Source organism: Podarcis muralis, chromosome 17 (assembly GCF_964188315.1).
Source record: "Podarcis muralis chromosome 17, rPodMur119.hap1.1, whole genome shotgun sequence".
Lineage (NCBI taxonomy): Eukaryota > Metazoa > Chordata > Lepidosauria > Squamata > Lacertidae > Podarcis > Podarcis muralis.
The window spans coordinates 7600102-8087472 of NC_135671.1; the positions used below are offsets into that span (position 1 = coordinate 7600102).

General features: G+C 44.2%; 13 protein-coding genes across 27 annotated transcripts; 6 read left to right on the forward strand and 7 right to left on the reverse strand.

Moving 5' to 3' along the window:
* The first annotated feature begins 52900 nt into the window (after positions 1-52900).
* On the forward strand, positions 52901-62162 carry XPA (XPA, DNA damage recognition and repair factor). 3 transcript variants are annotated; one of them, XM_077921097.1, is made up of 7 exons: positions 52901-53034; positions 55220-55380; positions 57458-57568; positions 59009-59114; positions 59657-59822; positions 60918-61035; positions 61792-62162. In XM_077921097.1, exons 1-7 carry the CDS (start codon positions 52910-52912, stop codon positions 61938-61940), a joined length of 936 nt encoding a protein of 311 aa, XP_077777223.1. In that variant the 5' UTR covers positions 52901-52909; the 3' UTR covers positions 61941-62162. The 3 variants fall into 3 exon arrangements, with proteins under 3 accessions (XP_077777223.1, XP_028568543.2, XP_077777222.1); XM_028712710.2 differs by having other exon boundaries at positions 52901-53030; XM_077921096.1 differs by lacking the exon at positions 52901-53034.
* Positions 62163-64764: 2602 nt separating this feature from the next.
* Positions 64765-95845, reverse strand: NCBP1 (nuclear cap binding protein subunit 1). Of its 2 annotated transcripts, XM_028711853.2 has the most exons (23): positions 95618-95845; positions 89274-89362; positions 89059-89159; positions 87724-87880; positions 86816-86923; positions 85379-85500; positions 84314-84383; positions 83213-83428; positions 80929-81026; positions 79708-79771; positions 78580-78690; positions 77806-77870; positions 76076-76138; positions 75600-75674; positions 74826-74929; positions 73587-73709; positions 73064-73166; positions 72039-72132; positions 70465-70568; positions 69534-69648; positions 67710-67853; positions 66549-66662; positions 64765-65460 (listed from the first exon to the last, which is right to left on the reverse strand). In XM_028711853.2, exons 1-23 carry the CDS (start codon positions 95649-95651, stop codon positions 65347-65349), a joined length of 2388 nt encoding a protein of 795 aa, XP_028567686.2. In that variant the 5' UTR covers positions 95652-95845; the 3' UTR covers positions 64765-65346. The 2 variants fall into 2 exon arrangements, with proteins under 2 accessions (XP_028567686.2, XP_028567687.2); XM_028711854.2 differs by lacking the exons at positions 89274-89362; positions 95618-95845 and having other exon boundaries at positions 89030-89161.
* Positions 95846-101043: 5198 nt separating this feature from the next.
* TSTD2 (thiosulfate sulfurtransferase like domain containing 2) lies at positions 101044-123605 on the forward strand. Its single transcript, XM_028712465.2, has 10 exons — positions 101044-101188; positions 102622-102830; positions 103867-104198; positions 106167-106281; positions 108721-108846; positions 110690-110795; positions 112144-112262; positions 113318-113476; positions 116382-116520; positions 119374-123605. Exons 2-10 carry the CDS (start codon positions 102639-102641, stop codon positions 119601-119603), a joined length of 1518 nt encoding a protein of 505 aa, XP_028568298.2. The 5' UTR covers positions 101044-101188; positions 102622-102638; the 3' UTR covers positions 119604-123605.
* TMOD1 (tropomodulin 1) lies at positions 123239-172768 on the reverse strand. Of its 5 annotated transcripts, XM_028712260.2 has the most exons (11): positions 166941-167096; positions 153639-153812; positions 148583-148739; positions 140221-140340; positions 134212-134301; positions 132537-132664; positions 131837-131944; positions 131321-131464; positions 129073-129217; positions 127874-127932; positions 123239-124092 (listed from the first exon to the last, which is right to left on the reverse strand). In XM_028712260.2, exons 2-11 carry the CDS (start codon positions 153756-153758, stop codon positions 124090-124092), a joined length of 1074 nt encoding a protein of 357 aa, XP_028568093.2. In that variant the 5' UTR covers positions 153759-153812; positions 166941-167096; the 3' UTR covers positions 123239-124089. The 5 variants fall into 5 exon arrangements, with proteins under 5 accessions (XP_028568093.2, XP_077777651.1, XP_028568088.2 ...); XM_077921525.1 differs by lacking the exons at positions 127874-127932; positions 166941-167096 and adding an exon at positions 172748-172768; XM_028712255.2 differs by lacking the exon at positions 127874-127932 and having other exon boundaries at positions 166941-167095.
* A 12267-nt stretch (positions 172769-185035) lies between these two features.
* LOC114587869 (cystatin-F-like) lies at positions 185036-191700 on the forward strand. The gene is made up of 4 exons (XM_028712707.2): positions 185036-185137; positions 188844-189016; positions 189787-189909; positions 191542-191700. Exons 1-4 carry the CDS (start codon positions 185062-185064, stop codon positions 191617-191619), a joined length of 450 nt encoding a protein of 149 aa, XP_028568540.2. The 5' UTR covers positions 185036-185061; the 3' UTR covers positions 191620-191700.
* Positions 191701-194279: 2579 nt separating this feature from the next.
* On the forward strand, positions 194280-213313 carry GSR (glutathione-disulfide reductase). 2 transcript variants are annotated; one of them, XM_028712936.2, is made up of 13 exons: positions 194281-194607; positions 197933-197959; positions 200484-200572; positions 201090-201159; positions 202035-202182; positions 203998-204052; positions 206298-206397; positions 206956-207042; positions 208968-209129; positions 209713-209824; positions 211428-211559; positions 212582-212715; positions 212982-213313. In XM_028712936.2, the coding sequence occupies exons 1-13, from the start codon at positions 194371-194373 to the stop codon at positions 213129-213131; spliced, it is 1503 nt and encodes a 500-aa protein (XP_028568769.2). In that variant the 5' UTR covers positions 194281-194370; the 3' UTR covers positions 213132-213313. The 2 variants fall into 2 exon arrangements, with proteins under 2 accessions (XP_077777648.1, XP_028568769.2); XM_077921522.1 differs by lacking the exon at positions 212582-212715 and having other exon boundaries at positions 194280-194607.
* Positions 213314-213863: 550 nt separating this feature from the next.
* PPP2CB (protein phosphatase 2 catalytic subunit beta) lies at positions 213864-225200 on the reverse strand. Its single transcript, XM_028711335.2, has 7 exons — positions 224789-225200; positions 221985-222194; positions 221662-221835; positions 219847-219936; positions 216766-216927; positions 215637-215755; positions 213864-214522 (listed from the first exon to the last, which is right to left on the reverse strand). Exons 1-7 carry the CDS (start codon positions 224888-224890, stop codon positions 214450-214452), a joined length of 930 nt encoding a protein of 309 aa, XP_028567168.1. The 5' UTR covers positions 224891-225200; the 3' UTR covers positions 213864-214449.
* Positions 225201-227387: 2187 nt separating this feature from the next.
* On the reverse strand, positions 227388-262344 carry TEX15 (testis expressed 15, meiosis and synapsis associated). The gene is made up of 9 exons (XM_028712472.2): positions 262168-262344; positions 253981-254116; positions 250477-250642; positions 249382-249628; positions 248382-248528; positions 242883-243045; positions 234315-239950; positions 232173-232237; positions 227388-228909 (listed from the first exon to the last, which is right to left on the reverse strand). The coding sequence occupies exons 1-9, from the start codon at positions 262339-262341 to the stop codon at positions 227802-227804; spliced, it is 7842 nt and encodes a 2613-aa protein (XP_028568305.2). The 5' UTR covers positions 262342-262344; the 3' UTR covers positions 227388-227801.
* A 14130-nt stretch (positions 262345-276474) lies between these two features.
* Positions 276475-295174, reverse strand: PURG (purine rich element binding protein G). 2 transcript variants are annotated; one of them, XM_028711887.2, is made up of 2 exons: positions 294814-295174; positions 276475-293469 (listed from the first exon to the last, which is right to left on the reverse strand). In XM_028711887.2, the coding sequence occupies exon 2, from the start codon at positions 293454-293456 to the stop codon at positions 292443-292445; it is 1014 nt and encodes a 337-aa protein (XP_028567720.1). In that variant the 5' UTR covers positions 293457-293469; positions 294814-295174; the 3' UTR covers positions 276475-292442. The 2 variants fall into 2 exon arrangements, with proteins under 2 accessions (XP_028567720.1, XP_028567721.1); XM_028711888.2 differs by having other exon boundaries at positions 276475-293342; positions 294814-295173.
* Positions 295175-295316: 142 nt separating this feature from the next.
* WRN (WRN RecQ like helicase) lies at positions 295317-364183 on the forward strand. 3 transcript variants are annotated; one of them, XM_077920894.1, is made up of 36 exons: positions 295378-295426; positions 296299-296374; positions 297469-297565; positions 298151-298266; positions 298792-298937; positions 300928-301076; positions 303688-303837; positions 305012-305084; positions 307606-307720; positions 308864-309257; positions 311124-311204; positions 313271-313403; positions 313755-313830; positions 314884-314951; positions 316866-316974; positions 318754-318822; positions 319002-319084; positions 325457-325563; positions 327092-327279; positions 328014-328188; positions 329269-329450; positions 331512-331613; positions 331912-332004; positions 334917-335058; positions 340129-340299; positions 340386-340480; positions 342300-342372; positions 344229-344302; positions 345919-345991; positions 348032-348144; positions 349351-349465; positions 350150-350281; positions 354808-354970; positions 356209-356432; positions 360757-360897; positions 363386-364183. In XM_077920894.1, the coding sequence occupies exons 3-36, from the start codon at positions 297503-297505 to the stop codon at positions 363503-363505; spliced, it is 4308 nt and encodes a 1435-aa protein (XP_077777020.1). In that variant the 5' UTR covers positions 295378-295426; positions 296299-296374; positions 297469-297502; the 3' UTR covers positions 363506-364183. The 3 variants fall into 3 exon arrangements, with proteins under 3 accessions (XP_077777019.1, XP_028567719.2, XP_077777020.1); XM_077920893.1 differs by lacking the exon at positions 296299-296374 and having other exon boundaries at positions 295317-295426; XM_028711886.2 differs by lacking the exon at positions 296299-296374 and having other exon boundaries at positions 295317-295426; positions 316956-316974.
* Positions 364184-365144: 961 nt separating this feature from the next.
* GTF2E2 (general transcription factor IIE subunit 2) lies at positions 365145-391631 on the forward strand. 4 transcript variants are annotated; one of them, XM_077920903.1, is made up of 9 exons: positions 365416-365434; positions 366183-366348; positions 367785-367951; positions 379878-379969; positions 381529-381636; positions 383215-383397; positions 385159-385252; positions 389929-390044; positions 391105-391631. In XM_077920903.1, the coding sequence occupies exons 3-9, from the start codon at positions 367789-367791 to the stop codon at positions 391219-391221; spliced, it is 873 nt and encodes a 290-aa protein (XP_077777029.1). In that variant the 5' UTR covers positions 365416-365434; positions 366183-366348; positions 367785-367788; the 3' UTR covers positions 391222-391631. The 4 variants fall into 4 exon arrangements, with proteins under 4 accessions (XP_077777028.1, XP_028567678.2, XP_077777029.1 ...); XM_077920902.1 differs by lacking the exons at positions 365416-365434; positions 366183-366348 and adding an exon at positions 365145-365319; XM_028711845.2 differs by lacking the exon at positions 366183-366348 and having other exon boundaries at positions 365329-365434.
* On the reverse strand, positions 370864-378226 carry SMIM18 (small integral membrane protein 18). Its single transcript, XM_028711851.2, has 2 exons — positions 377735-378226; positions 370864-371485 (listed from the first exon to the last, which is right to left on the reverse strand). The coding sequence occupies exons 1-2, from the start codon at positions 377892-377894 to the stop codon at positions 371154-371156; spliced, it is 492 nt and encodes a 163-aa protein (XP_028567684.1). The 5' UTR covers positions 377895-378226; the 3' UTR covers positions 370864-371153.
* A 4557-nt stretch (positions 391632-396188) lies between the features above and the next one.
* RBPMS (RNA binding protein, mRNA processing factor) lies at positions 396189-478166 on the reverse strand. The gene is given in 10 exon segments (XM_077920905.1): positions 396189-398630; positions 400559-400665; positions 405344-405413; positions 424216-424346; positions 430353-430506; positions 441142-441204; positions 441762-441800; positions 445072-445149; positions 477659-477773; positions 477775-478166. Coding segments are annotated over 8 exon segments (765 nt in total). The 5' UTR covers positions 477897-478166; the 3' UTR covers positions 396189-398630; positions 400559-400665; positions 405344-405350.
* Positions 478167-487371: the final 9205 nt, after the last annotated feature.

Here is a 487371-nt window from a genome sequence, read left to right on the forward strand (position 1 = left end):
CTTGTCAAACTGAATTGGGTGGGTGGGATTAGAGCTTTGAAAAAGGCCTCGCCAGCCAAATGCTTTTAGCTATGGCTCACCTGCATCAAGCCTGTTGACTTAACAAAGGTGTCGAACAATAACCAGGTTGATGAAAGAAAGAGAAGGGGGGATTTTATGGGGCAGGGGAAGTGCCACATGTGCTGAACTTGGACTGAAGAAATGCTGAGCATACAAAGCTTGCTATGTAGGACTTGGAAATCTAATCTGGGTCAACACTGTCAGCTCAATTTCCTCACATGCACACTTATGCCAGAATTTGCAGTTGGTAAACAATAGAGAACTCCTGATAGCTCCAAGCCTACATTTGGCCAAGGGCGCAGCAGCAGCTAACTGCAAAGTCTCAGTGGAGAATGTCCTGGTCAGTCATGTCTCAGATCTGTTCTTGAATGTTTGACTGTAATATTTTCAGTTCCATCGACAAGGTGCTGAGTTGCCTTGAGACACCTTTGTACAAAAATTTGGCTGAAAGCGACACAAATACTACTGTGAACACCCGGGCACAGGGCAGAATTGTTGTTGTCTAGTCGTGTCTGATTCTTCGTGACCCCGTGGACCAGAGCACGCCAGGCACTCGTCTTCCACTGCCTCCTGCAGTTTAGTCAAACTCATGCTGGTAGCTTCGAGAACACTGTCCAACCACCTCGTCCTCTGTCGTCCCCTTCTCCTTGTGCCCTCCATCTTTCCCAACATCAGGGTCCTTTCCAGGGAGTCTTCACTTCTCGTGAGGTGGCCAAAGTATTGGAGCCTCAGCTTCAGGATCTGTCCTTCCAGTGAGCACTCAGGGCCGATTTCCTTCAGAATGGGTAGCTCTGATCTTCTTGCAGTCCATGGGACTCTCAAGAGTCTCCTCCAGCACCATAATTCAAAAGCATCCATTCTTCGTCGATCAGCCTTCTTTACGGTCCAGCTCTCACTTTTATACATCACTACTGGGAAAACCATGGCTTTAACTATATGGACCTTTAATTAAACGGCTTTAACTATACAGACCACCTGGAGCAGGAACCGGCAAGCCACTCCAGTATCCCTGCCAAGAAAACTCCATGGAGAAAGACAACAGGGCAGAATTACTACAATGTTAATCCGAAGGACCTTTACTTGAAGCCTGTGAGTGAGTTAACTATGAGGAGAAGGCCAGCTGCAGGCCTGGTTCTGTGGCTGCTTCTCACATTCATGGCAAGCTTTTCTTCTGAAAACCCCTAAGTCCACTTCCGCTGTCCACATCTGAGAAAAAAAGAGAAGCCTAGTTTTTTCATGATGGTTGCCAATTCACTCCTTTTCATAGCAAATCAGGAACAGATATGCAAATAACTGGGCTTGACTTCTTTTGGGCAGAGGCAAAATATTTTCCTAATCTGAAGCTGAAAGTTGCTCGCTATGCTTGACTTGCGCTCTTTGCAAGTCTTTAGGAGGCTCCAGAGGTCAGTGCCTGAAACGCAGTTTAACCTGTTGCCTGCTGGCCTGAAAGGAGGATTTCCCCCTCCCGTGTTTTGAACGTGGAATCAAATAATGTGGTCTTTCTCTTTGCTAGCGTGTAAAATGTCGGTGCAAATTTGCTGAGGGGGAGGGGGGAGTCAGTGTTTCTGTTCTAAACCACTGAAATGTTTCCAGTTCACCAAGGATTGCAGTTCTAAACCAAGTGTGAGGAAGCTCTGGCCTTCTGGATATTGCTGAACTACAACTCCCCAAAGCCCCAGCAAGCATGGCCAATGGTTAGGATGATGGGAGTTGTACTTCTGCAACATCTGGAGGGCCAAAGGTTCCCCAAACCCTTTTAAAACCCATTTATTAGGGACTAAGTCCCATTTAACTCAATTGGACTGCTCTCAGTAAAAATGTATAGGACTGTACTGCAGTTGTGTTCTGGGCAGTAAGGAGTATTTTACTCACACTAGTTGGGTGAACAAATGACAAATTCTCTCTCTCACACACAAACACACCCTTCAATCCATGTTTAACACACTCCTAACTTTGGAGTAAGGGACGCGGGTGGGGCTGTGGGTTAAACCACAGAGCTTAGGACTTGCCAATCAGAAGGTTGGCGGTTCGAATCCCCGCGACGGGGTGAGCTCCCGTTGCTCGGTCCCTGCTCCTGCCAACCTAGCAGTTTGAAAGCACACCAGTGCAAGTAGATAAATAGGTACCGTTCCGGCAGGAAGGTAAACTGCATTTCCGTGCGCTGCTCTGGTTCGCCAGAAGCGGCTTAGTCATGCTGGCCACATGACCCGGAAGCTGTATGCCAGCTCCCTCGGCCAATAAAGCGAGATGAGCGCCGCAACCCCAGAGTCGGACACAACTGGACCTAATGGTCAGGGGTCCCTTTACCTTTAAGTTTGGAGTAACAATTTGAATTCCATAGGTGAATGTGACAATAATTTAGACTAAGAGCAGGGGAGAGACTTATATTTTATTTTTCGTTGTTTTGCTGCTCTGTAAAAGCACAATATACAGTGATGGCACCAAATACAGAATTCTTGTTGTTTTTATTGTTGCCTTTGTTCGTAGTGGCGTATGTATTAGCCCATAATAAATGTATGTTGTTTAGAGTAGCTCTTCAGGAATATGATATGAAACACACTTCAAGAGAGGATGTTGGTGGAGGACCAGTCCATGTCTAAATTGCAAGGAAAGTCTTTCCATGAGAGCTTCTTTAACTGATATCTATTCCTTGAGATTTCTAGGCTGTATCCATGTGTTAAGACAGACCACCAGAAACCTAACAATTTGGAGTTAAATATCCGAGTTCAGCAGCAGGAGAAACGTTGTAACGTCAAGTAAGTTTGTGTGCTTTTTGCTGTTGGACAAGGAAAATTTATGTTACCTTGCACGTTTCTCTATTTGTGTTGGCTGCCAATAAATTGAGAGCCAAATCTGTGGTTCAACTCTGAACGTCTTTGTTGTTGTTATGGCTTATACCTAAACAAATAAATATGTTGCTACTACTGCTGACTCCTGTGGGGCATATGCTATTCTGCAAAGCGCATGCCATGCAGGGTTAAGCTACCAATTTGCAACTTTAGTTGCGTTAATTTACCGTATTTTTTGCTCTATAAGATGCACCAGACCACAAGACGCACCTAGTTTTTGGAGGAGGAAAACAAGAAAAAATATATTCTGAATCCCAGAAGCCAAAACAGCAAGAGGGATCGCTGCGCAGTGAAAGCAGCAATGCCTCTTGCTGTTCTGCCTTCTGGGATAGCCGTGCAGCCTGCATTCGCTCCATAAGACGCACACACATTTCCCCTTACTTTTTAGGAGGGAAAAAGTGAGTCTTATAGAGCAAAAAATACGGTATATCTTTCACTTCCCCCATGACTTTAGACCTGGATTTTAGCTTCATCACAAACCTGGAAAGTAGGTTAGGGTGATAAATGGTTTCATAATTGTCACATAATGAATTCTGCAGGCAGTCAAGACATTAAACCTGGGTTTCCTCATGTCCCAGCCTAGCATTTTGGCTGCTACACCACACTGATTTCATCTCATCTTTGCTTTTCCCCATTCCCAAGGTGTGTTCCATTTAATACACATTTGTTTAAGTGGTTACCATATGTTTTCCAACTGTGCGATTTCCTATCCTGCCATAGCAATAATAATAGGAAAATGATTTAAGAACGTACGCAAAATAAACCCCAGCTGCTGAGATCTGGTTTCTTTTCAACCGGTTTAGGACCTTTTGTTTATCTAGGCATGTCTTTTTCCATGCAAATTTTTGCCAGAGAACATCTTCACCATTGGCAAATGTTTATTTTTTAGAGAGAGAGGGGGGGAACCCCCTTTATAAACCCCACAGTCTCTTTGCAGCTCTGGAACGACATGCAAAGACTTCCCTATTTATTGTAATGTTGGAAACAGGTCTCTGTCTCTGGGTGAGGGTCTCCATCTGAATGTGTGTGTACACACATTGTATGTCTGCAGCCATTCCCCGACACACTGGCCTACTCAGGTGTAATTCAAATCCAGAGATACAACAGAAAGCTGTTCCTGCCTATTGGTGTTCCTGCCGCTCACCATGAATTGGAGAGCAACTCTCTGAAGCAGGGAGCCTTGTGGATCTGAGAAAGTTCAGTACCCACAAGAAAACCCTGTGAAATCAGGGTTGCAGATTCCACAGAGAGCCTACGGGAGTAGAAGCCGATTCTCCACTTCAGAAACTCACCTTCCAACCACTGAGGGCAACAGGAACAAAGGCCTCATCGGCACATTTAAAGCAGTATCATGCCACATTAAACTGTCACGAATTCCCCATAGGCTCCCAGGAACTGGATGTGTGGATCCAGAATTGGCCTCCACGGTCACTTATGGACCCATTGTTAAAACCGTGTTTATGGAAGACAATCTTACTCATCTACAAGTGATTGCCAAATAAGAAGAAGTAGTTTGTTAAGCGTGCTAGGAGAGTTGTTAGGAAACGATTCCTCTCACAAAGGCATGGTTCTCGGAGTTCCTTGGGAAGAGGGATTGATTGTTAAACCACTCTGAGAATTTTCCGAACCTTCCTCCTTCTTAGGGAATCCAAAGAAGGAATGTGAAGTATTTTGGAGGTGTGGAAGATTGTGGGCTACGCACCTTGGGTGAAGAAACCCTCATGATTCACAGACCCCTTTTGCCACATTAAACTTTTCCCACTAGGTGGTGCTTCCTCTGCACTTCCTGTGTAATCTAATTTACTCTATTGCTGTTGAAATGCCCCAGGCACTTAATGACAGTAAAAAATTAGCAACCACTATGATTATAAATAAGTCTTAAAAGCATCTCTATAATCATAATTAAGTACAATTATCCCTAAAAGCAACTATTAGCATAACAATAGATGCTAAAAGCAACAACCTACAGTCACCGAGTCAAAGCTCGTAAATTAAAAGCTAGGCAGAACAGTACTGTTTTCATTCTACACTTGAAAGTATATATTCTTCTTATTTTTCACACATCGCGTACTGAGGTTTTCATCGAAGAAGCTCAGGGCAGCATGCATGGTTCCCCTCCCTCCATGTTATCATCACAACAACCCTGTAAGGTGGATTAGGCTGAAAATAGTGACTGGCCCAAGATTATCCAGTAAGTCCCCACCTGCACTATACAGTGGTACCTCGGGTTAAGTACTTAATTCGTTCTGGAGGTCTGTTCTTAATCTGAAACTGTTCTTAACCTGAAGCACCACTTTAGCTAATGGGCCTTCCACTGCTGCTGTGCCTCCATCACACGATTTCTGTTCTCATCCTGAAGCAAAGTTCTTAACCTGAGGCAATATTTCTGGGTTAGCACAGTCTGTAACCTGAAGCGTATGTAACCTGAAGCATTTGTAACCCGAAGTTCCACTGTATGTTGAAGCAATATCATTCTGAAGGATCCTGGGACGTTAACCCTGTAGTTAAGGATTCTGAGAGTTGATAAAAAGGGTAAAGGGGACCCCTGACCATTAGGTCCAGTCGTGGCTGACTCTGGGGTTGCGGCGCTCATCTCGCTTTACTGGCGGAGGGAGCCGGCGTACAGCTTCCGGGTCATGTGGCCAGCATGACTAAGCCGCTTCTGGCAAACCAGAGCAGCACATAGAAATGCCATTTACCTTCCTGCCAGAGTGGTACCTATTTATCTACTTGCACTTTGACGTGCTTTTGAACTGCTAGGTTGGCAGGAGCAGGGACCGAACAACGGGATCTGATCGGCAAGTCCTAGGCTCTGTGGTTTAACCCACAGCGCCACCCGCGTCTGAGAGTTGATTGGAGATTCCTATTCCCCTCACAGACCTGCAATTCCTGGAGGAGTTTAACAATCAATCCCAGGTAACTCTGAGAACTACCTCGGGGAGGGGGGGAGAGGAGTTTCCTAACAACTCTCAACAACGTTAGCAAACTATAGTTCCCAGAATTCTTCGGGTGAAGCCAGGACTGTTTAAAGTGGGATGGAACTGTTTTGTGCAGATGGGGCCTATGTAGGTATTTGCACGTCTCCCCCACCCCCTTTCTCAGGCTGTATATACACTCTTGTTTATTTTGCAACCAGTGTTCTCCCACTGCTGGATTGAGAAGCCATGTAAACATAATGTTAAGCAACAATGCATATCTGTCCTGTGTCTATCCTGTCATTCCTTACGAAATGCTGCATTTTGATAAGTTTTTGTCCAAACCAGCTTTGATCCGAATTGAGGAAAAGAACAACCTAGCAGTGCTTGAAGCTGTGTACTCAGCCCCAGTCCAATACTCTTAACAGTTAAAGTGGGGGGATCTGTGTCTAACCACTAAACCACATTGCCTGTTTGTATGTACTGTAAAGGCACCGGCAATTTGTGGACCTTGTTGTATCCTCCCAGCTGACTCTGCTTGAGCTTCTAAAAGATGAGCCAGAGACTGTGTACACACCATACATTTAAACCACATCCAGCCCACATTTAAAGCACATGGCTTCCTCACACAGACCCTGGAAGTGTAGTTTGTTAAGGGTGCTGGGATTTGTAAATCCTAGGATTAAATGTATGGTGTGTCTACATAGCCAGAGGTTCCTGCTTAGAACTTACAGAAGGAAAAGGGATTCCCTGGAATACAGGTGGGCCATTTACAGGTCATAACTAGGAAACCGATTCCCTGAAATTCCTGTTAAATCAGCTAATGGGATGGGAGGAGGCAGCAGATTCCAGGCTAACATGGCCAAGGAGGTACATTTTTTGACCTTTCAGGAGCAGATACTCTGCATCTGGGATCCGCTTTGACTGCCATTGGTGAAATCTCTTCTGCACAAACAATGCCATGAACACCATGCAAAAGAGACACTCAAGCCATGCAAATAAGATGCTGTCAGTCCAGCCAGGTAGGCGAGTGAAGGACGTAAAAGCAGAGAAGTATGGTCTTTCGCCAGCTTTGGGACGTGAAGCTCTTCAAGTCATTTGTAATAGTCTTCCATTATACGTGGGGGAGTGTTGCTTTATGTCTTTTAAAGCGAAAAACTAGTCTGGGCAACACCAAAATAGAAGGACAGAGAAAGAAGAGTTAATCCCAATGGAATGAGTCACTCCGGCTCTGGGATTGGCAGAAAGAGGTGGTGGAGACGAGAAGTTCAGCTGCCACAATGCAGTAAGATGTTTTGCGGCTTGGCTTATGACAGTTTAACTGCCGCACAGCCGAAAGAATGGGGGTGGGAGAATCAACAAATTGCTGTATTCAAATGCTTGGCAGCCTATAGCTCCTGGTGTTGTATGCAAAAAAGAGGAGAGGGAAAACAGCAATAATCTCTTCCACCTGCCATTAGCATTTTGCTCTTCTTTCTGGGCTGCCTTTATGGTGCGCAATATAATGGCAGGCAGAGGAAACCTAAGACCTGGCTGTGCAAGGCCGCAGTGCCTTCCAGATGGTGTTGGACTCCAATTCCCATCAGTCCCAGCCAGCACGGCCAATAGTCAGGGTTGGTGGGAGTTGGAGTTCCGCACCATTGGGAGGTCACCATATTCTTGGTTACCCTTGGTTTAAAATATTTATATGCTGCCTGTTTCGAGGCAACTCAAAACAGACATACAATAAAATACTAAGAGATCAACTACTCGGAGACACAGCAACTAATGAGGGCGACCAAGATGATAAAGGGTCTGGAAACCAAGCTTTATGAGGAACAGTTGAGGGAGTTGGGTATGGTTAGCCTAGAGAAGAGATTGAGAGGAGCTATGAACCCAAATATCTAAAGGGTTGTTTTGTGGAAGATGGAGCAAGCTTCCTTTCTCCTGCTCTGGAGGCTAGGACCTGAATCAATAGTTTCAAGTTACAAGAAAGGAGATACCAGCTAAACATCAGGAAGAACTTTCAGATGGCCGCCGAGACCACATAACCCCAGTCCTGAAAGACCTACATTGGCTCCAAGTACATTTCAGAGCACAATTCAAAGTGTTGGTGCTGACCTTTAAAGCCCTAAACGGCCTCGGCCCAGTATACCTGAAGGAGGGTCTCCACCCCCATCATTCTGCCCGGACACTGAGGTCCAGCTCTTCTGGCGGTTCCATCACCGCGAGGTTACAGGGAACCAGGCAGAGGGCCTTCTCGGTAGTGGTGCCTGCCCTGTGGAACACCCTCCCATCAGATGTCAAGGAAATAAACAACTATCTGACTTTTAGAAGACATCTGAAGGCAGCCCTGTTTAGGGAAATTTTTAATGTCTGAAGTTTAGTTGCTTTATTATTATTATTATTATTATTATTATTATTATTATTATTATTATTATTAATATTCTGTTGGGAGCCGCCCAGAGTGGCTGGGGAAACTCAGCCAGATGGGCAGGGTATAAATTATTATTATTATTATTATTATTATTATTATTATTATTATTGCTGTTCGACTGTGGAATGAACTCCCTCAGAACAGTGGCGTAGCGTGGGTTGTCAGCACCCGGGGCAAGGCAAGTAATTTGCGCCCCCTAACCCGTGGATTTGCGCCCCCTAACCCGTGGATTTGCGCCCCCTAACCTGTGGATTTGCCCTAACCCCAGATGTTGCGCCCGGTGCGGCCGGCCCCCCCTGCACCTCCCACGCTACGCCACTGCCTCAGAAGGTGGTGGGCTGTCCTTCCTTGGAGGTGTTTAAGCAAAGGTTGGATGGCCATCTGTCATGGACTCTTTCGTTGAGATTCCTGCATCGCTGGGGGTTGGACTAGGTTACCCTTCCAGCTCTACAATTCTATGATTTTTAGCCCACTCAAAATAGCTAAAATAGAACCAACAGCAAAAGCAGTCCAAAGAGGGCAAAGCTAATGGGGAAAAGGTCTGGTGGAGCTCAATGGATTCCAAAGCCAATTTGGTGCTGTGGAAAGTGGCCACTGCCTTGGACACACATATCACTGGCAGGAGGCAAGCAAGATGAGCTTATGTTGCTGACCTTGTAGTGCATGTAGGTTCGGAGTACTTGGCTAGAAGCTTGCAGCCAAATACAGTGGTGCCCCGCAAGACGAATGCCTCGCAAGACGAAAAACCCGCTAGACGAAAGGGTTTTCCGTTTTTGAGTTGCTTTGCAAGACGATTTTCCCTATGGGCTTGCTTTGCAAGACGAAAACGTCTTGCGAGTCTTGCGATTTTTTTCCGCTTCCCCCCCCTTTTTCTAAGCCGCTAAGCCGCTAATAGCCTTTTAGCCGCTAAGCCGCTAAACCACTAATAGCGCTAATCCGCTAATAGGGTTGCTTCGCAAGACAAAAAAAACGCTAGACGAAGAGACTCGTGGAACGGATTTTTTTCGTCTTGCGAGGCACCACTGTAATGGGCTGGTTAATCGATTCTGAACCCTGTTTCTCAGAACTCGTGTGTGTGTGTGTGTGTGTGTGTGTGTGTGTGTGTGTGTGGTCCAACCATAAGAACCTCCTGCATCCCTCTTTCTCTTATAAAAGCCCCATAATCCACTTGGCTTCCACAAAGTTCCTGCTGCCATCTCCTCCTCACCCCCTCTCACCTGAGGGCTCACCCATGTTTAATGTGGACAGTAAGCTTCCTGTGGGCTTCTTCTTATTCTAGTCTTAAATTCAGTTAGATGCATGTGCACATCAGTTTGCGACACACATTTCTTCAAAAGTCCTCACGAAATTTTATTGAACATTTCTCCCAAAGTACATTTTTTTTGGTAACCAATTGCCCCAAAGATAGCACATGTTTACACGCTACTTTAGATAACCTATGTGTTTTTAATGCACACTTTCTCTTAAAGCGCACATTTATTTGGTTGGAGAATTGCATCGCAAAATTTGAGGCAGTGCGGATTTCAAAGCTGCATTATGGTTCCTGGCCTACAAAGAAGCAAGCCCAGAGCACCGATTCACGCAGAGATGCACTAGAAGCTTATTTGGAGGATAGGCAACTCTGACCCCACACACTAGCATGACCCAACATGCACTTTGGAAATTAATGGAACCAGCCTTCTACCATTATCTATTTGGGCTGCAGTTTCTTGGGAGTAAGCCCCATTTAACTTAATCGAACTTACTTTTGAGTAGACTTGTACAGGCTTGTGCTGTTTTTGTTTCAGCAAGCCTAGAATATTTTAGCCTCTGCAATTGGAAACTAGTGATGTATTTAGCCAAGAAAAACTGTCTAGGTTATGGCAAATCAGGCTGCACGGCACCTCCATCACTTGGCACAGCGAAAAACACAACCGAAGAGGGCTTACACAACCAGAAACAATGAGGGGTGACTTTTCTAGGTGATTATCCTAATGTCTGGGTGGTGCATGGAGGACACAATACCAGAGAACCACCCATGTATTACAATAATCACCGGGAACAAAAAACGAAAAAGATGCTTGCCGTTGCTTACAAAATGTAATTCACAGCTACAGTGAAGTAAAGAGGGCAAGCATGTTTGACTGAGTCTGGATGGCCTGACAGGGATTCTATATTCTTCTGCTACTGTGAAATTCTCTATACTCGGGGAGTTGGCAAAGTTAAATATAAAGACTGTACATCGAATTGTAACTTCTTCAAAGGTATAGCGTGTAAAAAAAAAAAGGCCCAGATTCAAATCTGAACTCAGCCATGGTCTTAAACAAGTTAGGACTTCACATACACATACACACACTATCAGAATAATAATGCACACTTGATTTTTTTAAAAAAATATTCTTTATTACATTTGTATACCGCAGAACCTCGGTTTTCGAACGTAAACCATTCTGGAAGTCCGTTTGACTTCTGAAACATTAGAAAACCAAGGATCGAAGGGCTGTCAGCAAGTTCAGGGTGGGAAATGGAGAAACAAGCCGTACGACTTCCGAGGCGCGTTCGAAAACGGAAGCATTGACTTCCGGGTTTTCAGCCTTCGGCTTCCGAAATGTTTGGCAGCCGAGACGTTCAAAAACTGAGGGTTGACTGTACCAACCCATACCCGTAGATCTCAGGGCATAAAACTGCAATACAAAATAAACCACAAATACACAATATAAACAAAGACAACCCAACAACTCCCCTCTTCCACAACACATTTAAAAGGGCACCAGATGTGCCATATACAGTCATACCTCGGGTTACAGACACTTCAGGTTGTGTTTTTTCAGGTTACGGACCACCGAAACCTGGAAGTACTGGAATGGGTTACTTCCGGGTTTCGGCGGTCGCGCATGCGCAGAAGCGCTAAATCGCACTTTGCGCATACGCAGAAGTGCTGAATCGCAACCCACGTGCGTGCAGACGCAGGTTGCGAACGCTGCGAGTTGTGAACGTGCATCCTACACCGGTCATGTTCACAAGCTGAGTGTCCACTGTACAATACATGCTATGTTGTTTTTTTAAATTATCGTGGTGGTGGTGGTGGTGGTTGCTATTATATTTAATACTCACTACCAAAAAATTTGTCTCAAAGCAAGCGGCTTACAATTTTAAAACCTAAACATTTCCATCTGGCTGCCTGGGGCCTCCCCTTGCCAGCTTTTTCTGCACTCAACGTCAGGATCTCCAAAGAGCTGTCAGTGTGGATATTAGAGACCAGCTCATGGCCTGTCATTGTTCTCTTCCATCAACGTGTTCCAGAGATGAGTGGGTGGAAACTGGAAGCCTCACTCAACTTTTCTTTTGTACCTGTACATGTCAAACACAAGCCCTGGCAACCGCACCTTCCTCGAAGTTCTGACTCCTCCAGCACAGGATTGTGTTCGTACAGGCTTCTAATTAGCGATAATGATCCGTCTGTCACTGACTGAAAAGCAAGTTGCTGTCTGTCTGCTCTTTTAAAAACCAATTTTGGGCAATATAATAGTTTCATCAAGGTATATAAAAAAAAGAGAGAGGGGGAAAATATGACTTCAGATAAATAAGTAGGAAAATGCTAATCAAACAGTGAATGGTGACACTCTCTGGTTTCGTACCCACGTTCATTATTGACCCTTTGCTTCCAGGCTTCTTAAGTCCGGCAGTCTTTGTCTTTTAGTTACAAGGCATGGCCTCCTCTGAAATGAGGACGAGTGGGGTTGTAGCTGCTTCTTTCGACAGCTCCCTGAAACAGGGGGAAGTAGTGAATGAGCATTTCAAGGTTTCCAGGTCTCCAAGTGCAGGCTGCATACATATGACACTATACCATTCAAAGTACTTTTCCTTCCCTCAAAGAATTCTGGGCACTGCAGTTTGTTAGGGCTGGCTGGGAATTGTAAATCTGTAAGGGGTGGATACATCACCTTGCCAACAAAGGTCCGTATAGTTAAAGCTATGGTTTTCCCAGTAGTGATTTATGGAAGTGAGAGCTGGACCATAAAGAAGGCTGATCACCGAAGAATTGATGCTTTTGAATTATGGTGCTGGAGGAGACTCTTGAGAGTCCCATGGACTGCAAGAAGATCAAACCTCTCCATTCTGAAGGAAATCAGCCCTGAGTGCTCACTGGAAGGACAGATCCTGAAGCTGAGGCTCCAGTACTTTGGCCACCTCATGAGAAGAGAAGACTCCCTGGAAAAGACCCTGATGTTGGGAAAGATGGAGGGCACAAGGAGAAGGGGACGACAGAGGATGAGATGGTTGGATAGTGTTCTCGAAGCCACCAGCATGAGTTTGACCAAACTGCCGGAGGCAGTGGAAGACCGGAGTGCCTGGCGTGCTCTGGTCCATTGGGGTCACGAAGAGTCAGACACGACTAAACAACAACAACAACAAAGGGGTAGACTACAGTGCCCAGAATTCTTTGAGGGACAGACTGTGCTTCCAATCTCCACATAGTGTGTCCAGAGCCACAGTGGATTCCTTTGCTCTCTCTCTGAGCTATCTCCGCCAGCAAAGCAAATTGTGAGAAGACAGACTCCCAGAGATATTATTTAAGATGCCTAGCATCCATCTACAGCTTTTTTTGAGAGTCAAAAGCATCCCACAAATCCTTAGAGCAACCACATAAGGTAGGATGGTGCTATTATTCCCGTACCACTGATGATGGAGTTAGGCTGAGGGTATTGCTTGCCTCCTAGTGAATTCCCAGCTGAGGTGAGATGCGAAATAAGGACTTTCTAGCTGTTTTTAGCCACTACGCTATGTATATTCTCCAAGTTAAACGTGTCTCATTTGCTAGTAGATTTCACAGGCTTCCTCAGCTTGAACTTTGTTTTCACAGACTACTTTGCCATTGACCTCTCACGGTGAAGAAAAGCATATTTATTTCAATTAATCTATATATTCCACATCAAGTTTCTCTCCACAACATTTTTGACAGCTTTGGCTGTACGTTTGCCAGGTCTGAGTTTGACGGAAGTTTCAAGGGTTTAGCCTTGTTCACTGTGTCTCCAGGGAAGAAGGAAAATCTCAGAGTGAGGAACCAGAATGAAGGAGACTCAAGCACTTTTGCTATTCACTCCCCCTACTTTCCATAAGTCTTCAACCTTCAGTAAAGGTAAAGGGACCCCTGACCATTAGGTCCAGTCGTGGCCGACTCTGGGGTTGCGGCGCTCATCTCGCTTTATTGGCCGAGGGAGCCAGCGTACAGCTTCCGGGTCATGTGGCCAGCATGACTAAGCCACTTCTGGCGAACCAGAGCAGTGCACGGAAACACCGTTTACCTTCCTGCCAGAGCGGTATCTATTTATCTACTTGCACTTTGACGTGCTTTCGAACTGCTAGGTTGGCAGGAGCAGGGACCGAGCAACGGGAGCTCACCCCATCGCGGGGATTTGAACTGCTGACCTTCTGATCTGCAAGTCCTAGGCTCTGTGGTTTAACCCACAGCGCCACCCGCGTCCCTTCAAGTACATTACCTGGATGTTAAATGCAGTGCTTTCGACCCCTAACAGGCAACACTAGGGTCTTCCCTAACAGTCAGTTCCTAGCAAACGGAGAACTTCATGAGATCTCACAACACTTTGGCCTCACTTAATGTCACCCAATGAGCTCCTTGACTTAGCAGGGCTTTGAAATCAGGTCCCGTTCGTCCAGCTTAGTATTCCACACTGCTTTGGCTCTCCAGCTTCAATAGGTTCTGGGGCATGCATAATATATCTGAGATATATACATACAAAATGACAACAACGAGCCAGTCACAGTCCCCCCCCCATTGCTAATCACAAGCTGTATAAAAATAAGAATTTGTGAATTCTTCATCCTTCATAAATCATACAGATTATACATTATAGTCTTCGTAGTGGAAAGCTTAACTGAACATTCAGTAAGATACGCTGACAACGAATTAGGATTTGCCAGTTAAGCTAACCAGATAAAATGTTGGAATCTCTCTGGAAATTCTGCACCAAGCAGTTTCCTGGTAGGTTTTCTGGCACTGGTTCCCCAGTGGATGTAAGAGTCACCTTTTCCCATCTGAGCAACAATGTGAAAGAAAGGATTAGGGATGGGATAAGATTCTAGTTCTCAGGAGGCTTTCATGGAATCATTCATGTTCCATACAGTTCATGACCAGGTCATATAAGACTACAGGCAATTGCAGCGTAAACCCTATTTGTGCCCACGCACCATTTAATTGCAAACTGTATTTTGCAACCAAGATGTCAACTTGTGAATAACAAAGCTCATACCTGACTTTTGTTCCTCCCAGTTACAGAGGCATCTTATAGACATATTTCATTACGTGGGCTAATAACACACTTGTCTATATACATTCCATAGACGAACGTGTGGTCTCTGCAAATTAGACACTGTTAGCAACAGTAATCCACATCATGGTGACTTATTTCTTGGCCAGAATGAACTCCTTCACTTTATTAATTTTTACTTTTTATTTTCGTGCATTCACATAAATGCAAATGTTTACATGAAGGATTAAACATCAGGCAGGTTCGTGACCTTATTAAAATCACTGATGTTATCTGATGCCACAATGAGGTTTTGTAATCAGCATTAGAACATGGAAGGGAAGACATAGGTTTGTAAAATAATAATAATAATAATATTAATAATGATTTATTATTTATACCCTGCCCATCTGGCTGCGTTTCCCCAGCCACTCCAACAAAGTCATCCTGTTTGTGCTTTTCTATTGTTTGAGTATGGTTTTTTAAAAATAATAATAATAATAATGTTATGTTATAATACATACCCAACATTACATTACATATATGTAATGTATGTAATGTACTCTATTGTATTGTATATGTACTCTATTGTATTTGTTAAGTTTTATGTAAATTGATTTATAATAAAGATTATTGCAAAAAGAACGTTATATGAAATATTAATGTATTAATGTATTATATGATTCCCCCCATTCGCTCCCCCCCTCAGGTATTATGTACTGTCTATCTTTTTGTTTGGGACGCGGGTGGCGCTGTGGGTAAAAGCCTCAGTGCCTAGGGCTTGCCGATTGAAAGGTCGGCGGTTCGAATCCCCGCAGCGGGGTGCGTTCCCGTTGCTCAGTCCCAGCGCCTGCCAACCTAGCAGTTCGAAAGCACCCCCGGGTGCAAGTAGATAAATAGGGACCGCTTACTGGCAGGAAGGTAAACGGCGTTTCCGTGTGCGGCTCTGGCTCGCCAGATGCAGCTTTGTCACGCTGGCCACGTGACCTGGAAGTGTCTCCGGACAGCGCTGGCCCCCGGCCTCTTGAGTGAGATGGGCGCACAACCCTAGAGTCTGTCAAGACTGGCCCGTACGGGCAGGGGTACCTTTACCTTTACCTTTTTATCTTTTTGTTGTAAGTTGCCTGGAGACCTTCAGGTCTAATAAATGAAAATGAAATGAATGTCGGAATCTTGGGCAACACTGGGATAAACATAGAAGCCATTCCCTAAACAATATAAATCTGCTCACTTTCTCTTACTCAATATTGACGAAAAAATGAACGAAATGAATAGACGTGTCTTTCATGCAATTGCAAAACCTCAAGGGGTTGGCTATTTCACGAACAGAATTTGTCAAACCCCATCAATTATAAGTGCCCTTCATGCAACGCTGGAAGGAAAGAAGAAGAAGAGGTTGAACTTACGAGGAGCATCCACTTCCCATGGCAACGCCTTCCACTAAGCAATGTCTCTGGTATGAAGCAAGACTTGTTTCCTGTAGTTAAAAGGGGAGATTCTATTGTGGGAGCATAATCCTTTCATAACAATACTTTTCAATACTCCTTTTGCAATTAGTGATTTGCAAGGCTCCAATTTAGTAGCTGAGGTCACGGAAATAATGAATCGGAACTCATTTCATGAAATTCCATTAAACTCTGGATATGTATTTGAGGTTCCAGAGAGAGGAAAGGTCATTGTGGTGGCAGCGAACTGCTTACCTGAGCCCTGCGCAACTAATACAGCCCACCAGCTACATAGTGCGGTCTTCCTTCCGGTGCTTGTTCGCTTTCCTGTTTTTGCAGTCCCAGGCAGGCAGCAAAAAAATGTGCTGCTGGTGGAACTTGCGATTTCAAAAATTCTGGTGTTTTCTTGTGGTGGCTGGGATTTTGAACCTTGGGCAAATCAGGGGGTGTGGCTATACAAGGAAGTGGCTGTGCAAACCATCCCCTTGGCTACCCCTTGCCATGTGACTCCTGCCTCTGTTCAGCCAAATGTGTAGAGATGCAGGAACCCCACACGGGTACTCACCCCAGTGCCGGATTTATGTATAGGCTGAGTAGGCTGAAGCCTAGGGCCTCTAAATCTAGGGGGCCTCGCCAGTCCCCCCGCTCCCCAGCGGGCAGTCTCCCTTCTCCCAAAATTGCAAACCCAAGACTTCATGTGAGGGCAGGGCAACTTGGACCTCTAAATCTAGGGGGCCTCACCAGCCTGCCCGCTCCCCAGTGCCGCAGTCTCCCCTCTCCCAAAATTGCAAACCCAAGACTTCGTGCAAGGGTTCAGGCCCAGCAACTATTAGACTAAGTGCTAGCCAGTGGGGCCCAGTTTGAAGCAGTGGGGCACAACTTGAATTTTCTTGTAGGACCCCAGTTCAAAGCAAAAGTCTGCAAAATCTTATTGATATAAATAAAATCCATCTAGATTGCCCTGGTGTAGGGGCCCCCTTAGGAGTGGCACGCGGGGCCCAATTTGGCCCAATTGTTCCAATTGCCTTAAGGTCAGCCCTGATGAGACTGTGCAGGGGTTGGACTGACAAGCCCTGCAGCTTCTAGGTCCCTGGTGTCGCCATTCAGAGTACAGACTCAAGGACTTGTTATGGAAATAAAGGGGGGCACTTATTGGAAACCAGTTTTGTCACCTCTCCCCCCCCCCAACCCTGAGATAATGAGCCCAGCCACCTTTTATTCACAGTCGCATAAGCACTACACTACACATTACCTAAGAGCCACCAATAGGGAGCTCTAAAATCTGACAGCTAAACAATTGGGTACTACCAAACAGTGACCCCTGTTGCTGAAAGCAGGTAACCAGCAGAGAATGCTTCAGCTGAGCCTTTGTACCGTTGACTGAACACCCCCTGCTGTGCAGATAATGGAGAAAGCTCGTAAATTGTATCCCTTCTGGCATCCTGGCCAACTCTATTATGATGGTGTAAACCCTGGTGCACCAGAAGCCCAGAATAGCAGCAAATAAAATCCGCAAATACATCAGCAACTGATAAGACTTGTCAACCAGTTCTCCCAAAGTCTTCCTAAATTATAAAGCTCCAAAATACAGGCCAAAAGAGAGCAGGTCTGGGAAGAGTGAGGCAAGCAAGCAAGCAAGCACACAGGTCACCTTTGTCATAGTCAGGACAGAAAAGTTCCAGGGTGGAAACAAAAAGCAAACTAAACATGCTTTTGCAGTTCATGAAAAGTATCCAGCAATATCAAGTTATAGGAAAACTGGTGATATTAACATTAATCCTTCTAGTTGGTTAATTGGTTTGGCTAATCAGAGGCAGCTACAGGAGAGCTATGAGATTCAGGTGAGGGTCAGATGCCTTGTCAATCCCACCAGGTATATAAGAGGACGACCCAGCCTGCCCAGGCCTCCACATGAATAGGAGTTCACTTTTTGAATAATAAGAATTGTATGTCATGGTGGGGGGGTGCACCAGGATTTTAGAGATGCATGGGCATGGCCAAAAAAAGCCTAGGACTTGCTGATCAGAAGGTCGGTGGTTCGAATCCCCGCGATGGGGTGAGCTCCCGTTGCTCAGTCCCTGCTCCTGCCAACCTAGCAGTTCGAAAGCACGTCAAAGTGCAAGTAGATAAATAGGTATCGCTCCGGCGGGAAGGTAAACGGCGTTTCCGTGCGCTGCTCTGGTTCACCAGAAGCGGCTTAGTCATGGTGGCCACATGACCCGGAAGCTGTACGCCGGCTCCCTCGGCCAATAAAGCGAGATGAGCGCCGCAATCCCAGAGTCGGCCACGACTGGACCTAGTGGTCAGGGGTCCCTTTACCTTTATGGCAGGATGGCAGCAAGGACAGAATGGTGCGGACACACCAGCAGGAAAAGTGGCTTAGGTAACGCTGTGACCTATGACATCCCTGGCAACTTTCAGTGCTGCTGCCACCAGGAGGCTGTTTCTGGGGCGGTAGCCCACCCTTCCAGCTTCCCTAGAAAGGAGGGCAAATGACCAGTCCATCTGGCCACAATGCTGGCCTAAAAGGCCAATAACTGTTTGACTGATGTCCTTTCTTACATCCTTGCAATATTTCTTGCGCTATATTTTTTGACTTAGAGAGTTCGTGTCCCTGAGTGATCCCTGTCTCCTAGTGCAAAGTCAGGTTAAGTCATGGGCTTGAGACCTGATGAGATTTCAGTCACTGCAGAGAGACAGAACTTCTCCAGCGTGTTTACAACTGTCTCTGTCGCAACCGAGCGCCCTGCTTTCTTAGCAGAGACATTGCCTTCGTCCTTTGAGGCTTACTGATTTTGCAAGAGAGCAAAAGCTTCCTTCTTTCCATTCACTATCTCACCCACTGGGAATTTAGAATTCTTTTCTGGATGCCTTGCCTTTTGGAGAATGGAGTGCTGAAGTGGATTTGTTGGAGATGACTCATTTATTTATTTTATTCACAGCCCATGGCAAGTTTGGAAATGCCATCCTTTCCCAAATGGCAGCTGCGTGGGGGTTGCTGGCCATTTCCTTCTCTTCAAAAAGCTGGCTTTTGCCGCTTTGTCTTACAAAGGTTTGCCCTGTGTACTTATATTGCACAGAACCTTCATATTCCAAAATACATTGATTTTGCTTCTGCGCAATGCTCATAAAGATTGGATATGGCTCACCATATGGATTCCATAGGGTGTGTTCATTCTGATGGTGCACAGCTGTGATTCCTGCTGTCATTCCAGCTCCTGTTATTGCAGGTGAGATCAGTGGGGGAGAAAGGGGGAGCGCGGGGGATGCGGTCTGCCCCGGGTGTCATCACTGGTGTGTGTGTGACAAAATGAGTTAAAAATAAAATAAGATTGGGCTCACGAAACTTTTTAGGAGTGACGCGGTGGCTTAGGCGCCTGCAGGTTCCACGCTGCCTCAAACGGCAGAGTCTGCCTACTGCCTCTCCCTCAGCCACCCTATAACTGAGGGGGAGGCAGCGGATAGGCTCCAAGCTTTGGAGAGGCTCAATCCACCCCCACAGGCAGCTCACACCGCCCCCACGGGCGGATCGCCCCTCCCCCAGCTGCAGGACAAGCCCCCACACCAGGCACCCAAGCGGCTAGCTACACCGCTGGGTGAGATTAAGTCTTAAAATTGTAGCGCTACAAGGGACTCCAAGGGTCTACTCCAGGGGTATGCAAACTAAGGCCTGGGGGCCGGATCTGGCCCAAACGCCCATGGACGGTCCGGAATCAGCGTGTTTTTACATGAGTAGAATGTGTCCTTTTATTTAAAATGCATCGCTGGGTTATTTGTGAGGCATAGGAATGTGTTCATTTATTTATTTTTTTCAAAATATAGTCCGGCCCCCGACAAGGTCTGAGGGACAGTGGACCGGCCCCCTGCTGAAAAAGTTTGCTGACCCCTGATCTAGTCCAAACCCTTCCAATGCAGGAATCTTTTGTAAACCCACGACCCAGAGATTAAGAGTTATATCTGGCTGCTTTTGCATTTCAGTTTTTGCAAAACAAACAAGCAAGCGTCAACTTACGTAGTTTTTATTAAACGTGTTCGCCACATTGAACACCTGAGGAAAGTCTTTTAAGCATAGATTTTTATGCCTGCCTGCATCTATTCATAGAATTTGAAGTTGTTTTTATATATGGAACCGTTTTCCATGTTTGTTTGTTTTTTTAATTGATGCTTTTAAATTTTTTTATTTATAAAAATAATTGTCTACGCACTGTGTCATAAAAATATATCCAAAGCAGTTTACAACAGAGGTCGGCAACTATCCGTGGCCGGTTCTGTGGGGATTCCATGGTGTTTTTTCCCTCTGCGCGGGCACCATTTTTTTGCCGACATTCCCCCCCCCCCTCTTTTTTTAAAAAAGTGATATTTATTAAGAATTTCAAATTTACAGAAAAAAAGAAAAAGAAGAGAGAGAAAAAAGAAATTAAACAATACAAGTCAAAAAGGTAAAAAGAATACAAAAGACACAATACATCAAAACCAAAAACAAAAGCAAAAAAAGAATTAAAAACAAATCCAATATTCCCATATCTTTATCTTTCATTAACTTGTTTCATTGACCTCCTCACACCTCCCTTTTTTGTATTCTAATTATTAATTATCTCAGCAAATCCTTTCCATCTTTCACTATATTCTGTCATTTAATTGTCTTAATTTATTTTAACCTTATCTTACCATAAAAAGCCCTAAGACTTAAAACTTATTTGTACATAACTCCTTATAGCATTTCTACTAAAGCCAAATAGTTTCATTCCAACATTTTTCTAACAGTCATTAATTTTACAAAAGTAATTTTGACATTCCCCCCCTCTCACCGCGGCGGAACTCCCTCCCTCCTTCCTCCTTGTGCAGCAAATTGCCGGCCAATCACCTGCTAAGGTTTGAGGCCCTGGCCAATGGGCGAGCGGCGGCTGCATGTGGCAAATAGGAGGAAGGGGGCTGGTCTGAGCTGGCCAAGAGCATTTCCAGCAGCACCCTAGGTCGGCAGGGGGACGGGACGGGAGTGGACGGGGGAGAGAGAAGCCCCCTCTACCGTGTGCGCATGTGCATGCACGTGCGGACACGCACTCCAGCCCACCAGGAGGTTTGTGGTGCGGTGAACCGGCCCACCCCCCAAAAAGCTAGCCAACCCCTGGTTTAATAATAATAATAATAATAATAATAATAATAATAATAATAATAATTTATTTGTACCCCGCCCATCTGGCTGGGTTTCCCCAGCCACTCTGGGCGGCTTCCACAAAGACCAAAAATACACTAATATGTCATACATTAAAAACTTCCCTGAACAGGGCTGCCTTCAGATGTCTTCTGAATGTCAGGCAGTTGTTGTTGTCTTTGACATCTGATGGGAGGGCGTTCCACAGGGCGGGCGCCACTACCGAGAAGGCCCTCTGCCTGGCTCCCTGTAGCTTTGCTTCTCGCAATGAGGGAACCGCCAGAAGGTCCTCAGAGCTGGACCTCAGTGTCCGGGCAGAACGATGGGGGAGGAGACGCTCCTTCAGATATACTGGACCGAGGCTGTTTAGGGCTTTAAAGGTCAGCACCAACACTTTGAATTGTGCTTGGAAACGTACTGGGAGCCAATGTAGGTCTTTCAAGACCGGTGTTACATGGTCTCGGGGGCCGCCCCCAGTCACCAGTCTAGCTGCCGCATTCTGGATTAGTTGTAGTTTCCGGGTCACCTTCAAAGGTAGCCCCACATAGAGCGCATTGCAGTAGTCCAAGAAGAATAAGACTAAGAAGAGGCGTTTGGACTTGATATCCCACCTTTCACTCCTCTTAAGGAGTCTGAAAGTGGCTAACAATCTCCTTTCCCTTCCTCCCCCACAACAAACACTCTGTGAGGTGAGTGGGGCTGAGAGACTTCAGAGAAGTGTGACTAGCCCATGGTCACCCAGCAGCTGCATGTGGAGGAGCGGGGAAGCGAACCCGGTTCACCAGATTACGAGTCTACCACTCTTAACCACTACACCACACTGGCTTTATTATTTTTTATTATTTACAACAATAAAAGGCATAAAATGATACAATCAAAACCAATAAAAAAAGTTAAAAACAGACATTGATTAATAATGTGGAAGGATGTCTACTTAACTGCCTGCATATAAGTCTGGCAGAATAAAAAAGTTTTCAGCAGGCATTCAAAAGCTGGCACAGAAGGTGCCAGTGATTTCTCAGTAAATCGCTTTGAGGTGTTTCATAGGATAGGCATACATTTAATAAATGGAAATAAATAAATTAAATAACTTTAAATCAAGATAAATATGTAAAACATTACCGAAATCTGCAAGGCAATCTACAGTGTTTCCTTATAATTGAAATTTTGATGCTGCAACATTGGGGCACACAGACAGATGAACTTGGCGATCTGAGACATTTTAGATGATATATAATGAAATGAAAAAGGTATTTAAATATACCTTCCTGAAGAAACCAGAGGCCTTTCTCCTGGGCATGGTCGGCCAATTGGTGCCAAAGAAGGATAGAACTTTCTTTATGTATGCCACAACAGCAGCAAGAATACTTATTGCAAAGTATTGGAAGACACAAGATCTACCCACCCTGGAAGAATGGCAGATGAAGGTGATGGACTATATGGAACTGGCGGAAATGACTGGCAGAATCCGAGACCAGGGAGAAGAGTCGGTGGAAGAAGATTGGAAGAAATTTAAAGACTATTTACAAAAATACTGCAAAATTAATGAATGTTAGAATGATGTTGGATTGAAGTTAAGTGGTTTTTAGCAGTAATGTTATAAAGAGGTGCAAAAATGGATTGTTAACAGGTGATAATCTAAAGTTATAATATATTAAGATTAAAGATTAGGATAAAAACAAAGAGGGAAAGGATTTGCTGAACCAACTAATTGAACTGGAATACAAAAAAGGGAGGTGTGAGGAGGTCTGGGGAACAAGCAAATGAAAGATAAGATACGGAAAGATTGAATTGGTTTTTAACTGTTTTTATTTTGTATTTTGTATTTTTCTTTTTTCTTTTTGTAACATTTTGAAAACTTTAATAAATATCTTTTAAAAAAAAACATTTTAAAATGTCCCATGGTTAAATGACATTCTCCAATATCTACAGAAGTTTTACAGAAAGGCTTTCCTTTTACAATAAATTGAAGCGAACATTCAAGACATTCTCTCCCCTTTTCCTCAAAGGGCAGTGATATTTTCCATTTTGCAAAATAAAATTGCTTTCTGATCCAAGAAAACAAAGGGTGGTTTACAAAATGGAACTGTGTGCATTATTAATGGCAAACGTCCTTGCTTCAGGGTGATTGCCGGAAATGAAATATTGCGACTGCATCTGAAGAGTGCCACCTAATGGCACGTAAAGTATAAACAAATGTGTGTGCTTTTAAAAATATATAGATCAGGGGGTCAGCAACCTTTTCCAGCCGTGGGCCAGTCCCTCAGACCATGTAGTGGGCTGGATTATATTTTTTTGGGGGAAATAATGAACAAATTCCTATGCCCCACAAATAACCCAGAGATGCATTTTTAATAAAAGCACACATTCTACTCATGTAAAAATATGCCGATTCCTGGACCATCCGTGGGCCGGATTTAGAAGGCGATTGGGCCAGATTTGGCCCCCGGGCCTTAGGTTGCCTACCCCTGATATAGATTATTCACTGGCTCCCAGTATGTTTCCGAGCACAGTTCAAAGTGTTGGTGCTGACCTTGAAAGCCCTAAACGGCCTCGGTCCTGTATACCTGAAGGAGCATCTCCTCCCCCATTATTCAGCCCGGACACTGAGGTCCAGCTCCGAGACCCTTCTGGTGGTTCCCTCCCTGCAAGAAGTGAGGTTACAGGGAAGCAGGCAGAGGGCCTTCTCGGTGGTGGCGCCCGCCCTGTGGAACACCCTCCCACCAGATGTCAAAGAGATAAACAACTGCATGAATTTTAGAAGACATCTGAAGGCAGTCATGTATTGGGAAGTTTTTGCTGTTTGACATTTTATTATTTTTTATATTTTGCTGGAAGCTGCCCAGAGATGGACAGGGTATACGGTAAATACAACAACAACAACAACAACAACAACAACAACAACAACAACGCACCGGTACCTTATTCTCACAAAGCAAAACATTTTATTAGTGGTGAGTGCATAAGAGCAACACACCTTGAAAGTATTTGCATAATCGGCTTGTCTGTCAGACTGTCAAGTTGTAGCGTAGCAATGATGAGAGAAAGCATGACATCAACTGTTCATAATCAATATGTTCATTTAAGTCATTGAGGGAGTGGCCTATATATGCAATTGGATGGGGTGGCAATGAGGTGCCCGGTTCCTGAGGTGCTAGGGCTGTATCATTTTAAAGTATGGAGGGGGTCATGACTGAATGGCCCCATACTCTCCAACATTTCTCCATTGAAAACAGGGGCATCCTATTCAATAATAATAATAATAATAATAATAATAATAATAATAATAATAATACCCCACCCATCTGACTGGGTTGCCCCAGCCACTCTGGATGGCATCCAACATATATAAACACATAATAAAACATTAAACATTTAGAAAAAAAAAACCTTCCCTATACAGTGGTGCCTCGCAAGACGAATGCCTCGCAAGACAAAAAACTCGCTAGACGAAAGGGTTTTTGGTTTTTTGAGCTGCTTCGCAAGACGATTTTCCCTATGGGCTTGCTTCGCAAGACGGAAACGTCTTGCAAGTTTGTTTCCTTTTTCTTAACACCGTTAATACAGTTGCGACTTGACTTCGAGGAGCAACTCATAGCACGCGGTGTGGTAGCCTTTTTTGAGGTTTTTAAAGACTTTGGTGATTTTTGAAGCTTTTCCAAAACTTTCCCGACACCGTGCTTCGCAAGACGAAAAAAATCGCAAGACGACAAAACTCGCGGAACGAATTAATTTCGTCTTGCGAGGCACCACTGTACAGGGCTGACTTCATATGTCTTCTGAAGGTTTTATAGATACAGTGGTTATCTCGGGTTAAGAACTTAATTCATTCCGGAGGTCCGTTCTTAACCTGAAACTGTTCTTAACCTGAGGTACCACTTTAGCTAATGGGGCCTCCTGCTGCCGCCGCACAATTTCTGTTCTCATCCTGAGGTAAAGTTATTAACCTGAGGTACTATTTCTGGGTTAGCGGAGTCTGTGACTTGAAGCGTCTGTAACCTGAGATACCACTGTACTTATCTCCTTGGCTTGGGGGTCACATAACTCCATACCCTCCAACATTTCTCAAATGAAAAGAGGGACGTCCTAAGGAAAGGTGGGATATTCCAGGGTCAAATCTGAAACTGGGACAGCAAGGGCATTCTCCTGTCATGCAGAGTCTAAAATTGTGTGCTGGTAGGTGGCATGAGAGGATGGTTAATTTGTGTGCCTTGCCTCTTGCAGGTTCATGAGGGCTCACTGAGGATACATTGTTGGAGGACACCCCCCCAAAAAAATTCTCAAATAGTTCCCACCCTGGTTCATTGTTTGGAGACAGCCTGGAGAGCTCAGTTGGTTAGAGCAGGCTTCCTCAACCTCTGCCTTCCAGATGTTTTTGGTCTACAACTCCCATGATCCCTAGCTAGCAGGACCAGTGGTCAGGGATGCTGGGAATTGTAGTCTCAAAACATCTGGAGGACCGAGGTTGAGGAAGCCTGGGTTAGAGCATGGTGCTGATAATGCCAAGGTTGCTGGTTCGATCCCAGTATGGGACAGCTGCATATTCCTGCATTGCAGGGCGTTGGATGAGATGATCCTCAGAGTCCTTTCCAACACCACAATTCTATGGGTCTGTGATTCCCTGAATTATGATTGCTGGAGGAGACTCTTGAGAGTCCCATGGACTGCAAGAAGATCAAACCTCTCCATTCTGAAGGAAATGGAGCCCTGAGTGCTCACTGGAAGGACAGATCCTGAAGCTGAGGCTCCAATACTTTGGCCACCTCTTGAGAAGAGAAGACTCCCTGGAAAAGACCCTGATGATGGGAAAGATGGAGGGCACAAGGAGAAGGGGACGACAGAGGATGAGATGGCTGGACAGTGTTCTTGAAGCTACCAGCATGAGTCTGACCAAACTGCGGGAGGCAGTGGAAGACAGGAGTGCCTGGCATGCTCTGGTCCAGGGGGTCACGAAGAGTCGGACACGACTAAACAATTAAACAACAACAACATGATTCCCTGGGCTCCAACTTCCCACTTTCTATTGGCCCCATTGAGATTGGATGGATCTGGCTTCACACTGGGTTGCTGGCTACCTCACAACTGGGTCTTTCAAACACCTCAAACTTGTTTGTGAATCATCAAATCCACTGCAACGCACCTTGCTTTTTCACGGCTGCCCAACCTTGAATAGTCTGCCGCGTAATACTCACGCTGGTTACTTCCTCCTCCCAATGCGCCCGGTGTCAAAGGAATCAAGAAAATATTTTTTAGTTGTCAAGGCATTTTGGAAGAAAGTAAAAAAAGCTCTTGGTAAACTGTAAATTCATTGGAGGATTATCCCCTCACGGATCAGAATATTGCCAGTGTTACTGAAAGATTCTTGGTAGGTTATGTGTAAAAATGGATCGACATCTGAGAGTTGTTTGCTGTGTGTGAGTCACATGTCATCTCTTTGACATCAATGAACAATGGAAGGAAATGTAGAAGAAGGGAGCCACCCACAGAATAATGGCTCGTCTGGTCCACTGTAAGATCTCAAAGCATTCAAACAACATATTGGGTTTCCTTTGCATTTTGTATTACACATGCTTGAAGACTAAGTGACTTTTCTGGCCTTCCATTTGCGTTATGAAGTCATTGGTATCAAAGGCGTTTATGTTGACAGCTTATTTGGGAGCGATATCCCACACTTTAATTCTACCTTTTCTATTTTAGATTGTAGGCAAACCATATGCAAAATATGAATCTCTCCCTTTATTTGTATGTAATCTGGCCAAGCTAAAATGTGCAGAAGTCTGCTCCTTGACATTTTCACTCTCTGTTAAAAGAAAGTTCCCCTTCCATCAGTTTTTCAGGATGGTGGTGGCTACGGGCAGTGGCAAACAGCTTTGCTGTGCACTTTTATCCTCAACGCCCATTCAGAGTGAAGGCAATGCTTGTTGCCCTCACTCTGAACTGGCTTCGTGGTGTGAACATTGCTAAATGTGATTGGCCGTGTGGTGCCATCATGCTGGTTCTGTCATCCCTGACAGGCTGAGATCATGTTGCTAACAATGTTCTTCTCTCAGAGTGAAAAGCTGTGAGGAGAAAGGAAAAATACCAGACGAGAGGTGGGAGGGGCTGCTACCTTCTGTGTGTGGTGATGGGTTAAGAACTACCTTTAAGAGAGGACTCTGTATTTTACTTATTCGGTTTGTTGTGGTTTTGTTTTTTGTATATTTTTTGTTAATTTGCATTAGTTTTGCATATCTTATTGTAGCATGGAAAACCTTAATAAAAAGCTTACATGAACATTCTCCCAAGGCCTGCAGCCACGACAGTCGAAGGATGCAAACATTTTGAAGAACCTGTCTCCTGAAATGAGAGGCTGCTTGAGTTTGCTGGTTTCCTGCCTCTTCTTGTTATTCCTTTGCATCCTCACCTGTCCTTCAAAGCCCTTACCTGTAACAACACTGCCATGGTCTGCCACACTCGGCACTCTGGGGCATTAAGTGCTTTTAAGTTGTAAGAAACGGTGGCATTGTACCTTCTGCTTCTCTTCAGTCAATCTCTACACGGCTGGGCTGAGACCTTCGCAGCCCATAGGCAGCTAAGTGCCTTTTGTCTGCCTAGTCTGAGCACTTCAGGAGCAAAAGGATGTCATTAGATACACTGAGTGGTGAAGCTCTGAGAGTTCCCGGCTTTTTCAGCAGAGTTGCTTGTACAACAGAGCATGGAGTGCTTACTCTGTCTTTTGTCTTTACCTGTTTCTTAGGCTAAAGTTTATGCTGTCTACCCATTTTGCTTTGCTGCAGCAGTCAAGGAGTCAATTTCATGCATGGCTCCCCATTTTCCCAACTAGTAGGAAGATCTATCAGCAAGTTCTTATCATGTGTCTGTTTTGTTGGCTGCATGGACACCATATATTTAAAGCACTCCCTCCCCCAAAATAAATAAATCCTGGGAGTTATAGTTTGATGATGATTTTGAGTTGTGGGGGGCAGACCCCCCCATCTCTACATTCAGCAAAGGGTCAGATTTTGAACACACTCATAAGTTCATGAATTTAGCAAGGGCTCAAAATAAATCCCTTCCTTGTGAGGCCAGCCTGGCGATACCTACAGTGGGCAGGAGTCAATGAAGACACAAAAAGCTTATAATGATTGGTTGGTTGGTTTCCCCCAATAAATTTTATTGCTTTTCACGTAAATACAAGCACAGTGGTTTGCTTGATAATGGGAGCCACCAACCAGGCAGAAGACCTGTGCATGGAGGGGGAGGTTGCCAGGGTAATGGAGGAGAGTGATGTCACTGCAGGAAAAAGGTGTCCCTTTGAATTGAGGGGCTTGGAGCAAGGGTTTTGGGGAAGGAGAAAGGAGGGGCCAGAACTTCGTTCGTGCTGGCTAGGAGAGGCTGCACCAAGAGACCAGGGGAGATGGCTGGCTGCAGCTGCTCAGGACGCAAGCTTGCTGAAGCTATAGGAGGAACAACATAGGGTGCAATGTTCTGCACTCTCTCCATCAAAGCCCAGGTTGCAAATATGTGTAAGATAAACCATATTTCTTGAAGACACTAATCTCCGCTGTGCCTCCTTCCAAAGGAACACAAATCCTAGTTAAGTGCCAAGACCTAGAATCTTCTTACTGCTCAGCAAAGATGGGGGGTGACCTGTAACAATATTTATTTGCGTGTTCAGACCCAGAAACCTCCCCCCTAAATAAATTCACACTTGTCTCAAATTTTGGTTTTGGTTTTTCACAGAATTTAGGCCACAACTTTATTGATTACAGAAAGTGAGTGGTTGCATAGGCTCTGGTTCGACTAGCTCCCTGCCATGCAGGTAGCGCTGACCCAGGGTTCCAGGATAGGTCAGCCAAGGGTGAACACCTGGATAAGCGGAAAGCCAGGAACGGGCTAACTCCGCCGCCCAAATGTCCCCCTGGACTCAGGCACGGGCACAACCCCCTCTCAGGGGCTGACCAAACCATCGAGTCCCTGGATTCCTTTAATGGAATTCTCTTCACATAGGGATGGCGAGAGCGTTCTCCCATCCCTATCACCTGAACCAGAGCCTATCCGCAACCTTGCAAGTTGTGACGATTTGCTACGCGGCAGGTGAAACCCAAATGGCATCAGCCAATCAGCCAAGTGGGGAAAATTCCTGCTGTGCCCCTGTCCCAATGACAGATGACACACGACGGCATAGCAAGGTCAAGTGCAAAGCCTTAAAAGTAGGGAGAGGTGGGCGGGTGTTCCGAATGCACGCGCCAAAAGAGGAAGCTCTGGCTCACGTACATGGGCATAAATAGGTCCCTCAAACCATTTGGACTGCGTTCCATTGGCCAGATTGCACCCAGCTACGAGGGACCTACCAATCGGGTGTTGTGGCTGACCAATCGTACCCACCCACAACGCAGGGTGTCGGTTTTCCAGGTCTCACCGCAATATGTGCCCTCTTTAAGGGAGGACCCGATATCCCGCCTTGTCCCCAGATGGGGACTGAAGGCAGCTTACAGATAAAATAGTGGAGACCTTTGTAAAAGCCTCCTCCAGATGACCTATTTATTGAGCATTCATGTGTTCTCATGTTTGTGAGGCATTTGTATGTTTTCCTGTTGGTCAATTTCTTGTCCCACACTTTTTAAAACCGCAAGGAAAGTTTCTTTTTAAAAGTGGATCTTTGGTGCTAAGGCCCTGGGCCTTCCTTTCATTGTGCAAACTTACATTTACGGTATGCACTTGAATCGCAACAGGCCCAAGGAATTTGAGCTTTTCCTCTCTCCCTCGAGCCCTGAAGGAAAACCCCTTCTCTGAAGCTGGAGTTTGCACTGGGAGGAAATCCCCCATTGACCCACATTCTTGAGGCATCACAGCTTTCTCGCTGGCAAAGCATCTCTCCCTTGCACTGCCCGTACATGCCGGTCTGTGACTCCCCCTTCCCCTCTTTCGCTGACTTTCTCCTGGGTCTGTCTAAACAAGCATGGTGGGGAAGTAAATGTTGCTGATTTCTTTGGGGAAAGCAATGGCTTCTCAGTTATGCGGAATTCGGCCGATGATTCATATTTGTTTTTGCAGGATTCTTCAAGCATTTTCTAGGAAAGAACGGGGACCTCAAAAAGCGACATTCTGCTCATGTTCCAACCCAGAGTGTTTATTTACTTAGCTGAAGGCGGCTTTTCCCCTTAAAGGAAAGCCGTGCCTCGATGCCAGCTCTTTCAAACGTGCAAAAACCACCTGCAATCGGAGAGAAAGAGAGAGAGAGGAGGTTTTCCATTCAAACAAAACCTGGACCTTTTACTGGGGCAACTGTTGTTGATGTTAAGACTGGGAAGGGGGGTTGTTGGATCTTGGAGCTTGTCTGATCTTCAGAAGCCCCATTCAAAGTGTAGGGCGAGTGGGTGCTTTAAGAGGAATGTCCGTTGACTGGCAGTGCCAGAAGCCTTTCAGCCAAGCCCTGCCCTTCCCTGCCCCACACCTGACAACAGGTGTAGAACAGGTGGGTGTGGCTCAGCCAAAATGGCTCCACGGGCCAAATGGGAAAGTCTGGCAGACCTAATTAGCCGTGTGGGCCAGAGACTCCTCGCCTCTATTCTATACCTGCGGTGCATTCCTAGAATCATAGATCACAGAATTGTTGGAAGGGACCACAAGGGTCATCTAGTCCAACCCTTCAATGCAGGAATCTTTTGCCCAAAGTAGGGCTCAAACCCATGACCATGGGATTAATAATAATAATAATAATAATATTTTTTTATTTAAATCCCGTCCTCCCCAGCTGAAGCCGGGCTCAGAGTGGCTAACAAAAATAGAAGTAACACAGCATTCTAAAATCAATTCATTCTAAAATCAATTCAAAATCAAATTACCGTAATGGCAACCATTGGGCTAGAGTTCTGTGAAGAATTACCAAAGGCTGTGCCTTGGCCAAAGTCCTGGTGGAACAGCTCTGTCTTGCAGGCCCTGCGGAAAGATGTCAAGTCCCGCAGGGCCCTAATCTCTTGTGACAGAGCGTTCCACCAGATCGGGGCCACAGCCGAAAAAGCCCTGGCCCGGGATCTCCAAGATGTTTTTGTTTGAAGACCGTAAGGTCCTCTGTGGGACATACCAGGAGAGGCGGTCCCGTAGGTACGAGGGTCCTGAACTATCCAGATTTTGTCATACTAAAACTCCCATCATCCTTAGCCATTGGCTGTAGTGTCATGATTCCCTCTGAGAACTCTGGCCAGCAGTTGGAGGTGATTGAATGAGAGGAAGGTGTGGGGAGATGAGACAAGAGAGCAGCCAGATCTAGTGAGGCCGTGGGAGCCCCAAAGGCTGCTTTTTCTCTGTGGAAAACAAAGAGGGCTTTACCATTGAGCTCCAGCACTTCCCCTAAGTCAAGTTTCTTCGAGCCTTAAAAGCCTGGCTCCTCTGTTCCTGAACTTGCCCGTGACATGCCCGGCGTGACACATGACAAGAAAAACCACGTGCTTCTTTCTTAAACCTCCCTTCCAGAGGAAGAAAAATGCATGCGAGTTCTGCGGAGAAATCCACTCCATTGTATCCCTGGGAGTCAGAAAGTTCATGCATTGTGGATCAGAGAAAGGGCGGGTGCACCTTGCAGGAAATGCACTGACAATGGTTAGTAAACACGGCTCAGTCCGTCAGAAAAGGGGAGCTCTAATGCTCCCATTATGTCAGGACAAAGAGGAGATGGCATGGAGGACTAGGACTGGCGCTCTCAGGCTCCAAGAGTAAAACAATCTGACTCTCTCGGTTGCCTGGGTGTTCCTGTTCCATGACATCAGGACAAAGCGCTTCGGTGAATAATCCTCCTAAAATACCTGTGGCGGACGGCACAGCCAATGAAGCACCCTCCTTCCCATCACTCTGAATGGGCTGGATAGGTTTCAAGACCTTGCCTTAATCCCTTAGATACTGAACAGCCTCTCCTTGCCTGGCTGCTGCCAGGGAGATGAGAGTGGGGTGTGGCTCTGTTCACCGCCCACAGGTCCTCCTCATTGCCGTGGCTCGTGCAGAAGCCCCGTGGACACTTGGAGGGCACACAGAGTTCACCCCACAGCAATCCAAGCAGTTCGAGGGATGGAAAATGTCTTCTCTCTTTTTGTTTTCTTCAATTTTTTTTAACGATTTTCCAAAAAAAAAATTAAACAAACAAACAAACATAAATCTCAACCCTATTTAAACCAAACTTAGTAACATTGTTAAGTGACTTCCTCGTATCCCCCTGGTTGAATTTCAGTGTATATCATTTTAACGGTTTTCAAAACCAATATTCTTATAAAATTAACTTAATCACTTAACATCTTTTTTCCCCCTTTCCACTTCAGCATTAAACATATTAATTCATCACATTACATATTTAAATCCTAAGCCTATCTGGTATTTGCAAGCTTCTCCAATTAATGTAACTTAACATATGGTAACCAAGTAGTCTTTAAATTTCATCCATTTTTCCTGGTAATCCTCCTCCTTCTGGTCATGGACTCTCCCAGTCAGGTCGGCTAGCTCCGAAAAATCCATCTTTATCTACCAGTCTCCCACTGTTGGTACTTCTTGTGTTTTCCAATTCTTAGCTAATTCGAGCAGCAGTTGTGGCATACAAAAATAATTTAACATCTTTCTTGGGCAATTCCAAACCTATTATTCCAAGAAGAAAGGCTTCTGGTTTCTTGATAAAAGGGATGGAGAGTGTCTTCTCTACCATGCAAAAGTCAGCCTTTGCCCAACCTGCCACCCTCGAGATGTTTTGGACTACAACTCCCATCAGCGCCGGCACATCCTGCTCTCTGCGGCTGATGGGAGTTGTAGTCCAACATGTCTAGAGGGCACCAGGCTGATCTAGATATTTTAATCCAGTGGCATTTTATCCTTCCCAACATCTCTGCAGCTCCTGGCCATGTTCACCTCTCTCAGGGCTTTTTTCCAGCTGGAACTATCCGGAACTCTCAGACAGTGGCGTAGTGTCTGGGGGGGCGCACTCGCACTCGCAGCTCTCTGCCCCTACCTGGCTCACTCACTCTCTCTCACTGCAGTGCTGGCTGTGCGAATCCGATCCGAGCCGCCAGGTCGCCGCCCACTGTGGAGGGGGGGTGCCAGGCGTGCGGTGCGGTGCGGAGAGAGAGCGAGGGTTAAGGGGTGCAAATTACTTGCCTTGCCCCGGGTGCTGACAACCCACGCTACGCCACTACTCTCAGATGGGCACTATTGCCATTATAAGAGAACAAGGGAGGCATTTGTGGTGAGTTCCAGCACCTCTTTTTCTAGAAAAATAGCACTGACCCCTCTCAAATGCCTTGTTTTGGGCTGTCTCTCTTCTCCTTATTTCTCTAAAGCAGTCTTCCTCAACCTGGGTACTTTTCAGACGTTTTGGACCACAACTCCCATTGCCCCAGTCAGCCTGGCCCTGTTGCCTGGGGCTGTGGGAGTTATAGTCCAAAGCACCTGGAAGGCCCCAGAATGGAGGAAACTTTCTTCCAGCCTCCCTTTCCTAGGCCTCTGATTCTTCTGCTTTTATTTCCCTAGGACCTTCTGTCTGCCCTTTACTTCTCTAAAGTCGGACCAGTTCATCCACTGGCTGCTGTTGAGATGACAAGAGTTCCCCCCCCTCACAATAATGTTTATTAATTTTCATACAAAAGCGTAACATAACAAAAAAGAGAATAGTGACAGCCAGGCAGTTCAGCCAATCACTGTTACAGACCACATTGCCACCACAAAATCCGACAGTTATCTTACAGCATCTCTTCCTTGAATCCTTTTGAAGTGATTTACACATTTTATTAATGCACAAAATTCATATAGGACCTACCTCTTCCTGCACAATCTTCCAATTAACCAACAGCTGCTTAGCTGAAAGAGTCCTTTATTGGTGACAGTAGTGAACAACAACAACTTAGCACTTATTAAGTGCTCTTTCAATTGTCAGAGAGAACAACTTGCCTGGTGATTTCACCTGTTAGGTTTGAGGCATGGACTATATAAGCTAAATTTTACTTTAAGTGCATATTTTAATTCCATACTTGGCAGGTGCTGGCTGGAGCTGATGGAAGTTATAGTGCAAAACACCTGGGCAACACCAGGTTGAGGAAAACAGCTCAAGGATCACAGGAGGTGGCAGCCAGAAGGATGGGGAAATCCAAGGGAGAAGGTTGCCCAGAGGCTTATGGATGGGGTATGGCAACTAGCCTGTTCTCCAAATGCATCAACACTACCCCCCCCCTTAGTTACTAGGTAAGCGTCAGATTGGCTGTGCCCCAGGCGAATAAGCCATCAAGGGCATGGAAGTAATAGGTACCATTATTCCCTGCCAGGCTCAGTCTTGGTGGAAAATAAAGTTTATTCACTTGGGACTACAGTAGCATCCTCTGTAAAGACTGTGCACACACACAACACACAACACAACACACACATGGCTATACTCTTCAGATTCATTTATGCTGCAGATGTTATTTTGGAACATTACTTGTCTCTTTTTAAAAAGAGGCTGCATCCGCACCGCATCATACATTTAAAGCATCCCCTTCAACCCTTGGGAAATGCAGTTTCTTAAGGGTGCTGGGAATTGTAGCTCTGTGATGAGTAAACTATAGTCCCTAGATTATTTTTTGCATGGAGTGCTTTAAATGTATCTTCTTCTTCTTCTTTGGCGATCACTCGTAGCTGAGTAAGTTTGTCTTCCATGAACACAGTCTTAACAGTGAGTCCATAAGTAACTGTGGAGGCCAGTTCTGGATCCACACATCCTTCCACAGTGGGGACATAGGTTTCCGGGTGGGAGTTGATCATGCTGAAGGTTTGCCAAATGTGCCTTCCTCTAAGCACATTCCTCCCTTTTGTCCTGAGTTTCAGCATCTTCAAAGTCCACGACACCTTTGGTAAAGGCTGTTCTCCAATTGGAACGCTTGCAGGCCAGCGTTTCCCAATTGTCGGTGTTTACGCTACATTTTTAATTTTGCCTTGAGAGAGTCTTTAAACCTCTTTTGATGACCACCAGCATTACACTTTCGGAATAGAGTAGTTGCTTTGGAAGATGATAATCAGGCATCTGAGCAATATGACCAGTCCAACGAAGTTGATGTTGAAGAATCATTGCTTCAACGCTGGTGATCTTTGCTTCTTCCAGTATACTGGCATTAGTTCGCCTGTCTTCCCAAGTGATGTGTAAATTTTTTCCGGAGACATTGTTTATGGACTCTTTCGAGGAGTTGGAGATGGCGTTTATACGTGGTCCATGTCTCACAAGCATACAGTAATGTTGGCAGTACAATAGCTTTGTAAACAAGCATTTTGGTTTCCCTGCAAATGTCCCTGTCCTCAAACACTCTGCACTTCAATCTGGAGAGAGCTGCACTCGCAGAGCTCAGGCGATGCTGGATTTCAGCATCAATGTATGGTGTTGTCAGCGGCTGCCTCAGGTCCCAGCTCACAAAGGACCAACGCCAGTTGCTCTTTATAAACAAAAGTCTTTATTGTGGTTCATTGTTGGTTTGACATCAGTGGCGCGCAGCGCTACGTCTGAGTCCTTAGACCGGCGAAGTCCCGTCTGAATCCGCCCCTCCCTTACACCAGTTCAAGACCCGAGCTTTGCTCCACCTCTTCCTTTCTTCCCTCTGCTCCTTTCGCCTCCGGGTCCTCCTGCCCTCTGGTGTTCCAACCCTCCTGGACTGTTCGGAGGCGGATTCTTCTGACTCCTCCCCCTGTCTCCGGCGGGCTTTGGGACCTGGCTCCCAATCCGGATTTTCTACTGTTCCGCGCGCCTCTACATTTGAACTTGGCGCGCGCGCCCAGCCGGACACTTTCCTCCTAACGGCTACACTGCTCCCTTCACTGCTTTCTCCTTCCGGGAGGCTGGCCGGCCCTGCTCTCTCCTCCGCCCCTCCACTCTCTGACGGAGGCGTGGTCAGTCCTGCCTCACTCTCTCCTCCTGCAGGAGGAGGCTGTTGTTCTAATCTGTGGGATTCTTCCCCCCCCCCCCCGCTGCGCTCTGGTGGGGAAGCTACCCCTGATTTCCAGCTGCCGCTTGGCGACTCCCCACTGGCCCCCCTTGCCCTGACCCTGGGGGCCTCCTTCTGGGAATCTTCTGATTCGCTGGAGAGACTCAGGGAATCTCTCTCGTCACTGTCATACCCTCCTGCGCTCCCCTCCGATTGTTCCCCTTCGCTCTCCATCTCCTCCCTCTCCTGTGGCTCAGTCCCTGAGCCCCTGACAGGTGTGTATACAGCCTCTGTTACTCAGAGTCAAAACTGTGGCGACAGAATAATTTGAGAATCACAACCCAAACTTCCAGTAAAATCTAAAAGGTGTATTTAGCTGTGATTCCTCATGGGTGTAAACTGACATCGCTCTAGACCTTTCTCTATAGGGAAAACCCTATGTAGTTTGCATTGGAAATTAGTTCAGCTTTAAACTGGAAGTGCTCAATAAAATCTGCAGTGGTTTTTGCCTCTGTTTCTTTCTATATCTTTGTGCACAGCCTTGTTAGCAGGTGCCGTAACTCAGGATATAACATCTCTTTTAAACCAGCAACAAAACTTCAAACATCTTGAGTGAGCTATTAACAGTTTCGTGCATGAATCAAGGTCTGAAAAACTGAGTAACCCAAAACATGTACTGATCGTGTGACTGTTGTCTGGGGAACACTCCCTCCCTCTCGCTGGAAGAGAGGTTTTTGCAGTGACGCAAGTTTGTTGTGATTTCTGACTTTCAGTGCTGTATAAGCTATTCTGAATAGAATGGAATAGTCCTTACAAATGCACATTAAGGACTGTGGATTTTAACAGCCTTAAATTGTATTAAGTACAAATACAGGTATAAAGAACACAGATAAGTATCAATACTCAACAAAGCCCACCGTAGTGAAATAGCGCACTTTCAAAGAATAGCACTATAAATAGAGTGGCTGTCTAAGAGCCTAGCAGCATATTACCATACCCTCCAACATGTTCCCATTAAAAATAGAAATGTCCTATTCAACAACAACAACAACTTTATTATTTATACCCCGCCCATATGACTTGGTTGACCCAGCCACTCTGGGCGACTTCCAACGTATATAAATACATTAGAAAACATTAAGCATTAAACAACTTCCCTATACAGGGCTGCCTCCAGATGGCTTGGGGGTCAGATAACTCCATTTCTCTTATGAAAATAGGGACATTCTAAGGAAAAGCAGGACATTCCGTATCAAATCAGAAATTGGGGTGTCTTCTGTAAATCCAAGACTATCCCTGGAAAATAGGGACTGAAAATAGGGCTTGAAAACAAATTTCTTCCATCTGCTATGGAACAGCTGACTCCACTACCTAGTATTTTACCTAGAATTTCCGATTGGCCAAAGTGATTTAAATTTACAAAACAGGAGCGTGTGTTCTCAAGTTCCTTTAACTAGTGGCTAAGGGTGCAGCGATTCGCAAACCTGTACCCACGTGCTTCGTTTTGGGCCATGTTTGCGGCGCAATTGCCTGGTGTGCTCTGCGAGCTGAAATTACATTCCAAGGATTAAAAAATAAAATAAAACCAGTTTGATCAAATGCTTGCGAGAGAAGTCACTGTTCCGAACCACTGCACTTATTTGGAGTCAGTCAGACTTCACTAAGTACACAGAAATGTGTATCCTACATTTCAACAGCTGAAACAAGAGGGCTACAGAAAAATGTAGGCGCAGCCATTTCCCCCACAGTCCTCTCTAATTAGATCCTTCTCTTCCCCCCCCCCGCCCCCCCAGCCAAAAAAAGTCTCAGAGACAAGCCTATGTCTAATCTCTCTCTAACCAGTCAGTACATGCACTTATCAGGAACCTTGGATCTGGTGAGTTTCACACTTTTCCTTCTCTGGGTGTGTGATTAAATTAAACCTGCATTTGAATTTAGCAGCTATAGTTTTTTTATTAAACAACCCCATCACTTCAAGTTTTTGCACTTAAGAAGACAGGCTTCATTAAAGGCATTCAAGGCAGCGGCGACTAAGGCCTTCGGAGTGGCTTATGAAATAAAAAAATTAAGGTCTTATATGTATAATAAATATTCATAAATGTACCAGTCAAACACGTACATAAATATATAAACCATGTGTCTGAAGCAGCACAGGAAAATAGCCCTGAAAACCATTTTGACTCCCAAACTGACCAAATGATTTCTCTGCAAAGTCGAGGAAAATTGAAAAGCCTCCCCATTGTCTTTTCCTTCACAAATCATGTCTTAAGGGTATGTCTGTGTACGAATAGGGTGAGCCTGTGACCTGGCTCAGGAACTAAGTATTTATCATTACAAAAGACTGGCCAGGCTCCCCAGGGTATCCAATCAAGTAAGCATTAACAGGTAACCTGCCAGACAGGAGGTAAACAATGCACTCAGATTTCTGTTGTAGACCGCCCTTTCTGTGATGTAGGTATGATGTATCGGGGGGGGTTGAGCTACACCCCTTCTGTGATGTAGGCTGGATGTTTCTGGGGGTGGTCTTGGACTCCAGGGTGGGCAATTTAAAATGTCTATATAAGGGCGGGCACACCTTCGTTCAGGGTCCTCCCCCTCCTCCTGCGTGTGAAGGGGGCACACTGTTGCAACAGTTCAATAAAGATCAGGCTTACTAGCTGCTTTGCTTCTCAATATTCTCTGGTTGGCCTCTGTTATTTTCTCTGACCGATGGAGAACCTGCAAAGGACTCTATAAGGGGTCTTGTGTCCCCCATAAGGGAATAAGGGCAGATTTTCGTTTATTACACTTATGACAAATCATAACTGGAAGCAAGTTAGACGAAGTTTGAGTGTCCAAAGCATACCCTGTACTACCCTTACAACAACCCTGCAAGGTATGTCAGTATTATCCCCACATCGTGGTTGGGGCTGGGGAGGTTAAGGATGAGAATGAATGACTTACTTAAGCCCTTGGTGAGTTAATGGCAGAGACAAGCATCAAAGAAAGGGGTCAGTGTCTTGCACTGTTTACTCAGACCTAAGTTCCACGGGTTAAACCACAGAGCCTAGGACTTGCCAATCAGATCTCGTTGTTTGTTCCTTGCTCCTGCCAACCTAGCAGTTCGAAAGCACGTAAAAGTGCAAGTAGATAAATAGGTACCGCTCCAGTGGTAAGGTAAACGGCGTTTCCATGTGCTGCTCTGGTTCGCCAGAAGTGGCTTAGTCATGCTGGCCACATGACCCGGAAGCTGTACGCCAGCTCCCTTGGCCAATAAAGCGAGATGAGCGCCGCAACCCCAGTGTCGGTCATGACTGGACCTAATGGTCAGGGGTCCCTTTACCTTTAAGTTCCACTGAGGGGGCTTATCTTCAGGTAAGTGTGCATATGATCTGTAGACATGATGGCATACCAGCTCTTTGCACCCCCTGGTTGCTAAGAAAATATTATTCTCTCTAATCCCTAAAGGCAGTGGCTTTCAACCAGTGTGCCGTGGCACCCTGGGGTGCCTTGAATGATGGTCAGGGGTGCCGTGGGAGGACGGGAGGAGAGAGGCCAAGAAGAAGAGATAAGCATAGGAGCCAAATTCAGGGGACCATGGATGCTTGGGCACCCACAATCCTGAGGGCGAGTTGGCACCCATGGAGATGAGTCTGGCTGGTGAAGCATCACAGGTGTCTCGCCCTCCCCATTGTCTCCCAGAACCAGAAGAGATGTGAACAGGGCGGAGGAGAGATTAGCGACACCCAGGCGCAGTCTCCGATTGTTGGGGGGAAGAAACCCTGGAGAGGAGTGGACTTAGACAGCTGTGGGGAGGTGGAGATCTCCAGTCTCTTTTTATATACAGTGGTACCTCAGGTTAAGAACTTAATTCGTTCTGGAGGTCTGTTCTTAACCTGAAACTGTTCTTGTTATTGTATTTTAGTGTTTTGTTGGAAGTTTTGTGGGAAACCCAGCCAGATGGGTGGGGTATAAATAATAAATTATTATTATTATTATTATTATTATTATTATTATTATTATTATTATTATCTTAACCACTTTAGCTAATGGGGCCTCCTGCTGCCGCTGCACCACCGCTGCACAATTTCTGTTTTCATCCTGACCTGAAGCAAAGTTCTTAACCCGAGGTAATATTTCTGGGTTAGCGGAGTCTGTAACCTGAAGCATATGTAACCTGAAGCGTATGTAACCCAGGGTACCACTGTGTATATATATATATTTATTAGTTTTTTTAACATAACATTTTCAACAATTATTAAACATACTTTTATATCTTATACAATATTTTTGACTTCCATCAATCACATCTTAAAATTTTCCAATCTTTTCACTTATTTTACATTTCTTACTTTCACTATTACATTTAAATAGCATAACTAATGTCTCTCTTCTTTCTCTTATTTTACAATATTTCATATATTTCTCCTTACAAAACTTCTTGTAGTCCTACTAGCGTAATTTGTTTATTACAGTTGCTCTTCAAATAGTTCGTATATTTCTTCCAATCTTCTGTAAGTCTCTGGTCCCGCAGGTTTTGAATCCTTCCTGTCATTTTTACTTGGTATTATAAGTGAGGATATTAATAGACAGGATGTTAAATTGTCTTTATACGCAACAACAGCAGCAAGAGTATTGTTGGCCCAGAAATGGAAGCAAGAAGAAAAGCAGACGAAAGAAGAATGGCAGACAAAATGAATGGACTACGCAGAAATGAATAAAGTGACAGGGAGATCTCCAGCCTCAGCATCCGCTTCATGGGGGCAAGACCTGCCAGAGATGAGCTGCTGGGCTCATTAGGCCTAACACTCCTGTGCCGATTGTGTTTTCGCTAATAAAGGGTTAATTCCAACTTGCACCCTGGGATTTACTGCTGGCCATAGCTGTCAACTTACAGATTTGAAAATAAGGGACCATCAGCCTCGAAAATAAGGGATCAGCAGCCAAAATAAGGGATTTTCCAAGCACAGGTATGTTCAACTTCTGAGCCCCTCCGAGCCAAAGGCAGAAAGCCCAGCCAGCAGCCAAACAAAACCTCAAGCGGTCGTTCCCCCGGCAAAGGGGATGCAGCAAGGGAAACCACCGTCACCTCTCCGCTGGGAAGCGCTGAGCAAAGGCAAGTCCCCAGGCAATGAGGCCGATTTGATCAGCACAAGGCATGCAAGCTCCACCCCCCAGTCGTTCTTAGACTCCTTATTGGGTGAGCAATGAGCCAAGCAACACAGTTGGAGCCGGCAGGGAGGGAGGGAGAGAAGCTGCTTCCTTTGAAACCCGGGAAATTTAAGGGACATCATCAATAAGGGACAGCAGCGGGACACAGCGCTGGGATAAGGGACTTTCCCACCAAATAAGGGACGGTTGACAGCTATGCTGCTGGCTCACTCCTGACACTGCGGCATCAGGGGCTGGGTGCATGTGTAGTCTTCTTTTGCGGTTGCCACCCCACCCTATTGTCACCTGCTTTGCCGCAGTCGCCAACCCAGTACCCTCCAGATGTTTCAGACCACAGCTCCCATCAGCCTCCTGCCAGCCGTGGTTGACAAAGGCTGCTTTACAGACTGATCAGATGATGAAGAGATGAGAGGGAGCGATTGCATTCCCATCGTCCGCCAGCCTTAAAGCCTCTCAGCTCACAAGCAGCAGAAGCCGTGGGCCTGATCAGCGCCACCTGCTGCTTTGCAACAACAACAACAACATTAAAATAAAAACGGCCCTTTGACTTTGCTTCCACTTGGGGGCTGTTTGTGACTTATATGACCAATCTCATGGTTGGCACATTCCCACTAAATAGGACTTTATTTGGCAACATTCCTGATTGTCTGGTGCGTTTGGTACCGACATTAACCTTGCATTGCACTATGGAATGTATTTTGTACCACTCATTCTTGCTTAAGCTTTCTGTGATTAGAATGGCTATTATTTTTCTAGCATGCAATTTTATTCTTCCTGCCTTTGTGGCTGTGGTTGCTTCTAGCTTGATGTTTTGTTTGTTTGTGGGGGGGTGGGAATTGTGTGGGGGGGGGGGAATCAAAATAAAATAAAGATACCCAGACATAGCAACCAATTGTGTGTAAGGAATAGAGGCTTTTAAAAATGATTTTGTAGGCCAGATATGGAATATGTGCCAGTCCTGCTTTAAAACTATAATGCAGTCACCTTTGGAATAGTGGGTCCAGATGTGGCTACCCACCTAGAAAAGCTGAAAAAGGCACCAGAAAGGTAAATTATAACTATAAAGGCACTGGAATGCAAATCTTTCACACACACACACACACACAAACACACACACACACATGGGAGGATGCTAAAACACTTGGAACTTCTTAATTTAGAAAAACAGTTGACTAACGTGGCAATCCTATACCAGCCCCATTGAAAATGAAGTTTGCTTTTGATAAGATTTCTCTATATCTATACAGTGGCACCTTGGTTCTCCAACTTTATCCGTTCCGGAAGTCCGTTCCAAAACCAAAGCGTTCCAAAACCAAGGCACGCTTTCCCACAGAAAGTAATGCAAAATTGATTAATCCATTCCAGACTTTTAAAAACAACCCCCAAAACAGCATTTTAACATGAATTTTACTATCTAACGAGACCATTGATCCATAAATCGAAAGCAATAAACAATGTACTGCAGTCACACAGTCAGTAGCTGAACTGGGTTCCACACAGTCACAAAAACAAAACAAAAAAGAGCCATAAAAACAAAAACGCAAAATAAATAGCAAAAACAGACAGACCTCAGCGTAACACTCAAAACGGAGCATGTTCAGCTTCCGAAAAAAGTTCGCAAACCAGAACACTTGCTTCTGGTTTTGCAGTGTTTGAGTTTCAAGTTGTTTGAGTACCAAGGTGTTTGAGAAGCAAGGTACCACTGTACCTAAGATTGCACAGTAAGGGGGGAAAGGTAGGGCAGTGTTCAAAATCTTGAATGATGCAGAAAGAGCAGACACATTTCTCCCTCACCCATAGTACACAGAGTTGGGATCACCTGCCGTAATTAAATGTGCCAGCACTAGGTTCAGACAAAAGAGAGTAAAAAGAAAGCAGTTCTCCACACAACTCATGATTACAGATTTAATGGCCAGAAGTGATAATGGAAGCTATTAAAAGGTAAAGGTACCCCTGCCCGTACGGGCCAGTCTTGCCAGACTCTAGGGTTGTGCGCTCATCTCACTCTAGAGGCCGGGGGCCAGCACTGTCCGCAGACACTTGTGGGTCACGTGGCCAGCGTGAAAAGCTGCATCTGGCGAGCCAGCGCAGCACACGGAAATGCCGTTTACCTTCCCGCCAGTAAGCGGTCCCTATTTATCTACTTGCACCCGGGAGTTCTTTCGAACTGCTAGGTTGGCAGGCGCTGGGACCGAGCAGCGGGAGCGCACCCCGCTGCAGGGATTCGAACTGCCGACCTTTCGATCGGCAAGCCCTAGGCGCTGAGGCTTTTACCCACAGCGCCACCCGCGTCCCTAAACGCTACTTATGATACAATATAAACAACAACAATTTTAAAGCAATTTCCCCAAATGACAGAAGCATCACTTCTTTTCTGGATTCACTTCAGTTTACTCTGACACCAAAAGAGTTCTGTGCGTGTATTTTCCAGATCTCACAGCAAAATGCTACCCTCTATGCAACAGAAATACAGTGGTACCTCGGTTTTTGACCGTAATCCATTCCGGAAGACCATTCAAGTTCTGAAACGTTCAAAAACCGAAAACTCAATAGCCAACAGCTAGGCTTGCACTCAACAGAAACTGCCTGGCATTGCCTTTAGGACAGAGATGCAATATGCTCTCAATCTGCAGTTTGATGACTTTCCTGACGAGGAGTCGCGAGTGGCTTTTGTGATTGGGCATCTCGAATCGGGGGCGAAGGACTGGGTTAGACCCCTGATGGCAGTGAATAATGAGATCCTAAAGGACACGAGGAAGTTTTTTCGCGCCATGGACCTGATGTTTTCCAGCGACATTGAGCAGGGAGTGGTGCGCAGACAGTTAATGGCTTGCAAACAGGGGAGCCGATCTGTCCGTGAGTACTGGACTGAGTTTACCATGTTGATCCATAAATTGGGGTGGGATCTATCGGCGGAGCCCATTCCCGGGTGCAAGTAGATAAATAGGGACCGCTTACTAGCGGGAAGGTAAACGGCGTTTCCGTGTGTGGCTCTGGCTCGCCATAGCAGCGATGTCACGCTGGCCACGTGACCCGGAAGTGTCTCCGGACAGCGCTGGCCCCCGGCCTCTTGAGTGAGATGGGCGCACAACCCTGGCCCGTACGGGCAGGGGTACCTTTACCCGGCCTCTTGAGTGAGATGGGCGCACAACCCTGGCCCGTACGGGCAGGGGTACCTTTACCTTTAAGTAGCGTTTAAGGAAAAGGGGGGGAGAGAAATTATCTGCCCCCAGAAGCTTGCATTCTACATTTCAATAATGGAGGACAAAAAAGGGGTAGAGGAAGGAAGGGAAAGATAATAGTGACAAATTACTGAGCAGTATAGGATTGGAAGAGTTAAGTATAACAAGGGATGAGCAAATGCCAGGACGAACAGGGTAAAGTAAACACAGCCTGTCAAGTTATTAGTCACTTCACTGATATAATTATTGCGATCATGCTCTTTTGTTTTCCACATGTGCTGAATTGAATTTGTTTAAAATAAAAGTTCTGCAATCAAATGCATACAACTCGCAGACCAATCATGTAGTCAATAACCTAGCTTTTCAAAGTCATGTAATTAAATGTTTCTCCTTTTGTACACACATGCTGCACCCTCTTTTGTGATGAAGTGCGTTGAAATCATGGCAGTCTCTGAGAGGACCACCCAGAGTCAAACGGAGGAATGCTTTCACACAACTGACAGCCTCTGGGCTGCTGTTTTTTCATGTTCCTTTCAATCTGTCATTCAGAAAACAATAGATTCCTGTACTGGTGGCAAAGTTCAGTTTTCTGCTTATTCATGCTGTTGACAAAAAAAACCCCACCAAAACCCTACATCAAGATTAGGGGAGGGGCATTTTTCCAAGGAGTACTTGAATGGGGTAAGATTAGCCAGCTACTAATTTATTTTCTGAAGTTAGGCCACAGCTGTACTCTTCAGAATTGCAAACAAAGGCCACACTTCAGCAAATCCACAAACTGCTAGTCAGTGTTTTGCACATGACAGTGTTGATATGTTGGAGAGGCCCAAAAGATGTTAGCAGATAATATGGCCTGTCGCTTTTCTCAGCTTCTGTAAGACCTCCCCTCCTGGTCTTATTGGCTTAGCACATACATTATCAGCGTGGTTCTGTTGATCCCACTGCATTTCTATCTCCTAATTTTATGTTTGTATTAATTAAAGGAATAAGTGTATTCCTGTCTGCTAAGAGCAAGGATGCGGAAATCTCTTGTCCTCCAGTTGTAGTACAGCAACATCTGGAGCAGCAGAAATTCCTCATCCCTTGCAAAGAGCAGTAGGATAGCTCTGTGCTGATGGATAGCTGAGTTGGTTAGAATGTGGTCTGATAATGCCAAGGTTGTAGGTTCAATCCAACTGCATATTCCTGCATTGCAGGGGGTTGGACTAGATCAGGGGTCTGCAACCCGCGGCTCCTGCATGTGGCTCTTTTACACCTTTGCCGCAGCTCCGGGGCGGATACTAGCGAGGGGAGGAGGTGCATTGTGCGCCCCGACACTCCCCACTGTGGTGGGCGCTGTACTGGCTGTGACGTCGCATGGGGGTGGTGTGTGTGTTAGTCACGCACCGTCCAACGTCACCTTCCCGCCCGCCCACTACATTGTAAGGGGCATGTACGCTGGTCACTGCATTGAAAGGGGGCATGTACGCTGGTCACTGTTTTGAAGGGGAGTGAAGAACACACACACACAAAAAGGTAACTTGTTAATTTAACGTTTATTTCTATGAGGAGGAGTAATTCTGAGGGGTCAAACAAAGAAATTAAAAAAAAGTGACAAAAAAGTTATTTTTATAATGACGAGTTTTGTGGCTCCCAGTTGTTGTTTTTTTTCGGAAACGGGTCCAAGTGGCTCTTTTTGTCTTAAAGGTTGCAGACCCCTGCACTAGATGATGTTCAGGGTCCCTTCCACCCTTCCAACTATGATTCTATGAATAGTCTTTAGCTTATTCAGACTTGGGGCCTGTCTTTTATCGAAACTTGTACATAGTACCCACTTTTAAGATTTGCTTGTCTCTCCCCAACTTTTTTTCTTTAAGAACACCCTAAAGAAAAGGAATGGGAGGTGATGCAGTTGACATGCTTCACTGTAGACCACATCCCAACTCACAAACTGAAAACTTGTGTTCTAACTTGATCAGTTCCTCAGGAAAGGAGAAAGAAAGAAAGAAAGAAAGAAAGAAAGAAAGAAAGAAAGAAAGAAAGAAAGAAAGAAAGAAAGAAAGAAAGAAAAGCTTCTGCTACCTTCCAAAAGTTTCCTTTTGGAATGTGGGATGTAATCCACTGGGAGCAGTCAAATACAACATTGCTTGTTTTGCTAGAGTGGACATGCAAGGGAATGTTTGGTCCAGCCAGTTAAAACTTCCTGTTCCTCCTGCCTGGAGCATCCTTGCTTGCATGTGACTAGTGGGTGGGCCAGGAAAATATTAGAACCCAATTCAATCTGGACGAGCCAGACTGAATTGCACGTTGTCTTAAGAAACTCACACGAATTTGCAACTAGTTTCCTGCTGTGTAAAGGGGAATGCACTCTGCTAAGTAAAGGAAGTTGTGAAGGATATGAATAAACAATATATCCTCTCCTGCAACCCTGAACATTCCCACATGGAACTGCCATTGGGGTATACATATGTGATTTCCGAAAGAAATGAGCTTAAAGTATAAGCTCATTTGGAAATCTAAAGATTTCATTCATACAGAATACTCTGAGAAATAAAGCCTGGAATTGATTAGAAGCCGCATCATTCATTATGGTGTTTGATGCCACTAAAAACAGAGAGGAATGGCTTATGCCCTTGGTCCTGATCTTGCGAAGAGTTGCTGTGTTCCATCGGCCTGGGTGTCTCTGCTGGACTGTACCACGACCAACTGCAAGAGGGGACCAAAGGTCTGAATTATCTCTCTTGCTAAAAAACAATAACACAAAACCTCCCACTGCGGATGTGTGCCTGGTTTACTCACACATCATGTTAGGGAGAGGGCCAAGATCCTGTGGATGCACGTGGATGTCAGCTCCTAGACCTTGGGGTATAGAAAAAGCGTAGAGTGGAGTTGTTTTCGTTTTTTGTTTTAGCAGAATGCCTGCATTTCAGTACCTGTGTGGCATTTTGTCACAGTGCCCAAAGAGTTTTGGTCTAGGGAGACTGAAAGGCAATCTTTGGCAGCAGCGATTCGACTAGAAAATCACAGCTTTCTTACTTCCCGGATTACCAGCTGACAACGAGAGCGTGCTGAGTACTTTGGCGGCAGAACAGCAAGCACTGACGCAAGGGTTCATGTATGTGATGGAGAGGGAGGGAATGGTACAAGTGAATCCCAGCTTTTACCTGACTCAACCTCCTGCCACTTTCTTGTCCAGAGATGTCGAAGCACCTCCTCTGATCTACTGGAAAGTGATTACGCTGGGATGTAAAACCCTGTTGAATAACAGTAATAATAATGACAAGCCACACAGTGGTGTTTTTTTTCTTTTAAAAAAAAAGACACAAGGCATGCTCACATCCTGCCATGTCCTCCTGTCGTCTCCTGTGATAATAACAAAAATAACAAACTTGCATTAAGGTTGCCTGTCAGGGAAGAGTGCCAGTTTTTTTGCCCTTGAATATTTACACTTCAGTTTTCCTCGCATACCTCGGCTTTTCAGTTCTGGGGCAGGAGCTTTCAACACTTGACGTGCTTCCTTAATTGCCCATCTATCAGCCAAGTTCACAGACAATAGGTGGGAGATGATAAATGAAGCAGAAAGACAGCAGAAAGACTACAAAATGAGCCTTCCCACCAGGTGGCAAGCAAAGCCAAAATATATTGGAATAGGCACCGTTTATTTATCTTATTGATTCAATTTCTATGCCATCCTTCGTCAACTGTGATCACAGGGCAGTTTGCTGCAGAGGCACTAGCCTTAAAACAATAACTTTCCATAAAATAACATGAAAGCAATAACTAAAAGTAAGTCATCTTAGCGATACCAGAAAACAGACCTCTATCAATCTATAGCTGGCCAGGTCAAATCGACTTTTTCCAAAATCCCAGGTGAAAAGGTACGGCTTCAACTGGCACCAAATTGACAGTGATCCCAGTTGTACCTCCAAGGGAAAGGAGTTCGATAAATTAGGTGCAAAGTACTGGAAGACACAAGACCTACCCACCTTGGAAGAATGGCAGATGAAGGTGATTGACTACATGGGTCTGGCAGAGATGACGAGCAGAATCCGAGACCAGGGAAGAGAAACAGCGGAGGAAGATTGGAAAAAATTTAAGGACTATCTAAAGAAATATTGTAAAATTAATGAATGTTAAAATGATGTTGGATTAGAAAATAAGTGGTTACCAGCGGTAATGGATAAGTTAAAGAGAATAAGTAAGATCAAATTCAAGTTAAAATAAGGGAAGGATTTGCTGAATAATTGATTAGAAATTGGAATACAGAAAGGGAAGGTACGAGGAAGTCGGGGAAGTAAATTATAAGAAAATAAGATTTCGAAATTGTACTTGTTTTTTGTTTGTTGTGTCTATTGTATTGTTTTGTTTTTGTTGTTATAAAATTATGGAAACTTTAATAAAAATCTTATAAAAAATAAATAAATAAATTAGGTGCCACCACAGAGAAAGCCCTATCTCATGTCTTCACACACTGGCAGGACATCAGAAGGGCTTCCCCTGCAGATCTTTATATATGTGGGCAGGCTGCTATAGGAAGAGATGCTATTTCAAGTATTTGGTTCCTATGTCACTTAGGGCTTTGTAAGCTAACAATGAATTGGGCTCAAGAGCATACAAGGTGTGACCAGAATGTTCAGTGAATGGTCACAGAAATCGGACAGTGAGAAATATTTGAACACACATATCTTACAAGTCTTCAAAGTAGGCCCCCTCTGATACAATGCACCATTGACAACGTTCGTAGAACTGTTGAAAACTTCTGGAGAAGTCCTCTTTTTGTACTGCTTTCAGTTCCCTCATCACAGCAGCAGCTTGGATGTGTGAAATGTTGGAAAATCTGTGCCCTTTCAGTGCAGATTTCAGTTTTGGAAAAGAATGAAATCCCGTGGGGCCAGATTGGGAGAATATGGAGGGTGGGACAACTCAGTAACCTCAGCAACAATTTCACGTGGAATATGCAATTCTTCCCCCATCCTTCAGGTAGACAAACGCCGATCCCACATCAATAACTCACGAACTCTGTCGTCATTTGCCGCCGTTCTGCTCGTCAACAGCCTGCCAGATTGAGGGTCATCTTCAATGGTTTGCCCCTCTTCACGGAAACGCTTAAAGCACTCATACACTGTCTTTTGAGTTACAGCTTCATCTCTGTACACAATTGTGAGCATTTCGTGGGTTTCTGATGTTGATTGCATGTTCGAATATTTCTCGCTGTCCGATTTCTGTGACCATTCACCAAACTTTCTGGTCATATCTTGTATAAACGATCAGCACAGATCCTGCAGAATCCATGCTGTATAACTCTGATCAGCAGAACCACTCAAAATTCTGGCAGTTGCCACTTCTGAACTGCTGTTGTTATTAATTTAATTTTTTTTACCTCCCCCCCCCCCCCACTTTCACAGAAATTTTTAAATGTTTTCTCTGTGCAAATGGCACATAAAATCTGACTAATAATTACTGAAACCCTGTATGGCAGGCCAAGTTATTATTATTATTAGTAGTAGTAGCAGTAGTAGTAGTAGTACCCCGCCCAACTGACTAGGTTGCCCCAGCCACTCTGGGTGGTTTCCAATGTATATAAAAACATGACACGTTATGTAATTACATAATTAATTCCAAAATAACTTAATCCACATATTGGTGATGCTGGGACTTTTAAGGCAATTTGCACTCTGAACCCAAACACTGTAGTTGAAAACATGTTCCATTGACATTTCCCAACCTTGTGCCTCCAGCTGTTTTTGGACTACAATTCCCATCATCCCTTGCCACTGGTCTTGCTAGTCAGGGATGATGGGAGTTGTAGTTCAAAAACAGCTGGAGGCACAAGGTTGGGAAACACTGATTAGACTAATTTCCAAATTACCTTTCTGGAAGCCAGAAAGCAATGCCATTATGTTGAATGGGGATAAATGAGTTTTCATTAAAAATCTTGATTATTTTAGTTCACATTGAACTGCTGGTTAGTATATGATCACCATTAAGGCACATGAGTAACATTGTCTGATTACAAGCATTCATGTATTAGAATACTGTACTGATCTTATGACCCATTGCATTTGAATCCCTCTGTTTGGATCTTTTAAATTCAGTACTCTCAACTTCCAGTTTAGTCAAACAATGTATTTCCTCTCTCCTCACGTCAGGTGGAACAAGAACAAACAATAAACCTCAATCCTAAATACAATTGCTGTCCAATCCAGCACCAATTTTGCTCCTGAACTCAGTGAAACTTACTCCCAACTAAATGGGCACAGGGTTGCAGTTTAAGGATATTATAGCATCAATTCTACATTTGTATGAAAACTGATGTACAAATCCACAATGCTTTTAGCGCACTCTGCTGTCTGTTGTCATGAGTGCCACACATTTGTTTTACCTTCCTTGCCCTAAGCTACTGAAGGTAATGGGACCCTTTATATGTCCAGCTGTCCTTTGTCAACAACAAATTGTCGCTGTTTTTTGTGTTTAATATATGCTATATGGTAATTTATGGACCTAATAGCTATCTAACACCATTTGCACACACAGAATGTAGGCATCCTATACAGTGGTACCTCGGGTTAAGTACTTAATTCGTTCCGGAGGTCCGTACTTAACCTGAAACTGTTCTTAACCTGAAGCACCACTTTAGCTAATGGGGCCTCCTGCTGCTGCCGCGCCGCCGGAGCACGATTTCTGTTCTCATCCTGAAGCAAAGTTCTTAAAACGAGGTAATATTTCTGGGTTAGCGGAGTCTGTAACCTGAAGCGTATGTAACCTGAAGCGTATGTAACCCGAGGTACCACTGTACAGTACTGAGATAAGCAAGACTAGAGAACATAGCCAGAAATTTGTTCTCATCCTGAAGCAAAGTTCTTAAGCTGAGGTACTATTTCTGGGTTAGCGGAGTCTGTAACCTGAAGCGTCTGTAACCCAAGGTAACACTGTATATAGAAATGAGCAAACCAGTGATATTTTAGGGAGCGGGCTAGCAGGTGGGGCCCATTATTTACATCACGGGAGCCTAAACAACACAAAACACCGTTGCTGTGTGTAGGTTTTATTTGTTTTTTTATCTTATATTTTGGAAATGTACAACCAGTTTTTTTTCCTTTAAATTTTTTTGGGGCCCCCAAGAGAGTGGGGCCCTAAGCTATAGCTTATTTAGCTTATACTGTACGTAAATCCGGCACTATAAGGTGGCCATCCAACCTATGGACCGTGTTTCATAGAATCATAGGACTGTTGACTTGTAAGGGATCCCGAGCGAGGATCATCTAGTCCAGATATAGGCAAACTTGGCCCTCCAGATGTTTTGGGACTACAACTCCCATCATCCCTAGCTAAGAGGACCAGTGGTCATGGATGATGGGAATTGTAGTCTCAAAACATCTGGAGGGCCGGGTTTGCCTATGCTTGATCTAGTCTGACCCCTCCATCCAATCTGAAACCATGCTTTGCAAAAAGTGCTAGTAGTTTTTACTGCTGCACCATCTTTTCTTGGAGGTGGAGCCCTTCTGCTGCTCAAGCGCAGCCACGATATGCTCTTGATTGATACGGCTCTCATTTCTGCCTTGAAGTGTTTTTGTTGTTGTTTAGTCGTTTAGTCGTGTCCGCCTCTTCGTGACCCCATGGACCAGAGCACGCCAGGCACTCCTGTCTTCCACTGCCTCCCGCAGTTTGGTCAAACTCATGCTGGTAGCTTCGAGAACACTGTCCAACCATCTCATCCTCTGTCGTCCCCTTCTCCTTGTGCCCTCCATCTTTCCCAGCATCAGGGTCTTTTCCAGGGAGTCTTCTCTTCTCATGAGGTGGCCAAAGTATTGGAGCCTCAGCTTCACAATCTGTCCTTCCAGTGAACACTCAGGGCTGATTTCCTTCAGAATGGATAGGTTTGATCTTCTTGCAGCCCATGGGACTCTCAAGAGTTTCCTCCAGCACCATAATTCAAAAGCATCAATTCTTCGGTGATTAGCCTTCTTTATGGTCCAGCTCTCACTTCCATACATCACTACTGGGAAAACCATAGCGCTTACTATACGGACCTTTGTCAGCAAGGCGGTCTCTGCTTTTTAAGATGCTGTCTAGGTTTGTCGGGACGCAGATGGCGCTGTAGGTTAAACCACAGAGCCTAGGACATGCCGATCAGAATCCCTGCGACGGGGTGAGCTCCCGTTGCTCGGTCCCTGCTCCTGCCAACCTAGCAGTTCGAAAGCACGTCAAAGTGCAAGTAGATAAATAGGTACCGCTCTGGCGGGAAGGTAAACGGCGTTTCCATGCACTGCTCTGGTTCACCAGAAGTGGCTTAGTCATGCTGGCCACATGACCTGAAAGCTGTACACCAGCTCCCTCGGCCAATAAAGCGAGATGAGCGCCGCAACCCCAGAGTCAGCCACGACTGGACCTAATGGTCAGGGGTCCCTTAACCCTTTACCTTTTACTAGGTTTGTCATTGCTTTTCTCCCAAGAAGCAGGAGTCTTTTTCATTAAAAACACACACACGCACGCACGCACGCACGCCTCTGAGTAGAACGAGGAAGTCTCTATGGACGGCCGCCTCTATACTTTCGTACTTCTACAGTCACGGAAGTAGCCGAGCGCTTCTAAAGGGACGGCTTCCCTCCAGGAGCATGCGCACACGGCTTCAAGAAGCCAAGCCTTTGTGTGGGCAGGTAAGGGTCCTTTTTCCGGTCCTGTTGATGTTTTGGGCGCTTCTCACTTTTGCAGAAGGGCTGAAAGCGGCTGGCAAAGGCAAGTCCACTTCCCCCCTGCAGTTTGATCCGGGCTGGAGTACTGTTTGTTGGGTTTTGTGGTTGTTTCTGCGGTTATTCATATTTTATTTGATATTAATATTTTGATATTAATATTTTTTTAACCTCTTATTACGTGGCTATTGCTCCATTTTGTGGACATTTCGATGTCTTGTACTTATTGTTTGTGACTGCTTTGCTTTTGTAATTGCGTAATTCCCCCCCCCCCCCCGTGCCGTAAGCTACTTTGTGCATGGCCTGAATTATACGAATAAAATGGTGATCTACCGGTTTGGTAAGCGCAAAACAAGCATTTGCTTTCAGATCTTCTGTTGGAACAATTGCTAGGAAAGGTCTCGTTTCACGGTGCAATCCCACACCCTCTTCTACCTGAAAGTCCCACTGAATCAGGGTGGATTTGATTTAAATCAAATCGATTTAAATCACTACTCAGTAAGACTTGATTTGATTTTGATTTTTTTACAGAAAGGCATTCCTGCTGGTATAATCTTAATATTTACAACCAGATGAAGGTTTCATTTTTGGAACAATAACTTTTCAGAGTAGTTTTTACAGTTATAACAAAAATGACTGATTTGGTTATACTAATTAGAAATACATAGATAATTATGAAATTATTCAAAACAAAACAAATTCCTTCCAGTAGCACCTTAAAGACCAACTAAGTTAGTTCTTGGTATGAGCTTTCGTGTGCATGCACACTTCTTCAGATACCAAATTATTGTGAGGTTTAGTAAGTTAACTGTTTATCTATGAACAACTTTTCTGCTGTACTTTATTGGAAGGAGGAAAATAATCAATTCCTTAATAACAATTTAAACAATTTATTTCACTAATACAATAACGTTATAGCATATGTATCCATGTTTGTTAACTGATGTGGTTAAACATTTTTTTAAAAAAAATACTTAGACTGATTTTCAGCACACATGAAAAACTTAAAACAAATCCTTATTTCCTGGACTGTAATGTAACTTAAATAGAAAGCTATCTTTAGAACGATATTTTCCTCCAAAAACATTTTATTTTAAAAATCTGATTTAAATAAAAAAAAATCTGATTTAATTTTTTTAAAAAAAATCTGCTTTTTTTTAAAAAAAAATCATTGATTTTTATCCACCCTGCACTGAATTCAGTTTCAGAAGTCATGCCTCTGAGTAGCTATGCATAGAACTGTATTGTTGGAGACTGGGAAATTTATTGGCGCATGAGGTGTTAAGGACTTTACCAGACACATGAAGTTGGCAGATGGAGATGCATGGAATCCCTAACTCGCTGGACCAGAGGTCCGGAATGATGGGACCAACACCTGCTGCCTATTCCCCTGGTTGGTAGCTAGCAATCCTTTTGGCTACTTTTATGATTTCCACCTCCTCCGTTATCATTACAGTGGTGCCTCGCAAGATGAAATTAATCCGTTCCGCGAGTCTCTTTGTCTTGCGGTTTTTTCGTCTTGCGAAGCACGGCTATTAGCGGCTTAGCAGCTATTAACGGCTTAGCGGCTTTAAGAAAAAGGAAACAAACTCGCAAGAACTCGCAAGACGTTTCGTCTTGCGAAGCAAGCCCATAGGGAAATTCGTCTTGCGGAACGACTCAAAAAACGGAAAACCCTTTCGTCTAGCGAGTTTTTCGTCTTGCGAGGCATTCGTCTTGTGGGGCACCACTGTATTATCATCGGTGCTTTTTTTCCAGCTGGAACTTGCTGCAACTCTGTTCCGGCACCTCTCAAGTGGGCGCCATTGTAAGAGAACAAGGGAATGGATACAAAAGCTTATGGGTTATGCAGAAATGGCAAAACTTACTGGAAGAATAAGAAATCAAGATAATGAACTTTTTATAAAAGAATGGAAATATTTACAGATAAATTGTAAACACAAAAAATTAGCAGGGTTAATATAATAACCTTCAGTTTTATAAGAGTATATATTTACTTTAGATTATTAAACAAGCAAGCTAAATGAATATGAAGAAGATATTAAAAAATGATTTTAAGGAACCGCAGAAAGAGGAGGAAGTCAAATTTTGAAATGTTCAATTGATTGTAAAACTAATGAAATGTATAAATTGAAAAATTAAAAAAATTAAAAAGAGAAGAAGGGAGGCGTTCATGGTGAGTTCCAGACCACTTTTGATAGAAAAATCATTCTTATTTCAATTTAACCTTTTTAGGTTTCCGTCTCTGAATCCGGCCATGGAACCTTCTGCTCCTGAAGGGGAGAAACCCACCCTCTCTGCCGCCATGAGGGCAAAGATAGAGCGGAATCGCCAGCGGGCGCTGATGCTGAGGCAAGCAAGGCTGGCGACTAGGCCCTACCCTCCTACCGGCGAAGGTTCGCTTGGCACTGCAGTGTAATACACGATGGACAGGTCCAGGTAGCTTGTGCAGGTTAGCCTCCAGCTGGTAAGAGAGGCATAGGGAAGAGGGAAATCTTAGAATTTTGGAATGGGAAGGGACCCCCAAAGCTCATCTAGTCAACCCCCTGGAGTGCAGGGTTGATGTTGTGGCCAAAGGGCAAATTTTCAAGCCTTTCGACATTGGGCTTGCCTCTGAAGCTTCTGTAGTCTGAGCCAGTTGTGCAATTTAGGGTGGTTCATAAAAAACTTTTTTTAAAAAAGCCTGCTCCAAAGGTCTTATCTTACTACACTAGGGATTATATAGCTAGATCTGAGATTTCACGCACATCAGTTAATATCTTGACCCTGCTCCACTGAATTGAAATTTCAGCTTTCACGACATAGGAAAACGGCCAAGTAAACAGCTATTTTCTTGAAATTTCAGGCCTTTGGAGCAGGCATTTTCAAAAAAAAAGTTTTTTTATGAACCGCCCTATCGTGCATATGGCTAGCAAAAGTATACTGGAAAGTAAAAGGCACATTACGATGGGAAGTTGTGGGTTTCCTTTGTGGCTGTGTGATGCTGAAGTCTGTGAGCTCCTGAAGGAGGCTAACGCAATGTTCCTCTTAAAAACATTCAGGCAAGAAGGGAAAGCCTTCAATCTGTAATGCTACAAAGCAGAAATCTTAGGTGGTTGCCACCGGCTTTGGAGTTATGATCCAGGGATAGAAAATACTTGGGCTGATCCTTGATGTTGACAACCCAAAAGGAGACTTTTCAGAGACCTCAGGTCCATCTTCCTCGTTAGTTCTAGCAATCTGATCCTTTGCCTTCTTAAAAGTGAATGGGGATCTCTTAAATGTATAGAGAGCCAGTGTGGTATAGTGGTTATTGTCAGACTAGGATCTAGGATCGGTCTTTGGACTACAATTCCCATCATCCCTGACTACCGGTCCTGCTAGCTATGGATGATGGGAGTTGTAGTCCAAAAAAACCCAAAAACCATTTGGAGAACCAAGTTTGGGAAATCCTGATCTAGGAGACCAGGATTCAAACCCCCAAATGACCTTGAAGCTTGGCCTTGGGTCAGTGACCAACCCTCAGCCTGATCACAGGGTTGTTGTCAGGATAATATGGAGAGAGGGAGAACTAAGTATGCCACCTTGGATGAAATATAGGATATAATAGGATATTAAAGCAGTGCAATAATAATGTGTTGGATTTCTCCCCCCCCCCTTTTTTTCTTTTTAATCTTTATTTATACAACAACAAAAACACACACACAAAAGACAAATACAAAATTACACACAAATTACAAAAATAACCATAGACACATAATTTTCTTGGCAAACAATAAAACATCTATTGGTCTTAACACTAAAGACCCAACTTCCCGTCTATTCCATATTTCAAATTCATATTGCTTATTGCCAATACACATTTTCATAATTAAACTTATTCTCAATAAATCTAATTTCTTCTATCTACTTAGCAACTATTACTGAAGTTCCTCGAATGCTGCAACAGAATTTAAACTACTATATTTATTTTTCAGATGTTCTTTAAAAACCTCCCATTTAGAAACAAATTCCTGTTTTGATTTATTCTTTATCTTTTCTGATAAACCATCTAATTCGGCATATTCTGTCAGCTTTTGGATCCAATCTTGTATAGAGGGGATTTCATTACTCTTCCATTTTGCTGCGATCAAAACTCTTGCTGCCGCATATAAAAAGATATCCTCCCTCTTTTGTGGAATATCCAAATCTGTTATTCCCAGGAGGTAGGCCTCTGGTTTTTTATTGAAAGAGATCTTTAGCATTTTTTGCAGTTCTGCATGTATACTCTCCCAGAATACCTGTATTTTCCTACATATCCACCACATATGGTAGAATGTTCCTGAGTCTCCGCATGTATTGGATTTCAATAGATACTCCTCTTTTTTTTGGCTTGTGGGCTGCTTCTTAACATTTGAGCAAGGTTAGACATGGCTGCCTCACCTACCAATAGACTTTATGACATTAGTGTCAGGTACTGATTGCAAAGTTTATTTTTGTTGTTTGTCTCTGCAGGCAGTTCCAAAGTGAAAGCGCCTCCAAAGATAATCGATACCGGGGGAGGATTCTTTCTTGAAGAGGAGGAGGAAGAGGAAAACACAACAGAGAAAGTTGTGCATCTCCCTGGTAAATATGGCAGCGAGGAAACGGCTGCTGTTGTAGTTAGTGGAAGGTGCCATGATAGGGGAAAATGGGAACTGAGCCAAAAGCGAAATTCCTTACTTGCAGAGACATAAAAATATTTGTCTGAAAGACTGGTACAGTGGACGCTCGGGTTGCGAACGTGATCCGTGCGGGATGCATGTTCGCAACCTGCAGCGTTCGCAACCCGCAGTGGCAGGTTGCGATTTGGCGCTTCTGCACATGCGCAAAGAGTGATTTAGCTCTTCTCTGCATGCGCAACCGCTGAAACCCAGAAGTAATCTGTTGCGGTACTACCGGGTTTTGGCGGTCCGTAACCCGAGAAACCCGGGACGCGGGTGGCGCTGTGGGTAAAAGCCTCAGCGCCTAGGACTTGTCGATCAAAAGGTCGGCAGTTCGAATCCCTGCGGCGGGGTGCGCTCCCGTTGCTCGGTCCCAGCGCCTGCCAACCTAGCAGTTCGAAAGCACCCCCGGGTGCAAGTAGATAAATAGGGACCGCTTACAAGCGGGAAGGTAAACGGCGTTTCCGTGTGCGGCTCTGGCTCGCCAGAGCAGCGATGTCACGCTGGCCACGTGACCCGGAAGTGTCCTCGGACAGCGCTGGCCCCCGGCCTCTTAAGTGAGATGGGCGCACAACCCTAGAGTCTGGCAAGACTGGCCCATACGGGCAGGGGTACCTTTACCTTTAACCCGAGAAAACGCAACCTGAAGCATCTGTAACCTGGGGTATGACTGTACAAGCATACATTGCAATGTGTTCTTCTAGAAGAGCTGGTGAACATACATTGGTACCTTGGGTTACAGATGCTTCAGGTTACAGACGCCTCAGGTTACAGCCTCTGTTAACCCAGAAATAGTACCTCGAGTTAAGAACTTTGCTTCAGGATGAGAACAGAAATCATGTGGCAGCAGCTGGAGGCCCCATTACCTAAAGTGGTACCTCGGGTTAAGAACAGTTTCAGTTTAAGAACGGACCTCCAGAACAAATTAAGTTCTTAACCCGAGGTACCACTGTATTGTGCATCAGTTCATAATGATCTAACAGTCTGGTCTTGCAGGGCTGGGAATGTAAAGAATGTTAAAAGGAATATGAAGGCTGCATGCATAAATACTATATTTAGCTGCAGGACAGAGTCAGAAGTCCTTTTATTCTTCTTTCTTTCTTTCTTTCTTTCTTTCTTTCTTTCTTTCTTTCTTCAGGTTTTCCTTTTTCTTGTCTTTTCTCCTTTCTGCCTTTGTTCTTTTTTAGACTAAGTAGCTGTTTTATATCAGTGCATTATAAAAAGATACTTTGCAATGGGTATTTTTTGTGTAGCTCTGAATAAATATCAATAAATAAATTTTAAATTAAAAAAAATACTTTTGCTATCTTGAATGCACTTTCACAGCTTACGCCCTGTTGTTGTTTATTCTTTTTTAAAACAGGGCCTGTGTTAGAATTTGATTACACTATTTGTGAAGAATGTGGTAAAGAATTCATGGATTCCTACCTCATGAACCACTTTGATCTAGCAACATGCGATAATTGCAGGTATATAGCAAACAAAGAAAGAAAGGGGGAAATAATGGCTTGTATCCAATGCTGACCTTTAAAGCCCTAAACAGCCTCGGTCCAGTATACCTGAAGGAGCGTCTCCACCCCCATCATTCAGCCTGGACACTGAGATCCAGCACCAAGAGCCTTCTGGTGGTTCCCTCAATGCGAGAAGTCAAGCTACAGGGAACCAGGCAGAGGGCCTTCTTGGCAGTGGCACCCGCCCTGTGGAACACCCTCCCAAGTAGGATTTACTTGTGTGTGTTTATGCATAGGACTGAAGGGAGAGGGTCATGGCTCGGTGAGAGAGACCACTCTTTGCTCTCAAAAGGTCTTGGGTTCCTGCCCGACCATCTCCTGGCAGAGCAAGGGAACCGCTTCTAGTCAATGTAAGCAATAAATATCTCATGGACCAGGGGACTAACTCTGTGTAACGCACCTTCCCATATCAGATTGTTGACGGACTGCTTTACAGCTCAGAAAATAGCAGCTCATACATAATAACGGTCTTAGTTTCACTGAATGGGACCTTGTTTCAGAGATGTTGAAGAAAAGCATAAACTCATCACAAGGAGTGAAGCCAAGCAAGAGTATCTTCTGAAAGACTGCGATTTAGACAAGAGAGAACCGGTGCTAAGATTTATTCTGAAGAAAAACCCACATAATCCGCGATGGGGTGACATGAAACTTTACTTAAAGCTACAGGTACGGAACTTTCTTCAATAATGTGTGATCTCTCTATAAAAAAACACCCAGTTTTTATTTACAGTAGGGAAGACAAAATGCAGGGTGTGACCCTCCAGAAAAGGTAATTGGGTACCTGGCGGTGAAAGAGCAGTGGTGGTTTCACCCACGAGACACCGCCAGGTGAGGCTGCCCTCACGCTCTGGTCCTCAAACTGAGGGAAGAACAAGCTGCGAGGTGCTGGAGCTAATTCAGCTTGTTTTTCCCTTAGTGCCCGCTGATGCCCCGTGTGGAGGAACAAAATGCATTGGCTCACTGGAGTGAAATTGCCAATACTCCTGCCAAGGAGCTGAGGCAGTTTCACCCCAGTGCTTCGCGGGACTGGGCCCAACGCAGCTCGTTCCTCACTTTGCTTTTCAACATCACAGTGTTTGGCTGGTGATACATCACGATGCTGAAAAGCTGCTATCGCCAAGCCCTATTCTGAACACTTAGGGACACGGGTGGTGCTGTGGGTTAAACCACAGAGCCTAGGACTTGCCAATCAGAAGGTCGGCGGTTCGAATCCCCACGACGGGGTGAGCTCCCGTTGCTCGGTCCCCGCTCCTGCCAACCTGGCAGTTCGAAAGCACATCAAAGTGCAAGTAGATAAGCTGTACGCCGGCTCCCTCGGCCAATAAAGCGAGATGAGTGCCACAACCCCAGAGCCGGCCACGATTGGACCTAATGGTCAGGGGTCCCTTTACCTTTACCTATTCTGAACACTTGTGTACATTCCACAGCATCCCCTCCTTTACATGCAGGAATCCCTTCTACATGTTAACTCAGAAGGGCAGCATTGTTATAAATGCCTTTGCTGGATACAGGTTATGTGTCTAGTTTATTAAATGTCACACTACTTCTGTACCAACATGAATAAAACTAATGAGGTGGGTATCTGCATAGTTTTGTGTCCCATTTTTATAGTGTGGAGGGAAACAGAGGAATTCCCTTGGAACAGATCCATGCAGGCTTGAGGCCTACACTTGAGGCCTCTGGGCGTAGGCCACAGTGCGCTGCAACAGAGATCAAACTCCGAGACCGCTTTTTTGTTTGTTCAAATGTCTTATTCTGCAGGTGATCAAGCGCTCTCTTGAAATCTGGGGTAGCGAAGAAGCGTTAGAAGAAGCGAAGGAAAGCAGAGAAGACAACAGAGAGAAGATGAAACAAAAGAAGTTTGATAAGAAAGTTAAAGGTGAGTGTGAATTGAGCGTTCTCTTGACCACCCAACCCCACAAACCTACCAGTTAAACAACAGGTGTCTTCATCTTCTAGCACACTGAACGGCTTACTGGGTACTTAGACAACGCGGGTGGTGCTGTGGTCTAATCCACTGAGCCTCTTGGGCTTGCTGATCAGAAGGTCGGCAGTTTGAATCCCCGCAACGGAGTGAGCTCCCATTGCCCTGTCCCAGCTCCTGCCAACCTAGCAGTTTGAAAGCACACCAGTGGAAGTAGATAAATAGGTACCACTGTGGCGGAAAGGTAAACGGCGTTTCCGTGCGCTCTGGTTTCCATCACAGTGTCCCGTTGAGCCAGAAACTGTTTAGACACGCTGGCCACATGATCCGGAAAGCTGTCTGTGGACAAACACCAGCTCCCTCGGCCTGGAAGCGAGATGAGCGCCACACCCCAGTCACCTTTAACTGGGCTTAACCACCCAGGGGTCCTTTATCTTTTTACCTACAAGGGGGGCGGGGAGGAAGTTAGTCCCATCTATGGGATAGTTTCTCTGTAATTTGGTCCTCTGGAATATTTCAGTTTGGTGTAATTGTTTTGGAACTTGAAATGTTGGGAAGACTTCTGCAGTTTTTCTGCCCCTACAAATTCTGGATTACAATATACAAATCAGGGATCGTGGTTGAATGCAGGAGCCAATCTCCAGGACACAAAATAAAAACTTGGAGGCTTCTGGTCTGCCTTGAATAATTTTCTTCTTCATTTTGTATTAGAACTGCGCCGAGCTGTAAGGAGTAGCGTATGGAAAAAAGATACAAGCGTTCATCAGCATGACTACGGGGCTGAAGAAATGATAGATGAAGACCTGTACAAGAAAACCTGCACGATGTGTGGTCATGAATTAACATATGAAAAAATGTAGTATGTTCTTAGTGTTACATTAAAATGTACCTTTTGTAAAAAAAAATTAATCCAATGAACTAAGTTCTCAGCGACTTTTTTTTACACACAGTCTTCCTCACCCACAATTGAAATGCAATGTTAAAAATCTGATTTAATGGGAGAACTGTGCAGCCTGCTGAATCATGTAAGTATTGAATTGTATTGTGTATCACTGCTAATAAAATAAAATAAATGAAAACAATGGTCTTCTCATCCCTTTATCTTTCATTGCACATTATCTTCAGTAATTCCTGCTGGATATTCTAATAGCGTGATACAAAGTGTTAAGACTTCCACTGGGTGTACATGTACATCCCAATAGCATTTTGTTCATTTGGGACTAAAGATGCTACTGAAGTAATTTACTAGGGCTTGGTAAGGTAAAGGTAAAGGGACCCCTGACCCATTAGGTCCAGTCGTGGCCGACTCTGGGGTTGCGGTGCTCATCTTGCTTTATTGGCCGAGGGAGCCGGCGTACAGCTTCCGGGTCATGTGGCCAGCATGACTAAGCCACTTCTGGCAAACTAGAGCAGCACACGGAAACGCCGTTTACCTTCCCGCCAGAGTGGTACCTATTTATCTACTTGAACTTTGACATGCTTTTGAACTGCTAGGTTGGCAGGAGCAGGGACCAAGCAACGGGAGCTCACCCTGTTGCCGGGATTCGAACTGCCAACCTTCTGATCGGCAAGTCCTAGGCTCTGGTTTAACCCACAGCGCCAGGGCTTGGTAATGCTCTACAAAAGTTGGAATTACAGGAAGTGGCCCCCCTTAAATTATGCACGTGTATGGTTTCTAGTTTTGCTGGAGAGGAAAAGCCAGCAGATCCCTTCCCTTAACCACTTGAGATCTTATTTAGCCAGCAGTCCTTAGCACACTTAAGTACATGTAACTTTCATTAGTTAAAATGAAAGCTGAGAAGCAGCAGCTCAAGTGCGAATCCAGTGGCATCTCACATACGTACACAAAGCAGTGATTTTATGTCCACCACAGCAAGGGCTTTTAAGCCAAGACAATCTCAAGCTTTTCAGTAAGAAACAACTTAAATGGTGAAGGCATTCAGTAACGAGGTGTGTAGAGAAACCAGATGCAAATTAAGTGCTTGGGGAAATTAATCAGAGAGAAATGGTTCTGTGCAACGAGGAAAGGTAGGAACACCTAGCAACACTTGGGACTGCAAATACTGATGTACACTCCTGTGAGAATGCCTCAGGAGGCAAACCTCTGAGACAAGTTACATAATTTTGTTAGAAGATCACAAATTCATTCTGAATCCTTTAAGATACCATCCTGATCTGGCAATCTGTCAGTTTTTCAATGCAGCCTAATACTGTGTTTCTTGTCTTAATTTGTCCGACTCCATTCCTGAGTTAGTCAAAGATTAGGAAAAAGCTAATTTAGACCCAGGAATGGACGCGGGTGGCGCTGTGGGTAAAAGCCTCAGCGCCTAGGGCTTGCTGATCGAAAGGTCGGCGGTTCGAATCCCCGCGGCGGGGTGCGCTCCCGTTGCTCGGTCCCAGCGCCTGCCAACCTAGCAGTTCGAAAGCACCCCCGGGTGCAAGTAGATAAATAGGGACCGCTTACTGGCGGGAAGGTAAACGGCGTTTCTGTGTGCGGCTCTGGCTCGCCAGATGCAGCTTTGTCACGCTGGCCACGTGACCCGGAAGTGTCTGCGGACAGCGCTGGCCCCCGGCCTCTAGAGTGAGATGAGCACACAACCCTAGAGTCTGTCAAGACTGGCCCGTACGGGCAGGGGTACCTTTACCTTAATTTAGACCCGTAATTTAGGACTGCTAAAATACTCTTTTCTAATATGAGACAGTAGCCTGTCCAGTCTTTACTATCACTCCCAAGTTTTGCCCATCCTTTATAGTTGTTCATGGCAAAGATGCTATAGCTGAGAAATACAACAGTATCACTGAATTGCAGAATGTGAGGTCTTCGGAAAAACCACCAAGTCTTCTTCACACAGTCCTTGGGCAGAGAAACAGGTTCATGGCATGTGGGAATACAGTTAAGCCCTGTGGTGGATCTGGATAGGTTGTTTCTCCCAGAACCAAGAGGGGTGTGACCAAGATGTCTTGCGAAGCCATTTCTAACTCAGCACTTCATCCTGGCCAAATTCCTGAGCAAGTAATGAGCATTTAGGACGATGCACAACATGCATCGATGCTTTATAAAATGTATTATTATTTTACAGCAGACCAGGCTGCTTTCTTCTTCACAAAGTGAGATGGTCTGGAGACAAGGTTCTTCCCAGTCCAGCTCACAGTCAATTTGCTTTTTTCAGAAAGTTACCCTGTAATGGTGGCTGGAGCAGAACACATTCCGGAGCTTGGGCTGCCAACTTCTGCTAAGTACCGTATTTTTCGCTCTATAAGACGCACCAGACCACAAGACACACCTGGTTTTTGGAGGAGGAAAACAAGAAAAAAAATATTCTGAATCTCAGAAGCCAGAACAGTAAGAGGGATCGCTACGCAGTGAAAGCAGCAATCCTCTTGTTCCGGCTTCTGGGATAGCTGTGCAGCCTGCATTCGCTCCATAAGACGCACACACATTTCCCCTTACTTTTTAGGAGGGAAAAAGTGAGTCTTATAGAGCAAAAAATACGGTAGGTGAATGCCACACTTCCCACTGTTACGAAGTCATAGGAGTCCCAACCTCCATCCCACCCTCCATCCAGAACATATGTGAAGCACTAAGAAATCGTTATGTATTGTAGTTATTTCTTACAGGATGTTTGCGACCCAAATATATGTTTCACCTATTCGTTGAGATCCAAAATAAGTACAATAGGCAGATTTAAAAAACATATTCTGATTGTATTTCAACCGTGTTTCATACAACCATGAAAATTAATTTTGATAACAAACATATACTCTAGGCTACTCTGGAGGCTTGACCTGTTTAGCATTTCACATGTCCTATGCTCCTGTCCCTCAGAGAGTTTAATCTTACTCATTGGGAAGCTGCTCTTCAGATTCACAAGTCTTGATGCTTGCTTCACATTATTATAATGAGGGAATTCATTCTTATGTAAGGGCCAAGCAAAGGTAACCAATCCTATTTATTCCCTATTTTTATTTTTATACAAACAACAGAAGGGGACAAAACAAATGCCACGATGAAGCCAGCATTCAAACCATTTCAAAATTAGAAATCCACACATTATTCCATCCCAGTCACCTAGCAGTCGTAAAACAAGAGTTAGGCCTCTACTGCTAAAAGAACTGCCCCGTTTGAGTGCCGAGTAGCTTATCTACGACAGCACGGCAAGCTTGTTTTCCAATTAAAAGCTTCTTTCCTCCTCTTCCCTCATCAATTTTCCCATTTTTGTTTTAAAAAGGTGAAGTCAATTAAGTCCTGTACAAAAACGAAGTCTCTCAGGCCTGCAATGCACAGAACTGCTGAAACACAGCCAATATATGATGATCCAATTCTGCTGTGAAGAGAAGGTTCTCCAACGTCACCATGTACTGATGGATGATCTGGTGATGCTGCAGACAGAAAAGAGCCGTCTCAGTTACTCATTACTGGTCTTGGCAGGACATAGTGAGAGAAAGCACATCCCCCCCGCATTCACTCGGCAGCTGAGGAACACCAGAAACTTATTATGAATGGATAAAATACACCGAGAATGTCGCCTGCAATTCTGGTCATTCCACTTAAAAAAAAAAAAACAGAACCTGAGAAGAGCAGCCAGAGACAGGGAGAAGAATAGTATAAAAAATGGTTGAAGGGCTGGACAGTCTTAATCATGGGTAGGCAAACTAAGACCCAGGTGCTGGATCTGGCCCAATTACCTTCTAAATCCAGCCCGCGGACAGCGTGTTTTTACATGAGTAGAATGTGTGCTTTTATTTAAAATGCATCTCTGGGTTATTTGTGGGACATAGGAATTTGTTCATTCCCCCCCCCCTCAAAATATAGTCCGGCCCCCCACCAAGGTCTGAGGGACAGTGTACCGGCCCCCTGCTGAAAAGGTTGGCTGACCCCTGGTCTTAATCATAAACGAAAGTGACAGGAACAATCAGTCGGTTTAAGACAAGCAAGATGTGCTTCTGTATAGAAAGACTAAGTGAAACCTGCCTCAGGTTTACAGTGGTGCCTCGCAAGACGAAAAGAATCCGTTCCGCGAGTCTCTTCGTCTTGCGAAGCAAGCCCATTAGCGGATTAGCGGATTAGCGCTATTAGCGGCTTAGCGGATCAGCTGATAAGCGGCTTAGCGGCTTGGGAAAAAGGGGGGGGGGAACCCCGCAGGAACTTGCAAGACATTTTCGTCTTGCAAAGCAAGCCCATAGGAAATTCATTTTGCGAAGCACCTCCAAAACGGAAAACCCTTTCGTCTAGCGGGTTTTCCGTCTTGCGAGGCATTCGTCTTGCGGGGCACCACTGTACATTGGCCTCTAGCATAAACGATTTTGAAAAAGCCCATTTATATGGACTATCAGCCGAATATAGCTTCCTCCTGAACATTTACCTCAAGCAAGTACTTGCGAATGCAGAATTATCATTTCTGTGCGACCACATTTCTACGCAATTTCTAGTCACCACATTCGTGACTTTGGAAAGGAATGAGACCTACCTGTAAGAAGATCTGCTGCAGCCTCTCTATACAGTTCTTGTACCAAGGTGTAATCACATCAATGCCTCCCGTTTCACAGCGCACTAAGTGCTCCGTGAGGATCATAATGAAGCGCTGGAAAGGGCAATATTAGCAACATCTTTCAAATACAGGGAAGTCAACGTCCACAGACAAGACAAGAGAATGAGGACATGTGAGAAATAGCATTTCTGAATTAAAGAATGGAAATTTCATGACAGAACAGCGCCACTTAGCACAGAATTCATTGCTAATTTCCGGAGATCTTTTCCCGGGTTCAACGAGCATGAGAACAGGCCAGCACAATAGTTTCACTTCTTGAAGCTGGTTGTGCAACAGTATGAGGGCTACAGCAATCTGTTGCCTAACCACAGCTATGAGACCATGCTGCCCTCAAGAGCTTATCCAGCACAAACCATTCTGCTAGTACATGGGTAGGCAAACTAAGGTCTGGGGGCCGGATCCAGCCCAATCGCCTACTCAATCTGGCCCGTGGACAGTCCAGGAATCAGCGTGTTTTTACATGAGTAGAATGTGCCCTTTTATTTAAAAAGCATCTCTGGGTTATTTGTGGGGCATAGGAATTTGTTCATTTTTATTTTTTCCCCAAAATATAGTCCAGCCCCCCGCAAGGTCTGAGGGACAGTGGACCGGCCCCCTGCTGAAAAGGTTTGCTGACCCCTGTGCTAGTACAACTAGCAGTACAGTTCAGGGACTTTAACTTAGCACTGCAATTAATTCCTCCTCAAGTTCCCAAATACTTGGAATTGCTTCCTCTACTTGAAACTTTTCATATCATTTATTTGGTTCCATTTATGAATCGCTTCCCATAAAATATCTCAAGCAATTTCACACCAAAAACACCCACAGTAAAACTGGTTAACTTAAAGGGTTAAAATACAAATTATAAAGTTTTGCAAAGCTGAGGTTCATAGCTTCCCCAACACTCAACAGCCCATCTTCTATTACCGTACTTTCCCATCTATTAGACTAGGTTTTCTTTACTCTAAATTTTTTTTTTTTTAATGGGAGTCGTCTTCCCGCATTTTCATAAATTTCAGTCCCCCAAAATAGGGGTCGTGTTATACACGGAAAAATAGGGTAACCCATTTTCTAAAAGCCAATGAATATTTCTGCATTTACCTGGAATATTACAAGGAAGAGGTTTTTTTGTTCACTTTGAGCCGATTCAACTTTTTCTTGCAGGCGTTCTATCTGCTCTTCGAGGGGTCCATCTTCCCTGTCGCTACTTCGATCGTCATCATCGTCATCATCATCACTGTCTCGCTGGGGAGGAATAGTTAACATTTAACAGGGGGGTCATAAGAGCTCCGAGACCAAAAGGTTAGCTAGGGCACATTCTGTTTCACTCCCTTTTTTAGTTTATAGAGACCCATCCCACAAAAGCACTGAAAGCTTCTCTCTTCAAGCCTGGAGTGAGCTACAGTCATGATTTTAGCATGCATCTATAGCATTTACTAAAAGAATAAATGCAACGTGTAAGATATAACAAAATAAAAAGGTACTGCTGCGTGTGTTGCCTGATGCCATGAAATATTGATCTACAGTAAAGATAAGCTGACCCAGCCCAGGAAACCACTTTGGATTCCCAATATAAGCTGCTCTGGGGTTCTCAGGGAAAGAAGGGAGGTTGTCACAGCGGTACACAATACAATGAGAAACTCAAGTCACTGCAAGCATTTCTGACCTCTGCATGTCCTATTAGATTCCCAGCATAATTTAGGCCAGTATTCACTGCACACTTTCTATCAGTGCAAGGACTTTTGGCTGGGCAACAGAACTTCCTCTCCCCTTCAGCCCCCTAACTCTGTTCTGGGGTTTCCCCCAGCCCCATGGAGCAGATCTGGGAGAATGCACAGGGTGTGTCAGAGGTGTATGTGTGTACAGTGGTACCTCGCAAGACGAATGCCTCGCAAGACGGAAAACTCGCAAGACGAAAGGATTTTTGGTTTTTTGAGCTGCTTCGCAAGACGATTTTCCCTATGGGCTTGCTTCGCAAGACGGAAACCTCTTGCAAGTTTGTTTCCTTTTTCTTAAAACCGTTAATACAGTTGCGACTTGACTTCGAGGAGCAACTCATAGCACACGGTGTGGTAGCCTTTTTTGAGGTTTTTGAAGACTTTGGTGATTTTTGAAGCTTTTCCAAAACTTTTCCGAAACCGTGCTTCGCAAGACGAAAAAACTCGCAAAACGAATTAATTTCGTCTTGTGAGGCACCACTGTACTGTGCAAAAATAAATCTTGCACTGATGGAACGAGTGGTTTGGCTACTGCCCAATGTTGCAGCTGCAGAGGTGGCCAATGTCATCAGGAACAGCATGTGCAAGGCAGGGGGATCTGAGTCTTAACAAAAACAAAAGCTTGCACTGGCATCAATGGGAACTTCTCATGTAAGCCTCATAGCTAGACTAGGGTGCAGCAATTTTAGTCAGGAGCGCTGCTAGGAAGGAATGGGGTAAGCCTCTCCTCTTTGTATGTGTTCCTGATCCACAATCAGTCAATTGTGCCTGCAATTAAATAAAGAAAAAGCTCAGATGTAGCTGCTTGCTACACAATGAAAGTAACGGCCTAATTTGGTCCTTTGTTCTGCCAGACATAACACTCATAATCAACATATTACCTCAAGATGTGGTGATTGCTATTTGCTCGATGGCTTTTTAAAAAAAGGAATGGGCACATCCATGGAAGAGAGGTCTACCAATGGCTATTTGCCAGGCTCTCCCCCATTTTTCAGAGGCAATGTATCAGATGATGGAGACAAACACACGATGACGTTTACAGAAGCCTCTGGCTGGCTGCTGCTGAAAACAGAGTGTTGGACTTTTACACAGTATAGCAATTCTTTCGTTTTTATTGTTGGTGGAAAAGAGTTACAGTACTGCTGGTTTATACACATCTTTACGTCAAGTAACGTTCTTTTCACAGCCCTGGAAAATGGTTACCTACACGTTTGTGCTGTTTGGCTAATCTCGCTTTGGCCTCCTCTAGCTCCTTTTGGATCATCACCACATGCTTGTTCATCTTACGGATTGTTGAGTGTAAGATTTCCCAGATATAAAACCTAGCAGAGAAAGAAGCAGATGCTCTAGTTCATACAATATACTTTGGCTCGTTTCAGTCATAATGCTAATGTACACATCGTATATGCTCTCTTGTAAAGCTGGCTATTAACTGCAAGATACAGGAGGCTGTGGATTAGGAATAAGCATCCTGTACCATCAATGGATCTTCCCTACAATTCATTTTAAGGGGCATTTCATGAATGATGTCTTAGACGTGCAGTAAAACCTCGGTTGTTGAACATTATCTGTTCCGGGTTCGGCTTCCGAAATGTTCAACAACTGAGGTGCGGGTTCTTATTGGTTTCAGGAGCTTCCTGCACTCAAGCGGAAGCCGTGTTGGACGTCCAGCTTCCGGAAAATGGTTGAAAACTGGAGCATTTACTTCCGGGCTTTCGGCGTTTGGGATATGAGGTTTGACTGTACTGTAAACCACATCTCCTGAAGTATCAAGCATGAATGTAACAATTCTGTTTGCAACCTGGAGTGCATTGCAGATGTACACGAGAAAGAACTGGCACTGGCTGTGGCCTATTGTCATTCACACACTCTGGCAAATCCAGGTTTGTTGCAGCACAATGTGTGTGAATTGGGCCCAACGCACCAGGATTTTGCTCCCTGCCATAAACGGAAATGGTTGAATTACCAAAAATTCTGTAATTTCTTCGTGTGAGTTTTGAAAAGCTGAGTGAAAGGCTGTTAACTCAACACGAGTATTTTGAGAAAGTTAAAAGGTGACCTGCTGCCAGCATCATTCAAATCACAACCCAAACAATTAAAAAAAGAGGGGTGGAAGAGGGAGATTTACATCTAGTTACCTAGTGAAATCATGAGCCAGCTCTGGAGAGAAAATCCAGTTTGCTACTGCAGCACAATCCACAATCTGTGTGCGAATCATCTTATCCACCAGCACAGCAATCATCTGCGTGAAAAGGGAAGCAAAGGGTTTCTGGATCAGCTTATCAAAAGCAGGTGCTTATTTGCTACTGAAAAGAACAGATTAGGCAAAATAAGGGCACACCCCTGTCTCTCCTGCTCAACTATCTTATAGTAGTGACAACTCAGGAAGCATAATCTAATGCTGCTTCCTAAATTTTTGAAAGCTATGGTACACTTTTTATTTTAGAAATTTAATTCAGAATAAAAAAAAAGTTTCAAAACCAAAACCGTGAGATGAGCTTACTCCCCTGTGCTTTGGTGCGAGTCACAAAAGAGAGTTCAAGGTGTGTCACTTAAGAGAGAAGTCTCTGCATTGGGAGGCAATATTAGCTGTGTTATCCCTGCTGCCTGCAATAAACCTAAAGGAAACTACACTCCAAGTAACAAAATAGTACCTTTAATGGTTAAATCTGCATGCAGGGTTTATTCCAGCTTAACTGCTGTACAGAAACAGGTGTCTAGGGCACTTTGTCTAATTATTCAAAGATTGGGAATCATTGCTGCATGCGGTGATAATGAGCTATCATGAAGATTACAGGGAAAATACATGTGGAATGTTGTTTAATCCTACAAAAAAGGTACAGTGGTACCTCTGGATGCAAATGGGATCCGTTCCGGAGTCCCGTTCACATCCTGAAGCGAACGCAACCCACTTCCACGTGTGTGCGTGATGTCATTTTGACCATCTGTGCATGCGCGAGCGGCGAAGCCCGGAAGTAACGCGCTCCGTTACTTCCGGGTCGCTGCAGCACAACCCGAAAATACTCATCCCGAAGCTACTTCAACCCAAGGTATGACTGTATTGACCCGACTATAAGCCGCATCCGCAAATAAGCAGCACCTTTAAAATTCAAGGCTTATTTGCGGGTGTGGCCTGCCTCCTGGCACTACCACGCTGAATGGGGGACGGCCGGCGCTTTGTGCCCTGCTCCAAGCATAAGCCGCACTAATTTTATACGTCATATATCTTATCTCAAATGCATCATTGATATATTCTAATGTACAATCAATGCAGAGCCTGCAAGAGAAAGTGAACTGCAAAACGGGCAGCGGAAAGCAAAAGGCAACACTGAAATAATCTCCCACGGATTTAGGGCAGGCTTTCTCAACCTCGGCCCTCCAGATGTTCCGAGACTACAATTCCCATCATCCCTGACCACTGGGTCCAGCTAGCTAGGGATCATCGGAGTTGTAGGCCAAAAACATCTGGATGGCAGAGCCGGAGCTTCATGCTCCAGCTCCGGGGGGGGGGGGGGGGAGCAGGCGGGGCGGGGCTGGTGCGCGTTCTGGGGGCGGGGCAGCTGCGCACTCCTCTTCCTCTGCCAGTGCTGGAGGGCCAAGGTTGAGGAAGCCTGATTTAGGGCCCGGTGCAGCAGCACAGACTTTACACCGAAATCAATCGATGGAACGTAAATGTACTTTTTGGATGAGTGGGAAAAGGAGGAAACCTCACCTGTGGATGATTCTTCCACACTTCATACGTAACTCTGAGCACATGCAGCTTCCCTTCGTCGCTTTCCGCCAGCGCTTTGAAGACTTCGCGGAATCTTATCAGAACAGGGAAAGATAGCAATGAAAGGCCGTTAAGGGGTAAAGTTATATTGCCTGCTCTTTCATCGGCTGTGACCTGACATTCAAAAGCTGATTGCTGAACAAGGGCTGCAGCTCACTTTGGACCTACAGCTGTTGAGTGGCAAGGCTGAGAGGGTGAGTAGAGAGCTAGATGATTCTGTCCCCTCCTTTTCGAGTCATACAGAGCAGGGTCTCTTTCAGAATGGGAGGAGGCAAGGACTCTGAGGTCTGACAGTCTCCCACAGGGATCCAACATGCGCTTGCTGTTGTCAACCAGCAAGGTGATTTGGGGGAACACTCCACCTCATCTCAAGCATCTCCTCCGCAACCCACCCGCTGGTTACAGGTAAAATAAGATAGCGCAGCAGTGATAGCTTGTCTGTTACCAGGAGCACCGCACAAGGGCAGATAGTCCTGCTAGCCATAGGTTCAGCTGACTGATAGTATGATAGAAAAAGAAATATGCCTCTCATCTCTCCATACAAGTACAGTGGTACCTCAGGTTAAGTACTTAATTCGTTCTGGAGGTCCGTTCTTAACCTGAAACTGTCCTTAACCTGAAGCACCACTTTAGCTAATGGGGCCTCCTGCTGCCGCCGCACCGCCGAAGCCAGATTTCTGTTCTCATCCTGAAGCAAAGTTCTTAACCTGAAGCACTATTTCTGGGTTAGCGGAGTGTGTAACCTGAAGTGTATGTCACCTGAAGTGTATGTAACCTGAGGTACCACTCTAAACAATAATGATAAATACTTTAATCGAAGGTTTTCGCAAAACCGTCTGGCAGTTTCTGCCTTGTGAATCAATTCCAGGCAGGCTCTTCATAAAGTAAGAAACAATTAAAACTGGTTATATGAGCCAGTAGCAGTGTGCTATTGGTAGCACTGGCAACTTTGTGGTTATACTTACCTTCCCAGAGCGCTGAAGGAGTGACTGAATGACTTTGCGGCCAAATGCAGCAGCGTCTGCACAAACACCTCTATTTTTAAAGGATTAAAAGAGAAGCCTTCATCTGCAAAATAAAAGTTACATTTGAGTCAGTACTTCCAGGACAGCCTTTGATTCAGCACCCACATTTTTCTGCCTTTTTTTAATAAAAAAAGGCCTATGCCTATGTAACCAAAGGCAAGTATGATCTCTCTCTGTGTTTAACTGAGCCTAAGCGTGTGTACATGAAACCAAAGAGGAGCCATTTTCTTCCCCAATTTTTCTCCATGGGAGGGTCATTCCATATCAAGTGATCCAACTTTTTTACCTCATGTCATCCAGTTTCCTTAATATTTTGTACACTTGTTGAATGATGGAAACTAAGTTTAATTCTATGCATTCAGAGCAGACGACGTTGCAAATTAGCACTTCTACAGAACGATGAAATAAGCTTAAATACGGAAAGAACTAGGAGCGCCTGACTACAGCTATCAGAAGTTCTTACCATCATCATCGTCCTGATTAGGGTTGGGCACATCCTTCAAAATAGTGAAAATCTCATCGTTGCTTGCTTTGTTTTTAATGGCGATGTTTAAGCAGAGCGCAACGTTGTATCCTGGAAGGGACTCTACAAATAAACAAAGAAGCAAAGTTACCTTTATATATATATTTTTTAAGCCCTATTTCCTCATAAAAGCCAAGACAGCAGAAACGCCATCATCTTGCAGACTTCCAGAGTGAACAACCAAGTCAAACTTCACAATCCTTTTTTCTCCCACCAGCCTAGATGTTAAGTTTTAAAACTTGTTGAGAATGAACACACTGTTCATTCCAGAGTTGCCTGCACACTAATAGGCTGGCCTGGTTTTCTGCTCAGCACTTTGCCAGGCTCCTCGAACTCTTTTGAGGAGCTCCAAACATAAAACCTGAACTACCATGCAGGAAACTGACAAATACAGTAGCACCTTGGGTTCACGAACGACTTGGTACTTGGATGTTTTGGCTCCCAAATGCCAAAAACCCGGAAGTGTTTTCGAAAGTTTTTCAGAAGTTGAACATCCAACACGGCTTCTGCTTGTTTGCAGGAAGCTCCTGCAGCCGGCTGGAAGCTGCACCTTGGTTTTTGAACATTTTGGAAGTCGAACGGATTTCTGGAATGGATTACGTTTAAGAACCAAGGTACGACTGTACATCTTTAAGGGCACCTTCTGCTATCATATTGCTGAAGCAAAGCAGATGTGGACCTGGACTGTAGATTAGGAGCTGCTTGTAGGCTGTTCTGGGCCTTTTAGAGCAGCGGTTCTCAACCTGTGGGTCCCCAGATGTTGTTGGACTACAACTCCCATCATCCCTGAGATCTGGCTTTGCTAGCTAGGGGTGATGGGAGTTGTAGTTCAACAACATCTGGGGACCCACAGGTTGAGAAAGGCTGTTTTAGAGGAAGCTCAGGCTATTAGTATAACAAAACAAACAGTGCTAAAGAATTTCCTAGTTCTCTTGTAATCTTTACAATTCTCATACTGCAGATGGAGGTTGTAGCTTTGAGAGAGTTGCTTGCTCAAGAATGCCTGTTGAGTCTATGGCAGGGGCCAAATTTGAACCAGGACCCCACCTCAATCCATAGCTCAGCCTCTCACCCACTAGACTACACACCAGCTCCCCAAAGGCAGATTCAACAAAACTAGTCCAACTATTTAAAAATAGAAAGAAAACACTGCAGCAAGTGCATAACCCATATACATACTGTTGCTTTCATCTCCGTATTTATAAATACATGCTGGATTTGCAGGAGTTAGGACTGAAAAAGTAGCAGGAACAATATCCACTATTCGTTGGTGGTAGGAAAGTCTAGGGAAAAAAGATTTTGCATAAAATGAAGAAGTGATACTCCTATCATGATACAGGTCTATGGACAAAACCCAGCCAAGCATGAACCCTTACTCAACCTCAGTGAATGCAGATTATAAATCTAGATATGGCAAAATCAAAGTCTATGCTTTACACTGAAACAGGAAAGGAATAGTCCAAAGTACAATTATGCCCCTAACACCCAGCTCCTGAACATATTTACACAGAAGTCAGCTCCACTGATCTGAATAGAAGTTACTTCCCGGTAACTATTTGGGTTCATTTATTTGTATGCTCAATTGCTTTCCATTTAGTCAATTTTTGTTGTTTGATCATTAGACATTACAAAACAAGGAATTAAACTAAACTCGGAGAGAATTTTAAAAATTCATTCAACAGCACTATTTTTATTTACTCATTTTTCTCCCAGCAGAATACTTCCAACTACTGTCCCCCCCCCCCCCCCGTTAGTGAGACAAATACCATCCAGATGATGTCTTACTCATAATGAGTAAGTGCCCTATTCCTGGACAAACATACAAAGACTAAGCAAATACTATTGGTTTGGAGTGGGAGCTGATATTATTTCTTCCTCACTTTAGCAACTGCATTAAGTTGGAAAAATAGGCTAAGAACACTACCCCTTCTGCAATTCTGATGCCTCACTCACCTCATACATTTTTCCAAAACTTCTCTTACGAATTTAGGTCTGGGTTTGTCAAGGTCCTCAGAAAGACAATCTGACCTATCATTGGAACAAAATTGTGCAATTGCCATTACCCAGAGAAGCATATAAAGGCGTATTTGTCTAATATGCACTGATTTAGGAAGCTTCAATCTTCAATGTTGTGCTTCTTTGGCTCTCTGCAGTGTCAGAGCCACTAGGAAGCAAATTCAAACAGTACTGGGGGTTACAGTTTAAGGCAGCAAAGCTTACATAATTTCACATAATGACATTTTAAACCACAGATACCTGTGGGCTATCTAGTCTTGCACAGAAATCATTGAAAATATATCACGTTTGTCATTTGACATTTGCAGAATTTAGCACCATTTGGATGTTTCAGAAGGAGATAATAAGAATCACTGAAAAATTACAAAAGTATATGTGAAAGCAATTGAGAAACTGACAAGAAATAAACTTACCAGTCTTCCCAGCTCCAACGGAATTGAAAATTATTCAAATGGTGGGAAAACCAATTAATGAACCTTCATGAAAAAAGAAGGAAACTTTCACTAACTCCCAGATGACCAAACCACAGCCATTCACAGTGACATTATTCACACTATATCCTAGCCATTTCAAAGAATGTCACAACCCATTTTGTTCAAATGGATTCTTGGAAATACTGGTTATGAAGCGCATGTAAATACAGAACTCTTAAAAAATTAACATTAAGGTGCAGAATGCCCAAAGCTGTCAGATAACTGGATCTTCTGTAAGTTCTAATTATCTTTGAAGTTAGTAAAACAAGCTAATTATATAGTCATACCTCTTGTTGTGTTTGCTTCACATTGCGGTTTTTCGGGTTGCGAATGCGGCAAACCCGGAAGTGTATATTTCCAGGTTTCGCCACGTGCGCACGGGCAGAAGTGGTCTATCACACTCCGCGCTTGCGCAGAAGCGCTACTCTAGTTGCAGACTTTTCGGGGTGCAAATAGCAACCCGGAATGGATCGTGTCTGCAACTAGAGGTACAGTGGTGCCTCGCAAGACGAAATTAATTCGTTCCGCGAGTTTTGTCGTCTTGCGATTTTTTTCGTCTTGCGAAGCACGGTGTCGGGAAAGTTTTGGGAAAGCTTCAAAAATCACCAAAGTCTTTAAAAACCTCAAAAAAGGCTACCACACTATGAGTTGCTCCTCAAAGTCAAGTCGCAACTGTATTAACGGTGTTAAGAAAAAGGAAACAAACTTGCAAGACGTTTCCGTCTTGCGAAGCAAGCCCATAGGGAAAATCGTCTTGCGAAGCAGCTCAAAAAACAAAAAAACCTTTCGTCTAGCGAGTTTTTTTGTCTTGCGAGGCATTCGTCTTGGGAGGTACCACTGTATCACTGTAGTTCAGATATGGACGCTTCAGATAATAGTTTTGTATGTAATACTTGAAGCGTATTTACAGGTGTTCCTGGCTCGTCTTCCAAGCTAAGATGTACTTGGCTACCCCCACTCTTTGATAATCACTGTGACCATAAAACAGGAAACAACAGCTATAAATTTATTCAGTTCAAATAAGCTGATGGCACAGAAACCCACCTATCAGTAATCACACAGCTCAAAAATGGAGTTAACTTTTTATTAGCACAAAAACACGATCTCCACAGACTTTGTTGAGTTTCAGGCCTAGTGAGCAGAGCGGCTCATTCCCTGCGGCCTTCCTCCATGACAATCAATTGCCAAGACTGAAAGTCCCAGCCTTCTCACAGCTGTCTTAAGTCCCCTGCTCTCCAGTGCTTTCCTGAAGCAATCGGAGATGGCATCAGCATGCAGCCAATTTCTCCTCTGCCCTTTTCATGCCTCTTCTGGTTCTGGGAGAGGGCAGACACCTATAACTCTTCACCAGCCTGACTCATCTCTGCCTCTTGGCCTCCCTCTTTCCACTCTCCTCCTCCTCCTTCAGTTTCTGCCTGATTCTGGACTTCCCCCTGCCAGACTCTCCCAGATCATTAAGCCCTGTTACCTCTCCAGCTTCCAATACCTCTTCCTCCCAGTCTTCTCCCTCTGACCACTCACTGTTGTCCCCCCACCCCACCCCAGGTTCTGAGCCTTCTTCCCTTGCTTGATTCCTCCCACCATTCCTCTGCATCCAACCGCTCCATGACATCTGATGAAACCTGCTTCACAAACTTCTTAGAAATCTAAAGGTAGGTGCACCTGCTTACCTGTCTATGCAAGTAGTGTTCATTGTATCCAGGCGCATGTACAGCATTTCTGTGGCTTGTGCAAGCTGCAAGATTCCATTTAAGGAATAATATGGACGAACCTTTAACTCTCCCTTTGTTAAGAGAGAAACTGTGTGTGCCCAAACCTAGGGTGCTAGGGTACTGAATCAGACTCAAATCAAGTACAGTGGAACTTCGGTTCTCGAACGTCTCAGCTGACGAATATTTGGGAACCTGAACGCCGAATACCCGGAAGTAAATGCTTCCGTTTTCGAACGCACCTTGGAAGTCGAATGACTCCCACTACGTGTTTTTCAATTTTCTCAACTGAATTTGCTGACAGCCCTTTGTGCCTCGGTTGTCAAACGTTTCGGAAGTCGAACGGTCTTCTGGAACAGATTACATTTGACAGCCGAGGTTCCACTGTATCTTGGATTTAGACACTTTAAGAGGCAGGGCAATATTTTATTTGCCATGTAGAATTATTATAATTGTTATTTTAATTCATTACCTGCCCGTCACCCATAGGCCTCAGGGCAGGCTACAACCATTACGCTTCTGAGTAGCCTTCCTCTTTTTGCCTGATGAATAAGATTGGTTACCAATGAAAACGTTTTTAGTCACAACTTTCATTTCAGCGATTAATCAAAATAACCTGCATCGGCAACCAACCGACTTCTAATACAGCTGTGAACAGTAATACATAATGCATTAACATTTTTTCCTACAAAAAATGTGCGAACTGATATCAGAGTTGTTGAGAAGAAAGGATACAACTTGGGGTAAGGAGCCGGGCTGAAGTTTGCAAAGTTCAATAAGGAGTGTTGTGTACATGACCTCAGTGTGTGGTGGAATAGGAAGCTGAAACAGCTCGGCAAAGATTACCTGGGGGGGAAAACATGACACAGATACAATGAACTGCATACCGGTCTTATCTGAACTGATATCAGAAGGCATTATTAGTATTAAGTCTGGCAACTGCTGGGGTATAGTGGTGAAATGACCCGTCTTATGCTCTAAGAACAACAGCAGCAGCAGCAGCAATAACAATTCATTGATATGCCGCCCATCTGACTGGCTTGCCCCAGCCACTCAGGGCGGCTTCCAGCAAATTAAAACATCAAACACAGGAAAACATCAAACATTAAAAACTTCCCGACACAGGGCTACCTTCAGATGTCTTCTAAAAGCCAGATAGTTGTTTATTTCCTTAACATCTGATGGTAGGATGCCACTACTGAGAAGGCCCTCTGCCTGGTTCCCTGTAACCTCACTTCTCGCAGTGAGGGAACTGCCAGAAGGCCCTTGGAGCCGGACCTCTGAGTGTGGGCTGAACGATGGGGGTGGAGAAGCTCCATCAGGTATAATGGGCCGAGGCCGTTTAGGGCTTTAAAGGTCAGCACCAACACTTTGCACAAATAAGCACAAACTTGCATATTTATTAAATTTATTTCCTGCCTTTCCTCCAAGGTCTAATGCCCCCATTTTATCCTCACCACTGCCCTGTGAGGCAAGTTAGGCTGAGTGAGAGGGACTGACCCCAAGGGCACCCAATAAGCTGGAAGGCTGAGTTGGGGCTTGAAATTAGCCTTAGGTCAATTGCTCTAACCACTATCCTCAGCATTTATATATTCTATAAATTGCCCAGTGTGGCTGGGGAAACCCAGCCAGATGGACGGGGTGTAAATAAAACAACAACAATTTAGCCAGATATAGTTCATCAGTATTTAACATATTTATTTATATATGAGGTTTGACACAGATTCAACCTCCTTTTCTGCATAGTTGGGTGTTGTTGTTTTTTTGCAAATGAGTCTGGGTAAATTATAACAGAGTTTACAGCATAGGAAGTAAAGGCATTTTGAAAGAGGAAAAAGATAAATATGGTAAAGAGATGCATACCTCAACTATGTGGTAGTTCAGAGGGATCTTGTTATTCCCTGGGTAGCTCAGTAACTGAGCAGCACTAGAGGAAAAGGCAGACTCGGTGATTCAAAGAATGCAAATACAGAAAAAGGTCAGTTAGGAAGCAAACTGAAGCCTTGCTAAAGAACAGACTGTCAGTTAAATGCATGTGTATCCATTCACATGCAGCTGGCACTAAAGTGACAGGAAGACTCATAAGCATAGCAAAAGGACTATGCAAACTGAAGATGACTCCAAGTATCTGTATATATCTCCTCAAAACCCACCATAAGCTTTTGATTGACTAGAATGAGAGATCCATGTGCCATTATTACAGAAACTGCAAGAACAGAGGTCTGGATTTTGAAAGCATTATTTTGTGAACTTATTGTCAAGACACAATTTGATAAAGAGCATTTCGCGCCCAAGTAGACAGCAGCAATTCTCTAGGATGCTAAGTGCGTTCCTTTGCAGCTACCCAACTCTAAAATCATTTCCCTCCTGGATACATCAGTGACTCACTCCATTTATACAGTTCCTCAATTGTACCTTTGCATTTGAAAGCAGTCAAAATTAGAGGGGTCAGTTCTCCTTCCAGCCTAAATCTGAGGTGGCTCAAAGAGGAGTAACCCCAGAAGTGTTTTGTCCTTTCAGGGGACTGTATCCCAGGAGGCCCGCTCTTCTCAAGTTTGTTTTCAACCATCCACTTGGCAACCGGAAATTTTATTTCAGGAGATATTTTATCCTGATCACTTTTCATTATGAAGAATTCCTTATAGGGTTTCATTTCAAAGTTTAAGACATTTGGGTTTTTGGTAGGTCACTGTCTGCCGGACAGGAAAGATACCTTTTTCCCCTTTATCAGATAATAGATCTTATTTTTATCAAAGGTTTGTAATATACTGCACTTGTGAAAGGGCTGGCTTAGGCGGTGGCAAGAGGTTGTGTGGAGACACTGTGAAATATAACTTTTCCAGATCAGTGCAATTTGCAGAAATTTGAGGCAGATGCAGCTGAAGAGTTTCTTTCAGGTTTTCACAGCAGAAATTGGATGAAGAGGCAAGCTGCTTTTTAAATGAATTGGTGAATTGCAGCCATCCTCACCTCACGAGCAAATATGCTCTTTAGCCACACGCAGAAAACAGTGCTGTCAGGTAGGTAGAAAGCAAAGGTCTTTTGATCTCCTAATGGTCGCCCTGCATGAAAAGTAACTCCTACCATGTCTTCCTTTCTTTCCAGTGTGATTTAATGATGCAGTGAAGATTTTCCTCTATCACAAATCTTTCAGCGGAATGACTGCCAGGCATAACAGGACCCTGATGAAGGAATTAAGAAATGGCAAAAGTGATATAACATAAAAGTCCATTTTAAACAAAATAAACGACAAAGTTTGGCTGCATTACTGGCACTATAGCTTTGACAATAGTTATAATACAATACAATTTATTGTTTCTAGGGGATTTAACATTCGCAAGTAATTTCAAAAAGCTAAAAAGTATTCCCCCCCCCCATAATAAATTTTGCTGCTGTTAAAAACAGGTCAAGATTCAAAGAACTGTGAAACCGGTTCCATGACCTCAAGGGAACTTTAGATTCTTTATTCTTTTTTTTAGCAGCCCCCTATGTCCTCCAAAAAGCAACTTTTGAAACAAAAGTCTCAAAAATATTGTCAGAGCTGCCCTAGGTCCCAGCTCACAAAGGACCAACGCCAGTCCGTTGTTATATCAAATAGTCTTTATTGAAGTTCAGTTTCTCTTTTACAGCCACGGCGCGCAGCTCTACGTCTTAAACCCTAGACTAGACCACCGAAGCTCCGTCTGAGTCTCCTCCCCCCAGACACCAGTTTAAGACCCTAGCCTTGCTCCACCTCTTCCTCTGTTCTTTCCTCCTCTGGGTCCGCCTGTCCGCCGGGGTTTTCCCCTTTCTAGACTCTTCTGACGCTGAGTCCCCCGAGTCTTCCCCCTCCCTCCGGCGGGCTTTAGGACCTGGTTCCCAATCCGGGCTTCCTGCTGTCCCGCGCGCCTGTACATTTGAACTTGGCGCGCGCGCCCAGCCTGCCACCTTCCTTCTGACCGTTATACTGCTCCTGTCGCTGCTCCCCTCTTCGGGGACGCTAGCTGGGCCTGACTCCTCCTCCTTGCTTGCCGGAGGAGACGCTGACTCTGACCTATGGGACTCTTCCCCCCCACTACGCTCTGGTGGGGAAACTGGCCCTGATTTCCAGCTACTGCTCTGGGAGTCTCCGCTGGCCCCCTGCTTCTGGTGTGTCCCCCCTGGGACCCCCCTTGCCCTGGCCATCGGCGCCCCCTTCTGGGAATCTTCTGATTCACTGGAGAGGCTCATGGAATCTCTCGGGTCACTGTCATTCTGCCCTCCGCTGCCCTCAGATTCCTCCCCCTCGCTCTCCATTTCCTCTCTCCCGTGCCTCTGTTCCTGAGCCCCTGACAAATATATTTGTTTGTTATGAGCAGGGTGGGACAGGTTATGCCCTGAAGAAATCACTTGACTACTGCAAGCCTCTACTGTTGGTCTACACAACTCTTTGTCTAAAACTGTCCAGGACCCAAAGAAACCGCAAAGACCAAATTTTTAGAAGGGAGAGAAGACAATATCCCCATTATAAAGTGTCTCTCTTATAGTCAGGGACTGCAATGAATTAAACGAACACCCCTGCCCCCTGGGATTTAAACTGGAGGCACACTTCATGCTTGCAAATAATTAATAATAATTTACTTGTACCCTGTCCATCTGAATGGGTTGCCGCAACCACTCTAGTTAGCTTCCAGCAGAATATAAAAGAACACAACAAAACATCAGACATTAAAAGCTTCCCGATACAGGGCTACCTTCAGATGTCTACGGAAAGTTGATCTCTTTGACATCTGCCGGGAGGGCATTCCACAGGGCGGGCACAACTACCAAGAAGGCCGTCTGCCTGGTTCCCTGTAACTACACTTCTTGCAATGAGGGAACCGCTAGGCAGCCCTCAGGGAGCTGAATGATGGGGATGGAGATGTTCCTTCAGATATTCAGGGCTGAAGCCATTTAGGGCTTTAAAGATCAACACCAACACTCTGAATTGTGCTGGGAAATGCACTGGGAGCCAATGTAGACCCTTTAAGACCGGTTTCATATGGTCTCAGCGGCCAATCCCTGTCACCAGTCTAGTTGCCACATTCTGGATTAGTCGTAGTTTCTGAGTCACCTTCAAAGGTAGCCCCACGTAGAGCACATTGCAGTAATCCAAGCAGGATTAATCTGGGGCAGGTAGGATCTCAGCTGGCATACCAGAGGGAGCTGGACACAAAATTGACCTGCGCCTCCATGGACAGCTGTGAGTCCAGAATGACCCCAAGGCTGCGCACCTGGTTCTTTAGTTACCCCATTCAGGACCAGGGAGCCCCCCACACCTGTTCGCCCCGTCCCCCAGAAACAGTGCTTCTGTCTTGTTGTGATTCAGCCTCAATCCATTTTCCACCATCCGTACGTACACGCAACTCACCTCAGGATCATCAGTGTAGTCAAACATTCTGAAGATAACTCTCGGCATCGGGTAAACGGAGTCTTCGGTGTGAGGTGGCGGAGTGAAGGGAGGCAGATTGTGCTGCAGTGCCTCGCAGAGGACGTTGTCAAAAGCAAGGTATGGCCTTGGGATGTGCCTTTCTTGCCAGCGGTCTTTCTTCAGCTTCTGAACCTGGGCCCACAGGCAATCCAAGTACTGAAAAACAAAAGGGCCCATCATGCGGGAAGACGCCCGCTGCCAACAGAATGGCATTTCTTCTTCCGTCCACTCCACTGCCCAACTTGGAAGCCAACTCTCCATCCATCCCCGCAAACGTCCTTTGGCCCTCTGCTGCTGTTAGTGCCTCAGGAAAGAAAGCAGAGGTGGCTGGCCTGTAGGGCTTCGGAACTGGTTTGACTGTAACTCCCATCAGGCTCAGCCAACAGTCCATGTTCAGGGGTAATGGGAATTGTAGTCTGGCAACATCTGGAGTGCCACGGTTTAGCCCCACCCCCTCGATCTAAAGAACCACTTAAGTACCGTATTTTTTGCTCTACAAGACTCACTTTTTCCCTCCTAAAAAGTAAGGGGAACTGTGTGTGCGTCTTATGGAGCGAATACAGGCTGCACAGCTATCCCAGAAGCCAGAACAGCAAGAGGGATTGCTGCTTTCACTGCGCAGCGATCCCTCTTGCTGTTCTGGCTTCTGAGATTCAGAATATTTTTTTTCTTGTTTTCCTCCTCCAAAAACTAGGTGCGTCTTGTGGCCTGGTGCGTCTTATAGAGCCAAAAATACGGTAAGTTATGACTTGGATTTGAAAACAGCAGCCCACAGTGCCACATGACAATTTTGTTTTTTAAAAAACCAAGGACTTTATTTGAGGCCTACTATGTGCCAACATTTCTTCTCGTTGCCAGATAAAAACATCTTTTTTATTATTCCAGGGTTTATAATGTATTGATTTTTAAAATGCGCTCAATTAGTATTTTATCTTGGACTTGTAAACCGCACTGCAAGCTCTACAAAGGACAATATATTTTAAATAAAATTATTCAGATATATGTGGTGACATGTACTCAAGACTCCTTGCCACGTTTTACCTCTTCTTGTGGATGTGGTTTATCAGCAGACCAAACTTGTAGCATTGGTACGTGAATCTTTTGACGCCGTCTGAAATAGAGTGAGAGGAGATATAAAAGTTACTCAGATAAGCAAGTATGATCGACAGAGGGGCGGGCTTGTTGCCAGAGTATGGTTAGGTATGCATTTTCAATTATCCAATTCCCAGCTCAGTTCCCCCCCCCCCTTTTTTTCTTTTTTGTGGCTTTTGAAAAGAAAGTCAAAAGTCAAGACCTAAGAGCACACACTTTTAAAGTTACATGATAACCATGATGACTTCAGCACAATTCAAAAAACAAAATCTAATAAAGTTCTAGGGCCTGGGTTCCCAAACTGTGGTCCGTGAGCTTCGTTCAGGTGGCCTACAACGCGTCTGTGGATTTGTCTTTGAGGACGTGGTGGCATGGTACTGAACCCAGTTCCTAACCATCTGGGTTGCTTGTTACTGTTTTAAGTGTTTTGTCTGGGGTTCAGGAAGCAGAGAGCCTGATTCTTAGCTCTTTCTTCCTCTGAATCTTGGTGCAGTCTGGTAATCTTCTGTCCCAGACTGGTTGGACATAAGGAGTGATGACAGTTGTAGTACAGTGGTGCCCCGCAAGACGAATGCCTCGCAAGATGGAAAACCCGCTAGACGAAAGGGTTTTCCGTTTCTGAGTTGCTTCGCAAGACGATTTTCCCTATGGGCTTGCTTCGCAAGACGAAAATGTCTTGCGAGTCTTGCCATTCCCCCCCCCCCTTTTTCTAAGCCGCTAAGCCGCTAATAGCCTTTTAGCAGCTCAGCCGCTAAGCCTTTAATAGCCGCTAAGCCGCTAAACCGCTAATAGCGCTAATCCGCTTAGCCGCTAATAGGGTTGCTTCGCAAGACGAAAAAACCGCTAGACGAAGAGAATCGCGAAACGGATTCTTTTCGTCTTGCGAGGCACCACTGTACTTTACACTTGGGGGCAGGGGGAGAGGAGGGCAGGGACAGAGACTGTGACAAAACAAATACTTTTTTCTACTCTGCTATCTAATAAGGCAAAGCAGATTGGTTACTGTTCTCTTACTTCAGGTAGTTTTCAACCTGGGACAAGATGCGGTCCATCTCAGCATCCTTCTTCTCATACAACTCCTTCCCCACCCAAGGTAAGGATGAGAGAAAAGCATACACATACCAGTCACAGCGTACCTGTGGCAAACAGAAGTGATGATAATGTTGAGGCGCATAAAAGGAACAAGGGCAAGGGGCTTGTATTCCGATATAATGCTTCAAGCACAAATCATCATCAAGAAGAAGAGGAGGAGGAGTTTGGACTTGATATCCCACCCTTCACTCCCCTTAAGGAGTTTCAAAGCGGCTAACAATCTCCTTTCCCTTCCTCCCCCACAACAAACACTCTGTGAGGTGAGTGAGGCTGAGAGACTTCAGAGAAGTGTGACTAGCCCAAGGTCACCCAGCAGCTGCATGTGGAAAAGCTGGGAAGTGAACCCAGTTCACCAGATTACGAGTCCACCGCTCTTAACCACTACACCACGCTGGCTCTCTAAAACATAACAGGCCAATTTCCACAAACAGCTGTCTAAATATCTGTAACTAGACTACTAAACAAAGAGGGCAAATTCTCAAAAGTTGTTCATGCATCATACTGGTTGCATAAGCATTTATTTAAGTTCTGCTTTAACTGACCACATCTTTCCTCCAATTTTATTTAGGATGTACCCTCACTAGATCACCCGTGGCCTGGAAAATGCCCAATCTTGCCGGCAGTTGGCAGAAATCACCCAACAGATCTAGATATTTTAAACACTCGATTCTAAAACTATACCAATATGAAAACAGCTGCAGAAAATACGCAGAAGATGATCAAGCCAGAGAACGGAAAGGCCATATAGCTCAGTGACAGAGCACATACCATAATGTTGTAGAGATGTCAGCGGGTGTGCGGAAGATGATCTAGTCTAGAAGTAAGCAACTGGTGGCCCCCAACCCAAATCCAGCACCCTGGTGTTATTTGGTCTCCTAAGGCAAACTTTAATATGAATAAACAGAGTTTCTGGTAGAAGCACTAGCAGGATGTTCTGGTGATAAGTGATGGGTTCTCTGATCACGTGTTTGTGTCCAGGCTTCCTAAAGGGTAAATTCCTATCCCTGACAATTTGACATTTCAGTGTCTGTTTTATTCAAGGAGCTTCAAATCCCAACCCTGAATTAGGGTTGGCTCTAGCAGGTTAGAATTATAGATCCTTCAAGAATCCTGATGGGAAGTTTCTGACTGTGTTGCAGCATTCTTTTTCTCAGGCTTCCTCAACCTCGGCCCTCCAGATGTTTTGAGACTACAGTTCCCAGCATCCCTGGCCACTGGTCCTGCTAGCTAGGGATCATGGGAGTTGTAGGCCAAAAACATCAGGAGGGCCGAGGTTGAGGAAGCCTGCTTTTTCTTCTTCCGAAGGCAGGTATCTTAAAAGCAAAATCATCAATGGAACAAAAGCATGTCCTTGCTTACCTGAGGCACATCCTCCTCCTGAGTCACAGCAACGAAATTTTCAAACATGGCCACCATTGATGGGGCAGCTATTACATGACAATTCACAAGATCAGACAGAAAACGGACCTAGAGAAAGAGAAGGGGGAGCTGGGAGATTACTTGTGGTGAGAATGGAATCTGCTTTGGGATCCTCCCTCAGCCGATAGAGAAAAGGAGGCTCTCCAAAAGTCAGAGTCCCACTGTGACTGCACTACCTTCTGCCCTTGGTGAGGGAGCAGGAGAGGAAGCACATGAGACCGAGGCCCAACCTTATCATCGGCTGGAATCCCTTAAAAAGGCAGCCGCAAGACAGAAAACGAAAAAGCTTCACCTGTGAGTTGTAAATTACAGTTGTACCTTAGATCCCAAACGCCTTGTGAGTCAAACGTTTTGGCTCCTGAACGCTGCAAACCCAGAAGTGAGTGTTCCGGTTTGTGAACGTTCTTTGGAAGCCGACTGTCTGACGTGGCTTCCGATTGGCTGTATGAAGCTCCTGCAGCCAATCAGAAGCCGCACCTTGGTTGTTGAACCTTTTCGGAAGTCGAACAGACTTCTGGAACAGATTCCGTTCGACAACCAAGGTACGACTGTATTAAAAAGACGCAGTGAATAAGAAAAAAATCTACCTGCTGGATCTTAATCCTTTGTCTGCCATCAGTGTAATGAGGATGCTCTCTGAACGAGCACTAAAATCACCCAACAGGCCATGCCACTTAGCACTGTAGTAAAGCTACAAATAGATGGGCAAGTGTGGGTTTGGATGGGTGCATTGGGGAGAAAACGAGATTGAGTTTTCCACAACTGCACCCTGCAAGATGAAAGGTAAGCCCTTCAGATTCACTGGAAAGGAAACTAAATAAAGGTTGTAAGATGCAAAAGGAACTTACTAAAATCACAGCTTCATTATACATGTTGACTTTGAAACACTCTTTGAGTTGACGTATCATGGCTTCTACAAACTCTCCGCCAAAATTGTAGTTCCTTGCATTCAGGAGGCCGACTAGAGTAGTGTAAACCGTCAGCTTTATGGGTAACAAACGTGCCCTGATTTTTTTTCCCATTAAGGAGGAGACACAAACATCAGGCATTAATTCAGATTGCAAACATTGTGTTATCATTCTTCAACATGGCAAATTCAAACCGTTAGGTGGGATACAGATATTTTTTGAACTCAAGAATCTATATCCTAGAACAAAGTGAGAAAAGGCTCTGCTTGAATTTGACTTATTTTTGAAACTCTCCTTGGAAAACTAGAATAAAATACATATAAATCATGCAACATGATCTACTGTGTTTTTTCCTCTTAGGGTGAAATTCAACATAGCACTAAGGTGATCATACCACAGCGCAAGTATTTCTGCTTGCCCAATGGAATGATCTCCCCACTCCTCTCCCTGCATATTATTTGGGGGGGGGGGGAATCTCCCGACCCTCCAGAGCAGATTTGGGGGAGGAAGCTCCTTTGCAATATCAGGAGTCCTCGTGCCGTCTTCCGCTAGCAGAACGGGGCAGTTGAGTCCGGCCTTTAGTTCAGCTCCACTGTAGAGTAGCAGTGTCTCTCCTTGTACTGCAGGGCACTGCTTGAAAAGAACAGAAGAAACAGGAGGAAGAGCAGGAGGCAGAACTGAGGCAAAGTTCTTATACTTTCCTGGAGCGTCCTAAAATATCTCCCAGCAATCTGGAACTACAAAACATGCCTCAGTTGATTGCTGCAGTCAACAGACCAACTGTGGCATTTGCCTTGCGGTGTATGTGGCTAAATGATCAACAATAGCACTCCAGAAAGCACACACGCACATACACACAAGGCAATACAGTGGAAAAAAGACATACCAACACACTACTGCTCACCTCATCATTGTCACCCATTGCCAACAACCACCTCAAAATATTTGGCAAGTGGTGCACTTTTAATAAAAACCCGAGGTCCTTTTTCCCATTTCTGACCATGAACCGTACGCACATTTACTCAGAAAGGCTAGTCAATGATTATCAGCTCAAAAACTTTCTGCCTAAGGTAAACAGACTACTCGTTTTACTCAGTTTGTTCATTTCCTCCCTGAGATTTCCTCTCAGTTTCAACATCTAAGACAGAAAACATCTAGGACAGAAAATTAATGACAAACACACACAAATATACAACGTAACCTTATGAATGTTTAAAAGCATTTAGTGTAGGTAATACATTATCACCTGGCTCCATAAATCTTTTGCATACATACACTGTACAAAGGATTCTTAGTATCTTGCTTTTGTAGTTTGGTAAATCTGCCTCCAAGACCCCAGCCAGGCCTTCCAAGTTACTCTCCAAAGAAGAAGTACTCTGAGAGATTAGAAGAAGAAGAACTCTGTGTAAAGGTATTTGCACTGCAATGCACAATTTAAAAGCTTTTAAAACCACACATGCAAAACAGTATAAAGCTGCAGCCCCTCATACCTTTTCTCCTACTCTGCATATTAAGGATTCCAGCCGCTCTTCAATTTCAGATGGCTCAGATGTTCTCCTCCTCTTGTGTGGCTGCCCTCCTGCATCAATGAGATAAAGCAGAGAAGAACTCAGCCCACAATACCTTCCAGGCTGATGCTTCACTCTCAAAGGTAGCAACAGCCAGAGACCATCAGTGAGGTGGTGAGCTGTTCATCTGGCCTTCCTGGCCATCTCTTGAGAAAGCCGGTCTTTTTGCACCTTTGGTCAGCAGAGAGAAGTCTGCTCAATCTACCAGGGCGGGGGGGGGGGCTATATCAAGACCTGGGCCAATAGGGGTGGCACCCCCCAAAGGGGAGCGACCTTAGGGAAAGGCAAGGGCCATAACATCATTTTCTCTGGGGATAGCCTTGCTCTAATTGTTTCAAATCCTGTTTTAACTGGTTTTTAATGTGTTTTTAAATTTGGGTGTTTTGTTGTGGTTTTTTAAATTAAAGGACGTAAATTGTGGCTGGGAAGAGTGGAACTGGGGAGAGCAGTGGGGAGGTATGGTATGGGGGTGGGCTAGGCCTGGCTTTGAAGAAGGCCTCTCTCATCCATGATCTGATTGTGGATGAGGAGGCCGATTTCGTCTGCATCACTGAGACCTAAGTGAACAGGGTGGAGTTGGTCTTACCCAGCTGTGCATCAGGACACCATCAGGGCAGACTTGAGGGTCAGGGAGGGGGAGTTGCGATAGTCCAGATATTCCAACTCTCTGTTCAGACTCTCTGTCCAGTTGAGTGAGGGCCCAGAGTGCCTGTCCCTGATGTTGGCCAATTCTGGTTTACTGGCTGCCTTGCTGCCCAACAGTCCCCCTGCCTGAGCTGACAGAGTTGGTCTCGGAGGCAGTGGTGAGGACTCCCAGACTGCTGTTGTTGGGGGTCATCCATGCCAAAGCCGTTACCTCTGGGGTGGCTCAGGATTTCATGGCTGCCATGACAATCATGAAGCTGTCCCAATATGCCTTTGGCTCAACACATTTGGTAGGTCACACTCTGGACTTTGTTTTCTCAAATAAGAAGGGAAAGGGTATCCAAGAGTGGGGAAATTGACACCAGTCCTTTGTCATGACCAGATCACTTCTTGTTGAGATTTAGGCTCTCAGTGTCTTTACAGGTGGGAGACCTGTAAGAATGGATGGACCTATGAGACTGATGGATCCAACTGGATTCCAGATGGCCCTGGGGGATTTGCCAGCTGGTATGACTGGTGCTCCTGTTGAAGCCCTGGATGACTTGTGGGAAATCTGGATGGCTTGAGTCATTGACACACTCGCCCAAGCGCTCTCTCCTGTTTTGTGGAGCCTACTTGGCTCCCCCAGTATACTCCAGAGCTTAGGTTGAGGAAACAAGCTGGGAGACAGCTAGAACGTGAGCGGGGGGAAACTCTGGTCAAATGCAATCAAACCTTGAGCAGTGAAGGGAGCAAAGGCGGCATACTTTGCTGCCTTCATTACAAAGCTTTTGCAGGCCGTGCAGGGCCTCTTACAGTCTGGCCTGAAGGAAGTGGCAGAACCGATGGTATCTCACTGTGACATGTTTGCTAAGCATTTTGAGAATAAAATTGCTTGCATCCACTGGAATATTGAATCCACTCAAGGAGTATCCAGAGCAGTGTTAGAATAATAATAATAATAATAATAATAATAATAATAATAATAATAATAATTTATTATTTGTACCCCGCCCATCTGGCTGGGTTTCCCCAGCCACTCTGGGCGGCTTCCAACAAAGATGAAAGATACACTAAAATGTCACATATTAAAAACTTCCCTGAACAGGGCTGCCTTCAGATGTCTTCTGAATGTCAGGTAGATGTTTATCACTTTGACATCTGATGGGAGGGCGTTCCACAGGGCAGGCGCCAATACCAAGAAGGCCCTCTGCCTTGTTCCCTGTAACTTGGCCTCTCGCAGTGAGGGAACCGCCAGAAGGCCCTCGGAGCTGGACCTCAGTGTCCGGGCAGAACAATGGGAAGCTAGGCACCAAACTGCACCTTAAACCTAAGTTACGATCGCCACAACGGAATATCTATTTGCCAGGGGGTTGGACCAGATGGGGTCCTTTCTGGTGCTACAATTCTATGATCTCAGCTACACTGCTTGACTGCAGCTTGCTCTTACAACAATTCACTTGTCCCAGTATGCAAGAAGGAGAAACACACACAGTGGAAATGGAATCAACTATGGACCAAGCAGACGTTTTTAAACTGTGGCCTGTGAGATTCATTTGGGTGGCCTGTGGACAGGCTGCAACACAGTCAAATATATCTGTACTCAGCCCTGCACTTACTTTTTCCTTGCTGTGATGATAGAGAACTGCGTGTGAGTCAGCTGGCTCAATGGAGATGTCAGCCACCAACCCGGCACCCAACAATCTCCACGTAGTCGCAGTTGGACCCACACCAGTAGCAAAAACATGCCTGGCAAATTTCAAACTCTGGTCCATAGCACTGTCTGGTCCTGTTGTGTTGGATGAGTTTCAGTCGGTACAGCTTGAGGGCATGGACAAGGTACTTGGATCGGTCAAGGCAACTACTTGAACTCTGGACCCTTGGCTGATAAAACTACCAAAGAGGGGACAGCTGGCTGGGCCAAGGAGGTGATTAATGCCTCCTCCACAATGCCACTGAAAAGTCGCTTTCCTCCCTCCCCACTCTTCTGAGTGTCCTATGAGTGGAACTCCACCCACATGATGTTCCTGCTGGCAGAAAGAAATGAAGGATCCAAGCCATTATTTATAGAGCACCTGGAATTTTCTAGTTGCTGTCCTAAGATGAAAAGCATCCAACACTCTGCCCACAGGCTTACAACTTAACAGACACAATACAAAAGGAGGGAGATCAAACAGAACAAGCCAATTCAGACAAAAACTCTTTGCAGATATAAAACGTTTAATGCCTACGTGGAAAAGTTCTGGGAGAGGAGCAGCCAAAATAGCAGTTGTAGCTAAGCTGATGTGAGTGGGCCATGCTGCCTCTGACCCTGCCAGGAGGAAAGCAAGACAATAAAAACCCCACCCCCTATTGAGAATATAGCAGGGCTCATTTTAAAGACTTGAAGGAAAGGAGAGTAAGCAATCAACCTTTTATTTCCAAAGGTCAAGGAGCTAAACAAGGCATGCAAAACTGAAATGCATGTATATGAACCAATCATTTTCCATCGCCAATTGGAAGTGAAAATGTTAGCTGTCAACATAGTTTTAGACTACCACCTCATTGTACTTGCATGCTGTTGTTTAGTAATTTAGTCGTGTCCGACTCTTCGTGACCCCCTGGACCAAGCACTCCCGCACTTTGGTTAAACTCATGTTCGTAGCTTTGAGAAGTACTATGTACTTGCATAGTAGTATTCAAATGACTTAATAGGTGGCACAGGTTTAAATTACAGCACAATCCTAACCATGTCCTAATTAATTCAATGGGGCTTACTCCCAGGAAAGCAAGGTTTGGATTGCAGTCTAGGTTTAAGTGACTCTTAAAGTGATGGCTGATCTGTAAATAGCAACAATCTTAACGGGTGATGCCAAAGAACAGCAAGAAACTGTTCCAGGAACAAAGCTTATCAGCATCTTTTAACAAGAAGATTAGTTAAGGGAAGAAAAGCTATCCAACAGACAGAGAAACATAATCTTATTTTGCTTACAAATTCTGAATCTAAAGGAAGAAACACTGAGCAACACCAGAATAACCCTACATTTGGATGAAAGCCTCTAGAGCAGTTTCCCACCCAGTTACCCTCCATAAATCCTTCCGTATTGACCTATATATCACGGAGCCCCTGAGTATAGGAACGGTCTCTGGAGCACCTTCGAGGGTGAAGTTCAGCTTGAACTGGCCCTGAGGGAGGCCTGTTCCATACAACTACTGCATCCGTGCCAACTAACTGGGCCCAACACTGCAAGCAGCTTTGCACTTATAGGGAAAAATAATAATGTGAAAGTTTGTTTGCCCTAATATTTTTGTGCAGGAAATGACGATAGGCTGTCTCCACAGACCAGGTTGAAATCATTTGTTCTAGACCAGGGGTTAGCAACCTTTTTCAGCCATGGGCCGGTCCACCATCCCTCAGGCCATGTGGTAGGCCAGACTATATTTTGAAAAAAATTAAAATGAACGAATTCCTATGCCCCACAAATAACCCTGAGATGCATTTTAAATAAAAAAACATATTCTACTCATGTAAAAACACCAGGCAGGCCCCACAAGTAACCCAGAGATGCATTTTAAATAAAAGGACACATTCTACTCATATAAAAACACGCTGATTCCCAGGCCATCCGTGGGCCAGATTTAGAAGGCGAGTGTGCTGGATCTGGCCCCCGGGGCCTTAGTTTGCCTATCCATGAACTAAAGAATGCCTGACAAGTCTGACAGATTGCAAAGGTGTTTTGAACACCTCAGTTATTTTGCCAAATGCCTTCTGCTTTCAGCTCTCAAAATTAAGAGTAAGACAAGAAAATCAGACACTCTTTTCAAAGCTCAACATTAAACTCCATTTCTCCCTTCTATGGAAACCCCACCACCAAATCCTATACTCATACAAAACTTCACGCCATTCCTTTTACCACTCCTTCCTGCTCACACTGAATGAGGACAAGCCAAAGCTTATTGATCTGCTAATGGATTATCTTATTACTTAACAATGGTACCTTCTATGATATCTATGTTCCCACGACACAGAAGAGGAGGGAGCTGCTACTACACAATATGTGACATGGTGCTAGGACACCAATGAAACACAAATAGTAATTACAGTTAGTTTTCTTTTCTTGATAATACAACTTGATTACTCTTTACTTGGCTGCCACTAAATTGTGCACTCTCTGCATAAAAAAGTACTTCGTTTGAGTCAGCAACAGATGGCATGGAAATCGTCTGTGAAGATAGTTTATTCATATTTGAAAATGGTCACTTTATTCTACAATCAGCAAACGGTGAAAATGCACATGACCTGGGACAAAGGGGTCTTGGCCCAGGGCTGGTACTGGGCAGCCACAACACTCCCAGCAATAGCCTAAATAGCATTTCCACCCATTAAACAAACCACACATCTACTGCATTTCTTCCCTGTCCTCCGAATCCCTTTTCGTCAAATATATACATTAGTCTTACATTCTTTGATTGGAATTGTTCATTTGATAGAGTACAAGACTCTTAATCTGAGGGTCCTGGGTTTCGAGACCCAGGCTGGGCAAAATATTGCAGGGGGTTGGATCGGAGACCCTAGTCGTCTCTTCCAACTCTAGGATTCTATGCTGCAACTAAGGTATCTTTAGGGTTAACAACACATACTCATACCTTGGGGGGGGGGGCCTCAGTCACAGTCTCCCCTAAATAAAATAAATCTACACCAGGGTTTCCCAAACTTGTGTCTCGTGCTGTTTTTAGACTACAGCGCCCGTCATCCCTAGCTAGCAGGACCAGCGGTCAGGGATGCTGGGAATTGTGGTCCAAAAACAGTGCGACACCCAAGTTTGGGAAAACCCGGATCTCCACACCCCTTAACCCCCCCCCCCCCACTCCTTCTTGCAGTAGGTCTGTGCCATTGGCGCCCATCGTTCACAGGCACTCTCTTTCTCTCTTTCTCAGGTGGGCATCGAAAGAAGCCCTTTCCCCCAGCACCTGGCAAAGTGCTGCCAGCCGGAGCACACATAACTGGGCTGGCCAAGTGCTGCCAACCAGAGCAGACACAACTGGGCTGGCCAAGTGCTGCCAGCCAGAGCAGACACAACTGGGCTGGCCAAGTGCTGCCAGCCAGAGCAGACATAACTGGGCTGATAAAGTGCTGCCAACCAGAGCAGACACAACTGGGCTGGCCAAGTGCTGTCAGCCAGAGCAGACACAACTGGGATGGCCAAGCGCTGCCAACCAGAGCAGACACAACTGGGCTGGCAAAGTGCTGCTAGCCAGAGCAGACATAACTGGGCTGATAAAGTGCTGCCAACCAGAGCAGACACAACTGGGCTGGCCAAGTGCTGCCAGCCAGAGCAGACACAACTGGGCTGGCCAAGTGCTGCCAGCCAGAGCAGACATAACTGGGCTTGGCATTGAGTACTGACAGAACTCGGTCTGTGGCGCCTTCCTGTGCAGGTTCAATTTAATAAAATAAATATATTTCATGCGCACGGTGTTGTTTAAAAAATTAAAAAGTTGGCGTGCGGGAAGGCGCGCGCCGAGGCTGCCGTTGTTCCCCGAAGCACGTGCCCCAAGAGGGGGGGGTGTTGGGGGGGTCGCTCTCTCCCCCGGCGGGTCCCCCGTGGGGCCAGGCGGAGGGAAGAAGGGGCCACCCCCGGACTCTGCCCGCCCGCGCTCACCATCGTTCTCGTCGCTGTGCCGCCTGCGCGACATGGCCGGGCTCCCGCCTCGCCAGCGGCGTCCAGGCGCGGGGAAGGCTCTGCCGAGGGCGTCCCGCGGGCTCGCAACCGCCGCTCTCTCGCCGGAGGCCTCGGCCGCCGCCGCCGCCGCCTCACAACGCCCGCCGAGAAACCGCGCGCGGAGAGCTCCGTCCTCCTCCTCGCCTCCCTCCCTTCCGGTAGCCGCTCGCAGGCTCCTTCCGGTAGCCGCAGACTGTGGGCGAACCAGCTCAGCTCTGTGAGGTGAAGGGGGCGGGACAGGAAGCGAGCAGGAGCTCTTCCGGGGCAGCCAGGAGTAAGGGAAGGTCTGCAAAGTGTCGGCCTTCCTCGGGAACGAACGAAACGCGCAGAACCGTTTTTTTGGGGTTTTTTTTATGTCAGCCTTCTTTGGACTCATGTTCCATGTTTTCATTCATATTGCAGTTTTAATTATTATTTTTATTTGGAGTCCTGTTTCATTTTTTAATTCATATTGCAATTTTAATTATTTTTCTTTCGAATCGTTCAATTTTTTAATTCATATTGCAATTTAATTTTTCTTGGGAATCATGTTTGATTTTTTAATTCATATTACAATTTTAGTTATTATTTTTCTTGGGAATCGTGTTTCGTTTTTTAAATTCGTACCGCAATTTTAATTATTATCTTTCTTTGGAATCGTATTTCATTTCTTAATTCATATTGCAATTTAAATTATTATCTTTCTTTGGAATCGTATTTCATTTCTTAATTCATATTGCAATTTAAATTATTATCTTTCTTTGGAATCGTATTTCATTTCTTAATTCATATTGCAATTTTAATTATTATTTTCATGTGCAATCAGGTTTGATATTTTAATTCATATTACAATTTTAAGTATTATTTTTCTTGGAATCATGTTTCATTTTAAAACTATTATTTATAAATAATCCTTCACCCTGTGATACAGCGGGTGGCGTTTTGCTGCTATTTGGTTTTTAAAGGCTGCAAACATTTCAGTGTAGGCTGCAAAATCAGAACATACCTGCAAGGTGGAAACAGGCTCTAAATTCAGCAGCAGCTATCTCCAGGTTTGGTCTTGAACTCAGACCAAGGCTGCACTCTTATCATGGAATCATAGAGTTGGAAGGGACCCCGAGGGTCATCTAGTCCAACCCCCTGCAATACAGAAATATTTCGCCCAACATGGACCTCTAACCCACAACCCTGAGATGAAGAGTCTCATGCTTTACCAACTGAGCTATCTCTCACCTGGGAGCATCACATTGAACTTTATAGGAAATGACACATTACTGTTCAAAAATTTAAAAAATCCCAGTGTGCTGTGGTCAAGGATTCAGGTCCGGGGTATGACTATGCAAATAAGAGTAGACTTGAGTGTCCCCATGTTTGTGCCACTACAAATCACATACACACATCTCAAAAAAAATATCCTTTATGAGGTAGCAGTGTCTGCTTTTCACTTGTTTAATTTTTCCTTACTTTGTGTAATACCCAGCCCAATTAAGCTTGGTCACTCTACTGTGGACATTTTGTTTGGGTCTAATACTGGTATTACTCAAGTGTGGATTTCAGAATTTTCTTTCAATTATGCACATTCAGTTTATAAAAAAGTAGACATGGTTAAGGTTGCGCTATAATACAGTGGTGCCCCGCAAGACGAATGCCTCGCAAGACGAAAAACCCGCTAGACGAAAGGGTTTTCCGTTTTTCGATGCGCTTCGCAAGACGATTTTCCCTATGGGCTTGCTTCACAAGATGAAAACGTCTTGCGAGTCTTGTGATTTTTTTCGCTCCCCCCCCCCCTTTTTCTAAGCCGCTAAGCCTTTAATAGCTGCTAAACCGCTAATAGCGCTAATCCGCTTCGCGGGTTGCTTCGCAAGACGAAAAAACCGCTAGACGAAGAGACTCGCGGAACGGATTATTTTCATCTTGCGAGGCACCACTGTATTGTGTCTGCTCTTCGTGTATTTTTTTCTCTTGATTCGACACTATGTTACACACACACACACACACACACACACACACAATGCTATTTTTGTAGAAAAAGAGGTGCCAGTATTCACCATGAAGTTGTTACAGTAAGTTCCACACTTTTTAACAACAAAAAAGAGGTGCCAGTACTGTGTACTGTTGAGTATCCCCTAAAAAAAGGACCCTCTCTCTCGCTCTCTCTGTGTGTATATAATAAATTACCGAATGTTGAGAGTGTTTTTGTTTTTTGTTTTTTTTAAGATAGGCTATATTTTCACTTGTCACCTTTCTTGGGTTTGGTGAACTATTTCAAATATATTTGTTAATTAAAGATGTTAAAATCAAAACAATTTTAAAATAAATATATATTTATTCTTAAAGAGACAAGCACAACAAAATTTAGTATTCAGGTGTTGACAAATGTAGCTTAAAATACACAGAAGACGACACCTGGGGGAAAAATCCATCAGGATTCTTTCATCCATTCATCTATACAAAATTTAAAGCAGATATATGTGAACTGATAACCTCAAAATAAAAATTAATAATGAAGACTCCACGATTGGTTTTTAAAAAATCATTTGAAATACACTTTCTTTCATTTTCTATTAATCCATAAAATTACAAAATAAACCATTTATTACACACTGGAAGCATAATTTGTTATTTGAAGTACGTGGTTTGTTTCTCTAACCTTTTGCTGCAGGTTCTGCTTAACGATATCAATATGGAAATACTCAGTAAAACTGGCCAAATCTATTATCAGGCAAAATCCATCTCATAGGAAACTGGGAAAATATTCTTTTGAGGTGGAGTTTGCCCGATAATGAGCAAACTGCATTTCTCTGACCGGCTTCACGCTACTCTGCTGTTAATTGAAAGTTTTACTGAGTTTCTGCGCAGTGCAAAATGTCTGCATCATTTTAACAAGTGAGACCTGCCGCGTCCAGAGTGTTGCTATCTAATGGACAATCCTGTTGTGTCTCTGTATTGTCTGGGATTGAGTGGAGACTGGCCAGAATCACCCACTCCCAAGAGTGGGTCATGCAGCTGCAGCTACATGAGTTTAGCCTCTGCTCTGGGCTTCTCTCCTTCCAAGCAGACACCCCCAAGAACAGTAATTCATGCAGAATCATAGAATTGTAGAGTTGGAAGGAACCCAAGGATCATCTAGTCCAACCCTCTGCAATGCAGGACTATGCAGCTCAGGGCCGGATTTAGGTTTGATGAGACCCTAAGGTACTGAAGGTAATGGGGCCCTTTATATGCCCAGCTGTCCTTTGTCAACAATAATTTTTCGCTGTTTTTTGCATTGAATATATGCTGTATGGTCATTTATGGACCTAATAGGTATCTAAAGCCATTTGCAGAAAACAAAAATATGTATTTTATCAAAGTAATTGATATAGAAATGAGCAAATTAGTGATATTTTACGGATCAGGCTAGCAGGCGGAGCCCATAACTTACATCATAGGAGCCTACACAACACAAAACAAAACACTTTTGCTGTATGTAGGTTTTATTTTGGTTTTTTTTAATCTTATATTTTGGAAATTTACATCTAGGTTTTTTCCCCCCTTTACATTTTTTTGGGGGCCCCAAGAGAGTGCGGCCGTAAGCTATATAAGCTTGTTTGGGCTTTTCTGGCCCACGCAGGACCAGTCTGGATAGTTGGCCTTGGTGAAGATTTGACGTCTCCCCCCCCCCCCCCCGCAAAAAAACCGTTTTTGATCTGGGCTTCCACTGAAATGAGGCTGCATTTTAAGTAGTATTTTAATCTTGTTTTGAAGTTGTATTTTAATCAATTGTTTTTATACCTGATGTTAGCTGCCCTGCACCCGGTCTTGGCCGGGGAGGGGTGTAAATAAAATAAAATAAAATAAAATAAAAATAAGTTTGGCACTGTCTGTCCCATGCAGGGATCAAACCTGCAACCTTGGCATTATCAGCACCACACTCTAACCAACTGACAAGCACAGAGAGTGGGCTCCCCTTGCACATAAAACCTCTTTCGGGGGAAGAGTGAAGGATGGCACTGCCTCCAATTTTCATTCAGTTTTGTTGTTGTTGTTTTAAAGGAAAGGCTGCTTCTGCTATCAGAAATTTTGGAAATACTGGTTTCAGGTTCCAGAGATTTGCCTGTTAGGATGTCCTTACAGGCGGCTAGCCTTTTCCCCTTGCAGAGAGAGCGCCACCCCCACCCAGTTTTTGTCTCCTTTCCTCTTGCCATTGCAGGCTTGTTGTTGTTTAGTCGTTTAGTCATGTCCGACTCTTCGTGACCCCCTGGACCAGAGCACGCCAGGCACTCCTGTCTTCCACTGACTCCTGCAGTTTGGTCAAACTCATGCTGGTAGCTTCGAGAACACTGTCCCACCATCTCGTCCTCTGTCGCCCCCTTCTCCTTGTGCCCTCCATCTTTCCCAGCATCAGGGTCTTTTCCAGGGAGTCTTCTCTTCTCATGAGGTGGCCAAAGTATTGCAGCCTCAGCTTCACGATCTGTCCTTCCAGTGAGCACTCAGGGCTGATTTCCTTACTCAGAAGGAATCCCCACTGATTTCTGTAGAGCTTATTCGCAGATAGGTCTTGAAAGACATTGTGTGTTTTAGAGGGTGCAATTTGCTTACCAAACCCCACAGTTGTTGTTGTTGAGTCGTTTAGTCGTGTCCAACTCTTCGTGACCCCATGGACCAGAACACGCCAGGCACTCCTGTCTTCCACTGCATCCCGCAGTTTGTTTTTTTCCAAAAAGTTTTTATTGGTTTTCACAACATTATAGACAAACAAACACATAAAACAAACAAACAGAAATCATAACCTTATTAAAAATTACACTTTCTAACATTGTTAAGTGGCTTCCTCGCTTCCCCTTGGTTGGATTTCATTGCATGTCCTTCTAACGGTTTTCCAAATCACAGTTCTTAAAGTAATTTAACTTAAACATTAACATCCTTAGATCTTCACATTATGAAATTAAACATATTAATTCATCACTTAACTTAAATAAAACCCTAAGCCAATTAAGTATCTGCAAGCTGTTTTCAGTTAGTTTAACTTAACATATTTACGGTAACTAAGTCATTATTAAATTTGATCTAATCTTCCTGATACTCCTCCTCCTGGTCGTGGACTCTTCCAGTTAGGTCGGCTAGCTCCGAAAAATCTGTCCTTCCAGTGAGCACTCAGGGCTGATTTCCTTCAGAATGGAGAGGTTTGCTCTTCTTGCAGTCCATGGGACTCTCAAGAGTCTTCTCCAGCACCAGAATTCAAAAGCATCAATTCTTCGGCGATCAGCCTTCTTTGTGGTCCAGCTCTCACTTCCATCCATCACTACTGGGAAAACCATAGCTTTAACTATACGGACCTTTGTTGCAAAAGGCTGTGAATTGCAAGGAGTCCCTCAAGTGCAGCTTTCCCAGGGAGGAGCCGGGGTGGAGGGTTGGGTGGGAGGGGAAAAAGACATGCTTTCCCTTAGCAGAGAGAGTCAGCAAATTCTGCCGCCTGCTCGGGAGGGGAAGGAGCCGCTTCAGAGAACAGCTGGATCAGAGATCTCCTGGGGACACAGGGAGCTTTGCAAGGTAAAAAGGGGCGATGGAGCAATAGCAGGAAGGAGGGAGAGGAGCTCTGGGTTGCAGCAAACAGAACAAGGCAGAAAGAAAATCCGGAAAGGAGTGGAAAGGAGCCTTGGCTCATGATCGCTCCCATTGAATTCTGTGGGACACCGGGTCAATGGGTTGCAGCAGTCTGGAGAGGGGGAAAAGCCTATTTAGCCAAGAAACGTGAGTCCAGCATCTGGCACAGACGATTTCTTTGAACTACTCACTTTTGCTTCCTCTCATTCACACGGCTGTGGAAAGAGCAAAGCACAACTTTTGGAAGCAGCCGAACTTTTGGGGGGCGAATTCTGGCAGCCGACAACCTCTCCAGCTTGCTTGCCGTAAACATGGGTCTTTTTCGCTTGCGGAATGATGCTTTAAAGCACTTCGATCTCGCAACACCTTTACAACAACCCTGTAAGGCAGTCTGGTATTCTGCTTATTGCAAGCGGGGGGAGGGCCGGATTCTGGGGGATAGTGTCCTGCCACAGACGCCCGCCCACCCCTTGAGAGATGGGCAAGCTTCTTCACACAGCACAAAGTGTGGAACTGGCTCCCAACAAGAGGCGGGGATGGCCAGGAATTGGGATGGTTTAAAAAAAACAGAGAAATCCATGGCAAATATAGCTATCAAAGTCTGCTTGCCACAATGGCTATTTTGTACCTCCACCGTCATTCAGAATCACACTGTCCACAGGTGAAGACAGAGCTTAATAAAAAAGAGAGATCATGGCATATTCTGAGAGATCACGGCATAGTCCTCAGCTGCAAGGTGAAGTTATCAGTCTTGCCCCCTTCCCCTACGCTTCAGGTAGACTTTTTCTACCTTTTTTATTTTAGTTTTTAAGTGCCACGTGTTGCTTCCATGGTGAACAAGGAGGCTATTTCAGACATTAGCCTGGGAAGGAATAGGAATGATTTGGACTGATCACAATGAGGATGCTTTCAGACATAGACCCACTGCCCTAAAGCATCATGCCTGCCTCTGCTCTTTGCTTTCCACATTTTCATATATTGTGCTCCACCTCTGCTTATATATATATATATAAAGTAAAGGTAAAGGGACCCCTGACCATTAGATCCAGTCGTGACCAACTCTGGGGTTGCGGCGCTCATCTCGCTTTATTGGCCGAGGGTGCCAGCGTACAGCTTCCGGGTCATGTGGCCAGCATTACTAAGCTGCTTCTGGCAAACCAGAGCAGCGCACGGAAACGCTGTTTACCTTCCCTCCAGAGTGGTACCTATTTATCTACTTGCACTTTTACATGCTTTCGAACTGCTAGGTTGGCAGGAGCAGGGACCGAGCAACGGGAGCTCACCCTGTCGCGGGGATTTGAACTGCCGACCTTCTGATCAGCAAGTCCTAGGCTCTGTGGTTTAACTATATATTCCTCTTTTGGAATGATCTCTCTTAGGTCCCAGAGAAGAACTTATGCCCAGCTGCTGTGACGTAGCAATGACCTCTTCTTTGTCGCTACCTGATGGAGACAGTACCGCGGAATTTTGCATTTTAACATTTGCAGACCTGGAGCTGAAAGATCACGGTCCTTCCCCACCCAAGGGCCACCTGAAAGCCGAATTAGATGCCAGGGCCCGAAAGAAGTATGCGTCCGCAAAGAAAAAGGTATTTGGTGTCTGGTTCACACAGTTAGAACGTACACAACCGTCTAGTGATATGAAAATTGTTGTGCAGATGGCAGCTTCTTGGTATTGGTCCTGAATAGGGTAACTGTGCCTCTGAAGGACCAGGTGTGCAGCCTGGGAGTCATTCTAGACTCACAGCTGTCCATGGAGGTGCAGGTGAATTCTGTGTCCAGGGCAGCTGTCTACCAGCTCCATCTGGTACGCAGGCTGAGACCCTCCCTGCCCGCGGACTGTCTTGCCAGTGTGGTGCATGCTCTGGTTATCTCTCGCTTGGACTACTGCAATGCGCTCTACATGGGGCTACCTTTGAAGGTGACTTGGAAACTGCAGTTAATCCAGAATGCGGCAGCTAGACTAGCGACTGGCTGCCAAAACAATATAACACCGGTTCTGAAAGACCTACATTGGCTCCCAGTAGGTTTCCGAGCACAATTCAAAGTGCTGACCTTTAAAGCCCTAAACAGCCTCAGCCCAGTATACCTGAATGAGCGTCTCCACTCCCATCATTCTCCCTGAACACTGAGGTCCAGCTCCGAGGGCCTTCTGGTGGTTCCCTCGCTGCAAGAAGTGAAGCTACAGGGAACCAGGCAGAGGGCCTTCTCAGTAGTGGCGCCCGTCCTGTGGAACACCCTCCCATCAGATGTCAAAGAAATAAACAACTATCTGAAGGCAGCCCTGTTTTTAATGTTTGATGTTTTATTGTGTTTTTAATATTCTGTTGAGAGCTGCCCAGTGTAGCTGGGGAAACCCAGCCAGATGGGCGGAGTATAAATAATAAATTACTATTATTATTTAAACCTCCCCAACTTTCCCCGTATCAAATCTGTTCTGTAGAGCGTTAGAGACCTAGGAGGAGGATTAAAGTAGGGTGTCAGCGTGTTCAGAGAGTCAGTGCTCTTTAAGCGGGGGGGGGGGGGGGGAATGTGGTTCGAATGTGCATAGTATGACCACAGTCTTTGCCTTCTCCAGTGGAAAGGTGGTCTGTGCCCAAAATTCTCCCTTTGTCGTTTTCGCAGGCCTTTGCTCTCTTCGTCAAAGCCAAGGAAGTGGTAGCTGACACTTGCTGCCCGATGTCTGCTTGCCAAAGGGCGATTTCTTGGAGATGCTGCCAAGAAACTTTCAAAGACCTGACTGGAATTCACAGACATGTAGCGGCTCAGCATTCGGGCGATGTGGGGCAGCAGACCTCCGTGATCCTGAAACAGATGGCACGCGGTGTCAGTGTCACAAGTAGCCCAGTTTCGTCAGCAGATGAAACATCCAGGCCTAGCAGGCCCCTGTACAGAAGCCAAGAGATGTTCCAGAAGCTTCCAGACACAAGCCATATCGATATCAATGAAATGACAAGGTAAGAGGTTGTTTTGTTTTGTTTTTGTTTTTTAACAGACACAAACAGCACCTGGGAATGCACAGTTCAGCAAATTTCAGTTTATCCTCTCCCCCACATCTTAAATTCAGATCTCCAACTTTCTACATCAGTTTGCAGTTTTTTTAAAAATAAGGTCACCCCAATAATAATCATATTACAGTGGTGCCCTGCAAGACGAACGCCTCGCAAGACGGAAAACCCGCTAGACGAAAGGGTTTTCCGTCGTGGAGGCGCTTCGCAAAACGAATTTCCCTATGGGGTTGCTTCGCAAGACGAAAAAATCTTGCGTGTCCCTGCGGGTTTTTTTTTGCTTCCCCCCCCTTTTCCTAAGCCGCTAAGCTGCCTATCAGCTGTTCCGCTGATAACCCGCTTAACAGCTGATCGCGAAAAGCCGCTAGACAGCTGTAGCGCTAATCCGCTAAGCTGTCAATGGGCTTGCTTCGCAAGACGAAAAAACCGCTAGACGAAGAGAATCGCGGAACGGATTCTTTTCGTCTTGCGAGGCACCACTGTATTATTTATACCCCATCCACCTGGCTGGGTTGCCCCAGCCACTCCCCCAAATTTGTCAGCATTGTTAGTGTGCATTTCTCCTAATATACTGTGCAATTTTGCCTAAAAATAGATGGCCCTCTGTCATGTATGATCGAGCTGAGATTCCTGGATAGCAAGGGTTGCCCTAATAATAATAATAATAATAATAATTTATTATTTATACCCTGCCCATCTGACTGAGCTTCCCCAGCCACTCTGGGCGGCTCCCAACAAAATATTAAAATACATCAAACATTAAAAGCTTCCCTAAACAGGGCTGCCTTCAGATGTCTGAAGACATCTAGACGACTCGCAGGGTCCCTTCCAACTCTTCAATTCTATGATTCTACGGACACTTCTGCAAGCAATTTCCCCATATAGAATCCATTTTTGTATGCTGTTTTCACTAATATATGTGAGCGGTTTCCCTAGTTTTTGGTTGGCGAAATACACAGAGAAATTCAGTGAAATACAAAAGTCAAAGGACAGCTGCATGTTGGGTCAGGAATTGGACGGAATTTAACGTTGAGCTGACACTGTTGTTATGTCAGTGCAAGCATTTCTGCTTCCAGGGGGACTGATCTCCCTTCCTCCCCCTGCGTACTGTTCCACGGGTTCTCCCGACCCTCTAACATGGATTTGGGGGAGGCGTGGGGGGGCACACAGTGGGGAGGAGATGGGAGAAAGCCCCATCCCACTAGCAGGAGTCTGGCCCTCTGTTTCGGGAAGTGCAAACGAAGCCAGTTTTCTCCCCCAAGCCTTACTACTCAGCGGCGTAGCGTGGGTTGTCAGCACCCGGGGCAAGGCAAGTAATTTGCGCCCCCTAACCCGGGGCAAGGCAAGTAATTTGCGCCCCCTAACCCCTAACCTGCCGCCACTGCCAGCTTCTTCTTGCTGCTGCCTGGGCTGGGGTATTTACAGTAAAGTAGCCACGGCGGCGGCGGCGGGTCCGTGTCAGGTGATCTGAGGCGAGTTGCCGCTCGCGCTGCCGCCCAAACGATGCAGCTTGCCCAGAGGAGGAGGAGGGCAGAGAGGCGAGGAAAATGCAACATGGCCCAGCAGCTGCAGCAGCAGCAGCGGCGGGGCTGTGAGGAGGGGCTGCCTGGCACGCCCTCCGCGGCACTGACACGCGGGGACCGCGGCGAGCGCTGAGAGCCGCTGCCAGCTCGTCGGTTCCGCGAGACATGGGGCTCTGCTACAGCCCCCCCCCCAGATGTTGCGCCCGGTGCGGCCGGCCCCCCCTGCACCCCCCACGCTACGCCACTGTTACTACTGACCCTGCACAGTTTCCATGTCTTTGTGCTGCAAAGCGGTCTATATATTTGGATAATAACTTCTCAGGTGTTATATGGCCATTGAGGAAGACATAGTTTTTCTTACGTAAGCCTCTCCCTGCTCCCCCTTTGCTGACAGTGACGGTGAGCCTGGCCAAGTTTTGCTGTACTATTGTTACTGCGAGGTGGCAGATCCCCAGGGACTCTGTGACTGGCAGAGGGCTTTGTGCCAACACCTGCATCTCACGGGCAAGGTAAGTAATTCAGCGCACTACACGGCGAAGAGTTGCAGCAGATTGGCTGTCCAGAGCTATTCCCCCCCAGCAGACCTGGCAGGCTAGGGGCGCCTCCCATATCAGGAATCTCCTATCTGTTCAGACACCTTACAAGAGCCACTGTGGTATAGTGCAGGGCTGATATGGGACGCAGGTGGCGCTGTGGTCTAAACCACTGAGCCTCTTGGGCTTACTGATCAGAAGGTCGGGGGTTTGAATCCCCACGACAGGATGAGCTCCCGTTGCTCTACCCCAGCTCCTGGCAACCTAGCGATTCATATCACGCCAGTGCAAGTACATAAATAGGTATCACTGTGGCAGGAAGGTAAACGGAGTTTCCATGCACTCTGGCTTCCGTCACAGTGTTCCAGAAGCGGTTTGAGAGCCAGTGTGGTGTAGTGGTTAAGAGCGGTAGATTCATAATCTGGTGAACTGGGTTCGATTCCCCGCACCTCCACATGCAGCTGCTGGGTCACCTTGGGCTAGTCACACTTCTTTGAAGTCTCTCAGCCCCACTCACCTCACAGACTGTTTGTTGTGGGGGAGGAAGGGAAAGGAGAATGTTAGCCGCTTTGAGACTCCTTAGGGTAGCGATAAAGCGGGATATCAAATCCAAACTCTTTAGTCATGCTGGCCACATGACCCGGAAAGCTGTCTGTAGACAAACGTCGGCTCCCTCGGCCTGTAAGTGAGATGAGCGCCACAACCCCATAGTCGCCTTTGACTGGGTGTAACCATCCAGAGGTCCTTTACCTTTACTGTTTACCTAGTGTAGGCCTGGGTGCAAATCATGATGCATTTGCAATGCGAAAATCATACTGCGAAGCCAGCTAATGCCTCTACATAGCTCCATCCTGATTTCAGACATTGTGATACACCAGTATATTGTGATGTTTCACGGGTGATACATCACAAAGTTGAAACCCAGCCCAGTCCTGCTGTTCCCTTCTACATAAAAAGGTAAAGGGACCCCTGACCATTAGGTCCAGTCATGACCAACTCTGGGGTTGCGGTGCTCATCTCGCTTTACTGGCTGAGGGAGCCGGCGTACAGCTTCCAGTTCATGTGGCCAGCATGAGTAAGCAGCTTCTGGCGAACCAGAGCAGCACACGGAAATGCCGTTTACCTTCCCGCCAGAGCGGTACCTATTTATCTACTTGCACTTTGACTTTGTGCTTTTGAACTGCTAGGTTGGCAGGAGCTGGGACCGAGCAACGGGAGATCACCCCGTCGCAGGGATTCGAACCGCCGACCTTCTGATCGGCAAGTCCTAGGCTTTGTGGTTTAACCCACAGCGCCACCCAAGCCCCTCTTCCCTTCTACAGAGTTCCATCCTTATTTCAGACATCGTGATGTATTGGTGCATCGCGGCATTTAGCTGGTGATATGTCTCAACACTGAAGACCAGATATCGCCCAGCCCTAGTATAGCGTCAGGCTTTGGGCACACTGTACCTTTAAAGCACAGTGGAAGCTCCTTCCCTTGCCCCTCAATGAATTCTGGGCACTGTAGTTTGTTAAGGGTTGCTGGGAATTGTATCTCTTTGAGGGGGAAACTGTCATGCCCATAATTCTTTGAGGGGAAATAATGTGCTTTGAATGTGCATAGCTTGTCAGACTTCCTTCTTCTTCTTTGGCAATCACTCATAGCCGAGTAAGATTGTCTTCCATAAACACGGTCTTAGCAGGGAGTACGTAAGTGACTGTGGAGGCCAATTCTGGATCCACACGTCCTTCCACAGTGGGGACATAGGTTTCCGGGTGGGAGCTGATCACGGCGAGGGTTTGCCAAGCGTGCCTTCCTCTTAGCACGTTTCTCCCTTGCGTCCTGCATTTGAGAGTCTTCAAAGCCCATGACACCTTTGGTAAAGGCTGTTCTCCAACTGGAGCACTCGTAGCAGGCCAGTGTTTCCCAGTTGTCGGTGTTTGTACTACATTTTTAAAAGATTTGCCTTGCGAGAGTCTTTAAACCTCTTAGGGGACTAGGACCTGGTAGGACCTAGGGTTCAAATCCCCACTCAGCCACAAAGCTGACTGGTCTCTTAGCCTAACCTACCTCACAGGGTTATTGTGAGGATAAAATGGGGAGGGAGGAACCATGCATGCCACCTTGAGCTCCTCGGAGGGATTGTGGGCTATAGATTCAATCATAAATAAATCACATTAGTTCCAACGAGGAACTAATTTTCCTGAAATCCAATCCTTTGGAGAGTAAGTCCACCAAAGGCGTTATACAACCTGTGATAGCTTTTCCCTTGGATTAATTACATGCAGCTGTGCGCAATGTGTCGTTTGGGCTGGAAGGCCAAAATCCAATGCATCCTTTCTTGGATGTAAGCCAATCAGTTGCACTTTACTCCTGGGTAGGCCTGAGTTTCGCATCTCGTCTCCTGCCCTTTCCTTCTTGGTTGGTTTCCAGGTGCGAATAGCTGCTGAAGGAATCAACGGAACCGTTGGTGGGAGCAAGATGGCTACTAGTCTTTACGTGGAGGCGATTCTGTCTCACCCCCTCTTTAAAGGCATTTTGACAAGGGAGGATTTCAAGGTGAGAGACCTGATCTGGTTGGCATGATGCGGAAGCGCCCATTCTTGGTCCTACAGCGTGCATTTCTTGAAGTGCCCTTTCGTCCCCACCTACGGTCTGCAAATAATAACATCCTCAAGGTCCCAGGCCTCAGAGAGGTTAGGCTGGCCTCAACTAGAGCCAGGGCCTTCTCGGCTGCGGCTCCAATCTGGTGGAATGCTCTGTCACAAGAGACTAGGGCCCTGCAGGACCTGACATCTTTCCGCAGGGCCTGCAAGACAGAGTTGTTCCACCAGGCCTTTGGTCAGGGCGCAGCCTGACTCCCTCCTCTAGCAACCTGCACAGAATTTTGCCTAATCGGTTGCCATCAATTTGATTTTAATTAATTTTTATAATGAAATATTTTTAGAATGTGTGATTATCTGACTGTTTGATTATTTGATTGTTGTTAGCCGCCCTGAGCCTGGCTTCGGCTGGGGAGGGTGGGATATAAATAAAATTTATTATTATTATTATTGGAAGGCAGAGAATCCAGTCGTAGGCAGAGCTAGAGCTCCAAAAGAATGGATTTGCAGCGTGAGACTGTCAAATCCACTTTAAATGCGCAAACCTAAATTTGCTGCTGAACGACGGAAACGTATCTGCAAAATAGTAGTTGCTGGCATCTATCTGTCTTGAGAGACAATGGAGTATGCCTCCGGGGCTGAAGTCAAACTGCTGTGTTAGCAGCACCAAAGTGACCTCTCTGGGGCGCAAGCCTGGGCAGTGTGTATGGAGGCCTCAAGCTGCCCAGATGGCAAGACCCTCCTCTCAGCCTGCCTGATGGGGTCCGAAGGAAAGCGGGGCAAGATGTTTGGCCCCAGCTTGGCTACAGGAGTCGCTGGAAGGAGACGTACAAGACTCCACTCCAGATTTACTGAGCCTTTTCTTTTCCCAAAGATATGCTGCAAGGCCAGTGGAGGTTTAGGAGAGTTTTCCTTCTCCTGTATATAACAACAACAACAACAACAACAACAATTTGCACCTCACCCATCTGGCTGGGTTTCCCCAGCCACTCTGGGCGGCTTCCAACAAAGATTAAAAATATATTAAAATATCACACATTAAAAACTTCCCTGAGCAGGGCTGCCTTCAGATGTCTTCTGAATGTCAGGTACAGTCATACCTCGGGTTGAGCACATTCGAGTTGCGCTCTGCGACAACCTGGAAGTAACGGGAGTGCATTACTTCCGGGTTTCGCCGCTTGCACATGCGCAGACGCTCAAAATGACGTCATGCGCAGAAGCTGCGAAAAATGACATGCGCGTGCGCAGACGTGCCATCGCTAGATACGTTTGCTTGTGGATGTGAACGGGGCCCCGGAACGGATCCCGTTCGTATCCAGAGGTACCACTGTAGTTGTTTATCTTTTTGACATCTGATGGGAGGGCGTTTCCACAGGGCGGGCGCCACTACCGAGAAGGCCCTCTGCCTGGTTCCCTGTAGCTTTGCTTCTCGCAATGAGGGAACCGCCAGAAGACCCTGGGCGCTGGACCTCAGTGTCGGGGCAGAAGAATGATGCTACCTTCCCAGGTTGACAAGCCTCATCTCCTCATTTCCCTCTTCAGCAAGTACATAAACCGCCTTATAGCAACAGGCTGGCAACAGCCTTCAGCTCCAGGGGGCAATAGAGAGACAATGCAGCCTGTTGTCTAGGGATGTGGAACCTCAGGTGCTGCTGGACTACATCTCCCATCATCCCTGACCATGGAGCACATTGGCTGGGGCTGATGAGAGTTGGAGTCCAACAACGTCTCCACTTGACCTGCCTCCAGCGTAGAGCTCTTGGTACCTGTTTCTTGTTGGTTTTCTCCCTCTTCCTCAGACCAGCGCAGGAGGAGCCCACTGTTTCACAGACCTTCGGGTTGGCGTCTTTGAAGAAATTGTGCCCATGGGAATCAACCCGCAGAAAGTCTCTTACAAAGAAACAGGTGTGGAGAATAATGATACAATAATAATTTATTATTTATACCCCGCCCATCTGGCTGAGTTCCCCCAGCTGCTCTGGGCGGCTCCCAACAGAATATTAAAAACACAATAAAAAAATCAAACATTAAAAACTTCCCTAATCTGGGTCAGATAGTTGTTTTATTTCTTTGACATCTGATGGGAGGGCGTTTCACAGGGTGGGTGCCACTACCAAGAAGGCTCTCTGACTGGTTCCCTGCAACCTCACTTCTTGCAAAGAGGGAACCACCAGAAGGCCCTCAGAGCTGGACCTCAGTGTCTGGGCTGAACGATGGGGGTGGAGACGCTCCTTCAGGTATACTGGGCCCAGGGCAACATCTCTTGGCTTTAGAAGGACTGGGAATTGATGGGTAGGGGGCACCAAACATGGTGGGGAGCTGGTGGGGCAGAGGACAGGGAGCCCAACTCAATTAAAGGCGGAGCCAAAGCTAGAGATGGGCGGAGCCGACTGAGTCTAATTTTGCCTTTATCCTCCTTCCTGCTGAGTTCTACTGAGACTAAGGTGGAAGTAGCTGACACCCAGAGCTCTGCCCCGGACCAGTTGTAAAAACTAGAAGGGAGGTAGGGGGCAGGCTCAGGTTGGTAGAGCAGAGCCCCATTTGCCTTAATGGACAAACTGCATTGACTGAACACTGTAAAAGGAAATGGCCGCTGAATTGATGCCACAGCCTCTGTTTGCTTCCCTTTGCTCTGTCCTTGAAGAACCTGGTTTTCAGGACTATTGCAAAGGGAGACTTCAGGCAGTCCCAGTTCACGCACCCAAATTGTTGCTTCCGTATGGATTCGAAACACTTTAATCTTATACCGAAAGCTGTCTCATCGGAAGGGGTTTCCTGTTTTGACGCAGGGTTCCCCACACACAAGGGACGCAGGTGGCGCTGTGGGTAAAAGCCTCAGCGCCTAGGGCTTGCCGATCGAAAGGTCGGCGGTTTGAATCCCCGCGGCGGGGTGCGCTCCCGTTGCTCGGTCCCAGCGCCTGCCAACCTAGCAGTTCGAAAGCACTCCTGGGTGCAAGTAGATAAATAGGGACCGCTTACTAGCGGGAAGGTAAACGGCGTTTCCGTGTGCGGCTCTGGCTCGCCAGAGCAGCGATGTCACGCTGGCCACGTGACCCAGAAGTGTCTCCGGACAGCGCTGGCCCCCGGCCTCTTGAGTGAGATGGGCGCACAACCCTAGAGTCTGTCAAGACTGGCCCGTACGGGCAGGGGTACCTTTACCTCCCCACACACAAAGGGAGGAGAGGAATGCTGTTTGAGTCCAAATTCAAGTTTGTTTTTTATACCTTTGTAAGCCACTTTCAATTGCTTGCAGGGATACGCCTGACTCCAAAGGAGTTTCATCTAGAAGTGGAGAAATATCTCTCTCAGGGTAACAAAGGGCAAGCGGACACCATTTTGCTGGACTGCAGGAACTTCTACGAAAGTAAAATAGTAGGTGGCTTTTGAGTTGGCTTTTATTTTCTTCCTTGGGGATTCGAAAGTCTGAAGGAAGCAGATTTCGCCTATCTTTAATTTATATCCCACCCAGGGCAGCAAATAACATGTGATAAAACAGTAGAAAAGCATATTAAAAACAATTCCAAAACAGATGCAGCCTGGGGAAGGTTTTCAGCTTAAAGATTTGTTGAAAGAGGAAGGTCATCATCAGTAGTTGCCAAAAGGACAACACTTCCTCCTTTCTATTCCATCTGCTTTCTGCCATGTTTTAAAAATGATTTCATTTATAATATTTATAGCCTGCCTGTGGGACGCGGGTGGCGCTGTGGGTTAAACCACAGAGCCTAGGACTTGCCGATCAGAAGGTCAGCGGTTCGAATCCCCGCGGCGGGGTGAGCTCCCGCTGCTCGGTCCCAGCTCCTGCCAACCTAGCAGTTCGAAAGCACACCAGTGCAAGTAGATAAATAGGTACCACTCTGGCGGGAAGGTAAACGGCGTTTCCATGCGCTGCTCTGGTTCGCCAGAAGCGGCTTAGTCATGCTGGCCACATGACCCGGAAGCTGTACGCCGGCTCCTTCGGCCAATAAAGCGAGATGAGCGCCGCAACCCCAGAGTCGGCCGCGACTGGACCTAATGGTCAGGGGTCCCTTTACTTTAGCCTGCCTGTGGAACTTTCAGATAACCTGTTTATTGAGCATTCTTCATGCTTGCTTTGTAGGGTGGTTTGATGGTGTGGCATCAATGCAAGTGCTATCCCACACTTCCCATTGCATCTCCCTGTCACTTTCCTTACCGCAAACATTCCAATTTTGGAGGGAAGCAGGTTTATTGTGCAATCCTTTCCAACTGCGTAGCCTGAATTTGCCAGTATGTGATTGAATCCCCACCCCGGAAATAGTGGCAGTCTGGAAGTGCCTCTTCATTCTCAATAGCAATAGGACACTGATGCAGAAACCCCACATGAGACGTCCCACTCTCCAGAAGTGTTTCAGTGGCCCCACTTTGCAAAACACTCAAGTTAAGTGGCATGCCTCTCTTTTGGCCCCCAGGGACATTTCCAAGGTTCTTTGGCTCCGGACATCAGGAAATTCAGCTACTTCCCCACCTATGTGGATGAGAACCTGGATCTGTTCAGGGGAAAGAGGATCCTGATGTATTGCACGGGAGGAATCCGTTGTGAGCGGGGCTCAGCCTACCTCAGGTCCAAGGTGAGCAGCTGCCTCAGGGGAAAGCACTCGGCCGAGAGAATTTGTGTGTTGCAGAGCACGACTGGAGCAGTCAAATGTTCCTAGCTTTGCTGGTTTGACACATAGGTCCACAAATTTATTTATTTAATTTTTTTCAAAACTTTGTATTGATTTTCACAATTTTATAAACAAACAAATACATAAGACAGACAAACATAAATCATAGCCTTATTGAAAATTACACTTATTAACTTTGTTAAGTGACTTCCTCGCTTCCCCTTGGTTGAATTTCATTGCATATCCTTTTAACCGTTTCCCAAGTCACAATTCTTATAAAATTTAACTTAAACATTAACATCCTTAAATCTTCACTTTATGAAATCAAACATATTAATTCTCACTTAACATAAATAAAATCCTAAGCCAATTAAGTATTTTTTCTTCTTAAATTTGTGGACCTAATGTAAATAAATATACAGTATTTTTCGCTCTATAACACGCACCCAACCATAACACGCACGCAGTTTTTAGAGGAGGAAAATCCGTAGGCATGCCACCCGTGGGCATTCCCTCCATAACACGCACAGACATTTCCCCTTACTTTCTAGGAGGAAAAAAGTGAGTGTTATGGTGCAAAAAATACGGTAGGTCCACAAATTTAAGAAGAAAAAATGATGACAGCAGAAGGATGACAGCACCGGGTAAAGTTGCATTCAGCACTTGAAATAATTATTAAGAAGGAATGGAAAGGGCATAAAGTTCATCTACTCTAAATGCTCTGATTAGAGCTATCTCATCTGTAGCAGCACCCTTAGCTGATGAGCCAATACAGTGGTACCTCGGGTTACATACGCTTCAGGTTCCATACGCTTCAGGTTACAAACTCCACTAACCTAGAAATATTACCTCGGGTTAAGAACTTTGCTTCGGGATGAGAACAGAAATTGTGCTCCTGCAGAGCAGCAGCAGGAGGCCCCATTAGCTAAAGTGGTGCTTCAGGTTAAGAACAGTTTCAGGATAAGAACAGACCCATAGCTGTCAAGCGTCCCTTATTTGGCGGGACAGTCCCTTATCCCAGCGCCATGTCCCGCTGCTGTCCCTTATTGATGAGGCTTCGTTTGGCTGCTGACTGGGCTTTCTGCCTTTGGCTTGGAAGGGCTCAGAAGTTGAACATACCTGTGCCTGGAAAATCCCTTATTTTGGCTGCTGATCCCTTATTTTCGAGGCTGCTGGTCCCTTATTTTCAAATCTGTAAGTTGACAGCTATGAACAGACCTCCAGAACAAATTAAGTTCTTAACCTGAGGTACCACTGTATAACTTAGAGGAGGCAAAGAATCTGCTGCAACATCTCTTCAAAACATTTAATTTCTTTCCTTATAGAAACAAAGCTCTTTCAAGTGCCACCAGGAGTAACTGCTCAAGCCATTAGCAGAGAGGAGAAGCCATCCTGTTATTTCCTGTGCTGTCTGTGTTTTGGCAAACCTCCCCCTAGAGACAAGGTCCTTTAAGGTTCGGAGATTAACGCTTGTCCTTTCAAGGCAGTTCACTGAGCTTAGAGGCAACAGATATTACACTTGAGGCCCTGCCGTGATAACCGAAGCAAATTGTCTCCTGTCATTTCACAGTTACCTGGCACAGAATCCCATCTCGCTTGGCTTTTGTTTTAAATAAATGCAAAGCTGGTTTCTGGTCTTCACGTTTAGTGGAAATGCATTTCTAAATGGGCAGGGGGTGCCCGTAAAAAGCTTTTTCAGTCAAGGAGCAGAGCTTCTGTGTTTTGGCTGGCAACTTCCTGGTTCCTCCCTCAGGAACATGGGTCATGTTTCCCTCAGTTTCCTATGTTGCAGCCCTGAGTCGTGCAGGGCGTCTTCTTATGCATGTATAGAGCAGACTCCCCATGCACAGGGACGTGGGTGGCGCTGTGGGTTAAACCACAGAGCTTACGACTTGCCAATCAGAAGGTTGGCGGTTCGAATCCCCGTGACGGGGTGAGCTCCTGTTGCTCGGTCCCTGCTCCTGCCAACCTAGCAGTTCGAAAGCACACCAGTGCAAGTAGATAAATAGGTACCTCTCCGGCGGGAAGGTAAACGGCGTTTCCGTGCACTGCTCTGGTTCGCCAGAAGCGGCTTAGTCATGCTGGCCACATGACCCGGAAGCTGTACGCTGGCTCCCTCGGCCAATAGATGAGCACCGCAACCCCAGAGTCGGTCACGACTGCACCTAATGGTCAGGGGTCCCTTTACCTTTTACCCCATGCACAAGTTGTGAATGCGACAGCAGCAACAGTGGGAGCAGACGCAGCAGAGGCACCTTGCTTATTATATACTCAGCACCGAGCAACATGTGAAGAGGGCTTAGGTGGAGGGCAAGGTAAGGTAAGGAGAAGGTGGCTCTGCGGTCTAAACCACTGAACTTCTTGGGCTTGCCGATCGGAAGGTTGGCGGTTCTAATCCCCACGACAGGGTGAGCTCCCGTTGCTCAGTCCCAGCTCCTGCCAACCTAGCAGTTCGAAAGTAAGCCAGTGCAAGTAGATAAATATGTACCGCTGCGGCGGGAAGGTAAACGGTGTTTCCCTGCATTCTGTTTTCCGTCACTGTGTTTCGTTCTGCCAGAAGCGGTTTAGTCATGCTGGCCACATGACCCGGAATGCTGTCTGTGGACAAACACCAGCTCCCTTGGACTGAAAGCGAGATGAGGGCCGCAACCCCATAGTCGCCTTTGACTGGACTTAACTGTCTAGGGGTCCTTTACGTTACCTACAGGGAGGGCCAGGACATTCAGTACAAGGATGTTCTCTCCCACCTCAGAAAATAAGCAGGTAGTACAGGTAACAATAACCAAGCCAATTGCAGACTGGAGAGAAGTCTTTGCCTCTGGGTCAGAAATTAATAGAGTCTTGGTGGTTTGGGGCTGTTCTGAAACAGGGCGTGTGCAAAGGAGTGTACCACCTCAAGGGTGGCATCCACAAGTACCTGGAAGAATTCCCAGATGGGTTCTACAGAGGGAAGCTCTTCGTCTTCGATGAACGTTATAGCATCTCCTCCAACGGCGATGTGATTTCAGGTAAGTGAGCCCCCTTTCCTGAGGGGCTTTTCTGACATTTTCCCTTTCCTAGGCTTATTTGTAAACTTTAGTCCAGGGATGGGAGTTGTAATGGGAATTGGGGGTGCTCGTGCGTAAGTTGCCACCACTCTCGGCGAGGTTGCCTGGATAAACCTTTCCCTGGCTGGACAGTCCTGATTCCGCGTCTGTCTCAGTCACTGGCAGAATCCGTCAGTGGGCGTTTCCTGAACTTCTTCCAGCATAAAAGTTCTTTGACGCCAAGTCTCCGCCTAGCCTCCCTGCGCGGAAGTCTCCTGCGCAGGGAGGGTGTGGGCAGCGGAGGACCCGTACTCTCTCCGCTGGTCTCCGGTGAAGAGTCCTGGAGCCTCCTCTCCGATTCCCCCATCTGCCCCCCTTCTCCACTGGTGTTACGCTGATTTCCTTCCCTGGCCAATGAGTCTCCTCTCTCCCTGCTTGGCCCTTCTCCGGCATCGCTTGGGAGCCTTGCCTCCACTCCTAGCTCCGATGGCAGTTCCCTGACAGGAGTGTATGGGGTTTTAGGGGAGGTGTAGTAGCTCTGGTGGGGGGACACACCATGCTCCTTCTGGGGTAAGTTTGTCCACCTTTGGTCCCCCCCCTGCACTCAGCTCTGTGGCTCCTGGAAGCTATCAGAATGCAACAGCGTCCACACTCTGGGAATGGCTTTGACTGGGCGCCTAAACCTGGCGAAGGTTGTCAATGGGTCTCAAACCCTTGGTGAGTTAGGGACTTGTCCTATATGCAAAGACAGGCTCTGGCAGATTGAGCGGATGAGACCAATAGAGGTTACAATGGTCTCGAAGCTTGTTTCTGCACATGCCGCAGAGGGAAGCAGATAACTGGGCACAGTAGTTGGGGTTGGGGTTATTTTCATTCGGGTATAACTGAAGATTATTATTATTGTTAATTGATTTATTGGTTTATTTATAGTCTGTATAAGATACAGTGGTACCTTGGGTTATAGACGCTTCAGGTTACAGACTCTGCTAAACCAGAAATAGTACCTCAGGTTAAGAACTTTGCTTCAGGGTGAGAACAGAAATCGCGCAGCAGCGGGAAGCCCCATTAGCTAAAGTGGTACCTCAGGTTAAGAACCGTTTCAGGTTAAGAACGGAGGACCTCCAGAACGAATTAAGTTCTTAACCCGAGGTACCACTGTATTGTTTTTTAATGTTTGATGTTTTATTAAGTTTATATATATGCTGTAAGCCCCCCAGAGTGGCTGGGGAAATAATAATAATAATAATAATAATAATAATAATAATAATAATAATAATCATCATCATCATCATCCCTGTCTTGGTCCTTTCTTAGATCCCCTGCCTCATTCCCCTGGACCCCCATCTTACTTCCCTTCTTCCCTGGGCCCTTTTGCCTATCTGGCAGGGACTGGCAGGGCTCTGAGGAGGGGTGGAAGGCGTAGCGGTGCCAGAGGCTGATCTAGGGGAAGGGGACAGTGATTTATGGGGTTTTGTGCCCCCTGCAAGGCAGGAGCCAGAGCTGGAGGATGGGGAGGGGGTCTGAACAGTCAGAAACGGTGGAGGGAGGACAGGGCACACCAGGAGCTGAGGGAGAGATGGTGCCTCAAGCGAGGGGGCTGGCAAACTCCTCCCCTCTGCTGCTGCCCCCCAGGACCAGGAGGGGGCTTGAAAAAGCAGGCGCAGTAACACCTTCCATGGAGGAGAAGTCAAAGGTTGCTTGTGCTGCGCCGTTGGGACAAGAGGACTTAATTTTGGGGGGGGGTAGGCGTTTGGATTTGATATCCCGCTTTATCACTACCCTAAAGAGTCTCAAAGCGGCCAACAATCTCCCTTCCCTTACTCCCCCCCCCCCGACACACACTCTGTGAGGTGAGTGGGGCTGAGAGACTTCAGAGAAGTGTGACTAGCCCAAGGTCACCCAGCAGCTGCATGTGGAGGAGCGCGGAAGCGAACCCGGTTCACCAGATTACGAGTCCACTGCTCTTAACCACTACACCACACCGGCTCGGAGCACAGGCCCAGAGAGGGGAAGCAGCTCGCTAGACACCAGAAGTGTATTGCGCATGTTTGGTGCACCTCAGGAACTGCTGTATGTTTGTGCTTTGTCAATAAAGACTCAAACCACCTGCGCTTAGGACTCCATCTTGGATCTGAGCACCTCAGCCAATGGCTGCTCAAGATTTTGCTTCTCTGCGATATTAGGCAAGCCTAACCATGAATTTAATGGTGCGTAAGGTTTAAGTGGGATTAGGATGGCAGCTTTGAGTCAATTTCTGCTGCAGAATAGAGCGGGGGGGGGGGGAATTAAGGAGTGCCTTTCCTTCTTGCATTGAGGCAGCTTTTGTGGATTGAACGCAGTGCTTTTTTTCCTGGGGGGACGTAGGGCTACGCATACCCCTAAACATTTTGTGAATTGAATGGGAGAAGAAACTATTTTTTTATGAATCATCAGTTCCGTTGCGCTCCCCAATGGCAGCCTCATTTCCTGTCACGGTGTTTCCTGGGTCTCAGGCGGACGCGAGAGTATCCCTAAACATTTTTAAGGGGGAAAAGCATTGATTGAATGTGTCTTCAGCAGAAGTTGCAATGAATGCAGAATAGAAAATTCATCTGAGCAGGCTTCCTCAACCTTGGCCCCTCAGATGTTTAGAGACTACAATTCCCATCATCCCTGACCACTGGTCCTGCTAGCTAGGGATCATGGGAGTTGTAGGCCAAAAACATTGTAGGCCGAGGTTGAGGAAGCCTGATCTGAAGGGTCTGCCAGAGGACTTGGGGAGGGTGGGGTCAGCGGCAACCAGAAATAGCGGCTATTGGCCGGAGATTTAACCCCCTCTTCCCTCTCTTCCTCCAGCCTGCCGTTACTGTGGGATGCTCTGGGACCAGTATCGACTTTGCTCCACCCAGCCCTGCCGCCAACTTGTCCTGGCATGCCCGCAGTGCCAGCTGAAAGGGTTCACAGCCTGCTGCCCCCTCTGCCAGAAGAAAGGCCTGGCGCTGGCTTCAGCTCCTTCCGGACCCTTCTTCAAGGAGGAGTGTGAGTGCACTGGCACACGGCGGCAGGTGCCGGTGGAGCGCATCTAACCAAGGACCCCACCTCCTTGGACATCCGCTTGGGGTGCCCAAATCCCAGCTCTCTTTTCAGGGGATTTGAGGCAGGCAGCTCCATTTGGCAGCTTTGCTGACCTCCGGTTTCAGGCAGTTAATCAGGGCTTCATGGCAACGCTATCGCAACTCTCCAAACTAAATTAATGGTGCAAGCATGTACACACAACAGAACTCCCATGGTGCTACACAACCGTTTCCTTGTGCGAGATGATCGCCCCTTCCCTTCGGGCGGGACGCAGAGCGCTGACAGAAAGCATCACTGCTCTGCTTCTCTGAACCAGGGCAAGGCGACAGAGCGACAAGGCACAGTGAGGTGTAAAGAGGAAAGGAAATTAAAGGAAAAGCACACCACCGACAGGTAGACTCTCATGTGTATGTGCATTGGGAGGCTACAATGTGCTCTGGCTTCCAGCAAATGTGGGCCACCTATACATGCAGTGAGTGATGCGCTTGTAGGTATAGGCTGTGATTGGCCTGCAAGTTTCCCAGTCTTCCCTCCCAAAAGGTGAATTTTGGGTAGGAAACTGCGCTGGTTCTCGGTTTTTGTGGAATCCCCACCCCTGCCCAGGTAGGAGATCTGCATGGGCACCTGAAGAATCAAAATAATCAGAATTGTAGAGTTTGAAGGGATCTTAAGGGCCATCTAGTTCAACCCCCTACAATGCAAGAATCTCAACTAAAGCGTCCATGACAAGATGGCCGCCCATCCTCTTCTTAGAAACTTCCAAGAAAGGAGAGTCCACCATCTTCTGAGGGACTCCCTCCCATTTTGAACGGCTCTCACTATCAGAAACTTTTCCCTGATGTTTAGTTGGAAACTCCTTTCTTGTAACTTGAAGCCACTGGTTCAAGGAAAAATAATAATAATAATAATAATAATAATAATAATAATAATAAATTTTATTTATATCCCGCCCTCCCCAGCCGAAGCTGGGCTCAGGGCGGCTTACAACAATCAAATAACCAAATAGTTGAATAATCACACATTCTAAAATATTTCATTATAAAAATTAATTAAAATCAAATTGATGGCAACCAAAATACTGTGCAGGTTGCCAGAGGAGGGAGTCAGGCTGCGCCCTGACCAAAGGCCTGGTGGAACAACTCTGTCTTGCAGGCCCTGCGGAAAGATGTCAGGTCCCGCAGGGCCCTGGTCTCTTGTGACAGAGCATTCCACCAGATTGGAGCTGCAGCCGAGAAGGCCCTGGCTCTAGTTGAGGCCAGCCTAACCTCTCTGAGGCCTGGGACCTTGAGGATGTTTTTATTTACAGACCGTAGGTTTCTCTGTGGGGCATACCAGGAGAGGCGGTCCCGTAGGTACGAGGGTCCTAGGCCGTATAGGGCTTTAAAGGTTAAAACCAGCACCTTAAACTTGATCCTATACTCCACCGGGAGCCAGTGCAGGTGGTATAGCACCGGGTGAATGTGATCTCGCAGCGAGGACCCCGTAAGGAGTCTCGCTGCGGCATTCTGTACCCGCTGGAGTTTCTGGGTCAGTCTCAAGGGCAGCCCCACGTAGAGCGAGTTACAATAATCCAGTCTGGAGGTGACCGTCGCATGGATCACAGTGGCTAGGCTTGCTGCATCTACCCTGTGACAGCCCTTTAGTTATTTGAATATGGCTATTGTACATCTCTCAAGTCTCCTCTTATCCTGGCTAAACATACCCAACTCCCTCCAACAGTTCCTTGGAAGGCCTGGTTTCCAGATCCTTGACGATCTTTTAGATCAGTGATGGCCAAACTTGGCCCTCCAGCTGTTTTGCAACTCCAACTCCCATCACCCCTAGCTCACAGGACCAGTGGCCAGGGATGATGGGAACTGTAGTCCCAAAACAGCTGGAGGGCCAAGTTTGGCCATCACTGTTTTAGATAGTAAATGACATCAGAGACCACAGGTTTGCAAGAGGACTCAGAAAGGGGACTTAAAAGTTCCTTAAAATGCACATATAGATGAGTAAAGGTGGTTAGCAGGTTCCAAAACAGGGGGGGGGGGGCAAAACCTCTGTGAAGCAATTTGACATACTCCCCCAAATTCCACCACTTCGCTCTGGGTTAATGCGTTACAGATTTTTTTCTCAGTAAGCAATTTACATGGAAATGAGCATGGAACGTCCACTATACAGTCATTCCTTGGAAGTCAAACAGCCTAGTTCTCGAACGTTTTGGCTCCCGAACGATCGAAACCCGGAAGTGACTGTTCAGGAAGTGAGCTTCCTGCAGCCAATAAGAAGCCACGCTTTGGTTTTCAAATGTTTTGGAAGTCGAACGGACTTCCAGAACGGATTCTGTTCGACTTCCAAGGTACGACTGTATTCCGCTACGTTCTGGAAGTGGCTTTTACTTCATGTGAAAGCTCAAACATAATGTGGAAATTAACAGCTAAGGAAATAAGATAAACTCCTGTGTGGATACAGCTTAGGAGACACAGAATTATGCAAGGGAACAGAAGTTATTATATTTGCATAACATGCACAGGTTGTAGAAATCGGCCTTTCTTGGAGTTTTTATTTGCGGGTGGAGCAAAATTCACACAACCTTGGCTTAAAAGCGGAGGCTGTTTGGAAATGCAGCAAAACTGACCCGTAGTTTGGTGTCCCGTGGCGTCCAGGAAGGGCAGGCTTAATCAAGATGCATCTCTGGCAACTGCCCAAAGTATAGACAGAACTGGTGGGAATATTGCAAATATACGTTTCTGCACAGTGCCTGTGCATCTAGTTGCAATTAGCCCCTTCTTGCAAAAGGAGGCAGACCCCTCTGGACTCCTGGATCTGCAAACAGGGGGAAAGATTTGAGTAGCTGGCAGACAAGATGCGACAAGATTACGAGATGCGATGCAGGGTTTAAAGAGCCTAACAAGGCACTAATCAGATTCTTGATTCTTCTAGCAGGAATGGTCCAGTATGTATTTTCAGCCGAGGTTGTTATTATGAGCAATGGTTTATTAAGGGGTACCATATTTTTTGCTCTATAAGACTCACTTTTTCCCTCCTAAAAAGTAAGGGGAAATGTGTGTGCGTCTTATGGAGTGAATGCAGGCTGCACAGCTATCACAGAAGCCAGAACAGCAAGAGGGATCGCTGCTTTCACTGCACAGTGATCCCTCTTGCAGTTCTGGCTTCTGAGATTCAGAATATTTTTTTTCTTGTTTTCCTCCTCCAAAAACTAGGTGCGTCTTGTGGTCTGGTGCGTCTTATAGAGCAAAAATTACGGTAATTTACAAGCAGTGGAAACATTACAAGGCTGGCTGCAACGGACCAGGCAGTGCTGCAATGAACCTGCCATTCATTTTATTAAGTTCCACAGAGGGTGCTGTGCCATGTTTGAAAGGGCCCTGAGCCAATCTCTGCTCCTCAGGGCCTGATAGTGCCCTGAGCTTTTAAGGGCAGCATCAACCTCTGCCCCTCTTTCCTGTTGATTTTGGGGGGGTTCTTTGATGGGGCATATTGTGACACCACCAAGGAGATTTTGCACCCAGGCAGGCAGCACCCTTCTCCTTTGGCAGAAGACGCATTTGATCATAGGCAACAATAGTGAGGGCAGTTCTTGAAACAGAAGTGTGACAAATGAACAAAGCAGCCATTCAGAAGAATAAAGAGTCCAGACACTTCCTTGTGCTCATTAGAAGACGTTTTTAAGAGAACAACATGTGCAAATTCACTGTTTTAAGGTCTTGGATTCTTCAGCAAGAGAGAAACAACTGACACCCCAGTCGGCAGCTGTCTTCTTGTGACTATTGCTTGGGGGGGGGGGAAGAGTGGCCTTACATTCTTTCTGTTGGGTGGGGGTGTAGAGACTTATTAACAGATGCTTTATAAACTTAGGTTGCAATGCAGGGCTGTGGATATTAGGCGACTGCAATTCACAAGTCCTTTAAAAAATAACAATGCAAAACTGGGTTGATAGAAATGCTGTCAAACTAGTAGCTTCTTTCTAATTCTTGGAGATTGTCAAAATAAAAATAAAAGTATTTTTTTAACCTTTTCTGCTACATTTGCAGAGTAGCATTGCATCCTTTCGTTGTTGTGAACTACTCATGCATATCACACCACACACAAAAATTCCATACCAAAATTAAGCTACGGCCTATCAGCTGAAGCCATCTTTGTGCTATGATGTTATTTTGTCAGAATCCAAAATTAGCACCTTACTGTAAACAGGCTCAAACTGGGATTACTCAAACAAACAAACAAGAAGATGTCATTCTCCACACAATGATAATACGGGTCTTTGCCTACAATCACTATTTCGTTTAAACCTTCAGTGCGCAAGGATGTCATATGAAGAAGAAAGAAAAAGCAGGCACCACAAATTCTCTGCACTGTTTGCTCCACACCAAAGCGTTGCAATCCAGTGCGAGCACGAGACTTTGCAATCCAGTGCCATCGGCACAGCCAAGAGCTACACTCCGGTCCGGCACTTGGGAAAAATGGGCCCGTTCAGGTCCTCAAGCCGCCTCTTCCTCACTGAAAAAAAAAAAGAAATACAGTTGAGGTAAAAGAGCTGCTATGTGCCTGTCCGGTTTGGGGGCAGGGCGTTTCCAGAGATACTCTAAATCAGGCTTCCTCAACCTCGGCCCTCCAGATGTTTTGAGACTACAATTCCCATCATTCCTGACCACTGGTCCTGCTAGCTAGGGATCATGGGATCTGTAGGCCAAAAACATCTGGAGGGCCGAGGTTGAGGAAGCCTGTTCTAAATTATCAAATACTTTTTTCACACACAAGAATGTTTTGTGTGTAAAATCTGTGGTAATAAGACAGCTAATCTCCTCTGGAAACAATCTAAACCAAGACGGCCATTTCGTAGTGACATCCATGCGAGGCCCTTTCTATACCACAAATTTATTTTGGCTTGAGACTGCCTTTCTCCATCGCTCAAGAATCCTAGGAATCTTAATTTGAGGAATTCTATTCCATACTCCACCACTGCCCCTTGTATTACAGTTCCAAGGAATGACCGCAAAGCCACATCACTGTGCAATCCCATAAATCAGGGGTGGCCAACTCCCAAGAGACTGCGATCTACTCACAGAGTTAAAAACAACCCCATTTTGGGGGGTTCAGGTCAAAGTTGTTCAGCTTTTTTTTAGGGAGGATAGCCCTGTTGAACTTCTTTGGGGGGAGCCAGTGATCTGTCAGTGATCTACCACAGAAATCCAGTGATCTAACGGTAGATCACAATCTACCGGTTGGATGTGCCTGCCATAAATGTTTACTCAGAAGGAATCTCTATAATAAACTTCGGTGGCGGTTGTTCCCAGCTAAGTGTGGCAAAGATGGCAGTGTAGTCTTTGGTTTTGCCTCCCAGCTGAGAAGCCCTGGAAAGTTGTTCTACTCTGTGAAAGGACCAGGGGCTGGGGTCTCGGGTCCAACACGGAACAGGCCTTGGGAGTCTTTGAGATGAAGTCTTGCTAGTTAAGCCACGTGCTATTACGGAATGCAAAAGGCACAGAAGACTGATATGTTGGTCTGAAAATGAAACGGGACAGCAGGAGTTTCTTTTGTTGTGTTAAGGCCTAAATCGGCACGTTTCCATTGTTGAGGGACATCTGAAGGAAGAACCAGTCACACGTATATCGCAGAGGGGTCAAAGCAGGTCTCTGCGAATACCTGTTAGCAGTTTTGTGTGACACGACAAGAGTTGGGGACTGTCGGATGATACAGAACAAAAGACAAAAAAGAAGGCAGTCCTCTCTCAGGAACAGCCACAGAGTCCCCTTGTTGCCTAGGCTGGTGAACAAGCCTAACCTGGAAACTTTTTTGGCGGGTGCAGTGATCTGCTCTGGCCAACGACCAGTGTCAAGAGGCTTCCTTACTGGTTGGCCTAGTCTCCCTGCAGATCCACACTTTGGCCAGAGCTAGATGGTGCTGCACAAGAATGAATTCTCACGTCAGGTCTTCAGGACCTGCTCCAAGTCCTGACCCTCCAGGACTTGGTTTTCTAATCAACTCTGTGCTTGCAACAGGGCAGAACTGTACTGCCAGAATTGGCTCTAAGGTGCATGGGCTTGAAGAGTATATCTTCAGTATATCTAAGGCTGCATAAGGATGACTGATTTTCCGAGGTTTGAAAACTGCACGGTGAAGCTATTTGGTACATGCACACTTTCTCTCCCCTCTTCTCTGTTTTCTCTGCTTATTGGCCAAACAGGCCTTCCTGTTTTTATTTCCTTTAAAAAACACACCTCCCAAAGCTGTTAGAAAAGGGATGCTTGAAGGGTGAAAAATGCATGATGATGATGATGATGATGATGATGATGATGATGATTACTACCCTGCCCATCTGGCTGGGTTTCGCTAGTCACTCTGGGTGGCTCCCAACAGAATTGATGATGATAATAATAATTATACTAATAAACTGATAAAACATCAGACATTAAAAGCTTCCCTAAACAGGGCAGTCTTCATATGTCTTTTAAAAGTCAGACAGTTTATTTCCTTGACATCTGATGGAAGGGCAGGCGCCACTACCAAGAAGGCCCTCTGCCTGGTTCCCTGTAACCTCACTTCTTGCACCGAGGGAACCGCCAGAAGACCCTTGGAGCTGGACCTCAATGATGGGGGTGGAAATGCTCCTTCAGGTATACTGGGCTAAGGCCATTGCAGGCGTTAAAGGTCAGCACCAACACTTTGAATCATGCCCAGAAACATACTGGGAGCCAATGTAGGTCTTTCAGGACTGGTGTTATATGGTCTCGGCGGTCACTCCCAGTCATCAGTCTAGCTGTTGACGGTAATGTCTCCTCCTATCACTCTCAAGGCCCCTGAAAACACAATCTGTTCACCAGCAATCCAGTCCCCAGCAAATGTTGGCTCAATTGAATCTAGAAGTGCTCTAAAGAAGGGAATCAGCCATACAGCTGCTTCTTAGTGGCTGAGATGGGTAGCTCTTAGTATAAGCACACTCATCTGTGGTGGCATTTGTGTGTGTGGAGTTTCTTGTCCTTTTGGGGGGCATGTTTCCCATTGTCCTGCTGTGGGGAGTGCCAACGGCAATTGTATGGGCATGTTGTTGTTGTTTAGTCGTGTCCGACGCTTCGTGACCCCATGGACCAGAGCACGCCAGGCACCTCTGTCCTCCACTACCTCCCGCAGTTTGGTCAAACACATGCTGGTAACCTCGAAAACATTATCCAACCATCTCGTCCTCTGTCGCCCCCTTCTCCTTGTGCCCTCCATCTTTCCCAGCATCAGTGTCTTCTCCAGGGAGTCTTCTCTCCTCATGAGGTGGCCAAAGTACTGGAGCCTCAGCTTCACGATCTGTCCTTCCAGTGAGCACTCAGGGCTGATTTCCTTAAGAATGGAGAGGTTTGATCTTCTTGCAGTCCATAGGACTCTCAAGAGTCTTCTCCAGCATGTATGGGCATACCTTTATTCATTAATCAATTGTATGGGCATACCTTTATTCAGTAAGGGATGCGGGTGGCACTGTGGGTTAAACCACAGAGCCTAGGACTTGCCGATCAGAAGGTTGGAGGTTTGAATCCCCGCAACGGGGTGAGCTCCCATTGCTCGGTCCCTGCTCCTGCCAACCTAGCATTTCAAAAGCACGTCAAAGTGCAAGTAGATAAATAGGTACTGCTCCGGCGGGAAGGTAAACGGCGTTTCCATGCGCTGCTCCGGTTCTCCAGAAGCGGCTTAGTCATGCTGGCCACATGACCCAGAAGCTGTATGCCGGCTCCCTCGGCCAATAAAGCGAGATGAGTGCCGCAACCCCAGAGTTGGCCACAACTGGACCCAATGATCAGGGGTCCCTTTACCTTTACCTTTATTCAATCCTTTGAACGTTTACTGCTTCTTTATATAAAAAGAGGAAGATATAAGCATCTCTCACCTCATGAATGAATCCCTCTAAAAACACACACACTACAAGTTTCCCCCCCTTGAAATCACAGGCTACCCTTTGTTGATGTTCTACCTCTTAAACGTATTTGCTTCCAAAAGAGTTAGTTTTCAGTCATTCTGATAAATAAGACCGGGAAGAAGAAAAAGTTGAAGAACAGGTCACATTCATGTTACAATGAAGGCAAGAGCGGCTCTCTCCCCACACCCCACTCCCTGCAACAGGGCAGATGAAGGTATTTCTAAAGAATAAAACATATCCATAGCAAAGCCATGACAGAAGCTGAAAAGAGACAGTAAAATCCAAGTGGAGTTGCAGGAAGGCACTGCGAGTTGAAGCCCACGAACGAGAAAGAGTGATTGCCAAGAGGAAATTGGGTGAGGGAAGAATCTATACTTATACATCTTCCAGTTCCGGGGCTGAGGTGTTATGCCAGAGGCCATCACATCGATGTATACGAGCTGCAAATAAGAACTGAGTCAGATATCTTTTGCACAGCTCCTGCCACCACGGAAGCAAACTCTGAGTGGTTCCCAGCCAAACTGACAACTGTTCTTCCCACAAATACTGGACTACAAAGCTTAGATTAGTAACAACTTTGTCCCACGTGAAGTTGGACTAATCTGTGCATCGCACCAACTCAGCCAATGGTACCATCAACCAGAAGCACAATATAAAATAAATATTGCAATAGACAAGCTAACTTTTGCACAGCAGCTGCTTAAAAAGGTTTGATCACCCACAATCACTGCTGAGGTCCTACGCTAGTCTTCAGGCCCTCAAGACTTCCCATTGTTCATAGAACAGAGATATGGAGGGCTTGCGTATGAAGTGTATATGCTTCGGGTGCAGATTCAGTTCCTGGCATCTTCCATTAAAGGATCCCAGAGAGCCAAGGAAGATTTCTGCTTGACGATCCGAAGAGCAGCTGTCACTCAAAGTAGACAATGCTGGGGCAGATGAATCAATGTTCTGCCTCAATATATGGCAGCTTGATATATGCATATAGGGCTGACCCCAATGTTTAGGGTGTGTTTTTCAATACTTTTGGCAACATCCCCCTCCCTCTTTCAAAATAATTCAGCAGTGCTTCAAGGGAGTCAGTTTATTCAGGATATGTGTTCCCCAATTGGCTGGGATCAACCATGAGCAAGGAAAGGGGGGGGGGGAATGTTAGAAAAATGGCACTGAAGCACCAGGAACTACGGGAAACGAGGGCGCCAAACAGAATTTGGAGCTCCCCTCTCCCCCACAGAGAAGTCTGGAGGATGGCGATGTGGGAGATGGTCATTTTAGATATGGACTCCCCGGTGTTGACTTTGGTATATTCCTTTACTCCCAGGCATTCAACGGCATCTGAGGGGTTGATTATTAATTCTTGATCAGCACTTGTTGATTGTTATTGTGTTGGGATTACGTGTTTTAGTACCGCTACAGATACGAGGAAAGCAACCTCTTCTGTCTTGCTAAAGAGACAAAATATCAGCGCTGCACTGGCTGGGGCAGAGGCCGGAATTCCTGCCACCTCTGGGCTCAACTGCTTTTACAGACCCAAGAAAATAAGACAAATGAAGCCCAATCACTTGGAGAAAGCAACTCACCAAGGTCGTTGTTGTTCATCATGGCATTGGATGCGCGAAGCCTGGGGCCTTGCTGAGTGAAATGATACCCGAACTTCAAGAGGGACTCGTTCTTTTCTAACATACTCGCAATCTCCATTTCTACCTTGTTGCCTAGGGGCTGGCTCTTTATTTTAAAAAGGGAAAGGGAAAAGAGTTAGAGCAGGAACCCATTCACCTTTAACTTCCCCGTCCACTCGATCTTGACTTTAGATCTTACTTCAGCTCCACAGGGGTGGCCAGTCCCATTTCTCTGCCTGAGGCAAAATGGGAAGGGGCTGTTTTTTGCAAGACACATGCCTCCCCCTGCCCTTCACCTCGCTCACAGCAGGTTCAGCAGCTGTGGCTTCCAGGTTCTGGCAATCTCATGGGGCTCTTGTGAGGTCTCGCCAGAACCCGGAAGCTGCTGCCACTGCTTTTCTACCCCTTGGGTTCTGCCAACTGAGGCAGGCTGCCTCAGTCTGCTTCTATTAAAGGTCACAGTCCATCACACTTTCACTGCGTGAGTATACTCATGTGTAGGCACCTTGTTAGAAGCTTTTATTCAGTTAGCAGACAGGTCAGCCCTGCAGTTCTATGATTCTATCCTTGGGGGGGGGGGGGAACCTCTCATTGAAACCAGAACAACACTGAGCAAAACTGCTCCCCCCCCCCTTTTCTTTTTTAAGAACTGCAGAACAGACAAGGCTGGGCACAATGGTGTCAACTTGCCCAATTTCTCTTGTAATGTTATTATGGGATGTTTCTAGCCATTTCTGAAGGTCAGTGAATATTTTTTTGCTGATGCAGCCAAAATGGACTTTGAATATATGGAGAACCCCAAGCATAGTGAAATTAGGCCCAGCTCAGATTTCAAACTATGCCTGAAGAATAATTTCCTTAACAGGCCAACCAATTGCTATCTTCGTGGTTCAGAAGACAATGTGTGCTATATTCCGTATTGCCATTTGTACATGTCACCTAGCAAATTCTTTTTGGAAGATCAGCCAGACGATTTCAAAATTAGGTGATTGCTGGTTGATATAGTGATGTTTTTCCCCTTATATCCACAAGCTGCAAGAAAGTCATGGGTTACTTGTTGTTGTTGTTTAGTCGTTTAGTCGTGTCCGACTCTTCGTGACCCCATGGACCAGAGCACGCCAGGCACCTCTGTCCTCCACTACCTCCTGCAGTTTGGTCAAACTCATGCTGGTAACCTCGAAAACACTATCCAACCATCTAGTCCTCTTTCGCCCCCTTCTCCTTGTGCCCTCCATCTTTCCCAGCATGGGTTACTTACTTTTACCCAAAACAAGGTTGACGGTCAAAAGGATTTTTGAAAAAAAATCTAAACGATTCGTGGAATTACAGAATTTTAAGTTTTAATGATTTGCAGTTCTGAACATTGGTGAATGTTTTGACTCACTCGTGGATTGCCTTGTTTGTTTTCTGTGATTTATACTGCAACGGCCACTGGCTACAAATAATAAACATTTAACTGGCTGAATGGATCTATGCTCTCAGGCTGCACTTTATAACAGTAATACTTCAAGAAGTAAACTGCTTTGGTGAAGCATGAGAGAAGGCACAAGGCTGACAGCTGAGCCAGCGCTTCAGTTACTGGAATGAAATGCATGCAAGTCATTTCAGTTGTAAAGCTGGGAGTCATGCTGGGCTCTCGTTTTACATTGGTGTGACTCGCATTTATTGCTAAGTGATTCTTCAGCCTAACAATGGTATGTTTGAACTCAGCCTACCAGACTAACCATGGTTTGTTTCCTGCCAACAAACCAGAATGTGAAGCCATGGCTTATTGTTTGCTTACAAACCATGGTTTGTTCTAACCACGGTTTGGGGTCATATTTGAAGCCAAAAACCTTGCTTAACCATGGTTTGCTCAGTTATACAACCCAGACGCTTCAAAGGCAAGAAGCAAGAGCATCTGAAAAGCAAACCAAGCTTAGGAGAAATAAAACATGGTTTCTTTGCCGAGATATGAGATGGCTCGTGGTTTGTTGAACCAACCATGGTTAAAACAAACCATGGCTCAGCATTAAGTGCAAATGCGGCCATTAGGCCTGTCTTCACTGGATGAATTTGCCTCACCCCTCACCTGTGCATACAATCTACAAAATATGTGTCACTTATTTAATTCTCCCCATGCAACATTTCTGTTTCTCTTCTGAGCATAAAGCAGAATTTTTTATTTTGTGCTTCCTTGTGTAACAGAACGGACAAGGATTTTTGTTACCTGGTTGTCAATTTTGAGCTCAATTAGCGTCCTGTTGTCCTGCAGTGCTTCTGCGAGCGCCAGAATTCCTGATCCAGAAATGAAATTTGATTCCACATTTAAGCTCTTCAATACACCGTTGACTTTTAGCATTTCTGCCAATGCCTTCCGTAAAGAATAATAAACAAAAGAAGTAATAAGATCATCATCAATAACTAGAAAGCTTATTTTATTGTTGATTCCTGCTGTTGTATCAGACCAAAGCAATAGCTTGTCAGGCCAGTGAAACAGGTATTCTGTGGTGCCTGGGACAGTTTCTGAGATTTTTCAATATATAACTGCAGACCCAAAAAGGCCAGGGCCTTGTGCTTAACTCCATTTGCTGCCCATAACCTTATTTCCAGTTTATGAAAGAGATCTTTGACACAGGACTTGCATGTTGACACTTCTTCATCCAGCAGGCTGTCTTTAAAGGAGACAGTCCCATTAAACACTTCCCCGAGAAGATTAGCTGAAAGTAATCTGCCTAATACTTACATAAGCGACAGGGTCATTGCTCCTGGTTCCTACTATGCTGAACTTTTTCACGTATGAGTTGTTCTTCAGAGCCTCAGCATAGGCTTTTAAAGTTGGTATGGGAATGTCCTTCAAAAGAGAAACATGCAGTCAATGGCAGTGTGTTCTGTTTTGTTGAGGGGGGGCATCACACACTGAGGAAAACACAACGTGATCAGTCCATTCTACTGTCTGTGTAGACCAGGCCTACGCCAGTGACATGATCTGTGGGTATTTCTCCTACACAGGCTTCACTCTAATGCTCTTGCGGGTGGCACTGTGGTCTAAACCACTGAGCCTGTTCAAATCCCTGCGACGGAGTGAGCTCCCATTGCTCTATCCCAGTTCCTGCCAACCTAGCAGTTCAAGAGCACGCGAGTGCAATTAGATAAATAGGTACTGCTGCTGCGGGAAGGTAAACGGCATTTCCATACACTCTGGTTTCCGTCACGGTGTCCCATTGCGCCAGAAGCGGTTTAGACATGCTGGCTCCATGACCCGGAAAGCTGTCTGTGGACAAACACCGGTCCCTCGGCCTGAAAACGAGATGAGCGCCGCAAGCCCATAGTCGCCTTTGACTGGACTTAACTGACCAGGGGTCCTTTACCTTTTTACCTTTACCATAATGCTCTTGTGCAGCTTACATTCATTCCGCTATTTGATGAATGGAAAGAATTCATACCTTTATATTATTGAGATTAACTTCTTCAAGGTCCGGGTCGTTGTTTTTCACTCTTTGCAAGGTTTCTTCTACGTCGGTTGCATTGGGCTCATCAGGAACTGGTTTATATTGTGTGGGCTTGATTATGCCTGCATGGGAAGGGGTAGTGTGACAAGGATAACAAATAAACAAAGAAAAGGCCTACAATGTCTCTTCCTCTAACCAGTTCCTCTAGTGTGAGGAAGAAGCTAATGCCCATCTCTCAGGACTCCAGATCTGAGCCCTGCGGCTTCTGATTCCTGGTAACCAGACTGGTTTCACCAGCTTTCATTTCATTTGGAGAATAAAAGAGGAAATCCGATTCTCTGATATTGGATCTACACAGAAATGGCACGGGATAGTTTTAGTACATAACCAAACAGTGTAATGTGCTCACAACAAGCCTCACTAAATGACCACGAAAGCATACTAAGTGCGGTTGGGGAGAAATGTTTTTCGATTCTGTCTTTGGTTATGCACAAGCAGGTATTTCTGAAAAGCTTTCAACTTTTCCCCTAAATCAGGAGTGGCTATCCTGCGCCGCTCCCAATGTTGCTGCCTGTACTAGAATTTCTGCCATTCCTGACCGCTGGCTGGGTCCACCTCTGCCCTACATTACACTGGAGCACAAGTCTCAACCCAGATTTAGTACCTCCTTTAGTACCTCTTAGGGATGTGGGTGGCGCTGTGGGTTAAACCACAGAGCCTAGGACTTGCCGATCAGAAGGTCGGCAGTTTGAATCCCCGCAATGGGGTGAGCTCCCATTGCTCGGTCCCTGCTCCTGCCAACCTAGCAGTTTGAAAGCACGTCAAAGTGCAAGTAGATAAATAGGTACCGCTCCGGCGGGAAGGTAAACGGTGTTTCCATGAGCTGATCTGGTTCGCCAGAAGCGGCTTAGTCATGCTGGCCACATGACCCGGAAGCTGTACACCGGCTCCCTCGGCCAATAAAGCAAGATGAGCGCCACAACCCCAGAGTCGGCCACGACTGGACCTAATGGTCAGGGGTCCCTTTACCTTTACCTCAGTACCTCTTCCTGTGCATTTTCACCCTAATTTGAATTCTAACAGGGTCCCATACCCCCCAATACTGGTGAATGGTGGTGCCACCTTTATACCGCCTAAAAGACAAATGTAACTAAGCAACAAACAAAGAAAGAAAAACCAAAACCTCCTCAGAAGATGGGTCTTCCCTGAATGGAAAGAGGAGAATGTTTACTCAGTGGTAGACCTGCCGAAAGGGCAGGTGTGGGGAAACTTTGGCCCGCCAGATTTTGCTGAGCTACAACTCCCATTATCCCCAACCATTCACATACTCACTGGGGCTGATGGGAGTTGTAGTTCCGCAACATCTGGAGGGCCTAAAGGTCCCCACACTTGTGATAATAAGTCCTTCCCAGCCAGCAGACCTGATGATCCCTGGGCCACCCATTCTTTAGAGAGGAATTTGCTCTCTCATAAAAAAAGCCTAGAAGTGGAACACTAGACAACGAATCCTCCTAGAATACCACGGAGAAGAACGTCCAAGGACAAAGCCAAGAAAATACATTGGTGATGATTCACCTTAAGGATATGCGTTCATTCAACAAGTACCGGTAACTTATACCTATTGGCTCAGGTGTCCAGAATATATCGTGTGGCTGCAAATCTTACTTACTATCCAAACCTTCCTTGTTGACTATAGTCGTGCTTCCAAGTGCTTCGTAATATTGTTGGTTACTCATCAGGGTATGCATGCCAAGAATAGCTACATGAGAGAGGAGAGAAATAAAACAAAACAAGTTAAGCAAAATAACTAAACTCCTTTCTTGGGAAAGTGAGAATCTGGCCAAGATACATAGAAGGCTGGGGGAAAAGCACGAAACAGCAGAATTCAAGTCGATTATGTTGTTCACATTTTGGGTGGACTCGGAGGACAATGTAAGAAGATCCAATGCGCTAGGTGGGTCTCAACACAATTTACATAAAAATTGTGAGAGGATATGATTCCACGTTTCTCAACAGTCACTTTGGTTGACCACAGATGATCTTTTACCATGCAGCAACTTACTGGCTCACTTAGAATGCTAAGCTGTGGTTTAGTGCTACATGCATGAACTGGGACGAGTAAAGTCGTGCCTTGGTTTTCGAACAGCTTTGTTCTCGAACGTTTCGGCTCCTGAATGCCGCAAACCCAGAAGTGTGTGTTCCGGATGGCGAACTATGTTTGGAAGCCGAACGTCTGATGGGGCTTCCGATTGGCTGCAGGAGGTTCCTGCAGCCAATCTGAAGCTGCACTTTTGTTTTCAAACATTTTGGAAGTCAAACGGACTTCCAGAACGGATTCCGTTCGACTTCCAAGGTACGACTGTACAAGCAAAGCCTCAGGCTTGTATGCTTCCCCCTCTAGTCCGCTTGCACAACTGGTTTCTGTAGAGTTTTACTCCTCTTTCCATGAGTCCTGGTTTATCGCTTTCCATGAATCCTGGTTTATCCCTACATACAAACCAGAAATTGTGATTTAAAACAAAACTCTGGTCAGTTATGTTTATCCTGTTTGTTTATCCAGTTTTGCTTTACGTAGGGATAAACCAGGATTCATGGAAAGTGAAACTAAACTCTGCATTAGTCTTTTCCCCAGTCATGCAGAAGGTGCTGTGAGCCTGTGGCTTTGCTTGGGCTCATTCCAGCTTGTGCAAGTTGTACTAAACCTTAAGTGCTACAGACAAATCAGCAAGTTGCTACTCGGTGAACAGTCAATCCTGCCAAGTGTTAAGGAGAGTTTTACTGCAATGGTTCAGAAATCAAAGGGAAATCTGGTGGAAGCAGCAAAGGAAGGAGCAAAATTATCCTCACCATTTGGCAAAATGTCATAAATGACTAGTCTGCCAAGTGGGTTGCACGCACACTGCAACAAATTACTGTTAAGGAAATGGTAGCCACCCTCCGACTCTACTTTGTCTGGGATGTGTTCCACCTATAGAACTTGCAAAGGCCTGGGGGGAAAATTGTGTGAAGTTTCCCTCTTACTGTCAGAACAAAGAAGACTTGGACTTGGCTTGATTTCAGAGTTTGTCCATGTAATTCACTCTATGACATGCACTCAGCAGCAGGCAGAAATACAGCAGGCTGGATCTCTCCTCCGGCAAATGATCTGGCAACATGCAACATCCTGTGTAGCCTTAAACCTGAGAGCAGCTTAGAATTTATCTTTACCATGTCTGCAATCTGATCTCAACTGATTCATTCTGTGAGTATTACATGTCAGTTAGTTGCATATCCTAGAAGAGGTCTTTGCTTCAGTATAGGAGAAAAAGGGAAAGGCCTCTTCAAAAATAGGGCCTGCAACCATCTCTCTTTTTTAAAACATTCGTTTTTAAAAATATGCTCAATTAGGGGCAGTGTTTCAAATGGCTGAAATAATTTTAAATAAACTCATCTGATAAGCCTGACTCAGGATACAATCCTAAATAGGCTTCTTAGGGAAATAAGCCCACTTGGCCTTAACTTCCAGATAAACATGCGCTGGAAATGAGTATCATGTTAAACTTTTATTGTAAAACATCCAGTTAGTAAGGTTCAGGCAAACTCATTTTCTTACCCACAGCCATCATTATTCAAGTACAGAAATTAAAAAGGAAGGAACACAGGCTTTAGCCCACAACCGTACAATCTTATCCGTGATGTATATGCTACTCAAAGGCAGGAGGAAGTCAGCGTTATTTGCCCCCAAATGGATCGTGTACACATTTACAGACATGTGGGACTGCCTTTTAGCAGATGATTACATAGGGCTTTTACAATGCACCGTTCCTGCTTCCCGGGGTGTCAGTCATGGGTCAACAGGAGTCTTTGCCAAGTTTAAGCTGATCCACCGACTGCGCCTGCTCCTGAGGAGGTGGGAACAGGCCACAGGGACACACGCCTGGATTCTTACAAGGCGCCCTGAACCTCTCGAGTCTTTGCAAGCTTCAGTTGATTAGCTTGTCAACCTGCATCTGTGATTAAGAAAGGACCTAAGCCAGGGGTCTGCAACCTTTAAGACAAAAAGAGCCACTTGGACCTGTTTCCGAAGAAAAAAAAACTGGGAGCCGCAAAACTCGTCATTATAAAAATAACTTTTTTGTCACTTTTTTTAATTATTTCTTTGTTTGACCCCTCAGAATTACTCCTCCTCATAGAAATAAACCTTAAATTAACAAGTTACCTTTTTTTGTGTGTGTGTTCTTCACTCCCCTTCAAAACAGTGACCAGCGTACATGCCCCCTTTCAATGCAGTGACCAGCGTACATGCCCCTTACAATGTAGCGGGCGGGCGGGAAGGTGACGTTGGGACGGTGCGTGACTAACACACACACCACCCCCATGCGACGTCACAGCCAGTACAGCGCCCGCCACAGTGGGGAGTGTTGGGGCGCACAATGCACCTCCTCCCCTCGCTAGTATCCGCCCCGGAGCCGTGGCAAAGGTGTAAAAGAGCCACATGCGGCTCCGGAGCCGCGGGTTGCAGACCCCTGGGCTAAGCAAATGGTAACCTGGCTTATTATGGTGGTAGCCCTAACTGACAGTGCGGACAGGCAGCTTTTTGCAAATACAAAATGACCAAGCAGCAAAACCATTTTGGACGGCAGGGCAGAGCAGCAGGACCAAAACATTCCTAAGCAGGGCCACGAGGCCACCAGCAAGGTTCTCTTACAGTCCCTCTGCGGCTTCTAGTGAGATGGATGATGTCATGGGAATATGGGAAGGAACAGACAGCAAGCTGGAAAAAACAAGGCACAGTTTAAGGAGGGAGGGAGGGGTTGGATTCAGTAAATGAGCATGAATATGAGATGAACGGAGGGGGAAAGAGGATTTTAGTCAAAACGAGCGAGTCGGGTGTTAATACGAGAACTCTTGGGAAATAAGCCAAGACAGTCTGCGCTAGGCAAGTGCTTTTCAGACACTGCTGGGCTCCAGTTCCCATGAGCTCCAGCTAGGAAGGCCAATGAGAAACTGGGTGTTGTAGTCCATCAACATCTGGAGGGCAAATGGGGTTAGAGAGTTGACTGCATTAGAGCCTCAGCTTAGGTCCAAACTTGTCAAGGTTTCGGGAAAGCTATTCCTCCCCCGGCTGCAGCAAGAGGAGAGAAAACAAGGTAGAGTCCTTTTTAACGAGTTTTATTCAATTCTAATAGCGAGAGACAAAAGAACGCAACAAGCCTTAACAATGGTGTTGCTCCAAACAGGGCTCTACCTCCCTCCTTCCTAGCAGCATCCTTTTCCCTTACGGTGGCCAGCTGGGTCAAATGTCTCTGATTCCGTTGTTCCTGAAGGCCGAGTTCTGGGGGAAGGGGAATCAGAAATACTCTCCGGTGACAAAGTGTCAGCTGGCTGCCCTGCCGCAGTCCCCCCACCCTTCTTCTAATACTTCCCAACGCTTCTGTTCGCCTGTCTCTGAGCTGTGACTTGCCTCAAACTCCTCAAACCCCTGGTGTAAATCAATGGTGTGTTCCTCTCCTCCTCCTGAAGTGTCAGGAGAAGGGTGTTTGTGATCTCCACCAATCCTCCTCCTCTTGAGTCCAAACCCTGACAAAACTGGACGCAATGCTGAAAATGGCAGCTGCACGGTAACCTTCCCTCTCCTCAATGGCAAAAGGAAGCATCACTCACCGGTATTGTCACATCACAGAGCGCTATGGTTCCCTGCACCACATCAGCTGCTGCTGCTGGAGGGTGGGCAGGAAGAGATGAAAGTGCAGAACGCTCTGACATTGCAATGCAGGAAAGTAAGAATATAAGGAAAGCCAGGGCCAGATTTAGGTTTGATGAGGACCTAAGCTACTGAAGATAATGGGGCCCTTTATATGTCCAGCTGTCCTTTGTCAACAAATTTTTGTGTTGAATATATGCTATATGGTAATTTAAGGACCTAATAGGTATCTAAAGCCATTTGCACAAAACAAAATATGTATTTTATAAAAGTAATTGATATAGAAAGGAGCAAACCAGTGATATTTTAGGGAGCAGGCTAGCTGGCGGGGCCCATTACTTACATCATAGGAGCCTACACAACACAAAACACTGTTGCTGTATGTAGTTTTTATTTTGTTTTTTATCTTACATTTTGGAAATGTACATCCAGTTTTTTCCCCCTTTACATTTTTGGGGGGCCCCCAAGAGAGTGGGGCCCTAAACTATAGGTTGTTTAGCTTATACGTAAATCCGGCACTGAGGAAAGTTCTGTTTGAGCAGATCAAAGGCCCATCTAATCTAGCATCCTGTTCTCACAGGGGTCAACCAGATGCGTATAGAAACCCTGGAAGAAGGACCTGAGAGCTTGTGATTCCCAGAAACTGGTATGCACAGGTATACTACTGCTTCCGACAGTGGAGGCAGAACATAGCCTTGTTCTTTGTGGATTTGTCTAATTCTCTCTTAAAGCCATCCAAGTTAGAGGCCATCACTTCCTCGTGTGGGAGGAAAATTTGGGGCCGAGTTTCTACACACAGAAAGAAAGAGCATCCGCGTAGGCCACGGGGAGCAACCTGTACGAAGATCATTTTCTGCGTCAGCTGCACCACCCACATGTATTGAGCCGGGATCAGGGAATCCAAGACTGGCTGTGACTTGTGGCAGAAACACACGGAGGAGCAGCGCAGAGGTAAGGATAAAGACGGTAGAAGTATTTAAAGATGTGAAAGAGGGTTCTTCACCTGCACTACGTGGTCTCTCATCTTGCTATCTGCATGACAGACTTCTCAATTAAACACTAGCCTTAACTCAACACTCCAAGTAGAGCACTTAAAAAAAAATATTTTTAAAAAATACTGATGTACAAGGTGTGAGCGGAAAGTTCGGCGAATGGTCACATAAATCGGACAGCGAGAAATATTCGAACATACAATCGGCATCTACGAAATGCTCACATTTGTGTACAGAGATGAAGCTGTAACTCAAAAGACAGTGTATGAGTGCTTTAAGCATTTCTGTGAAGGGCGGCAAATCATTGAAGATGACCCTTGATCTGGCAGGCCGTTGACGAGCCGAACGGTGGCAAATGTTGACAGAGTTCGTGAGTTATTGATGCGGGATCGGCGTCTGTCCGTCCAAACGATGGCGGAAGAATTGCATATTCCGCATGAAATCGTTACTAAGGTTATTGAGTTGTCCCACCCTCCATATTCTCCCCTTCTGGCCCCACCAGATTTCTTTCTTTTTCCCAAACTGAAATCTGCACTGAAAGGGCACAGATTTTCCAACATTTCACACGTCCAAGCTGCTGCTGTGATGAGGGAACTGAAAGCAGTACGAAAACGGACTTCTCCAGGAATTACCTACGGTTCTATGTACGTTGTCAATGGTCCATTGTATCAGAGGGGGCCTACTTTGAAGTATGTATGTTCAAATATTTCTCGCTGTCCGATTTCTGTGACCATTCACCGAACTTTCCGGTCACACCTTGTATTTAAAAAAGAGGTTCAAAATTGCTCTGTGGATGGGAAGAGATAACCTGTGAGATCGCATGAATTAGCTGTTCAGTGCTGTCCAGAGGCAGCTTTTGCTGCAAACTTACAGAACAGTCCACCCAAAAAAACTCAAAACTGGAGGATGAAACAGCACATACAGACTGAACGTAGTGAAGTGGCTTCCAAACCGATAAGGATAATTACAAAGGAAGCCAAATGTAGGCAGTCTCGTGTCTTACCAGCGATATCACAGAGCTCAGCATCTGAGGCGTTTGCAAGTGCTTCCTCCAGTTCTGGCTCCAGAGTTACGCTTTCCAAAACAGGATCTATAGCCTTCTGCTTGGGGACCCAAATTTTTCCTGTAAATACAAAAAGGGCCATCAGCCTCGTGGCAATTGCTTTAACGACAGGGATTTAAGTTTCCTCGCCACAAAACCCCAGTAAACAGAATATGTAGCACCAAGAACAACAGCTACTGTGTCCCAACCCAAAGGTTAAAATTTGATCCTACTGACAGGGATGCAAGTATGTTTTGATTAAGCAAAAGTACATAAAACGACAGGATATATAATCAGTGGATAGCAAAGGGCAGCAAGCAGTGCAGTATTTTCAGAGGGCGCTGTGGTCTAAGCCACTGAGCCTCTTGGGCTTGCTGATCAGAAGGTCGGCGGTTCGAATCCCCATGACAGGGTGAGCTCCTGTTGCTCTGTCCCAGCTTCTGCCAACCAAGCACTTTGAAAGCACGCCAGCGCAAATAGATAAATAAGTACCGCTGTGGCGGGAAGGTAAATGGCGTTTCCGTGCACTCTGACTTCCGTCACGGTGTCCCGTTGCACCAGAAGCAGTTTAGTCATGCTGGCCACATGATCCAGAAAGCTGTCTGTGGACAAACGCTGGCTCCCTCAGCCTGAAAGCGAGATGAGCGCCCCAACCCCATAGTCGCCTTTGACTGGACTTAACCATCCGGGGGTCCTTTGTTGTTGTTTAGTCGTTTAGTCGTGTCCGACTCTTCGTGACCCCATGGACCAGAGCACGCCAGGCACTTCTGTCTTCCACTGCCTCCCGCAGTTTGGTCAGACTCATGTTTGTAGCTTCGAGAACCAGGGGTCCTTTAAAGGTAAAGGTAAAGGTACCCCTGCCCATACGAGCCAGTCTTGACAGACTCTAGGGTTGTGCGCCCATCTCACTCCAGAGGCCGGGGGCCAGCGCTGTCCGCAGACACTTCCGGCTTTTACCTTCCCGCTAGTAAGCAGTCCCTATTTATCTACTTGCACTTAGGGGTGCTTTCGAACTGCTAGGTTGGCAGGCGCTGGGACCGAGCAACGGGAGCGCACCCCGCCGCGGGGATTCGAACCGCCGACCTTTCGATCGGCAAGCCCTAGGCGCTGAGGCTTTTACCCACAGCGCCACCCGCGTCCCCTAGGGGTCCTTTACCTTTTACCTATTTTCAGAGCAGCAGGTCTACTCAGGAAACACCCTCCTTGCATTCAGCCAAATTCTCCGAAAATACCTTTCCTCAAAGGCTGAAGCGGCAAAGTCGGTTGCGCATGACTGGCTGCCCACCTCCTAGCGACGGCATTAAGGAACCTCTCTTACCTTCTGAGCAGTTTTGCACTGAAAAATCTGTAAGGTGAACAAACTCACGAACTTTATGTGGCGCTTTAAAAAATAAAGGTACTCAACGCCGCGAGGAGGCAAAGTCTGACAGCCGTGCCAACATTGGATTTGCTGGTATGCACATCTCTTGTTTCAGTTGCAAAGCTGAGAAGGAGCCAGGCTCACCCCCCAGGGATGTCTCAAGACATTTTGGTGCCTGAGGCAACGGACAGGAAGGCGCTCCCTGGCCCCTCACCATTTTGTGTACAGAGCCTGACTGGGCTGACAGCTGAATCATACTTCAAAACTGGCAACAGGGTCTTCCACCAGAGAGCAGGCTAGCTTATGGGGCGCAAGGCAGGCTAGTTAAGGGGGCTTTTGTTGTGTGAAGGCCGGCAGGGTAGGTACTGTTACTGCCGCCCACCCGCCTTCATCTGCCAAATAAGGTGGGCACATCGCTCAGCCTTTCTCTCCCTGCTCACCCCACAAGCGAGGGACACTTTGTGTTTCGTCTGATCTTCACTCAAACTCCAGAACCCTGGTTTTATACTGTTCCCGTTTTGCTTATTATGGTTTTTTTAAAAAAATTATTTAATCATTTTTTCAATACAAACAGCAACCACAAAAAACACATACAACAAAAACCACAATAACACTAATAACACAATTTAACAATTCAGATTTGAGTACTGATATACCTATAACTGTATGGGACGTGGGTGGCGCTGTGGGTAAAACCTCAGCGCCTAGGACTTGCCGATCGCATGGTCGGCGGTTCGAATCCCCGCTGTGGGGTGCGCTCCCGCTGCCCGGTCCCAGCACCTGCCAACCTAGCAGTTCAAAAGCACCCCTAAGTGCAAGTAGATAAATAGGGACCGCTTACCAGCGGGAAGGTAAACGGCGTTTCCGTGTGCAGCTCTGGCTCACCAGAGTAGCTTCGTCACGCTGGCCACGTGACCCGGAAGTGTCTGCGGACAGCGCTGGCTCCCGGCCTCTTGAGTGAGATGAGTGCACAACCCTAGAGTCTGTCAAGACTGGCCCGTACGGGCAGGGGTACCTTTACCTTTATACCTATAACTACACCTTTTTAACAATATTTCCCCACCTCTCCTCCCCCTACTTCCCACCACTGTCCGTCTTATCACTTAAATATTCCTTCCAGATTTCTTCATATTTATCCATTCTTAATTTGCGTCGATATGCAATTCGTTCGTATGTAACTAGTCTGTCCATATTGTCAATCCATGTGCTCAATGGGATCTTTTTGCGGCTCTTCCAATTCATCAAAACAAGTTTTTTTGCTTCTAATATGGCACGGTACATCTATTTTTTTTGACCCCTTGTAATCTCCCATGTTTCCGGTATATAATATAGAATTAAATTCAAATCCCCTAAATAACAATGTCTTTTTATTACTCTTGCTATGTATATCCTTACCTCGCACCAAAATGATCTTATTTTTGCTTATTATGTTAACAGCCCATGGCTTTTCTCGCCTCACTTTCAAAACTTTAAACCTCCTACACTTGTAAAAAGTATCTGAAACTCGGGACAACTAAATCCCAATTAAGTCATTTGGAAAAAAGAAAGAAAGAGAAGTTTGATAACATTTAATGTTAAAGAAAGTGGGTTAGCCAATACAGTGGTACATCAGTTTTCAAACGTAATCCGTTCCGGAAGACCGTTTGAGTTCCGAAATGTTCGAAAACTGAGGTGCAAAGGGCATTCTGCAAATTTAATAGATAAAATTGAGAAAGATAACATATACACTCAGCGGAAGCCGTTCAACTTCCGAGGCATGTTCGAAAACGGAAGCATTTACTTTCGGGTTCAAGTTCTGAAATGTTCGTCAACAGAGGTGTTCAAAAACCATGGTACCACTGTACTGTTTAGTAGGGCTTTTAGTAGTAACGATGGCACAGATAGATAGGAGATATGTAATCTTGTGTATCTATTTTATTTATAAAAATATTTGTACACTGCAATTTTTTTAAAAAAAACTAAGAACAATACAATTTTAAAAATGACAAACAAATTATGAAAAAATTTAAAGGTCAGCAGCTGACTTTTACAAAGAATGTTCTTCTTAATTGTCTGCATAAGCCTGGCAGCACAGAACAGTTTTCAGCAACTGTTTGAAAGTTCGTACAGAAGGCGCCTGCTTAATCTCTATCGGAAGAGCATTCCACAAGAGGGGGCCAATTATACCGAAGGCTCGGTTACCTACTTATGTCAAATGAGCCTCACCAGCTCTGGGTACAACCAGGGACCTCCTACAGATGTCCTTTCAGCAAAATCTTCAAAGTAAACACACACACAAACACACAGGAGCAGGGACAAAGGGTTGAAAATAGTACAGTGGTACCTCGCAAGATGAATGCCTCGCAAGACAAAAAACTCGCTAGACGAAAGGGTTTTTGGTTTTTTGAGCTGCTTCGCAAGACGATTTTCCCTATGGGCTTGCTTCGCAAGACGGAAACGTCTTGCAAGTTTGTTTCCTTTTTCTTAACACCGTTAATACAGTTGCGACTTGACTTCGAGGAGCAACTCATAGAACGCGGTGTGGTAGCCTTTTTTGAGGTTTTTAAAGACTTTGGTGATTTTTGAAGCTTTTCCAAAACTTTCCCGACACCGTGCTTCGCAAGACGAAAAAAATTGCAAGACGACAAAACTCGCGGAACGAATTAATTTCGTCTTGCGAGGCACCACTGTATAGAACAATCAACCACTATATTGTAAGGAAAAATACAAAGGTGGTGTTGGTTAGAGGGGAAAAGTTTATCTATTTTTAATACCTGTTTAGTTATTTTTCCACTAAAAGGGGGGGGGGAGAAGTTCAATAAACGTTCTATAAAAGCTGGATTTTTAAAGATTCACACCAAAAGTGAAAACACAAGCAGCTTGAAGAAAGAAAAAAAAGAGAGGCACTTTTAAAGAAAACAATCTGGGAGATGCCTGTAAATGAGATAGCATACTCATTGCTCCAGGCATGGAATGTGACACTGGGGCTATTTTTGTCCTTGCTGCCCCGCGACGCAGAATGGAGAAGAGAACAAAGACCACGCTATCCCGAAAGCCGCTCGAAGGCTGAGCGTGGCTAAATTTAGGCCTCACAAAGAACCAACTGCTCCCTGGTTGCCTCTCGAGATCAGGAAAAAATAATTTTTGAAATCCTTTATGGTACTGCCCTGTCTAGTCACTTTAGATTTTAAAAAGCATATACAGTGGTACCTTGGGTGAAGTACTTAATTCGTTCCGGAGGTTCGTTCTTAACCTGAAACTGTTCTTAACCTGAAGCACCACTTTAGCTAATGGGGCCTCCCGCTGCCGCTGCGCCGCCAGAGCAAGATTTCTGTTCTCATCCTGAAGCAAAGTTCTTAACCTGAAGCACTATTTCTGGGTTAGCGGAGTCTGTAACCTGAAGCGTATGTAACCTGAAGCGTATGTAACCTGAGGTACCACTGTACTGAAGAAGAGAAAGGGTGGACTTTTACAGAGGCAAAGATCCGTATGCTCACTAACATCAGAGAATAGGAATTTTGACTTAAAATGTAACTTGGGGGGAAAATGCCACCAGTACAATCACTCCACTCCACTCCACTCCCCGGTCTCCATTTTATTGATCTTAGATATATTGCTAAGAAAATTTCCAAAGACTGATTTTGTGCTTTTGTGTTGTTCAGAGTGCCCCCCCTTTTTCTTTTGATATGTGTATTCCTGTTGTTTCATTGGTTATCGGATTTCCAACGTTTACCTGGGTTTAGTGCTCCCAAGTAGCAGGTGACAGGATGACTGGGCTTCCAAGGGGAAATGAAGGAGGGGAGGAGGGATTATGGAGTGGATTTGAAATTGAGGAAAGTATGCTGGGTTTACAGTAACGTTCAATGTGTGTCACTTTATATTCCAAAATAAAAGTGCTGATGGGACCAACTATGTGTGTTTGGCGGGACGCGGGTGGCGCTGTGGGTAAAAGCCTCAGCGCCTAGGGCTTGCCGATCGAAAGGTCGGCGGTTCGAATCCCCACGGCGGGGTGCGCTCCCGTTGCTCGGTCCCAGCGCCTGCCAACCTAGCAGTTCGAAAGCACCCCCGAGGGCAAGTAGATAAATAGGGACCGCTTACTAGCGGGAAGGTAAACGGAGTTCCGTGTGCGGCTCTGGCTCACCAGAGCAGCGATGTCACGCTGGCCACGTGACCCGGAAGTGTCTCCGGACAACGCTGGCCCCCGGCCTCTTGAGTGAGATGGGCGCACAACCCTAGAGTCTGTCAAGACTGGCCCGTTCGGGCAGGGGTACCTTTACCTTATGTGTGTTTGGCAACCACATACAGTGGTACCTCGGGTTACAGACACTTCAGGTTGCATACGCTTCAGGTTACAGACTCCGCTAACCCAGAAATAGTACCTCGGGTTAAGAACTTTGCTTCAGCATGAAAACAGAAATCGTGCCATGGCGGCACGGCGGCAGCAGGAGGCCCCATTAGCTAAAGTGGTGCTTCAGGTTAAGAACAGTTTCAGGTTAAGAACGGACCTCCGGAACGAATTAAGTTCTTAACCCGGGGTACCACTGTAAAGGAAGAGTTGCCTTACTGGATCAAATCAAAAGCCCACCTAGTCCAGAGTTCAGGGAAGCTTGAAATATGGACCAATAGATGTTTTATTGTTTGCCAAGAAAATTATGTGTCTATGGTTATTTTTGTAATTTGTGTGTAATTTTGTATTTGTGTTTTTTTGTGTGTGTTTTTGTTGTTGTATAAATAAAGATAAAGAAAAAAAAAGAAAAAGAAAAAGCAGCAGACCAAGCAAAATATATGACTTTTATTTACTCTTAAGTGAGCATTTAAATTTAATAAATTAGGAGCATGAATACTGATATTCCTAGGATGGTGATTTTGTGTGTCTCTCTGTGTGTATTTGCCTGATCTGTACTGATAGGTGTAAGTTTATTTTGTAGGGCTATAAATCAAAGAATATGTGGACACAAATAACGATAATGCTATGTTGAAATCTGATATTTTGCCATAGTAGGCTTTATAGAAGCCCAGTTACAAGTTAAATCCAGGATTCAGTGGATTAAATTCAAATAAAATACTACAAGGTCTGCTCTGGGGGGGAAAAAAGAAATATGGAATTTTGCTACCATGCATGTCTAATTAAAACATGAGCGCATTGCTGGATCAGACACAGGTTCCATCCTCTCCACCATCCCATTTACCACAATAGCCAAGGAGATGCCCTTGCGTGGAGGCAGCTGTGCCTTCCCTGCACTCAGCCATAACATGGACGTGTAATTCAGGTTATCCTGGCTACTCAACATTTATGGGATGCTGCCTTTTCACAGGAGTAGGGACTCCGACTAAAGAAAAATAAAAAGGTAAAGGACCCCTGGATGGTTAAGTCCAGTCAAAGGCAACTAAGGGGTTGTGGCGCTCATCTCGCTTTCAGGCCAAGGGAGCCGGCGTTTGTCCATAGACAGCTTTCCGGGTCATGTGGCCAGCATGACTAAACCGCTTCTGGCGCAACGTGACAGAAACCAGAGCACACGGAAACGCCGTTTACCTTCCCGCCACAGCGGTACCTATTTATCTACTTGCACTGGCGTGCTTTCGAACTGCTAGGTCGGCAGGAGCTGGGATAAAGCAACGGGAGCACACCCTATCGCGGGGAATAGAACCGCCAACCTTGTGATCGGCAAGCCCAAGAGGCTCTGTGGTTTGGACCACAGCGCCACCTTCACCCCCATGACTCCGATTACTGTGGGCCCATGTACATTTCCTAATCCCTTCCTAGCAGCAGCGATCTGCAGCAAGTGCAGCAAGTGATTGGCCAATTGTTTGTGAAGTGGAAATGCCAGCGGTGGCGTTGCCAGCGATGTGCCAAACAGGGCGCAAGGCCCTTTGAAATGCAACTCGCCCCACACAGACCCACACCGTAGGGAAGGGCTTTTGACAGTCTCCACATGGAGAGAACAACATCTAAATCAGCCCTCTGCCTCATGGCTTTCTCTCTCTCTCTCGCCGAGTGCAAGCAGAAGAATGGCTACATCCAGTGCTTTTTTTCTAAAAAAATGTTTAGAGGTACTCTCATTTTCCTTCTCATATTGAAATACTGCCCCTCAAGGAGGCCAAACTTAGATTCACAAAAAGTTTAGGGGTATGCGTACCGCTGCGTCCCCCCCAGAAAAAAAGCACTGGCTACATTCAAATGAAGGAAAGCTACTGCATATCAACCTAAGCAAGTTGTGCTTCCTTTTTCTGGTTATTTGGCTATAACTTTTAATAGAATGCAGATAATTGAACAAACTTTGTTGCATTACATTCTCCATTAAATTATCTTCCCATTGATATATAATTTTATGGTATTACTCCAAAAAGAAAGAGTGTTATGAGCCATCAAACCTCGGAAATACATTTCCCCCAAAAGGTTTCCACAGTTTTGGCCACTAGTGGATATAATCTTGGAGACGGGTTATGAATTTTCTGCATTCCTAAACCCAATACGAACGTCAATCTACATGCATCTCTCATGACACAGTGGCCTAAAACACACTTACGATTTAATGTGAGTGAGCAGCATGTGAGCAAGTCAAGAGTCTGGCTTGCCGTGCCGTTAGTGGCAACCAAGGTTTGTCCGTGGCTTAGCACTCGGGGTTTATTGGGTGGAAAGAAACCAGAAGCCAACATCTGGATAACAAGGCATGCTGCACTCTGCTATATTTTGTCCACAGTATGGCAGGAGCAGGAGACGAGTGCTGCGAGAACTTTTGAGCAGTGTGCCCCAGCAGGCTGCACACTCACATTAAACCGTGGTTTGCTTTAAGAACTATGGTTTAATGTGATGTGCGAACCAGGCCAAGTCAGTGGGAAGTTGGCCTGAGCAACCATTACTGAAATGAATGGTATATGAAAAAGGAGATTTAACCTTCAACATCACCTTGATTCATTCAGTGGGGCTAACTGAAAATCCAGAGAACACATGCCCCAAACTTGAGAAACTTGACTCTCTCATACCTCTTTTCTCCCCTGTAAAAGGAACCAGATCTTCTCGGTCTTCAATCTCATTTGCCTGCTTCTCCAGATGGGCGAGTAGGTCATCTCTTTTAAAGGGGCCAGTAGGTGTTTTCTTCGTTTGATCTCTCTGTCTCATTCCTGCAGGCAATAATGCATTCTAGATTTCGGAGAAGGGGAGGGAAAACACACCATCACCATCACTTTTCAGCCCATATTCTTAAATATAAGATACCACTGAAACACCGCACACTGACTGTGTCCATCTGACTGTATCCACAGTGTGTAGGGAAGATGACCAGGTAAGTTCTTTTTAAAGAGGTAAGTGGAATCTGCAACAAAATGTCGCAGCGTGGAGTGATCCTCTCCAGGGTTCCAAACAGCCAGCCATGACCCTTTCCCAGAACGTATCATTCCATTTCCCCCCATCTTTACTGGTTTTGCATCTCCCACCATGAATGCCAGGCAGTTTCAGCCAGGGAGCCACACCATGGCTCCCAAAAACATAAAAATAAATATCTGTGAGTAAATCTGTTGCCACTGTTCTGACCTCTCAGTACAGAGGAACTGGAATACAGTGGTGCCTCGCAAGACGAAATTAATTTGTTCCACGAGTTTTTTCGTCTTCCGGTTTTTTTCGTCTTGCGAAGCACGGTTTTGGAAAAGTTTTGGAAAAGCTTCAAAAATCACCAAAGTCTTCAAAAACCTCAAAAAAGGCTACCACACCACGTGCTATGAGTTGCTCCTCGAAGTCAAGTCGCAACTGTATTAACGGTTTTAAGAAAAAGGAAACAAACTTGCAAGACGTTTCCGTCTTGCGAAGCAAGCCCATAGGGAAAATCGTCTTGTGAAGCAGCTCAAAAAACCAAAAACCCTTTCGTTTTGCGAGTTTTCCGTCTTGCGAGGCATTCGTCTTGCGAGGTACCACTGTAAATGTCTGCGTGGCAAATACACCTCTTTGCACCTGCTGACTGGAACAGGGGGAGCTGGTGGCAGGTTTACTTGTTAGGAAGCAAGTGGTTGGCATGCTGCCAACACACTTCCCCTTAGATTTCACAAGGGAAAGACTTCTAAGATCTGAGGGAAGGCTCCTGGAATATCCCTGAAGGAGCCTAGTCCTCACAGGACTTCTCAGCTACATTGCACTGAGAACAGAAAACTTATTGGATAAGACATGATGTTGTATAAACATTTGGTTCTTTTTATTGCCGTTTCTCTTTTTTCTCGTTACTTTCAAACCCTTCTTTGCCTTTTTTGATGTGACGAATCTTTTTTTCCTCTTTTTTTACTTTGTGCTTAACTTTGTTATACTTACCTTTGTTGTATGATTGTATTTTAAAACATTAAAGATTTATTTTTTAAAAAAAGAGAGAGAAGCAGCTTGAAAAATAAAACAAATCCACAATTCATTCCCCTCTCTGGCTGGGATTCAATTAATCGGTCCTGTCAGCCAGGGGGGCCTGGCATCGCGTTGACGTCATATGCGCATAATGTGCAACCTGGGGGTCGGCGGTGGGGAATGGGAAGCTTGGAAGGTGATCCTCCACGCATCCTGCCCCCTGCCCGGCACGCCAACAGGGAGGGCGTGTTTTGTTAGAATTCCTGCTCCATGATTGCAGTCATGGAATTTTTGTCTATCACATGACGGTATATGTTTTGACTCCACAGAGTGGGAAGTGACGGAGACAGGATGTTTGTGTTACTGTGTTCCGTGAAGTGGGACTATTGTCCTTTGTTCTTTTTCTCTTTGCTGTCTGATGCTAGAGAGAGAGGGAGCCATGTTGCAGTGCTCTCTGTGTGTTTGTATGTAAATAAAGTAGATTAGCCAAAATGCTGAGTTGCTGAGGTCTGTCACGCAACTGCGAAGACTCTGCGGATCCCTAAGTGTGCCAATGTCTGTTGGCATCGTTCGCTGTGATGAAGCTTTCGAAGCTCCCGATCGACCAGGAAGGGGAGAACATGCCAGTCGGGCATGTGTCTCTGCCAGGGTCCTACTCGAGTGTAGGCTGAGCTCCTGACATGTTTGCACGTGGAAGGCTGATCTGTTTGGGGGCCCCTCAATATTGGAGGAGTTCAGCCACCTGGCCACAGATATTGAGGGGGTTGAAGCCCCTTCTGTCCCCTATAGATGCGCTTCTGCTGACAGCAGGGCTTCTGCAATGGGGCTCTGTCCCCCCTCTCATTCTGTCAGGTCCCCCAAACACTGGCTTGGGGGTGGGTGCGAGAACTCTCTGAAAAGTGTGTGAGGGGGAGGATCATTCCATCTCACAAGCCAAAATGCTTACATCGATGGAATGCTGAATTCCACCCACTGTGCATAATTTTGGGTTATCCCATCACGAATGTAGGAGGTCTACATTTCAACCCTACCCAAGAAATGGCTGTCTCTGCCACAAAAACTGCTAGTTCCTCTTCACAAATTTGGCTTCTGTGCGCGGCAAAAACAGCATGGAGACAATGGACATTTTTTGTGGTATTTACATATTGGCAAATATTCTTACTGTACGTGGGGAGGAAGGCGAGTGAAAACACGCAAAAGTAGCAAAGGTGTCTCTAAGAGAGAGTTTAGCACATGGGTAGGCAAACTAAGGGACGCGGGTGGCGCTGTGGGTAAAACCTCAGTGCCTAGGACTTGCCGATCGCATGGTCAGCAGTTCGAATCTCCGCGGCGGGGTGCGCTCCCGTCGTTCAGTCCCAGCGCCTGCCAATCTAGCAGTTCGAAAGCACCCCTAAGTGCAAGTAGATAAATGGCGTTCCGTGTGCGGCTCTGGCTCGCCAGATGCAGCTTGTCACGCTGGCCACGTGACCCGGAAGTGTCTGCGGACAGTGCTGGCTCTCGGCCTATAGAGTGAGATGAGCGCACAACCCTAGAGTCTGGCAAGACTGGCCCGTACGGGCAGGGGTACCTTTACCTTTACCTTTTAGGCAAACTAAGGCCCAGGGGCTGGATCCAGCCCAATCGCCTTCTAAATCCGGCCCGTGGACGGTCCGTGAATCAGCCTGTTTTCATATGAGTGGAATGTGTCCTTTTATTTAAAATGCATCTCTGGGTTATTTGTGGGTCATAGGAATTCGTTCATTTTTCCCCTTCAAAATATAGTCCGGCCCCCCACAAGGTCTGAGGGACAGTGGACCGGCCCCCTGCTGAAAAAGTTTGCTGACCCCTGGTTTAGCACAATACAAAAGAACCTTAGAGCTCCTCCAGATGTGCTTTTTCTTGTGCATTTCTGATGTTTTGTGCCAGCAATGGCATTGTGTCAGTTATATGCGATCCCTCTTTCAATACTGTCTGCACCTCCAAATGTTTCGGAGTCAACATACAACTTTGCCCTGAAGCTTCCTGCTTTAATCCTGCAACTTTTTTATAGCACAAACTTTTCAGATTATTTTTTTGTGCAGTGCCTCTCCAGATGGCAATGACATGGTCACATTGGGGAAGCATCACAGAACAAACTACAGCCGTACCTTGGTTGTCAAACGCTTTGGTACTCGTCTGTTTTGGCTCCTGAACGCAGCAAACCCGGAAGTGAGTGTTCCGGTTTGCGAAAGTTTTTTGGAAGCCAAACGTCCGAAGCGGCTCATGCAGCCAATCAGAAGCCACACCTTGGTTGTTGAACAGTTTCGGAAGTTGAATGGACTTCTGGAACGGATTCTGTTTGACAATCAAGGTACGACTGTACTGTACTTCCAATCTTAGAATCATAGAATCATAGAGTTGGAAGAGACCACAAGGGCCATCGAGTCCAACCCCCTGCCAAGCAGGAAACACCATCAGAGCACTCCTGACATATGTTGTCAAGCCTCTGCTTAAAGACCTCCAAAGAAGGAGACTCCACCACACTCCTTGGCAGCAAATTCCACTGTCGATCGGCTCTTACTGTCAGGAAGTTCTTCCTAATGTTTAGGTGGAATCTTCTTTCTTGTAGTTTGGATCCATTGCTCCGTGTCCGCTTCTCTGGAGCAGCAGAAAACAACCTTTCTCCCTCCTCTATGTGACATCCTTTTATATATTTGAACATGGCTATCATATCACCCCTTAACCTCCTCTTCTCCAGGCGAAACATGCCCAGCTCCCTTAGCCGTTCCTCATAAGGCATCGTTTCCAGGCCTTTTCTTCTTCTCCTTGCAGGTGTACTGGAGAGGGAGAGGAAGAGGGAGAGGGGAGCCCAAGGCTCGTTCACGTAACATTTAAACCATGTCTCAGTTTCCCAATAGCGACAGTAGATCACCAAAAGGAATTAAAGAAGCATCTTTTTACCAGGAAGCGCCTGCCAAGGAAAAATCTAAACAAGATTCTATGACTCTATGATCTGAACCAAGGGGGCAATTCTAGTATTCCTGACACCACCAAACAGAGCGCGGCGCCGACGTTTGCAGGCAAGAGTCTGCTTCAAATTAAGCAGACAGCGAAGGTGTAAGATTCCAAAATAGACTGTGTATCAAACCTGGCTCACGTCCAAGGAGAGTTGGGAGGGAAAGAGGGCGAAGGAAAGCCCAAGTACAGTGGTACCTCGCAAGACGAATGCCTCGCAAGACAAAAAACTCGCTAGACGAAAGGTTTTTCCGTTTTCGATTTGCCTCGCAAGACGAATTTCCCCTATGGGCTTGCTTCGCAAGACGAAAACGTCTCGCGACTTTGTTTTCTTTGTCTAAAAACAAAGACATGTTTTGTTTATAAAGTTAATTTATTTTCCCTTCAATTTTTGAACTGCTCTTTACAGTATGTGTGACTTTAAAGAGCAGTTAATAAACTGTTGTTGTACCAAATTTGGCTTTGTTTGGACTTTTTTTGACCATAGGAACGCATTAATTGATTTTCAATGCATTCCTATGGGATTTCGTGCTTCGCAAGACGAAAAATTCGCTAGACGACAAAAAATGCGGAACGAATTAATTTCGTCTTGCGGGGCACCACTGTAGATCCAAAGATGGTCTAACACCGCAAAGAGTAGCAGAAGGGTCCCCTATTTATTTATATTTCATTGCTTAGCGTGCCCGACGTAGATGTTTTCACACAATTCAAGAAGTATCACATGACCTGTCCTTTAAAATCACTTACATCAGGGTCTAGGTCCACCAGTTCATCCTCTAACATCTTGATCTCTTCTTCTGTCAGCGCTCCAAGGATCTGATCTTCATCCAGATCTCGGTATTTCTCTAGTTCTTTTCGGTACGACATCCTGGAGAATTCTTGCTCTTAAGAGCTTCTCTCTAATATACAATCTGTATGTTTCTAATAAAGAAAGTACAAAATACAAGATGGAATTTAAACATTGTGCTTTCCAATGCAAGCCTTGAGTGGCCAATGGAACAATCTTTTACACACACACACACACACACACACACCCCGCCCCGAACTGTTCTATTGGTTTTCCTGACCCCCTTCCTCAGAGCCAATTTTGGGGGAAGTGTGGGGACAGGAGGACTCATTGACTCCCGCTAGCACAGTGTTTCCCAACCACTGTTCCGCGGCACACTAGTGTGCCGCGAGATGTTGCCTGGTGTGCCGCGGGAAAAATTAAAAAATTGAAAGATTTTTTTTTTTAAAAAAGTCAAATTTTCGATTGGGGCGCCGTCACTAGATGACCCCTGGGGTTCCCTCCCTCCCTCCCTCCCGCTCTGCGCCTCCCTCCTCCTCCTCCTCCGGGGAGGCCCTTCCTGGCTCTCGGCCAAGGCTTGGCGGCTGCCACTCACTCACTCGCTCGCCCACCCGTCCCTCCATCCCTGCACCCGGCCTCTCCCCCTCCGTCCCCGGCGCAGGGGCTGCCGGGATCCGTAGTCCCCTCGCCCTTGGGCTCCGCGCCCGCGCGGGGTGCGCAAACTACGTTTCCCAGCGTGGCCTGGCGGGCCGGGCGTTTTGTTTGAAGCGCTCTTCTCCCGGCCATGGAGAGAAGGCTATTCATCAGGAAACAAGGATTTGTTTTAAGTTTTCCATGTGTGCTAAAACTCAGTCTAAGGTGTTTTTTTTTAAAAAAAATTGTTTAACCACATCAGTTAACAAACATATGCTATAATGTTATTGTTTTAGTTCAATAAATTGTTTAAATTGTTATGAAGGAAATGGTTATTTTTCTCCTTCCAATAAATTACAGCAGAAAAGCTGTCCAAATATAAAGTTAACTTATTAAACCTCACAATAATTTCATAATCATCCGTATATGTATTTCTAATACTAGAACCAAATCAGTAATTTTTGATATAACTAAAAACTACTCTGAAAATTTATTATTCCAAAAAGGAAACCTTCATCTGGTTGTAAATATTAAGATGATACCAGCAAAAACGAGTCTTTCTGTAAATAAATAAATAAATAAATCAAGTGTTACTGACTAGTGATTTAAATCAAGGCTTACTGACTAGTCGTGATTCAAATCGTGATCTGAATCGATTTGATTTAAATCAAACCTGGCTGCATCAGCCCAATCTTGCAGGGGCAGGCCTGGGCCAAGACAGCTTGTTCCTCCCTCTGCTTTTCAACATCGTGATCTATCACTACATCACAATGTTTGGCTCCTGATATGTCGCGATGTTGAAATGTTGGTTAAGGCCGATATTGCTGAGCCTTAATACTAAACCTCTGCTGCCTTGCGGGATATCTTCGGGAGAAGAAAAGGCTAATTTGGAATGCAGCCCCTACGATGGATGGATGGCGCCTTGAAGGCCTCCTTCCAGCAACTGCTGCAGCCAAGCTGGTGCCAAACGTTTTGCTCTCCTTTCTTTTGGACCACATCAGCGAGGCTGAGATGGAGGTCTTGTAATCTAGGCAGCCCAGGATCTCCAGACATACTGCCCAGGCTTGCACCCCAGGAAGGTCTTAGTTGACCAAGACGCCTTATATGTAGAAATGTAACACTCCATTGATTGAGTGCAGAAGCTTTCAAGCTTAAAAGAGAAGAAAAGAAAAGCATCTCAACAAATCCAAGAGGGCTGCTTTTAAACTGCCAGAATGTATGAAAAAAGAAAAGAAAAAAGTCCTTCTACTGCTCAATTGTCCAAACCCCAGCACTGCCATTCCATTAACGCTGTGTAGCAGTTTGATTTACAGGGCACTACACCGGCACATAAGTTCAGCAAAAACAAGTCGTAAGTTACAGAGCAATGATTTTTAAATGGTGCAAATATCTCATAAATCATCTGAGTCGCAGCTGCTTCTCCCCTTTCTCCCGGCTGGAACAAAACTGTACGACAAGCCAAAGAAAGGCTGAAGACAAATAATGGCTTTGGAGAGAGCTGGAGGTGATTTGCCCAGAATATAAAAATAATTATAATAATTTATTATTTATACCCCGCCCATCTGGCTGAGTTTCCCCAGCCACTCTGGGCGGCTCCCAATCGAGTGTTAAAAACAATACAGCATTAAATATTAAAAACTTCCCTAAACAGGGCTGCCTTCAGATGTCTTTTAAAGATAAGATAGCTGCTTATTTCCTTGACATCTGATGGGAGGGTGTCCCAAGGAGCGGGTGCCACTACCGAGCAGGCCCTCTGTCTGGTTTCCTGTAACCTCACTTCTCGCAATGAGGGAACTGCCAGAAGGCCCTTGGCACTGGATCTCAGTGTCTGGGCTGAATGATGGGGGTGGAGAAGCTCCTTCAGGTATACAGGACCAAGGCCGAACTAGAGTTACTGCTGTTCCTTGGGCACACACATGCAGTTATTTTGTCCCAGCATTATCTCTGTGATCAAAGAGGTTTGGTAAGATTTTAAACCCTGCAAGACCTGATTGCCAGATGAGCACACACTTCAATGGTAACGATGGTGCCAAACCATTGTTCTGCATGTCCCAGTGACCTCCTATCAGGGCTACTGTAATGTGCTTTCTATGTGGCTACTCTTGAAGATGGTTCTAAACCAAGACCTTGTTGGTCAAAACGACCTCAATCTCCACCAGCAGAATAGATAGATAGGTAGATAGGAAAGCTAGAATGACCGCTCCCCGCTTAAAACGGGGGGCGCCCTTTGCGTGGACGCGCGCAGCCCCTAGATCTGGAGCGGCTCCAACAGCATAGGCTTGGTTTGCCTTCCCTCAGGTGGGATACCTGGAGGTCCCCGCCTACCTCAGTCAGTTGTCCAATCCCACCTGGGGGAAGCGTTGCCAGGGAGACCAGGCCAGGTAGGGGAGGGATTACCTGCCCACACAATAGAGGGAGGATCTTACCTGGGAATCCTCACTTGGCTCCAGAGCTTCTCCCACCCTACCCACCCTCAGTTAATGTCTTGTTTTGCAGGTTAACCTTTCTTCACAGGTATGTGGGCGCTGCTACGTCAAGGTCGCTGTTAAAGGGCCGGAAAGGAATTTCCCTGCATTGGCAGGTTTCGCCTTTCCCGTAGCAAAACGTCACAACTTTGGCGGTATCAGGCCTTGGGCGGAATCCTTTAGTCCATCTTCCTCTTTGCAGCGGCGATACCAGGGTTCCCCGTTAAAGGGGTTTCTGAAGGGAGGCTTTGGCCGTACGCCGAAAGGTCGTCATTGCTCTTCCCTGCGGCGGCGGCGTAATGGGAGCGGCTATCTCTGCTTGAACATATGTTCTCCAGAGCCGGCCCATCCCCCACACAAACACTGGATAACCCTGATGCTCCCTAGGTCCCCGGCTGGGGACTGGGGAGGGAGAACGCCCAATGCCTGAGCCAAGGTCTACCCATATTTGAAATTTAATAAAGTTGTGGCCAATTTAATCCCATAGCACGTTGTCATGAGTCGTTATTCCACATGACGGGGGGGGGGGGGACCGCGCGGGATCTGGGGACTCCGCCTGTCCACGGAAAACCATTTCACAACTTTTCTGCCAAATACCTGAATCATTGGGCCGCAGACCAGTTTGAAAATATCTGCTCCAGGAAGCTCAGTGTTATCCTAAAAGGATCTTTTCTCTCTTATCCTTAACACCTTTCTTTATTATTATTTATTAATAGATGAAGGGAACCAACCAACCAGGGGGAAGAGGAAGCTTAAGTCTTGCCTGAAGCAAAAAAGAAAAGAAAACAAACTCTATAGTATCACCCACCCACGAAAGCAGGGATGGGGGAACCTGTAGCTTTCCAGATATTGCTGGGCTCCCAGCAGCATGGCTGGTAGCCAAGGAACTGATGGGAGTTGTGGTCCAGCAACAGTTGCGTGTCGAGGTCCCCAAGCCACCCTCAAATAAAACACAATTCAGACAGAATTTTTGTTTGAGGTTTTTGGCATAATTTTTTGGCCACAACTTTATTGATTACAGAATGTGAGTGGTTGCTTAGGCATTGGTTTGCGACTATCTGTTCCCAGAACTGACATCCGCAAACCTGCGAAAGTCAATAAGGGAAAACATTTTGGGGAGACAATAGAGCTGGGTGCCAGGCCCTCGCCTTTCACCAAATGCTCCCAGGGGCTCTTGCGTGGCCCTAGCCCCTTGACAGGGGTTTGGACAAGAGCATGGCGAGCCCCTGGATTCCTTTAACGGAATACCCTTGCAGCAGCAGCATTGGAGGGGCAGACAACCATACCCCTCCACTAACCAAATTTAACCAATGCCTAACTGCAACCTGGGACACAGGTGGCGCTGTGGGTTAAACCACAGAGCCTAGGGCTTGCCGATCAGAAGGTCGGCAGTTCGAATCCCCGCGATGGGGTGAGCTCCCATTGCTCGGTCCCAGCTCCTGCCAACCTAGCAGTTCGAAAGCACGTCAAAGTGCAAGTAGATAAATAGGTACCACTCCAGCGGGAAGGTAAATGGTGTTTCCGTGCGCTGCTTTGTTTTGCCAGAAGCGGCTTAGTCATACTGGCCACATGACCCAGAAGCTGTCTGTGGACAAACACCAGCTCCCTCGGCCTATAGAGCGAGATGAGCGCGCAACCCCAGAGTCGTCACGACTGGACCTAATGGTCAGGGGTCCCTTTACCTAATCGCGACCTTACAAGTTGTGATGATTTGCCACGCAGTAGGCAAAAAAACCGCTTAGGGACGCGGGTGGCGCTGTGGGTAAAAGCCTCAGTGCCTAGGGCTTGCCGATCGAAAGGTTGGCAGTTCGAATCCCCGCGGTGGGGTGCGCTCCCGTTGCTCAGTCCCAGCACCTGCCAACCTAGCAGTTCGAAAGCACCCCCAGGTGCAAGTAGATAAATAGGGACCGCTTACTGGTGGGAAGGTAAACGGTGTTTCCGTGTGCTGCGCTGGCTTGCCAGATGCAGCTTTGTCACGCTGGCCACGTGACCTGGAAGTGTCTCCGGACAGCGCTGGCTCCCGGCCTCTTAAGTGAGATGGGCGCACAACCCTAGAGTCTGTCAAGACTGGCCCGTACGGGCAGGGGTACCTTTACCTTTACCTTAGGCAAAAAACCAAATGGCACTGGCCAATCAGCCAAATGGAAAAATTCCTACCAGGCCCCTGCCCCAAAGCAGACGACCCCATGACAGGCATAGCAAGGTCAACGCAAACAGCCCTAAATAAAGGGAGGGTGGGCGGGTGATCCGATGCGCGCAGCGAAAAGAGGCAGCTCAACGCTGCGCGCAGGGAATAAATAGCCCCTTGGCCATCAATCATAAATTGCAACATCAAATTCTCCCCAATGACCAAGAGGTGCCCAATAAGATTCGTGGCCATCCAAACTAACCCGCCCAGCAACAGAGGGATGTCTGGTTTGCCCCCACCGCAACACGTGCTCTCCATGAAGGAGAACACGCTTTCCCTAACCCTGCACTAGTCCTTCCCTCTCAGATCAGTTTATCCTATCCAGTCCGCTGTCTGCCGCCAAGAGGATAGCATAAGCACGGCAGAAGGTGCCTGTGGAGCAGCCGGCTCCAAACAACTCCCACAACTAATCCAAGCCTAAACAAGCATGAACTCAAGCATAGAATTGTAGAGTTGGAAGGAACCCTGAGGGTCATCTAGTCCAACCCCCTGCAATACAGTGGTACCTTGGTTCTCAAACGCTTTGGTTCCCAACCTCCGAAAACCGGGAAGTGCTTCAGTTTTCGAACGATTTTTGGAAGCCAAACGCCCAATGCAGTTGTCGGCTATTGTTTCCGGGCCGCCTGCACCAATCAGAAGCTGCGCCTTGGTTTTTGAACATTTCAGAAGTCAAATGGACTTCCGTAATGGATTAAGCTTGGTGCATTTGTTTTCGCTATTATTTTGCGTTTTTGAGGCTTTTTCAGTTCATTTGTTTTTGTGACTGTGTGGAACCCAGTTCAGCTACTGACTGATTGTGTGATTGCGGAAATGGATAAAAGCCCCCCAATCCAAACAATGACAAACATCAGTGCAGGTAAGAAAAATAAGAATTTTAATTTTTATCATCTACAATACTGTCTTATTTATTTCATAGTACAGTACATTGATTATTGCTTTCATTTTATGGATCAATGGTCTCATTAGATAGTAAAATTCATGTTAAATTGCTGTTTTAGGGTTGTTTTTAAAAGTCTGGAATGGATTAATTCATTTTCCATTACTTTCCATGGGAAAGCACGCCTTGGTTTTGGAACACTTTGGTTTTGGAACAGACTTCCAGATAATAATAATAATAATAATAATAATAATAATAATAATAATTTATTATTTATACCCCGCCCATCTGGCTGAGTTTCCCCAGCCACTCTGGGTGGCTCCCAATCAAGTGTTAAAAACAATACAGCATTAAATATTAAAAACTTCCCTAAACAGGGCTGCCTTCAGATGTCTTTTAAAAGGAAGATAGCTGCTTATTTCCTTGACATCTGATGGGAGGGCGTTCCACAGGGCGGGTGCCACTACCGAGAAGGCCCTCTGCCTGGTTCCCTGCAACCTCACTTCTCGCAGTCCGGGCTGAACGATGGGGGTGGAGACGCTCCTTCAGGTATACAGGACCGAGGCCATTTAGGGCTTTAAAGGTCAGCACCAACACTTGGAATTGTGCTCGGAAACGTACTGGGAGCCAATGCAGATCTATTAAGTTTGAGAACCAAGGCATCACTGTACAGGAATCTCAATTAGATCATACATGACAGATGGCCACCCGATCCCTACTCAAAAACCTTCAAGGCAGGAGAGTCCACCACCTTCTGAGGGAGTCCATTCCACTGTTGAGCAGCTCTCACTGTCAGAAAGTTCTTCCTGGTGTTTAGCTGGAATCTCCTTTAACTTCCAAAGTCTAAACAAGATAATCCAGTATTACTGTTCCTATATCAAAGCAAGATGGAGTGTTTTGATTAAGGCCACCAATCAAGTTTTTGAAAGAGGAGAGAGGAATGCAGAGACCTCTCTGGTTTGCACCCCAGCCTTTCAGCCACAAAATCACGTTCTATATATAAAACTGTCTGCAAATGTCATAATGGTGGCATGTAGCTGCAGTCACAATGGGGATTTCTCCCCACTGTCATTATTACTACAATCTGGAGTTTAGGTGGGAAGGACTATGTCCCTTTAAACATTTGTGTAGAAGAGGAAGCTCTGGCAGGTGCACATTTTGTTCTCCCTGCACAAGGTGGATTTGATTTAAATCAAATCAATTTAAATCACTAGTCAGCAAGACTTGATTCAAATCATTCCACCCCGCCCCCAGAAAGTCTCATTCTTTCTGGTATCATCTTAATATTTACAACCAGCTGAAGGTTTGATTTTTGGAATATACAGTGGTGCCTCGCAAGATGAAATTAATTCGTTCCGCGAGTTTTGTCGTCTTGCGATTTTTTTCGTCTTGCGAAGCACGGTGTCAGAAAAGTTTTGGAAAAGCTTCAAAAATCACCAAAGTCTTCAAAAACCTCAAAAAAGGCTACCACACCGCGTGCTATGAGTTGCTCCTCGAAGTCAAGTCGCAACTGTATTAACGGTGTTAAGAAAAAGGAAACAAACTTGCAAGACGTTTCAGTCTTGCGAAGCAAGCCCATAGGGAAAATCGTCTTGCGAAGCAGCTCAAAAAACAAAAAACCCTTTCGTCTTGCGAATTTTCCGTCTTGCGAGGCATTCGTCTTGCGAGGTACCACTGTAATATGTTTTCAGAGTAGTTTTTACAGTTATATCAAAAATTACTGATTTGGTTCTAGTATTAGAAACACGTAGACCGATGATTATGAAATTATTGTGAGGTTTAATAAGTTAACTGTTTATATTTGGACAACTTTTCTGCTGTACTTTATTGGAAGGAGAAAAATAACCATTTCCTTAATAAGAATTTATTTAACTAAAACAATGACATTATAGCATATGTATCCATGTTTGTTAACTGATGTGGTTAAACAATTTTTTAAAAACAAAAACTTTTAGCACACATGAGTTTTAGCACACATGAAAAACTTTAAACAAATCCTTATTTCCTGATGAATAGCCTATTGTGATGTAATGTAACTTTGTAATGTAACTTAAATAGAAAACTATCTTTAGAAAGATTTTTCCTCCAAAAGCATTTTATTTTAAAAATCTGATTTAAATTTTAAAAATTCAATTATTTTTTTTTAATCATTGATTTTTATCCACCCTGTCCCTACACAATACAGTTGCACCTCCTGGAACATATCTTATTTAAAAAAAGGTAAAGGTACCCCTGCCCGTACGGGCCAGTCTTGACAGACTCTAGGGTTGTGCGCTCATCTCACTCAAGAGGCCGGGAGCCAGCGCTGTCCGGAGACACTTCCGGGTCACGTGGCCAGAGTGACAAAGCTGCATCTGGCGAGCCAGAGCCGCACACGGAAACGCCGTTTACCTTCCCGCTAGTAAGCGGTCCCTATTTATCTACTTGCACTTTGAGGTGCTTTCGAACTGCTAGGTTGGCAGGCGCTGGGACTGAGCAACGGGAGCGCACCCCGCCGCGGGGATTCGAACCGCCGACCTTTCGATCGGCAAGCCCTAGGCGCTGAGGCTTTTACCCACAGCGCCACCCGCGTCCCTATCTCTTATTTACAGCAGATTAAAAGAGAGGTTCTGTCATCTGCTTGACATCTGATCACCTGCACCACTAGGCTCAGATGGCACAGTATGCCCCTCCTCACTCATTGAGCATCCTTCTAGTGAGAAGGTGAAGAAAGGTTCCATCATATCAAGGCCACACACCCCCCCCCCCGAGATCCTTGTCTTTATTTAAGGCTCAAAGTGCTTCCTAGAGAGTTTGCTGCTTGCCCTCTTTTTATCAGTCCTGGTGCTATTAAGAGCAGTTTGACACACACCCATTCAGCAAAGAAGTACCGTATTTTTTGCTCTATAAGACTCACTTTTCCCCTCCTAAAAAGTAAGGGGAAATGTGTGTGTGTCTTATGGAGCGAATGGAGGGATCGCTGCTTTCGCTGCGCAGCGATCCCTCTTGCTGTTCTGGCTTCTGAGATTCAGAATAATTTTTTTCTTATATTCCTCCTCCAAAAACTAGGTGCGTCTTATGGTCTGGTGCGTCTTGTAGAGCGAAAAAATACGGTATTTTCCTGCTGCTTGTCTACACACTAGGAAAAAACTCCACCTGGTTATAATTCCTGTGCACTAGATTGCTGTTAAGGTTGTCAACCATTCTACCAGGCCCTGCTTCTATGCATTTAACAGCAACATGATTTGCAGCCATTAGCAGGTGAGAATGTTTACGCTCATGCCCTAAAACAAAGGTTTGCTGATTTCTGCAAATGAAGCAAATGCTAAAAAAAGAACGATGGCCTGTGGTCAACCAGATGCCTATGGAAAACCCACAAGGAGGATCTGAGCACAGGAGCTTTCTCCCCTCCTGTGGCATCCAGAAACTGGAATAATATAAAGGAATAGAGGCAAGCGAGGCTGTTTTATTTTGGTCAGCTGGGAGATGTTAACTGGCAAGAATGCTTATGCCCTTGCTGTTCTCCTTTTTAAAGGAACACTATTGCAAAAGTAGGGACGCGGGTGGCACTGTGGGTTAAACCACAGAGCTTAGGACTTGCCGATCAGAAGGTCGGCGGTTCGAATCCCCGCGACGGGGTGAGCTCCCGTCGCTCAGTCCCTGCTCCTGCCAACCTAGCAGTTCAAAAGCACGTCAAAGTGCAAGTACAGTGGTACCTTGGGTTACATATGCTTCAGGTTACACACTCCGCTAACCCAGAAATAGTGCTTCAGGTTAAGAACTTTGCTTCAGGATAAGAACAGAAATCGGGCTCCGGCGGCGCAACGGTAGCGGGAGGCCCCATTAGCTAAAGTGGTGCTTCAGGTTAAGAACAGTTTCAGGTTAAGAACGGACCTCCGGTACGAATTAAGTACAGTACTTAACCTGAGGTACCATTGTAGATAAATAGGTACCGCTCCGGCAGGAAGGTAAACGGGGTTTCCGTGCGCTGCTCTGGTTCGCCACAAGAGGCTTAGTCATGCTGTACACTGTACGCCGGCTGCCTCAGCCTATAAAGCGAGATGAGCGCCTCAACCCCAGAGTCGGCCACGACTGGACCTAATGGTCAGGGGTCCCTTTACCCTTTACCTATTGCAAAAGTAACAAATTGGGCTGTTTTCTTCTGGTCAGCTGGCAGCTCTGGTTGTTACTGTCAACGAACAGGAGCACATCTGAGAAAACTGGCAACCCAACCATTTCACTGCGTAACATTCCCTCTTGCAGCATGGCAACCCACCCACTTCATGACTCACTGTCTTAGGTTATTGGGGATTGCATAAATTTAAAAAAGGCAAAGAGAAACTGTCTCTGATTCTGGCATAAAAAGCAGGAGGTTCTTCTCTTCCTGGGTCAGGAAAAATAGGGTGAAAGTCCATCAAACAGCACAGTTTCCAAAACCAAGGATCCAGATGCCGCATCCAGAGGTGGTCAAAGCAACATATTTAACAGTGCCAATGTAGCTGTATGGGCCCCAAGATGTGTACCTCACATGCATCACAAAGCCACATGGTTTCTGGGCACAACTAGCCTGCTGTGCATAAACAAGATTTAAAAGCCTGAAACATGCTTCAAAGATTGGTTACATTACGCTCAAATTCAAGAGGTGTTTAAATTGGATAAAAAGATAGGATTCCAGGTGGAAAAGTCGAAATTAGAGACAGAACTGTTGGAACCAAAGACTAAGGTACTTTCGAGAATGTATAACTTGCTGCTTAAATGGAATACTCAGGATGAGACTGTTAAATCAGCCATGATAAAATGGGCTCAGGATATTGGGCATAACATCATGTTTGAGGACTGGGAAAGGTTATGGACCACCGGAATAAAATTCACGGCATGTAATGCCCTGAAGGAGAATATTATGAAAATGATATATAGGTGGTACATGACTCCAGTCAAGCTTGCAAAAATATATCACCTGTCTGATAACAAATGTTGGAAATGTAAGGAGGCTGAGGGGACATTTTTTCACCTCTGGTGGACATGCCCAAAAGTAAAGGCCTTCTGGGAAATGATCTATAATGAGCTAAAAAAGGTATTTAAATATACCTTTGTTAAGAAACCGGAGGCCTTCCTCCTGGGCATTGTCGGCCAGAGAGTGTTAAAAAAAGACAGAAGTTTCTTTATGTATGCGACAACAGCAGCAAGAATACTAATTGCAAAGCATTGGAAGACACAAGACTTGCCCACACTGGAAGAGTGGCAGACGCAATTGATGGACTATATGGAACTGGCAGAAATGACTGGCAGAATCCGAGACTTGGGAGAAGAAACAATGGAGGAGGACTGGAAGAAGTTTAAGGACTATTTACAAAAACAATACAAGTTGTATGAATGTTAAGTATTTGCACGATTCAGAAAACTTCGGCTCCAGCAAATAGATTTTGTAAAATAGAAAATTAAGTTATAAGTAAGAAAAGGTGGAAATCTAAGACAACACTATGTTTAAATTTAAAGCATGAGTAAGTGATAAAAATTACTTAAAAACTAGAAATATAATATGTGGAAAGTACAAGATAAGGTATGAAACAAGGTAATAATTTGCTGATATCTTTACTATAAATAATGCAGGGTAAAGGAGATGTGAGGAAGTCCAATTAGTTATACAAAAATTGTATTGAATGGTTGGTTTTTACTTTAATCTTTTTACTTTATTTCTTTTTTATCTTTTTCTTTTTATACTGTTTTTCAGTGTACTTGTTCTGGCTTTTTTGTGTATTACTATTTTCTTTTTTTCTTTTTTTGTTGGTGAAGGGATCCTGTATGTATATTGTTTACTATGTATTTGAAAATTCAATAAAATATTTAAAAAAAAAAAAAGCCTGAAACATGCTTCAAAACAAGTTGCTGGAAACGTACAATTCAGGATGGTCCGTTGCTCATTTTGGGATGCCAAGCAGTTACAGAGTCCCCTCTCCCAAGTTCTCAAGCACGTTGTTACTGTACGTTAACAGACTATTATTGGCCAGCTTATTGTCAGGACGCTGAGATTTATTTAGAAGCGTCCCTTCTACACACACACACACACACACACAGAGAGAGAGAGAGAGAAACTTTGCACTGAGTTGGGCAGAGGCACCAAAAGGGTTGCCAACAACTTTCCTCCTGGCCCTGCTTGCTCGTCTCTTGCAATGCCCAAAGCTTTTAAGGTGGCAAGGTCCACCGCCCATCCGACCCACTTATCTCCCTGTCAGAAGAGGAATTGGGGAGGGAGGGGGAGAGAGTCACTTGCCTAGCTCTTTGGCGCCAGGTTGCTTGCTGAAGAGGTCCAGGAGGAGTTTGGATAAAATGTCTGAAAGGAGACCATTCCAGACCCACCAAGTGTCCCTATTTTCCAGGGACAGCCCTGGATTTACAGAATCTGATTTGATCCCAGAACGTCCCTATTTTCATCGGAGAAATGTCAGAGGGTATGGGGTTATGGGACCCCCGGACCAAGGAGATAAGAAATTATACTGGCTGGGGCAACCTACTAAGATGGGCAATTATTATTATTATTATTATTATTATTATTAGCCTGCCCATCTTACTAGTTTGCCTTAATAAGTTTTTATAAGTCCTGTAAGCTGTCCAGAGTGGCTGGGGAAACCCTGCCAGATGGGTGGACATAAATAAAATAATAATAATAGTTAATTGAATAGGACGTTCCTATTTTTACCGGAGAAATGTTGGAGGGTATTGTCATTCCAGGGTCCCACTTTCAGGCAGGCTCCCTCCGGGTGCGCCTCTCGCCCTGCTACACTCCAGCCAAACCTAGCCTGGTCTTGCCATTGCCACACACGCGTCACTGCTTTCGCACGAGCCAAGGGTCTCCCGAATTCGACCCGTTGGGGGGCGTCGCCTCCTCCCTCCCTCCCTCCACGCAACAGCGGCAGGGAGGGAGGAGGACGACTCGGCTATTTATAGGCGCTCTGCTGCTGCGCCCGGCCGGTCCCCGGTGGTGACCGCGGGATGTTTTGGCCACATATGGCTTGGCGGGCTGCCGCCGGGTCTCTCGGACATAGGTGGGGTTCGGGGGGTGTCCCAAGCCGGAGGGGCCCCCCCTAGGCCTCCCCACACCCCACCCCGCCCGCTTCTGTACCTGCTGCCGCCTCCCAGGCCGTGGCCCTGCCGAGCGGTGCGCCAGGAAGACGCGCGCCGACTGCCGCCGAGACGCGCGCCGGGGACAGGCGCGCTCTTAAAGTTGCGCAGGAAAGGAGAGCCGGGGGGGGCTCCTCCCGCCGCCTCTGTCAGTCATGCGGCCCAGAGGATGGCGGAAGGGGAAGGCCGCCCACCCCCACCGACTGGCTGGCAGGCAGGATCCACCGAGGAAAGAAGGGTGGATCTTCTTCCCAGCCACCGGGGGTGGGAAAAGAGGCAAGGAGAGCCTGGAGAGGGCGATTCCACTGTGGATCGCTGGCGGGGAGGCGAGATCCGCCTCTTATACCTGGGAGCATGGGCGTAGCTAGGATTTATGTTGGGGGGGCAGGACACCCACCTGTCATCATCCTCTGTCTAGCAAATTCGGAATGAAATGTTGTTTTAAATGTTGTTTTGACTCCAACGGCGCAGAAGAATCTGTCCAAACCACTCTACGATTTCTACTTTTAGTTATGCGTTTTTATTTATTTATTTGCTTGATTTAGATTTGCCCCCCACCTGTCATCCTCTGCCTAGCAGATTCGGAATGAAATATCTCCACAAGTTATTTTAAATGTTCTTTTGACTCCAACGGCTCAGAAAAATCTGTCCAAACCACTCTACGATTTCTGCTTTTAGTTAAATGCTTTGATTTATTTGCTTGATTTAGATTTGCCCCCCCCCTGCCTACGCCCATGCCTGAGGGGCCGATGTCCCTTTGCCCCCCCCCCCATAACTTATTTGAGGGAGCCAGCCCCCCCCCCAGTTGATGGACATTAGCATTCAAAAAGTGTGTGTATGCTGCGTCATGTGCTTAATTACGCGGGGATTACCTGCCCCACCCCCAAATGGCACCCCTGCTGGGGAGGGTCTACCCACCCATCGAAGCTACAAATCGCCCCCGGGTGCAACAGACCTCTGTCTCTCTCTTCCCCGCCACTTTTAGGTGTGCACAGAATGGCAACCGCGTGGTCGAGCCTATCTATGCCGCAAATCGTAAGTGTGCAAAGGGGCGTTTAGAAAAAACCGGGAGAAACGCACGTGGTTCCGGGAAGACAATAAAAACACAGAAGTGGCTATTTAACTCCTTGAAGGAAAAAAAAAACAGTTTGTCGTTATCCGTGTAACCTCTAGGGGCGCCATTTCCCCCTTTTTCCTTTCTGCTCCTGTGGCTTTTAACTACAGTTGAATAAAATACAATAATAATTCTGTAAAAGTGCAGCCTGTTAGAACAACTCTGGTCGTTTGCAGACTGTCAGCACTTAGTCCCGATCTGGCACCCACCAAAACTTCACCAATTTTAATCAACCATTTGTTCTTCCTTACATCTGGGGTGCTGTTGATCCCATTGATCTGAGTGTATATATTTTTACTGGAAAAGGAAAATTATCAGCAAAGGCATGATTTTTAATCTGCAAATGAGTTATGTTTAATACCTGGTAGAAATATATAAGACTTTTTGTGGTGCAGTTGATCCCAGGTTTATATTTATTTATTTATTCAACAGAGGGTGAAAGGAGTTTTGATAGTTACATTATATTCCTAACATAGGAGAGCAGGTGGTGCTGTGGTCTAAACCACTGAGCCTCTTGGGCTTGCTGATCGGAAGGTCGGCAGTTCGAATCCCTGTGATGGAGTGAGCTCCTGTTGATCTGTCCCAGCTCTTGCCAACCTAGTAGTTCGAAAGCACACCAGTGCAAGTAGATAAATAGATACCGCTGTGGTGGGAAGCTAAAGGGCGTTTCCGTGCACTCTGGTTTCCATCACGGTGTCCCGTTGCACCAGTAGCAGTTTAGCCCCCTGCCCCCTTGGCTAGTTCCATGGTCCCAAGCCAGCCCCTCTTCCCATAGCTTTTCCCTCAGCCCTTTTTCACCACAGTGGTCACTCGAGAGCGCGATGAGTTAATAAATGCCAATAAATGATGCGCATGCCTCCCCAATCCAACATCTTCAGCAGCAATCCTAAAAACATGAAGGGGTAAGGCCCATAGAATATACCAGGACTAATTTCTGAGTAAACACACATCTGTTTGCAGGTTTATTCAAGTGTGGGTCAAGATGAAATGGCGAGGGAGTCGCCTTAATAATAAGATGACGAAAGGAACAGTGTGAAGCACACTTATTTATTTCCAGAATGTATGAATGTGGGAAGAAAATACTAATTCCTCACCAAAGCCCTGCAATCATTGAATGCTGAAAATGAAGACATTTACACCCACTGTATTAATGCTGCAAGGGACTTTTTTATGTGTCATTATGACAGGTGGTGGAGGGAGTGAGGCGCATTCCAGTGAGTGAGCCTGTCCCTGGCTATGCTACTGGTGTTGGCCCTCTCACTGGTCAAAGCTGAAGGAGTTAAGGGGCAGAGGGATTAGGAAAGAGACCCGGCTGGGGAAGAGGAAACAGGTTTGTAAACACAACTGAAACTTTAGGTTAATTTTTTTAAGTAAACAAAGGGATTTTACTCTACTGAAACATTACTGTTTACAGCTTCAAAAAGAGGTACAAGTAATTCTCACCTATGAGCTGATAAGGTAAAGGTAAAGGTACCCCTGCCCGTACGGGCCAGTCTTGACAGACTCTAGGGTTGTGCGCCCATCTCACTCAAGAGGCCGGGGGCCAGCGCTGTCCGGAGACACTTCCGGGTCACGTGGCCAGCGTGACATCGCTGCTCTGGCGAGCCAGAGCCGCACACGGAAACGCCGTTTACCTTCCCGCTAGTAAGCGGTCCCTATTTATCTACTTGCACTTTGATGTGCTTTCGAACTGCTAGGTTGGCAGGCGCTGGGACTGAGCAACGGGAGCGCACCCCGCCGCGGGGATTCGAACCGCCGACCTTTCGATCGGCAAGCCCTAGGCACTGTGGTTTTACCCACAGCGCCACCCGCGTCCCTATCTCTTATTTACAGCAGATTAAAAGAGAGGTTCTGTCATCTGCTTGACATCTGATCACCTGCACCACTAGGCTCAGATGGCACAGTATGCCCCTCCTCACTCATTGAGCATCCTTCTAGTGAGAAGGTGAAGAAAGGTTCCATCATATCAAGGCCACCCCCACCCCCCAGAGATCCTTGTCTTTATTTAAGGCTCAAAGTGCTTCCTAGAGAGTTTGTTGCTTGCCCTCTTTTTATCAGTCTTGGTGCTATTAAGAGCAGTTTGACACACACCCAATCAGCAAAGAAGTACCGTATTTTTTGCTCTATAAGACTCACTTCTTCCCTCCTAAAAAGTAAGGGGAAATGTGTGTACGTCTTATGGAGCAAATGCAGGCTGCGCAGCTATCCCAGAAGCCAGAACAGCAAGAGGGATTGCTGCTTTCACTGTGCAGCAATCCCTCTTGCTGTTCTGGCTTCTGAGATTCAGAATAATTTTTTTCTTGTATTCCTCCTCCAAAAACTAGGTGCGTCTTATGGTCTGGTGCGTCTTGTAGAGCGAAAAAATACGGTATTTTCCTGCTGCTTGTCTACACACTAGGAAAAAACTCCACCTGGTTATAATTCCTGTGCACTAGATTGCTGTTAAGGTTGTCAACCATTCTTCCAGGTCCTGCATCTATGCATTTAACAGCAACGTGATCTGCAGCCATTAGCAGGTGAGAATGTTTACGCTCATGCCCTAAAACAAAGGTTTGCTGATTTCTGCAAATGAAACAAATGCTAAAAAAGAACGATGGCCTGTGGTCAACCAGATGCCTATGGAAAACCCACATGGAGGATCTGAGCACAGGAGCTTTCTCCCCTCCTGTGGCATCCAGAAACTGGAATAATATAAAGGAATAGAGGCAAGCGAGGCTGTTTTATTTTGGTCAGCTGGGAGATGTTAACTGGCAAGAATGCTTATGCCCTTGCTGTTCTCCTTTTTAAAGGAACACTATTGCAAAAGTAGGGATGCGGGTGGCACTGTGGGTTAAACCACAGAGCTTAGGACTTGCCGATCAGAAGGTCGGCGGTTCGAATCCCCGCGACGGGGTGAGCTCCCGTCGCTCAGTCCCTGCTCCTGCCAACCTAGCAGTTCGAAAGCACGTCAAAGTGCAAGTACAGTGGTACCTTGGGTTACATATCCTTCAGGTTACACACTCCGCTAACCCAGAAATAGTGCTTCAGGTTAAGAACTTTGCTTCAGGATAAGAACAGAAATCGGGCTCCGGCAGCACAACGGTAGCAGGAGGCCCCATTAGCTAAAGTGATGCTTCAGGTTAAGAACAGTTTCAGGTTAAGAACGGACCTCCGGGACAAATTAAGTACTTAACCTGAGGTACCGCTGTAGATAAATAGGTTCCGCTCCGGCAGGAAGGTAAACGGGGTTTCCGTGCGCTGCTCTGGTTCGCCACAAGAGGCTTAGTCATGCTGTATGCTGTACGCTGTACGCCGGCTGCCTCAGCCAATAAAGCGAGATGAGCGCCTCAACCCCAGAGTCGGCCACGACTGGACCTAATGGTCAGGGGTCCCTTTACCTATTGCAAAAGTAACAAATTGGGCTGTTTTCTTCTGGTCAGCTGGCAGCTCTGGTTGTTACTGTCAACGAACAGGAGCACATCTGAGAAAACTGGCAACCCAACCATTTCACTGCGTAACATTCCCTCTTGCAGCATGGCAACCCACCCACTTCATGACTCACTGTCTTAGGTTATTGGGGATTACATAATTTTTTTAAAAAAGGCAAAGAGAAACTGTCTCTGATTCTGGCATAAAGAGCAGGAGGTTCTTCTCTTCCTGGGTCAGGAAAAATAGGGTGAAAGTCCATCAAACAGCACAGTTTCCAAAACCAAGGATCCAGATGCCGCATCCAGAGGTGGTCAAAGCAACATATTTAACAGTGCCAATGTAGCTGTATGGGCCCCAAGATGTGTACCTCACATGCATCACAAAGCCACATGGTTTCTGGGCACAACTAGCCTGCTGTGCATAAACAAGATTGAAAAGCCTGAAACATGCTTCAAGACAAGTTGCTGGAAACGTACAATTCAGGATGGTCCGTTGCTCATTTTGGGATGCCAAGCAGTTACAGAGTCCCCTCTCCCAAGTTCTCAAGCACGTTGCTACTGTACGTTAACAGCCTATTATTGGCCAGCTTATTGTCAGGACGCTGAGATTTATTTAGAAGCGTCCCTTCTACACACACACAGAGAGAGAGAGAGAGAGAGAGAGAGAGAGAAACTTTGCACTGAGTTGGGCAGAGGCACCAAAAGGGTTGCCAACAACTTTCCTCCTGGCCCTGCTTGCTCGTCTCTTGCAATGCCCAAAGCTTTTAAGGTGGCAAGGTCCACCGCCCATCCGACCCACTTATCTCCCTGTCAGAAGAGGAATTGGGGAGGGAGGGGGAGAGAGTCACTTGCCTAGCTCTTTGGCGCCAGGTTGCTTGCTGAAGAGGTCCAGGAGGAGTTTGGATAAAATGTCTGAAAGGAGACCATTCCAGACCCACCAAGTGTCCCTATTTTCCAGGGACAGCCCCGGAATTACAGAATCTGATTTGATCCCAGAACGTCCCTATTTTCATCGGAGAAATGTCAGAGGGTATGGGGTTATGGGACCCCCGGACCAAGGAGATAAGAAATTATACTGGCTGGGGCAACCTACTAAGATGGGCAGGCAATTATTATTATTATTATTATTATTATTATTATTATTATTATTAGCCTGCCCATCTTACTAGGTTGCCTTAATAAGTTTTTATAAGTGCTGTCCAGGGTGGCTGGGGAAACCCTGCCAGATGGGTGGACATAACTAAAATAATAATAATAATTAATTGAATAGGACGTTCCTATTTTTACCGGAGAAAAGTTGGAGGGTATTGTCATTCCAGGGTCCCACTTTCAGGCAGGCTCCCTCCGGGTGCGCCTCTCGCCCAGCCAAACCTAGCCTGGTCTTGCCATTGCCACACACGCGTCACTGCTTTCGCACGAGCCAAGGGGCTCCCGAATTCGACCCGTTGGGGGGCGTCGCCTCCTCCCTCCCTCTCTCCACGCAACAGCGGCAGGGAGGGAGGAGGACGACTCGGCTATTTATAGGCGCTCTGCTGCTGCGCCCGGCCGGTCCCCGGTGGTGACCGCGGGATGTTTTGGCCACATATGGCTTGGCGGGCTGCCGCCGGGTCTCTCGGACATAGGTGGGGTTCGGGGGGGTGTCCCAAGCCGGAGGGGGCCCCCCTAGGCCTCCCCACACCCCACCCCGCCCGCTTCTGTACCTGCTGCCGCCTCCCAGGCCGTGGCCCTGCCGAGCGGTGCGCCAGGAAGACGCGCGCCGACTGCCGCCGAGACGCGCGCCGGGGACAGGCGCGCTCTTAAAGTTGCGCAGGAAAGGAGAGCCGGGGGGGGGGGCTCCTCCCGCCGCCTCTGTCAGTCATGCGGCCCAGAGGATGGCGGAAGGGAAAGGCCGCCCACCCCCACCGACTGGCTGGCAGGCAGGCAGGATCCACCGAGGAAAGAAGGGTGGATCTTCTTCCCAGCCACCGGGGGTGGGAAGAGGCAAGGAGAGCCTGGAGAGGGCGATTCCACTGTGGATCGCTGGCGGGGAGGCGAGATCCGCCTCTTATACAGTTACCTGGGAGTATGGGCGTAGCTAGGATTTATGTTGGGGGGGGGCAGGACACCCACCTGTCATCATCCTCTGTCTAGCAAATTCAGAATGAAATGTCTCCACAAGTTGTTTTTTAAATGTTGTTTTGACTCCAACGGCGCAGAAGAATCTGTCCAAACCACTCTACGATTTCTACTTTTAGTTATGCGTTTTTATTTATTTATTTGCTTGATTTAGATTTGCCCCCCACCTGTCATCCTCTGTCTAGCAGATTCGGAATGAAATATCTCCACAAGTTATTTTAAATGTTGTTTTGACTCCAACGGCTCAGAAAAATCTGTCCAAACCACTCTACGATTTCTGCTTTTAGTTAAATGCTTTGATTTATTTGCTTGATTTAGATTTCCCCCCACCTGCCTACGCCCATGCCTGAGGGGCCGATGTCCCTTTGCCCCCCCATAACTTATTTGAGGGAGCCAGCCCCCCCCCCCCAGTTGATGGACATTAGCATTCACAAAGTGTGTGTATGCTGCGTCATGTGCTTAATTACGCGGGGATTACCTGCCCCACCCCCAAATGGCACCCCTGCTGGGGAGGGTATACCCACCGATCGAAGCTACAAATCGCCCCGGGTGCAACAGACCTCTCTCTCTCTCTTCCCCGCCACTTTTAGGTGTGCACAGAATGGCAACCGCGTGGTCGAGCCTATCTATGCCGCAAATCGTAAGTGGGCAAAGGGGCGTTTAGAAAAACCGGGAGAAACGCACGTGGTTCCGGGAAGACATTAAAAACACAGCAGTGGCTATTTAACTCCTTGAAGGGAAAAAAAAAACAGTTTGTCGTTATCCGTGTAACCTCTAGGGGCGCCATTTCCCCCTTTTTCCTTTCTGCTCCTGTGGCTTTTAACTACAGTTGAATAAAATACAATAATAATTCTGTAAAAGTGCAGCCTGTTAGAACAACTCTGGTCGTTTGCAGACTGTCAGCACTTAGTCCCGATCTGGCACCCACCGAAACTTCACCAATTTTAATCAACCATTAGTTCTTCCTTACATCTGGGGTGCTGTTGATCCCATTGATCTGAGTGTATATATTTTTACTGGAAAAGGAAAATTATCAGCAAAGGCATGATTTTTAATCTGCAAATGAGTTATGTTTAATACCTGGTAGAAATATATAAGACTTTTTGTGGTGCAGTTGATCCCAGGTTTATATTTATTTATTTATTCAACAGAGGGTTAAAGGAGTTTTGATAGTTACATTATATTCCTAACATAGGAGAGCAAGTGGTGCTGTGGTCTAAACCACTGAGCCTCTTGGGCTTGCTGATCGGAAGGTCAGCAGTTCGAATCCCTGTGATGGAGTGAGCTCCTGTTGATCTGTCCCAGCTCCTGCCAACCTAGTAGTTCGAAAGCACACCAGTGCAAGTAGATAAATAGATACCGCTGTGGTGGGAAGCTAAAGGGCGTTTCCGTGCACTCTGGTTTCCATCACGGTGTCCCGTTGCACCAGTAGCAGTTTAGCCCCCTGCCCCCTTGGCTAGGTCCATGGTCCCAAGCCAGCCCCTCTTCCCATAGCTTTTCCCTCAGCCCTTTTTCACCACGGTGGTCACTCGAGAGCGCGATGAGTTAATAAATGCCAAGAAATGATGCGCATGCCTCCCCAATCCAACATCTTCAGCAGCAATCCTAAAAACATGAAGGGGTAAGGCCCATAGAATATACCAGGACTAATTTCTGAGTAAACACACATCTGTTTGCAGGTTTATTCAAGTGTGGGTCAAGATGAAATGGCGAGGGAGTCACCTTAATAATAAGATGATGAAAGGAACACACTTATTTATTTCCAGAATGTATGAATGTGGGAAGAAGATACTAATTCCTCACCAAAGCCCTGCAATCATTGCATGCTGAAAATGAAGACATTTACACCCACTGTATTAATGCTGCAAGGGACTTTTTTAGTGTCATTATGACAGGTGGTGGAGGGAGCGAGGCGCATTCCAGTGAGTGAGCCTGTCCCTGGCTATGCTACTGGTGTTGGCCCTCTCACTGGTCAAAGCTGAAGGAGTTAAGGGGCAGAGGGATTAGGAGAGAGACCCGGCTGGGGAGGAGGAAACAGGTTTGTAAACACAACTGAAACTTTAGGTTAATTTTTTTAAGTAAACAGGGATTTTACTCTACTGAAACATTACTGTTTACAGCTTCAAAAAGAGGTACAAGTAATTCTCACCTGTGAGCTGATAATATGTATTAATTAGGTATCTGTCTAAAAAGTGTTAGGAGAGGCAATAATTTTGAAATCAAACGGAAACAGAAAGAAACTAGAAGACCAAAGAAGAATTAATCCTAATCAAAGAGGGACAGTCAATTGTGGACAAAAGATGGACTTCGAGAAAGTCCCCAAAAGAAAGCTTAGCCAAGCAAAATCTAAACTGAAAACTCAGAAAAATACCAAGTTGAAGATTTTAAGGATAATCACCAAAACAAAAAACACCGCATGACAACTGGAGAAGCCAAGAGAAAATGAAGGAATATGAGGGGGATAAATCAAGTTTTGCTTACTTTTCAAACTAACTAGTCTTTGGATGTAAGAAGGAGCGCATGAAAGCACATAGATGGGTATGAAGTTTGCTTCAAGCACAGTGAAAAATAGGTAGGGGAGATGGAGCGTTTTTTCTTTTAAAAGGCAACTAGAGAAGCCATTTGATGTTAGGAAAAGTGTGAAGTTTTCATCGCTGAAACTAGAAAAGCCAAGATTGGGAAGACTTTAGCAGAGGAAAGACTTAGAAGCAAGAAGTGCTGGTGGATCCAAGCTGATGAAGTGTAGCTGGTAACACAATAACTGAAAGCCCTCTACAATGTTCTTAGTAATACCGTATTTTTCGCGCACCCGACCATAAGACGCACCTAGTTTTTAGAGGAGGAAAACAAGAAAAAAAATATTCTGAATCTTTTATTTCTGTAGATAGAGCCTCTTTTCAAAAGCTTCATTTTGCAAGTGAAGAGGAGAAGCATTTTAACAGGCATTAGTGCTTGGATTTCATTCTCTCACAGAAAGCCCCAGAGAAAAAAATGGGATCATCTGGCCGTTTGGAGAGACAGAGGCACATGGTTTGGCCAGTGATGGAATCCAAGACTGACTGAAGAGGGAAAACACGAATAATGTTCTCCTGTCTGTTTGTCAAGTTGCTGAGGGAGCTAAACAAGGGCTATCACACAACAACCTCACAACAACCCAGTGAGGTTAAGGTGGCCCTCTCCGCGCAGCGCCTCTCCAGTGAAGCGGGAGGAGAAAAGGAGCCCCTTCCGCTTCTCCTCCCGCTTCGCTGAAGAGGCGCTGTGCAGAGAGGGAGAGCTGCGCAGCGCCATTCGCTCCATAAGACGCACGCACACATTTCCCCTTACTTTTTAGGAAGAAGAAGAAGAAGAAGAGTTTGGATTTGATATCCCGCCTTTCACTCCCTTTAAGGAGTCTCAAAGCGGCTAACATTCTCCTTTCCCTTCCTCCCCCACAACAAACACTCTGTGAGGTGAGTGGGGCTGAGAGACTTCAAAGAAGTGTGACCAGCCCAAGGTCACCCAGCAGCTGCATGTGGAGGAGCGGAGACGCGAACCCGGTTCCCCAGATTACGAGACTCTTAACCACTACACCACACTGGCTCTCCACCAGTGGAGAGGGAAAAAGTGTGTCTTATGGAGCGATACAGTGGTACCTCGGGTTACATACGCTTCAGGTTACATACGCTTCAGGTTACAGACTCCGCTAACCCGGAAATAGTACCTCGGGTTAAGTACTTTGCTTCAGGATGAGAACAGAAATCGTGCTCCTGCGGTGCAGCGGCAGCAGGAGGCCCCATTCGCTAAAGTGGTGCTTCAGGTTAAGAAGGGACCTCTGGAACTAATTAAGTACTTAACCCAAGGTACCACTGTACTTTGATACAGTACTTGGATAGTAAGTTTTTACTGAAGCCAGGAGTAGGAGACATGAGAAGGGAGGGATTTTGGGAGCGTTGCAGGCATACTTACTTCTTGTCTCTTGCTAGAAAGTCTGGAAAGTCCTTGTGTGTACTGTACCACCTTCCTGAGGTTCTAAGTTTTTTGTTTTTCATCTAGCCCTGAGAGTGGCATCTAGCATCTGTAACCTTCCCTTAGAATGAGTGTGCCAAGTTTTTGGTGGATAGCAAGTGCCGCAGGTAGCAGCAGCAGAAGCAGCAGAAGCAAAATGCACTCATCATGGGCCAGAGAATTTTACCTAATTTGAAGCGATGAGGGAATTGCAGAAGATGGGCCCCAAAATATTCAGGGTTTTTTTGTTCCTTGAGATGTTTCTAAATCCAGAAGGTCCCAAACATGCCAGCATTTGAGGAAGATAAAAACCACAAGCAAAATGAAGGTGACTTTGCCAATTCCAGTGTGGAAAAGCAAAAAAGGCATTTTGAGGATGAAGCTGCTGATGGCAATGATAAGAAAGAGGTGGCTTTCTTTATTAGTGTAAATTAATGAATATTGGGGAAAATGTTGGAATGAAATTATCTGGCTTTAGTAGAAATGATATAAGGAGTTATGTATAAATAAGTTTTAAGTTTTAAGCTTTAAGGTATTTTATGGTAAGAAGGTTAATTAAATTGAGGTAAATTGAATAACAGAATATGGTGAAAGATGGTAAGGATTTGTTCAGTTAAGTAATAGGTTAGACGGTTAAGATAAATTGTTTAATAAAAAGTTAGAAAGAAGGAAAGAATTTGCTGAAACAACTAATTAAGCTAGAATGCAAAAAGGGAGGTGCGAGGAGGTCAATGAAACAAGCAAATGAAAGGTAAAGATAGGCAAAAAAAGGGATTGGTATTTTTTTATTTTTTATTTTTTTGTTGTGATGATGTATTGGTTTTTTATGTATTTTTTCTTTTTTTTCCTTTTAATATATTGTGGTGTTTTTTCTTATTTTTTCTTTTTTCTCTTTCTCTTTTTTTCTGTAATCTTGAAACTATTAATAAATATTATTTCAAAAAAAAAAGATAAGAAAGAGGTGGCTTGTCCTTGACTCCTGTGGAGGAGGAGATGCTGAGCTCTGCTCAAGGACGTAGCAACTCCAGGAACCTGCGTGAAAGTGTATTATTTCTCTTAGGAAAGTTCTTTCTGGGTGCCCTTGGGCCAGTCACTGCCTCTTAGCCTAACCTACCTCACAGGGTTCTTGTGAGGATGAAATAATGAGGGGAACCATTATACCACCTGTGCAGAAAATTATGTAAGATGTGGGAAATGGACCTCAAAAGGCAACAAGGCAGGCAAAACTATCACCAGTACATAACGTGGCTGTGATTGCAATAACTCTCTCATTACAGCCTACAATTTCACTGAGAAATTCATCTGCTGCAAGCATGTTTTTGGATTTTAAAAAATTGTTTTATTTTTGCTAAGCAACTTCTAGGAACAGCTATTTAGTTTATAGCTCACACAGCACAAAGCATTGACTCTATAATATTAAAACTTGGATCATCTCCAGTAAGGTAAAGGTAAAGGGACACCGGACCATTAGGTCCAGTCGTGGCCGACTCTGGGGTTGCTGCGCTCATCTCGCTTTATTGGCCGAGAGAGCCGGCGTACAGCTTCCGGGTCATGTGGCCAGCATGAATAAGTCGCGTCTGGTGAACCAGAGCATGCACGGAAATGCCATTTACCTTCCCACCGTAGAGGTACCTATTTATCTACTTGCACTTTGACATGCTTTCAAACTGCTAGGTTGGCAGAAGCTGGGACCAAGCAATGGGAGCTCACCCTGTCGCGGGGATTCGAACCGCCGACCTTCTGATCAGCAAGTCCTAGGCTCTGTAGTTTAGACCACAGTGCCACCCACGTCCCACATCATCTCCAGTACTTACATTTATATCCTACCTTTTTTCCAATGAGCTTAAGGTGGTGAGATGGTTGTATCGAGACCAAAAATAACCTTAGCAGAAAGAGCTGTGGATGGAACACAATATAAATTTTCTTTCCAGCGAAGTTATCTTTTTTCAAGACAATGCTTTTTTGTATTGGTCTCTCCTTTTTCCCATTTTCTTTTCTTCTGGTCTCTTCACAGGTCTCTCCGAAGATCCTTCAACACTCAAATGAAGCCAGCTCTTCCAGCAGAGTCCCAGAAGTCATGGTGGTAAGAAAGCTGTTTTAAAAAATAATAATCTCATTTTCTGTAAGATTGGTGGAAGGTGACTGGGGACAAACTAGTGATTCTAGATGTCTCTGTTCTGCCCCTCTAGATTAACGGCTCATCCAGCTTCAAATAAAATGGCGGACAAAATGGTATTCCACGACTGAAGGACATTTAGGTGAGTATCCCTTGGTTGGCCAGGGAGAAAATCTCTGTTGTGTTCCATCTGCAACTCATTGTGCTAAGACACTTTCATGTTGCAGTGACAGAGTTGTCAGAAGAGGCCCTATTCTGTGTCATCACGATGAGGTTCACTTGCAGGTAGGAGAAGACTTCTTCTTTTGTTCCAGCTCTTCTTTCCTTCAGGCTTCCCAGAGTTCACTGTTCTTGAAGTGAGAGTCACCTGCATTAGGACTGCACTGCTTTAGGTAAGTTCACATTCTACCATTCAGTTGTCTGTTTTCAAAACAATGTCTTTTGTATTGGTCTCTCCTTTTCCTCATTTTCTTTTCTGCTTTTCTTTCTCTCCAAAGAGCTCTTCTTAACCTCTTAAGGTTTTCTTTTTCCTGAGAGAACATTCACAGAATGTTCTCTCAGGTTTTGCTTTTCCCCTTGTTGCATTGCTCAAAAAAAAAGCAAAAGACACTGGTGGTCGGCGCTCCTGGTTCCCAGGACGGGGTTCAAATCCCTGCGGTGTCCATGCTTACTTCCAATGCAACTGCTATCTCTCTCTATCCCTCTCTATCTCTCTCTGTCTCTCTATCCCTCTCTATATATCTATCTCTATCTCTCTCTCTCTGTCCCTCTCTATCTCTCTCTGTCTCTCTATCCTTCTCTCTCTCTCTCTCTCTCTCTATATCTCTCTATCTCTCTCTATTCCTCTCTATCTCTCTCTGTCTCTCTATCCCTCTCTCTGTCTCTCTATCCCTCTCTATCCCACACTGCCCAAATAACAATTGGCTCCCTTTTTCTTAAGCCCAAGTATTAGCATGGGAGGGTGGTGACTTCAGTGACTGAGCTTGATTCTGAACTCCACCATTGCACCAAAGGACCATTTCAAGCACCACCTTCCTGGCAATGTGCTGTTGATGGGAAGATGCTCACTTGATGCATCGCTGGTTGTGTGTCTAGGTCGGCTGGATCAGGTGGCTGCTTCCCCTCCTAGCGTTCCCAGTCACTGGTGTGAGAAGTCTCTCTATGGATCTGGTCTGCCTGCATTCCAGGCACTACTGGAGGAGCAATTCTCCCTGCAAAGGTAACAGACACGGTGGCCTTATGGGGGAAACATGCTGTGGAGCTATGATGACTGTGGCTAGTGGGCTAGTGGGAGTCCAACAACATCTGGAGAGCTGCAGGTTCCCTAGCTCTGCTATCACTGGTGGGGGAGACAGCACGGGTGGTAAAGGTGCTTAATCCTGACATGTATCTATGCTTCTTGTGCATGCAGGCTTTTCACAGCACTGCTGGAATCAAAATGCCGGCCACTATTCTCCCCCCACCCCCAGCCATATAATCCAGATTTACATTTTGGGTGGGAAATCCGAAAAGTTACCGAAAAATGTGTCACCTGCCTATGATCAGTTTGCAATATTCAGCCCCCACCTGGGAGAACCCCGAGACTGAGAGGTAGCAGAACCAGGTGCCTGCTTAGTGTCAACGTGCTCAGAATTAACACAGGGCAGTCAGTATTGGGATTAGGATGTGGTTTAGGCATGTGGCTGTGAGAAAGTGTTTGCTTAGGAAGTGGCAACCACCTATTCAGTTAGAAAGGTGGGGCTGCAAAGGATTTCAGAGAAGTAAGGAGATATGATCTTCTGTTAGCCGAGGCTTAGCCACAACTACTCATGGCTAATCCCGGGACGCAGGTGGCGCTGTGGGTAAAACCTCAGCGCCTAGGACTTGCCGATCGTCAGGTCAGTGGTTCGAATCCCCGCGGCGGGGTGCGCTCCCATTGCTCGGTCCCAGCGCCTGCCAACCTAGCAGTTCGAAAGCACCCCCGGGTGCAAGTAGATAAATAGGGACCGCTTACTAGCGGGAAGGTAAACGGCGTTTCCATGCGCTGGCTCGCCAGATGCAGCTTGTCACGCTGGCCACGTGACCCGGAAGTGTCTGTGGACAGCGCTGGCCCCCGGCCTCTTAAGTGAGATGGGTGCACAACCCTAGAGTCGGACACGACTGGCCCGTACGGGCAGGGGTACCTTTACCTTTACCTTTACTCATGCACTTAGCTTACTCCCTGTGCTGTTATTTAGCTTAGGGGTTATCCCCACTGTTCCCCCCCCCCGGCGCTAAAACCCGTGTTTCAGCAATAATGCAAAAAGCATTTCTAAATCAATTACATGCCACTGTGCTGTGTAACATGCATTTGTAATTTCAAGGTTTTGGGGTTATCCCATTTCCCCCCTCCCTTAACTCCTCCTCTGTGTCACTTCCATCCTCCACCAGACCCCTGCATGCTAGATGCAAAGTAGCAAGTTTTTATATATATACTTTTCAAATTTATACATTTCATTAATTTTACAGACATTTTAACTTTTCAGAGTTTGACTTCCTTCCCCCTCTTACTGCAGTTCCTTAAATTAGTTTTTTTAACATCTTCTGCATATCCAAAGTCATTTAATTTGCCCAATTAAGTATCTACTTTAAACCTAGGTAAAGGTACGGTTAAATCCAGTCAAAAGTGACTATGGGGTTGCGGCGCACATCTCGCTTTCAGGCTGAGGGAGCCGGCGTTTGTCCACAGACAGCTTTCCGGGTCATGTGGCCAGCAGGACTGAACCACTTCTGGCGCAATGGAACCCCGTGACGGAATCCAGAGCGCATGGAAACAGCATTTACCTTCCTGTCACAGCAGTACCTATTTATCTACTGGCACTGGTGTGCTTTCAAACTGCTAGGTTGGCAGGAGCTGGGACAGAGCAGCAGGAGCTCACCTCGTTGTGGGGATTCGAACCGCCAACCTTCTGATCGGCAAGCCCAAGCAGCTCAGTGGTTTAGACCACAGCGCCACCCACGTCCCACTTTAAATATATGCTCAGCAAATAACTCCCATAGGTATGGAACCATAGAGGGCCACAAAGCACAAAACAGATTTGGAAAATGTGGCTTTTGGGGAGCGTTGCAGAAGAGCCCAGAGCAAGAACTTTGAGCCAAGGATGGTCCTGAATCAAGTTTCTCAGAAAGGGTCATAGTGCCCCCTGGTGAACTGTGCTTGCCTCAACTGAGCATAGAATGTTTTGCTTCACTTGTCCTGTAGGGGAGCCAGTATGGCTTCAGAAAAATTGCCTGTATTCTTTGTAGAGGAGAGAGATATGTGTAATAATAAGATAGATCATGGGAGTCACTCCACTCTTTCAAGATCAGCAAGAGAGCCTCTAGTAATATATGCATTTTCATGCACAACTCACCATATTATTTGCATTTTTTTGTACACATTACTTGGCTGGAGAATTTGGGGGGAAATGTGCACAGTAAAAGAAATTCACACAAAAATACTGATCATTTTTTTCAAGATGACTTTTTTAAAGAGAGGAAAAAACAATTTTCAAAATGATGTGGAAATGTGGAGAACTTAAGAATAGGAAAATGAGAGAGTGAGAGAAACAGAAATTGACAGATTTGCCCACCGCTAGTAGTGGTCTTATAGGAAAATTTACAATTGCCAAGTGGTATGTGATTATATGGTGCTGGAGGAGACTCTTGATGGTGCTTCTTGGGAGAAAAGCAATGACAAACCTAGACAGCATCTTAAAAAGCAGAGACATCACCTTGCCAACAAAGGTCCGTATAGTTAAAGCCATGGTTTTCCCAGTAGTGATGTATGGAAGTGAGAGCTGGACCATAAAGAAAGCTGATCTCCGAAGAATTGATGCTTTTGAATTCTAGTGCTGGAGGAGACTCTTGAGAGTCCCATGGACTGCAAGAAGATCAAACACATCCATTCTTAAGGAAATTAGCCCTGAGTGCTCACTGGAAGGACAGATCGTGAAGCTGAGGCTCCAATACTTTGGCCACCTCATGAGAAGAGAAGACTCCCTGGCAAAGACCCTGATGTTGGGAAAGATTGAGGGCACAAGGAGAAGGGGACGACAGAAGACGAGGTGGTTGGATAGTGTTCTCGGATCTACAAACATGAGTCTGACCAAACTGCGGGAGGCAGTGGAAGACAGAAGTGCCTGGCGTGCTCTGGTCCATGGGGTCACGAAGAGTCGGACACGACTAAACGACTAAACAACAACAACAACATGTGATTATAATTCATGCTCAAAGCATGCGTGGCTACAATGCACCTATGCCTTTTCTGCATGTGTGCATAATCCTTTCTTGGTGAGTGTCAAATCCCACGGCCTTTAGAAATCGGCGCAGAGTGGGAGGAGCTCCTCAGGACTGGGATTTTGAGGAAAGAGGGATCTTGGGAGAGTTGAGTGTTATGTACTGAAGTTCTCACCCTGGGCCAGCAGGGGGATACTGTAGATAGTTTTCACTCAGGTCCGCATATGCAAATAAGGAATTGAAAGTGATGTTCAGTGATTCGATAGTTACAGAAAGTTGTTACTGTTGCTTTGTAGTGGAGCTCTGTATAAGCAGGTTGGCTGAACCCTTCAGTCAGTTCTGTTCTGGCCTGTGAATAAACAAGAGCTGTTTGAAGAATCACTGTGTTGTCTGATATGTTCACCCACAACTTAACATTGAGAACTCATAATTCCTTCATATCTCTTGTGACTGCCTCTCATTAGTGAGGAACCTAGACAGAAGACTGCTCTGTTTCCAAACTGCTTTAATAATTTTGTGCATTTGGGACACAAATATTTCACACCCATGTTGGCTCCAGTAAGGTCTATGTTATGAATGCCATCTTGGACATTTCTGGCTTCCCACCCTTATCGCAACACCACAGGAGTAGAACCATGTTCTAGAACTATTTCCTTCGTTCTAGAAGCATTGGTGAATACCCAGAGCAGTGGAGTCTGCAGGGAGGGTCGTTGGCAGGGCGAAAGAGAAATGGGTATACTTGATCAGGGTCTGGGCTACACCCTTTTCTATTACCTAACACAGCACAACGTTTTGCATGACTTGAATGACTGAACTCCCCCCGATGTTCTTTCTGAACTGCCTCTGACTCCTTCTACCTGCCCATTTTGGATCTGACTTCCCTTTTAAAAACAAACAAACAAACAAACAAACAAACCCTGTTCTGCACGAAGTGCTAACATCACCCAGAGTTCTTCAAAAAGAAACTTGCTAATAGATTTTGCAAGGGCCAATGAGCGGGACAGGAGATAGCGATCGAGGCTTTTTTATACAGTATACTCTTCTTGACCAATGAGAGTTCCTGAACAGACAGTGGAAACCCCACTTCCTCTGCTAGGTGCAAAAAAGCAAGTGTTCGAGTCAAGCAGCCCTCGTCTCTTTGCTGGTAGAAATGGTGTCCGTTGGGTGGAGGGAAATGGCTCTTCTTTGCTGCCTTCTTCTCTGCAATGTGGCCAGGACTTCAGCTGGTAAGATCAGAAAACAGCTTTAGTATTCTCCCATGGCATTTGCAGGTGTGTGTACAATATTGGGTGTTTACACGCAATGCACTTAAAGCACATTTAAAATGCTGTACATGGGTTTCCCCCCAATAATCACGGGAACTGTAGTTTCTTAAGGGTGCTGGGAATTGCATCTCTGTGGCGGATAAGCTACAGTTCCCGTGATTCCTTAGGGGAAGCCATGCACTTTAAATGTATGTTGTGTACGCAGCCATTATCAGTTGAGACCACCACCTTTTATTTAAGTCTAAGAAACAGGGTTGCACTGGGTGGAGAGTGTGTGCGATTGAATCAAGGACTGTAACACCCTTGTGAAAGAGAGGCTGTTGCAAGGTTTCCTAGTGGCAGTTAGGTCAACTTTAGATTTTCCAGTGTTTTATCTGAAAACGGGATTACAGACGCCACCTGTTGCTCCTTTGCAAACCCTCTGAGACAGAGGTTCAGCACGCAGAACTCCCTTCCCAAGCCCATGACATCTCTATGCATGGAAAACTTCTCCTGCTAAATAGCTGGATGCCAGGCTGCGCTTAAAGGTTCAAGATCTGAGCTGAAAACTTAATGTTAAGTGGGAGGGGGGTGTTGGTTTGTTTTTGTTTTTATTGTGCATTTTGTGTTCTCTTATTTTCATTTTTATGTTGTGAATTGGTCTGTGATCTTTGGATGAAGGGCAGGATACTACTGATGATGAGGAGGAGGAGATTCTCTCTTTATTCAGACATGAATGCACAGAAAAAGCAGAGTCTCACAAAATGCCTGCTGTTAGATAAACCGAAATCTCTCTTTTTCCATTGTGGTTTATATTCTGCGTAGCGAAGAAGCTAAGGGTGTTTTTTCCCCCTCCCGATATTTGATTAACACTGGTGTGTGTGGGGGGGTGTTGTTTTAGGTGTTTCTCAAGGCTACTTACTGTAAAATGAATATGCAGCTGTTTTCAACATTTCTGGAAGGAGCGGCACTGATGTACATGGTACTGTATTTTTAATACAAGCAGTGGGATGCCAGCCAAAGGGTGGGAATATTTGAGAATTTGCCCAGCTTGGCATTCAGAGTGAAAAAGAAAAGGGGGACAGAAAGAAAAGACCATGGAAGAAGATGGACCTACTAACTAACTGCTGCTATCACAGTGACCACTGTGAATGAACACATCATTCATGTGCCATTCTCAGTTCCCCATAGGCATCCAGTTGGCTTCAATATGTTGTGAATGAGTGTGAAATTTCAAACCACTTCCTCTCTCGCTCTTTACAATGTGCGTATAGCCTCAGTGGAGTCACACATACATTCTGCTGGGAATGTGCGTGGAATTCGGAACCACTTCCTCTATTGCTCTTCCTCTTTTGCATTTATGTCTATCCATAACAGAGCTATACACACATTCTGAAGTGCGGTAGATTATTTATTTCATTCCATTTATGAAATGCTTTCTACAAGCAAATCTCAAATCAACGCAACAATAAAAGCATCAAGAATTTTTAAAAATTCAAGTCCAATGCACATGCAGACTGGGATAAACGTCTCCACTTGAGTGATTTGAACACATATTCACAGCGTGCAACATTCAGACACACTCGCTGAGTGAATAGCGCAACTTAATTCTTAAGGAAATCAGCCCTGAGTACTCACTGGAAGGACAGATCGTGAAGCTGAGGCTCCAATACTTTGGCCACCTCATGAGAAGAGAAGACTCCCTGGAAAAGACCCTGATGTTGGGAAAGATTGAGGGCACAAGGAGAAGGGGACGACAGAGGACGAGATGGTTGGACAGTGTTCTCGAAGCTACCAGCATGAGTCTGACCAAACTGCAGGAGGCAGTGGAAGACAGGAGTGCCTGGCGTGCTCTGGTCCATGGGGTCACGAAGAGTCGGACACGACTAAATGACACAACAACAACAAGAGTGTATATCCCCCCCCCATATACTGTGCATGCTAAGTGACTCCCCTCCTGGCATTCATGGACACACGGCAAATGTCTGGAGGAAGGGGCTTTGCACATACACCTATACATTTGAAAAAGCCCTCCCTACAGATGTTTGCATTGTGCACACAGATGCCAAGGGAGGCTGCTCAGCATGTGTGGTGTCATGTTTGAGGCTACTCAGTGTGTCCCTGCTTTTGTGTGCAGCTAGTTCACAGAGCCTAGGGCTTGCCGATCAGAAGGTCGGAGGTTCGAATCCCTGCAACAGGGTGAGCTCCCGTTGCTCAGTCCCTGCTCCTGCCAACCTAGCAGTTCGAAAGCATGTCAAAGTGCAAGCAGATAAATAGGTACTGCTCCGGCAGGAAGGTAAACGGCGTTTCCGTGCGCTGCTCTGGTTCTCCAGAAGCGGCTTAGTCCTGCTGGCCACATGACCCGGAAGCTGTACGCTGGCTCCCTCGGCCAATAAAGCGAGATGAGCGCCGCAACCCCAGAGTTGGTCACGACTGGACCTAACGGTCAGGGGTCCCTTTACCTTTAAGTTCACACATGCATGTATCACCTGATTTCTCTAGCCATGATAAATCTGTACTTGTAGTGATCACGTGGTTAATATGAACATATGAACCGGCCCGTACTGTTCAAGGGAGAGAAACTGCACAATTTTTACCATGCATTAATCCAGACAATTGCTTTTTTTTTTTCATCACACAGTTGCAAAACCAGGACTTTGTGGGTTGCACCGTGTTACACACCAGTTACACTGCCAGAAACTTGACCTATTGTTTAAATGCACTGCTGTATCAAGCTTTCCTTTGGAGAAAGTTTGCAGTTTTGACACTCTCTTGTCGTGTCCTGTGAGTCAACTGCTGATTGCAGAGTAACGATAAACCACAGAGTGGGTTTTAACTGTGAGAGAAAGGAAGAAGCTGATGGTTCCCCTCCTCATACGACATCAGCTTTGAAAGCTGTCAGTTTTTCAGTCTGAGTTCGCCAAACAGCAAGCTTCTTCAGTAAAGTTGGAGGCACCAATAGGTAGATTTTGGTGGTGTTGGGACTACAGGTGGTGGCCATTTTGCAAGAGAGTTGCATTGCTGACCCCCGCGAGCATCAGCAGAGAGCCCTCTACACCCTTTTCTGTCCACTTCTGGGGTCGGTGCAATGCACGTGCGCACGGTCGCACATCAAACCAGCCATTGCCTGTACAGAGGTACCTCGGGTTAAGAACTTAATTTTTTCTGGAGGTCCGTGCTTAACCTGAAACTGTTCTTAACCTGAAGCACCACTTTAGCTAATGGGGCCTCCCGCTGCTGCCGTGCCGCCACCACGCGATGTCTCTTCTCATCCTGAAGCAAAGTTCTTAACCCGTGGTACTATTTCTGGGTTAGCGGAGTCTGTAACCTGAAGCGTCTGTAACCTGAAGCGTCTGTAACCCGAGGTACCACTGTATTTCAAATGAATGGCAAGCTAGCACCTTGGGCAAACCCACAAAGCCCTGTGTAGTTAAAAACAAAACAAACAGCTCTGGGCCACATTTCTCTCGCAAAACTATTTGCCTGGTTCGCAGGGGCCGACTCCAATTGTAATTTGTGTTGTGGTCAAATTTGGCCCCGCTTTCATTCAAATGATGAATACATTTCCAAAATAGGGAGGTGGAGGTGTGAAATTCCAAACCTAGCTGATAGGTCACAAGGTTATTTCCATGTGTCAGCTGGACAAAATTTCTAAATAATTATTCATTTGTGAATTTTGCTTGTACAGGTAGCAAGAGGCATTTCCCTAATTCAGCCATAAAACCAGGATCTCCTATCGCCGTCAAGACCAACGACCCAGGAGTTCAGAGAGCTGCTAGGTTTGGTGTTTACAGATACAACAACAGTTCAAATGACATCTTTCTATTCAGAGAATTTCGCATAAACAAAGCCATGAGGCAGGTAAGGAAACTCCGGCTGTTATGGCAACAAATTCAGCAATGAAACAAAACATGTCATTTTCTGGTGCCAATGCAAGATGAAATATTCCCGTAAGTCACCACACACTCAGGTGGAAATATCACTGCAGTGCTTCTGAAAGTCACTCTGTTGAAGTGAGCTCTTATGACTTGCATCTTGGTTCAGCTGCTGCTCTGCCGATGGCTAAATAAGCCCTTCTGGAAGGTCTACATTTCTCCTGCAACCACAAAGAACTCCATCTTCTAGGCTGCCACCACCCTGAGCTTCTGTGGGCCCCCTTCTGTTGATCTTGACACCAGAGAAAGTTGATAGGGAAGGAGACAGTCTTTCAGGTATTTGTGGCCTGAGTTCTTAAGGGCTTTAATCACTAACATGAACATCTTGAATTAGGCACAGAAAAGAACGGGCTGCAACCAATGCAGCTGTTTTAAGAGGTTAGATATGATCCAAATGGAACCCCAGCTAGTAACATCGCTGTTTCATCACCTTCTCCCAATGTAGTCTCTGGTCAAACCGGTTTAAAAGGTTTTTGTCCTTCAAAACCAATAATCAGAGATAACAGTAGGATGAATATACAAGCAACAGGCACCAACATGCCTTAGCAATATGCCTCCCACTTGGGTGGGGTGGAAATATAAGGCCTTTGAAAAAACTGTTATCTTCCCTTCCTGCTCCCCCGGTATATAAAAAGTCCCCTCTATCTCTTCAATTTGCCTTACTATGTCTGGTTTAGTGAAAATTGTTCTCTCTAGGTTGTGAGAGGGGTGAAATACAAAATCGATGTTGATATCTGCCGGACAGTATGCAGCAAAAGGATACATCCCGAGCCCGACTTGGACAGATGTGATTTCCAGAGGGAAAAGACACTGAGACAAGTAAATGTGGAACTTTACGGGAGATTCAGCTACATTAGTAAAGAAAAAGCGTTTTAAATGCGTTAGAACACTGTGACACCAGATGGCGCTGTGGAGTTCTGCCTTTTGGCAACGTGATTTCACATTACGAGGTTTACAACACATTTTCCTGAATTTCTCTCTCCCCTCCCCCCATGTGTCTAGATTCATCCAGGATCTGCTGTGCTATCCATATTGCAGGAAGGCCAACTTGAATAAAATAGGGGGGGGGGGCAGGTAGGCCCCGCCCCACATCACTGAGCACATGATGTGGTGCACCACATCATTTGAATGGCACTGCCCATCAACTTTGAGGGGCCTGGCCTCCTCAAATATTTTATGAGGGGAGCCAAAGGGACCTTGGCCCCTAGGAATGGACTCCTATGCATATTGGTATCTCGTCACTGGTGACTTAGCTGGGCCCAGCTTTATCAATGTCCATGAGTCTAGAAGTGCAAACATTATATTTAGAACTTAAATGTATGTAAAATAAGCACGGTGACCAATTTAAAATGAAAAAAAAACCCAAACCCTGAAGGGCAGCAAGCTGGGGAAAGCCGGCTTATGTCATAACCAAATTTGCTGGTTTTTAAGATGCCCTACCTACTCCTAGGAGTGATAAATGGGGCAGTGGGGAGAACCTGTTGTTCTCCAGATGTTGATGGACACAGATTCCCCATCCCAGTTATAATTCAATAAGTTAATAAGGGAAGCCACGTGTAAAAAACCACACTGTAGATTTCAAATTCTCTCTGTTCAGGAAACACTTTTCACATTGACTGGTCTGTTGAAGAAAGAGGTTCCAGAACTTTCTGGTTCTTTTATAATGGCAATGGTGCCCACCTGAGAGGTGCCAGAACTGAGTTCCAGCAAGTTCTGCCCTTAAAAAGCCCTATTTCTGCATTAGTTATGTTGCGCCCAGGCCTGATTTCAGCACTAGACACCTTCTGGCACCTGCCCTGAGCCTTTACCCCCACCCACCAAGCAGTGAGCGGCTGCAAATGGCCATGATGAATTTCCCACAATGCTCTGGGGTGACTGCGTAGGAGAAAGTTGTACAAGGGCACTGTGGAAAATTTGAAATGGTTGCTGCTGGTGATCAGTCAGGGGCAGGCTCTACTGATGTAGGGGAACAAAGCCACAGAAGGCCCTTTGTCAAAGGAGTGTGGCCTTCGTTGCTCCCCTGTGGCCTGGGACCTCTCCCTGTGCAACATGAGAAGTCGTGCAGTAGTGGCAACATCATGAGAGCAGTGAGAGACTATTCCCTTGCTGATGCAGAAACTTTCCCCACGTAATATATGAGGCTTATCAGATAGCGAAAGCACTACAAGAAAGGCTGTCGTTTCCTAAGCCAGAGCATTGCAAGAGGCCTCTCTTTTATCACGTTGGGCATGAGGCCAGAGTAGGGAGTTGCGCATGAATGTTGCAGGAGCTGCGGCCACATCTGCTTGCCTTGGGGTTGTCAAAGAGGAAGGTGGAATAACTGTGAGCTCCTTTTTGAAATACCTGGTCAGGATATTGAACAAGCCATCGGATAATGACACAGGTCAGCTTTCTAGATTTCGACACTGGGCTGGTTTTAATATTCATCTTTCTCCTTTCCCCCCTTCTCAGACATTCAGATGCTATTTTGAAGTTTGGATCACCCCCTGGCTGCATCAAGTCGAAGTCCCAGTCTCCCTCTGTCAATAACCTCCCCCTAATACAGGCAATGGACTCTGTTTTTGTAAATGTTGTTCTGCGACAAAATCGTCATTAAAGATGCTGGTCTGTAAAGAATTGTTATGTGGTTTTATTGGGTTGTCGCTGATTAATTCTGCGCCCTAGAGGTGAAGTCGGGCAAATGATGGGGTGGGGGGAAAACTGCAAAATGGGTGGCATAACTGGAGGAAGAAGGTTCAGTGCAGCTAAAAGCAAATACGTACACCAAACAGGGCAGGGGTCAAGCAAAGGAATAAACAGGCAACACACCAAGGAGATATACGGTAAGCAAGTGCTGTTAACCATCCTGCCAGCGGCCTCTTCCTTTTACAAGGGCTAATAGAAGACTGAAGGTTACATCACACGCAAAATCTATTATACATCTGACGGGAGAAGACTTGTGTTTTGAAATGTGGTTCTGCCTCATAACTCAGTAAAAAAGATTTATACAGTATAAAAAAAGAAAAAGAAATGTTGCAGGCAGGGCCAGATTGAGGTTTGATGAGACCCTAAGCTACTGAAGGTAATGGGGCCCTTGATATGTCCTTTGTCAACAACAAATTGTCGCTGTTTTTTGTGTTGAATTGTTGTAAACAAAAATTGCCCTTTTCCCTTATGGGGTATCTGAGAGCCCATACAGAGTCCTTACATAGGTTCCCTATTGGTGGGAGAAGATAACAGAGGCCAACTAGAGAACATTGAGAAGCAAAGCAGCTATTAAGCCTGATCTTTATTGATCTGTTGCAACAGGGTGCTCCCCTCACTTGCAGGAGAGAGGAAGAACCCAGAAAAATGGTGTGCAAGGCCTTATAAAGATTTTTGAAATTGCCACCCTGTAGATCAAGACCACCCCCAGAAACATCATACATACATCACAGAAGGGATGTAACCTAAGACCATCCCCAGATACATCATACCTACATCACAGAAAAGGCGGTCTAAAACAGAAATCTGAATGTTGCTTTTCTCGTGTCGTTATCTCCTGTCTGGCAGGTTACTTGATTGGATTTCCTGGGGAGCCTGGCCAATCTTTTGATTGGATTGCCTGGGGAGCCTGGCCAATCTTTTGTAACGATAAATATTTAGTTCCTGGGCCAGGTCACAGGCTCACACCCTATTCATATCTTAAATGTGCCCTTAAGACAGGATTTGTGAGGAAAGAGACAATGGAAGGTTTCCCACTTTGACCTTGCAGAGAAAACATTTGCTCAGTTTAGGAATCAAAATGGTTTCAGGTTGGTCTTCCTGTGCTGATCTATGTACGTGCTTGGTTGGTACGCTTATGAATATTACCATATATCTAAGACCTCAAAATTCCCATCACAGAATATAGGCTATATGGTCATTTATGGACCCAATAGGTATCTCAAGCCATTTGCACATGTTGCCGTGCAACCAGTCCATGCAGAATGTAGGCACCCTATATGTAAGGTAAAGGTAAAGGGACCCCTGACCATTAGGTCCAGTCGTGACTGACTCTGGGGTTGTGGCGCTCATCTCGCTTTATTGGCCAAGGAAGCCAGCGTACAGCTTCTGGGTCATGTGGCCAGCATGACTAAGCCGCTTCTGGCGAACCAGAGCAGCACACGGAAACGCCGTTTACCTTCCCGCTGGAGCGATACCTATTGATCTACTTGCACTTTGACGTGCTTTCGAACTGCTAGGTGGGCAGGAGCAGGGACTGAGCAACGGGAGCCCACCCAGTTGCTGGGATTCGAACCGCCGACCTTCTGATCGGCAAGTCCTAGGCTCTGTGGTTTAACCCACAGCGCCACCCACATCCCACCCTATATGTAGAAATGAGCAAACAAGTGATATTTTAGGGAGCAGGCTGGCAGGCGGGGCCCATGACTTACATCACAGGAACCCACACAACACAAAACACCAGTGGCGTAGCGTGGGGGGTGCAGGGGGGGCCGGCCGCACCTGGCGCAACATCTGGGGTTAGGGCAAATCCACGGGTTAGGGGGCGCAAATCCACAGGTTAAGGTAAAGGTAAAGGTACCCCTGCCCGTACGGGCCAGTCTTGCCAGACTCTGGGGTTGTGCGCTCATCTCACTCAAGAGGCCGGGGGCCAGCGCTGTCCGGAGACACTTCCGGGTCACGTGGCCAGCGTGACGAAGCTGCTCTGGCGAGCCAGAGCCGCACACGGAAACACCGTTTACCTTCCCGCTATAAAGCGGTCCCTATTTATCTACTTGCACTTAGGGGTGCTTTCGAACTGCTAGGTTGGCAGGCGCTGGGACCGAGCAACGGGAGCGCACCCCGCCGCGGGGATTCGAACTGCCGACCTTTCGATCGGCAAGCCCTAGGCGCTGAGGCTTTTACCCACAGCACCACCCGCGTCCCCTAATCCACAGGTTAGGGGGCGCAAATTACTTGCCTTGCCCCGGGTGCTGACAACCCACGCTACGCCACTGCAAAGCACTGTTGCTGGATGTAGGTTTTATTTTATTTGCTTTATATCTTCTATTTTGGAAATGTACATCCAGGTTTTTTCCCTTTTTTGGGGGGGGGGGGGGAGAGTGCGGCCCTCAGCTATAGCTTGTTCAGCTTATACGTCAATCCGCCAGGGCCCGCTTTCTCCCTCAGGGGCTCCTTCCCTCCCTGAGGCGGCCCAACCGAGGCACCGCGCCGCGTCTTGGCGCCTTCCAGCGCCGCGGCCTGGCCTGCCTGGCCCGCCTTCCCCGCCGGCGCCGCCTGCCTCGCCTCGCCCGCTGCGGGGGCAGGACAGGAGGCGGGATGCGGTGGCCGCGCCCGCGGTCTCCCCTGGCCGTGGCGGCCTTCCTCCTTCCTGCTAGTCGCGCTGCAGCCGCCGCCTCCGCCTCCGCCATGGCCCAGCTCCGCGCCTCCTCTTCGACGGCCTTCGACTACCTGGTGTTGGGAGGCGGCTCGGGCGGCCTGGCCAGCGCTCGGCGGGCGGCGGAGCTCGGCGCTCGGGTGGCCGTGGTGGAGAGAGGGCGGCTCGGCGGCACCTGCGTGAGTCCCGGGGCGGGAGGCGGGCTGGCCTGGAGGAAACACGGCGCCCGGGAAGGTTGGGCGGCCCTCTGGGGCTTATGGTGGAGTTGGGAGTCCTGCCTTGCAGCGGGTTGGGCTAGATGACCCTGGGGCCGGGGGGTCCCTTCCAATTTTATTATTCTATGAAACGCACTGCAAAGGAACCTTGGACGGCCGCCGGTCGTGTATGATCTAGCTGAGGTTCTTGCATTGAAGCGGGTTGGGCTAGATGACCCTTGGAGCCCCTTCCAATTTTATTATTCTGTGAAACGCACTGCAAAGAGAGGTTGGGTAGCCACCTGTCATCTATGATCTAGCTGAGATGCTTGCATGGTGGGGGTTGGACTAGATGACCCTTGGAGCCCCTTCCAGTGTTATTATTCAGTGAAACGCACTGCAAAGGGAGGTTGGACGGCCGCCTGCCGTGTATGATGTAGCTGAGATTCCTGTATTGAAGCGGGTTGGACTAGATGACCCTTGGAGCCCCTTCCAATTTTATTATTCTGTGAAACGCACTGCAAAGAGAGGTTGGGCGGCCTTCTGTCGTGTATAATCCAGCTGAGATTCTTGCATTGCAACGGGTTGGACTAGATGACCCTGGGGCCGGGGGGTCCCTTCCAATTTCTGTGATTCCATGAAACGCACTGCAAAGGAGGGTTGGATGACTGCCGGTCGTGTAGGATCTAGCTGAGATGCTTGCCTTGTAGGGGGTTGGACTAGATTACTCTTGGAGCCCCTTCCAATTTTATTATTCTGTGAAACGTACTGCAAAGGGAGGTTGGACGGCCACCTGTCGTGTATAATTCAGCTGAGATTCCTGTATTGAAGCGGGTTGGACTAGATGACCCTTGGAGCCCTTTCCAGCTCTTTTCTATGAACCACAGGGCAAAGGAAGCTTGGGTGGCCGCCTGTCATGTATGAACTAGTTGAGATTCCTGCATTGAAGCGGGTTGGGCTAGATGATCCTTGGAGCGCCTTCCAACTTTTTTCTATGAACTGCAGTGCAAAGGAAGCTTGGGTGGCCGCCTGCCGTGTATAATCCAGCTGAGATTCTTGCATTGAAGCGAGTTGGGCTAGATGACCCTTGGAGCCCCTTCCAGTTTTATTATTCTGTGAAACGCACTGCAAAGGGAGGTTGGACGACCGCCGGTCGTGTAGGATCTAGCTGAGATGCTTGCATTGTAGGGGGTTGGGCTAGATGACCCTTGGAGCCCCTTCTAGCTCTACAAGCCTATGATTATATGAAGCTGAACAGTGGTCCCTCTAGCTCAGTATTGTCAACATGGACTGACAACAGCTCTCCAGGGTCCCTCCCAGCCCCTGCCTGGGGATTGAACCCTGGGACCTCCCTGTGTGCAAGCCAGGAGGGCATCTCTCAGGTGTTAATTGCCCCATGCCCCACACTTAAGGATGACCAGGAGCACAGGAAAGTTGTAATAAGAACATTAATCTGCTTTCCGTTTTTTATTTCCTTGTGCACACACACACACACACACACACACACGCATGCAGACACACACACACACACACACACACACACACACACTGAACTTGGAAGGAGGAACAGAGGAAATGTGTGCATGCATTTGATAGAGAGAGAAGGGTCTAGAATGATCTTTATGCAGAAATTACAAATTTTAGGACGTTCCATACGCCGCCCTCATGTGCCAGCCCTAGTAGTTTTATGTTTCAAATGGCTCATTGGAGAGGAAACAAAAAATCTGAAACTTTGAATTAATGAAAGAGTGCTTTCACTGTTTTCTGCATGCCAGGCATTATTTTCGTGCCCCAAAATGTGGTACACTTCACAATGTTGTGTATCATCCTTGCAAAAGGGCCACATGTCCATGGGCTTAGCCAAGGAGTGGGCAGCTGCCCCCCCATCAAGTAAAACAATAGAAATACTTAACTAACTGATCAATCACGTTGGTTCTGGCCCCCCAGTCCTGCCCTACCTAACAAAAATCCTGGCTACGCCTGTGCGACATGTCAGTTATTAGGGTAGTGGTTAAAAAGTCCTGGGAAGACCAGGATTTAAATCTCCCTCTCAGCTATAAAGCTCACAGGTGGACTGTGCACCAATCTCTGCCTCTCAGCCTAATCTACCTCACAGGGTCGTTGTGAGCATAAAATGGGGGGGGGGGGGAGTCATGTATCTTTTTAAAACTTTGTTTTTATTAAATATTTTCTTGGGTTACAAAAGTACATACATTGTATCTACTTTCAGTTCACAGAGTCCTTTCTACAGATCAGTTTGATCTCCTTTTAGGGAAGCCATGATATCAATGTAATTTTTAATCATGTGTTTGTTGCCATCCTTTCTGGGTTCTTGGTTTGTGAGGGCCAGGTTACCTAGTTGTCTGTGATGCAGGGTATATTTTAACCTTCTTGTAATATTCCTAAGTGTCACCATTTCTTTTTCCCAGTTGGAACGAATGGCTGCAACCATTTAATTATATGGAAGCAGGCCCTGTCGGGTGACACCACAAAAAAGTGCGGTGCTAAACTTGCTCTCTTCCTCTGAGGTCCTCTTCTGTTGAAAATCAAGTACTATAATTGAGAATCATGTCTTGTTTCTTTCTGCCCCATTCTGAGTTCTGTTTCTTGGTCACACGACTGAATATAAGGGACCCATCATTGCACATCTGCTTTCAAGGAGCTTTCTACAGAACATCAACAATGGAGGAGGCAACTGTTATATTTATAATTGCAATACCTCATATTTATTGTAGTCAAATCTTTGTGTCTGAAATGTATAGTCAACATTGTAACCAAAGATTCGGAAGCAATTAACTCATACAAAGGCATGTATGTAACATGTTATACAAGACAACAATAAACTCCAAATCTAAAATAGTTTTGTTAGTCAGCAATGCAATTCAATCTGATGCCGGAATCCAGTACTTCACATACATTATTTCAGTCACCCTTACAAGAGGCTAGGTCAAGTACCTAACAAGTAAGGTAGGTCAATTATAATCTCCATATTTATTATATCCAGGTAAGGAAAATACTTCCTTCACACAGTCCATTGTTGAACTATGGGATTTGCTGCCTCAAAATGTAAGGATGCTCCCCAGCTTAAATGGTTTTAAGAGGGGATTTGACAAATTTATGGAGCATAAAAAATAGCAATGCCTACCACTCATGTTGACTGTATATTAGGGCAGTATGCCTCTGAACTACTGTAATAAATAAATAATAAAAAGCTATCCATAACAAATTATCTTGTACCCTGTTTGTGCATGTTTGCTAAATACTTGCTTAGTAGCGTTGGCGCTTGACACTGTTTATTTTTCGTTTTCAGGTGAATGTTGGATGTGTTCCTAAAAAGGTAAAAACAAACCGTTTAATGTGTCACTATTAACTTGTTTTATTTTATTTTTAAACTGTGTGAAGTGAAAACTCAGTGGAAGTAATAGCTACAAATGGTTTTAAAATAAACTCTTAGGCTCTCTGCATGTGTCATATTGCTACCCAAGGAGACTATTGTCTTCTAAATGCAGATGAACACAAGAAAATGGCCAGATCACTCAAAAAACACCTGCCTTTTTGCTTATGTGTGATTTTGTATGGGAGCGGCATTTGGCACAGTGTGGTCTGGCATTCTGCTTCTCCTCTAGAAGGAACTGTTATCAGAGTGCTATTCTAACTCTCTCCCTGATGTTGATGCTGCTGAAAGTGCTGGGATGCAACTCAGTTGCATTAAGGCTGCTGGGTTTCCATGGGCAGAAAGTAGGTGGACAGGAACTGCCAAGCCTCCTAGACTTGACTTTCTGAATGAATCTGTGCTGACCTTTCCTCAGTTGCTACACTGATACACTCAGGGTGTTTCTACTTTTTCTTTGTCCCACCTTGGAGGAGGAGACATTTTTTCTTTTGTTTGCCCTGTAGAAAGATAAAAGAGCAAGCATGGCTTTCTGCGTTTCCATCCTAGATTGTTTGAAGTAGATTTCTTCCTATCGAACATGTATTTCCTATACAATCAAACCTCGGTTCCTGATAGGCTCCGTTTTGGCTCCCGAACGCCGAAAACCTGGAAGTAAATGCTCCGATTTTCAAACGTTTTTCGGAAGCCGAACGTCCGACATGGCTTCCGCTTGAGTGCAGGAAGCTCTTGCAACCAGTCGGAAGCTGTACTTCGTTTGTCAAACGTTTCGGAAGCCAAATGGGCTTCCGGAACAGATTACGTTCAACAACTGAGGTCTGACTGTAGTAAACTTAGCATTCTTATTTTCCATACTGAGTCTCAGTTTGATTGCATTGAGGGTAAAGCGTACTCTTCAAAGCAGAGATTTCAGGGCACAGTTCAACTTTTGCTGATACATATACATGTACAGTGGACGTTCGGGTTGTGAACGTGATTCATGCGGGATGCACGTTTGCAACCCGCAGCGGTGCGTCTGCACACGCACAGGTTGTGGTTCGGCGCTTCTCCACATGCACAAAGCGCGATTTAGCACTTCTGCGCATGCGTGACTGCCGAAACCTGGAAGTAACCCGTTCCAGTACTTCCGGGTTTCAGCGGTCCGTAACCCAAAAAAACACAACCTGAAGCATCTGTAACCCAAGGTATGACTGTATTATTTATTTAGTTTTTCAAATTAAAATTTTACAATTGCAAACATACAGCATATAACATACAACATAAAGACAAGATTCCAGATAATAAACTAAATACTGTCAGATGGCTGGGGGGATGTTAGATGGCATGTAAAAGATACCATGTGTCTTTCCACTTCACTGGTTGTCCTACCAATTGTGGGGGTCCCAGAGGCTTGAGGTCTGCTAGACTTAAGCCTTGTAGATCACTCTAGGGACCCTTCCTTGGGGACTCCCCATCTATGCCAGGCGTGAACTGTTGCAGAAAAAGAAAGAAAGAAAGAAAGAAAGAAAGAAAGAAAGAAAGAAAAAGACAAGATGTCTTTATACCCTTGGCCATTGTGAGCTGGTGTGGTTTCGTATACACCGGGGGGGGGGGCGGCGGGGGGGAGCCATCGCTTCGCTTCTCCGCTGTCTAATTTAGGATTGCTGTTACTCCTGCTAAGTGCCTAATTTCCCAAGGCTCTTCTGGCTGATCCAGTTCTGAAGGGTTGAGAAGCCAACATTGCAATGTATGAAGCAAGCGTCCTTTATTGTTAGAAAGAAAACGTCACTGGTTTTTTCTCTTGCCTTCTCCGTGAACAGGCTCAAATATTAACTTAAGAAATTGCATTGGCGTGTTTTGATGGGAAGACAGTCAAAATAGCCTGATGCAATGATGCTCATTTGGGGAAAATAAAATGAAAAAGAAATCTTGGGATCATAATCGTTTAATAGAAAATTGAAGGCTGGTGTCTCCATCCCCTGCAGACAGTGGATGCTTCCAAGTAGCCGCAGGGAGGCTGGCAAATTGGATCGTGCCCTTTGCCTAGAAGCCATCCTTTGGGCAAAGCAGAGTTGTAAATGGCAGATTATGGGCTGTTGACTGAAGATAACAGGTCTCCTGTCCCACTGCCTCTGGGGGGAATCTTTCAGACTATTCTTGATAAGAAAAAAGCTGGTAGTTACCAGGAGAGGAACTGCTTTAGAGAAAGACTGAGTGAATTTAAAATTGAGTTTTTGAAGTATTTTGCAGACTACAGTACATGCCTAGTGGGTTACGTTTATCATGGTGGGTTGCAAGTTGTGTGGGCCTGATATGCCTAAACTGCTGTCCCAATGTAAAATCCTTTATGCATTATACCTCCCCCCCACAACATATCAAAATGTTTATTCACATTATCCTGCATTATACAATAAATGGTGTTGTTTGGTTTTTCATTAATTTTTAAATTAAACCCTGGATGTTCTCCCTTTACCCTCCCCTCCCCAAACAGGTGATGTGGAACACTGCTGTCCACTCTGAATTCATCCACGATCATGCAGATTATGGTTTTGAAGTATCCGATGTGAAGTTTAACTGGCGGTAAGTCAGGTTAAAATTCCTTTCTTTGGAAATAAATGTGCACCATCAGACTAATGCGATGAGTGGGGTACAATCTACTAAGAGGTTCTGATATGCTTGCCCCACTGAACTGAGTGGAAGATGTGCAAAATATTTGGAGCATCATTAATAGTAGCTGAATGTACCCCATTCATCAGATTTCCTCCAGTCTGCTCGGAGGTATTTATATTCTTGTCCCATTGAAATGCATGGGAGATGCACAAGGTTATCAATGGAGAAAAGTTTGAAGCTATTTTAAAACTGGCTCATCTTCTGGTTTTATTATGTTGGCTTTATAAACAGTTGGCTATTGGCTTTATAAACAGTTCTGCCTACCCAATATACCTGCCTCTTGATTTTTTTGAAGGGATGTAAATTCCTAAAGCAAATAATGAATGGGGATTTGAAAGGAGGGACAGGGTTAGGGGTTTTTTTGAGCCATAGTTTTGCTAGTGCAAGAGCGAGATAATTTTGTCACACAAAACTTATTTTATTACAGAGTAATTAAGGAAAAGCGTGATGCTTATGTGAAACGACTGAATGATATCTATCAAAGTAATTTGAACAAGGTTTGTAAATGTTCCTGTTTTGCACCTCAACCGATCGTTAAGCCTCTTTCCTCCAGCTGCTAACGATGAGTTTCACAGTATAGAATCTAGAGGGCTCTCAGCTTATTCCTTTGAGACAACCATCCTTCGCTCTTGGAAATATATTCCTTTTAGTTTCAGAGCACAGCACTTTTGTAAAATCTCTCTCACCAATCCGGAAATGCTTTAGGATTTTCAGCCCCGCCTCTGAGAATGTCTTAGCCCTATCCACATTGCTAATATATGTTGATTTTATATCAGTCTTTTTTTCTATCTGTCATAGGTTCTCTAAGTAACCCTGGGAAGTATAGTTTGTATGCTGCATAGGTTCTCTAAGTAACCCTGGGAAGTATAGTTTGTATGCTGAGGGTACAAAGAATTATCCATTTGAGATCCTAATTCCCATAGAGAAGCTTGGATAGAGGAAGTAATGAATTTAAGTCTGTATTGTAAACATTCCCTTAATTCTGCCTGCTCTATCAGTATAGAACAGGCGTCCTCAACCTCAGCCCTCCAGATGTTTTGAGACTACAATTCCCATCATCCCTGACCCCTCGTCCTGCTAGCTAGGGATCATGGGAGTTGTAGGCCAAAAACAGCTGGAGGGCCAAGGTTGAGGAAGCCTGGTATAGAGGTTTTTCTGAATTTATGACAAAATATATAGGAGAGCTTTGGATAACCCAGACTTGTTCAATTATTTAAATTCCTGAGAGAATCAACAGATGAGAGAAATCAGCACACAAACCAGGTAGCACTGTGACAACATAGGGAATAGCTAAAATGTCTTGTGAAATTCTTTATCTGGTCTTTGAATTGACATATAGATTGACAGCTCATTTTCAACTTAATTTCATTAGTCCAATGTAGAAACTATTCGTGGTGATGCTTCGTTCACACCTGATGGCAAAGGCACGATTGAAGTGGATGGTAAAAAATACACAGCACCCCATATCCTGATTGCAACTGGTGGGCAGCCTTCAGTCCCCAGTGAAAGTGAGGTACCGGGTAAGTCATTTACATGCCACATTTTTTGCAATCACAACGGTTTCTCAAAGCACTTAAACTGTCAAAGCACAGTATCCCAATAATAACGATACGTAATGAAAATTATGATATCACTGCAATGTAACGCTAAACATTCAGTGGTTGAAAGTTCATTTAACATACATCAAAGTTTAAATAGAAATATCCAGTAACTTCACATCCAAAAATAGCCCCAAACCTAATGACATCATCATCATTATTGCCCTGTTCCTAGATATATCGATGTATCAATATATTGTCCGAAACAAAGTCCATATTGTGATATTGGTTTCATAATTTTTGACCTGGCAATATATTGTGACTCATGGTGTGTGTGCATGTACTATGCAAAAATCACAATGTGGGGAAAACCGTGAAGTCTGCCAATGCCTCTACATAGCTCCATCCTTATTTCACAGATTGTGATACCGTATTTTTTGCTCTATAGGACACACTTTTTCCCCTCCAGAAATTAAGGGGAAATGTGTGTGCATCCTATGGAGCGAATGCAGGCTCCTTGGCTTCAGTGATAGCAACGCAAAGCCTCCGAAGCGCAGAGGGAGCGCTCCCTCCGCACTCCGGAGGCTATGCGTTGCTTTCGCTGAAGCCTGGAGAGCGAGAGGGGTCGGTGCGCACCGACCCCTCTCGCTCTCCAGGCTTCAGGGATAGCCGCCTAAAGCCTTTGGAGTGCAGCGGGAACTCGCCCTGTGCTCCAAAGGCTTCGGGTTCCTTTTGCTGAAGCCAGGAGAGCAAGACTATCTTGGCTTCAGCAGAGAGGGAGAGCTGCACAGCGCCCCTTCAGCGAAGCGGGAGGAGAAATGGAAGGGGCTCCGTTTCTCCTGCTGCTTCGCTGAAGGGGCACTGAGCAGAGAGAGGGAGATTTTTTCCCCCTTTGTTCTCCCCCGCTAAAACAAGGTGCGTCCTATGGTCGGGTGCGCCCTATAGAGCGAAAAATACGGGTATATTGATATGTTATGATATTTTGCAGGTGATATATCACAAGGTTGAAAAACAGATATCACCCTGCCCTGCTGTTCACCTCTACATAGTTCCATCCTTATTTCAGACATCGTGATACATCATTATATTGCGATATTTAGCTGGTGATACATCGTGATGTTGAAAACCAGATATCACCCAGCCCTACTTGTTACCTCCCCTCATTTTATTCTAAAAGGCAAGAATCTCATCAAGACTTTTCTTGGGAGCAGCTCCCTTACTACGGCTCCTTAGATGGAGGGTGAGCTAAAGCAAATGGAAATAGCTCTCTCTGTCCTGTGATTAGGAAAGATCTAAAAAAGCTGATATGACAGTTGAGTTTCTTGCTTCAAAAAATTAAGCAATAACTTTCTGTACTTTGTAACATTAATCCTTGGCAAACGCTGTTGCCCTCATCGCCTGTGCTGCTCGTTGTGTTTTGCTGATCTTTGGGGAATACATGCATTTTTCAGGAATGTTCCTCCTCTCCCCCTCTCCCTGTCAATTATTAAGGGTCATAAATGTACATGGAGTAATTTTTGAAAAGTCTGGCGATTCCTGCCCCAAGGAACTTACAATTTCAGGATTGCTGCAGACATAATTGTGGTAGTGTATTCGCCACATTTTTTTAGATGTTTACCATCTTTGCCCCAGCTTAGGAGAAGCCTGTTTTTCCTGCTTGCAGTATTGAATTGTATTGTATGCAGCAGGTCTGCATTAGTGAATGAGCTGTAAGAAAAGTTGAATATTTGCAGAGCTAAGATCTATTTATACACAAGTGGACTTTGATATTCAGGGTAGTGTCTCATTGCTTTGCAGGGGCCAGCTTGGGAATTACTAGTGATGGTTTTTTTGACCTTGAAGAGCTGCCCAAGTAAGTTGCCAATCTAGGGCGAACCTGTTCTCTGTTTCCACATCGTAATGGGAGATTATTTGAGAAATAGAGCATGCTGGATGTGGGTTACTGTGCGATAGGCGGGGTGAGGTGGGGCTCACGTACATCCCTCAAATGTCTATAAATATCTTAAGTGCAGGAAAAAGGCTAGTGAGTTCCCCCATAGTGCTGTATTTACTGTTGCAAGTTGCAGAATTGCTAAAGATGCCCCATTTAGCATCTGGTCTGTCCTGATGCATATCTGGTATTAGTCTAGAGCTAGATTAGAGCCTTTGTTTCTTTTGTTGCCTGAGAAAAATCTGCGGGCAAAATCCAGACAAATTAAAGCACTTGTAAACACAATTAAGGGACGCGGGTGGCGCTGTGGGTTAAAGCCTCAGCGCCTAGGACTTGCCGATCGAAAGTTCGCGGTTCGAATCCCCGTGGCGGGGTGCGCTCCTGTCGCTCGGTCCCAGCGCCTGCCAACCTAGCAGTTCGAAAGCACCCCCAGGTGCAAGTAGATAAATAGGGACCGCTTACTGGCGGGAAGGTAAACGGCGTTTCCGTGTGCTGCGCTGGCTCGCCAGATGCAGCTTTGTCACGCTGGCCACGTGACCCGGAAGTGTCTCCGGACAGCGCTGGCCCCCGGCTTCTTGAGTGAGATGGGCGCACAACCCTAGAGTCTGTCAAGACTGGCCCATAAGGGCAGGGGTACCTTTACCTTTTTAAACACAATTAATTTTAATGCAAGATGGCTTAAGTATGTACCCGACAGTGCATTATATGCTTTGTCTCTTCAGAAGTAAGTCCTATTGAATTAAGTGAGGCTTGCTTCCATTAGGGAAGTAGGTAGAAGTTTGCACCCAGTCTTCCATTGAAAGCAATGGGGTTTACAAGTGTATAACAGCGGCTGAATTGCACCTAAAGGAGGTTTACCTTACTGGCTGGCTTTATGTAGTACTAAAATTGGAGGTTGTAGAGTTCAGGCTCCTTCATGCAACAGCTGTTCTTTTCGATTGTCCCAATCCTACTTTCTGGGTTGCATCTCAGAATAGCAAGAATCAGCACAAAGTCTCATGTCTGGCTTGTAAATAGATGTTTGACACATTGGTTTGGGGAGATACGTGAAACCTATAAAATTCATGTTTAGGAGCAGTTGAATATCAGCGCAAAACATTCCTCCTCATCCCTTCTAATGACTTGTTCGTTCACACACACACACACAGACACGGTTTGGTCTGTATTGGCATTGCTTGTGTTTTGAGAAAAGTTTAGCAGGCTTGTGGTGGTGTGGTTTGCAAATCAGTGCAGCAAAATGCTTAATTTGAGTCATTAAGTTAATTAAAATTAACCAAAGTTTCATATAATTATTTGGTCATTTATAAAATGCACACAGCACGTAGCCAAATGTTTGCTAGTGCTTCTGCACTCATTGGCCAGAACTCTGGAAGATGGGAGGAGGTTTACTTGCATCTGAACACGTGTAGTTGCCCAGATGTCTATAGGAAACCCACAGATGAAACATGAGAGCGATAGGCCTCTCTTGCTGTTATTCCCCAACGACAGGTACCTAGTGGTAGGTCTCTGATCCTGGAAGTAGCATATAGATTTCATGACTAGTAGCTATTGATAGCATAGTCCTCCCAAATGCTATCGATAGCATTTGTCCAATTCCCTTTTAGGACCATCTAAGTGGATGACATAGGGACGTGGGTGGCGCTGTGGGTTAAACCACAGAGCCTAGGACTTGCCGATCAGAAGGTCGGTGGTTCGAATCCCCGCAACGGGGTGAGTTCCTGTTGTTCGGTCCCAGCTCCTGTCAACCTAGCAGTTCAAAAGCACATCAAAGTGCAAGCAGATAAATAGGTACCGCTCCGGCGGGAAGGTAAACGGCGTTTCCATGTGCTGCTCTGGTTCGCCAGAAGTGGCTTAGTCATGCTGTCCACATGACCCGGAAGCTGTACGCCGGCTCCCTTGGCCAATAAAGCGAGATGAGCGCCGCAACCCCAGAGTCGGCCACGACTGGACCTAATGGTCAGGGGTCCCTTTACCTTTACTTAAGGATGACTATCACTACATTTTGAGCAGCAGCTTCCATAGTTTTAACTGTCTGCTGAGTGAAGATCCTTACTGCCTCAGTATGAGGCACTCAGGCAAAGCATAGTTCAGGGTGCAGTAGAATATATTTCCAACAGGAACTTCATAGGGTGTGTGTGATATGGCTCAAAACCCATTATTCTTTCAGGCGCAGTGTTGTCGTTGGTGCTGGATACATAGCTGTGGAGATAGCTGGCATTCTTTCAGCCCTGGGTTCAAAGACATCCTTACTGATACGTTATGGTGAGGTAAGGCACACTCACTTTTTCTTTCTCCTGACTGCTCTGCTGTATATTGGCCAATGCAATAAAAAGCAAGGCTGGGGTTCTGTTGTGCACGCTTTTAATTCCTTGCACTGATTGGCTGGGAAAGGAAGCACTGTTTTTTTGTTCAACATTTTGTTCAGCATCAACATTTCTTAAACTAGAGTTTCTGAACTCCATTCTTTTTTTTTAAAGTAATTTTTTATTTTGCTTTAAACATATACAGATAAATATAAACAACCAAATTTACAAAAGAAAAATCCTGAGGGTTTGGGGTGGAGAGGCTTAGAGAATTGTGGTTTTGTGAGTTGCCCTTGCTAGGTTTACAGCCTGGTGCTAGCCACTACTATTTATTAAATGTATTTATATATTGTTTTTCACGTGGACCTCAAAGCGGTTTACAGGAATTTCTTATAAAAATGCAGTGATGTGGAAATCACAAGCGTTCAGAAACAGCTGTAACTGCTACACTAGCTCTCTTGAATGAGTTATGTGGATATGCTGTGTGTCTGCACAGTCTTATTTGATGTTCTTCCTGGACAGGTGCTGAGAAACTTTGATTCAATGATCAGCTCAAACTGTACTCAGGAGCTGGAGCATGGTGGTGTAGAAGTCTGGAAACATTCTCAGGTATTATCTATGTACTGTATCACTTTCATCATCTGTGTGCCTATATTTAGGGGGAGGAATGTTTTGTTATTTTTGTTTTGACTATTTACTTGTGCTTTTCCTTTGTATTTTATCCTGTATAGCGCCTTGAGATCTTGTGATGAAGTGTGGTGTATAAAGCTAATTTAAAAATATAAAAAATGTGCACTTTTTATTGTTTTTGTGGGGCTGAATGATTCTATCGGGGCAAAGTATGCAGAGATGTTCCCATTTTGTATTGCTATGTTGTTTGTTTTAACAGATTGATACCTTTTATTATAAGCACCAGTTTATTAAGCACCAGTGCTTTAATTTCTTCTATGAGTGGTATTATTCTTAATGAGAGGAAGTCGCAAACATGTAACAAAATACTCCCCCACCTTCCTTTTCCTTCAACTTATTGCCCATGCTGCTTCTCTTATTGGTGTATTTATACAGTGGTGCCCCGCAAGACGAATGCCTCGCAAGACGAAAAACTCGCTAGACGAAAGGGTTTTCCGTTTTTTGAGTCGTTCCGCAAGACGAATTTCCCTATGGGCTTGCTTTGCAAGACGAAACGTCTTGCGAGTTCTTGCGAGTTTGTTTCCTTTTTCTTAAAGCCGCTAAGCCGTTAATAGCCGTTAAGCCGTTAATAGCCGCTAATAGCCGTGCTTCGCAAGACGAAAAAACCGCAAGACGAAGAGACTTGCGGAACGGATTAATTTCGTCTTGCAAGGCACCACTGTAGCTGCTTTTAATAGGACTAGTAGCCAGATCATAAGCAGAAAAACAGAGCTCCTATTTATTGCACCTTGGTTGGTACATTTTGGGAAAGCTGCAGCTGTCCTTAAATCAAGGCTGAGTACTGATACCAGTCAGTCACACATTCCGTATGAAGAAAGGTTGAACTCTGCAACTTGCATTAATTATATTATTTGAAGGTGGCATCTGTCTATCTCGGGAGACAATGAAGAGCGCCTCCTGGGGTGAAATCAAATTGCTGGAGAATCGCAGCGCCTGCTGTGGCCGCAGAAACCAGAAACTCGTAACTGCTGCCTCTAACATTGTTTCTGCTGCCTTAGCAGCACCAAAGTGACCTCTCTGTGGCACAGGGGTCCTGGGCTCCCTCCCCTAAAAACAAACAAGACACAGACAGGCCCTGTCCAATGGCCTTACATTTTAAATTTGATATAAAACTGGAAAAGGCCAAGAACAATTAGGGCAGGTTTTTCACATAACACTTTAAAAAACACATTATTTTGCATACTTTTCCCCATAGTACTTCTTTTGCATAATTTATTCTGCATGTTTGAAGCACAGGAGCAATGCAAGACACTCCAACCCCATCCTCCGATCACTGGAAAACATAATTGGCCATTGCTGCGACTTCTCAAGATTCCAGCAGCCCTTGTTGTTTTTCTTCAAACGAAATTGAGAGATCCCAAGGAAGCTGGTTTCTGTGCTGGTGCAACATAATTGTGTTTTTCTCTACAGAATTGTGGCAGGCAGATAGCCATGCCTATAACTTGACATGTCAAATCTAATAAAGGTTTTTTTAAGATATTATAACAAATTGTGAAATAAATACAGTGGCACCTCTACTTATGCGCACCTCTGGTTACGTATCCTTCGGGATGCGCATGCGGCAAACCCGGAAGTATTTTTCTGGGTTTTGCCGTGCACACATGCGCAGAAGCGCTCTACCGCACCGCACACATGCGCAGAACAGGCACCTCCGGTTGCGAAAACCTTGGGATCCGACTAGAGCTCCGTAACGGATCCTGTCCGCAACCAGAGGTACCACTGTAGAACAAATTTGGGCAGGAAATCTGGTTGAGCCCTAAAATCCACCTTCCTTGCAGCTAGTCTTTATGGCCATTGTACGTACTGTTTTGCTCTTTGTCCTCAAGTCTCCTGTTTCTCAACAGGTCAAGTCGGTCAGAAAGTCACCTTCAGGACTGCTGTCGGTAACTGTAACATCCTCTCCTCCGAGTCAGAAACCCACCTTTAAAACTATTGAGGATGTTGATTGTCTGTTATGGGCCATTGGTCGAAAGCCAAACACAGAGGGGCTAAATCTTGACCAGCAGGTGAGCAGGAATTATTTTATTTCTTTGAGACAGTGTGGGATTTTGATACATTGCATATAGAATCTGGATTATATGAGAGTTGGCATCGTGTTGTGGTTATGAGTGGAGCTGCAGTGTTTAGTCAGTGAAAAACTCATTTTGTTCAGTTAGAAAGCTGTTCTGATTAGCCTATTAAAAAGAATGAATAGAAATACTTATAAAAAAAGCAGACCACCATATTAGGTAACAATTCCTCCACCCACCAGCAAATACTTTATGCGAACCTACATTTTTTTCATAGGATTATTGAGATAATACATGCAAAGCTCTGAACATAGTAAATGTCATTTAAATGTTATGGAAAAAATATCCCACATAGCTCCTGTCACTAAGCATACAGCTCATGCCTGACTCCTCTGAAATGATTCCTTGTGTTTTGTGTGCTGAGGCTATGTGGGAAGAAAAAGGCCTGCCTTCCCTTATTCACATAATTTTTCTGAAAAGTTACACAGCTTAGAAATAAGAGATGAATCAGTGCTGTTTGTCTTGGATACTCTTTCCCCAGAATGTCGTGTTTGACTTAAACTATCCTTTCCATTTTTAGAATATTAAGGTAGATTCTATGGGTCATATTATTGTTGATGAGTTCCAAAATACCAGCAGAAAGGGGATCTACGCTGTTGGAGATGTATGTGGGAAAGCTCTTCTTACACCAGGTAACATTAGTATGCTATTTTGCTCAAAAGGCTTCTATAATGTTATGTGGGAGCCTGTGCATGCTGCACCAAAGATAGCGTGGGAGAGAACTGGGAGGAAGATGGGGAAGTAATCAAGTGGTTGCCTGGGGATCTTTTTCTGCTCATCAACTTCTCTGGGTGCTATACAGAATACTACTGCCTTTTGATCGCTGTAAATCTACTGCATCAATAAGGTCTGGGTGTGACCTCATAGCATCTCCCTTATCACTGATTTCTGAAACACTAGCAGAAAATTAAAGAATTGTGTGGCAGTGTGACTTGTTAGAAGTCTATCAGGTTTGCCTTTAGATCTGCCACACCAAGTAAACAGTACATAAGCTTTTTAGTTCCTTGTCATATGGAGAATAATTGATGCAAATTCTGGAGATGAGATGAAGTTCTAGGCCAGGGACAGGAAACTTTTGGCCCTCCAGATGTTGTTGGACTCCAATGGGACTTGTAGTTCCACAGTGTCTGGAGGACCAAGTGTTTCCCATCCATGGCAAATTAAAAACTCACAAATCACTACATTCAGGTATAACAAGCATGGGTAATAGGGGTGATCAAGGAGACCTTTTGTTAAAGTTCTTCAACAAAGGCTCTTGAGTAGACGTAGCAATTGTGGGATAAGGCGAGATGCCCTCTTACGGATCAGTAACTGGTTAAAAATCAGGAAGCAAAGAGTAGGAATAAATGGGCAGTGCAATGGAGAGATGTAAATACAGGCAGCTCCGTTTACGCGTGTTCAATACATGTGTGACTGTGTATACGTGCATTGCGCTGAACCCAGAACTGAGCTGGGCTTTTTCAATGGGTTTCAATTATATGCGATTTCACCAACATTTGCGGTGCCTCGGGACATAACCCCTGCAAAAATGGGGGGCTGTCTGTAGTTCCTGGGGCGCAGGTGGTGCTGTGGGTTAAACCACAGAACCTAGGACTTGCCGATGAGAAGGTTGGCGGTTCGAATCCCCGTGATGGGGTGAGCTCCTATTGCTCGGTCCTTGCTCCTGCCAACCTAGCAGTTCAAAAGCACATCAAAGTGCAAGCAGATAAATAGGTACCGCTCCAGCGGGAAGGTAAACGGCATTTCCATGCGCTGTTCTGGTTTGTCATGCTGGCCACATGACCCGGAAGCTGTACGCCAGCTCCCTCAGCCAATAAAGTGATATGAGCGCCGCAACCCCAGAGTCATACGCGACTGGACCTAATGGTCAGGGGTCCCTTTACCTTTACTGTCTTTCTTCCATGCAGCTGCATCCACTGGATCACTTCATGTGTAAGCCTGCACTGGGGCAGATATCACATTTTATCATTACTACCCTATGTCATGTAGGGGGGGCGGCTGCCTGTACTGCATGCATCCCTTAGAGCAGTGTTTCCCAACCTTGGGCCTCCAGCTGTTTTTGGACTACAACTCCCATCATCCCTAGCTAGCAAGACCAGTGGTCAGGGATGATGGGAATTGTAGTTCAAAAACAGCTGGAGGCCCAAGGTTGGGAAACACTGCCTTAGAGAGTGGCAATGGACACAGTTGCCTGCTACTATGCCAGGTGACATGCCTAAATTTCATCCTTAACAGTTGCAATAGCTGCTGGAAGGAAACTGGCACACAGGATTTTTGAGAGGAAAGAAGATTCTAAACTTGACTACACCAACATTCCTACCGTGGTCTTCAGTCACCCACCTATTGGAACGGTGGGACTAACAGAAGGTAGGATCTTAGGCCTTGTTGTCTTGCTAGTTCCTATGGCTGTGGGCAAAAGAATTGGCGCTGTAACCTTAAGCGTTTGTGACATGCGATACCATTTTATCCTTTGCTCTAGGACATTTTCTGCCAGTGGCTTGGCAAGGCTATATAAAGAACAAAAGGTTGTGCCTACGTAAACACATTGCAGGTGCTAACTAGAATTTAGAGACTGGCTGCAGAATTGAATGCTTCATCCCCTCTCCCATTTCCCCTTGACTATAGTGGAGGATCCTTCTGAACTTCAGTGCAGAAGACATTTTCTTAATTTGTTCAAAGCATAAAAAACTATATTAGTATGTAAAATTGGGACTTAAACTCTGAAAGTGAAAGGTTAAGGAGTTGTGAGTTGCAAAATTGGCAGCCCAGGCCCTCTAAACCAGGATGGGGAACCTGAGGCCCTTCAGATATTGCATGGCCAGTGGTTAGGGATTATGGGAGCTGTTTGATTACAGGAGGGGGTCACCAATCTTTTTTGGGGCCAGTGGGCATGCCCTGCACATGGAGGAGGGGATGGAGCCTACACCAGCCACTGCGTATTTGCTCAGAGGGACGCTCTTTGGAGATCTCATCTGTTCAAAACTGGAGGCGTGTCCATCTTGACTTCCACTGAAATGTGGGCACGCTTGAGAGGTGGCTTCAATGTAGGAGATGCCAGCCAAGTGTGAATGGCAACTGAGTAGGAAAAAGTGTTGCGCATTGTGATATTTATGAATAACTATTGTAGGTGCTATAGGAAGTATTGGTGGATGTCCTGACACACACACACCCCCGCAGCCTACAACAGCTGGAGGGCTGCAGTTTCCCAATTCTTGCTTTATAACATCTGTATTTAGACACGTCAAATACTTTCAAAAACTTTATTATAGCAATTCAGACACATCTAGTCTGCCTTTTGGCTTTTAAAGCAAGGCAATTATTGCTGTGCTTTGTGGTTCCTCTTCCTTGGCTATGTAGACTATATGCTTATTTTTGTCTTACTGTTTCAGCGGAAGCTAGAACTACATATGGAAGTGATAATGTGAAAACCTATACAACTTCTTTTATCCCAATGTATCACGCTGTAACTAAAAGGAAAATGAAGTGTGTAATGAAACTGGTGTGTGCAACTAAACAGGAGAAGGTGAGCAAAACGGGGAAGAATACAAGATTCTGTGAGCAGCTAGTCTGTTTATACTTATCTAGACACCACACACGGCTCTACTTTGTGCAGAACTGGCAAATGGAGCATTATTGGAGAAGGAGAACACTGTAAATATAAGCCTATTTTTATTGATGAAGAAATCTGGTTTGGGGAGTCAATGAGATGTCTGATTATAGTATTAAATCACCAATGCAAAACCAAAGCCTTAATTAACATGTTTGTTTGTTTGTTTGTTTGTTTTTAAGGTGGTAGGCCTTCATATGCAAGGGTTAGGATGTGATGAAATGCTTCAAGGCTTTGCTGTGGCTGTCAAAATGGGAGCAACAAAAGCAGATTTTGACCAGACAGTGGCCATCCACCCAACATCTTCTGAAGAACTTGTTACACTTCGTTGATTATTTTTTTTATAAGGTGCCTAGATGTAATCTTCACAGAATCATGTTCTCCCCTCTTAATTCAATGCAAGATTAACTTGTCTTTTCTTACTGCAACTGAACTGTAAATGAAATCTTTGCCCATCTATCGACAGGCCCTGGAAAATGCAGCACTGGAATAAAGTTGCCTTAAATCATCTTAACATTGTGGGATGGAATTGTCATTCAATTCTTACAGAAGCTTTTTAAGTGATCATTTTGCAGTAAACAAAGTTGTGGAGGGAGAGTAAATGTTAGGAGAAATTACAACTTGCAAAAGAACTAAGTTTATAAAAGGTACCAGCTATAAGGAAAAATAGGCAGTCTCTTCACCCACACTTTGTTAAGTTAAATCTGGAATGTGAATTTGAGCTAATATAATTTTACGTAAACAGAACAAGTTAACATTTTACTTCATTATGAGGGATATAGCCACTGTCTTATGCAGCATATCAAAATGTGAGTTCTAAATATTCAGTTGCAGATACTAGTTAGCATGAAGTAATGATATAAACTAGAAAACTATTAGCTATTACCTTTATACTACTATGAAAGGAAGAGTGAGTGCAAACAGTCTCATGCTATGTTTGTGGCCCTGGTCCTACGTGTTTAGCTGCCAGAAATTTAATGCCAAGAAGCAGTATTCCAACAACTGATAAATCCCCTATAATGAATGAGAAAGAGAAATTATTTCATTTCAGTGTACCCATCTGATTGGAGTAATGATCTGCAAGTTTATTTGCTCAAATACATCAAATAAGATGCAAGCACTTTGACAAATATACAGAAAAAAGGTAGGATCAACACAGAACAGTAATCTAGCTTAAATGGAGGGAAAGCTTATGACAACATACTCCCAAGAGGAACTTTCTTCTGCAGTTAAGTTACTTATGTCAATAAAATAGAGGGCGATAGGCGTAAGAAGGAAGTTAGTTTGTGCATTTTTCTTAAACTTCAAAATGTTAATACATGCCAGTTAAACACTACAACTAAAATTTACAAGTAAGCATGACAGGGAGATGAGTTTGTTAGTTACCTTTCCTCTTTGAATAGTCCAGAAGAAAACAATTACTATAGTTACAGCAGGCAAACTGGCTGTTGGACTGGCTGATAAAGGACTGATTAGTGCGTTGAAGTCCATCTGAAGTTGTGCTCAAAAGCTCGTCATCCTCATTATGGCACAGTTTGGTCCATGAAGAGGCTTTACGCTGAGACAGACCTCAACTTATCACAAATTGTTGCTTTTCAAAAATTGCCAGGTGTACTACTACTGATCAAGGTCAGGCTGAGGAAGAGATGTTTATAGGAAGTAGTCTGGGGTACGCCGAGTAACATGAGGCTCTCCACGGCGAGGCGCTGGATCAAATTGAAGGCTGTTAAAAGGAAAAGGCTGATTAAGTGCTTTGTTGCATTAACTGCTGCATTTTTATTAATTAAATCCCATACCTGTCCTCTCCCCACTCTCATTTCCACAAGTTCCATTCTTAAGCTATTTTATTGCAGAATGCCAGGCCGATAAAGATCATTCAGGTTTGCCAAAACTGAAAATTATATTTCAGCCAAGGGTTTAGGATTTCAAGGACAATGTTTGTGCTTGCTTGACTACGGTAGACAATTACCCATATTTCACTAAATGTTATGCAACACTGAATCAAAAAAGGGAAATTGTATTTTTATTAACTGCAACGAACGTTATCAATATTTCAGTCATCATTTCCCATACTTTCACCCTCTATTAGGGCTTGAGCGGGAAAAGTTCCAATGAAATAAAAATGGACTCATTTAGCAGTGTTTTAATCAGGATTTGTTTAAAATTCTGTCCCTACATTGAAGGTGACTATTTTGTGGTGTAATTCCCAAATTAATGTGTCCTGTTCCTTGATTAGATGAGGTAGCAATTCAACTTGAGTGATGTTAAAAACAAAATGCAGTATTCTTTAACATACAGTTTCAAAAATATTACTTATGTTTTAGCTATCGTTTTCTGAACATTAAGGCCTAGTTTGCACATCACACTAAGCCTTGGAATGTGAGCAGTCCATCACCCGCCCCGGCCTGCTACTGAACTAAGCCGTAACTTCACGTCACCCAAACTCAGGCTTGTGGTTTAGATCTCTGCAGCCTGACCACAAGTTGTAACCAAAGCTTGTCCTATGGGTTATGGCTTGTAGCTTGTCCAGTTGAGCTAATCCCCAAGCCCAGATTTCGACAACATGATGAACCAAACTTTGTCCCGCTCAGTGCAGCAGCAAAACAAATGGAAAGGAGCAAAGTGGCCGCAATCTTCTCTCCACGAGTCCACACATTTGTGCTAAACCATAACTAGGCTTCCAGCATGATAGCTAAACTAGGCCCATGAGATATTCTTTAGAGTTCATACTGCAAAAGTGGTGTACTCTATAGAATTCATCAACACTTAACACAAGCCAGAGAACTTTACCCCTTGCAACCCCACCCCCATTGTTAAAACAAGCTCATGTTTCTTACAAGGAATATTTTAAAGTGTCATCTAGTTCCATGATAGCAGCCTGGTTCCCACAACGATAACAGTAATTGGGTGCACTGAAAATGGTGACCACATTCCGATCATGACACCAGTTGTAACCCTGCAGTGGGGGGAAGAAAATGCTTTCAGTGAAAAGTCTCAACCAATTTCTTCTTTAAAAGGTGTAACTAGATTAAAAGGTGTAAGGCCAGTAATCCCATGACCCTTAGGAGGGAGATCCAGGGGTCACAGGAAGCACCTAACTCCCTTCTCTGGCAGCAGAAAGCAAGCTCTGATGTTAAATTCCCCTTCCGCATAGCTGAAACTTCCACAACTCTTGCTCTACCCTGATCAGAGGTGATAAAGAGACATGCTGGGGATAGGCCAAAATACTTTGGATCTAATGCCTTCCAAGTCCCACACCAGGGACTAAACTACAGCCCAGGAGCTGAAAACTTTATTCCTTTCTATCTCCCTTGCATAGGTCCCAACGGTAGGGAAATAGTTTAAATAAAAAGAAATGGACGGAGTAGCATAAGACTGCTCCTTTGTCCTCCCTTTCCCAGTGCTGGCACAAGCCCAGCAGGACCATCTTTGACTCGCCCTCCCCATCACCTTAGGAATGCATCCTACCTTGCTTTATATATTTTCACTGGGAAAAAACAAACTATTTCAGAGTCAGAGCAAACATGCTTTGCACTATCTCAATGAATACTAATTATGTTCAAATGCAAACACCAATTTTTACATCTTTAAACGTTCTCTAACTCGTGGCGAATTATCAAACCCTAGCCACTAGCAAATTGGAAAATGTGGGATGCTCACTTGAAATGTCCCCTTAAAATTAATTTAGTATAAACTAAAATCAGTCACAGAGACATTAATATTACAGGATTAACTGGCACACTGGCAAATAAAGTTAACTGAACCATATATTTATGACACGTGTAAACATTTTTATTTACTCTGAATATTGTTCTGATAATTCTTGATGAATATTATACTAATTTACACCTTCTAAGATACAGAACATAAAAATTCAAGGTGCTGAGACTATACAACCTTCTTTCCAAAAAAGACAGACTTTCATTTTTAAGCCTTAGGTGGCTAGGTGCAACAGAGTAATTATACCTCCATTACAAGTTGGTGAGCACGAGACACCAATGTAAGCCCATTGGCATGGTTAAATGTTTCAGAGATATCTTGACCAAATGTATAGCCAGCGCCACGTGGAGAAATCCCCCAGCCACCACGATCATCTGGATCTGACCATAACAGATCACACATTGGGCCCTGTTCAAAGAAAATGGTACAGTATGTTACATAAGGAGGGAAATATTGCAAAAGGTAATCTAAAAAGTGTTAAGCTCCTGGATCTCTTAAGTATATTGCATATTCTATATAATAACAACATTTTACAGAGAAATAGGAAAAGTTGTTTCTTACAGTCTTCAGGAATTTGAAAATGAAACCTATCTAGAGAAAACAAGTGTGAAAATCAGAGAAGTGAATAGTATCAATAGAAAAAAAATCACCCAACCCCCCCCTGTAAAAGTGATGAGAAACTTAGCAGATGAGTTTGGCAAACAAAGAGGTGTATGAAGTAAAAGCATCAAAACAAAATACGTTCCAAGCCAAAAAGAAAAGTTAATAACAGCAACAATCAAACACAGATGGAGCAGAAGAACTAAAAGCAGGATAAAAAAATAAATCAATAAATAGAAAAAAGCATACTAGGAAAAAACCAGGAAAATATAATTGAACATCACCAGTATGTGAACTATTGTGCATGTATCTGGCAAGATATCAAGTTGAACAGAAAAGCCACAGTGCTGTTTAGAGAGAAAATTGGTAAAGAAAAAGTGTAATTTCAGTTGAAATGAAAACTAGGTTGAAAGGACCAGAGGCAGTAAAGGCACTGAGAAAAACTAATGCAATTCCCAAAAGGAAGAACGGAAACCAGATGACAGCTAAACAAAGGAGAATCCAAAAGAACAGCTGAGGGATGCCAGGATCCTGCAAGATCAGCTCTTGCATGTAAAGTACCTAGGCATAATTCCAGCTTCAAGCACACAAACGAAATGTTTTCCTTAAAGGGTCTACACCCTTCCAATGTGAAAGCTCTGCATAATCTCAGAAGTGACTCATCTAGCAAACTTTGCATGACATCAGCATCAGTTTAAAATGTACCTTCTAACTATATAGCACTGTAGATGCACGTCTGTGTCTCTCTTAAACTACATAATCATTGTGGTGCAAACAGAAGGAGCCATGATCTACCTTGCAGCTCAAACAAAACAGAGCTACAGAAATTTTATGCACTGTTTATAGTAAAACATTCTAAACCAAGTGTGTGCACCGGCATGCGGTAAACTTTCAAAGCCAGGTTACAGATATAATCTCAACTTTCTAAAGTAATTAACACCACAATTTTCAATTCATGTATGGACATCCAAATTATTATTTACAAATGCCCAGAATAATTCAATTTATACAAGACAATAGCCCTATTCAGGCATCATGTCTACCAAGGTCCCTGCATGACTCTGTCTACTCCATCCACCCCCACTAAGGTCTGAATGAGCTTCTATCCTCACTTATTCAAGCACGTTTAGAATTCTCATTGAGATTTCCCCGCTTAACTTAGAAAGCTGGGTGTGCCTGAGATGCTGGGGACTGGACCAGTCCACATATCCTTGTGCTTCCTACGTATGTTGGAATGCAGATGCTAAATACTGATGCAAAGTGTTTTTAGGAAAGGGGGAGCCAACTGCATAAACTTCTCAACCAGAGCCAGGGCTTTTTCGGCTGTGGCTCTGATCTGGTGGAACGCTCTGTCACAAGAGACTAGGGCCCTGCGGGATTTGACATCTTTCCACAGGGCCTGCAAGACAGAGCTGTTCCACCTGGCCTTTGGCCAAGGCACAGCCTGACCCCCCTCCTTTGGTAATCCTCACAGAACTCTAGCCCAATGGTTGCCATTAATTTGATTTAAACTGATTTTATAATGAATTGATTTTAGAATGTTGTATTATTTTACTGTTGTTAGCCATTCTGAGCCCGGCTTCGGCTGGGGAGGGCGGGATATAAATAAAATTTTATTGTTACTATTATTATTATCTACACATTCTCAACCTCCTCAAAAAGCTAGTCTTGCTCTTTTAAAACATATTTCAGCTGTAGCAATGTACTAGCAACTTTGTAAAGTTACAGGAGAGCAACTCCAGTTGCTACGGAACTGTTGTTATCCAAGTGCATTCTGTGTTGACTAAAATCCAGTGCAAATGAATGAGTCATGTATCACTGCCATGAGTGCACATAATAAACCATTTGAGAAACATCTGTGTCAAGAAGTACTGCAGATATGTGGTCCATGGCCTTTTCTGTGGTGGCGTCCTGACTATGAAATGCCTTCCTCCTGGAAATAAATCAGGCCCCAATGCTTTTGACATTCCAACACCAGGCTGGGCATTTATGAATATTAGCCCACTGCTACATTTCACACTGTGAAATGTAATTCCCCATTTTTACCTGCTTTCATTTAAGTAACTAGATGTGTTATTATCATTTTAAATATTGTCACCCACCATGAGATCTTTGAATTTAGGGAGAGCTGGAAAAATATTATTGGAACAAAGTATCTATACCACCAATTCAGGGCTTGATATGACAACCAAGCTGTGCAGACGTTTTGTTCTTACAGACCCTATTATGGTAAACTATAAAGTAGAAGTTCTGGTCTGTTCATTTTCTAGCCATCCAATTAAATTCATACATAAAAAATAGTACTGTAGAAGAAAACTCTTGGTTTTTAAGATTGATCAGAGCTTGCAAAATTTAAAAAGGTATTTCCACACACACATGCAACAGGGAATGCCTCATACTGTACAATTTTATACATGTCTACTCAGAAGTAAGGCCCACAAAGGTCGACAGAACTTACTCAGGTACATAACTAGGACTGCATCCAATTTTTATAAATACTAGAATGAACAATAATTTTAAAGGTTAAAGATCGGCAAACTAATTAAGGCAACCAACACATTTTTTAATCAATTAACTGATCAACTGCAAGTTGCAACCCTTTTGTCTAGCTATTATATTTGCCTGATTCAGTTCAAAGATATGATACCATACCCTATTCTATATTTAATGTATATATTTGCCATTCAATGTATACTCTGAGTCACAATGTATTTTCATTGATATTACCTCATGTGGAACTTCCTGCAGACGATCAAGAGCTCTAATATGATCCAGTGTATCTATAGATGGGGAAAGACCTCCATGGAGACAAAATATCTGAAGAATAAGAACCAGAATAAATGTATTATGTGCACTGCCAAGAGGTTGTATTCTTCATTCGCTTGAGGTATTTGTTGATACCAAAAACCAATTCTTATGCTACTGTCGCAACATGCACTTGACAATGAGCCTTGTGTGTTGCTTTCTTTCTCAGTTTTTGCACAAGGGGAAAACAGAAATTTCTACCGATTAAAATCACCAGCTTGTGTGATCACCTGAAACAGGTTTTTCATTGGGCCACTTTAGACGCAACACTAAAACCATTGTTTAGGGTTACAATAATAAGCTGCAGTGAGCCTCAAACTCAAGGTTCCTCCCCCCCCCCATCCTCTTCAGCTGCCAGGAGTTTAGACGTTTTGCTTCTGCTCTAAACGCAGCTTGTATTAAACCTGGACAAGCTATACCGTATTTTTCGCCCCATAGGACGCACCGGCCCATAGGACGCATCAAGTTTTATTGAGGGGAAATAAAGGGAAAAAATTTTATTCTCCCCCCCAGGCGCTTGTGGGGCCGGCAGCGGGGAGAAGCGCTCTTCTCCCCGCAGCCCGCCTTCAGATCAGGTCCGGGGACAGCGGGAAGACGCGCTGCGCCTCCCAGATGTCCCCAGAGCTTGCGGGGCAGGCAGCGGGGAGAAGCACTCTTCTCCCCACCGCCCGCCTTCAGACCAGGTCCGGGGACAGCGGGGAGACGCGCTGCGCCTCCCTCTGTCCCCCGACTTGTGGGGCTGGCGCTGGGGCTCTCCTGAAGCCTGGACCGACCCCTCTCGCTCTCCAGGCTTCAGCGAAAGCCTGCACTTGCCCCATAGGACGCACACACATTTCCCCTTCATTTTTGGAGGGGGAAAAGTGCGTCCTATAGGGCGAAAAATACAGTAATTAATCTTAACAGTCGTTTGTTGAAACAAGTCAACAAAAAGCCAGTTTATGAAGCTGCCTTGATTCAATTAACTATGGTTAATAATAATCACAATATATCAGCACCCACATAGTTTGTCAGTAAACCCAAACAAGTTTCACAAAAACAATCAATTTAGTAGCACAATGCATTAACATCTAAGCCCGCATAATACAGTGCAAAGAGTAACAAAAACAATTTCTGCCTCCTCTGTGAATATAGTTGATATCATAGCATTTCAACAATCCCCTTCTATCTGCATCATCTAGAGGAGGGAAATAAAGGGTATCAAAATCCTAGGACTTTTTAAATTGCTCCTTTGTTCTAGAGTGAAGGATCATTTCAACCAATAAAACTTTTGTTACATAAGCACTTCTATATGCAAGCCAAACCCATTTTAAATTCCAATTCAAATAGCACCAGAAAGCGATCAATTTTTTGCACAGTGAAAAGTTCTGTAGCTTACTTAATGGCTAATCCTTTTTTTTTTTTTTTGTTCTACATCAACAAAAAGCATCAACATTTCTTAAACTAGAGTTTCTGAATTCCATACACAAGTATGTTTCACACCTCACAGTGTTATCTGCAAAATACAAACAATATGTATTTTACACCTAACAATTCAAATTCAGGACATGAAATTTAAGTCATCAGTACAGGGCAGTACTATTACCACCGAATAAGAAGGCAAAACCACATATGGGATGGAATGCTGGGCTGTCATGAGTTCCCTTTCCCCTCCACACATCAGCATCATTCTTGGTGATGGTTTCCAGGTTTACTGAAGCCAAGCTTTTTATGAGTATCACAAAAATAATAGTATCATACCTGTCCATCAACTAGAGCTGTAAGTGGAAGATAGTCAAACAGATCTGTGAAATACTTCCAAACATTGGCATTTCCGTATTTCCGTAGACATTCATCATAGAAGCCATATACTTGTGTAATTTGCCTGCTTTCATGATTGCCTCTCAGAATTGTAATGCGTTCTGGGTAGCGCACCTAGCCATAAAGAACAAACACAGGTTGTAATGATCCACCAGCTGGTATCACCATTATACTCCAGGTGGCATGGAGCTTATCTCATTGCAAAATGTTTACTAAGCATATTTTAATCTAAAACCACAGGAGTCAGAACCTACAAACCTTACCTTTAATGCCACAAGAAGAGTCACAGTTTCCACTGAGTAGTAGCCTCTGTCAACATAATCTCCCATGAAGAGATAGTTTGTGTCTGGTGATTTCCCGCCAATTCTAAAGAGCTCCATAAGGTCATGAAATTGACCATGGACATCTCCACAAACTGTAACAGGACAACGTACTTCCTGAACATTTGATTCTTTTGTAAGTATCTCTTTAGCCTAATATGAGAAAAAAACAACCAATCAGATTTGAAACCAAAATATATTCAGTTTTTTATGCAAATGTAAAGAAAAACTGCTGCAACAGAAGATCTAGTGACTGTCCTTAATCTCAGTGCTGAACTGAGTTCCTTGTTGAACTCAACAGGAAAGAGGATGGGGGCAAAATTAGAATCAACTGGCTCTGCCTGTAACTGGCTATGGCTCCACCCTATTGTTTGCCTCCCTGAAGTCTGCCCTACGAGTCCCAATGGGCACCAGTCACAACTGGCATAACGTTTAGGAATTTTCCAGGTGTTCAGGAACTACCTATTATCTCCCGTTTGCAAGTATCACCAACCAAACCCAAAACCCCTACCCCTATTTCAACAAATGCAAGGCCCTACAACATTCAAAAAGCACTTGCTTGACACTTCAGGATGTGTTTATCAACTCCAAGAAAAATTGTATTGATAAACAAAATCAATATTCTTAAAACTATTATCCTAGGTGCACTCCACTTCCAGACCTATCATTACTACCAGCAGCAAACATTATTAAGAAGTTAAAATATATGATCTACAATGGATTAAATACTATTAATCTCATTTCAATTCCATAAATCATGGAAATCCTTCATTTATGTATAAATTTTAGTGGTAAAAGTGCTAGGAATGTGGTCTTCTGGAAGTCATTGCTTCAATGTTTCTGCACTAATTTATGCATATTTCTGATTACATAAACATATTCAGCCCTGCATTTTTAAAAATTCTGATTTCAAAAGACATACCAATAAACTAAGATATGATAAAACTCAAGAAATAAGCAAAAAACTATGGGATTCCTGTGGCTCCCTCTTGGCTGTAACTACATAGCTTTCAAAGTTACACTCCTGGTGGCTGGGCAACTACGTCCATAATGCAAAGTGCAATGGATGTTGAATGTTTAGTTGAAAAGCAGGGGTAGTTCTGTATCCAATTATACAGAGCACTGCAAGAATTTACATTACTGAAATATGTGGAAAGCACGTACAGCTGTTTTCCTAACAAAAAGAAAAATGTAAACATTATTTGTACTGTTTAGGCTGCAATCCTATACACACCTGCCTGGGAGTAATTCCCAGGCAGGTAAGTATAGGATCACACTGTTAACTCTATATTCTCATAGGCTAGCTAGAGCCATGAAAGAAGCCTTTTGCGAGGGAAGCTGTCCAAAACTTCTGAAAGAAGTCAAATTCAATCAGGCTTCTTTGTATTCAGCCTTGTATGGGGAAGGAAAAGCAAGTAACCTAGTTCGGATAAAGAAACTAGAATGTTCCAAAATTTTCTGGATCAGTGTGTGCAAAAACAGTGAGGATAACTCCATCATTGGAGGTAAAGCATAGCTGTCAACTTTTTCCTTTTCTTGCGAGGAATCCTATTCGGAATAAGGGAATTTCCCTTTAAAAAAGGAAAACGTTGACAGCTACGGAGGTAAAGGAATATACAGAACTGTGTCATAAAGCCATTTTTTCCTCTTCAAAGTGACAAAACACTTTAACAAAGTGGTGCTATTTTGCACTATGCTCTAAAAAATGTCTGATGCATACATTCAAAATGTAGTGACCACATAAGCACTGCATGATCCACTGAGTACTTGGGGTGATACAGTACTGTGGCTCATACCTGGATTATAACAGAACCCGCTGCTGTGGACGCGTACTCTGCGTGTGTAAATGACGAGTGGCAAAAGCAACCTCTTACTGCAGGAAATCCGGTGCTGAGAGCATGGTGGGTTTTTGTTTTGTTGTTGTTGGGAAAAAGCAACAATACAGTTGCGGTCATCTGTCTGTGGCCCCCACCCTTCGCAACACTTCCATCTCCCCACGAGCGCGTGGGGAAGAGTGCATTGCAACGGAGGAGGAGGGTGAATTGTAACGTTCCCTACAATTTTACAGTGCCCTTCGCCAGGAACACAGCAAGGTTTCAAACCAGGCCCCAGGCACCAAGATCTTAACAGTGCTAAGAATGATGAGGATGGAGAGAAATTCGCAGGGAGCGGAGACAGCCACAGAAAGGCAAAGCCTAGGTTTAAAGTATGACATTGATATACTCCACCGGCTTCATTCGTCGACTGTCAGCTTCGCTCTTAATCTAATTGCTATATGCAAATGTGTGTGTGTGTTTTTTGGGGGGTACTTTTACACAGCCTTGGCAGCCCTTTCCAGAGAACTCTCTCCACCTTTCGCCTTCTCAAAACGGTCTCCTTGGTTTCAAAAGACATACCAATAAACTAAGATATGATAAAACTCCACCAGCTTCATTCGTCGACTGTCAGCTTCGCTCTTAAACTAATTGCTATATGCAAATGTCTTTTTTTTTTGGGGGGGGGGTTACTTTTACACAGCCTTGGCAGCCCTTTCCAGAGAACTCTCTCCACCTTGAGCCTTCTCAAAACGGTCTCCTTGGTTTCCCAGGACCCGTTTCACTGGCAAAGGGAGAAGTCCAAACCTTTTGCCCGAGTCATTTTCAGCCTTCCTCCCCCCCCCTCCTTCCTCTCTCTCTAGTGATCCTCTCAGATCTATGTACGGTTTTTATTTCGGTAGGATCCGGGCCGCCCCCCCCCCCGCCACGCACCTTCTCGCAGAGGCTCCGCACTTGGCTCTCGCTCAGCTGCTTGCACTCGTTGAGCTGCTCGATCCATTGGTCCAGCTCCTTGGTGAAGCTCTTGTCCTCCATTCTGGCCAGCCGCCCGCTCAGTTGTGGGAGAAGGGAGCAGCGCCGGGCGGCGTGGCCAGGGCGGCGTGGTCCAGGCTGGACCGGCCCAAAGGGAGAAAAAGACGAAGGAAAAAAGGAAGGAAGGGGGGAAAGGGAAAAAAGAAAGACAAGCCAACGGTACTGAGGGGGGGCAGAGAGGGGGAGGGGAGGGGGAGGCCCGGACCAACGGTCACAAGCCCAACGGCCCGCCTAGAGAGCGCGCGCGCGACACAGGCCCAAGCCTCACCCTCATAGAAGTCCCTCACCCCCTCTCTCCCTCCGGCACCGTGTAATGGCGGCGGCGGCGGCGGCGCTGCGCACTTCCGCCTCACGTCGAGGCGCTTCCGGCGAAACGGGCCGGCCGCAGCGCCACCTATCGCCCGGAGGGCAGAACTTGCCCTCTTAGCTCGCCTCTGCTCCGTTCGTGAGTTGAGGGGGGGGGAAAAGGGATCGAAATCTGAAGGCAGGGGCGGATCTACTATGAAATGAATGAAGCTTAAGCTTCATGGCCCCTAATCCCCGAGGGCCCCCAGAAGCGGCTTTACTGCACTTTTTTTTGGGGGGGGGGGTCTGGTAGACCCAATTTGAGTCACACAACTCAAATTGGGTTTTGTTGTATTTCAATAATCCTGAAGTTTGAGTCAGGAGCACAGATGTTGTGAAGGTGGAGGGTGGCAGTACAGCAATTTTAAGCAAAATCTGAAATGTATTTTTTAACTGTGGTGATCTGACATGGAAGAACCGCATTGAAGATGCCCCCCCCCCCCATGACCATTCAGGCGTTGGGGCCCCAAAATTGTAGGTCTGCCACAGCCTGAAGGGTGCAGTTTGGGGAAGGAGCCCACTACAAACACTTTTTATTTCATCGTCCAGGGAACTGACAAATACTGTTAAGCTTGTTTTTAAACAAGTTGGACTTCTTAATTTTTACGGTGGTGCTTCATATTTGAAATCTTTCTTCCTGTGTCCCAAGACTTCCCTGAAGCCAACTCTCTGGAACATTCAGTGAATTTATTATTTACTCAGGCCTTTTAAATGTCCTGAAATTTTAAGTAGTAGTGCCACGGTTTCTAGTAACGTTCTATGATTTTAATGTGTACTCTTTTTTTTTAAAGCACTGCTTTTAACTGTTTTAGGAGCCCCTTCAGCACTGAATGAGGTATACAGCTCAGGAGCAATTGTGCTGGCTGTGGGGTCTGCACCAAAGTTGGGCCCATGCAAATGCAAGTCAGCACATCTCCCAGAAAAGGTGCAACCACTGCAAAAGATTGTTTGCTTGTTTTGTTTAATTTATATACCACCCTTCATCAAAAGATCTCAGGGCGGTTTGCAGAATTAAACATCAGGTCCCACAGTGCCAACAGCTATCTAATGTCATGCCCCAAACCATGAATACAGGCTTCAGTCTTCTGGACTTTAAAAAATACTTTCTGTGGAATTAGCACAAGTCTCAGGATGAGATTTTAACAGCCCTAGTCTGACTTTCTGTTACAGTGCTGAGTGCAGTTAACCACTCCTTTCCACACAGATATGGCTGAACATTTTCCCTGAGGAATGCAGAGATGAACCCATGTCTCTTCCAAAAAGTGGTAGTAGTGCAGAGGAACCGCAGCAAGTCCAGTGTAGCTACCAGTCCCAATCTTATCTGGGTTAATGTTATGACACAGCTGTTCATCAAAGTCCATGCTCACCAAAAAACATGTCTACTACAGTAAGGAACTACTCTAGAGAAATTATACCTCTGCTCACCCATTTTACCTGCTGTTTTCACACAAAGGATTGTGTCATCGTCAAAGTTCAGTGTGTGTATAAGAGTGCATTGTGAAATCACTTGCGAGATGCTTCACAGGAACAGAATCACAAATGAAATATCCCACTGAAATAAAATGTGACTTGAGTCTAAGTATTACTATTATGCTTTACTAATTTCACCTGTACCCCAATTTAGATTGTGTAAAACTGTGCAGAATTGTGTTCCAAATAAACTGCCCAGTATTAAGTTATAAAGATTCAGATTTGGCTTTTTCTTAAGTTTTAATTTTGGTTGAAAAGGCAAGGCAACAGCCTTTAAGTTATTAATATCAAATTTAAATAAGTATTTTAATCAAGTAAAAAAAGAAGGGACAAAAAATTTCTATGCAAATGATTCATGATTCAACCAAGAATAGAAAGATGACTACTGTCAGGCAGCCGAAAACAAAGAAAAACCAGATTTATACCTTTAACCATTATAATGAATGTATTGGCCTTTGTTCCATATGTAACATCACAATCCTTTGCTCTGCTGTAAAGTGCAGCGATATCTGTAATTACTTGCATAACATCCGAAGGGCAGATTCAGCAGTTATGACTTCACAGGACTGGCAATAAATATCATGTGGGGCATCTATGGGTGTTTCATTTCTGGATGCTATGCTTACTGTAACAGCACAAGTATCTGCTTGAATTATAAATGATGAACCAGTACAGGACCAGTCTGTTAACTTTCAAATAAAGTTTATTTCCTTCAGGGCTTAAAATTTTTTTCTTAAACCACTCTCCTGGGATACATTAGTCCAAGGTCTAGTTCCGGTCTGCTTTTAAAGGAATGAAAGCTAAAGGAATACGATAAAATAACAGCTATGGTGTTCAACATGCCTCCAAGGGTTGGTTCACATGGAAATGCCCCCCAGAACCATGCATGCGTTGCACTGGCTCGATATTACCTGCTGGACATGGTTGTTGATTCACAAAAAAGCTATTTTAAGCATCTGACTCATGTCAAATGTATCATGTTGATCTTACTAGATTTTTACTAGACACATACTAATGGGCAACTAAATACCACTTTAAAAAAACACACATGCTCATTTTAAAAATTGCTTTAGTTCCTACTGTATGTATGTAGTTCCTATTATGTAGTTCCTACATAATCTTCTGAGCCGTTATTGGAAGTATACGGAAAAGCAACTTGTGTCCAAGGCTGATTTTCTGTATACCATGATGGCTGTTGCCAATTGCTATATGGAAAGGCCACGGCAGAACTGAAATAACCATACATTGGATAGGTTTGGGCTAAGTTAAACCTTTGTGAGTCTCCAACACTGAAATGACTAAAAGTCTGTGAACAAAACATACTAGACTCTGTGTTATACACTATGCTTGTAGTTGTGGACATGCCATGTGTCAGGGGATTCATTTCACAGGAATTTAATTCCTGGTATGTCTGAGTTACTGAGTGAGTATTGCAATGATTTTGGTATAAGTACCAAGAGGAATAAGGATAAACTGCACCATAAATATGCACAGGAGAACTCTGCCACTGAGAGTTTTCCTCAATATGTTCATTTTGATTTAAAGGTGAAAATTTAGTTTTGTTATTTTCACTGTACGATGGTTCCATCTGCAAATGCTCCAATTCCATGGCTTTATTTGGTTCTGTCATCACTGTGGAATCTAAATTATATGGGGTTGTGCAGTTGGGGGTCACATTTTTCTCCTGTCCACATTCCACTTCGTTTCGATCAGATTTTAGAGGTGAACTCGAAGCTGTGCTACATTCAGGCATTAAATGTGAAGCATCTCTCAGGACATCTGATTTTAAGTTATGGTGCTCATTTAGCGTACCCAACGCAGAATTAGCATCATCTCTAGTAGGAGAGTTTTCAGGAGATTGTTGTAATAACTCAACTGTCACTGAAGGTAAAGAAAGACTTTCACCTCCCTCATTGTGGGATGCAATATATTCTTGGTCATAGTCTTTTGCATTCCAGCCGCTCTTGTTGAAATCTCTTAGATCTGCTAGATTCTGCTGACCAGCTAATGTGTTTGAACAAATGAACTTTGGTTCTGAGGCATTTGGCGAAGATTGAATGCTTTCACAGGGATAAGCAACTTTTAACTGTGAAGGTGAGATTGGTGCTGTCTCTCTCAAATTGCCAGGTTTTTTATTCCACATATTGTCTGTTGAAATGCTTAACTGTAGTTCTTTCTCTTTGGGGAAATTATATTTTCCACTCACTCTGCAAAACAAAAATCAAACTTTTTTTTTTAGTGATTTTTTAAACACAAGAATATCGATGTTCTATTAGAATTAGGACCTGATCTGAATTTACTCGATGCACAAAAACATAAATTGTTTATGTATTTATTTCTAAACATTTGCTTGGTCCCTATTTTTATAATCTTGTAATATATTTTGTTTCAATACTAACATTTCAAGGTGGAAACAGAGCATCACTATTCTCCAGCTGTCTTAAGTGTGAATAATGGAAAAGAAAAGGTGTGGGTAGCTAACCTTGTGGGTTACTAGATTCATAAAATGATCTGGGCATGGGTTATCATAATCAAATAAAAATGTGTGTTAGCTTGATAAAAACATGAGAAAAGCCTCAGACCAATGGCCAATCTAGTCCAGCATCCTATACACACAGTGGCCAATTAGACGTCTGTGGGAAACCAGCAAGTAAGATTTGAGCATAAAAGCACTCCCCCCTCCTGTGGTTTCCAGCAACTGGTATTCAGAAAGATTGCTGCCTCCAACTGTGGAGGCAAAGCTATCATGGCTAGTAGCCTTTCATAGCCCTCTTCTCCATGAATTTGTCCGATTCCCTTTTAAAGCCAAACAATCTAGTAGCCATCACTGTCTCCTGTGGGAGTGAACATTCTACACAGAGAATAAATGTCTTTGATCTGTCCTGAATTTTCAAACACGGAGCTTCATTAGGTATCCATGAATTCTAGTGTTGTGTACAAGACAGAAAAACTTTTCTCTATCCAATTTCTCCATGCCGTAATTTTAAAAATTTCCATCATATAAGCTCTTACTCCCCTTTTCTCAAACTTAAAAGCCCCAAATACTGCAGCCTTTCTTCATAGGGGAGTTGCTCCATCCCTTTGGTGATTTGGGTTGCACTTTTTTGAACCTTCCCCAACTCTACAATATGTTTTTTGAGGTGAGGTGACCAGAATAGAACAGTACACAGTACTCCAAAAGTGGCCACACCAGATTTGTATAATCACATTATATAATATCATATATCATATCATATCATATCATATCATATCACATTATCAGCAGATTTAATTCCTTTCTCAATGATCCCTATCATAGAATTTAACTTTTTCGCTGCTGCTACATACTAGGTCAACCTCAAATTCTTGTTCCGGATTTGTCACTGCCAGTGTAAATGAGAAATAAAGTGTCCCCCCCCCCCCCGCTCAACATCTATTGCTTTACAATTGTTTACATTCAATTGCACTTGCAATTTTACTGGCCTTTCACTCAGTTTGGAGGGGTCTTTTTGGAGCTCTTCACAATCTCTTTTTGTTTTAATGACCCTGAACCATTTACTCAAGGTGTATGTGAGAGAAACTTATTGGCCTACGTGTGCAGAATATTCAAATGTTATGTCCACTGCCCAAATCTTAATCCCTCAAAGGGTGTAGGGAATGTCTACCTCCAAATAAGGGAAACGTTTTAAAAGGCATTTAATAGATGGAATTTATAGAAGTAAAAAGCAAAAACAAGACAGGCTAAAGACCTCTCAGAAGTATGTTTCATCAACTTTAGATTTCGTGAAGATCTAATACTAGATCCAATACTGTCCAGCAGTCCTTCCCACAGACAACACAGGTTTCTTCCATACAAGAGCACACAAATCATGTTAATAGGAGAACAGAAACAAAAATGTGAATATTTTGCTTAAAATTCAAGTTATCTATCTGATTGTTCAAGAACAAAATTTCTTTCAAGAAAAACACATGAATCCTCAGAGATAAAGAATGTTTTCTCAGGTTACGTTTTATGAAGAGATGACTTTTAAAGGACAAGGGAGGCTGTTTCTTGACCAGATCTATCTGATGATATTCAAATGAACAACTTGGCTGTATAAACGTGGATAACGGAGTTTATTTCAACCAAGGTCCACAAGGAATTTCACGTGAAAGGCTACTTCGGCAGCTGGTTAAAAAAAATATGGCACATCAAAAACGCAGGGAGAAATCAACCCATTTGTTCCATCAATGCAAGACTTTTTACTGTGCAAAGGAACTTTCTTTTCTCTCGGTGTGTACCCCCTAAATCTGTTCTGGCATTTCCTTCAACCCGTTGAAACAAATCTGCGATGGCACAGGGTTTATGTGGGGAGACAGTACGTACATGTACTGTCTGTAAGGCAGGCATTAATTGGCTTTCCAGTGCCAGGATGTCCTATCAGCAACACAACTATTTTTGTGAATTGCCACTGTTAATAATTTAAATACCACTGTCTGTACTCATCTGCATTTCATGTCCACATCTCTGCTTACATTCTGTTCTGAATGTGTATCAAATAACATTAATTAGAAGTCTTTTTAGATATGTGCACATTATATGCCAAATACTGTCTTCTTTCCTTCAACAGTCATCTAGAATCAGCCATTACAGTACTCTGCCACAGTAGGAGATGAGAAACAGGGACTTTCCCTCACCTCTGAAAGACCTGTCCCTGAACTGTTTCTGTCCCAGCTGCTTTTTATTTAAAAAAGTACTATTTAACTTTAAGGTTCAGTATCTGAGTTTGCTTTCCTTCACCCTCCTCCTCCTACCTATCCCATTTTCCTTTTGTGGTTGGTCTTTTAGATTTTAAGCCTGGGGGAAAGAACTGTCTTAGTTTAATTGTTTCTATGTAAGCCACCCTGGTTGCCTTTCCAGTGGCATTTTGTTTTTTTAAATCATTTTTAAATCCTATGCCCTTTAAAAAAGTGAGGTTTGGGGGGGGCGCTTATTGGGTTGTTGCTTTTATTTTGATTATATATTTTGTGGTTTTATATTCTGGTTTTGTTCTGTAAACTGCCCTGAGAGCTTGGATATAGGGCCGTTTATAAATTCAATAAATAAGTAATTTTTTATTGGGTTTTCAAAATACAAGTACAAACCAAAACAGAATAATAAAAAAATAATAATCTAAACATAAAAAGTATAACTCATAGAAATAAGGTAAACAGATGGAATTAAACAATCTAGCAACATAATCTAAAGGATAATTTCCAGAGTTCCATATATTGATTGATGGCTTAGAAAGCTGTTGTTGCAAGTGGTGATTACAAACATACGTGATATAGTTCCAGCTGATAGCATGAAAGGCATGGGAGCCTTTTTGGTTGAACAGTGCGATAGAAATCCTTTAAATAAAGTTCTAAGAAGGGCCTGATCCACAAAATTTGTATGAAAAGTTATGGGAGTAACACGTTTCAAATAGGTCCACTAGGCACTGGTATTTTGTTACTGTTTTACTATTTATACCTTAAATTCCTGCTATTTTCATCTTCATTTATCTTTTCTGTGGTTGTCATCAGTGAATCAGCAATCTAATAAATTAAAATAGGAAAACAAACCGATGTAAGTATATTATGCAAGTTAATTCTTTTAACACTTTTCTGTAAGTTCTATAAAATTGTAAAAACAATGGGAAAGCGTTTTGTGCTGTTGGACAAGACTTTAGATTGGATCATGAGACTCTGTTCCCATCATTCCTTACCACTGGCCCTGCTAGCTAGGGAGGATGGGATTTGTAGTCCAAAAACAGCTGGAGACCCAAGTCTGGGAAACACTGTTATTGATTTTACAAATCACTTTGAGGGTTGTTTTCTTCTTTCTACAAGTGGTGTATTATTTTTATGAAACAAAGAAATGATTATATTCTCTATTTCAGTTCTGCAAAACAAAACTTCTTAACTAGAAGTAACGGTACCACTGATGTAAATTTCATTGCTAATTCCTGTTGTGCATATATTTCCCTTAGCCTTGCACATACACTATGTAAAAGAAGTAAAGTTTACTAACCCCCTCCTCCCCCCACCTTATACTATATACAACATCAATTTCTCACATCGAATATAACTGATCCGAAAAAGAACTTTATGATCTGAAAATAGAGAGGCATGTACTTTTATAACCCAAGAAAATCTTTAATAAAAGGGGGAGGAAAAACATTTCCCTTCTTAGTAGTATCTTCAGATACAAGCGTTTAATTGTATATTAATCATACAATTAAAGGCAGGAGGATTATTATTGGGGGGAAACCTCTCCAAACCTCCATAGCTGCAATAGTATGTGGGCTAGTTTGTAACACCAGATTATTTTCTTATTCAGTTTTACAAAACCGTAATAATGTTCCTTATGATTGCCTTACACGGCATTGCTCCAATGCTCTACTATCCAGATAAAAAAATTCCTTCCAGTAGCACCTTAGAGACCAAGTTTATTACTGGTATGAGCTTTCGTGTCCATGTACACTTCTACTATCCAGATGAGCCTAGATCAAAACTCATTCACTATGTGATTACTTTTTCTTTTTATGGTTATTGGTGTTTTTCCTTTTGTTATTTTTCTGAATGATGCCATGGCCTATGGCTAGCGTAATAAAAGTCTATGATGATGATGATGATGATGTTTATGGATTACTTTTAGACCGATTCAGACTAAATGTTTCCAAAGGCTTTTTGAGACTGTTCTATTTAAATCCTCACAAAGACCTGGAATGCACTCAGAAAGATACAAAGGATGACTTGCATCACTCCAGGGGTCTAATAATATACCTTGGGTCGGGCAGAACATGGAAAGCAGGCAGGCAGTAGAGGGCACTTTTGATACCTTAGTATAACATCTTTTCTCATGAGGAACGAGACTGCAGTAGTCCCAGTCCTTTGTGGGAAAAGATAATCCTGCAGGACCTGAGGATTGTTTGCTACTTCCTTTCCATGCCCCAACAAGGAGTTTTGGTGTTGGGCAGTGGGGAAGGCTGGGACAGCCCTGCTCCCATCAATCCTACATTTTTGGCAAGCTCTGTTTGAATATTTAAACATCCCTATATGCAATACAGTGGTACCTCGGGTTAAGTACTTAATTCGTTCCAGAGGTCCGTTCTTAACCCGAAACTGTTCTTAACCTGAAGCACCACTTTAGCTAATGGGGCCTCCTGCTGCCGCCACGCCGCCGGAGCACAATTTCTGTTCTCATCCTGAAGGAAAGTTCTTAACCTGAAGCACTATTTCTGTAACCTGAATCATATGTAACCTGAAGCATATATAACCCAAGGTACCACTGTATTCGGTAATTTAATGTGCCCTTAATGTTCTTGGAATGCCACTAATACTACCCATCTTCCCATAAAAAGCTTAGTTATGACATAACCAATCAATAGTCGCCACAATACAACTTCCAGTATCAGAGGCAGTGTTTATAAGCAATATTGCAAATGCTGGGCAATACGCATACATTGTGACTTGTAGCCATGTGTAATGCCTGCAATATTTTCGAAGAATTCTATCACCACATTTGTGAACAAAAATAATACATTAAATATATTTAGAACCAAATAAAAGTATGTATCATTGTCACTATATCATTCTTTAAAAACAAAAGTGTTGAGCCAAGTGGTTTTACCTTTATCTTTTTTGTACGCGAGGGATCACTCGTCTCCTCAGATGAACTGGAACAATCTTCTGAAACGATACTGGCAGGTCTTTTGTGCTGAGACTGGGAATCTGAGGCCTGGGAAGCTGGTGGGCCACTGTTGCACATACTGTGTTTGGTGCCATGTTCTTCAGTGGTATCCAGACCTTGTCTTTTCAACTCGCAAGATTTTCTCCAGTTTTTAACCATTTGATATATAACCAGCGGCAAAGGTGACTTTTCCTGTTTAGAACAGATAAACTTCATATGCTCAATAGTCTTCATTATTTTCATAACGTGAGCCATTTTTCCTAAATCCTTCCTTTCACACATCATCAATTTGTCAAGAAGTGAAGAAAACTGATTGTAGTTGTATTCTAGTTCAGACACCGTACTTCCATAGTTTAAACTTACAGTATATGGTACCAAGTTGACGCACATAGAACTGAAGGACTTCGATGTTTGTAGCACGTTTTTAGTTTCTGAAAGTTCTTTAAGCTCCCTTGAGAAAAGATGAAGTGCATACGAGCAATTCAAATTTTTTGAGAAGCCATGAATAGCTTTCCACTCATTCTGAAGTTCAGAGATGGAAGAGTCGATAATTTCTATAAGGTTGCCTTTCCGGTAAGAGAAGGAAGCCATTTTTTCTTGACATCTTAAAAGTTCAGGTGTAAGTGATGTATCAAACCATAATAAACTTCGAAATCTTGGTTTATCTACTCTTCTTGCTATTGAGTTTTGGAGAAAAAGAACTGTTTCATATACCATTGTCATTTCAGCATACACTTCAACAGCTTCTGGTTTCAAAATGATAGGATTTATGCCACCACTTTTCAAGAATCCCAGCACATTTTCTTTTGTGATCAAAACACTGTCACTCTCTTCCTGTAAAATCTGAAAATACTGCTTCAACATTTCCATATGCTCTGTACATCTGCACAAGAGCTGTTGTAATCTCTCAGTATCTGAAGACTGCGCTTCACCTAATATTTCACCAATACAACCAATATCCGGACGTACAATGAGGGACTTTGTAATACAATAATTTGCCTCTTGTTGCTTGCTTGCCATTTCACAATTATTAGAGTCCACTGAAGATTTCTTGAAAGTCTGTTCTTCAACAGCATCGTTGAAGTTTCTTCTTCCAAACTCCTCTATCATAAGCTGGTAAGTCTCATAGAGCTTAGATAGGTCAGCTTCATTTATTCTGATTGCTTGTCTTTCCTCACCTTTAAAATCTCCATTTATAAACTTAACTTTTTCTGTCCAAGCAAGACTTTTAGCAGCATCAAAAAATATGTGCTCAAGTCCAAACAGTGATGCTTTTATATTCACATCTTCACAGGTTTTTATGAATTCTACTTTTGTAGCAATAATATCCATTATGACCCAAAGATGCTCTTCCTTTTCTGCCCTCAGATTAATGCCAGGAGTTTTAGATTTGCTTATTAAATCTACTGTATTTTTTCTTGCATGTTCTAAGTCATCAAGAGTATCTCCAAAGTTAGCTCCACAAACATATGGGACAGAAAGGAAAAAATCAGAGAAATGGTAATTGCTTTTCATTGCTTGTTCACATTCCTCTATTTCTCGCCTCAACTTCAAGAAGGAATAGTAAGAGTTATGTTCCCATCTTGTGTTATTAAAGGCATCCACTAATTGTTTGTGATGGGATTGTAACTCATTAAGAGCATTGTATTCTAGTCTTCTCTGAAAAGCAGGATAGAAATTTGATTGTTGTTGGTAACCCGACTCCCCACCAAACAACTCACTACACAGTGAATCATCATACCAAAGCAAGCTTCGGAAGGTTGGTACACCTTCTATAAGTCTCTTCTTGTTTTCAATGAATTCAATGGTTTCCATTATAATCTGTAGTTCAATCAGGGATTCTATAGCAGAAGGTTTCAATTTATTAATAGTCTGCATCCTTCTTTCAGTACTCTCAAGTATCTCCCTCGAAACCAAGACATGTTCAGAAGAGCATTCCTGCTTTTTTTCAAAAGCTCTAACAAAGGAGGGAAGAACGCTTCTGCAAAATATAAGTTGTTCAAGTAATACATTCAAAGATGTGGTTTCATCTGCCTTTTTCAAGATCTCCGATATTTTAATGACAAAATCAAGGGATTTTTGTTCAAATCCTACTTCTGGATGTTTGATGTCATGACTGAGGTCTCTGCAGCTATTAAAAGGTTCATTTGAAAAACAGTTGTTTTCCAAGGACACAGGAGACAGTTCGTAATCATTGGATGAAGCTTTGGCACTCAAACTTATCTTTATTTGCGGTGCTGGGGCTATTTCCAGAGCTTCGTTTTCATGAGAAAAAACATTTTCCAGCCTTATGGAAATATTATCTGGTTTTAAAATGTTCACTTTTGCAGAAGATTCTAATGCCGCTTGAACTGGCGTGGCAAGTTTAATTGCACTTGCCTTGATATCAGAGTCACAAGTCCTTTCATCTTTTCTTTTGTCTTCTCGATTGACACACGATTCCTTTTTCTCAACAGCTGTATTCAAATGTTTTGAACTATCTTTGCTTGTACATATATTAACTTCAGAGCTGATGTCGTGCTCTGCGCTTACCATGCTGCTACTTATATTTTCTTGGGTATTATATCCAGAGACGACATTTAAATGAATCTTCTGCTCATTGCTCATAATGTGTTTGTCACTGCTTGGCTTTGTACTTTCCAATTCCATGATATCTAAGCTAGTAGATTTCTCGGAGGCTGTTTGAAGTTTAGTTAGTTTTGCATTTCTCATGTTATCACAGCTACAAGGCATATCTGAAACACAGCTAGATGAGGATCCACATTGTAGGACTTCACATGATTTTGATGATTCACTTGATTTTTTCCTTCCAGCTTTTGCTAATATTTTTAAAGATTTCTGAACCCTTCGATGTGCTTTTCTTAAGTGAAACATTGCTCCATCTATTTTTTGAGAAAGATGTTTGTTTTTACATAACAATGCTTGAGTGTTAAGAGTATTCAAAACATTCTTAATATACTCTTCAGACTGCACAAATGTTTCAACTTGTCCCTTGGACGATGAAGGAAACATATACTTCTCTTCTGAATTGTTCTGTTCTTTCCTTCTGTGATGTTTGGTATTTTTCTCCTGCAACCATTTCATATCCTTTTTATGTCCTGAACATTTCCCCATATCTGTCTTCATTCTGAAAGAGCTATGAGGGGAATTCCGTTTTGGCTGAATTATGTTGGTGATTGTAATCTGCAGGTCAGGACATACAAACAATTCAGGTTTTTCTTCCGAATCATTTTTATTCTCTTCCACAGAGGGCTTTCCAGAAACCTTTGTACTCTGACTAGGTTTTTCTAAGAGACTATCCCAATCCATACGCTGTTGTAAATAATGATACACATCCTTTTTCTCCAAATAGTTTTCATTTTTACATGGCTTCTGTGATGTGGAGAGACATTTTCTACACTCTCCTAATGTATTTTCAAAGTCACTAACAATGTTCAGGTTCTGGTCATTTACCTCTAAATCCTGTTCAAATACTTCTAGACTATCATCTTCACCAGAGGAATTATTGTTCAACTCTTCAAAATTTGCATTTGAAAGACCTGAAATCTCAGACTGAGATTTTTTAAATTCTATATCCTTTATATTCTCCAAAGGTACAGGAACAGAGGTACTTATCACAGAGGCAGTGCACTGTTTTTCTTGATAAGTCACAATGTCCATACCTTTAGTTAGAAATGCTTGGTTATGCAGGTCTTCACATTTTTCTTTGCTATTGTTTATCAGCTTTCCTTCTGTTGTTGAGCCTCTACCTTGACCACTGAAGTTAAAGTCAGAATCTGAGCTTTCTGAATCCAAAATTTCAGGCTTCCTTGAAGTCTCCATACAGCATTTTATATCACTTAGCCAGTCCTCCTTGACAGAATCTTCTTTTTCTGATGTTTCCTCTGCTGAACTTTCTGTTGAGGAAGGCATCTGCATTGTAGGGGTATCTCTTTTACCTCTTTCTTCCAACTCGCTTGTGTAAATTTGATCAAAATCACTGGTACTTGCTGCGGTGTTTGTTTTACAGTTCCTTTGTTCATCAACAAATATTCCTGAGGAAAGAAGACATTCTTTGCTATCTCTAAAAATATTTTTATCCAATGAAACTGACTCAGGAAGACACACACTTTTTCCATTAAAATCTCTCATTACTGTATCACTTCCACAGGAAGCTGGGGATTGATGCACGATTCTCTCTCCGATAGAATTATCTTTTACTTTCTCTATAGTACAGTAGTCCTTTTCACCTACTGAGCTGTTTGCTACTTCACATGCTGTATATATTGGTTTATTAATGATTACAGGTGCTTCAATCTTATTGAATTTTTCAAATTCTGTCACCGCATGGCATCCATTTTGTTCAAAATTCTCTGCATCCATTTGATTCTCTATAGACTGCTCACTGAGATCTTCATCCCAGACTTCTCCCATAACATTTTCAGAAATATGCAGTTTTTTACAAACTTCAGACTGTAATGTGTAATCTTGGAGACTACAACTGTTAGCACTATCATTCTGTTCTTCCTCTGATGAAGTAAAATTGTTTTGAGCACATTTTGTATCCAAATTGGTTGAGCAATGCATTTCAGAAATGTAAGCATAATCTTCTTGTAATTGGCTCTCCATTTCTCCTCCCATCTTATAATTGCCAAATGCTGCACTTTCTGGATTTTGGTCTGGAAATTTCCATTCATTAATCAATGTTTTAGAAGGATTTAGGTGTAATGAGGGCAATTTTGAATGTCTTGTTCCTTTTTCTCCTCTTACATCTTCCATAAGGGTTCTGTCTGAATTATTAGTTTTGCAGACCTTTGATTTTAAAGAACTATCACCTACATAGGTTTTCAAACAGTGATCTGTATCAGTATTCTGAGAACCCAAAATGTTTTTGTTGACACTACTTAATCCTTGCTCACCATTCACTGGGGAATCTTTATTTCTGTTTAACACAGATGGCAATATAGTCCCTTCCAAATATGTTTTCTCCATATATTGCTTCTGACCAACTGCATTCTTGGAGTTAAGAAGAAAATTCTCAGTTACAGGATATGGCATGCTTAGAGTAGCAGATACTTTCATTTCCAAGTTATAGTCCAGCTCATTCTCACACTGTGAAGATTGCTTCTCCAAGATTGCTTCTCCATTTTGCTTCTCTAGGACTTGTTCCCTTTTTTTTAACCTTGGATCCTTAATCAGTTTTGAAGTAATTACAGTACTTGAGCCGCCATCACAGGCAGGAGAAACTACAGTACTTGAGCCGCTATCACAGGCGGGATGAGTTTTCAAAGAAGAGTTTTTAATATGGGCACTTCTAACATTTCTGCTGACATCCAGATCAGGGGAACAATGAAGATTAATTTCATTTGTTTCTATATGTGGGGAATCCCACCTTCCAGTAGATTTGGGCTTCATTTGGGTTTCAACTATAGAGCTGTTCCAGTTCTGTAGGCCTCCAGAAAATGAAGGAGATGCATTATTTTCTGAGTTTACTGCACAGCCTATCGTGGGCTTTCTGAAATGTTCATAGATGAGTTGGCTTTTGCCTATCCTTGTCACTCGTGTACAGTTTTCCAGTGGTAGTCTTCTTCCTCTTCCTGTAAATACAAGGAAACAGATTAAAGTATAAGGTTGTGAAGGTATTTTTGACCAAACTATGTGCAGTATCTTCAGGTTAAAATGTGGCAGTTCTGGGAGTGATGCTTCCTATGACAGCAAAGAACAGTTGCGAAGTATTGGCTACTGAGCAACTGAAACTTGACAAATTGATGTGCCTAACACTTCAACAAACCATTAATCTTATTTTTAGAAAGAACAAACTGAACATTCACAACATTCTGTGAGGATAAAGGTCAGTCTGGATGGAAAATAACTTTGCATAGACAGACTTTAAGGAAGGAACAGCTACACGGACAAGAAGAGAAGACGGGAAGAGAAGAAAGGGAGAAAAGCTAGAGAGCATCTGACATCAGGCATGGGAAAGGAACAACTGGAGTGCATGACTTAAGAGTGTATTCACAATGATTCATCTGCAGCTATGGCTTGCATTCTGCCATTTTAATTTGGCACCATATGCAATTCATGCTGCTTTCACCAGAGATTTAAACAACATCAAATTCAAGCTGTGGTTGCAAAGGCACAACTGGGAGCACTTGCTGCCATGGCTTTACCAGTGCCATGCGTGGCAACATACATCAGTTTAGCGACGGGTGGGTGTGGCCTGTCCAAACCAGCGTTGCAAGCCAATTGGGGAGGCCTGACAAGCCCAATTACGCCAAAAGTTTGCATCGGCTAGAATAGGCAGCAGGCTCATAAACAGGGAGGAATAGGTAAAGGTAAAGGTACCCCTGCCCGTACGGGCCAGTCTTGACAGACTCTAGGGTTGTGCACTCATCTCACTCTATAGGCCAGGGGCCAGCGCTGTCCGCAGACACTTCCGGGTCACGTGACCAGCGTGACAAGCTGCATCTGGCGAGCCAGCGCAGCACACGGAAACGCCGTTTACCTTCCCGCTAGTAAGCGGTCCCTATTTATCTACTTGCACCCGGGGGTGCTTTCGAACTGCTAGGTTGGCAGGCGCTGGGACCGAGCAACGGGAGCGCACCCCGCCGCGGGGATTCGAACCGCCGACCTTTAGATCAGCAAGTCCTAGCGCTGAGGCTTTAACCCACAGCGCCACCCGCGTCCCCACAGGGAGGAATACCATAAGGCAAAAATAAGGTGTATGTATGTACATTTACTCAGAAGTAAGTTCCAATGGCTTCGATAGGAATTCCTCCCAAATAAGTGTACTTAGGATTGCTGCCTAAAGGAAAGAAATGCAAGAGAAGGCAGGTGAAAGTAATAAAAGAGGATTTTTAATTTTATTTTGAAGACTACTCTAGATCTAAGGACAGGAAAAAGCTAAACCTTGTTGCCAGAAAGAGAGGTGAGACGACAGACAAGAGTACAAAACAGGCAGGGGGAATTGGTAGAGAAACAGAATAGCTGAAGGACACAAGAAAAAAAAAGGCAATCTAAACAGACAAAGACTTGAGGAAACAGCTGCATTCACATTAACCCATGGTTTGTCAAAGACTCAGGGTCGGGCTAGGCCAGTAGAGGGCACTATCTGTAGTGGGCCCTAAGCTGTGGAACTCCCTCCCCGCGGAGGTGCATCTGGTTTTGGAGAATTCGGAAGACCCTTGCTTTTGACACTTGAAATATGTATGTTTTCAGGATCCATCTTATTTTTATGGCTATAAGCTGTTTTGAATTGTATTCAATCCAGTGGTACCTCGGGTTAAGAACTTAATTCGTTCCGGAGGTCCGTTCTTAACCTCAAACTGTTCTTAACCTGAAGCACCACTTTAGCTAATGGGGCCTCCCGCTGCCGCCACGCCGCCGGAGCCCTATTTCTGTTCTCATCCTGAAGCAAAGTTCTTAACCTGAGGCACTATTTCTGGGTTAGCGGAGTGTGTAACCTGAAGCGTATGTAACCCGAGGTATCACTGTATTGTATTTTAATGCTGTAACCTGCCCAGGGACCTTAGGGCAATAACAAACAAACAAACAAGAGATGTTTCACAGGTGAGCAAAACCTAGTGCCACTGTAGCATAGGGGAGCATCTAGAGTGGCTCAACAGAGCATGGTTAGGGTTAGAGTCATACAAAATGGGAGGGGCGGAAACAGGCATGTGTATTAATTTAAGAATATGAAATAGGTAAGGTAAAGGTACCCCTGCCCGTACGGGCCAGTCTTGCCAGACTCTAGGGTTGTGCGCCCATCTCACTTAAGAGGCATGGGGCCAGCGCTGTCCGGAGACACTTCCGGGTCACGTGGCCAGCGTGACAAGCTGCATCTGGCGAGCCAGCGCAGCACACGGAACGCCATTTACCTTCCCGCTGGTTAGCGGTCCCTATTTATCTACTTGCACCTGGGGGTGCTTTCGAACTGCTAGGTTGGCAGGCACTGGGACCGAATGACGGGAGCTCACCACGCCGCGGGGATTCGAACCGCCGACCTTACGATCAGCAAGTCCTAGGCACTGAGGTTTTACCCACAGCGCCACCCGCGTCCCCTATGGTTAGGGTTAAAGGTACCCCTGCCCGTATGGGCCAGTCTTGACAGACTGTAGGGTTGTGCGCTCATCTCACTCTAGAGGCCGGGAGCCAGTGCTGTCCGCAGACACTTCCGGGTCACGTGGCCAGCATGACGAAGCTGCTCCGGCGAACCGGCACCAGAGCAGCACACGGAAACGCCGTTTACCTTCCCGCTATAAAGCGGTACCTATTTATCTACTTGCACTTTAAGGGTGCTTTCGAACTGCTAGGTGGGCAGGAGCTGGGACCGAACGACGGGAGCTCACCCCGTCGCGGGGATTCAAACCGCCGACCATGCGATCGGCATGTCCTAGGCGCTGAGGTTTTACCCACAGCGCCACCCGCGTCCCATGGTTAGGGTTAGGGTCATACAAAATGGGAGGGGGCGGAAACAGGCATGTGTATTAATTTAAGAATATGAAATACACATTTATAAAATCAGCTTACCCACATGCTTAGGCAATTTTTGAGGTCTGCACTGCAAAGATGCTGAAGCAGAGACAGTTGCATTTTTCTGATTAATGCGCTTTACTTCTATTACTGCATATGGAAGGCATTGCCTAGGCTTGTCCACTGGTTTTGAATGTTCATTGTATTCATAAAAATATATCTGCAAATATGAAAAATATCACAAGAATATCACTTGCAGGATTAGTAATATTGCATCCTAGACAAAGACTGCTAAAATAACTTCAGGTTTTGGTCATATTTCAGCAAAAGTGATTTGTAAAACATCCACTACTTTAAAAAATATCTCTCCTTCCATTTATAACATAATACAAAACTAAAATTAAAGGAAAAAAATCTAAAATCGAACACTATAGTTATTATGGAAACATTCAAATACTTAATGTAAGAGCCTGAATTACTTGTTATTTTATTGCAATTTCAATATTTGATTATAAGCTGCCTTAAACTCTGAAAAGGAAAGGGTAGAATGTTTTTTTTAAAAATTAAATTTTTTATTTATACATATCTGTTCCCTGTCTTACTGAGAGCAGTCTTTGCAGCTCAGCTGCACAGCCAACATTTCCGGCCTCTAACACAGAAGACATAACTCTGTCTTCCTGTGGCAAAATTCCCGCAAGAACTCGGGAGCCTATCAGCAATAAAACTGGGCTCCCGGGCTCCCAAGTTGACCAGAGTGAAGGTTTGGCCCAGTCAGGTCTGCTCTGGGGTTATAAAGGTAGGGCTTGCAATGCGCTCAGCACCAGAGCCTTCAGTTAGCACATAGGTGAAGAGCTGATTCTTCAGATACCAAGTTCTCAAGCACTGACAGGCTTAAATGGTCATAACCAGCACTTTGAATGGGTAAATGAAACAGACCAGGAGCCAGTAAAGATGATAACAGTACTGTCATGTGCTTGTAATACTCTAATACTAAAAGAAACACATTCTGCAGCAACTGAAACTTCTGAACCACCTTCAAAGGCAGTCCCACATACAATGCATTATAGTCATCAAAATAGTAAGTCATGCTGCTTCCCGCAGCAGTTTCCTGACCTGCCCCCATCCCAGTTGTCAGTCCTGCCAGAAGAGGCCTGTGTGCACCTAGCACCATAAAGGAATCCAACTAGATCAATTACAGAAGCATTATCCCTGTCTGTATGAACTCAAAACTATAAAGCAGGCATGTCCAACTCCCACGAGACTGCAATCTACTCCCAGTATATATATATTTAAAAAAAAACTGGCAGTGATCTAACCACTTTCATTGGAGGGAGGAGCGTGCGTGGGGTGGGTGGATTGCCCAGAGTTGTTGAGCTTTCTGGGGAGAGGGTTGCACAGAGGTTATAAGCTCCCCCCGCCCCCGTAACGTTTTGTACACGATAAGGATCCGACGATCTACTGGTTGGACATCCCTGCTATAAAGCAATTGCTACCAAACTCATGAAAAGCTATTGTAAAAGCAAGTTGGTTAGAATGAAATCAACCCCTGAAATCAAGCTGCTACAATCATCACACAAAACTCTTTAGCCATATGCAGACATCCACATCCCATGAGAGATGATGGCCTGGCCCAAACTCATCCCCTTCCATTCTAGTATTTGCACATTGGATTTCAGTTACAAACACACACACCCCTTCGTTATTCTTTTTACAACTTTTTAATTTCTGGTGTTTGGTTGTTTGGCAAGTTATTCACTGTTCAGGCTCATGTGCTCAGATAAGGGTGACGATAAACGGGTGTCAATGCTCTGAGTCCCAGATTATGAACTGTTGAACTGGACAAGTTTCCATCCCTTTGTTGTGTCTCCCACTTCTTCTGGCTATAGGTACTACTTGGTGAAAAGTCCCCAAATGGTCCTCCAAATCTCCTAGAAGGGTGTTGTCAGGGGCTCAGGAGCAGAGGCACAGGGGAGAGAGGAAATGGAGAGCGAGGGGGAGGAATCTGAGGGCAGCGGAGGGCAGAATGACAGTGACCCGAGAGATTCCATGAGCCTCTCCAGTGAATCAGAAGATTCCCAGAAGGGGGCGCCGATGGCCAGGGCAAGGGGGGTCCCAGGGGGGACACACCAGAAGCAGGGGGCCAGCGGAGACTCCCAGAGCAGTAGCTGGAAATCAGGGCCAGCTTCCCCACCAGAGCGTAGTGGGGGGGAAGAGTCCCATAGGTCAGAGTCAGCGTCTCCTCCGGCAAGCAGGGAGGAGGAGTCAGGCCCAGCTAGCGTCCCCGAAGAGGGGAGCAGCGACAGGAGCAGTATAATAGTCAGAAGGAAGGTGGCAGGCTGGGCGCGCGCGCCAAGTTCAAATGTACAGGCGCGCGGGACAGCAGGAAGCCCGGATTGGGAACCAGGTCCTAAAGCCCGCCGGAGGGAGGGGGAAGACTCGGGGGACTCAGTGTCAGAAGAGTCTAGAAAGGGGAAAACCCCGGCGGACAGGCGGACCCAGAGGAGGAAAGAACAATGGAAGAGGTGGAGCAAGGCTAGGGTCTTAAACTGGTGTCTGGGGGGAGGAGACTCAGACGGAGCTTCGGCGGTCTAGGGTTTAAGACGTAGAGCTGCGCGCTGTAGCTGTAAATGAGAAACTGAACTTGAATAAAGGCTATTTTATATAACAACGGACTGGCATTGGTCCTCTGTGAGCTGGGACCTGAGGCAGCTCTGACAGGTGTGTTTTTATGTAGCTTATAGAGCAGAATTTTCTCTCGTGTAGGTCTTGTATCCAGTTCTCTGTGCCTGGTGTGACTTGGGCTTTCAATGTTGGGAGGGTTATTCATTTTGATGTGAGCATGGCTCAATGAAACCTGCCTTCTGGGCAGGTATGTAGCCAATTATTATGTTGGTGCCTCCTATGTAACAGGGATTTGTCCAGAACCAAGTTAATTCTAGTCTGTACTTCTGTCCCAAAGGGTTTGATTACAGGGCAGAGATGCATTTGAAATAAAAGGACACATTCTACTCATGTAAAAACACGCTGATTCCCGGACCGTCCGTGGGCCAGATTTAGAATGCGATTGGGCCGGATCCAGCCCCCAGGCCTTAGTTTGCCTACACATGGTTTACATCAACAGCAATGATCTGTGGGTGTTAGGTCGATGCATCCAAGGTGTGTTGGTGTCCTGTAAGCCTGGAGGAATATTTTCTAAGTCTAATGTCATGGGTACCTGATTTGATACAACACAGGTCTTTTCCCCACTGTGCAGTTATGTCTAATTGGCCTTAGTGCATTACTAATGTGTATAGGGACTTATTGAGTTTTCCTGAGGTGATGGAATGTGCTGCTTGTAAGAAATCTGGTGTGTCTGCTGCACTCAGGACATCTGGGCCAAATTTTGCTCATATACTTTATGATCTTTATTATATTATCTTTACTTTGGATCTTGTGATTTATGTGGAAGTTGTTCCACTTAGTTGTGCATTTTCTGATGTTAGCTCAATTGGTAGAGTATGAGACGCTAAATCCCAGGGTTTTGAGTTAGAGTCCCCCATTGCCTTGAGCATGGGCTTGAACTGTGAAAAGACGCCATACAAAAAAAATTGTGTATGTATGTTCTGTGAGAGATACTCACTCTGCCCATGCTTTTCTTAAGTCAAGATTTTTGGCTGTTATATGTAGATTGCGTCTGATGGCAAGGTGGGCAAATGGGTCAAAATGCATTTGGTTTGCTACTGCCACCCAGGCTTGTGTGATGGCAGCTATGATGGGGGTTTATGTTGCAGAGTTTCCCAGTTGCTTAGAGTCTAGTGCTGCCCAGCTGTTTAGCTGACTAAATCTAGTTCTATCTGCCTACTGTGAGATTTCATAATCTGCTTCCTGCTGCCATTATGGAACTTGTGCGATTAGATAATACCGTATTTTTTGCTCTATAAGACTCACTTTTTCCCTCCTAAAAATAAGGGGAAATGTGTGTGCGTCTTATGGAGCGAATGCAGGCTGCACAGCTATCCCAGAAGCCAGAACAGCCTAAAGGTGTATAATGAAGGTGCTAGGCAAACCTCCCTGGGGAGAGAATTGCACAGACAGGGAGCCACTGCAAAAAAGGCCCGCTCTCATGTTGCCACCCTCTGGATCTCTTGTGGAGGCACATGAAAAAGGACCTCAAAAGATGATCTCAGGGTCTGAGTAAGTTCATATGGGAAGAGGCGTTCCTTGAAGTATTGCGATCCTGGGCCGTTTAAGGCTTTATAGGTCAAAACCAGCACTTTGAATAGGGCCCAGAAACTAATTGGTAGCCAGCACAGTTGGACTAGGATCAGTGTAATATGCTCAAACCCTCTTGCTCAGGTGAGCAACCTGCTTTTGAATTCTGCACTAGCTAAAGTTTCCGAACTGTCTTCAGAGGCAAACCTACATGATTGTCATAAATTTGGGGATAGAGTTCTGCGGGTCCACTGAAAAAAAGCAGTGTGCCACCTGCAAAAAGGGCTATCTTATACTTAAATCTTCGAAGATGAGGACGCTGTGGTTTGGGAGACATGCTATGGGTGGAAATGGGAAGTTGCACCCCCCCCAAAGCACCAAGTTTGCAGATTGGTAGTGTTTCTAGAGTTAACACTAGCAAGTGCAGACTGTGGTCAGGACTGCTTTTTATCACCTTAAACTATGATGTGCTCTTTGTGGGTCTGCTTTGAAAATGCTTTCAAAACTTCCATGGCTGCAAAATGGTCAAGTCAGAGTCTGTTTTTTTTCCACATTTCAAATCCCATCACAACCCAATAGCAACAATAAATACCATTCCTTCCTTCTTCATCTGAAGACCTCCTCCAGAGAGGGGACCTTCCCTGTCATGGGGTCTCAGTTATGGAGTGCCCTTTTCAGAGAAGATAGTTTGGTGTCAACATGTCCTTTGGGTGTTGGACAAAGACTTTATTAAGGTGAGCGTTCCAGCATGTTTTACAATTTTTACAAAACAGTTTTCTAGTTTTGTACTGTTTTTAAGTTGTACAGTGGTGCCTCGCAAGACGAAAAGAATCCGTTCTGCGAGTCTCTTCGTCTTGCGGTTTTTTCGTCTTGCGAAGCAAGCCCATTAGCGGCTTAGCAGATCAGCTGATAAGCGGCTTAGCGGATCAGCTGATAAGCGGCTTAGCGGATCAGCTGATAAGCGGCTTAGCAATCAGCTGTTAAGCGGCTTAGCGATCAGCTGTTAAGCGGCCTAGCGGATCAGCTGTTAAGCGGCTTAGCGGATCAGCGGCTTGGGAAAAGGGGGGGGGGAGGAGGAGGGAAATAACCCTGCAGGAACTCGCAAGACATTTTCGTCTTGCGAAGCAAGCCCATAGGAAATTCGTTTTGCGAAGCACCTCCAAAACGGAAAACCCTTTCGTCTAGCGGGTTTTCCGTCTTGCGAGGCATTCGTCTTGCGGGGCACCACTGTATTCTGCACTCATAATAAATTAATAATAGAATATAAAAATTAAAAATAAAAGAACAAAGTTTCAAGAATACAACAGGCAAAATGAAATATGACATCTGAGTAGGTCACATGTGCAAAAGTTAAGGATTCCCTACCAAAGAACCAATGGCCTGGTCCTCCAATGAATCCTTAACTGAAGGATGAATTCTGGACACGTGGCAATCAAATTTTGGAGTTGGATCCAAAGCAACTTTCTTCTTGCCTTTAGGAGGCTGAATTTTTTTCACTTTTCCTAAGAGAACCTATCAGATTAAATCAAAGAAAACAGAGTTATTTTCAGTAAAATGCTCATATGATTGCATTCAGTTACCTAGCTGGACATCTTTTCCTATGAAGTAACTATATGGAACAAAGTGCTTTTTAAACACAGAAAAATTCCCCTCCCCTTAAGAGAATATAACTTAAAAAAAAAAGTCAATGTAAAATAATGAACTGTGAGTTAACAAACATGAAAATAAAATATACACCACAGACAAATATCAAGAATGCACTCCTATATTCTGATTTCAGATGGAGGGTTTCTTTAAAAAAACAGTATGTGATCTTATCACTCACCCATAGAGGCTTCAGTATAAAAACTTAATAGCTGGAGTAGACATAACACTTGTCCAAATGCAAGATATTTAAATCCTGCATAGGAAATGAAAATATAAATTCTTGAGATTTTAGTAAAAATGTATATGAATCTGAGGTATACTAACCACTATTATCTGATGGTATTTCTGTATTAGATTATGAATGAGGACCGCTTTTTCACTCAGTTTGAAGATGGCCTGTAATTACCTCTTTGTTGTGACGAACACACTCAGCACTTAACAAATTCAAACTGCTCCTCCCAACACCATCGTCTGACCCACGCATTGAGACTATAAAGCTGCACCTGTCTAGCTGGCCTTGCGCATGGAGCCAGTAGCATTTCAGAGAACGATCCCGACTTTCAGCATCCTACCTAGCAACCTAAATTTGGCTTCTGCATACAAAAATGCATTATAGTCAGGGAAAAAATCATTGGGAGAAAAGATTCGGACACAAAACAATGACTCCTCATGCTACACAACACTTGCCTAGTATTTACCATTTCTGTATAAAACTTACCCTGAAAATAATTATATTTTCTATTGGGATTGAGTGTTCGGATGCGTAATTCAGAGCAACATCAATGTGTCTGAATAAATATATGCCAAGTTGAGGATTTCCAAGTTGCTTCATAATATTTAGTTGTTCTTTCTTGGAATGACCAGTGTGCAGGCCATTCTGACAAATGTTTGAGACTTCCTTGTTAGTGACAAGTAAAAAGCTAGATGTTTCTTTATCTTGCCTTCCTGCTTCACGCAACTTAGTCCTAGAAATAAAAATAACACATTATACACATTTCCAAATAATTATATACATTTCAGATAAATGCTTCTTCACTTTCTTAGATTATAAGCAATTTCATAATACTGGTGTATTTGATTTTCTTTATACCCACTTGCAAGAAAAGGTAACAATCTGGCCCTGACCACATTGCAAATGGATAGTTGCTTAATAGTTGATGGTTTTCTTTAGTACATTGTTTTATATCCAAGAAAGAGTCTGGTTTGATGAGTAAAGCTGCTGCCTATCTCTAAAACTGAAAAAATGTAATACTGTTAATCTTTTTACTACAATCCATTGAACCATATGAGGCTCAAGGAGGTGGATGATTCAGGATGAATGGGCATGGATTTCCTGCAGAATGGAGCTTAGCATATGTGGTTCAGGATGCAGGGGGTGTAACAAAAGGGAAGGCAGGTGGCCTAGAGGGTCACATCATGCAGTCCAATGTGTATGGCTCAGGACTGGAGAAGGAATTGCCTAAGTGGGACTAGGGGAAACCAGAACTAAACTTCAGCATCTATGCTCAATTATGACCATGGATAGCTAGTTGTGTGTGTGTGTTTGATTTTTCTGATAGGGCTCCTATAGCTTTTGCACATGTAATGGACAAGCATGTTGGATCTGGAATGGAGAAGACATGGGTTCAAACCCCAGCCATGCAGTGGGGCTCACTAGGTGGGTTTGGGCAGGTCAGTCTCTCTCTCTTTTTCATGTAATTGTTTTTAGAATACAATGAGAAAACACCACATATAAAATTATGGGGAGTAAGGATGGAAGACAAATATGATAAAATAAAATGGATTAATTTCTCTTCATATAAGGGCAATTCACCTCTTTGCGACAAATTCTTCTTCCAGATCTTTATTGTGAACCATTTTTATCTTATTGAACTGCCACAAAGACTCAAGGTTACATTCTTTGTCAAGGCAACTTTGAATCAGCCGTTGTTTAATCTCATTACTGTCTCTCTGATTATTGGAACACTCCGTTAGTAAACCTAAACACAAATAAATAAAAAGTTTTAAGAAATCTATTAGAATTACAGTCATGGGGATTACTAAGCAACATTCTTGGCAACAGGTCACAGGCAAAAGAATCTCCCAAAGAGATTACTGTCGTTACAAGGTTTAGTAAAAAATCTCAGGAGAGAAAATCTTGCTTAAATTAGGTCATGGAAATTAATTCATTGCTAATTAAAGTAGTATCTATGTTATACAGGGACACATGTGACACTGCTTGGGTGAACTGGTGTGGTGGCATGAAGCATCCTGCTGCTTAGGTACTAAGGAGTTTCCAATCCAGCTTCTGTAAGGAAAGGGAAGCTGCCAGTTTGGCTTGGATTAAAATTTGCACAGAGGCAGCGAAAGGACTGTGAGGTCATCCAGGATATAAAGAAACCAGGGGGTTCCTATTTCCTCTCCTGGCCCCTCAATATATGTCTGTGTTTCCACCAATCTGTGGGATACAAGATGGAGAGGGTAGGATGGAAGGGTGGAGGGCGAGAACAAAATTTTGAAATGAAGAAATGAAGAAGGGGGCAGCCAACCAGGAAAACACAGTGAAAAAACTTACTCAGATGATCTAGCAAACATGATGAAGGAAGGACTAGATAAAGGGAAAATCTACACAAAACAAGCATTCAAGCAAGCATTTCTCTACACACAGAGAGACATGAAGACCTAACTGTCCCTCTAGAGAGGACGTTGTAAGTTGAAGACCCTACCTTTCTCCAGTAGGGGGAGTCATCCCTATTAGGAATGGCGTCCTCCTCTATGTGGTAAAAATAAACAGAAAAGGAAGAGAAAGGAGACTCAGGCAAGAATGGTAATCAGAAAGAAAGCTTTGAAGAAAATTCACAGTGCATAAGAACAGGTGTTATGGAAGGGTGGGAGACAGACAGGAATTATAGGAAGGCTGGTCAACAGTTCAAAGAATACGGTTGCTTAGTCAGAGGAATTATGCTAGTTATGGCTTCTACTGTCATGGTAGCATTGTGACCTTGCAAAACTAAGGAAGCAAAAAGGAGCAAAAACAGGGATATGGGATGACGTTCACATACTGATTTAAGCTAATTTGACTGCAGGCTTTAAGTCAACCTTTCTTTGAAAGAATACAAGTAGAGATTGAGAGAATTAAGATGGTTCATGTCCCTTTGTAAACCATTTTTCATGCATACCCCCAATTGTGGCAAGGAGTCTTCCTGTGAAAGCTTTCACCTTTGTTCTTGGCAACTAACCTTTTAACATGCACATGTTATAAATATGTAAGTCAATTGCTTTGCATCATACAGTTTTTGCATATTTATTGAGGTATACAAGTGCCACTTTACTTCTCTTGCTCTTAATTATTTTTTGCTACAACCAAGACAACAATCATGACTATGTTTACTCAGAAGTAAATCTCAGTGAACTTCAGTGAGGCTTACTGCCAGGTAGTTAGGGTTAGGATTTAGCCTTAATCTGCTACATTTTATGATTTTTCAAACTCATTTGAATGCATCATTCAATGCTGTTCTTTCCCTATGGAAAGAGGTCCCTTTGCCAAAGTAGAAAGAATCATCTGGCTCTGACTACCCATTACTGACCACCTTAACTTTCTGCTTTAAAAGTGACATTAAATTTAAAATTATCTTCCTTTCCCTCACCCTTCAGATTTTCTTGACAACTGAACAGCTAAATAGCTGATGCCTGAGTGAGGGAAAGGAGATAGGATGGCAAATTTATAGTAGCTGGGCTGGCAAAATCAAGGCAGCAAGAGCAGCTGCAATCCTAACCCCATTTACCTGGAAGTAAGCCCCTCTGAATACAATGGGATTATTAGACATGGTTAAGTTTGCAACCATGGATAGCATTATGATGGTCAATTAGGCACTTCATTAACTTTGATTTTTAAGCCCTTTGTTGTTTTGCTGCAAAAGACTAACCATTCCCTGTAGAAATTAATTAAAATTGAAAGGCAATACACAGAGGTAACAAATTTGTAAATATCTGTTGGTGGTTGAGTTGTGCATGTCTACGCGCTCTATAAAAGCTACATATGTTTCTGCGTTAGTAGATGAAATGGAATGTAGACTTGGCAAAATAAACCAACTGCAGTGGAAGAGAAAATACCAGATGAAAGTACAGATAAATATTGGAACAGATTGAAGCATGTTTGTGCATCCCTAATGGGAGCAGCCCTTTTTCTCCGTACAATTACTCAGGAAGTGGTGGCACATCATAGGACAATATTTAAAGCAGAAGGTAGGAATCCTTGCAGGAAGAACTACAGTGGAACCTCTACATACGGACGTAATCAGTTCAGGAGGTCCGTCTGTAAGTTGATCTGGGTCGCTGGTAGAAGCGCCATTGTGCACAGGTGCATTCAGCGGTGGCACACTTCTGTGCATGTGCAGATGGCGGCAACCGCTTCTTCACGTGCACAAACGGCAGAAGCTGCTTCTGCACGTGCATGAATCGCGGCAAACCCGGTATTTACTTCCGGGTTTGCTGCGGTCACAACCTGGACTGGGCCCAAGTAGAGGCGGTGGTAAGTAGAGGTTCTACTGTACTCGGAAGAATCTGACATCCTAGGCTCCTTGGGAGGAAGGGCAAGATTTAAATTTAATAATGATGATAATAGTATTAGCATCTGCCACTTCCCACAACTGGCAAGGATGCTTAAACACAAGTATACCATTAAGATTCTCTTTGGAAATGTGACTTAATTTTGAATCTAATACAGAATAATTTACAAAAAATAATAATTTGATCAATCTTTATTGAAAGATTATAATGGCTAACGCAGGTACATCTCTGTTGGAGTTCACAGAATAGTATTATTGAATAAAAAGGCTGAAGATGGGCTGAACTAGAATAGAAACGTTGAAAACAAGGATAAATCCAGCACAGACAAAAGCTAAACCTAAAATCTGAGGGCCTGGCACAATAAAAAGGTTTGGATTTGTTGACTAGAACTGTAGTAACAAGATCAAGTAACTCATTTTAGGGATAACAATCCATAACGTTGGTGCTATGGCAGAAAGCTCTGTCCTGTGGAACCAATAACTTTACTTCTTCCAGACAGGGATGCTACCACAGCCATTCATATGGGGAAACTCTTCAGAAGAGAGGAGAGACGAAAAGGCACAGGTAGTGTCAATTCCTATTATAAACATCAGAAACTGTCAGGATACAACTGACCTTGGAAAGTATACATTTCTGAAGGACAATGACATGAACTGTTTGAAAATGACACAATTTCTATCACATATCACATTGTTTCTTTGCTTATTAAATTATGGCAAATCTATAACACATGATCAAGAATGAGTATTTTGTTATTTGTCTACTGTACCTTTATCAGGAGCTTTTTTTGGAATGGTAAATTTTTTCAAACGACTTTGATCTGGCAAAAATATACCCTTCGTATTTGATGTTTTGTTTTTCTGTATCACTTCCATCTTGGGTTCCTTTTCTATTTTGTCTTCAACCTGAATCAATAATGAATTGCAGAAACTGTTATTAAAACTGTAACTTGCTTTTTCTTACTCCCTCCCAGTCTCTTTTTCTTTTGTCCCATAAATCTTGAGCCTGAGAGCAGGGAGTGTCCTCAATGAAATTTGTACACCACTCTGGGAACTCTTGTGGACTGAAAAGTGATAAAAATGCAAATAACCGTAGTAGTAGTAACATTTGCTTTCTACACAATTACTTTATTGTCTCTAAATATCTTCCATCATTGCCCATTCCGTTTCTGTTTTTAATTCCTACTGCACCTGGATGTTCAAATTCCATATTAACTCTGAAGCAAGAATGCCTCTTTTCCACCCCAAAAGTTTAATAATAAAAGAATGCATTTCAGTGCGGGCAAGTTAAGGCTCCCCCCTAAAACCACTAGGCTCAGTAGCTGCCTACGGTAACTGTAATTAAATTGGGTTATCAGTTGTTACTTTTGTTTTGCACTGAAGAACATATTTAACATATTTAAATGAGACACTCAAGTAGAAATTTAAAATACGTGTAAGCATATTAAATGTAAGTACATTAAAAATTGCAACTGCTTTTATTCTTGCCCTTTTATCTGAAGTATCACATTTCACAACTGTGGTTTGTATCCTAAGTTCTACAGAGTAGACCCACTGAACCTAAAAAGGTAAAAGGTAAAGGACCCCTGACAGATAAGTCCAGTCGCAGATGATTCTGGGGTTGCGGTGCTCATCTTGCTTTATAGGCCGAGGGAGCCGGTGTTTGTCCACAGACAGTTTTTCCAGGTCATGTGGCCAACATGACTAAGCCGCTTCTGGCACAACGAAACACCAAAACCAGAGCAGTGCACGGAAACACCGTTTACCTTCCTGCCGGAGCGGTACCTATTTATCTACTTGCACTTTTCTGGGCGTGCTTTCAAACTGCTAGGTTGGCAGGAACTTAGGTTAGTCTTATCCATTTATTTCAATGGGTATACTTTGACTGGTGTTGAATGCAACTCTATAAGGTAAAATAATCAACCAAATACTGTTATTAGTATTTCAGAGGCAATTCTGAGTGGTTTTTTTTGTTAATAAGTTTACATGTGTTTTTTACAGCAGTAACTCTTGAGCTAAGGGAATGAATTATGGTGGGCTGTTATTTATGAACTAGGCACTAGAGGGAGATACAGTACATGTTTCCCAGCCAAAACAATGGCATATAAGTCTCCAACATTATTATTTTCATTCTCTACAAAATTGTATTCCAAGGATGCTTGTATTCCAGGGACCATAAACTATTCATGGAGGTCTATTAGCACCAAAGGCATCTCCAGCAATATGTAACATTTTGAATATCAATACAACTGCAGAAAATTTACACAACCAGTATTTATCACAGTGTTATGCAGTCTATGGGGGTGAGGGTAAAGAAAAGTGTGTGGGCACACTGAATTACTGAAGTTGGTTACAGGTTTTTAGTTCTTTATTGTTCTGGAGGATCAAAATACAGCTCAACCAGTCAAAATCTGCCCTTGAACCTCCAAAACAAGCATATCCATGATTGGATGACTATAGCTTTCAACACTAATTTTCTCCAATCAAAACAGTTACCGTATTTTTCGGACTATTGGACGCACCGGTCCATAGGATGCACCTAGATTTGGGGGGGGAAATAAAGGCAAAAAAATTTATTCCCCCCCCCCGCCAGGCGCGGGGCTGGGGCGGGGAAGCCCGAGCTTCCCCCTCCCCCAGAACGGGACCCAGAGCCATGCCGAAGCTGCGCGCAGCTTTGGCATCGCTCTGGGAGCTTGCGGGGCTGGGGGAGGAGGAAGCCTTCCGCCAGCCTCCAAACCATGTCGGGAGACAGCGGGATGGCGCGCTGCGCCTCTCCCGCTGTCCCCCGAGTTTGCGGGGCTGGGCCAGCCTTCTAACCAAGTCGGGGGACAGCGGGAAGGGCGCGCTGCGCCCCTGCCGCTGTCTCCCGAGTTTGCGGGGCTGGCGACGGGGAGGAGCAGGCTTCTCCCCCCGCCAGCCTTCTAGACAAGTCGGGGGACAGCGGGAAAGGCGCGCTGCGCCTCTCCCGCTGTCCCCCGAGTTTGCGGGGCTGGCAACGGGGAGGAGCAGGCTTCTCCCCCCGCCAGCCTTCTAGCCAAGTCGGGGGACAGCGGGAAGGGCGCGCTGCGCCTCTCCCGCTGTCCCCCGAGCTTGTGGGGCTGGCGGTGGGGCTCTCCTGAAGCCTGGAGGTTGTGGGGCTGGTGGGGGGGAGAAGCAGGCTTGCTTCTCCCACCCCCAGCCTCCAGATCAGGTCGGGGAATAGCGGGATGGCGGAGTGCCGCCATCCCGCTATTTCCCGACCTGATCTGGAGGTTGTGGGGCTGGGGGGGGGGGGGAGAAGCAGGCTTGCTTCTCCCACCCCCAGCCTCCAGATCAGGTCGGGGAATAGCGGGATGGCGGAGCGCCGCCATCCCGCTATTCCCCGACCTGATCTGGAGGTTGTGGGGCTGGGGGGGGGGAAAGCAGGCTTGCTCCTCCCACCCCCAGCCTCCAGATCAGGTCGGGGAATAGCGGGATGGCGGAGCGCCGCCATCACGCTATTCCCCGACCTGATCTGGAGGTTGTGGGGATGGTGGGGGGGAGAAGCAGGCTTGCTTCTCTCACCCCCAGCCTCCAGATCAGGTCGGGGAATAGCGGGATGGCGGCGCTTCGCCATCCCCCTATCCCCCGAGCTTGTGGGGCTGGGGGGGGGAGAAGCAGGCTTGCTTCTCCCCCGCCAGCCTCCAGATCAGGTCGGGGAATAGCGGGGTGGCGGCTCTGCGCCTCCCCGCTGTCCCCAGCTTTTGGGTGCAGGCTGCTGCCCGCAAGCCTTGCGAGCCCGCGGGACATCCCGCCGGGCTTGCAAGACTTGGGATAGCTTCCTGAAGCCTGGAGAGCGAGAGGGGTCGGTGCGCACGGACCCCTCTCGCTCTCCAGGCTTCAGCAAAAGCCTGCATTCGCACCATAGGACGCACACACATTTCCCCTTCATTTTTGGAGGGGAAAAAGTGCGTCCTATAGTGCGAAAAATACGGTATATGACCATTACAAAAAATAATATTTGGGCAACCCCAAACACCCTCTATGAGATGACACTGATTGACATATGACCAAATACTTTTGGTGCAAGATACTGTAAAGGGCTTGGGTACTTCCCCTTTCAGTGCCTTCTGCTCAGTGTGGCACTGGCCAAGAGTCAATGCCATCTTATAAAGTTTTTCTGGAGGTGTGGGTGTATGATTTGTGGTGGCCCAGAGATTATTTGTGGGATGCATACTATCAGTGAGCATTCCAAAAAAACTAAGATCAAGAACACATGAAGAACCTTGTTGGATCATTTCACAGTACCAGTCCAGGAATCTATCATTCTGTTTCCAGAATGGCCAATCTGATGTCTATTCAGGCCAGCAGGATGGGGTGGGGAGAGATCTTCAGATGTGCTAAAGAAATAAATGGGACTCCTGCCTCCCCCAAACTCTTGCTGTGCTGCATAGTGCTACAGGGCTTCTAGCCCCAACCCTGAACATTCAATAGCTAATAGGATACAGGCAAAGAGAGAATTCCAGAATTTTTCAGCTTCTCAGCATGCACCCAGCCAAACCCTAATTCTCACCTTCCAGGACACTGTTTTCTTGACATGCTATCTTCCTAAACTCTGATTCAAAACCATCATTGAGAGTATGCAGATTAAGATCACCTGTAAGCATGTTGATATTTGATACTAAAAGGTCAGATTTAGCACACAGTACTGAGAAACTACTAATAAAGTTTTCTACTTTTTGAAGAGCATTAAAAAAATTAGAGATCTGTGACAAAGAAGGTTTGTTTGGGAGTTTCTCCTAAAATGTACCCTTATGTTTAGAGGGCTATGAACTGTGCAATTAACATTGGGCACAAGGCATCCCAGAACAGTTGTCACTTAAAGAAGAGTTGTTTCCTTCCCTAAATATTAAACATACAGAAATATTTTATACAGTAACGAATTTCTGAAATCAAGCTTAGTTTATTTTTTATATTTCTATGAAGAATATGCATTTCAATACAGAATAAAAAAGACAGACTAGTTACACCATATAGTAAAGGTAAAGGTACCCCTGCCTGTACGGGCCAGTCTTGACAGACTCTAGGGTTGTGCGCCCATCTCACTCTAGAGGCCGGGGCCCAGCGCTGTCCGGAGACACTTCCGGGTCACGTGGCCAGCGTGACATCGCTGCTCTGGCGAGCCAGAGCCGCACACGGAAACGCCGTTTACCTTCCCGCTAGTAAGCGGTCCCTATTTATCTACTTGCACCCGGGAGTGCTTTCGAACTGCTAGGTTGGCAGGCGCTGGGACCGAGCAACGGGAGCGCACCCCGCCGCGGGGATTCGAACTGCCAACCTTTCGATCGGCAAGCCCTAGGTGCTGAGGCTTTTACCCACAGCGCCACCCGCGTCCCTTTAAGAAGTCTCTTTAAGAAGTGCCAATCACAGTGTTCAGACTTTTTATATTTTTGACATGTCTGTTATGCTTTTGCTCTGTTCAATTATTTCCTCACACTGAGTTACCACAGTAGCAGCTGCTGATGTGGCAGCACTGTCCTGACCTCCAGTCTGCAGCTTACTGGGAGGAGAGGAACAAGGTGGTAATATGGTGCAAATGCACCAGTGGAGTTCATCCACCGTTCCTGCTGGTGCATTTGCTTGATACCAACCTCAGCTCTCTTCTCAATAAGCCACAACAATGCTGAAGATGAGAACTCATAAGTACCACGCCTCCACCACATGCTACAGCATTATAATGGCTAGTTAATACAGTAGAATATATAAAAATACTCCCTATAATATACAATCTAATCAAAATCAGATTTAAAAACAGGATACACGTTTCATAGATCATGTATAAATATAGTCATATCCATGTAGCTTGAAAATAGAAACTAATTCAATTTTTGACCTATCTCCTAGTAAAGAGAATCATATTTCTGATAGCCATGCAGAAGTGAGTAAGTCTGCCTTATTATCTACACAACATATTCAATTGCTTGTGCTGGGTTTTGCAAATCTATTAATCTAGTTTGATGTGGTGTTCACTTTGCTGCAATTAAGGACAGCTGACATATTCTACGTTTTGCCCCTAATAACTTTTCAGAAGTTTAATATTAACCTGCCTACACACTTACAATGCATTTTCCCCCTCAAAAGAATTCTCAGCACTGTAGTTAACCCCTCAGAGAGGTACAATTCCAAGCAACCATTAACAAACTACAATACCTAGAACTCTGAGAGGAAAAAAGTGTTTTGAATGTGATTTAAAGGTATAGCATGTAGACACAAGACTCCCTTATATTACCCTAACAAATCACACAATTTAAAAGCTAGACTTTCTATAAAAGTGTAGAATTCTTAAATGTAATCTCATTTATGTACTTTAATTCTTTTCTGGGCGGCAAGATAAAACATCCAAACATCAGCACTTGAAAATGCTAGTAACAAAACTGGTGTATTTTGTGTCTGTTAACTTTATAACATTTTCTACAGAATATCTGAACCAAGGGTATATTATGGTAATTATTATTCCTCCATTTGCTACTAATTACCCCCCATCCCTTACTTTCAGGAGTGGCTGGACTATTTTGAAATATCACAATTAAAATATGCAAGCTATGTAAATCAAAACCAAGCAGAGATATGTTGCTTAAAGTTACCTGTTCAACCAATTATTTGAGAAGATTTTCGTTTCTTGGAAAGGATTTTCAATATTTCCTCTCATGGAAATATTTTCTTTAAAAAATCTGGATTGAAAGTTACTTAACTCTACAGCAAATGAAGCACTACATCAACAATGAATCAAACCAAACTGTCATAATATAGTTGTTTTTTAACCTTTTGAGAATATATTTGTCCATTATGCAAACAGACAGACAACACAATGCTAGTTTAAAGTAAAAGTTTCCAAAAAGATCTAAAACTGAATCAAACTAACTTCAGAAACCCCACTGATTGTTAAAAAGGATTTTCTTCTTAACATGTTCAGGGTTCATTTAAGTCATGCACTTACTCTGTTTTAGCTATTAGATTCACCTTAATGAACAAGGACAAAGAGTGGGAACCTTGCACTTCTTCATTGCAATTTTAGAAAACCCAATAAAGCAGATTTTTTAAAAAAGTAAAAACAATATCAATCAGCAACAAATTTCTGAAAATGCTTTACACAGGTAAAGTAACTAGCTGGATACGAAAGAATAAACTATCATAGGCAGGAATAGGCTCACCTAGTGATCACTTTTACCTTATGAACTTCAGCAAGTATATGCATGCTCTCAAGTTAAATAATCATTTTCAAAGTGTTACCAGAGGGGACAGCATTACAGCAAATCAGGCTGCGATCTTCAACCTCTTAAACTTAATTTTCAGTAAATTGTGATGGCCCTACATACTCTTCCAAACAGTAGTGGGAGCAGTTCAGTAATAAAACAAGAAACAAACAGGGGATGCACTGTGTAAATAACACATCCCCAGTCAAGTTAGCCCTTAAAATCATTTAATCACCTTAAATATATTTATCAAGGTGAATGGGTAATTCCTCCCACTAATTTCAACATATATGTATGGGCAACATGTATGTTTTAATTTGAGTGAACTGAGGGCATGGTGTGCGTGCTCAGAACCAAAGGCAAAGCATTTATTCTAAATTTAATAACATGGGTACCTAGAAGGGTGTTTTTTAATTGATACGATTGAAAAGGACCCAAAATGCAAACTGGACTAACTACTCTCACTTCAGACAGACAGACAGACAAACCAACCACACACACACACACACACACACACACACACACACAGGTTCCAACTCTCAATTTCAGAACTTTATTTCTGCTTTCTAGAGACAGATGACTAGGCTTAAGTTCCACAACTTGTAACTACGAACTCCCACAATAATACTCAGGAGCACCGTCGTTTATTCTTCCTTCATTCCCAGCCCTACCACTGATAAGAGACACGAAATCCAAAACCTGCTGCGCGCATTGAACATTTTCCTCACCCCTATCAAGAGTTGGAGCAAGAACCTAAATCTTAACACCACCAAACAAAACCGAAGTGCATTTACAGCATTTACTTTATAACCCCAGCGATGTCGAGAAACAAGAGGGCTTCGCGGGGATTGGGGAAACGAACAGGATCCAGATCCAATCCACCGGGGAGGGGGGAAAACTACTCTCACACGGACGGACGGCGCAAAGTTAAATGTGCCCAATTCGGTTCCGCAGCGGGGCATACAAGTAACCACTAACACAGACGGCACCCTTTTATATATGTAAAAGGGTGCCGCCTATGTTAGTGGTCACGAATTTCGCACCACCCTTTTGCAGTGGTACCTCGGGTTAAGTACTTAATTCGTTCCGGTTGGTCCGTTCTTAACCTGAAACTGTTCTTAACCTGAAGCACCACTTTAGCTAATGGGGCCTCCCGCTGCTGCTGCGCTGCCAGAGCACGATTTCTGTTCTCATCCTGAAGCAAAGTTCTTAACCTGAAGCACTATTTCTGGGTTAGCGGAGTCTGTAACCTGAAGCGTATGTAACCCGAGGTGCCACTGTATATAAAAGGGCGCTGCGAAATTGGTGGCCATGGGACTCTCGTCAATGGCTATTAGCCCGGGCAGTAAAATGGAACCTCCAGCTTCAGGAGCAGTTTGCAGGCGCATTAATCCCCGTTGCTGAGCAACAAGAAACGTGAAGAGGGCTTGGGCGGTTTCCCCTCAAGCCCTTCTTGCCCTCGGCTATTAGAAACGGGACTCCGGGCCAGAGGGATCCAGACGTGCGAGCGTCGACCCGCTGAAAACAACGGAGGTTAGCTAACCGTGAGCGACCTCGCCGTTGATTTCAATGGGCCACCCCGTCGAGTGCGAGGTTTCGCTCGGGCTGAGGGGCCAGCAGGAGACCCGCGGAGGGCCAGAGAGAGAGAGAAGCCGCAGGGGGGAGCGCGGAAGTCTGATATATGGGGAAACCCGCGCGAAGCCGTTAGCCGACCCCCGCGAAGCAACCTGTCGGCCGGCCACTCACTTTCTCGTCTCCGCAGCCGCCGTCCCTTTTCCCCGCTCCTTCGTCGCGTCCCGTCGGCTTCAAGCATCCCTCCGGCCTGCGCTTCGAATGCGAGCTTTTCAGGGCGCCGGCGACGCCGGCTGTCGCCACAGCGTGCCCGGCCTCGGTCCGCTGCTGCCGCGCCACCGCCACCATCGCGGCGGCCGGTGGGCGAATGGAGAGCGCCGGCTCCCGCAGCGGACTTTATAAACTCCGCCCCCGCCACGTGCAGCGCGCGGTGCGAGGGAGGGGAGGAGCCAAGGGACCGAGCTTCTCGCGCTCCGAAATAACCGCTCTCCGACGCCCCGCCCCCCCCGAAGCCGATGGCGAACATATTTTATTTTATTTTTCGCCTCAAAGGCGTAGAGCGAGCCCAAGGACGGTTGGTTTGTCCAGCCATAATAAACCCCAACCACACTGAATAATGGCATAAACAAGTGAGGAAACTTCACCACAAAAACACACACTGTTCAAGCAGATTGGAAATTCCCGAGATTAGTACAGTTCAAGGCAGCACCTCAGAAGCCGTCGGATATTCTAGGACCTAGGTCCTAGACAACACTTTCTGTCTTGTTTTCAGTTCCAATATTTTAAAAGCTCCCCACCCCATTCGCTCTTTCTCCCATTTTTTCCCTCACAGATCTGTGGCTTGAAGCCTGTGCAATTGCAAAGTTCTTACGGAAGCTGAATTTCATGACAATTTGGAGACTGGTCAAAAAGAAGGGTAGAAAAATAACGTAACTAGACACATCGCTTTGCCCTGGTTTTGAGACGCGTGTTTCCAGGACCCACGATGTTTTTTTTTATGTGCGCGATTGCATTTTGTAATTGCAAGTTGTTCCTAACGCTGTATTTAAAATGGTTGCAAACTTGGGGTCTGGGTTAAAGGCGGATCTACACGGATCCTCATGGATCCTCCACTTTTTTAAAAAAATAAGTCCAACAAATCCGCAAACCTCATAAGTTGTCGAGCTTTTTATAGTAGAAGCGGCAATAAATTTTGAATTTCGGAGCTTTTTTTTTTTTGGCATTTCTGGCACAATTTAACCCTCTTTGACGGAGATTTATCCGATAAATATTCCAGGATGCCATTTTCAGAGGCGAATTCCAGGACATGTCATGGAAAATCAGGACATATGGCAGCCCTAGACTGTGTAAGGTCTATGCTGACTCTATTCCTTGATGCAGGCCAGAATTTCAGAATGCTGTGGGAGAGGCACAGACAAGTCCAGCCCAAGACTTACAGAGAATCCTTGAAGGAAGAACACCTGTAATAAACTTTTAAACAAATCTCTTCGCTTACTCTAAGCCTCAGTCCAGGTTCTTCACTGAAAAAAGCCCCAGGTTTCTGAGTACATACAATAGTGATGTGCAGAAACCAGCAGATGAAGCTATTTGTGGTACGGAGAGTTTTCAATGGCATGGTAGAAATATCCGAGGCGTAAATAAATGCCAATTTATTTATTTCATTTTAATGGCTTTTTACTTAGGATTCTAGATGCAGCCTTGCTGAGGAAAAGAAAGTTCCAGCTAACTAGCCAAATTCGCCACCTTTATAGAAAGTGTGCTGCAAGTTTGGTCAGGGTCACAGTGACTCTGCAGAAAGAAACCCACTTAGCAGCTGCGGGATCTTCTAGCTTCCAGGCCCTCTATTGCTGGGGGGGGGGGGGGGGGAGGAATAGGCTCTCTCAGCCCTGACTAGCTAAAGGGAAAATCTACTCTCCTGTATCCAGGCTTGTTCTGTTTACAAACTGATCTTTCACTTGGGTCTGGGATCCTCTTTGGATTAAGGATCATGTTTCTGCCATCATGTGCTGGATGCAATTTGGTGGTGGGCTCTATGGTGAATGCCATTTGGTGGTTGCAACAGTTTTTTTAAAACTCTGCGCATTTATGTTTCGCAGGGTGCGAAAGAAGGGCTTTGCACCTTTCTACAATATGCATGTGTGCTTGGGCCCAGGGTCTTTTGCCTCACCATCCCCACTACTGACTCCCTGTTGCTACTCATCTTCAAAAAAAATTAAGAATGTCCCCCGATTCATTGAAACAAATCTGGCAACCATAGGTTAATGACTTTTTGTCATTCTTCACAACTTCTATCCCAGGTGAGGCCCTGGCTTGGCATCTTCCCTTCAATACTCAAAATATTATCCAAATTCTACCATTTATTAATTTGTAACATTCACCGACACTTGCCGTGACGGGTGCCCTTGCACACCCAGACTCTGATACGCCAGATACGTAACGGGTCTGAACAAAAGCGAGAGCATAACATGTGATGGGAAAGCAATGCTGGAAGTGTGTCCACATGGGGATCCCTGCATGGGGAGCTGCTTATACAACATTGGTCCAAATTGCTCATCCCACCCCCCAATGGATTATGGCAATTCATTTTATGTGGGTCCACATATACGAGCATTGATTGGGACATGGGTAGCGCTGTGGGTTAAACCACAGAGCCTAGGATTTGCCAATCAGAAGGTCGGCGGTTCGAATCCCCGCGACGGGGTGAGCTCCCGTTGCTCAGTCCCTGCTCCTGCCAACTTAGCAGTTCGAAAGCACGTCAAAGTGCAAGTAGATAAATAGGGACCGCTCCGGCGGGAAGGTAAACGGCGTTTCCGTGTTCTGCTCTGGTTCGCCAGAAGCAGCTTATTCATGCTGGCCACATGACCCGGAAGCTGCCTGCGGACAAACGCCGGCTCCCTCGGCCTATAGAGCGAGATGAGCGCGCAACCCCAGAGTCGGCCATGACTGGACCTAATGGTCAGGGGTCCCTTTACCTTACACATACGAGCAGTAAAATTGGTATAAAATTTTGATGGAAAGGCCATATCCCCTGGGCCCACTGCTGATTATTATAAAAGGCATACTATTTTTTTTTAATAGTTATTCTATTACTTTGGGGGGGGGGTTGATGTGTTTGTTTCCTTACTTGCTGCCATTGGCCTTGCTTCACATGCTTTGCCTATGCATCGGACAGGATCTGGTCCCATTGCCCTACATTTGATAGCTGAATTTTTATTGCTGTTATCAACTGGAAACTTAGAATTATTTCACAACTTGATGGGCTGTAGGGAAATAGGAATTATGGCACATACTTTGATTAGGAGCTTTTGAGAACTGAGGCAGTCTGTATCTGCAAACGTCTTGGCTACAGCAAAATATGGCATAATGTTGGGAGCTAACTTTGAAGGAGTGATTTGGTACCAGCATTTGTAAAATTTTGTTCTGAGGTTGGAAAAAACATCCAAAGAGTTATGAAAGGGAGCCACCAGTTGCCAAGTGTTTCCATAGTTTCTGCTATTTTTATCTAATTAAATTTATATTACATTTTGTTTGCATACATCCATATACATTTTCCATCCATAATTCAGGCCTAGCCTAAGAATAAGCAAATACATAAGAGAAAACAAAATAACGTAACCACTTAATATATTTGCCACCACCCGTAATCCATATTTGTTGTGTTTATCAAACCTTAAAAATTCTAAAATTTTATTTGACTTCCGTCTACTACTTCAATTTGAGTCAATTTTTTCCTTTCCTTAACTGCCTTCTCTAAATGTTTCCACTTTCTTGGTATTAACTTTCTTGGTTATAATAGCTGTTTTGTCTTTTGCAAAAATTAATCAAAGCGTAATAAAGGTTTAATTTGAGAACAATGTTTTTCTAGATAGTTTTTATAACACTCCCATTCCTTAAGAAACTTTTGGCTTGTTCTGTTCCTAATTGTTTCTGTCTTTTTAGCTAGCTGTTTACAGGTATATTCAAATAACTTTACTTGCCATTCCTCCTTTGCCTTCTGCTGGAACTGGCCGACACTCAGCAGCCACTTTTCACCTCCTGCAAGTCACCTGACATCAGAATATTAAACTTCAAAAGAAGGGTTATTGTTTAAGTGCTGGCTAATTGAAAGCAGCTGGGGTGGGGAGTGTGCTCCAGGACCTGCCTTAATATAAAAGCCCTGCTGCCCTTTCCCTCCTAGAGCACAGTAAAACAGTGAGGAGCTGACTTTGCAACAGCTTGGCCCTTGCCTATCCTGCTGTCTCAGCCAGCAGGTGTTTGTGTAATTTTGTGCTACAATAGTTTGACCTGTGAAATATCTGGTTGCAGGCAAGAGTGCTTGTGCTGCTTATGAAAAGATAAAGGGACCCCTAACCATTAGGTCCAGTCGTGGCCGACTCTGGGGTTGCGGCGCTCATCTCGCTTTATTGGCCGAGGGAGCCGGCGTACAGCTTCCGGGTCATGTAGCCAGCATGACTAAGCTGCTTCTGGCAAACCAAAGCAGCGCATGGAAACGCCGTTTACCTTCCCGCTGGAGCGGTGCCTGTTTTTCTACTTGCACTTTGACGTGCTTTCGAACTGCTAGGTTGGCAGGAGCAGGGACCGAGCAACAGGAACTTACCCCGTCACGGGGATTCGAACCACCGACCTTCTGATCGGCAAGTCCTAGCCTTTGGGGTTAAACCAAAGCGCCACCCGCGTCCCGTGCTGCTTATAGCCGGTGCTAAACATTTTGTGAATCTTTCTACTTTTGTCCATTTACTGTATTTATTTTCCCTGATTTGAACTATAAAATGGTGGTTTTCTTGAGTCAAAAGGAGAGTACCCCTAAACAGATCTTTTTTGAAAAAGCACTGCTTATAGCTACAGTGGTACCTCAGGTTACGCTTCAGGTTACATATGCTTCAGGTTACAGACTCCGCTAACCCAGAAATAGTGCTTCAGGTTAAGAACTTTGCTTCAGGATGAGAACAGAAATCGGGCTCCAGCGGCGTGGCAGCAGGAGGCCCCATTAGCTAAAGTGGTGCTTCAGGTTAAGAACAGTTTCAGGTTAAGTACGGACCTCCGGAACGAATTAAGTACTTAACCCGAGGTACCACTGTAAAAGGATGCTGCGAAATTCGTGACCACTAACATAGACGGCACCCTTTTATATACCGTATATCTATATAAAAGGTTACCGTCTATGTTAGTGGTTACTTGTATGCCCTTCTGCGGAACCGAATTGGGCACATTTAACTTTGCGCCGGCCGTCGGTGTGAGAGTAGTTTTCCCCACTCCCCGGTGGATCTGGACCCTGTTCATTTCCCCAATCCCCGCGAAGCCCTCTTGTTTCTCGACATCGCTGAGGTTATAAAGTAAATGCTGTTATTGTCACTTCGGTTTTGTTTGGTGGTGGCAAGATTTGGTAGTGATATGATTTAGGTTCTTGCTCCAACTCGATAGTGGTGAGGAAAATGTTCAATGTGCGCTTAACCTGAGGTCAGTGGCGTAGCGTGGGGGGTGCAGGGGGGGCCGGCCGCACCGGGCGCAACATCTGGGGTTAGGGCAAATCCACAGGTTAGGGGGCGCAAATCCACGGGTTAGGGGGCGCAAATCCACGGGTTAGGGGGCGCACATTACTTGCCTTGCCCCGGGTGCTGACAACCCACGCTACGCCACTGCCTGAGGTACCACTGTATTACTTATTGAGAACTTAAAAATGGAAAGCATAATGCTGGTGGTCAACAAAAGAGGTTTAAAGACTGTCTCAAGGCAAACCCATCTGCTTATGGTGTGAATGGTGGTGCATGAATGCTCCTGGATGGGCAGGTAGCAGGGAGTGGTTGAGATCTACTAAGCCCTCTGGTTTGGTGGTGCTGTTGTGGAATGCCAGATCAGTCTGTAAAAAAACAATGTTCACCCACAACTTGATTGTGGATAAGATGACTTGGCTTGCACTACCAATACTTGGGTGAGTGAGCTGGGCGGGCATATTCTTACCCTGCTGTGCTGCACCAGACTAGACTGGGAGGCTGAGGTAGGGGTGCTGCTATTGCCTATAAGAGCACCATCTCCTTGGCTAGGAAGTCTCTTGATCTTGGGATGGGCTTAGAGGGTCTGCACCTGGTCAGAGAGAATGGGGTTGCTGCTGGTCTACCAACTGTCCTGTTGCCTGGCAGCATCTCTGATCTGGCTGGCCGTGGTGGTCTCTGTGGTATTGTTGGAAGACCCTAAAACGATAATTCTGGGTGACTTAAATATCCATGGGGAGGCTGCTGTCGGGCCAGCTTGAGACTTCATGGTCTCTATGACAACTATAGGTCATTCTCAGATGGTCATTGGTCCAGCACCCCAGCATGGCACACCCTTGATGTAATATTTGCTCCAGGTGATATGAAAGAGTGCAATGCATTCCCTTGTTGGTTAAGTTTGGACCAACAGGGACACTCCCCCCCTGATGTGTTTTTAAATGCCTTAGGGGACTTGGCAGTGGAGAAAGCTGATGACCCCAGCAAAGCTCTGGTCTCACTATTGAATGGCAAGGTGAAATGGGTGGCCGACACAATTGTTCCTGAGCATCCTCTCTGGCATTTTGAAGCCAGAGACTTGAGATACAAGTCTTGCTCTGAAGGTCACCAACTGGTAAGAACACATATTTTCTGGGAATTGTAGTTTTGTTAAAGATCCTGGGGAGACGACTATAGTTTCCAGCATTATTTTTCATGTGTGTGTGCATTTGACATATGGTGTATACAGAGCCCTCCTCCAGTGAGGAACCCCCAAAACAGTCTCCAGCAGACATGGTTCTCCTCTGACTGTAGTTAGTTGCAAATGAAGATGCAGAATAGATTCAACGAGCCAAGGAAAACCCACCTGTAAGTAGTATTTTTGTATATAGTTTTGACCATATATGGGTCCACAGCTTTTAATGTCCTTTCGATGTCAGTCAATCTTGAAAGAAAGCCTTCATATTATTTTTGGTATGTAATGGTGGGTTTGGAAAGCATACTGACCTTGTCTTACCTTATCCATTTAATTTGCAGTTTCTTTCTGTAGCAGAATTTGGATTCTGTACTTGGAAGTTTTTTTTTGTTTCTAAGAACATTTCAGCTCCCTTTCCCTGGCTTATCATGTAGTTGCAGTAGATGCATGATAGAATGAGGCCAAAAATGAGGGGGGGGGGGGATATAAGCAGTAGAAGCCAGAATCAGGATAAACGTTTCTTTCCTGATGTTGAAAACAGACTAGTTATTTTCTGAAATCAGATTAAGTCTGTTAGTTATCGAATGTAGATGCTTTCTGTATACCTGTACTGTTTTTCTCTCCCTGCTGTAATGCTAGGGATTATGAATACAATAGAAGGCACCACTTTCTCTGAATGCTTAGCCTCTACGTTAACCAAACGTGCATAGTAGTGTATGCAAGTCGGCTCAGATCATGTGGTCCGTCATGACTGTATAATAATAATAATAATAATAATAATAATAATTTATACCCCACCCATCTGGCTGAGTCTCCCCAGCCACTCTGGGCGGCTGCCAATCAAATGTTAAAAACAATACAGCATTAGATATTAAAAACTTCCCTAAACAGGGCTGCCTTCAGATGTCTTTTAAAGATAGGATAACTGCTTATTTCCTTCACATCTGAAGGGAGGGTGTTCCACAGGGTGGGCGCCACTACCGAGAAGGCCCTCTGTCTGGTTCCCTGTAACCTCACTTCTCGCAATGAGGGGGAACCACCAGAAGGCCCTCGGCGCTGGATCTCAGTGTCCGGGCTAAACGATGGGGGTGGAGAAATGTTGCGCACACATTCAAAGCATGGAGGTGGGCCAATTTCCCCCCTTACATCACCGGGTCAGGCTGTGATGTGTCAGTCTGTGGGTGGGTGCGCTTTTTATATCAGCCCAGATTCTGGTCTGCCCATCTCTTCTGTTACATGGTCAACAATATTGTTTGGTAAAGTTCGAGCTGGACTGCAGTTGGGAGACTGTGTGTTTGAAAGTATCCCACATATAATTTCTATGCAGCTTATATTAGGCAGCAGAACAAACAGAATTTCCTTTAGGTTTTAGGTAAAATGGCAGGAGGGTGTATGCATTTCAAGTGATGGAGGAGCAGACTAAGTAAAGTGCCAAATGTTTCCATGGCTTTCTGCCATTCTTCTCAGCAACCTCCTCCTGGCTGGTCCTTGTTTCCCAGCCAAGCTTCAAAACTGGAAATGAAGCTCAGCTATGAGAAAAATGGTCTGGGGGAAGGGGAGTTGAGGAGAAATAAGGACAGATCTGTGTAATAATGGGTGAATGCAACTTCTGCCTACTTCTCCCAGGAGGCTGCTGTGACATTAATATGAGAAGGAACCACTAACTTTCCCAACCAATATGAATCTTTTTCCATATCCAACCAGTGTAACTTGGGATCACCCCACATGAAACCCGCTCCCATGCTGCAGTAGTAATGTCTGAATTAGGCCTCTTACCCCTCCTTCCATAGGAGCTGGAGCATTTGACATCACAACTCGAAGGCTACAGATGAGCTACGGGTTAACTCAAACCTATGAATGTTGCATGAAGCCCTTCATTAATACTAGAAGATCAGTCTTGGAGATTTTTTTGCTCATCAACAATTAACAATTGTTAACAACAATTTGGTATGACAAACAATTAACAATTATGAGTCTATAACCCCTTAGGGTCAGTTACTTCCATCTTCTGCTGCAGTTCAGCATTGTTGACTTACATGACATTTACCAGTATGGTTTTGCACTGTGAATAGCACGTTCTAATGTGACTGTACAGTGGTACCTTGGTTTACAATCATAATCCGTTCCGGAGGTCCATTTGTAAACCAAAACAGGTTGTAACCCAAGGAGTGCTTTCGCTAATGGAGCCTCCGAAAAAAATTGGGTTGTAATCCCCAAAAAAGGTTGCAAACTGGGACACGCACTTCTGGATTTGACATGTTTGTAATCCAAAATGTATGCAAACCAAGGTACCACTGTACTTATGATTTCCTGAGAGCCAGTGTGGTGTAGTGGTTAAGAGCGGTAGACTCATAATCTGGGGAACCGGGTTCGCTTCCCCGCTCCTCCACATGCAGCTGCTGGGTGACCTTGGGCTAGTCACACTTCTCTGGTCTCTCTCAGCCCCACTCACCTCACAGAGTGTTTGTTGTGGGAGAGGAAGGGAAAGGAAAAGGAGAATGTTAGCCGCTGTGAGACTCCTTATGGTAGTGATAAAGCAGGATATCAAATCCAAACTCTTCTTCTTCTTCTTTTTCCTACTCAGTTAAAGATCATTACTTTAGTTTAGAAGACCAACTGCACTTTTTTCTTCATAAGCCACTAAGCTTCTGAGGAGTGGTGCTTCCCGTTTACTGGGGTATTATCGCTAAAATAAAACATTCTGGCAGCTCTTTGGAATAATCAAATGGATACAAAGAAGCAGGCTTTTAAGGCTGTGAGATCCTCTCTTCTCATAGATAAGATACACGTTTGTGCAAGCATTTGAGCTAAATATATAGCAACATCAGGGATATGTATACTTCTACAAATTTCAGTGAAGCTGATATATTCAATATTAGCTTAAAAACAGAATAAATGTGTAAGACTACACAAGTAAGCAATTTATTGTAAGACAGAACAAACAGTGGCAAACAACATGTAAATTCAGTTGATAATGGGGCAAATAGACTTGTCAAACTGACAAATATATATATATATCTATATATGAATATTCCTCCAAAAAGCAGCTCAGTATTTTTAAAAAATTATTCCAGCAAAAAATTTAGGAAATCCGGTATGACAAAGATGTTTGCAAGGGAGAGCAGTGGCCATGGAGGCATGAAACACTTTGGCTTTTTTTTTTTAAGTGATGAGTTTTCTTCCTTTGGGTACCTATCCAGGCACCTCATAAGGAGACATGTATAACTGGGCATCATTTTTCATAGAGTAAGGAATGTGTGGTTTTTTTTAACATACGATGCAGAATGTGGTGCTTTATTTCTGGACGGTACCAGTTGAAGACAACAGGTGGGGAGAAATGTATCTTTGAATGCTCCCCTGTATGAGTAAATAAAAAATATAATTTTTTTACAAAGGTAACTTCCTACATGTAGCATACAGCATGCCTCTCCCCTTGGCGAGACAAGTTACCAGGGAGGTTTTTTTTTACACGAGGTAGCATTAAAAAAAAGAAAGCAACTTACCTTTTACCTCCTGTCTGAAATGGTACAGTGCAGAATGTAGTCTACACATTATGGATGGCATATACTACTGTACTTTTAGAGGTGTTTTAAGTATTTCTGAAGTTAACTTGATGCCTTTATATTTGCACCAGGGTTTGGCCATTACCTCCTCTCTTTCCCCCTCACACAATCTAGGGATATTACTTCTCTGCCTCTTTGCTGAAACCACATTCACAATGCTTTGTGCTGCCTACCCCCCCCCCCTTAATGACACTGGGAAACAGTACAATAGTATGTCCAATTGATGGTCATTTAAACTTGGAGTCCGGAGTGGGTTAAAATTGGAATTTTATTCCAGAGTCGTGAGAGTTGTTTGGTTTTTAACGTGTTGCAATCTCCCTTATAGTATTTGAGATTTGAGTATTTGAGCAATTCTATTCATTTTATTTAAAAAGTAGTAAGTACACTGCTGGCAGACAAGGAATATTCCCATCTCTTCAAAGTGTAGGTGAACTGTAAAAGAACAGAACTACAGTATTTTGATTTGCCAGGATTCTATAAATTGTAGAGCCTATATAACGATCACCAACAGGCCAATTCATGTCATCAAGCAATTCCCATCCTTGTGTGAAATAAGATCATGTGGGAAACAGAATTATGCTCCCCCCTTCATAGATGTTTGAACACCACTACAGGTATGTGCAGCTTTTCACATAAATGGATACAGAGCAGCATTAAAGCACGTCGCTTGATGTGAAAATTAAGCTTTGCTCCATTTTGCCTTCACTAGACCTCTAGAGACATGATTTTATTACTCATTAAACTCTCAACCTCTGAAAACTTTGGTTTGATTCACTTTTATCACCATTCCGCTTCTACTTGCAGGCACATTTTAAGATGTACACTTCATATGTACATCTAAAAATGTTACACGTGATTGCAGCAAATAAACATGTAATACAGGTACACTAGCCATGATTGGTTTGAGCTTCCTTTCCATTTATTCAGTCATATTTGACTATAATGTATGAAACGGTTTTATGGTTGTTTTTTATAAGCAGGATGATCAAACCCAAAGGTTAGTGTTCTAGAATATATATGATCCGGCCTCAGTATAAGTGTTTTTTAAGAAGAAACTGTCTTACTCTTCTGGAATGATTGTGTGAATAAGAACATCTCATGTGACTTCCCCTGCCCACCCCCCTGAAAATACATAAGCAGGCTGAATAATCACCGGATTCAGAGATGCAGGGATAAGCAGTCAACATGAAAAGGCTATTGCCTGGGTCAAATACAAATCCATTTATAGGAGAAATGGGAGAGCTGCTTTTTGAAGAATCGTCTGAAAACCCAATAAAAAGTACACACATATAAAACACCGGATTGTCAATGGTACTGTGAAACAATTCAAGTTTAAATCATGGTTGTTTTTTACTTTTACGAACGGATGAGACACTTTTCAACTTCAAGCTTTTTTTTCTCCCCAGCATGTCAGCAGTTAGCATCCACAAAAGCACCATTAGATATGGAAGAGTTAGCACCACATAGTTTCAGGACCTAACTGCCCACATGCATTGCTGACAAACTTGGAACATGGAAATCTGTGTGGTACTTAGTACAGTCTTATTATAAACAATACAAGGCAATTTATGATTATTCATACAGTACAATACAGTCACTGATCAATGAACCTTTGAGTACAGTACATGACAAGTCACATCTGAACACCCCGTTAATACTAGAGTATGCTGAAGATTTTAGAAGCAAATCTTGAGTGTAACACAGGGAGTTTGCTGATAGGCTTACTTAGTCTGAATTTCAGGGTCGGGTATTTACATGGCCTCAAAAACCAAACTAATGAAGCATTGTACGGGTAGCTGGAATCGGTGGCAAATGATTCAACTTTTTAAAAAATTCAAAGTGAGATAAACTATTAAGTAGTTTAAACTTAGAGCTCTAGGTACTCATTTTTAATCTAAGCTTCACTTCATCTTGTGTTTACCTTTAACAGTCCAATGTGAAGAAATGCTGTAGAATAATTAGAGAAATGCCTGGAAGCAGTAATCAGTCTATGAATAAACTTACAGTAGACCACGGGATAGTTTAAGATTTGGGTGCTACCAAGCTTTTAGCCCTGTGCTCTGACAGAGCTAAAAACTGCTAACAGGGTGGAAATCTTTAGATTTACAAATCTTCTCCCTGCACATAGCAGTGGCCTTGGAATGTAACAAGCCATAATGATTCTACCTCATTGACTATCATCACTAAGCCTCCTAGTTCCGTTTTCTCCATACAAAGCATCTCCCTGCTCCCTTTGATCCCAGGAACAACACCTGTCTTCTGATCGTGGACATTTTTTTTAACTCTGTGCCTGTCATTGGTTTTGTACATATCTCTGCCATCCATTATGGCCACATATCTCATTTGATATGTCTGTTTTTCACTACTAAAACCCTACCACCACCTAAACACCCTTACCTCCTATCTTCCCTTTAACATGGATTTTGAAGCCTATCTCCTCTGTAAGCTTTAAAGCAACTTGATTACTATTTCACTCATCACCTCTGTAAGATTTAAAGCAACTTGATTATTATTTCAATCTTACCTTGCCTTTCTGAATCCCTCTTCCTCTGAAGAGAGCCCCATAGTATCCATGTACATTTGGTTGTGATCTTTGTTTTCTGACTCCTGGCTGCTTAGTTTTGAGCTTGATGCTTCACAGCACATACTGATCTACAGATAAGCCTTACTTTCCCGCTTCACATCTGATCCTGGTTTACTGACATCTCTCAGCAAAAATTCAGTGTCTTCTCAATCCCAGCCTAGTTAAAAAGCAGAGCTTTTTAATTGCTTGAAGAACTTCATGCATTAATGTTTATCACATTGGTTAAAATGATGACCATATATATGGATTTGAATAGGTAATCGGAGCTCTCTCTCATCCGACATAATCCTTCAAGGGAAGTGGATCACACATTCAAGCTGTGTGTCGTCATGTGCTGACTAGCTGAGAGTTCACCCACATGTGTATGCAGTATAGTCCTGCCAGGACTGTGCTACTTCAGAAGACAAGGGACTACAAGACTTAAAGCTTCTCCATATTACAAACTCCTGTACAGAAAAATCAGCACATCAGAAAAAGGCTGTGTTAGAACCATTTTTCTCTGTCATGCTAGCTTTCTAGAGCCATGCAGATTTTCTTTTAAATGTGAGAGAATATTCAACCTTGCTCTGAAATGTGTCATTCTGTGTGTGTGTGTGTGTGTGTGTGTGTGTGTGTGTCCTAAGGCTTGTTTTGATTGCAGCACAGCCAAAATAATTTGTATTCCTTCCTTTTCAAGCATCCTTTCTCTCACTAAGACCCTTTACCTGTCCGTACTCAACACATTGCTCTGGAAAAAATATACCCTCCTTCAATAAACAATGGCTCGTATTCATGTACTTGAATGCCTCCCTTTTCATTTTTGTAAGTACCTCAAGTGAACAGGACCCCGAGTCTTAATTCTTTCGCCCAAACAAGAAGCGATAACAAAATACGGAATTTAATTGTTAGCCTGTTACTGTGTCCTGCTTGAGAGGTCTCTTCACGAGAGTACATTCTTCCTCGTTTTCTGATGTTCTGCAATGCTTGTAATGAAATTAAGCAAATTTACTGTGACACCTATATGTGGTGCTGTCTCAGGATAGATTTGCATATGCCCTTAATACTCAATTCCACTTTTCTTTTCTTTATTTTGCTCCCCACTCCATGCATATAGACATACAAGCAAAGTGGCCATTTCTGGCCATTTCTTGTTGGCATGATCTTTCTCTGAGTTTTGCAGTATACAGTGCATCCCTTTCAAATCTGTACTTGCTTGATGGCAAGTGTGGGGATGCCACATTCAAAAACTTTAAATGTTATCCTGTTAAAGGCATATGTGATTACATCCTCAGCTAGGTGTTTAGGAGCTCAAACGAATTATCCCCAAGGTCTACTCTTTAATGGCCAACACTTATCTTTTAGAAAAGAGATCATGTAAAGAGACCCTGAACTTAAGTTGCTTTAAAAACATTTCTGGAACTGTGTAAGGTAACAGTATAAGTCAATAGATAGAGAGGGTTTTGCACCTAAGATGATGTCTGCAGAGACCAGTCTTGTACATCAAGAAAAGCAAAAACCCTGAAATATACATGCAGCCATGATTACATGTTCCACACCTATGCCATTTTGTACCTCTAGTATAGTGAGAACAGGGCACATAGGAAAAAAAGTGCTAAGTTACAGTACATTTGCTTTTTAAATATATGTTAACAATAGAACAGCAAAACAGATTGTTTGAAAACAGAGTCGGTATCGTACAGTAAGTTCACATTTAATTCTTTACCATGTCTACAATTGTAACACATGCATTTTATTTCCATTATTTTTATTCCATTAGGACCAACATCCTTCAGAACAGTGATCTACCTTTAAAACAAATTTTCTAAGGAAATATTAAGCATCACATAAATTTAAGAAAATTCTTTTAAATTAGCATTACATGTACTCGTTTACATTTACAATTTTTCATGCCATGACTTTAACACACCTTTTGGTTAAGAATATCCTACTGAAGAATAGTACCATTGGGGAAGAATACACACACAGAGTAAACCGCTACCTGCTATGCACATGATTTTGAGTAACTTGACTGTTGTAATGCCATATTCTGATTATAGGTGCAGCTGCAAAATTACCATTACACTTATGGAGGAATACTAAAATGATAATTAAAATGACTACACATGCTGTTGAAAAGAAAAACAAACCCACCACCGACTAAGGTTAAACACTGCCTGTGTGCCATTACAATGTTTTTTTATCTTTTTTAAAAAAGCAGCTCATTATTCCTTAGAAATATTTTTACATGAACGTTTTATCTTCAGGCTAAGAAAAGAACATTGGGAAAATAGAGGTCTAGTTGAAGGGGAACACCAATTTTATAGTTTCTCTTCCCCTAAATCTGTATAAGTATGTGTGTGTATATATATATACACACACAACTTGCAAACCGTTTAGCCTACTGTAGACACGATCCACAAAACTAGCCTGGCAAATTTGTCTGGATTAAAACTACAATGGATGGGATACAAAGAGCACCTTTCCAGATGCAACCCCAGGCGCAATATTGAGTGCAGCTCTGCATACGCCCCCCAACTCTGGGAATAGCTTTGTAAGGGAACTGTAGCAGGCTGGCAGGACCGGGGGGTAGGGGAGCAATACCATGCATGGTTCTTTGAATCCTACCCTTTATATCTTCAGCTATCTGTGGATCATATTGTAATATTTTATTGTATATTAGCTTAGAAAAGAGGACATTGCTAGATTTTTAGTACATTTTACACAATTTTCCATTTGACTATAGAAGCTCTTTCACGTAATTTTAATCACAACTAGCAAAGGGACTAAATATACTGACTATTCTAGTTAAATATATTTAGGTTAGGTCAGTGTAAAGAGTGACATTCTTATAATATAATGCTCTGAATTTGGAATGAATCATTACATTTTAAGAGTTGATTAGACAGATATCACTGATGTGGCAGAATCAACATGACTGATAATAGTCACTATGTCGTAATAAAATCACGTGGGTTCCTAAAACTCAGTCAGGATTATTACTGATATGAAAGTGGACTGTGCAAAATTCAATTAATTAGTCGAGACTGGTAACACATCGCAGGGCACTTTAAGACTAAGGTCCCAATCAAGCTGTGTGTGTTCCTAATCAGATAGGCCTTGTGTTTGGACCTTCCTCATAGAATCATAGAGTTGGAAGAGACCACAAGGGCCATCGAGTCCAACCCCCTTGGACACCCTTGAGCAAACAATGGGTTCTGCTGACACTAATCATTTTATTAGGGCTGCATTTCTGGTTCTTCGTGAGGAGAGAGTAATGGGAACTGTACATGCAGTCTCAACATCTGGACGCCACCATAAATAGTGCACTTAACAACTGTTTGTGTATAGTTTCTAATCCTCAGAGGCTAGCTTCAGTAATTGCATTGTGCCAGCTGAATGAGAGCACATGAGAACATTAAAGAGTATGAATGCTTTGGGCTCTTTAGAAAGAATCTCCCTAGCATTTATTGACTGATATCTAGAAAATAGTTGTATTCAGAAGAAAAAAAATATTTGCACAAAATGGTTCAATTTTTTGTAAGCTACCCAGGCCTTCAAAGTTAATTTATTTCCAAGTTCTTAAGGTATTTAGCAACATGAAGTAAACCTGGAACAGCACATTTAAGGGTTTCATATAATGTAGAGCTAGCACGTTTGTTGATGGTAAGGATATAAATTAGACAATGCATTTTTTTTTAAGGTCAGTTTCTTCTATAAGTAGAAGAAAGATCCTGATGTTTTTATTTGTAACCAACAGAAATTTAATGATTGTGTAGAAACTTCCACCCAACCTTAGTAAACTTTCTGTAAGCTAAGAGCATTCCACAAATGCAATAGCATAACTAGTGACTGTTTCTTCTAATGCACTGTAGTTCTACCTTGCTGGGGGAGGGGGGATTGTTTTACGGTCGAAAATACAATACAGTGTAAGTCAAACTAGTTTACAGAAACAGTACATATTTTTTTCCTAACTGCTTAAGCAATGCTTATGCACACAGTGAACTATAGCTGTGAGTGACTCTTGCCTATCCAAGGTAATTCCCCATGCTAAAAGCTTCCATTACCAAGCGTTATGTCTACAGAACTCTACATTTAAAACCAAATTAATTACTTCATACTCTGTCAATATAATGCAAAGTTTGAAACACAAGCTCTTGTGCTGTTCTTACTTACGGTATTTTAAAAGTTTTGATGTTTTTGAAAGCCTGTGCTCCTGTGGGTGTACATATGCACATTTTTTGGGTTGGCTTTTTAAAGCAGCTTTGTCTAGATGTCAGCAATTTGGGATGTTTCCATTTACAGTTACAACATATAGTCTGGATCTCACCCCCCTTTTCAGCAGTTTATAATATTTTAAAACGTAAAATAAAAGTTAGGCACCAGGCAGTGGCCACATTCATGAAAATCTATTTTCATACAGCCATTACCCTTTGTTAAACACACACCCTGTAAAGACTACACAAATATGGGGGCAAAGAAAGTTTGAAACTCAGTGCTACTAGTATTTATAAAAGTGCGGTGCTCCATATAGTAAGAAGAAAAGTGACTACAAGTACTTAAAGTGCTAGCTTTGATCATGGTTTAGGTTAGTATCCCAAACCTAATTATACTGTCACATTACTAAAGAGAGTAAAGTAAGAGCGGAGAGCACAGGTGCTGCACATGCCATGGCAAATGTGCTCCACATTACAATTTGCTATGTTTAAAAGAAATATGCAGTGCTATTGTCCAGGCTGCAACTATGTACAAACAACTTACATTGTATAATAGCTTTACATTATAATACAAGTCCATAGACTTAATCGGCAGAAGACAATTTGAAAAGCAAAAGTACCAGTACTTCTTACGCGTCTTCCAGAACAAGTATTTCTGAAGTGTCTGCTACCTGAAACCAGAAGTCTATCTGAAGTCTCCCTGAAGAGCCTGCCAAACATTAGCATGAGGCAAAGCTTGGCTTCATCCATGCTTCCACATGCGAGTTTGCTTTATAAAGAACAGACTCACGGCTATACTTACATAATCTCTCTCTACACATCAAGAGCAAAAAAGAAAAAGAAAGAACACTAATGGATTACTAACCATGTGTACTCAGACATAAGTCCTACTGAATTCAGTGGGTCTTACTGCCTGGTAACTGGGGTAAGGATTGCAGCCTTAGGTTAGGAATACATTGTTAGTGAACTTGATGTTATTTTCATTCATACACTCTCTGTCTCCCATGCCACAAAGGCATGTGACTCTAAAATGCACAGAAAAAAATCATGAAGCTATTTGAAGGCATCAGGGAGCCAAGTGCTGGCAATGAAATATTCTAAATATATCATGCTGTTAGCTTGAAGCTCCATGGTCTTATTGTCACATCTTTTGGGACGCTGAAAACGGCATCCCACTCCACTATGGTGCAACAGAGACAGGATAAGAAAAAGGAGAGCTGCTACTGGATCCAGCACATTGAAGCCCACTAGAAACTATTTTCTTGGTGTGCTGAAAACATGCAGAATGGATCGGCCCTGCCCTTGTAGTCCAGGTGAGCGGGGCATCCTTGAGAACCTTTCTAGCATTGCCTGGGATGCTAAATGTATTGTTTTTGTGACTGAGTATAGTATGCCTATTACACATCTCAGTTATATTACACTAATCAAGGTATATTCAGATCAAAGAGTGAAATGTGTAGTATGTAACATCTTGACTATAAAATGCCCAACCCTGAACATTCAATAAACCAACTCGGGAAGAGAAATTTAATACACCTATATAAGCCTTTAAAAACGAGAAAACTGCATCCTAAAAAAGGAACCTCCTGAACTTTTGGGTGAAATGTAACAATACTCAGCTTTGCATTTTAAAAATGCAGAAACTAACAGTTTTAGCTATCTGCACTTCTGGTGATTATTAATGCAGAAATACTTATCTTGCCTGTGTATGGTCATCCCGTTAATGGGAGGTTTGCTCATAAGATGATGCGTGAATGGGTCATCTGACATATATCATCTTAGATGGAAGTTTTGTATCTCTTCTCATCACTTCAGCAGTGCTTTTCAATGGTGTCAATTTACACGTTCAGCTGCCAGTCAAAAATAATTTAAATAATGAAGGTGCATATGTGAACTAGTAGTAGTATAGCCTGAACATGCACCATTGACTCACTACATCTCTTCTAAAATCTCTCTTAACTGTGGAGAGGGTCATAATTCTCCATACAACAGGATTGTGGTTTTGGTACTTCAGAAAAGTACAAAGTGCTAACTTTGGCAGTTGTTGCTCTAAGTAACCTGTTTTCTTTTAAAATTAAAAGTTTATATGCAAATAGCACCCTGCTCCTTAGCCAGCCAGTTCAATGGAAAACCAGAGGGGAGACTGTTCCATTTTTGTCTATCTCTGGGGCTTAAAAGAATGAATGTCAAGCAAACTGGGTTCTCCAATACTGATGAAGGTCAAGCAAATTGGGTTCAATGAAAGTAATTCTAAGGTAATGCTCACTAGGGTCAAAAATATTCTGTCCACAGACATACTTGAGGTCTGAACTGGCAGTACCTAATTGGGGAAGAGACTGTGTGATTGTGAAAAAAGCAAATTAGATTCCAGGGATTAGGAAAAGGAATGAAAATAAAATTGCTGGTATTGTAATACTTTCATACAACTCCATGGTAAATCCACATTTGGAATCTTGTACAGTTCATTTTGCCTCACCTTAAAATCAATACCATAAACCTGGGGAACATATAGAAAAGGACAACCCAGATAATGGTTTAGCCTTGGGGCTAAACCATTTGGAGCTTATTTTTAAAAATGTAAGCTATGTTTTGCTACAAATTGGTTAGCCTTTCAAGGTATCACATGTCTGTTGGTTGTGCTGTAGCGCTGTCCTAAATATGTCTACTCCTAAGTGGAGCTTACTTTCAGGTAAGTAGGGCTAGGAGTGACTGTAGACTAATGAAGCAACCACTCTGGAACTGTATAATTCTACAATTAGGATTATGTATTTGGTCAAAATAAAATTAGAAATGGCAAAATGTTTGCTTCTGGTGTCCGTTAATATATGGGTGGTGGTGGGGGGACAGAAAGTCCCTCCACCTACTTATACTTTACTATATAAAAATGACAATGTCATGCAAGATCTTGATAAGGAGAGCTATTTGTTCTATTATCTCGTGGGAAAAGAAAACACACAACTTGAAGTAGGATTAAAAATAAATAAATTGAGAAAGATTAAATATTTAGAAATGAGATTAGCTAGTCACCACTTGATGGGAAATCTTTATTTGGAGGCTATATATTAAGCTTGTTAGAATATCTTTGTAGGATAGCTGGACTCAGTCACAAATTATTAGGTAGATAATGTTTTCTATTATAGCATAAAAGCTTAATATTTTAAAATGTGTACTGACATTGCCCCATTACCTGCATGATACATCATTATTCTTTACTAATTGCCTAACATCTCATCACAGAATTTCTCCAATTATCAAGGTGCTCTTCAAACACAAAGTGCTGCCATGAAAAGACAATAGGGATAGGCCAACACTATTTTTTTATTAGGAGATTACCGTTTGCTTATCATTCATGTGAGCATAAGATATGTAAATCTAGAGTTTAAAAATCTAGAGTTTAAAACATGAAAATTCTTGACTAAACACACACACACACACACACACACACACGACTTAAACAAAAACAAAATAAACTTCAAATTTTATATTTAAGTCCAAGCATATTTCGGGTTTCTTCTGTTATAAAAGCTAGTTGTTATTATAGCCCTATGCAGATAAAACCTACCACCTGGGATTAAAGGATGGAGCTACATCATCAGCTCTACTTCCTGACTACCTTATGTGGGAATTACTACCTTGTTCTATGCGGGTTCATTTTTGCATCTGATTGTTGCCAAGCCTGGTAAATATGAAACTGGGGGTGGTCCTTCTCAGACGATTTCTGAAAAATTGGGGAAACGGTGGATTGCCTAAACACCACTTACCTACTAATAGGTGAACTATACTTTCTAGACCACAGCCAGCAGTCCTAAAACATGGGGGTTCTCTGAAATGGCCCAAGGAAATGAACATTGGGGAAGCCCTGACACATATGTGAATATTAATGGCATTTTAACCTAAGAGCCCAATTGAATTCAAAATATTTTATTGCATTTGCCTCAGTGCTAGATTAATGATATTAGCAACCTTTTCCAGCACTGCAGAAAGAAACAGAAAAAAGAGATCAAGACATAAGCAAGGAGAAAACAGCAAATATAGAATTAAAGAATCGGAGCCAGTAAAATGGGCATATACTGGATGTGTGAAAGTGTAAAACCAGAGATAACATTCATTGATATTTCACTGCTTTGTCTGGCTGCCTTTTATACTGGTATAGGGGATCTATGTTCAGGTGCCTCATACCTATTTGTAGTAATAAAGAACAACTCAAGCACATGTATGCACTCTCCATAGGTATCTATTTATAACTGATAGATCAGCAGTCGTTATATGTAATCTTTATTAGCATTTTTCAGGTAGTTTGTTACTCAGCTAAATTCATTTCAAATATTTGAAAGCTTGTTGATGTGTGAATGTATGTTAAAGGTGGTCACTTTCCCCCACACAACAACATAGTCAGGGTTAGCACAGGGCTTTAGTTGGCAGAGAAGAACATAGACTGTGAACTAGAGCATTTGAAAATACTGAAATGCTTATTTGGCTAAATCCAAGAATTCATCTGTCACCAATGAGAATAGATACTGTTTAAGAATTTTGCTATGTCCAGCAATGACATTATTTAACAGTACACATACATATGCATGTATACAGCTTTCCCACACACATTCTATAATAAATTCTTATGTAAAATAGAGACAACCATGCTTAGTAAAAATTCTGCCAAATGATAGTTGTACAGTTCATATACTACATGAAAGGCTGGTAAATACACCACCTTCATTTTTGCAAACAAGTTGCCACTGGAAATCCTTTTCATTCCTTATTCCACAGCTGATTGCTCTGTGCTAAAAAGTTAGCCCCTGTCATGTGCTAATTTTGAGGGAGGTGAAAAGGATCTGTTTTCAGATTTTTTTTTCTAGTAATCAGTGTGCACTGATGTGTTGTAGAAGTATCTTAACGCTTTGAATACATAATACTGAGTGAACGACCAAAGCTCAAGCATCTTTTAATGTAGATTATTTCCATCAATCTAGGTCTAAATTAGAGACCCAAGGCCACAGCTGTGGTCAATCACTCATCAGACTTTTCCTTTAGAAAATCTCTACTTCCTTATGTTCCTGTGCTCCATTCTTGCTTCCATTTCTCTTTTCATAAAGCCATTGCTTCCCCTCTGCTTATAAGAGCCTTCCCTCTTCTTTCCCTACTCCCTGTGCAGAACTCCACCATCCCTTTTCTTTTGTCCTGCAGACATCGGCTCTAAAGGGTTCTCAATGTGGCACCTTGCTGACATCTTCTCTCCTATTCGCTGCTGCTTATCATTTTTCCTTAAAATAGCCTGTCTCAATATGCCTGCCTTCTCCTTTACCCAGCCTCCTCTTTATCATTCCCTTCCTTTCTTCAGCAACCCTGACTCAAAGCTCCCTCTAAGGCCTCCTCTGCTGCTTAGTTGGCAATATGATCGCTGCTCAGCCTCTGCAACATCAGCACAGCTCAGCAAATTAGTGCCAGAGGCTTCATTGCTGCCACAAAAAACATTAGTACATTATAGTATTGATAGATTTATTCTGACCCAGAACCCTGTCTGCTCTAGTGAGCACATGGGAAAAACTGAGGAAGCAGAAACCTGCATTCACTTCACAGCTCTACAGTTTTTTAAACTTTTGAAGCAGAGGCAAAGATGGGCAGAAAACTAATTAAGGGTTAGTATTTTTGCTTCCCAGTGAAGCTTCAGTTATCTTGCAATTGTAAGTTAGTATGAATTTACCATTTTAAATATCTCAAGTACATTTATTAAATTTTCAAGTGTTACAATAATAGAACAGTAACCCGCCCCCCAAACTCACATCTGGCAGAGCAGTATCTTAACTCCATATTCTGCTCTTGCTTTCTAAATCAAGGAATCCAGAATCACAGATAACATGTACTGCACAAATGGCACTAAAGACCTGTTTGTTGTCCTGCCTTCTCCTATACAAGTTCCTCCCTCTCCATGATGTGTTAAGCAAAGTGGTGCTCTGTGAAATCAGGGTTTGAAGTGCTTTTGCAAACCTTAGTTAGCACAATGTAGGCTTCATCCTACAGCATGACTAGCAGCAATGCAGATTGAAATGACAACATAGTTAATGTAAACTATGAAGAGACGGGACGATTCATGCAAGGAGGGAGTACACAATGCGACAGCACACTCCTGATCTCAATATGGTCAGATCAGTAAAGTTATGGCTGCAGTGAGATTTTGATCGCTATCAATCATGTTACATTTGAAACATATGAATGCTATCTCAAGAGCTATATTTGTGTTTAAGCAAATCATTGAAAGTATTGAGAAATATAATAAATGAATCTATCAGATCTACAGACTTAAGATTCAGAGTGGCTCTGGAAGTAGTGTTAGCGTAAAAACCTACATGTAGGATTGCTCTCAAAATTAACCTTGTTTTGCAAAACCACAGCAAAAACCCACTCACATAAAAATCCTCAATGGCGGTAATGAAATAATTTCAAAAAATAGTGACAGGATTGCAATTTTCATATACATACAGTATTAAGAAAATCTCCTGCACTTCCTTTACATGCAGATTCAAATGATGACTTGCAGACATTCACTAAAAAATGTCTGTTACCATGTCATCAAACTTTACTGAACCACTTGACGATTACCATACTATATGTCAGTGGAAATTCCAAAACTGTTAAACTAGCTTGAATTGGTTTGTATATAATTCTCAGGAAAAGTTCAGCTGTACTAGATCTGTTCTAAATTATGTTTTGGATGACTGGGAATAGGTCCTCTGCTCATGCACTCTCTTATCTCACTGGTTAAGTCAAGAGTACAAAGAGAAACAATTACCTGGTTAGGGCAAGCTACATCATGCTGGAGCATCCAAACCAGAGAGCTTATACTATGCACAAACTCACAATTAATGATAAAACCTCCAGCTGAAAACCAGAATTTTACTCTTCAAACTGATCATGAAAAGGGAGGATAGAGTGTAAAGCAGAGGTGGCTAACCTGTGGCCCCCCAGAAGTTGTTGGACTCCAACTTCCATCAGCCCCAGGCAGCATGGAGAATAGCTGAGGGTGATGACAGTTGTAGTCCAACATCTACAGGGGCAAATGTTAACTATCCCTGCTATAAACCATCGTTGCTCAGGGTTGAAAGGAGCTGTGCACCAACAATATGACTCTTTTTTGGTTTGGGCGATTGGAAACATGACATCTGAGCCAAGATTATTTTTAACAAACAAAAAGTTGCTTAGAGAGCCTACAGGTTCTTCAGCTAGCATAATATCAGAAGGGCATTTCTCTAGCTTAAAAAACAGAAAATACCTAGGTATGGCATGTCACATGTTTTCATTCCACTTCAACCAAATAAAATATTTACTCCAGTTCTTTACTATTACAAAATGTATTTAGGAAATAAAAGTGATTCTGAAAACAATGAAATGGAAAAAGCAAATTTCATTTTGGACATTGCAACAAAGATGATGATGAAAATGTTTTACATGCACATACAAATGAATTTGAACCAGTATGTTGCGATTATAAAGAGCTTAATTCAATCAAACTGCAGCTAATCTACAGCAAGAGCTAAATAATAAACTAAATATATTGCTACTACACAAATTGCTATAGTTTCAATTAACATGGTTATCAATAAATGATCATCGGTCCCTCCTGAACCTTGCTGGTTCTCTTCCCTATGGAGTTTTTAAGCCACTTTATTAAACAATTTAAAAATGCAAAAAAGTTCACTAACAAGCATATAACGTTAAAAGCTCCTACCAATCTGCATCCCAATAAAATATCATGGGTGAAAACAGGCATCCACTCATGCAGTGGGTTCCCCCCCCCTTCCTCCATTGGCCCCTCTGTGTGCCCCTAAAACTTGTTCCATATGGTTGAAGGATCCTCTGGAACAGATTTAGGGGGCAGGCTGTGGATGGAGAGGGGAGAAGAAAAACCAAAAGTCCTACTGCATGAGCAGCTTTCCATTGTGCAAATGGGTGTATATCACTGATGTTGCCCCAAGAGGATACAGTATTTTGGATCATTCTTAAATATCAGCACTATTTTGAGACTTGCAGTTCAACTATTACATGAAACACTATGGTATTCTTCCCCAAAGCTTCGCTTTACAGATCCTATCAGTTCTAAGCAGCTAGGCCAGTGGTCAAGGATGACAGAAGCTGCAGCCCAAAAACACCCGGAGGGCATCAGGTTGAGGAAGGCTACACTATAGCATCCAATATTACACCTTCACTCTGCACTTTACAACCTCATCTTATATTTCAAGAAGCATTTTTGCTGCTATATTTCTTTCAACTCTACTGAGAGGCCTGCCTCTCTGTGTTGCATACCAAAATCCAATGGTTTTTTTTAAAAAAATGTTTTATTTTGAAAATATGGGGTAACTCATAAATTAAACAGTTTGGTGAGCTAAACATTTACCTGAAATTTCTGTTTGTACAAAAGTTGATTTTTAGATCCTATTTTTAAATTCAGAAATTCAGATAGAGATTTCAGGGTCAAAGGCTTGATATATAATAATGGGTGATACGCAACCATCGTTCTGAGACCAGACCAACTGCAATCAATAGGTCTACTTCGAGTTTGATTAACACTGGATATCAGCCAACATGCATATAGTAAAGATATAATCACTGCAAATATCTTATTAGCTATATTAAGGGTGATATTCCAATTGTGTCTGACCGCTAGCAGAACAGAATTTCCTTTTCTCTCATACCTGGCAGACCTCCAGATATCCACCAAATCCGCTTCCAAGGGTTGGGAGAGGCTTTGGAGCAGATCTGAAGTGGGACCTGAGGGGGTGAAATAGGGAGGATAGGGGAAATTCTGCTTATGCAACACTGGGTACCACCCTAAATCTTAGAACCGATTCACACTGTCCTTTTCCCCCTTTATGCAAGAGCTTACAAACTGCTCTGGGATATACACTTATGTGGGGAAATGTGCTGTAAACAAGTATTCCACTGATATAGCCAAGAGTGATTCATGTTGTTGCATTTGCTTGGGGAGAAAAGGTTTTGTTATCTCCAAAATAACCTAGTCATGTTGGTTTATTATCTGAACATATACGTTACTTTCCCTCTTGTGAGTTTGGGCAGGCATCTAGATAAGGATGGGTAAGGTGCTACTATCATCAGCCTGTTCACAGAAATCTAAACCTAGGTTTAGCAATGTTAAAGAAAAGACTTTGTTCATTTTGACGTGGAAGGGCGTGCTGCTGATGAATGGAAGATGGAATGTGCTATAATTTGTGTGCAAACACAAAGCATGTGATTCTCCTATTTTAACGATATGGTCCCCTTAAACAGGGCTTTTTTTCCAGCCGGAACTCAGTTCTGGCACCTCTTAGGTGGGCTTCATTGCCATTATAAGAGAACAAGGGAAGCGTTCTAGAAAAATAACACTGCCCATAACATATTAATTGCAAATTTAACTAAATTGAAAACATGTTAAGAAAATTTACTTGGAATACGATTGGAGAATTACCGTAGTCTATTTACCCGATACTTTTAAGCTACTACCACAGTAACACTACTCATGTCTGAGAGAAATGGACAGGGAGAAACTGGTCCTTAGAACAGCAGATTCTTAAGAAAAAATAAGTTTTAATATTGAGATACACATATGATGTCACTATGAAATAGTATCTCCATCTTCATTTCTAGTTTTTAAATCTGTCTGGTTTTGACACATTAGATATCTTTTATCCCAGTCTTTTAAGTATAGGAATAAGGATGGTTTTTCTGCAATTTTTTTCATCAAACTTACTTGCTTTTCAGTTAGTGTAATGTGCTATATATTTTCATAGAATTGGTGCAAAGTACAGTCATTTTAATTGTCCTGCGGAACTCACTTGTACAACTGTTTTGTGATAACAACTTTCTAGGTTTGTACTTCAGCAAAAGAGAGGCTACATTATATGAGATATAGCCAGCACACGTCACCTACTACCAACCTGGTGTAAACCACATAAAATTTAGTCCCCAAAAAGGACTCTTGATGGAAGGAAGAGGAATTATGTGACAACACTGCAAAACTACAGATAGGACAAAGTTATTTAACCCACATCTGCAGCAGCTGCAGTAATAAGTTACTTAAAAATCTATTGAAGTATTTGAGTTTCAGAAATGTTGATTATTCAAATCCAGTGAGAAATGTACTCAATATTTCTGAAAAAAACAGGCCACTAATATTTTGAAATTAATTTCAAAGTGGTGCCTGCTCTACTCAATCATGCCAGTGTAATTTGATCTAATCCATAAAATAGATCACTGACAGACATATATGCAGAAAGCCATTTTTATACTGATTTAGAGTATAATATTGAAACACACTGTACCAGACCTGTAGCAGAAATGTGCTTCTATTATTTATAAAATATAAAGTGCATTATTATCAAAATCACAAAACTGACAGACTTTCTGTCTGGACCATAGTTTTAAAAGAGAGGTCAGGGCTTTACTGTAAAATTCTCTCATGAGAACAGATAATTCAAGAGGTACAAATTGATTTTATCCACCCGGCCCTCCTAGATTTGTTTTTGGCCACGCTTTTTAGTGCAAATAAGCTTGTGTTTTTCTCAAGTTTAAGGGACATGGCATTTTTGGGGTGCAAAGAATAGTTCTTTACATTATAACAGACCCTTCTGCAAACACTACATGTTATTGCCACTCTCCAAAGATGGGGATGTACTGCCAGGTGTAAAAAGAATCTATTTCCCAAATTACCATTTAAGCTCTGAGCTTTGTAAATTGACTATAACCCTTGGATATGACAATATGAAAGAAGCAGTTGCTTCCAATGGATAAGCCAAAATTACTGTATACTGTATATAGTAGATGGCCACTTTACAGCTCATGTGTAGTCAGTCTCAGATGCTCACATGTGCATTTAATCAGTGCTTTTTCCCCAAAAAAAATGTTTAGGGGTACTCTCATTTTGACTCAAGAAAATCACCATTTTATAGTTTAAATGGGGAAAAATAAATACAGTAAATGGACGAAAGTACAAAGATTCACAAAATGCTTAGGGTTATGAGTCCTCCTGTGTCCCCCAAGAAAAAAAGCACTGCATTTAATTAAGGGCATAGTTGATCTGAAGAAGACAACAACCTGCACCTGTAAACAGATGAAAACTGAGTCTTGATTAGTGGAATGGGGATACAGAAATTTGGAGTGGGGTTGAGTACAGAATCCATGGCAAAATCCAGAAAACAGGATTTAGATACAATGATGAAAAATTGCACATGCCATTGTATAATCAAATATAAATTCTGACTGAAGCGTAAAGATACCACTTCACAGCTATTTCCTTTTTTAAAAACAGGGAAAATGCCTTTTTTTGACAACTAGTTAGACAATTTGTATACTTTTATCAATTAAAAGTTTATATGAAGAATGCAGGATATTTCAGTGAACCATATTTAACAGGATAGGATAAAGTTCCCATAAAATTCCAATAAAAATGTATTGACTGATATAAGAATTAAACATGTTGCACTGAGGGGGAAGGGGAAGTTCCTCATAGTGAGACGAGAGTTGTGAGAATGTGAGCATCAGGAGTTTCTACATTCATGGATCCTGTATTTTGGAATCCAACACTACTACCATTACTATAGGCATTGGGACGTGCAGCACCAAATCAGCAATATGGTAATTTAGGCTTAGACAACTCACTATAATTTTAAAACATCACAAACAGTACATAGAACTCTTTCATTCAGATGTCTAATTTCCACCCCCAGAACATCTCTTAGTATACTTTTATACTAAGATGAATGTTTCAATGATATCATGGCCCAGTAGGCCACTACTAATTAAAATAACCAAATTGGAAATCTTAGTTTTAGGTTTGACATTACTCATTATTTCTGAAACTAGACCAAACACTGAATAGGTCCACTTTTTATATACAGTGGTGCCCCACAAGACGAATGCCTCGCAAGACGAAAAACTCGCTAGACGAAAGGGTTTTCTGTTTTTTGAGTCGTTCCGCAAGACGAATTTCCCTATGGGCTTGCTTCGCAAGACGAAATGTCTTGCGAGTTCTTGCGAGTTTGTTTCCTTTTGCTTAAAGTCGCTAATAGCCGTGCTTCGCAAGACGAAAAAACTGCAAGACGAAGAGACTCGCGGAACGGATTAATTTAGTCTTGCGAGGCACCACTGTATTGGGAAACTCACCTAAAACAGTGAAATTAAAGTCCATACATCTTTCCCCCCCTTCTCTGTCACAACTGTAACACACATTTCTAAAGTTCCTTTGGTGATTTTGGTGCAAGTTCACTTTTTTCTTTTCTTTATCAATAATCAACACAGAATTCTCCATTCATCATCTTGGTATTTTTAAAAAATCTTCTCATGATTGGAACTCTTGTCTCTAGATATCGCTCTACAGATCACGATGTAACTCTACAGCATTAAGCTGGAGGATCATGGGTTAATGATTTAACAAAAGAAGAAGTGCAGATTGTGGCCTGCAATAATAATATAGATTTGAAATGTAAGATTTAAGGGAAGTGCTGATAGCTGTTATTGAATGCTTCAACTGCATCAGTGTGAAATCAGAGATCTGTTTTGTACCAGTTAAGTGATGCACCAAAATCTCTCAAAGCATTTTCATAAAGTATAAAGATAAAAACAACATTATTCTACTACTTTTCCACATCACATATTTAACCTCCTTATTTTGAATTTTAATTCCAACTGTAACCACCTACTAAATTCCCACATCACAGCAACTTGCTGGAGCCCCTTAACACCACAAATACAAAAATAGCTTTTGAAATGTTGCACCATTATTTAAATAAAACTCTCCTCACATGATGTAAGCAGTCCATACAAATGGATGATTCATGATAAACATTACTCTCAAACAATCAAACATGGATTTATATTGTTGGGACACTTAAAATTAATAGGTTATCATAAAATTAGGTAACCATGAAATTACTGGCCAATACACTATAGAGGTTTGATCCCCCCTCCCCCACGCTTCCAAGATTTTTACCATAAAGTGACCAGCAGATAGTTATTCAAAGATACCTTTCCCAATACAAGTATTTAAAATTTAAAGATCAGTTTTGGTCATAAATGCTCTATGGTTAGTATTAGAAGACATTAATTTGATCTGCCTTACTTGTATCATGTTACACTGCAACACAAACCTGATACAGATTCTTTTAAAGGTCGTAGTAAGAGATTTAGCGCTATTATACACAAGTAGTCTTTGAAGACCATGAAATTATTAGAATTTTCAGAATCATTGGGTGGTTAACTATTCTCAACTATTCTGATAGAAATCACAGAGATATTACTGGGTATAATTTAATATGACAACCAAACCCTTGTAATATTTTATATATTGGTGTTATCTAACAACAGGGAAGAACTTACAAAAAGAAAGGCATCTTCTTCCAACAACTACGTATCAGTATCTGTAGCCAATTTTCTATTTTGTTTCTTGGCCAGTTGAAATACATTCTAATCAAGACCCTCTTGTTCTTCACCACTGTCCCCTCTTGTATCCATTCTTTTCTCTTTATGGCCATTGTAAATTCTCCTCATCTCCTCTTCATACTTGATAAAGTTTTCCCCAAATCTTGTCCATGCTTTGTATGGGACAGTGATGGTGTTACGGTAGGGAGGCCTCACTTCACTTACCTTCAAAAAAATACCGTACCTGTTGGACCCCACATCAAAGTAGAACCTTTTGTTGTCTACCCTGAAGGAGGTCCCTTCTGGGAGTTCAGGAGGCTCATCACCTCCGCTCCTCCTTTCTTCTATGTCTCCTTCACCATACTCTTCAATGAGCTGGACCAAAGCATCCCTGAACTCAATCATCCCCTGCGCTGGAAGGACAATAGTTTGTTCCTGTCCCAAACTGTGACCAAAATATCCTATCATGCCTGGTCCTCTAATCAAGGTTTGTCTAATCCGTAAGAAACGTCCACGTTGGTTCTCCTTCAGGTCTAGGTAATACTTCCTATTGTCTCTTTCAATATACTCAGTTTTTAAGACGCTGTGAAGATGCTCTTCTGAGCCAACTGATGCTGGAGGTGATGGTGGGTGATGGTGTTGCCGTCTTCTTGAATCTTGCTCTTTGCCATTACTGTGATCATTCCGATGACTCTGGCTGCCTTTTAGGCCCAAATGGGCATAGTGCTCTATGAAATCTCCCAGACAATCCTTTAGCTCAGAAGCTACTGACAAGGAGAGAGTCAGCTTGCTTTTCCTGATATTGTCCTGCCTGCCTCTTCCTATCCAGACTTCTGCTATCTTCAGAAAGCGGCCTCGGGAACTCTGTTTCACATCCAAATAAAACCTCTTTTTTTGGATGTCCACTCTTTTGGAGGCCAGCTCCTGGATCTCCATGCAGCCCGCCTGAGAAGAGGAGGCAGGATAATGATACTGCTGCTGGGACTGGGAGTAAATGCTCCTGTGTAGGCCAGAGCCCCCCACACTCCTTCCTCCTCCTCCTCCTCTGCCTCTCTCCATCTTTACCAATCAACTGAAAACAACAAATATATGACAAAGATGCATAACACCATAGACATCCAGCATGCCTATTCTGCTTTCCCGGCAATAGCCTCTCTGTACATAATTAATTTCACTAGAAAGTTGCTCCATTAACACTTCTCTCTTGCCTTTTATTCCGACCCACAGTACTGTGGGAGCGAGGGAGATAGAAACAGAGCCCATTCAACCCATAATAGCTATGGATGTTACAAGGGGCAGGGAGGGATTTGGAGCCTTTCCTGACAGGGATACATTGTGGTAAAAGCTTCACATGCAGAATTTCTGAAGGTTATAATGTTAAAGAGAGAGCATAAATCTTAAAAGAGAAAAGCGGTGATGTAGGGTCGCCATCCCCCTGCCCACCTTCACTGGCCCTGCTTGTGCCTTAAATAGCTTCCCGACATATAGAAACTTTCGCCAGCTTTTCCTGGCGAAGGGACTATTATTTAGAAGACATCTGATCGCAGCCCTGTATTGGGAAGTTTTTAATGTTTGACATTTTACTATGTTTTTTACATGTTTTGTAAGCCGTCCATAGTGCCTGGGGGAAACCCAGCCAGATGGGACAGGTATTAATAATAATAATAATAATAATAATAATAATAATAATATATGATAGAAAAGCCTTCATTTGCTGAATTTCAGCATGTCAGGACTGGGATAGCTCAGCTGGCACAGCACGAGGCTCTGAATCTCAGGGTCAAGAGTTTCAGGGTGGTGGGTTCGAACCCCACGTTGGGCAAAATATTCCTGCATCGCAGGATGGTGGGACTAGGATGATCCTCCTTCTCCCTTCCAGCTCTATGATTCTAGAATACAGGATCAGGGCCAGCAAAAAAAGAAAGAAAAGGTAACCCTATACCAGCGCCCCTCTTCTGAAATTTCTGCATGTGCTGCTGCTGCCGCCGCCGCCGTTCAAGGCAGAAGGTAGCATGCCCTTTGTTGGGGGTGCAGGATAAGGGGAAGGGGAAACCCCTGGAATAAAGGCCTGCAAAAAATAAATAAATATTGCCACCCTTCCCGATTACGGGCCTTCCCGCCACCACAAGCCTCTCTAACTGCTCGGCTGTCTCCCCCCCTCCCTCTCCGCCGCCCTCGGCAACAGCCTCCCAGGGTCAAAGCCAACCCCGCTTTTTTCTACCTGTGGGAGCAACCCCCACCCCTCCACCTGACACAGCAGGTGACTGTTCCCACGGACACCCCCTCGTCTCCTCAGGCCGACATACACGGCGCTCTCCGTGCTGTGGGGGGGGGGGGATGGGGAGGGAAGGATCACCCGCCGCCATGACACGCAGGCGAGGCGGGCGAGGAGGGAGCCGGGCGAGGGGATACTTACTCCATCTCGTCAGCCGCTCCTCGCCTCCTTCCTTCCTTCCTTCCTCGCTCGCCAGCTAGCCAGTCAGCCGCCGCTGGCCCCCGCAGCGCTCGCCTTCCCCGCGCTGCCGCCCGCAGGGAGCCGGAGAGGCGCATCCCCGGCCGGGCAGGTCCTACCGCCCGCCCGCCCGGCTCGCTTCCCGCCGCCGCCTCAGGTCCGTTTCCTCCGCCGGGAAGCCCGGACGGAGCCCGCTCTCCGCGCCACTAGACGGAAGGAGCAGGGCGACGAGCGGGGAGAGGGGCCCGGGGGTTCGTTTCCCGTCGCCAAACCGTACCGACCTCCTCTCCCGCCTCCCCTCACAGAACCGCAAACTACAAGCCCCAGAATGCCGCGCGGGCGCCAGAGGCCGGCGGGCGCGGAAAGCGCTACGCGCATGCGTCTCACCTCATTTCACCTTCTAGAGTTGACAGCTGCGGAAAAGGGAGGGAGGGCGAAGGGATGGGCTGGAGAGGCGCGGTAAACGACGTCATTCGGTTGCGACAGTAGCGTCGGCGGCTTGTGACGGCTATTTAGCGGGTCTGGCGGGAAAGGTTGCTAGGATGAGGGTGAGGAGCCCAAGGAAGGCTTAGGTCAGGTGAGTTTTCCAACGCCGAGCCTCATTCGGACTGGCAATGTCTGTGACTGGGTTGAATAAGGTTGTATGTACACGCAGAAATTGATTGTGTAACTTCTGGACCCTCTGCGCTGGTTCCATACGCGCATAGTTACTTCAGTTTGCAATGTTGTTAGGCTGCACACCTATGCACTTACCTGGCAGCAAGTTATATTTTATAAAACGAGAGGAGGGCTTACTTGTGGGGAAACGTGTATAATATTATATAATAACAATAATTTATTATTTATACCCCGCCCATTTGGCTGGGCTTCCCCAGCCACTCTGGGCGGCTTTCAACAAAATACTAAAATACAGTAATATGGCCAACTATTGCCCAGTCTCAAATCTACCATTCCTGGGCAAGGTGATTGAGCGGGTGGTTGCTGAACAACTCCAAGCACGCCTGGAGGATGTGGAGCATTTGGATCCCTTCCAGTTGGGATTCAGGCCTCACCATGGGACTGAAACTGTCTTGGTTGCGCTGGTTGATGATCTCCGGCGGGCTAGGGGCAAAGGTGAGAGCTGTTTCCTAGTTCTGCTGGATTTCTCAGCTGCCTTTGACACCATCAACTATAACATCCTTCTGGACCGTCTAGAGGGACTGGGAGCACTGTTATATGGTGGTTCCGCTCCTTTCTCCTGGGCCATGTCCAGAAAGTGGAAAGTGAAGGTGTTGGGGGATGAGTGTTCAGACCCCTGGGCTCTCACTTGTGGGGTGCCTCAGGGTTCCGTCCTCTCCCCCATGCTTTTTAATATCTATATGAAGCTGCTGGGAGAGATCATCAGGGGGTTTGGGCTGGGTGTTCATCAGTATGCAGATGACACCCAGCTCTACCTCTCTTTTAAATCAGAACCAGTGAAGGCGGTGAAGGTCCTGTGTGAGTGCCTGGAGGCGGTTGGAGGATGGATGGTGGCTAACAGATTGAGGTTGAATCCTGACAAGACAGAAGTACTGTTTTTGGGGGACAGGGGGCAAGTGGGTATGGTCCCGAATGGGGTAACTGTGCCCCTGAAGGACCAGGTGTGCAGCCTGGGAGTCATTTTGGACTCACAGCTGTCCATGGAGGTGCAGGTTAATTCTGTGTCCAGGGCGGCTGTCTACCAGCTCCCACCTGGTACGCAGGCTGAGACCCTACCTGCCCGCAGACTGTCTTGCCAGAGTGGTGCATGCTCTGGTTATCTCTCGCTTGGACTACTGCAATGTGCTCTATGTGGGGCTACCTTTGAAAGTGACCCAGAAACTGCAATTAATCCAGAATGCGGCAGCTAGACTGGTGACTGGGACTGGCCGCCGGGACCACATAACACCGGTCCTGAGAGATCTGCATTGGCTCGCAGTACGTTTCCGAGCACAATTCAAAGTGTTGGTGCTGACCATTAAAGCCCTAAACGGCCTCGGTCCTGAAGGAGCGTCTCCACCCCCATCGTTCAGCCCGGACACTGAGATCCAGCGCCGAGGGCCTTCTGGCGGTTCCCTCATTGCGAGAAGTGAGGTTACAGGGAACCAGACAGAGGGCCTTCTCGGTAGTGGCACCCACCCTGTGGAACACCCTCCCTTCAGATGTGAAGGAAATAAGTAGCTATCCTATCTTTAAAACACATCTGAAGGCAGCCCTGTTTAGGGAAGCTTTTAATATTTAATGCTGTATTGTTTTTAACACTTGATTGGGAGCTGCACAGAGTGGCTGGGGAAACTCAGCCAGATGGCGGGGTATAAATAATAAATTATTATAATATTATTATTATTATTATAACCTAACTGTGTCCACTTAGGAGTAAGTGTTATTAAATTAAATGGGGCTTATTTCCACATAAATGACATTATGATTGCAATTTAACAGTTCCTCCTTTGAATATTTTATGGTTAAGCAATATATTTTCATTATATTATTTACTTATGAGGAAAACTTATATTCTGACTTTCCCCCAAATAACTGATTGGAATGGATTGACTTATGCCACACAAATCATTTCTGATTAGACTGAGCCAAGTTGCATACTTGTTATTTCTTCTATTCCAGTTAACATACAAATCCAAACAAATTTGATAGGAATATGGATTCTTTATCAAATAAACTACCTCAGTGGATGACTGAACAGACCAAAGGGGACAAAGAGGTAAGGATTGGGAATATGCTTGATTCTCACAAGAGAACAAGAACGAAAAAAAGCAGTAAAAAGTGGCAGACTCTGAAATGCAGCACTGATTGTACTTCTGTGTGCAGTTCCTAATTAGCAAATCACATAGAATTTTCACGGAAAAATGTAAAACTACTGCATTTCTTAGATTTATTATGTCCCAAATAGTGTTGATGTTAGCTTGATACCATTCCTCATGAGGACTGGGTGTTGTGATTGCATGACCTGAAAAGTATTCCAAAAGAACAGTCATCAGTGACTCTCCTTAAGGTTTGCAGGTTGAGTAGTGGAGATTGAGTTGATGACATGGCATGTGGTGACATAGCAAATAATCTCTGTGTTGGAAGATGTATATGTTTTATATATGCGTGGGGCAAAGCATTTTCTTGGTATGCATTAGATGCATTAACTTCTCTAATTACCTATCGACAGAAATTGTTGTGATGCTTTTGTAACCTGGACAAGAAGGCAAGCGCACTGTGACCTGTGCCAGTATGATTGATCTGAAAACCATTTCTTAAACATCCTTTACAACAAGCTCTCTTTTGCATTTTTATGAACCAGAATAATCCAGTCCACCGGAGTGCCCTGGAAGACAACCTTCCCTTCTTAGAATTCCACGGTTCCGTTGTTTACAGCTATAATGCAAACGACTGTTCCTTGCTCTCAGAGGATATTGCGTAAGAGGCTGAAAGTTTAATTTAAACTGCTAACCCTATGGCATCTCATTTTTGTAAGCTGAAAAAAAATTATGTTCATTAGGCTGTTATAGACAAATCTGATCCAAATGTGGGAGCCACCTCCAAAATCTAGGAATAAGGGCCCATTAATTGAAAGAGGTATGATGTCCTCAATATCTCTCTCTCTCTCTCTCTCTCTCTCTCTCTCTCTCTCTCTCTCTCTCTCACACACACACACACACACACACACACACACAATCAATTTAAAAAATGAAGGACCCCCCCCCCCCTTTTGCAAAGATTTATACAGTCTTTCATGTCAAGTTAGCACTAAGGATCCTTGCAAGTACTAGGTCTGGCACAGAACTGATAAAATAGTCATGCAGTATTTCTTGAAAGAAGAAAAGACACTAACAAATATTACCTGTGCAAATCTATGCCCTCTAGGTGTAGAAAGGCTTGCTTCTCAATAATCCTGCACAGGATTGCACTGTACTAATCCTGTTAATACCTTTTATCTTCTAGTACAACCTTATCCTATGGAGCTGCATTAGGATTTGACATTGAATGGCCGCCATGCTACACTAAAGGGAAGGAGGGCAAAGTTGCTTTAATCCAACTCTGCGGATCTGAACAAAAGTGCTATTTGTTTCACATCTCTTCTATGTCAAGTCAGTACTGTGTCGTTAGTCTCTCAACAAAATGTACTTGTTAAGTTGTCCTTTCATCTAAGCTGTAGCTCAGTTTGTTTGCTTTGTTGAACACAATTCATTTTGTAAAGCAGCAAAAGGCCTGCTCTCACAATAGTAGGACGTTTTGTACCTTGGCAGTCCAAACTCTGAAACCAAGAAAAGCTGGACTTGCTTAACTTATGCAATGTGAGAACCAGCTTGGTGGATTTCAGTGTTCAGGGAGGTTCTGTAATCCTTCCCACAGTAGAATACCGGTCAAATATATAACTCTATATAACTGTACCATCTATAGTACAGACTCATGCTGAGTATTTTGCAGTTGTGGAGGGAGGGAAGTTCTTACTATGTCAAGTATGATATCTGCCTGAAGGGATCCTGATCTCCATGATGCCTAGTGTGATAATCTTTTCTGTCGTAGCAAATCTGATCAGATTTCTTTTCAGGCAAAATATTGTTTTTATTGATGTGTAAACTGGAAAGTTCACAGGTGTCAGTTTAGCACAACAATTTAAATTGCTTCATTCTGTTGAGGGAGGAGAGAGTAGGATTCTTAGTGCAGAAGGAAGTACAGTTGGAATTTATCATGTCACAACATATCTCTGCCTGTACAGTTCCACTACTTTTCTTTCCCAGATCCAAAAGAAGCAATATCTGGGAACGGGCATTCAGTATTTTTCTGCTGTGTGTAGGGAAAGACATGCTCAAATTTCCTGCTACTGCTTTTCTTCGTTTCCAGGGCCTTCCAGGTCCAAAGTGGGGGCAGAAAAAGAATATTATAGCAGCTGCTTGTTGAGAGTGCTTTAAAAATCAATCCTTCTTCCCAGGGACCTCTGGGAATTGTAGCTGTCTGAGGGCAATATGGGTATTTTAACTCCTCTCTGAGGGACGCAGGTGGCACTGTGGGTTAAACCATTAGATTAGAAGGTCGGCAGTTCGAATCCCCGCGATGGGGTGAGCTCCCGTTGCTCGATCCCTGCTCCTGCCAACCTAGCAGTTCGAAACCATGTCAAAGTGCAAGTAGATAAATAGGTACCACTCTGGAGGGAAGGTAAACGGTGTTTCCGTGTGCTGCTCTGGTTCACCAGAAGCGGCTTAGTCATGCTGGCCACATGACCCGGATGCTGTATGCCGGCTCCCTCGGCCTATAGAGCGAGATGAGCTCGCAACCCCAGAGTTGTCCATGACTGGGCTTAACGGTCAGGGGTCCCTTTGCCTTTTTAACTCCTCCCTGCACTCTTGACAAACTATATTTCCCATGTTTCTTTGGGTGACGCCATGAATGTATAAAGTGGTATCGTAGTGCTTTAAATGCGGGGTGCTCATGGGACCAAAGTCTGTGTGGCTGTTCCTGAACCGGAAAGAAATTGTTTTGGCTGCAGCTTTCTGTTCCTAGCAAGGGATTTTGGGGGACCTCAATTCCTCAGCTGCTGGTGTTTCTTCTCCTTGCTTAGGTCAGGTTGTTTGGGGAGGTGACACTGGTTTCTTCACGCTCGTTTCTTTTGCTCCCACTGAGCCTGTGAACCAAAGCTCAGTGCTTCAGATTCAGTGCTATCCATTATGTATCAATGCATACACAGTACTTCAACTCTGTAGCTAATATTCATGTCTCCTATCTGTTTCTGGGCTGAACCTAAGTTCTTTTGAATTTGTGAGCTGTATCTCTAGATCAGCTGGTGAATATGGTCAGAATTCTCTTGGGAGGAAAGGTGGGGTAAAAAAAATATGTAATGAAATATTCTGTTGTTTATTCAGCACTTCTAGCTGAAAATATCTTTTTTTTTTGGTGGGTAGGTAATTTAATGTATAGCTGAGGTGGTGCATCTGTGATAGAGACCAGAATAACATATAATTTACTTCTTTCTTTTTTTAAAAAAAAAAGCATCGTGAGAAGCATAAGGTTACATTAAATAGATAGGATATACATTCCTTAAGTGGTTATTTTAAAAATGTGCATACTTGATCTTTTCAGACTTTCCTTTGGCACTAAAAAAATTGCTTGAAAGTAACACTATTAAAAAAGTTGGGGTTGGTATCGAAGGGGATAAATGGAAGCTGATGCGTGATTTTGAAATCAAGTTGGAGAGCCTTGTGGACCTGGGGGACCTTGCTAATGAAAAGGTAATGATAACTCACTCTTTGTTATTAGAGTGGATACTCAACAGAGAAGTTATAGAAAATAAGCTATGTAGGCGAGAAACCCTATGCTGTGTATTTAGACTAACATTGCTGGATGAATCTCCTGCAGCTAGAGATGTCTTAAATTTTAAATGTAACACACGGTAAAAAGAAAATGGATATCCCATAATGAGATCCTTTTAGGATCAATGTTCATATTGTGCCAAATACTTTCTTCTCCTTCGCTTTTACTTATTGGACTGTATTTCCATTCCATTTGTGATTTTTAAAATAATGATAATATTGAGGAACTACTATGGTTGCTGGCCTCAGATCAGCCTATTGCAAAGAATTCGTTTCCCAGACTATGAATCTATAGGAATTTAAAGAGACTGAGAATGGACCATCTCAGTAGCTAGAAATGTCACTTTCCACAAATCTGGGATGAGCCTTCTTGCTTGTCACTTGTGTAAAGTTGTGGATGAACATATCAGACGACACAGCGATTCTTCAAACAGCTCTTATTTATTCAGAGGCCAGAACAGAACTGACTGAAGGGCTCAGTCAGCCTGCTAATATAGAGCTCCAGTACAACGTAACTGTTGCAACTTTCTAAAACTATCCAATCACTGAACGTCACTTTCGATCCTTCATTTGCATAACTATCTACAGTATCCCCCTGCTGGCCCAGGGTGAGAACTTCAGTACATAACAACTTGAGTATTGTTTGGCCCAGGGTTCATTGAATTCTCATGTAATGTGTTGGGTTTCTGGAACTCCCTGCTCCAATGACACAAAACACAGGAACATAGGAAGCTGCCTTATACTGAGTCAGACCAATGGCCCATTTAGCTTAGTATTGTCTACACTGACCGGCAGTAGTTCTCCAGGGCTTCCAGCAGGGATCTCTCCCGGCCCTACCTGGGGATGCCAGGGATTGGGCCGTCTTCATGCAAGGCAGAGGCTCTGTCACTGAGTTATGGCACACCAAGCCTTATGCGATGAATATTTTCAGCTAGCGATACAGAACTTTACTCTTTACTCTTACCTTTCCCGCCCCGACCTGGCCACAGCGATCCATGTGACGGTCACCTCCAGGCTTGACTACTGTAATTCGCTCTACACGGGGCTGCCCTTGAAGCTGTCCCAGAAACTCCAGCGGGGGCAGAATGCTGCAGCGAGGCTCCTCACGGGGTCTCTGCCATGGGAGCATATTCACCCAGTGCTTTGCACGCTGCACTGGCTCCCGGTGGAGCACAGGGTCAGATTTAAGGTGCTGGTCTTGACCTTTAAAGCCCTTCACGGCCTGGGACCCTCGTACCTACGGGACCGCCTCTCCCGGTATGCCCCACGGTCCATAAATAGCAACACCCTAGTGGTCCTGGGCCCTAAGGAAGTTAGATTAGCTTCAACCAGAGCCAGGGCCTTCTCAACACTGGCTCCGGCCTGGTGGAACGCTCTGCCTCATGAGACCAGGGCCCTGCAGGATCTGCTTTCTTTCCGCAGGGCCTGTAAGACAGAGCTGTTCTGCCTGGCCTTTGGCTTGGAGCCAATTTGATTCCCTCCCCCTCTTTTTCCTTTTTCCTTTCTCCTCCTGTGATGAGGCTGCATTTTAAAATTTTAATGTTTCAGTATTTTAATTGTTGTATTTTAATCTTGTTTTTAAGTTGTATTCATTCAACTTGTTTTTATTATTGCTTGTTAGCCGCCCTGAGCCCGCCCTTGGCTGGGGAGGGCGGGGTATAAATAAAAATTATTATTATTATTATTCAGCTGATACATCTATTCATTGTGGCACAGTGTCTTGCCAAATGCAAGGTGGTTCTTTTAAAAGAGATTCAGAAGCAGTACCAAACACGAGTGAGAAGAAGGTTTTATTCCTAAAAAACGAGCAATATATACATACCAAGCATGCACTTCTACCTGCAACTTGGAAGCCCTCAAGATGTGGCGAAGTGACCCCCCCAGGTAGCCTCAGTTTGCATGGCCCTGCAGCCAATCAGTCCATGTACAAACTTCTGAAAAACTCTGCCCAAGCCATCCAATGTTATAGATAGCCATCCCCTCTCAATGCCCCACTTTCCCATAACAATTTCCAACATCACAGAAGGTTCCCAGCACTATCCTCCCAGACTGATTAAGGCGTATGTGGGGCTTCACCTCCTCACCACTGATTAGGACATCCAAAACTGTTCTCACACCATCAAAAGCTTAACAGCTGCGAGGGAGGACATCAAAAACTGTTCTCACACCATCAAAAACTTAACAGCTGCAAGGGAAGGGGAAGGAACAGAGGCAGGAAGGGTAACCATGTTAGAATCACTAACTCCTCAATATACATTTTGTCTTCTGGATGGATTTCCCATACACACACTTAATTGCAGCATGGCTCATGTTAAAGGTAGCTGATTTAAGGTTTCGTATCATGAAATTCTTTCACAGCCTATTGCTCCCCTTAACCTCTGTTTTAAAATTTAGCGTGTTCTCCGAACGCATTTTAAACCTGCGATTTAGATTTATTCCATCTCTATCTGAAATATATCACTGTGCGCTTATTATCTGATGTAGCCTCAAAAACAGCTCGCGCTTAACGTTTGCAACTTCTTTTGTTTAGCTCAAATGTAAAGAGATCTGGAGCCTGAACAACCTTCTGAAGCATCTGTTCCACAAACAGCTTTTGAAAGACAAATCGGTCCGTTGTGGTAACTGGAAGCAGTTTCCCCTTACAGAGGAGCAAAAGCTGTATGCCGCCACCGATGCTTATGTATGTACTAAGAAGCTTATATTTTTCTAGGTGACGTCTGGCAGTATGCAATTTGCAAGCTTACTATGGCCTGGTTTGGATGATCGGCTTAATATGCCAAGATGTGGATGAGCCTTGTTTCTGAGTACACAGCCCCTACCCTCTTACTTTCTCAGCATCCCGTGAATTAACCCAGAACTCTACTGCCAGGCATAGTTTCCTGTTTGATCCTACCAAAGACACTTTCCCTTGGTAGTGCTGAAGTGATCTTATGTAGAGAGCAGCATCCTCTGTCTTCTATAAACCATATCCCAGAATTGCAAAGTCACATGGGGGATATGGGGCTGAGTGTTGTTCCTTGATATTTGTTGGCACCGTAACATTTTGCTTTTAAAAAGTAGAAGCCACTGATACGGGTGAGAATCAGTGGTTTTGGCCAATGTTACAGGCTCCCTCAATTCTCTGATTAAAAGAAGTGTTAAGCCACTCAGAAGGTAGAGAGAGAGAGTATTTCTTGGAGGACATCCCACCTACATAGGACTGGGCTGCCAAAAGGAAACAGAAATGGCTTCTGATCCAATCTGGAAGCTTCTGGTCATAATTAACTTCATAGAATTCTGCATTAACCACGCATCGTTAATTTTGCATGAGGCTGCCTGCCAGTTAAGGGCATCATTCTCTCACTATCCCTGTTGTCAGAGATCAGGCAGGTGGCACCTGTGGAAGGAGTTTTCTCCATGGGGGGTGCCATGACTTTGAATTGATCTCCCCAGGGCTCCTTGCCTAATGCTTAGACTAATGAATTCTAAGTCCCAGGCCAAGACCTTATTTCCATGGGCTTTTAATGGCTAGTTACCTTTTTGCTGTCCGCTGAGATTCCCACCCAGATACCCATGCAGTTTTTATTCAAATTGTATTAAGCTGTTTCACCGTTGTTTTATGGTTTTATAATTTTTAAAATTGTTCATTATTGTTATTTTAAATGGTATGCATCCTTGAAAATTCTTGTTATGAGTTGGAACAGATTTTTTTTTAATTAAATAGTTGAGCACAGTATTAAAAGAATGTTCACTGTTAAGATGCTAATCAAAAACATTTTTTGAGAGAGATAGGTAGTTTTAAATTATATGGACTGAGAAAAAATGTTAAGCATTACCTTTTGCATTAAAAAGTTCTCTTTGCTCTTATTTTGTAGGCTAGCCTTCTCATTTACGAAAAACTGGTGAACATGAGTACTTCTAAGCAGATGCAAATTAGGGCAGAAAAAGGTGAGCTTCAACGTAAACCATAATGAGGTTCTACCCATCCCCACTTTCAACTTCTGTTGTCTTTCCTCCTTTCCTAAAATGCATTGGGCAACGTGATAGACACAGTTCATACTGTGTGTATTATCAGAGCTGTGGGGAAATAGAGTGGGTATGGTCATATGCTTGAATGAAACCGCAAACTATTTGGTATACCTTGCACGCCTCAAAAGGTGTCCCTTTTAGATTGGAAAGATTGCTAGCATGACTTTCCCATGACTGTATTTTACAAAATGCATGGGGGACGGGGAGTCTTTTAAAAGGCATTGCATTTTTCTATACAACTGGAAGACTAGGGCGTACACTGTGATCCTGTACATGGATGCATTCTACTCACGTTTCCTTCAGATACCACAAATTCAGGCCCTTTATAGCTTTACTGGTTAATTTCAGTGCTTTTATTTGGTTCCTCTGCCACGTGGATCCACAGATAATGAGGCGACGCTGATCAGAGTTTGCAGCACCACGGATAGCTCCGAGCGAGCGACTCTGTTTCCAACTAGCTGCTCTAGTTGACTAGCTCTGGTTAACTAGAAGCAGAAGTGAAAGCTTCTAAGCACCTCCTCATTTGCTAACCTGGAAGGACAATTGGATTGTCCACATTGCACTAAACCATGAGTTACTGTTTCAAACTTGGATCCCCAGCTGCTGTTGGACTACAAGTCCCTTCATCCCTAGCTAGTAGAGAGGGCTTTTCCAATTCATGCTTTAAAACTGGGATGTCTTGACATCTTTCCGCAGGGCCTGCAAGACAGAGCTGTTCCACCAGGCCTTTGGTCAGGGCACAGCCTGACTCCCTCCTTTGGCAATCTTCACAGAACTTTAGCCTAATGGTTGCCATCAATTTGATTTGAATTAATTTTATAATAAAATGATTTTAGAATGTTGTACTATTTCATTGTTGTTAGCCGCCCTGAGCCCAGCTTCGGCTGGGGAGGGCGGAATATAAATAAAATTTATTATTATTATTATTATTATTATTATTATTATTATTATTAATGTCCAACCTGTCAACCGTGATCGACTGATCGATCCCCAGATGGTTGTGGTCAATTGCGGGATCCCTGTTGATCGGTGGTAGTGATAAGCAATGGATTGAAAGTCCCTGGCCGCCGTCGCTCCTTTCCTCTGTTGTGTCAAATGGGTGTTTTGCCCACGAGTTAGAAAGCAAAAGCAGTCATTAATGCTGCATTGTTGTTTTAGGTGAGCGATGTCTCCCCCCCAATATAAAGCTAAACATGCTTTGCTTCCCCCCTAAAAAAAGGTAAACAACTTCCCTAAAAAAGCTCAACAACTTTGGGTCCCCCCCAAAGGGGGAGTAGATCACATTCTCTTGGGAGTTGGACGTGCCTGCTATAAAACATGTTGTGCCACCTCCCTCTCCCTGTTAAAATCCCTCTTAAATTGTGTGTGTGTGTGTGTGTGTGTGTGTGTGTGTGAACCAATTGGTTTTTATCGATACATCATTGATGTTCTTTTGGTTGTTATCCTATTCTTATGCTTGTATGTTGCACACCACATTGTTATATATTCGGGTAAGTGCAGTTTGCAAATATTTAAATAAGTAAGTATATATATATGAGAATTCGGTTGCAAACTTGTGTACTTACTGGGGAATGCACTGCTGAAATCAGCAGAGCTTGTTTCTAAAAAAAAGTATACAGTGGTACCTCGGGTTAAGAACTTAATTCATTCCGGAGGTCCGTACTTAACCTGAAACTGTTCTTAACCTGAAGCACCTCGGGTTACATACGCTTCAGGTTACAGACTCTGCTAACCCAGAAATAGTACCTCGGGTTAAGAACTTTGCTTCAGGATGAGAACAGAAATCGTGCTCTGGTGGCGCAGCAGCAGCAGGAGGCCCCATTAGCTAAAGTGGTGCTTCAGGTTAAGAACAGTTTCAGGTTAAGAACGGACCTCCGGAATGAATTAAGTACTTAACCCAAGGTACCACTGTACTTCGCCTTCATCTTCCATCTTGCAGGGCACCAAGACATTGAATTGGGTCCATGAAACAGGCTGGCAAGTAATGGACCCGCAACTGCATGTTGCATGAGTTGCAGTTTCTGAGCATTCTTTGGAAGCAGCTACATGTAGGCAACATTGTAGTAACTCAGCATAAAGGTTAACACTGCATTATTATTATTATTATTTATTAATAATTAGGACTTGGGTGGTAGACTCACTTCATAGCAAGAATATGGTGGTTTACGAATGACCAGAAAGATTTAAGCATGCATATGAAACATGTTAGGAGAATTCTTTGCCTCTCTGAAAAAGCCCAGTGGAAGCCCATTTAAAAGTAATCATTGCAATATCCCTTATTTTGCGAGCAGGCCTGAAATTTTAAGAGAAGTAAATCGCTATTAAAACAATGAATTTTACTTTGTTGTTGTTGTTTCAAAGCCAGGTAACTGGAAAAGAGCACATAGTGGTTGGTAAAAATAATGTTCACATTGACCTTCCCTCCCCTAAAAACAAACAGATGGGGCCCTATTGGCAAGTGAAATGAAGAAGGAATTCGCATCTTTAGTAGAGGAGATGGTGGATTTAGCAAATAATCTTCCTGGCACTTTTGGACAATCTACAAACCTTCAAAGGTTAGGTGTTGTTTGCTTTATTGGTACAAATTAATGGTATTGTGTTCTTTCTCAGAACATTAATGATCTAATTCAGTGAGTGCGCTATTTGTATGTTTATGAAATCATATAAATTAAGTGGGCTTGATAAGACAAAACCAAAGACAGGCCTTCTTTACTTGCACCAGGACGTCTGGACTTGCACCGTAGCTTTTTGGGCCTTATTTCTTACTGCATTTCCGTTTACTCCTTAAAAAATCTTTTTAAGAATGTCGGGAGACCCCCTGAATGTATTTTATAGAGCATCAAGAAATATTTCATGTGTAGTTGCCTTTTAAGGTGTGCTTGCCTGGATTGCAGGACAAGTTTTTTTTTAATTGTGGTACCCAGATTATAAGACTTGTACCCCCGCCTCTTGTGAACTGTGAAAACATCTTCATTTTGTCTGACTTAGTCTGAGCTAAATTTCCATTCTCCTTTAGCTTGTTGATTACTTTTAATGATCCCTTTTTTCTTCTTGGTTTTAACTGTGTCTTTTAAGATCTTTTTTTTAAATATAATTGAATAACCTTTGTTTTTTTAATTGAAATGTGCTTTGGAATATGTTTTAAGGGCTAAAATGTGGGCAATAGATAACTGGATTGTACGTATGGTTTTCTGGATCCTACTAAGAAAGGGGAATGGATTTAGATCAGACCAAGAATGCATCCAGAGGGACGTGGGTGGCGCTGTGGGTAAAAGCCTCAGCGCCTAGGGCTTGCCGATCGAAAGGTCGGCGGTTTGAATCCCCACGGCGGGGTGCGCTCCCGTTGCTCGGTCCCAGCGCCTGCCAACCTAGCAGTTCGAAAGCACCCCCAGGTGCAAGTAGATAAATAGGGACCGCTTACTGGCGGGAAGGTAAACGGCGTTTCCGTGTGCTGCGCTGGCTCGCCAGATGCAGCTTTGTCACGCTGGCCACGTGACCTGGAAGTGTCTCCGGACAGCGCTGGCCCCCGGCCTCTTAAGTGAGATGGGCACACAACCCCAGAGTCTGTCAAGACTGGCCCGTACGGGCAGGGGTACCTTTACCTTTAAGAATGCATCCAAGTTTGCTTTAACCCTCTTTGGATAAATCCATCAAGCCCATTTTGAAGTTTGCTCTGCCATTTTGACATTCTTTAATAGAGCTGCAGAAATTTTGGCTGCCATGTCAGAAAACGTCAAGGCTTTCAGAAGAGAGCTGCTTGTTGAGCCTGCCTTCCAGATGGAGCTGGGAGATTCTACAGATTCAGAAATGACCTGCGGTAATGAAGAAAAAACTGAAGTGTCAGACTTGACTTCCAAGGTCACGTCTGAGTCAGTCAATCGTGTGGGTCACAAACTCGTCCAAAAGGAAGCCCTAATGGAAGGTGAATCAGAAATTAATAAGAAGACACACGTAGATGATGCTTCAGACAGTGGACCTAAAGCTGTGGTGGGAGAATGCTTAATGTCGCTAGATATAACTGAATATGAACTTCAAATGTTGGAGCGTCAGGCTGAGGAGGAGCTGCTAAGTGAAATGGCTTGTATGTCTAAGGTGAGTCTATCTGGATAAGGGTCTAAGAAAAGTAGCACAGTGGAACCTTGGTTGTCGAACGCTTCAGAAGCCAAACAATTCAGAACCCGAACGTCGACAGCCTGGAAGTGAATGCTTCTGTTTTGGAACGATTTTTGGAAGTCGAACGGCTTCCGAGCTGCATTTCTCCCATTTTTTCAATGGATTTTGCTGACCACAATTGCGCCTCGGTTGTCGAACGGTCTTCCAGAAAGTGTTCCAATTCCAAGTGTTGGTGCTGACCTTTAAAGCCCTAAATGGCCTCGGTCCTGTATACCTGAAGGAGCGTCTCCACCCCCATCGTTCAGCTCGGACACTGAGATCCAGCGCCAAGGGCCTTCTGGCGGTTCCCTCATTGCGAGAAGTAAGGTTACAGGAAACCAGACAGAGGGCCTTCTCGGTGGTGGCACCCACCCTGTGGAACACCCTTCCTTCAGATGTGAAGGAAGTAAGCAGTTATCCTATCTTTAAAAGACATCTGAAGGCAGCCATGTTTAGGGAAGTTTTTAATATTTAATGCTGTATTGTTTTTAACACTTGATTGGGAGCCACCCAGAGTGGCTGGGAAAACTCAGCCAGATGGGCGGGGTATAAATAAGTTGTTATTATTATTATTATTATTATTATTATTATTATTATTCCAGAACAGATTACGTTCGACCATCGAGGTTCCACTGTAATGTTTAATCTATTAACAACCAGATATTTCTCCCAGATTTCAGTCGGGCTGCAACAACTGAAGCAGTATTGCATGAGAGGTGGGCGGGGGTCTGCTTGCTTCTAGAAATCTGAGAAACACCTGTTTTCTCTTGTGACAAAATATTGGACTTTTAAACCCCTCTCCTAACTAACTCAATAATAAGGCTTTGCATAACCCTTCTCGTGTTACAAGGGTCTCCAGCATTTTGGAGAGAAAGTGCTGTGAGCGTGAGCCACACATGACTACTATGGGGCGTGGCATAACACAAAGTGGCTGCTTTGGGAGATTGCATAATGGCTGTCACATCTAAATGAACAGAAAAAGAGACAGAACTACAAAAGAACTCAGAGTCGGTCACGACTGGACCTAATGGTCAGGGGTCCCTTTACCTTTACCTTACTGTGGAGGTTAGTTGGAAAGACAGTGCAGTTATCTCCCGCTTGGACTACTGCAATGCGCTCTACGTGGGGCTACCTTTGAAGGTGACCCAGAAACTACAACTAATCCAGAATGCGGCAGCAAGACTGGTGACTGGGGGCGGCTGCCGAGACCACATAACACCGGTCTTGAAAGACTTACATTGGCTCCCAGTACGTTTCCGAGCACAATTCAAAGTGTTGGTGTTGACCTTTAAAGCCCTAAACGGCCTCGTCCCAGTATACCTGAAGGAGCGTCTCCACCCCCATTGTTCTGCCCGGACGCTGAGATCCAGTGCCTTCTTCCCTCATTGCGAGAAGCAAAGCTACAGGGAACCAGGCAGAGGGCCTTCTCGGTATTGGCACCCACCCTGTGGAACACCCTCCCATCAGATGTCAAAGAGATAATCAGCTACCTGACATTCAGAAGACATCTACCTGTTCAGGGAAGTTTTTAATGTGAGACATCTTAGTGTATTTTTGGTCTTTGTGGAAGCCGCCCAGAGTGGCTGGGAAACAAAGCCAGATGGATGGGGTACAAATAAATTATTATTATTATTATTATTATTATTATTATTTATAAAATGGTACGGACATGCCCTTTGCCCCCCCCCCACTCAGTTGCCCTATCAATGGGGGTAAATGCACAAACACCAGCCGCTGTCATGTTTGCTCAGAGAGAGAAGCAACAGCAAAATAGAAACTGCACTCACTTTGAAATGTTCCTTTTAGGAATCAAGCCATCTAGAGGAAGAAGAGGATTCTCTTTGCACCATTGAAGATGATGATGAACTTGAAATGGAGATGCTTAAAGTAGGTGTTTGAAAATCTACTTATCAGTTTTTAAAGTGCTTTCAGAAAACATTTGATAATGTCTCTGTTACCGGTAAATATCAGGTATAAGTACAGTGGTACCTCGGAAGTCGAACGGAATCCGTTCCGGAAGTCCGTTCAACTTCCAAAACGTTCAGAAACCAAGGTACAGCTTCCGATTGGCTGCAGGAAGCCGTGGAAGCTGCGCCGGACTTTCGGGTTCCAGTGAACGTTTACAAACCGGAAAACTCACTGGCTGGGAACAGTATTTTACTGTGTGCACGTTTTTGCTGCTTTTAATAAAGGCCCACGGAGGCATTGGCATTCTGATCAGAGAGGCAGAAAAGCAGCTATGTCGCCTAAATGAAACTGAGAACGTAGCCTGTCTTGGGGAACCGGCACTGGAAATGTGTCAAAGGTCCCTGCATGGGGGAACCACTTATACAACAAGGTCTCAGTTGCTCGTGCTGCCCCCTCCCAGAGAGATTATGGTAATTCAGGGTTTACACGAACAGTAAAATACTGTTTATGGACAGTAAAATTCATGGAAAACTATAAGGGAAAGGTCCAACCCCACCCTGGTCCTGTTGTTGATGGATAAAAATTGTGCATTTTTTCTAGAGGGTTCTTCTACATTAGTTTTTTTGTGTGTGGATGGGGTGGGAATTGCATTGCTGGGCTTTAACTTTCTGGCTGCTGGCTGCCTCACCTTGCGTTCTTGGGATCATTGGGATCCCAGTCAAGGCTCGGTTTTGCTGAGTATCAATTACCCGGAGTATCTAGGGGGTTCTCCTGATCCTCCCTGAGCCAATTAGTTTCTTTCTGGCTAGTTAGATTTTAATTTTCAATTATTTATTTAAATACCCACCATAGAGAGACGCTCTGAAGCTTGGTTATATTGAGATAAGGAAGCAAGGGTTGGAATGGGTTGTTAAGCATCCCTATCATGTATTTGGGTTGCTTGTCCATTCATGGTATAACAGAGATAATTGTGTTGAATTTGGCTGGGAAAAGGTGGAAATCCCAGCCTCTTCCATTTTCTCACGGCGTCTGTTACAAAATAATAATGTCTGCTGACTTTTAAAAATAACAATTTACTTTTCTTTCAGATGTCTGTTTTTTTCCGTCTACGAGCATGTTTTTGTAAATGTGTTGCTTTTTGGAATAAATAAGTTGTTTTTGAGAGAGAGGTTTTGTAAATAGAGAGAGAGAGAGCGTGCTATCTTTTGGTCATGTGCTTTGCCAGGTATTTCCTCTACTGAAGAAGTTTGTATTTGGTATAGTATGTTTGACTGGAGCCACTGAGAAAATGTTTGACAAGCAAGAATAGACTTTTAATAACAGTAAATACTGGTGCAGTTTAGCGAAATGAAATGCTGCCTCTTCTCCTGTGCCTTAACAGCAACTTGATATGAAGAAATCAAGGAGCTGGAGCTTTTACTTGACGGGCAGAGAAAGTGATAGAACTAATTGCAACTTTTCCCACCAGCCAAGTTTCTTTGTAATGGAAGATTACTTTTACAGCCTAGAGTCATTCTATTGATAGGGTTTATGAGCTCATTAGGGACGCGGGTGGCGCTGTGGGTAAAACCTCAGCGCCTAGGACTTGCCGATCGTCAGGTCGGCGGTTCGAATCCCCGCGGCGGGGTGCGCTCCCGTTGCTCGGTCCCAGCGCCTGCCAACCTAGCAATTCGAAAGCACGCCTGGGTGCAAGTAGATAAATAGGGACCGCTTACTAGCGGGAAGGTAAACGGCGTTTCCGTGTGCGGCTCTGGCTCACCAGAGCAGCGATGTCACGCTGGCCACATGACCCGGAAGTGTCTCCGGACAGCGCTGGCCCCCGGCCTCTTAAGTGAGATGGGCGCACAACCCTAGAGTCGGACACGACTGGCCCGTACGGGCAGGGGTACCTTTACCTTTACCTTTTTATGAGCTCATTAACTAAATTAAAAAACAAACCAAACAGGTGCGATCAAATGTAACTTCATTCCAGCATCTTAGCTACCTCTGATTTATTTTCATCTTTTGATCTAAGAGCGTCTTAACTTGTCCAATCTCTTCTCCAGTCCTTAGAAGAAATAGACAAGCACAATAAAGATTTCACTGATTCAACCCTGGATAAGTCCAAGAGGCAAAATGAACTCACTATAGATGATAATGAGGAAGATGAAGGCATTGAGGAAGAGGAGGAAAGTTGGGGTAAATAGTTTTTTTTTAATAAAAAAACCCACTTTAAAAGTTTGTTAAAATATATCCAAAGAACCACCTATCTAGTTCTGCACTTCAAAGGGAACTTATATTTCTCCAAAGAGAAGCTTAGACAAACCTCCAAGTTTCAAGAGCAATTTATAATAAAGCATGGGGAATCCGCTGTTTAGGGGTGGCGAGGAAACCGGAATTCTCCCTGAGGGATGCCTACAATAGTTAGTTAGACCCCAGTCACTATAACAAGTTAAAATGGAGACCTAGCTACAAGAACTGCTTCTCACGACTTCACTAGATTTGGTACATTCTTCAGCTCTGAATCTTGTGTTTTCTGTGTTTTCAAAGATTCCTACTTGCCTAGACCGAACGATAAACAAATTGCTTGCCTAAAGATGTATTTTGGACATGCAAATTTTAAACCGTAAGTTTTGTTGTTTTCCTTTCCTATACACAACAATAGGAAGGGATCTGTGCTTTGTATTTACCGCATAAACATATATCCCTGGGACAGGTCCCTTGCCCCAGCGGTACTGCTGAATAGGGCTCACCATATGGGTTGCGACCAGCATGCATAGTGCAGTGGTCTTTAAGCTGTGTTGCTTGGAACATATGGTGGGCTCTGCAACGGTGAGATCAGTGCTGGTGGAGTGGGCTCCCTGAAAACAGTGGGCAAGTTATCAATCCCCCCACGGGGCCAGGGGAGTGTTGTGTTAGGTGTCTTCTAGGGCACGCTCATGGTGCAAATGAGATGATAGTGGCTTGGCCAGTGGAACAAGAACCAATGGGATCATTTGGAGGTGGACATCTGGACTAGCTGCATGCATAGGCAGGCAGGGACAATGAGGAATTGACTTGTTGCAAAGGTGACATGGATGGCTGGATGTTTTCGTGATAGAAGGCAGAGTAAGGGAGATACCAAGGAGAACAATTCCTGCAGCTCTGCTCTATCCCAAATTCCTTAGCTGGAATAGCTCAGTCAATAGAGCATAGAAGACTCGGCTTTCTGTAAAAAGAAACCTGTATGTTGCACATGGGGACGCGGGTGGCGCTGTGGGTTAAACCACAGAGCCTAGGACTTGCCGACCAGAAGGTCGGCGGTTTGAATCCCCGCGATGGGGTGAGCTCCCGTTGCTCGGTGCCTGCTCCTGCCAACCTAGCAGTTTGAAAGCACGTCAAAGTGCAAGTAGATAAATAGGTACCGCTCCAGCGGGAAGGTAAACGACGTTTCCGTGCGCTGCTCTGGTTCGCCAGAAGTGGCTTAGTCATGCTGTCCACATGACCCGGAAGCTGTACGCCGGCTCCCTTGGCCAATAAAGCGAGATGAGCGCCGCAATCCCAGAGTCGGCCACGACTGGACCTAATAGTCAGGGTCCCTTTGCCTTTATGTTGCACATGAAAGAGTGAATGCTGAGTTGCTGAATAAGACTCAAATGAGAGTGGAACGTTTTGTGTCATGTTTTTCCTTAACTTCAAGGGTCCAGTGGAAAGTGATCTCTTCGGTTTTGCAAGACAGAAGAGACAACCTTGTTGTCATGGCAACTGGTGAGCTGCATATATTTTTTCCACAGGATGTCGTATGAGGGATAAACCCATGAAGATGACTTCCTGAGAGTGTTAGGGTGTAGTGATATGAGTGGTTGTTGCCCCGTTGGGGGGATAAAATGCCAAGGATATCTTTGGGTTGGGAGTCTGTAAGCTTTTTGGATGCAATGGTTTGGAGTCTTAAGAACTGCAACTTTAAGGAAGCTCATGAACTTTGATGGTCTCTCCTACACCTGTTCCTCACTGCTCCATCTTTGAATAATAATAATAATAATAAATTTTATTTATATCCCGCCCTCCCCAGCCGAAGCCGGGCTCAGGGCGGCTAACAACAATAAAACAGTACAAAAGTACAGCATAAACAACACTAAAATCATTCATTATAAAATTAATTAATTCAAGCCACTGGCAACCATTGGGCCAGAGCTCCGCGAAGATTGCCGAGGGAGGGAGTCAGGCTGTGCCCTGGCCAAAGGCCTGGTGGAACAGCTCTGTCTTGCAGGCCCTGCGGAAAGATGTCAAGTCCCGCAGGGCCCTGGTCTCTTGTGACAGAGTGTTCCACCAGAACGGAGCCACAGCCGAAAAAGCCCTGGCTCTAGTTGAGGCCAGCCTAACTTCTCTGTGGCCTGGGACCTTCAAGATGTTTTTATTTGAATGTAAGTTTCTCTGTGGGGCATACCAGGAGAGGCGGTCCCATAGGTACGAGGGTCCTAGGCCGTATAGGGCTTTAAAGGTTAAGACCAGCACCTTAAACCTGATCCTGTACTCCACCGGGAGCCAGTGCAGCTGGTATAGCACCGGGTGAATGTGATCTCGCAGCGAAGACCTCGTAAGGAGTCTCGCTGCAGCATTCTGCACCCGCTGGAGTTTTTGGGTCCGTCTCAAGGGCAGCCCCATGTAGAGCGAGTTACAATAATCCAGTCTGGAGGTGACCGTCGCGTGGATCACAGTGGCTAGGTCAGGGCGAGAGAGGTAAGGAGCCAACTGCTTAGCTTGGCGGAGATGGAAAAATGCTACCTTTGTTATAGCTGCAATCTGCGCCTCCATGGAAAGGGAGGTGTCAAAGATTACACCCAAACTCTTAACGGACGCTGCTGGCACTAATTGCGCCCCCCAATCCCAAGGTCAGGAAGCCTTTGGTATGGCATGGTGGAAGTTCAAAGTACCTGTTTCGGGTCAATTTCCACTTCTTTCTACAGCTTCCACATTTTCACCCCACCCCCCCTTTAGGACAGTATCATACTTCCAGTATTTAGACCAGAGCTTTCCAAACTGTGTGTTGCGACACGTTAGTGTGTCGGCTGCACTGTGTAGGTGTGTCACGCGAACGCTGCCTGTGCTCCTCCCAGGGCTGGAAACGGTTTAGTTTAACCTCCAGTTTGCTAGTAAAACTGAATTACTGTGTTGGGAAATGATGCCTGTCTAAAACGTGTGTCACCAACATGAAAAGTTTGGAAAGCTCTGATTTAGACAATACTAAGTTATTAGCTAACTAGGCAACATAGTGCCAGAATTGGTGTTAATATGCTCAGACCACTTTGTTCCTATTGGCATTCTTGCTGCCACATTGTGCACCAGCTGTGAAGCCGCATGTACATCTTATTCTATTATTCTGATCTAGAGGTCACTGGAACAAAGAGGACTGAAGCTGGTTCATTAAATTCGGTGCCAGTTTTAGCCTTGCTGTGATTTTCTCTACATCTGTAAAATTTTAATTTGAAGTGTTGTAGAAGGTCCTTATTAGTACTGACATAGACATGAGGATAAACCCACTAATACGCTAATGTCATTATATACATCTGTGTCTCTATAAAGACTGATAACAGACTAGGGAGGTTGAGGAAAGGAAATGTTGTTTTCCAATGAGATTCCCTTATCATTCAAGATGTGTTCATTCAATATATATTATTTCAGGATACGGGAAAAGTTTGTGCTTTCAGTTTCCACCAGTTTATACAAGAGGAATTGGAGTAGTAATCTCTCCCCTTATTTCTTTGATGGAAGACCAAGTACTACAACTTGAGTAAGTCTAGGCCTGCCATGAAGAAATGGGCTTGTCTTCATTTTATATATTGTGATTCTGTGTCTATACGATGAAAGCAGCCTTGTGATGAAAGCAGCCCTAAAAGGTGGCCTAAAACATATTTTAAACCAATAAATCGGAAGACTTGTTGTCTTTTCCTAGCCGCATCAAACTTTGAGGATATGTTTGTCTCTGGTTTTTTAAACTGTAATCCACAAAATGTCCAAACCTATCAAAAAAGTGTGGCATAAAACAAATGTAGCACCTTTTCTCTCTTAGAGGTGCTGTCGTCTTTCTTTTCTTCATTGCAAAAGAGATGTTCCTGGGTCTATTTTTTTCCTTAAAGCTTCTTTAATAAAAAGAAATGAACTAGAAGATTTTATATTTCTGTAGCGGAGAATTTCATTTTCTAAGACATACGATGTCAGAACCATGCATCGGATGTCCCCAAGAAGCATACCCTTAATGTAGTGTTGAACTGGAAATGTGCATGAGGAAATGGCGCCAGTTTTATCTCCCACCCCACTGCACCAAAATCCCTTTTCCGAATGCACGTTGGAAGTTCAATTGTTCCTCTACATATACAGTGGTACCTTGGGTTACAGACACTTCAAGTCACAGACTCCGCTAACCCAGAAATAGTACCTCGGGTTAAGAACTTTACCTCAGGATGAGAACAGAAATCGCGCAGTGGCAGCGGGAGGCCCCATTAGCTAAAGTGGTACCTCAGGTTAAGAACAGTTTCAGGTTAAGAACGGATGGGGCGTTTGCCCTCCTGGGTAGGTGACATCATGCTGGGTCATAAGGAAAGGGTTAAATGAGTGTGAAGTGATTGGCAAGTGGGAACCCAAGGGGAGGAGTTAGAGTTGGAGTTGTTGAGAAGTCAGTCGGGTGATAGAGAAGAGAGAGGGAGGATAAGTCTGTGGGTTGGGATAGTTTTGATGTGAGAGAGTGAGAGAATCTGTTAAGAGGAGTCAGACAGACAGTTGGGATAATCAGAAGTTACAGTGGTGCCCCGCAAGACGAAAAACTCGCTAGACGAAAGGGTTTTCCGTTTTTTGAGTCGTTCCGCAAGACGAATTTCCCTATGGGCTTGCTTCGCAAGACGAAACGTCTTGCGAGTTCTTGCGAGTTTGTTTCCTTTTTCTTAAAGCCGCTAATAGCCGCTAAGCCACTAATAGCCGCTAAGCCGTTAATAGCTGCTAAGCCACTAATAGCCGTGCTTCGCAAGACGAAAAAACCGCAAGACGAAGAGACTCACGGAACGGATTAATTTCGTCTTGCGAGGCACCACTGTATTAGGAAGGTATAGGCTGGTAAAGTAACTAAGGTTAAGAAACTGACAAGATAAATGATCTGAAACCATAAACTTGTTAACGCTTATAAAATAAACTTGTTTATTTGGTTTGATGTTAACAACTGTTTGGATGTTAACAACTGTTTACCTGAAGAGAAACGGGATGGTGGCAGTGGGGAAGCAATCACAGTGGTGGCACAGGGATCAATAGACCGTCAAACGTCCAGGGACCCTTTGTGATCACCACAACGGACTTCCAGAACAAATTAAGTACTTAACCCGAGGCACCACTGTAATACTACTCTAGAAGGCAAAGTGATAGATGGGAAGTGAAAACGTAAAATGTATCTTACTTTTTATGGCGAATTAGTGAAAGCCCTGCTTAGAGAACAGCCACTGTGCAGTCAGACAGATTTTTACTGTTTCTAGCCAATGGGTATTACAATCTAAATCATAAAAAAAACTGTGGTGTTTTCTTGTAGGATGTCAGGAATTCAAGCTTGTCTACTTGGATCAGCACAGTCAAAGAATGTCAGAGGGGAAATCAAAGCGTAAGCCTTGCCTTGTCTTCTTTTTTTGGGGTGGTCAGGCAAATAACGTGCCTCTTCTTAGGCAGAGTCCTAAAGTTGCTTTTAAAGAACTTTATAAAGTACAGTAAACATGAAAGAGCAATTTCAAACATAAAAAAGCTGAACTTGAGCTCACAGCTGTTTTCCCCTCTTTTTTCTAGGGGCCACTATAGAGTTGTCTACATTACCCCAGAGTTCTGTTCGGGGAACTTGCCATGGCTTGAGGAACTTGACAGAACAATTGGTAAGTGGGAATAGTTGATAGTGTTAAAAAAATTCAGAAGAGATTGCTGCTCTTGGAATTGCTAGGAGTTTTATCTACAGTGGTACCTCAGGTTACATACGCTTCAGGTTACAGACGCTTCAGGTTACAGACTCCGCTAACCCAGAAATAGTACCTCGGGTTAAGAACTTTGCCTCAGGATGAGAACAGAAATCACGCGGCAGCAGCGGGAGGCCCCATTAGCTAAAGTGGTCTTCAGGTTAAGAACGGACCTCCGGAACAAATTAAGTACGTAACCATAGGTACCACTGTATTGGAATCTAGTTTCTTATAAAACACCTATGAGTTTTCACAGAAATAACAACAAAAAACACGTGGTATCAAAAGAATGCTTTTTAGAATGCCCATGGGCTCTGTAGACTGAGTCAATTTTTCTGAAAAGGTGAATTACCGTATTTTTCCCTCTATAACACGCAGATTTTTTCTCCCAAAAAGGAAGGGGAAATGTCTGTGCGTGTTATGGAGCGAATGTGTGGTCCCTGGAGCCAAAAAATCAAGCAAAGGTCAAATCGCTCTTCACGGAGAAGGGAAACCTGAAAAGAGGAAGTGGCAGCTTTCCTGTATTCTGCCTCAGGGTCTTACTGCCCACCCTTCTCTGTTTCGTTGCTGTGATTGCTGAAACGGAACAAAGAGCAGGGAAAGCCCCTCCCCTCCAGGCAAGCAGAGGGGAAAGTGTTGTACTGCTGGGGGAGAGGGAGAGAGAGGGGGGGAGGGAGAGGGAGAGAGAGAGAGAGAGAGAGAGAGAGAGAGAGAGAGAGAGAGAGAGAGATGGCTGGCTTGGGGGGGGGGGAACTTTTGCCTCCCACCCGTTAAATCCCTCTCCAGCATTCTTAGCCAGCTGCTTCTCTGCACACCCCTCTCATGTCCCTTCTTTGTTTTTCCTTCGCTCCCCACTTAAAATGTGGTTACAAAGCATAGATCAACATGGATCCTCAGGATCTTTGCATTGGGTCACCCCAAATTCACCATCAGATCACATAGCATGTCCATGGCTACAGCCTGCACCAAAAAAATCACGCACCCACTGTTGCCTGGGGCTGCAATGGTGCAAAAACGTGGTTAAAAAGCATGGATCCACATGGATCCTCAGGATCTTTGCATTGGGTCACCCCAAATTCACCATCAGATCACATAGCATGTCCATGGCTACAGCCTGCACCAAAAAAATCACGCACCCACTGTTGCCTGGGGCTGCAATGGTGCAAACACGTGGTTAAAAAGCATGGATCCACATGGATCCTCAGGATCTTTGCATTGGGTCACCCCAAATTCACCATCAGATCACATAGCATGTCCATGGCTACAGCCTGCACCAAAAAAATCACGCACCCACTGTTGCCTGGGGCTGCAATGGTGCAAAAACGTGGTTACAAAGCATGGATCCACAGGAATTATCAGGATTTTTGCATTGGGTCACCCCAAATTCACCATCAGATCACATGTCTGTGGCCACAGCATGAAGCACAAAAATGATACATCCACTGTTTCATTCAGAATGTTTTTTCCCTTGTTTTCCTCCTCTAAAAACGATGTGCGTGTTATGGTCAGGTGCGTGTTATAGAGCGAAAAATACGGTATTATTTTCATTTCATTACATTACATTACATTACCCTGCCCATCTGGCTGGGTTTAAAAACTTCCCTAAACAGGGCTGCCTTCAGATGTCTTCTAAAAGTCGGATAGTTGTTTATCTTCCTGGTTCCCTGTAACCTCACTTCTCGCAGTGAGGGAACTGCCAGAAGGCCCTTGGAGGAGGACCTCAGTGTCTGAGCTGAATGATGGGGGTGGAGATCCTCCTTCAGGTATGCTGGGCCAAAGCCATTTAGGGCTTTAAAGGTCAGCACCAGCACTTCGAATTGTGCTTGAAAACATACTGGGAGCCAATGTAGGTCTTTCAGGACCGGTGTTATATGGTCTTGGCCATATAACTCAAATATCCAAATATGGCTGGTGACATCCGAAGAGGTCTTCCAGCCTCCAGAGATTGTCATTCTAGCCCTTACCAAGAGGAAGTTAATTGGGCCCATATGGAGCAGCTTCTTGCCTAGTGGTAAGGATAAGTAGGTTATATATGAAGATTTAGCAACTGGTTGTTTTGTGATTTTCGAGTGGTGGTCAAATACTGGGCCCCAAAAGCTTTCAATGTAAGGACACAGCCACCACATCTGGTGGATAAAGCACTACAGCCTCTCCTCAATGGCATAGTCATGTTCTTGTAGTTCAGCTGAATTGATGTCAAGTTCCACCCATGAATGATTTTCGAAGCAGTTGCACAAACCTAAGACTGAGATGGTTTTAAATGGGGGCTGCCTCAGAATCATAGTGCACTAATCCCCCTATATTCCCCTTCCAGACCTGTTTCAACCCTACCAAATTCCCATAGCATGTCATAGAGCAGTAGATTAATTCCCTGTGGCTGAACCAATGGAAGTGTTAGGTTTCAAAGGCTGTTAAAGACCTATCCACACTTTCCCTTTCGGCAATTGCCCTTGTAATTGAGCCAAAGATCCCTCTCAGCAGGGAAGGAGGTGATCAGCTTTTCACATGACAGTGGTTTCCCATTTTGAAACAAGCCTCTTAGTCTTTTAATGCTCACCCACTTCCAACTTTAGAAATGAGCATATCTTTTCAGACACATGCAGTCTTGACGATTTAGAACTGTATAAAGGAATGGGAACAGATGTTTGCACCAGCAGCTCCTAACTCTAAAGCTCCTAACTCTAAAGGATTTTCCAGGGAGAGCATACCAAAATAGAGTGCCTGCCATCGAGGAAATTGCAGGCTATTCTTCAGTGTATCATTTCAGCGTTATTAGCAATTAAGGCACTGGTGTTGCCAGCAAACCACACAGTATGACCTGAGACTGGGAATCCCCAACCTCTCTACCTTTGATTTACTGCGTGTTACTCGCTGCCACCCATCAAAAAAACAAAGATCGTGGCCACTGGTCCCATCACCTCCTGGCAAATAGAAGGGGAAGAAATGGAGGCAGTGAGAGATTTTACTTTCTTGGGCTCCATGATCACTGCAGATGGTGACAGCAGCCATGAAATTAAAAGACGCCTGCTTCTTGGGAGAAAAGCAATGACAAACCTAGACAGCATCTTAAATAGCAGAGACATCACCTTGCCAACAAAGGTCCATATAGCTAAAGCTATGGTTTTCCCAGTAGTGATGTATGGAAGTGAGAGCTGGACCATAAAGAAGGCTGATCGCCGAAGAATTGATGCTTTTGAATTATGGTGCTGGAGGAGACTCTTGAGAGTCCCACGGACTGCAAGAAGATCAAACCTATCCATTCTGAAGGAAATCAGCCCTGAGTGCTCACTGGAAGGATAGATCCTGAAGCTGAGACTCCAATACTTTGGCCACCTCATGAGAAGAGAAGACTCCCTGGAAAAGACCCTGATGTTGGGAAAGATGGAGGGCACAAGGAGAAGGGGACGACAGAGGACGAGATGGTTGGATAGTGTTCTCGAAGCTACAAACATGAGTTTAACTAAACTGCGGGAGGCAGTGGAGGACAGGAGTGCCTGGCGTGCTCTGGTCCATGGGGTCACGAAGAGTCGGACACGACTAAACGACTCAACAACAACAACACTCGCTGCCACCCGCCCCCATCCCCAGCCATACTTTCTTATTCCAGTGACAGAAATCTACCAAATATTTTTGCCATTGCCACAGAGAAGAGGAAGGATTGTCTATAGGCAAAGTCTGGAACAGAAACAAAGATCTTTGGGAGAACCATTACTATGAAAGCTTAATCCCTTTCTTTAAGTTCTAAAAGGAGGGTCAAATTTTCTTCTTCTCATTTGGGCCAAGTTGTTGATTGTAAGTACTCCAAAATACCTTGGGAAGAGAGCACGGCCTTAGCTGATAAGGATATTTGGTCTTTCCAGCTAGTGTTGAGACTTGGTTAATTGCAGCTTTGCATCCTTAACTTCAAGGCCAGCTACTGTATGGAATCTGCCTCAGGGTCAGATAAACAGAGTAAGCTCTTATCAGAGAAATGACTTATGGCATGTTCTTGGTTGTCCACCTGGGCTCCGCCGATGTTTACATTGGCTCTGATCCAGTCAGCCAAGGTTTCTGTTAATTGAAGTCCCTCTTGTCTGTGCTCTGTACTTCTGAGAATTGCAAGAAACTTAATGTGGGAAAGGATGTAGGAGTGCGAGGATAAGATAACTTTTTGTAGACCTTGACTTATGGGAGCATTGGGAAGGTTCAGTGGAGAGCACATTTTTCTTTTTCCCTTTCTCTTCTGCAAAATGTCAACATAAGTTTGCAATTAGGTTGTAGGGTTTTATTTCTGCCAAGTGACAGCTGCTTTTTAAAAAAAAACTTTAGTAAAGAGGTGGCTAACCTGTTGGGAGTAGTTGGAGTTCCATGACATCTGGAGGTCCACAGGTTAATTTGAGGTTCCAATCAGCATTAAAGCTTACTAGAATAATTTCTGGCATAAATGTTAACTGGGTCGTCTAATCAGGGTTCAAGTTTGCTCATTAGCAACCCAGTTGCCCTACTGTAGACAAACAGAAATCTAGGCAGGAGTTTAAAGGCAGACACAGAGGTTTTATTATACTAATTCAACCAGATCCATGCCTTTCTGAACATCGGCTGGGCTACAAGTGCAGGTTTCTTCTGAGTAGACTTCGGATCTGGAAGCCTCCTTGCAGCAGGGCAAGCACTTCTCTACTGGTTCATTGTCTTTCACGGGGCCCACCTTTGTCTTAGCTATACAGTGGTACCTTGGGTCACAAACACTTCGGGTTACACACTCCGCTAACCTGGAAGTAGTTGGGGCACCTTGCACAGTCCTGCTGTCTCTCGGTGTCTAATATTCTTTGCCTGACCGTAGCTTTTGCCTGGTCCAAACCCAGACTTAGAAGGGCTTGAGGGGCAAAACCCAATTTCCGGAGGGTGTTCAGGACTGCAGTCTGCCAGCCCGACTGGAATTGGTCACAGAGGATCAATGGGGCTATCCCTCGGGTGAGCAGGTTCAGTGTCAGCCATTTGTAAATTGATGTTAGGCAGATGCTAGCCTCCACTCTCATCATCCCCGTTTCCAATCTAACCCATGCGTTTGAGACACATCTGGGGACTTGGAGGAGAGCTCTGAGAAGTCTGGATTGAACTCTCTCAAGTGGGGAGAAAGCAGAGGAAGGCGGGTTCTTTAGATGTCCCTTTTATAAAGAGGCACGTAGTAAGATCATGGATCCCCTACTGGTGAGGCTCGCCCACCTCCCGCAAAAGCAAAAATTTGACCTTTTGCTGTTGGGCAAAGATCAGAAGATGACCTGGATGGTCGCCAGATTCTGTCTACAGATCTGTAGGCGCAGACCATCGCCCAACCCAAAATAGTCCGGCATGAAAAGCCCCAAACACGGTTCCATGGGTGATTCCATGGGTGATTCTGAGACAGTTTATTGTTGCACATGGTTTTCTAAATTTAGTGTTGTATATTGTTTTAATTGTCTGTTTTAACCATATTTGCACAGCAGTTTTTAACGTTGTGAGTGTCCTCTATTTAAGAGGATTCTACTCTGCAGCCTCTTATAGTTGTTTTATCTGCGAGTTTTTTAGTTTTTATGCTCTTACAGCTGTTTTAACTGCGTGTCTTTGTTGGTTTTTAGCTCTTATCGGTTTTAATTATTAGTTTTTTATTTATCCATTATCTGTGTTTAATCTTGTATTTTATTCAGATGTTTTATGCCTGTTTCCTTGTCCTCATTTGCCCTAACAATTATCGGTCAAAAATCCCAACTGCTATTTTATCTATATGCTTTTTCTTAATCCTGGTCTGTGACCGTAATAAAGTTCATTCATTCATTCAACCTGGAAGTAGTGCCTTGGGTTAAGAACTTTGCCCCAGGATGAGAACAGAAACTACGCACCGGCAGTGTGGCAGCAGCGGGAGGCCCCATTAGCTAAAGTGGTACCTCAGGTTAAGAACGGTTTCAGGTTAAGAATGGACCTCTGGAACGAATTAAGTTCATAACCAGAGGTACCACTGTAGAGGTCCAGAAAAGAATCTGATCCACAGTGCATATAGAGGTTTGCTCCAGATGAGGTGTCTGTAAGACTGGATTAGTTGGGCTGCTTTAATGGGTTCTTTAGGTGTGTCAGGGCTTACTGCAGCATCCTGGGCCTCTTCCTCAGATGAGGTACACCCAGAGGTCTGGGTCACTCTGGCTTCTGACATCTGCTAATTCAAAGTAGACTACTTGCATAAGTGGTTAAATTTGCAAAACGTATATACCAATTGGCTCTGAAATCTATACTGTCGTAAGTGCTCTGTAACCACATGATCGGGCCTGTCTTAACTCATCTTAGGCATCACCCTGATAGCTGTTGATGAAGCTCACTGTATTTCTGAATGGGGACATGACTTCAGGAATTCTTTCAGGTCTTTGGGGTTGTTGAAGAAACATCTTCCGAAGGTACAGTATAGTCATTGCAAGAAATTTTTCTGATTTAATTTTTTTGAACATAGATCAACTTTAACAAAACAAATGTTTGATCTCTGTGCGCTGTGTATAGTTTTTGATCATTCCTTGTGTTTCCATTTCGGATGGGCAGCTTGCTACATCAGGCACAGGCAACCTCAGCCCTCCAGATGTTTTGGGAGTACAATTCCCATCATCACTGACCACTGGTCCTGCTAGCTAGGGATCATGGGAGTTGTAGGCCAAAAACATCTGGAGGGCCGAGGTTGCCTATGCCTGCGCTACATACTCTTCCCTCTGTGATTACACATTAATGTGCATACTAGCATAGGCTCAATTCAGAATCATGCCAACCATAAATTATGCTAAAGATGGTTTGAACTTCCAGGTATATTAGCTGTGGTTATCTGCTCTTGTTTTCCAACTACTCGGCACTCCCAGAGGCCGAAGCACTATAAAAATGGAAGAGCAGTAACAGCCACAATCCCCTTTTGCCAATCTGTACATCATGCTGTACTGTAGTAAAAAGGTAAAGGTAAAGGTACCCCTGCCCGTACGGGCCAGTCTTGACAGACTCTGGGGTTGTGCGCCCATCTCACTCAAGAGGCTGGGGGCCAGCGCTGTCCGAAGACACTTCCGGGTCACGTGGCCAGCGTGACAAGCTGCATCTGGCGAGCCAGCGCAGCACACGGAAACGCCGTTTACCTTCCCGCCAGTAAGCGGTCCCTATTTATCTACTTGCACCTGGGGGTGCTTTCGAATTGCTAGGTTGGCAGGCGCTGGGACCGAGCAGCGGGAGCGCATCCCGCCACGGGGATTCGAACCGCCGACCTTTCGATCGGCAAGCCCTAGGCGCTGAGGCTTTTACCCACAGCGCCACCCGCGTCCCTTGCTGTACTGTAGTAGGCACATGCAAACTGGTTTCCAACCTTGGCTTCTGATTCTGGTGTGCTGGCTGCCCGCAAACCATGGTTTGCCAAAACAGACAACAGACTAAATCATAATTAACCCTGGTTTGGCAAGATGGCTGAATTGTGCTATTGAGCTTTGGGGCTATAAGAAAAAATTAATGGTCTGCGGAAAGGGGAGTGTATGATCCTGCAGCTCACTCCCAGTCTGGAGAGCATGACATGCACATGGACTCTTAAAGGTTGCCTCACAACCTTTCGGGGGAGGAAGGGAAGTGGTGGGAGGAAGGCCAGAATATGGATCATGATAACCTGTGTGAATGTTCACTGTAACTGCAAATGTTGACATTGAAGGAGAAGGTGATGATGGATATTTCCTAGACTCCTCCTAGAATTCTTCTGGGAAACTTAATCTGACCCTACTGAAAACAATGTGCTTTATTCATGCATATATTTACACTTTCCACACCAATTAGAGTAAATTAAATCAGAGTCCCCGCTTATTCTTTATTCCTTAAATTTTGGATTATGATATAAAAAGAGTTTAATGCTTTGATTTCTTTTTATCCATCACCTTTACATTTCCCAGATTTCTGCTTCTTTTTTCTTTTCAGGTTCCCATTGTTGCATTAACGGCAACAGCAAGCCCTTCTGTCAGAGAGGACATCATAAACTGTCTGAACCTTAAGACTCCCCAGGTCACATGTACCAGCTTTGACCGGCCTAATTTATACTTAGAAGTAGTAAGGAAAACTGGAAATATCATCGTGGACATACAGCAGTTCCTTGTTAAAAAAGACAAGTTAGTGTGTTTTGTCCCTCCTTCGCCCGCAAATTTTGTGTTCCAAGGTTACTGCTGGAAAGAAACGTTTATAAATATTTATTTAATTTTTTTTTTTTTAATAAAGGCTCTTCTACTCCAATAACACTTTCCCCCAACTTCTGAAATGTGTTGATAGTCCGCAACAGTAGATCAGTATTTCCCCCCCAAGTTTATTATGAGATTAATAGAGCCAGTATTCGAGGAGAAAATCTACAAGAAAGATTTGTCACAAGGCTAACGTACAGTGGTGCCCCGCAAGACGAATGCCTTGCAAGACGGAAAACCTGCTAGACGAAAGGTTTTTCCGTTTTGGAGGTGCTTCGCAAAACGAATTTCCTATGGGCTTGCTTCGCAAGACGAAAATGTCTTGCGAGTTCCTGCAGGGTTCCCCCCCCCCCTTTTCCCAAGCCGCTAAGCCGCTTATCAGCTGATCCGCTAAGCCGCTTAACAGCTGATCCGCTAAGCCGCTTATCAGCTGATCCGCTAAGCCACTAAGCTGCTTATCAGCTGATCCGCTAAGCCCGCTAAGCCGCTAATAGCGCTAAGCCGCTAATGGGCTTGCTTCGCAAGACAAAAAAACCGCAAGACGAAGAGACTCGCGGAACGGATTCTTTTCGTCTTGCGAGGCACCACTGTATTTTCTTTGTTCGTTCCTTGGATATCCTAATGATCTATGTCACATGCAGATGCTTTCTTCTTCTTTAAATTCTTAGATTTAGTTATGAGTTTGAAGGCCCCGCTATTGTTTACTGCCCATCAAGGAAGACAACTGAACAGGTAGCTGCAGAGCTGACAAAATTAAACATTGTTTGTGGAACATACCATGCTGGCATGGGAATCGCAGCAAGGAGAGACATCCACCACAAATTCATGAGAGATGAAATTCAGGTATGAAGGAAATGCTGTTTGCTTGTCATAAGATGCTATGTGGTTGTATTTTGTGGGATATACAGGGGGAAATTAGGAGGAAGCATCATAGTCGCTAAATATGTCCCAAGGTCCCACCTCCCACTTTCCTTCCAAGCTCAGCAGCCACAATCCAGCATAAGTTAGCTCTGACTGTGTCCCAGTGACATCAATAAAATTTAAACTGGTTGCAACTAAGGTTGTGATTCCGTGCACACTTAACCTGGGAGTGAATCCAATTGAATTCAGCAATACCTCTGACCAGTGGCAGAGGAACCTGGGGCGGGACGCCCAGCCCGGTGATGCACACGCGACATCCATACGTAGGCTGCCCTGGGTGCCACTCGGGGGGGGGGGGGTTGACAAGATGGCCTTCCTCAGTATGGGTGCCACTCACGCGAGTTGTACGGTTGCTGTGCGAGCGGTACCCATACTGACTGCGTGCACCCTCAACTGCTCTACAGCTGGGGGGAGGCAGGGGCCATCTTGTCACACACACACCCCCCAGAGTGGCGCCCCCCCCCCCACTTCGTAAGCCCCTGCCTCTGACTATATGTTCATAGGATTTGGCTGCATGGCTTGTTCTATTGCTTTAAACTGGATTTTCAGGTAGTACCTTTTACTGGGCTGTGCCCAATATAGCTCCAGTTTGGCTACAGTGGTACCTCAGGTTAAGTACTTAATTCGTTCCGGAGGTCCCTTCTTAACCTGAAACTGTTGTTAACCTGAAGCACCACTTTAGCTAATGGGGCCTCCTGCTGCTGCCGCACCGCCAGAGCCCGATTTCTGTTCTCATCCTGAAGCAAAGTTCTTAACCTGAAGCACTATTTCTGGGTTAGCGGAGTGTGTAACCTGAAGCGCATGTGACCTGAAGCGTATATAACCCGAGGTACTACTGTACTTTGATTTCACTGCCTTTAATGAGTGCTTTGCAACTGGAGACATAGCCATAGTATATACTTTATGTAGCTGGACACATTAAACTGTTGTAAGCACATCAAATTTTTTCCATGCATCAATATTAAAGTGGAGTTAAAAACTGATATGGTGGTTGTTTTTCAGTGTATAGTAGCGACTGTAGCTTTTGGAATGGGCATCAATAAAGCAGACATCCGGACAATTATTCATTATGGAGCGCCAAAGGAAATGGAATCGTATTATCAGGAAATTGGAAGGGCTGGTCGTGATGGGCTCCCTGCCTCTTGCTATGTATTATGGACGCCAGGTGACATGAGTTTCAACAGGTAACCAATACTACTGGCCTACCATGCTTTCCTCTCTCCTCATGTACTTACAAGGAGGAGTTTGGAAGCTTTTGCTTCTGATTTCAGAGAACCACATTTTAACTTGCCAGCCCAGTCTTAAACTGTTATTGTTTAAAATGTTATTAACGTTTGCTGGAGGAGACTCTTGAGAGTCCCATGGACTGCAAGAAGATCAAACCTCTCCATTCTGAAGGAAATCAGCCCTGAGTGCTCACTGGAAGGATAGATCCTGAAGCTGAGACTCCAATACTTTGGCCACCTCATGAGAAGAGAAGACTCCCTGGAAAAGACCCTGATGTTGGGAAAGATGGAGGGCACAAGGAGAAGGGGACGACAGAGGATGAGATGGTTGGACAGTGTTCTCGAAGCTACAAACATGAGTCTGACCAAACTGCGGGAGGCAGTGGAAGACAGGAGTGCCTGGCGTGCTCTGGTCCATGGGGTCACAAAGAGCCGGACACAACTAAACGACTAAACAACAATGTTTACCCATGGTTTGTCTTAACAAGCCAGTTTCATAACCCAGTGTTTGAATGTAACCTTTTTCAAACAAACCATAGTTAAGATCAACCACAGTTTGTTGGGTTTGGGCAACACAAAAAGCTACTGTTGGTCCAAACAATCTTCTATTGTAAATCTTTTTGGGATGCTTCTGAGAGTGTGAAACGATATATAAATATAACAAACAAACAAAAAAAGGTAAAGGATCCCTGACAGTTGAGTCCAGTCGCAGACGACTGGGGTTGTGGTGCTCATCTCACTTTATAGGCTGAGGGAGCCGGCGTTTGTCCGCAGACAGCTTCCAGGTCATGTGGCCAGCATGACTAAGCCGCTTCTGGCGAAACCAGAGCAGCGCACAGAAATGCCGTTTACCTTCCCGCTAGAGCGGTACCTATTTATCTACTTGCACTTTGACGTGCTTTCGAACTGCTAGGTTGGCAGGAGCTGGGACCAAGCAATGGGAGCTCACCCTGTCGCAGGGATTCGAACCACCGACCTTCTGATCGGCAAGCCCAAGAGGCTCAGTGGTTTAGACCTGTGCTAACTAACTTTCAAGCAAAAGCTTCTGAACTCCTTCTGATGGGCACCGAAGAACATGGAGTATGCAAGAGCCCAAGGCTCACTGCATCTTATTCTTGTTACTCTAAACTCTGGTTTAGTGTGATGTCTGAACATGACCATTGAGGTAGTCGGTGGAACTCAGTGTAGCATTAAGTGGGATATGCACACGAGGAATGAGGTCTGCGGACACCCCCCCCCCCATTCATCCCTCACGTGTCCCCTAAACCTGTTCTGGGATTCACCCCCCCAACCCCCAGAGCATATTTAGGGAGTGCGTGGGAGGAGGAGAGAGAGGGGAGTCCTGTTGGGCAAGTGGGCCTAATTCCACACACACACAACAGATAGTTGAATCCCACCCAGAGTATGTGAAACACTTTATATGCTTGAGATGTGTTATAAAATTGTGATATCATTGTTTTTAATGTTACTTTGCCCAGTCAGACTGCAGTTTCTGTCTATGGTGTCAGTCTGTTTTATATAGACAGAATACAGTGGTACATCAGGTTAAGTACTTAATTCGTTCTGGAGGTCCATACTTAACCTGAAACTGTTCTTAACCAGAAGCACCACTTTAGCTAATGGGGCCTCCTGCTGCTGCTGCGCCGCCGGAGCCCGATTTCTGTTCTCATCCTGAAGCAAAGTTCTTAACCTGAAGCACTATTTCTGGGTGAGCAGAGTCCGTAACATGAAGCGTATGGAACCTGAAGCGTATGTAACCCGAGGTACCACTGTATCTGCATATAACTAGAGAAATCATGACAACATGGCAATATATGGACGATGACAATATGAAATTTCAGTGTGCGTTTCCTCGCTCTTCATTTCTTGCTCCGTTTATAGCTATGACCGATTTATATTGCATGAAAAGTATGTGTGTAGGATGTTTGTGCAAATTTTATATTTTCTTGGAAGGTGACAGGGAGATAATGAACGTTTCATCTCTAATTTTCTTCTTCTCTCCCCCACTTTCTTTTTAAGACACCTACTCAATGAGATACGTAATGATAAATTTCGCCTGTACAAACTGAAGATGATGGCAAAGATTGAGAAATACCTCAGCTTGAATAGCTGCAGGAGAAAGTACGTGTTATACTTTATATTTTAGCAAGTAACAATCAGGAGCTGTCAACACAGCTCAATGAAAATCTTTCAAAGTTTTGAAAAGTGCCGCTTGCATTCTGGTACATTTTTGTATTTGCACCTTGAAGCTCATACTTTGAAAAAAATATAGATGCCTGTCTCGGGATGATTCAAGCAAGATAAATTAGCTCCCAGGAGAACCAATTAATGATGGTGATTTCTGCTCATTGTTTTCTTCAATGAATTTAACATGTAAATTCTTGTTCTTTTATTTAATTCCCAATGTTCTCTTGGGTAGAATCATTTTGTCACATTTCGAAGACAAACAACTCCGAAAGGCCTCATCGGGTATCATGGGAACAGAAAAATGTTGCGATAATTGCAGATCCAGGTAAATGTTCCTCCCAAAAGATTAAAGGTTTGGAACTGTCTTCCCACAGCTTAAATGACAAGCAGCAATAAGTCTCTAATGGCTCTCTGTTAATGAAGTTTTCTTCAAATGTTGTTACTTTTAGGGTAAACGGTACAAGATGCCATCCTGCAATTCCCAGTCAAAAGCTAACTCGCAGGATTATGGCTTTAGTTTCAAATTTAAAATCCACCCTTAAAAAGCCAAGTAATAAAAATGAAAAGTTCTTCTTTGAATTTATGTCAGAGAACGACTGTGGGCACTGAGCTCAAGTCGTGAAGGCAAATATTACCGTATTTTTTGCTCTCTAAGACTCACCTTTTCCCTCCTAAAAAGTAAGGGGAAATGTGTGTGCGTCTTATGGAGCGAATGCAGGCTGCGCAGCTATCCCAGAAGCCAGAACAGCAAGAGGGATCGCTGCTTTCGCTGTGCAGTGATCCCTCTTGCTGTTCTGGCTTCTGGGATTCAGAATATTTTTTTTCTTGTTTTCCTCCTCCAAAAACTAGGTGTGTCTTGTGGTCTGGTGCGTCTTATAGAACAAAAAATATGGTAAATCTTATATCCTAAATTCCTTGACCTAACCAGGGCCTCTTCCATAGTTCATGGTTGACCAGCCTGCACTGGCAAAGGCCACATCTGGACACTAGTCAGGTGGTCTTGCAGGCCTGGTAATATGACACAAAGACAGGCTTATACTCCTGCTTGTCCGTCCCCCCACACCCCAGCCTCCTGCAGCATGGCCTTAGACTACAGGCACAACTGCAGCCAGGGATCTAAGGAGAAGGAGCTGTGTACTGTACTCTTGTGCACACCCAAGCATCACTAGCTCATACTTCAGACTTGATTTATGGCTGATGTGCAATAAAGGTTGGCTCCCCTGCCTTGCTTCATGCCTGTGTTTTAATTGCTGTTCTTTCCCCACCCTCCCCAGCCATCCGTATTTACAGTGGAACCTCGGGTTGCGAACGTGATCCGTGCAGGAGGCACGTTCGCAACCCACAGCGTCACATCTGCGCACGCACGTGACGTGCTTCTGCGCATGCACAAAGTGCGATTTAGCGTTTATGCGCGAGCGCTGAAACCTGGAAGTAACCCGTTCCAGTACAGTTAGGCGCGGTCCATAACCCGAAAACACGCAACCCGCAGCGTTCACAACCCGAGCTATGACTGTATAAATAAAATTGTATACAGTGGTACCTCGGGCTAAGTACTTAATTCGTTCCGGAGGTCCGTACTTAACCTGAAACTGTTCTTAACCTGAAGCACCACTTTAGCTAATGGGGCCTCCTGCTGCCGCTGCGCCACCAGAGCCCGATTTCTGTTCTCATCCTGAAGCAAAGTTCTTAACCTGAGGTACTATTTCTGGGTTAGCAGAGTCTGTAACCTGAAGCGTATGTAACCTGAAGCATATGTAACCTGAGGTACCACTGTAGTGGTGGAGAAGCTACACAGAGAGCTGAACCTCTTTGTTTTGCTTTATTTGCTCGGTCATGTAGCTTGAACGGTAGGAATATTATAGTTTAAGACACAATGCAAATGCTCTAAGGATTCGCATCATGGCAACAGATTGCCTGACTGTATTCTTGCATGCCCCGTTTTGGCAAGTACTTTCCCCGTCCCTAGTCAAAACAAAAAAATTCCTTCCAGTAGCACCTTAAAGACCAACTAAGTTAGTTCTTGTATGAGCTTTCGTGTGCATGCACACTTCTGAAGAACTAACTTAGTTGGTCTTTAAGGTGCTACTGGAAGGAATTTTTTTGTTTTGACTATGGCAGACCAACACGGCTACCCATCTGTAACTTTCCCCGTCCCTAGAAATCTATGGACTTTATGCCCACCCACCCCTGTTCTACAGCAGAATCTGAAGTTTGCCTGACCGTGTGGTCTAAGGCGAGTTGTGGAGAAGGGATGGAAGTTCCTTTTGGAGCGAGGATGACAACGCCTCTGCTCACATCTCCATTGCTGTAGCAATTCCTCTTTTCGAACCCTGTTGGTTCACACCTGAGCCACAGACCTGAGCACTCGTGGCATGCGGGATGTGACGCTGATCATTCCTATCAGGCGATCGGCATTATGATGGGGGGGGGGGCTTACATTCCAGGAACACAGCTTTATGTACAGAGGTGCTACATCCATTTTGTTGCGTGCCAGTTAGCAGAGACATGGGAGATTGGGGGAAGCGAGGGCAAACCAGCAGTCAGGGATGATGGGAGTTGTAGTCCAGCAACAGCTGGGCACCCAAGTTTGAGAAACCTAGAGCAGGCTTCCTCAAACTTGGCCCTCCAGATGTTTTGAGACTATAATTCCCATCATCCCTGACCACTGGTCCTGTTAACTAGGGATGATGGGAGTTGTAGACCAAAAACATCTGGAGGGCCAAGTTTGAGGAAGCCTGGCTTAGAGCAAGAAGAGGAAGTTGTGTTTGGACTTGATATCCCGCCTTTCACTCCCCTTAAGGAGTCTCAAAGCGGCTCACAATCTCCTTTCCCTTCCTCCCACACAACACTCTGTGAGGTGAGTGGGGCTGAGAGACTTCAGAGAAGTGTGACTAGCCCAAGGTCACCCAGCAGCTGCATCTGGAGGAGCAGAGACACGAACCTGGTTCCCCAGATTACGAGTCTACTGCCCTTAACCACTATACCACACTGGCAAGGGTGGTTAACTGGTGACTGCCCCGATATTGCTGGACTACAGTTCCCATCATGCCTCACCATTGGCTGTCCTGGCTGTACTGATGGGTGTTGCAGACCAGTAACATCTGAAAGGCCACAGGTTTCCCACCAGAATTTGCTCTCTCTGTGTGCTCTCATGGCACACACACGCACACACTTTTTGACCTCTGTTGTTGTTTTATACATATTACACAAACCTTACTTTTGTTCCTGTGCTTTTAGGAACATTCAACGTACTCCTGTGGTCAATACAGAAGAGAGTTTGCAGGATTTTGGCCGGCAAGCATACCAGTTGATGTCTGCAGTATGTGCCTTAAACGAGAGGTTTGGCATGGGTGTCCCAGTCCTGTTTCTCAGAGGATCTGTAAGTGTTACAGCTTATGGGGTGGTTTGTTAACAGCTCTTTAATCCTCTTGGCTGTCTGTGTGTGTAGGAGGGAAGGAGGGAGAGGTGCTTTTCCTGTGCCTTCTGGTTCTCATTGAAGACCGTCCCAAACTTGAAGAAAAGGAAGCTCTGTTCTTTTGTACAGAAACTGAAAGGCTATGTTTTGTTTTTTTTAAGAGACAGTGTGTAGACTTCTAATTGTTTGCTTATTACATCCAGATATCGCTTCAAACCTTTTGTTTTTAAATCTTTTAAAGCAACAGGAGTTAAAAACAAATCTGTTAGAAACACATTCCTTGATAGAAATGTGTAGGAAGAAAGGTCTGAATCTTAACTGGCTGATGTGCAGCACTTTGGGAGGAAAGACTTACCATATTTTTCCATGTATAAGACTAGGGTTTTTCCCCTAAAAAACAATGTCCAAAATTTGGGGGCATCTTATACAGGGATAGATCTTCCCCCATTTTTTTAAATCGGAGTCCCCAAAAATAGGGGGCATCTTATAGACAGAAAAATTCGGTAATTTCTCGCTTTAACGGTGATGCATTTGTGAAGCTTATGTGTGCTTTGCTGGGGACCATGTGTCATGTAGGAGAGCTGCTTTTGTGCAGTGGTTAGAGCGTGAGCTGCGGGCCAAGAATTCCCTGGTTCAAATCTCAGCTGTAGGTGCCTAAAAGCAAGCCACTCTTTCTGCCTCAGCTTGACCACCTGTAACTTCAATATAATAAGGGCCAGTTTCTTTAGCAGCAGAATGAAGTGGTAAAGCTTTTCCTGGACTGAACTAGTTCTGGCTGCAGTTCAGGATGTTAAATCCCTTCTGTGGGGGGAAATACACCCTGCAGGCAAAAAAACCCCAAACCAATAATAACATGTCAATATAGGCAGGTTTGGTATGTTTTAGGGGAAATATTACCAGTAAGAGCTGTTCGACAGTGGAATTTGCTGCCAAGGAGTGTGGTGGAGTCTCCTTCTTTGGAGGTCTTTAAGCAGAGGCTTGACAACCATATGTCAGGAGTGCTCTGATGGTGTTTCCTGCTTGGCAGGGGGTTGGACTCGATGGCCCTTGTGGTCTATTCCAACTCTATGATTCTATGATTTTATGATTCTACCATAGGAGGGATAATGTAGTTACTCTAGGTCCCAGGAGCTGTTTGAAAAAGTCTGTTAAACTGTTATTCAGCACTTCTCAACACTTTTTAGAGTCTGCTCGTTTGACTTACCAATCTATCAGGGTTTCGAAATACTGCTACAGTCATACCTCGGGTTGAATATGCTTCATGTTGAGCGTGTTCAAGTTGCACTCCGCAGCAACCCGGAAGTAATTACTTCTGGGTTTCGCCGCATGCGCAGACGCTCAAAATGACATCACGCGCATGCCAGAAGCGGCGAAAAGCGACGCGCGCATACGTGCCGTCGCTAAATACGTTTGCTTCTGGATGTGAACGGGGCTCCGGAACGAATCCCGTTCGTATCCAGAGGTACCACTGTATTGAAGTGGATGAGAAAGTAAAACTGTTAGTTGCCTAAACTATATGGCAGGGATGTCAAACTCCCAAGAGACTGCGATCTACTCCCAGAATAAAAAATTGGCAGTGGTCTACCCATTTTTTTTTGGGGGGGGGGGAGAGTTCAGAGTTGTTGAGCTTTTTTTAGGGGGGTAGTCCTAAGCTGTTTTTTTTTGGGGGGGGGCAGGTCATAAATCACTAGCAACAAATCAAACGAGCAGCGATAACTCCGTCTTCTTTTTTACCTATCCTGCGTGAATGAAGGACAGAGCGAGGGGGCTACAGTTATTTTTCCACCGTGGACAAAAATGAGCCCACAACTGACGGCTATCACCCGGGGGTCGACCTGTCAATCACGGTCGACTGGTTGGACATCCCTACTGTATGGGGTCCATTCTATCCCCACAGTTTTTCGAAATAGGAAAACATTAGCATTTTACTTGTATTATAAATTCTGTTTTTACTTGGTTACACCAGTTCAAGAGCACTGGATTTTAACTGTGTGTTTTTTCTAAAAAGCATTTCATTGCTGAGAGTGGGGGTTTGGACACCAAACGACTGCAAGGGTGCCTTGGATCCTAGGTACATTTTATGTGGCCGGGGTGGGGGGAGTTGTGCTTCCAGTTGGCTTTATCTTGACACGAGAGTTAAGAGCATAAGAAAAGCCTGCTGGATCAGGCCAGTGGTCCATATAGTCCAGCATCTTGTTCTTCCAGTGGCCAACGAGATGCCTCTGGGAAACTTGGAAGCAGAACCCACGCACAGCAACCTTCTCGCCCCTTGCAGTTTCCAGTGCTTAACTGTCTCTACTTCTGCCACCTACTCAATCTGGAAGACCAGACTGTACGCTGCTGTTTTAGTTTTCTGTGGACTGCAGAAAGTTCAGCAGTAAACCAGAAAATGCCTTAGGAGGGGCCCTCAAAAGATTATATGCAGTTAACATTTGTACACTTGAGTTTAGAATGCATCAGAAAATTTCCCATCACTTGCACTAAGGGGCTTCTTTTATTGACTTCTTGCGACAGGTGTCTGTGTTCTCTAATTGTTCTTGCTTATTTTCAGAACTTGTTGTGAAAGCTGAATGTTAATTCTAATCAAGTTTTGTTCTGGTTGTAAAGCTTAACTCAGCAGCTTTTTGGGTTTAAAAGTGTTTACGGTTGGAAATACCTTTTACCAATCACGCCCTATGAATATTCATTGTTTACCTTATACAACATTCACCCATAGTTTATGAAGAGTTGTGTTATCCTCAGTTTTGTTCAGCCTAGTAGACTCTTTTGGTAACAATATGCACAGGTGTGCTCCTAGACAGGTTTCAGGTGGGTCACAAGAGAGATCAGATTTCACCTGTTGTTTGAAATTTGAGTCAGTCTTCCGTGGTGAACAAGTCCTCCTGGGAATCTTCAAATTAAGAAGTTGCCTTGAATGAAATCTTATACTACCACTGTTAAAACAAAGAAAAGTGTGGAACTTTAAAATATAGCGGCTGATGTTATTTTGATGCTTGTTAGACTTCAGCAATATTTTTTTCTTGCATTTTAATCTCAAGATTGATTGTTTATTTAAGGGATCTGTGGTTGACCCTTTCAGGGTCTCACAAAAAAGTTAGTTTAAAACATGGTAAAGATTAAAATATGAAATAAGGTCACGGGGAACAGCTTAATAGAAAAAAACAGCAACTAAAAACCACTAGACGCCTAAACAAACACGACAGACTTGAGCTGGCACTTACAAATAATCCCTGCTGCTATCTCCTAACCAAGGCTGAAAATAAGGGTCTCAGACCCTGTGTTAAGCGGCACTGAGCACCAATGTCAATGCAACAACACTGTATTCCTATAATTAGGTTTGCAGTGTGGGTGAGATTTCATGCTCCAAAAGTGAGGAGGTGTGGGGAAGCATGTCTAATCTCATGCCGGTTTTGCATTTGTACCAGCCTCCCAGACACCATGAGATAATCTCCAGCGAAAGTGCCTTACTGAAAAGTGTGACTTAGGTTTTTCAGAAGAAACCTACCGTATTTTTCGCTCTATAAGACGCACGAGACCACAAGACGCACCTAGTTTTTGGAGGAGGAAAACAAGAAAAATAATATTCTGAATCTCAGATGTCAGACCAGCAAGAGGGATCGCTGCACAGTGAAAGCAGCAATCCCTCTTGCTGTTCTGGCTTCTGGGATAGCTGTGCAGCCTGCATTTGCTCCATAAGACGCACACACATTTCCCCTTACTTTTTAGGAGGGAAAAAGTGAGTCTTATAGAGCAAAAAATACGGTATATACTTGTATTTGTTGAACATTCATCCTGATTCATTTGCACAACGGGAAGCTATGCAGCATCCGTTGCTTATTGATCATTGATTCTGATATGTTTACAGGGAGGTTATACAACAAGGTGTTAAGTAATGGTTATCCTGCACTTTCCAGTGCATTTTCTTATTCCTTCCCTTACTGCAAAAAGTTCATTTTTCAAAAGTTACTCTGTTCAACAAGAAGATTATATCCACTTAAATTGCACAATCTGAATTTGTTGGCATGTGATTGAACCCCACCCACAAGACAGCAACAGTCTGGAAGTGGACATAGTAATCCTATAGTGAATCACCTGTTTTTAAATAAAAAAATGATACGTGTGGATGGAAATAAGCTTGCAGTCACATACAGTCTGATAAGGTGTTATGTGTTTTTCCCACCCCAGTACAATCCCAGTAGAATGGTTTCCTCCTGCACAATGCAGCCATGCTGAAAAGAGCTGTCTTTACATAAGCAGAGCTGGGAAGTATATCAATATATTGTCCAAAACCCATTTGGAGTCCATATCGTGATGTTGGTTTCGTAATTTTTGACCTGGCAATATATTGCAAATCAAGGTGTGTGCACGCACACATTATGCAAAAAACACAATGCAGGGAAAACCGTGAAGCAAGCCAACGCTTCTCTTGTTAACTCTGCTGGCTCAGCTTTCTTCTGCCTCCTGCAGGGGCAGCAAATCACAAGAGTAGGAGGCAAAAATCACGATAAGGAAAAACCATGAAGCCATCCAATGCTCTATCCTTATTTCGGACATTGCCATATATTGGTATATCACTACGTTTATCTGGTGACATAGCTCAGTGTTGAAAACCAGATATCGCCCAGCCATTTATGTGAGCATCTTCTACTTGAGAACGATGTGAAGGCACCATATTTTTTGCTCTATAAGACGCACCAGCCCACAAGACACAACTAGTTTTTGGAGGAGGAAAACAAGAAAAAAATTATTCTGAATCTCAGAAGCCAGAACAACAAGAGGGATTGCTGCGCAGTGAAATCAGCGATCCCTCTTGCTGTTCTGGCTTCTGGGGTAGCTGCACAGCCTGTATTCGCTCCATAAGACGCACACACATTTCCCCTTACTTTATAGGAGGGGGAAAGTGAGTCTTATAGAGCAAAAAATACAGTACTTCTGAAGTAGTGGTCCTCTGCAGGAATGGGAAGTCCAGGGGACATCTGAAACGGTTCTTCAGATTTTAATTGCATTTCTGGCTTCTTCCTTTTTTAATTTCAGTATTCTGAACGCCTCCCAGAACAATACCGAAGTCATCCTCTCTTCGGAAGTGGGAAGGACTGGCCAGAGAACTGGTGGAAGTCTCTAGGCCGGCAACTGATCTTAGAGGGCTTGCTTATAGAGGTTTCTGGCCAACGCAAATTTACAACCAAGTGCAAGCTGACGCAGACGGTAAGTTTGCAACTAAAGAAGGTGCTCTGTTGATGGATTGTTTTGGCAGCACCATATTGAGCCATAGTTTGTTTCGTCTGTTTCAGGGTAAAGACTGGCTCTGTAAAGCAAGAAAGGAGTCAGGACAGAAGCTTCTGCTGCAGCCTAATGAGGAACTGAACTTAAGGAAGTCTCCTTTAAGGTAACCATGGCCTGCCTAAGAACTGAAGTTAACAATGCTTATTTGTGTAAGTGCTTTCAGGCTGCCAAACTTTAGGTCTGGATCATTTTGAAACCTCACCTGTTGAAATGGAACATTGTTTTGTTTTGTTTTGTTTTGGTTTTTTCATTTAAAAAATGGAAGCTTTTTCATAATACAATAAAAAAACTTATCTAAATGAAAATAGAAAGAAAGAAAGAGAAAGAAAGAAAGAAAATACAAAGTTCTCTCTCAAAGGTAGATCTTAACCCTTGTCTCACACAGAAAGGAATGGACCCTCCCAGCTTTCACCTGGGAGCTTCAAAATGGAACTCTATTATAATAAATAAAAATATTTATTTTATTTTAGTTTTTTATTCTATTTTAATTGGAATATTATGATTGGATATCTTAATTGGATGTTTTTATTGGAAAATTAATAAAAGTGATTTTAAATAACAAAAACAAAATGGAACTCTATTGTTGGTAAGGTAAAGGTAAAGGGACCCCTGACCATTAGGTCCAGTCGTGGCCGACTCTGGGGTTCCGGCGCTCATCTCACTTTACTAACCGAGGGAGCCGGCGTACAGCTTCTGGGTCATGTGGCCAGCATGACTAAGCCACTTCTGGCGAACCAGAGCAGTGCACGGAAACGCCGTTTACCTTCCCACCGGAGCGGGACCTATTTATCTACTTGCACTTTGGTGTGCTTTCGAACTGCTAGGTTGGCAGGAGCAGGGACCGAGCAACGGGAGTTCACCCCGTTATGGGGATTCGAACCGCCGACCTTCTGATCGGCAAGTCCTAGGCTCTGTGGGTTAACCCACAGTGCTACCCGTGTCCCTCTATTGTTGGTACTGGTGTAGAAAAAGGACAAACGCTAGTGCGGCCTTGTGCAGTCTCATGACCCTAAACTAGCGGGTACCAGCATAACACTCATGGGCGCACACATATCCGCAGAGGCCTTTATTGGCAGCCACAGAATTTCTGCCCCCCTCTAAAGTTGAGCTTGAATGGAGTTTTCTGTTACATCAGGGTAGGAGGTTATGTTGTGTGTGGTACCCACGGCGGTTTCTCTGGTTTTCAAATGTGACCACGATTTAAGGTTGCCACCTCCCACTTTAAACCTTTCTGTGCTGATTGTTCAAATTGAGTCCTCTGTTTGATATGACAAAATAAGGGCATGTGTCATTTTTTGTTTTGTTCAGGTTTGTGTGGCAGGGGAAAGGTATTGCAATTGTTTTCTAGAATGTAAGGATTAACCTTACTATTAGAGCAAAGCGGTGAAGAAAAAAATATGGCAGGTTGGTGGCAGACAGGGAAAAGTGGTTAGGTTTCGCGGGATATGGTGATATACTGCAGGAGTGCCTCAGTTTTCAGAGAGCTGAACTCCACTGCCTTAGAGATTGGCCTGAAAGTAAATAGAAGCTGCACTTTGAAATCATTAACATTTGTGACTTTGCATTCTGCAAAAGCACCGTATTTTTCACTCTGTAAGACGCACCAGACCACAAGACACACCTAGTTCTTGGAGGAAGAAAACAAGAAAAAAAATATTTTGAATCTCAGAAGCCAGAACAGCAAGAGGGATCGCTGCGCAGTGAAAGCAGCAATCCCTCTTGCTGTTCTGGCTTCTGGGATAGCTGCGCAGCCTTCATTCGCTCCATAAGACGTGCACACATTTCCTCTTACTTTTTAGGAGGGGAAAATGAGTCTTATAGAGCAAAAAATACGGTAATTTTTGAAGACTTGGCTGTGCATCTTGCTGTTGGAATAGTTTTTGCTATCAATAAGGCTGAGATAATTTCCCTTCTCTTTCCAGCTATCAGCCGACCTCTTCGAACACCAGACATTCCCCCTATAGAACGTTACCTCAGTTGACAACAGAAAAGCAGGTCTGTATGGTAGAAACCAGCACTTTTTCATCGCTTCTTGCCTTCTAGTCAAAGGCAGTGATCTGGTCAGGCTATCTGTCAGGCATGGCCAAACTGTTGCCTTCCAGTTGTTAATGGAATGCAACTCCCATCATTCCTGATTATTGGCTATCTTGGCTGTGGCTAATGAGAGCTGGAGAACTACAGGTTCAGCACACCTGCTATATATGATAGGGTGGCAGGATCAAGCCTAGCTGCCCAGTTCCTGGGCACATATTTCCTTGCTCTGGAGTTGCTGTACATGTGATGATTGCACAGCAATGGGTTGCATACCACTGTTAATTTTTCCTACTAATATGGAGCCCCGTGAAATGTTGGGCATCTTCTAAGGTGACTTCTCAAGTTAGTGCAGCAGCTCTACGAAGCATGGTTCTCTGGCAGACAAAACACAGCTGTGTTGTTGTTTAGTCATTTAGTTGTGTCCGCCTCTTCGTGACCCCATGGACCAGAGCACGCCAGGCCCTCCTGTCTTCCACTGCCTCCCGCAGTTTGATCAAACTCATGCTGGCTTCGAGAACACTGTCCAACCTTCTCGTCCTCTGTCGTCCCCTTCTCCTTGTGCCCTCCATCTTTCCCAACATCAGGGTCTTTTCCAGGGAGTCTTCTCTTCTCATGAGCTGGCCAAAGTATTGCAGCCTCAACTTCACGATCTGTCCTTCCAGTGAGCACTCAGGGCTAATTTCCTTAAGAATGGATGCGTTTGATCTTCTTGCAGTCCTTGCAGTCCATGGGACTCTCAAGAGTCTCCTCCAGCACCATAATTCAAAAGTATCAATTCTTTGGCGATCAGCCTTCTTGATGGTCCAGCTCTCACTTCCCTAACACATTCCATTCTCACTTCCAAAACACAGCTTAGGTAACTCTATGGTTTCGTTTAGCATGTTGTCTGAATCTGGGTGTGTGGTTTAGCTCTTTCAGATAAGCCATGAGCTGCCACCAAGGTTTGTCCTTTGTTTTTTCAGCTTGTGGTTCGTGTGAGAGAGAAATGGGTTCGAAGGACATGCTAAGCTGCTGTGGCCTGTCTGAATATTTGCACCAAATCATGGTTTCCCTTAGCAATATGCACAAATGAGATCTGTGTCTGCATTCCTTCTCTCATGAAAGGTGTTTCAAAAGGGACTTGGAAATGAAGCCTTAGAATTCTATATTGTTTTAAAGATTTATTGGATACTGCAAAATTAAAAGATTTATTGATTGAATGAATAATGTTTATTCCGTTAGTCCATAGACTATAATTGAATAAAGTAAGATACCAAGAATTTAATAAAAATGTATTAGTCACAACTGAAATAAATACATAAGATATATACTGTATTTTTTGCTCTATAAGACTCACTTTTTTCCTCCTAAAAAGTAAGGGGAAATGTATGTGCGTCTTATGGAGCGAATGCAGGCTGCGCAGCTATCCCAGAAGCCAGAACAGCAAGAGGGATCACTGCTTTCACTGTGCAGCGATCCCTCTTGCTGTTCTGGCTTCTGGGATTCAGAATATTTTTTTTATTGTTTTCCTCCTCCAAAAACTAGGTGCATCTTATGGTCTGGTGCGTCTTATAGAGCGAAAAATACGGTATATAATACACCTTAGGCAGGTGAAGTCAAGTAATCATGTCAGGATACATTTTATATTCTCCTGTCTTCAGATCTTCATGAGAGTTTACAGGAGTGGAATCTAAAATGTTTTTCTGAAACGAGATGCATTCCATTAACATATTATCAAATTACTGATATTATTTTGAGTATTTTACTATAAATATTTATTCCAAGTAAATTTTTGTGTTTGTATTCATTTTCTGCTTTGGGGTTTTGTATTCCTGAAGATGTCTTTGCATGAAAAGTTTTCGTATCGTGAAGCGAGTAAAGTCTCTAGAGAAAGTTCATCCTCGGCTAAAAGGTAATACTTCCAAAGGTTATCTACCTTCTACCCCCCCACCCCCCACCCACCCCGTATCTTTTCAGATCTCCTTTTTCCATCTAGTCTTCCTATGGTTTCTTTAGAGAATGTTGGTTGGGTCAGCAGCTGTAAGTGGGACAATACAGTTACAAAAGCGCCTTTCTTTGTTGCTACAATTAGTAATGCCAATGATTTCAAGAGTTTTTGGTTCTTTAATCATCCACCCTTAAAATGATTAATTGATGACTAAATTACCACATTAGCCAAAGCACAATACAGATGCATTGGCGAAAGACTGAAGGGTGTGTAAGACAACATACCGCTGAATAAGCAAAAACCCACTCTTTGTTAGATGGAAAATCAATATTTTTCTAGTTCCTATTACAGCAGCCTAACAGAACCAACTTGGCCTAAAAACTCATCAACATGCAGGTCTGCAGTCATCATCGCTGATTAAATAACTAAAACTTGATCAAATCTTCAGTTCTAATGAAAATACAGCCTTTTGTGCAATAGTTGTTTTAATCTAAGTGTGGGCACGCTTTAGCTTAGTGAGAGATTGTGTGTGTGTGTGTGTGTGTGTGTGTGTGTGTGAACTACAAAATCCACCAACTGTAGCCAGGTGCAAAATATGGGTAAAGAGGCCAATTGCATACTGTACCACACGAACTGGGATTATCTGCATATACAAGATATGGTTTTTAAACCATATCTGAGTTACCACGTAACAGGGATTCTAACAGACTATTTTGAGGGTCGGGGAGCCTTTTGGTTGTTGCTTTTGATAAATGATTGGGAATCAGAAACATGCAATCCACTGCAATTCATCCGGCGACCTGCCTTTTGCCTGCGCTTGCATGTAGACTGCTGGGTGGGGGAATAGCTGCATAACCATGAAAGACATAGCTAGGCATGCAGGCCTGAACTGACACCAAAGTCAGGCTTATGGACATTCCTGCTCCTGTCCACATGTTCCACAAACACCCCCTCCCTTTGCTGCTGGTGTCATCTGTGCTGGAGCTTTGTCGTCCATGGATGACACAGTACAGTGGGTTCTGGATTCACCCATTGGTAAAACTTTCCAAGGAAGGCTGGGCAGTATCTGGTTTTCAACATCACGATATATCACCAGCTAAACATAGCAACAGATTGATATATCACGATGTGTGAAATAAGGATGGAGCTGTGCAAAGGCATTGGCTGGCTTCACGGTTTCTACTGCATCGTGATTTTTGACAGCGCCTGCTCTTGTGATTCTCTGCCCCCTGCATCAGCTGGGGGGAGCTGAGCTGGAAGAGTTAACAGGAGCTGCAGGAATCGAGAGAAGCATTGGCTGGCTGCACGGTTTCCCCCACATTGTGATTTTTGCATAACACACACACACACACACACACACACACACACACCCTGATTTGCAGTATATTGCCACGTCAGAAGTTACGAAACCGATATATCATATGGACTTCAAACCAGTTTGGGGCAATATATCAATATATCGCCTATCTCCAAGAATATTTCCTGGATATTTCAAGGAAAAGGTGCAGGGATTTTTGTGTCAGTTGCTGGATAGATGGGCTGAATTGAAGTTAGAACACTTGCCTCCTTTCTTTTGATAGTGCCACAGCGCAGTTGCCACGGCTTCTGGCCCCTTCAGAATCTGCTGCATCTCTAAGAGAGAAGGAATTGCAGGTGAGTACGTCAACTGAAGTGATTCCTTATATGACGGTATGTTTACTGGGGCTGTCAGTTGATTAAAGAAATCTTAGTGGATTAGTTTTATGAGTTGCAGATAATGATAAAGTTTCCTGGAGTGAAGATGTCCTCTCATCTGATGTGCATCTGTCTTCAGCATTCTATATATTTTGACGCTGGGTCGAGATGCAGCTTTTTGCACAAGCATTTAGGGGTGGAGAATGAGACCAGAATGCCCTTCCCATTGTAGTGTTGCCTTTTCTATTAATGTTTATGTATTACACGGCTAGGGACGCGGGTGGCGCTGTGGGTTAAACCACAGAGCCTAGGACTTGCCGATCAGAAGGTCGGCGGTTTGAATCCCCGCAACGGGGTGAGCTCCCGTTGCTCGGTCCCTGCTCCTGCCAACCTAGCAGTTTGAAAGCACGTCAAAGTGCAAGTAGATAAATAGGTACAGCTCCAGCGGGAAGGTAAACGGTATTTCCGTGCGCTGCTCTGGTTCACCAGAAGCGGCTTAGTCATGCTGGCCACATGACCCGGTGCTTCCTCGCTGGCTCCCTCGGCCAATAAAGTGAGATGAGCGCCCCAACCCTAGAGTCCGCCACGACTGGACCTAATGGTCAGGGGTCCCTTTACCTTTACCTATTACATGGCTAACTTGTACTGAGAACCCAAAGTAATGGTGAAGGGTATTCTATAAATGTCAGTAAATAAATACATCTCAGTATGTTTTGCATATGAGAAAAATTATCAGAAGAACGTGCAATTTCTTCATATTTAGATCGGGCACATGTTATGGTACATGCCATCATCAAAGAGACATTTGCTCGTGTGTGAGAAAGAAGGCTCCATTTTAGATGCTGTCTTGTACCTGTGGATTTTTGAAGTATTTGTATTAAAATACTGAAACATTAAAAAAAAAAAAAAGAAAGAAAAACATCGGTGGTCCTGTTAACAGTTAGGCAAAATGTTGTTAATCAACCATTACTTCAATATCTATCAGTAATCTTTAAATGTATGTCTGCTTCCATGTAAACATGTTTTATCAAATGTACTGTGACAAAACTTGTGACAGCAGATTCTTCAAGATTAGAGCGATTTTGAGAAAGACAAAATGGCACGATTTTACCCAAATTATAACCTTTTATTTATGAACAGATGATAATTAATAAGGACTAATTCACTCCTCTCATTCATACCTACTAGATTGGTGGACCCACTAAAATAATGGATCAGGTTCTTTTAAGAGTCTTTGGGCAGCTCCTTCTGCAGCAGGACAGCAACGCAACTGTGCCAGGGACTTTCCTACCTTTATATAGTTTCAGGTTCAATCCCCACATTGTCTTGTATTGCAGGGGGTTGGACTAGATGATAGCTGTCATCATTCGGATTCCCCAAATAGTTATGAATATTTATTTGTCCCAACGTGTCTTTTGAGAACAGTAGCTGCTGTCTGCTGGGCCAGGCACGCACATAAAAAAAACCCACAGCCCGTCTCTTCCTCTGGGTCAACCCAGAGGTGACTTGTCTCAGCATGTCCTCTGCATGTCCTGTAACTCATCCAAGCATCTGGCACATCCTGCTTGTCCATCCTATTTTGTACATTCTGTTTGCTTGTTCAACAGCCCATCTTTCCTGTTTCCTTCCTCGGTCCCTGCTCCTGCCAACCTCGCAGTTCGAAAGCACGTCAAAGTGCAAGTAGATAAATAGGTACTGCTCTGGCGGGAAGGTAAACTGTGTTTCCATGCGCTGCTCTGGTTCGCCAGAAGCGGCTTAGTCATGCTGGCCACATGACCCGGAAGCTGTATGCCGGCTCCCTCAGCCAATAAAGCGAGATGAGCGCCGCAACCCCAGAGTCGGTCACGACTGGACCTAATGGTTAGGGGTCCCTTTACCTTTCTTCATCTTCATGTTTATCTTCAGAGTCACATACCTTTTGGGTTTACTTACTCAAGACATACACATCCCCATTCGTCCTCTGAGACCCTCATATGCATCACAGTACAGCCTTCACATGTTGTCTTTTGCCTTTAATAGACAATGCTATATGGCAAGCTAGTGACAGCCCGTCAGAAACTGGCGAACGAGAAGGACATTCCTCCAGCCGTACTAGCAACAAATAAAGTGCTGGTTGATATGAGCGTGATAAGGTAAGCCTTTATTTTGGTTTGAATAAGAAGATAAACCTTGTCTGATGACTTAATACCGTATTTTCCGCTCTATAGGATGCACCCAACCATAGGACGCACCTTGTTTTAGAGGGGGAGAACAAGAAAAAAAAAATTCTCCCCCTCTCTGCTCAGCGCCCCTTCAGCGAAGCGGCAGGAGAAATGGAGCCCCTTCCATTTCTCCTCCCGCTTCGCTGAAGGGGTGCTGCGCAGCTCTCCCTCTCTGCTGAAGCCAGCAGAGTCTTGCTCTCCCGGCTTCAGCAAAAGGAACCCGAAGCCTTCGGAGCACAGCGCGAGTTCCCGCTGCGCTTCAAAGGCTTCAGGGATAGCCACCTGAAGCCTTTGGAGCGCAGCGGGAACTCGCGCTGCACTCCAAAGGCTTCAGGCAGCTATCCCTGAAGCCTGGAGAGCGAGAGGGGTCAGTGCGCTACGACCCCTCTCGCTCTCCAGGCTTCAGCGAAAGCAACGCGAAGCCTCCGGAGCGCGGAGAGAGCGCTCACTCTGCGCTTCGAAGGCTTCGTGTTGCTATCGCTGAAACCAAGGAGCCTGCGTTCGCTCCATAGGACGCACACACATTTCCCCTTAATTTTTGGAGGGGAAAAAGTGTGTCCTATAGAGCGAAAAATACAGTAATTTATGCCAGCAAGACGAGTCTTTTCCAGGGAGGGTGATATGATGGGCTGTCATTGCCCACTTTACAGTAGTCAGAGCTGAAGCGCTACAAAAACCAGCAAAATCTATTTGACCAGAGACCATAATAGGCTAGGACACAGGGAGCAGGGAATGTGTGCACAAACCACACCAGCCACACTTAAGATCATCTTTATGTAATATGCAAATAAAGTATTTACACATTCAGTTGAAAGTTGTAAAGTGTTCCAGAGTCATCAAATGATGAACATGCATGTGCGAATCAACACAGAATATTGTTCATGACTTAGAAATGGCGCTGGTCTAGAAGATTTCGTTACCTGTTTTAAAACCTGTCACCTGCTTACACATTCTTACTCTCTTGAGGAAAACAGTCTTCAGGAATTTTTTCAAGGTCTCTTACAGAGGCTAAATTGTTAGCAGTGATGGTAGTAGCTTGTATGGTTTTATTTGTTAAAATCCAGACTTACCGGCATACACCTTAGGTATCAAAGCTCATGGCGTTATATTACAGAACGTCTCCAATATTTCCTTCAGGCCTACAACTGTGGAAAACATGAAGAGAGTTGATGGCGTTTCGGAAGCGAAATCTACCATGCTGGCTCCTCTCCTGGTCACAATCAAGGAGTTCTGCCAGGCAAATGATTTACAGGTCAGATGTAATTGAATTAATGTACTGTATCTGGTTTCCCTCCCCTGCATTTATTTCCTTAGGGTTTAAAAGGGCTTTAAAAAGGATTGTTTTGACTTGTCAGCAGAAACCCACTGATGTCTCTGCCGTGCAAATTTCTAGGGCAAGGGTAGGCCCATTGCAATGAATGGATTTGAGCCTTCCGCGGCTGGCTGACCTTGGACTCTCATCACCACACAATCAAGCGATTGGTGGGAGTTGGTGCTGCTGCTGTGGCCTCTGGGGGCCTGAGAGTCATCATGGCACTAATCTCTGCTTTTCTAAGTAGTGTATTTTCTCCCTTTTTTCCTGTCCCAGATGCGTATAGAATGTGGAAGAAGTTTATGCAGGCATTGCAGAGGCATATAGGTAGCCATCAGCTTTGCAGGATTATAGAACTGCTTAGCTCAAGGAGTCTCAAAAGTGACACTAAAAGTACCTTTCCGTGGTTATTATTTTTAAAATGTGAATATAGCCAATGCAGAGTGTAACATGGAAGATAGCTAGTCACTGTTTTGGGCTATCTGTAAAACATTGTCTAATCTGGAAAAATATAGTTAGCTTTCCGACGGTGTTCAGCCATCAACATCATTTGCTTAGTTAGTGGTTTTCCTTGAAGGTTTTAGGATTTTTTTTAATAATAAAAGCTTGCTTGTTGTTGTATAGATTGATGTCTTCAAGAGTTCTGGATCCAGAGATCAGCCAGAAGTAGATCTTCAGAAGGATGGCGGATGCAGCACTCTAACAGAATCGGAACGCACAACTTACACATTGTTTCAGGAAAAGAGCATGTCATTGGTAAGCTCTTGAACCTCCAGCTGTGTTTCATAGCTGCTCTGCTTTAGAGGGTTATGATCTATTTCGGTTAATTTTGTGAAATTGAAAGGTGTAAGACTGGCTGCTGCTGATACATAGTGCAAGCCATAAGTGAGCTCTGTGGCTTGGGGAGAACACTTACAGTGGTACCTCTGGTTATGTACTTAATTCGTTCCGGAGGTCCGTTCTTAACCTGAAACTGTTCTTAACCTGAAGCACCACTTTAGCTAATGGGGCCTCCCGCTGCTACCGTGCCGCCGGAGCACAATTTCTGTTCTTATCCTGAAGCAAAGTGCTTAACCAGATGTCAAAGAGAACAACAAGTACCAGACTTTTAGAAGACATCTGAAGGCAGCCCTGTTTAGGGAAGCTTTTAATGTTTGATGCATTACAGTGTTTTAATATTTTTTGGGAAGCCGCCCAGAGTGGCTGGGGAAGCCCAGCCAGATGGGCGGGGTATAAATAATAAATTATTATTATTATTATTTATTATTAACCGGAGGTAATATTTCTGGGTTAGCAGAGTCTGTAACCTGAAGCGCATGTAACCTGAGGTACCACTGTATTTGGAACAGAGTGGCAGAATGTTAGGATTCAACAAGGTTTTAATTCTAAGCACTGCTTATCTGGATGTATAAGGCCTCTGTATGCATGCCCTTAAACTGGAACTGTTTTCTTGATAGGGTGACAGCTGCATGTGGGAGACCCATACAACCTGCCCCACCAACATAGTTGTGATAAGTGCACATGTACCACAGCTACATAGGATCTAGATATAGGGAATTGGCTCCCACACATGGAGGAAGGGGCTGTTCCACCAAAGTCAGTGGAATGTAACTTTCTAAAAAACCAGGCTTATACTAGGATAGTCCTATAATTGCCACATTTTTTTTTTTTTATGTAGGCAAAATATCTGTGCCTTTCATCACTTCCTAACAGGCAGAAATTAACTAGTGAAGCACTTTCACATTAAAAGTGTGAAGCTTCACCAATTAATACTTTGCTCAACTTAAAGAAAGGCACAGAGCCATAACAAACCCTAGGTTGTATGGCCAAAGTGCACCATTTAATGTTTGGCAAGTCTTGTTCAATGGTTGTAGCAGAAACAATATAGTAGACTTAAGGAAGGCTAACATGTTTATTGTGGCATAAGCTTTTCTGGTTTGGGGCCCACTAATACAGTCTACAAAGTTGAGTGTGAAGAGAGAGTTGAAGAAGAGAGAGTTGAAGAAGATTGGAAGAAATTTAAGACTTACTTGCAAAAATATTGTAATTTGGCTGAATGTTGATAGGGATGCCAGAATAGAAATAATTGTCTATCACTAAACTAGATTTAAGCTTAACTAGATTTTAATGACTGAATCTAAAGACTATGAACAAAATGATAATTTGCTTGGAAATAATTAGACTGAATCTAAAGAATATGAACAAAATGATAATTTGCTTGGAAATAATTTTATAAAGATGCAAGTGTGTGGGGGAGGTGTGAGGGAGTCCAAAGTAATGATGAAAAGATGCTAAATAATCAACGTTGTTTTATTAAATATGCCTTTGTATTGAAAAACCTTAATAAATATATATTTTTTTAAAAAAAATACAAAGTTGAGTGTGGCCTACAAAAGCTCATTTTATTCAACAATTTCTATGCTACTTAACTAAAATTGTCTCTTAGGGGTGTCAAAATACATTTGGTAGCATGCTACTCTTGTTGTGTTTACTGTTCACTGCTGTTTCTTAAATGGGTTTGAAACCTATGTTCTGTTAAAGCCACACCAAATGTTTATCTGCTTTGGTTTTGAAGGGGAGGGAAGCAATTGTTCCCCTAGTCCCACTAAATAATGTTATATTCTCCACTCTCTTTTTGTCATTTCTTTACTGCTCTGTTGTTGTTTTCTTCTCTACTGGTATTTTGCTGCCTTCTTCCTGGGAACAATCTTACACGTTCAATCCCAGCCAACTGGCAATCAGACCACGAAGGTGGCGACATGATGCCGTGTGGCTGTACAGATTTGGTTATGGGGCAACGTTGCTGAGCATAAGTTAGAACATTTTTTCTAGGATCAGCATTGTTCTCATTTTAAAGGGAAGAGCATATTTTCTTCTTTTCAGAGTAACCTCTCTTGCCCGCCCCCCAAAAAGTGCAGCTAGTGGGATGCATAATTTTTTTTATTAAAGATTTTCTTGTTTTACAGAAGCATGTGTAATGTCTCTCGCATTTTTTCCATGTAACATTTTTACAAATCTGTTTCATTTGTTGAGACATTAGGGGGAGGGGGGAAAAAGGGGTGGAGGGGGGGAAGATAGGTGGGGGTGGGGTCGGGTGCCGATGTTACTATGATGCTTAATGTATGTAAGGTTTGGTGTCAGCGTTGCTTGTGCAGGTTCTTTGCTGTTCACTTGTGTTCCTTTGGTGGCGAGAGAGGTTGGGGTTAGGGTGTGGTTGTTTGTGTTTGGCTGTGGTGGTCTTTGTTTTCGTGTGTGGGTGGGTGAACAACGATATGAGAAATATGTAAAATAACTAAGCAAGTATTAGACATCACCCCAGAATTGGCCCTGCTAAACATCTTCCAAGACAACAATGCCCATTTACACCACAAATAACTCATAACCCACCTACTTTCAGCGCCAGAAACACCATAATCAGACACTGGAGAGGCCTGTCAGGAGTAAGCATGGACCAATGGTACCAAATACAGTGGTGCCCCGCAAGACGAATGCCTCGCAAGACGAAAAACTCGCTAGACGAAAGGGTTTTCCGTTTTTTGAGTTGTTCCGCAAGACGAATTTTCCTATGGGCTTGCTTCGCAAGACGAAACATCTTGCGAGTTCTTGCGAGTTTGTTTCCTTTTTCTTAAAGCCGCTAAGCCGTTAATAGCCACTAATCGCTGCTAAGCCGCTAATAGCCGTGCTTCGCAAGACGAAAAAACTGCAAGACGAAGAGACTCGCGGAACGGATTAATTTCGTCTTGCGAGGCACCACTGTAGTATGGGAAACAGCCCTACTAGAAAAATTAACCAATAAACTGAAACTGACACGGGGACAAACAGAAGAAGATGCTTTTACCCCGGTATGGCTCCCCTTTGTCACATACACAGCCCAACAAGACAATGACAATAATCCACCAACAGCATACAAATCAATATGGGATGCATTTTTCACCACTGCCGAAAATTGTCATTGAACATGACCTTCCCCCTACTTAGTCCTATACCTTATTTTGTTGCACTTATTTGTCACAGAGTGCTGCTGTGCAGTGATGCTGGGGGCTTGCTGCCTGCTCAACTCCCTCCTCCCAGGAGTGTTCCTTGTTAGATAGCCAACCAATTTAAAATGCCCAAGGACTAATTAACAAGGAGCAATAATACAATTAGTACTAGGTAATTTGATGCCTTGTATCAAATAACCATTGATTACAGGGTGCACCCTGGTGTCTCCTGTCTGGGAGAAAGTCAGCAAACATACAGCCGTCCTCTTTATGGGAAGAATATAATTGTCAAAGTGTAGATAGTTGGTGCGTAAGGGGCTGCTTAGGATGTTCAATTTTAGTATATGTGCTGCCGAAGCGAGCACAGGATGTTCAGTACTGAAAAGTGTTGTTGTTTTTTTAACCTGAATCTAAATATATTCAATAGTGCTATTAGTAGTGTATAGTTTCACTTATAGCCCAAACAGTTTTTCAACAGGCATCTACCCTCTAGAACAGTGATGGCCAAACTTGGCCCTCCAGCTGTTTTGGGACAACAACTCCCATCATCCCTAGCTAACAGGACCTCTGGTCAGGGATGATGGGAATTCTAGTCCCCAAACAGCTGGAGGGCCAAGTTTGGCCACCACTGCTCTAGAATTACACAATTAAGTTCAACATTCAGCCTTTTTTTTTTTTAAATATTCCAGCATTATTAGGTGCAAGCAACTTGTGATCTGCAGCCATCACTGGTAGCTCAGCAAACCTGGGGTTTTTCACATCCTGCCTGAATCTGTAAAAACACAAGCACAAAACATATCTGTATGGAGAGACCACAATACAGTCATGCCTCGGGTTACAGACGCTTCGGGTTGCGCATTTTTGGGTTGCGCACCGTGCCAAACCCGGAAGCACCGGAACAGGTTACTTCTGGGTTTCGGCACTCGCGCATGCCTCCCGCACAGATCACGTTCGCAACCCAAGCGCCCACTGTATATATCTGGGTGTGGTGTGTTTGGCTTGGTGGGTCATTGGCCTGATATATTCAGTAGTGGTTACAATCGTCATTGCGTTTTATAGCCCCCAAGAGTCCATTCACTTTCTCTGTTGCCAGATATTATTAACAGGCTATTTAGGGTGCTAATATGGCAGCCCTGTGTCAAGTTATCTTCCCTTTCCTACTCACAAGCAAAGTATAGTGAAGCAAACCAGAAATTGCCAAAGAACTATTTCTCTTTCTGGGGAAATGTATTTTCAGCTATAAAGTTTTGATGGCCAGGCTTAATGTAGCTCTTCTGATTGCTGTCTTTCTTGTTTCCTCAGGGGAGTATAAGTGGCCAACGGTCTTTGCCTCTTACTGTGGTTGGCACACATCTATCCCAAGCCTTGAAAGCTGGCTACCCAGTCAATTTACAACGTGCCGGTCTCACTCCTGAGATACAAGAGATGATCACGAAAGTCATCCAAAACCCTCCCATCAACTCAGGTGAAAAGTTCAGCCAAGCACTGCAGCCTCTAATAAATGATATTCTTGAGATATGGACAAAATATGAAGAGCTTCAGTACCTTTGAAAATGGCCCATTCCTGGGCAAAGATAAGCCTAATTAATTGTGATATGAATAGGGCACCTCATAATGAAACTGCCAGTGTTTTATCAAAACATGTAGAGTTTAAACTGGAAAAAAGAAAATGGTCCCATCTGCACAACTTTGCAAATTCAGAGAGAAGATGCAGAGAAGATAATAGCTTTTGTTTTCATTGGTGTTTCTGAGATGGATTTGTGAATGCTTATTAAGATAACCTACATTTATGAGGTTCTGGCTTTACAGAATTGGGGTTGGCATAATGTTGGAATAATGGGAAAATCCCCATTATTCTATATTGTTTTATCCAAAGTTCAACTTTCCCTGGACCTTAAAAAGAAAAGGTAATTTGCCTGCTCTGTATATAGAGGGTTCTTTTGGTTGTATCCAACTAAATTTTACCATTGACATTGGTGGACCTAAGTTGTTGTTGTTTAGTCGTGTCCGATTCTTCGTGACCCCATGGACCAGAGCACGCCAGGCACTTCTGTCCTCCACTGCCTCCTGCAGTTTGGTCAAACTCCTGTTCGTAGCTTCGCGAACACTATCCAACCATCTCGTCCTCTGTTGTCCCCTTCTCCTTGTGCCCTCCATCTTTCCCAACATCAGGGTCTTTTCCAGGGAGTCTTCTCTTCTCATGAGGTGGCCAAAGTCTTGGAGCCTCAGCTTCGGGATCTGTCCTTCCAGTGAGCACTCAGGGCTGATTTCCTTAAGAATGGAGAGGTTTGATCTTGCAGTCCATGGGACTCTCAAGAGTCTCCTCCAGCACCATAATTCAAAAGCATCATTCTTCGGCGATCAGCCTTCTTTATGGTCCAGCTCTCACTTCCATACATCACTACTGGGAAAACCATAGCTTTAACTATACGGGCCTTTGTTGGCAAGGTGATGTCTCTGCTTTTTAAGATGCTGTCTAGGTTTGTCATTGGACCTAAGTTAGTCACGTCCATTAATTTTCGTGGGAGGAATGGGACTCGATAGTTGAAACCCACTGATGGGACTCATTCATTGCATCCCATCCAACAGGCTTTGGATGCAAACCTAAATATGATTTTGTGGAAATTTGAGCAGTTCTTCACAGTGGGTTTTTTTCTCTTACCAAATAATAATTATTGCATTGTTGTTTTTCCCCTTTCCAAGATGTAACACAAGTGAAAGCCATTAGAACACTAGTCCCTGCAGATATTGAACTTTATCTTATAAGAATGACCATTGCACTGCTGAAGAAAGGGTACAGAAGTCAGCAGCTGGGACAGCAGGACGATTCAGAAAAGCAAGGGCCATCTGGAGAACCTTCATGTCTACAGACGACGACAGTATCCTCACAGAAGGATGGGGAGAAAATTATGTGGATTAAAACAAAGGTTTGTAAACAAAGTTATACAAAGAAAGAGAGAGAGAAAGCCACTGTCAAACTAATTATGCAAGAAAGAAACAAAAAGTGGTTTTGGGTCAGGAGTCTTTTGATTTATTTCCATTGTTCCTTTGCACCCAACTGCACTTGCAGTTGTTTCATTGCCTAGCAATGGACAATTCTGTTAATTTCAGTTCTGTTTCCCCATATTTTTGCAGCAATATGGGATGCTGCATGGCCTGGTGGGATGTTGCCCCTGGCTGTGGGGCATATCCAGCTTTGCAGCCTGGCAGGAAGTCGCCCTGGGCCATGTGGCGTTTCCTGATGCTGCATGGACCAATACGGCCTTGCGGGTGAATGTCACAATGAGAGGAGGTCTGGTTGGCCTCCCTCAATGCAACAGTCATGCACGCAATGCGCGATGCATGTGTTGTCACACACACACTGCATGGGTTACGTCGGGCACAACTCTGTGCCTGTGTCAGTCACAGTGGCCTTTGCAGGACACAGTAAGCCAAGCCATGGCTTACCAAAACCTCCCCCCCCCCCCCCGCAAACTTGTAGTTAGCAGGGAGAAAGCTTAAGCCCGAGCCTGGGTTTGGACAACATTCTTAGCCAAACTTAAAACCATGTACAGCTTTGAAAGCCAAACCAGCTCCTTGAAGCTCCCTTAGTTATTGGATAATATGTTCACAGCAGTCAGTCCCAGATGTCTGGCCCCTGCACGTTGGAGGAAAAGTAGTTTCTGGACACAAAATAATAATAATAAAAATAAAAATTTATTATTTATACCTCGCCCATCTGGCTGAGTTTCCCTAGCCACTCTGGGTGGCTCCCAATCAAGTGTTAAAAACTTCCCTGCACAGGGCTGCCTTCAAATGTCTTTTAAAGAGAAGATAGCTGCTTATTTCCTTCACATCTGAAGGGAGGGTGTTTCACAGGGCGGAGGCGCCACTACCAAGAAGGCCCTCTGTTTGGTTCCCTGTAACCTCACTTCTCGCAATGAGGGAACCGCCAGAAGGCCCTTGGCGCTGGATCTCAGTGTCCGGGCTGAACGATGTGGGTGGAGATGCTCCTTCAGGTATACTGGACCGAGGCCGTTTAGGGCTTTAAAGGTCAGCACCAACACTTTGAATTGTGCTCGGAAACGTACTGGGAGCCAATGCAGATCTCTCAGGACCGGTGTTATGTGGTCCCGGCGGCCACTCCCAGTCACCAGTCTAGCTGCCGCATTCTGGATTAATTGCAGTTTCCGGGTCACCTTCAAAGGTAGCCCCACGTACAGCTCATTGCAGTAGTCCAAGTGGGAGATAACTAGAGCATGCACCACTCTGGCAAGACAGTCTGCAGGCAGGTAGGGTCTCAGCCTGTGTACCAGATGGAGCTGGTAGACAGCCGCCCTGGACACAGAATTAACCTGCGCCTCCATGGACAGCTGTGAGTCCAAAATGACTCCCAGGCTGCACACCTGGTCCTTCAGGGGCACAGTTACCCCATTCAGGACCAGGGAGTCCCCCCCACCTGCCTGCCCCCTGTCCCCTAAAAACAGTACTTCTGTCTTGTAAGGATTCAATCTCAAACTTTATACAGACAGTCCCATGTACATGCATTGCAAGAGTCTGGATGTAATTAGAAGATGAGCACTTGTGGCCAGGGGCATAGCATGGGGGGGCGTTGGGGGGTGTGTGGTGCTGGGCGCCAGTTTTTGAAGGGGCACGAACTAGGTGCCTCCACGCAGGTGATGGTTTGATCCAGTGCTCCTCTGCCTGCCAAAGACTGCATTGGCCGGCCAGGCTGCCCCTTGCACAGGTGGGCAGGCAGCTCAGCGCATTGCTCTGGTGGGGGTGGGGCCACTCTGGTGGCATTGGCTGGGCTGGCACCCCCACGCCTGGGACACATGCCATCCCGTCCAGTGCACATGTGTGCCCCCTTCCCGGCGTGCGCCCTGGGACGTCGGCAGCTGACACTATGTCACTGGCTAGGTCATCTCACTCCAAGAAGGGGCATAGAGGCCACCCTGAGCTGAAGCTAGTACAGGCATAGGCAAACTCGGCCCGCCAGATGTTTTTTGCAACTACAACTCCCATCATCCCTAGCTAACAGGACCAGTGGTCAGGGATTATGGGAGTTGTAGTCCGAAAAAAATCTGGAGGCCCAAGTTTGCCTATGCTTGAGCTAGTACAAGGCATTGTGAGCTACTGATGCCGTCAAGCTGTGTGGTGGCCCTGCCGCTACCAGGTCCTTAAAGGGGAGCACCGCCTGCTCTGGAAGGAGTCGAAACACCACATCCTTGGTTTGCCAGACTTGTTCACCAGCAGCTGTGGGGGTTCACTTTGTTAGCCCTCACCCAAGCCCATCACTCACTTCCAAGTACAGTGGTATCTTGGGTTACTGAGGCTTCAGTTTACAGACTCCGCTAAGCCAGAAATAGTACCTCAGGTTAAGAACTTTGCTTCAAGATGAGAACAGAAATCGTGCGGCAGCGGGAGGCCCCATTAGCTAAAGTGTTACCTCAGGTTAACAGTTTCAAGTTAAGAATGGACCTCCAGAACAAATTAAGTTCTTAACCTGAGGTACTACGGCACTTCTTCAGGGTATCCACTGCTTCACAAGGGTCTGAAGTAAAGAGAGAGAGAGCGGACTAATTGCCACCTGAGCTCTTTGGAAGGAAAATGTAATAATACTGTTTTCTTTTTAGAAGCATGGCTCCACAGCTGCATCTAGTGGGAGCAAGGGAGAACTCCAGTTACTCCAGCTTCCTTCCAGTAAAATTTGCTGGTATAGCAGTTATCCTTGATTAGTATTAATAACTGTGTGGTGCTAACTACACGGGAAAAATCACTCCAATCTTAGTGATTAATTTATTACATATGTTATATATTGCAAATGAAAATATTTAGTAGTAGATAACCTCCTGAACTGTTCTGCTTGGATGTTGAAGGGAAGCCCATTCCAATGACTTGCATGTGGGGAAGGAGGCAGAGTTTCCAACCTGGCTCGTGCACCCTTATCTCCAAGGTTTTTTTAAAAAAGGTTACCAGCTTCATTATCCACTCCATGAAATTAAGTACCTGCTGGTCTTATAAAAATAAAGGGTCATATGAAAATCCAGTTTCTAAGCTGCTGACTTTATATCTTGAAAATTAGCATGGAAATCAGGGTGAAGATGAAAGGAGGGTACAAAAATGGGCTGCAGAATATGAGGTGATGGTCGCTTCATAATTTAGTGGAAGGCGAAAAGGGTACTTTGTACCATGGGATGGGACGGGAGGGTTCATACACGCAAGCCAGGGTTGCATGAGCTTGGATAGTTTAGTTGGTTAGAGCGTGGTGCTGATAACACCAAGGTTGCAGGTTCAATTCCCGTATGGGACAGCAGAATATTCCTGCATTCCAGACTAGATGATTCTCAGAGTCCCTTCCAATTCGATGATTCTATGATGGGAGGACATGGAGGTTGATGGTAAAATCAGCGCAAAGCAGAGTTGCCGAATGGGATGGAGAAGCTGCTTTGGAAACAAGGTTGGAAATGTGAAGATAGGGTTGAGATGGTGAATGCATTGCATTGAGGAACCAGTTTGGGTCAAAATTATGACGCAAAAGGACTGGAATGATCAGTTTTAAGGATTTCCTCTTCCTTTTGATGAGACCCTATTTTGCACTTTTTATCTAGTACATTTTAACAGCAATTAAATTATACCAGTGTATTGATACACTTCTTGGTTTTCTTCAAGGAACTTGCAGATTCTTCATTTTGGGTAATCGCCTCTGACATTATAATTTTGTATGGGATAGAATTCCAGGAAACCTAAGTATCCATAAAAAACCCCATGTAATAAAATCCTATTATTCTTTATGTGTCTGTTAACTGTTTTGGAATCCAACACACCCCCCGCCCCGGGTTGATTTAATTTTATTTTTGTATTTTCTTTTCCCTCTCTTTTGGTTTCCCCTTTGATTCTTGTGTTCAATCCATGAATATATTTTCCTTGTGTAGAACAGCTTTCCCACAGGATTTGGTTGTCGGCTTTCTTTTCGGCAACTAATTGTTTTAGCATAGTTGAAGAAAGTGGAAAGCATTACAGTGTACATGGGGCTCACTGTTTAATGATAAGATGAAGCGCCTGCGATGCAGGTTTTTGTTCCTTAAAAGCAATATCCAATCTTTCAATAAACTATGAGTGTTTGGTCATACAAATTACCAAATGAACAGTAGAAAGTGTTAGTGCACAGCATTATACTGTGACTGATTTTCATGTTAAATCATTTTCTATTTCGGTGTTTTCGTTCAGTAGCCAATGGAATGTTTGTCATGGTTTCTTTTTCTTTCAAAGGCAAAAAGCAATAATGAAGAGCAAATTCTTGGCGCTAAACCAAATGTCCAGAGCCATCAGAGCGCTATCAAATTGGCCTCATGGAATCAGACTTCACTCAATGCTGAGGAAGAAGATCTCTTTACTGATTCCCAGTCACAGGTAATGTGGTCAATATATCATATTTACATTTGTAATTATTGTGGTAAGAATTTACTTCTGCACCACATGTTCTTACCAGACAACAACTACCAGGCTTTTAGAAGACATCTGAAGGCAGCCCTGTTTAGGAAAGCTTTTAATGTTTGATGTATCACAATATTTTAATATTTTTTTGGAAGCCGCTCAGAGTGGCTGGGGAAGCCCAGCCAGATGGGCGGGGTATAAATAAATTATTATTATTATTATTATTATTATTACCCAGGTGAGGGAATACCTTTAAATAAATTACAGAACCAAGAGAGTAACAGCAATCTCAGTGTCCTGTAGAGACCTGGTTTATTAAAACCGCACAAGGAATTGCTTGTCATCTCTCTTCCTTCCCTGTGTAGCCCCTGTAGCTTAGCATCTTGTCCCCCACCCTGTTGAATGGATTTGTGGGTATAGCCTACAGCAATCTAGGAAGGCAGTCTTTCCCAAATTCTCTTTTAGCCAAATTCCTGGCTTTCCCCTGCCCTCAGGAGCTCAGAATTCAAAGTTCCACCATTCCCTCTCACACAAAGGTGGAAGTGAGGAACCCAAACAAATGCAACATCCCAAACCATAGCTGAAATCATCATCATCTTTATTAATTAATTAATTAAATTTGTATATCACCCTTCACCCAAAGATCCCAGGGCAGTTCACAACAGAAAAATACAAAATGCCAATACAGAATAAATAATAAAACAAAAACAAACCAATAACCCCTCTCCCACAAACACATTTAAAAAGCCATAGAATAATCAGCTGAACACCTGGTTAAAGAGAAATGTTTTCGCCTGGTACCTAAAGATATGTAATGAAGGCGCCAGGCAAGCCTCCCTGGGGAGAGCATTCCACAAATATGGAGCCACTGCAGAAAAGGCCTGTTCTCGTGTTGCCACCCTCCAGACCTCTCATAGAGGACACACACAAAGAAGGGCCTCAGATGTTGATTGCAGGGTCCTGGTCAATGCACATGGGGAGAGGCAGCCCTTAATCATGCATAGATTTGATTAGGTTTCTGGAGAAAGTAGTGATGTAAAAATTGTGATATTTGATTGAAAATTAGATATTAAATATACAGATTTTGTTCTAACTGTCCCAATATTATTTGCATTTAACCTTTTAGATCAGGGGTCAGCAACCTAAGGCTCATGGGCCACAAGCAGCCCTTGGCGGTCGTTTAAGCGGCCCATGGATCCCCGCCGCCTGCTTGGTTGGCTCCCGTGCGCTGTGCTAAACTGGCACGGAGCAGAGTGAGGACCGCCTTCTGCGATGCTGGCCGGATTCCCATTGGCTGCAGGAAGCTTCTGCAGCCAATGGGAAGCTGCGCACGCCTCCTCTGAGCCGGAGGGAGCGCCGGAAATAGTGTTTGCACATGCCCACCGTGGCGTCTGCAGGACCGTGAACTGGCCCGAGCCACAAAAACTTTGCCAACCCGTTTTAGATAGAAAGCATTAGGCATGATTTTTGTGTGCCTGCATTTTGTGTCTCTCGTAGGCTGCATTCCATCTCCTTATCTGACCTCAGAGAGGCACAAATGACATGGCCAGCCAGAATATTTTGCTATGTCTGTTTTGATTTAGCACTGGGATGTTAATCCAGCATCTGTCCTTGAAGCTCTTTGACATGATTTGGGAACTGGAAAGTAAGATAGGAGATTGAAATGTCAACAGCCCCTCGTGAAGGGCTGCCTGCCAAGGTAACAGAGGTTAAAGTGCAAAACCAAAAGTTGTGGGACACTCCAAGGAACTTGATAGAAGTGTGGAGTAATGTATCTTTATATTCACTTCAACAGGCAGGCTGGTAGGAACACAGGCAGTTGACCGTATGTGTAAATGTTGTTGTTTAGTCGTTTAGTCGTGTCCGACTCTTCGTGACCCCATGGACCAGAGCACGCCAGGCACCTCTGTCCTCCACTACCTCCCGCAGTTTGGTCAAACTCATGCTGGTAACCTCGAAAACACTATCCAACCATCTCGTCCTCTGTCGCCCCCTTCTCCTTGTGCCCTCCATCTTTCCCAGCATCAGTGTCTTCTCCAGGGAGTCTTCTCTTCTCATGAGGTGGCCAAAGTACTGGAGCCTCAGCTTCACGATCTGTCCTTCCAGTGAGCACTCAGGGCTGATTTCCTTAAGAATGGATAGGTTTGATCTTCTTGCAGTCCATGGGACTCTCAAGAGTCTCCTCCAGCACCATAATTCAAAAGCATCAATTCTTCGGCGATCAGCCTTCTTTATGGTCCAGCTCTCACTTCCATACATCACTACTGGGAAAACCATGGCTTTAACTATACGGACCTTTGTTGGCAAGGTGATGTCTCTGCTTCTCAAGATGCTGTCTAGGCCTGTCATTGCCCTTCTCCCAAGAAGCAGGCGTCTTTTAATTTCGTGGCTGCTGTCACCATGTGTAAATAGCGGTATGCAATAGTGGGGGGGAATGTGTTTGATTTCTTCTTTTCTTTTCTAGACATTGTCTCAGCCTTCCAAGAGGAAGTTACCAGGATGGATTAGGACTTCAGGAGAAACTGTTCCTCGTAAAACTCCCAAGAAATCTAAGGCTGGAGGAAGCAAAGGGCTCTTTGGTTGAACATGGAGATATCATAAAACTATGTTTAAATATAAAAACTGATCAAAATTTTATACTTCATTCACTTTTCTTCAGTCTGACTCAGTGAGGCATTTATGAACATCTCTTTTTCAAAATACAGAACATTGAGGGGAAAAACTCTGTTCATTTTTTACCACACGAACCTATGACTGGATGGGCTTAAAATTAACCCCAATTATTGAGTTGGTTCATATGCCGGGCTTACCAGGTTCTGAACCTTGAGGTGAAGAAGAAAACAGCAGTGGGTTAAATCAGATTATACAGTGTTGCAAGGCAATATTCAGTGTACCACTGAATATTGGCATGCTGAAGAGTTTCAGTAACTTTGGGGGAAAGAACACAGAGTACACTTCGAAGAACAGTTGAAGCCTGGGAATAGTGCATGTAGCACCTGTCTTCTCCAGCTGTCCTGTTAGTAATATCAGTAGGATTATTGCTGCATAAAATGGGCAATCCCACATTTTTTATTTTTGTGACCATTTCTTTAAGGAAGGCAAAAAATGTAACCCAACCGCAGTATATTGTGGTGCATAACTAAGTGGTTGTCTGATTACTTAACCGTTATGAATATTGTTAAATTGTTACTATATTGTTTTCTATAACTTCCACTATTTTTGCACTTTCTTATAAATAAAACTTGTTTTTCATTAAAAGTTATTCTGTTTTGTCCAGTTATGAAGGTTGATGGTGAGAAGTAGACAGAAGTTTAAAAATTATTTTTAAAATCCATGCTGAAGAATTATAGGTATTTTCTAATGAATTGCCACCTAAAATAATTTAACCCTTACTCCTTAAGGACCAAAACCCACCACCCCTTCCTCTATGCACACACACCAAATTTGACTTTTTATCTCATTATTCTCCAGAATTCATGGATACTTAATGTATTTGAAGTACACTGGTACCTCAGGTTACATACGCTTCAGGTTACATACTCCGCTAACCAAGAAATAGTGCTTCAGGTTTAAAACTTTGCTTCAGGATAAGAACAGAAATCGGGCTCTGGTGGCGCGGCAGCAGCAGGCGGCCCCATTAGCTTCAGGTTAAGTACAGTTTCAGGTTAAGTACGGACCTCCGGAACGAATTAAGTACTTAACCCGAGGTACCACTGTATTTAAATCTTAAGAGCCTACAGAAACAGAATTTCTTTTCGTCTGACGCCTAAGTGACAATAAAAGGGTCTCCAGGCAATAAAGGGGTCTTTCTTTGGGGAGGAAGTTCCAAAATTTAGGAGCCACCAAAGGCTCTTTCTCCAGTTTATGTGCTTCATCAAACGCAGCCTTGCGAAGCCAAACGTTCTCCAAACACAAAAATGATAGCAGATTTTAATTCCTCACGCCCCCAAAACGTACTTTTAAGACCCCTGCAAAAAATTAAGTTTCACCCCCCCAAGACCCGCCTTAATCCCACCCCTCATCTTGCATGCCAACCAATACGCTTTCTCTACTTTATCAGCCAAGTAATAGGAGTGGGGGGGGGGAGAGAGGAACCCTTTTGCTCCGCGCATGCGCCTTTCAAACAATCCTCCCCGTTGCCGGAGCAACGTAGGGATGTACTTCCGGGTTCATATTATTTAAAAAAAGAGCATCGCTGCGGTGACGTCACGTCGCGCCTCGCGAGCAGGATGGGAAATGTCGGCGGAAGACCTGCGCGCTAGGAAGCTGAGCCAATAGGGAAGCAGCACGAGCCGCAGGGCTCAAGTTGGTTTCCCAAACCCGCCCCCCCCTCCCACAAACACTCTACCCGTCTCCCGCCCACCCCACTCCCGCCGTTGGGGTAGTCTCGTGCGCGAGGTGAGTGGTTTGGCGCGCGTGCGCTCAGCGGCACCCCGGGATAGGGATTGGCGGCTGCTGCTACGGCGGCGGCGGCGACTCTGGTTTGCCTCGTGGGGGGCGGGCTCGGGAGAAGGTGAGGGGGCAGCCCGGCAGCCTTTCCTTCCAACCCCCTTGTGGGAAGCGGGAATATTCCGGGCATGGGGAAGCGTGAGGCGACCACGAGAGAAATTTCCCTCAGAAGCGGGGGTCACTTTTTCCTCAGCTTCCGCACGGACAACCGTATGTCCGGGTTCGACTAGCCAGGCTTCCCTCAAAGGGACTCCGCTAAGGAACTGGCAGTTTGAAGAAGCCGCTCCCAGCTCCCTCAGTTAAGAGGGTCAGCCGCCCTGCGCGCGCCCCTCCTCGCAGCAGTTGAAGCAACGACGACGACAACAACACTAACGCTGTGGTTTTTGAACTGAGGGGCGGTTGTGAGGAGGGGCGCGCGCAGGGCGGCTGACCCTCTTAACTGAGGGAGCTCGGAGCGGCTTCTTCAAACTGCCAGGTCCTCCTTGGGGTCCCTTCGAGGGAAGCCTGGCTAGTCGAACCCGGACATACGGTTGTCCGTGCGGAAGTTGAGGAAAAGTGAGAAGTGGCCCCTGCTTTTGAGAGAAATTTCCCTCGCGGTCGCCTTACGTTTCAGAGAAACTCCCTCCCATCAGATGTCAAAACGATAAACAACTACCTGACATTCAGAAGACATCTTAAGGCAGCCCTGTTCAGGGAAGTTTTTAATGTATGATATTTTAGTGTTTTTTGGTTTCTATGGAAGCTGCCCAGAGTGGCTGGGGAAACCCAGCCAGATGGGCGGGGTACAAATAATAAATTATTATTATTATCAGAGGCACCGTCATCCGCCCCACAGGACTGTCGTTCTCTTCCTCGAGGAACCCTCAGAAACCTTGCTCCGTGGTCGCGCACAGGGGCTCCCTGACGATTTCCGCACGATTTCCAGGGTTCCTCAAGGATAAATACCGCCAGCAGTTCCATAGGCACTCCATAGAGCAGGTGTGTGACCCATATGTTTTCAAAACTTCTCAGAAATAGGAGCTGGGTAATGCTTGATACCCCTGTAACGTAAGCGGTGCTATTGCCTCACATTGCAAAAGGTCTCAGGCTGGGAGAATAATGGTCTGCAAGGCCATTACCTCAGTTTCGGAGGCAACCGCTGCCTATGCAAATATTCCAGCATGTTTCACTTGCTCGCCATAACTTTCTGGTGAAGTCCTCTGTATTTCCCAAGTGTAACTGTGGACTCCCGCCAGAGATGCTGCTCTGAATATTTTACCTGGTAACTCATCTTGGGATGAGGGGAAAGCTGACTTACAACTCTTCGGCTGCCCATTTCCCTTTTGAACATAGAATAAAAACAGGATGTTGCCTTGGAATTAGCAGTCTTGGAAGGCTCCAAGTCTTGAAGTGGTCCTTCAGGGCTGAGCAAGACATAGTCAATAAAAAGTTTTGTGCTTATGAGCACACACTTGCCAGTTACCTAAAACTGTGGAACCCTTGTGACCAGGAAAGTTAGGGTATTATATTGGCTAAATATGTGAAACAGGAAATCCACAATTCACATACTGCCTCTGCTGAAAACCTACTAGATGGTCTTGGGCAAGATGCTTTCTTCAGCCTTACATCTGCTGTTTGAAGATAACGCTTATGAGCTTTACGGCATGGGTTTAAGCCAAGAAGTAGTGAAATAGTGCTTTGAGCAGCTGCTTTGAGCTGAGCATTCACCTTCCTGTGGTTCGTGAGGAAAACATAAGAAGATTTGGCTTCCATTTTCAAGTAATTGTGATTACATGCTATATCTGACCCAAGAACTATTGTTAGGGTTTCATATGGTTTAGGAGACTGAGCGAGGATCATAAAGCTTGGTTCCTAAAACATGCTTAACACAACCACAATTTATCTGTGTTCACACATAATAAGTAACCATGATTAGTTGAAAATAGGAGCTAATGCTTTTGGAGGGAGGAGTGAGCACACAGTCTGGAAGTTCACCCAGACGCTCCCCTGTAGTGTTAAACTATAATTTAGTTTTCTTTATTTACAGTACTTCTATCTTGTTTTATAACTCATAGAAACTTTTAAAGTGGCATACAAAATATTCCAACAATAAAAATCAAATTCAAGTGTGGTATTAGGAACAGAAATAATGTGGCAACCCTGTGGTACTATGATTATTCAGGGGGCATTTTTTGCCCTCATTCTTACTTTTCCATGGTGTTGCCCTTCAGCCTCTGCCTACTAGGCGACAGTTCCCACTGATGTCCTCTGAGGGAAATGGAGTGGGACTGACTAGCTAGATCTTGTTCAACCCATGGTGAAGACAACTCTTCCCATGTTAGCGGCTGACAATGTCTGAATGCAACTATTATGTATGATGTAAAGCTCTGTATAAATTCAACACATTCTCACTAGTATTTCACTTTTTTTGACAGAATTATGGATCCAAGCTTGCTAAGAGAACGAGAACTTTTCAAAAAGCGAGCGCTATGTACTCCAGCTGTAGAAAAACGTCCAGCACCCTCTTCTGATTCCTCATCTTCTAAGAAGAAGAAGACAAAGGTAGAGCAGGGTGGATCTTCAAGCTCAAAACAGAATGCAGGTTCGTTGGTTCTGCTTTTGTAGTTTAAGCAGAAACTCTTCTTATGTCCTATCCTTCCAGGTCATTGAGCTTTATGTATACATAACGATCTGATTAACGTGTCCCAATAAACCACAGCTGAAATAAATGTGAATGAGCATTGTGCTGGTATATGCTACTGAAATCTTGCATGTTTTATGCCTCACTACTGCTGCCATGGGTGGCGCTGTGGGTTAAACCACAGAGCCTAGGACTTGCTGATCAGAAGGTCGGTGGTTCGAATCCCCGCAACGGGGTGAGCTCCCGTTGCTCGGTCCCTGCTCCTGCCAACCTAGCAGTTTGAAAGCACATCAAAGTGCAAGTAGATTAATAGGTACCACTCCGGTGGGAAGGACCATTAGGTCCAGGGGTCCCTTTACCTTTACTGCTGCCACATTGCCACACCCAGGTTTGTGGCTGATTTCTCTCCAAGCAAACACAAGTGACAAGCCAGGAATAAACTTTGATCTCCATTGGTTTCTAAATTCATGGAGAAAAACAAGCCAGACTATGGTTTGTTTCCTGACAGGAGTAGGGGAGGAGTGAAATGCCTGCAGTTTTAGTAGCATTCACAAGCTCACTGTTCTTTTACATTAGACCATAGTTTAATTGTGGCTTAATGTTTTTAAGATGTTTTACCACTTGTTTTTTGCTGCCCTGGGCTTCTTTGGAAAAAAGAACAGGATATAAATTTAATAAATAAATAATGTGCAAACCAGGGCACCTTGTATGTTTCTTATAATGATAGTTCTGTGGTGGGGGGTCAGGAACAATTTAGATCAGTTAATGACTTGGGGATGGAGAAGTTGGACTATACCCCATTTCTCAAAAAAATACTACTAATAATAATAATAGACATAACAGAAATGGAACCGAGGGACTGTTTTTCTTGGTTTGTGGTTCTCCTTCAAGAGAGAAGTAATATTATCTGAACTTTCATGCTGCAGAGCTGTGTTGCTAAAGTGGTTCTAGCTCTCATGATAGTATTTTGTTAGTGTTTATAGTTTTTTTAATACAGGTTCCAGTCACATGAGTGAGGCTACTGTGTATTTCTACTCTTAAAAGAAAAACTTAAATCATCAGTTAAGATCCAGTATCCCATTTCTGGGCCTTTATGCTGTTAATTATGTTATATCATAGCCTAGAAATGTGAGAGATGGAATTAACCCTGGCTTATATTGAGATTTCTGTTTGAGTGGCAGGTTTTTTGCAGCTGGTGATAGGAGCCCATGCAGGCAAGATAGGAGCAGTAAGGTAAGGAGACTTGCTGGGAACTAGCAGCTGGACGAAGGAATAGAGTAACACTATGCTCTAATAAAGGAAGCCTCATCATTCGGCCAGCTCCTGTTGCATGATTGCCATTCTTTCTTTCCTCCAGACTTCCTTCCTCAAGTCAATGATCATACATTTTCAGGGCCAATACTAAGAATTGCAAAGTGGGTGCTGCTATTGATGTAGAGTTCTATCAGCCAGCTAAGCATTTGTAACTTGCAGTGTTGAGTATTACTTAGAATTCACTGAGACTTGCTTGTTGTTAGGAAAAGACTGCTGTACCACTCACCCCATGGCAGAATCAGTTCAGTCGTTTCCTCCCCCCACCTCATTAAACCAGATTGCAGAACTAAATGTTACATGAGCCTGCTGCCAAGAATTGCTTGTCCTGTCATCACCATGCTGTGTTCCCGTGCTCTGCATAATTGGATGGCAGCAATGGGACCTCATAGTGTAACGATGTCATGGCATCAAGTTGTACTGTGTGTTTTACAGATTTTGGTGGAGGTGGGAACCCAACACAGGGCTACTTAGATTTGGTGCCAGACTTGCTTTTCTTGTAAGGCTTAAATCCTCTCAAAGTCAAGAGCAGGAAACAGTTCTGTTTTCATATTAACAGAGTTCCTTCCTTGCCTGACTGTTCCAAATATAAAAGAAAACACAGCACATACTGTTGGGTTTTTCATGTTTCTTAACCAAGTTGTCAGCCCTACTGTGTAGATGCAGGGTTGACAAATATGCAATACAGTCAGTAGTCGCGCTGGTATGCTTTCAATCTCATGTATTGGCATGATAGCTTTCATGGCATAATGCTTTCATCAGATGCATGGAATGTTACCCTGGATTGCCAGAATATTATATATATATTGCGGTGTCTAAAGAAAAACATGTTAACAGTGAGGTCAGAGGAGATGGAATGCAAAAGATGCCAACAGTAACTGCAGTAATGTTGATAAATGTCGTTGAATTGGTAAGTTACAGATCGTAATTAACTTACCAATGCAAGAACGACTTCTTGAATGGTCTCTACAATTATTTTACATACAGCTAAAATCTCATGTATTTTTCACTGTCCGTACTTAATGCATTTCATTTTCTTTTGACCTCCCTGCTAACATAATTTTCTCTCTCTGCACCAGGGACAGCTAACCAGCAGTTCTCCAGTTGTTGTTGTGCTCTCAACTCCCATCAGCCCCAGCCAACAAGGTCAATGGTCAGGGATGACATGAGTTGTAGGACAGCAACATCTGGACTCCCAAATGTTAGCCACTCCTATACTCATTCCCTGATGGGATGCTTATACCATAATGAATATGTGAAGAACTTTAAATACTTGAAATGTACTACATAAATGATAAAAAGTTGTTGTTTGCTCATCTAATACCTTCAGATGTGCAGAATTCTAAAATGGTTCTGTGTTGCTATACTTCTTTGGGTTTGATAAGCTTTCAGACAAATACTTTAAAAATAGAATCAATCTTACTGCTATTTTTTACTGTCTCTGCTGTTTTTATACACTTTATTTTGTCTTTTCATATGTTGTTACTTGTTGCCTGCCTTGGGAAAGAAATATTGAATGATAATAATATTTTTAAAATAAATAAATTAAGCAGTAGACATAATTGGTCAGATGAACAAAATTTTACTCCAATCTAGTCAACAGGTTTTCATTGTAAAACAACAAAGAAACCATTTTTACATAAAATCCATTTTCACATAACACTGTGATTGATCATCCCAGTATTAAGCATTTTGTGAACTCTTCAAGTTTCTATCCACCAGTGAACAAAAAATGGTGCTAATGATATTTAAGGCTAAGCAGAATCTGACTTGCTTGGTCAAAAGTTGCAAGCAGCTTTGTTATAATATTGAACATAGGTTTTGCTGCAGGTGCTAGCAAAACAGTCCATTGCTACACCACTTCTGTTTCACGTTTCCTGAAGCTGTCCATCATAGATCTAACGGGGTTTGGTTCATTCTCCAAGTCTTTCATAGTTTTGTTTTTCACACAGCAGCAGCAGTCAAGCAGCTCATATAAGAAAGCTAGCACCACCAAACATATTACAGTAAATATAAATATGACCAAAATGACAAAGCAGGCAGTGTTCCAATTGTCATGGAAAGGATAAATCTTCTGCACTTGAAAACCAAGATATTGGTAGAGGGATGTAGTTTCATTCCAACGGCTATTGTTGAATGTTGCCATGTTGAGAGAGTCTTCCAAGTTCCGTCTCTGCACCAGCTCTGTGTGTTGAAATATACAAACAGGAAAGTTGGTGATTTTCCTTTATTGTTAATTTTTTATGCTTTTTCCTGTCACCAACAAAATAGAACTGTTTCTTTCTATGTAAATAGTTTGAGAAAGGTTGTGTTGTTTAATTGGCTAATTGTTTGTTCATGTTTCTTGCTATAGTTTTATATAACGGTGTTGACCTGCAGGTACATTAATTCAGTTTTATTTCAAATAAAGCAAAGTTTTGGATCATAGTGCTTGCTTTATGTTTTTTACTGTATTGCAAAACTGCATCAGTCATGTGTAGGACTAGACATTTGACTGGACAGGTATTGTCAAAAAATGGTAATGTATTTTGAAATCAACTTTATTAGAACAAAAAACAGGTTTGACATTTTGCAAATGGTAAAAACAAGTTAACCTCTCTCCCCCCCCCCCACCAACCCAATTAACTTACAAAATGGTAATTGCTATCATTTTTAATGTTGAGTAAAGTTTGTATAAATGTGAACAATTTACTGATCAGTTCTCTCAGTTTCATCCTGAAACATGGTCAGCCTACAGTAGTTGTTTTTTTAAAAAAGTAAAGTAAAACAGAAAGATAAGCCAAGTAACAGCAACTATTGAAAAACAAAAAAATTGTTTTTAAAAGCATTTGTGCAGGCCATAAATTCTTTGGTTCCTTCAGTAAACAAGATGAAGTCCTAGGCAGTCCTAGGCAGTGACCGTTGCTACTATTGTAGTTGCCTGTGGATGAGCAGCAGTAGAAGCTTTCTCTGTGACTGCTATAGGGCTAGGGAGCAAGCAGACTTCACTCTTGATCTTGCTAATGAATGACACCATGATGAAATAAAAAGGTAAATTGCCAGCTGTACCATGGCTAATTTATACATGATGCTAAACCATGGTTCATTTAGCCAAAGTGTGGTTTGTTTGAATGTCCAAACCTAGATCAGCAGACTGACTGGTTTGTTTTCTCGCAACAAATTGTGATGTAAAACCATGGTTTATTGTTGGCTAACAAGCTGGCTTACTAACTTTGCTTGGATGTTATGTCTGCATTCTTTCTTAGCCATAGTTTGTACAACCACCCCACTCACTAAGCCATGGATTGGCAAACTAAGGCCCAGGGGCCAGATCCGGCCCAATCGCCTTCTAAATCCAGCCCGCAGATGGTCCGGGAATCCGCGTGTTTTTACATGAGTAGAATGTGTCCTTTTATTTAAAATGCATCTCTGGGTTATTTGTGCGGGGGCATAGGAATTCATTCATTATTTTTTTCAAAATACAGTCCGGCCCCCCACAAGGTCTGACGGACAGTGGTCCGGCCCCCTGCTGAAAATGTTTGCTATAGAGCTATAGAGGCATGAGACAAGAACAGTTGGAAAACAAACCAAACATTGGAGAAACAAACCATGATTGCCTATCTGTGAGACAGTTTGTGGTTTGTTGGACATACAGTGGCTTAAACAAATCATGAGTTAGCATTACATGCTAACACAGCCAATGACAATCTTGACTTTATGGAATATTTGGCAATATTTGACTGTTTGGCTGACTGGCATGCCAACCTTAGTCATTTTGTTTTGAATTAAGTTTTAGTGTTTAGAATATAATTCTTTGGTCATAATTCACATCACAGTGTATTTCTATGCAGAAGTAAGTCCCACTAAGTTCAATGGAGCTTCATCCCAAGTAAAGCTGCAAACCTATGCTAGAGAACTTTTTAAAGGTCACCAAGATTTGTGTCTAGATTAATGTCTACTCATAAAATGGAAATGCCCTTTACTCCCCTCTGCTCCCCGCATACCCTTCCAAATCTGCACTAATAGTATCTCAGACCTTTGGAGCAGATTTGGGGCTGTATTGTATACAAGAAGTCCATTCTGCTTGCATTTAGGCATTGTTGATTTTAGCCGATTCCCAGGTTCAGAACAAACCAAGGTGTTAAATCAATTTCTTACCATGGCTTGTTCAAAAACTCCAAAACAGAAGTTTCTTGGTTTAGAACTATGGTCACTGAGAGACTTCTGGGTTTAATTACTGTGCACTGCACAGAGGAAAAGGAAGGAGCAGCATGTGTAGGGGAAAGCCTAGCACATATATCAGCCAAATAAGCTAAGATCTGATAATTTGAACAAGGCCTGTATGTCTTCTGGGTCATAGTAATCCATGTAGTACAGATTAATGTTGGTCACTTCATATAATTCTCTGAAATGACAGCTTTTGGTACAAATAACAGCCAGACATCAAAATCAGAAGGATATCTTGCTGTTTAAAGGGCTCTGAGCATCAATGAAGACCTTGCTTTTATGAATGTGTAACATTTATTGGAAGTTTAACAAAAATTGTAATTGCCATGACAGTCATACTCTCGAGGTCAAAACAAATGCTAGAATTCTTTTCTAGCCCATGTTTTTACCTAAAGAGTAAAATGTAGGCTAGTCCTATTAATCACAGTTCTATTTTTAAATGAGTTTGGTTAACACAATAAGGTCCAAATAACTTTGCATTGTGTGCTATTTGTTTGGTACTCTCACATTTATAATGGTGCCTCTCTCTTTATTTGCTTAGATTGTTGAATTCTTTATGGTCTAACTGTAGGAGCTAATGAGATAAGAGTTAGACCAGTGTCTCTCAATGTGAAATATAACTTTTAAAAAATGAGATCTCAGTTTTCTATTGAGATCTGTAGAGAAAGACAGTAATTGGCACAGGGAAAGTCTCCATCTCTGGGCCTTGGAAGTCAGAATTCTGGATTGACTTGGTTGAGGAGAGGCTTCCCCAGTCAAATCGAGAGAGAGAGAGAAATCCTGTCTGCTTGTGGGAAGCAAGCTCCCGTTGGACTCCTCACCTGCAAGCATACACCACCACAACCCAGTGAGAGAGCTCAAAATGGGGGTGGCGAATTGGATGGAGCTGGCAAACCCCCCCCTCACACCCCTTTGGCTGTGAGACATCCTCCACACACAACCCACAGCTACCATCGCCAAAAGAGAAGACCTAATAGAGGCCATTGGGGTCGCCATCTCAATATTAGGACTACTCCCAAAACTGTTCTAGCTCTGCTTTATTATCTGTGCCCCCAACAGGCAGGGAATGCCATGGATCCCAAGCCTCTAGGCTCCTTCTGCTCAACATTGATCAGAAAAGCAATATTGAAATGTCTTGGCCAACATGGTCTCTTCAGCTGCATGACAGCCCCACTCCCCACTCACATGAAGCCTCAGTAGTAAATGCAAGAGAGCTTTGGACTACAGCTTTGAACTACATACCCAGAGCTTGAGGAGCTTGATCATCTTGTTTGGGAGGGGCCTAATGTTCTCCATTCCCCATCCCTGTTGTAGAATGGGAGAACATTGATACTGCCTTTGTGTCTTCGATGAAACAGTTCACCCACCAGTCTAGTCATCCATCTGCTGGATTTTTCTGCCTTGCAGGGAGTGATTTGGGAAAATTGCCCCATCAGAAAAATCAACATAGAGAAAAGAGCCTGCTTATTAGTGCATGATGGAAGAACGGTCTTGGAAGTATGAGCCACAGCTAGGCTCTTCTGTTTTAGAGGTGGCTAGACCTCACATGGCATCATTGAGGAGCAGACAGTGTTAGAAACTTGGATAGAAAAGCTAGGAGCCAAATGGCTTCTGGGACATGGGTTGTGGGCTCCAACACAGAATGTCTAGCTGTCACTGATGGGGTGCGATGGCAACACTTTTTATTTATTATTTTGATAAGCATGAACTAATACGCAATTCACACAAGTGACACATTGTTAAGATCACATTTTTAGCATAAACTGTTAATACATGCTTAGACTGGTGTTAAGAATAAAAATATTGGTACCATACTTCAGTTTTCAAAACATTCTACTCTATTGTTAAACTCCTTAACTTATTGTCTATCCTTATCATATACTTTGAGGCTTCAAAGCACATACATTTCAGTGCTTGAGTGTCAGCCAGGCACGAAAAACAGCACCCAGACTTTTTGAGGTGCTCACAAATAGAGAATCTTTAGGCACAAAATGCGCCTGGCATCCTGCTAAATTTGAACCCTGACAGCTGGTAAAACTTGTCACAGAAAGATGGCTAGACTTGGCTATGGAGAGCTTCTGTCACTTCTTCCAAAGGCAGTTTTAGTGGAGACAAAAAGACAAAGCCCTTCTGGTAACACACTACATAGACATAGGCAAGAGTCTTAACTAGTGAGAACAGCTTTCCTTTCCAGCTCTCCACTGGCACATAGACTGCCCAGCTGTGTGTTGAAAATATGAACATGAAAAGCTAAAAGTGTTGGGATTTATTGAATTTCCTGGAAAGAACTGCCATGGGCTTAATTTGATCAGTTTAATTTTGAAGCAGGACCTACAATGTGCTCCAAATTATCAAGAGCAGGGGAGAAGAGGAAGCAAAACACCCACAATAAAAAGAGCATTTGGATTCCTTTTGTATTTGATCCTGTCAAATAACACAAGATACAGGAAAGAAACACCTAATTGCCCACGGTGCCTCTAGCAGGTGCTTGTGTCCAATGATGGTAGTAGAGTGCAGTGATAGAGATTGGGCCATGTTTTGAAGGTTCCTGTTTAGCCACAACTGACACATAGCTACATAGGATCCAACATTTTACTGCTGTAAATAGAAGCAACAGCTTGGGAAGTATATAAAATTATGAGCAAAGTGCATGGCCTAAATTATTAGAAAAGCCTGATGAGTCCATAGGTCATAAAGGTATTGTTGCCTACTGATTGCTTTTCTGTGAAAGGAATCCTATATATCTATTTAGCCTAAATATCAACAACCGGACGTATTTTTGGGGTGTGTGATTAATGTATGAGGCTGTGTTTTCATTTTAGTTGAAAAAGCAGAGTGCAGTGGTTAAAAAAACTGATTGTAATCAGATTAATGATTGCTACTGGTGGTATTATGTTGTTAGAAATTTGTACAAAGATTTAAAAACAACATATTTCAATAATATTTAGGGGAAGGGTGAAATATAAATGTAACTATTTAAGAGAGCTTCAGACATGGCTATCAAGGGAGTAACTGCCTTTTATTTTTAAATATTACTTGTGCCAGGAGGATTAGCCCTGATAGAATGTGGTATAAAGACATGATGGTGCTTAGTAAATCAGTAAATGTATTACCGTCCAATACTGATTGTTTTAAGAATGGGCATTTGTATTTACATGCTGACAATTATGCTTTGGAAGGGTTCTTTCTTTTACTACCTTGAGATTAAGATTTTGAAACAAAATGTTTGGTTTTACAGTAAGGTAAATATATATATGTATGTATGCACTTCATTGTGTGCCCACACAATCAAATGACAGTTAAATTTTTCATGATTATTTGTATGTACTTCCTGCTTGACTTATTTTTACTTAGCCATATGGAAAGCAGTAAAAGCACATGACTTGCAAAGTAGGTTCTCTAGGTCATGTTAAAGGAGTTCCGTAAGGAAACATACGACAACACGTTTTTAAGGACGATCTTCTCTGCAGTCTTATACCCACTTATCTGAGAGTAAGACCCATTGAACTCAGTGGGGCTTAAATCTGAATAGACATGCATGGAATTGTAATGTTAAATGAACCAGTACAACATAAAACTTAACAGCTCATGTTTACTCTGAAGTCCCTCTGGTTTCAGTGGGGCTTACTCCCAAATTAGAGGATATAGGATTGCAGCCCAAAACAATCATCACTTCACACTTGAACTGGCAGAATCCCATTGAATATGTCAGTGATCCATCTCGGAAGAGGTACAATAGCTAAGTGCTAAGGGTTAAGGCTAGTCCAAGATTCCAGCTTAGTGGGTTTGGTTAACAGCATTTTTTGTGTGCAGTTTAGCGATAGTTTAAATTTGAGGACAAAAGAATCTTACTAGCACAGCCTTATTTCATATTTATTAACAGTAGCTTTTAGCAGGCAAAATTAGATTAATTAGTAGGTCACACGTCGCCTCAAAGGGATTTTGATCACAGAATATTATCTGGGTGTGTTGGGCTCTCTCTGTAAGATGGATGGTCATCAATTCTTCATGAATGCACAGATGGTAAGATTCTCTATTAGCACAAGAGAAGCGTCTCTGCATTTAAGCAGCACATAATCCAGCTTTAGATGCAAGAGAAAGTAAACAGTTTGTATTTTTTTAAAAAAAATTGTAGATAGGGGTCTTGCATGCTTTGATTTATTTTAAAAAATCTGTTTTGCCTTCAGATAATAATTGTACAACAGTTTAAAAAAGGTATAAACCTACCTCTTTTTAGAAAGGATGCTGGAACAGTGCTGATCTGCTGTTTAATACAGCCTCGGGTACAGCTAAAATGGAGCTCTGCTGCTATTGGCTGAAGCAGAATGCAGCTGACAACTTCCTTTATGCTCATTTGCATCAGACCCCTACTCGAGGAGGAAATCATTCATAAATCTGAAATGTAGAGGGTATCAGTCTAGATCTTCTTCCCCTGCCTTGCCATTCCCCCAGAAGCTCCTTTAACCATTAAATATATTTATAAATAATGTGGCCTTTTGTGCTTTTGCTTTGATCCGAGCAAGGCACTTATTGTGTTAATGCCTTCAGGTTTCTTTGCTCTTTTAATGACATACCAGGCTGGTGCGAACCATCCATAACTAGTCAGGATCTTAATAGAAGAGAATTACTGACTGATCTAAATTTTCATATATTATATGTACACTCACACAGACACACCTTTTGTCTTTTCTGCATTGTCAACCATTTATGGTAGAAGGCATTGAAATATTTGAAACTACAGCAGTAGTTTGTGAATTGCATCTGTAATATTTACCTTTTTCTTTGGTTGTTTTCTACAGCTGAAGTAGACAGGGAAGACCAAGTGATAGTTATGAGAATTACAATATGTTTTGAATTCTTCAAAATGTGTCCAAATTTGTTGTTCTGTATTTCTTTAAAATATTGTAGGCTGTTTTTCTAGCAGCTTAAGACAGCTAGCAAAATACCAGAGATGATTATTAACAACAAAAAAGTAATCAGCCAAAAACAGAATAACCTCTGGAAAATTAGAAATTTAGTTTTTTATTTTCCACAAAATATATCTGAAAATAATGCCAATGTTCTGTTTCAATGGATTCATATTACCATTTAGGAAAGAAAACTGAATTTGTTATCACTCTGACTGCTTGAATAAAAATGATTAAAAAAAACCATCATGCAAAGTAGTTTTGGGTGTACATTTTCCTTTACCTTTTCAGTAGGAGTACACCAAGGAAGCAGGGACGCGGGTGGCGCTGTGGGTCTGGTAGACCCTCAGCTGCCTTATAGACAGATGGTTGTACCTAATAAAGTTGTTTGGCTAGTGTAAGGATTTCTGCTTGCGCAACAGGACTTCTTCTCCCGTCCTCTTGTCTCTCCCACCATCTGATCCAGGGGGTTGGGGAAATGAATTTCCCCTCCAAAAAGATGCAATAAACAATATATGAATCCAATCGCATAAGGTAAAAAAGTAGCAGAAAAATATATTAAAAAGCAGTATCAGAATAAAAGCATCAGTATTCAAAAGCTATCCAGAATAGGTTTTCATTGCTTGTGGAGGCTATACACTGGAAGACAATTCCTGAAGTGTGTTGTTGTGCTTGAAAAGGCCTGGTTTCTCATGCTCCCTGCTTCATTTCTGAAGGCATGAGGACTCAGAAGCGGAATTGCCCGGGCAGGCACATGTGAGATAGGTAATACTAATGAACACAATCAGATAGTACAGTTTCAGTTCTTGTGCTTTTAATTGTTTTTAATTATCTTTCATGTGCTTCACCTAGAGATGGTTGTTTAGAAGGCTATCAATACCAATAAATGCTTAAATGGTATTGTCTATCAATACCAATAAAATATGGTAATAATAATTTACTAGTTGGTTGAAGCATTTATTGTCTCCAGTCCCCTTCACATTCAGTCACCATGCCACTGAAGTGTCTGGTAAATAGCCATTTGGCCCTACCTATGTTACTGCTTTACCTTACATGCTTTTTATCATTGTGGGATCACTCCATGGGAATATGTCTTCTGCAGAGCTTCATGTGCAGGGAACCTCATTCATGCTGTGTGGAAGGCTTGAGGCTCATTGCTGGTAATCTGTAAATATTGTTAACACCAAGGCTGCCAAGTTTTGCAAAACTCCCAGTGTAACACAATTTGTAAAGAGATACTCCGCTTTAAAAATGTCACAAACAGTTTATTGATAAAGATTATTCTTATGATAATGAAATGTGCTTTGAAAATCTTTGTTTCTCCAAACATGTAATAAGTGCTGTTTCTGAAAATACTGTAATGCATATGAAAACTGCTAGGTATTGCTCGTAGCTTTTTCTTTGTGGTTATGGTAACAGAAGGGTATATTTAGCCTAAATGAGAACATGTTTTTCCTTTGCAGATCACAGCAATGGATCTTTTAACTTGAAAGCCCTTTCTGGTGGATCTGGCTACAAGTTTGGAGTCCTTGCAAAAATAGTGAATTATATGAAGGTATAATCATTTGTTTTCAGATATTTAGAACAATAAAGTGTGCACCTTCTAGTATAATTTCCTTAATCTCAGCAGCAATGTTAAATGTATGTGACAAGGAAAATGGCTAGATGCAAAAAAAATGGCATATATCTTTCAGGCATAACTCTGCTGCTTTTAGGGAGGATACTATTCTGCCTGCCAACTGAGGTCTATCGTTTCCTGCTTAATCCTTAAGAGTGGGAAATGGGAGTAGGGTATCAGCTAAGATCTGCCTTGAAGGCTTCTGATTTAAGCACAGATATGACCATACCTAGCAGCACACAACAACCACAAGCTGATTGATTTCCTCTGACAGTTGGTATCCTGGAAACCTTGTTCCCTGTGCAGAAATGACTATAGAAGTTAAGAGGTGCGATTTTGTTTATAGGCCTCTCACAGACTATTTAAACCTCAGGTTAAAAGTGCTAGTTTTAATAGGGAATCAGTAGGCATAAGGGAAATGTGAGACACTGAAGTAAGGATTTAGTCTTTTCTTCATTTGCATAGCAGTACACGACATATCTGTGACTAACCAAGAAGTAACTATATTTATCTAACCACAGACATTAAAATATAAACTCTTGTGATTTCATTGTTTGCAGCAATGAGATAAAAAGTATAAAAAGTAGTATTGTGGCTAACACCTGACTTGGAATAATAATTTTGTACAAGTTAATTTTCACTGTAGTTACAGTAAGGACATTATTCATCTGAATAAATATATATACCTTAGTTTATACAATAAAAAAAATGGGTGAGCGGCTGTAGTCCAATGGCTTATTAGACCTGCTGGTCCAGTTGTAATTTTGTGGACAGAGTAAGATTACATTTATTGCATTTGGATCTGCTGGTGAAAGTGAATAGAGCTATGTCAAACTCTGCAGTTCTGTTCTCATTTGGTAGAAGGTCTAACTACATTGTGCAGTATGATGGTACTACAACTTGCATTGATTGGAGCTTCTTACCCCAATGTGCACTTTGATAAGAGTTAACCAAACTCAGTTTTGACAGCCCTGCCCATGTTGCAAAGCAGGAGAGCTACTTGGTACAGGCTGGTTAGGGTAAGAGCCAAACTGTAGATCAATGTGCCCTTGATCTTGAGATTTCACCCACCTGTTTGCCTAGATGCTGGTTTCCTTTCCTATGAGCATAGGTACCATTTCAAATTTTAGAAGGGCTATCAATAAAGATCCCAAACCTAGCAGCTGAATTCCTGTAATAGCAATGTAGTGTTGCTGAAATGCTGTTGTAACACATTTGTGATACAACACTGACCTATTTGTTGGTACACAGCATTCTGAACATTTATATGTCGCTATTTAAAAAAATTATTGGATTTGATTGTAACACATGCAGAATAAGAATAAATGCAGAGAGGTAAATTACTGGAGCTGAATCTGTGAATAGTGTCTCAGTTTTTTAACTAAAAGAAATTGCATTTCGTTGCTACCCAACTTCAGCACATAGTTTATGTACTCTTCATGTTTTACTTAAAAAAATTAATAGCAACTCAAAGTAGTTATGATTTCTTTCCCTAGACGCGGCACCAGCGTGGTGATACACACCCATTAACTCTGGAAGAAATATTGGATGAAACACAGCACCTAGATATTGGACTGAAGCAGAAACAATGGTTAATGAGTGAGGTAACGAAAGCAACTATTCAAACTTCTGAGATAAGGCCAGTTCAAATAAGCATTTTTATCAAATGTTAACTCATATTGTTCAGTGATCGTATGGCTGTAAGAAGCTGTAATACAGAGCTTTAATGAGCTATCAAAAGAGACAAACTTACCAAGTTGTTAAATTACTATTTGGTAAATACTGGTTCAAGTTATTGTGAATATATTTTCTGTAATGTTTAATATTACATTTCCCCTAAAAACTGGATGTCTAAATGCTATCTAATGTGAATGCATCATGTTAAAAAAGCTGTGGCACTCTTCAAAGCATATACATTTGTTCATATTGTGTGTATGCTAATTGTGGAATAGTTTTAATGTTGAGTGCTTTATAGTAATAAAAGCTTAAAGGATCTGCATTTATTTATTTAAATGTGGATTCTCAAATGTTACAGTTGCAGGCATATTTTACTTTCACATTCTCTAATAATATTTCCCTTTGGCTGTACAAGATGCCATCACTTTTAAACAGTAATTAAATGTTTAGCAAAGTCTAAACATAATCTGTTCTTGGGGGAAAGAGCACCCTGAAGCCCCCAGTGTTCATAGAATCCATGACTAGACATGTGCTAGCAAAATAAAACTGCGGCTTGTTGCCATATAACACACCTCCACCCACCTACTCTGAAACACCTTCCTTGCCCTATTGGTTCCAACAGAGTATGCAAGCTGTTCAGCTTCATGCTCTTCTTCCAGCAGGGACATTCTGAGTGAACCAGGGTCTTCAGGTCACCATCAGTAGCAACTTGACTTGGCCAGAGTGGGCCTTGCTTTGGGCAGGGAAAATAAACTGGTGCTTGGAGGGGAGCTCCCACAGTCGGGCAAGAGAGGTCAATGTCTCCGGGGACAATCGCCAAGCACCTTCATCTCCAGGCTTATGAGCACTTCAGCCACCCCTACCCGTGAGTGAGTTACCAAGATACAGTTTTCTGAGAGACTCAACCATTTCAGCTTGACATATGAAACAACGTGTGTGTGTCCCGTCCCCCCCCCACGAGCTGTTCTGGGGGTTCTCCCAACCCCCCCCCCCCGAGCCAATTTCATTGGGGTAGTGGTGAGAGTGTTTTTCTAGTATATTTTAGAGTTTACAAGCAGACACAGTCCTACCCACCTCAAATTCATATTGCACAACACCCATGCTGAGAAGCAGAGATACTGCAGAATAACTTTCCTTCAAGAAGTCCTGGAAAGAGGCAAGGCCAGAGTGATGGCTCATTCAGAGACACACCAGGCAGCCTCCTGGGCAGGCACATAATTCTGCTTGATCTCTGCACCGACAGTGACTGAATATTCCAGTTGCTCGTGATGCCAAGACATCATGCAATTTACATAATCATTGGGTGGAAAGAGGCTGATCAGGTGAGTAATACAGGCATGCAACATGAAGTTCCTACTTTGGGCCTTTAATTTATTGTGGCTCTAATTTATTGTAGGCAGTATTTCCTGGTACATAATTTAGGAATTATTGTTTTAACAAAATGTATACAAAGCAAATACATGGCATCTTCTGTAAAAAGCTGAAAACATGTATTTATGTTACAGGCCCTTGTCAACAATCCCAAAATAGATGTTATAGATGGAAAATATGCTTTCAAACCTAAGTACAATTTGAAAGATAAAAAGGCCCTGCTTCGGCTCTTGGATAAACATGACCAGCGAGGGCTAGGAGGAATACTTCTAGAAGATATTGAAGAAGGACTGCCTAATGCACAGAAAGCCATAAAGGTAAGCAACACTCCCTAGTTTCATGTTAGGAATTTGTTTTTCTTATTCTGCAAAAGCAAACTTGTTAATTGCTTTTACTTTTCAATAATACGCTGCAGTTCAGAACAGCTTGTGTGCACTATCTGGGCAAGGATCTATTTTTTTTCTGAAAGATGCTCAGAAGCTGCCTCGACAATCCCTCCCCTCCCCCAAGTTCTTTCAGCTCCTCTGAGTTCTTACAAACGCTGCTTAAAGGAGAAGATGGAAGAAAGTAGTGTACACAGCACCATTTTTTCTTTTTAAACGAACTGGTGGAAAACATCCACACTTCTTTTTGAACTGCAGAGTTCAAAGAACAGTTTGGCAATTCGTTGTGGACAGCTTCTGGTAGAATTTAAAATAAAAATAAAAATCAGAGGTCAACCCTCTGAATCATAGCCGTTGTCTTACTCATGCTGCAAATCAGTATAAAAGGGCCTTTGCAGTATTGATTGAGGGGGGGGAGTTCAATGAGACTTACTCCCAGGTAAGTCTGTATAGGATTCCACCCTAAATATACCAGTTTTACAAATGAGGAACTGATGCTGACAGAGAGTGAGTTCCTTAGGGTCCTCATCAGTTGTAGTTGAGAATGATTTTGAATTCTGGACTTCCTTTTTAAGAACCATGTTAGTGCTTTTAATGCTAAGTCTTTTATTCACAAAACTACATTAAGTAACTGAATCATGGCAAAAGATTTTGGTATTTGTTTAGATCACTGATTTTAGACCACCTGCCATCTTAAAGACTCCGAACATCTTACGACACAACACCTAGAGGACCACCTAATAAATCACTTTTTCTGAAAATTCCATTAACATGAACACATTTAATTATTAATAAATTTGTATACCACCCTTTCTCTGAAGATCACAGGGTGGTTTGCAGCATAAAAATACAACATGAGAACACAAAATACATAAAAAACAAACAAACCAATAACTGTCTCCCCCAACACATTTAAAAGGCCATAGATCCGCCAGAGGCCTGTTCATTGAGAAATATTTTCGCCTGGCTCCTGAAGATATGCAATGAAGGTGCCAAATGAGCCTTCTTGGGGAGAGCATTCCACAAATGGGGAGCCACTGTAGAAAAGACCCGTTCTTGTGTTTCCACCCTCTGGACCTCTCATGGAGGGAGCATACTTTCAAACAGCTCTTACCCTAATGACAGGTGTTTTGACAGCTGCCTGCAGTTATGTGTGCTCATGTGATCATTGCGGCTAGATTTTTACCTAGCAGTAACATTCTGAGTGAAAAGCTGGCTTCCAGCAGCTTTCCAGAATATATGTATATGTAGGCTTTGTTTATTAATATATATGATAGAGATGGGCTAACTCCCCCTCATAATTCATTGAATTAGTGACTAGAATTAGAATGTTCTTCCTCTTGCTTCTACAACCATAAGTCAACAAACCATAAGACACATTAGAATTTAGGATTATTCACCTTTCCCTTGTTTATAAAAGTGAACACTGTGGGGATAAATAATTTGTATCTTTCAAAAATCTGATGTTATGTGAGTTACAAGATGTTTTGCCCATTCACAAGATGCTTGCAAATTTTGGTAATTGTTTATGTCATAGGTGAAATTAATGCAAGGATCCGTCTCATATTTATTCTAAATGAGTTCCAGTGTTGAGCATCCACCCATATCTCTTAACAGATTCAGTTGTTGAGGATCTCAAAAGTACTGGAATTATCAGTGCTTAAGTACACTTATGTTTCTGTGTTTACATTTGAGGCTTTAGGGGACCAGATCATCTTTGTTACACGTCCTGATAAGAAGAAAATTCTTTTCTACAATGATAAGAGCTGTCAGTTTACAGTGGATGAAGGTTGGTTTTCTAATTACATCTGTAAAAATATGTATGTCTAGGGAAAGCATATTCTAGATATGGGTTTAGAATAGTTTATTACTGGACTGTGAGACATTTGGTCAAGCAGATGTTGCTAGACTACAACATTCATTATCACGGACAAGTGACCGTTGTCTGGGGCTGATGAGAGCTGGAGTTCACCAAACCTGATGCCATGCTTGTGGTGTCAAATGTTAAAATGTCACTCGCGTGTCTTACTTCATCTGATGTTGTACAACTTGAACCTGAATTCTAATACATCTAATATTTAAATTCCAGAGCCTAAAATACTGAACACACTCATCTTAGCAGTGTGCTGGATGTTGGAGACCCTTGAAAGCAGGCATCATGGTCTAGGGCAGGGTTTCCCCACCTTGGGTCTCCAGCTGTTTCTGGACTACAATTCCCATCATCCCTGACCACTGATCCTGCTAGTTAGGGATGATGGGAGTTGTAGTCCAAAAACAGCTGGCGAGCCAAGGTTTGGAAACACTGCTCTAGGGCCTTTTAGGCTCCCTTGCATACAGCCACATAGTCCCCCTGTCCTCTTATGAAAGGGAAACATGCAGGCAGAGATTCATCTGGTACATGTAAACTTGTTAGTTTATTCATAGGAAATAACGAATTGAGAGGAGGCAAGTATGGGCCATTACTTAAAAACTCTATATTCCAGAAAAAAAAAAACAATAATCAAGAGATTCGAGCACCTTCTATGAGGAAAGTTAAAAGTGGTTGGGATTTCTTGTTAAGGCAATCTTAAGGGAGGAATACGGGAACAGGATTGTGCAGCCAGTGTAGAATTAAACCCTGTCCTCCTGTCCATCAGCGGACATCACCAGTGATGCCACCTGGTGTGTGTGTGTGTGTGGATTGGGGGAAATGGCCTTGCAGGCCAAATTGGACCTCCTGGGAGAGGGGCAAGTTTTCAGATAACTGCTGGGAATACGCAGATGATAAGACTGTTCCCTAAATATAGGAGTGGTTGGTAGGCTTTTCATAAAGCCTTTTTCTCTCCTTCAAAAATTTATTTTAGAAGAATATGAGAGAAAATAATTTTAGATATAGCTAAGCTATGAATAAAGTGGGACTGTTCTGTTTTCTGAATGCTTTAGAGAAAGCATAGAAGCCATCTGGCATATGTAGTAATGTACTATTTTTATGTACTGTTTGATGATGATGTCATTTTTGTCCATTATGTGCTGCATTGTCATCACCATTATCATATTTTATTTATGAATTATCTAAATATAGTCAGTGTTGCACTTCTACCTGATGTTCAGTCTATTTAATCCCAATTCCTTTGCAATTTGGGGTGTCAGTAATTTGAAACATGGTTGATTTTTAAGGCTTTATGTTTATTTTCAGATAACAAAATTGTAATTATTAGCTTAATGTTTAAATTTAATATCACATGATAGGATGAATGCATAGCTGTGTAAAATGTTTGTGAAAGGTTAGAGTCTTCATAATTTGATCTGTAGATGGCAGCATAATCTCACATTTGTAGTTTGCTTGCTCTGTTATGGAAATAATTGTGTATAAATTTTGTTTTGGAATCTGTCATGGTACATTAACAGTGTGTTTTTGTGACCTGTGATTTTATCATTTATCTGATTTTTTAAAGCTTAAACTCTGCTAAAAAGATACTTGCTTCTTTCTTTCAGATATGAATAGTCAGCAACGGCTATCATAGGATAACCTATTACAGGCTTTATTTTAGAACAGTGGTTCCCAATTAGCTCAGTACTGTGGACCCCCTGTTTTTCAAAAGCCAAGCCATGAACCCCCCACTTTTGAAAATATTTATATCTGTATAGTAATTTTTGTTATGTGAGTGGTGTTGCGAACCTGCTGGGTAGGTTACACAGACCCCTTGGGGTTCATGGACCACCAATTGGGAACCACTGTTTTAGACCATTACAAAATATATATCAAGTTGGCATACCCAATTCTTAAATACTAGAGCTTCCTTGATATAATGCCACATGTGAATGATAACTTTGTAGTGAGCTATTTTCTCCTTATAGATAGGAGAGCGTATGGTTCTGGGAATCAGAAAATCAGGGCTAATAAGCATTTTCTGAACAGCTGGGACTTTTCTCTAGATCTGCATGCAGCTTCCTGCCTTTTTTAGGGAAGGCAGGGCTTTCTCAGAATTCCTTTTTTATTATTTCTGTTATTATTAGGGTTTTCATGTTAATACAATAAAGCAGAACAGTCCCTTATCCCTGCCCCCTCTACCCACAGTTCTCCTCTGTTCCTCCCCCTGCTCTTGTGCTTTTTCAGTTACAGCATTTCCATTTCTGACATTCAGTTGTTTGGTGTGTTACACACGATGTTCAGGTTTACATTTTCAGATAAGGATATAGGCCAATAAATGCCGTTGATGTTTGGGGTCCCAGATTAACAGTTGTTCAGTTAGAAAAGTTTCCATCCCTATGTTGTGCTCCCACTTCTTCAGGTTGTGAGTATTTTTCTGTGAAAGGTTCCAAAGCTGTGCTTCCAATTCTCTTGGAAACTAGACTTTTTATGTAGTTTATAGAGCAGCATTTTCTCACAGGCAGCTAGCTGTACAGTGGTACCTTGGGTTACATACGCTTCAGGTTACAGACTCTGCTAACCCAGAAATAGTATCTGGGGTTAAGAACTTCAGGATGAGAACAGAAATCGTGCTCCGGTGGCGCAGCGGCAGCAGGAGGCCCCATTAGCTAAAGTGGTGCTTCAGGTTAAGAATAGTTTCAGGTTAAGAACAGACCTCCAGAACGAATTAAGTACTTAACCCGAGGTACCACTGTATTTCACTTCCTATATTACAAATGTCTCAGCAAATACAAGAATTGCATTTACTGTCTTAGCAGCTGTGAGACCTTATACAGTGCATTGTTGAATTTCATTTTTATTATCCCAGCTCATGAGGTCATCCATCTCATCCCACATAATGCCCGTCTTTGTGTTTACAAAATCTCTGCAACTGTTTGGGTGTGCAAAACCTACCACACTCCTCTCAGCCAAAGATTGCTGATCAAAATAATATAAAACAAGTGAAGAACTGCAAAAACTTGAAAATGTATTCATTTCAAATACTTTCTCTTCTACCTTTTCCTTATTCAGTTTAATACACTCTGTAAACTACTTGCACACTCAGTTCACATGTCTTGCGTTCACCTCAGTTACACAAACATTCACATACTGATTGGCTGATTCACCAGGCAGAGCTGCTGAGCTTGTGGCTGCTCCCCTTAGCTACTAACTTGATCACTAAGGGAGAGTGTAGCCCTATCAAGTACAGGTTGTACAGCTGAACCAAGATCGACAGAAACCTTAAGCAACAGTACTCTGGGTCAGACACGTGTGCCCTCACCAGGGGCCGGGCACGGAAGGCAAAGGAGCCTGCTGCGCCTGGCCAGCCCTCACCACTGAAGTGACACCAGCCACCAGAGTGACACCGACACAGGGCTTGCTCGAGGAGGGCAGTGTCAGCAGCACCCCCCAATGTGCCCAGGGTAATTGCCCCGGAAGACCCTCCCCCCCACCGCTACACTGCTGAGTACTGCTGCCTTTTCTCGATTAAGCCTAAGTTTGTTAATCTCCAACCAGTTCCATTACTTTCATATTAAATCCAAAGGAGGAAAAGTCACAGAGGATTTCCTTGGTTAGCATCACATCAAAAACATGAATGCTTGGTATATATGGGAATACCTGAAATGGCTTCTGACTCGTGTTTTAGGGTTTTATTGATGGGTTGTGCACTGGGTCTGTTGACAGGCACTACCAAAGTTAATTACCATGGAATGAAGGGAAGTGGAATTGTACCAGTCACAGCCTTGATAAAGGCATTCCAGGGAAGCACTTAAAACGATATATGGAGGCAGGTTGCATGCAGGTTATCAGACCATTGCTGCTCTTTGAAGCTTTGGGCCTCTTCTTCATTTTCTGTGACCCATAGGCCAAGATAGCTTTTTGGTTTTAAAAGTATGTTTAAAAAAATACCAACACTAATGAGACTTGGATAGAAGCATGATGTATCTTTTGATTTGTTAATCATTTCCTTTGGGCTCAAACTAGTTGTTAAAGGAAACGTGTGTCAGCTGCCAACCCATCTCTCCCCCGCTGTACCTATGGAAGGAAAACACATGAGAACAATGTGCTCTGTCTCCACTCCACCTCCTTGTGGGAGATGTGGAGGCACCAAATGCAATGACTTCACATCACTTATCTTTCACTTGAAGTTACTGGGAAGTCAGTGGGAGGAAATGCTGGTGCAGCAGCTGTCTAGTTTTAAGGCCACGTACATTAAAGAAAAACGTATGGTACCAATCATCAGAGTGTACTGAACTGATACTCACTAAGCATAAGTGCCTATGCATTTCTTATAAGGAAAAAGAAATTCTGAAAAGGTTGGGAGACTTTTCTGAAAGCAGTTGTGCTGAAGTGACCCTCTAACCAGCTTCCAGGAGTGTTCATCATTGACCTTTCAATTCACTACTGTAATTTAAAACCTTATGGTTTGTCTGCCGTGTCATTGACAATCTGGCAAAGCAGTTTTTCACACTGCTTAAAACTGCAAGTTTTGCACTGTGAATGCAATGAGAAACATTTCCTGTTTGTTTATCCAGTGCTGTGTCTAATTAAGCATTCTTATTTTGGCATTTTAGAATTTCAGAAACTGTGGAGGAGTGTTCCTGTGGATTCCATGGATGAAGAGAAGATAGAAGAGTATCTGAAACGCCAGGGAATTTCTTCCATGCAGGAGGCTGGACCAAAGAAAATAGTAAGAAAATTGCCAATTTTCCATGCTTCGCTCTAGTGTTGAGTCAGTTAAGGAGAACTTAATCTGGACAGAATTAATGCTTTGTTACCCTTAAAATAATCAGGTTACAGGACAAAGATCAGTATTTGTCTTGCAACTAATAAATGAGGTAGTTGTCTTCCTCTTCTTCTCCCCAGGCCTCTTTGCCCTTCTCCTACCAGGAATGCTTGCCTGAGATCTGGCAAATGGTTACAGCAATTTGATCCCTTTATGGACTCAGTAAAATTCATTCTTTTTGCATGGTGCCATGACATTAGGGTTAGGCTGGATTATAAGATTAGTGCTGGGAACTTTTCAAGGCTGTTCCCTATTTCACTATACCCGGGTCAAAATGTAGCATTTCTTTCATCCATGTACAGAGTAGTCATTTTGTTCAAAATCATTTATTATGACTATGTTACCATGTACATACCTGGAGGTTTAAAGGAGAAATAATGAAGGGAGTGTGTTCAAAAACTTGGAGCAAAGCACACACTTGTACCACCTATCAGCACACCTTCATGCATCCCCTCTCCTTCGCACTTTTCCTTCAAATCATGGAGGTCTGAAGAAGTGCAGGGAATTTGAAGACGCGGTCGCACCCGCCCACTAGCTGATGTATGACATCAGGGGTGGTGTGGGTGTGACTCCCCCAAAATGGCCTCCACAGCCAAATAGGGGGTAGCCTGGAGAGCCACGATTGGTCTGCAGTCCAGAAGTTCCCCACTCCTGCACTAAGTCATGGTTTAGTGTTGGTGTGTTTCTCAGGCAATCAAATTCATGGAGAATTGATATTTCAACTTCCATTGATGATAGGTAAAAAGAAAATGTCATGTACAGTGATTATGTTTCTGGTTATCAGGAGCCAGGGCATCCATCAGAGATAAGTATTACTGTCATGCCCTGTTTGTGAGCTTCTTAGAGGTCGCCACTGCTGGCAAGAGAGGATGCTGGGTTAGATAGGCCTTTGGTCTGATCCTGCAAGGCTGTTTGCAGAAAATGTTTTAACAGGATTATGATTATTCCTTATTTTTCCTTTTAGGCTCCAATTCAAAGGAGAAAGAAGCCTGCTTCTCAGAAGAAACGGAGGTTCAAGACTCACAATGACCATTTGGCTGGAGTTTTGAAGGATTACTCTGATGTGGTTCCGGGCAAGTAGAGGACCTTCTGGAAGGAACAGTTGTGACCTTTGATGCAGATGCTCAGTAGCTCTGAGGGACAAGTGTCCTGTGTATAATGTTAAGTGGTTCTACCCCCTCCCAGTCCTGCAGCAGCCGAGAAGAACCAGCTCTTGAGATAAAGGATGAACTGTTCATCTAGATTTATCTTATTTGCTAATATGAACTTGGATCAGAGCTGTTCACTGTCAATAGACCTCTGGTATTGGAGTTAAATATATTCAGCATGTAGTGCCAAGGTTCGTATTCACCATTTAAGTCTTCTTTGAATAATTTTTTGGAGGTTCCGTGGGTATTTTCTTTTATTCATCGGGGTTGACTTAGAGATAAAATGGAGTGTTTGTTTTATCTCTCAAGGAAACATGTTTATAATAAAATACTAGAAAGACAAGGCATTTCTTTTGGGGTAAATTTCCTTGCCTGTTAACTGAACTACAATAAAAGCTGATGCTTTCTATCTTGCGGAAATAAAAATGAGTGGGGGTGGAAGTGTTAGGATACAATTTAAAATGGTCCTCCATGTTCACAACGTATTGTTTTCATGGGTCATTCTCCTTATTTATTATTTCACAAAGACCCTGGAAACCTCCATTAATTTTTAGTACAGAGTTTCAATTGGTCGCCTGTGCCAGCAGCTCCACTCAGATTATGGAGGGTACGCAGTTTACTGGGTTGAGTCATTTATACAGTTCAGCCTGTGTTGGAAAGCTGCATCACATATGCCAGGCAAAACCAATCCCCAAAATCATTTTGTCTAGCATGCTATATCCATGCTAATAATAGGTTTTTACATATTTTTATTTGTTTCCTACATTTATATCTTACATTTCCTCCAAGGAGCTCAGTGTGATGAATTATGGTTCTTCTTATCCTCATTTTATCCACATAACAAACCTGCGAGGGAGGTTAGGCTAAGAGACTGACTGGGCCAAAATCACCTGGAGAGCTTCATGGCTCAAGCTCCAGCCTCCTCCTTCCATCTTAACTGTACTGCAAAAAGAATGGGACATGGTGGCGTTCTTTTTCTTTTTCTAAAAAAATCATTGATCCACCTCAGGACTCAAATAAAAACTGTGTGTACGGAAGGTGAGGAATCAGGTATTCTTGCCTTCTCTAGCAATTTTTTACACTCTTCAGAGAGCAGGCATCCTCCTGTTTTGACAACCAATATACTAATTTAATGAAAGTCTGTTCCTTAGCTCTGTATTATTTGCAGTTTAAAACTGAATTATTTCTCAGAAGAGCTTGGTCTCTTCTCTACCTAATCATCTGACCTACAGCAGTTATGGAGTGATCAGGAACATCTTGCCTGTTCTGCCTGTGGGAAACAGAAATAAATGAAGGTAAGAGCATTTTGCTTAATCCTCCGCCTTAATTTACATAATTAAAATGAATAAAGTGTGTGTGTCCCAATCTTGAAAACCTGCAAGACAGTGAGGCAAAGACTGACTGTTCTTGCAATGGTGTTTGCAGTTGTGATTGAGGATAGTGCCACTGCCAGTTCTGACCTTAGATAAGGAATTGTCACGTGCAGTAATGCCTCTTCAAATGAACTTACGGTAAAGAAGAGGCTTGTATCCGGCATGTATTCTTCGAGGTACAAAGGGCCCAATCCACTTAGCTTTGAATGTTAAGAACTGGGCCTAGAGGTCTACAACCAATCATAGATTCAACTTGCTGTCTGTCCCTAGCCACCCTTAAAAGCTTGGGCATCCCAAATTGAGAGTGTGATTTTGGAAGTTTATTGGGTTGGCAATACAAATACAGATCTGTTTGATGCTGCTCTACAAATTGGTGTAACAGAAGGGTAATTTTATTTCCTCCCCTGATATTTATAACTATAGGCAAGGGAGGGGGGGGGCAGAATAAAAAGTAGCAGCAGGATTTTGCATGGTTGCCTGAGAGAACTGACATGAAGTAGTTTGTAATGCATTTGATCTATAATTCATCACAATCCTTCCAGGCTTTTAGAGAACGGAGGAGAAAAAGGCAAGTGAGCTTAGACAAATTGTGTAAAGAATGCCCATTTGGCTTTCCCTGTCACTTTCTATAAGTGCAGGCAGATGGTGGTATGACACAGGGGAGTGGCAAGCTCTTGCTGCCTGCTGATGGAAAGGGATTCGAGGTTAGGGATAACCATGGAGATAGTGATGGCAGTGACATCCAATTACTTACAGCTGCATGGCTCACACGGAGGTAGCTGCTAATATGCTGGATCAGATTCCTTGGTGTGCTGTTGCCTAGAGACTAGCAGCAGGCATATCCTTGGCTTGATTAAAAATAGGTGTTTTTCACCAACGGATGCCTTCAGTCAAGTTAGAATTCTTCTTTCTACTATTAGCAGTGCCTGGTACAATAGGTTACCTCTTGGTTTCAGAAGCTAGAAATTGGTAGTTTTATTAACAGTAACTATTATTAAGATGGGAAGAGAAAATTCACTCCTGAGAGAAGGAAGTGGCGTATGTGTAAGGAATGCTCATTCCTCAGCTAGCTCCCAGCCTCTTAAACTGCTTTAGGAGGGGAGCCTATGTAACATCTGCAACACATCAAGGGAGTGAAATAGGTGTGTTGGGAGGTGGGAGATGAGGTTGTTGACTTCAGCTATGCCAGCACAGCACCACTATTGACTTGTTCCAAGTTCCATTAGGCTGGCTTCTTGTATTTGTGACCCACCAAACTAAATGTGGCCTCCATTAAGTCTCATGGTTGAGAGATGTAAAATCAGACTAGTTCATGGGAGATTCAGGCACTGCTTCCTATTAATGATTCTGCAGTATAGTTTGACAATGATACCTAGGCAGAAAGCTGTTGAGAGTGTTGAGTTGATAATATCATGCTGGTGCCCACCATGAATGAAAGAAGATGAAAGGAAATTGTAGAGGTGAGCGATTTTTCTGCATAGGGGAGATAACTTACTACTTCATATATATTCAAGGAAATAAGAGTTTAGCATTCTGTTCTCAGTTGCCAGATGACTATAGGAAACCCGTAAACAGGGCCTGAGTGCAACAACACCCTTCCCACCTGCAATTCCCACCTGTACATGGAGATTAATAAGGTAGACTCAAGCATTGCACGTGTGCATTGCAGCTCATTTCATCCAAAGTGGTGGTTCATAGAGCCCTGTTTGGGTGTTTTCAGATCTTAGGATACTGCCCTGTGACGATTCCTGCTTATTTAGCAGGTTTTGTGTGGCTTGTTGTGGGGGAGGAAGGGAAAGGAGAATGTTAGCCGCTTTGAGACTCCTGAAGGGGAGTGAAAGGCGGGATATCAAATCCAAACTCTTCTCTTCTTCTTCTTCTTCTTCTTCACGTATCTATTAGATGCCTATTCTGCACCCATTTGTTTCCATGAGACCAGTTATTAGTAGGATTTTCCATTTAAGTTAGTCATTTCCCCCAGTACTATGAGCCATGCTCACTTCCCCCTTGTTTGTGGTGAACATTTCACCAATTTATTAACATGCAATGCAGTCCTAACATTTTTGCTGGAAATAATTATTTCTCCATTTATGGATGGGCAGGTGTTTTAACAGCGTGGCATTCTAAGGATGCTGTTCTCATGATCTTGGCTCCTTCATTCTTAGTGGGAACTTTCAGTGGGCCCGAGTTCTATTTGCCTTTACTTGGCTTCACCAAATAGCCCTTGCCCTGATCAGCAAGCCTTAAAAGGATCACCCAAATACCTCTGAGTAGAAATAGGTACTCCTAGGTAAGTAAATACAGGATTGCAGTCTTTGTTTACAACATGTGTGACCAGGGAGCATATGGGGAGATAAAACAGCTGAATATTTGCTTGGGTTGAGCTCTCACAGCAGGTTGTATAGCCCTGGTTTCTGTATCACACAAGCCTCATACCTCACCGTTGCCAAGAGATATTGAAGCAGATGATTAATTCTTACGCAACAAAAAAAAACTGGCCATCAACGTATATAAATCTGGATAAAGAGTTTGGAATAGCAAGACCAACCAATAACCTATAGTTGTGTCTTCAGTTCCATTGATTTAAAGAGCTCCTTTATAAAAGATCTTAACAATACAAGCCTTAGTGACTTAATCAGACCTATCTGAATGAATAATAAACATACTGTTTTTTCATGGCAGGAGTCTGAAAAGTAGTTACCCTGTTCTCAGTATCTTGGACCATTCCCCAATCTGTGCTCATGCTAACTGGATTTCCAGCTACTGTTGCATGCCTGAGATGGACCATGTTTAACATAAGCAGTTACTCCAAGAAGAACCTGAGATGAGACAAGAATTGTTTATTATCCAGGATTCTAAGCTTGCTTCAAGTACAGATATATTCCTCAAGCTTTGAAGCTGGGCAAGAGATTATTTCAGGCAGAGGGCTGAAGACAACTTTTAGAAGACATCTGAAGGCAGCCCTGTGTCAGGAAGTTATGTATTTATGTGGCTTGGAAGCCCCCCAGAGTGGCCTGGGCAACCCAGCCAGATGGGTGAAGTATAGATGATAATTTTAAAATAATAATAATAATAATAATAATAATAATAATAATAATAATAATAATACAACTGAACTGGAATTATTCTTGACAAAGGGACATCTCTCCCTTTGGCACGTGCCATGCTTTGCATGATAACTTGCAAGTGTAAATGAGCCACCACAGACCTGAGAATTAGGTTTATTCTTACCTGGTGTCTGCTCAAATAATTAGTTTTTAAAACAGTTTACTCAACACTGCAGAATGTGGGAACTACCAAGTGAAAGGATGGCAATGTATTGCACATGCCTGCATGATCAAGGCCAGAGATGTTTTAAATCCTGTTTCCTTGATACTATGAGAGGTTACACACCCTGACCTCACACAAAGATCACTAGCAGGATCAACACACCTAGAAAGCAATTTATTCTCATAGGCAACTTCTATTTCCTCAAACAGGTAATCAGATAAGAAGACACTGTAACAGAGACCACTGTTATTTAGGCATAAGTTATAATCATTGTTTCTTTATTTTTAGAAAATTACAATAGAAAAGTACCTTTAACAACATTTTTTTAAAAAAACAAAACCATAAATTGGAAGCATCTTCTGTTTCTGCTATTGCCAATAGGAGGAGATATGGAAAAATCAATTTTTTTGCTGACAAAGTCCGACACAATTCTGTTATTCAGCCACCCGCTGTCACATTTTAATTCTGTTCTCAAGTCTTCCATTTAGTTTTAAGAATAGTTTTTTACCTACCCCCTTTCCCCTGCAATTTTAAAGCCTCTGACTGCTTGACATTTGTCACTTGTATTCCCTGCAAAATACTGCATTCTCTTTAAGAAAATGAAGTCATTTGTTCTCAGGAGAATTAACAATACTTGGGGAAGCCCATTTGGAAAGATTTAACCATATTAAAACAGTTTCTTTGTTTAGTCAGAACTACCAGTATTGTTATGGAAGTAACTGTATCATGACTAGATTGCAAAGGAGGATAGGAAGCAAGAATCTGGCATGTGGAGCGTATCATTCAGGAAAGAAGGAAACTCATCTGTTGAAAGTTTTGTCTTCTACACCAATAAATGCTCCAGGAGCCCTGGCCTTCTCTCCACATCATCATGGTACTCAGAGGGACTGGTTCACATAATCATCTTTTGACGACAAGGTCAATTCTAATTAATTTTTTTTTTTTTAACTTCTCTGCCTTTTGTGAAGCAACTGTTTTTGTTACATCACTATAGACAGATATCCTGATTGACTGATTTACAGGCAGGTTGTCCAATGGTGCCTAAATCATGTAACCAACTTCATTAGCAGGTCAGAGGACAGCATACAAGCTGCATTCACTCAACCCTCATATCACACCTGAAAATGGTGGCATGAATCAGACTTGAGAAGGCAGATGACTAATCAAATCCATTGTGTCCATGCCCCAGTTTACTGCACAAGCAATCCAAGTAGTTGTTCAGTAAGAGAGAGAGGCGATCACATGCAAAATCAAGCTGGTACTCTCTCCCAATACCTCAAGGGATCCTGGCATTCATCTTGGCACTGTTGGAACAACACTTTATACAAAAGTAGGTACACAGGGGCTGCTGAATTCCTCTATCCCAGAAATGTCTGTGTATAGACAGAGGGCAGACATCAAACTAATAGAACAATGGTGCTGCGTTGGCTCTTTTTATGTGAGTTTCACACAACCTGGCAGCCTTGCACACACATGGAGGATATTAGTGGAGACATTGGAAGGTCAACTGTTGTATCCAAGTTTGGCACTTCCTAGAAAATCTGTACAGAAGAAGAGCCTTAGCTCCGGATCCAGTGAAAGAGAAGGCCTTTGGTTTTCTGCATGCATATGGGATAATGGCATGAAATGAACTTAAGCTTTACTGCTCAATGTTTCAGTCAGCTTCACAGACAGCAGCATTACCGGCTAACAACCACCACCACCTTAGCAGAACCAATCCTTCCTGTACATGGAGCAAAGGCATGCAAATATACCCTTATTTCTTTTAAAACAAGTAGACTAGGAATGCTATGAACCTACTTTACAGAAGACATTTCCTCCGTGGCTCTGTCATTCAAGACTGGTTCCCATAGCCCAACTAGATGCTTTTCCTTTTCTACCAAGGAATCCTACTGGTTACACAACGGCATGTTGGGAACTATGTGTCCGAATGAATACAGTATGCAGAGGTAGCTGCAGTCATTTTATTGTGATGACTGCACTTTTTCTAGCTGTTATAATTATGAAAATGGTCTTAGTGCACAGTAGAAAGCCATAGAAAAAAAGCACATCTCCCCCATATAGTTTTATATCAAAATATGTGACCACAGATAAAATACAGCATAAACCAGCTGTCAGAACTGCCAGTATACTGTTCAGCACACAGTAATACATCCCAAAGTTACAAAGACATTTGCATATCTGATTGTCTTGCTTGATATAATTTGGCACAACTGGGAGAAGCACGTACCACAGGAATACTTCATATGTTCAACACACATCCTCTCAGGCTCGCCATCAGGCTAGCCAAAGAGTCTATACAAATTAACAATACACTTTAAAAATTTGAACAAGATTTAAAAACATGCCTTGAACATGCAGCTTAAAAGGACAGGGAAAGAGAAATTTCAATTACACGCATTCAAAAAGTCAAGAACGTAATCAGTGATCCAACCCAACATAAGATCTTTCTACTTAAAATGCTTAGTATAAAAATACTTGGTTCTCTTTGTTGCTTTGTTTGAAAATAACTTTTTCAAACCAGATGTTCAGCCATGCTTTTTAGAATTTGCACTCTTCCTTACAATTTTATACAGCATAGAAGAGGAAAACATTATTATTACTCAGTATTTTTACTTTACTTCTAAAAGAGCAGATGTGTGATAGAGGCTGTGGCAAAGTCTTGAAGGAATCCAACCTTGTGTGAGGTTTTTTCAAGCCTGTAAGAAAGGCAAGATGCATCAGTTAGAAAAAGGCAATCACAATCTTGGAACGATGAGAAAGTGGAAGAGTCTGTGGGTGTTCACGTATATATAGACACTTAGACCTCTAGGCCAGGGGGTTTCAGGCACAAGGCACAGGGCCTCTCAATAACATAGGGAGCACCTTGCTGAAACAGATGCAGTGCTGAAAAGTAGGATACCCCTCCCCTCTATGGAATCTGCTAGTGGAGAAATTGACAGTTCTGCTCAAGACCTTCTCTTAAGAGCAGAACAGAACCTTTAGCACTCAAAGAATAATGTGTGAGCACAGGGCACAACAGAATAATAATAATAATTTTTATTTATACCCCGCCCTCCCCAGCCAAGGCCGGGCTCAGGGCAGCTAACAAGCAATAATAAAAACAAGCTGAATGAATACAACTTAAAAAGAAGATTAAAATACAACATTAAAATATTGAAACATTAAAATACTAAAATGCAGCCTCATCACAGGAGGAGAAAGAAAAAAGAAGGCGAGGATGGATTAAATTATGTACAGGAATTCTTAAACTTTCTTGTGTCGTAAGACCCTCTGTTTGGATTTGCACACTGATTTCACTGTCAGAACCACCACTGTATGCATGGGCTCTGGGGGTGCCTCTTCCTGTGAATGCATTTCTCACTCCTTGGCAGTGAGAGAGGCATGCTTCTGACCGATTCCAAAAGGAAAGCAACACCAAGTGTTACTGCTGAGCTCAAGCCAATTGAATTAGCAAATTGCTATCTCAAAGAAAGCTTCAGTGCAGCCAAACGCAAAACAGAGCTCTTGTATGAACAAAAGCTTTGCCTTCTGAAGCTATGCTATATATCAGGGATCGGCAAAGTTTTTGTGGCTTGGGCCGGTTCACGGTCCCGCAGACGCTATGGCATATCTGTCAACCATCCCCTATTTGGCGGGAAAGTCCCTTATCCCAGCACCGTGTCCCGCTGCTGTCCCTTATTGATTATGTCCCTTAAATTCCCTGGGTTTCAAAGGAAGCAGCTCCTCTCCCTCCCTCCCTGCCAGCCAGGGAGGAGGGAGGCTCCAACTGTGTTGCTTGGCTGCGTTGCTCACCCAATAAGGAGTCGGAGAACGACTGGGGGGGGGGGGATGGAGCTTGCATGCCTTGTGCCGATCAAATTGGCCGCGTTGCCTGGCGACTCGCCTTTGCTCAGCGCTTCCCAGCGGAGAGGTGACGGTGGTTTTCCTTGCTGCATCCCCTTTGCCAGGTTGCTGCGCTGTGGGAACCACCGCTTGAGGCTTCGTTTGGCTGCTGGCTGGGCTTTCTGCCCTTGGCTTGGAGGGGCTCAGAAGTTGAACATACCCGTGCTCTGAAAATCCCTTATTTTGGCTGCTGATCCCTTATTTTTTGAGGCTGCTGGTCGCTTATTTTCAAATCTGTAAGTTGACAGCTATGTGCTACGATGGGCCGGAGTGTGCACGCACGCATGCGCAAACGCTATTTCCGGCATTCCTTCTGGCGCAGAGGAGGCGTGCGCAGCTTCCCATTGGCTGCAGGAGCTTCCTGCAGCCAATGGGAAGTGGGCCAGCGTTGCAGAAGGCAGTCCCCACTCTGCTCCGTGCTGGTTTAATGCAGCGCATGGGAGCCGACCGAGCAGGCAGCGGGGGCCCATGGGCCTTAGGTTGCCAACCCCTGCTATTTACTGATCACCCAGCAGCAGCCAACTGGTGGTTTTTCAGCACAAGGTTATTTCCACCTAGCACTGCCAGCTTGGTTATATGCCAGGGAAGATGCATATAAACAGCATTTATTCAGCAGAGTCTCTTGGCTCAAAGTCAAGATGATCCAAGATGAAAATGGAGGGTCTAAGGCTTTTGGCTGTACTGCTTAAACTGTTTGGCCCATCAAATTAAAACATCTTTTCACAACCAGGTCTTCACTTACCCACCACACCGCAAATTTGAAGATGGAGGTAAGATACCAGTAGCGACTTAGGAAGAACGCATTAATACCCACAAGACAGATTGTAGCCGCCATCACACACCTGGTACCTGCACAACAGAAAGGTACATGCACTGTCAGAAACAATAATGCTTCTTTAGAATGAAATGGGTAATATGACAAGGACCATCTGTTAAAAGGAGATATGAAATCATGTCTTCAAATTGCAAGAGAGTAGATGCACAACACACAAAGAGTTACGTTACCAGAAATACTGCCACAATCATTATCTTAAAACTTTAGCATTATATTCATCTGTGGGACAGTTGGTATTATTCCCCATAATGGATACAAAGATTCTTAATATGAATATCTCCTTATTGAAAAAAGTTGCTGCATTATAGGATTGATTGTTTATTTGTTTAAACTTGATTGTTTAAACGTAATAGCTGCTTGTCACCCAAAGCTCTCCAAGCGATTTACAATAAAGAAAAATACACAATACATAGCCAGGGCTTTTTTTTCCAGGGGGAACTCACCAGAAATCAGTTCTGGCACCTCTTAGGTGGGCACCATTGCCATTCTAAGAGAATGAGTGAGTTCCAGAACCTCTTTTTCTAGAAAAATAGCACTGCATAGGCCCTTGGATATAATTATATAAAATACATAGGGCCTTTTTTCCCAGTGAGTACAATGACTGGACAAATGACAGAGATTGGACACCTTAGCTTCTGTGTTTAATAGTGAAATCTGAAGATTGCCTCTATCTAGGAAAATCCATTTATAATAGTGCAGGAGATTGGAGAGAGTTCTCAGCACAACCTCAACTTACAAATCTGCTAAACCACAACAGCTGTAGCCGAACTAATTAGACATCAAGAATATAAGCAGCGGTTTGCCCTGGATCCACTGTGCTATGTGCATGAGGAATTATAATTTCAGGGTGAAAACCTACTGAGCCTTTACTCTTGATGACTTTCAAACAATGCTGACTGTACACTAACAACACCACATTTGTCCCTTTGCTTCTTTTCCCTCCCTTGTTTTTTTCTTTTCTATGACAACCTCAGCAGTATTCAATTTTTTTCTAGCTTGAAAAGCCCCACTTTTGCAAATGACACAATAACAAGAGTCCAGCTTAGGGACAGGGTTAGAATGCTCCTATGCAGCCAAAGCCACAACTAAGCTGGACTCCTATCGAATCCTTCCTCCATCCGGTGTTCCCAGTTGCACAGTAGCTTTATTAACTATGTTTTCTTAAGGTGCCCCTTTTTTGCTGAAGCTTGACCTGTTTTTAAAAGGCCATGAGAAGCCTCCCTTCACCCAATCTGACCAGCACCCCAGCTCCAACACCCAAAACATTGTTTTAAATAAAAAGGGCAGCTCAACACTTCTGAGAAGGTCACAAGCAACACACCATGGCTATTCCTCCTTTCTTCCCTCAGTATCTGGATTTTGGAAGTCTACCTCTGCACATCAAGGGACGGTCGTTATATTTGGCTAGTATAGCCAATAAATTAACCAAAGGATAGGCCGCTCAATGGCCACTCTTTCCACTGAATGCCTTTTGGGTGAGGTTATGGTAATTTATTTATTTGCCAGTCTCCTTTTGCATTTGTCTAAAGGCAATTTACGAACATGCCGTAAAACACGGCTAAAAATCGTTTGAACAACAGTACAAAAACAACAGCTAAAGGCAGGTGTCCATTTTGCATGGTTTTTAAATCTAAAGTGGATACCTTTTCATCCGAATGGATAAGCTTGTCAAAACAAAACAAGGTCTTCTACTGTTTCTGTAAAGTACAGGTTAAGTGTGCTCCTGTCACAAAACAAGGGCAGCCCCACTGAAAGCCTTCCTTTCAGTTCCTGTGCAGAAAGTTTCTTATATTTGGGGGACTTTGAGGAAAAACTCCCCTGCAGAACACAGTGTCCTACTTGGTATAAAAGAGAAAAGGTAGCCTCGATCTTGAACTTGGTTCAGTAGCAGGATTGGCTGCTGGCAGTAGGTTTGCTCCCATAAGCAGCCTTACTGAAACTGCAGCCTCAAGGGTAGCCTCCCGCCCCCCAAGAGCACTGCAGTAATCCAACTTTGAGGTTTCCAATAACAGACAACTGTGGTCCAGCTGTCCTCCAGGAATGGCTGCATCTGCCTTACCAGGTGAAGCTGGTAAAAGACCCTCGTAGCCGCTGAGGACACCTGCGTCTCTAGTGTACTAATGCTACATGCAAGGGGGCAAATTCCCATGGCCAAGTGCATCATGTATACTTGCTGAAACATGTAAATAATGCTTAGAGAGGCAGGTGCTTGACTTGTTACATTAGTCTCAGCACTTCTTAAAATAGAACCCTTTTGTCTTCTCTTATTGTTCACATAACATGCAAAATCATTGGAGGTGAACTCTTTCTTCACTGAGGCTTTCCTATTGCAGCAGCCAATTTGCAGCTGAGGGATCTGTTCCCAAATATGGCTGTGCGTGCATCTGGAAGGGGGAGAACAATCCACAAAAACTCAAGCCTCATTTTTTGCATGCATCTCTTGCTCACTATGATACGCTGGAATGAAAACAACTCATTGGCTCCCTCTCTCTAGGGGAAAAAAAAACAACCACCACAATCCAATAATCCTAGATAAATTTGGGCTTTGGAAGATAAAATCACTATATTAGGGAAAGGCCATTTGCTGAGTATATTCTTAAAGGAAAACAGCAGCACATTGTACTGCTAACCACACACAATGAGGTTTGGGTTTTCAGATGTCAGAAGATTAAATGGATTTGTGAGACGGAATTTTGAAATTATTCAGCGTCACAGTACAATAGTTGGTATCTATGTTAAAGCAGGCACCTATTGTCCTGTGATGCTGAACAATTTCAAAACTTTCTGGGGTGGCAGTTGGGTATGTATTTCTTGAGCTAATAAATCAGAATATAAGACAAGAAGTTTCACTGAACACTGCTTGCCATCATCATCAAACCTTTATTGGCATCACATACCGCTTGCCCTTCGCTGCTCATATTCCCTTGAATGAACAGATTAACGAGTGTGTTGGGAGAGATCTCATGTATGTTCTGCTGAGAATGTGTGACAATGAAGCCCAATAGGTATATAGCTAGTACTCTGGCTGAATGGACGGTGTACTTAGGACATGCCCCAGAGTCCTCTGCAACACACAGCGAGACCCAGCTGATGTGGAAAGTGTTCTCTGCCAATAGGTTAGAAGAACACTGTTCTAGAGCAACCAGAACTGTGGGGTATGAAGTGCTTTCTGAGGTTCTGGAACCAGCATTCTGTAAGGGAACAAGTTTTGCAGTTCTCTCCCATCAGTTCGGCCTCACTACTTTCTGTCCTTGCTGGTTCAGTTTTCAAGTCATCCCAACTCGTTTGCAGCATGCAGCTCCGCATGGCATCTTTCACCCTCAAAACTCACGTCCTTTAATAACCCCACTGATTTACAGCTCTCCAACTTGGATGTGCAGCCAGTGAAGTTTTCCTTAATTTTTAAGAACAGCAGATTTGTTTTCTTTGGCTGAAATGGGACGAAAAACAGGGAGGGAAGATTATTGGTCTATTGCTCTCTGCTGCTTTACAGAAAAGCAGGAGGAGACAGACTGCATGTGGGTTGCTTTTATCTTCAGAGGGTCAAAGGAGTTTTTTGTGTTTTGGACACAAACCCCATGCAGTGTATTTTTACCGCTCACGCAGCTATCCAATCAGACTATGGGTTAGTCCCAGACTCTTGAGGACCCCTCCCACGTATCACAGGAGGAAAGTAACAAATAAATGCAGCCACTGTGGTGTAGTGGTTAAGAGCGGTGGACTAGTAATCTGGTGAACCAGGTTCGCGTCTCCGCTCCTCCACATGCAGCTGCTGGGTGACCTTGGGCCAGTCACACTTCTCTGAAGTCTCTTAGCCTCACTCACCTCACAGAGTGTTTGTTGTGAGGGAGGAAGGGAAAGGAGAATGTTAGCCGCTTTGAGACTCCAAAGGGTAGTGATAAAGCGGGCTATCAAATCCAAACTCTTCTTCATCTACACTTAAGGTATTATTTATGCCCCTGAAAGAAATGGTAGAGGTGGGTGATGTGTGACCATGCAGACACTAATCGCTGCCACCCAAGGCAAGGGGAACATCGATTCAAAGCGCTGGATTTGACGTAGAACACCTTAAATGGCTCAGGACTACAATACGTCAAGGACCGCCTCTCTCCATGTGAACCTATCCAGCCCCTGATATCATCTTCTGAGACCCTTCTTCATGCGCCTCCTCCTTGAGTGGTCTGGAGGGTGGCAACACGAGAACGGGGCCTTCTCTGCAGTGGCTCCCTGTTTGTGGAATGCTCTCCCCAGGGAGGTTCGGCTGGCACCTTCATTATACACCTTTAGGAGCCAGGCAAAAATGTTCGTCTTCAACCAGGCCTTGGGCTGACTGACATCCTATACTCTTTTAAATGTGTTTGTGGGAGAAAGGGGTACAGAAAACGATAAAAGAGTTTGGACAACAGCATGAACCAGCTCCCTTTCGTTCTATAAAAGTTGAATGTTTTTTCTCAGAAAGGAGATTGCAGGGAGTAGGGGGGTGGCGGCATGGAGGGAGACTACCTGCAACCAGTACAGAAGGACTAATTTCAGGCCCAAGACTGCATGACAAGCAGAGAATGAAAGTAGCCCCAAGCTTCTCACCAATCCATATGAGACAGAGGAAGTGAAGAAAACAAAAACAACACAGCGCTCGTGCTCCCTCTTGTGCTAATCTGGAGCATTTTCACAAGGTCTTTCTCATCCACTTACACAGTATTCAGCAGAACTGACGGGACTTCCAGCCCTGAGAAGTAGCCTCTGAGGGAGGGAGCCAGCGCATCTGGAGAGAGACAAAAAAATCAAAACAAAAGTGAGAGACAAGACTTGGAAGGCATTTATAAGAGTGGCCCTCAGCCTCCTCGGATGCAAGACTCACCTTTGAATCTCAAGCAACGCGTTCTTTCATTTAAATTAATTTGAAATTTACATCCCACCTTCTTGCAGATGCCCCAAGGCAGCTAAGCAAAGCAGGAAGATTAACAACAGAATACCAGTGAGAGATTTTACTTTCTTGGGCTCCATGATCACTGCAGATGGTGACAGCAGTCACGAAATTAAAAGACGCCTGCTCCTTGGGAGAAAGGCGATAGCAAACCTAGACAGCATCTTAAAAAGCAGAGACATCACCTTGCCAACAAAGGTCCGTATAGTTAAAGCCATGGTTTTCCCAGTAGTGATGTATGGAAGTGAGAGCTGGACCATAAAGAAGGCTGATCGCCGAAGAATTGATGCTTTTGAATTATGGTGCTGGAGGAGACTCTTGAGAGTCCCATGGACTGCAAGAAGATCAAACCTCTCCATTCTGAAGGAAATCAGCCCTGAGTGCTCACTGGAAGGACAGATCCTGAAGCTGAGGCTCCAATACTTTGGCCACCTCATGAGAAGAGAAGACTCCCTGGAAAATACCCTGATGTTGGGAAAGATGGAGGGCACAAGGAGAAGGGGACGACAGAGGACGAGATGGTTGGACAGTGTTCTCGAAGCTACCAGCATGAGTTTGACCAAAGTGCGGGAGGCAGTGGAAGACAGGAATGCCTGGCGTGCTCTGGTCCATGGGGTCACGAAGAGTCGGACACGACTAAACGACTAAACAACAACAACCATAAAAACAACAGAACGTTAACAAAATGTATCACACTGGCCTTATGGATAAACTGACAGACCTAGTAAGAAGGAGGGAAGGACGAAGGAGCAGACGAGCTAGTAGAGATGGAATTGTTTTATTAACTACTGGTCTCTCCACTATGATAATGTGAGATTAGAAGGGCACCTGTTCATACAGAATACATGGATTCTGTAAGTTTTATACTTGCCTCTAGAGCAGGGGACATCGTAAATCTGGAGACGGAAGAAGCACTGTACATTTTTTTCACCCTTGTAATTATGTAAAGTCTTTTTTATCATTTATCCTTTTTTAAGCATTTATTTTATCTGTAATTTTTGGTGTTATTCGATCATGTCCCAGTGTCCTGAGGACATCATCATCATCATTATATTATATTATTATATTATATTTATACCCCGCCCATCTGGCTTTGTTTCCCTGGTGTGGGTGTGGGTGTGGGTGTGTTTCCTTTTTATCTCTTATAATAAAAATAAACACACACACACACACACACACACACACACACACACTATTGTAGCTTTAAAACTGAACAGATGAAATCAAGAGTAACCCAATACCATTAGAAGCTCAAGGGAAATGGCAGGTGTCTGTCCTGACATGACCCACTTTCGTACTGTGCCTCTTACCTTGAGCAGCTTCCCCACAACCTGGTGCCCTCCAATGTTGTTGGGCAACAGCTCCCATCGTTCCTGACCACTGGCCATGCTGGCTGAGGCTGATGGGAGTTGGAGTCCAGCAACAACTGGAAGACACCAGGTTGGGGAAGTCTGTTCTAGTGGGACCAGATGGAAGATCACTGGGCACATGCAAGAACATGCCCCTCTCAATATTTTCTAGAATGGAGACAAAGATCACAGGTCCCCAAGTGCCGCAGGAGAGTTCCTAATTAAGTTTTCAAATCAAGATAGGGCACAACAGGCACCCACAGTTCCATTCATACAGCAAAATAGCTTTAAATTATTCTAGGAGAATTTTTTTCTACACTTTATATACAAAACCCCAAAAGAGAGATACAAAATTAGTATAAACTGAAAAAAGACAACACCAACTCTCTTCCCGAGCCACAACACCCGTGGAAAGTTGTCAGGTTTTGCAGCAAAACACCTCTAGTCCCTGGGTCACTATCGGGAAATCGGAGTGGATTTGAGAGCTGAACTAGACCAAACATTCTTCAGATGCTATACCCAGCCCATCCAGACCCCAACAATACTTATAAATTTAAACATTTCCTGGCAATTGACACCAGCCATCCCATCAAAACAGATGCAAGTGTTGCATTAAGTGAGAAAGCAGCCAAAATGAATCAGAGCCTTCAAGTTGTGCTGGTGGTGTCAGTAAAGGTAAAGGTAAAGGTACCCCTGCCCGTACGGGCCAGTCTTGCCAGACTCTAGGGTTGTGCGCTCATCTCACTCTATAGGCCGGGAGCCAGCGCTGTCCGGAGACACTTCCAGGTCACGTGGCCAGCGTGACGAAGCTGCATCTGACGAGCCAGCGCAGCACACGGAACGCCGTTTACCTTCCCGCTGGTAAGCGGCCCCTATTTATCTACTTGCACCCGGAGGTGCTTTCGAACTGCTAGGTTGGCAGGCGCTGGGACCGAACGACGGGAGCGCAACCCGCCGCGGGGATTCGAACCACCGACCTTTCGATCGGCAAGTCCTAGGCGCTGAGGCTTTAACCCACAGCGCCACCCACGGGCTATGCTAATTTCAGAGTGTGATATATATATATTCTCTATCGCATGTGCACACACAAACATTTCCAGAAGCAAGGTTTTTTAAGAAAACAAATGTTCATTATAAAATTTGTGGGGGCATGCAATATGCCTTGCCTCCTTATTTTAAACAGAACAGGCACATTCATTTTTATTTGTATGAGTCCATCTACTGAAAGTTTCACTGAGATCATATAGTGGAAGGGCTGCCAAACTGGCCCACGGACCACCAGTTGTCCACAAGCATCGTTCAGGTGGTCCACGACAAGTCTGTGGATTTGTGGCTGAAGGCAGGAGATGGCACATCAACTATCACATTAATTCGCACTGGTTTTTCGTTGTATTTTACCACTTGTCTCTTATTTTATTACACTTGGGAAGCTATGGAATTCAAATTGTACTGCAGTAAGATACAAAATATAAGAAGCAATAGAAATAAAATTAAAAACCATACAGTATCTGGCACAGTGTACTGCAATTGCTACAGAAGAAAGTGGTCCAGCAAGACCCTTAGCAATTCTCATGTGTGATTTAGGGGGGGGGGGGGGATTATAGCAGTTACATATACTTAAACACCCAGTCTGACTACCACTAACTTTTCAATAGTCTACTCTGAAGATTCTCAACTACCAGACAAGAAGGTTGGTGGGGGAAGAAGAGTCATAAGGACTCTGGGAAAGGGGGTGCATTACCAGAAGCAAACCCTAGTAAAGGTAAAGAGACCCCTGACCATTAGGTCCAGTCGTGGCCTACTCTGGGGTTGCGGCGCTGATCTCGCTTTATTGGCTGAGGGACCCATACAGCTTCCAGGTCATGTGGCCAGCATGACTAAGCCGCTTCTGGCGAAACAGAGCAGCACACGGAAACACTGTTTACCTTCCCGCCAGAGTGGTACCTATTTATCTACTTGCACTTTGACGTGATTTCAAATTGCTAGGTTGGCAGGAGCAGGGACCGAGCAATGGGAGCTCACCCGTCACGGGGATTCGAACCGCCAACCTTCTGATCGGCAAGTCCTAGGCTCTGTGGTTTAACCCACAGCGCCACCCGCGTCCCTTAAGCAAACCCTACAAGACCCCTAAACAGGACCAAGAAAGAGCTCCTGCCCTACAAGTCTATGCCTAGATGACAAGTCCAACTACCTCCTTGCACCATCTTTTTCCAAGCTGCACAAAGCCTGCCCTCCCATTTAAAGCAGCTGGCCTCTTCTGAGTTCAAATGAGCGCAAATGAATAAGTCAGGCAAGAGGGCAGGGGCAAAGCAAAGCCAGAGACTGCTGCTAAGATTATCTTTTATCACGTAGCAATTAGAAGTGTGGGGGGAACATACAGCAAGTTCCAAAGAGCCAAATTCAGTTGGTTTGGGAAAGAGCGCTATAATCAATGGCCGCAGAATCAATTGGAGCAGAATTCAGTTCACCACAAGAGGGAGCTCTCTCAGTCATACCCCTCCACCCGCTTCTCCTTGCACTGAAACTGCAGCAAAAGACATTAATGAATTCTTCACCAGGCAATGGCGTTTCCATCTGCCCTGCCCCACACTCCAGCCCTGGAAGCCTTCCCCAGACCATGAGTTTGAGAACAGCAGCAGCAGCTGAGGAGAGGAGTTCAGGTATATTTTTTAAAAAATAGTTTTATAAGCTGTGTGTCCTTGTCACTCAATTTTACCCTTTTACATGGTTTTGTATGTTTTATGGCATTTTATGCATAGCGATTTGCTGTTATTTTTATTGATTATAGATTGGCAATTCTCTATTGTGGTTGATAAGTGTAAATTGATTATTATGTGCTGATGTTTAACTTTATGGTTTTACTATTAGATTCTGGTGGGTTGTTGAATGTTGCTTTGTTTGATATAAGCTGTTTAAAGTTATTGTGACTTTTTATACTGGATTAGATTGCTAGCATTGATGTTTGGCATTTTATTATGTTTTTATATGTGTTGGAATCCACCCAGAGTGGCTGAGGCAACCCAGCCACATGGGCAGGGTATAAATAAAAAAAATTAAAATAAAAATATTATTATTAATGAATTCAAAGCCATACTATGGTTTGGGTGCCTAATTCCAAACCCAGCCATGGTGAAATCTTAGGTGCGCCTTCTATTCAGATGCATGTCCCACTGGCTTCAACACTGGAATTCAATCTCAGGAGCGTGTAGGATTGCAACCTAAGACTTGTGCAGATGATTCTTTTCTCAAAGATACGGGTCATGTACAAATGCAGTGGTGAAAGACAAGTGAACCTTTAAACTATCTCTGTCTCTTGTTTCAAACAAGCAAACAGACAAACAAACAAAAAAAGACTTCTGGGACAAAAGCATTACAGTGGTGCCTCGCAAGACGAAAAGAATCCGTTCCGCGATTCTCTTCGTCTTGCGGTTTTTTCGTCTTGCGAAGCAAGCCCATTAGCGGCTTAGCGGCTCAGCTGTTAAGCGGCTTAGCGGATCAGCTGATAAGCGGCTTAGCGGATCAGCTGTTAAGCGGCTTAGCGGATCAGCTGATAAGCAGCTTAGCGATCAGCTGTTTAGAGGCTTAGCAGCTTAGCGGATCAGCTGTTAAGCGGCTTAGCGGATCAGCTGATAAGCGGCTTAGGAAAGGGGGGGAGGGGAAAAAACCTGCAGGAACTCGCAAGACATTTTCGTCTTGCGAAGCAAGCCCATAGGAAATTCGTTTTGCGAAGCACCTCCAAAACGGAAAACCCTTTCGTCTAGCGGGTTTTCCGTCTTGCGAGGCATTCGTCTTGCGGGGCACCACTGTACTTCACTGCAACAGCAATGCAATGTAACAAGCAAATGGAGCAGTCCTAGTTGCCGCTGCAACACAAAAATAGCAAAAGTCCACAAGGATCTTAAATGCTGTCAAAAATTCACATGGCAAAGAGGGATTCACCTGGGCCCTAAAAATTGTAATGACTGTGCCATGCAAACATGCCTAGGGAAAGAGTTCTGAACATGGTACCCCTTCTGTTCTGCTCCCCCCCCACACACACACATGCTTTTTTCTCTGGCAGCTACACCTCAGAGAAAGAACACAATGTAGTTCCTCCAACACCACCTCCACCCCTCTCTCACACACATTTGTAATTACCATGAGTAAGTTCCATGATTTTTCTGCTTGGTACGACAAGGCAAGCGGCAGGCTAGTTTAGAAGAACAGCCACCTCACCTATTTAACTGAACAGTGGTGTTGGCGTGGGAGGGCGTGTATGCAAGTGAAATGGCGGGGGGAAAGGGAGCTTCTTTACACCTTGACGCAAGCCGTATCCCTGAAGTCTCCGACCAAGAGGTTGTACAGAACCCAAGTAACTCCCATAATTCCTTGGGGCAATTCCCCGCTACACCCAGGAACAGACTCACATGTACATTTGACAGGGAAGCGAGCCAGTCCTGCGTGACACACAAGTCTTTTCAAAACACTTGCTTGTCTCGTTCATGCTTCAGAAGTCTTAAAGGCTATGCTTAATGGTGCGGCGTGCAAAGCAGTCCTGGCACAAACTGCTACAGTGTCATGAACCACCAGCTGACCCTTTTCCAACTCAGTTTCACTGAAGAAATGCAAAGGAGGGAAAAAAACATTATGCGGAGGCCATTACTTACAGAGTTTTCTGCCTCTAGGTCTGTTGGGCCAGTCAATACTGTACGATCTGTACATCTGACAGGGCTTGTCACCAACTTAAAGGAATCCAATGAGAATTAAATGTGCCCACATGAGCAAAGGGATAAAAATAGTTATTTTTATGCTTTTAGATGAAGCAGCAAGCACCATCCTTAATTAATCAAGGAGGCACCTCCTCGTGTGTTCAAGAAAACGGTGAACAACTTTCCTAAAATGGTGTGTGTGGCTTTTTAAAAATAAATAAATACACTTACATTTGCCTAGTTAATCAGGGAACCTTGGTACTTGATCAAAAGTTTAAAAAATAGATTAATCTGCCTGATTAACAATATTACAAACCCCGTACTTGAGAGGCAGGGAGAGTGAGGAGGAAAGGAGACAGAAGATATGGAACAAGTGTGAATTTGAATGCTCACCTGTCCTTAAACAGCACCGTTTGAATCCAACCTTGCAGTACAACTGGGGGGAAGCACCCCCAGCCAATGACCATCCAGCTTGTTTTAAAACCTCAGGCAAGGAAGAGGCCTGCCCCCCTGACTTCTAAGAAGTTTCGATTTTTAGCTGCTCTTACCATCAGCAAGTTTCTCCTAATATTCAAGCCAAATTAACACCCTTGTAAGTTAGGTAAAGGTAAAGGGGACCCCTGACCATTAGGTCCAGTCGTGGCCGACTCTGGGGTTGCGGCGCTCATCTCACTTTTCTGGCCGAGGGAGCCGGCGTACAGCTTCTGTTTTTTTTTTTTATAATAATTTTTATTGATTTTACAACATTAACATAAACATAAACATAAACAAAATACAAACAAACAAAACACGACTTCCCCATACCTCTCCTTCACTGCATTCTTATTTTAAGATCCTTTTTTTCTAGCAATCCATCATTCAATTTTGTATTTAATTCCCTTTAAGAATTTTCTTAATTTCAATTTTAACAGCTGTAATTCTCTAGATCATATCCCTCGACATCTCAACATTCCACAATTTTACAACAATTTTTAAGATAAACTTTAAATTTTTTCCAGTCCTCCTCCACTGTCTCTCTCCTCTGGTCACGAATTCTGCCGGTCATCTCTGCCAGTCCCATGAATTCAATCACCTTGGTCTGCCATTCTTCCAGAGTAGGTAGTTCTTTAGTCTTCCAATACTTTGCCAGAAGAATTCTTGCTGCTGTGGTTGCATACATAAAAAAGGTTCTATCTTTCTTTGGAATCATTTGGCCGACCATGCCCAAAAGAAAGGCCTCCGGTTTCTTAACAAATGTCCACTTAAGGATTTTCTTAATTTCATTATAGATCATTTCCCAGTAAGTCTTAACCTTCGGGCAGGTCCACCAAAGATGATAAAAGGTTCCTTCACATTCATTACATTTCCAACAGTTGTTATTGGGCAGGTGATATATCTTTGCAAGTTTAACTGGGGTCATGTACCACCTATAGATCATTTTCATTATGTTCTCTTTTAAGGCACTACATGCCGTAAATTTAATGCCTGTGGTCCATAACTGTTCCCAGTCCGCAAACATAATATCATGTCCAATATCTTGTGCCCACTTAATCATAGCTGATTTCACTGTTTCATCCTGTGTGTTCCATTTTAGCAGCAGATTATACATTCTAGACAGATTCTTAGTATTGGGTTCTAGCAGTTCTGTTTCTAATTTTGACCTCTCCTTCTGGAATCCTAGTTTCCTGTCCTGCTTAAAAGTCTCGTTAATCTGGTGGTAATGTAACCAATCTCGGACTTTAGGCTTTAACTTCTCAAAGCTCTTTAGTTTCAACTTTTCACCATCGTATTCTATAATTTCACAATATTTTGGCCACACTGAATCCATATTAAGTTTTTTTACCTCCTTGGCTTCCACTGGTGATAACCACCTGGGAGTTTTACTTTCCAACAGATCTTTATACCGATTCCATACATTATACAATGCTTTCCTGACAATATGGTTTTTGAAATTTCTATGAACCTTTACCTTGTCATACCATAGATATGCATGCCAACCGAAGTTGTTATCGTAACCTTCTAGATCTAAGATATTTGTATTCTCAAGAAGTAGCCATTGTTTCAACCAGCAAAAAGCTGCTGCTTCATAGTAGAGTCTGAGGTCCGGCAGGGCAAAACCCCCCCTATCCTTTACATCAGTCAAGATCTTAAATTTTATTCTGGGTTTTTTGCCCTGCCAGACAAATTTAGATATATCTTTCTGCCACTTCTTGAAACATTCCGTCTTATCTATAATTTGCAATGTCTGAAACAAAAACAACATTCTCGGCAGTACATTCATCTTGATAACAGCAATTCGGCCTAACAAGGAGAGTCTCAGCCTAGACCATATGTCAAGATCTTTCTTCACCTCCAACCAACACTTCTCATAATTATCTTTAAATAGGTTCACATTTTTAGATGTTAAGTTCACCCCCAGGTATTTCACCCTTTTTGCTATTTCCAGCCCAGTTTCCCTTTGAAAACTATCTTTTTCCACCATAGTCAAATTTTTCTCCAGCACCTTTGTCTTATATTTATTTAATTTGAAACCTGCTACTTGCCCAAATATTTCAATTAATTCTAAGACTCTTTTTGTGCTGGCTTCTGGTTCTTGCAATGTCAACACTAGATCGTCTGCAAATGCTCTTAACTTATAATGTTTCGTTCCGACCTGTACTCCTTTAACCAACTGATCCCTTCTGATCATGTTCAGCAAAACCTCCAGTACTGTTATAAACAGTAGAGGGGATATTGGGCACCCCTGTCGTGTCCCTTTCTCAATTGGAATCTCGTCCATAATCACCCCATTCACAATTAGTTTAGCTTTTTGTTCAAAGTATATTGCACCTATACCGTTTTCAAAGTTTCGGCCTACCCCCATCCCTTGAAGATTTTTCTTCATAAAGCTCCAACAAATGTTATCAAAGGCTTTCTCTGCGTCCACAAAAATCAACACCGCTTTTCTGTTTATATCAGTCTCCAACAGTTCCAAGATATCGATAATATTCCTTACATTATCTGCCATATGCCTTCCTGGGAGAAAGCCTGTTTGATCCTTATGGATCTCCTCTAGTAGAACTTTCTTAAATCTTTTTGCCAAAATATCTGCAAAAATTTTATAATCCGTATTCAAGAGTGATATAGGGCGGTAGTTCTTAACTTGATGTTTCTCAGTTTCTGTCTTCGGTATAAGTGAAATAAATGCTTCTTTCCACGATTCGGGAGCCTTTCTCCCCTCCAAAATTTGGTTGCAAACTTCTTTCAATGGTTGTATTAACCATTCTTTCAATGCTTTGTAGTATCTTGCAGTCAAACCATCTGGTCCTGGTGATTTTCCCAGTTGCATGTCCTGAATGGCACGCTCTATTTCTTGCTCTGTGATTTCCTCATTTAGAATTCTTTGGTTTCTTTCAGAAATTTTTGACAATCCATATTTTTTAATGAATTCTTCTATCTCTTGTTCATTTTTTGGCCCCTGTGCATACAGCTTCTTAAAAAAACTTTGAAAGCAATTACTTATCTCATTTGGTTTGTTGATAAGTTTCCCATCTACTTCGAGGGATATCACAGTATTCAACTTTTGTCTCTTTTTCAGCTGCCACGACAGTAGCTTCCCACATTTATCTGCTGATTCAAACGTCTTTTGCCTCATTTGTTTTATTTTCCATTCTATCTCTTGATTCATCAGTTCCATGTATTGTGTTTGGTAGAGCTTTATTTCTCTTAAAATCTCATGGGACTTAGGTTTAAACCTAAGTTTCTTCTCCCCTTCTTTTATTAGGTTCCAAATTTTCTCTTTCTTCTCATTCTGTTTTTTCTTCTTTATAGAATTTTGCATGACTAAGCCGCTTCTGGCGAAGCAGAGCAGCGCACGGAAACGCCGTTTACCTTCCCGCCAGAGTGGTACCTATTTATCTACTTGCACTTTGACGTGCTTTTGAACTGCTAGGTTGGCAGGAGCAGGGACCGAGCAACAGGAACTCACCCCGTCATGGGGATTCGAACCGCCGACCTTCCAATCGGCAAGCCCTAGGCTCTGTGGTTTAACCCACAGCGCCACCCGCATCCCATCCCTTGTAAGTTAAGCATCATTAAATCTAGTCTTGAATGTGTCTTTCTTCTATTTGTAAGAGCCATTCAAGTATTTTGAAGAGTGCTATGACATCTCTCCTCAAGGCTTCTCTCCTTCAATCTTTCTGCACAGGGTTGCTTTCCCACCAGCCATCTTCACTGCCCCCTTTGAAATAATTCCAGTTTGTCTCCAAGTTTGGTGCCAAGAACTGGATGCAGCAGTCCAGATAAGATCTGACTAGCGCACAGTCAAATTGAACTATTACCTCTCATCGCAGGGGTAGGTAGGGAAGCTTTCGGCTTTATCTCTCCCTCCCTTTCCCCTTGGGCAAACTTTGACAAGAGGGCAGAACCACTCACCTGACATCATAATGACATCAGGGGATGGGTGTGGTGTGAGAGTGGTACCATCCATCTATTAGTGTTGGCCCATAGGAGTTAGGTAACAGCAGACAGCGACCAAGCAGGATTGAACTCCTCACACACTGGTTTGCAGGGAGTTCAATCCTGCTTCTTGCAGCATTTGGGTACTTGGGGAAACCTCTTGCATGTGCAAACTGAGGAGGATTGAATGAATTTTATTATTACGGTCACAGACCAGTTCCGGCTTACTTATCAGGAAAATCATAAAACACAACAGGAATACGTTGAATTGCAATTGGGTATAACAGAGACGATACAGATATAGCAGCAGTTAAAAATATATATTAAATCTTGATCACTAAAATATAACCTAAAATTGTCATTTAAAACCTTAATCATTTTGAGGAGGATTGAACTCCCCACACATAAAAAATGGCAGTTTACCATTCTATCAAGGCCATTTTGAATTTTATTTTGGTTTTCTGACGTCCACCTCTCAACGTTAGCTGTTCGCATCCTTCTGTAATGGAAGATAACGGAGCACGCCTCCAAGGAGGAAGTTAAACGACTGGAGAATCCGAGAGCCTGCTGTGGATGCAAAGACCGGGAACTTGTAACTGCTGCCTCCCACACTGCTTTTGTTGTGTTAGCAGCCCCAAAGTACCCTTCCCCAGGGCACAAGCCTGGGCAGAGTTTATGGAGGTCCTGGGCTGCCCAGACAACAAGGAAACAGGCAGCAACCTTTTTACACGCATCTGATTGATGCATGGTCATCACTGTGGACCTGGAAGCAGCCCAAAAATGGGGCAGAAAGGGGTGGGGACTTACGCACAGTCCGCCAATGCATGGGATGATCTCAAATGCAATCCCTGCGCAAATGGTGAGTTGCCTAGAGATTTGCTCAACGTATTATGGCGCAAAAGGCCTGTCTTGCAAGAAAAACCTACATGGCGCTGTGCAAGCTTGCCCTTACTCCCCTCTTGATTCCACCCACCCATCGATGGTACAGCCTAGTTTGTAGTGGACTATTCTTGTTCATATCCCACCACTCACCACAGTAATAACTAGCTGCGGCATCACTTGGTTTGTCAACAGATTCTATGGCAGAGGACCACATGGGTTTTGGGGGTTACCTGGTGCTCTGGTTGTGGGCTCTCAGTGCCTGCAACATTCAGGATACCAACCACTGCTAATCCAGGAACACTGGAAGGATCGGCACAACCAACGCAGGCATTGCTGTGCCCAAATTTCTCAACAGAAAGCACCTCTTCTTTGAGTTTGTTGCTTCCATCTTACGCCAGATGTGCTTTCAAAGTGCTAAAGCAGATTAAGACATAGTGGCTTGCAGTGCCAGGAGGCAAGCACAAAATATCTTTCTGGCACTTGGACTAACAACAGCACATGGCCTGCCCAATCTAACACCTACAAGCCATCTATCGCAGCCCAATTGCTCTTTGATGATCCTTGGGGTCCCTTCCAAGACTACAATTTATGAATTGCATGACGCCCAGGGAGTCATTTTGGACAGAACAGCAAATATCCACATGTGATGACAATGTATGAAACAGCAACTGAAATGGCAACATGGGAAATGAGGTAAAGGTAAAGGGACCCCTGACCATTAGGTCCAGTCGTGACCGACTCTGGGGTTGCGGCGCTCATCTCGCTTTATTGGCCGAGGGAGCCAGCGTACAGCTTCCAGGTCATGTGGCCAGCATGACTAAGCCGCTTTTGGCAAACCAGAGCAGCACACGGAAACACCATTTACCTCCCCACCAGAATGGTACCTATTTATCTACTTGCACTGGCATGCTTTCGAACTGCTAGGTTGGCAGGAGCAGGGACTGAGCAACGGGAGCTCACCCCGTCGTGGGGATTTGAACCGCCGACCTTCTGATTGGCAAGTCCTAGGCTCTGTGGTTTAACCCACAATGCCACCCACGTCTGTAGGGCTAAAAACAGAAAGAAAACAAAGCAGGAACATATCCAGTGTGCAATGTACAGTAATTTGGATAGTACTATTCCAGTTTTACGTCTATGAAGAAATCTCAGCAACTCCACAATATGTACATGTAGATCTACCAGCAACATGCAAATGACACGATTACATCTTTCTGATTTGGACTTCACTGTGGATTCAGTTTCATATCCAGGCCAGGTCTGAGCACAAAGGCAGCACAGGCTGTCAATACATCTTGTACTTGATACATTAACAGCCCACCTTGGGTGGAAGACTGACAGCTGTCATGCTAAGCCTCACCATTGCTACAGGGTAAAGGTAAAATGTAAACGACAGGCAGCTACCTGCAAAAATCCCAAGTGTTGGGGAAAGTGCATTAGGTGCTAAAACTGCTGTCTACCCAGGAAGTCAGAAGTGTTCTCTTCCCAAGCAATCCCAAGCTCCCATTCTCAGCACAGGCAGGAAACCACCCAGCTAGAATCTTTGTCCTTTGTGGTGGAGGGAGATCACAGTTCAAAGTACCCTAATATGGCCTGGCGTGTGGAAATCAGAAGCACTACAAACCGCACGCCTTGCCACCTGAATGTTCAGAGCTCTTAGAACGTGCAAGTTATGGATTAGTTTGTTTTGCTGCCTAGAGCAGCTCAACAGTTGTGCATTTAGGGATGGCGTGGGGTAGAGGAAGTTCACGCATGTAAAAAAATACAAGTGTGGAGTGGAGAAGGCAGAAGGGAAAGAGTAAAAAGAGAGATTGGAAAGTGGTGGGCTTGAGAAGAGACAAATCCTTCAGTAATGGAATACTTCCAGGAGGAGGAAGAACAAACCAAACCTGATAAAGACAAGAAGTTTGCAGCAAGGCGACCCACAATAAACACTCAACACACCCAGCTTTGCAATGCATGTTGACTCTGCAGCCCTTACAATGCAATGCAAGGGTTCTGCAACACCTTACGGAAAGCCTTTTGTTTTGAGGAAAGGCGATGCCAAGAAGGACCTGCCCTTTCAAATTCCTCCCTGGCCGCCATTCCATCACTCCTCAGCTTGTGCCACAGGTCTCCCATTGTGTCCGCCTGAAAGTCTTGCGCTCTCGCCCATCCCCTCCTAGCGCAGCCGCCCCTCCCCGATGATTTAATGGGCAAATCTTCGCGGGAAGCTCACCGCAGGGTTCTTCTAAACTTGCAGGATGTGCCGAGCTGCACGGGAGCGCTCAAGCGTGCAGCAGTTCGGGCCAGACATGCTCCTCAGCGATTACCGCCATCCATATTTAATTACTTTTCCCTCCCTTTGTTTGTTAATTTTTAACTAGAGTGCGCCGGCTCTCAGGGGCCATTAGGAGTCCCAGGCAGCAAGGTTCAGCGAGCAGAAAAAGTCCTTGTGACAGAACATACATTACTTGGCATTCTTGCCTCCCACTTTGCCAGAGAGGTGTGGAGCTTGGGGGGGTTGTTTTCAGTTGTGCGCTCGCAGTCCGCCCCACTGCAGGTCGTGAATAAAAGATAGTGTTCCATTTGAAGCTTATTTCCCCTTTCCCTCCATGTCAGAAACTGTTTTCCTCAAGCTCTGGTTACGTTCTCATTTATTCTTTCCCCAAGTTTTCAGGCTGTAACTTTTAGTCCCTTTTAAGAGGAGGAAGGCTGTGGCTTGGGCAAAGGTCTCATTTGCTCCAGAATGCCATCATACTCCCGTCTTCATGTTCAGTTTTGTGTATTACGTTAGCACAACCCGGCTGGAAAATTGCAGAGGAGAATACACCCCATCCCCGCCTCCGAAAAGCTGGGGCCATCCCTGAAAATGAGGGTTGCGAGACTTGCCCTGTGACTTCCAGCCCAGGCAGCTGACACGAGAACCTGACCTATCTAATGTGCCAGAAAAGAATAAGATATCTGCTTCTTGGTGTGTATATTGCAGGTTCGGGACCTGCCCTTTTGTAGGATGAGCTGGTTTAGCTATAAACCGTGGGCCAAGGACCACTCAGAGAACCCTACTGGCCTCCTAGGTGGCTGCCTCTCCAGCAACGAAAGTGCCTCTCAAAAAATAAAAAGGGTGCTTGCTACTTTTAACCAAGAAGAGAGACTCAGGCTTCAGAGTGGGGAAATTTTTAGGAAAGGGACATTTTCAAGCATCTTGTCTTCCACTAGATTTTCAATTAAGGTAAGAAAATGTGGTGTTCTGTGACAGGGATGTCCAACAGGTCGATCGCGATCTACTGGTAAAAAAGGCTCAACAACTTTGACCTGAACCCCCCAAAAGGGGGTAGATCACTGCCAGGTTCTAATTCTGTGAGTAGATTGCAGTCTCTTGGGAGTTGACCACCCCTGTTCTAGGAGAAACAAGCAAAGCAGAATGATGGTGCCTAACTTCAAATAGGTTTGACTACTGCTGTAAGATTCTTTTTTTAACCACGCACACACAACTGGTTAGCAATAGCTTCATGTGCCTTCAAAGCTAAGCCCTTGCCTAAATGCCCTAGTTCAGGACTACTGTTCCAGAGAAAGCTTCAGAAAACCCCTGGTCCTCACATGCCATTGTAACTAAGCCCAAGGCTTCGCCATTGCAATAAGACACATTCTTCCCCTTGTTAAGTCCTGTCTCCACTTTCCCCCCCTTCCTCTGTGGTTTCCTCATGACAAATTACAGATTGTAAACTATCTGGGTAGGGACCTGCCCTTTTGCACTCGTGTAGGATGAACTGGTTTAGCCACAGACAATATTCATGGGAGACAAAAAAACTGCCAGAAGGCATTCCATTCAAAAGATTTAAAGTTGTATTATCTCCTTGTAATCTTTACAGGTAAGGCCAGAAATTATGCACATTGCAACATCAGTCAATCAATCATGGCATAAGATAGCCTGGCCAAACCTTTATTCCTGTCTTTTAATAATGCACACTGCATACTTCTTTACAAGAGCGCTGAGCAGCTTGCACTGGCCTCCCAAGTCAGGTCACTTAAGTTTCAACAATGCTATATAGCACTGGGTGCATTCAGGCTGATTACCAGTGATGGACTTTAAGAAGAGATATGGCCTGGATTAAAGAAGCATCAGATGATATTATCATGCTTCACCATACAGAATGAGGTCAGGCTATCTTAACTATGGTCCATGGAGCCACAGAATTTACCAAGGTCCATGAATCCAGGTGGGACGCGGGTGGCGCTGTGGATAAAAGCCTCAGCGCCTAGGACTTGCCGATCGAAAGGTCGGCGGTTCGAATCCTCGCGGCGGGGTGCGCTCCCGTCGCTCGGTCTCAGCGCCTGCCAACCTAGCAGTTCAAAAGCACCCCCGGGTGCAAGTAGATAAATAGGGACCGCTTACTGGCGGGAAGGTAAACGGCGTTTCCGTGTGCTGCGCTGGCTCGCCAGATGCAGCTTGTCACGCTGGCCACGTGACCCGGAAGTGTCTGCGGACAGCGCTGGCTCCCGGCCTATAGAGTGAGATGAGCGCACAACCCTAGAGTCTGGCAAGACTGGCCCGTACGGGCAGGGGCACCTTTACCTTTTATGAATCCAGGCACTAAAGAAGATAAGAGGTCTCATCAAGCTGTAAACACTAGGACTTGATCATTATTCCTGAGGCTGGAATAAACACAACACCTAGCCTGGACTTGGAGGATGAGATATTTACTTGAGGTTTCCTAAAGTTCTCTGTTTTAGAACTGTATTTCATCTCTATGTAAAAACCTGCTCCCTGCCCACCCACCCCTCAAACCTAACCTAGTGGTTATGTTGTGTTCAGTCCTCACTAAACTGTCCTAACATCCTCCTATTAAAATTTAAAACTACAGTCGTACCTTGGTTGTTGACCGCCTTGCGACTCGAACGTCTTGGTTCCCAAATGCCGCAAACCCGGAAGTGAGTGTTCCGGTTTGCAAATGTTCTTTGGATCCAAAACGTTCGACGCTGCTTCTGCAGCTTCCAATTGAGTGCAGGAAGCCTTGGTTTGCGAACGTTTACAGAACTTGAATGGACTTCCGGAACAAGAACCAAGGTGGTACTAAGTTACAGGCAGGAAAATGGATCTCCTTACCATCAAATGTTCAATTGACCCATATACCAACTCTAAAATATGTCTGATCCTTGTGTTAATGCATCATGTGTTACATTATCCCACAGTCAGGTAGGTAGCCGTGCTGGTCTGATGCAGTCAAAATAAATAAAAAAATTGTCCAGTAGCACGTTAGAGACCAACTAAGTTTGTTCTGGGTATAAGCTTTCGTGTGCATGCACACTTCTTCAGAATTTTCAGTTTACTTCTTAACATGTTTATTTCAGCATTTGCCAAAAGGGGGAGAGGGAGGTTATGAGCTGCGCCCCCAATAGCTGGAAAGCCATTCGCCAGGTGGGAATTTAACAAAGTGTACATAAGATCCCTCAAAAGAATGTTACAAAGACTAGCTTGCCAAGAGGCAAGGGGGTTTTCCTTCCTAGATTTCTGACTGGGTGAAACCATGCAATAAAATTCAAAGCTCTTGGCACAGAGATATATTTAAAAATGTATACTCTGCTTAATCAGCCCTGTCGGCCTCTTGAAGTGGCAATGAAATCATCACTTCAGTGAACACAGAACACCCCATAGCAACAACAGAGCCTGAAACCAACCAAGCAGAACTGCAAAGGAACAAAAGCAACTTCTTCCTCCAACTCCAGAGAACCAAAAAGGGCCACCCAAACAGGAAGAGCTTAACATGTTTCCTAAAAGCTGGGAAAGGGCAGTGTCAGCCGCACAGGCCTCCCAAGGCAGACTCTAAATCTCACTGCCATCGCCCACGCCTCCACTAACTAGGTTCACAAAGCAGTATCTCAGTTGTACATCTCTATGTTTCCCCATCATGTCTTAAGATATGCAGGCTGTGCAAACCTCTGAATATCCAGGCTCTTTAAGGCTTTGGAAGGTCAGTACCGGCACTCTGAAATGGGCCACATAGCGAGAACCAGTGCAGCTCTTTAATGGGTGTAATAATCTCCACTCCTGGACAAGAGCCTATTTTCTGCAGCTGTAACTTTCAGACATTTATCAAAAGAGCATAGAGCACACTGCAATATCCAAGCCTGCAAGAACGCCCCATGACTTATTTCTTTAGCCACTAGAAAAGAGAACAGCTAGCCAACATGGAGCTGGGAAAAAGGCACTCCTTGCTGCCAATGACCTCTGAGTATCAAGTAACAAAAGCAGAATCAAAGGGAATAAGCTATAAACCCGTTTTTCCTGCCGGAGTGTGACCCGCATCGAAAAACAGCCTGATTGCTCCTTCCCAGCTCAACAGGCCTATTGTCAGCATCTCGTATTATCTGGGTTAAGTGCTGGTTCATTAGATCTTCTGTAGGCCAACATCATGTCCAAGCAACAATTCAGGATTTTCTCTGACTCGCTGGGAACAGAGAACAATTCAGGCAACTGGATTACAAGCAGTCATATGCACATCGCAGTTAAGTTTTCACTCGGTAACTTCGTTTTGCTACAGTTCAGAACGTGTATGAAGTACCGTATTTTTTGCTCTATAAGACTCACTTTTTCCCTCCTAAAAAGTAAGGGGGAATGTGTGTGCGTCTTAAGGAGCGAATGCAGGCTGCACATCTATCCCAGAAGCCAGAACAGCAAGAAGGATTGCTGCTTTCACTGCACAGCGATTCCTCTTGCTGTTCTGGCTTCTGAGATTCAGAATATTTTTCTTGTTTTCCTCCTCCAAAAACTAGGTGCGTCTTGTGGTCTGGTGCATCTTATAGAGCAAAAAATACGGTGACTGCTCACAATGCAAATTCCCCCATGTGACTTAAGAGGCCAGACTTTTGCTCCGTCTACCTCCCTTCTCTCTGGCTTTAGAAACACACGTGTACATAAACACGCTCTTGCACACCTTCCCCTTATCCGTTGTAAAGACAATTTAGCCTTGGAACTTTGAAGCAAAACTGTGGCAAAGGCAAGCCGGGAAGCAGAGTCCATATATACAAGGGGGTATATATGTGTGCAAAGACCCGGCAGGTATTTCTCGCTGCCTCGTGTGAACGGAAGTGAAATTACTCGAGAAGAGAAAGGTGTTCACGGTTCTATCAGGCAGTGGGGTGCTGTCAATTTTTCCTAAGTCCGTTCCCCAGTAGTCCCAAGGAGAATGCGTCAGCTTGATCGAGATGTGATCATTAATACCTCTCTGGGGTGCCTGTTAGCCAGACAGGTGTTAGTCGTACGGGGTGCACTGGAGAGGATCAGGTGGTATAACGTGGGTGAAGGTGTGACTGATTGGTATAAATTACCTGGGCATGCAGTGAAGCAGGGTAGGTGAAAGCAGGCGGGGGTAGAGCAGGTGCTAACTCCGCTGGGTAGAGAGGGTACGGCGCCCACACTTCAGGGCTACTGGGGTAAAGTGCAGGCACTGTGAGCTCATCTGCAAGAGAAGAATAAGGAGAGTTCATGGTTATAAAAACAGCAAATGCAGGAAACAAAATGGCAAACACAAGAGTGGAGCTCAAGGAGGTCCCTCCAACTCCCTCTGCCTTCTCCTTAGGAAACGGAATCCGAAGAGCAGGTACAAAAATTCTGCTCTGAGTTAGGGCGCCAAAGTCTGCAACTTACGTTAAGGAACAGGGTTATTGTCCAAAACTGGGTGTTTTGTCGGCTGGAGAAAGTAACGCAAGGCAGTCTACAGCTGTTGTTAAGAGGCGGCAAGTGAGCCACTCAAAAGTATTCTGATGAAAGAATACAGATTCTGGGTGAATGAACTCTTATGGCTGTGGCACTTGGCATCCTGATCTAGATACACATCATAGTAAGCCATAGTTAACTGTTTACCGTGGATGCCCTAGTGGCTCCCGCTTCGCTCTTCCCCTGGTGTGAGCATAGGCAACAAACCACAGTACCCTGTTACATCTAAACCAGGGGCCATAGCTTGCTTCAAACCACAATGTGAAGCCAAGGTTGTTCTTGGCCTGCCAATCATAGTCAAGATTTGAACTAAGGACTTCCTAACTCAGAGGTTAGTCTCAGCTACCCCACTACATTTGTCTCCCCAATGAAAAACAATCCAGTCATCTTAAGAATGGGAGGGAGAGGGGGCATACAGAATGCCATTCTGCACAGATCAAAATAAAGAGTCTATATGATAATGAAGGTTATCTTCTACCCTTTCACAGCAGTACAACATTATCAGTGGTTCAGGTACCTTATTTAAGTTACAATACCAGCGTATTCCATCTCTTTCCTTTGCCACCACTCATGAAGGCCTCCTACCCAGTGCTTCCCCCTACCTCCACTAGTCACCCGTCCCTGAAGAGTTTAGACGAATCCAGGGCAGCCAGGATAACTACTCATAATTTCAGCTCCATCCTTGCTTTGCAAAAAGAAAGGTCCAATTATCCATTGACAGTTTTGGTTGCCGTTTCCTGTGCCTTTTCCAGATCACCTTTTGAGATAGGTCACCTGAAAAGTACACACTTCAAATGCAATCCTACCAAAATGCCAATTATCATACAGGCAGTTTTTTATTTTCAGTCTTTTCCCTAACAATGCCTTGCACCGAACTTGAATTTTTCATAAGCACCACCATGCCAGAGCTGAAATATCCATCGAGCCAGCTTAGACTTCACCATTCTGTATATGACACATCCAAGAACCAAACGTTTCCATAACAGCAGAATCCGCATGCCATGCTCGGCTGCATGAGTGCAGCTCCCTGTCTTCTCTGAGAGCTTGTGAACAAGCTACCACTTTTCTTAATCTAGTGGGTAGTGATGAAAGATGCATCTCAATCTTAATTGGCTTCATTTCAAAATGATTTATGTGTGTTTCCTCCATGAGAGGTCTGGAGGGCGGCAACACGAAGAAGGGCCTTTTCTGCAGTGGCTCCCCGTTTGTGGAATGCTCTCCCCAGGGAAGCTCGCCTGGCGCCTTCATTATACACCTTTAGGCACCAGGCAAATACATTTCTCTTCTCCCAGGCCTTTGTCTAATTACAAAACAATCTATGGCCTGGGGTGTGTGCGTGTTATTGTTTCCATTTGTTATTGTGGTATGTGTTTTTGTGTTTTTATATTGTAAACCGCCTTGTGATCTTTGGATGACAGGTGGCATGGAAATTTAATAAATAATAATTATTATTATTTCTGAGGTTAGAAGTGGCTTGATCCATTTCTTCCAAAACAGTTGAACTGCGTCTTCGTTAGAAGCCCAGCATCAACTCAACCTCTCTCTTTTTTGCCCCCCTCCAACCACCAAACAAAGCCCCCTAAAACCAACTGCTGGTGCCACACCAGTCAGAGAGAAGTGGGTGGCTTATTGTCCCCTCACTCCCACTCAGGGGCAGAAGAAGAGGATGTGATCCTCTGCTAGGACTGCTCCCCTCCCCAGCTGTTTTGACAGCAGCAACCCGAGGGTAGAGTTGGCAACTATCAACCTATTACCGTGTTTTTCGCTCCATAAGATGCACTTTTTCCTCTTAAAAGCTAAGGGGAAATGTCTGTGCATCTTATGGAGCGAATGTGTGGTCCCTGGGACTGGGGGGGGGGGGGGACCCGGGCTTCCTTCGCCAGCCCCGACAAGCTCTGGGAGCAGCGGGAAGGCTGCGCGCAGCCTTTCCGTTGCTCCCCGACCTGCTCTTTGGGGCTGGCAGTGGCTTTCCCCAAAGAGCAGGTCAGGGAGCAGCAGAAAGGCAGCAGAAGCCGCGCTTCCCCCACCGCCAGCGCCGGGGATCAGCGGGAAGGCTGCGTGCATCCTTCCCGCTGCTCCCTGAACTGCTCTTTGGGTCGAGCAGCTCTGGGGTAGCCCGCGAAGCCTCTGCAGGGCAGCAGGGAGCCTTCATCCCGCTGCCCTGGGGAGGCTTCGCGTGGTTATTCCTGGCTTTTGTGGGAGGTGGGAGAAGGGACAGAGCGAGGCTCTGTCCCTTCCCCCACCTCCTGCAAAGGCCCCCAAGAGCCGCATATTTTTTCCCCTTGAATTCTCTCCCCCCCCCCAAAAAAAGTAGGTGTGCCTTATGGAGCGAAAAATACAGTACTTCTCCTCCTATCACGATTTGCTTTGCCCAAGTGCCCCTGAGCTTCCTTCCAGGTATGAGAGGAGGTGGGCAATGCATCAGGGAAGGTTGGAATCTCACTGAAGGCGTCTTGAGCCATCCGCACTACCCTCAGCTTTAAAGAAATCCTCTTCTTCCACCCGCAAGACGCCATGGCAGAGAACATCCAAGCAAAGCCCCAGTGGGAGTTGACAGGGATGCACTTTAATTACAGCAGAGATTAAGTGTTTGTCCTGTTGGTTTTAAAAGCAAGATAAACAGTGAAAAGTTGGCAAGGGCTAATGCTAACAACGTTCCCTTCCGCCATTCATTCCTAAGCTTTGTGGTCATTCTCGAGCAGAGAGCAACAAGCCTATAAATACACGCAAGAGCTCCCGAACCTTCCCCGAAATATGTGAGCCAGGAGGAGTTTAGCAAGAATGCAGCACTAAGGGACGCTGCCATGTAACCTGGGCCCCTCTTTTCGGAAGCTGCTCTGCTGGAACTTGCAGAAAGGGCACTTGCAGCCACACATACCCTTCAGCTCCCTTTGCGCCTCTGGCATTTCATCCTCTCCCTGTTCTCTTCTCTCTGTTGACATTTCGGTTGCAAGCTCCTTGGGGTCAGGGACTATGAAGTGTCACGTGTTCAGATGGAATGCTATCATGGTTGGGAGTCCCAGGGGCCATTTCCCAACATGTGAAATGTACAATGGGAAACAAAGGGCCGAGCCAGGCAAAACAACAAAAAGTCGCATTGGCTCAGCTACAAAACTACCCTTCTATGAGCAATATGACACATCCGGTGTAATAATGTCACACCACATGAATACTCTGGGAGACTGACAACTATTTCAAAGAGAGTTGAAGACAATCGTTATTGGTAGTGGTGTCTACACGTGTGTTTTTGTTGTTTTCTTCATCCTACCACTGTCTCCAGTAAGACTGATTTTTGCAGGTTCTTCAAGTATTAAAATGTACTGCAAACCTCTGTTGAACCAGGAACAATACTGGAGCCAAAAATGAACAGGCCTCCAAGCATACACAACACGAGCCGAAGTGTTACAGTTATGACCATTTGCTCAGTCTTTGAGATACAGTGGTACCTCGGGTTAAGTACTTAATTCGTTCCGGAGGTCCGTTCTTAACCTGAAACTGTTCTTAACCTGAAGCACCACTTTAGCTAATGGGGCCTCCTGCTGCTGCCGCGCCGCTGCTGCGTGATTTCTGCTTTCATCCTGAAGCAAAGTTCTTAACCCGAGGTACTATTTCTGGGTTAGGGGTGTCTGTAACCTGAAGCGTATATGTAACCTGAGGTACCACTGTATACAGGAGTGATCTGCATATCACATCAAACCATAGCCTAAAACAAACCATGTGTAATGCATGAGTAGGCAAACTAAGGCCTGGGCCTGGATTCGGCCCAATCACTTTCTAAATCCGGCCCGCGGACAGTTCGGGAATCAGCGTGTTTTTACGTGAGTAGAATGTGTCCTTTTATTTAAAATGCAGCTCTTGGTTATTTGTGGGGCATAGGAATTCGTTCATTATTATTTTTTCAAAATATAGTCCGGCCCCCCACAAGGTCTGAGGGCCAGTGGACCGGCCCTCTGCTGAAAAAGTCTGCTGACCCCTGTAATCAAGCAGCTTCCCGGTGCACGCTCCACACAGTGCACGAAACAAGCCTGTCTGGAAGACATGTTGTCCAAGCCTGGGCTCATAGTTTACTTCCTTGAAATATACCACAAGCAGTAACCAGTTTGCTTTGGGTCGTTCACATAATGCTCACTCACATTAAACCACATTAAACTACAGTTTAATGTAACATATGAACTGGACCAGTCTTTTCCAAAATTGGGAATCCCAAATGTGTTCCGTTTCCTATGCTTATTCAAGCTACTTTTTCACGATTCTAGTATAGAGAAAATAAAATACAAAATTATGTTACACATTTATGTTGCTTTTCTCTCTCAGGCAGTTTTACCTTGCGCTCTCGAAAATGAGGTCTGTCACGTAGTCGTGACAGTCGTATTCCAGCAAAGAGCAAGCCAAGGCACAAATGGGATGACACACGTGATACGCACCGTGAGTTTATCTAATAGCAAATTTGGCAACCCCTACCTAGCTGAGCAGCAGCAAATCAGGGCCACCTCAGATGTTTCTGAATAGATGGAGTGCTCCCAAGATATTCAGGAAATGACTCATGTGTAAATAAGGAGAAACAGCAGAATAGCCCAAACCTTTTGACGCAACATGGCTCAATGGGAACAACAGTATTCCATTCTCCTGGGGCCATTTTGTGGAAAACGGGAATGACACTGGCCTGCACTGAGTGCAACTCTGTTGCCGGTTGAAGTGGAAAAGTAGAAATAATAGGTTTCAGACAGAAAAGTTGCTTTGTATTTTGTTTTTTTGCACTTATTACTTTCACTAAATTCTCATTTGACATTTGGTTACCCATTCGCCTAATTTTAAGACACACTCAGGCTTTGCCAGATGTTCAATAATTTGGTGTCCATCTGCCAACTTCACTGCTGCCCCAACTCCAGATCGTTCATGAACAAGTTAAATAGTGCCAGTTCACATGCTTGGCAGGGATCTCACTGCTTATCCCCCCCCCCCCACACACACACACTAAGACAACTGTACATAAAATTCTGCCCTCTGCTTCCTATTATCAGTGACTTTGCTCTCTTATTCCATGACTGCCAGATGTCTTCAGGAGTCCATGGCAAGGCACTTTTATCAAAAGCGTTTTGGAAGTTCAAATACGTTCCACCTTCCAGATATCCCTATGGAGTCCTGATTTACAGCCTTCGGGTCTGGCTAGGGGGAAAGCAACTTGGGAGAAGGGGAGAGGGAGCATTCTTTGGGGAGAAGGGGCTCAAAACTCACACACCTGCACACCCCTTTTGCTTTGCTTGAAATTTCCCCTGTCTTCCACTTTATATCTGCTTGGTGCAACCAATGTTCTAAGACAGAGACTGTTGCCACAGCACCCTCAAAAATGCTCCCTAAATATTGTAGATAAACTTGCCAAAAATTCAGAGAAGTGCGGGGCCAGCACAGTCATTAGGCAGGGTGAGGCCGCTGCCTCGGGCGGCGGAAGTCCCCAAGAGTACCCTGCCTGCCCTGCTGCCAGAATTGGCACCAATTTTGGGCAAGATCTCACTCAAAGTTGATTCCAATACCAGAGGTGGGCAGCACAGGCACTTCCTGTTTCACCACAAGTGAAAACTGCAAAATCCAAAGAACTACTACGCTCCAATCCACACATTAGTCCAGGAGGTGGAGATCAGGACAGGTCATATAGGAATTTGCAAACAAATCGAGCATTCCTATCTAAGGCACATACCACTGCTTGCTCTTTTATGGTGAAGCACAGACACACACACACTCACATACTTACATGGCTCCCTGGTAATGAACTGAGGTAAAGTGTTGGGGGTGGCAGGAGTGCTTGGATTTGGTGTCCCCACTAATTTGCTCTTGGCCATCTTCGTGTTGGCCTTGGCGAACTCTAGCCGGAGCGTCTGGGGAATTTCTGGGTCAAAGCGGATTCCCTTTTTGCGGAAAGAGAAAGAACGAGAGTTAGTTCTTCCTGCAGCGATATCACGGTTGCACTGAAAGTAACGGACAACACTTAACTGTAATAGAGAAACCTTTTGTAATAGATAAAAGACATAATGCGGGGGGAAAGGTGTGAGTAAAAACAATGTAGAGTGGAGGGAAGTAAGTCAGCTTATGAAACAATGTAATTTCTGTATTTTTCCATCTATAAGATGCCCCCATGTATAAGATGCCCCCTATTTTTGGGGCCTCCAATTTAAGAAAATGGGGAGAGATGGCCCCCATGTATAAGATGCCCCCAAATTTTGGACATTATTTTTTAGGGGGGAAACCTAGTCTTATACACGGAAAAATACGGTATTTGATTTGAAGGTTATTGTGAAAATGTTTGAATAAAATATTGTATGCAATTTTTTTTTGAAAAGTAACAGACAAGACTGCATACGGCATGAGAATACAATAGAAGCAGCATCATACAAAGCAAATAAATCCAGAAAGAGGAGCGTGGCATCAGGTCTGAAATCAGCACCAGGCATGACATAGCAGGACCCAGAAGTATTCCGGGAAAGTGGAAGCGGTGGGCAGCTTCAGCCAGCACGTCACTTCACAGTCTGCCCTAGTAAAAGAAGCTTTTAATATAAAAAAAGAACAAAATGTTCCTGGCCCACCACCTGATAAGTTTTACTGGGGTGTGTGTGTACCAGGGCACTTTGCCCAGGGCACCCTCAAACATGGTGCCAAGTCTGCATAACATCCTCCTGAGAAATGCAAACCCAAAGCCACTGCCTTAAATAGGCATACGACAGAATGGGGTGGGATGATGCATTCAAAAGGCTCCGTAAGAGAAAATGATTCGGTTAAGAAGTAGCATTTCTTCAGTTTAACCCGCCACAATTTCAAGGAGGATTGTGACAAACTGATTCACGGGAAATTTACGGGCGTAGATGGCCTAGGAAACAAATCCATTACTAAAGGGCTGAAGAAATTAAGACGTGTTAGCCTATCAGAGATCAAGACCAACTTTTCTCCCTGTCTAAAAGGGTATACAATTGCAAAGAGACATTCATTTATGTTACCCATCAGGAAAATATATAAAGATCCATAATGAAGGTGTACAATATTTTCCTTTGGAGACTTTCAATAAAATATTGGGGAAAGACACTTCTGGTCTTTTGAGGAAGTAGGTTTCAACAGGATAATGCTAATGATAATATTTACACCCCATTCATCTGGCTGAGTTTCTCCAGCCACTCTGAGCGGGGAATGACAACAATAATTCAATAATAATTTCATAAGTCTGTCCAATATCCTATAAGCATTGCTACCCTATACAGGCAACTCCAAACATTCTGAATGTTTATTAAAACTGGAGATGAACTAATTGTTTGTTTAGTGCATTGACAAAAAAAACCTAAGTGCACCTCCATATGGTGTGCTGTCCAGGATAGAATCAGAGCTGCAAGCTGTTCTCTGTATGACTGCCCCAAACATAAGACTCAGAAGGAAATGACACACCCTATGCTTTCCAAATTTTATTTTTGTTGGTCTTAGAAACAGGACACTACTGTTTGAACCTAATTTTTCTATGCATCACTACAAGATTGCCAACAGAACGCTGCAACTTGACGTGGGTGGATAAGACTGATGTCATGAATTCAATTAACAACAAGAGAAGTGGGAGAAGATAAACAAGGCCTATGAAAATGTGAATCTTTAGGGAGACGGACTCTGGGAAATTAAATATTGAGAGAAAACTTGTGGGATGAGGCAATAAATAAAGCTTGACATCTTCACTCTCATTTTTAATTAAAGGCACACACAATTATGTTAGCTGGGCTTGCAAATTCTTGAAATAAGCTACAGACAAAAATAAAGAGTCCATTAAGGTTGTGGGGGAAAACAAGCAGCTGTAAGCTTTGGTGTTCCATTACGCTGATCGGAGGAAAAGAGGCACGAACAGTTCAGCCACCAAAGCTCAGTATGGAAATCCCATGTATCTGTACCCCAGAAACCTCTGGAAACCTGGAAATCTGGAAACCTCTGAACCCAATCTGCCCATTGTAGTAATAGATAGTAAAGGGTCCCTGATGAATAAATCATAACTACAACAGTGAGGCAGACACTTAGTGTGATTTAAAATACAACCCACACCCAACTCCCACCAAAGGCATTTTTTTATAGCGTACAGAATTCAATCATGTGATTTCCCCACTTGCAGGCATACAGGTCAGATACAGGTTTACCTGCCTGAAAGAGAACTAGCCCTACAATAATAGATTTGCAGAGCTGACTGCCCCAGCAAGAGATGCTTCCAAAGTATTGTGCCCGGGAGGGCAACATAGGGAGGGGCCATATCTCCATGGTAAAGCAATGCTTTGCATGCCAAGTTTGCAGCTCCATTCCTGGGCATCTCCAAGACCTCGACCACAGATAGATGCTCCCAGTCAGGAGAAGCAATGCTGGGGCTGTATGGACAAACAGTTACTCATTTCTGGGATTATGGCTGCCTACTAGCAGACAATGCATGTGAGGACCATAGGATGTGTAAGTCCAAGGACAGAGCTCCTCCTTGAATGTGTACTGCTAAATGAGAGTTCATGTTGGGTCTAAAACCCAATAACCCATCACCCATTAAAAAGACTACCCTGTTTTGTTGTTGTTTAGTCGTGTCCGACTCTTCGTGACCCCATGGACCAGAGCACGCCAGGCACTCCTGTCTTCCACTGCCTCCCGCAGTTTGGTCAAACTCATGCTGGTATCTTCAAGAACACTGTCCAACCATCTCGTCCTCTGTCGTCCCCTTCTCCTTGTGCCCTCCATCTTTCCCAACATCAGGGTCTTTTCCAAGGAGTCTTCTCTTCACATGAGGTGGCCAAAGTATTGGAGCCTCAGCTTCAGGATCTGTCCTTCCAGTGAGCACTCAGGGCTGATTTCCTTCAGAATGGATAGGTTTGATCTTCTTGCAGACCACCCTGTTGGTACCCTCTAATTAGCTATAATGAGGCAACATCTAGCAACATATTGCTCAACTCTCTCTTGCCATTTAGCAAGGGGCAAAACTAGGCTTTATTTCACCTGGGTCAAAGACCCAGTTTGGCGCGCACACACACTCATGTGCATTTGAGTACAAACACACATAGGCCGGGAGCCTCAATGGCGCCCCTCTGGAGACTTCACCCGGGGCACTAGCTAATTCATTCTACAATACAGATTAACATCAGCTTCAGCCTTTAAAAGTATTGAAAAGCAACATCAGGAGGGTATAAATTGCGAATGAGAGAAGGCGACACCACTTTCCCCCTGGAACTGTCTCCCCACAGCTGCTTCCTTCCGAGAGCCAGTGTAGTGGAGTGGTTAAGAGCGGTGGACTCGTAATCTGGGGAACTGGGTTCGATTCTCCGCTCCCCCACATGCAGCTGCTGGGTGACCTTGGGCTAGTCACACTTCTCTGAAGTCTCTCAGCCTCACTCACCTCACAGAGTGTTTGTTGTGGGGGAGGAAGGGAAAGGAGAATGTGAGCCGCTTTGAGACTCCTTAGGGTAGTGATAAAGCGGGATATCAAATTCAAATCCAAACTCTCTCTTCCTCTCCTGAAGACAGACAACATTTACAACAGAAACGTGGGCTTGAAATGTGTCCCATGTGGCAGTTTGGGATTAAAAGGTGGTCCTACTGTGCTCTGTTTAAGGAGGATCCTGGGTCCTGCTTCTGAAAAGATTCAAGGTGACAGATGCCACAGAAAGAAGATGGCAACAAGTACAATCAAATTACATACATTAACACATGGAATGGTCACCAATGGAGATCTGGGAGGGAGGATTCCAGGGGCAACAGATCCCAAACCAGGCTGGTGAAGTGGGCGTCACTGCCTCACCTCTCAACCCAGTGGCTATCAGCACAGAGAGATGTGCTGATTTTCTAGAGAGCTCACCACCACCACCACAAGGAAGCATTCATACATAACAGCGTGAACTGGTACAGTCCAAGGAAAAGCGTGGTTGCTTCTTGATTTGGCTGAATGTGGCAACCCTTCCGTCATAGAAAAGACGCCTGAGCCAACTGTGATAGAACATTAACTTTTCACAGTACAACTTCAAGATGCATTGTTCATGCCCAGTGAAGCTGTGAGGCTCACATGTGTTGTATTCTAGGACCAATATTATTTTAATGCAAACTGAAGTACGTATGTGTTTTTTAGCAGGCCTTAAAACATGGGTGGGCAAACTAAGGCCCGGAGGCTGGATCCGGGCCCAATCGCCTTCTAAATCCGGCCCGCAGACAGTCTGGGAATCAGTGTGTTTTTACATGCGTATAATGTGTCCTTTTATTTAAAATGCATCTCTGGGTTATTTGTGGGGCATAGGAATTCGTTCATTTCCCCCCCCCCCCAAAAAAAAATACAGTCCAGCCCCCCACAAGGTCTGAGGGACAGTGGACCGGCCCCCTGCTGAAAAAGTTTGCTGACCCCTGCCTTAAAAGTTTCCCTGTTCACTTTAAACCAGGGGAAAAGACCTTGCACCAGCAAGTAAGAGTCAAGAAGCTTGACAAAAAATTACAAACCTAGACTCCCTGGGAGTCTGAGCCATTCAACAAAAAAAACATCAGTTTCTTGTTCCAAATTAAAGTTCCAACGTCCTTTTAAAACCTCAGAAGTTTAAATGACCTAATTTGTTTGGCAGCAAAAACTGGGGCCATAGGCTTTAGAGCAAGTCACATTCCTAAAACATCTTTAGTATCAGCACCATATAAGGCAGTCTGTATCCTGCTCTGCTTCGCTCTTATCCCCGGAGATTAGCAGAGCCAAGAAGACATTGTACATAAAAAATGAAGACAGGAAAACAGACTAGGGAACCAGAGTACTTGCTTTTTATCCTAGTCTGAAAAATTGTTCCCTGCACTCAAGATATTTTTGCTCTTGAGGGTCATCAATAATGAGGTTAACTCTGTACACACAGAACATAACTATATTTCTCGGCAGCTAACTCCCCTCCCACCCCACACAAGACAAAGAAACAGTACAGTGGTACCTCAGGTTAAGTACTTAATTCGTTCCAGAGGTCCATTCTTAACCTGAAACTGTTCTTAACCTGAAGCACCACTTTAGCTAATGGGGCCTCCTGCTGCCGCCACACCACCGGAGCACAATTTCTGTTCTCATCCTGAAGCAAAGTTCTTAACCTGAAGCACTATTTCTGGGTTAGCGGAGTCTGTAACCTGAAGCGTATGTAACCTGAAGCATATGTAACCCGAGGTACCACTGTACTTTAAAACGAACAAAAAACAGTGTCGGAGCGAAGGCATTCTACTCTTCAGGAATGCTTCTCCCCAGTAAGAAGGTGTTGCTGGGGGCGATCAGTTTTGAGGGAAACTCATTCCTCATATGCTTGGAGACACACTTCTTTATAATACTGCTTTCCTGAGTACTGGGTACAACTTAAGGATTGCCAATGTGTAGAGAGAACTCACATATGAGTTGTCATCACTTGACAGCAACGACACCAAGAGATTATTTTCACATCTGACACATCCGGCATGGATGGGTCCCCCCCCCCCCACCAGCACAGGGCAGCTACATTTTAGATATCTGTCTGTATTCATCCATAACCTGATGTTGACAAGATCAATGAGCTGCATTGTTCCAACTCCATTATCAGGCAAAATCCCTACGAGGTAGCCTACGCAGGAACATTTAAAAGAATAACTTGGAGCAGTTTCACAAACCTAAAGCCATTTGCGCTTCTCATTCAGTGACCCAGAGCCGCAGAAAGCTTAGTCATGTGTAAGATTTGCTAAAATCAATGGGTCTGAAGTCAGTCACGTAGCAAAGACATCCCCCATCTTCTACTGAATGTATTTATTTATACTAGCATTGGCATCCCATCCTCCTAGTCCATGGGTAGGCAAACTAAGGCCCGGGGGCCGGATCCGGCCCAAAGGAGGATTATACAAGTTCATGAAGGATAGGGCCAATAATGGCTACAAACCCCAATGACTATATATATCTAGTCCACCAGTTGCAAGAGGCCGCAGGAGGGGAGAGTGCTGCTGCGTTTGGGTTCCGCTTGCAGTTCCCCATGGACATCTGGCCAGTGGCGGCCCCTGGTTGCTGGACTAGATGGGCACACTGGCCTGATCCAGCAACCTTTCTTTATAATCTCAGCGCTCACGGCACTACTCAAGGCAACTAACAACTATTAAATTCATCTATAAAAGAATATAATATGCTTAAGACAGAGACAGGTACATCAGTTAAACAAAACCAAGAAATAAAAATCTGACCTTTCAGAAAAAAAGCTAGCCTAAACAAGCACAAAAATAACAGAGGGCCTGACAAACCTCACCAAGCAGAGTTCCACAATTTAGGTGTGGACACAGAGCAAGTTCCTTTCTCTCGATGCTTTTTTTCTGGGGGGTACTCAAGGATACACAGTACCAGCACCTTCTTTTCTAGAACAAAAGCACAGCTTTCTCTAGTCTCCATCAACTGAGCTTCCGCTACAGTTGGGACGCAGAGAAGGGCTCCTCTATCAAACTCAAGAGCATGGGCAAGCTAGTAGTATACAGTGGTGCCCCGCAAGACGAATGCCTCGCAAGACGAAAAACCCGCTAGACGAAAGGGTTTTCCGTTTTTCGATGCGCTTTGCAAGACGAATTTCCCTATGGGCTTGCTTCGCAAGACGAAAACGCCTTGCGAGTCTTGCGATTTTTTTCGCTCCCCCCCTTTTTCTAAGCCACTAAGCTGCTAATAGCCTTTTAGCCGCTAAGCCGCTAAGCCTTTAATAGCCGCTAAGCCGCTAAACCGCTAATAGCGCTAATCCGCTAATAGGGTTGCTTCGCAAGACGAAAAAACCGCTAGACGAAGAGACTCGCAGAACAGATTATTTTCGTCTTGCGAGGCACCACTGTACTTGTGTTGGGGAGTCCTCACCGGTGCTATTTTTCCAGAAAAAGAGGTGCCAGAACGCCTCCCTTGTTCTCTTATAATGGCAATGGCGCCACCTGAGAGGTGCCAGAACAGAGTTCCTGTGAGTTCCAGCTGAAAAAAAGTCCTGGTCGTCACCATGAATAGCCTGTCAGCCTGGGAGGAGGTGAGGTAGAAAAGAGAGAGACAGGAAAGAGTGCATTGGACGAAGGGCCAGAGAGGTTGCAAAGAGACAGACATGGAGAGCCGGCATCAGAGGGAGTTGCTTGTACTAAAGAAAACAAGGCTCTCTCCTGTCACATTTTATCCTCACAAAACCCTGTGAGGTAGGTTAGGCTAAGAGAAGGTGACAGCCCAAGGTCACCTAGTGAGCTCCATGGCTGAGCAGGAAACTGAACCCATGTCTAGGACCCAGGTCCTAGTCCAACACTCTTAACCACTACAGCAGACCTGCAATGGAGATGGGCTGGGGCTTCTTCTGCCTTGCAGAATGGTTTGCAACTATTTCACGAGTAGCAGAGGTAGAATTATGTAATAAAATAAAAGGAAATGCATGGAAGCTTACTTAGTTTGCAAGCCGTATGCAGACTGAAAAGTTTGTATTACTTTTGCACACTACAGTGGTACCTCGGGTTAAGTATTTAATTCGTTCCGGAGGTCCGTTCTTAACCTGAAACTGTTCTTAACCTGAAGCACCACTTTAGCTAATGGGGCCTCCCGCTGCCGCCGCACTGCCAGAGCACGATTTCTGTTCTCATCCTGAAGCAAAGTTCTTAACCTGAAGCACTATTTCTGGATTAGCGGAGTCTGTAATCCAAAGCGTATGTAACCTGAAGCATATGTAACCCAAGGTACCACTGTATTTGTTTCTGTTCAATGTACAAGGCATGCACCTTTAGTTATGCAAACCTGCAGACAGACTAATTCAGAGCCATCTGAAATCAAGATCGACATATCCCTGCCTGCTTACTCAGGTGGAGAATTCATTCTACAGGACTGCAAGTTCAGTCAAAAGACTGTAAATTTCAGGCAAAATACCTCCAGCCAGTGGCTTTTTTTTCCAGGGGGTACTCAAGGGTACACCTTTTTGTTGTTGTTGTTGTTGTTAAAAAGTGTGATAACTTCATGGTGAATACCGGCACCTACTTTTCTAGGGGGAAAAGCACTGCCAGCAGGGATCAGAGGTATGCTTTAGCATTTTGCATATGGACTGGCAAACAGAACCCCAAAATTGTTTATTAGGATTCTGTACTTAAGGTGTGAGTGTAAGATATCCAGTCAAATCTCCTATAAAGAGAGATAACTCCTCACTACAGATATAACGGGACGCAGGTGGCGCTGTGGGTTAAACCACAGAGCCTAGGACTTGCCGATCAGAAGGTTGGCGGTTCAAATCCCCACGACGGGGTGAGCTCCCGTTGCTCGGTCCCTGCTCCTGCCAACCTAGCAGTTCGAAAGCACGTCAAAGTGCAAGTAGATAAATAGGTACCACTCCAGCGGGAAGGTAAACGGCGTTTCCGTGCGCTGCTCTGGTTCACCAGAAGCGGCTTAGTCATGCTGGCCACATGACCCAGAAGCTGTACGCCAGCTCCCTCGGCCAGCACAGTGAGATGAGCGCCGCAACTCCAGAGTCGGCCACGACTGGACCTAATGGTCAGGGGTCCCTTTACCTTTACCTTCTACAGATATAACAAATTGGGTTCTTCAACTATGTTAGTCCTCTTCTGAACTAATTTCCATCCTCCTGCACTGAGAACTTTAAAAAAAACCCTGTGTCTTTCCAACACGTTTTAAAGGTACATTAAACTTGGCTGAACTTTGTTTGCACTCAACAATATCTGAGCGATCTCACTGGCAGAACACAAAAGGGAACATCTGCTCCACCTAATGCCACCTGAAGGAAGACTAAGGCGTTCAGAAAAATCACACAATAGTGTAATATTCCTGCTCCTCAACCCTAGCATAGAAGGGCTATTTTCTGCCCTGTATAATCCATGACTAATAATAGGAAAATTCCCCTTTACTATGATGGATAGAGGATGGTAGGACAAAATGCAGGAAAGTTTTTACTTTCTTGCAAAATCCCTCTCACTGGGGATTAAGCTATTAAGTCAAAATACTGATGCAATATTCTACCGTATTTTTCGCTCTATAAGACGCACCAGACCACAAGACACACCTAGTTTTTGGAGGAGGAAAATAAGAAAAAAAATATTCTGAATCTCAGAAGCCAGAACAGCAAGAGGGATCGTTACACAGTGAAAGCAGCAATCTGTCTTGCTGTTCTGGCTTCTGGGTTAGCTGCGCAGCCTGCATGCACTCCATAAGACGCACAGACATTTCCCCTTACTTTTTAGGAGGGAAAAAGTGAGTCTTATAGAGCAAAAAATACGGTATTTCTCCCCATCTACACAGGTGAAATTAAAACACAAACACTCAGGGATACTGCTCCCTCCTGTTTTTGGCAAAGTAGTGTCTGGGGTGATGTTTCATCCCTTCTCAACTGTGGCTCACACTCGCAGCCTGCTTGCTTCATTCCACACAATGCAATGAGGCCTCTGAAAACTGAGGTGGCCCCTGTAGGTACAGCACTTCCTCATTCTCTTGACCCTTTCTGGTTAAGGCCTGGGTTTCAGCACTAAGACAGATCTGGTCTTGTTGGTGGGTGGATCTCAGTTATGGGAACCAGGCATTCAGCCTGCCCTGGGTGGAGCAGCACTCTCCCTGAAAGAGCAGGGAGAACAGCCAACTCCGCCATCTCAGCTAAGTCCAATCATTCTAACAACCGTGGTACAGATGTCCACATCCTTGATGGGCTTCCATCACCTAACTAAAACACATGTATTTGGAGGTCTTGGGTTAAGCTTGCTCTGGGTTTAAGGATTGCCCGCACTATAGTACTGTGTCCAGTTCTGGGCACCACAGTTCAAGAAGGACACTGACAAACTGGAACGTGTCCAGAGGAGGGCAACCAAAATGGTCAAAGGCCTGGAAACGATGCCTTATGAGGAACGGCTAAGGGAGCTGGGCATGTTTAGCCTGGAGAAGAGGAGGTTAAGGGGTGATATGATAGCCATGTTCAAATATATAAAAGGATGTCATATAGAGGAGGGAGACAGGTTGTTTTCTGCTGCTCCAGAGAAGCGGACACGGAGCAATGGATCCAAACTACAAGAAAGAAGATTCCACCTAAACATTAGGAAGAACTTCCTGACAGTAAGAGCTGTTCGACAGTGGAATTTGCTGCCAAGGAGTGTGGTGGAGTCTCCGTCTTTGGAGGTCTTTAAGCAGAGGCTTGACAACCATATGTCAGGAGTGCTCTGATGGTGTCTCCTGCTTGGCAGGGGGTTGGACTCGATGGCCCTTGTGGTCTCTTCCAACTCTATGATTCTATGATTCTATAGTTGCTGCTGCTGCTGTTAATTTTGGACGATTCCAGTTTTAAAACGTGGTGCGATTTTATTATGTCGGGAACGGCTTCGTAAACAATACTCTGCACAGCTTTGCCTTGTGTTTTGTTCGTTGTCGTCCCCACCACGCTCTTAAATTCCTATGCTCTGTTCCTCACATGAGTGAGCATTTAAGGATCCCCATCCGCAGTCTCAAGTGCTACACAGCCAGGAGAAGTTCCACCACACTATTCTGCTGCCACTGCAGCTCTGCTGTAACACAACCCAGAAGCTTTTCATATGGCACCAATACTCACATTCAAAGCATTCTTAGCAGCTTCTGCTTCTGAGCGACTGTCGAAACTAACGAAGCCCACCGGCTGGAAGAAAACGAGAAAATCAGAGGTTGGAGGAGGGGAATTATTGTTGAAGGATGAATAAAGAACCCAGGGATAGGAATATTCACACTTCAGTGATTAAAAAGTTACATACTGCTGCAGCTACTGTAATCCACTGAATTAAAAGATTAATCAAACAGAACATTGGTGATTATCAGTTTTAAGTGGTGAGCTTGGAAGTACAAGGTATAATTGCCTGGTTTTTATGGCTATTTTGTGTTAAAAGGAAATGAACACATTAAGGTTTAGTTTTCCTTCGGTTAAAAGGCAGACACTTTATTACCTTCAACCTGTTGGCAGTTCTATAACGTTACTGTATGATGCTTTTGAAAATCTTTGCTGAACTCCACATAAACCCAAATAATGTTTAATAGCCCACAAGACAGCCAAGGCGAATCTAGACTGAATACAATCAGGAGATTTATGGTGCTTGAAACTTTGTGCCAAAATTTCATACCATCTCCTTAGTTTAGAATTTCTCACGTTAACCATACACCGCTGACATTTATGTTAATGATTTCACTGTGTATTAGGCTTACCTGCTTAGATGTGAGTTTAATAAGAGAGCCTTCATAACCCTGCAGGAAGAAATAAAAATTACAGTCTGGCCAAGATAAAATTTAAGAACAAGGCTAGATAAATAAATGTGAATATATAAAAACAGGATACAGTACATTTTTCCCTGAGTGACTTGTTATTTGGCTATACTTAGAAACAGCAAACTTTAAGAGGAAGGTTTGTGGGAAAGATGCAAGATATTTCATTTGGCTCCAAGGCAGAAGTCTTATTAACAGTAGGAGCTGAACTCTCCTTCTCTATCCCAACTCCTAAAGGTGGGCTTAACAGCATGGTTTAAGGGTGCTTATTCTTGCTGGAAATACATGTTGCCTACTGTTCTTGTTTGAGAAAGAAGCATTAAACAAAAATAGCAAGCCTGAAAACCTTTGCAAATTTACTTAGAAATAAGCCCTTTTGAGAGACCATCTTGGCCGTAAGTCCTGGAAGACCTGCTCCTTGCCTTGCAGTTATTTTTCCAACTGGTCTGGGAGGGCAGGGCCCGGACTGACTCCAGCTACAAAAGCTGAGGCTGCTGAACAGACTCTTTGGAGTCTATTTGGAGTTTTTTTGCTGTTATTGATATTAATTTTTGTATCTTTTTTTAAAGATCTTGTTACAAGTTATGTGGAAATTGTTCAATTTGGTTGTGTACCTTTTGATGTTTTATTGTTTATGACTACTTTGGTTATGTTTGTAGTTATGTAACTTTTTATGTTGTAAGCTGCCTTAAACATGGTTTTAACTTTGGAAAGGGAGCATGCAGATAAAATGAGTGACTGATTCTAAGCACAGTAGGGCTTCCTTCTGAGTAAACATGTGAAGCTTTGCATTGTAAAACCCATCCAAACTGTGAATTATTAGAATATCCAGAATTTTACAGTAGTACTTCAGTACGGCTGTGGTTTTGTTGCTTGGGTACAAGCTTTTCCACTGCAACTGGGATCACCACACATCTGAATGCCCCCCTTCTCATATAGACACAGTGACCAATCAGATGCCTCAGGGAACAAATGAATATGGCAAATTTGCACACAAGGCAGAAGACGAGAACCTAGAACTCTTTGCCCCGACATCACATGTGCAAGGAGGGTGGTTTAAAAATATATACACATACACAGTTGGTGGAACATTCAAACGTAACATATCTGAATTCTTAAATCCAGGCTTACTATATGACTACACTGGATGTTTAGAGAAGTTCTTTGATTTAAAAAAAACAAACTCCTTGAAAGAGCATCAACATTCAAGTCTAGTGTCTACTTGCAGATGTAAATAAAGGGTGATACGGATTCTGGGATGGTATAAAATAAGGGTGAGCAAATAGGGGTTTGTGCGTCGTGGATGTAGGAGGCAGAGAGAAGGCGAAAAAAGGTTAGTTACCCCAGGTCTAAGAGAACAGGGTGTCCACTCTGCCTAATTAAATATGGGTGTCTGAGGATTTCATGTAAAAGATGAGGAAAATTTATATCCCTGCTCTGCTAGCAATAAAAGGAACATAGCTGATCATTTGCAAAAGAAGGTCAAAGGAAATGCTTGTGGAAGGGAATCTTCAAATAGCTTTACTAGGAAAGCTAATGATGCAAATCTTAAACAGCTAGTGAGATGCACACCCAAGTGTGGGTGTGAAGTAACCATGAGGATAGGCAGAAGCTGAGAAATGTGGGGCACGTTCCTGTCCCAGATTTCCTATCCAGGTGGCTCTGTTCTTCTCATGGGGCTCCACTTCCTCTCTTGCCCTTGGGATGCCTGTCCCTCTGTCTCTGCTCCCAAAAATCCCATGCTGCCTCTCCATTTTCAATTTCAGACACTAGTTATGGTAGGTCCTGCTCAAATTCGTTCTTGACCTGTTCGCTTCCAGGCCTGTTGAGCATGGCAGGCTTCAGGCTTTCCCCCCTTTCTAAATGTGAGGTATGCTTCTTAGACATGCAAACAGGTCTGACGGAAGGGTGGGGATAAGAGTAACAGGTCACAAAGCCACTGGTGGTTTTCTTAAAGCAGCGGGAATCAGGGCTATCCTTGCATGCAAATTCTGCAGTGATGGGACATTTGCGGTGTTCCCTGGAAGCAAAAATAATACTTATGGGATGTTAAAATCATTACAGATTATGTCTGTAAGACCCAGAAACTCAAATTTAGTGGATCTATAAAGGTAAAGGGACCCCCGACCGTTAGGTCCAGTCGCAGACGACTCTGGGGTTGCGGCGCTCATCTCGCTTTATGGTCGAGGGAGCCGGCGTACAGCTTCCAGGTCATGTGGCCAGCAGGACTAAGCCGCTTCTGGCGAACCAGAGCAGCGCACGGAAACGCCGTTTACCTTCCCACCATAGCAGTACCTATTTATCTACTTGCACTTTGACGTGCTTTCAAACTGCTAGGTTGGCAGGAGCAGGGACCGAGCAATGGGAGCTCACCCCGTTGCAGGGATTCAAACCGCCGACCTTCTGATCGGCAAGTCCTAGGCTCTGTGGTTTAACCCACAGCGCCACCCGCGTCCCTTCTAGTGAATCTATAGTCCAATTCATTTTCTGTCTGAAAATGGGACATGTGCACATTTTGACTTTGATACAGAGGGAAACATAAAAGTAGTTGTACCCCAAGACACGCCAACTGCTGAGAAGCAGGAGGTACTTCAGCATTAGCTAGCCAGATTCAGTTTGCAACATACATAATGCCAAGACACTAATGTGTACTAAGGAAGTCTGGAGTTGGGACATTTTTACATCCAGTAGTTAAAACTTGGAAGATGGGGTTCATTTCCTAAGAGAAACCAGCACTGCAACAGAAAATAAACCAGGCTGGGCTGCGGGAATTCTGTTGCCTGGACTGGGAGCTGGAGGACTTCCAAGGAGCAACCAGGAATACGCATGTATGCTTGCAGAAAGCATACATAAGTGTGTTCATATTATTACATGTCGCTCAGCCTTCTTATGAATCCTTACTCCAAATCCCTACCATCATTAGAGGTTAGCATTCACAACTTTAAACCCTGATCACACCAGTATGCTATTTATAATTATTCTATTCATGGGCTCTTGGCCAACTTTCACTTCATGGGAAAGTCATTGTAGCCAAGTTTTTATTTGAAATAAGATATCATGATAGACTGCATCGCAACCTTTTTCAAAATCCAGATACTGAGGAGCATCGTCTGAATTTCTGTCTGCTACTCCAGAAGAGGCAATTACATATTATTGCGCCGATTTACCATTTATGACAAACAGGAAACGAACCACAAGTATTTACGTAAACAGGGACACTGGCACTTCAGTTCCAAGTTCAATAGCAGGGTACCTTGAATGGTCTGAACAACAAATAGAGTTCCCGGGGCTTGATGTCCAGAGGCAGGCCGCTGACAAATAGCGTTCGTACCTTTAACAAAAACAAAAGCGAAAAGGGCACACGTCAAGAATATTAAGGCAACTTAACCTTCTTTTTAAAAAAAAAAATGAAGAAGTTCCAAATAGTAGCTTCTTCAACCTTTAAAGTCTGTTCACAAAAATGACTAGCCTACCTGCCCAAACATATCTTGTTAGCTGTATATGACAAATCAAGAGGAAGTCTGTGGAGAGTGACCTGAACTCTTAATTTATAAAAGTTTCCCATCTCTGAGCACAAGGGATTCTTACTTACTGCAGGTAACCTGGAAGGTCTAAACCTTCCTTATGAATATGAAATGGCTTCGAAGTCATCCGATGGCAATGTTTCATTTCCCCAGCCCTGTTTGTTAATTTCAAATAATAACTCCTGCACATCCTGCAACATTAAAAAAACACCCCAACAGAATTACACTGATACTAAAGCAGTTTCTTCTGCACTGGAAAGTGAGTGCTGGTGGATCACAGCCATATTTCGCTGCAGTCATCACTTCAAGCTTCTCTCAACAATTATTTAGCCAGAAATAAATAAATGTTTACCCATTAAAGCAGCATTAACCCCCCACCCAGCTTTAAGCAGATGACTTAAAAACTATCGCCAGGTGTTGGCTTCCTTGCATATGAAGTAACGCAGAGTTCTGCAAATCCGGAAAATTTATACCCGTAGCAATGTAAAGTGCTCTACCAATGTCTATATCCGCATGCAAAGTTACTTAATAATGCTATGCAAGAAGAAAATGTATGCTGCAATCATGTACTCATGGTTTCAGAAACGGCCTTAGCTCAAGAGTATCTTTGAAAACATCTCCCACAGAAACCTCTCTCTAGCCAAAGAACATCTGGGAGACCCTGTTCTGCATACAGCTCTTTATGATGTCAGTTTATGGGCTCCTGAGATAGGACTCTTAATTGTGGTGCCAAGAACTGCTTCATGTCCTCTCCAGGAAGGCTTGCCAGGTTATCCTTCTTAGCACTCAGAGGCCTGGTGAAAATCTACCTATTCTATCAGGCTTCAAACATCTAAGTAACTTCAGGTCCATAAGCTTGTTAAATAATGCATAAGCTGCTCCTTTCAAAATACGTTTTTCAGGCACAACTGAGCCAGAATCTCTTCATTCATGCCAGGCCCTAATGAACAGATTCCCATACACCCCTGTGGTCTCACATTTTCATTTCTTTCTCTCTCCCCCTACCTCATCTAACCTTGTTAAGTTATTTTGGACTTACTTGCATTGGGGTTACCACATTTCCTCTGACTTTGGAAATATCAAGAAAGCATTTTAAACTAGAATTTAATAGGATGTTCCTTTTTTGGCTACACACAGGGCTTTTTTTTTAGCTGGACCTCACCTGAGCTTAGCTCCAGCACTTCTCAAGTGGGTGCCATTCTAAGAGAACAAGGGAGAAGTTCGTGGTGAGCTCCAGCACCTCCTAGAAAAATAGCAGCGGCTGCAAATCACCTTGAGCCCTACTTTTCTTTGCAAGGCTCTCATACGTTTTATAGATAAATAATGAAAACTTCCTATGCCAAGTCACAGCGTTTTGCAATGTTTCTACCCTATCACTCGCACAAAGGACCTGCTGTTGTTTAAGAAAGAAGCCGGCTGTCAAACAAGTCCTCTGTTTAGGGCTCTGTCATCAGAAAGCACTCCCAGCCTGTTTCCTGGTGTTATAATTTCCACGGGTTGCAACCAATGTTTGGAATCTACTGTACAATCTCCCTTAAGTTAGGAATGCAAGTTTATTCCAGACTCATAAAGGGCTGCTCAGATCTGACTATGCAAGATAAAAGTGCCCAACTGTTGTTTGTCCACCCCTATGCTTCACCAAACCAAACATTAATTTTCTGAAGAATGCCAGAGGTCCTGAAGGATTAGCAAGGCAATGATCGGCACATTAGGCAGAATGTTTCAGCCTGGCTGGTACTGTTTCCCATTAAGAGATATGTGCTTGCTTCAGCTTCGTGAGGAAATCAGTACCAGTTTGCCCCAAAGCAATGTGCTGCTTTTGATTCAGCAAATATGAAATGAGTGCCCACTCAACAGCCTTCCACCCTATTTTTTTTTTTTCACATCTCATAATAGGAAGAGGAGGAGAAGTTAACAGCAACTCTTTTTCTAATATGTTCCGGGGCAGAAAGAGACTCTACTGTCTACCCCAACCAATCAAAAGTTGGCCAAAGAAAGTTTCCTGACCAGGATAAGGTAAAGGTAAAGGACCCCTGGGCGGTTAAGTCCAGTCAAAGGTGACTATGGGGTGTGTTGCTCATCTTGGCTTTCAGGCCAAGGGAGCTGGCGTTTGTCCACAGACAGCTTTCCAGTTCATAAGGCCAGCATAACTAAACCGCTTCTGGTGCAATGAGACACCATGACAAGTGCCAGAGCGCATGGAAACAGTTTATCTTCCCGCCACAGCGGTACCTATTTATCTACTTGCACTGGTATGCTTTCCAACTGCTAGGTTGGCATAAACTGGGACAGAGCAATGGGAACTCATCCCATCGCGCTGATTCGAACCACCAACCTTCCATTCGGCAAGCCCAAGAGGCTCAGTGGTTTAGACCACAGCACCACCCTTGTCCCTCTGACCAGGATAACATAGACTCTGACCCCAACATCCCCCCCTCTCTCTCTCCAACATACACATACCTCTCTAAACAGACATCACCAGCTGTCCTGAGACTCTGCCTTTGGCCAACTATAAAGATAATAATTGAGGATTCAGTAGGACATAAAAGAGACCTCACAGAAAGGCACTTTGATGGCTAGAGGCAAAGGATTTTGTAATCCCAGACGTCTGAAGGCAGTTCGATAGAGAGAATGCTGCTTGTGGTGTGTATGCTGTTACAAAAGTTGGGTGCCTCTCCCTCTCTCCGAGCGGTGGCAAGTGTCCAGGGGGGATCCAGGCACTCACCCAGGGTCTGTGTTCCTTTGCAGAATTGAGACATGGCAGAGACTGTTGTAGCTTAAAGAAGGAAGGTTTGTTCACCTATTTACACCTTCACTCTGCATGAAGGGAGTCCAGATCTTACAGCATGTCAAGATTGTACCCCTCAGCACTGCAGCCACAGAGTCCAAGGCATCTCTCCCAGTCAGCCTTCAGCCAGCCAGCCTGCCAAAGATGGATCCCAGTCTTTCTTCTCCCCCCTTCTTCTTCCCAGAACACCTTGCTAAAAAATCTTCTCTTTTCCTATCACCTCACATCCAGTTACCCTGGCAACCTTCCCAAACCCCAGCCTCTGTTTACACCTCAGGGCAAAGGGGGAAGACAGTTCTCTTGCAATGCCAATGGCCCTGTATTGTTTCTTAATGGCCCTAGCTTGGCCAGGTCTTTTTGGCTAGCTCAGGAATTCCTCTGCAGCTTTTATTTCTCCCTTCACATCCCAAATAATCAAAATGCTGCCTAATTTATATGACTTAGGGGGTCCCCCCAATCTATAACAATACTGTTTCCACGTTTGGCTCTGTGAAGACAGGTTTGGTAAGTATTTGTACATTCAGTCCTCCCCCCTTTAACACCTTATTTGACCATCAGCAAGAGAAGACTGTCCCGCATCTCCTGCCTTATGCAATTCCTTCATCAGGGCAATATGCAAACAACAGACCAAAACAGGTTTGCTCAAAAGAGGGGAGGCAGAAGGCGAGGACTTTTGTTTTCAGATGGGTGCCTTTGTCTTCTCTCTTTTCTGTGCTAGTTAAGCAGGGTATTTACATTTAACTTGAGCCTACAGTTTCAGTCAGAGAGCACTTAAAACTGAGCAACAAAGGGTCTTCTGGCTTGATGTAATCATGGTCCAAATAGTAAGTGACCCAAGTTCTCTTCTCTGTAAATAAATTATACAGTGCAAAGGTGAAATTCAAGCTCCATTGCTCTTTAGAAGCAAAAGTCTAGCGGCGTGTTCAATGGAAGAACACCAAAGAGAGATGAGATCAGCAATTAATTGCCTTTTAGTCAAGGGGGTAGGGATAGACTCCCACACAGCTATACTTGTGTAAGCATTCTTATATGCAGTAAGGATCCAGCTCTGCTGGCTCAAGTCAAGGAACCATGTCATCGGGCATTCCATCGCCAACAAGTGCCACCCACGTGCTTTCACAAAGTTTAAAATTAGGACCCTCCACTATTGGCTCCCAGAACCTGGTCTTCAGGACTATGCTATCTCCCTACACTGATGCTCCATTAGTTATCATGAAGGATAATTTTCATTGACAGACCTTTCCCCCATGAATTTGCCTTAAAATTACCCACCACTAAGCCCATCTCAAGGGACACAGGTGGCACTGTGGTCTAAACCACAGAGACTAGGACTTGCCGATCAGAAGGTCGACGGTTCGAATCCCCACGATGGGGTGAGCTCCTGTTGCTCGGTCCCTGCTCCTGCCAACCTAGCAGTTCGAAAGCACATCAAAGTGCAAGTAGATAAATAGGTACCACTCCGGCGGGAAGGTAAACGGCGTTTCCGTGCGCTGCTCTGGTTCACCAGAAGCGGCTTAGTCATGCTTGCCACATGACCCAGAAGCTGTCTGCGGACAAACGGCAGCTCCCTCAGCCTATAGAGCGAGATGAGCGCGCAACCCCAGGGGTACCTTTACCTTTAACTTTTTAAACCCATATCAGACTGTGGTTACCATGTCCGTAAGTTAATTACCCATCGTGTGAAGGAGCACATCACAGATAGGGCTATGCGATATATTGTCCAAAACCAGCTCGGACTCCGTATCACAATATCTATCGGTTTCATAATTTTTGACCTGGCGATATACTGTGAATCATGATGCCTAGGTGTGTGCTATTCAAAAATCACGATGCAGTAAAAACTGTGAAGCCAGCCAATGCCTCTATATAGCTCCACCTTTATACCGTGATGTATACCGTGATGTTTAGCTGGCAATATATCATGATGTTGAAAACCAGATATCGCCCAGCCCTAGTCACAGGTATGGTTCTGCAAGATCCATTTCTCCCACACTGCAGACTGAATCAAGACACATGGTTCAGAAGTCTCCTTCTACATCCTAAAGTGTCCCTCACTTGAATTGGCCTATCTTTGCTATCCCAGAAACACACATTTCAAACTGCAGCCAGAGGCAGGCCAGCAACTGAAACCCACCACATGGACTGTTTCCCCCCTTTCCCTAACTCATTCCTGAGTATTAAACACAGCAACGTTCCAGTGCTTGAGCCTGTCAGGATTCCTCAATTTTGTGAAGCAGTACACAAGGAATTTCAAAGCCTTCTAAAAATAATACATTTTTTCCCTACGAGTGCATTTTTTCGTTCTTCACCCTCTACCCTCCCTCATCTCTTATTATTCTTTCTGGTATTAATGAGGTATTCTGGCCAAGGGCAAAGCTGCCCCCTAAATCTAGCTTTTCCAGACATGTGTTATTTTCTAGAAAGCAAAGTGTAATGTTCCCTTGTCCTTAGATATCTGCCAGAAGTACAACAGAGACAGAAACAAAGACTTCAAATGCCTTTGGCTGTTTGCAATGACTTTTTTGTTATTATTATTTTTAAATAAAAAGACGAGTTCTTGTTTTCCAATAGATTTTCACTGAGAAACCAAGAATTTGCCTTTTGTCTGGCTTATTTTGTATAAATATGAGTTCAGACGTTGCCTAGGACCTTGTTCACTACAGCAGCAAGCAGCCTCATAATCTACTTATTCAACTTTTTGACTCCACCAAATGTAATGTATTATACCAAAGAATAAAATTAAAATGAAGAACACATACAACTTGGCAGAGTTAGTTAATGTTAGTAAATAACATTGGTCTTGGAAGTTTATTAAGAGATTCTCTTCAGTTCAATGATTTACTCCAATTCAAAACAAGGCAGCTAATCTCTAAACCCTCGTCAATAATTAACAGCTGTCAGCAAGTCTAAATAACCCTACATGAGCAAACGGCTCAATGGCTTCCTCTTAGTTTGGTCCTCTTCAGAGGTCTCTGATATACCCTTATTGCAATGGAGTCAAACATCTTAAGAGGTTATGTTCTGCTGAAGTCCACACAAGAGCCAAACGAAAGCCAGCAAGTAGCTAGTTCCAATTATATGATAACTTTCCACATGCACAAGCCCCAGTACGGTGGTACCTTGGTTGTCGAACGGCTTGGCTCCTGAACAATCGGCTCCTGAATGCCACAACCCCAGAAATAAGTGCTCTGGTTTGCAAACATTTTTCAGAAACCGAACATCCGGCACGGCTTCCCATTGAGTGCAGAAAGCTCCTGCAGCCAATCAGAAGCCTCACCTTGGTTTTCGAACGGTTCCGGGAGTTGAACAGACTCCTGGAACGGATTAAGTTCGACAACCAAGGTACCACTGTACTAGTAAATGGGCTCTCTCATCACCAACAGACATTTTCACCCATAAGTCAGGGATATGTAACTGAGGCAGCCATATATGTCATGCAGTAAGGTAGGGCCACCAACCCAGTGCCTGCAGATCCCGTGGCACCTCCAGGCAAGGGCTCCAGACTGTGAGCTTTCAATCTATTATTATTATTATTATTATTATTATTATTATTATTATTATTATTATTACAATGCATTGCACATATCTAAGCAACTGGATTCTATCTCCACCAAGCTCTTTGAGCAAGAATGGAAATTCTACTTTGTGCACATTTGTTGCAACTGAACCCAACATGAAAAGGTCACATTTCATCCTGCAACCGATGCCTGATTCAACAGGCATCTCTCCTCGCAGGGGCTCCTAGAATCCTTTCGACAGGGCAAAAGAGAATAATGATAGCTATCTGCAAGATCCCGGTTGTAATGATATCAAGGTCATGTATGACTGTCTAAAAAGGGAGCTCAAAGTGGCCTGAGAGCAGTTGCATCCCAACACACTTTGTGTCCCCAACTCCATGTACCATTGTGAAACATGGGGTGAGAATAAACATCACAAGCAACTATCCTTCTTTGTAACTGCCTTAAAAGCTGGAGCGGGGACCATACCATATTCAGGGTTCAAAATTAGCAGGTTTCCAGGCACATTTTGCACCTAAAGATTCTCCATTTGCGAGCAGCTCAAAAAGTCTGGGTGCCATTTTTTGTGCCTGGCTGACACTCAAGAATTACTGAAGTGTGTGTGCTTTGAAGCCTCAAAGTATATGATAAGGATAGACAATAAGTTAAGAAGTTTAACAATACAGTAAAGAGTAGAGTGTTTTGAAAACGGAAGTATGGTGCCAATATTTTTATTGTCAACACCAAATTAAACATATATTAACTATTTCGGTTAAAAATGTGATATTAACAATGTGTCACTTATGTGAATTGCGTATTTGTTCATGCTTATCAAAATCATAAATAAAAAGTGTTGCTGGCCAACACTCCTTCCCCCCCCCCCCCAACATGGCGACTAGACATTCTGTTTTGGTGCCCAAACCCAAGTCCCAGGAGCCATTTGGCTCCTAGCTTTTCTATCCCAGTTTCTAACACTGACCATCTGCGCTGCAAACAGCTATAAAAGTGTGTGCTCTGAATGTTCTGAAGTGCTATGTAGGTACAAAATATTATTATATAGAACCAACGTATTTGTAGTCTAGATATGCATTGCATTTTTTAGCTTCTCCAGAATTACTGGGTACTGTTCTCTTCGTAAAGTCTAATCAAAGGCATTACATGGGTATAACAGTAAGCTACAAAACTGCTTAAACTAGCTCCAGTGCAATCTTGGATGGCCACTACAACAGAGTCCCGTACACAGAAGACTTTGTATTTGTGGTCAAGCTCAGGTGAAGACATCACTCATTAGTCTGCCCCTTATACAGAGACTCAAGAAATTGCTTTCTGAAATCTTTGTTCACACAAGCAAGCAGGTACTAAGTTTGTCATGGCCTTTGGCTAGAACAATAAACTTATGAGCCAAAAAAGGAAGAAGGGGGCAAGAAAACTTGCACTAGCACATGGCAGAATCTGTACCGCACACTGCCAGAATGAGCTGGTTGCAAAGATCTCCATTAAAGTTCACCAGGGGACAGTGGAAACAAACCCCTAGCCTAGAGATTCCTGGGACTAAGAGAAGCTGGAGCCATGTAATCTCTTATAATTTCTTTGGCCAGGGACCAGAACTTTAGGACAAGATGTCAAAATCCCCATAAATGGAGAAAGGAGCCGATGCCAGCGCATCTGTATATCAGCACTAATCTGAGATGTTGAATTTCCAAGGGTTATGAGCACAGAGCCAAGTCATTTTAACCTGCATTCCAAATTCACATCAGATACCCGACACTGTGACATGCAGTGCCTGGGGCCTCTGTTTATTTGCAATATTTAGATGTGGCTTCTATTTCCACTGGTGCTCTATGGACATGAAAAGTTTTGTTTGCAAACAATTCCCTTGATGGCCTCTGCACAGTATTTGACAGAAAGCTTTGCGTTGCGAACTTCCCAAACTGAAAAGCAGCCAACTTTCTATATAAAAATAGAGAAAAAGCCTACTATAGACTCGGCATACCAGACACAGTTTTGACACACCTGAAATCAGTGTGCAAGCAAAACATTAACCCTCCCTTCTGTTTAATGAATGCTTGCAGGACTGTCTTATAAAGAAAAGACCACAAAAATATTTCGTAGCCTGGCTGCCTATACATAACCATTTGTGACTCCAAAGTTATCTTTTCCCAGTTGCCTGCAGGAAATGTGCTAACATTCACATCACAGATAAACTGCACAAGTGACTATTCACAAGCCATTTTTAAGAGACTGTTTGCCACTCTGCATACATGCTCAAGCCATATGGCAGGGGCAACTGACATATAACTTCCATCATTCTTGACCACCAGCCATGAAGGCAGGGGCTGATGGGAGCTATGTTCCAACAACATCCCAGGGACACTGTGTTGGGTACCTCAGGAACACAGCAACTCCAATGGTTGCTCTGACCAGGTGCTTGAAACACAGGCAAAAACATCTGCAGAAGAAAGGGAATGGAGGTTAAGCCAGACAGAGGTCTCACTCTGCCCATTTAAAGCTCTACAGAATGTGTTTGGGTGGGATGGGGCAGAGTAGACAACTTACAACAACCCTATAAAGTGAGCCAGGACTAAAAGTGCAACACTGTGACCAGCTGAACAGCCTTGGAGTCATTTTGGACTCACAGCTGTCCGGGGAAGGCACAGGTCAACTCTGTGTCCAGGGTGGCTGTCAACCAACTCCATCTGGTTCATCAGCTGAGACCTTACCTGCCTGGGCCCTGTCTCACCAGAGTGGTACATGTTCTAGTTATCTCCTGCGGGAATAAAAGGCAGAAGAGAAGAGGCATATACACCACCTTGAGCGCCTTTGACGAAAGGGTGGCATGTAGATATAAGAAAGAAAAGTGTTCATTGAGCCAAGTGAGGCTGTGAATGCGGCAAACTGGTATCTGAACCAGAAATGGACCCAATAAGGAATGGAATGGAAAAGCAAATCCAGACAAGGCAGATAAAGTGCTGGTAGGTGATTTAGTGGACTGGAAAGGTGGTGTTCAACCTGTTCTGAAAGGGCTTACACTCCCCCTCAAAGAATCAGGTTCGCAACTTGGATACCAAATGGGCATCAATGGCACAAAGATCCTTCCACCAAGTGAGGTGCCCTCCAGATGAGTGTTGGACTACAATATCCACCACCTTTGGCCATTGATCATGCTGTTGCGGATCCAGGAACACCTGGAGGACCCGGCTACTCCTGACCTCCCCAGCATTATTTATGCTCTGGAAAAATCCATACTGGACTACTATAACATGTCCTCTTTTTACAACTGTGTTCTCTTTTCTTGCAGCTCTTTCCTGCAACCCTTTAGGTAAAGGGAAACGGACCCCTGACCATTAGGTCCAGTCGTGACCGACTCTGGGGCTGCGGCACACATCTCGCTTTATTGGCCGAGGGAGCCAGCGTACAGCCTCCGGGTCATGTGGCCAGCATGACTAAGCCGCTTCTGGTGAACCAGAGCAGCGCACGGAAACGCCGTTTACCTTCCCGCCAGAGTGCTACCTATTTATCTACTTGCACTTTGACATGCTTTTGAACTGCTAGGTTGGCAGGAGCAGGGACCGAGCAACGGGAGCTCACCCCGTCGTGGGGATTCGAACTGCCAACCTTCTGATCGGCAAGTCCTAGGCTCTGTGGTTTAACCCACAGCGCCACCCACGTCCCACTGCACCCCTTTAGACATGCTCAAATGCTCTCCTTTATATTATAAGAACTATGCGCAGAGAGACCTGCAGCTAAACTACATCAGTTGCAATTGCCTGACAAATCTTTTAAAAACCATGAGCAGACTATGGAGAGCCTGATCAGAACCGAGGGTGTGACGAGAGTGGGATTAAGTCTTTATTCCCAGGCCATAGTGCCAGGAGAAGGAATATCAAATACACACCCAAGTTGCTATTAGCCCTGAAAGGAAAAGTGCCACTGGGATGATTGGGAACTTTCCTGACAGGTTTCTCCCCTACACACACGGTCTTGGTTAGGCCCTCCAGTGGCTGCTATTTATAGTTTTTAAAACAGAGTCACACAACTCACCCATTTAATGTCATATGCAGTTTGGCCCCTAGACTGTTGGCAGGAAGGTGTTAGGAGGAAGCAGCTCTGCTGCTGCTGCTGTGAATGTGTTAAGTCTTTGCAGGAAGCCATGCGAGCAATAAATCAGGTCAGGGTGGAAGTCACGCCTCTCCTCACAGGGTGCAGAGATAAAACAGAACCGCTGAGGCAAGGGCTTCAGGAGGAATCAGAAAGAGGAAAGCTGAGAGAAGCAGGAGGGGAATCATCAATATGCATTCCACCCCATGCTCAGAGTGAGGAGTTCAAGGGAACAGAGGCAAGAGGCTAGAGCCTGCTAAAACAGTGTCCAAAGAAAGGTCAGAGGTGAAAAAGAATGCAGATGGAGCCTTAACACTCTGAGCGCATAAGAAGGCAACAAGAAACTCAGGTATTTGAGTCAGAGTCCTAGTGGCAAGTCTGTAAGAAGAAATTGGTGTAAGCTAGGACTGGACGATAGGGACGCGGGTGGCGCTGTGGGTTAAACCACAGAGCCTAGGACTTGCCGATCAGAAGGTCGGCGGTTCGAATCCCCGCGACGGGGTGAGCTCCCGTTGCTCGGTCCCTGCTCCTGCCAACCTAGAAGTTTGAAAGCATGTCAAAGCGCAAGTAGATAAATAGGTACCGCTCCAGCGGGAAGGTAAACGGCGTTTCCGTGCGCTGCTCTGGTTTGCCAGAAACGGCTTAGCCATGCTGGCCACATGACCTGGAAGCTGGCTCCCTCGGCCAATAAAGCAAGATGAGTGCCGCAACCCCAGAGTCGGCCACCACTGGACCTAATGGTCAGGGGTCCCTTTACCTTTTATCTGTAAAGTATGGGTTCAGCTGAGCTAACTCCTGGGAAGCTGTCAAGTCTCCACCTTTTGTTCACAGGTATATTGCCTTGTTGAAACACTTCTCACGATTCAACGATATGGCGATTTATTGCTCAGCCCTAATGGAAGCCCAGCGGAAGGGTCCAGTGATGAAAAGGGGCTCTGAGACCTCGAGCAATAGCTCCGCCCAGTATACTTTGAAATATCTATTGCTGCTCTGGGTGAGGAGTGATGGATAAATATAGAGGGAATATAACAGGAGGACTCTTAAGCTTAGCCTTCTGCCTGACATGCTAGTTCTCCATGAGCAGGAAGATGTGTTTAGAGGCAGAAGTCGTTCAGACATACAAACTGTGTGCAGCCTGCAGTCTGAAGCGATGAACCACACGACTCTGCTGACCATACAGCTCGGCTCTAGAACATCTGTACCCTATTTCCAAACTGCAAAACATTGTCATGGTTTTCGATTAAAATTTCCAAGTGTCAAGACGAAAAGCCCTACAAGAGTATACTTTATTATGAAACTCAATAACCAAATTTAAATAATAACAATTAATAATGGGGAGAGAGAGAGATGAGAATGTTTGACCGTGAGATCACAGGTACCGAACGTAAGTGCTCTGAGAAGTGAGCTGAAAACAAGCCTCAAAGAGAACTGTCATCTCCTTAGCAATTATTCTTGTTTTCTTAAAAGTTGAATCTCAGGTCAGCCAACTTCCAAACCATAAAACATTATTGCTCTTTTCGTCAAGTCAATGGTGAGCTGGGGCATGAGATGGGAGAGGGCATTCTACTCTTTTCTTCCCCCAAGGATCTTCTTATTTGGCTTCTATATTGAAAGAAAAGTTCTATTTTTAGTTCCTGAGATCAGGAGTATTGCACAAAAGGGAATACGAACGAACTATATAACTCCTCGTTTAATAAAGGTCTCAGTGCTTATTCTGGCGAAGCCACAGGCTGAAGCGAGCCTGTCTGTATTTTCTGAAGCCCTCAAGATAGAGAAACACAACAACGGGAATCAGAGACGTGCAAGGAGCTCTTGCTAGCCGTGAACAGATGAACGGTGGCCAAGGAGTATTGTTCTATATATTAAAATGAGGAAATACAGCACAGTGATCGTGAACCAATAAGCATTTTAAAAGATGGGTAAAGGTAAAGGGACCCCTGACCATTAGGTCCAGTCGTGGCCAACTCTGGGGTTGCAGCGCTCATCTCGCTTTATTGGCCCAGGGAGCTGGCGTACAGCTTCCAGGTCATGTGGCCAGCATGACTAAGCCGCTTCTGGCGAACCAGAGCAGTGCACGGAAACGCCGTTTACCTTCCTGCCGGAGCGGTACCTATTTATTACTTGCACTTTGATGTGCTTTCGAACTGCTAGGTTGGCAGGAGCAGGGACTGAGCAACGGGAGCTCACCCCATCGCGGGGATTCGAACCGCCGACCTTCTGATAGGCTCTGTGGTTTAACCCACAGCGCCACCCACGTCCCTATTTTAAAAGATAACAAAGATATAAATAAGCATTGTAAGGATAACCTTTTCTCCAACTCAGATTCTAGCAAACCAGAAGTAAAGACAAAAACCACAGCCTCTAGCCTGGAAGCCAGTTTCTGCTTTCCCACACTGGTGCAGACCTTTGCAAGGATTCAGCAGCAGAGAGAACGTGGACCAAAGCTCCACAAGTCTATACCTATGCTTCTGCTTTTTCCAAAGAGATGCTGCAGCGATTTTAGAAAGAAACCATGGAGGGAGGGGAGGAGATCACAGAATAGCAATGTTCCCATAGGAAATAATGGAAATCATCAACTTGTTTGCCTAATGAACAGTTTCCTGGGATCACATTGTGTTTGGAAAGTGGGACACATGTGTGACTCCATATGTAGGATGCCCATATGTGCACTGAGAATGCAAATACATTAGTAATAATAATAATAATTTGCCATCCTTCACCCTAAGATCCCAGGGCAGGTTGCAGCACTTAAAACACAATGTTAAAAACAGAAACAACTTACAACCACAAAAAACATACACCGTCCTACTCCATAATCAGTCACAAAGATATACTCTGCAGGGTATATTTGGCCTCAGTGCTAACTTTATTTTGCTCTCCCACATGCCAGGCAGATAAACCTGTTAAGTTGTGGGTGAACATATCAGACGACACAGCAATTCTTCAAACAGCTCTTGTTTATTCACAGGCCAGAACAGAACAGAACTGAAGGGTTCAGCCGGCCTGCTTATATAGAGCTCAACTACAAAGCAACAGTAACAACTTTCTGTAACTATCCCAATTATCTGAACGTCACTTTCGATCCCTTATTTGCATATGTGGACCTGAACTATCTACAGTATCCCCCTGCTGGCCCAGGGTGAGAACTTCAGTACATAACAAAACCAATGTCTCGTAGGAGGAGGGCATTACGCCAAATGCGAAAACAGCGAAGAAAAAAAAGTACATATGCATTTTTTCCCAAAACAACGTGCTTCAAACTCTTAAAAAGAGCACCCTTCGTGTAAAAGGATTATTGAAAGTGCAAGAAATATATGGATAGCTTCTTGAACAGCGAAATTCAAAGCTTATTTTAAACTAAACGAAGAACTTTCCATCTTTCTAAAAAAAGAATTCTAGTTTGAAATGAGTTGGCATCTTGTTTTGAAAACACTGGGAAGAATTCAACCTCGCGTTATGTCAGCACAAACATTTCAGCTCGCCAGAAAGGGTTATCCTGATCCTCAATCCAGTTTTTTGGGGGGCAGGAAAAGGAGCAGGTGGAGAACAGGTTCCATCACACAAGGGGAAATTCTTCTGTTGAATCCCACCCATTTTGTTTTCATACAGTCAGGGTTTTTTTGCTCTTTTCTTTTTTTAATGCAGCCTGAGCCCAAATCTCCCCTTGCCATCTCACAAGAAGTGCAACATCTATGGGGTCAAGGCAGGAAGGAGACAGAAGAAACACAGGACCCCAGATTCCAGTCACTCAACAGAAAAGGAAGCAACATTTTCATGGTGGAAAGGAACTCTACGTAGGGTCAGAGGGAGGTGGCCCTAGAGACAAGAACATTTGTAAGCAAAATGGGGCAGCACTAACTGGGTCACAGATGCATACGACTCAAGGTTAGCAAGAAACCCACTGATGGGGGGGGGGGAGTAGAAAACAGTTCTTGGCTATTCCGTTTTCCTTGAAATATTTGCCCAGTCCTACTATGGGCAGCAGCTTATGTCAGGTAGATAAAGGTAATATTTTTTGCTAAACACACACTGAAGCTTCTGCTAATAACCTGTCATTTATTTGCAAATCAGGACAGAATGTCATCAGTGATATATCTGAGACTTGTATTTCTAGGCTCAGAAACATGAGTCTCCTAATGCTCACCTCAAATACAAGGCTAGGCATTACAGTGGTACCTCGGGTTACATAAGCTTCAGGTTACAGACGCTTCATGTTACAGACTCCATTAACCCAGAAATAGTACCTCGGGTTAAGAACTTTGCTTCAGGATGAGAACAGAAATCGTGCTCTGGCAGCGCGGTGGAAGCAGGAGGCCCCATTAGCTAAAGTGGTGCTTCAGATTAAGAACAGTTTCAGGTTAAGAACGGACCTCTGGAAATAATTAAGTACGTAACCAGAGGTACCACTGTACAGTCATACCTCTTGTTATGTTTGCATCAGGTTAAATCTTTTCAGGTTGTGTCCCGTGGCGACCCGGAAGAAAAGGAACAGGTTACTTCCGGGTTTTGCCACTCGCGCATGCGCAGACGCTCAAAATGACGTCACGCGCATGCGCAGAAGTGGTGAATTGCGACCCGCAGACGCGGGTTGCGTTCTGCTTAGGTTGCGAACGGGGCCCAGGAACGGATCCCGTTCGCAACAAGAGGTACCACTGTACTTTCCTGGTTCAGATTTTAATCCAAGCAACAGAACAGTTATCTTCCAAGCCTTCTCTCACCCAGGCAGCCCATAAAACCATACCTCACACCCACCCCTCAATCCCCTCCACTGACCCGGTTGGTGTTCCACTAGCATGGGCATAAAGGAGGAAGGAAGGGTCAATCACTTTCTCTCTCTTCTCCTTCCTCTGCTTCTGGTCACCAGTTCACTAGGCTACAAAGAGCTGCTGGGAAATATCGTTTTCTCAAGGGCGCTAGATCAACGAGAATCATTGGAGCCAGTTCCTAGAAGCTGAGGTCCCTTTGGCCGGTGTTAGAAACTCAGATACAGTGGTACCTCGGGTTACATATGCTTCAGGTTAAATACGCTTCAGGTTACAGACTCTGCTAACCCAGAAATATTACCTCAGATTAAGAACTTTGCTTCAGGATGAGAAAGCGTGTTCTCCATAACAGAGAGCACATGTTGCAGTGGGGGCCAAAAAGGCCACCCCACTGTTGTTGGGCAAATTGGCCACATGCTGTGATTGGGCAAGGAGTGTTGCTGGGGAGAGTGTTATGTTGCTAAAGTGTGGGAGGGGTCAGAGGTCTTAAATACAGGGCTCGCAGCCTGGGGCTTTCTCTTGGGCTGCGTGCACCGGATCACCCGCCCACCCTCCCTGAAAAGGGGGGGGGGTTCGTTGTCCTCTGACCGTGCTATGCCTGTCATGGGGTCATCTGCTTAGAGGCAGGGGCCTGGTAGGAATTTTGGTTTTTGCCTACTGCGTAGCAAATCGTCACAACTTGTAAGGTTGGCGGTTAGGCATTGGTTCAAATTGGTTGGTGGAGGGGTAAGTGCCTACCCCTCCAATGGTGGTGCTGAAAGGGAATTCCGTTAAAGGAATCCAGGGGCTTGCCATTCTTTTCGTCCTTGTCCCTGGCATCGGACTTGGGCTGTGCAAGCCACCAGGAGCATGAGGGTGAGAAGTGAGGGACTGAGGCCCAGCTTCATTTTCTCCCCAAAAATTGTTTCCCTCACTGGCTTCCGCTGGAATCCGGAAGTCAGTGCTGTCCCTGGGGCAAGGACAGATAGTCGTAACCAATGCCTAAGCAACCACTCACGTGTGTGTATTTAAATAAAGTTGTGACCAAATTCATGTCAAAAACCTTAAACAAAAATTGATGTGTGAAGTGTGAGTTATTGGGGTGGCCTGGGGGACCTTGGCGCGCAACATAAATCGTGCAGCAGCAGCGCGGCGGCAGCAGCAGGAGGCTCCATTAGCTAAAGTGGTGCTTCAGGTTAAGAACAGTTTCAGGTTAAGAACGGACCTCCAGAATGAATTAAATATTAACCCGAGGTACCACTGTATATAAGGTAAAGAAAAAGAAAAATCCTCAGAGTGGTTTGCAACACATTAAAACATCAAATAAAACAATCCAAAATAAAACATAAACAAGTTCCCTCACTGATTAGTCCTATGTGTGAACTGAATCCACAGAAGAGCGTTCTGGTCTGAGGCAATACAAAAGTTCTGCAATAGCTGATTTACACATGAAACTTATCACTTGATATTGCTATCACCACACGATGAATGTGCAAGCATTAATCATAGTTGCATTGGAACATGGTCAGATTTACACCTCAGGCTTCAGGAAGGTTCTGCGGCTGCAAGCACCCAGTCTCCTTGCTATCAGAGCTTTCCTCAGCACATTCCAAGTCAAAAATAAGCAACTAGTGTCCTTGGCAAACATTTGACACCTGATTGACCCATCGAAAACTCCCTTCTCCCTAGCTACTCTGCAGTTTTCAGAAACCCAAGAGAATACCTGTTCTCAGTTTGCTGTACACATTCTTGTCAAGGATTTGCGAGTTCATCACTTTTAGAAGACTTGCAACACAAGGAGGAAGATATGGTTAAGAGGCCTCGCTTACTCAACATTCCCTAACAAAACTACTGAACTTAAAACATTCAGACGCATTGTGTGAGAGATTGCAATTCACCGAGTGCTTTTTATTAAAAAAATAACTCAGGGCCCACCCATAAACAGAACTCTTCCTCACACACATGCTCAACAGAGTTTTCTTAATTTTCTATTAGTAGGTTAAAAGGGTGACGGAAAGGTGCCACTAATTTGGGCTCTTGCTTCCTGATCCATAGAAGGAAACATGCTCCTTTTTTTGTATCTACTGCCCAGCAAGGAGGTTTAATATGGGAGAAGAGGCAGATAGTTTGTGTGGGGGCAGCTACCACTCTCCTCCAACCTATGGCAGTGACACCATGTTCCTGTAGAAGCAACAAGCCTGGCGCCATTTTGAAAGAGGGGCTCACTTAATGTGTTACTGCTTCTGTGCCACTAGAGGATTTGGGTTCTGGACGCCAGAATTAAACGCCAGCACTCTAGTGAAAGTATTTGTGGATCACTGGGGACTTCCATGGCTACAGCCTAAAAATAGTCACCATGTCACATTGGAATAGCGTTTGCAGAACACAGAACTTTAGAAATGGAATTTACTTGGCTTGTCACTTCATCAATATTAACTGTACCTGGTTTTTCCCCCTCTAAAGTGAATGAGACAAGTTCTTATCTTCAAATGAAACCACGCCTAACTATGTTTTCTTTCACTCATCCTACATCACCTTTACCTCTTCTCTCCCATTCTTTCAGCCAGTGTGGTGTAGTGGTTAAGAGCGGTAGACTCGTAATCTGGGGAACCGGGTTCGCGTCTCCGCTCCTCCACATGCAGCTGCTGGGTGACCTTGGGCCAGTCACACTTCTCTGAAGTCTCTCAGCCTCACTCACCTCACAGAGTGTTTGTTGTGAGGGAGGAAGGGAAAGGAGAATGTTAGCCGCTTTGAGACTCCTTCAGGTAGTGATAAAGCGGGATATCAAATCCAAACTCTTCTTCTTCTTCCTTACCTAGCACCAGAACTTTCCAAGCAAGCATTGCAAAGGCAGTAACCACCTGGGATGCACAAACAGCGGGCCTGTAGACACGCCACTAAAACAAACTTATAAACACAAGTAGGAGGAAGTATTATGTCTAGAACATGACAAAAAATGTATGATTGGGGTTGAAGGGAGTGAAAGATAAAAGTCTCCAAAATTTTAAAAGGAAATGTTGGCAAGCAACAAGGGTTTACAATAATTTAAGACTGCAGTCTTCCTTCTCCTTGAGGAAAATGCAATTTTACCACAACAGCTAAACAACATACCAAAACAGCAGAGGCAAATAGCTCTCTGTGTGTCACTGCTGTTTTCAAGTAGGGTACATTCCGTCTCTCTTGGAACAAGTCCACATAAAAACGAACTCCATTAATGGAGGGCTTGTACCTTCCCCCCCCCTTCTTGGTTTAGATTATCGGGCTCTGTTTATGGTTGCTGGAATCCCACAAGCCCACTTGAAGCAAACAAAAACTTTCAGCCAAGGACCTTAACAGGCCCTCCAACATAATGTCATCATCACAAGCCTCGTTTCTGGGTCTCTACCATATAGTCACCAAGGCTACAGATGTCTGGTACCCAAACAATCATCCAAGTTTTAAAAACAATTATTCCCAGTTCCTGCCTTTGTAGGGTTTGGAAAAAATTAAAGGGGGTGGGTGAGCGTGGAAATGTATTCTTAGCTTATTCAAGGACCGGGAAGGGGACAGGAAAAGAAGGTCAAAAATCAGTTTCCATTTCCAACATATTAATTTCAATTTATAGAATTCAAAGGAGGTATCTTTTTTCAATGATATGGATATTCTGACATGTGATACGAATAGGCTGCTCTGAAGTTGAGTTTTATGGAACTATTTTATTGGTATGAGCTTTAAAATACATTTGTCTTAATTGTTTGTTTAGTAATTATTGGATCCCTCTGCAGCACATGCTGAAACCGTCTTCCTGACCATCTGACCCACTATTTGTCTCGTCCCCTCAATCCACTGGAGACTGTCTTCACACACAGGGGAAGTCCCTAACTCATCAAGGGGTTGAGACCCATCGACTACCCTCACCTGGTTTAGCCAGTCGGTAACACTCCATCGTCTCTCAAGACAGACGGGTACCAGAAAAAAAGAAAAAGAAAAACCTCCACAGTCTTGGTAGATTTTTAAGACGTCATCATGACACAACTGAAATGCTACCACAAGAGGCCAGATTTCAGACTACATTTAAGTCTCTTTTTCAATACATGCACATGCCCCTCTACAAATTTAACTAGCCCCTATTCTATTTCCAGTATTTGTCCACAAACCGAGGGGTGGGGGAGAAAGTGGTAGATTAGTAGCACAGTTCTATGCATGTCTAAAGGACGCGGGTGGCGCTGTGGGTTAAACCACAGAGCCTAGGACTTGCCGATCAGAAGGTCGGCGGTTCAAATCCCCATGACAGGGTGAGCTCCTGTTGCTCGGTCCCTGCTCCTGCCAACCTAGCAGTTTGAAAGCACGTCAAAGTGCAAGTAGATAAATAGGTACCGTTCCGGCAGGAAGGTATACGGCGTTTCCGTGCGCTGCTCTGGTTCGCCACAAGCGCTTAGTCATGCTGGCCACATGACCCGGAAGCTGTACGCCAGCTCTTTCGGCCAATAAAGCGAGATGAGCGCCGCAACCCCAGAGTCGGCCACTACTGGACCTAATGGTCAGTGCTCCCTTACCTTTATGCATGTCTACTTAGCAGTCAGTCAGTCCCAAGGAGTTCAGTGGGGCCACTCTGCAATGTGGTATGGGTTTATAGACTTCTCCACCTGCTATCCTATTTATCTATGATCATTTAAGCCAAAAGAAAGGCACTGGAAGGGCATTGCACATCAGGAGCTAAATCACAGGATGCTAATCTTGGGTTTTTCCAGTTCTGGTCTAGCAGTGAAGTCTTGAGTGGCTGCATTAACAGCAGTCAGAAACCAAAACACATGTCTATCCAGAAATAAGCACCTCTGTGCTCAAGTGTACACAGGATTGCACAGGGGCTGTATTAAGAACAAATCAAGAGAGGAAATATCCAAGAAGCAATGAAAGAGGCAAGGGTTTTTGCCTGCTGCACTCTTGAGTTTTGCAGTTGCTTCTCCAGATTATTTTCAGAATTTCCAGGAATTTTTTCTGTTCACTTTCTGTTTTTCTGTTCACTCTAAACAGCTTCAAGACATTTTTTGGGGGGGTTAATCTCCCATCTTCTGAACTTCCCCCTTCATGTTTTCCCTCTTGTTTTTGCTGTGGATTAGCATACCTTCTTAGAATGTACGACAAGCCTTTGGAAAATTGGAGCTGTTTCAAGTGATAAATTTACTTTATAAACAAGAGATAAACTTAAGTTACAAATACTTTTCCTAGCTGCTTTTGTTTTAAAAATTAAAATACACGGAGCGAATGAACTTCCACTTAGAGAACACACAGCCACCTATATTTTATTCATGGTGGTGGAGCGACGTGGGATAAAATCCTATACATATCTGCTCATAAGTAAACTCCGTTGAGTTCATTGCCCCGCTGATGTATATGGGACTTGCTCACAGGAAAGTGTAGGACTGCAGCCAAATGGTGTGAGCCAGAAATCCTCCAGTTCATATCTCACCTCAGCCATATCTCACTAGGCACTCTTAAGAGGCAAGCTACAGTTCATTTAGGCTCAGCTCCTCTTTCTCCAATACAGAGATTATACTCATTTTATACAGCATCATAGCATATTTATATCTATCAATAACCCAAAAGTTAAATGCTCAATGGCAAAACAGCCTCGTTTTAGAGCAGAAAAAGGATGAGGAGGTCTGACAGATCTCCTACTGGTCACCTTCCATTAGGAACATCCTGTTAGAGTCTATTTCATATACAGCACTACCACTGGAGTAGTTATGGATCTTTTAACTGGTTTTTGTCTACCAAAGAGACTGGGTAGAATGAAACTGATTTAGATTAGATTACTTCAACAATGAAGTTTTCTTTTACTCTTGTTTTGTAACTCTGAATACTATTGCGTGGCAAAAAAAAGATACAAGTCCTTACTAAAGTACTATCTGAAGACATCTGAAGGCAGCCCTGTTTAGGGAAGCTTTTAATGTTTAATAGACTATTGTATTTTAATATTTTGTTGGAAGCCACCCAGAGTGGCTGGGGAAACCCAGCCAGATGAGTGGGGTATAAATAACAACTTCTTCTTCTTCTTCTTCTTCTTCTTCTTCTTCTTCTTCTTCTTCTTCTTCTTCTTCTTCTTCTTCTTGCTATCTGCTGTTCTGCAGCTTGAAAATGTCACCCTGTGTAAACCATTAAATGTTTCTGATTTGGAATTCCTGGTCAATGGCTGTTTCCTCTACAACCATCCAAAGTAAATGAAAGCTTCAATACACATGGCAAGTGCAAAGCAAACTTTCAGATTTCTTTGGGTTCAGAGGGGAAGTTTACGTCTTATCTCTGGAATTTTGTTAGCCTGCAGCATTAGCCTATCATTCAACAGCAATACATACCAACTACAGAAGTAATCTAATGCCATCTAGAGCCCAGATTACTACCAACCAAGCCAGTTCATTTTTTTAATGAACTGAATAATGAACTTTTTTTTATTTTTAATTTTTTTTTGTATCCCACCCTCCCCGGCCGAGACCGGGCTCAGGGCGCCTAACATAAAAAAACAATTGATATAAAATCAGACAATAATTAAATCACCTCTTAAAGGCAAGTCAGGATAAAAATAAAATCTGAATTAGATGGCTTTCTGCAGGATTTGGGTTGGGAACAGTAAATGCTCATCAGACCCAACTGTGTACGCTGATCTTATATGGGCCTTCCATTAAATGAACTCCTTCCATCTACAGGTTTGACCAAGAAAAGCATCAACTCTTTGGAACATGGATGCAGAAGAAAAGCGCACATGTGGAATCGTGTTTCCATAGCACCCCATAAGATTTAAATGTAAAATGCATGGCCCATCAAGGTAATTTTAAGGCATTAAAATAATTACAAACATAATAAATATGTTTTTCCCAATAGTTAGCTGGGTATAGAGTTCCACAAAAATGAAAGCGTACAGTTTCCCAACTACACAGAAATTATCTCTTAAAGACCTAGAATTCACCAATTTCTCTAGGGTTGCCATATTTCAAAAAGTGAAAATCCAGACATTGTTTCTTATGGCCAAATCCCAGCTATGTCCAGGAAATTCTGGGTGCATGGCAACCCTAGATCTGTCATTAAAAATCCAGTCACAGGATTAACACATTACCATTGCAATAAAACGCACGTTTCTTTATGATTTATTGGTTCCACAAGCGGAAGATTCTTACGGAGTTTTAAGTCACTGACATGCTTCTATTACTTCCTAGCTTTGAACATTCAGATCTGTAGCTCTGCCAAAACCAAAAAGTCATTAAGAACCATATTTTAAAATTATAGCTCTATTATTTAATAAAAAATAAAGCAGTCTCTTGGGTCTTTTAAGTTGGAGCTTTCAGCACTGCACATACACACCAAGCTATATCTTGCAGCTAATAGCATTCTTGCTAGATTTTGAGCTGCTCCCATTCATTTCAATGCGCCTTGAGGAGCATATCTCAAAAGACAGGTGCGTCAATTTTCCACCCTGTCTTCTGTAAGAGTATCCAAGACCTGAAACCTAAGGCAGTTACTTCACTTTACATGGAGGTACAATGACAACCCTCATAGCCAATTCAAATGTACATACAAATCTGCCTCATTCACATGTCACAGCAGCCCATCTTAACCATGGTGCCATCATGAAAAGGCCTCTCTCCTGCTCCCTGAACAGCTCAGACAAGCCGTTCTGTAGTTTGTCATATTGTCACTTCCTCGGGAGTACAGTGGTACCTCGGGTTAAGTACTTAATTCGTACCTTAACCTGAAACTGTTCTTAACCTGAAGCACCACTTTAGATAATGGGGCCTCCTGCCGCCGCCGCCGCACGATTTCTGTTCTTATCCTGAAGCAAAGTTCTTAACCTGAAGCACTATTTCTGGGTTAGCGGAGTGTGTAACCTGAAGCGTATGTAACCTGAGGTACCACTGTAAAAGTCCGCTGAACTGGGTGGGGCTTGCTTCCCAACAGACATATACAGAATCATGAAAACATCACTAAAGTGAAGCATTTTGGGTCTGAAAGACTTACCTCCAAAGATCTCCATGCTATTTTCCTTACAAAAAAAGTGGGCTCAACCAATATTTATCACAGCCAAAGGTCTTACAAAAAAATAATAACACTACTGACCTCCAGACGTGCTACTGCGGGGGGGGGGGGGACACACTAAAATCCACAATGCCAACAACCATGCTTTAAATGAACAATTAAGTCTGGTGGAGTAGGAATGCAATTTTCTTTCCTTTTAATATCCTTGTGCCCTATAATCTATATCTGGAACATATTTCAGATTGGTGCAACACTGCAAAAAAAAAAGCAGCAGCATACAATATTTCTAGGCTTTGAAAAAAAGAAAACACTTCCCCAAATTGCCCACGCCCGATCTATGTTGGCAATTTTGGGCATGTTAATTGATGGGGTAGGGAGGACTGATACTTGTCTGACTTATCGAACTTTCTCCCATTCAGAGAGGCTTGTAACTTGCCAGAGGCCTGCAGCAATTTTACAGGCCTGTGCTGAAGTTATAAGAGGTTGTTGTTGTTTTTAGTGTTCAAACTCAGATGGATGAATTTCCATACATAATTCTCAGCTTCGAGAATATAGGAATCATGCAGGTCATGTTTACCACATAACCACCACTGAAGAAATGAACTGATTTATATACATAAATAGTTTCAAAATTGTACAGGCACCAAAACACAAACATATACCTCAAACAGATGACCAGTATGTTGATATAATGTTGCCTGATCCCTTCATCTTTGTAACAGCCCCTGTAACAGAACATAACTCAACCCATCCCCCTGCTTTGCATACTATTAGTAGTAGTAGTAGTATAAAAATTCTTAGACTCTTAACTCTCAAACCCAGCAGCCATTCTGATGAATTTTAACATCTCACTTCAATGTCCCAAAGGTAAGATTCTGAGATGACTGGGTTTTTTTATTTAAAATATCAATGGAGTAGAAACCATTACCTGGTTTCGGATATGTTCCATTTTGTTTCCAAGTTGGTAGGCACTGTTATAGGGAATGATGGCATTTGACGGGAATGTGTTCCGCAGGGCGGGCACAACTACCAAGAAGGCCCTTTGCCTGGTTCTCTGTAACTTTATTTCTCACAGTGGCCGAACCGCCGGAAGGCCCTCGGAACTGGACCTCCGTGTCTGGGCTGAACAATGCGGGTGGAGACGCTCCTTCAGGTACACAGGGCCTCAGCTGATGTGAAGGGAAAGTGAATTTGCTTGGTCCAGGTGAATGTGAGAGTTCTCTCACACAACCAAAACCAACATTAAGCAGGATCGCCCCTCCCCACACACACCTGTCAAATTTGGCCCACAAGGCAGACCCTGATAAGGATTTGGCCTATGGAGTCAAAAAGGTCCCCTAGTCCTGCTATAACAGTATCCTAGAAGTTGAACATTAAGAGTCAGAGGAATGATGTGCACCAAAATTTAAAAAAAACTCCTCTCTTCCCCATACTATACTTCTCCCGCTACTGAAAATTGCTGATGGTCTTAGCAGACCTCTTAATGACTCTTGAGCCTGCTGCAGCAATTGTAATGTGCTGTGCTAGAAGCTGTGTGACTTTCAATCGCATTTTTATTGCTTCCTTGATTTCTTACATTGTATGTATTTTATTGTACTGCAGTTTGAAATCCACAGAAGTCAAATGGTAAGTGTTCTTCACAGACATTCTGCAAGCCACCTGTGTGAAGCAGTGATCCTTCAGACCACAGTTTGGGAACTCCTGCCCTACTGTTCAAAAATAAAGCGCTCGGATTCAGGGGCTGTGAGCCAGCACCAATCCTGAGCTGTTTAGCACCAAGGAGCGCAGTTGTGGAAGATTTCAGGAGAGCAGGAAGGGGGGGAAAGGTGTCCCTTGCCAGAAGGAAGGCTTCTGGAGCCTTGAACGGCTCCCAGTACGTTTCCGAGCACAATTCAAAGTGTTGGTGCTGACCTTTAAAGCCCTAAACGGCCTCGGTCCAGTATACCTGAAGGAGCGTCTCCACCCCCATCATTCTGCCCGGATGCTGAGGTCCAGCGCCGAGGGCCTTCTGGCGGTTCCCTCATTGCGAGAAGCAAAGCTACAGGGAACCAGGCAGAGGGCCTTCTCAGTAGTGGCGCCTGCCCTGTGGAGCGCCCTTCCAGCAGATGTCAAAGCGATAAACAACTACCTGACATTCAGAAGACATCTTAAGGCAGCCCTGTTCAGGGAAGTTTTTAACGTGTGATATTTTACTGTATTTTTGGTTTTTATGGAAGCCGCCCAGAGTGGCTGGGGAGGCCCAGCCAGATGGGCGGGGTATAAATAATAAATTATTATTATTATTATTATTATTATTATTATTATTAAACAAGACCACTAATGATGCAGATGGAACCTAACTCTATTTCCATCTGTCAACTTAGTCAAGTGAAGCTATGCGGTTTGTATTTGGTGATGGGCTGGATGAAAGCCAATAAACTGACAATGAATCATGAGAAGGAGTAAGTGGTTCTCATGTCTGTGGAATCAGGCAGGCAGCTTTTTCCAGATAGGGTTGTACTCCCTTTAAAGGAAAAGGTACACCGTGTGCAGGTATTCCTGGATCCAGCACTGTCACCATTAACACAGGTGGCCTCAGTGGTACAGAGTGCTTTTTCCCAGAGCTGGCTGCTTTGCCAGCTGCAGTTGTTCCTTGACAGTGAACAGTTTGTTCACAGTGACCCACATTCTAGTAACCTCCCAAGGGAATTGCTGCAATGCACTGTACATGGGGCTGCCACTGAAGACCACCTGGAAGTGTTCAAATGGTGCAGCTGGGTGGAATCTTATCACACTGATTCTGTTCTCTTCCAAATCCAATTCAAAGTGCTGGCACCTGCATCTAAAGCCCGAAAAGGCTTGGGATGAAAATACCCAAAGGAACACCTTTCCCTTATGCTAAGCTGCCTGTAACTATGAAGTCTTAAAAGGCTGCATTTGACTGCTGCGGGTGAGCCCACGGTGAGGAATACAGCCTTTTTGGTGGTGGCACCGGGAATGTGGAATGCCCTTCACTCACAGGTGCAATTAGTGCTGACATCATTCTAGCACCAGGTTTAAACTCAATTATTTGCCCAGGCATTTTAATGGCTGTTCAGCCTGATCTGTTGCTTTTAACTGCTTTTGTGTATTTTGAATGGTGGGTTTTTATTGTTGTGTGTTTTTTATGTTTTGTATCCCATCTGCAGCCAATCGGAAGCCGTGCCTTGGTTTCTGAATGGTTTCGGGAGTCGAATGGACTCCCGGAATGGATTATCGTAAGTTCGAGAACCAAGGTACCATTATACTGTATGATTACACAGTGCGGTAAGGAACCTAGCTATGGAGACCCATATGCATATCTTCTTGGCTGGATCAGAAAGCTTTGGCATTTCAGACAGCTAGTCTAGGTCAATGTAGGATTTGCATTCAGGACCTTCACATTCCCTGTAGGTCTTGTTGACTTTTTTCTTCAAAGTAGGCAATCCACACAATGAACACACAATATTTTTAAAGCATATCAAATGCACATTTAAGGAACATGACTCCCCCCCCCAAATCCTGGGAACTGAACCCCCCCCTACAGATCTACAATTCTAAGCACTCTTAACAAGCTACAAAATGTGTGCTGGATGCGCTTACAATGTATAGTAAAGATCTGTCCTATGACACTCCAAGACTGATATCTGGGGGGAGGGGGGGGGAACTTAAGCACAGGCACTGACACAAAAAAATCTTCTAAATTGCAACTCAGAAAGGTAAAGTCACTTCAAACGGCAACAGAATTTGGAAATAACAAAAACTGATATGCCACCAAGAAAAGATACGGAAGATTAGCAATACCTGAAGAAGAATATACTTGAATGTTTGCCACCCAGCTCAGGGGAACACCACTGTCATTTTTGCTCTACATCCAGCAACAACCAACTCACCATGCAGAGAGCCTTACCATCTGGCAGACAACCGCAGAGTAGCAAAAAACTTATACCAGTAATTCAGATGGTAACTCGTTTTTAATAAACAAAAAGACCATACTAGGTGGTAAATTACTACTGTATAGACTCAGCATACCTAGCTGTCATCACAACAAGACCTGGTCCTTCCATCACAAGGGAGTTCCGTTTGCACTGACATGAGAAACAGTCCTTAACAGTGATGTTTCAGGCACCAACTACCATATTTTTCGCTCTATAAGACGCACTTTTTCCCTCCTAAAAAGTAAGGGGAAATGTGTGTGCGTCTTATGGAGCGAATGCAGGCTGCGCAGCTATCCCAGAAGCCAGAACAGCACGAGGGATCATTGCTTTCGCTGCGCAGCGATCCCTCTTGCTGTTCTGGCTTCTGGGATTCAGAATTTTTTTCCTCTTGTTTTCCTCCTCCAAAAACTAGGTGCGTCTTATGGTCTGGTGTGTCTTATAGAGCGAAAAATACGGTATATGCTACACAGTGGTTAGAAAACATCATTTCAGGCAATTTCTCCCTTTCTTAGAACAGTTTTTCAGCTGCTAGAATAACTACAGGTCTGGGCCTTCTGCTCTATTTTGAATCATAATGTTTGATGAAAGGTTCTTATGGCGCCAATCCCCTATTCTCCCCTCAACATGCACTGTTCTGACTGCATGTCTGTTCTAGCAACTCTACACACAGTTTATCAGCCTAACTGCAAGACATTAACAAGACAGGTGCCAACTGTTAAGTTGTGGGTGAACATATCAGACGCCACAGCGATTCTTCAAACAGCTCTTGTTTATTCACAGGCCAGAACAGAACTGAACTGAAGGGTTCAGCCAACCTGCTTATATGGAGCTCAACTACATGGCAACAGTAACAACTTTCTGTAACTATCCAATCACTGAACGTCACTTTCAATTCCTTATTTGCATATGCAGACCTGAGTGAAAACTATCTACAGTATCCCCCTGCTGGCCCAGGGTGAGAACTTCAGTACATAACACCAACAACAGCCCAGAAGGTTCTTCAATTTGTTAAGTGATGCTGGAGGTTATGAGGGACATTTGGCTCAGCAAAGAGAGGTAGGATTTGGAGTTCAAAACCTGGACTCACATCTTAGCCATGAACTTACTGAGCTGTCCTTGTTAAAAAAAAAAAAAAAACTCTGGGGTTGCGGCGCTCATCTCACTTTATTGGCCGAGGGAGCCAGCGTACAGCTTCCGGGTCATGTGGCCAGCATGACTAAGCCGCTTCTGGCGAACCAGAGCAGTGCACGGAAACACCGTTTACCTTCCCACCGGAGCGGTACCTATTTATCTACTTGCACTTTGACGTGCTTTCAAACTGCTAGGTGGGCAGGAGCTGGAACCGAGCGACAGGAGCTCACCCCGTCTCGGGGATTCGAACCACTGACCTTCTGATCAGGAAGTCCTAGGCTCTGTGGTTTAACCCACAGCGCCACCCGCGTCCCATGCTTAGGTGGGGCATAGCAAAAAAAAAAGGCTGGGAACCACTAGGGAAGGTGTGTTTAACCCTTCAATTTAACCACACAGAGATGCTATTACCCTATGGGGGGGCAGTGACAAGAGGTCTTCCCCTACAATTTGGCTAATAGTTTGAGCGATGGGGTTTACATTGACAAAATGGTACTAGGGAAGGGTTAAATACTACCAGTACCATTTCCCAGATCACACTAGGAACACACGAACCCTGGAAGTTTCGAAGTACAGTGGTACCTCGGGTTAATTACTTAATTCGTTCCAGAGGTCTGTTCTTAACCTGAAACTGTTCTTAACCTGAAGCACCACTTTAGCTAATGGGGCCTCCTGCTGCTGCTGTGCTGCCGGAGCACGATTTCTGTTCTCATCCTGAAGCAAAGTTCTTAACCTGATGTACTATTTCTGGGTTAGCGGAGTCTGTAACCTGAAGCGTATGTAACCTGAAGTGTAGGTAACCCGAGGTACCACTGTAATATATTGGGATATCCAATCACAGACCTCCCATGTAACATATACTTTGGTCCTCCACTTCCATTCCCTGTATTCAGTGGAAGCAGAAATCCACCTCACAGACTTTTACATTTCCCTAGCCCAAGGAAATAAACTAATTAAACTCTGCATAAAATATATATCAATAAATTAATGGTAGCAAATGTGTGCTCCTTATTGCGCAGAAACAGTGGGATAATGGAAGAATGCAAACATATGAATGAAACAAGCTGGTGTGTACAAGTGAAGGATGAGATAATTAATGGAAATATGGTCCTTCGTCAGCGCTACGTCCAATTTTTGCTTTCACCGACTTCCTTCTCCCACACTGCCCATTTACCACAGTCTGAAATCAGAATTCTATTTCTCTACATACAAAGTTAAGTACAAGTGAATTTAAAACACAGAAGTATAAAATCCACAACTGATACAGTACACTGAACAGTTATCTGCTAACCTGCACTGCTAACCTGCTGCACAGTTGCCATCAAACTTTAGGCTGAAAGCTCTTTGAGACAGGAACTTGTTCTTTGTTTGAGGCTTCTGCTGTAAAGAGGCACTGATGTCAGCACTACCTCCAAATGGTTTATCTATGGGAGCACAGATCTCTAAGAGATGTGAGGTTGCCAAGATTTAAGTCACGTTTATATTTGGAACGATAAACTGTAAGGTTGGAATAGGGTCAGAAGTTAATGTAATCCTCTGCCCAAGCCCAATACTATTAAAAGGTAATACCACCAAACAAATGAAAAACAGGTTGTAGGTGAATGCAACACAAGTGACTGTGGACTCCCATGTTCCTTCCATCCTTAGCTTCCCATTCATTACTTATTTGCTGCCAATGGTGAAATGACAGGGACCAGGAAAATACTTAGGTAGTGCAGCACCAATAACTTCTTTCCCCCCCCCCCAAACCCACTGAAAATGCTCTCCATTGGGACTTCAGGAGCCAAGGACGTCCCAAGGCTGACACCAGAAGCACAAAGGACACACACAGCATCAAAGCCGTGTATGAATGTGTTGTTACAATACCTCGTTGCACATCATCACAAGACAACAGGTTGCACCATAAATGTTTTCCGAGCCACCACCGGATTTCGCCGCTAACAAGATTATTAAATCATTAAAATTTCTTCCTTCAACTAAGGGGATAGGGCAATGAAGAGTCTCAACAACCAACCCCATCAACAAACATCTCGGCTACTATACAAGGCAAGCTTATGCCGAGTTTAAGCACATTGTAGGAGTTCCCAAAAGAGAACTTCTACTAATACAAAATTTTCAAAGTTTGTCCAAACCATGCCTAAAATTAATTAATCGGTATAGTAATTAATGTTCATACATATACATATTTCATAGCGGTTTATGTTGCAGATCGCAAGCACTATCTGGTTAGTACTTGGCGGCAACCTGAAAAACAATGCAAACATTAGAATTTTCATTCTTGCCTATATGGGCAAGTTATCACGTTATAACAAACTGAACTGATGCTTAGAAGCCTATATATTGTAATAGATGAAGAAACCTACATATTCGTGTTCCTATAAATATACGGTAATTCCCACAGATAGGCAGAATGAATACATGATACAAGGAAATGTTTTTCTTTTAAGAAAATTTGTTTTGTTCCATGCAACCACCAATCATCCTTCTAGGATCTGTGAATCGGCAGCACTTCATAATAGGCTTGAAGTGTTAATCTGGGTAGTTTACTGCCTTAATTCTTTCCCAAACAGGTTCCTAGCCTCAAGAGCACGGGTAGGCAAACTAAGGCCCAGGGGCCGGATCTGGCCCAATCGCTTTATAAATCTGGCCCACGGACAGTCCAGGAATCAGCGTGTTTTTACATTAGTAGAATGTGTCCTTTTATTTAAAATGCATCTCTGGGTTATTTGTGGGACATAGGAATTCATTCTCTCCCCCCCCCCCCAAAAAAAAAACATATAGTCCGGCCCTTCACAAGGTTTGAGGGAGAGTGGACCCCTGATGAAAATGTTTGCTGACCCCTGCTCAAGAGTAACCATCTTTCTTTATTTCAGAGCAGTGTAGCAAAACAACACCAGCACCGAAGAGTCTTATGGCAGCTTAAAGACTAACAATATCATTCCAGCACTAAGGTTTTGTGGACTAGTCTAATTCAAGGAAAAGCAAACTTTCCTCCAACAAAATGCCTAAGGTCCTACTACACTGAGTTTTGACTGTTTATCACCCTGCAAAAAAGACTGTGAACAGAAATGCTGTAGGCGTTATAAATTCACAGGCTACCTATCCATTATAAGGTTGTAATATTCAAATCACACACAGGGAGGTTTAAATTGAGTAGACAGTCTATAAGTGGCATGTGGTGGTTAAGACATAAAGCATGGCTTAATACCTCAAACTTACAAGGACTCACAAGTATTTCAAGGAAATTACTTATGTTATGAGATATACAATCCTATGAGATATGCAACCCTACCTAGGAGTGTTTTCCACTGAACAGTATGGGCTTGCTTCTGAGTAAGCATATAGGGTTGAACCATAAATGGGCAACACAATACAGTACAACAATCTCTAACGATGGAAATCGCTCGCACTGCTTTATTATTGAGTTCAACCATTTACCGATATTGCCAAAGCGCATCGCCAACTTAATATGCGTGTTTTGCCACGCTTTGCTTTTTTTGACTACGACCTTTCCCCAAGGTGGCTCTGAATTAAGATTTGCCCAAGTGCAAGTTCTCTGCATCTTAACTCATCGGGAAAGAATGCGCTCGATACGTTATCTATTAATCAGAGCGCGCCTGGCTTGCTTTTTTTCTTTAAAGGAGTACTCTGCTTTTAATGTGGGGAGTCGGGGGGGGGGGGGCAACTCGGTTACGGGGAGAAAGCGCACGACCACAAGAGAGAAAAGGAAGGAGAAAACACAGTGCTCGCCTCCCATGTCCCCCCCCCCCCGCACCAACCATCCCACTTTCCCCGTTCAAACTAAGGTCAAACTTAGTTGCTTCGGAGAACCTTCGGCGCGCCTTTCGTTTTCCAAGCGTTGCGCAACCTCTCCAAAGCGGACGGAGCGAACAGCTTCGGTGTCAACGCGTTTTAAGGGACGGGCTGGTGGTTGGGTGGCAGGGATGGGGGGGGGGTCCGAAAAGCTCTACGGCTGCCCTGCTTGAAAGCGCGCTTCCCCCCCTTCCCCAAAAACTTTTTCCAGGGCTCCCCGGACAAGCCCATGACGCACGCCGCCCCTGCGCTCCGAAGGGAAAGCCCTGGAGCCTTTGGCCCGTCCGCCTCCCCTCCGGCAGGTATACCTCTTCCTCCTGCAGGTTGGGCTCGGCGGGGCTGTGCTCCTGCTCGCCTTTGGCGCTGTTCATGGTTCCCTCCGCCGGTCCGGAGCGCCCTGGCCCGCCGCCGCCTCCTCGCCTCTCCCGTCCGCGGCGCGTCTGGGCTGAGGTGCCGGGCAGGCGAGCGCGCCGAGGCGAGGCGAAGAAGCAGCAGCGGGGCTCTCGCCCTGGCCACCAGCAGCGGCAGCAGCTGCTTCTGCAGCATGCAGGGCTTCCCCGGCGGCGAGAGAGAGACCCCGAGCGAGCCGCGTGAGGGGCGGGAAAGAGGCGGCGGCGGCGCGCGGCGGCTTCTTTTCCGTGGAAGGAAGTCGTGAGGGGAAGAGCCGCGAGCTCCTCGCCTGCGCGCCTGGCTCTGGTTGGCGGGGAAGGTGGCTGGCGCGCCTGGCGCCCACTCCCTGGGACGAGGTGGGAGGGAGCGGAGGAGGAGGAGGGGGTGTTGGGGGGTGTCGACTAATCGCGAGGGAGAGGAGAGGAAGCCCCCTCAGCAGCCCTCTGGCCCCAGCACGTGAAGAGAGGCGGGTCAGAAAGCAAGGCGTCGAGGCTTGGGGAAGGAAGGAAGGGAGGAGGAGCTTGGCGGGGTGATGACTCCCAAACCCAATGGCAAATGACAAGTGGTCGTGTGAACTTCAAGGGGGACCCACGAGGGGCACCTAGTCCAGCCCCCTGCCACGCAGGAATCTTTCGCCCCTCGTGGGGCTCGAACCCAGGTTGTTGGCGTCCGTCTGTCTCTGGCGACAATGGAAAAGCGTGCGCCTTTGGGGGTGAAGTCAGACAGTTGGAAGGAGCCAACGCCTCGGGGTCGAGATCCCTTCAAACCACCACCCCCCTAAAATGTTTGAGGGGGCCACAGTTGGGATACAGTGGAACCTCAAGTTGCAATTGTGATCCGTGCAGGAGGCACATTCGCAACCCGCAGCGTTCGCAACCCGCAGCACGGCGTCTGGGTCGCGGTTTGGCGCTTCTGCGCATGCGCAAAGCGTGGTTTACTGTTTCTGCGCATGCGTGAGCACCGAAACCCAGAAGCAACCCGTTCTGGTACAGTGGTACCTCAGGTTACATACGCTTCAGGTTACAGACTCAGCTAACCCAGAAATAGTGCTTCAGGTTAAGAACTTTGCTTCAGGATGAGAACAGAAATCGTGCTCTGGCGGCGTTAGCTAAAGTGGTGCTTCAGGTTAAGAACAGTTTCAGGTTAAGTACAGACCTCCGAAACGAATTAAGTACTTAACCCGAGGTACCACTGTACTTCCGGGTTCGGCGCGGTGCGCAACCCAAAATCACGTAACCTGAAGCATCTGTAACCCGAGGTACCACTGTACTGAATACAGTTCTGGTTGCCTCGCCTCCAAAAGGGTATTTGTACGCTTGGGAAAGGTTCAGAAAAGGGCAGCCAAAATGATCGATGGGGTGGAGCAACCCACCCCCTCCCCATGAGAAAAGGTGGCAGCCTTTGGGACTTCCTGGTTTATAGAAAAAAGCAAGTGAGAGGTGACATGATAGAAGTTTATAAAATCGTTCATGTGAGAGAGAAAGTGGATAGAAAATGGTTTTCACCCTCTCTCAAAACACTGAAACTTGTGGAAGGTGAATTTTGGAAGATTTGGGACAGATAAAATAAAGAACTTCAGGCAGCACATCGTTAAAACTATGGAAGTTTCTCCCACAGGAGTCAGTGATGGATGACTTTTAAGAGTATTACACGAATTCATGGAGAAAAAAGCTATTGATGGCTACCAGCCACATATAGTAAAAGCTATGGTTTTCCCAGTGGTGATGTATGGAAGTGAGAGCTGGACCATAAAGAAGGCTGATCTCCGAATAATTGATGCTTTTGAATTATGGTGCTGGAGGAGACTCTTGAGAGTCCCACGGACTGCAAGAAGGACAAACCTCTCCATTCTTCAGGAAATCAGCCCTGAGTGCTCACTGGAAGGACAGATCGTGAAGCTGAGGCTCCAATACTTTGGCCAGCTCATGAGAAGAGAAGACTCCCTGGAAAAGACCCTGATGTTGGGAAAGATGGAGGGCACAAGGAGAAGGGGACGACAGAGGATGAGATGGTTGGACAGTGTTCTCAAAGCTACCAGCATTGAGTTTGACCAAACTGCGGGAGGCAGTGGAAGACAGGAGTGCCTGGCGTGCTCTGGTCCAGGGGGTCACGAAGAGTCGGACACGACTAAACAACAACAACAATCAGTCCCTGGAAACTGCCGGAGGGGCGAGGGCTCTTGTGCCTGGGCCTTGCTTGTACATTTCCCACAGGCACCTGGGAGGCCACTGTGAGAACAGGATGCTGGACTTGATGGGCCATTGGCCTGATCCAGCAGGTTCTTCTTACGCAGATGATTTTCCCTATTAAGCACAGATAAATAAATCAGCCCACCAGTTTGCATCAAATCCAAAAGTCATTAGATCCAGGAAGGCTTCACGCTGAGGCTGATCAACATGATACCTGCCTCATGTCACTAAAAATAAGTCTGAAGATCAGAAAGGGTTTATAATGGTTCTAAGATTTCTAAAGGCACAGCTCGCTGCTGACAGTACAGCACAGCACACAAGTGGCTCCTTTGAAGCCCTTTCAATCTGTTGATTCAGTGTGCGTGCGTCTTCATATTCTTTGACTTTTATTTTTATGACAGTAGTTGAAAGAACCACATCCCAGAAAATCACTAGAATATCTATGTTAATTTCAAACACACATACATGCCCCACAATATTTTGACATTATGGACCCAAAAGAGTGCTAAAATAATATATTTTAGGGTCAAACTATAAGTGATATGGAGGGATGCGGGTGGCGCTGTGGGTAAAAGCCTCAGCGTCTAGGGCTTGCCGATCGAAAGGTCGGCGGTTCGAATCCCCGCGGCAGGGTGCGCTCCCGCTGCTCGGTCCCAGCGCCTGCCAACCTAGCAGTTCGAAAGCACCCCCGGGGCCAAGTAGATAAATAGGGACCGCTTACTGGCGGGAAGGTAAACGGCGTTTCCGTGTGCTGCGCTGGCTCGCCAGATGCAGCTTTGTCACGCTGGCCACGTGACCCGGAAGTGTCTCCGGACAGCGCTGGCCCCCGGCCTCTTGAGTGAGATGGGCGCACAACACCAGAGTCTGTCAAGACTGGCCCGTACGGGCAGGGGTACCTTTACTAGAAGTGATATAAAAGGAATTTCCAATGTTTTTTTTTCTTTTGCAAAAGCAGCTGAGGGGAAGGGCACAATCCAGACCTGGGCTTATGCAATGAGGAGAGTTCTTAACCTTTCCTTCCATACTGTTTTCCCGCTGAAACCCCAAGCTGTTATTTTCCCCCTTATTTCAAAAATAAATAAATATGGGCAACACAAGTTTTCTCAGTAAGGGCAAAACAGCACTGCGTAGGGTTTGGGGGTGGGGAGAGATGCAAGGAAATTATGCAGAGGAGGGGAATCTTAAAGGCCTGCCGTCCTGTGCTTTGTACATATTTCAGATAAGGGTCCTTCATGGCAGACTTTCAGAAAGGAAAAACAACGTGGGCATTCCAGTCACAGAAATTTGCATCACATCCAGCTTCGTGTTTAGATTCTGTTTCAGAGCGGGGGGGGGGGGATCCTAGTTGTGGTAATGTAAGATAGCAGGAAAGGGACGCGGGTGGCACTGTGGGTAAAAGCCTCAGCGCCTAGGGCTTGCCGATCGAAAGGTCGGCGGTTTGAATCCCCGCGGCGGGGTGTGCTCCCGCTGCTTAGTCCCAGCGCCTGCCAACCTAGCAGTTCGAAAGCACCCCCGGGTGCAAGTAGATAAATAGGGACCGCTTACTGGCGGGAAGGTAAACGGCGTTTCCGTGTGCTGCGCTGGCTCGCCAGATGCAGCTTTGTCATGCTGGCCACGTGACCCGGAAGTGTCTCCGGACAGCGCTGGCCCTTGGCCTCTTAAGTGAGATGGGCGCACAACCCTAGAGTCTGGCAAGACTGGCCCGTACGGGCAGGGGTAGCTTTAGCTTTACTTTAAGATAGCAGGAACAGAGAGACACACTAAGCAAATAACACACCACAGACTGTTTCTGCTAGGCATTACGAGGCTGACCAAGTAAAAAGACAGCATCATGTCTCTTTTTACAAATGAGTGGCTCTTGGGTACTAGAGGTAACACAGTACCTATCCCCTATGCTTCATTTTCTAGTAAAGTGGTACCTCAGGTTAAGTGCAGTGGTACCTCGGGTTACATACACTTCAGGTTACATATGCTTCAGATTACAGACTCTGCTAATCCAGAAATAGTACCTCGGGTTAAGAACTTTGCTTCAGGATGAGAACAGAAATCTTGTGGCTGCAGCAAGAGGCCCAATTAGCTAAAGCGGTACCTCAGGTTAAGAACAGTTTCAGGTTAAGAACAGACCTCCAGAACAAATTAAGTTCTTAACCCGAGGTAACCACTGTACTTAATTCGTTCCGGATGTCCATTCTTAAGCTGAAACTGTTCTTAACCTGAAGCACCACTTTAGCTAATGGGGCCTCCTGCTGCTGCCGTGCCGCCAGAGCACGATTTCTGTTCTCATCTTGAAGCAAAGTTCTTAACCTGAGGTAATATTTCTGGGTTAGCGGACTCTGTAACCTAAAGCATATGTAACCTGAAGCGTATGTAACCTGAAGCGTATGTAACCTGAAGCGTATGTAACCCGAGGTACCACTGTACTATCACTTAGGAATATTTGGTACCTTAGACCCAGGATGTGCAGCTTTTACTCTGCCAATGGCCACAGTGAAAGGAGGGCATAATTCTTGCTTTCTGCCACCCTCTTTTCTCTCTCTTTCTGCAACCCCTCCTCTGCCCTTACCCATCAGACAGCCAAGGGTGGGACAGATTGCCAGAGGTCTTAACTAAACAGCCTGCAAAAAGGCTTTTGACATTAGGCCGAAAGCCTGGTGCAACCTAGTGCCACAGGTTATCCACCTCTGTCCTATACGGTGTGGTTTCCAATCTGTGTTCCAGTGAACCCTGGGTTTCTTTAGAGAACTTAATAATGTCTTTGTCGCTTAGGCCACTTCTGGCAGATGAATTTTGCTGAAAGACAGCTTGCCCACCGCCGCCACCCATCTTTCCCTGAATATGCTGGTTTCTCTTTCTTTTTTTTTTAACTTAAAAAGGTAAAGGGACCCCTGACCATTAGGTCCAGTCGTGACCGACTCTGGGGTTACAGTGCTCATCTCGCTTTATTGGCCGAGGGAGTCTATGTACAGCTTCCAGGTCATGTGGCCAGCATGACTAAGCCGCTTCTGGCGAACCAGAGCAGCGCACGGAAACGCCGTTTACCTTCCCGCCGGAGCGGTACCTATTTATCTACTTGCACTTTGACATTCTTTCGAACTGCTAGGTGGACAGGAGCAGGAACCGAGCAAGGGGAGCTCACCCCGTTGCGGGGATTCGAACCACTGACCTTCTGATTGGCAAGTCCTAGGCTCTGTGGTTTAACCCACAGCGCCACCCACGTCCCTCTTTTTTTTTAAACTTAGGTCCCACTTTTTCCCCCTGGAGAAGAAAATTTCAAAACAGCTTACATCAATGAACTTGTACATGCAACAGAACCAAATCCACAAAGATACATTAAGCCGCCGAAAAATGCCAACATCATAAAAAACCAAAATATTTCCAAATCAACAAAAACAGTGACTCATCAAACCCCCCAAAACCAAGTGAAGATGTAGAGAGAGAGAGAGACAAAGAACCAATTTGTTCATAATTAGAAGAGGGCAGCAATCTTTGAACATTACGTATTGGGAAGAGCCTTTTACCTCAAGAACACTGTCAGTGCACAACACACAGGGACAGCGATTTCCCCCCCAGAATAAGGTGGAAGTGGGCGGTGTTTGTTTCCTCCCTGTCACCTGAAACACTAAGATTGAAGGAGTCACCTGTCTATCAGTTTGTGCTTGATGGCTTTATGGGCCTGCTGTTCCTATTTTTCTGCCTATCCTTGGAGCACCGTGCATAAAGGACAAGGTGCCAGACAGCATGAAGGGGGGGAAAGGCATCTGATTCTACCTTTCTTTAAGAGAAACCCCTGTCAACCTGCACACAAATTTCTCTTCAGGGATGAGATGTGCCACACTGCAAAGCATTACAGAAATGCCATGGAATAGCCCATATATGGCAGTCAAGAACAAGAAAACGACTGGAGTTTTCCTTCGCAGCTCTAAGGCAGCGTCTCTTTTTAGCTTTTCTTGACGTTTGCCAGTATTTATATAATTGCCAAACACTTGTCCAGTAAGTTATGGTATTTACCTTAAAAGAGCCGGGATCCTTCCCAGGCTCTGTCAGAAGAAATCTCCTTGCAATCTACTTTCCTTCTCTCTCCCAGATAGCTGCTGGAGTAGGTTCACCGTCCAGGTCTCCCCAAAATCACAGCTGTACAGAGAGCAACATACTGTTACAGTGGTACCTCGGGTTAAGTACTTAATTCGTTCCAGAGGTCCGTTCTTAACCTGAAACTGTTCTTAACCTGAAGCACCACTTCAGCTAATGGGGCCTCCTGCTGCTGCTGCTGCGCCGCCGGAGCCCAATTTCTGTTCTTATCCTGAAGCAAAGTTCTTAACCTGAAGCACTATTTCTGGGTTGGCGGAGTCTGTAACCTGAAGCGCATGTAACCCGAGGTACCACTGTATTAAGGTTGAAACTTAGAAAATATGTGAAACCACAGATATTTTAAAAGAAAATTCAATAAAAGTTGACAGCATGGTGGGACTTCATATATTTGTGAGTTTGTGGGGGGAGGGAGTTCCTTCTAACCCCTGGTTCCAGCAAATGTTAAAACATAAGCCCAATGAGGTGATCGCCTGGGAGATGGGGCATTAAGAGAACAAAGGAAAGGGAGCTCTGTGCCAGATGGAAAATGGGTGGGGCACCTCCCTGAACTCAGAGATTGTTAGAAGGAAAGAACCTGAGTTGGGAGCTGAAATGCAGTGATGTGGGCCAGAAGCGAAACAGCAAGCAGAAAGTGAGCCTTGCAGGATCTCTCCTTGACTCCAAGGATGTGGCTGTGAGAGAAACAAGAGCCTTTTGAGGTGGTTAATGCTACTCAGCTGGTATAGCTGTAGCTGGCCTCCCAAGACATATGAAAATGTACTTTGGAACTCTCTTCTTAGGAAGGTTAGACTGATTCCCTCCTTGTTGTCCTTCCACTGGCAAGTGAAGGAAGACCTTTTATTCCAGCAGGTCTTTAGGAACTGACTGTTTTTAAGGAAAGGGCTGGCGCTGCAATATTTTTGTTGTTGTTGCTGCCTGTATTTTTAATAGAATTATAAGATACATACTTTTAATGCTAATACAGTGGTACCTCAGGTTACAGACGCTTCAGGTTACATACGCTTCAGGTTGCAGACTCCGCTAACCCAGAAATAGTGCTTCAGGTTAAGAACTTTGCTTCAGGATGAGAACAGAAATCGTGCTCGGGGGGGGGGGGCGGCAGCAGGAGGGGAGGCCCCTTTAGCTAAAGTGGTGCTTCAGGTTAAGAACAGTTTCAAGTTAAGAACGGGCCTCCGGAACGAATTAAGTACTTAACCTGAGGTACCACTGTAGAATTAAAACTAGCAAACGTAAAAAAATAAAATAAAAAAGATAATTCCTCTTAAATGATAATATTTTCTATGTTTTTAGCTTTCACTACTGTACTTTTATCTGTGTTTTTGTATTTTTATCTGTAAGCTGCCTTGTGAGTCCCAGTCTGGGGAAAAGGTGGGATATTTAAAAATATAACAGCAGCAGCAGCAACAACAACAACAACAAATTCTGTGAGTCAGCTTCTTCTGGCAATGTCTCTGTGTTACAGTAAAGTGGGTTTCTTGTGGTTTTTTGAGAAGGATTATCACTTGAAAGGGGATCTTCAGTCTTCTAATGTGTCTATGAGTTGGTGATGATGGATGGGCTCTTGAACAAGCAGTCTAATTTCAGGTTTCTAGCTGCTTTAGCTGTCTAGCAAGTGCATTCAGACAAGCTGTGATGGAGAAGCTAGAAAGGCTTCTAAGTTTGTAAGGGTTTTCTTTTTAGCAGTGTGTGCTGGTGCAAATGGGGCACTGCCCCACCAACCTCAGCCTGCCCTAGACAGCCCCTGCCTGCCTCACTTATGAGTTACAGCCACTTAGGGCATGATTCTGCCTCTGGTTCTGCCTATTCTGGTCTCCTTGCCTTCTGCCGTATCTGTCCCATTGGACACCACGGTTTGTTGGTTTTAATAAATATTCAGACTTTGGATGAAGGAGGGAGGGGATGTGTTTAAGCAGACCAAACTTCTGTTCGGTATGCTTATACTGTTGAAGCGCTCCAGAGAGCCTATCCTACATAAGATGTAACGTTTGCAGAGCAGTGGAACTGGTCTGCATGGGATTTCAGTTTGTTGAGTCCATACAGGCATTTTCCCCCTCCAGGATCAGATTGCACAAAATGAATTCTGCAAGTTTGTAACTAATGGTGGCTCTGAGCAGCACAGATTGGCCAGCACTCATGTCACTATAAATATACCTATCGCCTGCTAGTGATGTTCCCATCACTTTTATTTGCATTTTTTTTGCTTTTATTAAATTTAATAAGGGAGAATTAATATATAATTGTGTGATTGCCTTCCCCAATACATGCCCACTCAACTGCTTTGATATGCAGAACTGGCAGTGTAGCAGGTGCCACAAGACACTTGTTCCACAGTTGTGAGGAATCAACCTTTTAGTATGGCAGCACCTATACTTTGGAGTTTCCTGCCTATTAACATTATGCGGACATCCCTGCACTCTTCTCATCGTCTGCTTAACACATTTCTGTGAAGGCAAGCCTATCTAGACAGGTAGATGTTGATGACTTCTTTTATGCTTAATTTTAATTATTTTATAATATTTTAAAATTTCTTTACTTACATTTTTTAATAGTTCTTGTAAACTGCTTAGAGGTTTTATTTCAATCAAGAGGTATATAGGTTTAAATAATAAGATAAAATACTGTATAAGCAAAATAAAAAAAATCCTTCCAGTAGCACCTTAGAGTATAAGCAAGTGCAGGAGACAGGAACTCTTTCCCCCTTCGTCAGTGGCAGGAACAAGGGCCACAAAGAGCAAAACAGCCTAGCCTTAACTATTGGACAGATAAAGAACTGCCACTTCCCCTCACTTTGCTAGAAACCATTCCTGCTCCAACTAACAGTTGCTCTGGGATTGCTGCTGTTGCCACCTGTCTGTCTCAAAAGAAAACGGAGTTTGACTCTGGAGGTGAAGTCAAACTGCTAGAGTAGAGAATCACAGCGCCTGCTGTGGCTGCAGAGACCAGTAACTCGTAACCACTGCCTCCTGCATTGTTTTTGCTGCATTAGCAGGAACAAAGTGACCTCTCCAGGGCGCAAGTCTGGGCAGTGTGTATGGAGGTCCTGGACTGCTCAGATGTCAAGACCCTGGGGTGCCGATAGTCAGGAGTGCCGCGGGCTGCGGGCAACACCGGCCTCTGTCCCTCTTTCCTTCCCTCCCTCCTCTGATGCCCTCTCACTTCTCTGCCTCCCAAAGGCTCGCACAGCTGTTCACTGCAGCAGCCCTGGCTACACGCTCCGCAAGCGAATGGTGCCTCTTGGAAGCACCTCTTTTGGGGGCGGGGTGGGCAGCGCAGAGACCAGGGATGGAGGCTGCTGACCAAAAGACTCCCAAGGAGAGGGGAGAGGAGGCTGAGGGAACACTCCACAAGGGTCT

Bases quoted from the DNA above. Each gene is read 5' to 3' on its own strand.
- XPA (XM_077921097.1), top strand. From the start codon at position 52,910: ATGCGCACACGGCTTCAAGAAGCCAAGCCTTTGTGTGGGCAGGTAAGG. The intron at 53,035-55,219 runs GTCCACTTCCCC...TAACCTTTTTAG, and splicing joins AAAGCGGCTGGCAAAGGCAA to GTTTCCGTCTCTGAATCCGG. The intron at 55,381-57,457 runs GTTCGCTTGGCA...TTGTCTCTGCAG, and splicing joins CTACCCTCCTACCGGCGAAG to GCAGTTCCAAAGTGAAAGCG.
- NCBP1 (XM_028711853.2), bottom strand. From the start codon at position 95,651: ATGTCGCGCAGGCGGCACAGCGACGAGAACGATG. The intron at 89,363-95,617 runs GTGAGCGCGGGC...TCATTGATGCAG, and splicing joins GCACAGCGACGAGAACGATG to GAGGGCAGCCACACAAGAGG. The intron at 67,854-69,533 runs GTAGGTAACCAT...ATTCCTCCCCAG, and splicing joins TAGCCAAACAGCACAAACGT to CGAGACAGTGATGATGATGA.
- TSTD2 (XM_028712465.2), top strand. From the start codon at position 102,639: ATGCCCAGCTGCTGTGACGTAGCAATGACCTCTTCTTTGTCGCTACCT. The intron at 110,796-112,143 runs GTGTGGAGAATA...AATTGCTTGCAG, and splicing joins AGTCTCTTACAAAGAAACAG to GGATACGCCTGACTCCAAAG. The intron at 113,477-116,381 runs GTGAGCAGCTGC...GTTCTGAAACAG, and splicing joins CAGCCTACCTCAGGTCCAAG to GGCGTGTGCAAAGGAGTGTA.
- TMOD1 (XM_077921525.1), bottom strand. From the start codon at position 153,758: ATGTCGTACCGAAAAGAACTAGAGAAATACCGAGATCTGGATGAAGAT. The intron at 134,302-140,220 runs GTAAGACACGAG...TCTCTCATGTAG, and splicing joins TGAGCTCTGTGATATCGCTG to CTATTCTTGGCATGCATACC. The intron at 132,665-134,211 runs GTAAGTAAGATT...CTTCCCATGCAG, and splicing joins CAACAAGGAAGGTTTGGATA to GCATAATCAAGCCCACACAA.
- LOC114587869 (XM_028712707.2), top strand. From the start codon at position 185,062: ATGGTGTCCGTTGGGTGGAGGGAAATGGCTCTTCTTTGCTGCCTTCTT. The intron at 189,017-189,786 runs GTAAGGAAACTC...TGTTCTCTCTAG, and splicing joins TAAACAAAGCCATGAGGCAG to GTTGTGAGAGGGGTGAAATA. The intron at 189,910-191,541 runs GTAAATGTGGAA...CCCCCTTCTCAG, and splicing joins GGGAAAAGACACTGAGACAA to ACATTCAGATGCTATTTTGA.
- GSR (XM_028712936.2), top strand. From the start codon at position 194,371: ATGCGGTGGCCGCGCCCGCGGTCTCCCCTGGCCGTGGCGGCCTTCCTC. The intron at 202,183-203,997 runs GTAAGTCATTTA...ATTGCTTTGCAG, and splicing joins CAGTGAAAGTGAGGTACCGG to GGGCCAGCTTGGGAATTACT. The intron at 211,560-212,581 runs GTAGGATCTTAG...TTACTGTTTCAG, and splicing joins AACGGTGGGACTAACAGAAG to CGGAAGCTAGAACTACATAT.
- PPP2CB (XM_028711335.2), bottom strand. From the start codon at position 224,890: ATGGAGGACAAGAGCTTCACCAAGGAGCTGGACCAATGGATCGAGCAG. The intron at 222,195-224,788 runs GTGCGTGGCGGG...TTCTCATATTAG, and splicing joins TGCGGAGCCTCTGCGAGAAG to GCTAAAGAGATACTTACAAA. The intron at 216,928-219,846 runs GTAATATCAATG...TTCTTTGAACAG, and splicing joins TGCAGGAAGTTCCACATGAG to GGCCCAATGTGTGATCTGTT.
- TEX15 (XM_028712472.2), bottom strand. From the start codon at position 262,341: ATGGTGGCGGTGGCGCGGCAGCAGCGGACCGAGGCCGGGCACGCTGTG. The intron at 250,643-253,980 runs GTACAGTAGACA...ATTTGTGTTTAG, and splicing joins AAAAAAAGCTCCTGATAAAG to GTTTACTAACGGAGTGTTCC. The intron at 243,046-248,381 runs GTAGGGAATCCT...TCATATTTGCAG, and splicing joins ACCAGGCCATTGGTTCTTTG to ATATATTTTTATGAATACAA.
- PURG (XM_028711887.2), bottom strand. From the start codon at position 293,456: ATGGAGAGAGGCAGAGGAGGAGGAGGAGGAAGGAGTGTGGGGGGCTCT.
- WRN (XM_077920893.1), top strand. From the start codon at position 297,503: ATGGATTCTTTATCAAATAAACTACCTCAGTGGATGACTGAACAGACC. The intron at 297,566-298,150 runs GTAAGGATTGGG...TTTATGAACCAG, and splicing joins AGACCAAAGGGGACAAAGAG to AATAATCCAGTCCACCGGAG. The intron at 303,838-305,011 runs GTATGTACTAAG...CTTATTTTGTAG, and splicing joins ATGCCGCCACCGATGCTTAT to GCTAGCCTTCTCATTTACGA.
- GTF2E2 (XM_077920902.1), top strand. From the start codon at position 367,789: ATGGATCCAAGCTTGCTAAGAGAACGAGAACTTTTCAAAAAGCGAGCG. The intron at 379,970-381,528 runs GTATAATCATTT...TTCTTTCCCTAG, and splicing joins AAATAGTGAATTATATGAAG to ACGCGGCACCAGCGTGGTGA. The intron at 381,637-383,214 runs GTAACGAAAGCA...TTTATGTTACAG, and splicing joins AACAATGGTTAATGAGTGAG to GCCCTTGTCAACAATCCCAA.
- SMIM18 (XM_028711851.2), bottom strand. From the start codon at position 377,894: ATGATTTCCTCCTCGAGTAGGGGTCTGATGCAAATGAGCATAAAGGAA. The intron at 371,486-377,734 runs GTAGGTTTATAC...TTCAACACACAG, and splicing joins AGCATCCTTTCTAAAAAGAG to AGCTGGTGCAGAGACGGAAC.